Source organism: Cryptomeria japonica, chromosome 6 (assembly GCF_030272615.1).
Source record: "Cryptomeria japonica chromosome 6, Sugi_1.0, whole genome shotgun sequence".
Taxonomy (NCBI): domain Eukaryota; kingdom Viridiplantae; phylum Streptophyta; class Pinopsida; order Cupressales; family Cupressaceae; genus Cryptomeria; species Cryptomeria japonica.
The window spans coordinates 232,569,509-233,086,350 of record NC_081410.1 but is presented as its reverse complement, the minus strand read 5'-3'; the positions used below and the strand labels follow the sequence as shown (position 1 = coordinate 233,086,350).

The 516,842-nt window shown below is 37.9% G+C and overlaps 1 protein-coding gene across 2 annotated transcripts; it reads left to right on the top strand.

Moving 5' to 3' along the window:
* Positions 1-209,894: 209,894 nt before the first annotated feature.
* Positions 209,895-506,862, top strand: LOC131071469 (probable thimet oligopeptidase). 2 transcript variants are annotated; one of them, XM_058007328.2, is made up of 20 exons: positions 209,898-210,203; positions 241,283-241,404; positions 255,406-255,569; positions 274,358-274,448; positions 302,215-302,394; positions 330,009-330,089; positions 370,936-371,016; positions 378,890-378,982; positions 432,634-432,714; positions 432,818-432,980; positions 433,243-433,363; positions 433,518-433,590; positions 444,086-444,193; positions 465,891-465,988; positions 466,081-466,126; positions 501,341-501,437; positions 501,649-501,722; positions 501,816-501,920; positions 502,034-502,114; positions 506,416-506,862. In XM_058007328.2, exons 1-20 carry the CDS (start codon positions 210,065-210,067, stop codon positions 506,515-506,517), a joined length of 2,100 nt encoding a protein of 699 aa, XP_057863311.2. In that variant the 5' UTR covers positions 209,898-210,064; the 3' UTR covers positions 506,518-506,862. The 2 variants fall into 2 exon arrangements, with proteins under 2 accessions (XP_057863312.2, XP_057863311.2); XM_058007329.2 differs by lacking the exons at positions 465,891-465,988; positions 466,081-466,126 and having other exon boundaries at positions 209,895-210,203.
* The last annotated feature ends 9,980 nt before the right edge of the window (positions 506,863-516,842 follow it).

Below are 516,842 nucleotides of genomic sequence, written 5' to 3'. Positions count from 1 at the left end.
GCCATTTGGTTTATCTTCTCTAGAACTTCAAATGGACCAACATAACGAGATGCTAACTTAGCTTTCTTTCCAAATGGCATGGAACACTAGTAAAGTCAACTCTTATGAAAACCTTCTTCACGACTAAACTTATTCTCTAAGTTCTATTTGCATTTGTATAACTCTTTTATTTTTCGATTGCCTCCTTCAACCTTTTTCTTATACCCTTGATCTGATTTTCTATATCTTTCAACATTTCAAGATCAATTATAATTCTCTCTTTTAGACTACCCAACTTATAGATGTTTGACACTTTTTACCATATATTACTTTAATGGGGCTATTCCCATGGTCAATGTTGAAACGAGTTATTATTAGATAACTCTACAAGTGGGAGATATTCTCCCCATTTTGATTGTTGGTCCATGCATTACATACACAAAAGGTCTTCAACTATGATTTTTTCTTTGTGTCCTCCTTTTTAGGATGATATGTTGTGCTAAAGTTGAAGTGTGTTTCCAAGGTTGATTGCGGAGTTGTCCAAAATCTTAAGTGATCCAAGCATCTCCATCTTATATGATCCTTTCCAAAAACCCATGTAATGTTTTTTATAAATTAAAATTTTAGCCAAGATTAGGGCATCATCGATTAAATTGCCTACTACAAAGTAGGCCACCTTGGCAAGTCTACCATTATTGCATTATTTTTGTAGGGTGTCATAGGTAATCCTTGTACAAAGTTCATATTGATGGCTTGTCATTTGTGTTGTGGCATATCATGGGGTATAACAATTCAATTGTGTTGGGTGAAAATTTTGTACAACTGAGAAATGTACAAAGTATGGTTTCAGCCACAGTGTGTGAGTATAAAACTCTCCTAATATAGGGAAGGCTCCCCCTATCTAAAAACTAAACTAATCTAATATGGGTGATACAACAGTCTTTCTTCTTCTTTCAAGAAAAACCATATTCTTTTCTCTTCACAAAAAAGTAACAGCAATTATAAATGAATAATCAGCAACACTTATAAAGTAAAATGAGAGAAAGGAAATGAAGTTTCCTGAAAGCACAAAGACTTCCATAACTTCCTTCGAGATGGGAAAACGATATCAAATACAAAGTTTTGAATATCTGAAATCCTATCTACCCTTTTATGATAATAAAAACAAGTGCAAGGTACAGTAGCACAAAGTCTGAAGTATATTGCCACTTTTAGCACAAAACAACAAGAATTAGTGTGAGCTCAAAGTCTCATAGTTGTTTCTTAACACAAATCAATTTCTACTCTAATTTCTTTCAAGACCAAGTGTAGACACAAAGTTCTACAGCCTTCCTTGATAAGAACTCTACTTTAATCTATTTTAACCTCCAATATTTGTAGCAAAAATTCTGTGAAACAAATTTGATTAAGCTCTCAAGAAGTGCAATAATGAACACAAAACTCAAGATTCAGCACAAGGTCTAAATCCTTCAATGATTTTCTTCTATTCCTTTCAAATTCAAATTACACATAAAAAGCACGAAGTCTTTCTTTCTGTAAATTTTGGTAGAGTTTACTTGCTTACTTTCCAAAAGATATCGATTACAATAGACCCCCTCAAGTTTTTATAGGAGAGGAACCTTGAGAAAAAGGTAGGAGGATCCTAACTAACTTGATAAATTCTCTCAACCACTATGACTTATTCCAACTACAGTCCTAATCTAACTCAACTTGTAGTTGCTTTATATGTAATTACATTCTACAAAAGTGCAAGTGAAAGTGACACTTGCAATTACAAAACTTGTGTTTACATGTAACTTGTCAAAACAAAATTACAAATGCACAATTGAAACTATTCTATGTGTCCAAAGACACGACTCTAACTACATCATCCTATGTTTTGAAAATCTTCATGTTGCTACAAGACACTCTGTGATCGAGGTAAATGACATCTTGAACTGGAACAAGAACTTGCACCCTTTATAGTCTTTGTGTCTTTAACCAGTGAACTTCAACCTTTCACATGCTTGGGGTAGTACCATTTCTTCAAGAGGGAAAGGGTTGCCTTCCTCTTTTCATGTTATGACCATCTCTGTCTTCAAAGCATTCTGTAATTTGCATCCATGAATTGTTGTTGTATCTCTTCTTTTGTTCACTGATGAAGAACCCATAATACCTTATTCAAGATGATATTGTTATAAAACAATGCCCATGTCTTGATTTGTTGGTTTGATAGATCGTGTGTGAAAACAAGATTGATAAGGGCAGGGATAAATTGATACAAAAATGGGCTCACAAGTGAATTTTAGGTTTTGAGGATTGCATTACATGTGTGGAAAAACAAGAGCATTGACTTGCAATTGTGGAGAACAAACATACAACTTCATATGTGTAATGGGTAACTACAAGTTTTCACTTGTAATTGGATCTTTAAGACTCATTTTCAAGTGTTTTTTGAGTGAATTTTGGACCAAATTCGGGTTCTAGAAGGCTGACTACAAGTGCAATGAAGGGAAAACTTTTGTGAAGACGTAACTGTGATCGGGTTTTAAAATTCAGATTGCAAGCAGACGTAGAATGGGGAAAATGAATGAAGGTGTGACGAACGAATACAATGGTATGAATAAGAATTTTGACATGAGGGAAATGATGGAAAGAATGATTTTGACCGACAATGACAAACTTGGATGATCATGTACAGGTATGGAAAGGGATATTTTCAGCTTGGCAACCTGGAAAGAGGGAAAAAACTTCAACTTGTAATTAGATTTATAAATCCAAAATCAAGTGAATGAGAAAAATTATTTACAAGCTTGATCAAACAAGAACAAAAAGAACCCAAAGAAATCAAAATAAAACTAAAAACACATACCTTGCTTGATTAAATGCCCAAGGCAAAAATAAATGAAGAAGAGATGGCTCGAAAATATTTATAAGAAGACAATGGAGCCTCCATGTCTGAGCTCTAAAGCATGAAAAACGACATAAGCAATGGACAAAAAGCATAGAATACGCTAAGAAAAATGTTTCCCATTTAGCGCCAAACACCAAGCATTGAATATCAAATGCAACAAGTGTCAAAACATGGTGGAAACCATGGGCAAAACTGCCAAAAACGTGGAAGAAAAATAGCAACTAGAGAAGCATTCATGGTGCCATTTCCTTACGAATCGGATTTGATTGAATGCCAATAAGTTCGCTACCCTTGGAGAGGGAAAACGTGGTCGGATTTCTAGAATCCAACTTCAAGCAAAAGACACAAGAAAAACTTGAAGCAAAAACGATGTAATCGGGTTATAAAAACCCTATTACAAGGTTTATTAAAAACTCTCCTTCCTTCAACCTTCCAAAATCGGGTTTTAAAGAAGCAAAAGCATAAAACATAAAAAGCACTTAAATACTTGCAATCAGGTTTTAAAATCCCTATTTTTTTTAAAAATAAAGAAAGTAGGAACTTTCTAAAGAACTTACAAGTTCTCATAAACTTGTATTTTAAACTTTACTTGTAGTTTGACCAAAAAGTTCCTACAAAACAACTTAAAAGACAAAAGGGAAATGGAAAAGAAAAAGAAAATTACAAGTTACACATCTTTTATAAACTTTCACTTGTAATTGCTTGAAAAAACCCCTACAACTTAAAAACATAAAGGTCTCTTTACTTACAAAAGAAGGAAATTTCCTACTCGCAATCTAGAGGAAAAAACCCAATTTTGAAGAAAAGACCAAGCAAACAAACTCAGAACGCGATGAAATTTGAAATGTGAATCAAGGACGAACCAAAGATTAGTCCAGTTTAGAAAGGAGAAATAATTTTGCCTTGAAAAGCATGCCTTAGAGTAAAATCTCCAACTTGATGTTACTGCTCTGAAACCCGAAATTGCACATAAAGCTAGGAAAATGGAGGCCAAAACCCACCAAAACTTGGACAGCAATGGCGAACACACCCGTTGATAATTTGATACTAAAAAATGTGAGTTTTGCACCTCATAAAATGTGCCTTAGAGACAAAAGTGACACATTTTGAGAAAAAATTTGCAAGGGTTGTCATATTTTTGAAAATTCAAAAGTGAGGACAACAAAGTGGGTGATTGTCTTCTGTCTTTACTCTTTGAAATTTCAATCTTTTTATTACAAAGAGTACTATATCATTTTTCATTCGTTTCCAAAAATATAACTTCTTAAGGTATAAATATAGTTTGTTTACCCTGGGATGTCTTCAATAAAGGGCATATGAGCTTCAACCAAAATCAGTGTTCAAAGTTCCCTAGTTCAGGAATATACATTATGTTATAGTGTTGAAACAAATTATCCTTCTCAAGAGCTTAACCTAAAACATTTGGATTAGCTAGATTAATTTATAAGGTTATGTTGAGTTTCTCATACCAAGGATCGTGTTTTTGCTCCAATAACACTTGTTCCTTGAAGGTGGTTTTGAATGTTGTCATAGTCATCAACTCTCATTTTCTACATAGATAATTTGCCAATTTATTTGTCCTTGCCCTTAATAAATTTTATTAGAAAATGTACTCACTTAGAAACTCTAGCCATATTCTTTGTCTTACATTGAAATGTGGTTGTGTGAAGATACAGTTTAGACTTTGATCATCAATTTTTAACTCAAAGGGCTTCCCTAATAAGAAAACTCTCCATTTTTGAACAACATGCATAATTTCTGTTAATTCTACATCATGAGATCCATAAATCATTTTTTTTGTATCTTCAACTTTCTAGATTCATGTAAACTACTATACATTCATCTTGCATTTCTACCCCACTAAGCCTTCAATAGAAACATGAATGACATTTACAAAATGTTCATTAGGATCAAGAACCTTTAGAATAAGAGATGTAGTTATATTTTCCTTTAAGATTTGAAATGTTTTGTCATATTGTTTCTTCAACACAAATATTTTACTCTTCTTTTGGCGATAATAGTTACAATTTGAGAAAGCCATTCTATTAACTACCTATAATATCTTGTTATTCCTGTATAACTTTTAATTTATCCAAATCAACTATAACCCCTTCCTCAAATATGGTACATCCTAAAAGGTTGATCTTTTTTTGAAAGTGCATATTTTGACAATTTACCACATAGCTTATGTTCTCTCAATCGTTGCAAGATTAGTTGGAGGTGTGTTAAATGTTTTTCATTTTGAATATATTCTAATATTATCCAAGAATACTAAGACAATTTTGTCCAAATAATCATGAAGAATTATTTTCATTAGACTTATAAAGGCAACAAAAGCATTATTCACACCAAATGGTACAACTATGAATTCATAATGTTTGTATTTTGTTTGAAATGTTACTTTAGGAATGTCTTCCTCCTTTATTTTGGGTCAATGATACTCTTATCAGAGATAAATTTTAGAAACTATAATTGTTTTCTTCATTTGATTAAAAAATCCTTGAAGTGTGCTAATAAGTGTTTATTCTTTATTGTTAACCCATTTAACATTTGGTAGTTTATACACAACCATAAACTTCCATCCTTATTTTTAACAAAAAAAATTTCTCTCTAATGAGACACACTTGGCCTTATGAATCCCTTATGTAATAGCTCCTTCAATTGCATCAATTCTAGCAATTTGATTTTATTCATTCAATAAGAAGTGTTGGACACACTCTCATATCCAAGTATTATTTCAACAAGAAGATTATTTTTAAGTATTAAACCCAAAAAAAAAATGAGAAATACATATTTGAATTCTTGAAAAAAAATTGAAAGTTAGGGTATTGTCTTCATCTTTCTCATTTAATATAACTATGAACATTTGAGCTCTCCCCTCTCTTTCTTTAGCTATATTGTTAACATGTCTCCATATTTATAAGTCTAATAATTTCTTATAGTTTGATCTTATCTCCCTCATCCTCTATACATCTCTCTTTTTAGATATAATAATTTAAATTTTCTTGATGATTTTTAAGCTAATTTAATCCAATCATTAAGCCGTGATACCCTTGCCACATATATCTACTTGTTTTAAATTCGAAAAAATTATATTATAATGTTTAATAAGCATTTGATTACTTTTCTAACTACTTTTTTTTTTATCGGTAAAAGGCCAAGGCTTGAAATTTTTTATTAATTTTAAAAATAATTACATCCTCCATTTAGTGTGGGCACCGGTAGGAAAGAATGGAGGAAGGAAACCTTCGGTCTCGCCCAGATCCCTTAGGGGATCAGAATCTAATGATACAGAGTAGGAGAGACATAATAGAAGAGAAGCGGAAGAGATGCAGATACAATGCTCCCGGGTGGATCCCACCAACTGAGCTATAAGCCCAAGCGACGAGTTTAAATCCTAGAGAGCTATATGAGCCAAGAAGATAACTGTTGTGTTGATAAAAGCCTGGATCTTAACCTTAGGAAGCCCGATGAAGTAATTTTGAGAGAGAAATAAAACCCAGGTTCTCCTGAGAATAGGCCCTGCCAGGCTAATCAACTCCAACTTGCATAATACCTTGCAGAAAGTACTCAACGAGAGGTTAGCAGAAAAGGCTAACCACATGTAAATTTCAACCTTCAAGATGAAAAATGCATAACTCCCTAGAAACCGAGGGAAACATTAGGAACCTACAAACCATATATGAAAGATATGAAGCCAACAATACTCTACCCTCTTCTGCAAAGAAATCTCAAGAAACCTCAAGAAAGCTATCTCCTCGCAGGCAAAGACATATATACAAGGAGAATCACTGAGCCGAGTTGTGCAAAGATGCTACCAAAGACCATTTATAGCCTTCCAAATACAAAAAAAGAATTGATCATAATAATCCTACTATAGAAAGCAGATAAATACATCTGAAAACTATATGGAAAAATGAGGAGAGAATATATATATATATATATATATATATATATATATATATATATATATATATATATATATAACATAAGTAAATATATATATATATATATACCTATATATGTATATAAACATACATATATATAGAAGAGGAAATCGAGATGGAGGATTGGCTAGAAAAAGATTTGATCAAAGGGGATTTGAAACACCTAGAGGATGTTATAAGAACCTTGAAAGAACAGGCTGAAGAGGATAAAGACAACATTAACACCCGGGTTGCCCGTACCGAGAAGGCCCTAAAACACTTCATGAACCATAGTCTCTAGGTCCTCAAAGTCTCATCACAGAACATGAATGCTTTGGTGGATCATCTGGAAAGGAAAAATCAGGAAAAGAATCTGGTTATCATTGATGATATTCCAACTTCTAGCACCACCCATCAGACTCCCAAGTGCAGAACAAGGCAGAACACTACTGGGATCGAGATCAGTATGAAAGATAGCCAGCTAAGAGAGGAAAGCAACGACCTGAGGGAAGTGGCCAAGGCGATGATGCTCTTGGTTCAGAATGTTGAGGAATCTATTAAAGTTTTCAATTAATTTGTAATGCTGGGTTTGGAGCCAACTTCTTGTTGGCTTCTTGTTGTCTTTTTCTTAGCTGCTGGTTTTTGTGCTGGTGTTTTGCAGTTGTTTTGTTTCGTCTCTTTAATGCTCATCTTTCGAATTGTAATTGGGTTTCAGGTCCCCTAAAACCTGTTTTTACTTAATAAAAAACATACATATATATAGTATACTTACCTATATAGTATATGTATACAGAAAGTGAGAATATATATGAAACTGATTATATCTATCTGTATATATATAAATATAAATATATATAGATATAGTGATATTTCTATATGTAAATATAAAATATATGAAAATATTTATATATATATAAATATATATTTATATATGGATTTATATATATAGAGAGAGAGAGTATCCAAGTAACTGAGAATATTTAAATAAACTAAGATCTCAAAACATAACTGGATAAAAGCTTAGACAGAGGTGTAAATAGAAGTTATCCAAGAAAGAGCAAAAAACTTAACCCCAAAAACATAACCAATTCCAGATTTATGACAAGACCCGGGAGAGGAAACATCCCTATAGTTTTAGAGAGTATCTATCAATAGCCAGAAGCAAAGTGAGAGATAGCTCCTCAAGAAAGGGAGAAAACTAGATACATTTATAGACAAAAAGGAACCATCCTTCTTGCAATAGAAGCCTCATCCTCTCCTTCCCCACTCCTGAGGAGCCATGGCTCCCAAGCTAGATGGCAAATCTGCAGAGGGGGAGGCAGGGGAGGGAGGAATTTCACCTCGTCCGGGACCATTGCAATATTCTCTGCTTCAACATAATTAACAAACCATTTGTTTCATGGAGGTTTACCTGCAAGAGCCATAAAAGGAAGAAAAAATTCCTACTCCTAATTGGGCTATAGGCTTCAAAATCCAGAGGATCTTCTATAGTCAGAATAGGGTATCGCAGCATCAGATTATTCATCCTAATAAGGATATTGTAATCATGAGGCTTCGGAGTTGTGAGCTCTTCATCAATGTTGACCACCACCTGCTCTAATTCACCCAACAGTTCCTTCTTAAAGACCTTTTTGCAGAGTTTCACCACTACATTCCTACCTTTCTCAAGATGCATTGCCACTGCCAAGCACATCGCTGCGATGTCTAGATTAGCTCTAGTCCGATCCTTATTTAAAATATAATCCCTCCCCAAGGTTTTCATAACAGCTCAGATAACCAGGGGATTCAGATGAACCAAAATACCCTTCAATCTTTCCTCTTTGATTTCTCCTACAAAGGCCATCTGTCGTTTGAGCCCTAGAAGTCTTAGTGGAGTATCCATTAGAGCTAAAATGAAAGATAAGCCAAGACCCCAGCCAAACAAACTTAAATAGAGCAAGAGTTTTAATGAATTGAGAGATACAACTCATCTTGTCATAGAGGAATGCAAGATACAGGAGATGATTGATATCGGAGGGTCTGGATGCATTTGAAGCGATCTCCACGATCTAAGTAATAATTACCGCCGCCTCAAGGCAAACAAGCAATAGATAATTAGCTTTAAATCATAGAAGGGGAGTCAAATCATCATTACTCAAATACTGTCAAATATGTATTGATCAAGGGGAGTTGCTGACAAAGGATGTCCGGAAAAGGGAAGCAACTTCCTCTAAAATTTGGCTAAAGCCTAAGATAAAAATAATCTAGATTGTGACTACAAGGCGAGAAAAGATAGATAAGGCAGACTTTTAAGAGACTCATAATCTTTTATTCCTTTTAGTATACAATGTTTGTATAAACATTAATACCTATATATATATATATATATATATATATATATATATATATATATATATATATATATATATATATATATATATATATATATATATATATATATATATATATATATATATATATATATATATATATATATATATAGTAATGATATATATGAATGCATGTCTATATAGATATGCATATCCCTATATACATCTGCATACTAAAAGTCATAAAATCTTATAAGGCTCAAGGCAATAATCTGAGAAGGATTCTTCTATTAACTTATAAACTGACCATTAGCTTCGGCATTAGCCAATGCATCCGTTCTAGAATTTCCTTCTCAATAGATATGGTTGAAGGTCAATTTCTAAAAAAAATTTAGGAGACAAAGAGCTCTAGCCAAGAGTGCATTTAGCTTCCAATTAGAAAGGGAGCCTTTTCTGAGGCCATTAATGATAATGGTCGAGTCTCCTTAAATATCCAATTTGTGAATGCCTCTGTTTTGGCAGAGAAGAAGACCTTCAATGAGGGCTAAAATTTCAGCCCTATTGTTGGACGCAAGCCCTATGGGTTTAGTTGCCCTATCCAATTCCTTCCCTACTTCATCATGCAAACAACAACCAATACCTGCACGACCTGGATTACCACGAGATACTCCATCAAAGTTTTACTTAAACCAACCCCTTTTAGGGGCTATCCACTTACAAGCATTCCTCAACTATTGATTTTTGGAGCTACCAATACCAACGAAGGGAGGGACCCTCAAACCAAACCATCTCCCTCTCATCTTCTCATCCCAATAGGTCATTTCTGAGAGGTTGTTGGGGAATTTAGAGATTTTTCTATTTAAAAGCTCTAATATTGAATCTTCTATTTTATTTACTAAAAGGGACCAATCCATCTTCTTTTCCTTAAAGAGCCTCCTATTGCATTCCTTCCAAAGTCCCCAAATAACCAGAGAGGGAGCTAAGATCCATAGCCCTCCATAAAGGGAATTCTTAAAAAGGGTTGGCCAAGCTTGAAACATTCCAAGGATGGAGTTAGGAAAGGCAGAGGACCATCCTAGTTTATTGCACAACCACAACCAACATTTAGATGCATAGTTGCAATTGAGAAGGATATGATCTTTATCTTCTTCCGCCCCTTCACACAAAGGACATCTACTAGGACCTTCATAGCCCATATTTTTAAATCTATCTGTTGTGAGAATATTGTCTTGGAGGGCTAACCAAGAGAAGACCCCAGCCTTTGGCAGACACAACTTATCCCAACACAAGGCTACTGGGACCGGGGTGGCCGAGGAGAGTTGCTGATTAAGGAGGAAATTATAGCCATCCTTATAGGAATATTCCCCCAATTTTGAACCATCCCAGACCATAGCATCTGACCCTAAATTGAAAGTGGCCATCCTTTTCTTAAGGATATCTTGAAGCAGTAGTTTCTCCCTAGCCGAGATGTTTACCTGATCAAGGGATCTCCATGACCAACCCATGACTAAGTCACCCTCTAAGGTCAAGATATAGTGCTTGACATACCTGCCCCAAATAGATTCAAGCAATGCTCTTGAAGGCTCCAAGTTAGCCTGATGTTGAAGGACTAGAAAACCCCCCCAAGAGTCAGACCAGAAGAGGGCTTTATCACCCTTGCCCAAATTCCAAGTCAATTTCTCCGAGATGATTTTCCTACAATCCAACATAAAGTTTCAAATACGCAAGCCTCTCAGAGGTGAGGGATCTCTGAAGAGGCTCATATGGTCTCTACCTTGGAGATACTTATGAAAGAGGATGTGGGCCCATTTTAGATGAGGAGACTGAAACATTTTCCATACTAATTTAGCTCCTAATGCCTTGCTCTGAACTTTAATATCCTTAATCCCAATACCCCCTACAGACTTGAGCCTACAAATCTTCTCCCAAGCCACTAAGGAGATGCGTTTCTTCTCTTCTGCCCATTGCCAAAAGAAGGATCTTAGATGTCTATTTAACGCTTCCTTTTCATACTGAGGCTAGCTAAAACATGAGAGTTGATAGATAGGCATAGCTACTAGAACTAATTTAACCAATGTAGCTCTACCCGCAAAGGATAGCCACCTACCTTTCTAGGTTGCTATCCTATTTTTTATCTTATCAACTACTCCATCCCACATATTAGAAGACCCCGAGCCCTTATCCAAGGGCACTCCAAGATATTTACAAGGGAGGCTTCCTAGATTGAAATTCAGAATACCACAAATGCTAGTTTGTAAACTTGCTTGAGTATTAAAAAAGAAGACTTCAGACTTAGCCAGATTGATTTCCTGACCAAAGGCCTTAGAGTATGAATCCAAGATAAGCTTGAAAGCCTCAACCTCACTTAGATCACTACACCCATATAGCATAGTGTCGTCAACAAATTGTTGGTGTGTTATAGGATCAAGGTTACTAGTAATTCTAATCCTTGCCAACTGCCTGGCCTCCCTAACTCTGGAGATTGATCTACCCAATGCTTCAGCCATAATAATAAAGAGAAAATGGGAGAGGGGGTCACCCTACCTCAAACCCCTAGTGGAGCTGAAAAAACCTTCAGGGGTACCATTGATCAGAACAGGGAATTTAGGCATAGATATACATTCAAAAATCAGATTGATCCATGAAGCTGGAAAGCCAAAATCTTCTAAGCATCTACATAGAAATCTCCAGTTCACCTTATCATAAGCTTTCCTAATATCTAACTTTAAGAGCATAGTAGGGTTCCCATTTTTCTAGACAGAGTGGATAGCCTCCTGAGCTATAATGACCCCATCATAAATAGATCTCCCAGGGACAAAACCTATGTGTTCCTCACTAATCAACAGAGGGAGGAGTTTTTGAAGCCTATTAGCTAGAGTTTTGGTGAAAAGTTTATAAATAGTATTGCAAAGGGCTATAGGTCGAAATTCATCAAAATGCTCCGGTTTGTCATTTTTAGGGATAAGTGTCAAAAAGGTGTTATTGATTTCTTTGAGGATGTTACCTGAAATTCTCATTCCTTCTAGAGCTATCGTAAATTGCTCACCAAGGAAGGGCCAATATACTTGGAAGAAGCTAGTAGGAAAGCCATCCGGCCCAGGGGATTTATCTGGGCTCATTTGCTTAAGAGAAGCTTCAACTTCTGCTAGAGAAAATTTGGCAGTTATAACATCAGAATGCTCCTTATTCAAAAGCCTAGGGATGCTCTTGATAAACATGTCTTGGTCAGAGTTGTGAGGGCTCCAATCCGAGTTTAGGATAAGGGAAAAGAAATCAACAGCCTCTTTTGCAATGATTATAGGATTAGCCACCTCAGAGCCATTACTTAACTTAATTCTAGAGATATGGTTTCTAACTCTTCTCATCCTTACGCTATTGTGGAAAAAATTGGTATTCTTATCACCCGCCTCCAACCAAGCCTCTCTAGATTTTTATTTCCAGAAGACTTCTTCTTTGGCAAGAATAGACTCATGGTCTGTCATAAGTTTCTTATCTTTGAGAAACAGTCTCATCCATTCCATATTTCATTACTTGCTCATTAACTTTTGCCGACTCAACTTCCACCTGAGCTTTCTTATCGAAGATATTACCGAAGCGCTCCCTATTCCACTGAATGAGATTCTGCTTGATAATCTTAAGTTTATTAATGACCTTAAAAATCCCACCCTGAGACCATGGCCCCATTCCACCATTCTTTTAGAATCTCCAAGATGTGATCATCCTTAAGCCACATATTCTCGAATTTAAAAGGACATCTCTTTGGGCTAACTTTCCCCTGAATGTCTAGTAAAATGGGAAAGTGATCTGATCCTAAAAAATGTAAAATTGAAGCTTCCAAGGTGAAGGGAAAGTTGATGAGACTTCCAAAACAAATAATCTATCCAATTTCTCTGCAATGTTGCTAAATCCTAACCTACGGTTATTCCAAGTAAAGGCATCCTTGACCATATTGATTTCTAGCACACCACTCCTATGGATCCAATCTGCGAAGTCTAGAGAAGCATGAGCATTAATGCCTAAGCCTCCCTACTTCTCATGTTGATGTATAATCGCATTAAAATCCCCACCTATAAAACATACCTGACTGAGGGTACTCGTGAGATTCTCAATTTCCTCCCAGACTCATTTTTTTATCACCATTAAGGATTGGCCCATACACATTTACAATGACAAAATCTAGATTGTTCTTGAGACAAGTTACCCTCCCACATATCCAATTATGATTAGATGTCAGGAGAGAAAGAAGGATACTACGAGGATCGCATATAATAGCTAGACCCCCGGAGGCCCCAACACCTGGGGTTCCTATAATCTGCCTAAAGCCTAAACGTTTACCAAATGAAGCTAAGTCCACATCTCCCAATTTAGTCTCTTGAAGCAAAACTAATTCTGGGCTAAAAGACGATAGACAACGTTTGACTAGCCTCTGCTTGTTAGGGGCATTTAAACACCTAACATTCCATGAAACGACCTTCATGAGTCCTTGGAAAGGACCTTCCCCTTCCCAACATAGAACATGTTTGTGAGTTTTACCTGACCTTCCACAGAGCCATCATTAGCTCGAAACTCTGACAAGGATTTCCTACCCCTCTTTTTGAAGAGCTTAGCACAATCCAGGATGGATTTAGCAGATGCCCAAAGCTCGATACCTAAAGTTTCATTTTCCTTATTATTCAAATCTAGAAGAAGTTCTTCTATATTTGAGACCACAGGGGGAGGGGAGAAGGCCAGAATATCTTTACCTAACAATTTTTTCTGAAGATCAAGCTCTTCCTTGTCAATTATTTCATCCAACATTATATCCCTAATTTCCTCAATGACTGGGTCACAAAGATAGTTAATAATGCAGTTGACCTTTTCCTCTTTGCGGGCAAGATCCTTAGCTTGAACTGCCCTCTCCTCGTTAGTAGAGCTTGCATTCTTATAGGGAGAGCCTTTGGAGTTGTTGCAGTCCTCCACTCTTGTAGCCTGATCAGAGGGAAGAGGGAGAGAATCCATTACCCCACCCTTCTCATCAGTAGATGTAGGGGGAGGTTCTTCCTCTGAGACAAGGGGAGTCCCCAGCTTAGAAGTTACGCCTGGTATATCCAACAAGGGTTTTGTCTGGTAGCTAGGAGAGGAAGGGATCGTCCAATCTTCCTGTATCTTGTTAATGATAAATTCTCCTTCTTCAATTTCCTCAATATGCCTAGATGGCAAAGGAATTTCCCTAACCACAAACCCTCCCTTTTCTAGATTGAAACTAATGTCGACCCTAGGAATCCTACTGGATCTTAATTGAGAAGGAGGCAAAGCTGGAGTCAATACAGGGTCTAGATCGAGAATCCCTTTATAGAATTCAGGATAGATAAGGAAAGACGAAACCCCTGATTTAATCTCAATAGGTTTTAAGGTTTTAACACTAATGTCCATATTAATTATCATAGCACAATTCACATACTTCCTATATTTATCACTAATTTCTACAAATTTACCGATGTGATTACCAATTTTCCTAATAATTTTAATATCCATTAATTCGACTGGTAGGTTAGGAATCAATACCGGTCTATATATCTTAAGAGATTGCATATTATTAGGGTCAAAATCCAAAATCCAATCTAAAAAACAAAAATCAAAACCTTTGAAGGTTGGAGATTTACTTGTTAAGAGTTCCTCCTTGTGTCTTGAATTACGACAATCTATATACAGAAATCCTTCGGACAAGATAGCTATACTTACTATCCAATTGAAGGACGACATAAACCAATCTACAATAGCCTCCGATGAAATTCCAAGACCCTGCCATCTCGCAAAAACTCCAAAGGCCTTGCAAGATTGTTGAATCTGTTGAACCAGATTCTCATTAATCTCTAAAATGTTAACCAAGTCTGAGTTAGGGTCCCTGATTGAACCCAATACCGTCGTTAAGGGTTTAGGAGGCAACAAGGTTGTCTTTCCCTTGCCTAAAGAGGCCTTAGGTATGGATTGAGTTTCAACTGGCCTTCTGAGATTTTTAATTCTACTTCTATTATTTTCAAAAAAAGGCTAGCCTGGGGATCTGGTTTTAAATAACCTTCCTCAAGATTTTGCAGTTGATTAAACCTATTGGAGGTGGTTGGCATAGAATTACCTTGGTCGCATTCCTTGCCATTCGCAGCCCTTGGAGGGTTTTTCATTGTTGGCCTACGAGCCCTCCTAGGTTTCACCACTTGCCATTTTGTCTACTCCTGGGGCAGGGGAGCCCTAATCCCCGGGTTGCCAAATCTAAGCGCATATTTAGTCTACTCAAAAAACTATTGTTGGTGGAAAAGATCTGGTGATTTCCTCAGAGGAAATCGGGATGAGAATAACGCTTGATGCCTTCCCTGCCAATTTTCACACATTTTCGTTGATTTTCGCATGTTCCCAATAATGCCTTTAGAAAAAAATATGTCTTTAGTATTTTTTATTTGAAAAGAATAGAAACCTTTACTTTTTTAACTATTTTATCCCATATTAAATTGTCCATGATAATTTTATATATTTAACTATAAATAATTTTTTAACAAATTCTAAAGAAATATAACATTCAAATCCAATAGCTTGTTTTGAAAGAATACATGTTATTTTTATGAATACATTTTAAAAATTATGTTTAATGATTTCTTACTATGGACATGAATTCTTTGTAGAAATCTCTAAACTATCTTTTCTTCTTTAGACATTATCTAACAAAATAATTTCACCACATAAAGAAACCATCTAGTGGTCCCTATTCTACTTAATTCCTAAGAGAACTACTCCTTACTTCATGAAGTCAACTCTATTGTAATTTCTCCAAACATTATTATTAAAGCTCCCCTACTATTATTTCCATTACTCATTTTTTTATTTTTTTATTTTTGTAGTGTTGATTCACCCTTAATTTCTATTTTCCTTTAAAAAGTTGATTACAATCTTGTTGCTATTAGGAATTGAATTTTCTTTTTTCTTTTAGGAAGATTTCAAGTACCTCATGTTTTATGGATAATTTATAACCACTCATGTTTTATGGATAATTTATAACCACTTTTGCTTCAATATTAGCATTTAGATCAACTATGAATTTTATAAATTTTATTGTTTGACTCTTTTCATCCTTGCACATATTTTAGTAATTTGGCAAACCTATTGCTATTAAATATTCTTTCCAAAGTTATGGAATTCTATTATCTTTTCAACAAAAAGTAGTTGTGTTAACCGTCTCTTGTGAAAATATTGGACAAATTATTTTTATCTGAAATTTTCTATGATGTATGCATTTTATTGTTTTATATTAGTTTAACCACTTGCAAATTCACTAACTAGTTGATAGGACCGCATGATGTCTTGGTTGGTTCATTCTAATCCATTTGAAATACCTTTTCATTCATTTGATCAATTTTTAGTCCTTCCCCTAATTGTTTTCTATTAAAATTAAGTACCATGTAATATTTTTTAAGTTCTTGAAAAGTTTTATTATAGAAAATTTCTACTTAAGTATACTAATGTTTATTTAATTTTCAAGAGGATTTTTAAATTCAGGTTCTTTTGTGTTCTCAATATTAATGTATCTTGTTCTATTTGTTTTATTTGTCTGCTCTAAGAAGTTTATTTTGTTTCTTATGGTCAATTAACATTTATTATTGTTTTTATACATGCCTCATGTAATGCCTCTCACGTTTGCATTCTGTCATTTGATTATTTTGATCTGAGTTGACTCTATTTATAATTTATCCCATGATTGTGCATTTATTATTCTTTTGTATTGTGTGGTGCATCCAATAACTATTTTATTATTTTGTTCATATGATGGTGTCACAGTTGATGTGGACAGTATATTATACTTGTAGTTTCAGTGATGATCATTCATGCATGATGACTCTCTAATGATGTGGCATGATGCTACATGATGATATCTAGATTATTATATAAGAATATTATGTTTTTATTGGTATCATGTGATTACTTGATGATGCTTTGATGATGTAATATTTTGATGAGATGTGATTCTACTAATCATGGTTTCCATGTGACCATGATTGGGGAATGATTAATGATGTTTCAGTTATATTATATTATATGTATACGTATGCACAGGTGTTTTCATGTTTTGGTTGATGTACATACTGGTGGTTGACTCCATCTGGCATCACAAGTGTGAGTGTGCCTGCATTCCCCAACAGTAGTTAGAAGAGAGAGCACAAGGCCAAACATGTTCCTAGACTAAGCCATCATTCCTAATCGGGACAATTCATTCCCTAACCTATGTGATTACACCTTCGAGTTACCAGTGAGGTAATGACCCGATACCTTATTGCATAATGTGAGAAGCCAATAAATGTTGTTGTGCATTAGTTGTAAGTGGTATGATGATGTCACTTAAATATTTATACAAGCAACATCTAGCATTATAGTTGCATTATAATATCATTTTGAGTAATGTGTCTTTTATGCATTTAAATTAATGTTATTGCGTGATTTTATATTTTGGGGCTTTTGAGGGAATTAGTGGTTTATGATTTTAAATTGTATTTTAGATACCTCTCTAAGTGTGAGCATATAACTTGGAATTGAGCTCATTCTTTGAACACTTATAGTAATTTTTTCTCCTCTCTTCACAAAACCTTCTTCATGGCACAAAGGATTTGTTGAGCTTGAGAGTTTGGAGAGGTGAAATTTCTAGGGCAAGGTCTTGAAATAATTAGAGTGGGAAGGCCTTCTTGTTGTTTCAGTCTAAAGGCCACTTGTGGAGTGTGTGAAGAGCAGTTTGCATTTGAAGTTCTCTTCCCAAGTTGAGTTGGGGATCTTCACTCTTTCTCCTTTCAATTTGATTTTTAATGATAGTTTGCAAGAGTTTTAATGTCATTTAAGACCATGATGGACAATTGTAATCAACCATTTTAGTGCTTGTTGAAGTGTTCGCTTATTTTTTATGTGGAATTGGGAAAACTATGTGATTTTGGGACTTTCCAAGGGATTTGTTGTCCAAATATTTCTATAATTCTTGTATGGATGTATCTATGGTTTTTAGGATTTATTAGGTAGTATTTAAATGGGTTGAATCCCAATTGGACCTCTCGTGCTTCGTAGATGCCCAATTTGGTTGCCTTACTTGACCCATGGACTCAATTCTTACTCAGAATGCAAACTTTTGTATTCGTGACCCAAGTTTTTGTATTTGTTTATTGATTTCCGTACCTGTTTATTGATTTTTCACAATTGTTTGTAAGACTTTGCAACTGACTATTGATTTTTCGCATTGGATCATAAAAATTTGCAATTGCTCATAAATTTTCTCATTTGCCATTTGTGTTCCAACACTGCACTCAGGTTTTTGCAATTGGATGCTCTAGGGTTAATTTTTGGTTTTTGGCCATATGTGTTGCCTCAATGGGTTTTCCTACATATTTTCTTTGGTTTTGGGGCCTATTTGGAATGAGGAATGATGTTTTGTGATGTTGAGGCATGCTTGCATGAGGTGTCGTAGATAATTTACATTCACACTTGTGAATTATGTTCAATCTAAGATCGGATACATGTTTAGGAGACCATGAGGTTGCTTCCTTAGTTCATGATATGGTCTTGCATTATTAATATGTTCTAATGTGATGTAATTATGATAATGAATGTATATGTATCTATGCATTGATGTCATTTGTGTATGGGTATAGGATTAGGTCCTAAAGAAAGTATAGGGAGTAGCTCTTGATGTGTCCCCAACCCATAAGTGGCATGTTGAAAATCACGTTGGGGGTCTCTTAATAGGTGATAACATAATTAAAATAATAGGGTAAAGACATATTAAGATAATTGGATTCTTCAATAATCTCTTGAGTTCTACTATGAGGCCAAGGATTCATTGAGATGTCATGCCGACACATGAGGCATCAGATCTTAACCGATGTGGTATGCTCGCACGTGGTGTCGGATCTTACATGAATTGCATCCTCATCCATATGAGAAGATGTTTGGTTCCATGTGGTGTCATACCTTTGAGCACACATGATGACACTCTCTTGCTTGTACTCTAGTACCTAATGCCTTGAGTAGCTTGAGTAGAGACCCTTGATGGATTCATGGATTACTATCATTGCCTCATGTTGTCGCATTGCATTCTTGTATGTTGTGTATGCTCTTTGTATGATGTGTGTGTTAGCCTATTATACCTTGATGTTTTGCTTGAGTGTCCAAGTCTTGTAACTACTCTATGAGAATGGTGGGATGGACCTAAGGGTTCCACGTGGTCAAGTGGCATTGCACCCCACCATTGGGGACTGGTGAACCTTGTTCATGAGCACCTTAGAGAGGTTCATCATTGTCTTTCTCTCTTGATATTCTTCTTTCCATGTTATTGCAAGTTGTAATGTATATGTCTTATGATTTGAGCATTGTAATTATTGAGCATTATATAGTATGAACACTCCAATTGGAGAATGATGTAATAACCACACAATGAGATGAGTAGAGTAGATGTTAATGGACCGATGTTGGAATTGACCACCACTCTTGAGCATGTATGATTTTTTATTTGTTTCTAAATTATGAAGTTATCATAGGAACACTTCAATTGCTGCTTTAAAATGAATTTAGACAAGTAATGTGATGAAAAGAAGATTAATTGAGTTAACTCTTGTTGGATATGAGGTCAAGATCATGCTTAGATGTGTTATGAAGGTAATGGTGTTAGGGAAGAGCTTGTTAGTAATGCATGTTGAGTCTTCTACAATGCATAGTTGATGACAATTAATTAACATATCTTGAAGTGTAAGATTAGGTGGTTTGTATGTTCTCACTCAATGTTTAAAAAAAATACTTACATGTCTTTTCGTGTGTTTTTGCTCATATCCTCTAGCGTTCCTTGGTGGGGCATTACACCTCATTGTTCTCCCATATCTTTTGTTGTTCATTGGCATCATTTTTCCTTCAATCTATGCAAGCATATGCTACTCGTGTTACTGTCATTTCATGTTTCTTGTAATCATATTTTTTAATTAATTTTGCTCATGACTTATGTCCAAATATTTAGATGTATTCCTTCATAATTAATTTCTTTCATATTTCCTTTCAATTTGTGTAGATTGTAGTAGGTTTAAGGCCTATCTTTTTTATGCAAGAGAATCTAGGTCCACAAGCAATCCTGCATCGCCCAAAATAATATTATCTTTTGTTTTCTAAGTTTCTAGTCTCTTGTGGTGGTTTCAGGAATCTCACATTAGTAAGAAGTCACTCATAGGTGTAGAACTATCAAATCTGAATAGTTTCTAGAAAGGAGGTTGAAACACCAAGTGTTCAAAAATGGCTTTTTCTAAGATTATGGCTTAAATTTTAGTATGTTACTTCTTGTAGAGAAATTTTGAACCACATGTATTCTTGAAGATGAAAGTGGGAACTCCTAATGTTCAATTTTTTAAAAAAATTGGAAGATGTTTGCACATTCAAAATGAATGTCAAAAAGTGGTTTGTCAACAATTTTCTATGCACTTTTGTGTGAGGATTACAAACATCCTTTGCACTCTCCATCACATTTAATATTAAATTGGTAAGCTATTGGATCCCATGTTTAGAATGATATGAACCTGAAATCTCTCCAAATTTAAATATTGAGAAACAATTTGAAGTGATTAAAAAATTCATTCTTGGGCATGTCAAGAGGAGTTAGAAATTCATTCTTGTCAACAAGGTTGGACGCCCACACTGGAGAAAATTGAAAAGACAAGATTCTTTAATGAATAAAAAACATTGAGGAAGGAAATGAAGAATTGAATAGCCTCTTTGAGGCTACATTAAAAGATAATTCAACAAAAAATTAAAAGATAGGTATTGAAGAGGAGTTGGATGCCTCTGTAGAAGTAGGGTTCGAAGATTAATCTCTATCAAAGGAAAGGCAAGAATTGTTAATTTAAGTTTAAGAGTTTCTTGTTGTCCAAGTTAGAGAAAGAGTGTAGATTAAGACAAAAAAAGAGAGCATATTTGAAGGTGAACGTGTGAAGCTATGATATATAATGAATTGTAATATTTTTTGCAGACGAATGAATTTGAGTTCCATGTTTGAAATATTGATTCCAATTTAGTATAAAATGAGTTTAGTTTGTTGTTATGAGCTTGCATATTATTCCATAGTATTAATATGTTTAAAATGAGTGTGATTTGAATTGGTTGCTTGTCTAGGCTTATCCTCGACCTTGTCTACATCGCTTTCAAACCTCACTCTAATACCACATGTAACTGTTGATAGCAGGGCAAAAGGAAAACTGAGAGGGGGGGTGAATCAGTTTTCACCGAACTCAACCAAATTAACTTTAACTTTAGATCTGATTAAGAATAGAAGTAACAAAGATAAACACCACATTAACATCACACATAACACAAGGATTTTCAACGTGGAAAACCCGGTTAAGGGAAAAACCACGGTGGGAACCTACCCACAATAAGATGATACTCTGTAGTAGTATGTGTAAATATTACAATGGGGAATGCACATGCATTCAAGCACACTGCCTAGAGCTCACTGCTCAAAAACAAGAAGGGCTACAACCCTAACAAAGGCTCACTGCCTTACAAAGATCGGACAACAATCCGGATTACAAGAAATGAAAGAATAGCATCTCCAAATGCTTGATTACAATTTTGGTTAAGCACACTATCTACACAACAACACTTCTCTTCTCTTCCACACTTTGGAATGATAAATTCACTTGCTCACACATACAATATACTCTCAGATCATAAACACAACTGCAAACTCTCGTAGACACTCAACTAACATAATTACAATGTTTATTTATACAAATCATCAACCTTAACCTTAAGGTCGGCTCAACACATAAGACCTAATTACAAAATTACATCACATGATACATAAATTTATAACCAGACTAATACAATGTTGGCAAGGACATAGCATGGATCCAAATCAAATCCTCGAACACGCAACACTGCCAAATAATTCTTCAAGATTAATCGCAACACGCTACACCACTGAATATGTCGCATAACACGAAGAGTACCACCGAACCAAAAAAAATCTTCATTAACACGCACCACGATCAATGCATACCACCAATATGCATAGCATACAATCAAAGAACATCAGCAAGAAATGTGAATTCCACCGCAATCACTGCAACATCTCAGATAACAAGATTCATCATTACTACATCACTAGAGCTCAACAACACCAATTGAAAAACTGAAAGATACACTTGTGAAGTTCCAAATCATAAACCATTTGATCAGAGGATACACATGAACATCCCAAACACTCTCCAAAATCTACAACTCAATATATAATCATTCCGGAGCAATATGGATAAAATACTAGATAGAGTTGTATTTTTCCAAAATAGAATGTTGAAAAACCAGTCCATATATCGAACCACATAACTTGACCATATCACCATATAGAATCATGAAACTCATCTTGAATCAACTAGATATAAGTATCTCAAAACCCAATAAATAGCATTAGCACATCTGCAACAGACCACCAAAACAACTATCTGCAATACACCAGTTCTCTACAACATGGGAATATGTTGACATCAATGACAACAACATATCCCAACAACTCTAATATCCAACAATCTCGCCCTTTGGCATTGATAGAAACATATGAATGTGAAAAAAAATCAATGCAAAGAAAGAAATCAACAACCAACAATCTCCCACAAAATCACAAGGATTAGCTCCCCTTTAAGGTTTTTTCACATGCTCTTCTCCCCCTTTGACAGCAATGCCAAAGACACATACAAATCATTATTTCTCCCTCTAATAAGGAAAATCTCCCCCCCTTAGGATAAACTCACACATCTGAACAACTGAACCATACACTAACTACTCCACCAGAGCAACAACACCCACTCATCAATCTGGATATCAAGATAAGACAATGAAGTCCACCGGATCAATGCAGCACAATGCATCTAGTTCATAGCAAGAGGGGAAATCACCCTTAACTTCTCTCTCAGATATGCAAATGTATCTATATGCAAAGGCTTAGTGAAGATATCTACAATCTATTCCTTAGTAGGTACATACTCCAATCTGACTTCCTTATCACTAACTTTCTCTCTCAGAAAATGAAACTTGATTGATATATGCTTTGTCTTAGAATGAAACACCGGATTCTTAGAAATATTGGTAGCACTAGAATTGTCACAATATATAACAGTAGGCTCATGATAAACAACTCTAATATCCTTCAACATCTACTTCATCCAAACAACCTAAGTATAGTTGGTAGCAGCAACAATGTATTCAGCTTATGTAGTAGATAAAGAAATAGAATCTTGCTTCTTACTTGTGCATGCAACCAGCTTCTTTCCCAAAAAGAATGCTCCACTGAAACTGCTCTTTTGGTCATCAACATCACCTGCCCAATCAACATCAGTAAAAGCATTTAGGGTGAAATCATCATCCTTCGGATACCACAAACCATAATCAATTGTTCCCTTCAAGTATCTGAATATCCTCTTCACAGCAGTAGCATGACTTTCCTTTAGATCAACTTGAAATCTTGCAATAAGGCATATAGAATTCATAATGTCAGTCAAATAAAGCAGTCCACCAATCATAGATCTATACAAGGGTTGGTCAGCCTTTGGGGATTCATCATTTTTTGACGTCTTACATCCAATCATCGTAGGAGTTCCAACATGTTTGGAATCATCTAACCCAAACTTCTTCAACAATTCCTTCACATACTTAAATTGAGATATAAAAATACCTTTATCAATCTGTGTAATTTGCAATCCCAAAAAGAATTTCATCTCACCTATCATAGACATTTGAAATTATTTTTGCATATCATCAACAAATTTCTTACTCAAATCATCATCTCATCCAAATATAATGTCATCAACAAAAACTTTAATAATAAAAATATTTTTATTATCAATCTTGAAGTACAAATTACTATCAGTAGTACCTTGATAGAATCCTAGCTTCATCAAATACCTATCCAATCTAGCATACTAGGCTCTAGAGGCTTGTTTGAGTCCATACAGTGCTTTCTTCAATTTGTATACTATGTCTTCTTCATCTGTCAACGAAAATCCATCTCGTTGCTCAATGTAGACTTCCTCTTCCAATCCACCATTCAAAAAGGTTGACTTCACATCCATCTGATATACTTTGAATTTCTTATGAGCAGTATATGCAAGAAATAGTCTAATAGCGTCAATTCTAGCTATCGGAGCAAAAGTCTCCTCAAAATCAATACCTTCCATTTGTGAACATCCCTTACATACCAATCTTGCTTTGTTTCTAACAACTTCTCCAACTTCATTCAACTTATTTTGAAACACCCATTTAGTACCAATTACATTCTTGTCCTTAGGTCTCAAAACAAGTTCCCATGTTTTGTTCTTCTCAATCTGATCTAACTCTTCTTCCTTTTCTTTTACCCACTTTTCATCTATACAAGCTTTAGTAACATCTTTGGGCTCAATCTTAGAAATCAAACATGTCTCTTCAGCAACAATCCTTCTCCTAGTCGTCACACCTTTGTTCTCATCACCAATAATTTGATTCTCTGAATGATTCAGTCTTACATACCTCGGGGTCTTCTAATTGTTTTGATTCTCAGGCTCTTGAACTTCTTCACTGGCAGCAGTATCTGCATTCACTATCTCTATCTCTACCGGATCACTCGGCTTCATGCTCTCAGTCTGCACTTGCTTTACAATAACATCCTAATCATCAGACTCATATCTGCATGCCCTAATTTTCTTCTCATGATTCTCATCTACCTTCACATTTGCACTTTCCACTATCTTTCTTAGTCTTTTGTTGTAACACCGGTAGGATTTTCTCTTAGTAGAATATCCCAAAAAGATTCCTTCATCACATCTTGCATCAAATTTTCCTATATCCTCATCTCTTTTGATATAACATTTGCTTCCAAATATTCTAAAATATCTAACTCTAGGAACATGACCAAACCATAGCTCATAAGGGGTCTTACCGGAATCACCTTTTATATGTACCTGGTTGAATGTGTATACAACAGTGCTAACAACTTCTCTCCAATAGATATGCAGAACATTTTGTTCAATAAACATAGTTCTAGCAGCATCCAAAACTATTATGTTCTTCCTTTCAACAACTCCATTCTACTAGGGGGTTCTCAGAGAAGATAACTATCTTCTGATTCTATGCTCTTCACAAAAGGAATTAAACTCACCAAAGGTAAATTCTCCTCCTCTATCAAACCTTGGACATTTCACCTTCAATCCAGTCTCTGTCTCCACTTTAGCTTTGAATATTTTGAACTTCTCCAATGCTTCATATTTCTCCCTTAGAAAAGTGACCCACATCATCCTAGAATAGTCTTCAATCAGCAACATAAAGTATGTGTCTCCCAGCAAGATTCTTACTCTAGAAGGTCCACATAAATCGGTGTGCACGAGATCTACTAACCCAGTAGATGTACACAGTTTTCTCTTGAATAAAATTCTTGTTTTCTTTCCTAATTGACATTCTTTACATATCGGATTAGTAGGCTTCACTATCTTAGGCAAATCTTAACAGCTTGAGTAGAACTAATCTTAATCATACAATCAAATTTAACATGACACATTCTCCTATGCCACAACCAACTCGCATCAATCTAAGCAATCAAACAACTTTCTTCACCAACATTTAGATGAAAGATATTACCTTTAGTTTTAGCACATGATGCAATCTCTATACTGGAGCTATTCAAGATCTTACATTTCCCATTCTTAAATTGCAAATCGTATCCCTTATTAAGCATCTGTCCAACACTCAAAAGACTATGCTTCAACCTTCAACATATAAAACATCATCAGTATTAGCTTACCATGAAGAGAAATAGAATCTCTACCACGGATCACACAAGCTTTATTGTCTCCAAATATCACTACACCACCATCAAACTTCTCCATACTCACAAATTTACCTTTATATCTCGTCATATGATGTGAACAACCACTGTCAATCACCCATTCATCTTTCTCATGAATCTTAGTAATCAAAGCTTTCTCTTCAACACTGCTTGTAGAATCAGCAGATACCAGATCATCTTCCTTAATAGCAATGAACATAAATTCATCTTCAAAATTCCCTTTCTCAAACTCCTCATTTGTTACTCCTTCATCAGCAACATAATAGTATTTCTTCTGATATCTATACTTCTGGTTAGGCTTGTAAGGCTTATCATGCTTGGACACTTTTTCTGCTCTCTCAGGACATCTAGAAGCAAAATGACCAATCTTATTGCAAGAAAAACATTTCAAAGGCAAATTTCCTTCATACTTACTAGCTCCCTTACGCAATCTTTTGGAAATAGGTGCTTCAATCTCTTCCAATTCTCTTTATTGTTCTTCCATCTCTCTCATTTCTCTTTCATATCTGGAAATCCTAGTTGAACTTTCTCCCAGATCATACTTCTACTTCCCGGATATAGTATCTTTAAATATAGTCTTAGCTTTACCATGTGATTCACCAAGTTCGCTCAAGTCAAAAGCAGCAATCTTACCAACCAGCATATCTCTTGTCACCATTATCAGAGTCTGGATCTCATCAATAGTAGCAACTTTATGTTTATAAGTAGGAGGCAAAGATCTCAACACTTTAGCCATAATTTCATCTTCTTCAAGGACTCCACCGACACATCTAATATTCATCACAAGATCATTCACTTTAGCCATAAAGGATGTAATATTCTCATCTTTTCCCATCTTCGGTATCTAATACTTTCCTTTCAAGCTTTGCAATTTTGCAACTTTCACATGTTTATCTCCTTCATATAGGGTTTCAAGATTCACTCAAATCTCATGTGCAGTCTACAATCCCATCAGATTAGTCATCTTTGTATCAGTCAGGGCACTCAGCAATGCTTCTTTAGCTCTAATATTACTTTCAGCATCATTGATCTCAGTTACAGTAATAGGACCATTCAAAGGAACAATATATGCATTCTTTGTGATCTTCCAATAATCTTCTCCAAGGCAATTCAGGTGAACTTTCATCTAATGCTTCCATATAGAGTAGCTAGTTACATCAAACCTCAGTATCTCCTTCTTGAAAACAACAACTATCATCCAAGATCACCTCAAGCAGTCAAGCTCCTTCTAGATGATCTAGTTTTGATACCAATTGTTGATAGCAGGACAACAGGAAAACTGAGAGGGGGGTGAATTAGTTTTCACCAAACTCAACCAAATTGACTTTAACTTTATATCTAATTAAGAACTACAGTAAAAAAGATAAACACCATATTAACAACACACATAACACAAGGATTTTTGATGTGGAAAACCCAATTAAGAGAAAAACTACGGTGGGAACCTACCCACAATAAGATGATACTCTGCAGTAGTATGTGTAAATACTACAGTGGGAAATACACATGCATTCAGGCACACTACCTAGAGATCATTGCTCAAAAACAAGAAGGGCTACAACCCTAAGGAAGGCTCACTGCCTAACAAAGATTGGACAACAATCCGGATTACAAGAACTAAAAGATTAGTATCTCCAAATGCTTGATTACAGTTCTGATTAAGCACATTGTTTGCACAACAACACTTATCTTCTCTTCCACACTTCCGAATGATAAATTTTCTTTCTCACACATTAAATATATTCTCAGATCATAAACACAACCGCAGACTCTCACAAACACTCAACTGACATGATTACATTGCTTATTTATACAAATCATCAACCTTAACCTTAAGGTCGACTCAACACATAAGACCTAAATACAAAATTAAATCACACGATACATAAATTCATAACCATACCAATACAATGTCGGCAAAGACATAGCATGGATCCAAATCAAATCCTTGAACATGCAACACTACCAAATAATTCGCCAAGATCATCTGCAACACACTACACCACCAAATATGTCGCATAACACAAAGAATACCACCGAACCAATAAAATATTCATTAGTGTGCACTATGATCAATGTGGACCACCAATATGCATAGCACATGATCAAAGAACATCAACAAGCAACATGAATTCCACCACAATCACCGCAACAGCTCGGATAACAAGATTCATCATTGCTACACCATTGGAGCTTAAGAACACCAACTAACAAACTGAAAGATATTCTTGCAAAGTTTCAAATCATGAACCATTCGATCAGAGGACACACATGAACATCCCAAACACTCTCCAAAATCCGCAACTCAAGATATAATCATCCCAAAGCAATATCGTTCAAATACTAGCCAGAGTTGTATTTCTACAACACATAATACTGAAAAACCGGTCCACATACCAGACCACATAACTCGACCAAATCACCACATAGCATCATGAAACTGATACTGAATCAACTAGAGATAAGTATCTCAAAACCCAATAAATTGCATAAGCTCATCTGTAACTGATCACCAAAACAACTCTTTGTAATACACCAGTTCTCTGCAACACAGGAATATGTTGAAATCAATGAAAACAACATATCCCAACAACTCTAATATCCAATAGTAACAACCCTCTAGTTGTATCCAAATTTTTACTAAAGAATATTTTTCTTGTTATAATTTCAACCTAGTAACTATGTATTCATTCATTTGTATACTTGAGCATTTCTATCCATATGAGATATAGATATTTATTCATACAAGACAAGCATATATCCATACATGATAGACATCCATCCATATGGGACAAGTACTCTTTTTTAAGCCAAAGTAGAAATCTAGATCTAAATGAGATAGGCCTATATCTATATAAGATATGTATATCGTTCTAGCTAGAGACTTAGACTCATTGGAATCAACTAAGTCGTAAGTTGCTTACTAAAAACTATACTTCCCTAATAGAAGTGCAATATGGTCATTGTAATTCAAGAGTAGATTTATATATTCATAAAACAATAAGTTTGAGTTCTACCTCAAAATTTGGTTGAGCTGTCAATAAATCCATACAAGATTTTTTTAGTATACAATAAATTTGTTTTATCTCATATTTATTATTAATTTTAATCAAGTGACTCACTTAGATAGATAATTTAATCAAATGATTAATGTAAATTGATTCAGTTACTTTGAAAAATCAATTACATACCTAAAAATCTATATTAGAAAGCTCCTTCATTCACAAGACTACCTACATATTTGCTCTCAAATAGGATCAAAGTGTAACATATATGTAGTTTTAGTTTATAAATTATGCTTGTTGTAAGTTGTTAGTGTAGGTATGTCCTAAGTTACTTACTAAAGACCACACTTCTATAATAGAAGGTGCATTGATTTCATCAAAATTCAAGAGTAGATTTATATATTCATAAAAATAATAAGTTTGAGTTCTAACTTAAAATTTGACCTAAAACCTTGAGGAGTCCATAAATTCATACAATATTTTTGAGTATTTGATAAATTTATTTTATCTAATTTATTTTAATAATTTCATAATTAAATTTATTTGAGTGATTCATTTATATGAATAATATAATAAATTCTTGATTTAAGTTGCTAATTCCATTACTTTGAAAACTCAACTTCTTACCCCAAAATCTATATATTGAAATCCTCCTTTGCTAATGAGACTTCCTACATACTTGCTCTCAAATAAAATAAGTGTAATATATATGTATTTTATTTTTTAAACTATGTTTATTGTAAAATGTTAGTGTAGGTATGTAACCTTTTCTATAGTCTTCTTTTTTCAAACAATTCATCTTTGATTACTACTCATAAGGGAAGCATGAGACTCAAAAATTATTTATTCACCTTGACCAATATTTTTTTTACAAATTTGTTCTATTTCTCTAATTCTTATAGAAATAAATTTTATTTGAACTATGTAATTGATAATTTTTTCTCTCTCAAAACTATAAGACTATAATTCTATTTCCTTTTGAACAATATGATGATAATTCTAAGTCCATTCAAAACTATATGATAATGATTTTATTTGTCATCTATCGTTAGTTTTTCTTTTGTTTAACCTTTTATTAGTTTGCTATCAAAAAAGTATATGTGTTCCTCGAATCTAAATAAACAAGGTGTCTCTTATTAGTTCCCAATTATTTATGATGATGATGTCATTAACATCATTTTATAATTATAGTAAACTATAAATATAGTAGTTCAAGTAAGACAAATTCCACATAAACATGAACAAAAGACATCATTATTACTAAACATTCAAATATTATTTTCATAACATATTTAAATTATTTTAAATAAAAAAATTGAAAAATCTAATATATTTAATATTTAATATCTAATGAATAAAATTACTAAACAAATTTGCATTTTTATAGTTAGAGACCCATATAGAGCATGGGCTATAAAATCTTAAAACAAAACAATTATATGATATCAAGAAAATATTTTAATAATTCATTGAAGTGAAACCCCAAAAAAATAAGCATTATCATTTTAGACTATCAAATTAATTTAATTAGCAACTAAATGTAAAAGATTTCAATTATGTAGTGTCCCTCCAAGACTCATATTTTGGCTTATGCTTTGATAGACTTATCTAGACTTCAGATGATATTTTGATGATGTTTATGACTCTATTTCTATTCAGTAGACATTGATGATCCTAGATGGGCATATGCTATTGATGACTCTTGTTGATTTATGTGATTGATGATACATTCTAGATTATTTTATGGATGATTTATTCTTGGATGGATTATATGCATATGATGTTCTTATATGGTTTACATGATTTTATGATATATGATGCCAGTTCTAACCCCTATTTCGTGATGATGACTCTATGAGATGTATTGGCACTATGTGATTGTCTTCGTGAAAGGGACGATAGCTTATCACTCATCATGGGAATGATAAGGTGTTGTGACTCTCTTTCACTTGTCTGTCATTATGATATTGCATATGTATCTCTTGTGTTCATTGGTGGATGCAGGATTGCAGGTACCGGACATTGACTCCACTTGGCTTCACAGGTTTGAATGTGTCCTAATCCCAATGGTAGTTGTTGGAGATGAATTGGTTCTCCCTCACTTACTCTAGGTTTAGTTGATTGCCTTGTCAGTTGAGTAGTTGTGTAAGTTGTTGTCTAGTATGGTCAATATTCCCCTTTTCGCTAGTATGATAACTATGCGAGTGTATGGTTGTTCATTTGAGCAATAGTGGGAAGTTGTAATTTATTGATTATTGGATTTAATAATCCTATGGTTGATTGTTGTTGATTTATTTAAATTACTTGTGGATAATTATTTATCAAGTATTAAGGTTTTATTTAATTTATTTATTATTATTTGATTTATTAATTATTGGATTTATTATTGTTTGATTTATTAATCATTTGATTTTTCTTAAGATATTATTTATTTTTTTGATTTAATTGATTTCATTAATGTTTACTTATTTAATTGATTTATTATTTATTGATTTTATTTATTAATTTGATTTATTGATTATTTGATTTATTATTTATTTGATTATTTGATATATTTAATAAAGCTATATAGTTATTTATTGATAATATAAAGTATTCTATTATTGCAATCTTAATTTATTATTGTTAATTGTATTTTCTATTTTGCATGAGGGTGTAAAATAAAAATATATAAATATATCTTACCCTTCTTGGTAATTGGTTATTTTTACTTGGTAGGTAAGAAATATTATAAAATATTATATTCCTCGATCTATAGGGTAGGTAAGATATAGAGTATTTTGATTATTTTGATTGGTCAATGATAACGTATAGTTTTTCATACAAAATTTATTTATTGATTTTCTTGTGAGTGTTGCTGGAACTTTTCGGCGGATTTTGAGTTTGGATTTTGGATTGTAATTGCAATTGAGGATTGTTGGAGTTTGATTTGGATTGTGGATTGCTCACCTTCAAATTTCATTCCAGGATTTGCATTTGTAGGTTGGTGAATTTTCCCTTTTTAATTCAGTTTTCTGGAAATATTGTGTCTTCTCTGTGTTTCCAAATGGATTGTTTGTCGGGGGATTGGAATTGATTTTTGGGAAGTAATCTATGTTTGTTTAATTCTATTGCATTTCGATTAGATTTGGGAAGGGAGATTGCAAATTTTTTTCGGTTTCAATTTCTGAGTTATTGTCGGGAAGTGCATTGTCTGCACATTCCCTATGAATGCTTTTCCCACCTATTGTATTGGATGTGTTTTGCTTTGGTTATCATTATAAAGTGGAATGAATTCCTTTTGCGAGACCTTGTGTAATAGGATTCTCTCTTTGTGCATTCTATGAGTCCCTATGGCTGTTGGGAGCTCACTGGACTCTTTGTGTGAGTGTGGAGTATGTTGCAGGTTGTATTGTGTCGTGAATGCAAGTGCTTATTATGTTTGTAAGGTCTCCATTTGGCTCTCAATTTGTTTGAAAAATATGTTTAGTGAGTTGCATTATGACTGTTGAGAGTTACTACACTTTTTATGGACCTAATACAACCTCCTCCTTAAGTCAAACGGGTCATTTTTTCCTCCTTAGAAGATCTAGGTAGTAGATTGGATCATAGGATCTCTTAACACCTTGATTTTGCACACATAACCAAAAATTCCATCAAAACTACCAAAAACACCACCCTATCAACCAAGGGCGCCATCCTAACAACCAGGAATGCCACTATGCATACTAGGAACACCATCGTTTAGACCCAGAGTGCTGGCAAACTGACTAAGAGAGCTAACCTACAGTTTGAGAAAACTGACCTAGGAGCCCAAAACATTGACCAGTGAACCCAAAATGTCGTGAAATAATCCCAAAATTCTATGCTATGTTCCCAAAATGCTACCTTGCATACCAAGAGAGTTGAACTGGTCCGAGAGACCCAGAAAGGTCAATTTTAGTGTTGTAAAGTTCTAGTTGGATTGTGTGAATTTCCCAGAGGCATTTGAAGTTTGTTTTGAGTAATTTTAATTGGTTCATGATGTTATATGATATCTCATGATGTATTTTGTGCTCTGTTAAGTGGGTTCATGTCCTACCATTGAGGAGTTTCCTTGTGCAAATGTTGTTGCAGCAAGAGATTGTTGCCTTGTTGTTTGAGGATTATTTCTATGACTCTAGTGGGATGATTTGTACCTCACTATTGAGGATTTTCAGTAGTTAATGATGTGCTTATGTTTCATGTTCTTGCATTGGTACTATGCCAATGAGGCATTGGTGAAGGCTCTATGCTTGTAATGGTTCATATGTACGATCTATGTGCAGTATGTTCTCAGTGATGTTATGTGTACTTAGAAGTCTTTTGTGAGCATTATTTATGTGTTGTGATGTCATTTTATGTGTTACCTTGTGTCTTGGCATATTATTAGGGGAGTGGGCTTCCTTGTGATCACCGGGGGTCATGTGAGTTAGGTTATTTGGCACCTAGACCGCTAGGGCACATTTGGAGTTTTCCTTTTTGTAATTCAGTGATAAAATTTAATAATTGATTGGGCTTGAGTTTCACCTAATAAGATAATTCTATTTGGTTAAGTCCATATGAGATGGCAAGCCAATCTCCCTTGTACTCACATAGGTTGAGATCGCTCCACATGTTTGTTAAGGGATTGTTTTCACCCTTCTTTTGTGAGGGTAGCTTGTATGTCTATTAGGAGTATGGATTGCTCTTATTTGTGAGGATAGCATACATGTCTACTATGGGTGCATATTTACCTTCTTTGTGAGGCTATCATGTAGGAGCATGACTAGTAAGGATGGCCATATTCCCTTCTATATGAGGACAACATGTGATGACACTCCATTCCTACGTGTGACCATGTCCATATGCCATGATTTATTGTATGCCTCTGGAAGAGTTTATTATTGATTTCAGCCTTTTGATTTCATGTGATTATTGTAATGTTGAGTTCATTATGTGCTATGTCGATTCCCATGGCTGTTAGGTGTCAACCTAGGTCTTGAGTGAGTGTTGGAACCCCATGTCATCTCCTAGCATGGGGGGTGGTTACTATTTGGTTCCACATGGTCGGATGGTTTGATGCCTTCTCCCACTGGGATATTCTTCATTGGAGTTGCGTGTGTGGATGTGGATTATATCATTCTCCATTATGTGAGAAGACTTGCAGCTGATTCTATGTATTATATTACTCATGTATTCATAATGGCATTGTATCAAGGAAAGGATCATGTACCTTATAAAAGTAAATCTATATAATGTGACATTGTAAGACTAGGAATTAAATGTAATAATATGATTAGATTATTTGGATTATGTTGTAATCTTCTTCTATGTGAAATAAAAATGGAATTGCCTAAGTATCTTAGAATGGTTACACAATTCATGATAGTTAGCTTTGTGTATGTTTTGTGTACTTGTCTATGGAAGTAACTCTTAGGCTATGTGTATGAGTCTTAGAATGTGGTATAGTGTTAAACATAGTAATAGATGGTTATGGGATTAGATTCCTAATATTTAGAATGGATGTGTTACATGGGATTAGGAACATTTGGTATTGGTGCTTAAAATGAATCTAGTCTATAGGATGTTACTCTTAAGTAGTGACGTTGAGATATTCTAGGGGAAAAATGATATGATATGTTATCTCGCTTGTGTAATTGTGTTATGATGTTTTATGCAATGTAGTAATTAAGATTATGATTTGATTTTAATTGATGCAGTTAGTAGATGTTGTATTTGATATGCATTAGATGGATGATATAGTTGCATATGTTGTTTAATAGATATGCATTTTTTTTTTAAATTGTCTCCATTGTAATTAGATTAGGTGTATTTCTCTAGGGTAATTTGGCGAGAATTACATCTAGTATCAAAGCCCATGTTCATACAATGGGTACTCTGGTTTCACATGACTGCATTGTGCATGTTGGCACTCAACATGGGGTAGACAAGCGGTTTATCCCTGCTTGTTGTTTTACTTGAATTAGTTTCTTTAGCATTAGCTTATGGTTCTTTTATGTCTTGCTTAGACAAGATGCCTGCTAGAGGTAGAGGTCGTGGACATGGCCATGGTGGTCATATGGTTACTCAGAGGAACTCTCATCCCAATATTTTTGAGGAGTCACACCACGAGGAGCAACAACAGCAGGAGCAACTTGGAATTGATGTGATTTCGCAGTTGGTCACTACATTGCAGAATATTTTTGATTGATTAGGAGCAGGTCAAGAAGGGAATCATTAGGAGGAGTCTCACCATTCTCATCATCAAGAGAGAGAGAGCATTCACGTTCACCATCGAGGAGAGTGGAGATGGATCTCGATGCTAGTGTAGCTAGCCACGTAAGAGATATCTAGCGAGCTCATCCTCCTACCTTCGATGGTTCCATCAGTGGTATGGAGGCGGAAACATGGTTGTTGGATTTGAAAAGGTGTTTTGATATGCACCCGTATAGAAGTAACACCAAGGCAAAATGTGAGATCATTCATCTTCATGATTTTGCATCAACATGGTGGCAGACAAAGGAACATAAGTTGTATATTGATATTGCGACTATTTCATGGGAGATGTTTCTGGAGCATTTTCGTGCTCATTTTCTATCAAATCACTAGAGGCAGAGAAAGGTCGATGAGTTTCACGATTTGAGGTAGGAGGATATGTTAGTTGAGCAGTACGAGTGGAGGTTCTTTGAGCTTAAGTAGTATGTCGGGATAGATGATGATGAGTCGATGTTGATTCAGCACTTTGTTAGAGGTCTCAGTGACCACATCAACAGTGAGGTTCGGATGCACAAGCCTTAGTCATTGGAGGTAGCTATAGAGAAGGAATGGTTGGCAGAGGAGAACCTGACTTTAGCATCAGGACGTGCATCAGGTGTGCAGTCATTTAGTACTCCATTCGCAATTGTGAGGAGTGCACAAATGCAGTCATCAAGCATTGTCAGGAGTCATCTCTCTTCTTTTCATAGCGATCTGCACTATCGAAAGAAGTATCCTCAAAATTAGAACTTTGCATGTGTTTTGAGATCTTAGCAGGATAGAGTTTGTGGTAAGTAGCGTGATAGATGACTATCTCCTTCTCAGCCAACTCATAGTTTTCAGCAGTCGAGTAGAGGCAGTGTTCAGTAGTCTAGTGCACCTCCAAAGACTCGGGGATTCACTAAAGGGAGTTGCTTCACTTGTGGGAAGCTTTGTCATTATGCATCTCATTTCCCTCAGAGATCCACACAGATGTTAGGACAGAGACCAACAACTTCTGAGCCTACAGTAGGCGATGCAGGGAGATCCCATTGTGTTTTTGTGGGGGTTGATAACCATCAAGCCGAGCACCAGGCTACGGTTGTTGAGACTACAAGTGAGATAGGTGGTACCTCTTGCTCTATGATATTTGATTTAGGTGCTTCTAATTATTTCATTTCTCCTTCAGTAGTAGAGCAATGCGGGCTTGCTGTGGCAAACCAAGGTAATAGGTGGCAAGTTGAGCTTTCTACGAGGTCCAAGGTGGCAATTGATTCCATGGTACATTATTGTGAGTTGGATTTGGGAGTTTGTACCACTTCAGTAAATCTTCTTGTTCTTTCTTTGGGTTCTTATGGTGGTGTTCTTGGTATGGATTGGCTTGAGTCTCATCAGGCTAGTATTTATTATTGTGAAAAGAGAGTACAGTGTTTGGATGATAGTGGGAAGAGTGTGGAGATAGTAGGTGTTTAGAGACATATTTCCCTTTGCATGATTTCCACTATGCAGCTGAAGCGGTGTGCACGATGAGGATGTCAGTTATTTGCAGTTAGAGTGGATGAATTGAATGAGGGAGGTAATCATGATGATCTCCTTCGTTAGCATCCCATTCTTCAAGAGTTTTCATATGTCTTTCCTAGTGAGATTCTAGGTTTACCGCCAAAGCGCAACATCGATTTTTGGATAGACTTGGTTCTAGGTGCAAAGCCCATATCAAAGGCTTTTTATCGGATGACCACTCAGGAGTTGAGTGAATTGAGGTTGCAGCTTGAAGAGTTACTAGCTAAGGGATTCATTCTCCCCAGTGTCTCACCATGGGGTGTGTCAGTATTGTTTGTGAAGAACAAGGATGGATCTCGTAGGCTATGCATTGATTATAGGAAGCTTAATAAGGTGACGGTGAAGAACCGATATCCTTTGCCTAGGATTGATGATTTGTTTGATCAAATTAAGGATGAAAAGGTTTTTTCCAAGATAGACCTTAAGTCAGGGTATCACCAGCTGAGGATTCATGAGGCGGATATTCATTGCACAACTTTTCACACTAGATATGACTACTATGAGTTTACAGTGATGCCTTTTGGTCTCACTAATGCTCCATCATTTTTTATGAGCTTTGCGAATGGGGTTTTCAGGACATATCTTGAAATATTTGTGCTTGTATTCTTGGATGATATATTGGTTTTCTCAAGGTCAATAGAGGAGCATGAGCATCACATGAGACATGTTTTATAATGTTTGTGAGATAATCAGTTGTATGCCAATGTGGAAAAGTGTGAGTTCTTCCAGTGGGAAGTGGGATATCTCAGACATGTTATTTCAGGAGAGGGAATTGCAGTGGATCCTTCTAAGATTCAAGCTATTGTGGATTGACCAGCACCCACTAATGTGGGAGAGGTTTGTAGTTCCATGGGTCTAGTAGGATATTATCACAGATTTGTGAAGGATTTTTTAGCATTGCTCATCCCATCACTTATCTTCAGAGGAAAGGGAAGAAATTTGTATGGTCAGATCAGTGTGAGACAGATTTTAGGATCCTTAAGGAGCGTCTAACTAGTGCACCTATTCTTGCAGTACCAAATCCATTAGGTGATTTTGCGGTGTGCACAGATGCGTCCTTGGAGGGTTTTGGAGGGGTTCTTATGTAGGATCATCATCCACAGCCTATGAAGAGTCATAGAAAAAAATAGAAACTTTGAGAGAGAGAATTAACTCCCCAAGCCCACATCTTTCTCAACACCAAGACACGGTCATCAAAAGAAGAAAAAGAAGCAATAAAGAAAACCCTTAGCACAAGGGAAGAGCACAATGTTACGAACAACCAAGGGCTTCCAAAAATCCATTACTAGCAATGCAAATTTGGGAGAGAAGGCCCAAGACCAGCAAATCTACACATCAACCCATAAAATTGGTAGAAATCCACATCTTGGCCACAAACCACAATAGGGGAGGTCTTGGCATAAGAAAGAGAACTATATTTCCCCTTGGGAGGATGAGCAGTAGTAGTTCTAGAAACATGATAAAATCTCCACCCACCAGTAGTAGAAAAGGGCCTTGGAGGGGGGACCCCCCAGGACCTCCCAAAAATAAAGGATTAGGTCTACCAGGAGAATGCATAAGGGGAAAAAACCCCTCACAAGTAGTAGTGAGAATTTTCAGGAGCACAACCATGTAGAGCCTCCACCAAAACCACAAGATTCACCACACTCAAGGAAGAATCTGATAAACCAGACCCAACCAAAGGCGCAACAATCTCAACACAAGAGACGGGCACTGGAGGAGACTCCATCTTAGTGAAGAGAGCCAAAGTAGAGACAGGAACACTAACCATTGCATAAGCAAGCCTATTCAAAAATATTTTGTGAGTGGGAGCCATTTTCTTCTTTAAAATATTAATATTTATCTAAGTTATCATGTTGATTAGTTTAAAGTTTTTAATTTAATATTAATGTGTTTCTTTTTTTTGTTTTTAAGGATATACTTATTGTATATGTGCATATCACATTTAACACACAAAAAAAAAATTATACTAAATTTGTGTTTGTATGTATGTATTTAATTAATGATTATATCATAAATTATGTATTTATTTTTCTTTGAATGGAGATACATATAAAAATCTATTGTTCTTGTGTGTAGATATATATAGTTTATTCATTGTTGTTACTAATATGCACTAATATACATTATACGTTTTGAATTATTTCAACTCACAAATACTATATATATCATGTTGTATGTTATTCCTTTGTCTTTATGAATTTATGATTTAAATTATGTATATACAAATGCATATTGTATCAATTATTTTATATATGTATATTTGTATGTATATGTGTATACATACACACATATATACTCATACGCATACACATATATGTTACATTATAAAATAAAAAAGAATAAACAAAAGAACAAATATTAAATTAATTTCCATGTTTTCTTTTGATAAGATGTCATAGCCTATAAGAAGGTGGATACACACACACACGCATATGCTTCTAAATAAATAAATATTTTTTTTATTTAATTTTTACAAAAATAATAAATTTCATTTAGATATAGAATTAGATTAATATAAATGAATTATCTAGTATTCTCATTGTTGACATAATTTTCAAGATATAGAATTAAATCAAAATCAATCATAAAAACTATTTAAAAAAATTAATATAAGAATCTAAGTTTTAGAATAAATATTGTACAACCATTTAAATAATTAAACTTTTTTAAAATTTTAAACAAAAAACAAGAGAAGTTTGGCCTTATCTTTGAATCTACTTCCTCTTGTATTAATACCTACTACCTTGTCTCTCATTTATAGTTTTATTATCTCAATTTTTTCTATTGTTCAAAAATTATTATTTTAATTTTAATTTATTGAAATGCATTTTAAAAAGAGAATTTATCTCTATCAATTAATGATGTAGTCCAAGGACCAAGAATCGAAGGAAGGGTTATTGATCTAAGAATCTCAAGTGAACATAAAAGAAAATTTATAAAAGGAAGTATTGGATAGAAAGAGTTGTAACTTATTCAATACTATATCAACAAGTAGGCTTCATTTGATGGAAGATGAATTATAACTTTACCTTTGAGCATTTTCATAAACTATAAATAACCAAAATAAATAAAGATGACTGACAATACCATCACAAAATGACTCATGCCAATATTAAATGCTTCATAATTTTGTGACAAATATTTTTTTAACTAAGTAATCTAACAATGAGTTAGACAAAACTTGCACTTTGAATCTTCAAAACTAGTATTTGAACTTTTATGACTCTCCTTTTAGACTAAATTCCTCATAGAAACCCAAATTTCTACCACCAACAAATTACCTCATAGCTATTTGGATTTTGATGATTCTATTATCAACTCATAACCCCAATTTCCTCATAAGATATGAATCTCAAAAATATTCCCTTGCTTTTCTATTTTGTATGTCCCACTATATCATAATGCCCATTTACCTTATTTTATCAAATACCATTTTTGGACAAAAAAAATTGTTGCTGACAATCAAGATGGAATTGCATTTGAAAAAATGCATATTAGAAATTAATATCCACCAAAAGAAAAGGAACTGCCAAGATTTGAATAAATTTCCATATCCTCAATCTCTCATTCACTATCCCTAATGCCTCTAATTTTGTGGTATAATCTTTATCTACCAACTTATCTTTAAATCTATTCCGAATTTGTAATTGTTGGATGCTCCCACTTCAAGCTCACCAAGTAAGAAAAATGTTCCATAAATTCAAAACTTTAAAGATTTGGAGAATTTCGGGACTAAAATCCCATTTTAACCTTTGATCTAAAATCTCTCTTCATCCTACTTTTTATTCATTACTCCAAATTCCTTATCCACTTTCACTTTTTTCATCTCCATTTTCTTATCCATATATACATCTAAACACTCATTTTGAAGAGCAATTGAGAGCGGGTGAATCAATATAATACAATCTTTTACTTTTTCAACTTCACAATCACGATAACATTGTAGACACCTAAATTTGATTAATTGCATTAATTGAATTGAAGTATCTTAGTCACGTTAATTGATTAAATAATTATGTATTATTTAATTAGTTAATGTCATCCACATAGAAAAATTAATTTAATAAATTTAGCTATAATCCTATTAATTAATTAATGAGTTCTCTTGATCATTTAATTAATTGATTTCCCCTAAAATAAATTAATCAATTTATATTATTTGATTTGTTTTGTCATTTTCCTCTTTGTCCGCCAATTTTAACTGAATAATTATATTTAATTCTAATTTGAGCACAAATGGCTCCTAACCTTAACCATCCTCTAAATATTCCTCAAACCCTAACCCACTAACTAACCCTTGGTTCCAACCAACCTTATCTTCCTAACCAATTCTTAACCAACCTTATCCTAAATATGTGCACATTCACTAACACATTTGGATACATTTTTCAATGAAATATCATCGAAATTTTGACGGTTTTGTGTCGTAGGTTCGAAGAAATGGAAGCGAGTTTTTCATCGCTGAAATTTCGTCGAAGTGTCCAACGCGGGATATTTTGTCGAACAACAGATGAACATTCCATCAGAAACCAATTTCATCTCGCATGGAACCATGCAACAATTTTTGTCGGAACTCTGATGGAAACCATGGAAAATTTTACATCGCACGTGCAGCGAATTTTGACGACATCGATCATTGGAATTCTGATAGACCACCACTATGCTTCGATGAGAATTTTGTGCCTCCGACAAAATTTTTTGTCGGAAGTTCAGAAGTCTCGTCGGGGCATTTTGGGGGCGTTCATCGAAATTCCAACGAAAAGTTAATATTTCAAAAGAAAAATGTTACTCTCTCTCTCTCTCTCTCTCTCTCTCTCTCTCTCTCTCTCTCTCTCTCTCTCTCTCTCTCTCTCTCTCTCTATCTATCTCTCCCTCTCTTTGCCTCTTTCTTTCTCTCAGGTGTCTCTATCCGTTTTCTCACTCCCACTCTCTATCTCTTTGTCCCCTTCTCCTTGTCGGCCTCTATCTTTATCTCTCTCTATCTCTCCCTTTCTTTACAAGGTTTAGAGTTAGGTTTGGGGATTGATGGTTCACTACAAACTCTCTATATCCATATTATTTGCATTGCATATCAGTACAAACTTAAACTTGACTTTGGAAAATTTTACTTGGCTAATAGATGGTTAAGTTACTCTAATTTGGTTAAGGGTTATAGAAGGTTGTCGAAACTTAAACTTAACTTTAGAAAATGTCAGTGCTATGAGGTTTTTATTATCAAATAGAGATAAGGATTTTTTATTATCAAGAGGTGATAGAAGATAGGGTGAAAGAAATTCCAAGAATACGGTCAAAAAACCCTTGAGTTCAATCACTCACCAAGAAGTGGTAGTAATGAGAGGTTTTATATTAGAGAGACATTGTCAAAGGAAGACTAGGAGAAACCGAGTTACTGTTATGTAATTCTGGGTAATGTTTTAAGTGCAAAATTATTAGTTCAATGATTGCAAGTTTTGTGTAGAAGATGCTCTAAAATCTTGAAATGTAAAATTGCTAACTGTTTATGGGAAGCCTTAGATATGAGGGGATATGTTTCTGTCTTACTTAAGTCCTTACCTTGACTAAGCTCAAAATATCCATATGTATTTGATAGTGACAAACACTAATGATTGCATTGACAAGATGCTACTATTCTAAAGAAAAAAGCAATTCATCTGCAAAGCTTCAAGAAAATTAAAGAGAGGAAAGAAAACTTGAAAAACATATAGATTTATACCTTCCCGCATAGGTTGTATTGATCTGTCTTAAAGAAAATATGAACATCAATGGATTTAGCCCCTGGTAACAAAATGAAATAGCTACTATTTCCATGTAAACCATAGTCAAAGTCAGCCATCATGAGTCTTTGAAGGGTAAGCATACCTGAATTGTTCCTCACCTAATCTGTAAGCAACATTTATCAACAATTATGTACATGTTAGCTTATGTGGTAGAAAGTGAAAAATTTAACCAAGAAAAATACAAGAATATAAACTTAATTTAGTCAAATCACCTGGCTTGAAATATAGCCAAACCGCTCACAAATACCTTGTTCTTGCAATTGTGTTGAAGAAAAAATAATGAAGTTCTCAACCGATATGATGATGGAAAGTATTTCCCTTAGTATGAAAGATCGAGACTTGAAGCATCGGATGCCCCAAAGATTAGGAAGAAAGAAAATATGGATAGACTAACAAGTCTATACTATGAAGCATTGGATGCCCCAAAGACACGAACACACCTAATGCTTCATAGTATAGACTCATTAGTGTACTCATCATTTCTCTCATCTTTTCCTTTAAGGTTTGATCTTCATGGGAATCTGTAACTCTGCATTTAAGAAGCTGATCCAAGCAAATTGTGGTGTTGTTGTTCGTGTTGGCTCATTTGAACCCTGTAATTAAGATTCAATACACATTACTCAATAAGACTAGTAGTGCAGCATAATGAAATATTGAAAAGTATGTTAACTTGTTGAGTGCATCATAATCTTAGAAAGGACAAACTTGTTACTATTACTACTATAGCTCCTTCTTTAATCCATCAAAGGACAAGGTCCTCTAAGGCCAAATAAGAACTAAGGAAGCACCTGAAGACATTCCAATTGCCCATAAGAGATTAAGAAAATGTTCCAAACAAATGGTTATTGAATGTTGTAAAGAAGACAAGAAGACCAACCAATCCAAAGGATACCACTAAGCAAAAAATACTAGACCATTGATATAACAAATAATGAGGAATGAGTTCTTGAAAAGACTAATGTTTCAAAAGTTAATGTTAAGGAAGAGATAACCAAAGAAAGGGAACCTAGGGTAGAAGAAGATCTCACATAAGATGATGTACAAGAAGAAGAGATAAGGGTGTCGATACTTGATGGAAGGATGAATGGTATATGAAGATTATACTCAACATTAGGAGGAAGGATACATAATTGGTGAATGTTGGCCAATAGATTCACTATTTGATGCTATTTGATGCAATTTGTATCAAAGTTTCAAACTGATTACATGTTGAATTAAGCTTGATAATCAACAAGTTGATACGTAAACAAAAATCAGAAATCTTAATCAAGGACCTTACCTATGATGGTCTCCACTAAGTAACTTGTTGTTTTGTTGTTCATGTTGGCTCTGTTGGACCTTGCAATTAATATTTAATACATATTATTCAATAATATTAACAGTGGAGCATAATGAAATATTGAAAAGTGTGTTACCTTATTGAGCTTCTCTTTGTTTCAAAAATAGTTTAATATTCTCTACTTAACAGGGCCAACCACATGAAGGTGGAAGCTCATTTGGCCCTTCCCCCACCCCCCAACTTCACTCTAAATTCCCCATTAACATATAACATTCATTCATTCTTTCATCCATTAATAAAATATAACATTCATTCATTATCACATAACATTCATTAACACATAATATGATTGCAATCATTTGTTTTTTTGTTTTTTGTTTAAGCTAAGTAAAGACTAAGTGGAGCATCATTTTCTTCATCATTTTTCCCCTCTTCAGTTGTTGTGCCCTTTGTTCATGATCTTAATGTATACCTAGTCTTGTACTCACGATGTGGACGCGTATGCAAAGGGGGGTTTGCTGCAATAACAAAGAAATGGGTTAAATTGATAAGCTTTTTTATTATTGTTACAAGTATTTCATTAATTAAAAGAACATTACAGGTGTGCTCTTTACCTGATGGGGCCACATCATCTTCCTGATCATGATGTCAAGCCTCATCCTCAACATGTTGAACACCCTCTAAATCCTCTAGAGTTGAAATACAAAAGGTTACATTAATCAATACACCAATTGCAATTAAATTTGTTTAAAAGAATAATAGTGGTCCTCTTTACCTAATGGAGGCACATCACATTCCTGATGTTGTCTAGCCCGATTATGCTCAACTAGTTCATCACGCTTTACATGCTCTAAAGTAAAATCAGAAAAGGTTACATTAATTACTACACCAACTACAATTAAATATGTTTAATTATATTAATAATTACATAAAAAAAAATTGTATAGCACATGAATACCTCTAGTACCGCAATGCATACCATGACCTTCATCATGTGTAGGTTGTGCTCCACCCTCAGCAAGTTGCATTCCAATGTCATGTGCATTTTTATCATTGCTTGCTTATTTAAAACAAATGTAGTCACTTTATGGTGGAAATTAATATCGAATAGATTATTGCTCAAGTATTAAATTTTATATAATCTTCATTTAGGTTATTTACCTGCATGATGGATGCACTGGAAGCTTGTGTTTGCCCACTCAATACTCTTAGTCATTTAGCCATGGCTCCATAGCCTTGATGGAAGGCAATCTTCATGTCATCTTCTATTGGTTCTCTATTGAATTCAAAGCCCTGCATTTTTGCATAATATCATGCATTTTTCTTCTATTGTGTGATTAAAAAAAAATTATTTGCAATTTATTATTTCAATGTGATATTTCATTTATTGATACTTATAATTCATGTGGCAAATTTTATGTAACCAACAGAGCCAAGTTTGTGTTGCCCGTGTTTTTCGAGTCTTGCCTTTGTTGCCTTCGATGTGTCGAGCAGCCTATGAAAAGTTTGAAATATGTTAGATTATGTAAAAATAAAGAGTAATGAGTACATAATTATATTGTTTATAGTATCGCATACCTTCTTGCATCTGGTGGTATATGTCGTTTTCTCTTTTCATCTTTCTCCTTTCCATCTGAAACCAGATCCTTCCACTCCCTCTTTGGAATCATGGGGGGATGCTTACTTTCTGTTCTTCTCTAAATGTGTCCTATATTGGTCCCTCACATACTTTAGATATGTGCCATCTTTTTGAAGGACCTTGGTTTTGTTGAATGTGTCATTTGCAAACAACACAACTAAACGATTTATGAGTTCATCTTTTAATTGTCGATTTTGGGGATTCCACCGTGTACGTATGGTGGGCCCGAAGAGTTCCAATGTAATTTCATTTATATTTTTATAAAAAACATCATTTCCTGTAAAAACAAACATGGGAGCATTAATCCAAAAAGAGTGATCAATAAGTTATTTATAATTGGACTATATATAATAATAATCTTAAAGTACCTAGAACCTTCTCTATCTTTATGGGAACGAAATCATCGGTCACTACAAATGTGACCAGCAACATTCTCATACTAGTAATACGGGAAGATCCAAGAAATGTTGCTAAAATATCATGACTAGTGGCCTCTGCATCCCCAGGTACATGTCCTACTGCACCCTCTGCCATGTGCTTGGTGCAACTAGAGGTCGATGCACTACTCGATGTCTGCATGTTGCATGTTGTCGACATTGCAGCCGGAAATATAGGCACGCATGATGTGGTCGGATGAGGTGGTGTATGCACAAGAAAATGGATAGCACCTGAAGTACCTTAAATAATACATTAAATATATAAGCAATAACACATTAACGAAAGGACAAGAACATGTAAAAATATGAGGTGGTGTATGCATAGGAACATGGATAGCACCTAAACTACCTGGAGTACCTTGATCATGGCCAGAAGCATCATGAGGATGCAAAAAATCTTGTAAAAACAACACGTACATATTTTAGTTCATGACATAAAAGAGTATAAAATATAAACCATTAACTAAAGATTGCATGACAGCTTACTTGCAAGTTTTGTAATCTCTCAGTCAATTTTTTCACCCTCTTTTACCTCATCAGTTTGAGGGACTGTGAATAACAATTTAAGGATTTCTTTATTAAAAAAAAATTGTATATTTCTTATCATTTCAGTAGGGTTTGTGGAATATGCGATATCATCATCACATAATAGTGATTCCACCTCTGTATCGATGTTGTCACATACTGCAAGTGTCTTTCCCCGAACATCCAACTGTGACAAGAATATTACTAACTTTATCAAAATTAATCCAAAACCATAAAGAAAAGAACATAATAATATAACATTTTTCTCGTATCTAATTTGTACATTTACAATGAGGTTTACCTATTGGATAGAAGTTCCCAAAGATGCATCCCGATCTATGCGGGTCCTCCCCCTACGATCAATGTCGCACTGTGACAAAAATTAAATATTAAAAAACATTAGTGAAATGAAACCAATAGACTTACGAAAAAAACTTAATAATAAAATGGTATATTGGAGTCATTAATTGTAGGTTGGTTTAAATAGTATATAGTATGTACCACCCCCATGGTAGTCTCTTTTTTAATATCTATGTGATTCAAATTGTAATCTATTATTAGCTCTTCCCCTACACTTATTGATTTTATCGCACATACGAATACACAGTTTCCCTCATGTGCCTTGGATATTCAATTGGGTTGCCTATTAGTTGACCCAGATCGTGTACTGTTTATAAACCCTACAATATTCCTTGTTGCTTTTGGCCTTCCATCAATGTACATAGCCACTCTTTTACTTTGATCATTATCTTTTAGTTGTATATAATTTGCAGATAGTGCATACCTATGCATACTTTGTGTATATTGAACCAGCTGCATCCAATCTTTGTAAATGTAACAGGGTCTGACATACTCCATCAATTCAACAACTTTTTTGTAACATACCTTTATGCCATCCATGTAAAATAGGCCCAAACCATGTAATGATGATGGTGCTATGTGATATATCCTCTCGTTAAACAAAAATCAATGTTTATTAGAGGAAGTTCCTTGGGTACCCATTGTTTCTGTAGATGTTTGTACCTCAAGGGAACCTCAATGTTGCCTATGCTCTCATCATCATAAGAACATGACCCCCCTTCAGCAAGAAAAATTTCCATGTGCTTATGGAATTTTCTTCTAATCTTTTAACCTCTAGTTGATCTCCCTCTTTTAGACCTACTACATGTCTCTCTTTCCTCTTTTCTTCCTGAATTTTCCTCTCTCGAGGAAGGCACATCTTATAAATACCTATTTCATGGTACCTGCACTCCATCAAATGAGAGAGATAGTTGATAGAGGGTCTATTGTTATTGTGAGAGGAAATAAATTTTAGGATTCCATGGAGAGAGACTACAAGAATCTGTAATAGATGGTTCACCATAACTTGTCAATTTCTTGCAAATATTGCAAATAGATTTGAAGGCGGGTTGTCAAAGGTCCATTGCATGGATTGATAAGAATGGCCCATGATTTTTCCCCAAATTCATCATTGAGGGTAATGTTGATGAAGAAGTTGCCCCTAAAGTTGAGTTTGAGATTGAAATCCGAATAAGCCCAACTCAAGTTTTAAGTGTTGATAATTGTAATAGAGTTGGTGATAATGTGGATGTTTCAAAAACTGAGCAAGTTTGTTTTCCTGGTAATTTTGGAGTTTCAAAAACTCTGAAAAGTAGTCTTCATGGTCACTTAAATCATATAGGAAGGCTGAGAAAGTGGAATGAGCTATACCATGTTGATTTGAAGGTGGTTTAGGTGAGAAAAAAATCAAAAGTTTGACAAAATATAGTTGCTAAAACCTGGCTTATTATTAACCCACTCCAAGATGGGTGTAAAGAGAAAACAAGCAAATAAAGAAGGGTTTCTATAGGGTTTATTGACTTATACCTACCGATTCATGAGAAGAATCCTCACCTTGCCTTTATGTATATTCCGCAGGATCCTCACCAAAGGGGTTTCAACTATAAAAAATTAATCATTTTATAAGACTACACAATACACAATTAGGGGTAGGTAAAAGTAACTTATTTACTGATTAGAAAAAAGGTACATACAACTAAATACATGTTTGTCTTAATCATTTTATCAAATGGTTCACTACCTTGCTTCTAATTGTAAAATCCTAAAATAGGTGCTTTTGAACAAGCTATGGATGCTTGGAAAAAATCTATCAAAGCTTAGTAGCAAGCAATAGCATAGACAAGGCAGCAAACTATTTGGAAAAGTGCCTCAAAGAAATGTGGTCTCATGGTGATGGAATGCCATGACAATCCATAGTATTTTGATTGTCATGGCATTCTATCACCATGAGACCGCATTTCTTTAAGGCATTTTTTCTGATAGTTCATTGCCTTGTCTATGCTACCACATTTTTCATATATTGCTTATATTAGTGAAATAGTGCAAAAGATATATTCAACATAGCTTGGCAATGTTCATTCGGATCACAAAATCTCTAACATGGCATGAAAGTATTGAAACTTACTAATATACCTTCCAAACACTTGAAATCTAGGAAAACATAATGATAATTCATATACATCCATGACTAACTCCTTTAGATGTGTTGGGCCCCATAAATTAAACCAAAATTAGTATTAAAGCTAACAGCCAAGCATTTATTTTCACCTTATAAAAATCAATATAGCCTCTAAGTCAAACACGAATAATCCTTTAATATCCACTCATATGACTTCATATTGTATGTCCTTGATCAAAGTTAAGAACTTCACTTGCAGGGTGGCCTAACATAAAGCATCGATGAACTCCGATATACGATGAGAAAGGAATTAACATTATCGAGGGACAAAACATCATCGAAGAGCATTAAGTAGGTTCTATTTTCAACCTCAATAAAATACTAAGCCACGATAAAACTCAAAGGAATGTTACCGAAGGGGAAAGGTTCATCGACAAAGAACCTTGCAAGATGTGGTCCCCACTGTAGTGGCCTTGAAGAGAATACAGTCTCGATGAAAATCAATAATAAGTTATTGTTGGGCTAATAATCATTGAAGGGAGTACTCCATAAAAGGACTTCGATAACATAAAGAGCTTCGATGAAACGGAAAAAACTGTCACTAAAGGAACAATCTTCATCGAAATAACATGAATGATGGCAATGAAAACAACAAAGCCATAAAAAAGAAAATTAAATTATCAAAGTCGCAGATATCATCAACGGCCTTTCCTCAATAATAAAGTCGTTGGCGAAGATGATCAAATACACATCATCGAAGTGGATGCTCTCATCGAAGAGACAGAGTTCTAACAAAAGTTAAAGCCACAGTTTTGATGAGACTTAGGGTTTCGATAAAACGTAACGAAGTTTCATAGAAGAAGAAAATCTTATTGATAACCAGAAACAAAGAACCCCTTTTGATAAGAATTAGGATTTCAATGAAGGCATATCAAAGGTCATCGATAGGGTGGAAAACATAGAAAAGAAGATGATATGACATTTAAAATAATTTCAATAAATATTGAGGATTAATGCTCACATGAGTAGCACTCACCAAAGCTTGTGTATCATTAAGGAACTCAAGTCGGTGAAATTTACTCTTGCGAGAACATCAATCATTTCTGCATTGAACTCTGAGGAAATATATAACTGTCAGAATTCCGACAAACGTAGGGCAATTTTTTTTTTTAAATAACAAATTGACACAGTTAACCTCATAATATCCGACAAAACAAAAAAAATCCCATAGTTCGTTGGAAATTTTCGTCGGAAAATGCACCCAAATGAGTTCGTGATTCCTATTCTCAATAAATAAGGAAAAGAACCTAAATTTGGGTGTCATTTCTCCCAAATTGACACTTGGCTTCCTTTCCACATGTCATCCTTAGCATTGCCACTTGTCCTCAAAGAGGACAAATGTTGCATTTTCAAGCAGCCTCACTTCCCCTCCATTTCTATTTAATGTATCAGTTTTCCTTCACAAATCATCACTCTTGATCCATAGAAAAGTTATCATACCATTTTGAATCCACAATTCACATCCATTTTAGCTTAAATATTGCATTTCATTATCAAACATCTTACATTTTCATTAGTGTGGAGCTATATTGAGCACTTTTGGAAGTATCAAAGTGAGCACACATTAAATTGAATCGAACCAAAGGACAAATCCACAACAAAAGAGGCTTGAAGTTTGCATTTTCTTGCTTATTTCATGTTTATTTACCTTCTTTTTAAGCATCCTTATCTTGAGTTTTTTCTTGATATTTGTGGTTTTTAGGTTGCTAATATTGAATTTCAATCTTTTTTTATCCACTCATATTCATCTGCACAAATTTATGGCATGCTCAGTGGGATCCACTTCATAGGTTTATCTCACATTTTATTGTTATTTGAATGTTTTTATTAGAGATTTTAGGTTCTTGAAGGAAAAAACATGATATAGCAAGTCAATTTTTTCTTTGACAGAAGTCATTTCGGCTCCAGTTCTATTTTTACAAAGCAATGACAATGAGACAACAAACAACGAGAATGCGATGAGAAACAATGTAGTGTCCACCCTTGAATTGACCTATTTTGACTATATTTGACTTTTATTTCATTCTTGATAGACTTATCTAGACTATATTTGATGATTTGGATGATGATTATGTTGGCATAACTGATGGAGATGATGATGAGATGAGAAGATGACCACTAAAGTTGATATGAGGAGATTGTTGGGTTGATGATGATGATATAATGGCAATAGGATGTTTGATGACTTTATTTGTGTTGTCATTGGTGGCAACCATGTTTTTTTAGTCATCTAGGTCATTTAGACCTACTGGTATAGCCTAACTGGTAGTGGAATGAGTTAGACAACAAAATTGCTAAGTTGTTGTCAACTGGTAAATAGGAACAAAGTGATGATCAAGTGATTGGTATGGACAATTGGAGAAGATTCAGGTGTTGCGGTTCAGAATATATGTTCATAACATTGGCATGATTATGTGATTGAAATCGCATCAAGTTTGGTGAACCGGAAAGCACATTTATAATTGACTGTTATGAACTCTGTGAAGAAGAATGAATACCGATAATAGATCTTTAACCAGTAATGATTTAAGGTTTGGCGGTGGATCTTATCATGATCATAACTTAGTGATGATGTGTTAGAATCCATGTGTAATGATAAGATTATATTTTAACATGTACAAGGATCGGATTTCTTGGAAGACAACAAAGCCCTTAGTAGAATGTAACAAGGGTTTGATTGCTTATCCAACGATGTGCAGTGATCATTCAACAACAGAAATCATCTAGAAATTTGTTGTAATAATCTGTAATGTATTTTGGCATAGTGTTTTGCTATGCAAAATGTAAATTCATTGTATCTTGTTGATGTAATTAGGGTTTGTAGCTACCCTAATTGAAAAGTGTATTTAGGGCTAGTTGGAGAAGAGATTGTGTGTCTGTAGTTTGAGAAGAAGGTATTGCCGAACCAATTTGAAGTGTTTGCATATGTGTAGCAGAGTTGTGTTGAAAAGGATCTATACTAGCAAGCAAGGAAGTGATGCAATCAAAACATTTACCCTGTTGTTCCCTAACAGCTATAGCAGTTTGAAACCTCTTAACCGGGTAGATCCTAACAAGTCTGATATTGTAAATCCCTTCACCAGGTGGCTCATTAACTTGAGTTCAAAATCCTCTAACAAGGTTACTCTTAATAGGGTAGAGCTCCTAATAGGGTTGAGGAAAAATCCCTTGATCGGGTGACTCCTAATAGGGTCTTCTCTTAACTGGGCATATTGTAAGATCTTAACTGGGCACATTCCAAAAGAGTTAAAATATTTTATGGGTGCTAATTCCCACCGTGGTTTTTCCCAGTTGGGTTTCCACATGAAAAATCATTGTGTTATGATTTGCATGCTTTATTGGATGTTTCCTTATGTGGTTATATTTCTTGCATGCTTATTGATTTTCAAGTTGGTGAAAGTCGTTATCAGATTTATTAAGTTTATGCATGCACTGATTCACCCCCCCCCCAGTGCCTTATAAGTTTTTCAAATTAATCATGTTTTTCAGTCATTTATTATGATGATTAGATATTACTAACATATGTTATTTGGATGATTTATATGATGATGACTCTATGATTATGGATCATGTGATTCGATGGATTCTATATGCTCACTATCTGATGGATTATTGATAGATTAGTTTTATCATCGATTTGATGTTGATTATGATTTCACTAACCCTATTTCAAGGTTACATATGATGATATGTTTATGAGATGTGTTTGATTATTGTTTGACTATCTTCGCGATAGAGACGATTCCACATCACTCATTGCGAGTGAGATGTATCGTCGTGATTCTCTATCACTTGCTTGTTCTGTATATATGTATATATTGTATTGTCATTTTGTGGTTGCAGGACTTGCAGGTACTAGACATCGAATCCACCTGGCTTCATAGGTCTCAGCGTGTCTTTATTTCCAATGGCTTATTTGGTTCAGAGAGGATATAATTTCCCTTCCCATACTCTAGGTCAAAGTTGTGCACCATGTGTCGTCAGTGTCTTGGTGTAATTCACCATGTCTTTAGTAAGTTGTGGTGTTGTGAGTAAGCATGTGCTTATTGATTTATTTAATTAATTTGATGCGTGATTTTATAGTCCTTGATTAATTTAATTATTGGTTCAATATAGTTTTTATTTGAGTATTTAATTGTGTGTGATTTAATGTCTGTTACTTATTTATTTATTGTTCATTTGGGATTTATTTATTTATTGAATGATTATTTATCTTAAGAGAGCTTATTATTTATTTGGTGGTTTAACCCTTATTGGTATTTAATTATTTATTCATTTCCCTATGGTTAAATTGTTTATATGATATTTAATAATTATTTATCTCTTTAATTTATTTATGATATTTTGGTTCTAATTACCCATTTGACTTATTTCAGCCTATGGCTATTTGTATAGTTCATTATTTAATATGTGGGTAGAAAAGCACTTTATTATATATCTCTTGTTACACCCACTTATAATAATAGATTTACTTTTATATTATTTCTACCTACCCTCTATTCTTATTGGTTGATTTTGAGGCTAGGGTTTTGGTTTGGTTTTTCTTTTATTCGGCAGCCTAAGCTTGTTGTTGGGTTACCATCCTCGAAGAATTTTTCTGCATCTTTGGTTTATTGACTTGGATTGTTGGAGCTTGTGGCTTTGGATTTGGTTTTGGAGCTCTTCGTCAAATTTCTTCCATAACTTCTATTTCCAGGTTGGAGCTCTTTTCTCTTGTAATGATTTTTATTTCTATGTGCATTCTTCATGTCTGCAAAAATTGTTGTTTGTGGGTTTTATTTGGGTAAAATGATTAAGTATATAGTTTATACTAAAGTGTTGGAAAAATATTTATGTGCATAGATTTCATTATAAGGTTCAACTATAGGGCTTGGGGAAAATACTATGTTTTCATTGGTTGAGAGTGTTGTTGTGAACGCATGGATCTGTGCATTTTTTCCTTGGATTGAATCTCTTCATTAGTTTTTCTTCCGTTCTTGGCTTGATGGATTTATGGAGAAAGTCTGGTTGAGCCCTGTAGTCTTGGATTTATTTCAGAGTTTGACTGTCCTGTGAGTTTCTCAGTTTGGTTTTTCCATGAGGGAATCTTACAGAGATTTGTATCTTGTTTCCCTTTAAATTTATTTGGTTTCCTTGTTGTTCACATGTGTTGTAATGTCTGGAGAATGTGTTTTGGATTGGAATTGAGTTCTCTGTAATAGTTTTCTTGTATAGATTGAGTTGGAAGCTCTTGGATTTTGAGATTTGATTTCTCCTTCTTAAGTTAATGATTTTGCATTCTGTTTGTTGTTATTATTGTGTCTTTTCAAGGCGTTTTTAAGCCATTTGGTTTCAGGACTTAATTATTTTTCCAAGATCTTTATTTTAAATTCATAATTTAGAAATTTTCCATACTTTATGTATTATGTGTCATATGCACTAAAAGATTTTGTATATACGCTAATTAATTTAATAAATGCACCATTAATTTTAGTGTGTGTACCAGACTGTTTGATGTATGTGCTAAACAGTTGACAAATGCGTCAAAATAGCAAATGAAAGTGCTTCAGGATTTGGTAAACATGCCTCACGAATGAGAAAATGTGCTATTTTGTTGGGTATATGCCCTAATCTGGTCTTTTCAGTATTTTTTTCCAATCTGTCAGTTTGAGATGTCATTTTTAGGTATGATTTCATACCAAAGGCATTTTTTGATGTTCTATGATGATTTCCAGATTCTGTATTTGATCCGTTTGATGAATCTTTCTATGGTTTTGCTTCTATGTTGTGGTGATTCACTATGTTGGAATTGTGTTCTCTATCATGTTGAGAAGCCATGGTAGAGAGGGTTGATTTTTTGATTTCAAACCAACAAGTTGATGTGCCTTGTTGTTGGTTTTCATCTCATTTGTTGAGCAGATTATTGCCTTACTATGTCTTGATGTATTTTATGCTATGAGGCTATTTGGATGTTGCTTGGTATCATGATCTAGAATTGTCCATGTATGTGTATGGCTACATGATGATTGATTTCAGCTTTATATGTTGATTCGAGACTCTTATTGCATTTATTGTTTGGGCCATGATAGGGGGAGTGGGCTTCCTTGTGATGACCAGGGTCACGAGAGATAGGCTTACATGAGGTTCCTTGTAAGGATGCACGAAGTCTAGACCGCCAGGGCACATTGGGAGTTTACCATGATTTGTAAATAAGTGATAACCTAATAATTAATGGGTTGGGTAGTTAGATTCGTTAATAAAGATAATAATTCTTGTGAGCCTCATTGCTTGATCCTAGGGAGGATGTTTTAGGATAAGCATGAGAAGGCCATTGCGATGGCAAGTCAATCTCCCTTGATCTCTCATAGGTTGAGATGGCTCCACATGTCCATCAGGCTTGTGCCTTATTTTGTTATATTTGTTATGTTGAGGATGCCATGTGATGACACTCCACCCCTACATGTGTTCCCTTGATGATTTATGTTTATGTCTTATTGGCTGCATTTTATATCTTGTTGAGTTATAAGCCTCTAGGAGTTTACTCTTGTTGTATTAGGTTGGTTCTTGCATGATATTCCTTGTGTGGTTGTCTCTTTGGTTATTAGTGCTAGCTTAGGTTTAGAATGTGTGTTGGGACCCTATGTCATCTCCTAGCATGAGGGGTGGCTCCTTTGCTTCCACATGGTCGGGTGGTTGGTGCTTTTTAGGCATTGGGATGTTCTCATGGATTCTTCTTGTGTGGATGTGGATTCTTCTTCATGATGATTATGGATGTACCTTGTAGCAGATTTTTGTAATGGATATGATGGAATCATGTAATGTAATATTATTGTATATAGTAGTTTGAATCTTGTATTAGGAAGAGCTATGCTCATGATGTAATTATGTAATAGTAATTGTAATAATTTTGTAAATGGAATTTAGGATTAGGAATATCTCATGAATTGTAATTGTGTCGACTTGAATTTCATCATCAGAATACTACCTGCAACATGTTAGTTTCACAAAATACAAAGGAAATGTTATAGGAAATCCAAACTCAACCAATGAAACTACATGAAATTGATATTAAAATAAAAACCACATTATTATCTTCATGATTTAAGTCCCATTGTGTCCTAACTCCATTGTTCCTAGTTGCATATGATTTGCTCTCAGACAAGCATTGGTAGCTTCCAAGATGGCATATGAATAATGGACTGATAACTAATAGTTAACTGATACTATTATATGCAATGCAAATGATTTAAGCTAAATTATTATGTTAAATGAGAAATGCTAAATTGCTAATTTCTTCAAGGTAAAACTCACGGTTGCATAAGTTTTAATCAAAATTTTAACTTGAAGACTAATTCTTTCTAAAATCAAACTCCTACTTTTATAGAATTTGAGAGGATAAGATGATGTGTCATAGATCAATGGTCATGATCAGATCTGCATATTTGGATGGTTGTGAGAAAAGGTGAAGGTTGAGAGAAAGGGGGAAGGAAAAGACAAGTGTCACTCATCTCACCTTGACTGGGTTGCTAACTGAGGGAATCTAGGGATGGTTGGAGAAGATTTAGGCATTAGAGGACAAGTGGACTCAAGTCCTTCCTAAGATGTAGGGATGTTGTAGAAAATATAGAAGAAGGTTAAGAAATATGTGTACGTACACAATATTTCATTTATTTTGGAAGTTGAAGATGAGTGGCTAATAAATGTTTTATTTATTTTAATTTTGTTGAATTAATTTAGCCACATGATGGATGAGTTGGCAAAGGAAAGATGAAGTGGAGATGGAAGATGAGTTGGAAAAGAGATTAAATAATTAAAGAAATCATTTAATATTTGAGACTATAGGATAGAAGAATAACCATTAAATATTAGATATTTAATTGATTGATTTGAAGAATAATTAAATATTATATATTTAATTAATTGATTAGAGGAAAAGGATAAATGAATTAATTAATAAAATGTTTCAATTAAATTAATTAATAGAAAGACATGAAATGAATTAAATTAATTAATCTTTTCAAATTAACTATTTAATAAAAGAATAATTATTAAATAAATATAAAATATTTATTTAATCGCTCATAGCCATTTTTATGTGTATATAGTAATGAGACTATATGATGTATCACATCGTACTTATAGAATGGAAGAAATATCCTTAAGTGTATTGGTAAATATAATTGCAAAAATGAGTAAACATGCAAGTTATAAGTATGCCGCCAAGCATATTAGTTCACTAATAATTAAAAGATTAAACCATAAAGTATGATTAAAAGTGTAAAGATGAGCCTCTCATCATTCTCCCCTTCCTATTTCTAACCATGTCCTCATGGTTAATCTTGTAAGTTCGTGTTCTGCCTTTCAATCCATGAAGTCAAGTCTAACTTATTAAAATTGTATGTGTGGTACTTCTTGGGGGCTACATAGCATTTCCATCATTCAACTTCATTTGTCCATTCCTTGAGAGCTACTCCTGCAAAGTTGGCTAGTGCATCTAGATGTGGTTCCGGCATAAGGATTAATGGTGGTCTGAATCTCATTCTGACCCACTCTATCTCTTGTTCCTCCATTATCCTTATAACTGATCTTACTATGTTAAGTCTCCAGGTAATGTTAGTGGGTGGAATTGGTTCTCTTCTCCTTAGTGGAACTGGAATAGTATTATACCTATCTCTTGTTGCTTTCAATGCTCTATATGGAAGTTGATTCTGAACATCTCGAAATGCATGTATAATATCCTCTAAATTTTTGGCATATGTGGGCTACACCTATTGTAGTTGTGTTATTGAAACAAACTTTGACCGGAAAGCTCAAGAATTTGGCGTTTCATCCCTAATTGGGAGGCCTAGTTTTTTTTGTGCTTCTCTATACTAATCTAATCTATTTTCCTAGTCCACTTGATTATGCAACAAGGAGACAAATTCTCTGACTTGCACATCCCCAACATAAATATTCAGAAAGGATTGATAATAGTAGCACAACAAAAATCCATGCAAGAAAAATTCACACATTCGGTTTTGATACATGTGATGACTTCTATAAAAATCTTCAAGAAAGTTATAATCATCCTCATAGTCAATCTTCCTATCCAAAACCAACTAATTTATTTTCCACTCAAATATTTTTTCACGAAGAAACAGATAGTACAGTCCAGAAGGTTTTCTCATTGATAGTAGAGCCAATGAAATTTTTTTTATCTACTCTATCTGTTGAGTTGTTTTGTTGTTTTGTTCTTTCTCTTCTTCTAGTTGTTTTGTTAATGCAGAATTTTCTTGTTTCAACTCATCAATAATCAAGGAAAGTTCTCACAGAAGAGAAAAGGAAGTTAATGCTCCCTGAGTAGATGTTGGTGATTTTTTATTCCTTATTTGATGTTCTTGTATTGTCAATTCTTCCTTTAATTTCTTTATTTCCTCATTGAGTTGTAATAGTTGAGCAGTGATTTGATTTAAGGCTTCTTCATTTTTTCCTACAACCCTTTTCCAATTTTCCTCTTTTTCTTTGGCAACTCTTTATTCTGTTTCAATGCTCAAAGTAGCTTTTTTTATTTCTTCATCTTTTTGTCTTAAAATTCCCTCCATAAAACTTATTTTCTTCCATTCCTTAGAAAGCTCTATTTCTAGTTTATACATCATCATGGCTTTAAGTAGCTCGGCATCTTCCTCCTCCCTTCCTTTATCTACAATTTTTGGCCTTTCTTCTTCCACCAGATCTTATTTTCCTTCTCTTCTAACAAATTGTGAAGGAGATGGGGGTGACTAAGGTTCAAAATCATGAGGAGGGGATGAATATATTTGAGCTGCCTCAAATTCTTCGTGACCTTCTAAAATTTATGTATTAGCTCCAGAGGGTGTAGAAGAATGAGGAGACTATTGTTCTTCCTCATCATTAGAGGAGTCATCATCAATAGAAATATTTTGGGCAAAAAAAATTTAGGAATTTTCTCAGCTTCTTGTTCTTTCAATGGCATATTGTCAACACTTGGTTGATGAGGTTCAGTAGACCCACAGGGGTCTATATTAGCATTAGTTTGGTTCAGAGGGTTTCATATAGAAGGTTCATTACCAAAATAATGTGTAGCAACGGGACTCTATTATGAGGTATACTGAGTAGGTTCTTCAAGGTTTGCTAAAGAGGGGTCATTCGGAACCCTACAGGTACCAGAAGGAGGACTATATTCATCATTCTTTTCTGGTTGAGAATCATTTTAGGAAGAGCTATGAGTAACTTTAGTTATTTTAGGCTTCTCACTTTGAAATCTTCACTTTTTGTGTGATGGGCCCTCTTCCGTAATTTCAATTTTTCCTAATGCCCTTTTCTTGGAGGGTTCCCCTTTTTCCATTTTTAAACCTTTCAACATTGACCCTTTCTTGGCTTTATTAACAGGTGAGGACATGAACTCTAACCATTTTTGTTTTCCTGCTTCCTTCTTAAGAAAATGATGTTTAACAATAATATGGATTAAACCAGGGTATTTTATGTGACCATCTTCCCCTTTTACCCTAGCTACCATAGAAGAAATTTGCAAGAATAGAAAAGATCGAAGATTAACCCGAGCTTCAGGTTTGGTATTTTCCTACCTCATGTGAATCAATAGTTGCATTATTGGGCCTAAAATTGTTTCATACTATCCTTCACAGATGAAAAATTATTTGAGCCAAAGGACTATTGTTTTCTATGGTTCATCCAAGCTGCTTCTGTTGATACCTTTTTTGTTTCTGTAATGCCCCGCCAGGAAACCCCGAACGGATTAAGCCATAACACAAGAAGAGAGTGCAATAAAAAAAATTTAAAGTTACACAACATTAAGATACAACAAGATATCAAAGATTTAGATTACATAGCAGAAGACATCAACTAACACCTAAAGAGTTTCCCAACATGATTACTTAGTTACACATTTCACCTAACACACTAATAAATCCAATAAGCTTATTATCTTATAACGAGATAATTCTTAAACAAGGATAATTTCTATCAGATAGAGGAAAATATAATTCACAAGGTAAGGTTCATCCATTAAGATTTATCTATATTCTTCATTCATACTTTTCATGAGAATTTAAGACATACAACTAATTTAACAACACACTTGAATTTTATCAAAGCTAATGAGATCTTCTCATGCATACTTAATTTCCTTAACAATAACTGAATGTATTCCATTATACTAAGCTACATTCATTCATGATCCAATTTACTGCATCTAAGAGAGGGCTGCATACATGCATTAAAAATTAATTTCATCTTATCCAGTTATACATTCTATCAAAATGGCATTCATACATGCTAACACTAAACATGAAACATAAGGATGAAAGCATCACATAACACCAAGATGATCTCGGACTTCACCCCTAAAGGGCTACATCTTCGGATCTGCTCAACTACAAGAGCCCTCTAATAATTAATAAAGTTACGAATACATGAGGTTCTCATAATTTACAATCCTGTCATCAAGGCGAAACATAATCAATATACAAACAACCACATCGGTCAATAAATACATAAATGATCCCTGAAAAGGAAAGGATCCAGCTAAACATAATCGAAGCTAATACAAAGGTCCAATAGAGCATCCACAAAATTGAGTCATCACCACCCAAGGTCTAACATGAAACCAGGTACACACAAGGGCATAAGCAATGGGACGACTCCACAAAAGGTGCTCCTATCAAGACCATACAACAACACACTAGCGAACGTAGGGACAAGTGTCATCAGACAACCTGGTATGGATACCATGATAGGTCATCATAGGTTCTAGTCTCATACATTGGGTTACCCTGGCAACCTAATCCAAACCTCCGGCCCATCCAAGCCTCATGTGGACCCACACATCCTTTCGTGAAGACAAGGATAATGGTTTGCCATTTCAAGCCTTCTCACAGCATGTCAAGTCTGTGTTAGCACTCATCCCATGTGTGAGGCACAATTATCTTACTTAGAGATTAACATTCTAATCTACTGTTAGGCTATCACTTATTAGACTCACTTTCGATGGGTTACCCAGCAGCCACTTTGGGTGTGACCCCCAATCGAAAGCCACTTTCCCATACGACACTAGACTATACTCAAGCGACTCAGAAACCAAGGAATACACATGATCAAGCAAACGGAGTTCAAAAGGAGGGAACAACCATCTGGTCAAACATGACTCAAAAGAGGTACACTTACTGACGGCACTCTAACTAGAGACCTGACCAACTATGGTCAACTACGAATTCATCATTCAACACCCACATAAAGGATATGACCAATACAACACCACAACAACATAACAGTCAACTCGAGACTGAGGACTGAAATAGGTACCCAAATCAGCCATACGACAGGGTCCAATCAAACAAAGCAAGGCTTGCCATTACTTAAGCAAAAGCGAATACAGAAATTAAACTCGCATAGGCAATAACCAGCAGATACAATCTTTTCCAAAATGATTTAAACATTAAATGTTGATCAAGTTTTCTAAATGATCTAAGTTAGATTGCAGTTATCTACCTCATACAAGTACAAATCATTCTTGGTTTTCTAATTCTCTAAGGTTCAATTGCATCGAACATACATAAATACGCCATTATGAGTTCTTGAACCAATTTCTCATGAATATAATTAAACAACCATTAACCAACTAAATATGATATTTTTATTTTTTTTCAATAAAAGTGGATTATTCCACTAAACTTTTTTATTAATATTTTTTATTTTTTTACATAGGATTCAAAGAGCATACTGGAGGAAAGAACCCAGGGAAGAAAACCTCTGGTCACAGCTCATAAAATAAACCTATAGTATCTGATAGATCAGTTTATGCACCCTGCCGAAAACCATATACAAAATGCGGTCACAACACATATAATATCAGTTTTGCATAGAGCCCATATGACAATTTGCCAAAAAAACCCATCGGATAATTTTCAAATGTAGACTCCACGGCTGCTACCAATGGAAGAAGACAAAATTTTCCAAAGCCCTGTGCTAAATCCCATGAGCCAAAAACCTTCCTGCCAAAAAAGAAAGTATCAAAAAACCTTTGGAAAAACACTATTGTATCAAATACCATGAGCTCGAACTCTCCTCTAGACAACGAACATAAATACTTGAAATGAAAGGGGAAAGTGGGAATAATTATCATCATAAAATTTTACATCAACATTACTCAAGAAAATCATATAACTATTGCTGCAAACCTTCCCACACCCTAGAAGGAATTTCCTCAAAACCCACCTCTCGCTGATTAGCATTGCTATCAATGGCTAAATTTGCCAAATAATCCGCAATCTTATTAACTTCTCTGTAACAATGGGATACCAAGAAAGATTCAAACAATTCTAATTTTTGTAAAATGGGATCAAGTATATACTACAAATTCCAACAATTCGATTTCTTTTCATAACACATTGAATAATCACCATAGAATCACCTTCAATTATTAAGTCCTTAATTCCCAAAGAGATTGCCATATCCAATCCAAAAGACAAAGCATGAAATTCTGCATAATTGTTAGTTTTAAAACCAATAGCATGACACTTAGCTTGAATAAAATTTGCATTGTGATCATAAATTACCATGCCTACCCCATCCAACCCAGGGTTACCACAAGAGGCCCCATCAAAATTCAGTTCAAAGTGCCCTTGCGGAGGAGGTTTCCATCTAGCAGAGCATCTCTTACCTATTGCATCTTTTTTTTTAAAAATTGAACCATGAGAGGGTAAAACTGACAGCATCTTCCAGACTCTAGTAACTCTACTATCCCAGTGTGAAAAAGAAGTAAGATTTTCCAAATTCTTATAAATAAACGACAAAGCAACCTCAAAGATTGAAGACTCAATTTTTAATAGAACCTCAGCCACAGGAGACCTTGTTTTTTTAAATATCCTGTTGTTTCTCTCAAGCCAAACATTCCAAATCACAATAGATGGAGATATGATCCAAAGGCATGCATAAAAAGATGAGGCAAACATAAAGGGCCATGATCTGAAATGGGAAATGAGATCCTTACCAATAACAAAGGATATATTTAACTTCTCAAACAACCACTGCCAACATTCATAAGCATAATCACAATGTAGGAACGGGTGTGAAGAAGATTCTAAATTTTTGTTACAAAGGACACAAGGGAAAATAGCAGTAATACCAAGCTTGTCTAGTCTCATACCTGTAAGGACTCTGTCCTGAACTGCCAACCAAGCAAAGGCTCTAGCTTTAGGAAGACAAGCCGAATGCCAAAACAACTTATAAGGCCAAGATGATAAATCTTTAGCAACCATAAGAGAGTTGTAACCATCTTTAACAGTGTACTTACCAGAAGTATTCTTTGTCCAAATAAGTTCATCCTCAGAATCAGAAAGAAATACAATTCTATCCCCCAAAATCTTCTCAAAATCTAATTTCATGCTTTGATCAACATCTAAGAAATCAATCAACTTCCATCTAGCTAGCTTAAGGGGTCCACTAGTCACAATTTCAAAATAATCTACTACAAAAACACCCCAAATGGAGGAAAGAATAGTGATCAGAGGAGACCAATCCCTAATATTCACCAAAGGTGTGTGTCCATTCCATACTTCATCCCAAAATCTGACCTTTCTACCATTATGAAGAATCCATGAGAGATGAGGCAAAATAACTGATCTACATTTACAAAGGAAATTCCAAATAGCAGAACCCGAAGGCAAATTTGAGACTTTAAAAATGTACTCTCTTGGTCCATTATTTAAATATTTGGCAAACATAATCTGTGCCCATAAAGAGCTAGGCTTGTCATATAATTTCCAAACCAACTTAGCACCTAAGGCTAAATTTTGATTTTCCAGACTCCGAATTCCTGTTCCCCCAAGTTCCTTAGGCAAACATACCTTATCCCATGCAACTAAAGGGAGTTTCTTCTTGCCATCTTTATTATTGTTCCAAAGAAAATCTCTAAGAGTATCCTATAAACTAACAATAGCTGCTTTTGGAGACTTCAAAACAGACATGAGATATATGGGAACACCATTCAAAACAGACTTGATGAGAACAATTTTACCCACCAAAGTTAACCATCTATGATTCCATGAGAGAATTCTTTTAGAAATGACCGAAATAATCTTATCCCAAAAACCAATCTTATCATGTTTAACAAAGAAAGGAATCCCAAGGTAAGTACATGGAAGATTTCCAGTCTCAAATCCCCAAAAGGATTGCAACCTATGCTGAACCAGTTATGATATATTAAGGAAAAAAATCTTTGATTTATCACCATTCACTTTCTGACTAGAAAACGATGCATAATTTTGTATTATTCCTTTAATCACTTTTGCCTCTACTAACGAAGTATGTCCAAATAATAGAGTATCATCTGCAAAGAGACAATGAGAAATACTTTGGGGAATATTTTGAATCCTTATACCTTTCCAAAGCCCCCCCACTTTAGCAGCCCTAATAGCCCAACTAAAGGTTTCAGCTAGGAGAATAAACAAAAAGGGAGACAGGGGATCTCCCTGTCTCAAACCCCTAGAGGAAGTGAAAAAACCACAAGGACAACCATTAATTAAAACCGAGAATCTTGCAAAAGAAATACATGCACGAATCCATTTGACCCAGGCCTTGGAAAAACCTAACTTCTCAAGAATAGCACATTAAGCCCCCCACTCTACTCTATCATAAGCCTTCATCATGTCTAGTTTAAGTATAATGGTCGGGGTTCTTTGGGTGGAAATAGAATGCAGTACCTCATGTGCTACAATTGCACTCTCTATCATCTCCCTTCCGAGAACAAAACCACCTTGCTCCAATGAAATGATCCTGGGTAGAATTTTTGCCAACCTAAGGGAAATTGCCTTCATAAATATCTTATACAAAGTGTTACATAAAGAAATGGGGCGGAAGTCAGCAAAAGTCTTAGTATCCTCTTTTTAAGGAATAACTGCAATCATTGTAGTATTAAGTTGTTTTAAAATAGACCTATTTCTCCTAGCTTCCTCGAGAGCCAATAAAACATCATTTCCCACAAAATCCCAACATTTCTGAAAAAATAAAGGAGTAAAACCATCTGGTCCCGGAGCTTTATTCGGATTCATGGCAAAGACAGCACTCTTAACTTCTTCTAATGAAAAGGGAGACATCAACATCTTATTGTCTTCCAAATATACTAAAGGAGGAATATTATATATAATATCATTGCTGAGATTTTCATTTTCTGAAGATAATAATGACTTAAAAAACCTAATTGCCTCTGAGGCAATGTCCTCTGGCTCTGTCAATAAATTCCCATTCTGACACTGAATACAAGATATTCTATTCTCACATCTTTTAATCTTAGTTGAAGAATGAAAAAATTTTGTGTTCCTATCACCATCTGAAAGCCATAACTCTCTAGATTTCTATCTCCAATAGATTTCCTCTCTAGCTAACACCTCCTTAAGCTGTAATTTCAGTGACTTCAATTCATCAAAAACTTGTGGCACCATACCATGTTGAAGCACATGAGTATTAAGACACTCAATCATATCTTGAATCCTTTGTTTCTCCTGAAAATGTTCTTAAAATACAAGATATTCCATTCCCTAATATTCAATTTCAAATAACTTAACTTATTAGCAATCTGAAACATACAGGACCCAGAACAAAAAGGAGCAGAATTCCACCATTTCATAAGTAGAGGCAAAAAGGAAGAATCCCTAAACCACATGGACTCAAATTTAAATGGAGACTTAAAAGAAGTCTTATCCTCAATAACTGAAAGGGAAATTGGAAAATGATCAGAACTCGAGACCGATAGAATAGAGGAAAATAATTCAAAATCTAAATCAATCCAATTCTCAGATAACAAAAACCGATCTAATCTCTCAGCAATCTGAGAAAAATCCCTTCTCATGTTTGTCCATGTGAAAACTCCATTCTGAGACTTACAATCAAAAAGGTTCATATCATAAATGAAATCCCCAAAGTCATCCATAATCCTTTTATTAGGAAAACACCTCCTCTTTTCTCATCTAAATCAGTGATAGCATTAAAATCGCCCTCGAAGATAATAAAGGAACCATGTTTTAAGGGAGAAGAAATCCTCTTTAATTCACCCCATAACTTACTCTTCCCTTGAATACTTGATGGAGCATAAATGTTAAAAAGCCAGAATTTAACCTTCAAAATCTTGCTTATAACTAAAGCCAACATCCAATTTGTAGCAGATGCCACTAACTGTACCTCAATATTATAATTATTCCAAAGTAGTGTCAAACCCCCTAAAGCACCACAAGCTGGAGAAGAAAGAAAATTCCACCTTCTCCAAGATGAAAAACCAAATCAGCAGACTCCTTTGACAACTTTGTTTCTTGCAACATAAAAATATCACACTTAATTAAGTCCATCTGGGACTTAATTAAGCGTCTCTTGTTAGGGGCATTTAAGCCCCCAACATTCCAAGAAATAATTATCATTGTCCTCGAGGGGAGGCCAAAGCTCCCCTCTTCCCATTAATTGGAGAATTTTTGCTTTCCCCAAAGCAACCTTGCAAATTATGTTTCACAACCCCTGATCTTGTCACAGGAGGACTAGTCACAAATCTTTTACTCCGCTTTTTTTTTACACTTACTGGAGTTAGGCATGTTTTCTTAGGCCTACCAAGAGAGACCGAATGCTTCCCTTTCCCACCAGCAGGAGAAAGGGACAAAGTCTTTTGAATTCCAGCATCAATTTCCATTTGAGTCTTAAGATTATTAGGAGGCCTACCTCTCCTAGGAGAAACCACCGATGGTGAAAAAACCAGAGTTATTTGGACAATTGGTAAACTCTTGCATGACTTTGGAGAAGCCAGGATAAATGGATTATCTTCAAAACCCAACTCTGTTGTAGCCAAAACCACAAAAGGATTAGCAGATGCAGAAATTGGAAGGGTCAAGTTTATACCCCCCAAATCATTCTCAATTGAACAAACAACTCTATCAGTAATACCCTCATCCATTTGATATGCATGATTGTCAAAAATATCATTTACTTGTTGAACCAGATTCTCATCTGGCATAATAACAAGGACAACCTCTGATGGATTACTATTCCCTAAGGAAGATTCATTAGCCATATTAATTTCAACATTCAAAGGGGAATTATTAGACACCAAATTCTTAATTTCCTAAACTAAAGAAGCATCATTAGGAAAACCTATGGTAGGTACCTGTTTAATAGTTTCCCTATCAACCACTGCATTTTTATCTAAATTCACATTCTTTGAAGAATCGAAAACCTCCTTTTGAGTGCATGAAGACAAATTGTGGCCCTTACCCTTTGTGTGATTATTTGGCATCTTAGGGCAATCTATCATCAATGGATGATCTACTCCATTCATCGAGGGATTGCCATCCATTATACCCCCATTATTAGAAAATGTCTTCAGTAAAGATGAAAGTGAGACCGAACCCGAAGTGTGAACATTGGGTTTCTGGAACTACGACACAATGAATTATTTTCAAGATTAATGTGACCCGTTTCTACCAATTTATGCAAAGAGACATTTCCACATCCTTCAACTGAAGGTCCCACCAACAAACTATCTTTATTAAGGGATTTAGGGACAGAGCCAACAACCTGCTGGTTTTTCTTAAAATCCATAAGTAACGGAGCATCCAAAAGTAAAGGAGACTTAAGAAGCTCTGTATCTAATTTCTCAATTGACTGGTGCCAAATACCATCATGAGACTTGATATTACAAGTACGGGGGCAAACATTGTTAGGGTTAATAAGAACACAAATTTTTACCAGAACCTCCCCATCCACAAAGTCCATTTTAGATGTTAAAAAAGTTCCAATAGTATCTCCAATTTTCTCAAGAACATCTGGATCCATAAATTCAAAAGGAATTTTAGGTAAACCAAACCAGAAAGGAGTAAGTTTTGAACTAGACCAAGAAGGAACAAAAAAAGGTTTCCAAGCCGCAATTGAAATTAAATGTTTTCCAAACCAATGATGCGAAGTTCTTAATACCTCATCTATGAAAGAAGGAGAACCAAAGACAATAATAAAAGCATTCACAGACAATAATTGAAAATAATGCATATCCGCCCATCTTTTCTGCAATTTATGATAAAGCTTTAACAAACTAATTTGATCACCCCAAATTTCCCCAGAAATAGCATTCGTATGCAAACAATTCGCTTTCTTATCAACATAGGAACCCAAAAGATCAATACAAGGGATAGGAGCCCAAACCTGTGATGAAGAAACCCCCAGCAGAATAGGATCAGAAGGTATCTTACTTGCCTTTTCTGGACTAGCTTCCTTGAGGTTCACATTTACCTTATTTCCCACCTGTTGTGAAGAAACAGAAACCCTAGCCGCAGTTTCCTTATTTGCCAAGCCAACAACCCTAGCAAAAGTTTGCTGATTGCCCAAATCCAAAGACCATTTCCTTGAAAATCCTTTGAATTGCTTCTCAGAATTCCCTTGATTCGCACCATTATTAAAACACCCTTGAGTGAATCTCCTTCCATTGTTATTCTGCCTTCATGCCACACTTCATCTATTCCCAAAGAAGCCTTGAAAGTATTTTGAAGCTGGCCGAAAAACCTTGTTATTTCCGCTCCGGTTTACCTGTATCACCATGTTCTTCCATCTGCCATTCGTGTAGACCCACTGCAGAACATGAGGCGGGTCTTCCCAGCCCACATCCGCCCATGAACCCAAATGTCCTCTATCAGCCATATCCGATCACTGTATTAACAACAATAAACTCTTGATCTTATAGACTGCAACCTCTATTTTCAATGACTGAAACTATGGTCTTCAAACCCTCTAGACTGCTATGAACAAATAGTGAACTATGATCCTCCTGATGCCATTATTTGTTTATAGTTTCAACTTCAATTACCTTCACAATCTGCAAACCTATATTTCCATGATTTTCTTTTACTGATCAGCGATATTCTTCCTCCAATGACGGTCTTCAACAATAGGTGATTTTGATAAACTTCTGATATGAATTTTATTGGCAGCCGAAACACCTCCAAATTGCTCTTAGAAGAATCGCCTTGTCTCCTCAATGCAAGTACTTTCTTCAAAGGGGGTCTTGATACTACAACAAGAAGGAATTAGCAGAATCATGACAATGAAAGAGTATATCCAATTTGCCTCAGATCTACTATATAACCAATTATCTTTTAATTTCTCCCTTCCAAACACTTCTAAGGGCATCGCCCTTCCTCTCCACTTCTAGCGCTATCTTTCTTTCAATCAAACAAGCTTCAATGGAGGAGTATGAATAAATCGTGGGTTTTTGGATGATACCCCAAACTGTCTCAGACCTAGGGAAAGGCTTCCAGTCCAACTAGCGCTATTAAATTTGAGCCTCGAAAGCTTTAAATACAGCCAAATCCCACAATTATGTTTCTTTGTTGATGGTGGCACACAGATTTGTCTGTCTAGCAGCGAAAATTGAGCCCCTTTGTCCCCTGCTGCACTCCTAATTTTGGTAATCTGTTTGCTATATCTATCCACAAAACAATTGGAAACCCCCTAAAAAGCTCTGTAACTAAATATGATATTTAATCTTCAATTAAAACATCATTGTCATACTGGTTCAAAAATAATCTCTCTAATTTCATATTTTCCAAGCCCAGTTACACTATACGGATCAAGGAAACATAAATACATAAGGAATCCAAATGTAGCTAATCATTTCCAAAATCCAAAAATTACTTCCTTACGCACATATAGAAGAATCCAAAATTAACTATTAATTAATGAATATATTTATTAATCCATGATCAATTAAATATAACAAATTAATAATTAATAACGAAATTAACAAATCGAGTATTTAATTAGAAAAAATATGCATTAATAATAAAATAGAATTTGAAAATTAATTAATGTATATTTACCATTTATACACTTAATTAATAACAAATTAATCATAAATTATTAAACAATGACCATATTTAATCTTCATTAAAAACTTTATTAAAACTAACATTTATAATAATAATAAATTTTTATTTTTTTTTTTGATTAAAAATATATATATTAAAAAAAAACCACGCATAAAAAAAAATGTATAAAATAAGGGGGGGGGAAGGGGGTTCCACGTGGCCCCCATGGGAGCTCACGCTCCCCCAAGGGGGAAGCGCTGCTTCCCAATGGGAGCACGCAACACCCCATGGGGAGTGCTGCTGCCCCCAAAGGGAGCACGTGGCACCCCTTGGGGAGCGTTGTTGCCCCAAAGGGATATGCAGCACCCCAAGGCGTGGAAATGGGGTCGAGCCTTGGCTCCCCCATCCCACGTAAAACAAATAAATCTTTTTTTTATTATTAAAATCTTTTTTTAAAAAAAACCACTGTTAAAAATTAACAACAACAGAGACAAAAACAGTCTCAGCAGAGACATGAAGAATTTTCACTTTTTATTTTTTTTTGGTTTACAAATATTCATAATTGGTTGAATAACTAGACCCAGATAAGCAATTTTATTTTAAATCAAAACCAAATTTGGGCATAGGTTCATTTCTGCCAAATTTCCAAACTGATCTTTAATTTAGAACTTAATCCAAAGTATTCAATGGAGCTTAAACAAGAATTCTTCAAGAACAGCCCAACCCAATTTTTTTGATTTTTGAAAACCCAATTTGAACAACCAACAAAAATGCAAACTAGAGGTTTGGAAAAGAAGCAAGGAGGGTTTTTAATTCAGAAATTAAACTACAACTCCTTCATTTTCCCAAATACATGAGATTTTTCCAATTTTCACAAACAAATTTCTTCAAAACCCAAAACAAATTCTGATAAACCAAGAAACCAAAAATATAAACCAGAATCTTACCTCATATAGCAATCCTGGAAGAGATTTAGGGAGGAGCCCAACCTGCAGGCTCAAGAAATTCTCCTCTTCCAAAACCCCCAAATTTTCCTCCAAAAAAATAGTTTTCCAACAATCTCCATTAATTTTTATTTTCCAAAAGTCTAGGTTATATGGAAAAGATTGACCAAAAATTTCATTTTTGGAATAAAAATATTTTATTTAAAATAAATCCCAAAAATCATTATTTTCCAACTATATCAATAATTAAACTTGTTTTTCAATTTAAAATTGATTTTCTCAATTAACGGAAATTAACCTTTCTATTTCAAAAATGCCAAAAGATTAAATTAATTCTATTTCAATTAAATTTAAATCTTTCTTTTCATAAGCATAAATAGAATACATTTAATATTTTATAATTAACCGTTTAATTGAACTTGCTCCTAAACTGAATCAAGAAATTCAAATAACGATTAATCACACGAAAAGGGAGCCTATTTAATTTAGTCCCCAAATAAACTAATGCGTAAACACACATATTTAATCAAATTAAATACTAAGGACTAATTACTCAATTTAACCATACACACAAAACACGCAACCCAAGAAGCCACACATATAGACGACCCGCAAACCCAACCAAAGGGGATATCGACGACGACAAACGATGCTCACTTGAGCACGACTATGATCAAACGAGGGTCTTACAACCACCTAATCCAACTCTAAGGATTAAAGAGGTACACTCAAACCTGCAAATTCCAGGTGGAGATGAACCTCGCACCCATGCGGTACTATACCTAAAATCTCCTGCAACCAAGAGTCATACATGCATACATATATAAACTTAATGAAAGCATTAGCCTGAGATAATAACACAAAAAAGAAGAATTAATAACTTGCATACAAATTGGTGCGAAAACCACATTAACAGGTATGCACTAAAATCAAAACATCTGACTATAATCATTATATTATGATAAACTAACCAAGGTCAAACCGAGATTAGGAATTGCTTAGGGTAGGGGTACTACAGTTTCCCTTGTGCACTTGTAAAACATGCCTTCTCGCATCCCCTTCATGGAATGAATTAATCACTTCATCAAATTTATGTCCTTTGTTGATTAGTTCACCTTCCGCAAGAATCCCTGAAATTTCACTTATAATCTGTGGAGTGACTTCAATTACTTCTCCTCCTACTCTAGTGACATTGACATGGAAATTTTTCACAAATTATTTCATAATTCTAGGTACATATCCCTCATACATTTTGATGAATTTTAGCCACCCCACTTCTTGTAAGAGCCTTTCTATTTCTGGGTCCAAGCTCAAATTCTCAGGTTCTGCAATTCTCTTATCCCCCATTTTTAGAAAATTTTGCTCTTCTCAACTTTGTTACTTGAACTTAGCTTTCAAAATGAGAATGAGATGAAATAATTTCCGTCTTATGAATCGAATTTCTTCCAAAATCCTGATTAATTACTTACACACATGTTTCATTAATTTCATACAAAACTGGATGATCCGTCTGCCATCATCTTGTACTTTTTCTTTAGATTAGTTGATTTGGCAGTGGTCGAGTATGTGTGATTATCACTGAAGTCATTAATTTTTAGATTTTGAAATGACAACTGATGTCAATTCAATATATATAAAATAATTTCATCTTTTAAACCTTTACTTTTAATAATATTGCTATTAATAAGCTAGTGGAAACTTTATACAAACAAAATTTATCATTCCTACATTATATCTACAAAATCAGAAAATAATATTTCACAAATAATATTTATGATAAATGTCTATCTTTTAATCATTCAATGTATATTGGTCAGGAGTCATCATGCAAAACTGATCATCTTGCTACTAAAAAGAAGCAGCATGTTGATTTGCAGCTATCAGGAGTGTGAATATCAACATGTCAAGATGACAAGTTAATGATGAATTATTCAAAGCTTCTTCTGCTTGTACCAATAAAACATTAAACGAAAGAATTTTTTTATCAAGAATTGTCAAGAGAAAGAGTGGTACTGATTCAACAAAGACTTATTCATGGTCTTTGAAATCCATTAGGAGTTGTCAGGATCCATCAAGAGCAAATTATAGTTGATCAGGAAAAAGCCACCATTTCTGGTTTTCAACTTTTTACTTAGGTATGAATCGTCATTTTTGGTTTTCAATTCACCCCTGAGGTAGACCACCATTTTTGGTTTTCAATTCACCGTTGAGGTAGACCATCATTTCTAGGTTTCAATTCACCCCTGAGATAGATCGCCAATTCTAGTTTTCAATCTTCCTTTTTCTTTTTTTTGGGGGGGGAGATAAACTGCCTTTTCAAGTTGTCAATTTACCTCCTTTATTCAATCTTTTGGTGGAATTATGCATAATTGGACCTTATCATATAAGTGATATCTTCCATAATGAAATGTTCAATTGTTTGCTGCAACTCTTCACAGAACTCCTCCTTTGATGTTGGTTTGTGATATATAACTTGAGACAATGACCATTAACTGACATCATCCTCTTTTCCCCATCAATAGGTATTAATTGTGTTGCACCATTATCATAAACCTGACTAATCTCATAAGGTCTCAACCATCTTGTATGAAATTCTCCTTTAAATTCTTGGAACCTAGAATCAAATAACAGTGCCCAGTCTTAATTTTTAAACTATCTAGAGACAATATGTTTATCATGCCATAGTTTCCTCTGATATTGAATTAAATTTGTATGTTGTAGGGCTTCTATTCTCATCTCATCCAATTTGTTCAGCTGTAAAATTATGGCCTTCTCTTCTTCTGAAAGATCAATCCCGACTTCCCATGTCGTTCTCAATGTTCTCAATTCAAATTCAATTGGCATAACAAGTATTTTTCCATACACCAATTCATATGGAGAAAATCTTGTTGTGGTCTTCCATGTTGTGTTATAAGCCCAAACTACTTCATCTAACTTATCTAGCCAGTCTGATTTCCTCAAGGAAACGGTTTTGTGATTATACTCTCTAATTCTTGATTGGTAACCTCCACTTGACCATTAGCTTGAAGATGATAGGGTGAAGATTTCCGGTGTGTCATTTTATATCTGTGCATAAAAGCTTCCATCATGGCAGACATGAATTGTGGTCCTTGATCATATACAATTTCTCTCGGAGCACCAAACCTTTGAAGAATTTGCTTGTACAAAAAGTCAGCTTCCTTTTCCTCTCTAGCTACTGGCAATGCTTTCACTTCAGCCCACTTTGTAACATAATTCGTACAGACCAAAATGTAATGATATCCTTTAGAATGAGGATCTATAGGTCCCACAAATTCAATTCCCCACTTCTCAAAAGGCTCCATAACTATATGTGGTTGAAGAGGCATCTCCATTGTTGTTGTCAATTTCTCCATGTGTTGGCATTCATCATAATGCTTCACTTAAAATGAAAAATCTTTATTCATGGAAAGCCAAAAATAGCCTACTCCCAGGATCTTATGAACTATTCTGATTGTTGAATAATGTCCACTTTCTGGCTCATTATGACATGCATGAATAATGTCATAAACATCAATTCCTTGTATACACCTGCGAAGAACATGGCCAAGGCACATTTTAAATAAAATTCCATCAACTCATTGGAATTTATAACTTTCACGAATCACTATTTTCTTTTGCTTAGGGTTAAAATGATTTGGACACTTCCCTGTTATAAGGTAATTTGCAATATATGCAAACCAAGGTGCCTGTACTGAGATAGCAAACAAGTGTTCATCTAGAAAAGCATCATTAACCAGTTCATCATTACCTTGTAAAACCATTCTTGAGATAAAATCAGCTACAACATTATCCTTCCCTGGTTTATTCACAATAGTTATATCTAATTCTTGCAAAAGCAATAACCATCTAAATATACGTCCACCTACAACAACTTTGTTCATTAAATAATGAATGGTTGAATGATCTATATGAATAAAAATATTATAAACAGTGATATAATGTCTAAATTTGTTTATTGCATACACAACAACTAAAAATTCCTTCTCAGTCGTTTTATAATTTCTCTCAACTGGACTCAAATTTTTACTCATATTGTAAATGGAATGCATTGATCTATTTTCATCCTTCTATCTTAGGACTGCTCCAGTAGAAAAATTGGATGCATCAGTATGTATATGAAATGATTCTCCCCAAATAGGTCCTTTGATTATTGGTGAGATAGTCAAAGCATGTTTTATAGTCTCAAAGGACTTTTGATAGTCATATGTCTATAGAAACTCTGAATCCTTTTTTAGTAATGTGAACAATGGTTCAACAATTCTACTAAATTCCTCAATGAACCTTCTATAGTAACTTGCATGACCAAGAAATCTTATAACATCTGTCTAAGTTTTGGGAATTTTTATTCGTCAGATGACCTCTACTTTCTTTGGATATACCTTAATACCTTCTTTAGAGATATGGTGTCCTAACAAAACCCCTTCTATCATCATGAGCGAGAATTTTTCATGGTTGAGTGATAGTTGTGTATGTGAAAAGTGGGATAAGGAGCTGTATCTGCAATACACAACACTTCAATTTAGTCATTATATGCATGGTTAGTCAAATATAAGCATTAATAAGAAAACCATGACAAATCGACCAATTGCCTTCTAAAAGATGCGAGTATAAGATTGCTCTCAGATTTTTATAAGCAATACCAGTGACTAGACTACACCAAGATGAAGGATTTAATCTATATGATATTTAAACTAGATGGATGCAAGATGGATGAATAATTCAAGCAATAATCAATTCAAGCAATAATGGATGCAAGTAATCTAAAAAAAAGCACAATATATCAATGACTCCAGAGCAAAATCAGCGTGATAATAATCTCCAAGCATGTTCTCAAAAATCTCTGGGTGAATTGGAATGAGAGCTGGAGACTGAATTTATAGAGAATCACAAGAAAGAAAGTTCAATTTAGGATTAATTGAAAATAATTGAGAAATCAGGTTGAGTTAACCTTGAGATAGATTCCAATTATAGTTTAATTGAAATGCATTCAAATTAGAAGTCCAAGTTGCATTGGAAAATAATAATTAATTAATTCCATGCATATATTTGATTTATTCAAGAAAAAGGTCTTTTTAATGCAACTGAACTTCTTTTTCTGAAAAGCTTCGAGTTCCAATTTAAGAGAATAATTAATAATTCAATTAATTGCTTTTCTGATTTCAAGTTCTAAATTTAGAAAAAGAAATAATATCTCAAGTTTGATTTCTCTCAATTCAATTATTTTATTTTATTTTCTATTCAACTCTTTGTTTTGTAATAAATTCTTCTTTTGTAGTAAATTAATTATTTTCGCATGATTGAATGGCAAATTATTAATTAATTAAATATGCAAATATATTTAATAATTTTAAAATAGGATAATTGATCAAAATGAATATTCTTGGAAATGATTCAATTAATTAAATAAATATTTAATTAATATTGGGTAGTTGATTTGCCATGTGATATTTGATAATTAAAGAATTAATAATGTGCTCAAGATTGATTTAATTGCCTTGGTTAGGACCTTGGTGATGTTGTCGAGATTAGGGACTCATGGTTTGGATGACCAATTTTAGGGTATTACATTTGCCCCTCTTTGAATTAATGTGCGAGCAGCGCATTGGTTCAAAGAATGTGTGATGTCTAGGAGATACCAATTCTGAACTTGATTGATCACGAACTAGATGAAAAGCAAGGTGTTTAGCTTGATTCGAAGCGACAAAGCTGAATAAAAATTGATTAAAGTGATACCGATCCTGAACTTGATTGAACTGAGGAACGATAGAAAACAAAGATACCGAACTTGAACTTGATTGATCAAGAAGCGGATCTTACTGATCTAGAACTTGATTGAACTTAGATACAGTGAGTGATGATAAAAATTGATCTTGAACTTGATTGATCAAGACACGATGAGCGAAGAATAAACTGTCCAGCTTGATCAAGAAACGAATACTGAACACCTGCTTAGATTTAGTGTGATCAAAGAAACTCTTTAAACTTTTGATTAAGTTTAAATGAATAATCAGTTTGATTTGAAGTGATGAAACTGATTAACACTAAGAGATTAATTTAGATGAAGGAAAAATATCAACTTGATGTGAAGCGATGAAACTGATATGCCCCTAGCGATTGATTTGATTTAGATGATCGAGAGATCTCAACTTGATGTGAAGCGATGAAGCTGAGATGCCTCTTAGAGATAAGGATTGATTTTCTTTAATTGAAAATATTTTGCTCGACTTTTGATGAAGATTTAAAAAATTTCTCGACTTGTGAGATGTGAGGTCATAAGGTCGTGAATATGCCCCCTCAGGAGCGAAATCGAAATGATAGTGAGGGTAGTTGATTTTAGGCAATTCTGAGCAATAATAACTTGTTTGAGCGTGAAGTGATTTTGAAGAATTTTGAAGATTAAATTGATCGCAAAGTTGATTCATAAATTTGAAATTGATATTCAGCATTGATTGTTGAGAAATTGAGCGCAAATCGAGGAAAGACTGAGAATTTGATGAACAGAGTGATAAGTGGTCCAAATTGTGAAATTGACTAGCAAGATGATCTCGAATTTCGATTTCAATCTTGAAAATGGAATCAGAGTAGGCACATTAGCTAGGGGTAAAATTTTCGTGTCCATCGGAGCAAGTTGAAAAATTAGGTTTTTGGCTATATATGGGACGAAAGTGTCATTTTCAATTCATTTTAACCCTCCAAGTTTGAAAATTCAAAAAGCCCTCTGCGAAGAAAAATGGTGGTCCCTACTCGTCAGCATCGATTCGAGCGCCAGAGAAGACATAATCGACCCCAAAACTACGAGCCAGCAGTAAGTGATCGATCTTAAGCCTGTTTATGTTTCCAATTTTGAATTTTTTAAAGCATTTTTCACATTTTTCACGGGTTTTGGGTCGGGTGTCACGTTTCATCGTGCGAGACAGGATCTTATCTCGTACGAGAAACTAGCAATTTTTCTTTTATCATTTGAAGCCATTAGATTTGTCATACTAGACCCACCCTTGTGTAGTACGATAGGTCGGTTAGGAGACCATTTTGTCATGCAGAGTCCAATAAAGTATCATTTGAGGTTGTTTTCTCGTACGAGAGCCATCCCTGACTCGTACGAGATTCTGCTTAACTGTGTTTTGTCGTTCGAAAAACAGTGACCATTTTTGAAAGTGGAAACATGAAATTTTGGTTTTGCATTTGACTTAGTTGGATTTGTGTGATATTTAACTTCTCTTGCAGGCTCATTTGGAATGTTCTCTGATGCTTCATTATTGGATTGTTACAAGTGTGCTTACCTCCTGTGCTCTTTAGATGTGTATATCCTCCTACTATGGCATTGGTTCATGATTTGTCTGAGGTCGAGCAGGCTCATATTGATATGTGTGGCTTTACTCACCTGATGAGGTTACCTGATATCCGTGTGAACCACGGGATGCTAACAGTGTTGGTCGAGAGATTTCATTCATAGCATAATACCTTTCATTTTCCAGTTGGGGAGTTGACTCACACTCCCAACGATGTGTACAGGATCCTTCGTATCCCTTTTGCTGGGGATAAGGTGGATTATGATACTACATTGTTACATAGACTACATGCTCTTAGGAATGTATTCAGGGATCCTGACATCTTGACTCATTCTATGAGTTGGGATATATTGATGGGCAGGTACAGTGAGGAGTATCCGCTGGCATGTGTCCTAGCAGGTTTCATTGGTTGCTTCTGATGCCAGACAAAGGGCAACAGGGTTTTCAGAGCAGATGGGGTCATATGCTGGAGAGGTTGATAGAGACCCCTCAGAGACTTGGATGGGGCTCTTGCTTATTGGCCCACATGTATCAGGAGATGCATGAGATTGTTTACAGAGATGGGCAGAGCATGGCTGCAGGGGTTTACATTTTATAGGTGTGGGCTTGGGAGCACCTTCCCATTTGTTGATCGATAGTTGATGATAGCAGAGAGCCCGGGCAGCCTATTATCTATAGGTATGCCAGATATATTACGCAGCCCCATCTGGGCAAGACAGACTTCTGGCGATGACAGCTCGATGATCTGATAGTTGTCATATGGTGACCGTACAGGGGGTTGGAGTCATGGGATGACTAGCAGGCGGTTCAGAGAGATCTTTTTGTTACACACCCACTGATCAGGAGGTCGCAGACTATTGTGGAGTGATTCATTGTTTCATGAGTGATGAGGCAGTACGGTCGGCCGCAGGGGATCTCTCAGGAGTATACGGCATATGCTCGATACACTAATGAGGAGAGGTAGGGATGGTCGCCTAGGCTATCCTATGCTTTAGCGATGCAAGAGCTGACAGGTTTACACCATCTGAGGTGGGATTACCTAGATGATATAGTAGATGCAGGGGAATTGCCCCAGTACAGGGATTACTTTCAGCAGCATCCATTCCCTCAGTTTACGAATCCTGGAGAGCATGATCCTCATATATAGGATGTGGAGGATGATTCCCCTACACCAGCACAAGGACAGGCACAGAGACAGGGCCATAGGCAGGGACAGGGCTAGAGACAGGCATAGAGACCAGATGCTCCATGACAGACTGGTGGTGATCCTGGTGCTAGCAGTAGTGGAGTGCAAGCTGATGCTGGACAGTAGAGGGGTGAGGGTGGATCCCTTGGGAGAGTATGCATGAGGTTGGGTGGCGGAGAGGAGGAGAGAGAAGATCCAAGGCAGGTACGATAGTGGCGGGATGAGTAGGGTGGAGCCACGGGTGGAGATGGAGGTGGAGATGGCGGTGGAGAGCCTGCGAGAGAGTAGGGGGTCGACACAGGATGGTCAATGAGAGCACGCCTTGCAAAGCTGCAGTCATAGTTGACAGTGGCTCAGACTCAGCTGACAGAGTGAGACCAGCAGTTGGTCGAGGTTAGGACCAAGCGTGATTGCCAGATCACAGCATTGAGAGTTGAGTCAAGAGCAGAGATAGAGTCTCTTCGACAAGAGGTGTTGCTCTAGAGTAGTAGGGTTGCGTATTATGTAGCAGCATATAGTGTTGCAGTTCTTGTTGCACAGCAGGTGCAACCCTATTCACAGTATATGGCTAGATCAGAGGGAGCATGAGCACCTCGATAGGATCCTAGGCATCAAGCTCCTCCTCCTCCACCAAGCGATGAGGGAGAGGGCACCAGCTAGATGATTCTTTTTGTAGCTTGGATATTTTTTTGTAGACACACCCATTTTGTTGTAGCCGATACGATTCTTGCTCCGATGGGAGCTTGTATATGTCATTGGACATCATTTTGTACCCTCATACTTGACATTATATATATATATATAGATATGATTTGACTTCATCGTACTCGTGTTAATCGACTATGAGATGTTTCTATATGCTTTATTCTATGTGTATGCATTTATTTCAGCATGAATGTATGTAATGCAAATGAATATGGATGTTTATGTTTTTGTTTCTTTCTTATATGCAAATAAATGAATAAATGAAAATGAGTAATGACTAACAGAATTTTTTTGTTTTTCTATGCAATAAGATCAGTATAAATGAATAATAATGAAATGAATGAATGAATATATATGAAATGTCATGTATAGAGCTAAACATCTCAAAACACAAGTACTCAATCAAAAAAAATAATGATAAAAAGACCACTTAGCGTAAGAAACGATGATGCTCTCAGCTCTCATTCATAAGATAAAGAGATTATTACTATACCGAAATCACTCTAGATTCACAAAAATGCAGAATGAAATGCAAAATGATATGCAAAATGCAACCTAAACCTAGTCACTGGATTTAAAATACTTAAGATTCATCACTGAGCATAATGAACACAACAGGCAGGTTAGAGTTCCTTTCTTTTTGAATGTGCAATATTAATTATCTTGTTCGCAGTGACCCTTTTTTCGTTCATATCCTTGGACAGATTTCACAGGGACCCGAATTGCATCATAAAGAAATTCCCTCAAAACAAGCAAAGAAATGATATGGTCCTCCCTGTAGCATTCAAATAAGCGGAGTCGAGGTATGTGAGGCGATTTCACCTTGATGTGAAGGCTCTTATCACAGACACCCAACTAATTTAAATGTTTCCAGATCATCAAGATCATTCCTACAAGTAGAAAATAAAGAAAATATTATGCCCCCAATCCTTGTACCTCTTAGTCAATACAGACTTCCTCGAGTTACTCAAGGGGATAATAATCAAAAATCAATATAAAAGACAACATACAAATAAAATTGTCATTCAGAGCTCAAATTGTTTAGTAATTGTGAACTCAGTGATAAAAACTTTGTAGTAGTCAGGAGACAGGTAACTGACTCGGAGTGGACGACCAGGTTTCACTGACGGAATAATGACTTAGTTGACAATGCTTAGGGCATGCAATGTGCTCTATCGAGTAACCTAAGACTAGGATGTTGATCAGTTTCAAGTCATGAGGGTTCCAACGAACCAAGATATCACAAAAGTGAATGAAAATATGTACAAGCAAAAGCAAAAGATGCTTGAAAGCGGGAAATGCCAACGTTGCATTGATAGATGGAGCGCTTGAGTACAAGAGGCGCCTGTTTGCCAGGTTTTCACCTGCTTGGCAGAGATTCATTTTTTTTTTTACCAAGGTGCCTGTTTACCAGGTTTTCACCAGGGCAATTTTTCTCTTTTTATTTTTTATTTTTGTTCTTTTCTATTTTATTTTTTATTTTTTATTTTTTTGGATTTCTTCAGGACTTTTTCTGATTTTTAGGATTTTTTCAAGACTTTTTCCAACTGTACAAGTTTGTTGGAGCAGAGAGTGCTAAGCGAAGAATTTCTTCAAGTGGATGGTGTTAATTAGTTCACGAAGTTGTTCTCCTTTCGAGTTTGAGAGTTGATAGGCACCAGAGCTGAATACTGCAGTAACAATGTAGGGACCCAGCTAGTTGGGTTCAAACTTCCCTTTGTTGTCGCGAAATTGTTGATTTTTTGGATTTTCTCTCAGTACTAGGTCTCCAACCTGAAATTCTCTTTGTCGAACTTTCTTGTTATACCCTATGGACATTCTCTTCTAATACACTCTGAGATGATCAAACGCCACTTGTTGATGCTCATCCAGCAATTCGAGTTCTTGCAATCTAGATATTCTATGATCTTCATCAATAACAAGGCCTTGTAATGAAACTCTTAGAGATGGTATTTCTACTTCAATAGGTAATACTGCTTCAGACCTATACACCAAAGAAAAAGGTGTAGCCCCAATAGGTGTTCTGATACTTGTTCTGTAAGCCCATAATGCAGGATTGATCTGCAAATTCCAATCCTTCCCTGATTTGTTCACTGTTCTGTGCAAGATAGTTAATAGGTTCTTATTAGATGCCTCGGCCTGTCCATTGCCTTGAGGGTAATATACTAATGACCAATGTTGTTTGATTTTGAATTTCTTGCAAAGTTTATCCAGATCTTTATTCTTGAATTATCCTCCATTATCAGTCACGATGGACGAAGGTATTCCATACCTGCAAATTATATAGTTTAGGATGAATAAGGCAACTTGTTTACCAATTGCTTTGGTGAGCGGAACTGCCTCTACCCACTTGGTGAAATACTCAGTGGTAGTTATGATGAATTTATGTCCGTTGGATGAAGCCGGATATATCTGACCAATGAGATCAAAGGCCCACTGTTGAAAAGGCCAGTGTGTTATAAATGGTATGAGGTCCCTTACCGGGGCATGTATGAGATTTCCATGAAGCTGACATTTCTCACAAGTCTTAGCAAATTTAATGGCGTCTTTTTCCATATTTGGCCAGTAGTAGCTAGCCCATAATAGTTTTCGAGCTAAAGTAAAACCATTCGAATGAGATCCACAACTACCTTCATGGACTTCCGATAATGCACGTTTCGATTCTTCAATTTCTAGACATCTAAGCAATGTACCATCCAAACCTCATCTAAATAAATTGTTAGCTATGATAACATACCATGAAGCATTTTGAGTTAGGTTTCTTTTCTCATTTTGGGTAAGATTTTCAGGAATAACTTGGTCACGTAGATAGGAGTAGATGTGGCTATATCTGGATGAGTCATGTCCAATAATAGAACAGACTATTTGGGTTTTAGGGTAATCATAAGCTGGGTAATGTAACTCTTCCACTAGGAATTCAAAGTGAGCATTGAACTCTTGTAACTCAGGTATGGATGCCAGAGTGGCCATAGCATCTGCTGCTCTATTAGCGGACCTTGGGATCTGCTGGAATGACACAAAAGCAAATTACTTCTTGAGATCGTCCACCATTCTCTTGTAAGGAATCAACTTCTCATCTCGAGTCTGATATGTATCATTGATTTGATTGACTACCAGCTGAGAATATCCATAAATATGTAATTCAGCAACCTTCCATTCAACGACTAGCTTTATCCCATTTACCAAGGCTTCATATTCTGCAAAATTGTTTGTGCAGGGAAATAAAATCTTGTAAGATTTTGGGATGGAGTACTTTTGAGGAGTAATGAATAATATGCCAGCACCTGAACCATTTTGAGTAAAGGACCCATCAAAGAACATTTTCCAGGGTTGTTGTGTAAGATGCATTATTGATTCGTCTGGAAACTCTATGTGCAGTGGTTGAGAGTCTTCAATCAGAGCTTCAGCAAGTTGATCAGAAATTACCTATCCCTTTATGGCTTTGCATTCCACATATTCAATGTCAAATTCTGTAAGGATCATGACCCATTTCGCCAATCTTCCTGTGAGTGTTGCCTTGCTAAGAAGATACTTGAGTGGATTAATTTTAGCCACTAACTTGACTGAGTGTGCTAGCATGTAGTGTCTTAGTTTTTGTGATGCAAAGACCAATGCTAAGCATGCCTTTTCTATTATAGTATAATTCATTTCATAAGACACTAATGTCCTGTTGATGTAATAGATAGCTCGTTCCTTTTTGTTGTCATCCTGTTGCGCCAAAAGTGCACCCAGTGATGAATATGTTGCTGATATATATAAGATTAGTGGTTTACCTTGAATAGGTGGCATTAAGATCAATGGATTTGACAGGTACTCTTTGATTTGTTGAAGATGTTGCTCATGTTCTTGATCCCAATTGTATAATACGCCTTTCCTTAGTACCTTCGTGAAAGGTTGAGCCTTGTCTGCTAGCTGAGAAATGAACCTTCTGATAGACTGGAGACGTCCTTGTAGACTTCTCATTTGACTGATATTCTTTGGAGGCGGCATTTCCATCATGGCTTGGACTTTCTCAGGATCAACTTCGATTCCTTTTTTTGAAATAATGTATCCAAGTAGCTTACAAGATATCACTCTGAATGCACACTTCTTTGGATTTAACTGGAGTTTGAACTTTTCCATTCTGTCGAGGATAGGACCTAACTCTTGAATATGTGTTGATCTTTTCATAGTTTTCACTAAAGTATCATCAACGTAGTCTTCCATATTCTTGTGCATCATATCATGAAAAATTGCAGTGACTGCTCTTTGATAAGTTGCTCCTGCATTCTTTAGCCTAAATGGCATGACGTTCCAGCAAAAGGTTCCCCATGCACAGGTGAAAGCCATCTTTTCTTGATCTCCAGGAGTGATTTTAATCTTATTGTAGCCAGAAAATCCATCCATTAGCGAGTACATCTCATATACAGCTGTCATGTCGACTATCATATCAATATTCGGTAATGGAAAGTCGTCTTTTGGACATGCTTTGTTGAGATCTCTAAAGTCTGTGAAAACTCTAATAGATTTATCTGCCTTCAACACAGGTACTATGTTGGAAATCCATTCAGCATAATCTATTGCCTTGATAAATCCAGCTTTAAGCAACTTCTCTAATTCAGCTTTGACTAATAGTGCCACATGTGGGTGCATCTTATGGAGTTTTTGCTTGACTAGTTTTACTCCTGGTGTGATTGAGAGATGGTGCATAATGAGATCAGGATCCAAACCTGGCATATCAGAGTATGTCCATGCAAAGTTTATTTTCTTTTCTGAGAATAGCCAAGTGAAATCCTTCAATTCCTCTTTTGATAGTGATTGAGATAAGTGAATGATTTGTGGTGTCTCTTGACTCCCGATATTCACTGGTTGAGTTGGCTCGATCAATATGAAAGACCGCTCCTAGAAATGACTGGTCAGTATACCAAGTATCTCACCTTTAGGCACCTCAAAGAGGTTTTCACCTTTAGGTATGTCCTTTATTTTCTCTTTTTTAGATTCTGACACCGCCACAATGTGTTTTTCGCCGTCAGATCTTTTATTTTTACCTTTTTTGTTTTTGCGACTAAGATACTTCATATCTGCTTCAGTCATATTTTCACTTTGTTCACTGATGGAAGAGTCCATAGGTTTGACTGTATTGAGATAATAGGCTAATGTATAATCATTGGCAAAACTAGGTACATCCATTGGCTGGTTTTGTAACGTGCAGTCAATCAATTCAGGGTGTACTAAGGATAAATTTGGGGTAGGTTCGAGAGCGTTCACGATATTGTTATCACAGCTACGAATCGAGAAGTCAAGTTCTAGAAGTATACCTTGCGCCAGTGTCTCAAGACTAGGAAAAGTCAGATCGTGATTATTAGAGTTCACGTTAATATTTAATCGATCTAATACAATAGGTATACTTGTAACATCATTTACTATGCCAGACTGGATGTCATATCGTGGTTTAATAGCAATAAAACTAGTAGGCAACTTTTCATTATTTGTATCTGATGATTCTGATTTTGAAGCTGAGTGGATATCATCATGAATAGGACTGTCGTCAGAGTCATCAGATGAAATTTCCATACCTCTTTTAGTTGATTTAGTAAGCATATGTATGGTATCAATGCCAACATCTTTAATGTTGCAAGTTCCTTCATGTTGTGGATCATCTGTTATTTGTACCTGACACACCTGTTGACATGATCTCATTGTTTATGTAACTTGTTGTCGCCTACTCCATTCAGCTTCTTCTGGACAGATGACTGGTTCATTTTGTGTAGCTTCTAACTCTTCTTGTGTAGTGTTGTACTTTATTTGTTCTAGTTTAGTATGGGGGTACATGGATGAAAAGTTATCTGGTATTGTTCCTTTTGTCAATGCTTGTTCATAGTTGGCTTGTCTCTTTCGTCTGATCTCCTATATTTCTTTGTCTAGTTTCATACACATCAGCTCTTGAGCATCATCTATGACACCACTAGATTCTTTTGGAGTTTTTGTAGTGGATGTGTCTGAAAGGTAGTTAGGACCCCATTCATACTTGTTTGAATCAGTCTCTGAATCATCTACTTGTTGTCTGCTAGTTTATGTGACTGGAACTTTTAATGGTGCGAACAATTCTCTGATTCTTACAACTTCATCTCTTATTTCCTCGGGGACCTCAAATTCTTGTATTATCATAGCTGATACCATCAAAGCCTGAGCACTGACTATTTCTTCTTTCTTGACTGTTGATTCCTCTTTATCTTCTCTACACTCTACTTTTGTTTGTTTAGTGTTTGCTTCATGTAATATTAAAGGCGATATCTTTTTTGAGCACTTAGACTTAGAAACATGTTTTTGGTCTGATGTCTTTTTCGGATTATATCCCAGTCCAGCCTTATCATTTGTGGATTTGGTTTGTAGCTGAATTGGTTCAGTAATACCTTCCTTTTGTTTGCCCAGAGGACCCGTACCGGAATACCCCATGCACTGAATCATTTTGTAGCCAGGACCATACTGAGTAGGAGAAATCTCATAGTGTTGTACCTCTTCATTTTGACTATCTTCCTTAAAGAGCCAGTTAAGCACAGCATCCTCTTCTATTTCATTGGCCAAGGAGGTAGAAGACTGTAAAAAAAGACCATCATCTATGATATTAGGAGTTGAATTATGTGTTCTCATGTTCTCCGATGGTTTGCCCAACTATTTTGGTGATGGGGGAAGAGAAACTAATGATAGTACTAGTTCTATCTTGTAGCCATCCATGTTGGTATCTGTAATCTTCAATCTCTTTTCTAATTCTTTCATCAATGTTTCTGGATCTTCATTTGGAGAGGCTGCCCTATTATGAGGAAGAAAAGTATCTGCACCTTTTGTCAATGCATTACAGATGACATTTGTATCAGCAGGAATACTGACTTCAACTCCATTATAAGGAAACTTTAAGCATTGGTGATACGTTGACGGTATTGCCTTCATTTCATGAATCCATGGCCTGCCCAGTAAAATATTGTATGACAGTGGAATATCAAGAACCTGGAAAAGGACTTCCCTCTCTATCGGTCCCACTCTGATTGGTAATGATACCAGACCTTTGGAGGTCCTTTCTTCTTCATCATAGGCTTTAATTGTTATTTTCTTGCCTGGATCAATAACATTTTCAGAGAATCCTAGTTGTGTAAGCAGATGATAAGTACAGATATTCAACCCCACGCCTCCATCTATCAAAACACGTTTAACTTTGTGTTTGTGGATCATGGCTTCAATATGCAATGGCTGGTTATGTGGATGATTTAATGAATTGTCATCTTCTTCAAAGAAGGTCAAATAGTGAGGTGAAGTCAGATGACCCACCATAGACTAAAACCAATCAATGTCTAAATCTTTTGGAACGTTGGTAGTGAGCAATGCTTTGTCTAGGATTTCCTTGTGAGCCGATGAGAGTTTTAGCAATTCAAAAATTGAAATTTGAGCATTTGTCCTTTTTAACTGTTCAACTACATTGTATCCAAAGGATGATGACGAAGTTAACCTTTTAAATTTGTCCAAGGTTGATTCCTTTTGTTTATTTGGTAAGGCTATTGGGTTTGATGTTTCTTGAGCCGGATTAGAAGAACTAGCTCCTTGGAGAGTGACTTTCTTTTGAGATCGGGTCAGAGCTCTTGCATGTCATGATTCATTTGGTTTATCTTGAACTATAATCACATTGCAATATTCTGAGTGTGAAGGCTCAATCATGTTGATAACCTTGTCCTGGCTGGCATAGGTATAATTTACCTTAGCACCTCCTTTGGTCTTTGATGAATCACCTTGTTCGTAAATAGGTAAAGGATCTTTGAATGCTTTGTGATCAACATTGGTCAGATGATTTCTGACAATGATTTTACCATCGTCTATAAGATCTTGAATCTCATGTTTTAGTTTCATGCAATTGTTTATGTTATGACCCTTGTTTCGATGAAAATCACAATATTCAGCTTCTCTCCACCATCTTGGTTTGACTTCTGGATTGTATGGTCTAGAGTTATCTGGTAGCGTTATCAGGTTGTTTGCCAATAGAGTCTTGAAAGCGGATTCATATGATTCTTTGAGAGGAGTGAAATCATGCTTAGGTTTAGAGAGCCAAGGTTTCTCTTTGAACCATTCTTTTTTCTTAGGAGTATTCTCTGCTGCAATCTCAGTAGCTTTGAGTGCTTGTGTACCACTAGCCAAGTTGAATATTGCAGGCTGTGAGGTGATTTTAACAGTATCTACTACCCCATCATTAACAACATTCTTGTTGTTGTCCTTGCCAAATTTCCAATACTTGTTCTTTTCTTTAGAACTAGATCCTGGTTGTGTTTCCTTCCAAGGTGAAATATCCCCTTTTTTGATGAGCACATCTTCCATTCGAATGGCATTGTCTACCATCTTGTTAAATGATGGGTGTACTTGCATTTGGATACTATATTTCAATTCTAGGACCAAGTTATTGACAAATATATCCATTTTCTTAGAGTCTAGGATAGGTCGTAGGTACCTAGAGAACATCCTTCTCCAACGCTGGAGGAAAGTGAGAAAAGGTTCTCTCATCTTCTGTTTAGTATTACAAAGATCGATCATAGTCACAGGATGTCTAATGTTGTATGAGTATTGTTGCAAGAATAGTTGGATTAGTTCTTCAAATTATTTTATTCCTTGAGGTAGACTTGAGAACCATTCCATGGCTTGTACTCCCAGACTCCTCGGGAAAAGATGCATGAGATAGGTGTGATCGTGCATGAATTCCATATAGGCAACACAAAACTCTCTGACATGATCTTGGGGATCTAAGATACTGTCATACTTATCAAATTTTGGGATCTCAACTCGCGATAGAAATGAACGCATGGATAGACTCTTGTCAAATGGAAATGGGAATATTGTCTCCAGGGAATATTGCTTATGGGATTTATCCTTATTCTTTAGTTCCGTAATCTCAGTTTTCAAAGCTAGTAGTTGTTTGTGTACTACGAGGATAGGCAAATCTTCCTTTTTGGTGAGAAGTGTCTGAACATCATATCCAACACGAAGTTTGGCACCTTGTCTTGCTAATTCTAAGATATAGTCTTCCATCTCTCTAGCTAGGATAGCATTCATCACTTTTCTAAAGTCTTTGTCCTTTTGCAAGTCAAGAATTTCTTTTTCGGAAGGTTTAGCATCTTGATCAGCGTCACTGGAGGAGGAATCATCACTTTCGTGAACATTACTATCATCCTTGTTTTTGTTGTCGTATACTGTCTCATATATAGGAGGAGGTCGAGGTTCATCAAAAGTCGGTATTCCTGATGACGAAGGTATGTCTGTGAGTGGTCTTCCTGATAAAATGGATTATGCAAGTATGTGAAGACCGGTTCCTTACGTTTGGCTTCTTTCTTACTAGAACTTAGAAAGTTGTATAGGCATCTTTACGGATTAGTGTGATCCAAAGCTTGTTTTTATTGGATGTAGAGGTCAAGATCAATTTCAATGCTAGTTTGTTCGGTTAAAGTATTGTTTGAGAGAAACAACTAAGATTTAGTCTGGTTTCAGGAAAGATCTATCTCGTATAAGATGTTTACCTGGGTTGATTCTAAAATAGAAACTAAGACTATGTCTGATTCAGGAATGATATATCCTATGTAAGACGTTATCTAAGTGACTTGAGTTTGATAGGTGGTTTGATTTGAACTAGCTGAAGGGTGATCGACCAAATCGTGCAACAACAAAAAAAATGGTAGAGGTACACTATTTTGATCTGTTTTATGCTCAGGAAAATGATAACCAGTATTATGTTCACTGTAGATTGTGTTTTTGGCAATTTTGACTATTCTATCTGACAAAACCAGAGACTCGTACGACTGGGTCTTCTGAACCGGATGACAATTTAGCAGTTATAGGATGACAAAAGTTTTTGTTTCATACGAGTTGCTGCCTTATACCGTACGACTGATGGGCATGTGTAGGACGACAAAAGAGTGAGGTCAATTATGTCTCATATGAGATAGGACACGGTGCAGGAGGATAAATGATGTAGACTCATACGACTAAGAATCTGCTATGGAATGATAAATTAGTAAACTCGTACAACATAGGACTGGTGTAGCACGATAAAGTAGCAGACTCGTACGACTTTCCTCAGGGCAGAGACTAAAAATTCTGAGTTTTCTGACTGCTGAGTGTAACAACTGAGTATGACAAGTTTTGAGATGGACTGATTTTTTACCAGGATAGACTAGTTTCCGACATGGACAAGGTTTTGACTTAAGATGAACTAGTTTTTGACACGGATAGATTTTTGACTCACTGAATTGTTTCTGGTCTTCACTAATTTTTTGGTATTTTTGTTTTTGTTTCAAGGATGAAAACATAGAAAACAAGTAGTATGTATAGTGACTCCAATCACAGCATGCAAACCCTAAGGAATTTGGTTGGGAAAGAAAACCTTTGCTTGTAGACTCAGGTACAAACCCAATAGCTAATCAGAATACGGCCGCTGAGTCTCATGCAATGGATTCTCAACTCCATATTATCCGACTCCAAACGCTAATGGAGGCACGAAATGACAAGTATCTTGGGAGAGTTACTATCTCTCTTGCACAAACATTATCTCCCTTTCAGAGGTGAACCAAGTAGCTTCTAATTTTAATTGGATTTAGTAAGGGGTCCGTTCGACGCGTCGGGGTATAAACTCAATTAAGAGGTCTCCCAGCCTTGAAAACCAAGGTATAATATACCTAAAGGTACAGAGGAGAGCTATTCCTGAGCACTGTTGTTGAATTGATTTTCATCAGATCACGTTTATTTTATAGTGGGTTGGAGTACTTGGCATCTAGTTGTTCCCACTTAGGTCGTTCCCCTCTCACCGGCCCTAAAGGCTATAGAGTTATTAGCTCCTCGGGAGGGCAGGCCTGCTAAAGATGTTGCAATCAATCTTAAGAAAGCACTTCAAGGGTTTGGATTTCTGATTGTCTAAAAGAAGACAAGAGCATACTCTCCTACCTCTCAATTTTTTCTAAAACACGAAAGATAGATTTTGTTCATTAACCAGATAGCAAGTTAGGTGCCTAAAAATGAATTTAAAGAATACACGATGTTTAGTCGATTCTCCTCAGGCAACCTGCAAAGACAACGAATCAGTAGTCATATTATCTTTGTGCGATAAGCATATTCTTCGACAAGCGTCCTACAAAAACTAGTTAGTTTGTGAAAAATTCTGAGACAGACAGATAAACAGTCAGGTTCAGTCGTCAAAATAATCAAAAAAATGATAAAATCATGAAATTTGCCTTTTTACTAGAAAATACGAAATCGTACGATAGACTCTCGACTCGTACGAGATAGGATTTAGTATCACACGAAATAGGATTGTTGATGATGTTTGCTCGTACGACAGAGGATCTCTGCTCGTACAACAGAAAATCTATTCATACGATAAAATATTGCCTTTCGTACGATACCTGAAGTTTGTCATTTTAGCCTGTAAAAATTGTTGTACGAGGTGACGCAGAGGCTATACGGCCGAAAATCTGAAAAGTCGAAAAACCTGAAAAATAACAAATAAAAAAAAATCAATCTTGGAGGCTGAAAAATGTAGTCTCAGGCCCCACGGTGGGTGCCAGAAATGTGTGTGTGAAAAGTGGGATAAGGAGTTGTATCTGCAATACACAACACTTCAATTTAGTCATTATATGCATGGTTAGTCAGATATAAGCATTAATAAGAAAACCATGACAAATCGACCAATTGCCTTCTAAAAGATGTGAGTATAAGATTGCTCTCAGATTTTTATAAGCAATACTAGTGACTAGACTACACCAAGACGAAGGATTTAATCTATATGATATTTAAACTAGATGAATGCAAGATGGATGAATAATTCAAGCAATAATCAATTCAAGCAATAATGGATGCAAGTAATCTAAAAAAAGCACAATATATCAATGACTCCATAGCAAAATCAGCGTGATAATAATCTCCAAGCATGTTCTCAAAAATCTCTGGGTGAATTGGAATGAGAGCTGGAGACTGAATTTATAGAGAATCACAAGAAAGAAAGTTCAATTTAGGATTAATTGAAAATAATTGAGAAATCAGGTTGAGTTAACCTTGAGATAGATTCCAATTATAGTTTAATTGAAATGCATTCAAATTAGAAGTCCAAGTTGCATTGGAAAATAATAATTAATTAATTCCATGCATATATTTGATTTATTCAAGAAAAAGGTCTTTTTAATGCAACTGAACTTCTTTTTCTGAAAAGCTTCGAGTTCCAATTTAAGAGAATAATTAATAATTCAATTAATTGCTTTTCTGATTTCAAGTTCTAAATTTAGAAAAAGAAATAATATCTCAAGTTTGATTTCTCTCAATTCAATTATTTTATTTTATTTTCAATTCAACTCTTTGTTTTGTAATTAATTCTTCTTTTTGTAGTAAATTAATTCTTTTCGCATGATTGAATGACAAATTATTAATTAATTAAATATGCAAGGATATTTAATAAATTAAAATAGGATAATTGATCAAAATGAATATTCTTGGAATTGATTCAATTAATTAAATAAATATTTAATTAATACTGGGTAATTGATTTGCCATGTGATATTTGATAATTAAAGAATTAATAATGTGCTCAAGATTGATTTAATTGCCTTGGTTAGGACCTTGGTGATGTTGTCGAGATTAGGGACTCATGGTTTAGATGACCAATTTTAGGGTATTACAATAGTCTGTCATCTTTGCATCTTTGCAACACTTTGTTTAAACTTTCTAATGCTTCTTCATATGTTTTCCCATGTATCGTAAAATCATCCATATAAACTTCTACACATGAAGTGGTTAAGTCAACAAAAATGGCCAAAATAGCCCTCTGAAAAGTGGCAGGTGCATTACAAATTCCAAATGGAAAGACTCTATATGAAAACAAGGACATGTAAATGTTGTCTTATCCTGATCCTCGAGAGCTATGTGTATTTGATTTTAGCCACTAAAACCATCCAGGAAAGAAAAATGGTCACTACCAGCTAGGTTATCAAGAACCTGATCAATGAAAGGTAAAGGAAAATAATCCTTCTTAGTGGCCTTGTTTAATTTCCTGTAATAAACATAAATATGCCACTTCCCATTTTTATTAGGCACAATGAATAATGGTGACACCCATTACTATCAAAGATTGGGTAAATAAACCCTACTTGCAGTAATTTTCTTATCTCCATTTTAACAAAATCTCTTAAAGCAGGATTAATTCGTCTTTGTCCCTGGCTCATAGTTTTGACATCATCGGTATAAATGTGATGTGTGCAAATTGAAGGATGTATTCCTCTCATTTCCTTATATTCCCAAGAAAATTCCTCTATGTGTTTTTCCAAAGTAAGTTTTAACTCTTTTTCTTGTTCAACAAGCAAGGATGAATTAATGAATTGCTGAGATTGAAATTTCCTTTGCATGACTTTCCCCTTCAACTGGATCTTTGATAAGTGTATTTAAATGATACATATATTGGTCATGATGATTTAAAATATTTTTGTGAATTTCATTTTTGTCCTTCTTTTGAGAAGAATTTTCCTCAATCATGTCATAAAGCCTATCAGTATTATCTAGTTTTTTTCTTTGATCAACACATTCCTCATACTCTTCAATATGTTCGATTAAAGTGACCATGGCTAATTCAACAACTCCATCCCCTTCTGAATCCATATCCTCATAAATCCATTGTTGAGTATTAGAATGTATTTTTGGTTTTGTTGTAGGGTAAAGTGTTAATTCTTTTTGTTTATGACCATTGGAAATGGTCATATTGTCAGATCTGCAATCTATGAGTGTTGCAGTAGTTGCTAACCAAGGTCTCCCTAGTATGAGTGGATATCCTGACACTTTTCTCCTAGCCTTAAGTGCCACAAAATCTACTAGATAATCTCATGTGTCAATAGTTACTATAACATTTTCCAGATTACCTTTAGGTTTAGCAGTAGACTAATCTGCTAACTGAAGTACAGTTGTTGTTGGTTGAACTTGAGTCATTTTCAATATTTATGTCATATCTGCAATGATAACATTTATGGCTGCTCCTAAGTCAATAAACACATTTTGTATTTGAATTCATCCTATGCTTAAAGTAATCACAAGACTCTTAGGGTCACTATATTTTTTAGGAAGCAATCTTCCTAACAAACCATCAGTAATTTTTGTTCCTAATTGTATTGTGGGTGGAAATTTATGTTTCCTTCCAGGTGTCTTAACATAGACTGACTTAATAAGTTTATTTATTTATGGTATATACTTGATGGCTTGCAACAAAGGGATTTCAATGTTAATCTTTTTCAACTCTCAAAGAAGTGGTGAATCTATCAAATTGGCATGGTCTGATCGGGAGGAATCAAGAGCTTTCTGTGGTATATCCAATTGTTCTAGATATGGATCTTTATTAGTTATTTCTTTATCTTTATTTGTATCATGTTCCTCTTCCCTTATTTCCTCTGCATCTTCTTTCTCCTTGGTATTATCTTTGGAAGGAACATTACGATTCCTTAGTTGGATATCATTTACTTTAATTACATTCAAACCAAGAGGGTTGATATCAACACTAAATGCTTGTTGAGGATGGTTATTCTTAGGATTCAAGACTAGTTGTGTTGGAATTTGAGGTTGGTTTATATGTTCATTAGCAGTATTTGAACCAGTGATAAGAGGTGGAGGTTATCCCCAAGGTCGCTTTGGACCTTGATTTCTCCATGGTTGAAATTGAGGTTGGTTTTTTTGCCATGACTGTTGATTTTGCTACCACTGTAAGTTCCATTATGGTTGGTTCCATTGATTCCCTTGTGGACTAACCCATTCTGGAGGTCCTCAAGATGTAGGATGTGGCTGCATTGGAGGAGTCCATTGATTGTAATTCCATTTATTCTTAGGACCATATTGCCCTGTATATACATTAAAACCAGTATTCTGTGATCTTTCACCAACATAATTAAGCTCTTCCTCAATTACTAGTGGCTTCTTCAAATGATTCTTTATTTCAAGTAAAAGATTGGAAGAACTTGTAGAATGATTCTTCTCACAAATTTCACAAAGATCAACTTGGTTCATTAGACACTCCCTTAAAACATGTTTCCCCCTACATTTTGAACAATAGATGGCTAAAGATTCAATATTTTCTTATCTGCTTGAGTGTTGAGATGGAGGATTATATTAGTTTTTAAATTTGCCAACTCTTCCATAACCTAAGATACATCAGGTCCTAAACCTTTGTTTCTCCTAGATCCCCTAGTTCCAATTCATGTCCTAGAGTAAATTTTGCAATTATCAATAATCTCCTCTAAAGGAATCTTATTAATATCTCCTTTACCCATTAAGCTCAAAGCTTCTTTTCATTTATCATCAACTCCTTGTAAGAGAATTGTTCAACTAATGTCATCGTTTAGACCTTCATCACACCTTTTGTAAACAGACATGAATTTATCAGCATAATCCTATAAAATCTCATTTTCAAATTGCTTCATTCAAAACAATTCCTCTTTCCTATCTCTTACTCGACAATAATCTTGGTATTTACCCAAGAACATTCTTTCCATTTCTGACCAAGTAGAGATTGAACCAGCTCGTAAACCCATAAACTATCTTGATGTTGATTCCTTTAAAGTGGAGGGAAATAACTTCAACTTCTGATTATCAGATGTATAGTCATATGTCTAACATAGGACTTTAAATTTGAAAAGAAATTGATCAGGATCTTTAGAAGTTTTTCCTCTAAAAGTTTGTAATATCGAGGGTGAAATTTTTTTCATAGGAGGTTCATTATCTCTTATATTCAAATTACTAGGATACAAGAACATCCTATTTGGAGGAGGATCTTCAACTTCCACTCTATCAATCGCAAGTGACTATGCAACCAACCATATCTCAACAATATGTTAGTTACTTACAAGCATCATCTTCCTTTTATGTTTTGAGAAATACTTATCAACCACTAGGCAATGCTAACCAAAATCCTCCATCTTACAATCAACAAATAAACACATATCAGCCTACATATACTGGGGGCAGTTATCTTCAGAGTAGTACCCATCAAATAAATCCACCTCAAAATCCATCATATTAGTAGCAATACATTGCTCAACAACAAAATGATTCCACTTACTAGCAACACCCACATTACAAATAAGTTTCATCTACCTACCAACAACCACCACTCATCCAACCACACACACCCACTTATCAATAACCACCCATCTATCAAAACATCGTAGGTTACCAACATCCACAACAACAACCCAATTATATATATTCACATCAATTCAACTACCAAACACCACATTATAAATATGTCATGCCATCACTAGATCCTACCATGTTGGGGATGCAAACACCTCCATTTCTAGTCACCACTAAATGGGAAGAAATGAAGGCAGCTCTGTTGGTGTAAATAATTATTCATCTTGGATAATTACACTTACTTAAGTTTACCTAGGAAATGCATTTCATATTAGTTTGGGTATGAGACACTTGGATGTTTGTGCCACATTGGGATAGTGTGTGTAGGAGAATTTCCACCTTTTGTGGACTAATCTTGTTGTTACACTTCACATTCAGTGGGTGATCCACCTCATGTGGAATATTATATTGTTTCTCCTACCTAACCTTGTTTCTTATTGAGCCACATGTCATGTTTGTGTGCTCACATATCCATATAGCCTTGCCTATATAAGAAGACTCATTTTCATTGAATGTAACAATTGATGATCCAGTTGATCATTATTTTCATCTTGATAGAATACAGTTTATTTCTATCATCTATTTTGTCTCTCTTATTTGTGCTTTCCATTGCCTCTTGATCTTGGCAAAATCTCACAAGATCTTAAGGATCTACAGGACAATAACTCTAATCAAATTTTTAAATTTTAAGGTATTTTCCCTTATCCCTTTGACAAGTCAATAACTGCAATGCTATTCCCTAAACATTTTCAAATGCCTAAATTCAATAAATATAAGGGGAAAGATGACCCACGACATCATATCAAATAATTTTACGTGGCTTTTCAAGAAGTAGCATATTGCGACTATTACTTATTGTGGTTATTTCCTAAGAGTCTCAGTGGACCTTTTTTTAGAAAATACCATTTGGTTCGATTACTACATTTTCCAACTTATTAGAGAATTTTGTTGCACATTACCATTACAATATTGAAAATGATATCTCCATGCTTGATCTATGTCAAGCTAAACAAAAGGGAGGATAAAGTCTCCTTGACTATATCCAGAGGTGGAAAGCCCTTCTTGGCCATCTCCCATGCAAACTTCCTAATTCTGAATTGGTTCTTGTTCTCATTAGTAATTTTCACTCAAAGCTTGTGTACTACATCCAATTTAAATTGTGCCAATAATTTTCATGACATCATGGCCAAGGGACCATTAGTTGAACAATCCCTAATTGATGATGGGGTTATCAAACTTTACAAAGACCATTCTGACAGACCAAACAATGACAAACAATGGTGTTGGAACAAAAATAGAAATACTATGGGACATGGAGAAACTAATGGTTGGAAAGGTCATTGATGTCAGAAATTGTGTCATTTAAATTCCTTTCATTATCGACTCGGGGTGTGTCTGAAATCTGTCTGTGATAAGGAGGATCTCAATTGGGGGTTTTGCATTGTAAAATAGTGACAAGGGTTGGAACATGCTCCATCGGGAGCTGTCAATATCTATTCGGAACTATTCCTATGATTGTGGTTTAGAACTCAAAAAAACACTTTGCTAATTTAAGCCATGAAAATCAACTATCTTGCGAAGAATTCAAATCTAATACCAAGAGTCTGAATATAACAGAGTTTAAGATATAAATCATAGAATTGTCTAATCACAAACTTAAATAACTTCTATCTTTTTATGAAATGAAATCTAACACTAAGTGCCAAGAAATAAAACCTATTTTACGCTTGCTAAAAATGAAATCTAAATTACATTTGTAGGAAATAAATCTAAATTATAATTATAGAAATAAAATCTACTTAACAAACAATAATATTCCATGAGTTAACACAACAATGCTTTTTCTCTTTTCTTAGTTCCAAATTCATCATCTTACTAAAATGAGAAACTAAATTCATTTGCTAAAAAGAAACTAAATGACAGTAAACAACTAAGATTTCCTAACATGCACTTATTGAAACAATCGGAATTGAAATTAAAACAACTACAAATTTTCAAATTCAAAACTCGGTCTAATCAAGAATGAATTACCATGAAATTTGAATAATGTGAAATTAATTCTAATTCACAAACTAAACATGTAAAATAAACAACACAAGGATCACCTCCCTTCGGTTGAGCGGGCCCTGCTCTTCCTCTGGTGGGATCTTAGGCACAAGAATTCTTAGATCAACTTTTGATTTTCATTACACTGTACTTCCAACATGAAGTAAAACCAGACTTTCTGATTACAAAATGTGGAGCTTTACTGCTGGCTAACTTACTGAATAATTTTCCTACTACATTCTATAGAACTAAATGGGATATTTATATATATATCCTTTATTCAAATCCAAACTATTGTTACCCGCTTAAAACAGAGTAACGAATACAACTGAACTGGAGAAAACTTAACATCATAATAACAACTTTGGAAGGAATTTAAAGTTATAGAGACAACCGATGAAATAGAAACAAGGAAGATCAAGAGGATCTTCTATCTAGAATACTTCAGGAGCCATCATCATCCAAGTGGTGAACGAACTGGAGTTGACTGTTGAATTTGCTTGTTCTCATAAAACATATTCAAAAATAAATTTATGAAGATTAAACGGGAAAAAAGAAACATAATCTTGGATATCATGGATTTTATACTTTCAAATCAATAAAAAATTAAAATATTTAACAAAAATATATCATTCCTAATATTACTTCTAATAAGTAGAATATAATTGCAAAAATGAGTAAACATGCAAGTTATAAGTATGCTGCCAGGAATATTAGTTCACAAATAATTAAAAGTTTAAACCATAAAGTATGATTAAAAGTGTAAACATTAGCCTCTCATCTTTAAAATGATGGGTTAGTTGTAATCCTCATCATTTTATTTATCAATCCAACTCAGTGTCCATGGTTGTATGCAAAACGGAATGAAGAAAACTTGCTTGATAGTCTCTTCTAACTTGCAGAAAATGAAAGCTAATCTAAGGCACACTTGCATGAATTGAAAAGCCTAAACTATATCACACTTAAATGAAAGGAAAGAGGATAATCTAATTGACACTTTCTAAAAATAAAATACTTGCTTGAATTCAAATTTACTCTAAGAAATTTTGGAAAATACATTGTTGGAAATGAAACTAGTCTATCCTATTTCCTCAAGCTAAAACAAGTCTTTCTAATCCCCCCTTTGCTCAAATGATTACAATAAATTTATATAATTAATATCCCATATCTACCTAACCAATCCACTAAGAATTTGGATCCAAGATCCTATTTTTGAGGGAGCATTTACAAAACTTTGAGAAAACTGAGCTTGTTATCCTTCATCCCACCAATCTATCTGTCATTTTCTAATACAAACTTTTCCTTATCTATTCTGAATCTTTCCAAACCCTCAAAAGGGGTTTTAGACCTTGAAGTTTAATTTTCAGATCATTTTGATTTTTTTAAATTTTTTTGAGATGATGGAGATATTATTGTTTTACTAAGACTGCGTTTTTCACAATTTTTGGCTGCTTGATTTCTTAGAAGTCATCAAGTTTTCAACATGAATGAAGCAATTAATCATCAGTTCAGTTCAATAAATCATTTTTTATCGTCATGAAGAATATTCTACAATAATGCAATCACATTGGAGTCTTTTGATAACTTGAGTTATTTTTGTTGGAGAAAGATAACGTAGTGTAGTGTGCAACTGCAACTGCAACTTGCATGAAACAAATACTTTGCCCATTGATTTAGGAATGATTGATGCTCCATGATTTTGCATGAATGTTGGAGTGTGTTGGGAGTCTTAAATATTATTATCTATTTTCTCTTAATTTCTTAAAATCCTTGTCAAGAGTTGTTTGGAGTTAATGTCTAGAGCTCTTTGTTGCAACTATTTTTGAAGCTTCTTCTCATGAGTTATTCAATAACTCATTCAACCACATTGTAACATATTTCATACTCATGGAAACATATTAGAAGAATTTTGGATCACATTTATTTGCTAAAAATTAATCAAATATGTACTTTATATTTTACCTTAAACAAGCTAAAGAACTTCCAATTATTACTCAAAACCACTTTTACAACAATACACTAAGAAGAAATAGATGATTTTAATGGGTTAAATATGAGACAATTTATGGGCTCATCATCTCCCCCACACCTAAAGTGTTGCAAGTCCCTCTACAACTCAGAATGAGCCTTCAAATTGAATAAATTCACTTTTGTAACAGTTGCTCCAGATAGCTCTTGATGGCTCCTAATGTCTCCTGATGGCTCCCGATTAGCGTTTAAAATAAAATTTTAGCTCTTTGATAGCTCCATAAATCTTGGAATAAGATTTTAGGCACTTTTTCTTCTTCTTTTTGAGTGGATTGAGTAGAATGAAAGAAATTGAAGTTGAATAAGAGTAAAATAATAAAGCAAATACCCAATTTAGTTTTTCATGCAACCATCATGCATGATTTGTATTTCACTTTCCCTATGATGCATGCAAATAGTTTCTTCAACTTTTGAGAGCTGCAACTTGATCCTTTATGCTAACTAACAACTCTGATTTCTTCATCATTGTTTTTTCTTCCATTCTTTTGAAGATATAGTACTAGAACTAAAGCCCAAGACTACAACAACCAATCATCCATGATGCCAAAATATTTGTAGCAAGTTTTGAGTGCAGCAAATTATACAGAAGTGCATGCTTAAAACCTTTGAGAAGAGGAAATAGCATGTGCAAAATACTTTTTTGCAATTTGAAAAATATTTACCCTAACCTACTCTACTAAATGATGTAGAGAGGTTACACATAACCATTAACTGGTTGTGAAAAATGTCTTCCCTTTCTTACAATTTGTTTCCATGCATTCAAATTTTTAAGAGAAGATGACAAAAAATTTGAAATCCAATGCTTCACCTTCCTTTGAAATGGAAACCTTCTCCATAATTTCTGATTTTAGAAAATGCATGGGCTGATTGGAGAGATATTGCAATCCTTCCTTTTAATTTGGTGCATGGATTAATGGAATCAACTCCTTGTTCTTCAAATCTCTGATTGGGCAGCCTTCCTTTGATTTCAAAAATCTACTTGGGCAGCCATTCTTGGACTTTGAAGGTCTCCAAATAGGTCTTTCTTTTGCAAGCTTTTGTAATGAAGATAAGATCTCTTCATTATATTTTCCACCTCTTGCAGGAAATAAGCCATCAATTCTTTCTTTAAATAAATATCCTTTGCTAGGACTTGGAGTGATGGTCCTCCAACTAAGGATATTTTGAAAATAATATCAGCATTTCTCTTTAGATTTGGTTTTTTTTTTGTTTTTTTTTTTGGGGGGGGGGGGGGGGTTGAGACACAAATCTTTCTTGAGGAACTTCTAAACTTAAAAGGCTTCCAAATTGATTTCCCTAATTCCCCAATGACACATTTCCCCGAAAATGGCGCAAAAAATTATGGGTTCATTGTAATCCTCGTCATTTAATTTATCAATCCAAGGTGGTGTTTATAGTTGTATGCAAAAGAGAATGAAGAAAACTTGTTTGACAGTCTCTTCTAACTTGCAGAAAATGAAAGCTAATCTAAAGCACACTTGCATGAATTGAAAAGGATAAACTATCTCACACTTGCATGAAAGGAAAGAGGCTAATATAATTGACACTTTCTAAAAATAAAATACTTGCTTGAATTCAAATTTACTCTAAGAAATTTTGGAAAATACATTTGTGGAAATGAAACTAGTTCATCCTATTTCCTCGAGCTAAAACATGCATTTCTAATCCCCCATTTTCTCAAATGATTACAATGGATTTATAGAATTAATATCCCATATCTACCTAACCAATCCACTAATAATGTGGATCCAAGATCCTATTTTTGAGGGAGCATTAACAAAACTGAACTTGTTTTCCTTCATCCCACCAATCTGTCTCAGTCATTTTCTGATACAAACTGCTCCTTATCTATTCTAAATATTTTCAAACCCTCAAAAGGGATTTTATTTCTTTAATTCTACTTTCCAAATCATTTTGAATTTTTAAATTTCATTGATAAATTAGGAAGATATCCTTGTTTTACTGAGACTGCATTTTTCACAATTTTTGGGTGCTTGATTTCTTAAAAGTCTTCAAGTTTTCAACGGGAATGAAGGAATTAATCATCAGTTTAGTTGATCAAATCATTGTTGATCATCTTGAAGAAGATTCTATTATAATAAAATTACATTGGATTTTTTTGGTAACTTGAGTTATTTTTGTTGGAGAAAGATAACGTAGTGTAGTGTGCAACTACAGCTTGCATGAAACATATACTTTACCCATTGCTTTAGGAATGATTGATGCTCCATGATTTTGCATGAATGTTGGAGTGTTTTGGGAGTCTTAAATATTCTTATCTATCTTCTCTTAATTTCTTCAAATCCTTGTCAAGATTTGTTTGGAGTTAATGTTTGGAGCTCTCTACTAAAACTATTTTTGAAGCTTCTTCTTGCCATGAGTTATTCAATAACTCATTCAACCACATTGTAACATATTGCACACTCATGGAAACATATTAGAATAATTTTGGATCACATAATTTATTTACTAAAAATAAATCAAATATCTACATTATATTCTACCTTAATCAAGCTAAATAACTTCCAATTATTACTCAAATCCACTTTTACAACAATACACTAAGAAGAAATAAATGATTTTAATGGGTTAAATATGAGACAATTTATTGTCTCATCAACTAACTCTAAAATGGTCCAAATGGTTGTGGTTGCCAAACCACCACCTCCACAAATGTACATAAATCCCCCACAACAAATGTATGTCAATTCCACAAACATATCAAAATCCTCAATAGAAAACACAACATGCTCAAACAAATTGGACTAATGCTATCACAGTCTCTCATGCTCCACCAAGACAAATGGGTCACAAAAACCTAAGATGTCCATTCACACCCTTGGGAGAACCATTATTTGTTACTTTAAATGAATGGTGGAACACAAAATGGTCATATATCCACAGACACAACCATTTGATAAATCTAAACCCAAACCTGATTGGTACAAAGATAACTTGTATCGCCTATCATCATATACAAGGTCATACTACAAAAAAGTGCATGAGACTTAAGCATTTGGTTTAAGACCTTATCGACTAGGGGGGATATTGATGTCAACCCCACCACAAGAAAGTTACCAAATGCACATCTGTGTATTTATAAGGATGCTCTTCCCAAACATCAGGAAGAAGCTAGTACGTCTGGTTCAAGTCAATCTCATACAACCAATCACATCAATTACAACATAGTCTCATTTGATTATGGTAAAATGATTGATTGCATACCCATTTAGAAGATCAATTTAACATGACTTGTGTCAAAGGGGTGGATACTCAATCTGTAGTAACTACTAGAAGATCTTGTATGATTATTCCCTGTCTTGAGGCTCCTAGCACTCCTCAAACTCAAGTATCCATGCAATATAATATCTTAGAGAATTAAGGGAAGACTCCCACACAAATTTCCATCTTGGGCTTTCTCAAGTCATCACCTACCCATTAGGATATCCTCACTCACACTTTGCAAGAAGCTCGTGTCCCAAGCAACATTAATCCCACACAATTCCAAGCCATGGTAGTGCATTTATCCTTCATGTGTTATCTTATTTTTACCCAATAAGATGCTATGATTCCTTATCCTTATCCACTTTTCATGAGTGCCTAAAATTCCCATATCAAGGTTGTGAAATTACTATTCATGGTGACTCACAACTATTTGAGTAATGTCATTCTCTTGAGGCCTCATCACCTTATTCGCATCATTTCCCTAGGGTTAATAGTGGAAAAATTCACACCACCCCATCATCCTCATATGTTGACCCTATTCAATACTCATTGTCACAAAAGACAAAACTTCCATCTCATTGTCCTTCTCCCAACTCAAGGTCAATGATGCTAGTTGTGGAGAGTATGGTCTACAAGGAACCTTTATAGTGAGAATATTCCCCTTGGGTGCTCATACCTATGGCAATCCCGCTAAAGACCAAAAAAAGAAAGAACCCATTGTTAGAAAATTTGGTCCTACCACATTCCAATCTCATGGAGAACTTAGTCATGAAGTTATAGAAGGAGACATTAATCAATGATTCTATAAAGATCCTTGATGCAGGAGCATCCCCGGTCGATGAGAAATCTTGCATCAACCAAAAATATTTCCTTTCAGTTTTGTTCTTGATTAATTCTTTATGCAGTTTTTTGTGTTCTTACCGGTTGGTACTGGTAGTTGCTTTAATTTTATGGCAGATCTTATTTTCAGTTTACAACCTGGTTCATGTGCTTGATTCTAGATTTTTAGTTCATTTGGGTTCTTTTCCAGTCATTTATCACTTCCAGTTGACTGTTTCTGGGTTTTGGGACAGTTCTTGTGCTTACTGGTTGGTTTTCCTTCATTCCTAGAGTGATTCTTGGCGTGTGGATCTATCTTGGGTCTTTTCTGATGTTCTTTGGTGTGTGGCCGACCTTCCTGCTGAACCGCGCCTCTTGGTTGTTATTTTCTGGAAATATTTCTTTAATTCTTAGGGCCGGCCTAATTACATGTTTCATTTTCCTGCATTGGTAAATGTAATCTTATGAGGTTGACACAGATATGTTCCGATGGGTATAAATATGTTATTATGTAATCATTTGTAGGGGAAGAGGAAGTAGAATTGAGAATAAGGATTGAGATTTGCATTTTGGACCCGGTTGATTCATAGAGTCCTAGATTGGATTGTATCTGGTTGATAGCCTGGATCTAACCGGTTAACCACCAAATGTTCTTTGATGATTATATGATGATAACCAGATGGTTGGCGGAAAATCTAATGCAATAATATGATATGTTTGTGTGATCTTGTTATGTTTTCTTGTTGCTTTTTATTGTGTTACTCTTGCTACATAAGCCAATTGATTCTCTTTGAGGGTTTACCGATAGTGGTTGCATCAAGTGGTATCAAAGTTGGTTATGGACTGGCTAGTGGAAGAATTGTTTGCAAACATTGAGGCATTCATTTGGGTGGACAGATCGTCGATTGGAGGCAGGTTACACGTGTGTTCAATAGATCGTCGAGGGGAGGCAATTGAAATCGGTAGTCAGATCACTGATTTAAGGCAGTTCACCAGAGTGGAAGAGGAGATGTCGTTGAGAAGGACAAACCCCCGGAGGGTAGAGTAGATGATGGAAGACTTCAATAATTAAATGAACGAAATATGAAATGCTTTGGCTAGTTTGTGAAGAAACCCTGAATCTGAGGATGAATATGAAGAATTCGGTGAAGAGCTTGAAGAAGCTAAAGGACCGGAAGATGAAAGAGAGGAAATATTCCTAAGAGTAGTGGCGCGAGAGAGTAAAGTTCATAAGGTTGAAGTTTCCAAATTTTCTGGAACACTAAACTAGGAGGATCTGATCAATTAGATCGGAGAGTTGGAGGATTACTTCAAGTTTGAGGATGTCAAGGACCTGCAAAGAGTCTGGTTGGCATAGACTAAGTTGAAGGGGCATGCTACCTTATGGTGCAAAGAATTGTAGAAAGACAGAGTAGAGAATGGTGAATTGAAGATCACTTGGTGGAGACAGATGGTTGCAAGATTGAAGGCCAAGTTCATATCGAGAGACAATAAATTGGATTTGTTCAAGAAGTTGTTGAACCTAAAATAGAGAAACATGATTGTGAAGGAATATACTAAGGAATTTTACAAGGTGGTGATTAGATCTGGACATAGAGAGATGGACAGAGAAAAGGTGGCAAGGTACGTAAATGGACTTGCTTTTAACATTTAGTTTGAGATGAGTATGTTGAGGGTTTCCACAGTTGTGGAAGCTTACCAGTATGCTTTGAAGGCTAAGGAGAAGATAAGAAGAAGACAACCGAATAAAGGAAGGAGAAATTGAAAGGACAAATGAGTGACAGTATGAAGAAATCGGTTGAGGAAGATGAATCGAAACATAAGTGGAGTAAAGAAATGGAGTAGAAAACACAGAGGAAAGGAAATAACAATACTAGTAGACATTTTCCTAGAAAATGTTACAAGTGTGGAGAAACCGGACATATATTCTATGAATGTAAGTAGGGAATGGCAAGAAGTTGTGTGGCAAATGAGGAACTGGAAGGTGAAGGTACCAGATCTGACTATGCACCGGAGCAAGGAAAATCCCTCATGTTCAGAAGAAAGGATACTAGATCTACTCAAAGGAAGAGTCTTTTCCAGATTGTGTGTAAATCGGGTGGTAAGTGTTGCAAGGTTACTGTAGATAGTGGAAATACTGAAAATTTGGTATCTGAGGAGATGGTTGTGAAGCTTGGATTGAAGAGGCTTGAGCATCCTTGTCCTTATGAGGTAAGTTGGTTGCAAGATGATCAAAAGATAGAGATAAAGGAGCAGTGTTTGGTGAGTTTTAATATTGGGCCTTTCAGAGATGAGATTTTGTGTGACGTTGTATCTATGAGTGCTTGTCATGTCTTGTTGGGAAAACCTTGGCAGTTTGATAGAGGAGCTATTTATGACTATAGAAGAAACCTAGTCACTATTGAGAAGGATGAGAAGAAGTTCACATTGATTTCTTTGAAGGAGAAAGAGAAGGAGGTGAAGAATCTGAGTCCTGAGAAAATTTGCAATACCGAGAAATCGGAGGCAGAGGTCATACCAAAAGGTTTGAAGAAATATCTGATAGAACCAGTTGCAAAGGTTATACCAGAGCGTGACATGAGTTTGTAGAAAGATCTGACAGATGAGCCCAATGGACAGATGGAACCAGATGACAGAGAGCTTATGGTGACAAATCGGATGAAGTCTTGTGGTAGAAACAAATCAGAGTTGCAAAAGAAAGAAGGCAGTAAACAGAGACAATGTGCAAATCTGAAGCAAAGTAAGAGAAACAAAGAGGGTCAGAGGTTAGAAAATTCGGTTGAGGCACTAGAGGAGCTAAAGCAGAGGTTGGAAGATAAGGAAGATGTTTGGATGAAAAATGAGCATGGGGTCTTTTTCTAAATCCTTTTAGATGTTCATGAGCTGCCTCTCATGGAACATCTTTTTCTACCTGGTTTGTTTGATGCAGGGGCATCCTCGATCGATGAGAAATCTTGCATCAACCAAAAATATTTCCTTTCAGTTTTGTTCTTGATTAATTATTTATGCAATTTTCTATGTTCTTGTTGATTGGTACCGGTAGTTGATTTATTTTCATGGCAGATCTTATTTTCGGTTTCTAGGCTAGTTCATGTGCTTGATTCTATATTTTCAATTTATTTGGGTTCTTTCCCGGTCAGTTATCGCTTTCAGTTGACTCTTTCTGGGTTCCAGGATAGTTCTTGTGCTTACCGGTTGGTTTTCCTTCATTACCGGTGTGATTCTTGGTGTGTGGATCTATCTTGGGTCTTGTCCAATGTTCTTTAGCATGTGGCCGACCTTCTTGTTGAACCGGACCTCTTGGTTGTTATTTTCCGGAAAGAGTTTTTTAATTCTTAGATATGGCCTAGTTAGATGTTTCATTTTCCTGCATTGGTAAATGTAATCTTATGAGGCCAACCCCGATATGTTCCGGTGGGTATAAATATGTTATTATGTAATCATTTGTAGGGACAGAGGAAGTAGAATTGATAATAAGGATAGAGATTCGTATTTTGGACCTGATTGATTCCTAGAGTCCCAGATTGGATTGTATCTGGCTGATAGCCTGCATGTAGCCGGTTAACTACCAGATGTTCTTTGATGATTATATGATGATAACCGGATGGTTGCCAGAAAATCTAAAGCAATAATATGATATGTTTGTGTGATCTTGTTATTTTTTATTGATGCTTTTGTTGTGTTACTCTTTCTGCATAAGCTGGTTGATTCTCTTTGAGGGTTTTACCGGTTATGGGTGCATCAATCCTCCTCAAGATACCGATACCCACCTTGGTACCTGTTAATGGGTTGCAAAGGGTTAATCCTTCTAGGGAGGTAAGAGGCCAAACTTGTTCCTCCCCAAATCCAGGATGGATAAAAATAAATTTCGATGGGACCATCGGGGGCAAGATGTTTAGCAAGAGATTTTAATGGAACGATCATGGCTAGATGCATCCAATGTTTAAATTGGGCACCAATAATGAAGATGAAGTTAAAGAAGCTTCCTTGGAGGTTCAAATAGTGCAAAAACTTAGTGTGGCTAGGATCCATATGAAAGGTGACTCACAAATAGTAACACAAGCTCTAATTCATGGAGAAACACAAAATTTGAAGATTGACAAAGAAATAAAATGGATTAGATGCCTCGGTGAATTTCAAGAATTCAAAATCTCTCATTAGATTAAGAGATGGAAATAGGGAGGTGGATGAGTATGCCAATCAAGTGTTCAAATTATAGATGGGTGAACTCGTATTGAGTGCATTTCCCCCCAATGGCTAAAACACGGAATGATAGTTAACGGTTTGATTTGCAATGGTGAGATTAGTTTTCATTAAAGTAAGGGTGGCATTATTGGTAGCATTTATAGCAGTAGGGCTGATGGTACAAATAAGCTCCACGTTGAGCACATGAAGGTAGAAAAAATTACCAAATCCGTGCAAATACATTTTTTTCAAATCAATGTTCTTTAAAAGGACAAGGGTGGCAGTGAGGGTTTGTAGCTCAAGCATGCGAACAGGTGGCAGATCTTTTCCATTTATTCTCGCTAGCCTTGTGTTATGGGTACATTCAATGCTTCTCAGAGGTGGATGTTTAAGGTGGCAGGTGTTTTCCATTTATTCCTGCCAGCCTTAACCTTGGTGTATGAAGAGTCTTAATAAAGCTTATGTGTCGCCATACATCCCCAATCAGCCTGAGCATACTGTGAATAGCAATGGAGCTGAAATTTTCATTCAAAGCCTTGAGACTGATGATGGATTTTTGGGGCCATATATCAGACAAATAGTTAGCAAACATATTTCGGTTTGAGGAAAAAGAATTTTTGATGAGAGTGAAGACCGTATTTGGTGATGAATACCTGTGAGGTGAGTTTAAGTACAAAAATAATGTTGACGTTGCCTCCATGTTTGCGGTGTAGCGCTTCAAACTAGAGTGCAAGGAGCAAGTGGAATGGATAGTTAGAGGGTTCCTTCGTGAGGAGTGGTGTAGTGGCTTGGATAGTTGTATGAGAATGTCTAGAAGTGGTCCGGGTTTTGTGTGCCCCAACAACACATGGATACATGTCAGTGAGTTTTTGCCTCCATTATGCCCCTACATTCTATGGAGTGAGAACTGTAACAAAGAGGTCTAATGCATCTTTGCCCAAGTCAGAATGTATGGAGTGAAGGAGTATCTGAAGTGGTGGAAGAAGCAGGAGCTCAAGTTGGAAGTGGAGAAGTGGGGTTCCTATGAAGCCAAGTCTTCACAAGCAAGTAAATCTACTTCCTCTAAATGTAAACAAGGACTTCTGAGGAAGTTGAGAGTGAGAAGCAGCTGATGTACCCTATGGATTTTGTTCCTTCCTGAAGATAACAATGACAATGAAGACCTAGAGGAACAGCTGAAGCTGGATGAGGAGCCCACTAGGAAAGGCAAGACAATAATTTTTGTGTAATGATAATGTTAGTTATCTATTTTTGGTGATCATAGCACGTAGCGTATGTTGGGGGTAATGTTTGTAAACCTTATGTGTTAGATAGGGGAATGAGATATGTATCGATCCAAGGTGGTGTGGGAAGGGTGGCAAGTTTTTTTGTTTTTTTTAATATTGTGTAGATCTATTTCATTCAGAACTTGATAAGAACATGAAGATGTATTGGTTTTTTTATTTAGAAATAATTAATAGTTACCGATCAAAAAAAAATGATGCCCACCTTGGTTACTTCAAAGGAAAATAGCCAGCATCCCATGAATTCGCTACCAAACAATGGGATGATCTAGATGGAGGACAAAGACAAGAAGAGAAAGGAATGAGAAGACCTTTGGATCCAGTTCCTAATGTTAATAGTTAGGGGCTTGGTTGTGGACATCCCTCCAATGAAGCCTCAACTTTGGGAGGTGCTTCTCAAAATGGTGAGAGTGGTTTCTTTGACATTAAGACATACCTAAGGAGGTTGTCAAGGAAGCGTATGATGATATAGATAACTCTTCCACATTCAAAAATTTCATCCTCTTTGGCATGTCCACTCTCCTAATTGACCTCCCACTTTTCCATCTTGACCTCATCGATTGGGACCAACCAACTATTGCAAACCTTGACACATTCCAAAGTGATGCAACACTCCTCGAATTCATGGGTGTGATTAAATGTGTGCCATACTACGAGCTTGCTCCACATACTATGTACAAGCTTGATTTTCAAGCTTATTTTGGGGTAGAGGGGATCCTTAACCACAAAATTGAGAGGGAATTAAAAATCAATAATCTAATGGTGAAAACCTTTATGAGGCACCAATAGACCATCAAATAGTAAAAAGAAAGGGTGTATATTTTGGTGAAAACCTTTATGAGGCACCAGAAGATGAGGGTTCCTCTCTTCCTCTCATTGAAATGAAACATCCCAAAAGATCTCTCATCATTGTAGATTAAACACAAGGAATCAACTTGAGCACTGTAGAGAATCCACGCATCATTATGTAGATGCCTCCTTGTCTAATGATGAGCTCCAAGTATTCACTCAACTTCTCCAAAAATGAGCTATCAATTTCACATGATCTTATGCTAAAATGCTTGGTCTTGATTCAGACCTTGTGGTGCATTATCTTATTGTCAAATAGAAACTAAGAAAGACGGATCCCCAAATAGCATTGTTGGTCAAGGCGGAACTAGAAAATATATTGAAGGCCAAGTTGATTTGGTCGATTTATTATTCTGAATAGATCTCCAATATGGTACCTATTTCAAAGCCCAATGGGGGCATCAAAATTTGCACAATCTCTCAAGATCTTAAAAAGGCTTGCTTGAAGGATAATTCTCCACTTTCCAAGATTGACATCCTTGTTGATCTAACAGTAGGGCATGACATTTTTTCCCTTATGGATAGTTTTTTAGGCTACAACCAAATCAAGATTGCAAAAATAGATCAACATAAAACAGCATTCACCACTTTGTGGGGGACTTTTTGTTATCAGTTCATATCATTTGGCTTGAAGAATGTTGGTGCCACTTATCAATGTGCCATGACACTGATGTTCCATGACCTTATTCATAAGATAATGGAAGATTATGTAGATGATCTACCAGCAAAGCCTTGGACTTTGAAGGTGTGAGAATCTCCATGCTCAACAACTTTGACTTGCTCTAACATCAACATCTCCATGAATGCATCAAATGAAGGCATAGTGAAAGAACTGCCCATTGTCAAGCGAGGAGTTTGGAATCTACAAACAAATGTTGCATATTTTGATGGAAGCTTTCCCAATAGGTTGTAGACCAACTGCACATCCTTCTTATCAATGCCACAATCCTTAAGTTGTGCTCTTAGCTCATTTGCCTTAGTGACATAGTCTTTGATTGTATCAAAGATCCTGGGATCCAACATGGTGAGATCATTATCAAGTTGATAGCCTCTAATCTCATCAATTTGGTCATACAAATTTCCCTAGGCATCCCATGCATCCTTTATTGTTTTACACTTTTCAATGTGAAAGATGAGATCCTTTGACACATACTTCATTAGAGTTCCAAGATCCATAATATTTTTAGTGATAAATTCCATGTGAGCATTAGGATTAGCTGGTGTAGTTATAGTTCCATCGATATAGTGAGTTAATACTTTTTCCATTAGCTTACTCCATACATCAATTTTCCATGAAGCATAGTTATGTGGAGTTAAAAGTGGAAATTTAAGAGAACCCATAGCAACAAAATGAAAGAGCACAAGGAAAAAAGAGGCACAATCACTCAAGAAACCCCCCCCCCAAAAAAAAAAAAAGAAATGATGATTTGGCACTTCATACTTAGTGCATGTACAATGGGCCACTTGCAAAAAATGGCAAAGTGAACTTTTGATTTCAACTTTACAACTACCGTAAATAGGGTATAAGAGACAAACCAATAATGTGAGAGATCTAAACTGAGCTCCAAGAGAAATACAAGTACCAAATAGGCCAAAAATGACCAAATACTGAAAGTACAATTTCTACTCAAAAAGATGAAATTCTGATAGCACCACGTGAAATTAGACAAATAATTATGCACTTTCCAAAAAAAAATGACACTTGAAAAGGAGGTCGTATGAGCCCAAACGAAGCCTCTGAAGTTGCAAAATTAAGGATTGGATAGGTATAGTTGTAAAAAATGATAAATTCTACAAAATATGTCCACCAAAATCATAAAATAACCACACCACTATGAAGAGCACAAAAAATTAACACAAATAAAAAAAATTGCAATGAAAAAGGCCTCAAAATGACCAAGTTATGAGCCTTCAAAGTTCACTTCTAAAACCAAAAAGCTCAATGAGAGGGGGGTAAAAAATTTCAAAAATGTGTTGATGTAATGCTGAAATCAACAATATACAGGTTTAAATTTAATTCCCTTCTGGCCGTCATGGCAAAAAAACACCCAGCTTGCGTGTCAGTCCGTATTGTACGAATGATTATGCGGACCAATGAAATGATGACATGTGTCGTACTAAATATTGTGTGATGCTTACATGGCGATCATACAGATGATGTGTTTGATGAGTGTGCATAACATGTCAATACAAATGAGTTGAGGTATCCACTGACATGGCAGTATGAATGGTCATGTGGCAGTCTGATGTGGCTATCCATGTGGTAGGTACAAAACAATGGAAAGTTGACACGTGTTGTTGATGTGGTCCCAACTGAGCAAACAACTAGAAGATCTCAACAAATAGAACTGTGCCACGCGGAGCTTGCATGTGTCTATGCTCAACAAATAAATATATGTCGTGTGGCAGCTATTGGGAGGGGGTCCCAACCGGAAGGGCCGACGACACGATGGAGACTAGGCAGTAGAGGAGGCGCAATTGGGCAATGGAGCTGGAGTATGGAACTAGTGGAAGATGTTACTGAGTGAAGTTGGTTGGGTGGAGCTGGTTGGATGAAATTGTATACGAAGCTACAAGTTTGGGTAGCCAAGAAGCAGTCGACCATGGTGGCGAGTGGTATGAGCAACTGACGCGATCATACTGGGGCGGTAGGTCGGGATGATGACAGACAAGTTCCCAGCAGGAGTTAGTTGGAAGTACAGCTAATACGATGGATAGTTTGGGAACAAGCTGGTAATAATGAGCGCTAGAAGATGTCGACAAGGCTTGTGCACTATAGCAAGGGGCTCAAAAACAATACCCTGTAGTGCAAAAGAAAATGGCTAGTAGAAAATGGGCAGCGAGGCCCAAGCAAACCCTACAAAAATATTAAATGTGCAGTACGATGTCAAGGGGTGAAAAGCCCCCCATAAAACAATAATTTTTATTTTTTTTAATAAAACTTTTACAATTAGTATGAAAGGTCGTGAATTTACAAATAATAGAATTTTAAATAAAAAATCGCAAAAATAATTATTTATTTATTTTTTAAATAAATTGTACCATACACTCAAATGGGTAATTTTTTTCCTCCAAAGTCCTAAATTTAATTTTCACCAAATATAGACAAATTAATACTCAAAATTCATGGAAATGGCCTCTCAGACTCAATTGTGAGGTCAAAATCACCATAAGATGCCCCAAAAATGTGTAGCACCCCAAATCTTAAAAAAAAAGTGTTCCAAAAGCTCTCCAAAAAGACTACTCAATGAAGCCCCAATGGCTCTGATATGATGTAAGAATTTTTCAAAAACTCTTCCTATTAGTTTCTTTCTTATGAATTGCTTCTTTGGAAACAACTTGCTAATTGGAAAGGCTTGATTCATGTTTCTAATTTCAAAGAAACAAGGGTACTTATTCCTTTTATTCATGTTTCTCGTGATTTTCTAACTTAGGAGATTTTGGTTTCTAATTTAAGCCTAAAAAAATACCAAAAGACGTGTTCTTCAATTTATTCTTTACTTTTTTGCATAAGTGGGTTGCTTTCCACCTCGTAGTGGCCCTTCTTGAGACTTGAGGAAGCACCAAATTCAAATTCTTGCAACATAAGTTCCTACTTAATATCTTGTTCATTTTGACTAGCAACTTTGTACATTTCAACTTCAAATTGATGAGAGTTGATGATATAAAGGATATTGATGTCAAATTTGCAGATATGGTGATTGGATACAAAGTTTACCAGTCAAACTGGCTAAACTTTATCTTTGGCAATAACATTCTTATTGCTCATCAAATGGTGAAGGAGGGTGCACACTATGACCAATACAGTGTGATGATGAAGGAGTTAATGATAAACCTTCAAAAAATAAAACAGGACAAGAAAAATACTTTCCGGTATGAATCTTTTGTTATATGTTTAGCATTCTACTTTTTTAATACAATTCCCAGTTATGGTAAAATGCAGTGGGATTTTGATAGACCGATAGCCACTCAGATAACACAAATTTTGGATAGCCAAGGAGATAAACAACAAAAGGCCAACTTATGGGAAATTTTCAAAACTTTTCAGGAAGAAATGAAAAATAGGGATATAATTCCTAAATCAATTGTAGAAAAATACAAAGATACTATTTGTTTTATGGTAAATAAAGATGAGTGGATGATGGAGGTAGTCCAGCCTAGAATAGTTTAGATTATGCCAATGGGCTATGAAGTGTACGAGGCCACACTAGATTCATATCCACAACATCTACTGCAAGCACTAGTTGATGAAAAAGAAGAAAAAATTGGCACATCCTAGGAGAAAGGCTTAAAAGTTCACCAAGAACAAGTTGCACCGAAAATAAGAAGAAAAATGACCAAGGTTGCAGTAGAAACTTTACTAAGTGACGGTTATGATAGAGCAGAAATTGAGAAAAAGGTTAAAATCCTTGAAGCCCAAAGAAAGGAAGAGATGAAATAGAAGAGAAAGGAAGAAAGGGAACCTAGAAAGGCAGCTCAGGCCACTCCAAATGTGGTCCCGGTTTCTACAGAGACTTTAAAACAACCGGAAGCACCATCTGGTGAGCCTTCCAATCCTAAGTCGACAAAATCAGTGAAAAGAAAACAAAAGGTGGTTAGGCAATATATGATTGTTTCTTCGGAGGAGACCAAATCAAATGAAGAAATCAAGGAAGCTCCAAACAAGAAAGGTTTTTTTGCAAGGGTTGCAAGAGAGAAGAAAGAAGAGCAGAAGAAAGAACCAGCAAAGGAGCCTCCCCGGAAAACACCTAAAATCACCATTGTACATAAACGGAAGCCAAAGTCTGATGAGTAGTCTAAACCAGAAGCAAAGAGGAGAACCAGAACTATATGATAAATTAGAGGTCAAAAATGAAAGATCCCAAATGGATCCTTTTGTTGTTGCTGCTGTAAATTCTTAATTAAGCATACTATATTTTTGTAATTTTCTGGTGATCTTATAGAATAGACAGAAGTTGCAGAAAGGGATTGTTTCTTTTTGGGTTTTGATTTTATAAGTGAAGTAATTGATAAATAGAAACAACTATGAAATAAAACAGTAAACAATGTTCATATGTAAGAACACTTAAGCAATCTGAAAATACTGCAAATCATACCAGACAAATAACCTAGTTTTGTATTCAGCAAGAATCCATACATTTGTTTGGAGTTGTTCTCAATCTGGATTGAATCCAGATGGAGGAATATTACTTGGAATGAACAAGGAAGACCACATAAGTTGAATGCAACCCTTCAAGCCAACATACAAACAAGGCGTGGTTGCAAAGGAGGCGTGGAAGCTACTGCAAATCACATGCCAGCTGAAATAGACCAGTCGCCATGTTGAAACCCCCAATATGCACGTTGAATCTTCTGGTCAAGAAGATGTGTCTTCTACCTCTGACAATCTCTATTCAATCCTGGATAAATCCACTATCAACTCCTCCTAAGGGCTACATCCCAACAAGCTCAGACCCGGGGTTTGCGTCCTAGAACCAAAATCACTCTTCCAAAGCAATTCCCAAATTTGCAAGTTTCAAAATGATTAAAGATACTATCAATTAGGTTTTCATCTCCTTATAACTCCTTTCCCTTTGCAAGTCGAACCCTAAAGAATAATAAAGCTTGTGCTTTATAATTAAAGTGACACTTTCCCAATTATGGCGTCAAACTATAGAAAAATATCACTTTATTGTGAATAAATAGCTTCAAGCATCGAAAAAGACTCTGGGAGGTGAGAATCATGTAGCAAATTTCAAGACCTTTCCAACGAGCTATAACACATAGGCATATCAAACCAGATGAAGCCAAAAACCCCTTATTACTTCGAAATGGCTATATACATAGCCTTATTTTAATTTATTTAATCGCTAACTTAGGAAATATTTAAATATATTAAAATATTTCCATAGATCCAACAATAGCCCAAAATAACCAACCAAACATGAATCTGACTTTGTCACCTGTCTGTGACTGATGCAGGACAAGATGGGCCAACTGGCAGTCCCATCCCTAAAATCTAGGGATGCTCCTAGAAACTAGGAAACACACCCAATCTTCCTGAAACTGAAACCATGGTATGGTCCCGTGGAACCTCAAATATGGAAACTACCACAACCTCCTAAAAAGTAGGGATTCTCCCTAAAATAAAGGAACTTCTCCCAACGGCCCACAAATTGCCTGAAACATCAACTTCGGATATTGAATACCCTGTGTGAGTCTCTATCCACCACTACCAGCCTACGAGACCCCCATAATAGGCTAACTCACATGTCTCTACTAGACAAACTAAAGAGGGGACATGATAGTCCTCCCCTCTCAAAGAGGCTTTCCCACAAGCAACTGCAATGCTGGATGTTGCAAAATAGCCTCTCCCTCCCAAGTGGCATCCTCTATAGGGAGACCCCTCCAGCGGACCAAGTACTCCCGAATTACCCTGCCTCTCAGTTGGCATTTCCTCACCTCCATGATCTCCTTAGGAACCAAAGTCAACTTACCTTCCTCATCCAAGGGAGGTAGATCATGGGATGCTACAATATGTTGCCCCAGTGCCTTTTTCATATAGGACACGTGGAACACATTATGAATCCGACTGTCAGGTGGTAACTCAATCTCATAGGCAACCTCTCCAACACACTTGAGTACCCTATATGGCCCGTAAAACCGAGGCTTGAGCTTCTCAGCCCCACCCCTTTTAAGGGTGCTTTGTCGGTAAGGCTGCAAACGTAGGAAAACCATGTCATCCACCTCAAATGCCCTCTCACTCCTATGTCGATCAGCATAGATTTTTTACTGATTTTGTTCATGCTGCAAATTCTCCCTGAGAGATCTCATAATATCCTAGTTCTCCTATAACCAATCCTGCGCCAAACGAGCCCTACTGTCACCTACAGCCAAATCCACAAAAGATAGTGTATCATAGCCATAGAGGGCTCTGAAAGGACACATACCAATAGACATATGGTGTGTAGTATTATAACAATACTCGCCCATGTACAACCAACGCACCCATTCCTTTTGTTGTGTTGACACATAGTTGCGCAAATACTCCTCAACCCACTTATTAACTATCTTGGTCTGCCCATCTGTCTGGGGGTGGTAGCTAGTGTTGGGTGTCAACTCCATGCCTGTGAGCCTAAAAAGTTCTTGCCAAAAATAACTCATGAACCTGCTATCCCTGTCACTCACTATGGTCTTGGGGAGACCATGGAGCCTAAACACCTCTCTGAAAAATAGCTCGACTACCTGAGATGCTATGAAATCAACTGCATTCAAAAAGAAGTGGGCATACTTAGTTAGCCTATCCACCACGACATAGATATAATCTTTCCCCTGAACCCGAGGAAGACCTATAATGAAATCCATAGAGATCCATGTCCACTTCTATTTTGGTATAGGTAAGGGCTGCAACAACCCAGCAGGGAAAGTATGCTCCGACTTATTCTGCTAACAAGTCATACGCTCGTGGACATGACGTAGGACATCATCTTTGAGACCCTTCAACGAGAATCTCTCTCGAACTTGCCTGTAAGTCTTACCATACCCTGGGTGTCCTACTATAGGAGTATCATGGTAAGCATGCAAAATCTGTTCCTTCAATTGAGAACCAGGAACAAGATATACCCTTCTTTTGTAGTAGATGACATCATCAACCACACTGTACTTGTCATCCAGTACCAATCCATCCATGACCTCACAAGCATGCTGATCTTTGGAATACTCAACTAAAAGTTGAGAATTCCAATCTGCTGAAATCTCACTTAATGAGCATAGGGCAGCAAGTGATGGTCTTCTAGAAAGTGCATCCGCAATAGTATTATTCTTTCCATTAATGAATTCGATGTCAAAATCATAAGCCTGAATCTTGCTTACCCATTTTTGCTAACGATCATTGAGCTCTGTCTGATCAAGGAAATATTTCAGACTGTTGTGGTCAGTTCTTACCATGAATTTGCTGCCAACAAGATATTGTCAGAATTTGGCTAATGCATGCATAATAGCCAACATTTCCTTATCATATGTAGAATACAACTCTCATTATCTCACAGCTTCCTACTCTCGTAAACAATGGGATGTTTGTTTTGCATCAAAACCACCCCTATGCCCACGCCTGAAGCATCACACTCAAGTACAAATGGTTGCGAGAAGTCAGGGAGTGCCAAGACTGGACAAGTGCTCATAACCTTCTTGAGTTTGTCAAAGACCCCTTGTGCCTATTATGTCCATCTGAAAGCCCCCTTCTTCGTGAGATCGGTCAAAGGTGTTGCTAACTGTGAAAAACCTCTCACGAACCTCCTGTAATAAGAACATAAGCCAAGGAATCCATGTAACTCGGTGATATTCCTAGGGGAGGGCCAATCTCAGATTGCCTGAATCTTCTCCTCATCCACTTTCACTCCGTCAGCACTGATCACATGCCCCAAATATAAGATCTTTGTAAGTCCAAATTCACATTTGGACAACTTAGCAAATAGAGACTGACTCTCCATAATGCTAAGTACCTCCTCAAGGTGCCTGATATGATCCTCCCATGTATGGCTATAAATCAGTATATCATCAAAAAATACTAAAACCGATTTCCTCAACTGCTTGTTGAAGATATGGTTCATGCATGACTGAAAAAGTAGCTGGTGTATTGGTAAGGCCAAAAGGCATCACCAAGAACTCATAATGCCCATAATGACAGCGGAAGGTAGTCTTGTGTACATCCTCAGCTCGTACACGAATTTGATGATAGCCTGAATGAAGATCAATCTTGGAGAAATATATGGCTCCATGAAGCTCATCCAATAACTCATCAATGCGTGGAATAGGATATCTATTCTTGATTGTCTTCTTGTTCAATGCCCTGTAATCTATACACATTTGCAGTGTCACATCCTTCTTCTTCACAAGCACCACAGAAGAAGCAAAGGGACTAGAGCTAGGGCGAATGAAGCCCATGTCCAACAGCTCATGAATAGTCTCTCAATCTCATCCTTATATTCTCTAGGATGACGATATGGAGTGGTAATTACTAGCTTAGCTCCATCCTCCATCTCTATCCCATGCTCAAACCCTCTATCCAGAGGTACACAAGGAGGTATGTCACCAAAAACTCTGCCATGTCGGTCCATAATCGACTGAATATCAACATGAAATGCCCTGCCATCCTGAGGTGTAGGTGTCTTGGACTTCACAAAACAACATTTAGCCTAAATCACATCATCATGTCTGATGATAGACTCCATCTTGCATGAAGACACCTCTTTAGGCCCACCATCTGAAGCTGCCCTCAAAATGACCTTCTTCCTTCCAAACAGGAACTATAACTCCATGTGATGGTGATCAATAATATATCTCCCAATACCCTATAACCACTGCATGCCCAAAATCACATCAAAGTCCTCCAAGGGTAGCACATAGAAGTCATCTGTCAAGGTATAATCCCCCATCTAAATGCTAAGTTGTGGAATCCGCTTAGTACAGCCCAAAACTGCACCATCTGCAACCTTCACTCTAAAACCATCAAACACCTCAGACTATAACCCACGCCTCTCAATTAACTTCTGATCAATAAATTTGTGTGTGGCCCCTGTATCTACTAAGCTCATGACTCATTGGCCCTGCACTGTACCTTTCAACTGAAAGGCATGAAATCTAGGATAACTGGAAAGGGTGGCCATAGTCACTTTGGCTGCCGCCAATGGCTCAGGGATGTCTATCTCCAAATGCGGCTGCTCCTCCCTAGTCTCCTCTGTACTGTCCTCAGTGTTAGTGTCTGGTATCTCCTCATCCCCAAACTCGGATGTTACCTCAATCAAATGAACATCACCCTTGCCCATACAACGGTGCCTAGGCTCCCAAGGCTCTTTGCAGGAGAAGCATAGTTTCCTCCTTCTCAGATCATTTTGTGTCTCCTGGTCCATCCTAGGAGGTCTAGTTGTCTGTCCATCTCTAAACTGTGAGGTATTGGCCTTCTGTGGATGTCGTGAGTCCCTAAACGACTTCTTCTCTATCTGATAAGAAGTAGGAGTGGTGTCTAGTCTCAATGTCACATCTATGGCATCCTTAAGAGTGGCTAGCTTGAAAGCACGTACCCATCCCTTAAGCCTATCATGTAGTCCCTCAATGAATAACATTACACTGTGCCTCTGAGGTATATCAGGTATCATAACTGCAATACGCTGGAACTCATTAACATACACCTCTGCATGCCCAGTCTGTCTCAGATGTGCCAACTCCCTATAATAGAGCTTTGTGTCCTTACGGTAAAACCTAGAAATGAGGCACTCAGTGAACTCTGCATAGGAGTGGACCATGGCCTGGTCCTGGGTGACCAACCCATGGTGCCACCAGTCACAGGCAACCCCATCTAAATGCAAGACAACAAAGTGAATAGCATCACGCTCAGGCATGGGTCTCAGTGATAGATATATATCCAACTTGTGCACCCACGCTCGTGCACTCGTACCACTAGTCCCATCAAATGTAGCCAATGTGATCTTCCCAGTAGCTCTATTGGGGTCATAGTTCTGCTACTAAGGCCTATAGCCCCGGTCTCCTCTGACCCTGGCGGTATCTCTACAATGTGCACAATATTGAGGAAAAGGAAAAACATCCCTAACCTCTGGGGGTAGGGCTCTCCACTCATCTGTAGCTGCCCTGACTGAATCCTGAAATTCCACCTTTGGTGGCTCTACCTATACTAGTTGCTCACCTGGTATAAACCAAGAAAGTAATGGTCTATCCCTAACTAGTTTATGATGTCTCTCATGCTTAGGGGAATGATGAGAGCTCCCAGCTGATGTATGAGATCCATGACTATGCCGGCTTCCAGCCACAGACATTGATCTACTCCGTCTGCCTCTGTGTCTATCCACTTCCAACCACTCCAGGGTAACCTGTATTCTGTCTAAGGTTTGAACAATCCTAGGTTGGGTAGTGATGAGGGTCCTCATCAGCTCTCTCTCTTGTCTATCTTCCTCAGCCTGATTTACTCCGATGCCCACCTGTTCATCTGCCATAATAGGTTCATGTTCTCTTCCACACTCATGCTCGTACTGAGCTCTTCTACGGTTATAATATTTGCATATGTCACTTCTTCCCGAATGCATAGAAAAAAGAAAGCTTAACCCCATAGGCTGGCAGACAAATAGCTCTGATACCACTGAAAGATCCCAAATGGATCCTTTTGTTGTTGCTGCTATAAATTCTTAATTAAACATACTATGTTTTTGTAATTTTCTGGTGATCTTATAGAATAGACAGAAGTTGCAGAAAGGGATTGTTTCTTTTTGGGTTTTGATGTTATAAGTAAAGTAATTGATAAATAGCAACAACTGTGAAATAAAATAGTAAACAATGTTCATATGTAAGAACACTTAAGCAATCTGAAAATTATGCAAATCATACCAGGCAAATAACCTAGTTTTGTATTCAGCAAGCATCCATACATTTATTTGGAGTTGTTCTCAATCTGGATTGAAGCCAGATGGAGGAATATTACTGGCAACGAACAAGGAAGACCAAATAAGCTGAATACAACCCTTCAACCCAACATACAAACAAGGCGTGGTTGCAAAGGAGGCGTGGAAGCTGCTGCAAATCACATGCCAGCTGAAATAGACCAGCCGCCCTGTTGAAACCCCCAATATTCACGCTAAATCTTCAGGTCAAGAAGATGTGTCTTCTACCTCTGATAATCTTTGTGCAATTCTAGATAAATCCACTATCAACTCCTCCTGAGGGCTACGTCCCAGCAAGCTCAGACCTAGGGTTTGCGTCCCAAACCAAAATCACTCTTCCAAAGCAATTCCCAAATTCGCAAGTTTCAAAATGATCAAAGATACTATCAATTAGGTTTTCATCTCCTTATAACTCCTTTCCCTTTGCAAGTCAAACCCTTAAGAATAATAAAGCTTGTGCTTTATAATTAAAGTGACACTTTCCCAATTATGGCGTCAAACTATAGAAAAATATCACTTTATTGCGAATAAATAGCTTAAGCATCCAAAAAGACTCTGGGAGGTGAGAATCATGTAGCAGATTTCAAGACCTTTCCAACGAGCTATAACACATAGGCATATCAAACCAGATGAAGCCAAAAACCCCTTATTACTCTGAAATGGCTATATACATAGCCTTATTTTAATTTATTTAATCGCTAACTTAGGAAATATTTAAATATATTAAAATATTTCCATAGATCCAATAATAGCCCAAAATAACCAACCAAACATGAATCTGACTTTGTCACCTGTCTATGACTAATGTTGAACAAGATGGGCCAACTGGCAGTCACATCCCTAAAATATAGGGATGCTCCTAGAAACTAGGAAACATACCCAATCTTCCTGAAACTAAAACCATGGTATGGTCCTGTGGAACCTCAAATATGGAAACTGCCACAACCTCCTAAAAAGTAGGGAATCTCCCTAAAATCAAGGAACTGCTCCCAACGGCCCACAAACTGCCTGAAACACCAACTTTGGATATTGAATACCCTGTGTGAGTCTCTATCCACCACTGCCAACCTTCGAGACCCCCATAATAGGCTAACTCACATGTCTCTACTAGACAAACTAAAGAGGGGACATGACAAAAAAATTACAAACTCAAACTCTTGACCAACAAATAAAAGAGATAGAATTAGTCAATCTTTGTCCATCAATAACCCCACCAGAGATAGCAGATTTAATCAATAAAACAGGTTCATCAGATTTCAATCCAAAACACCGGATAAATAACTTGATGTTAGAAAGATTTGAGGAAATCCAGAAAGAAACAATTGACATTTGGGTTAGAATTCTTTTGAGTCTAGGATATAAGTTGAGCCCCATTTTTGTTCAATCATAAAATATACATTTACTAGGGGACAAGGAACCGGTTCAAACAGATGAACAAAATGTAAATATTGATCCACTGGTTAGCACTCCACTGGTTACTACTGAACCAGCTAGTGAATCCAACTTTGGAACAGAGGATATTCTGACAGAAAATGTACAAGACACAGAGGCTAATGTTGAGAAAGAAAAGGATATTATTAATAAAGTTATTGAGGAAGCACCGGAACAAAATAAGACACCAAGTGGAAAAGCCACCGGTGCACGGGAAATAAAAGATACAGTGAATAAATCTTCGGCAAGCAAAGGCAAAGAAACTGTGACAAACTTCTCTTCCAACTTGGCAATTGACACATCATCCATAGCCAAAGGAAATATCACAATTTTCTATCAGTTTTGACAAGCCTTATCACATGATATCTTCAGAAAAGAAAATTTTGGCCACTGTAGCACTCCAAGCACAAGCTACTCAGGAATTGGCCCAAGAGGAATCCAAAGATAGAGAATTGATTAAGAACACTTTTGAAGTTTTGAACCGATTAGTACCTAATTTCTAGGCATAGGAGATTGCAAGTTCATCCGGTAAATTACAGGGAGATCATTAATTTGATTCCTAAGCATTATGATTCTTTGCGTAAGATTTCAATAACTAAGGCTAAGAATAAATTTGGTGAGGCTCGGAAGAAGACATTTTTGCAAATGATTGCATCTGAGAAGGGTAAACTCCAAAATTGCTTACAATCCATTGATGCAACATTGGTGGAAGGAGGAAATGTTTACAAGACTTGTCTAGATTTTTCAAAGCTTACAACCTCCTTAGACAAGCAAATCTCAGACTGTAAAGATAATTTGATTCAAATTTCTAATTCTTATAACCTGGCAGTGAACCTAACTAGTTCTTTGGATGGTCCAATTTTGGTGGTCATGGATCAAATTTTGAAATTAGAGAAGGAAAGAGACAGCATAATAAAGTGAGCAACTAAGCTCCAGAATTTCATAGGTCCCCGGCTTGATAACCTATTATTTCTTAAGACTGAGTGTATATCTAACATGCAGAAGGAGGATCCCACAGAATCTGAGGCAATTGAATACTACGCCAGTCTCTTGAATTGATTCACCTCCATTCTTGACTCTCTTAATCAGGGTTGGGACACATACTTCTCATTTTTTAAGACTATGTATGCTGACATTTCAAAACTTTTATAGAACCAACATGTGTACATATCTATACAAAATTCTTTGTGGGCACCCCGCTTTGTCATTGATTCCAAAGGGGTAGGAATGCAATGAAAAATGTATATATATCCAAGGGGGAGTACATCAAATGTTCATAGCAGCATGAATCTTCAGGTCAGGATGAGCACTTAGGGATGGCATCATTTTTCACATGAGCGTTGCCCTCAATGTCAAAGGGGGGGATTGTTGGCAATTGATACTCATCCGGTAAGGAAAATTTCATTTAGGGTTGTCATTGATGGCAACTCATCTTTAGGTGTCAATATTTACCATTGGGATTCATTATTTTATCATTTTTCTTTGATTGGGTCAACCGGTATACACTACACAACCGGTATATACACTTTGCTTTATCCTTAATAATCGGTTAGTCTTGGTACCGGTAACGTGCATTTGGAACCCAGTTAAGTATAGGACCTGGCTAAGATATCTTGTGAACCCAATAATTTCTTTCATGGAATTTTTGATAGCGTGTGTAGGTCGACATGGTCATTGGGATTATGCATGATATACCTTGTGATCCGACAGCTGATAGGTTATAATTCTTCATTGAGGCCGACATATTCAACAAGTTAAAAGGGTACTTACGGAGATCTTTTAGCGATGGATTTAAAGAAAGAAAAAAAGAGAATACGATTTTGGTTCCGAATCAATCAGAAATTGATTGTATGCATTTTGGTCAATGAGAGGAAGCTTTAGTGCACAGTCTCAACCAGTAGCAGAACATAGTAGAATAGAGTATTAGTAAACCAGTTCACACAGAAGGTTGATAGAGCATAAACCAAAACTTATCCAACATGGTCAAATGCAATCAATAAGTTCATTTTTGTTTGTAATCATTGTATATTGTTATGTAAGTCAGTGCAACTTCTTTTTGAGCAGTGAGCTCTAGGTGGTTGGCCTGATTGCATGTGCAATTTGCTCCATGTAATATTTGTATATCTTGATAAAGTATATAGATATTGTGGGTATCAACCCCACCGTGGTTTTTCCCTTTGCAGGGTTTTCAACGTATAAATATTGGTGTTATGGTGTTGCTTCTTTATGTTTTATTTGGTTTATGCACGTTAATTTTTTAATTTTATTTACTGTTAACCAGTTCACAAGCAAGAAGTTTAGAATTAGATTTACCGGTAGAACACTAATTCACCCCTCCCCCCCCCTCTCAGTGTTCTTGGATTCCAACAAATAGATATTTTGATATATATAAATATGTGATGGAGATTGATTTGGCCCATGTGTATGGCACTTTTATGTTCTGATGAATGATACATGGATAATGATGTATGTATGAATGCATATGATATGATGTGCTAACATGTTTGTGATGTAGAATGAGATATATATGTATGAGATTTATGTTATATGATGTGATTATGATATGAGATACTATATGCACTAACAGATTTGTGATGCATGATATGATGCATTGATGTGATGATCTATATGATTTATGCTTATGTTTATGATGTGGATGTATGCATAATGATTATCGATGTACATGTATGACCTAGTAATGAGATATATATACATAGACATTATATGGATGATATATGGTTATGATTATGCATGATGGGATATATATGTTTAGCTTATTCTATATGATGTGATTTATAATATGTGATGTGTGACAAGACTATATGATGAATGAATATACATTGTACTAACCTATTTATAATGTAGGATGTGACATGCAAACATGACTATATATGGATCATGTGTTAACCAATGTGTGATGCAAGATGCAGTGGCATATGATTTATGAAGATGTGCATGCAATGAATACCAAATGATCATGATGATGAATGCAGGATGCTCTGGGGATATTCGGCGAAGACTGGATGATGAAAAGAAGAATGAGGGAAATGTGTACATTCCCAAACAAGACCAATAAAGGAAAAGAACCAAGCAAATGCAATGTAGTAAAAAATGTAGATGAAGGAATCACAGAGTGTGAGCATATTTGACATGGATTATCAATCAAAATGAGAAATTAGTTTGATTTAGAATTATATTTGATGCACCAGGGTACAAAGAACCAAGGTAAATTTCATAGGTAATGCATGGACTGACTCAATAAACAAACACAAAGCGATAATCTAGTACCACACAGAGTAACAAAAAACTTTACAATAAATGATGCTAGAAAAACCACAAGAAAAGAGAGATGCCCCGGTGCAACATGAGATAAATGAGACCATATGAGGGTACAACAAGGGACACATAAAAAACACACCAAGCAAAAACAAAAACCAACAAGATCAAACCCCTATTTTTGTTATTCCTAGAGCACCATGATATAAAGGATCATGGTGACCAAGAAGAAACAAAACAAAGGTGCTCAAAAAGATGAACAAAGATAAAAGAGAATCAAAGCCAACACAAGTGCCTTGGATATCTTTTTCCAAAAGGACTAATGGATGAGATTTGATATTTTTTTACTAGAGGAAGGATACATCCTCTGTAGACTAATGACTAGATGAGGGATCGATGAGACTAATTGAAAAAAGGGAACTTGATATGATTATGATGACAAAGATACTTAAGGAAAATTGTTAGAAAAACTAGTGAACAAGATATGATCTCAAAGACACAATTGACGCAAAAAAGTACAATCGACTACCCATATACAAGGCATACCTATATACAACCAACACGACCACCATAAAGAAAGGCAAAATGAATATACATGACAAGGCCGACATTATGTACAAAGAACCAAAGTAGACGCTATACACAAGCAGTTATGGATGGGAGATGACTGCATAGAAACTCAGAAGGAAAAGCACAAGGCAAAGTGAATGGATGTGAATCATGGAAGAGGAAATTTCAATAATGAAAGATACCATGCTGGGAAAATTAGATGCAAAAGGGATGCTAATGTAAGCAAGTAACAAAAGATACCACACCAGATGAGATGAATGGAAGAAACTGAAGGATAATGGAACTACCCTTATGTACAATGCTTGTCTCTAGGTTTTCACCATATATACATTTTCAAGGTTCAACTGAAGTGGTTTTCACCATAAAATTATTTATTTCTCTTTACTATTTCCTTTTTCTTGTTTTTTTACTTTTTCACTTTTGGGGGATTTTTATCATTATTTTAAAAAAATTGGTATTTTTTATTTTAGAATGATACATTGCCATGGATTAGGCGTAGAAATTTTTTAGATGCGAGATATTTATGGGATCATTGAGAGGCTTCCCTTTTAGAGTGGATAGTTGATAGGCCCCTAAACCATAGTTTTCTATGAAAACATATGGGCGCAACCAATTGAATTCAAATTTTCCTTTCTTCTCTTAGTCTTGTTGATTCCGTGGATTTTCTTAGAGCACTAGATCATCGACCTCAAATTCATGAGGGTGAACTTTCTTCTGATATTGTTTCTTGAGCCTGGTTTGATATATCTACAAGTGATCGTATGCTTTCTAATGTTGTTCATCAAGGAGATATAGTTGAGCTAGCCTTGCCACCCAATAATCTTCATCGAAAACAAAATCTTTCAAGGATATGGACAAAGATGGTTTTTCGATCTTAATTGGTAAGACTACTTCTAGACCATAGACAAGGGAATACAGAATGGCTCTAGTGGGAGTTTGGATACTGGTATGATATGCCCAAAGGGAAAGACTGAGGTGGAGGTGCCAGTCATGATCAATTCCATTAACAATATTCTTGAGGATACGTAACAAAGTTTTGTTGGTTGCCTCAGCCTGACCATTGCCTTGAGGATAGTATAGGGTGGATCAACAATGTTGGTTATGGAATGTGGAATAGAGATCATGCATATGTTGGTTCTTAAAAAGGGTTCCATTATTTGTAATGATGCTAGAAGGAATTCCATAGCGACAAAGGATATAATATAAGATGAAATTGGAAACTTGGACACCAATAGTAAGAGTGAGGGGGATAGCTTCAACCCACTTGGTAAAATACTCAATAGTTGCAATGATAAACTTATGTCCATCTAAGGAAGGGGGATGAATCTTACCAACAAGATCAAGATGTAGAAGAAGGCCATGGTGTTGTAATCAACCGCAAATCCTATGTTGGAACATGAATTAGGTTGTTGTGCTGCTGAAAAGTCACACACTTCTTGACAAACTCACAACAGTCATGCTCCATTGTGGGCCAATAGTACCCCACTCTTAAGAGTTGTTTGGTAGGAACATATCCACTCGTATGAGCACCACAAGATCCAACATGTACTTATTTCATCACTAGAGTAGCTTCATTCAAATATAGACATCTAGCAAGGATGTCATGATAGCACCAATGATATAGATTATCTCCCATAAATGTAAATCAGGCACAATGGTGAATGAGGTTTTGGTGATCATTTCAAGATATACAGGATGGAAGGGTGTCATCCTTCAAATAGGTATAAATATCATGGTACCAGGACGATTGAGGACCAATAATGTTACACACCATATCTATATGTGTTGTTTCAAAAGCTGGTTGGAGAAATTGTTCAACCAAGAATTTATATTTATGACTATCTAACTTAGTTGCAAGCAGTGAACCAATAGTGGCCATTGCATTGGCCGCCTTATTTTGTGCTCTGGGGATCTGATCAAAGGTAATGTTTTCAAAGTTCTGCTTAAGATCATCAGCCATTCTCTTGTATGGCAAGAGCTTGTCATCCTTAGTTTGATGCTCATCATTCACTTGCTTGACAACCAATTGTGAATTTCCATAGACAAGGATATTTGCACTATTCCATTGAATAACTTTTTTGAGACTAACGATGAGACCTTCATACTCAACAATATTATTGGTACAGGGAAAGGACACCTTTAATGATTCAGGAATGAGATCTCCTTGTGGAGTCATGAATAGGAACCCTGCCCTTGATCCATTCCCTGTATGTGAACTATCAAAATAAAGTTTCCAGGGAGGTTGCGTTGCGATTGTGCAAACATATTCATCCAAAAATTCTCCAATTAATGGATGAGTATCCATCAGGGTTGTTTCTACGAGTTGGTTTGCAATAACGTGTCCTTTGATGGCCTTTCTATCTACATATTGGATATCAAATTCACTGAGAAACATCAACCATTTAGCCATATGGCCAGTAAGGGTTGTTTTTTTATAACAGGTATTTTAAAGGATCAATCTTACAAATGAGCTTGATAGTGTGACTTAGCATGTAATGTTAGAGCTTCTTGTTACCTATTTTTGCCTCAAACCTAAAATAGGGGCCCTACACAAGGTTTTAAGGAACTTCTAGGGAGTAAGTTCAAAAGATGAATAAGGAAGGGAAATTATACCAAGTACCTTGCAACTTTATGTTTATTTGGTAAGGAAGGGAAATTATACCAAGTACCTTGCAACTTTATGTTTATTTGGTTTAATTAGTTTGAGCTTTTGTATTGCATAAATTTTAATTATTTCCCCAAAATACTCTAGTGTTTTCAAAAAGAGCTCTCAATAGGCCTTATTCCACATGAATAAAGTCAAGTTTAAGTCTTTTTACAAATTTGGAGGGAATTTAAAGTCTTAAAGCTTAAGTTCCACATTGCTTTAGGGTTTCTCCCTTGTGCCCATGTGAAGTCATCTTGTAGGGGAAAGGACCCAGTAGTTGAGCATGTACCAATTGTTGTGAGGGTTGTTGATACCTTTTGTTCCAAAAATTGAACAAATAAAACCTATTGTTTGAAACAAAAAATATCAATTTTTGTTAGTAAATGTACCAACAGTTGTTAGTAAATGTACCATCAGTTGTTAGGAATTGTACCAATAGTTGTTAAGAAATGTACTAATATTGTAAAAAGTAACCAATCAGGGGATGCCATATCAGCTGCACAACTATTGGGGTCTCTTTTGCACGCCTATTGGTCTCACTTTTTTGGGGGGCTGTTTTGGACACCTTGGCAAAAAGCATGCTGATGTGGCATCATATTTGATGATGTGGCCCTGAATCCTTATTTATAAGGTGGGGACTTGCCAAGTAAGCTGCTGTAAAAAAATCAGAGTGATTTAAAATTTCCAAGTAAGATTTTGAGAAGCGCGAAGTTAGGGTGCACAACTATTGGGTCCTTTCCCCTAGTTATGATTCATTGTTGTGAATTTGGATTTTGATGCAAAAGAGCTGCATGCAAAAATCACACATGCATGTGTTGGATCATCTAGAGCCTATTAAACAGAAGCAACCAGTGGCATGCAAAGGGTCACACATGTGAACAATAGTTCTAAGTATCAAAGGGAAATAGTGGGAAAGATAGACAAGCAGTTGCAGCCGAGAATTCATAAGTTAAAGGTAGGGTTCCAGATCAATGCCTTACTATATTAGAGCAATTTCTTTGTTGCTATCTTGTTGTTCAAACTACAAGGTTTTCCCAATTTCCTTTTGATGCATAGAAGAGATGATAATAAATTTTACAGTTAATAAAGGTTTATGTGTCAAGCCATTCATGAAGATCACAACCTTTAAGTTCAATCTCTTTCAAACATGGAATACAGTGAAAACAGAGAAAAAGATAGAGATCATAAATTTTGTTATGATAAGTCAGGCAAGCCTACAATAATAGCATACATGATAAAGTAGTTGTCTCATCTTTATTCTTTCATGGCAGGTATAAGAAAGCAATACTAGATGAAAGCCATGAAAGGAATTTATGTGCACACATTATATAGGAGCATTCATGGGTACGTTGGGAGCAGCATCTTGACTTTACAGTCCTCATAGTGAGTTATAATAGTGTCAAGGGTGCATCAAAGACAAGGTTGCAGGGATACAACAGTGAGCAGTATATGCAACTTAGAAAGAAAAGGATCCAAGCCCTAGAGAAATCAAAGTGATTGTTAAGCAACAAAATTGTTGGAGCAGCCAAGGAACAAGGTAAGGACAATGGTAAAGACAAGAAATTATCATGTGAAAGCAGAGAAAGCCCTACTCTGCTGAAAAGACCAGTTTCCTGTGTATCAACGTTAGAGTAGAGAATAGTGATGTGTGAAGGAAGACCTAAGGAATAGAGCCATAAGGCATAGCTGAGTAAGTACCATGACAGTAAACAAAGTTTGACAAGAGACTAACCTGAAAAGGCAGAGATGTTAGTGAAAAGACACAAAGCAAAAATTAGATTCAAAATATAGTCCAAAATGGAGCAAAACAAAGTTGTGGACCAATCAAGAGTATGACACTTTTTGTAAGAAATACAAGCAAATGCCCATATAACTGTCACGATACATAATATAGTCATCCTAAAAAAGACAGTACCATGAAGATGAGTCTCCATGAAGCCATAGGGTGCAAAAGAATCAATCAAAGCAGCTTTACCAAGAAGAATATACAGTCAAAAGACAGTTTTTGTCACATTGTAGCATCTAAGGCAACCCTCCAAAGGCATAAAAGACAGTGATACAACAACCACAACAAGAAAAGTAGCCCCAAAGTTGTATAATCATAGTCATTAAGAGACAAAGTGGTTTTGACAAAGATTGATCAAACATACAGCCTTAGCTCAGATCAAGAGAGGAATGACACCATGACAGAGACAGAGATAAGAATAGAACAGTAAGGTCTTAAGGGTATGTAAGAGCGTGAAGGATAGAATAAATGCTCACAGCATCAAAGGACAATAATCATCAAAATCCAATGAAAAGAAAGTGATTCGTCAAAGAACACTATTCACTGTTACACAAAATGATAGTAAGTCACACAAAGCAATAGTCATGATTACTTTTATGCAGACCCAGTCATGAATAGATGTAAGAGTTCTCAAAGCAGTTCTTAGAAGAGGTTAATCTTCAACTCCATGTGAATGAAGACCTACATCAAAAGTCACAGAGAGACCATTCTATGACAAAGAAGACATAATACTTGTGAGCAAAACATAACAAATAATGCATACAAATTGTTGCCAATAATCACAGGGAACAACAAATGAGGTCAACTTTAAAGATCACAGAGTGAACAGCATTATTTGATAGATGTAATGTCTATCAAGATCTAAATTTCTGGAATATTGTGGCACATAAGGATCAGTACAATGCAAAGAAAACATTTAGATCTGTAAGGACAATAATATTAGTACACATCATCATAACCATAAAGGAATCAGTGGTGCAATCAAAGAAACTTAAGCATTCACAGTCACTCCATCATTCAAAGACAAGTTCACAAACTCATACCCATTGCTTTCCAAAGCTATCACATTACTATTAGAAGATAGTCTTCAAATTTTAGCAGTGAGGACAGTCTTTAGTTGCAATAATCTAAGTCACAAGGTTCGAATTCGAATTCGAATTCGACAACCATGAAATTCGGATGAAATTCGACAAGGGAAAAATTCGAAAAAAAATTTGGATAAAATTCGCCTTCTATAATTTTGTTTATTTTTTAATATATGTATACTTCTAATAAATTATCAGAATAGCAACCCTTGTTGGAGAAAATCCGAGGGCGACCCAGCAGTTGCAGACACCCATGACCCAATAGATACAAAGAATACCCACGACCAGCTGAGCTGTGTTTAGAGGCGGATAGCAGTGCTTTATAGAGGAAATTCGATTAAATTCAATTTTTTTATAGAAGTTTGAAATTTGATTTAATTCGAACCTCATCCATGAAAATCGCCGTATCCTGTGACTTAGGCAATAATAGTTGATATTAATGGGAAAATCATACTATCATATACAAGAAGGGCAGTCAAGATTGCAGATAATGAATTCTCATAGAAGCATTTGATAAAGGCCTTAAGATAGATCTTTATATCAAACAAGGGAAGTCTTATATGGAGCATGCACATGATACACAGTCACTGAAAACACCATTTTGCAATCATGAAAGTCAAGAGCAGCTACAGGATATGATAGCACCCATTCCATGAAATACAATAGTATTTGTAGTCACACAAATCTGTCCAGCTTAATTAAATGAATATTTCGTATTTATTTGATTAAAAATCCACTAGCCATCAGTAAATTAAATTAATATTTAATTAATTCATCTCTAAACATTCTTCTATTAATTAAATAAATTATTCAATTTATTTTAATTCATTCATTAAATCAAATTCCAATCAATTAAATAAATAAAATCTATTTATTTAATAAAAATCCCCTTTTCCTCTTTTAAATAAATTAAATAAAACATTTATTTAAATCATTATCCCCACCCCACTTGCATTTTCCTACAAATGCAACTTGCACACATTTATTGAAATAAATGAATTTATTTTTAATAAAATCCTATTTTCCCTCACCCACCAAATCCACTTGCAAAATTCTAATCCCCTTCTAGATTCTTCTAATCCCTTCCTAATTAGCCTAATCCATCCCTTAATTATTGTCACATTCCTAAGCAAAATGGAGTCACTTCTCAAAAACTCCAAAGTCTTTGAAAAGCATTTAATGCTTTGTGTGTTCAACAAATTAACCCCCAAAGTCTTCCAAGACCACTAATGGCTCTTACATGACCATTTATGGCTCTTACATAACCATTTATGGTTATTTCAAACTTGTCCCCCTAAACATTTATTGTTTTGACCATATTCATCCATTTCACATTTGCACAAGAGTTTATCCATTGGATAAAAGCTTTATTCTTTGAATAAAGATTTTATTCATTCAACCAACCTTGACTCTAAAATCTCAAGGTCATATCAGGCATTTAATGCTTATTCCCTCTCCTCTCAACCTATCTCACATTGACACTTGTCATCCTGGGATTGGGTTGAAAGCCCTCACATGGATTTGAAATCATTCAATCCTGACCCTTGTTGAGATTACTCAATCTCAAATCCATTGCTCCATTTTCCCTATAAATAGAGCCCATTTCTTCATAATCCAGATCTTGAAAAACTTGTATGCATTTAAGCTATAGGCATTTTAAGAGAGCATTTTAGCATAAACAATTTAATATCTTGTTATTTTGGATAAAATAAATCATTTTTAGCATCAATAGTATAGTATTAGTTTCTTTATTTACATTTAGAGCTATACTACAATCTCAATCCTCCATAAGCATCCATAGTGCAAAAAGCTGCTGAGAGCTACACTATTTTGGAACTTGGAGAAGAGAGGAACAAGGGAGAAAGGAACCAAGACCATGCTAAAAGGCATTTGGAGATGTCTCATTATCTTTGCTTCTTTAGTTAGATATATTAGCATGTTTTTAGTGTGTCTCTTGGTATGCCTTTTTAGATTAGTTTTTGATTGACTAACACTAACGGTTTCGTGTCTTTTGTGTTATTCATCATTTGCTAACCTTGTGCCATTTAGGAGGGCATCATTTGGTGAACCCGACGTGAATCCAAGCACCAAAAACATATCATTTTTTTTTAACTAACATGTTTGATTGTTGAAAGTGTCACACAGGTCGCGCTTTAGCACTATTGAACACGTTATGGCGCTATTGACACTTTTTCTTTTAGCTCTATTGCTCTTACAATAGCGCTATTGTAAAAGTTTCAGCGCTTTTGACACTATTTTAGCGCTTTGGTCATTCTTCTGGCGCTATTGAAGATCTTTTAGCGCTTTTGACTCTCTGTCATTTTTGTTATTTCAGCACTTCTGTGTGAAATAGCGCTTCTGTTTAAACGCAGACTAGTGCTATTGCAACAGAGTGTCGTCCAAATCGCCTTGTAACCACAAAAATGGAAATTCTTAGGCTTGTGGAAGCCCCCCTTGAACATTGATTTTGCTAACATGTTTTTGTTTGTGCAGGTTAAAAACTCACCATAAAAATCGCAAACTTGTCTTTTAATGCTTAAAAAAAAAAAATTGAAAAACACAAAATTGTATTGCTTTCTAGTTAGGATTCATCTTTATTTTGGTGTTTAAAATCAACACAGAAAGTTTCTTTTCTTGCATCAAACTTAAAAATCACAATCCATACTTCAATTTTTGGGCAAGTAAAAAGAACAAACCACTTGTTTTTAATTTTTGCAAACAAATTTTACTTCAAGCAAAAACGTGTTTTTCATTAAGTTGACCAGGATTTTCAAATTCTAGATTACAAAACACATTGCCTTTGAAGTTAAAAAGAACACCATGGTTGTTGGAGCAACATCTCCAAATAATTAGATCACATTTGCAAATGATGGATTAAAAAGAACAAGTGTTTTACGTGTTTGGCACACTTGTGCAAAAAGTCAGTCGAGTGGTCCTACCTCTAACACACACTATCCTCTCCCTTGGCTCTCGTGGTCCTAGGTGCAAGAGAAAAGTGTTAGTAACACTCACCATTTTATCTTTTTAAGAGAGGCCTGCCAAGGGATCGATACTCTTGGGAACGACCTCAAGCGGTAAATCCTTCGAGCCGCTATAGAAATCAGGTGAGAGCGAAAGTTGTAGCCTTGAGTATAGTTGTTCCTACAGTGTAACTGGCCGAAATGACAAATGGGCCCCACCACCAGTTACAAGGCTCTTAAGTGAGTCACTGCAGAATGAACTTATGTCCAAAAACATCAAACATGACTAAACACCTTTAAGTAGTAGCCCATCTGTTCTATTGATTGAGAATATTTGCGATATAATTTAGTGCAAGAGCATAGATGGTTTTGCTCCCAAGATACTCACCATACATATTTCCTTGAGTAGAAACATAGCTTTTTGAAAAGTCACTTGTGACTTGATAAAAGTGGTGACTCCCCCATCATAGGGATCATCTATTTGTTATGCTCACGCAAGACTTAGTATATCACATCCTTACCTGCCAAGGCGGGATTCATAAGGTATGTAGTACCACAGTCGAAGAAATATCAAGATGTGGGCTAAATTTATCACAACTGGCCATTTGACCTTAGGGATAAAAAGTGTTTGAAGTGTGTTCGTTTTAAAGACTAAGTACAAATTGAGCTGACTTCAGGCTTTGGAAATACACCTTAAAATACATCTAAAGGAAGGGTCATATACAAGTCCAAGGATTGGGTTGATCTAGACCCACACTCATTTGTGCCTTTTAGGCAACATTCTTGTGTTTGTGTGCTTGCTTTGTTTTCTTGTCAAAGAAAAAATCAGAAATTCACTTCCCAAAAACAAAGTATTCATCCAACCAAACATCTGTCAAAATAACCAAAAACACATCAAAAACAAAGTACAAACAACAAAGAGTCAAATTTTATGACCATTCTTCACATCTTGCGAAAGAAGAAGTGTCATCAGAATATCAACTTGAAAAGAAGACCATTAAGCTCAAAGGCTTTAATTAAAAGGAGGAAATTCTTCTATATCAATCGACAAATCTTTGTCTCCCATAGAGTCTTTCTACATCGCATGCGTCTATACCTTCAAGGCAAAACCAACGAATTTGAGTCTGAATCACTGAACCGCGGAGCTTTTATGCAATATAGAGCTCTGAGTTATCACAAAAATCAAGGAGGAAAGATTAATCCCAACTTCTTCCCAAACATCTGCATCACCTACAACACAGCTCAAGAAATACCTCCAACACCTGAAAGGGAAGAAGTAGAGTTTGTCCCGTTTGTAACACAAAGTTTTTATTGAAGTTGAAAACATTCATCCATCTCATACATCATCACTTCATCATCAAATCCGTTCCAACTCTCAAAACATTAAGAGGTTATTGTTTCCAGTTCTCTTTTAGATATTGCTTGAAATCCAACACTTCACATCACTCTTTAGAGTGTTTCTATATCTAGGATAAGCTCATCCTAAAAAACACATCTACGCGGGTTAAAACTAGTTCATGAGTGAATCCTCTCATTGCTAGGTAGTTCAATCTGTAACACATCTCAGATTTCTCTACACCTTATCACATCAAATTTTATCGAACAAGCAAGCAATTCAAAGAAGGAATTTCGGTTACATCTACCTTCAAAGTGTTAAGAGATCCACATACAACACAATTCACCAATCATCAAATCTCTCATTTCATCAGAAACTCATCATCATTTTCATGCAATTTCAACAAAGACTCATAAACAAAATGGCTCAAACCCGATCACAGTCACGGCAACGAGAGATAGAAATAGAAGAAGAAGAAGTGGAAAATCTCAATGAATTCCAAGAAGCACTTGGAGGAAATGCAAATGACGAAAACCCAAGTACTCCTACTCCTGCAACAATAGAAAGGGCTCAGCATAACCCTCTCTTTAACAGATTGTTTGACAAAATACTTAGGAGCAATGCGGACGCTCACTTCTTAAAACTCGCTCAAGAAGGAGCCAAACTCCCCTCAGACTTTGATCTTGCCCAATTAAGACAAGCATCAGAAAGACAAAGTCGCCATGAGGAGTAAAGAGGTCGAGATCCCATCAAATATAACATTCCTCAAGGTAACCCACCACCTCCTCCTCCAAATGAAATGGAGATGTTGCGGCAACAAGTTGAGAATCTCGCCCAGCAACTTCATAGTGGTGTCAAAACTAACCAATTCTCACTCAATGACATATGTCCCTATCCTTTTGATAGGAATCTTTATATGCCACCGTTTCCAAGAGGATTCGAAACACCCAAATTCGAATAATATAGGGGAAAGGGAGATCCTCGTGATCATGTCAGAGAATTTCATTCCGCTTGTCTTGAAGTAGCATATGAAGACACCTACCTAATGCACCTTTTTCCCCAAAGCTTGGGAGGAACAACCACATCATGGTTTTCCCGACTCCTAGGTGGCATTAGAACATTTGAGGAACTTATCCAAAAATTCCTCGCTCATTACTCTCATAACATTGAACGCGACATCACCATGGCTGATCTGTGCAACACCAAATAAAAACCAAGTGAACTATTCTCAGTATTCCTGCAACGATGGCGCCAAATGTCTAGCGAATGTTCTCTTCAGTTACCTGAATGAGAACTAGTGGAAATATTCATTTCCAACTTAAACAAAGAAATGGAATTTCACCTGGATGTCAAAGACACAGACTCTTTTAATGATATGATCACCAAGGGTTTAAAATGTGAAAGGGCACTCGTCAAGAAAGGACTCATCAAAATCTTTAATGAACCAAAAGATGGTCCTCGCCCACGCTTCAATAGCGATAAACCAAGCTTCTGGAATAAAAACAAGAATATCATCAATGATAGGGTTGTGGATGCCCAAACTATCCAAAATGCACAACCTGTGGTTCGATTTGCCAGACAAAATCCTCCACCTCAAAATAACACAAATGTTCCTTCTAATCAAGGTCGCATCACATCTCATGATGAACCTAGACCTCGTCAGCAAAAATGGAAACGCACATACACTCCCTTAGGGGAACCCATTGAAACAGTATTGCGACAACTCATTTCTCAAAATTTGGTCACTCTACCTAAACTATCAAACTATGAGCCTCAGGTCAAACCGGCATGGTGGAGAGATACTGAACACTGTGAATTCCATCAAGGAAGAGGACACAAGACAAGTAATTGTCATCGATTGAAAGACCTCATTCAGGATCTTATTGATCGAGGAGAAATTGAAATTGAAGGTCATGACCCAAAAACAACAAATAATGATCATCTGATGTTCAAAAATCCACTTCCATCACAAGATCAAAGGGGTCCTTCCACTTCCAGGCGAGGCACTGATACCACTGATTATACACAGGCTGCGTATAATTACACTATAAATCATCTGTATGATGCCAATGAACAAATTGCAACAATAACCTTCAAAAGTCCCAACTCCAATTGCAATGTTGTTACGCGTCGCGGCAAAGTTACCATCAAAGCAGCTCCACAAGGCACCACCTCCATCCCAAAGCAGTACAATCTTGTGGAACAATTAGACAAAATGCCTGCGCTTATATCTATTTTTTAGAGCTATTGCGCCTATCGCCCTCTCATAAAACTATCTTGGATCAAGCGCTCCAAGAGGCGTCAGTCCCTGCAAATCTGAATACAGACCAATTTCAAGCCATGGTTGGAAGTCTAAAGTCATCACCTTGTCTCACTTTTTCTGAAAGTGACAACTCTTCCTTCCAACAACCACATAACGCCTCACTCCACATCGAAGGATTTATTAACCAGCATAGGATCAAGCGAGTCTTGATTGATAATGGGGCAGGCCTAAACATTTGTACACTACAGTTGGTCATAGCATTGGGCTATGCGGTCGAATCAATGGATCCTCATCAGAAGATCACAATCAAAGCCTATGACGATGCGGAGCGTTCATCCAAAGGAGCTGTGGTATTACCGATCCGAGTAGGCCCCGTGGTAAAGCACATCATTTGTCAGGTTTTGGACCTTCCTCTGTCGTACAATCTATTATTAGGAAGACCTTGGATACATGTCATGCAAGTTGTTCCATCTACCTACCATCAATGTATCAAGTTCCCACATAACGGTGTAGAGATCACAATCTTGGGTGATACAAATCCCTTTGCATACTATCATAATATCAGCCATCAACCAGAGATTACCGTTCCTAATAATAGAGAAGCCATTTCCTCCACATCATATATAAGTCCCGCCTCTCTTGCCCATTCAAACACCACTATACCCAAGCAAGAAAAGCTTAAGATGAAGATCGCAGAGGAAGGTCCCGGGGAATACAACTTGAGTCAACTCTTTTGTGTGGGACAAATGCCCACTTCTCCTAGAACACATGGTAAACCACAGCAGGTACTCCAGCAACCACTAAACATACCAGCATGTGCTTTGACGCCCTTCATTCTTGGAAAGAGTCAAGAGGAAGAAACACAAGATGAGGACCTAGTGGAATGGATTTATAAAGATCCCATCACCACTGATATACCGCGAGTTACACTTCCTACGGAACAGTATGGCAAAGGTCTCCTCATTATGCAAAGAATGGGGTATGATGGTCAGAGTGCTTTGGGATATTGCAAACAAGGACGACATGAACCTCTACTACCAGAATTCAAGCCCAAAGGTAATACAGGCTTAGGCTTTGAAAAAGAGATCTTTCCTAAACTCAAGTTCAAAGGAAAACCCAGCAAACCATTTTGTCCACCTGCTGCAAAGCGGACACCTTTCATAATCAAAGCACCCTCAAGCACCATCCCAATTGCCCCATCGAGGCTCAAAACCCCAACACAACTATCACCAATGCCACTCATCCCACCAAACGAACTCATAATCCCATCAGCGGCACCATCAGTAGCAGCAACTATATCAAAACTCACAACAACATCTATGGCACCAACAATTCCAGCAGAAACCACTGAGTCAATAGTACCAATACTCCCTATACCAGATTCCTTGATCCCCATCAATCGCCCTGCAATACCGATCATTACAAAGGTACATCAACCAATCACACCTGCAGTATTTAACTCAAAGGACATCCCAGTATGGTATAGTAATCAGATGTTGGAAAGTGATTCAGAGACTGACTCACATGAATGGGAGTTTGATTCAGTACAGCTTAACACTTCAGATGAGGAAGACACATCACCACCTCCACCACGCAAAGATATCCCTGTTTACGGAGAAGCACAGATAAAGACCACTTGGGTTCCTGAGCTGGAAACATCTTCCACAGACCCTACGTCTCATCCTACGCCTGATTCTGACGGGGAGAGTACCATTAACGACCTTCACCATAATGTCTTAACCCTCAATAATACATCTAACACACTTAACCTAATCGATGATGTAATGCCCATGATCCACCCTGAACTCATCGAATTGAACCAACCAAATCCCCCATGTCTTGACTTCTTCCAAAACGATGAGGCCATCATTGACTTTTTGGAATTAAGGGATAACCTCCCAAGCGGGGATCACAAAGTTGGATTTGCCATTGAACTTAATAGCGCAGCATACTTCAGGGCAGATGCCAAACCTTTCAGCTACAAAAATATAACATTAAAACATGGGTCTTCTAGTGAAAACCACACTGTGGCACTGTTTGATCCAACAAAAGTAAAAAGAAAGAGCGTATCCAATGGTGAAAACCTCTCTGAGGCGCCTGAGGATGAAGGGTTTGACATTCTCCCTAATAGTACACAACAGGAATGATCAATGATTCTCATCGAGGAGACCAAAGAATACAATGTGGGGACTCCTGAAAATCCTCACCTCATACATCTGGCATCTCTTCTCACTCTAGAGGAACAACCTAAGTTTATAGAGTTCTTCCAGAAGCGTCAGATCAACTTTGCATGGTCATATGCAGACATGTCTGGGCTTGATCCTGATTTAGTCATGCATCACCTTACTGTAGCAGAAGGAGCCAAACCTGTCAAGCAGAAGCTTCGTAAGATGCATCCCCAGATTGCAGTGCTAGTTAAAACAGAACTCAAGAAACTCCTAGATGTTGGTTTCATTAGGCCAATTGATTATGCAGAATGGATCTCCAACATTGTGCCTATCGGCAAACCAAAAGGGGGCATCCGCATTTGTATTGACTTCAGAGATCTGAATAAGGCCTGCCCTAGGGATGACTTCCCCCTTCCAAATATCGACATCATAGTGGATCTGACAGCAGGACATGCCATGCTTTCACTCATGGATGGCTTTTCAGGATACAATCAAATAAAGATCGCACCAAAGGACCAACATAAGATAGCCTTCACATGTCCATGGGGCACATATTGTTGGAATGTGATGCCCTTCGGTCTAAAGAATGCAGGAGCAACCTATCAAAGAGAAATGACCACCATCTTCCATGACATGATGCATACCATGATGGAAGATTATGTTGATGACTTACTAGCAAAATCACTCACCAGAGAAGGACATCTCCACATCTTAGATAAAATCTTTGATAGACTGGAACAATACCATGTTCGACTCAACCCAAAGAAATGTGTCTTTGGAGTAACCTCTAGGAAACTTCTAGGATATATTGTTTCAAGCAAAGGTATTGAGGTCGACCCAGCAAAGGTAAAAGCAATCATGGATATGCCACCACCAAAGAATATCAGCCAGCTAAGGACATTACAAGGGCGACTTCAATCCATCCGAAGATTCATTGCACAATTGGCTGATAAGTGCCACCCATTTACACACCTACTACACAAGAACATTCGCTTTCAGTGGGATGCCAGATGCCAGCAAGCATTTCAGACGCTTAAAGACTATCTCATGAATCCACCATTCCTGATCCCACCAGATCCAAGTAGACCGTTGTTACTCTATATCTCAGCAACCAGTATAGCATTGGGTGTACTACTGGCACAACATAATGCAGAAGGAAAAGAGTGTGTTGTTTACTACATCTCTCGCACACTGGTAGGCTATGAACTCAATTACACACCTATTGAGCGAGCTTGCCTAGCAGTAATCTTAGCAGCCACCAAATTGAGGCACTATCTGTTGACACACAAAGTACAACTCATTGCAAAGATTGATCCACTTAAGTATTTACTCAGCAAAGCAACATTGATAGGTCGCTTGGCCAAATGGGTGATGATTCTAAGTGAATTTGACATTGAGTACGTGGACCGTAAAGCTATCAAAGGTCAAGTTATTGCAAATCAGTTGGCCGATGCACCACTCATAGGTGATCATCCTCTCATTTCCAATTTTCCAGATGAAGAGATATCCATGATCACAACAACACAACCATGGAAACTCTACTTTGATGGTTCATACACTAGGCACGGCTCGGGGGCAGGCATTATGTTTATCACACCTCAAGGTGATAGCATCCCGAAGTCTTACAGGCTCACATTTCCATGCACAAACAACATAGCAAAGTATGAGACCTTGATCACAGGACTCAGGTTAGCCGTACAATGGAAATTACAGGAACTGCAAGTATATGGCGATTCCCAACTAGTCATTCGACAAGCAACAGATGAATATCAGACCAAAGATGATAAACTCATGCCATATAAGCAAATGGTGGACACTCTAAAGACATCATTTACTACTATCACTTTTGAGCAAATACCAAAAGGTCAAAATCGAGCTGCTGACGCTATGGCTACCATCGCATCTCTCCTAGATCTTCCACCAAATTCAACACGCTATGAGTTCTTGGTAGAACAACTTTGGATCCCCGCTTATGATATCCCTGAATCCAAAATGATATGTCGCCTTGTCGGTTCTGAATCCCCATGGTATGGTGAGTTCTACACCTATCTCCACGATCACACCCTTCCTCCCAACCAATCAAATAACCAACGTAAAACCTTCGTTTGCCAAACTGCTCGATATACCATTATTGCCGAAACCATATACCGAGGCAGTCTTGATGGTACTCTCCTTCGATGTCTGGAACAAGATGAGATAACAAAGGCTTTGGAAGAGGTACATGAAGGAATTTGCGGGACTCATTCAAGTGGTCCATCACTAGCCAAGAAACTCATGCGAGCTGGCTACTATTGGCCATCTATGGAAAAGGATTCCTACTACTTTGTCAGAAAATGCAAGAAATGTCAAGTTCATGGCGACCTGATACATGCACCAGCTCAGGAACTGCAACCAATCACAACACCATGGCCTTTTTGTCAATGGGGCCTTGACCTTGTGGGTAAGATTCATCCATCTTCATCCAATAGCCATAAATTCATTATTACCTCCACCGAATATTTCACAAAGTGGATCGAAGCTGTTCCACTTACCCAAGTCACCGGCAAGCAGATCGCCTCATTCATCCTCAACTACATCATTTGTCGGTATGGTGTACCCATGTCCATTGTCACAAATAACGGTCTTCCTTTCAAAAACCAGGATGTCCGTGAACTTTGTGAGAAATTTCATATCCAACATCGCTTTTCCACTCCCTACTACCCACAAGGCAATGGTCAGGCCGAAGCATCCAATAAAAACATATTGAGGATCCTAAAGAAGACAGTCAATGATGTCGGTCGTGATTGGCATGTTCAACTAAATCCAGCGTTATGGGCATATCGAACTAGCGTTCGAACCCCTACAGGTGCAACTCCTTATTCATTGGTCTATGGTGCAGAAGCTATCTTGCCTATTGAGGTTGAGATACCATCATTACAGGTTTCCTTGCACAATCTAATAGATGATGAAGCATATAGAGTATCTCGTCTTCAGGACTTAGAGCTACTAGATGAAAAGCGACAAGCTGCATACAACCATCTCAAAGCCTATCAGCAGCGCATGAGCAGAAGCTACAATCACCGAGTAAGACCTCGTACATTTGAGGTAGGTGATCTTGTTCTATGAGAGAATCCTCACAATCAACCAAACAGAGAACATCAAGGCAAGTTTGAATCAAACTGGCTCGGCCCATATGTTGTCACTGCTGTCTTCGGGTCTGGGGCATATCAATTGGCTACATAAGAAGGCGAACCGCTTGCAGATCCAATCAACAGCATGTACCTCAAACGGTTTTATACCTAAGCTGAACAGAGCATCAGGCTCCCCTGCATACCAGAAAATACCAAAAACATTCAGAAAAATGTCCTGAAGAAAATACAAAAACATTCACAAAAGTAAAGAAAAATCATACATCCAAACGGTGAACAACCACTCTGGTGGCACCTTAGGTAAGTACGATGGTGAAAACCTGGCAAACAGGTGCCACTCATAAAGGCTATGGCTCCATTGTCTTTCAGACTTGTTGCGATCACATCTACTTCATACATACATCCATCCGTCCAAAACCATGGCTTGTTATTCCACTGCAATTATGATCGTACTCCATACATCTTGCATCCCACTTTTTCATAGTCATGTCTAAAACTGGGGGCAATGCCTTTAACGTATTGATGGAAGTGGATTCTACATTGTATTATGATTCATTAAGTTCTTCATTCAAAGCAATCCTCAAAAATCCAAAAACATTTTAAAAAAATATATATCGCAAAAATCCAAAAACATTCAAAAAATGTCTCAACAAAAATACCACAAACATTCAAAACAATTCAAAATCCAAAAACATCGACAAACCATTGAAAAATCCAACAAAAAACATGGCAACACCTTGTACATACTCATCCACGCAGATACCACAACAAGCATTGACAAAATACTCACACGATGACCATTTACCAATCGACCACACAATCCACATCAGCACTCAAAAAACTGTCTTCAACAAGGATGCATCCTTCCTTACCAAAACAAAGACAAAAGTGACGTTTTCTTTGACAAGAAAATTATGTTAAGCTAGCAAATACTTGGTTGATTTGCGAGTACAATCATTTGTTTATCTGTATCGGGATCTTTCAGCATTGTTTTGTATTGTTTACGCATTATTTCTGATGAAGTTATGGGGCATGTACTAATGGTGTCTACGTGGGAAGTTCACCAGGCTACGTGATCTTATGCCAAATGCAGTCATAGATCATTACGACTTGCTAACTACAGCGTATACCTCGACCATATGCACATGAACCATTACCAAGGATCCTTATTCTTTATTCTTTATGTATATACTGTTTGTTTGCAGGTACAATGCTCATTCTTTGGTTCCTCCTACCTCATCCAAACTAGATAAAGGTTTTATCTCTTAGTACGGTATGCACTTGTCTCGGGATATGATCAGCCTAAGATCAAGGAGGACGATCCAAGTCATGCATGAATGGAGATAATCCTTGTCTGTTCTGCAAGCAATACTCTGGTCGACTTGACCCTTATATCAAGTCGTTTGTATTAACTTGCTATATAAAATCCATGAAAGGAATACTCAGGTCATCTTGAATCATTATGTCAAGATGCTTGTATTCTCTTCCAACATTTTAAAAGCTCAATGATGAAAATAGAGCACTATGGATCGTCATTTCATCTCATCTATTTATATATTACATTCCATTGCACATCACCCATCCGTTCGCTCATTCATATATAGGCTTTATATGCAAAATGTGAAAATTAAGCTGGTCTTGGATACAATTATGACCGAGTACTCTGATACATCATCAATACATCATGCAAAGTCTTACAAAACCTTGCATTCCTCATGCTCATATCATCCTCACATTTAGTTGCATTTTGCATTAAACGTTTAGTTGCATCTTGCATTAAGTACATTCATGTCATTTTTAACTTTAAAATTGCACATAGTTCATTTTAGACATATAGTTTTTATTAATCATTTGCATCATTGCATCAATCATAAATAAGTAGATTTATTCGTGGGATTAATTGTCTTTGATTATATTAAGTCCTTTACTAAGCATTCATATAGTGTTGATTATCCATCATCATTTTGTTATTCTTTATCATGTCTTATGGTATACATTCATTTATCCATTTAGTGAAAAAGTGCATTCGTTCATCCATTCCCTAAGCATCTTATTATGCTCATTTTAGGATTCATTCGCATTTGCATTCATTCATCCTCTTTTTAATTGCATTAAGGTGCAGTTATTAAAACAGTAGTTATAGTATCATCATATTATCATTTTTTACTTAAAACATATTTAAAGTATTTAGAATCATAGATCCATTTGTTTCAAAATATAGGTTCATAATATTTTATATCCATTACACATATGCATTCATTTAACACATTATCATATAAACATTTGTAATTTACACTTTGTTTATCCATATGCATTCATTTAAACACATTATCATATAAACATTTGTAATTTACATTTGGTTTATCCATATTGCATTCATTTAACACATTATCATATAAACATTTGTACTTTACATTTTGTTTATCCATATTGCATTCATTTGACAAAACATCTAGATGCACATCCATACATAACATCATTTATTCAACCATCGCACTTACATCATCACATAAAGCATCTCATCATTATATCAAAATGGGAAACACCAAAATCCTGTTCATATATTATCATAAGCATACATCATCATCATGGCATTACATACATACCACATTGCATCAACAAATCAAAACAAATCATGCATAAACCTGCATTCATATGTCAGTATCATCATCAACACATGCATAAAAGTAACATCTCATCAAATGCATACATGTATACATAACCATCTAAGCAATAAACTCATCATCCTACATAAACATCCATACATAATCAACTACATATCATCAAAATATGGGATCTCCTCATATATATCATCTCATATATCAGAGTACAATGAAGTCTACAAAATCGGCTACCAAGAGCCATCCAAGATACAATCCAAAAAATAGACAATGATACAATACATATATGCATGCAAAAATGCTCTCTCAAATGCCACTCTGGCCAAATGCTGTCCCAACACCTCCCCCTGCTCCACCACTAGTGCCTGCACCACCTGATCCATCTCTCCGTGGAGGCCTCATTGAACCCGCACTCCCTCCTGCATCCCCTGATCTCTCCCTCCTCAAAGGACCTATCACTCCCCCACTGCTCTGCATCCTCTACGATCACTCTGATCGAGTCTACCGCATCTGAGTATAACTAAGAGCTCGCTGACTCACTGGCACAACCTACTCATACAAACCCCGCCAGTACTCTATCTCAGCCTGTGCTCGGCCAAACTACCTCATCACCTCCTCTGTAGGCCCCTGTGCTCCTACTCCAACCCGGACTCTCTCCTACAGCTCCGCCAATCTCTCCACTACAGTATCTCTCTCCCGCAGCACCACCGTCAACTCTGACTCCCGTGCAAATAATTGCACATCCCTAGCTGCCACCTCCACCTCCAAATCCTCTATCCGCGTCTGCAAGCGTACTATGATGTGATCCTGTAGATCTCCAGTAGCTCCCTCCCCGGTGTCCATAGCTGCCTCCCCTACACCTCCCTCTTCAGTAATCCCCTCCCCTCTGTCCATCGGGATCTTCCTCTCCATCCCTCTCCCACTTAGCTGAACTTCTCTCGGTATCAGTGGTCCCTGTGAGATCTGTAGAGGCAGTCCACCTCTCCCTCTCCGCTGGCTCCGCATCCCCAATCCTCCTCCTCCACCTCCACCTCCACCACCTCCATCTCCTCCTCCACCTCCTTCATCTCCGCCTCCACCTCCATCTCCTCCTACTCCTCCTCCATCTCCTCGACCTCCTCCCCTCCTCCGTCTCTGTCCCCTCTCATCCTCAAATGCTGGGATCGGCTCTGCTGGATCTGATATCAGTGGGATCGGGTGCGCCGCCCGATACTGCGTGTAATCATCTGTCACCCCTGCATCAACGACCCTCGGTCGTAGGTCCCATGGCCTCGCCTGCAATGTCTGAAACTCTGCCAGTGCCTGATCATAAGGTAGCACTGGGCCCCATGCATACCTCTCTCGAATCACCCATGCATACTCTCCAGATCCGCTAGGCAGTCCCTGCTGCCATTCAAACTGCCTCATCACTCTCTCGGGCACCTGTCTCTCCACATGGTAGGAGGTCCTCCCAATGAGGAATCGGGTCATGAAAACATAAGGCAGTGCCTCTGCGTCATCATTCCATGGCTCACACTCCAAGTATGGCCGCCATATCACTACATCCAGGTCATCCAATGCCCGTCGCCACCACTCTAACTTCCCCAAGTGGGGCTGGCTCATCATGCCGCTGTACATAAACATGTACGGCTGGTCCACTGCCCGGAATCTAAGACTCACTGGTCGAGTCACTGGTAGGTGCTCCCACGCCCAAATATGTAGCAACGTCATGCCCACTACTAAGGAACCCCTCCCCCGGTATACTACCTCATGAAGCTCCCGATACATGTGTGCCAACACGCACGGCCCCCATGCAAATCGGGTCCCCTTGGTCATCATCATCTCGATAACCTGTCTCCATCCCACCGCCAACCCATGTGACCGTCTATCTGGACACAGTAGTCCTCCCACGATCCCTGACAAAACTGCTGGAAGAGGCTCATACAGTGCCGCTATATCCTCCCATGCGATCGAGCCATCATCAATGAATACATCCTCATCAAATATCCTCTACACTGCCACAGTCCCCCAGGATCTATCATATGTGACCAGCTCTCCTTGAATCGGAATCCGAAGGATGCGCCACACATCCTCTAGCGTCACGGTCGTCTCCCCCTGTGCCAAATGAAAGGTGCACGTCTCACTGTGCCACCGCTCTGCCAGTGCTGTGATCAATCCGTGATTCATACAAATCACGGGCATGTGCATCACCTTGTATAACCCCATCGCGACAATACAATCAATCTCCACCTGAGTCAATCGGTCCCGCAACCCCTGTGTCGCAGGATGACGCTCGCGTAACTGCAACGCGCAGATCCTCCTGCACATGGACATTCATCAATCACCATCAGTTGTTTTATTTTCAAACTTTCTTAAGTTTAAACCTAGACTATCATCAGATACTTTGATCAAGTATCTTCGGGTCTCAACAGGTAAGCAATCATGGCCACCTAGACTTCAACATGCATTTATCCTAACAAATGACCTAAGTCTCATCAGGCTGCTATGGTTCAAAACAACTCCCACTTCACCTCGCCATCCATCAATCATTGACATCGGGAGATTTTTTCATCCAAACTGGGCCATCATTTATCCTTAGGCAAAAGCGCTATTTTACCAACAATAGCGCTAGTTTCCAAACAATAGCGCTACAACTATAACAATAGCGCTCAATCAGCTATACCATAGCGCTACAACTACAAAAGCGCTAAATCAACTACCCATTAGCGCTACTTAACATCAATAGCGCTCAATTAACCCTACAATGTGTCACTGAAAACACCATTTTGCAATCATGAAAGTCAAGAGCAGCTATAGGATATGATAGCACCCATTCCATGAAATACAATAGTATTTGTAGTCACACAAATCTGTCCAGCTTAATTAAATGAATATTTCGTATTTATTTGATTAAAAATCCACTAGCCATCAATTAATTAAATTAATATTTAATTAATTCATCTCTAAACATTCTTCTATTAATTAAATAAATTATTCAATTTATTTTAATTAATTCATTAAATCAAATTCCAATCAATTAAATAAATAAAATCTATTTATTTAATTAAAATCCCCTTTTCCTCTTTTAAATAAATTAAATAAAACATTTATTTAAATCATTATCCCCACCCCACTTGCATTTTCCTACAAATGCAACTTGCACACATTTATTGAAATAAATGAATTTATTTTTAATAAAACCCTATTTTCCCTCACCCACCAAATCCACTTGCAAAAATCTAATCCCCTTCTAGATTCTTCTAATCCCTTCCTAATTAGCCTAATCCATCCCTTAATTATTGTCACATTCCTAAGCAAAATGGAGTCACTTCTCAAAGACTCCAAAGTCTTTGAAAAGCATTTAATGCTTTGTGTGTTCAACAAATTAACCCCCAAAGTCTTCCAAGACCACTAATGGCTCTTACATGACCATTTATGGCTCTTACATGACCATTTATGGTTATTTCAAACTTGTCCCCCTAATCATTTATTGTTTTGACCATATTCATCCATTTCACATTTGCACAAGAGTTTATCCATTGGATAAAAGCTTTATTCTTTGAATAAAGATTTTATTCATTCAACCAACCTTGACTCTAAAATCTCAAGGTCATATCAGGCATTTAATGTTTATTCCCTCTCCTCTCAACCTATCTCACATTGACACTTGTCATCCTGGGATTGGGTTGAAAGCCCTCACATGGATTTGAAATCATTCAATCCTGACCCTTGTTGAGATTACTCAATCTCAACCATCCATTGCTCCATTTTCCCAATAAATAGAGCTCATTTCTTCATAATCCAGATCCTGAAAACTTGTATGCATTTAAGCTATAGGCATTTTAAGAGAGCATTTTAGCATAAACAATCTAATATCTTGTTATTTTGGATAAAATAAATCATTTTTAGCATCAATAGTATAGTATTAGTTTCTTTATTTACATTTAGAGCTATACTACAATCTCAATCTTCCATAAGCATCCATAGTGCAAAAATTTGCTGAGAGCTACACTATTTTGGAACTTGGAGAGGAGAGGAACAAGGGAGAAAGGAACCAAGACCATGCTAAAAGGCATTTGGAGATGTCTCATTATCTTTTCTTCTTTAGTTAGATATATTAGCATGTTTTTAGTGTGTCTCTTGGTATGCCTTTTTAGATTAGTTTTTGATTGACTAACACTAACGGTTTCGTGTCTTTTGTGTTATTCATCATTTGCTAACCTTGTGCCATTTAGGAGGGCATCATTTGGTGAACCCGACGTGAATCCAAGCACCAAAAACATATCATTTTTTTTAACTAACATGTTTGATTGTTGAAAGTGTCACACAGGTCGCGCTTTAGCGCTATTGAACACGTTATGGCGCTATTGACACTTTTTCTTTTAGCGCTATTGTAAAAGTTTCAGTGCTTTTGACACTATTTTAGTGCTTTGGTCATTCTTCTGGCGCTATTGAAGATCTTTTAGCGCTTTTGACTCTCTGTCATTTTTGTTATTTCAGCACTTCTGTGTGAAATAGCGCTTCTGTTTAAACGCAGACTAGCGCTATTGCAACAGAGTGTCGTCCAAATCGCCTTGTAACCACAAAAATGGAAATTCTTAGGCTTGTGGAAGCCCCCCTTGAACATTGATTTTGCTAACATGTTTTTGTTTGTGCAGGTTAAAAACTCACCATAAAAATCGCAAAAATTGTCTTTTGGTGCTTAAAAAAAATAAAATTGAAAAACACAAAATTGTATTGCTTTCTAGTTAGGATTCATCTTTATTTTGGTGTTTAAAATCAACACAGAAAGTTTCTTTTCTTGCATCAAACTTAAAAATCACAATCCATACTTCAATTTTTGGGCAAGTAAAAAGAACAAACCACTTGTTTTTAATTTTTGCAAACAAATTTTACTTCAAGCAAAAACGTGTTTTTCATTAAGTTGACCAGGATTTTCGAATTCTAGATTACAAAACACATTGCCTTTGAAGTTAAAAAGAACACCATGGCTGTTGGAGCAACATCTCCAAATAATTAGATCACATTTGCAAATGATGGATTAAAAAGAACAAGTGTTTTACGTGTTTGGCACACTTGTGCAAAAAGTCAGTCGAGTGGTCCTACCTCTAACACACACTATCCTCTCCCTTGGCTCTCGTGGTCCTAGGTGCAAGAGAAAAGTGTTAGTAACACTCACCATTTTATCTTTTTAAGAGAGGCCTGCCAAGGGATCGATACTCTTGGGAACGACCTCAAGCGGTAAATCCTTCGAGCCGCTATAGAAATCAAGTGAGAGCGAAAGCTGTAGCCTTGAGTATAGTTGTTCCTACAGTGTAACTGGTCGAAAGGACAAATGGGCCCCACCACCAGTTACAAGGCTCTTAAGTGAGTCACTGCAGAATGAACTTATGTCCAAAAACATCGAACATGACTAAACACCTTTAAGTAGTAGCCCACCTGTTCTATTGATTGAGAATATTTGCGATATAATTTAGTGCAAGAGCATAGATGGCTTTGCTCCCAAGATACTCACCATACATATTTCCTTGAGTAGAAACATAGCTTTTTGAAAAGTCACTTGTGACTTGATAAAAGTGGTGACTCCCCCATCATAGGGATCATCTATTTGTTATGCTCATGCAAGACTTAGTATATCACATCCTTACCTGCCAAGGTGGGATTCATAAGGTATGTAGTACCACAGTCGAAGAAATATCAAGATGTGGGCTAAATTTATCACAACTGGCCATTTGACCTTAGGGATAAAAAGTGTTTGAAGTGTGTTCGTTTTAAAGACTAAGTACAAATTGAGCCGACTTCAGGCTTTGGAAATACACCTTAAAATACATCTAAAGGAAAGGTCATATACAAGTCCAAGGATTGGGTTGATCTAGACCCACACTCATTTGTGCCTTTTAGGCAACATTCTTGTGTTTGTGTGCTTGCTTTGTTTTCTTGTCAAAGAAAAAATCATAAATTCAATTTCAATTGTTGGAGCCTCTTTTGCTATAAGTCCTTCTTCTCTCTTCTTCTCTAGTTCTGAGTTTTGTCTCTATTGTCGCAGCAAGAATTACTTTGTAACTCAAATACTTTTGAGTTTTATGCATTTTTATGCATTGTAATCATCCTTTTCTTGAAAATTAATAAAGATCGGTTGTTCCTACATATGTTTCTTGTTCTTCCATTATGTTTGTATGAATTTCAGAGAATACATTATGATTTTTTGAAAATCCTTTGTTTCCTTCTTCACTTTCATGATGTTTGGGAAAGCATTATAATGATTTGATCAGGTTATGTGTTGTGTTTACTTTCATTTTCAAATATTTGTAGTTGTGTGATTCTATTCACCTTCAAACAAAACTAAAAGGAAAATAAAACCTCTACATGAAACATTGATGATTAGCATTATATTAACAAAGGTGTGAACATAGAAAGATCTAGGTTTAATCAAGTTATAGGTGAAGTAGTATCAATTTTAGAATCAAATCATTGGTGCATCACCCACTAGTTAAGCAAAAGTTTTATTTCTAGAACATCCTTCTATCCCTTTTCTCAAGAGAATCAGTAGTATTTTAGGATATCAAAAGGGGACCCAACCCATAATCTGGAGGTTCATCCTCACAATGAGCAACCCACAGGCTCAATGATGTTCCCATGTTTCACAAGATTTTTTGAGCTTTTAGCTTAGCTCTCGGGTGCAAATCCATGTAACAACACTTCTACGAACAAAAGACAACAACAAAACATGATTTTTCCATATGTGAGTAGTTGAGCTCATATCCCACCAAGGTTCAGTTGATATAATAAATGACATGTTCTTTTCCCTTATCATGTTGGGCAAGGAGTGCCCTCACTGCAATTGGAGTAACTAAGATATATTAAAGGAATGGTCACCCTAGAATTGGTGACATCAACATTGGGGAATGAGCCAGATATTATTTTATCTTATCAAACACTTGTTGGCATTGAGCATCCCACTTAAACTCTATACCTTTTTTGAGAAGATGTGTAAATGGCTAGCATTTAATGGCAAGTTGAGCGATAAAGTGCTTGATAGATTGTAACTTTCCTTGGAGGTTGTGCAAATTCTTCAATATTTTAGGAAGAGGCATTGCTAAGATCTCTTTGACCTTCTTAGGATCAACCTCTATACCATGCCTAGAAACAATGAAGCTTAGGAGCTTACTTAATGTAACTCCAAACACACACTATTTAGGACTAAGGCGTAACTTATACTTGGCTAAATGTTTAAAGATATGTTTGTGAATAGCTGAATGTTCTAATCTGGTTTTTTATTTCCCTAATATATCATCCACATATTCCTCCAATATTTTATGCATAACATCATGAAAAATTATTGTCATGGTGTGTTGATATGTAGCTCCTGCATTCTTAAGACCAAAGGGCATGACTTAATAACAAAATGTGCCCCATGGAGTGGTGAATGTTGTTTTGTGTTGATCACCCTTTGCAATTTTTATTTTATTGTACCTTGAAAAACCATCCATGAGAGAAACCATTTCATGTCCCATTTTCAAGTGGACAAGAATATCAATGTTCGAAAGTGGAAAGTCGTCTTTAAGACATGCTTTATTGATATCTCTGAAAATTGTATATATTTGGAGCCCCATTGAGTTTGGAATAGGTAACATGTTGGAGATCCATTCCGAGTAATTAATTGGTCAAATAAACTTGACTTCTAACAATTTTTCCAAGTCTGATTTGACCAACAATACAATTCGAGGATGCATATTTCAGAGTTTTTTCTTTGATAGGTTTAACATTCGGATCAACAGCCAAGTGATGTACTACAAGTTCAGGATTGAGGCCAAGTCTGTTTGCATAAGCCAATGCGAAGTTGATAAATAGATAAGCAAACCTTACGCTGGAAAAAATGGGCGGAGTAATAGGACAAATGACAATCCCACCACTTTAAGGTGCAAACTTGTTGTTTCTATAGGCAATCTCATGATTCTGATAAGAAAATCCGCAGTTTGTAATAAGACTAGCAATATTTAGGATAGAAAATAGTGTCCCCACAGTCTATAATAAGATTGGCAATATTCAGGATAAAAAACAATGTTCTCATAGTTTTCTAGTGCAATCTCGTGATTTCAATACTAGACAATAGACTATGATAAAACAAAAGCGTTCCCATGGTTTTCACGGTTTCGTGAACTGGGTAGATAGACTTAAGAAAAATTAGCATTCTTGCCATTTCTAGGTGCAATCCCAAGGTTTCTAGAAGCAAACCTATGATTTATAATTGAGTAGGATGATGAGAATTATTTCAAACAACAAACGTGTTGTTTTTGGCTAACTTTGGACTTGATATTTGGCAAAAGATTTAAGTGGCATAAAAACACATTAAGCATAAACACAAAATGTCTGACTCAATTGAGATGATGATGGCCTAAATCATCCCAAATGTTTATAATTTTTGGTCAAAACATGAAGACAAATCAAACAAAACAACCTAAGGTTTGGAATACGAATACTACTTGTTGAGTCCCCACTTGGATTTCTCCATATACTAGAACAAGGCAGACATAAAGAGATTTTGGAGGCATTGGTTCCCGTGTACATGACACATACTTCTCGGGTGCACCGAAATCTCATACCTTTAAGATTAAAAGATCTTGTGAACCAAGGGACATCTATCTCAACAATGAACAATATGAATTGGGGTGAATTCGGAGGTCCGACCTCCTGCATCAACAAGTATCAAACATTTTGGGCTACTAAAATATTGATTTATAGTGGGGGAACTTTCGGGGTAAATTTGGTGGCTATACATGCAATGGCTAGCTCATTTAAGAGATATCCTAGCATATAGAACACAAGTTTTTACACATCTGCCACACAAGCACCAGGGGATTTTGACTTTTGTCTATACCATGAGGGTATTTGCATGTAGATATTGAGGAAAACCATCAGTATAACAGAACTGCACTAGATGATTATGGCTTTCACCAAAACCATGATTATTTATATAGTGAACCGAAATAAAGTACCACTTGGGTCTTTCCCTCTCACTGGCATATAGCACTGAGAAGTAGGCCCTTTTCTAGAAATAAAAAATAGGTACTGTTAATCACCTTTCTCTTACACCAAGGATCCTGAAGGCAAGGGGAGAGGATAATTGGTGTAACAATGGGTCTGTTGGATATTGTTGGAGATTGTTGGACATTGTTGCTCCTAGGATATGTTGTCATTTATGTCAACATATTCCTGTGATTTGCTTTGGAGTTTGCAGATTGAGAAGATCTTATGATCCAGTTTGCAGTTTTGTTTTTGCTATACTGATGCTTTGCAGAGTTCAGTATATCCTCTAGTATATTCCAGTGTGATCAAATCTTGAGCTGAGTTTTTTGGGATATTGTTTGGGATGGTCTTGTGTATCTTCATTTTAGATGGTTCATGATTTGGTGCTCCGCAAGTTATCTTTCTTCGTGACAGTTGTTGTTGTTTGAGTGTTTCTGAGTTTCTGACGTTCACAGATGAAGATTTGATAAGTGGTGTTGGTGCAGTTGTTGTTGATGATTCTAACCTGCTTGTTGGTGTTTCCTAATTGCGTCCTATTTGTTTAAGTGATCTGCATTGATCGTTGTGCAATTTATTGGTGGTTTTCATGAACTGGTGATGATTTCTATGTTATGCGGTATTTCTGGTGGTGTAGCGTGTTGCAGTTGATCGTGGTGAGATTTCCGGTGGAGTTGAGCATTTGGGAATGTGAATTAGGTCCATGTTATGTTATGAAAATCATTACATTGGTCTGGTGGCTGATCTTTATATCGTGTGATGTAATTTTGTATTTGTGAGTTGAGGGTTTAGTCAACCTTGTTGTCAAGTTTGATGATTTGTATATATAGGTGATGTATTCATGTAATTGGTGTGTCGAGATTGTGTCTACATTATCAAAGAGTGGTGTATGTATGATGAAGTGATTCATCCTTCAGTGTTGTGATTAAGGATAGATTGGTGTTGCAGAGCAGACAATTGTGCTTAACCGAAACTATAATCAGGCATTTATAGATGTTATTCTTTCAATTCATTCCTTTCGGATTGTAGTCTGAATCTTGTTGTAAGTCAGTGAGACTTCCCTGAGGGTTGTAACCTTCTGAGTCATCGTATTTGAGCAATGAGCTCTAGGTAGTGTGCCTGAATGCATGTGCATTCCCCATTGTAATATTTTCGCATACTATTGCAGAGTGTCATCTTACTATGGGTAGGTTCCCACCATGGTTTTTTCGTTAACCGGGTTTTCCACATCAAAATCTTGGTGTTGTGTGTTGTGCTTTCAATTTTCTTATTTTGTTATTACTGCATTTTATCATATCTATATTTGTGATTAAGTTTGTTGATCCGGTGAAGACTGATTCACCCCCCCCCCCCCGCCCCGCCCCCCACCCCTCTCAGTCTTCCTTCATTGTTGTTGCCAACAGGGTCCACCCTACGATATGCAAATGCATTAAACATGAAAAATACTCATTCTTTCCTTTAGCAAATTGAAGTGTGCAACTAACTAAAAGAAGACGTGACGTGAATTTAAAACACAAAGATTGTTTCAAAAGTACCCCTCTTTGGGGTATTGCAACACACAAATTAGCATTCAATTCATGGGGTCTTCAACAAGTGATATAGCTGCACAAATGTTAGCAAAACCCAATCATATAGCACAAATTAGCAAATTAGCAATAAAATAAGAAAATTTAAATTCGAAAAAATGATAGATAATAAAAAACATAGAACATTCTCTTTGCTTCTCAGAGCAATCCCATTGCTTCTAATAACTAACCCGCGTTCCCACTACTTCATTGGTGAAATAAAATTGACCATAATCAAAAAAGCATAGCATATAGAAAACCTGCCATTCATCAGGCACTCCCACTATTTATAAGCGCAATCCCACTGTTTCACTAGTGAAATTAATTTTCTCGAAAACAAAAACCTGAAACATAAAACTTAAAAAATTATACCTGCTATAGGACTGTAGGAATGCGTGCTCGTCATTTTTGGAAATTGAAATTTAGCTAAAACAAACTTCCGCTACAATGGAAATCCATCTACATTCTCTCATTTTTGCTCGCAAGTGTCAAAAATCTACAATAAAACACACTAGAACAACAAAAAACGTGAGAATGGACCCGTGAAGTGGGTCCCATTAAGCATGCCAGAAATGTATGTAGAAAATTGTGAGTGCGAGATGAAGAAGATTAAAATGCTAAACTAAACATCCAAACAAGCACAAAAATTGACCACACTCATGATAAAGACACTAAAATGGAATTTCAAAAGCAAATGGTAAACAAAAGAAAACACAAACTCTCTCTCTAAACCCTTGATTTAATTGTCTTCTGATTTGATGTGTGCTTGATATGTTGCAGATGCTTGATTTTACTCCATGATGGTTGATGCAAGGTGAGGATTATGTTGAATGAGATGCAAAATGGATGCAAAGGATGAGTGAACAATTCAGCATTACGATGGTATGAAAATAAAAATGGATGGATTGTGAAAGAAAATGAGGGGATTAAATAGGCTAAACTAGGAGATGAGGAGTAATGAAAATGAGATACTTGTCCCTAAGAAGGGCATGTGTCATGGATGAAAATGACGTGTCCTTGAGAAGGACAAAAGTCATGAGGAGAGATGACACGTGTCCCTGAAGACACATGCCTATTTGGGAGAGACACCCAAATAGGAAGGTTATATTCCAAAATGAAGATATTCCCACATATTAGGAGATTTGAGATATTTTCCCAAATTTTGGGAAATTTCTCCAAATTCTTGGAAATTTAGAATATTTTGGGAAGCGCCCACATATGGTGAGGGAAGGAGGATAAGGTTGACTAAAACCTATGGTTAGCCAATGGATACGTTAATTTTAGAGGAAGGGTTAGTTGAAGGTTAGAGTTAGGAGACATGTGGGGAAATATAATTAATTAATTAATTCTATAAAGGAAATTAGGAGGAAAGGACAAAATGAATTAAATAGTCAAATTATGTATTTGATTTATTTAATAGAAGAAGGGGGTAAATTTAATTAATTAAATAATTTATGATTTTCAAATAATTAATTTTATGAGGACTATAGTGTAATTAACAAAATTAATTAGCTAGATGGAGGGAACACTAATTAATTAAATAATGAAATTATTTAATTAAAGACACTCGGGGAGCTAAATTCAAGTAATTGAATTAATCAAATTTAGGTGTCTACAAACTGTAATAAGTTTTGACATAAGGCAAATGAATGCAAAAGTAGGACGAATTGGAATGGATATGGAAATACCCATTATGGAAGAAATGCTCAATATTTCAATAGATATTGTTATTCTTGCAACATGTATGGGCATAAGGTTGTTGCGTGCAAGTCTAATTTTAGAAGGAATGGAAATATAAATGGAAATGGTTCATAGCAAGGTCTTATATGCTACAACTGTAATAAATTTGGACATATTGCCAAATTTTGCAAATGAATAAATGAGAAGAATGGTCTGAAAAAGAAGATTGATGTTCACATGGAAAAGGAGAAGATGCAAAATATGTGGGCAAATGAATTTTATGGAAATGTGGAAGAAAAATCTAAGGATGGGTTTGCACCTACTATTGGTGTCGATTCCTCTTCTACGAACTAAGCAGATATGCATAATTTGACGACGAGAACTGAATGTCTATTTTTGGTGACCTCCTAAGGTTAGGACACTAAGTTACTTTCAGAGGTTAGGAATGTATTTCTTGAGGATACAAGATGGTTTCACTAGTATATAATGTTGTTTGTAAATGGTTGCAAAATAGAGTACCAACATTTGTGTTGTAATGGTAAAGTGCATATAGGTAGTGCAACTCTAGTTTATGAAAATAATGGGTAAAATGGGATGTTGAGTTTATTTTGTTCACTTGCAAACTTGTTATATTGTGTGCTCTTGCTTGCAAAGAAGATTTCCTGTGCCATTAGTGTGATTGAAGTGTGTGTGTGCAAACCCTAGTTTTTGTGTAGTTTGAGAAGTAAAGTATGATGGCTACTCTAATCATTATTGACCCTAAGTTGAAGCCACGACTGATTTTCAATCCCCATCCGTATGTGGCAATGGTAATAAATAAGGAAGGTGCTTTCTCAAAGATGTCGATCTATTGTTTTTACATCGAACACATAAGGGCATACATTCATGTTGACATGGAAGAGGTGAGTCATTCTAAGTTATATGACAATTGGGACAAGATTATTGAGAGTGATTCAGTGAATTTCATAGATGAGTAGAAGAACATTCTGGCATTAGAGTTAAATATTTGGATAGAGTTCCATGATTTCACCTATGAGAAAATGTGGGTAAGAATCATTTTGAACCAAATTCATGGAGATGTTATGTATCTAGATAAACCCCACAAGATTACAAGAGAAGCTATTAGGGTATTAACCAATTTGTGCATGAATGAGACAATTCTAGAGAAGAAGTTGGTAAAGACCAACACTATTGTTGTCGTAACTGGGTCAAGGTCAGATGGAAGAGTGATGACTGTTGAAGATATAAAGGATTTGAGAGTCAACTATGTGACTAAGTGTTTAACCTACAAAATATATTTTTAGAATTGAGAGGGTTCAACCACTATTACAACAATTTTTATAGCATGTCAGATGGTGGATTCCAGTGAAAGATTTGACATCTGATAACTTCTAAGACAAGAACTAATAGAGAACTTGGGCAAAATAAAGAAAAGTAAGTATGCATTCAAATTTGGGTTCCTGATCATTTGTCTAGCGTTTATGTTTTTTAATGAACTTCTGGGAAGGGATAATCATACTTGGGATGAGTCTTCCCTTATTGTAAAATAAATCAAACAACACATTAGAAGTTTTGGAATGGATAATAGAGCATACAATACTACATTTTTTGGATGGTTCAAGAACTTTCAAGACACAATGCAAGAGAGAGAGGATTTTCCTTTGGATGTGGTCTAGAAGTACAAAGACACTTTTTCTTTCTTGGTTAGCAGAGATAATTTCTATATTGAAATAGTTGAACCTAGAACGACATGGATTCTAGAGTTTCCATATGAAGTATCAACAAAAGAAATGGAAGCAAAAAATATCTACTATTATTCAATTGGAGAAGGATCCTAATGAGCCCTAGATTGGTATAATGGAGGAGATTGAAGAATAGACGAGAAAAGAAAAGGTTGATAAGGGACATGAAAAGAGGATGGAAAGGCTATACAAGGATATTGGTATGAGGTCAATATCAGAGACTTTTGGTGTGGCTCCTCTTGAGGGGTCATCAAGATAGGAATAGAGGAGGACAAGGTTTGTATCCACCTTGTCTCAAGTGAAGTTGGGTTCCTCTGAAACCCCTGCTCAATCTGAGACAAGTGTATTGAAGGCACCAAGGAATAAACAAAAGGCTACAAGAAAACTAGACGATCCAGAGCCGAAAGTAGAAGAAGTTGAGAGAAGAAGTTTTAATGAAGAGGTCTAGAAAGAATAATTATTTATCCGAACTGGGCCTAAAAAGAGTAAAGTGAAGGAAGGAGAAGAAGAGGAAGAGGACACCATACCTATTGCAAATAAGAAGAATAATTTGGTCTTTTTGGTAGAGACCCCTACAGTGAAGAAGAAGAAAACAAAGCCTAATAAATGAAAGAAGAAGAAAATTGAATATGATCCAAATTATAAGCATTTGAGCTGACCTGTTTAGTCAATGCTATTTGTGAACATGGTTCTTTAGAGTATACAACAAGTTTGTAGAATGGTGCCCCTTTGATGGATATAGAGACAATAGAGAAATGAGTCATCAGGTGCTTAATCACTTTTGATAAACTCTTTGTGATATAAAAAATAAATTATCTAAGGAGGTTTTAAAAGGTTCTGACTCTAAAAAGGAAGGATGAAGTAGCAAAAGAGAATAAAATGAGATTAGGTGCTCTAGATAAAGTATGTAGTCCATTATCTAAGGAGGCTAGAGCTATGATTGTGGAGACAATTAATATAAGATTTAGAACTAAGAAAAGAGTAAATATGATCATGGGTAATGATCCAGAAGACTACAAGAGATTGCTCAATTAGATAGATGAGATAGCTACCAAGATTGCAAAAGGGGTAGTGAAGACTTTGTCTTCTCCTCTGGAGAAGACAAACACATGAACTAGTAAAGGAGAAATAAGTAGCGATATGACTATCCCAAAGGAGTCTGAGCAGCGGGTGAGTAAAGGTGTTGGTCTAGAAACCAATTTGGATAAGAAGAATGAAGTTTAGAAAATCGAGAATATGTTGGAAGACAAGATGGAAGAATAGAGTACTGGTCCAAAGACTATTTTAGGTGGGCAGGTTGATGATGCATAGAATGTGGATATTACGAAAATGAAGATTCCAAATGACAAGGAGAAGGAGATGACAAATGAAAAGAAGGATGAAGAGAAGATAGAGGAAAGAGTAGAAGAAAAGGAAAAGAAAAAATAGGAGGAAGCAAGACCGAAGAAGAAGAAGGAGACAAAAAAGGAAAATATTATTAGAAGGATATCAGTGGGTGAATCTTTCGGTATATCCAAAGATTTTGGAACAAAACTTTTACAACTTCAAATGAAGCTTAAACCTATGGTAACATCAGAGATATTAGAAGTATTGGTGACTCAAGGAAGATTTGATGTGGACAAACTATCACTCCTTCACATGCTACACTTGCGTAATGTCCTCCATCATAGAGCCAGGAAGAAGTACATTATATGAAAAGTTGAGTGTACAAATTTTTATTGAGGATACAATTAAGTTTCTCTAAGAGAAACTTCTAGATGTAAAGTTGGATGAATCTTTGAGTGATGAGGAGCAATTGTGGGTGTTATTAGGAGACCTAAAGGGCTATGCTTCTAACCTAGAAGTAACAATTTTGGCAAATAAGGAAAAGAGATTGAGGGATTTAGTGAATAAGTGTGCAACCTTCATTCCTAGTTGCGAGATGGTATGTCAAATTTTGAGCAAAGTGTAGGTAAATAATTAGTATCAATAAGTTTTGTCACTAGTGGCCTGAGTCTACAAATGGGATACAAAGACAAATATGAATATTTGAAGCAAAGATTTTATAGATGACTAAGAATGTGGATCTAAAATAAGATGAAGATGAAAAAGGGAGAATGGAAATAGAAGAGTACACAGAGTTAAATTGGCTAGTAAACCAGAAGAAAAAAATCAAAAAAGATTTTTGTAGGCTGAGAGATATTGTAGACATGCACCTCACTAATATGGTGAAAATATTGAAAGATTCTCAAACATAATGCAAGTCAATAATAGTTCCGATCCTGTGAAGAGGTAAAAGATCTCATTTTGCAGATGAAAAGTCAACTAAACATTTTTATCTCTATAGGATTGGATTGGTACAATGATTGGGCTGTGTTAAAAGAAACTCATAAGGAAGTCATTTTACCTGCCTAACAATGTACTTAGGAAGATTTTGGTAGGGAAATTTTGACTATGTATATATATGGTTGAGCTAGTTTTGTTTTTAGTTTTGAGGAGATGATCTACATAGGGGGAGCTATGTAGAAATATCTAGTTTTGTATAGGCACCCTTTGTTCTAGATGTCAAAGGGGGAGAAGTTTTGGAGAGATAAGTGAAGTTTTGAGAAATAAGTGTTTGAACTGGCACAAGTGTTGCCATCAATGACAAAGGGGAAGATTGTTGTAAGTATGATTTTTGGTTGTCATTGATGTCAAACTTGTTGGTTTGAAAGATATACTTAACCATTCTTTGGGTTCGGAGATGGTTCTGAAATAAGCAATTAATGTATGTTGGTGCAGAAGTCATGCAATTGTATGGAGTATGTGTATGGATGTTTGTTATATGGTGTGTTACAATATTCCTAGAGCTCTGTCGGTATTCTTTGTATACTAGTATGATGTTTTAGCCATGTTTGACTATTCCAGTGAATAGTCTATCATGCGTTTTGATCTGATATGTGGTGGATATGCATCAGATAGTTATGCGATTTCAAAGTAGTGTTTGTGGATGTACATTCTCATCATATCTCAGTTTTCAAAAGGATAGGTGACATACAATTGAAGGTAATTAAGTTAGTTGATATAGTTTTGTTGGTTAACAGATTTGTCTTCTTGAAAAAAATAATAAATTGACTCCCTCTACCTAGATGTGAAGACAAACTGCTAACAAATAGTTGGGGAAATTGCTTATTGAAATAACATTTTTTCTCTAAGTTTTAGAGGTACAACTCCCTCTTATGATGTAATTTAGTTTTCAAGGGCACACTTTTAAGCAAAAAGTAGAAAAGGTAAACTAACATCTACGCATAGCCATGACAAAGATGTGATTATGGATTTGGAAATAAAGAGAAATGAGACAAATAGCACAAAGACTATTCACTTAGTCCCTCACTACAGAAAAATGAGAGGAAGATTTATTATTTTCCCTCCTAGATATATGAATGACTAAAACTCAAAGATTCTATGACAAACATATGCATAATCAAATTAGACAAGAAAGGCATCAAAGAACAACTGTGAAAACTCAAGGGCAAATTTGCAATCGAAAGAAATACACATAAACACAAAGATTTAACATATATCTCTTCCTTTATTTTGATGCAAAACAAATGGCTCAAAGACCATTTTAACCCTGTACAATAATCATGTCTGAAATAGAAAGCACCATCTCTTTCCCCTTTACAAAGCTAAACTAAAATTCCTTTTTTCTGATCAATTCTCGCTCATATATAAAAGCATAATGGGATACATAATTAGGACCCCTGTATTCTCTTTGGATTACATATTTAAAGAATTTCCCTACAAAGTCCTTTTAGTTTTTGTAACTGATTCTTGAAAGGATTACAAAGGTCTAATATAAGATCTTTATCTTCCCATAAACAATAATGTTTAATTCTCCAATGAATTAAACATTATCAATGTAAACTTAATAATGAAAATAAAATATATCACAATAAATTCCATCAATAAGTTCATTCCCATAGAAGTGGTGAGAGTCTTGATAAATTGTTGTCATTGCTGCCCTTAGATGTATGCTACCATCAAATGTAACTAGAGCACATGTACTTAAATTTTTGGATCAGATTTAAATACAAGCACCTGACACTTATCTTCGAGGCACAAACTTAGTGAGTCCTTATAATTGCTTAACGATCTAAGATTACATTTATAAAAGATATAATGTTTAATGATTTATTAATTCTTGAACCACCTTGTTGAGCTTAATCAATTTCTCCTTTCATTCTTTCCCTTTTATCCAAATGTACATTCCTTTAATACCGGTCATTGCTCTTGAAAGAGAGATCACAAGTTCAAATTCCAGATGAAAGGGATGTATGTGAATTTGTAAGAATCAACCTTATAAGCCTATCAACTGCATTTGTTGTGAAAGTTTTTGAAGCTTTTGAACGGGTCTATGTTTTGCAATTCTTGCAATCATTCCATATTATTCCTCAAATGACACCTTTTTTGCGGCATTCTGTCAAGCAATTCACGTGTTTTGTTTATGATTCCACAATTTGCATGCAGTTTTGAGAAAGCATTTCCAACTATGATACCTGACAAAAAGTTTTTATTGATATGATTTGATGTATATCCATACCCTATTGCAATGCTCCCACTTTGGCGTAGCAGGGAGAATGTTTGCAGAGGTTGTTGAACCGGTTCCATACCTACTGCTCGTATATTCTTGAAAGTTTCCAAAAATTATTTAAAGCGTTTCATGCAGTCATCATATTCCATGAGATGACAATCTCTTTGTGAGGCATTCTGTAGAAAAATTCATGTGCTTTGTTTGTCATTCCAAGCACAACCCATAACCAACTTGAATATCTAATAAAAACCTCTCTAATAAATGTGGTTCAATGGATGTTTATAACTTGCTCCAGAGCTTTCATTTGCGTGGTAGAGAGGATGGATGGCAGTAAAGTTTGTAGATTTCGGCTTTATAGATGTCGATTGCATTTGCTCAAAATTCTCTAAAGCCTTTTCAACAAGTGTGTTATGATATGCCTGTAGGGAAAAGAAAGAGTCTAGAAAACCCCTATCGGGCTCCAATACCTTTTTAAGAACTAGTAAAGAAAGCCAACAACATTTAAAGATCTCCACTTTGCTCCTTTAGATTTTTGAGTTTAAGATAAAGCGTCAGGTTGCGATGAAGATTTCAGGACTGTTAAAATGTCACCAATCGTATTTGTTGTCGGAGGAAAGATAAGATTCAAGAACCGCTTTTGAATTCCCATCATGGTTTCAGAACCAAACATAGATGTCGATAACTTTAGCTTATTTAACTTTCCAAAGGAAACCGGTAGGACCAATATATATATTAATTCTTGAACCATCTTGTTGAGCTTAATCAATTTTTCCTTTCGTTCTTTCCCTTTTATTCAATTGTAAATTTTTTTAATATCGGTCATTGTTCTTGAAAGAGAGGTCACAAGTTCAAGTCTCACAAGGGGGTAAGGTATGTACGCCTTGTTTGTAGTGCAGTTAGGTACCTCCCGCAAGGAGTATGAGTAGTCCCATAGGGCTCTAACCCATATGTAGACCCATACATAGATGATTGGCATTGTGGACTATAAAAGACCCTTTCCTTTCCTTTTTGCAAAAAGAAATCACCAATCATCAAGAGCTTCTAAATTGATGGGGCAAAATTTCCAATCGGTCTATTAGGGTGGGGTCTGATGGAGGGGGGCTTCCTAAAAATTGAGCTTCAATTGCTGATATTTTTTAGGAATATTTTAAAGCTACATGTCCCATGAATTATGTAGTGTTATTCCATTTAAAAATTTAAGTTCCTAAATTTAAGGAAGCTTGTGGTCTCATGAATACATAGCTTTGTCTTCTATTCTTTCTGCAATGATAAAAAAAGAAGTTAAAAAACATATTTTTCCCTCTAAAATTATTTTTTAACAACATTCTAAACTTAGATAGGTGACAAGTGGATTATCCCTAAGTTGGTGGAGCAATTTCCAACCCCACCCCAATTTCACCCGCTAAAATATGCAATCCTAAAGTATGGACTACTATTTTTTAGGAAAAGATTCTAAATAAACCTGTAGCATAATTTTTTTTGTTTCATGGGACCTCCTGCTCCATGAAAATAGAAGCTTAATCCCCCTCATGGGACATCCTCATATTTAATGTAGATAATCTCTTTCTGATTTTTTTTTTTAAGTTTTAGGTGATATGAGGATTTGAAGTGATGAATAGTGGGACATGGAAAAATTTTAATTGGGCTAGTTTAAAAGATGGGCCAACAAGTTGCAATGTAGTGATGCAGAGGAATGCACTGCATTCCTTGGCTTGTAATTGGTGAAATGTTGTGGATGGTTGATTAAGTTTCTTGATGTTTTATGTTTGTTCTTTGGTCTTTTGCAACTTTTGTTGGTGGTCTGTATTGAAGTTTGGGTTTGTTGTATTGGCATGAGTTAATTGTTCTATCTTTTGAGGCCGACTTATGTGTTTTTTATCCATGGAGTAGCATATGGGTACATAAGAGTTATATTGGGTATATCTGGAAGGTGTGCCAACATGGTGTGACCCTTCACACATTTCATTTACCTTCCACATTTGTCTTGGAGGCTGTTTTGGGGTGATGGTTATGTATGAACACGTTACATCTTATTAAGTTGACCTAATGGATGTTATTGAGGTTGCAGTTGATATATAAAGAATAAAATTATTATATTGAGAAAATATGAGGTGTGTATGGTGTGTGAACTCATTGTGATAAACTTCAAAGTTTTGGATGTGTAGCAGAGAAAATATGAAGACTATTTCATATGTGGACTAAATTGTACATGTTGTTCTGGTAGATTCTTTTTCTATAGTTCAATCTTGTTGATATCATTGTATTAGAAAAATTGTATCTTACCCTAAAGAAGTGATCTTTAGTGTGTGCAAGTATACTATATCTTTCCCTAAGGTTGTGTGACTTAGCTTGCAAGTTATCTATTAGAGTAGCGAGCTCCCTAACTTTTTGGCCTAAACTCTATAATATATATATAGTGAGATTTATTCTCACCATAGTTTTTCCCAGTTTGGGTTTTCCAGGTAAAAAACTTGATGTTCATGAGTGTTTGGTTTAGTGGTTTTAATTATTTACCTTCATGCATATAGTTGACGAAATGAATGATAAAGTAATAAGTTAAATCCAATCAAGTTTTTTATATATGTTGATTCACCCCCCTCTCACCATCCCGTAGTATTCAACATGACTATCTAACATCTCAAGAAACAATTGGCTAAGTATCATTTCCATTGCTTTATCTTGAAAATCTTGCATCAAACGAAGTAGCAATGTCCAATGATACCAAGGATATCTTTTGAGGTAAATTGTGAAATGATTTAGTATAGGTCTCTAACTCAATGATATAAGACATATCAACTTGTAAACCCAGACTTGTATCAATGCACAAAATAACGCCTTTAAGAGAGTAATTAATGGGCCTGATAATCGATCTCAATGATTGGAGTTCACCAATCAATAATCCAAATGAAACAATTGTTTTGATGTCAATCAGTGCCTTTTGCATAGACATTGTAACGAATAATAAAAGAATCTTCCTTGGATCAATTAATGCAGCATGTCTATGTCATCTTTTCTTGGTGATTGAAGTGTTTCCTCCTCTCTAATATATTTTTATCTTTAGGAATATGGTTTTTCTATGCCTTGTTATTTCTTTCTCAACTTTCTAAGGCAGTGAGGCCATAATCTTCTATTGCTCTCTCACTATAGGGTGAAACCACATAAATGGTTCCCACTTTTACCCACGAAGGAAATTCGCAGGGGTGGGGAAAAAAAATTGCATGGTTCATACGAATGCATAATGTTCGTTCGAACTATCCCTCAAGGTTTGAGCGAACCAGCTTATGTAGGGGTAGTTCGAGAGAACCCCATTCTGGAATGGGATTCACTCAAACCCCCAAAAAATAATTTTTTAATGGGTTCGCTCGAACCCCCCCCCCCCTTCGATTTAACCCGTATATGCCAATTTTTTTTAATTGTCTGTTTGAACCGAAAGTGATAATTCAACTTCTCATCTGGGCTCCATTGAGGCAGTTAAAGAGAACCCTACATGGAGATTTCGTCAGCACCAGTCATTCGACCTACGTTGTTCCAGGTGCACAAAATTACCCTTTTTCTTGTTTAATAATGTTTATTTTTGTATTTTTTTATTTTTTATTTTTTTGTTAAATTTATTTTTAAAATAGTAAATAAAATAGTTTCCGTTTCTTAATTTGTTTTTTAATTAAATAATTGTACATTTATTATTTTTCTTAGCATTTTAGAAAAATGTTAGGAAAAACTTAAAAAACTTAGATACTAAATTAAAACTTAGAAAAATGTTAAATAACTTACATAATAAATTAAAACGTTAGAAAAATTAAATAATAAATTAAAACTTAGAAAAACATTAGAAAACTTAGATAATAAATTAAAACATTAGAAAAATTAGAACCTCTATGACCCCTTTTAACATCCCAATACACAACATGACCCCTTAGGACACCATATGAACCCTTAGGACAATATGATGTTGTCGTGCTCTGTGAAGTGTACCTGTACCTGCAACCACAATGCACTCAATCAATCATTACAAGCAATGGTTAGAAGATATAATCAATGAAACACAAAACCATAGCTAATTGACTTATTGCCTCCTAGTAAATGCGAGTATGAATTTTGCTCTCAGATCTTAGTATGCAAATTACAGTGACTTGACTACACTTAGATGGAGGATTTGAATGCTGAAAATGCATGATCTAGCAAGAATAGCATGATTAAGCTATATGAATGATTGATTATCCTAGCATGATTAAGCTAAGATTTAAGCTAAATTGAGCATGATAACATTGCTAAGAATGATAAACTATAAGCTAGATGCCTATAATAACAATGCAAATGATGAAATCAAATTGGGACCCTTATTGCTCCAAAATGAGGTCTATTTATAGGATTTCCCAAGGCTAGGGGTGAGTTGGCATGAATCAACGGTTGAGGTTGATCTGAAGATATCAATGGTTAAATTGGAGGAAGTTGGCAAAGGGAGTTGGATTAAATGGAACACTTAGTGACAAGTGTCACAAAGGTTCTAGAAGATGTTGGATGAAAGGGGACAAGGTGGTAGGTAGAATGGGTTAGGTTTAGGAATGGTTAGGTTTAGGAGTGGTAGAAGTTAGGAGAATTTGAATTTAGAAATTCAAATATTAGGAAAATGACTAATTAATCTCAACAACTCATAAATGATTTGTTTTAATTAATTAGGGAATTTAGAAGAAATGATTTTGCATGGAGGGAATTAATTAATTAAAGGGGTGAAATGAAATGAACCTATTTAATAAATCCTTAGATTTATTAATAAGTAGATGAAAAGGGAAATTTGATCAAATTGCTTAGTGAATTCAATTAAATTGGGGAGGGAAATTAATTAAATAATTGCTTATTTAATTAATTATCTTCAGACCATTTTTAGGTGTATACAGATGTCATAAGGGGTTCTAACACCATTTGTGGCCACTAACGACACCATATGACCCTTTAGGACTCTATGAACCATTAGGACCATATGATGTCTTAATGGTTCATATGGTGTTCTAAAGGGTCATACGATGTTTTAACACCATGTGTGACCCCTTACGACCCCATATGACCCCTAACGACACCATATGACTTCTTAGGACATTATATGAACCATTAGGACCATATAATGTCCCAATGGTTCATATGGTGTCCTAAGGGGTCATACGGTGTTCTGACACTATGTGTGACCCCTTATGACCCCATATGACCCCTTAGGACACCACATGAACCATTAGAACCATATGATGCCCTAATGGTTCATGTAGTGTCCTAAGGGGTCATACGGTGTCCTAACACCTTGTGTGACCCCTTATGACCCCATATAACCCCTAATGACCCCATATGACCCCTTAGGACACTATATGAACCATTAGGACCATAAGATGTCCTAATGGTTCATATGGTGTCTTAAAGAGTCATACGATATTCTAACACCATATTGTGTGACCCCATATGACCCCTTAAGACACTATATGAACCATTATTACTATATGATATCCTAATGGTTCATTCATATGGTCTCTGAAGTGGTCATACAGTGTTCTAACACCATGTGCAACCCCTAACGACCCCATATGACCCCTTAGGATACTATATGAACTATTGGGACTATATGATTTCCTAGTGGTTCATATGGTGTCCTAAAGGGTTGTACGGTGTTCTAACGCCATGTGTGACCCCTTATGATCCCATTTGACCCCTAACGACCCCATATGACCCCTTAGGACACTATATGAACTAGTAGGACCGTATGATGTCATAATGGTTCATATGGTGTCCTAAGGGGTCATTAAGATCCTAATAGTTCATATAGTGTCCTAAGGGGTCATACATTTTTCTAACACTATGTGTGACCCCTTATGACTCCATATGAGCCCTTACGACACCATATGAACCATTAGGACAATATGATGTCTTAATGGTTCATATGGTGTCCTAAGGGGTCATACGGTGTTCTAACATCATGTGTGACCCCTTACGACCCCATATGACCCCTTAGGACACTATATGAACCATTAAGACCATATGATGTCCTAATGGTTCATATGGTGTCATAAGGGGTCATACAGTGTTAGATAACACCACATTGTGTGACCCCTAACAACCTGATATGACCTCTCAGGACCCTATATGAACTATTAGGACTATATGATGTCCTAGTGGTTCATATGGTGTCCTAAGGAGTCATACGGTGTTCTAACTCCATGTGTGACTCCTTGTGACCCTATAGGACACCATATGAACCATTAGGACCATATGATGTCCTAATGGTTCATATGGTGTCCTAAGGGGTCATACGGTGTTCTAACACCATGTGTGGCCCCTAACGACCCCATATGATCCCTTAGGACACTATATGAACCATTAGGACCATATGATGTCCTAATCGTTTATATGGTTTCGTAAGGGGTCATATCATGTTCTAACACCATATGTGACCCCTTATGACCCCATATTACCCCTAACAACATCATATGACCCCTTAATACATGTTTGTACTATAAATATATTGTTTGAATTAGTATATGATCTAGTCTTTCTCTCTATTCGCTTAATTTGAATGCTCAAGTCATGTGTTTTAATTTAAAATGTTTTAATTTAGTATCATCTTTAATGATCTAAAATGCTCTTCATGTGTCTTAATTTAATTTTTTTTTAATTTAGAATCATATTTAAAATGTTTTAATTTAGTATCATCTTTAATGTTTTAATTTAGTATCATCTTTAATTAAGAAACAATAAAAATTTAATAATTTTAATTTAATGTTTTAATTTGAATGCTCTTCATGTGTGTGCGCTCATGTACACTTACGTAAATTCTTAACGTTATGGTCCACCTAGATAGATGGAGGATCAGGCTCCTCATGCATATCCTGCACAACAGGAACATGTGCCAGATATGGCTACCATATTTCGTCACAATGACCACGAGATGCAAAAATTGAGACCTATATTAGATGATCCACAGACTGATGGCGTGTACAAGCGTACATGCCAATCCATTTACAATAGTTTGCAGAGATTTAGGGATAGTCTAGTGAGCCACACATCATTTTCTCCACAAGTTATTGATTCCATTTTTAGATAGTTGAGGGCTGAGGTGAGGGGTAGACATACCTTGGAGGACATGCAGAAGGCAATCCCCAAGGAAATCATTAATGAATGATGTTTTTCATAGTATCAGGAGAAGAGTAAGGTGAGAACATACTAGGTGACACGATGCATTGATCCACTAGTGGTGGCGCAGATATACCCGCGTTTCTTAGCTGCTTACGGTCGTTATCCTAATAATGACCAGATACCATTACACTTTGCTCAGCAAGTGTACGTTGAGGTTCACTTGGGTATTGTTGACAAGTGTTTTGACATACTCACCAACAGTCGGGTAGTTTATGTGAACACTCACCACCTCTCCTAAAAAGTATCAAGTTTTGGGAAACGAAGTACTCCAAGGTCTCTATAGTCGGGTCTCGATGATGATGGGCAACTCAATGGTTGATGTGATTGTACCTACCAAGGGGCCTGCTGGTTGAAATAATTTCTAATTACCTTTTTTTTTTTTGTATTTTCTGATTTGAATTCTCTCAAAAATAAACAGCAAAAGATAGATCAGGGGAACAAGGAAATAACAATGAAATCAACACAATAACAACTGAATGATCCACATGGTTAGAATTTCATAATCTAGTATTATCAATATCACTAAACCAACATTCAAATGATGAACTCCAAAAAATATATAAAGTCAGACAACCTCACATACCAACAGAAATTAATATCATCAAACCAATAATCACCCTATTAATTTAATCCTCATGTACCATTTACATGCGCAATATGATTTAAAAAATAATCAAGTATCCAAAAGAACTAGTTGTTGATCCAAATAATAGAAGTTACCAGATAATGAAGAACATGACCATATATAACACACAAGTAGATCAGGCAATCCACAAGTTGCTTTTTGTATTAAACTTCAAAGAGTATCACAAAATTTTCTACACTCATTAAAATCTCCATCAAAATCTCTAAAAGAATCTCTAAAATGGACCTCAAATCATCAATTTGCAGACCCTTACAATGAATCAAAATCTCTAATTTATAGAGAAACTTATCCTACTTTCTAGGAAATAAACCTATCTAAATTAAGCACTAAAAAAACAAGGAATTGCAATTGACATGCAAGTCTCTTCCTTGAACTCTAGTTAACTACTACGAAACTATGACTGGGTGAGCATTACGAAAATGGTGTTGCATGAGCCAACACTTTGTAATCATGCAAAACTTGCTCAATAATCAAGGTACATGCTAGAGCAACAGTTGAAGTGCCAGTGCTAGTGTCATGCAAAATTCTTCAAAAATACCATGCTATCATTAGCAACTGTATGTTCATCTTCTACTTCTTTTTATAGTTATTGTAGTTGCTAATGAAGCATGCAACTACCTCAGCAGGAGTATCAACAACATGTTTGATTATGAAGTTGAACTTCTTCAAAATCTCCTCTGCATTCTTACTTATATTCTCTAATTTCTGTATTATCTTTGAATTCTGCTGACACTGAGTTATCAAGTATGTATATCTATCCATTAACTCAACATTAAACTTAGCAGAAGCTGTAAAATAGCATGCCGCATGTGCGTCCCACTGACGGAGTACATTGTCCTCCTCCAAATGTCCAGCACCGAGAATAACAAGCTCAAAAATGCCTAACAACTTCTCTACAAACTTTTCATGTTTCTTTATCGACACAAGGAGAGGATGATGGGAATCTGTTATGTCCTTTCCATTCTGTTGCAACATCTCAATCTTCAATTCTAAAATATATATATATATATATATAAGACTACAAATTTTCAATACTATCTCCTCCCAAGAGATATTCCTCCATTATGATTTATTCCCCAAGATTCAAAATCTCACATTGCTTAGCAAATATGTTGAGCTTTTGCTCCCACTGTTGAGAACTTGAAGCCAAAGCTCCTCCTATATGTGTGGCTTTCCTATATACCTCCATAGTATTCTGCAAAAAAAATCTAATTTTAGAAGCATTATTATGTGCTCATGTTTTTGCAGTTGCAGCCACCTTTCTCACTTCAATGAGTGTCTTCACATCAGCTTCTAGAAGCGACGAAGTTGAAGGTAAACTGTCATCTACACACACGTCCAGTGGCTTACCCATTTCTACCAGTAACTGCTTGTATTCTAATTTTGCCTTAACCTCTGAGTGAGAAATGTGTTATTTCTCCATTCTACTCCTTACAACACTGGTAGCAAGTTCTAAAGTATCCAACTCTTTCCACTTGGTCTGTTTGCCCAATTTTACTTGTGAAACTTGGTATTTCGGGGAGCTCTGAGCTTCAACTTGTACATGAGCTGCAATATCAGCAATCACCTCACCAGAACCGGTTCTAGACAAATTATGTATGGTCTTCAACTTCTTTGTTTTCCTTGGTTCTTCAGTGATTGCTTGTTGCAAGGTGACTTTTGGCAAAACTACGTTCTTCTTCTTCTCAAAAGTGAATCTCAACCACTGTGGCGTGTCTCCATCCTTATCACCTTCATGTGGTATGATCTCCGCAGTCACCTTACGTACCTTTTGTAACTGCTCTTCTCCTTCATCTTTCTCTTCCTCTTCTTGCTCAAGAATCTGAATATCTTGGGTTGAAGTACCCAGTTGAACTTGGCTGGTTTGGAGAGAAATATTAATATTCAACTGTTGTTCTTTGTGTAATTCTCCTAACCTATCACTTACTTCTTCTTCAAACTCTTTATCAACTTTATGTGTTTCTTTGAATTCTCCTTCAGTTGCTATTTCTTTTAACAAATTTCCCCGGTCCTCTGGAAATAGAACCAATCTTTCATCATGCTCATCCTCAGGCTCATCTTGTTCTCTCTCTTCTTCAGTCGGCCGCTTCTTTGGTAGATTCTTCTCATCTACGTCCATAGGATCCACTAGTGAGTGTTTCTCAAGTTGAACCGATTTTCTTCTTCTTTTTCTCAAATTTCTTGCATGCCAATTGTATAATTGGTTGCTTATCTTCCTGATCACAATCAAATTCAATATTATGAATAGTCACCTTTTCAGTGGTAGGAGTTATTAATTGTATTACTCGAGGTGATATTACTAATGTTGTATCAAAAATATCCGTTGGTGCAGACACCGACGTTGTTACAGGGATTGTAGTAGTTGACAATATGGAAATAGGAGCTTGTGTTGTTGCAGTAGGTGTGGGTTGAGTTGACGTTGATATTATATCAGGAGGAGGTTGAGTGGATGTGGATGTTCCTTCTTCAGGCTTCCCTTGCCCATCTTTCTCCAAGGCACCTTCTCCTGGTGTTTGCCCAATAGAAACCCTAACGGGATGCATTTCCATAAGTGGCACGGCTCCTAACGCCTCCCTTACTCCGAAATCTATTGCTTTCTTCAACAACTCAACCTTTTGCATTTGTTTCTTAACTTGTTCCAAAAGCTCCTCTGCGGTTGGCTCAGGTCCAACAGATTCATATGGTTTTGTGGATGTATTCTTCCTAGAACTAGACCTTGTTCTTCGGGCATATTCCCTGTGTACCCTCGACTAAGGATTATCAATGGCTAATTCCTTATGTTTTCCTTTTGAAGCACTTGGCCTAATCCTTGAATTCAACCATTGTTTAGTTCTTTTTATAACACTTTGAGTTACTACATCTCTATTTACATCTTCCTATCCTGACCATCTTATTGGGGAAAGGGGCTTCTTATCAATTCCTTGTTCTTTATATGTTTGATCTAATAACTCACCATCATCACTCAATTCTTTAGGGAGATTCATCTCTATTTCAAAATTTCTTATTTGTGGGACTGAGAGGCAAGAATAATTTTTCTCTCTAACTTCAAAACTGTCTTGGAGGTTGGCCCAAAAGTCTTCTAACCTTGGTTTATGCCCATCATAATCTTTTGGCATCATTTGCTTCAATTTGCCATATGGATGATAATGTTCTCAAGCATAATTAAATTCTTTTAAATGTAAGTCATGTAATTCTTGCTCGGTTGCTTTAGCTACTTGAATTTTTTAACAAGAGAAATAACCAATTGTTATAGAGAAATCAACACCCGTTTTATGCTTTAAACACAATAGTGATTGTAATCCAACCATCTGCCTTACATATTCTAAGAGTATCACCCGGTCATTACAATATTTGGGCAGCAACATGGGATTTTCTGTAAAGCCACTAACTCTGGTATATGTGGAGCGTTGATTTTGGATGAACCAACATCCCCATTCCCTTATTATGCCATTTCCTTTGGGCTTATTCTGTAACCCTCATCACCAATGAGCTTTATAATAATGGGGAAGAGGAAGGCATCATTTATCCTTTTAAAATGTATCTTTGCATTGCTTAGAGGGAGTTGAGTATAATACTCCCATACCTTCTTCTTCCCCTCTTCATCTCCGAGTTGGCCCTCTGTTTGCAGCCCTGGAAACTTGCCTTCCTGAGCAACTACCCAGATAACATAAGAAGTAAAGAAGAACTTCTTCATTTTATGCACATCAACCAGTTGATTATGTATGTTATCCGATAATATTTGGGCCCAATCAAAATATTGTTTCCCAATTAAAATAGTAGTCATATACTGAAACATCCAGGGGTAAAAATGTCAGCAATCTAGCTTACCGAAGACCTTGCTCAACATGATCATTAGGTCCCGTTGCGGTTCTTTGAAATCAGCCATTAGAATTTCACTAGCCTTTTGACCTATCTTTCTCTCCTCTTCGATCCAATGTTCATTCATGTGTCTTTTGCAGGAAGCGGTATCCTTATCCCATACCTCTGCAGCTTCCTCCTCAATAGCCAACAATACTTCATCCCTTGAAGGAATACCAAATACAAAACCTAGCATATCTGCTGACAAATCTATTTCTGTCCTGACTTTATCATCTGTGCACTTCTTGGTGTCTACTTATGAAACTATGCAATAGTCATAATAAATTTTGGGGCTTGGACAAATTGTGGAAAAATGGTTGTCTCCATTAGCCCTGACCTCTTGATCCTCCTATAAGGAGCATCCAACCTTGGCTTGTCCATCTGTATTTTGATATCGTCCAATTCAATATGTCCCACTTCGGTATCGGTCACCCATTTGATCGGGTCTTCCAATTTGGAGGCATAAGTCTGACCTTGGTAGTGGTACTTCATGGTTGTAGGTAGGTTATCCAATTCCTTAACTTTCTTGCTAGAGGTTGGGTCCATTTAATTTTTCTAATTTGTAAGAAAGAACCAAAAATTAGCCTATCACATAGTCAAAATATCAATTTTATCACCCACTTTGGGACTCCAGGGTTCCGAGGTGAGAAACTCCTTCCAAAACAATTAAGTTCGAAACTCCGGGGTTCTAGGGTTCCAAGGTAAGGACAAGCTAAAACACCAAGCCCGGAACACCGGGGTTCCGGGGTAAGATAAAAATATATGGTCCAGAACTCCAGGGTTCCAGGGTAGGTTATTTGAAAGCCCAAAAGGATGGTTATGAACTCCGGGATTCCAGGGAGAAATAAAACAGTAGAGTCTGGAACTCCATGGTTCCAGGGTTGAAGGCCTGGTCAAAGGAAAACAACTTTGGAACTTCGGGGCTCTAGGGTTTCGAGGTTGTGATGGGAAAAACACAAGACCACCTCAGAATCTTGAACCTAGGGCAAAAGAAAACACCAACACGCAAAACGAGAAACAAAAAAAAAGAAAAAAGAAAAAGCCAAAGAAAATATACACTAGAAAACTAGAAAATCTAAACAAGAAAACACGAGATGGAAGAAATCCACCAACCTGGCAGGAGAAAACGCATGAAATCTTGGCAACACGGAGGCACGAACTCGGGAGATCAGAGCTGGAAAATTAGTTAATTCTCCCTATTTATACCCCCCCGTCCCCCCCAATAAGTCATCTATACGATCACCTTAAACACTACCTTGGGAGTCTGGGGTTCCGAACTTCTGAGATGATAGACAACAAACCATGAACACACCTCGGAACTCCGGGGTTCTAGGTTTCCAAGGTTTGTCTCAACAACAAGTAGGGCACCTCAGGTCTTTGCGGTTTCGAGGTTCCAAGGTGGAAACACAAAACAACTTTGGGATTCTGGGGACCCAGAGTAGCGAAGTTCACAAACAAAAAAATGACAAAACATGAAGAGCTTGAAATTTCAGGATTCTGGGATTCTGAGGCTTCAACAAAAAGGAACAAGGCAAAACCTCGAGATTCTAAGATTTTGAGGTCTAGACCAAGGACAAGAAACAAAGAAGGCTACCTTGGGACTCTAGGGTTCTGGGGTGTTAAGGCAAAAACTAAGGAAAACAAAACTACAAAAGGAAAAAGAGAGGGGACCCATATTTTTAAGACAAGGAAACCGACAGGGTTAGGTATGCAGGGCATAACATGTATGATACCCAACTACCTTGACCTTCCAAGATATTATAGACAGGGGAGGGGTAGAGTTTCTGATAGAGATTTACATTGTAGGGGTGATAGACAGGGGCCCACACACATACAGCTTGTTGGACAGAGATTTCCGACAATAGCCCCAACCCTCGCCCTCACAATTGATCACGTTGTGATTGCTTCTCAGAGAGAAGCAATTGATACCATTGGAGATATTGCATCAAATACAACCACAATTTCTTCAGATAGGCTACGTAGATACATGATGACTCGACCACATTTTTTATCATCCATAGGTGCATCTTCCAATCACGGGGTGGTTGATTTAGATCAATATGTTACTGCTAGCATCCCCTCACCAGATGATGTACCAGCTATATCATGAGGTGCTTGACATTTACAGATGTCTTAGTATTTATCCGAGGACCTCTTACATGCATACCATTTCATTTTATCTCGACTTCAAATACCGTTGGTTGATGTCAGAGATAAGATTCTTAGAGACGCACAAGCTACTACATCGACTCATATGCCGGAACATTCTCATCACTCTACGTATGCTTCGGGTGACCCACCTACAGATCAGTCTATTGCTACAAAGGAGGAGATACAAACTAATAAATTCCAAATCACATATGAGGGCTTGGATTCATTTGAGCAGCAGCTTCGGGAGTTGGGCCATACTAGTTATATGGATATGCTACTAGCATCAAACACTTCATCGATGCCCAGTCATCTACATATCCCCTTACACTCCTCACTCATTCGTATTGCCAAAGAGAGATATGTAAATGGAGGTGATGTGGCTAATATGATTGCAGGAGATGATCAGACTATATCTCCTGATACACAAGTACATGTGCACATAATTTTTGATAAATAAAAACATGTTGATATATACATGTGTATATTTTTACTGGATACAATTTCTATAATTTAACTCTATATCATTTATTGTTCAAACTAATCCTTTATGGATTTTGTACATGTACATTACAATATATTTTAATAGTCTATTTGATTTAATATGCATATATATAGAGATATTTAATTTAAATTCTACTTTTGCAGGGGTCGATTGGACATCCATTAGACCAAGACTCTCACTCAAAGGGTCGCTCTGTTCATGGCCGACATGATTCAAATCCATCTGCCACTTTCTAGCATGTGTCAGGATGCAATACACATGTTTATCTTTATATATATGTGGACTTTCATTCTACATATTGTTACATTCAAACTTACTTTATATAGACTTTCCCAAACACATGTTGTTTGTTTAGCTTTATATATATATTTTATATACTTTACATATGTTTGACATTTATACTACATGAGAGTTTGATGAGACATCATATCATATATTCAAACATTTGATATACTTTATATGTTTGGCATTTATGTGTAGATAGATTAGATGTTTACTTAAATGAATATATATATATATACACACACACACACATTTAATATATGCATATAAATTTAAAATTAGATATATATACATCTTAATTGTACATGTCCCCTTAAGGCGTATTCAAATTTACACATACATGTCCTAATTTAATATCTAATTTCATACAAATGCATTGAATGAAATGAATATGTATCCTAATTTACTTTAGATACATATTAAATTATTTAAATAAATTACAAATTATGCATATTTAAATTACAAATTAGTTATATACGTCTTAATTGTACATGACCCCTTAAGACATGTATTCAAATTTACACTATACATATCTTAATTTAATATCAAATTTCATACAAATGCATTTAATTAAATGAATACATCCTAATTTACTTAAATACATGTACATACTAAATTATTTTCAATAACTTACAAATTATGCATGTGCCTTGAAAATTAGATATATACATCCTAATTGTACATGTGACCCCCTTAAGACCTATTCAAATTTAAACACGTCCTAATTTAATATCAAATTTCATACAAATGCATTTTTCATTAAATGAATACAAATTATGCATGTGCATTTAGAATAAGATATATATACATCTTAATTGTGCATGTCCCCTTAAGACATTTTTAATTCATCCACATCCCAATTTACTTTACACACACACCTACTATTATTTAACATGTACATTAGTCATACATCCTAATTTAATACAATTGAAAATTTTATATTTAACTAAACAATATGGTCCACACAATCTATATATATCACATATTAAATTCAAACACTTTAATGTATTTAATAATTTATCCAAGTTTCAAAACAAGTTAAGTTCTGAAGTCTTATTAATTCAATTCATGGGTTCAAACACATGTACTTTGGTGCACTAAATAGTTCATACCACATCAAGTGGCTCATACCGCTCTTCAATAACATTCATATTTTCTCATGATCTTCACTGTTTAGTCTCCACTTTTGAGACCACCCGTGACGTGGAACTGTATGAAAAATCAAGCCAAGGAAAGGTTGGCCATAAATCCAGAGAGTTTGCCTTTGCACGAAAATGAAAACTTTCGAGAACAAAGGGGAGAGGGAGAAGGAAGGGAAAGCGTGCCGCTAGAGCTAGCTAGAAGATGGGCCGAAGAGTAAATCCGATTTCCATGAGACTTCAGCTGAATCGTAGTTCGGATTCAAGTCGGTTTAGTGATTATGATTGTAACCATGGGGAATCGGTGTATCGAGATGTCAATCTTCTACTCGGCCCTCTGGCACTATTATTGATCGGTCAATCAGGACAGGTAGCTTTGGTCTTTGTCCTCCCACACCAGCCTCTATCTCAGGTCTTCAGTTGTTCCTATTTATCTCTTATCTCTTGACCTATCTCTTATGTGTCTCTTCACCATGTAGAAGCCCAAGGGGGATTATTGGGCATGTTATGTTGATATACCTTGTTGTCATTTTGATATTCAGTGAAATGAATCCCATGTTGAACAATTTTAACTTGTTTGAAATATGTCCCTTGCACTACAACTGAGTCTGCATGTACATAAGAAACAACAAATTCCTCTAGGTTCAAAAATTTGTGAGTGTATAAAAATTAAAAATGCATGTGCATAAAATAAAATAATCAAAACACATGAATCAGTTCAAACTTGTGGGAAAGGACATTCCATCATTCATTTCAAATTGTGTTAACTTCTTTCTCTCTTTTGTGCAATGAAATAAATAATAACTAACGCCTGTATTTTCAGCTTCTGCTATGACTGCAAAAATATCTCCTGCAATTCAAATTTACATGGAAAATTAAAACTTCTAAATAAAATGTACTTGATAAAAACTTGCAACATTTTTAAAAGATATATAATTTTTAAAGTTGTATACACGTACATGCATACATACCTTTTTTAATCAATCCTAAAATATGATCATAATCAGTAGAAATCAAAGGAATATCTTCAAAAAATTTGTCCTCATTTTCGTTGTATTTGTCAGTAACAACTAGTGGCACCAAATTCCATTCATTGACATATCCAAGCTCTTGGTTCTTGCAATCAACATAGTTTTCTAAAATGCAATCAGAACAAAAACATGAATAATCCCTACTTTACAATGTCTATGGCTGATTATCTGTACTCATGACACAATGCAAAGATCTTGTCTTCTCCACACTCTTGCATCCATGCATTGATCTTCTATCCACATATGCAAAATGTGCATGTGTACATGCACACATATCATATTTAATGAACTAAATATTTAAATTTAATTTAATTTACTTCTAAGACAATTCTCTTTTTACTTATATTTTGAACAAGACTTTTTTTTTTTTAAAAGAGATCATGTACCTCACATCTCCCAAAACACTCTATATGGAATGTGCATGTATATTCCTAATGATGAACTAGGATAATTTGGCTACACAAAGTGTTTCTTACACCATTCAACAACATCATGTGCATTATATATACAATCTCCTATATAATTTATTTGATGCTTTCTTAGAACATGTTTGATACTAGCTCCTGCACCATCATGTTCACCCTTTTCATTCCCACTCTAAAAAAAACTCCAAACATGTGGTATTTTATCATTTCGATGATATCTACATAGTCCATAAAATGGCCTTAAAGATTTGAATTGTGTCGCACATCCATTAGACCAAACAAAATGTTTGACTATTGTTATGTCTCGCTCTTTCAAATATTAAAAGAAAAATCTTAAAGCAACATTGTACAAAAAGTGTGTCATGCTCCTTATCATCACTAATATAGAAGTAGTACTCTTTCTCAATGACATATTTTTCAAATATACTGTCGACGCCATCCAAATCCCTTTGTGCATGTCGATAACACACATGCACCATAATAGTGGTACTATGATTGAATCTCTTTTTGATGTGTAAAAGAGTAATTTTTTACGAAGTTCACTACTGATAGAATAGTTCCAAGTGGGAAAGTATCTCTTAATGTTTGAAATTGTTGTGCTTGCCACTTGGCAAAAAAACCATGGCATATGTATGGTTTAATCAACTTATGGAAATTTTCCATAAATGTTCCAATAGGTATCTCCTATTCTACATAATCTAACCTTGTAGATTCCTTTCCAAATTTTGTTTCAAACTTTTTGTACTTGTAACTCTTGCAATTTACCATCTTCATCGAGTTAGTGCATTCATCTCTCAAAAGCAATTTAGCCAACTTCCCACATGTTCCAAAAATTCCTTTCATGCAATCTATTTGACTGGTTGCATTATCCTCTAATTATCACATAAGATGGATGCTATGAATTGACTTGTTCATTTAGGAGGAGCATTTTCATAACCATCACTGTCTTCTCTAATCTTTTGAAACACCTGATATTATAGATCAAATTCAATGTGATAACAAAAACAACAAGTTTCAAAGACTTTGTTTACCTTCACATAATATGGCCTTAACCTTTCAAACATTGTTTGTCCAATCTTTATATGAGGGTTTGATTTAGTAAACAACACATGAAATTCATGTTTTGTTGTGTCTAACCAATGTTCTATATGGAGAGCATAATGATCAGGGCCAAACCTATGCTTGACAACATCTCTACTATTTGATGAAGGACGAGTATTATCATTCCAAAAACTTGTCACCAAGTTTCTAACAACATCTTCAATTCTATCAGAATGAGGATCTCTACACATAATTGCCCAGTTCCCTTATGAAGTAGTATCAACTGAAGTCTTTCTCCTTTTCACATATTTTAATATTGTCCTTCTACTAAAACCAAACTTAGATGACAATGAAGAGATTTGTCTTATTTGATGCATTCTTTCATTTACTAAAGATGCCAACATCACTCTTCTTGAAATAGTCTTATCTATTATTCGAGATTTTTACCAATGTTCACCAAACCTTTCTTGACATTTTTAACAATAGATTTTTGTAGTTGAGAAGTTTTCCTCTTTTTACTTGTTGTATCTATACCCAACAATTTTAATGGATCTATTAACTCATTACGAGTACGTACAATTGATAGCAATTGATCTTTCTCTAGTGTAGTATCAAGATTGTTGAAATGAGACATTATTTATTTGGCACTATTATTCATTGACCTCCTGCTGATATGTCTAGGTTCTTCACTGAGACGTTTCAACTCATTCACATCCATTTCAAGTAAATGATCTAAATTTTTATAAGAAATATTCCTCTTCACCTTTTTGGCTAGATCCACAATATGCTCATCCATACCGGTAGGAGGTAAGGAGCCTGACCCCTCTCCTTTGACCTCCATTGATGACAATATTCTTCAACTATAATGTGTTCTTCAGCCTCATTTTCCTCAACAGGTGCTTGAGAAATTCCTTCTTGTTGAGCCTGTTCTACACATAAAAGATGACAATATGTGTATATAAAGTAAGATAAAGGTCCTTAAAAGAGAACCTTAAAAAAGAGATCTAAAAAAGACTTAAGGGTCTAGAGAGAGAGAGAGAGAGAGAGAGAGAGAGAGAGAGAATTTGAGATCTAGTTGTAAGAAGACTTAAGGGGAGAGAGAGAAGACCTAAAGATCTAATTTAAATTAAAATTGTCTATTATTTTTAATCCACCAAAATTTCAAATATATAAATTTCTAATCTAGAGAGAGGTCCTAATAAGAGATCCTAAAATGAGAGGTCCTCGAAATGGACTTAAGGGGAGAGAGAAGGGTACTAAAAAGCAATAAGAGAGAGAGCTCGGTTGGCAAGAAAACCAAAAGGGATATTAAGATGATGGGTGTGATAAGGGAACCACTTAGTGATATGTTGTATTACTAACTTATTATAGGTTCAAGTATGTTAATGTTTTTCTGTGTATGGGTAGTACCTCTAAAATGAAGAATGAATTTAAAATTTCTATGGTGAATGGATTTGAAATGAAAGATCTAGGTATTATCAAATATTTTCTAGGAATGGAGATTTAACAAAGTAAGGATGAAAATTTTATTTGTCAAACGAGTATGCAAAGGATACATTGAAGAAATTCAATATGATTGATTGTGATGGGCATCATCTCCAAGTGCTCATGTGGTTGTGTTGTGCAGAGATAATGGTGCTAAAATATTTGATGAGACAACTTAAAGAAAATCTTTGTTGGGAGTTTAATGTTTCTAACCTAAACCCACACAAGATCTAATAAATTACTTAATCTAGTGTGTTTGCAAGATATGTGATAAGGACAACAAAGCAACCTTTTATGTAGAAGGAATTGTGAATGAAGGAAAATGATCGATTGACTATGTGGGACCAAGACTAGTTTTACTGAACACAGACGTGGTTTATGTTGATACTGACAATGTTTGTTTGAATGTTTTTGTGGCAAAAAGACACAACAAACAACGGAGACACAATTTCAGAAGGTATTTTTGCCAAAATGATCATAATGTGTATGTTCTATAGGCCGAATCAACCCAAATTTCCATGGGCCTGGCATAATCGAAAACACATCAAACACTTGATTACCCTAAGGAAATTGTTCTCATGGTGGTAACCTTAGCCCACAACCTGGAATATTCGTCGACTCAAGTGTAGGGACACCTTGAGGGGTGTATTCACTAATTTTGTCTTTTCCGTGAGAGGATAGCTAGGGGCCTCTAAGACTGGAAGGATGACCTTATCACCCTCTCCACGGAAAGCTATAAGTTGCTTATGCTAAGTCGAGGATTTATGTCTCATCCCACGGGAGCCTTATGGTGAGTATCTTAGGGGGGAAACCAGTTATCCCCTTGCACTGAAGCTATCACAATGTTCGATCAAAAAAGGGTGGGCCACTAATATAAAGGTCTCTAGTCATGTTTCGGGGCCTCTAGTGGCTATACACGCGGCATTTCAATCATGTTAAATGAGGTCTCCCAGTCTGTAGAGGTTACGCTCTACAGGTTTTATCGCACCAAATAGCACTAGAGGAGACAAATATTGGTATAACACATCGGCACCAGGTGATAAGGGACTTTCATCCAGAACCACAATCTTTTGTATAGCGGACCAAAACAAAATACCGTTTGGGTCGTTCCCTCTCACAAGACGGGAGGCAGACCCTCTAAAGATAATAATAATTTCTCTTACACCCAAGATCAAATAGAATGTGAGGGGAGGGGATCCTTTTGTTATCACCTTGGGTTCTAAGCTAAACACAGTGTGCCAAAGGCACAAGACGCATCAAGGAAGTTAATTACCCTCAACAAACAAATAAAATATCAATGAAATCATGTGAGCCTAATTAGACTAGAAATTTGAAATGCAAAGACATGCATTATTTCAAATTAAAATAAGACTATTTTTAATTAAAATGAGATTATTTTTAATCCAACCATTTCCAATTTCAGTAGAGCATCATAGACTAATTTAATTTCACATTTGATTATTTTTTAATTCATTTATTCAAAATGTCTCATAATTTAAAAAAGCACAAAACATACTTAACAACGTTTAATAAAAATAACATAATTTAAAAATAATTAAGATAGAATTATTTTAAAAATTATTAATTTAATTTATTTAAAATAATTTTCATAAAATTATTACATAAAAAATATTTAACTTTAGAATCAAATAAACACAATTTTCGATACGTAATACATGTATAATTAATTAAAAATTAAGTAAATATACATACGTGTGTGATATCTTTGCATTCTTAATTATCGGTATCTTTGTTCCGTCTCTGTTGAATACTTCCTTGAAGCCTTATATTGCCTTGTATTCTTGTTCCCCATGCCTTTAAAATAACCTTTAAATTTCTTCAAATGACTTAAAGTTGTTGCCCACGAAATGACCTTCAAATTGTCACCCTTAAAATAACCTTCAAATGACTTAAATTTGTTGCCCACTAAAAAATGTGAAATACTCTCATAATTTATTTTTGAAAAAATGAAATAAATCATTTCTATTTATATGAGATTCATAATTGTAAAAAAAATAAAAAATTGAGTCAGCCTGGGTTCGTACGAACATCGATCGTTAAAAAAAACATGTTCATATGAACCCATTAGTTACGTCGGTGTTTGTGCAATCCATGTTTGAGCGAATAAGGATTCAAGCATCGTACCTAGGGTTCAAGCGATCCCCCTTTGTTCGAACCCCTATTCGCATGAACTTGCTTCCTAGACATCTCTCTCCCAAATTCTTCAGATTTCTTCAAAATTTTGGCCTTGAAACCTCTGGTTGAAGGCTCAAATGAAATAATTTTGACTTCCCAAAAATATAGGATGGTAGTGCTCGAAGCAAACTTTCCAACAACTATAATTTTATTACATTGTGAGTTTGTTATGATATTGTTTTTAAAATTTTATGAAATACTGTTTTCCAACAAACATGAAATTCTCTGTTCAATGCATTGGAAAAAATAGTAAACTAATTCAAAAAAATTATGAAAAATATTTATGCTCTACATATTGATGTCTTCTTTCTAACAAAAAAATAATAGTTAAATTTTGATATATATAGAACAAGTAATGTGTTCAAACGTACACCTATGTCTAAATTATAATTAGTTGGACTTCAAAACTTAATAAAATGAAAAATATTTAACATACCACTATCAAACCAACTCCATGCCCTGGATATTGAAGTTAGAAACCAAAATTCGAAAGAATTGAGTTTTTATCATCTATAGAAAAAAAGTTATGTGTTTCAAGAGGCACATCACTCTTAAAAAATGTTATTTTCTATAAAAAACTACTTTTCGAGGGAGATGAAAAATAAAAAATAATTTTCTTCAAAAAATGTTGAAAAAAATAAAAAATAAGAATCTACAAACAAGATGTTACAAATCACTAATTTACATCATCTTCAAGTTCTTAATGGTTTAAAATTTATAGGTGTCAGAAAGTGAAGATTATTTTAAAAATGTTCATCTGAGTGTCAAAGTTGGCAAAAAAGTGGGAACCATTAGTTTGAGTTCGCCCCTTAGCAAGCCCGTCGTGGCATACTTAATGATGAGAAGAGAGTTGTTGCATCTGGGCTAGAAAACTTGGCCGAGGTTGCTAAGAAGGTAGATCAAGAGGAACAAAGAGCAAAGGTTATGGTAAGTAAGCACAATCCACCCTCTTTTTCCTGGGCTTCAATTGCTCTTGAGATATTGAAATTGTTAGAAAATAAGGAAGAAGAATGGAAAAGAGAAAATGAGGTATTAGAAGGAAAACTGCAAGAGAAAGATGTAAAAATAAATAGGCTGGAGGATAGAATAGATAACCTAGCTACTTTGTTGCCTCAGGTAATTGAATGCAGATCTCCCCCTAGAGTATATTCTCTTTATTTAAAACAATTACATCTTTCTTACAAAATAGGTAGGGAGTTGTTTGGGTTGAATTCATCATTAATGACTCTTGAGGAATTTATCGATGCTTATAATACCTCTTCTCCTGAGAAAAAGAACTTGCTTTGTGAATTTTATCTTCACAATTATGCTATTCCATACACTTCGCAATGGAATCCACTCCTCTCTATTGGAGATGTTCATCTCAAGGCATTTATGTCCTATATTCAGAATGAGAATGCTAGGCCTGAGCAGGCCAAGGAATATATGGACATGGAACAAATTGTTCCCTTACCATTGAGGGTCAAGGTAAGAGATCTAGATGAGATTTATTATAGATGGAACTAGCTTACCACTGAACCAGAGGTCAAAAGACAGATATTGTCACTAAGGGAAAAGGTTTATAATGAATATGAACAGATGGCAGGGATGATAGCAAGAGCGGTATATGGGCACCTTGCTTGAAGATGGAATTGGTTGATAGAAGATCTGAAGAGATTGGAGCCTCATTCCTTGAGCAAATCTCATATAACACTTAGGCATGCAACCACCTATATACACTTGAGACAGACCGAGCAAGAAAAATGGATTCCCTTGATCTTTCAGCCACCTATGATATGGTGGTTTGTTCCCCATTGGGAGGAATTGCAGTATTATGATGTGGAGCAAGAAAGAGATCAATGGGAGAATTTCAAAAAGGATTAAGGGTTCTATTGGAGACCTATTGCCAGGACCAAAGGGGAGACTTCTGCTACTAATTTCAAAATGTTGACTTGGAAGGGAAATCAAAAAACCTCTATGAAGGAAACATCTATTGGTGGACCAACAAAGCCCTCGATTGGGGAGCATGATGAACCATAGTTTTATGTTTCTTCTTACAGACATTTTGCCATCTTTAAGAATCTTATGCTTTGATGATGGAATTTATAAACATACTTTAGCTAACCTTATATACCTATTTTGATAATCATATCGCCTATAGTTGGAAACCTTTATTTTGACAAATACCCTAAACTTTATGAATGCAATTATGAGTATTTATTGTTTTTATGTGACTTATAAATGTGTACAAATGAGTGGTCATGAAATATGGATGAAATTCTTGCTCTAATCCTTGTGTTGCAGCTATGTGGAAACAATCTTTGAGATGGAGCAAGGCTTCATTCATAACAACATGGCAACGTGGGCAATGGATGGACAACAAGGTGAGAAGAGATCAAAAATTGGTTCTGACTTGGGCATTGCTGATCAAGCTCATTAAGGAATTTGCAGATTAGTTCTGATCCATTAATGAATTATGTTGATGGTCATGACAGATGTCAGAGGGGATATAGGTAATATCTACAAATGTTCAAAGGAAGATTGGAGTCCCGATTGTCTTCGTTTTCCTAGATTTCATAAGTTTAAATAAAAGCTTCCACCTAGATATTAGGAAGTGGAGCGAATGTTATGGGAATTGTTGTGAGGTTGAATTTTATAAATCCCTCTCTCATTCCTTAGATAGTTAGCTATTGATTTTGTATTAAGTAATGTTATGTTGTTGAATTAGTTTATGAATAAGAAGAATATCTATTTTCTGAAGCAACTTATGGTATTTTGATATGGGTGTGTGAGCTCGATCAACTAATTTCTGTTGTAATTCTCATTTCAGGAGACTCACCCAAGGGGGCCCACTTGGTGAGGATTCTGTTTAATTATCTTTTATGTACTTTATCCCTCAAGTTACTTAGTTTTGTTTTATCAATTTTCTCTTTGTTCGCTCCTACAGTCATAGACTGTTACACTGTGTCTGTTCCTACAACCATGACAGAGTAGAGTAGTTGTTTCTGCATAAGTTGGAAGAATTTATATTTTGGTAGTAGAAGCTAGCATTGTCTCCCTGACTTATGATTCAAAGCAATTTCCTTTTCTGTAAAGATTTATCTAACACTTTCCTTTTCCTAGAATAAGATAGACTTGTTACTAGATACTCTTAGTGCATATATTTTATAGTTCCATTTCAAGTTACACATTCTCGAATTGATAGATAAATTAGTTAGAGTAATGGATTTTGGATAGCTGCTCAGTAGAAACTCATGTCTCTAAGTCAAGTACCAAGTTGTGTGAATATCCATTGTTTTATACCAACAATATGTAGCAGCTCAAAGTCTAACTACATGATGCACCTCTTACGCACAGACATAAAAAATAAAAGTGGCACAAAGTCTACAAGTTACCCCCTTTTCTTGGGCGTCCTACAATAGTTTCAAATGTGACAAGCAACTCAAAGTCTGCAGTGTCAAATCTGAAAACCAATATAAAACTCCAAATGCAATAAGCAACTCAAAGTTTGCAAGAATGAGCTTGAATCCCTCTTGTATAACACCTCAAAACTCACAATTAATCTCTAGGAAATGTTGTTGCATAACACCTTGAATCAACACAAAGTTTGAAAGCAATTTGCCTCTTTTAATTAACTGCAATCTGATTTACAACTAAGCTCAAAGTCTTAGAGTGTACATACAAATTGGCAAAGTCTTGTTGTATTTCTAAAAGATATAAATTACAATAGACCCCCTCAAGTATTTATAGGAGAAGAGATTGGAGAAAATGGTGGGAGGATCCCAACTAACTTGAGAAATTCTCTCAACCACCATGAATTATTCCAACTACAGTCCTAATTTAACTCAACTTGTAGTTGCTTTACATATAATTACATTTTACAAAGATGCAAGTGAAAGTAACACTTGCAATTACAAAACTTATTTTTACATGTAACTTGTCAAAGTAAAATTACAAATACACAATTGAAACTATTCTATGTGTGTGAAGACACGACTCTAACTACATCATCCTTTATTTATGATGATCTTCATGTTGCCAGAACTTGAAGTATTCAGGGTAAGTGAAGACATCTCTAACTGGAACAAGAATTCACATCCTTAATGATCTTTGTGTCCTTGGCCAACAAACTTCAATCTTATCTTCTTGCTTGGGGTAGTACTGGCTTTTCATGAGGGAAGTTCTTTGCAAGGCTAAAGTAAGAGGCCTATCTCTGTCTTGAAAGCATTCTATACTCTCAATCATTCATATCACTTATCCATATCCTTGTGTGGCTCCATCATGTTGTTGTTCTTTCTTTGTATCATCCTCCAATATTGGAATCTGCTTGCAGAATAAATCCTATGCCTCAATTTATTGATTTGTTAGGTCGTGTGTACAAACAAGATTGACATGGGTGAGACAAAGGGACTGCAAAAGTGGGGCCAAAGCTCAATTTTGGGTTTCGAAGATTGCATTACATGTGTAGAAAAACAAGAGCATTGACTTGCAATTGTGGAGAATGAACATGCAACTTCATATGTGTAATGGAAAAATACATGTTTGTGCTTGTAATTGGATCCTAGAGACTCATTATTCAAGTGTTTTTGAGTGCATTTTGGACCCATTTCGGGTTTTGGAAGGCTGACTGCAAGTGCAAGTATTCACCTGAGGCTAACAAACCTGAAAGCAAGCATTTTCCTGATGGGAAAAGCATAGAATTGTTAAATATCACTACTTGTAATCGGGTTTCAAAATCCCGATTACAAGTAAAATGCAAATTTTCTTGAAGGGAAGAGCACAAGATTGTCTTATTGGGAATGCACATATATATCTCTAATAGTCATGGCCATGATTGATATGAGAGGCAAATTTTACTTGTACTGCAATGGAAAAAAATTGTAAATCATTCATGGGAGTGAAACAATGGAGATGAAAAACTTTGACATTTGGAATAAAAGAAACTTGCAGCTGCCTTATGGAAATCTGATCATGGAGGGAAGATACAAAAGTTTATTTGGAAAATAATTTTAGTTTCTTTTACTTTTGGATAGAAAACATTTTCAGCAAACCCTAACTGTTTGGGCAAAGAAAGAAATGCATCAATCAACAATAACAAAAATCTTTACCATGTCTTAGCAAATTTGCCCCTGTAACTAAGCAACAAAGACTCGACACTTCCTTAAAACATGAAGAGAAGATGAAAGCGTAGACCAAAATGCCTCCTCTACACACATGGCCATAAAAAAGAGGAGAAAACCAACTAAAAATATGCCAAAATGTGGTGTGAATATGGCAAGAAACAAGGATTCATTGAAGTTGCAAATTTACCAAGTGTTCTTCATGCCAAAAATATCTCTAATCGGGGTTCATATGAGTAAGAGCAAGTAAAAATCAGTTACAAAACTGATTTCAGGTTTGGAAAGACTCTTTACAAGTTTAAAATGACTTGTAATTCTTTAAATGAAGTAAATCGAGTTTTTTCATAACTCATTACAAGTTACTTTTTACAAATAACTTGTAATAGGGCTTTTAAAATCACTTTACAAGTTGCTTTTGAGAAAAATAAATAAAACTCACCAAAAGATTTGTAATCGGGTTTCAGAAACCCAATTACAAGTTTTAAAACTTACAAAACAAAGAAAAATAAAGGAAAGAGTAGGAACTTTAAAGGGTAATTACAAGTTCTTATAAACTTTTAATTTTAAATTCACTTTGTAATATGATCAAAAAGTCCCTTGAAAGTAACTTAAAAGACAAATAATAGGAATGGAAAAGAAACAACAAGTTACAAGTTACACATCTTCAAAAATATTTCACTTGTAATTGTTTGAAAAAGTTCCTATTACTTTGAAAGCAAAAGTCTCTTTTACTTGCAAAAGAAGGAAAATTCCCCACTCATAGTTCAGAGATCAAAACCTGATTTTGGAGGAAAGACCAAACAAACAAACTCAAAATGCGATGAAATTTGAAACGTGGATCAAGGATGAACTGATTAGTCCAGTTTAGAAAGAAGCAAGAATTTTGCCTCAAAAAGTGTACCTTAAAGTAAAATCTGCAACTTGTAGTTATTGCTCTGAAACCTGAAATTGCACCCAAAACTAGGAAAATGAATGCCAAAACTCACCAAAACCTAGAAAACGATAGCAATGACACCCCCTAATGATTTGACACTAACAAATATGAGTTTTTCACCACGTAAAATGTGGCTTGGAGACAATAACGACACATTTTAAGCAAAAATTTATAGGGGTTGTGACATTTTTGAAAATTCAAAAATGAGGACAACAAGCTGGTCAGTATTCCAAGGAACTGATAATAGATTTTGGTGAACTAAGGGAAAATAAGTATGAAAGCCTATGGTTAGTTTTAATCCAAATAAACATAAAAAATTAAATAAACACAATGTAGATCATTGTACCTTCATATGATCTTCTCTTGCTCCTTGGATTGAGCCTTTGATGAAGTGGAATTGTGCCCAAGCTCCACTTGATTGGATTGGCTCTTGATTTGGATATGGAGTGCTCTCCACTACAGAACAACAAGGTAGAGTGATGACATGAATGAAATGATGGATGATAGTGACTAAGTATGGAGGGGATTTGACTATAGTGTGGATGCTAAGGACAATTTCTAAGCTTAAAGTGGCAACATAAGATTGCATGAAAATGAGATATGGAAATGAGGGGAGGAGACAGCGATTTATAGATTGGAGGAGGCAAAAGTGGAGGGCTAAGATCAATTTGAAATGAAGGATGTATATTGAAGGAAAATGATTGGAAGGATTGAGAGGACATGGTGTGGAGACTAAGAGATTTCCCTAAAGGAATTTCTTGTTTCCACACTCCTCAAGGTTTATAGGGAAGAGATCCCTAGGCACATTGGAAGAATAAAATAAATTTAAAAATTCCTTCGGAAAAGATAAGGGAATTAAAATTCTGAAATATAAGATTGCATAGAAGGAATAAAGAAGAAAATGAATTAAAATTGGGAAGAGAAGGCATGGGAATGTGCAAAGGATTTGAAATCCTTTGACATGACCAAAGTAGGTGCATTTAAGGTTTGGAGGATGGGGGGGACAAACCATTTATGGGAAATGGTTGACTTGTTCCTAATCTTAAGGATTAGGGTTGTGCAAATGATTAAGAGAGGTGATTAGATGGGTTAGTGAAAGATTAGACTGCAAGTGGGAAAGTTAGGAGGATGTGACATGAGGAGAGAGAATGAGTGGAGGAATATAAAACTAGAGAATATAATTAATCATGATTCTAAAAGAATTAATTAGGCTAAGTGAGGATTAGGAGAAGTGATTTGTAGGAATCACTTAGTTGAGTTAACTAATTAGAATTAATTAACTAAGAAGAGTTTTTAGAAGAATTAATAATTTGGATGACTTTAGGAGAATGGAAAAATAATTAATTCATTGACAAATTAATTATTGGACTATAGTGAAAAAATTGATTAAATTTGATTTAATTAATTTTGAGAGGAATCAACATAAACATAATTAAATTAATTAATTATGTAGAAAGGCTAAATTAATTAAATATTTAATTTAATTAATTTTAGATGTCTACACTTGGCTCCATCTTAGGATTTCTTGGGCAATCACTTGGAAACACCAACACTATGACGTGTTAATTTCAATCGAAAGGATATTACAATATTTTCTCCGATATTCAATGGTTGACATGTGTTGACGACTCCAACTTCAAACCAAGCCAAGTTAAATAGTAGCTCTAATTAGTTTAGAACTCATCAATTAATTTTAGTACCTTCTACCAAATCTAGAGTTTTGCTTAAAACTCAACCAACTCTTTATCTTAACATGAGATAGAGTTTCAAACCTTCTACATACAACACACCATAGGTTTTAGCGAGGAAGCGGCAATGGGAGAGCAAGGAGGAGTAGGAAGCGACAATGGGAGAATTCAAAATTCAAATTCTCTGCAAGGTGGGAACTCTAGTTCCAATGGTGGGAGTGGCCAGAACAATGTTGTTGTTGGTCCCATAGGAGAGAAGGATAAGCCTCCGGACATTCCAGAGGCTGTTGTCATACCACAGATAGGTGGTACTCTACCAGAGAAGACACCGAGTTCCTCTGGGCTTCTAGGGGAAGGGTCCAGCGGGGGGCCCATCCCACGTGATGACTCCTTGGAGAGCGAAAAATAAACAAAAAAACGGTCTTCCCTCTTTGGAACTAGACCATCTGGTAAATCCTCTCTACCTCCTGTCAAGAATATTTCTGATCCTTTTGGTGGAAAGTTCGCTATCTCTATCCCTGATCTGGTCCTAGATCATAATATAAATAGTATGTCAAATTCCTTGGTAGGCAAATTTATGGGCTCACGTCCTAATATTGAAGTTGTTAGGGTTTATGCTAAACAAAAATGGGTCCTGAAGGGTAATGTTGAAATCTCAGCTTTACCTAAAGGCCTTTTGTCTTTTACTTTTTCATGTGAAGAAGATAAATTAAGGATTCTTTGTGGGAGCCCCTGGATGGTAGGAAAGACAGCTTTGGTTCTTCGAAAATGGCATCCGAACTTGAATATGAACGACTCTCTCTTGGCACAAGTTCCAGTTTGGGCAAAGCTACCAGGTTTGCCTCTTGAATATTGGGCAGAAATCATCTTCTTAGGAATTGCAAACTCCTTTGGTGAACTCCTCTCTATAGACCCAGTCACAACTTCAAAAAAGAGACTCACTCATGCTAGGTTATGTGTAGGGATAACCCATGATGCAGATATGTCGGAACAGATAGATCTAGTATCAAAGTTGGGAACATGGAAACAACATATTGAATATGAATCTATTCCCTTTTCCTGCTTCCATTGTAAAAAAGTAGGTCATTAGGCAAAATCCTGTCCAATCAAGCCGAAGGCAGAAGCCAAGCAGTCTAAACCCCAGACTGAAAATCAAAGGGCTCCCAAAAAATGGTATGGCAAGTTAAAAACTTAGAGAATAAGGAAGATAACTTTAATCACTTCAATCCTTTGGGGAAGAAGAAGGAAGCACCCTCAACTTCTTGCCCCTCAACCCAGGAAGTATTGAGAAACGAATCAACCAAAGTCAACACCTTGGTTACTACTCAAATAGAGGATCTGAAAGATTAGACTGAATCTTCAAATGATATAGCTGAAGTAGTAGCTGACACTTATGAGGGAAAAGAATTGCAAGAGAAAGATGACCAACCTGAGAAAGGGAAGATCCTTGACTCCCAAGAAGAAACGACTGACTCTTCACTGCTCATGCCAAGTTTTGAAATACAAGAAGCTCAAAAATGTGCAATTGTAGGTATGAACCTTTCAGACTCAGACCAGAGCTCAAAATAGTTAATAGTGATTCAAATGCTTCCAGAACCCCTAATTGGGGTAACGAAGAAGAAATCTCCAAAATCCTCAGCAACCCAGAAGCGGCTCTTGAGATAGATGTTGAGTGGAAAATACCAAAACACAGGAATAAGAAAGGAACTACTCCCTCAACTTCTCTCCTAAGGAAATCTAGCAAAATAGCTCAAGTTGATGTTGGGTATATCTCCTCTTCCCCAAGTCGACCCTCTAACCATAAAGTCAGAGACAAGGAGGCCAGTAAGAACATTACAGATGGGACCCAGAAGACTCTTAAGGAGCTAGGAATTGGTAAGTAACTATGAAGATTATCTCTTGGAATATAAGGGGACTCAATAATCCCCATAAACATGACATCATTAGGAATATGATAAGGGACAATAAACCTGATATTTTTCTAATTCAAGAAACCAAAATAAGTAGAGAAAAAGTTGAATCTTTGAAGTTTTTCAAAAATGGTAATGTTAGTGGTGGCAGTTCAGAAGGTGCTTCTGTAGGCATAGCTACCATCTGGAACCTTAATACTATCAAAGGACATGTTATTATTCAGGAAAATAATTTCTCTTGTATCAAATTTGAGCATTTAAAAGATGGTACTTCATGGGTTCTCACTAACATTTATGCTCCCAATACTTTGAAGGCTAGAAATTCCTTCTGGAAAAAACTTATACAAGCCAGGGACAGCTTCATAAATCTTAGCTGGCTGGTTATGGGAGACTTCAATACTCCTTTGAGAGAGGAGGAAAAATTTGGAGGAAGTCCCCCTCAGCTGGAAAATAGGTTGGCCCTTATGGATTTCATTAATTCTCAGGCTCTGAATGATTTGGAAATACAGGGATGCAATTACACTTGGACTAACAAGAGAACTAGTAATGATCTTATCCAAGTTCGCCTTGATAGGACTCTCATCTCTGATGATTGGTATAGTCATTATTTTTGTTCTCTATCGGCCCACATTTGGGTTGGATCTAATCACTTTCCTATCACCTTCATTGCTGACTCAATTAATAGAAGGAGACACTTCCCCTTCAGATTTGAAAAAATGTTGACCCTTCACCCAGATATCAAAAGTAACATTCAGAAATGGTGGAGCATACAAGCTGAGGGAACTGCTATGTATAGAGTTGTTAAGAAGCTCAAAAGTGTAAAGGATAATATAAGACTCTGGAATAAATCCAGCTTTGGGAATATTTTTGAGGCCAAAGGTAAAGTCCAGGAAGACCTTAAAAAAATATAGGCTCAAATCCAGAAGGATGGTTTCAGTACTATGTCCTTTGTTGATGAAAATAAGACTCTCAAAAAATACCATGATATCATTGCTAAAGAGGAAACCTTCTGGAAACAGAGATCTAGATGCACTTGGCTTAAGGAAGGAGATAGGAACACAAAATTCTTTCATATGTCGATGATCAAGCATAAAGTTGTTAATAGGGTAACCAAACTAATGGTGGATAACGGGGAGTTGGTCAACGAGGATGAAATAAGGAATGAAGCTAAAAGGTATTTCTCGGAACTGCTCAAGAGGGATTACAGATTGGATGCTGAAGCTCAATCTTCTTTTCTTCATAACATCCCTTGTCTCATTGATGATCAAATGAAAGTCTCCCTCTCTTCCATTCCTTCGAAATTGGAAATTAAAAATGTTGTTTTTCCTTTGATGGTAACAAAGTGCCTAGCCCAGATGGCTTCCCCGTGTTCTTTTTTCAAGATTTTTGGGATATTTTTGGGAAAGATGTCTCCAATGGGGTCAAGGAATTTTTGGGGGCTAGAAAACTTTTGAAAGAAATCAATGGTACTTTTATTGCTCTCATCCCCAAAACCCAAGGTGCTGACTCAATGGACAAATTTAGACCTATCAGTCTTTGCAATTCTTTTTATAAGCTTATCTCCAGGTTCTTACTTCTAGAATTTTGTCTATCCTTCCTACTTTAATTAATCACCAGCAAAATGGTTTTGTCCCTGGAAGACAAATTCTTGACTCTATTATAATTGTCCATGAGAACATTCATTCTCTTGTTAGAGCAAAGAAGCAGGGTCTCATCCTCAAGCTTGATCTCTCCAAAGCCTATGACAGGGTTGACTAGCCTTTTCTTGAGAAGGTTCTTATGTCTTTTGGTTTCTCCTCTAGAGTTATTGACCTCCTCAACCAACTTATCACCTCTACCTCTTTTTTTGTTCTTGTCAATGGTTCACCTTCACCCTTCTTCCAAGCTTCTAGAGGTCTAAGGCAAGGGGATTCTATTTCCCCCATCCTCTTCATAATTATGGCATAATGTTTTGGAAGGACTATGGAAAATATGGTTTTGCAAGGCTCCTTTAAGGGTCTCCAACCTTCTTTTGCTGACCTTATCTGTTCCCACCAACAGTTTATCGATGATACTATTATCATGGGGGAATCTAGTATATCTGAAGCTAAAATCTTGAAGAGTACTCTTTGTAAGTTTGCATCTGCTTCTGGGCAGCTTATTAACTGGGTCAAAAGAAAAAAAAAATTCATCAACACTCCTGAGAGAAGACAACAGAGAATCAACAAAATCCTGGATTGTAGGATTGCTGATCTTCCTGCGACCTATCTTGGTCTCCCCATTGGCACTGCACCTCCTGATCCCTTCTAGAGTTCTCTAGTGGATAAATTTCATAAAAAACTAGTTGGTTGGAAAGGAGCCCTTTTAAGTCAGGCTGGAAAGCTCCAATTACTTGAATCTTCTCTTCAAAGTATTCCGATTTATGCTCTAAGTCTTTTCAAAATTCCAGTTAAGTATGCTGACGCAATCAAGAAAATTCAAAGAAGATTCCTATGGTCTGGGGTTGAGGACAAGAAAAGAATGTCTCTGGTGGCTTGGGACTAGGTTTGTAGACCGAAAAGTAAACGAGGTCTGGGCCTGAGGAGAATTTGAACCTTAAATGAAGCTCTCCTATCAAAACAGGTGTGGAGAATGTTTCATTCAGACATTGAATGGTGTAAAATCTGGTGAAGTAAATACTCTCTTCTGTCCTCCTCTCTTTCTTCTTTTATCAATTCGGATCTTAGTATTAATGGATCCCACATATGGAATCATGCCTCTAAATGCCAAGAAAGCATAGCCAAAGGATTGATCTGGAAAGTAGGAAATGGTTGGAAAGTTAAATTCTAGGAGGATCCCTGGCTTTTTGATAAACCCTTGACTGAAATCAATGAATGGGCCCTCCATGCTCCCTCCTGTATTAGAACTTTTGGCTCCTTAGTTGCTGAGTACTGGTCTGGTAACAAATGGCAGAACATTAAAAGCATTTACCCTAGCCTTTCTAAGCTCAAGATCCATCTGTCTTCGGTCTGGTTTAATAAAGAGGAAGACTCCCTGATTTGGAAACATGAACCTAAAGGTACTTTAACTGTTTCCTCTATGTATTGTATCCTTTCCCCCACCCCTTCTGGTAATCCTTACTGGTCTAAAGCCTGGATTAAGAGTCTTACCCCCAAGATTAATTTTTTCTTCTGGACCATCCTACAAAATAAGATCTTGACCCTTGACAACCTAAAGGGCAGATGCTTTGCCTTCCCTAATAGATGCGCTATGTGCCTTTAGGAGCAAGAGTCTATGGACCACCTTGCCATCAACTGTTCCTACTCAGCCTCAGTCTGGGAAAGATTTCTTAAAAGTCTTTGCATTGATTGGGTGTTTCCTAACACTATCAGTGATCTGTTTTCTTCCTGGAACTTATATTGGACTAACTCTTTTTTGAGATCTTTGTGGCAGCTATCTCTTCCTCACATCCTCTGGGGACTATGGAAAGAAAGAAATAATCATATCTTCAGGGATGTCTCCCTCAATCAGGATATTGTGTTCCCGAAAATTCACTGGGCGATTGTGGAAAATATTGGGATCATTGAGGGTCCTTGTTTCTTGAACAACCCTCTGGAATCAAATATCTTAAGTGCATGGAATTTGAAGATTGCCGACAGTTCTGACCCCAATCACAATAAAAGACTTGAAGCTAGATGGAAAACCCTCCCTTATGGTTGGTTTAAAATTAATTTTGATGGTGCTGCAAAAGGTAACCCGAGTCCTTTAGTTTGTGGAGCTATTCTTAGAGATGACAAAGGAATTTGCAAGGAAATGGTTGTTGTCCCTATTGGAACCCAAACAAATCATTAAGCTGAAGCAATGACAGCTCTCTAAGTTATTCTTCTTGCTAAAAAATGGAATTGCCCCTACTTATGGATTGAAGGGGACTCAAACAATATCATAAAATATCTTAAGGGGATCTCAAAGCCCTCATGGTCGATCAACAACATCATTAATATTGCTATAGACCTTATTAGCGTTTTTTTAAAAAGTTACATATCCCACATTTACCAAGAGGCCAATGGCTCTGCTGATTGGGCTGCCAACGCGGCGGTTAACAAAGAGGAAATATTTACGTGGACGGGAGAACAAGGACTCCCCGAAAATCTCAGGCAAATCATTTTTAATGATCAATATAGAAGCACTCCAAAGATTTTTGATGGACAGGATAATAATGAAAAGGATTGATTGGAGTACTTCAAGTCATTATAATAACGAGAGCCTCATTTACTATAATACCTATTTCATTAGTTCCCACGCTTTCTGGGTAACTTTGATAGCTCCGACAAGCTTTCTGGTTAATTTGCTCTGCAAGTTTCAAAATTTGGCTCTGAACAACGAGAACATGGGTGGTAACAGGCGGCAATATGAACCAAGCAACTGCAAAGAATGGAAACAGAAGGAGGAGGTCTGGAGCATCTTGCAGAAGGGTGGTTTTTCGAAATTCATGGAGAGACTCCACAGACGGGATGGCACGGTTACCAGTTTTTTTTGCAAAAATTGGAGAAAGGGTATGCTGAAAATGGGAGACTAGACTATTGAAATTGATGAAGATCTTAATGCCCAAGCCACGGGCCTCAGAAGAGAAGGTTGTAACTTCTATAGAGATAGGAAAGTCAACAAGGAGGCTATTGAGAGATATCCGAAAATTGAGAAGAAGAAAAAATGACTGGTAAACCTGAGCAAAACCTACTACCCTCCTAGGGCTTTTGTCAAACCCTGGCGGGAGGTCCTCTTTGTTTTAATGTGCTACATTACATTAGATGGTAGGTTTACAAAAGTTTATGGTTACCATTTCGTCCTGCTAAATCATTTTAGGCACGATGAAAAGGTTAATTTTCCTTATTTTTTGCTCTGCTCGATGAATGCCACTATCAAGGCCTAGAAAGATAACCCAATGGGGGATACTGCCATGCATCAAGGCCTAATGGTCCTTATTTATGACCATCTCAAGGCCAATCAAATAGCCCATATGCAACCCTCTGTAGAGTCTGAGGAGGAGGGGTCTGACTCTGCCTTCTCACTAGAGGAGGAGTCTGACAGTGACCCCTCGAGTGATTCTGAGGAGAGCATGGATGTTTCGGAGTATGAAACTGGAAAGAAGAGGAAACACATCAAAGCAAGACCTTCTTCCTCTAAGGGTAAAAAGCCTAAAGGCAGAATCCCCCAGATTAGCCTTTCCTTGGAGGAGGAGGTCTCGGAAGACTCAAAGGAGGAGAACCCTCAAGGGTTGTTGAAAAAGAAGACAAAAGTCCACACCCAGACCAGAAATAAGCACAAATGGAAGGAGGAGAATGTTAAGGAGTTGGAGGTCTATAAGCAGGAAAGGACCTTGGAAGCCGAACAAAATCCAGAGAAGGTGACCATGGACGAGGCTCTTAGGGTTGAAGACACAACTAATTTTTGGGACACCCCAAAAAAGGAACAAGATATCCCTGATAAGGCCGACCCCCCCCCTAACCCTCCTCCAGAGGGTATGCAAGGTTTCATGGATACTATGGAGTGGCTTATAACTGGTTACAAGAAAGTTTTGGATGACAACAAGAAACTCTGCAACAAAATTCTGATTTTGGAAACCATCAACACCGAGGAAGGGAAGACCATGGCTAATTACATAGAAGACCTAAAAAATACCATTGCTAAAGCTGAAAACATAAGAGATGCCTTCAACCCCAGGTTTGAGAAAATAGAGAAAGATTTGCTGGAAAGGAAAAATCTTGCTGACGCTAATGACCAAACTATCTCCGATACTGTTAGTAAAGTCAGGAAAATTGAGGAGTGTCTGAAGAGCATTGCTAAACAGAGTTTAAGCATCCTAAAGATTTCTGCTAGCAACACTAACACTCTCATAAGCAAACTGGATGAAGAAAAGGAAATCCTGGATATTGACTTGGACACTGAAGGAATAGGGGAAGCTCAAGGTCCCAGAACCCGTAAAAGAGGTAAAAAGAAAGAAAAGAAACCTAACAAGGACCTGGAAGATCTCAAAGTTGTTGGGGCCACCTATGACCAGCTGGTGAAAAAAGTAGAGGACCTGTTGAAGACTATAGCTGTGTAGCGCCTTCCTTGTTTCTTTACTGTTGTTTTTCTTTGCTATCTTTTTAGTTTGCTGGTTTTTTTGCTAGTTGTTTTGTACGTGCTTCTTAAGCACTTAACTTTTTGGTGTCTTATTTTAATCTCCTTTGTTAAAGGTTTCAGGTCCTGAAAACCTATTTTTCTAATTAATCAGAACATGAGATAGAAATATAAAGGGGTATGAAAAATGTTAAAGAAAAAAATGATACATACAATATCTGGTAAAAATAGGGGTTTTTAATTTGGGTTGTGTATTTGGAGCCTGGGTGACAAGAAAAGAGTTTAGGGAAATATTTTTGGAAAATAGGGGGATTCTTTAGTATGCCATGAATGCACATGAAATAACCCAAGCTCACTAAGTGAAGCTCCCATGCACATAGTCATATGTTGATGCCTTATAGAAAAGAACAAGGAATAAACACCTTTATCACCAAGGAGATATTCTTTAATTGACAAATATAAAGAGATCCTCTTGAGGGATGTATAACGAAAGAAGGAAGAGATCTTTGTCCAAATACATCTACCTTCAAGAGGAGATCTTTAACAAAGACAACATCTTTGACCAAGGAGATGAGGAAGAGAGACAATGATGCAATTTCAACACCCATGCGAGATCATTTATAAAATCACTTTCAAGCAAGGAAGATGTCCTAAACCAAGGAAACACACCTCCAAGAAAGGGTAAAATCCATATAAAGGACATACAATTTTATGCAATAAAGGAGATTCATATAAAAGATACTACTCACTAAAGGAAAAGTGAGTCCTTGAAAGAATATAAAATTTAAAAATTATCCTTTCCCCCAAGCATGGAGACAAGAATAAGAAAGGCTATTATGTTGCTACCCAAGTATGATTACACATGGAATTTTACCACCATGAATGAATAAGAGTCGCCAAAGGGCAAACTATTGATGTCACATAATAGGCGAAGGGAGTGCTAATACACTACTTTCATATTTGGATCAAGAAAAGGTATGAGATCCAATGTAATATGAATACGAGCTCTATCATGTAAACCTTGAATGAATTCTTTGAAAGCTCTACAATAAAAGAGAATGAGAATAATTTTGATGAAAGAGACAATGTGTGTTACTATCACTTGGCTTGGAATTCCTTGGAAAATGTCTAGAGGGGAACTTGTTGTTTTTATTATATTTGAGTTTCTTGAATTTTTTTCACTATTTTCAAATGGTCCTCAACAAAGATGAGCTTTGTTTCTTGTTGGGTAAGAGGATTGGACTTTGGTAAAAGAAATTGTGAAGGGGACTTCATTGAAATTTGTTGTGTAAGTATATGTTGAAGGGCCAAAGGGATGAATGTATGAAGAAGGAATATCCTTTGCAGGAAAATTATTTTCTATCATTATTATTCATGTCCACTTTGTTAGTTGGGAATAAGTGTTCTCATCATCTAAAACTTCATATTTACTCAATATTATGTTAGGAGATAAATCATGAATAAAATCCACAACATCATCTTGTCTCAGAATATGTTGATGATTAAGATAAGCTCTTGAAAAATAAGGAGGATATGGAGCAATATATATACTAAGATTAACATGTTTACCTTGCCCCTCTTGTAGCAAAGTACCCTTGTGAGGAGAGAATTCGTCATTACTCTTCCATGTTGCATCTCCATTAGAGAGTTAATTGATATGAGCATTAGTTATTTACTTGTGAATTAAAGATACTCTATAAGAAGTAGAAGTGTGAGTCATTTCAATACCATCTCTAGGATAAACAAGGGTTCCATTTAAAACATCTACCAAAACTTCTATGAAATCCAAATATTCCATTATCTTCTTTAGAAATATCATCATATAGCAACATAAAATATGTATGAAGCTTTGCGAAATGAATTGAACGAAGGAGAAATATTTGAAACCCTCATAATGCAATACATTAAAATTGTATGGATGAATGCAATCAACATGAGGTGAAATAAGCTATTATCCAACACATGATTTTGGTAAATATAGCTAATAAATAATGTAATCACAAGTGAAATAGAAAACCAATAAGATTCTATAAATTTTTTTATGAAAATTAGATCTAAAACCACCCAATCAGAAATACGAAAAAAACATTGGAAGCATCAGGTTCACCAAAATGTAATGGTAGGAAATGAGGATCCACTAGTTCATCTATGTAAACAAGAAATTAACCCACTTCCCATGTATTATATTGATAAAGTTTACTAGCTTAATCATATTGTTATTAGATTAAATCACTACATAGTTAGTATTTCTAAAATGTCATTTACCAAATTATTTCAACATTTGGTATCGAAGTTTTGGTTAGATTGTAAAAGGGAATGTCTTTCTTATAGTCTTGTATTTTTTTTGGGTTGCAATTGGAATACTATTTTACTTGTTTTTCATATTCAAGTGTGGTTAGGGAAATCATAGAAGGCACATCATGATTGAAGATTTAGAAGTTGAATGGCTCTAGACATAAGTTGTGGAAACTAAAAATAGAGGATCTCTTAAAGGAGAAGATCAATCAAGAGTAATTTCAAAAGAAAGAAAAAAATATAAAAATGTATGGTGCAAATTGTGGAAAGATAGATAAGAAAAGTTTGGTTCTTTTGTACAAGAGGATATTGATTTTATTTTATGTAAAATAAGTGACAAGGTCTATCAAACAAAGAGTCTAATAAAAAAATATTTTTTCAAAAAAGAAATTGTATTCCTAAAAATGAAGCAAATTTTATAGGTGATAATTTAAATACATTTATTCTCATTTCGAGTTGTAGTTGCCTCCTATTTAACATTCAACCTACACTCTCAGATTCTATGGCTTTGATATTGTTATGATGAGAACCAACCTGCAAATAAAATATCCCTATATAGATTTTTGAACTAATGATAGACTTCTTACACCAAAGGTGACAAGAATAGCTAGTCGTGGCAACAACTTTTAATTCAGACAAGAATTATGTGAAGGCAATAAATTTATCATATGCACAACAATTATCTTGCGACAAAAAATAGAGCAAAGAAACTACACTTGATCATTTATCATATTTCAGTAAGATATAGGCAACTATTTACATTCATTGATTGTTATTGTTATCTAGTCATCACAAACCAAAACCTGACATTGAACGCCTTGACTCGATTGCAACTCATATATTTTGTCAACATAAACAAAAAACCAAATAAAAACAATCTCTACTCTCCATGTTGATTTTGCTCTAGTCCATTTTCTATATCAAACCAGTCAGTGCTTCTCTCCATAATGTCTATATTTCTCTTTTATTTATTTATAAATTCTATTTTAACACTTATCACAAAAGAGAAAAACCTCCCTCTCACCCAAAAACATTCTAAGTGACCTTTTCCCCAAAACTCGTTTTATCAGTCCTTCCACCCTCTTCTTTTCAACACAAAACCATTGCAAAACTTCTTCCTTCTGTCGCTTCTCTAACCATCCATAATTGAATCTTGAAAGGAAAAGATCAACGATTATGCAAAGACTAGAGATGATATGGAATCTAAGATTCCCTTCCACAAAAACAATAGGAATAACAAAAAAACACATCTAAACCTTCGCAAGCCAAAATTTAGAACCAAAAACACAAAGTCATTGATGCTCCTGCATCATAACCTAATCATAGAGTTTATGCACTACAACTCTAAGCTCATTAGGAATCCCAAGTTCTTCCATTTTTCTCCAAAGTTTGTCCCTCAGAATCATGTCAAAGGCTTTCTTAAATCAACAAAGCATAACAAAACTTCTTTCCGTTATGCATCCCAAACTTTCTCAATGAAGTGTATAAGAGTGATGTAATGGTCAATGGTGGAGTGTTTTGTCTAAGACCTACTTGCCCTTTCACTCTTTTTATTTCTCCTTTTTCCCAACTATTTATTCTACACTGTATCATTCTCCCAAAAAGATTTCCAAGAAGTGGATTGATCATAATTGTACAATAGCTAGAAGGATTATTTATGTCTCAACTTTTGTGCACATGAATCACTAACTTGTCCATTTTGCCAGAAAGCCACTTTGAGTAACTTTGTTAAATAAATTCTTGATGTGGGTACTTAGAATCTCCCTTCCTCATTTTGAAAATTCAACTAGCAACCTGTTAATGTCTTGAGCTTTACCACTTGCAAGATAAGTTTCTTATACCTTGCTTGATATCTTCTTTTGTGAAGAGTTATTTTGAATCACTAATTATAGGAGGTTTGTCCTTATCACATGCTTGCTCATAAAGGCGCGTCACATAATCTAACCACTATGCATCCATGACATTGTTTTCTATTTTCTTTCTCTCTTGCTATAGCTCCCTCTAAAATCCTCTAGGGTTGTGCTTACCCAAAGATATTAACTATTTCCTTCTTTCCATAACATAGTTTTATTTTTTCAATTTCATCAAATTCTCATATTTTATTTTGCTTTCTTTGTTTGACTCATTATCTTTGAAAAGTCTTTCTGCAACCTTGCACTCTTCATCAAACCAAGTGTTAGATGTTTTTTTTTTAAAACCCCTCTCTTAGGTCTTTTGCACACCTTTAGTACCTTATGAATTACCAAGATCAACATATTGTTGCAAATGTGGTCCATTTCTTCATTGTTTTCCTTGCATGATATGCTATTTTCTACTATTTGAAGGTGTTGTTCAAGTGTTGTAGCAAAAAGTTCCCAATTTTCATGATTCACAAGGATTTTACCTTGTGAATGTACGTTTCTATGCTTGTGCATAATTTTCCTTTGTTGTTGGTTGTTTGTATGGATGAAAAAAACAATAAGGAGAAGAAAATGATCTAATTTCATCTCACTAGGACAACTCTCAATCGTGAACTCTAATAGCCTAAGAATAGAATGTTAAGAACAAATTACATAATCAACCACACTTTGGTCATTGTAATTTTTACAGGTAATACCTCTAAATCTTGGCTAATTTTTATACCATTGTAGATTCCATGTCATACAAGCTACATAAACCTAGCAGCCCCACCCCAAAATGTGAGACACTCCAATTTCCATCTTGTGAAGTCCTCCCTCAAAGTTGGTCCTCATTTTCCTCTAACCTAAGGGTTTTTTTGTCTTCCCCTTCTTCTCTACCCAATTGAATAGACTGGTTATTGGCTATCCTTGCATTAAAGTCACCCAATAAAACTATTTTCTCCCGAAACATGGAAATAAGAAATGTCTTCTGCATATGGGTCTTCATTATCTAGATTTCTCTTCTTATAGGTTCAAGAATTTTTTGGGACAAAGCAACATGCAAGCACCTTGATAGTAATGCCTCATTGTTTACTATTTTCAACCATATGTATTGCTTATCTGGATCCTCTTTTTCTACATTTACTATTATGTCCCATGTTTCTCTTACCAAAACTATGGTCCCCTTATTGCCCTTTACCACTTTCAATCCCTTGATTCCAAATTGATATTTTATTGTATCCTACAAAGTTTGGCACTTTACAACCAAATGTTCATGTGTTTTCATGAGAATAACAATGTACTCCCCCTCATCTATGCGCCCAAACTCAATCCTCTCCTCCACAGATAACTTCTACAATTCCAACTTATCATATTAAGATACTTCCATGAAGCCACATATTCCTATTTATTGTGTGGAAAACACTCACTAATTTGAGCTTTTCTATTCTTTAACCATGCCCATTTTCTTGCTTGTCTTGCTGATTTTACTTTTTCCCACTCCTTCCTTCTTTTGTCTTGTTGGGTAAGTGTCAAGTCTTAATTGAAGTGTATATGAGTACCTCTAAGAATCCCTCTATTTTTAGGATCACATTCTTGTCTTCCATGCTTCTTAAGGCAGCTCTTACATGTCTATTTCTTCCTTCTTTTTTTTTCTTTCTAATCTTGTTTACTTGTTGGATACAATGTGTCCACTTCAACTAGTCCTTGAGGATGTCTCTAGTTATTGATCCTCTCCTTCTCCTCGTAGTCTTTCAAATCTTTAATGATGATATTTATAGTTTTGTTTTGCTTGTCTTTTTCTTCTTTTATTTGCCTCTTGATCAATTTCTCTATGATTTCCTTTTGGTCAATTGATGACCCATTTTCAACTTGTGATTAGGATTTGGCCTCTTCTATTTGGTCTTTTAGTTTGCTATCTCTTTTCTCCATGCTTGCAATCGTTATTTGGATATCTTCTAGCTATTTTATGCCACTTTTAGTCATTATTTCTCCTCTTGTTTTTTCTACTATTATTTGTTTGTTCTCATGCTTTATAATACTTAACTCTTCTTGTTCTCTTTTCATACTATTTTGTAAGCTTCTTATTTGTTCTTTAAACAACTTATTTTCTCTTTCAAAGTTCCCATTAGATTTTATAATTGCTTCAGTTTGATATCCACATGTTGCCCCTTTGGTTCTATATATATTCAATCCACTTTTTCAAGTTCATGAGCTCATTATTGAAGACCACCACTAGGGGTAGTTTTGGGGTTGTATTCTTGGGATTTTTTTTTTCTCTCTCCCCCTTGTTCGCTAATACAAATTTGGTATTACTTTTTAAAACCTCTCGATACGAAAAAACCTTTTTCTTTTTTCCTTTTATCATCACCTTGTCATGATCGAGTCATTAAAAGACCAAGGTATATGCGAATTTATAGCGTAAAAATATTCAATTGGAGGCAAAAGAGCCTTAGAGCGATGTCATACTAAACATACAAAATCCTAAGTCCACACAGGTATCGATTTTCTATTCATCTCCACTGTAATTCAAAAATCTGTGCGAAATGGAGGTTAAGGCCAAGAGAAATGACGAAAAGAAAATGAAGAGACAGAGTGTAGCTGCAGTTGCAGTGGTTGGAGCAGCTGCCATTGTTCTCATCGCCGGCAGGGCCCTTCTTTCTTTACTCAGGCGTCGCTCCAAAGGTCCATTTCATATCATCTTACATTATTGATGTATTTTCATTTTTGGTCGCAGAAATTGATTAAAAAACAAACCATCTCGATCAGGGATTGAAATATATACGATCCTCTCATCTACATGCTTAAATATTTCAGACTAGGCGATGCTAAAATATCAATAACTGGCCGATGCCTGTTGCCAAAACGTTTTCTTTCAGTCATATGGACGTGCATTTTCTTCTGCAAAATGCGTTTTTTACATCCCTCTTTGCCGAGAGCGTTGGATCAGAGTAGGTGCTGAAGGTGCACTTTTTTTTATTAAATACTGCATTTCAAATCAGTCGATTCCTCTCCGTTGCACAAGAGCCTGGAAAGATGCTAAACAAACACATTAGCTGAAGCAAGACCCCGGGACCGATTAAAAGGACAGGAAAAATGTTTCGAGAAACGGGTTAAAAACCTAATTTGATTGATATAGGATGCAAAGCATAGTTTCTCGAGGAAGTAGAAGATATAGAATGATACATGCAATATATTCCATGTGATTATTCGTCTTTTCATCAGGGAACTTTTGTGCGTGCAAGTGCATGAAAATATCTTAATTTACATATCACTTATTGTTTTGACCCTTGGGGTATTGCTCAAGTATTGCGTAAAGAAAGAGCATGGAAGATGGTCACTCAAGTCAAGGTCCGGAATGAATTCAATGATAAAAAGATTCAGTGAGTCGAAGAAAATGATTGCTCATGATAGAAGCTTGTTAGACACATATGTGAAAAGCATTCAAGATGCCTTATCAGAAAAGTCCCGTCTATCACTTTCTAAGTTTGTTGATGTGATTGAGAAGCAGATTAAAGAAAATGAGAAACAAATAGCTGATACCTCTCAGTCATTTGATCCATTGACTATCTCTGTGGCCAGTCAAGAAGCTCAGTTCATATCTTTGCTAGACAAAATTAAGAGCTTAAGTCATGATAGGGAGAAGATCATTGGCAAAGTTGGTGAACTTCGGAATCTCATTACTCCCAAGATGGACACAATGCTCAGTGCCCTGAAGGAAACTCAGGATGCCATAGCCAAGAATGAACCTTAAGATTTTCAATCGATAGAGATGCAAACATTCCTTTTTAGTGGTCTCATATCAGTTCTAGAGTGTCTCAAGAAAGGTTGGGACAACCATCTGAGCTCATTGAAAAACATTTTTGCAGATATCTTCAGGCTTATGTAAGTTAGTAAGATCTGTGTGTACATATGCTACTGTATATAGAGTTTTGTGTGAATTTTTGGCATGTGGATCCCTACCTTTGCCATTGATGTCAAAGGGGGAGTGTAGGGAAGTAAAAAATGTTGCATTCATCTTAGGGGGAGTTCCAAAATTTTGAGTTTTGGAGTTTTGATGCTAAATTTTGCAGTGTCTTCATATGTTGGTATGATTTTGACATTTAGTCATTTTTCACTAAGTGTTGCCATCAATGCCAAAGGGGGAGATTGTTGGCAAGAGACACTGTACAAGTAATCCAATGTTGTCATTGATGGCAACCGAAGTCTGTGATCCCATCCGCAATGCATGATTTGCTTTTTCCGGAAGTCTGAGAGAAGAGTTGGTTAAGTCCGGTAAGTCAAAACAGTGCATTTGGTAGAGTTCAGTATTCTGGTTTGCATTTCATTTCAGTTGAATATTTTGTGTTGTGGAGTTAAGGGAAGCTTGATAGATGTTTGGGGTACCTTATTCCATGATTTTAGCCTCTGGTGATAATTGTTGTGCAAGCTAGAAGATCCGGTATATTGGTTTTTCAGGTTGAACAGTGTAGTATGGCCGACTTGTATAATTGATCATTGTGCGGATTTGATGGAGAAGTCTTGGTGATTGTTTTTGTGTTCGAGGTTGTTTAGCCGACATTTGGGAAGCGTGTGGACAATTCTTTTTGGTTTGCATTAGTATTTGAGATCGGATTTTGTTGATAGGGTGTACACGTTTGGTGAATATGTTAAATGTTCTTGAGCCGACTAGTGATGGATAAGATTTCATATTGTGGATATATAAGATCGATTGTTATGATCATTTTGGATATCGGTTGGTATGCAAAAGGTGTTGGTGATCGATTTTGTGCAGTTTCACATGCGCAGGGCAGAGATCTATGCTTCGGATTTGTGATAGAACAATGAAATAGAGTAGACTGAGAAAAGTGTGATTATTGAGCTTAACCGAAACTGCATCAGGCATTTGTAGATGCTACTTTTTAGTTCATATACTTCAGTAATCTATTGTAATAGATTTTTAGGCAGTGAGCCTTCTTTATTTGAGCATTGAGCTCTAGGTAGTGTGCCTGAATGCATGTGCATTCCCCTTTGTAATATTTCTATACTTCTACAGAGTATATTTATATTGTGGATTCATCCCCACTGTGATTTTTCCCTTAACCGGGTTTCCACGTACAAAAATCTTGGTGTTATGGTGTTGTGGTTATTTGCTTTATGTTCTTGCATCTTTCTTTTGTTCATATGCATTAAGTGGTTGAATGAGTAGTTAAATAAAGTTAAAAATTGGAGAACATTGATTCACTCCCCCTCTCAGTGTTCCTTGATTCCAACAGTATGGCCCACATTGCAAGAGTCTGAGATTTTTGTTTGGGTCTTGAAGCCTCTCTACCTCAAGGTGCGATTGGAATTTGTCTCCCACCTAAACTGATGTAGGACATAATGCTCATCTGGTTGTTGCTTCTATTCCTCTCTGGTTTGCTGCAATATCTTGTGAACCTATTGCTAGGTATGGTTAATCTATTCAACAAATTTGTTGTTTTATCCACTTGTTCCTTTGTGTGGGGTGATGTCTCTTCCAACACGATAGACAATGCTACATCAATGAATGCCAATGTTTGAAACTTAAAGCAAGCCTGAAATGGGTTGTGTCCCGTGGAACCATGAAGAGCTTGATTATAGCTGTGTTGGACATCTAGAAATCTCTTATTCCATGTGTGAGTATGCTTCATGTGGTATGCCTGAAGAATGTGCATGAACATCCTGTTTACAATCTCTATTCATCCAATAGTTAGTAGATGGAATGTTGTGGACTTTGTAGTTTTGTGTCTATTCAAGAACCAAAAAGTATTGAGGACCATGTAATCCCTATTTGTCACAATGATTGCACCTTGCGGTATGATAATTAAACCTTACATTTGTGAAGAAGAGTTTGGTAGTTTCTTCTAAGAGATCTTTGTGGAAAAGTATTAAGGATCATGTTATCCCCGTTTGACACATGGTTTGCACATTTGCAAAGAAGAGCTTGGTAGTTTCTTCTGTAGAGGTCCTTTTGTTACTGGTCATCATTAGTGCCATATTTGAGAATCTAACGACCACAATATATACACACACAATTGTGACCATGCTTGATCATGGGGAGACCTGACATGAAATCTATCGAAATAGATTGCCAAGGTTTGTCAGGAATTGAGAGGAGTGTATAGGTGTTGTTTTCAGTTGGTTGGCTTTGCAATGGCTCATGTTGTGAAAACGGTGATGCATATGAGAACATCATGCCATAAGTTTGACAAATAGGAATAATTATTTTATATTAGGAATCATATTCAGAAAAGTGTTTTACGATATGAGGAGCTGAAACTTTGCCAAAACTAGCTAGAAGTAGCCCAGATTATAAGTGGATCAAAGGTCCAACTTATAAACATTGAATACACATATCCAAAAAGGATTGGAACCATACAAAAATGAGTAGAGAATTACTCCCATCAGCACCTTTGTTTGTTGCTAACCTCATGTGGTTCAATATCATAGGTACCAATTGGCAGATCAGCCATTTCATCCAAGTTCACATCCTTCACAACTGGTTCAAATCTGGGTCTAAAAGTCGGCTCCTTCTTATCAATCTTCTCAGTTTTTTCAATGTTATTCTTCTCTATATACTTCTTTAGGATAGCCAACTCCTCTTCGTTTAAATTGTTCCTCCCCTGCAGGAAGAAATGCCGACTCTTGGATCTCTTTTTTGTATATATAGTTTGGCCTTCTTGCATCAGGATCATAAACCTTTCCTTGGGGATTTCCAGAATCATGGAGACTTGCATCAAGATATTTAAAAAGTTGAGTTCCCTGTGAAACTTAATAAGGCACCTTCTTTTGCCTTGGAAGACCTCATTTCTCTTCTTCTAGATACCACTATGATGAACCCTTGTTGGTTCAATTTTTCAACCTGCTGTAATTTGTAATTCTTTTTGTATTTTTGATTATTAAAGATGGTCTTTCAGAAATAGACAGAAGTTGCAGAAGGGGTTTCTTTAATCTTCAACACATATTGAAATAATACATGAAATAATCAGCTAAAACAATAAATTGGAGAATTTAGAAGCATACCCGTAGGTCCTTAGCCAATTTATTGAAATGAAAAGATTAAATCAGCAACTTACAAAGTTCTGATTTTTATTCTGGAAACAATCCAGATCTGCTCTTATTTAATAATAAGACGCCCAAATAGTAAGAAGATGGCGCCAATTAATGAGCAAGCTGTGGGTTTGGGAAAAGAGGCTTCCAAACCACATAAAAATAACAGCAATAACAGCAAATAAGAAAATCTACAACAAATCTGCCCTGTAAGAAGCCAAATCTGGCTGCAATCATCACCAATTTGACTTCTGAATGAGGCCAACTACAGCTGCAATAATTCAATTGATCTTTCACAGTCTCACCATTACCATGCATTGAAGAATAGACGTTCTCCAATGAAGAATCCAGTCTGAAACCCTCAAGCTCCAAATTCCAGAGAGGAATGAGATATCAAATAATCAACAAATTAATGAGTTCGATTTCTCAAGGAGGCGACTTTATGCAAAAACCCACGATTTTGATTTAGGGTTAAAGAAAATATCATAAGTGTTAAAACACTTTTAATATAGGCGCCCAACTATAGAGAAAAATAATAAGTTAAATAAATTAAAATGAAATATTTTATTAAAAAGTCAATGTGACTTTATAATAACGTCCTTCGTGCACGTGCATCGTATTGAGGATATTGTTGATGTGTATTTTGTACACAACCAAACACAGAATAAAATACACAAATGGTACCTTATCCTCTCTTGAGTAAAGTCTCTGAATGCTGAAGATATCGCGAAAAGGATCAATCAGGGTGACTTCAAGGTTCTTCGTTGTAGGATCTCTACATGTGGATAAGCACCAGTGGTCGTTGTGAATGCTGTTTCTTCAAGGGGCCTTACGTATTCTCGATTTGCAGGAACAGGGTTTTCCCAAATGCTAACAGGTTCTCAAAAAATAGCAAAAGATAGGGTTTTAAGGGATGGATACTATTCTAACCCTAAGAATGACTCAATGTAGGCTAGACTTGGTAAGATTCTACCAATTTCAGTATTGCCAAGGAATTACAACTCTACTGGAATTGATGCGATCTTCTAAGGTGACTAGTGATTTTCAATTCATCAAAGATATAGACACTATCATAAAGATACATATCAATATTTCAATAATGATTGATGGTTCAAACAATCTCAATATCTCCAGTTGACCACACACGGCATCCTTACAATCAGTAAGAAGCTAGTGGTTTGGAACGTGAATCTCACCAAAGATCAAGCACAACACTTAGTCCTTCAAACTTAAATACTATTTCGACTGAGAATGATTCAAGAAGATAAACAACCATGAAAATAGCCACAAGAATAGCAATAAAACACCATAACTTCAATATTTTATTGATCTCAAAGCCAAATGGACAACAATTGTTCAAAATTCTTTCTTCACTACTCAATTTTGCTACAAAATAACTTTCTTCTCTAAGCTCCTCTAATCTCTAATAATCTTCTTCTAATTGCTAATCATCTAATGACAAAATGAAAATGAGTGAGGGTATATATAGCATCCTCAATTACAATGAATGGCCCAGATCGAAAGAAGATCAATGGCTGATAATTTGACACCTAAACCCTAATTAGGGTTTGTTACAAAAAGTTCCCCTTTTAGATGAACATTATTAAATGCATAGCCAAATATTTAATTGGCACAAAAGTCGAGGAAACATAGACCAATGAGAATTAAGATGCCACATCATCCTATAACAACCTTTCTTCTAGAACTTTGTTCCCTTTCCTATGCTCTTTCTTAGCATATCCAACGAATCTGGACACAATTCCTTCAATCTTAGCAATAGGAATCTCAGGAAGATTCCTCATTTGTTCCTCCAAGTGAACGACTTGATCAAAAGCCGTGAGAAGAGCCGTTTCCCATCCAGGTTCGAGTTCTTTGATCTTCTCAATCAGGAGCATGGTAGTGAACATTAGGTCTCGTTGCTCATTTGTGATGACCTTCACATCTTTGCAAAAGATGACCTTGACTCTCTCTTCCAATTCTTGGAGGTCCACATCTGTCTCAATCTCGATCCGCCTGCCAAGAATGGTACACAACACCTCAAACACCTTATCTTGAATTGGATGGATGACACCTTCAATTTGACTGCATTTGGTGTTGATGCTTTCGAAAAGAACCTCTTTCATTTGGAGTAGAGCTGACCACTGTATTAGGTTGTGAGTTCCTCCATCCATTATCTTTTCTTGTGCCAGGATCCTCCTTGGTGTTTGCCTGATTACTTGCAGGACCGGAATGATAACATCTCTAGTGTGAGCGAAAGCGGCTACAGTTATCATTAGATTGTGGATAATCTCAAGGACTTGGATAGCTCGATGGATTGTCTTCATCATTCTTGTTGCAAATTCAACAGTTACCGTGTGGGATTTATCAATCCAAGAGCTCATAAGTTGAACCAAGCTTTTGACCCTTTCTGCTTCGCCAACTGATTCAGGAGGAAGTGCCTGCAAAGGAGATACTGCTGGATCCTGACGTCTCAAGGGCTGATTGAGATGACTAAAATAGCCCCTCCAAGCACCGATCTCTCTCTCAAGCTTCCTGTTTTTTTCCACTTCTTCCTTAAGTTTATCTTTAAGTGCTTCAAATGAATCAGTTGCTTCTTCCATTGCTTGCTCAGTAGTGAGTGGACCAAGCTCAAATGTTTCTAAATCATACTCATCTGCAAGAATTTCACCTTCATACTTGTCCACTACTGGCGTAGCTATCTGCAATTTCCTGGATCCTGTCTCATCTCTGATCACCTTGGACATCTTGGTGGCCTTCTTCTTCTCCGTTACCTCTTGAGAATTTCCTATAAGGCTCTCTAAGTCAATCACATACTCATCTGCAAGAATTTCACCTTCATACTTGTCCACTACTGGCGTAGCTATCTGCAATTTCCTGGATCCTGTCTCATCTCTGATCACCTTGGACATCTTGGTGGCCTTCTTCTTCTCCGTTACCTCCTGAGAATTTCCTATAAGGCTCTCTAAGTCAATCACATCCTCTTCTTCTTCAATCACAATCACCCTTGTCAGTCTCTCTTTTAACCAATCCGGAATGGTGGATCTTGTCTCTCTCACTTGTATTTCTTTAGGTAGTGGTTCATCTTCTCGGAGAGGAGATGTCGCTTCATCATCATTCTTCTCTTCATGTAGCTCATCAACTTGGGGAGATTGACTTGATGAATGCTGAGGTGTCTGCCCCTTTTCAGGCTTATCATTCTGTACCATGGACTCCATAGATTCATCAACTTCAGGCACCATCTTCCCTTGACCTTCTCCTTGGCTTGCCTTCTTTTCATGTCGAGAAGATGTGCTTGATGGGTGATCTCGATTGGCCTCTTGCTTCTTCTTGGAAGACTCCCTTTTTTCAGGTCTTTCTTTTCTCTTTGCACCTCTAGGATGAGAAGTGTTCTCACTCACGCTTGCTTCTCCTTCTTCTGGTCTTGCCTCCAAAGTAAAAGTCATTGACACGTTCTGCTCTCTCAATTTCTGATGTTGTACATCCACCCATCTGCGAGTACATGATAAAACAGGAGCCATCAAGGCTCTCAAATCCAAAACCTCAGGTTCATTCCAATCTATCTTCACTGCTTTGTCTTCTTTGTCATAAGATGACTGGAGATGTCTGTCGCTATCCTGTGCTTGATCAGCCACTCTATAAACTTTGCATTTCCTGATGAGATCTAAGGGTAGCCTAGAATGCATCTTTCTTTTAACCTCTAAATCACTTGAGAGATTCATCCAAAAGTCCTCTACCTGAAATTCGTGTTTGTACTTCTTACCAACTGTCTCCTCCATATAACCATGAGGATCAAAATTCTCCCTCGAGGCAAAGACTGTGAATGAATATAAAGCCAATTCCTTCTCTGCATCATCCAAGGCTTGAGTATTAGGACATACCTCAACTGAATTCCCCAATATGATGGGCACGGGAACTCCATTTCCATGCTTGTGTCTGGATGCCTTTGCATAAGCTGCCAACTGTCTGGTCACTTCAAGTAGCACTATTTTGTCTGTCGGATACCTCGGCAACATGTAGCGAGGTGAAGGACACCCATGAACTCTGATATATGTAAACTTTTGAAACTGGATGAACCATGCACCATACTTCTTCACAAGTTCTTGTGCCTCCAGAGATAGTCGATTATGAATCCCACCTTGCAATATCCTAGTGATGTTCATCGTGAAGGTGTCATTGACTAACTTGTAGTCACCTCTAGGAGGATGATGCAAATGAACATAAGAGTCACAAACTCTCACTTCTCCGGGTCCTCTTCCGATCACTCCTCTGTGAGGTAGCCCTGCATACTCGAAACTCCTAATCAAGGCATATATGACATATGAGCTCATGTGGAATGATTTAGTAGGTCTTCGCCTTCTCAACTGCACATTCAGACAATGGCTAATAATTCTAGCCCAATGAATCGTTCCTTTTCCTTGGACTATCACTTGGATGAAGAAGAACATCCACTTTTCGAAGTAGAAGGCTTGAGGAGCCCCTGTAACTCGATTGAGCAAAGTTATCAAATCTCTATACTCCTCCTGGAAGTCGATCCTATGTGGTGTGTTGGGAATCTTGCTCAGGCGAGGACGACTTTTGAGCAACCAATTCTTATTGATGAGATTCAAGCAAGTGTCGGGATCATCTTCATATATTGACCTGGCTCCTTCTAAACTTTTGTAAATCATATCTTTATGCTCTGGAAGATGAAGAGCTTCACTTATAGCCTCCTCTGAAAGATAAGCTAAGGTGTTCCCTTCCTTGGATACGATCGACCTTGATTGTGAGTCATAATGGCGGGCACACTCGATCATTAGCTCATGACACTTGACTGCTGGAGGGAAACCTACCGCCTTGATGATGCCACTTTCAATTATCTTCTTCACAACAGGTGATGGCTTGCCAATGTAGGGGACTTCTCGAAACTTTTTTACATTGAAGTTTCCTAAGTTGGTGTCTCCGATATTACTCCATTTGGACACGATCCTGGTCTCCAATTCATCGTTCCTCTGATCTTCTTTGATGAGAGCTGAGCGACTAGTAGATGCTCCTGCCCTTGGAGTCGCCATCTTGACACCTACACAACATTTCAAAATTAGTTCTTAAGCATTATATCTTGAAGTATAGAAATTAAGACTCAAAAGGAAGATTAAAGATATTAATTAGGAAACTTCATGATAAGTCTAGAGTTATCATTTCCTAATTAACTAATCAACACTTAGACTTCTCCAAAAGGTGTCCAAAATCAAATCTTACACAAGGATGCTAAGATAATTTCGCCATACCTCTTCTTGAGTACTAACTCTAAAAAAATGATGCAAGTAATGGATTTCGCTAGGCAAAGTTTAGATCAAAGCCCTCTCTTGGATGAATTGCGTCTCCTCTAGTTTGAAAAGAATAAACTCCACCTTAATTAGCCTTCAACACTTAGAAGAAATTCGCTCCAAATAAGTTCTATTTCGCACCTCCAATCAGCTCTCCAATTTCGCACTTAAAAGGATGATTGAATGAATGATTAAACTTGATCAAAGCATCCCTATTATATAGAGCGCTTAACCCTTGCTTCCTCTAGGCCGACTTGACAAAAAAGAGGTAAAAAATAAATAAAATCTCCAAAAGGGGTGGCCGACTTGACAAATAAAAGCAAAATAACACCTGAGCGCTTATTAATTGAACTTTAATTTAATAAAAATTAATTTTAAATGCCTCCAAATTAAAATTTCGGTTTTCTCAAGGCTCAAAATTAATTTATTAAATGCCAAAATGCTTTTAATTTAATGCGAATTTAAGTTTAATTTTCCAAATGCCTCAAAATTAATAATTTTGGCGATCAAATGCAAATTGGAGAATATTAATTTTTTAAAACAAGGCTTAATGAAACTTCATGATGATTTCGCCTTGGACCCTCAGAGAGGGTCAGGAGCGATTTTCCATTTTAGGCTTATACTCCACCTAAATTTGATTGTTGAACCCGCATCGTTATTTCCAAGATCAATTTCCTTGCACAATTGAGTAAATTCATCGAAAATCTTGAAGGCAAAAAATGTCTTTTGGAGGAATTTCGCCCTGGACCCTCAGCAAGGGTCAGGAGCGATTTTCCCAATTTTGCTCAAAACTAGCATTTTTCAACGTTCTAAATCTTTTCCAGACATTCTAACTAGGCCTTCTCACTGACTTGCAAACTTAGCTCCATCAAATTTTGGAGAAAAGGTGTGATTTTGAGGTTTTTCGCCCTAGACCCTCAGCAAGGGTCAGGAGCGATTTTTTCATTTTGACTACAAATCCTCATTTCCTTATCAAGACACTTTCTCAACTAGCTAGACCGTGTTAATGCCTCCAAAATAAGCAAGAAAATCCCTTTTCAAGTTTTTTTCGCCCTGGACCCTTAGCAAGGGTCAGGAGCGATTTTTGCAAATTGGGCTTAATTCTCCATCACCTTTCATTGAAATTCTATTCATCACTTGGCAATGTCCTTGCTTTATCCATCTCACCCAAATTGGCTTTGTTGTTTCAAGGTAAAATGGGAGTTTCAAAATTTTCGCCCTGGACCTTGAGAGAGGGTCAGGAGCGATTTTTGCTTCCTGGCTTAGCATCATCAACTTCTCTAGGCAAATCATCATTCATCATGTTTTTGAAAGGGCTTCTTCCTTAGCACAATCTTGCCTTAGTACAATTTTGAAGGAACTATGTTGGTTTTATGATTTTCGCCCTGGACCCTCAGCAAGGGTCAGGAGCGACTTTTGGTTTTAGACATAGCCCTTCATCCTTTAGACTCCAAATCACCTCTAAGGCATAACACATTGCGTCCTCTTTCTATCCAAGCAAGATTTTGTCTTAATTCATCAAAGAAAGGAGAAAAACTTAGAAATTCGCCCTGGACCTTGAGCAAGGGTTAGGAGCGATTCTGATAATTGCCTTCAAATCTTGCATTCTTAACATTCCTTCTTCACTTTGAGGCAATTTAAACATCATTTCAAGCTCATGTCTAGGCTTAGATTTGTCCAACTCGGAGAAAAATGTCCAATATTAGGCTTTTCGCCCTGGGGCCTCAGCAAGGGTCAGGAGCGATCTGGCTTGATTGCTTCCTTGTTGATTGTCCAAGTTATATTCAATGGGTAGAACACACTTGCTTTCATTTATTCCAATTATAAAAATCACTTTGACTTTGCAAGAAAATGTGCCTTTTGAAAATTTCGCTCTGGACCTTCAGAGAGGGTCAGGAGCGATTTTGATCTTCTTGGGCAAAACTCCTTCAATTCATCATCTTCAATCAAGTCTGGATACTTTATCACGCTCATTTCATCCTCCACCATGCCTTTGATATCTCATTTTGACCCAACAAGGTCAGGAATGACTCCAATAAGCTTTTTCGCCCTGGACCCTCAGCAAGGGTTAGGAGTGATTTTGATGATTCCAACAAGATCCTTCATCATTTCAAGTTAAAACTCCTTCAGGCGGGTGGAGAAAGTCATTCATTTTCCATTCATGTTCGACACTTGGTCCCTTTTTCACTACCAGATGAGGGAAATCAAAATTTCGCCCTGGGCCCTCAGCAAGGGTCAGGAGCGATTTTTCCCTTAGCCTCCAAAATTCATCATTTTTCATGCCTTCAAATCTTCAAAAGCATCAAACCATGTCCAATCATCCCTCCTGGAGACCCTGCACAAAACAAATTAGAAAAGTCAGTGATAAATATGCCTTAAATAACATTTTCGCCCTGGACCCTCAGCAAGGGTCAGGAGCGATTTTACCCTTTCTGGCTAAACTATTCAAAATTTAAGTCTCCAATCACTTCACAAGGCAGAGTCAGGTCATTTTCAAGGTTAGGAACCAGTTAGCAAGCCCATCAAAAACAAGAAATTGCACTTAGGATAAATTTCGCCCTGGGCCCTCAGCAAGGGTCAGGAGCGATTTCTCTGTTTCAGGCATCATCTTACTTCCAAAATTTGATCAAAACTTACCTAGGCAAGAACACACAATTTCACCTTCAAAATGCTAACACTTAGTCAAAATTGGATTTTACCCTAAAAAATCTTGATTAAACCTAACCTAAGACCCATTTGACTTCCCTGAAAGGCTTACCTTATTTCAATCATCTCGATTCTTCGGGAGGACGCTTAACAACTTTCAAAATTTGACTGGACTCAGCTCGAATAACATCCAAAAGAAACCCCTAAGGTTTAGCCCTAGCCCAGACAGACAACTCACTCACTCAAAACCCTAAAAGCAGAGAGAAAAACAAGCAAAACAAAAGCGAAAAAGAAGGGGGTCCCCATTCTAATGGGGCGATGTGTGAAATGGTCACAACAGATATTTGGGTAGATTTCTGTACAAAAGTGGAAATTCTGAAGATGGATTACTGCAGGATTACTGTTGAGCAAGTTGTTGATTTGAACTTGGTGGATATTACACAAGGGATGATGGGTATGTGCTTGATCCTGAATATATTTCACGAAGGGTTGAGGAAGCTCCACTTCCTTTAATCTGTTGGTTGAAAATTTTGTACACTTGGGGAAATATACAAAATTGTGGTTTCAATCACAACGTGTGAGTAAAATTCTCCTAATTAAGGGAAGGCTCCCCCTATCTAACTACAACTTTGAAAATAAAATAAGATGGGACAACAATCTTTCTTCTTCTTTTAAGAAAGACAATATCCTTTTCTCTTCAGAGAAAAGAATAGCGATTGAATATAAACAATAGTAACCACTTTCAAATGAAATGAGAGAAGGGAAATGAAGTTTCCTGAAAGCACAAAGACTTCCGTCACTTCCTTCGAGACGGGACAGCAATATCAAGCTCAAAGACTTGATTATATGAAGTCCTATCTACCCTTTTCTATACTAATGCTATAAAGAACAAATTATAACAGCTCAAAGACTTATAGCTATTTCTCACAAAATCTACTCCTAAATTCTCCTAAGAACAAGTGAAAGCACAAAGACTTGCAGCTTCTCTCAACAAAATATTTATTTTAATCTATATTAACCTCAACTACTTGTAGCACAAACACTGCAAATCAGATGTAATTAAGCTCTTTAAGGAACACTTGCAAGAAAGATAATATAGAACATAAACTCAAGTATGTAGCACAAAGACTCAAAGCTTGAGCAATTTTCTTCTATTCCTTTCAATTCTTAAATTTACATATGAAAGCTCAAAGACTTCTTTGCTGTAAATTTGGTAGAGTTTTTGCTTGCTTTCCAAAAGATAAAAATTACAATAGACCCCCTCAAATATTTATAGAAGAGGAGCCTTGAGAAAAAGGTGAGAGGATCCTAACTAACTTGAGAGATTCTCTTAACCACCAAGACTTATTCAATAACTAACTAAGACTTCAATAACTACCTATGACTTATTCCAACTACAGTCCTAATTGAACACAACTTGTAGTTGCCTTACATGTAATTACAAAAGTGCAAGTAATGAGTTAACTTGCATTTTACAAAAATACTTTTACATGTAACTTGTCAAAACAAAATTACAACTAGAAATTACAAAAGTGGAAAAATACAACTAAGTGTTGAAAAGCACGTAAGTTGCAGCACTTGAAGGCACGAATCCTTTAAAATTCTGGATGATCATTTGTAGTTCCTCAGGATCCGGTTCATGGGTGTTCTTGGCAACAACCATGGTCTTCACGATAGTATCATGACACCGAAGGAGCGCAGAGCTGTTTTTATCCAGGATGGATTGGATTTCATGCAAAAAGACTTGGTGTTTCATCAACATTTGAATTGAAGTGGCCGAGAATTGTTCGCTCCATTCATTATGAATCCTCATCTGTAAATCAGCAAGAACTTCTTCTTCTGGAATCAGCTCTCCATCCTGACTTAATATGTTGCAAGAGGCCCTTTCACAATGTGAGACAATATCTCGGAAAACTTCACCCCAAAATCTCTTTGCATTACCGATCTTCTCAATGAGGGATTTAAGAACAAGGGCCTTGTTTTCCAGAAGCTCTTCAAATTCCAAGTACATGACCCTGGAAGAGATGATGGCATGCTCCTGTAAAACACTCAACTGTTGTTGGGGCATGGTACGCCAGATTTGGCCAACTTTCTTCAACACTTTCCAGATTCTTTTTGAAAGTATCAGAAGTCTGATCCAGTTTCTCCTCAATGGTTTCCAACTTAGACATCATCTGAAAAATGTCTTTCATTACCTGTGCACATAGATCATGAAGCTGATCAACCCAGGAATCCAATGCTTTTACCTTCTGAGCAGCCCTTTCCACTCCACGAATTGATTCTTGGGAACCGGAAGAACCTATGGAGTTACTCCCTTCAGCAACAGGTTTTGTGATTTTATGAACAACTACCATAAGTTGTCGGTTTTCCTCTTCTAGCTTGTCTTTCTTTGCTAGAAGTTCATCACATCGTTGTACCAATGAAGCTACAGAAAACTGAGCATCATGTTTAATAACCTCATGCGTTTGTTTGCCCAATTCTATCCTTGTAACTTTATAATCAGCCGCTGACATTTCTTCAAGTGGCTTATCTACAATGGGTTCTACAATTTCAGCTACCTTCATCTTGTTGCTGTCAACATTTACTCTGGAGATAGTCTTGGCCTTCTTAGCAACTTTGGATCTGGACTGTTTTAGTTGCTGATAATCAAAGGCATCAAGTGAGATTTCTTGCTTCTTCCTTTTTGGAGTAAAAGAGCTAAGCCATGGAGGCAAAGTCATTAACACCCCTTCAGTAGCAGCTGTAGGCAAAGGAGAAGCAGTTTCTGTTTGAATCACCGTGGTCATCCTGGGAGGAATATTTGTTTGGATAGCGACCACGGTTTGCTTAGTTACCAATGGGCATGTAGATTGCCTCATAAACTCTTCAAAATCAGAAGTGGAAGTATCAATTTCTGACAACTGGATGCAAGTAGGAATATCCTCAGGAACTTCCAACACACTCTTTTGTTGATGATCAGGAGGTGGCTCGTATGCTGAAATGGGAATAGCATTCTGAGGAGATTCATCCACAAGCAAATCAGGAGGAGAAAGAGGCGTCTCAATGGAAACTGGAGGAATGATCTCATGAGGCGAGTCTGAAAGTGGAGACTTAGGAGCATCATCAGATTGTTGCCCTTCTTCTGGATTATCTAGATCAATCACCTGAACATGAAATCATGATTTTTCTTTCCCACGAATTGTCGTCTCCTCAAGAGGAAGCACTACAGCCCTACTAACTCGCAACTTGATCCTTGTGCCCGAAGATGATGCACCTTCCTTGTTGTCAACCTGAATCTCAGACTTACGTCTAAGAGGCTCCGTAGAATCATCTTCTTTTCCAACCTTGATTTTTATGAGTCTAACAACATTACTTTTCAGCCATGTGTTGGTGCTAGCCAAGATAGGCTGAAATCTCTCAAGGATGGATACACACTCTTTGTGTGACCATTGGATCAAAGAAAGTGGAGCTTCCTCAACCCTTCGTGAAATATATTTAGGATCAAGTACGTGCCCATTGTCAATCATTCCTTGTGGGATATCTACCAAGTTCAAATCAACAATTTGCTCAACAGTGAGCCTGCAGTAATCCATCTTCATAACTTCGACCTCTGTGCAGAGATCTATCCAAATATCCTCAATGCGATGCACGTGCACAAAGGATTTTTTGATCTTCTCCTTCATACCCTTGTAATCAAAATCAACTCTAGGTTTATACCTTTTGAGTTTATTTTCCTGCATTTCAGTCTCCATGGCCTTAGCTTTTACGGATGTGACAAGAGAATACCGGCCAATTTTTAATGGGTTTGTTGTAGAGATCCCCATTCCAACCTTGTGTTTAGTAGACTGAAAAGTGTGGACAGCCATGATCTGTCTTCCCAACTCCATAAGAATGATCCTATTAGTTGGGTATCTAGGAAGCATATATGGCTGACCACTATAGCATCCAATTCTCATATAGCTAAAGGTGGGGAACTGTAGAAACAAGCATCCATACTCGCTCACCCTTTCCCATGCCTCATCTGATACCCTTTTGTTCCTCAGAGTTCTGTCAAACTGACACATGAAGTAATCGAAGAATGCATCTTGGACTCTTCTGGAATGCAGTCTGCTAGGTCTCAAAGGCAACTGATCATAATATTCCCAAAATGGTATAAGTGAGCGATCACCCTTGGTAGAAAGACTTGGAAAGTGTCTAAGTGATGCTGCCAAGTATACCAAATATGAGTTCATGTAGAAAGTCATGGTGGAAGGGACTGCTGCAAGTTGTTCACACAAGGCATTGCTGATGACTTCTCCCCATGATATATGATGAGACTGCCTTATGAACATGATGAACTGGTACATCTAGGGCTCAAAAACATTAGAATGTTCAAGGCCCATCATCCTGCTGAGAAGGGTTATGGTGTCTCCTATCTCCCATTTGAAATCACAGGGGTACAACTTAGCCCACCTTGAGAAGGAGGCTCGTGGCTCTTGGATCCACTTGTTGATATGCCGCTTACAATCTTTTTCTCTCTTCACCTAATACTCAGCTGCACTTTCTTTGGAGATTTCCATGTAAACAAGTGTGGGAGGTATTCTGAAAACCTTCTAGATCGTATCTGCATCAAGACGAATTATTGCCTCACCATCATCATTTTTGATGACTCGTCTCTTTGTCAAAATGATGGGCGCAGGCGAGAAGAAATTTAGGTTCTAGGGCAGCCACCGGGAAGGAAGACGCATGATGGATATGGCTGTCCAACAGCCGCTGCATGTTGTTATCTTGTGGATCTTCCACCCTCTTGACAAACTCTGTCATATCCACGTGCCCTATTTCTCTGTCTCTGATAGGATCCAAAGGGGAAGAAACTTGGGAAGGTGCCACCTTGTTCTGATACTTGTCATGTTTGTACTTCATCTTTTTTGAAACTGGAGATGATGACAAATCTGACATTGATTGGAAACTTGGAATACTGTGATGAAGATTTAAAAGTGTTAAGGCAACATCATAGTCAGCTGTAAATAACATTCTTCCTTCTTCAAATGGGAAAAACTTCGATTCTTGAACTTCACGATTTTGTGAGAGGAAGAGGGGAAATATATGGAAATGGGAAAATCTTGACTTTGACCAATTTCGGATCTTGGAGAAATTTTTGCGAGTATACAAGTTGGAAAGAAAATTCATGCAATCGGATCTTTAAAACCCAAATGCAAGTACACTTGTAAATTTGCAAATGGAGAAATGGATGGAAAATGAGAATTTGACTTGCGGAGAATGACGGAAATGGAAAGTACGGATATGGGAAACATAAATAGATAGAAATGGGAAAATCCGGGAATGTCATTTTCATGAAAATGGGAAGAACTTTTCAACATGTAATCCGGTCTTTTTAAAACCCGAGTTTGAAAGGGGGGGTATTTCTCATCTTTTCAACTTGGAATTTCAACCATAAATGGTTAAATTCATTAACCGTAAGGGAAGAACAAAAATTTCGAGCCAACTTGTAATCAGGATTTAAAATCCTGAATACAAGTAAAGAGGGAAAATGGGGAAGAACAATGCAATTCAAAAATTGCATATCAAGGGGAAAATCTCTCTCACAAAACCGATTTTTGGGGGAAGAACAACATATTTACAAAAATGCAGCTAGAAAGGAAAACTAAGAAAACAAGAAAATAAGAAAAATGAAAGAAAGAAAGAAAGGAAAACATACCTTGAATAAAACTGAAAATGCTTCTCCAAAAATGCAATCAATCTTGGAATGAAGAATACAAACCAATAAATAGAGAGAATCCACAATGCCAAACCCTAGCCACGTTTTTGCAAAAACACCTTGTGTGGAAAAACGTGGCAGCAAATGCAAGGGAAATGCCATGAAAGATGTTTGAATCTCCTTCAACCCTCAATGCCTTATCATTCCAAGCAGAAACGATTCATAACATTGCTGATTTGTGGCATTCCAAATGGCAAAAAATGTGGTTGTTGTTATAGAGCTAAAAACTAGCAATCTTAACCTCCATGTGGCATGAAAGGTGTTTGAAAATGCATGGAAATAGGAAGGAATCCTAAACGCCTTCCTATTCCAACAAATTCTCCACAAAATTTTGCTAAAAATCCTCAAAAACGTTTTTTCCTTGCAAATCGGGTTTTTTGGAATCAATAACAAGTTCGAAATGCATAAAACCATGAAAATCAGGTTTTTTGGAGGATATAACAAGTTTAAAATTGTCACTTTTTCAATATGTTAGGCAAAATCAAGATTTTTTGACCAAATAGCAAGTTTAAAATGTCAAAAATGCACTTTACAAGCAAAATCGGGTTTTTGGAGACAAAGTGCAAGTTTTAAAATTGTCACTTTTTCATACACAAGGCAAAATCGGGATTTTGAGAGAGAAATGCAAGTTTAAAATCACTTGCAAAGGGGAAATAAAACCCCTACAACAAGTTATAATTTACTTGCACACATAAAATCCCTATTTTAACTAAAAAAGCCAAAAAAGCCAAAAAAGCCAAAAAACAATAAATGGGAAATTTAAAACAAATTACAAGTTTTCACTTTTAAATAAAGTGCACATGTAATAAGCTAAAAATTTCCCTACAAAGACCAAAACAATGGAAATCATTAAAACTTGCAGTTCAAGGAAAATTCTCCATCTGTAGTCGGGATTTAAAAACCCGAAATTGAAGGAAAGACATAGCAAATGAACCCAGAATCCGACGAAATTCAAAACGTAGTTCAAGGATGGACTGAAAATTAAGCCAGTCCAAGGATTAGTCGAAATTTGCCTCGGGAAGCGTGCCACAGAGTAAGTTTTTTTTTTTCATTTTTTCACAAAAATTTAATGTAATGGTCCTTCATTTTTGAAAACAAAAATGAGGACAACATAATCCAATGGTCACACAAGGAGTGCACATCCATTCTTGAGAGATTTCAGCCTATCTTGGCGAACACCAACGCTTGGCTGAAAAGTAATGGTGTTAGACTTATCAAAATCAAGGTTGGAAAAGAAGATGATTCTACGGGGCCCCTTGGACATAAGTCTGAGATTCAGGTTGGCAATAAGGAAGGAACATCATCTTCTGGCACCAGGATCAAATTACGAGTTAGTCGGGCTGTACTGCTTCCTCCTGAGGAGGTGACAGTTCATGGAAAGGAAAAATCACGGTTTCATGTTCAGGTGATCGATCTTGATAATCCAGAAGAAGGGCAGCAATCTGATGATGCTCCTAAGTCTCCAGCTTCAGACTCACCTCATGAGATCCCTTCCTCAGTTTCCATTGAGACGCCCCTTTCTCCTCCTGACATAATGGTGGAAGAATCTCCTGAGAATGCCGTTCCTATTTCAGCATACGAGCCGCCTCCTGATCATCAACAAGAAAGTGTGTTGGAAGTTCCTGAAGATACTCCTGCATGTATCCAGCTGTCAGAGATTGATACCTCCACTTTTGGTTTTGAAGAATTTATGAGGCAATCTTCATGCCCATTGGTTACTAAGCAAACCACGGTCGCCATCCAAACAGTTACTCCTCCCAGGCTGACCACAGTTGTTCGAACAGAAACTGCTTCTCCTTTGCTCGCAGTTGCTATTGAAGGAGAGTTGATGGATTTACCTCCATGGCTTGGTTCTTTTACTCTAAAGGGGAAGAAGCAAGAAATCTCACCTGATGCCTTCCATTATCAGCAACTTAAACAGTCTAGACTCAAAGTTGCCAAAAAGGCCAAGACTATCTCAAGAGTAACTGTTGATAGCAACAAGATGAAAGTGGCTGAAATTGTTGATCCTGTAGCAGATAAACCACTTGAAGAGATGTTAGCTGCTGATTACAAAGTCATAAGGGTAGAATTGGGCAAGCAAACGCACGAAGTGGTTAAACATGATGCCCAGTATTCTGTAGCTTCACTAGTGCAGCGATACGATGACCTTCTAGCTAAGAAAGATAAGCTAGAAGAGGACAACCGACAACTTGTTGTAGCTGTTCGTAAAATCACAAAATCAATTGGTGAAGTGAGTAATTCTACAAGTCCTTCCGAGGCACGAGAATCAATCCAGGGAGTTGAGAGAGCTGCTCAAAAGGTACAAGCACTAGAATCTTGGGTTGATCAGCTTCATAATCTATCTGCACAAGTCTTGAATGAGGTTTTCCAAATGATTGCCAAGTTGAAAACCATTGAAGAACAATTGAACCAAGTTTCTGATACTTTCAAACAAAACTTGGAAAAGGTAGAAGATAGCTTGACTATTTGGCTTAAAATTCCTCAACAAAAGTTAAGCATTCTTCTAGAATGTCAGGTAATTCCTTCAAGAGTTGTATACTTGGAATATCAAGAGCTCTTGGAGAACAAAGCTCTTGTTCTTAAGTCACTCATTGAAGACATTGATGATGCTATGAGGCTGCAAATGGAAGTTTTTCAGGATATGGTCTCTCATTGTCAAAAAGCTTCTTGCACCATCATGGGTCATGATGGAGAATTGTTGATAGAAGAAAAGGTTCTTTCTGATCTGCAGTTGAAGATCCGTCAAGAGTGGAAAAGCCAACCATTTTCAGCAGCATCCATTCAAGCCTTAGTGACTTATCAAAGTTGCTTGCGGGAAATTCAGTCTTCCTTTGAGAGAAATAATGCCACAATCCTTTGTTGCAGCGATGTTGTCGTGAAAACCATGATCGTGGCCAAGAACACCCATGAACTGGATCCTGATGAGTTGCAAATGATCATCCAAAAGTTCGAAGGATTCATGTCTTCACATACTGCAGCTTAAGTGTTTTTCAACACTTAGTTGTATGTTTTCAAAATTTGTAATCTTTTATTTGTAGTTTTTCTTTTGACATGTTACATGTAAAAGTCTTTTTGTAAATTGCAAGATAAGTCATTACTTGCACTTTTGTAATTACATGTAAGGCAACTATAGTTTGAATTCAGTTAGGACTGTAGTTGGAATAAGTCATAGTTAGTTATTGAATTAGTCTTGGTGGTTGAGAGAATCTCTCAAGTTAGTTAGGGTCCTCCCACCTTTTTCTCAAGGCTCCTCTTCTATAAATACTTGAGGGGTCTATTGAAATTTTTATCTTTTAGAAAACAAGCAAAAATTCTGCCAAATTTGCAGCAAAGAAGTCTTTGAGCTTTTGTGTGTAAATTGAAGAATTGAAAGGAATAGAAGAAAATTGCTCAAGCTTTGAGTCTTCGTGCTACATTCTTGAGTTGGTGTTCTATATTTCCTTCCTTGCAAGTGTTTCTTTGAGAGCTTAATCGAATCAGATTTGCAGTCTTTGAGCTGCAAGTGTTGAAGATTAATTTAGTTAAAGTAGAAGTTCTATTGGAACAAGCTGTAAGACTTTGTTCTTACACTTGTTCTTAACAGAATTTAGAAGTAGATTTTGTGAGAAATAGCTGCAAGTCTTTGAGCTTATACTACTTCCCATTGTTTTATGTAGGAAGGATAAGATATTTCAGTCTTTGTGCTGTTATAATTTGTTCTTAATTAAATTAGTTTAGAAAAGGGTAGATAGGACTTCACACAATCAAGTCTTTGAGCTTGATATTGCTGTTTCGTCCCGAAGGAAATGACGGAAGTCTTTGAGCTTTCAGGAAACTTCATTTCCTTTCTCTCATTTCATTTCGAAAGTTGTTAGTGCTGTTTTATATCAAATCGCTATCACTTTTCTGTGAAGAGAAAAGGATATTGTCTTTCTTGAAAGAAGAAGAAAGATTGCTGTCCCATCCTATTTTATTTTTAAAGTTGTAGTTAGATAGGGGGAGCCTTCCCTTAATTAGGAGAGTTTTACTCACACACTGGTGTTGAAACCACAATTTTGTATATTTATCCAAGTGTACAAAATTATCAACCAACACTTCTGCAGCCTACTCTTCACTTTGATCATATCTTCAAGCTTTACTCCGGATCCTTCATCCTTTGGCTCATTTCCAATGATGTTAGTTTGTAAGGACAAGTAGCTCTTATCACCATTAAGCTAGGGTTAGCATTTGTCATAAAATAACTCTCTCTTGATCAACCATCATATACAAATAATAAGACCCCATCACCTTGTTCTACTTATTGAAGGATTTGTCATTTCATAGCTATCTCGCTTTGATGGAAAGGATAAACTTGGGCTCTCAATGGACCTTAAAGCAACCTGGACTTAGGAAAGTCCTTTGGAAACCTTAGCATTTGGAACTTGAATTTGGAATGTCACTGAAAAGCCTGTCTAGGACTTGTGCTTTGAAAAGTTGGAATCTCCTCTTTGATTAGGGAACTTAGATCTAGGACTACACCCAAATCTTTAAAACAGATGTGGAAATGAGGTACTTGGAATGCATAAGAACAGCATTTGGGAATTCTACTTGGCTCTCATCAGACATATTTTGATGAATGATATTAGGAATTCAATTCTTGGAGAAGGATTCGGAAACGTAGTTTTAGGAAAATGGCTTTGAAAATTTGGAATCTTGGAAGATTTTGAGATTCTCACTCACGGAGGTCATTTTGGATTTCATCATTGGAATTCAGACTTCTAAGGTGAACTAGAATCTCTGCACAAACTTAGACTATGGAATTGATGCATCTGAAAGCAAACTTGGCCCTAGGAACACTTCTTGGATTGTGAGACTTGGCAACTCTTTGCATTGGAACAGGTCTTGCAAACTCAGACTTAGGATTGTATTTTGGATTTTCTGTTTTAAGAACTCAGACCTTAGATTGCCTAGGAGAAACTTGGAGGTTGGAATGTCACTTAACTTTGATGCTTGGAAAATGAATTGGGAACTCTGCAAACTTGGACCTATTATGACCTTTTCACACATCACCCCATTGCAAGTGGGGACCCCGCGAGGGGCGTTGCCCCTCGACCCCGCTGGGGCGCTGCCCCATACCTCCTGGGGGCACTGCCCCTAGACCCCTAGTTTATTTTTGAGCGTCAAAACACTTTTTGGAGTTGGGCGAAGGGCATCCGAGAAGTCACGGTAAGTGTTGGGGTTGTTCCGTACAGTGAGAAAGAAGCCTGAAGCTAAGCATTGGCGGGGAAGCCATAAGCCGTAGAGGGAGATGAATTATCAGCCTTTGGGGAGTGTGATGGAGGATTTGAGGTGTCTCCTAGCCTTTGTGCCAGAGGGTTGTGGCCACTTCCCGACATGAATGGTACACTTTGAGGAACTTGGAGTATGTCTCGGCTGGACGAGAGGTTGCCTTGGTGGCTGCACGGAGGGCTCGGGAGGAGCTGACCACTGGGTTGGAGGCAGGAGTAGCGTGAGACTTAGCTCAACGTACCCAGGAGTTGGATGCCGAGAGGGCAGCGCGGGTGGCTATCGAGGACAAATTGGCTAGGGAGACAATATCATTTGAGTAGCAGTTGGTGGAGGCTGAGACTAAAAAGCGTGTTTTGCAGACAAGTTTGGTTTAGGCACAGGAGGAGTGTGATGTCAAAGGAAGCACTAATGGTGACATCCGCACTTGAGCATCGGATGGTAGCAGAAAAAGGTTTTCAGGCGAGGACGCAAGAGGTGTATGAGTTCCACGCTCGACTAGCGTTCGCAGTTCCTGCAGTTCTCTACCTTGGTTTTGTTTAATGTCATCTCTATTTTGTATTAAGTCGTCCGGAGACGACTTCTTTTCTTGGGGGGGATGATGTTGCTGAGAATAATCATTATGTTATGTTGTCATATTATGTTTATGTTGTCGTCGGTAATGAGGAGTTACGACAGTCAGTTAGTTAGTCGTCCCGAAGGGCAATTGGACGCGACGGTTGGTCGCACCCCTTCGGGTATTATATATTGCATGCCTTCCCTTCGTAGTGGCATCATGATAGTCGTGTCTGATGTAATGTTATAAGCACTTGATGTACATGGACTGTTGAATGAATATAGAAATTGGTTCTTTAATATATATCAATTATGTTCTATGCATTTACTTTTTGCATTTAAGGTTTACCCGTATGTGGCAAACACTCATTTCGCTCGCCTGATCGTTTGCTTTATGTCTCTTGGCAGTATCTTTATGGCTCACAATTTCAAGTCTTAAAGGGGAATGCAAATAAACTGAACATCATCAAGTTTAGAACATCATCAATTTTAGGGTTTTTGTCTTGCCGGTTTTGAAAGAAGAGGCTTGTGATCAAAAGCATTTGATAAGGTGAAATTTGAGTAAGGGAACTTTTTTCAAAAAAGTCTTACTAGTGAAATTTGAGTGTTTTTCATGAACTTTCTATTTTTAGCAATGTCTATTTTTAGCAAATTTCACCGTGTCTCCAATTGGCCTAATTTTGCTTTTGGACAAACTTACTATTTTTAGCAGTGTCTTTTTTTAGCAAATTTCACTGTCTCCAATTGGCCTAATTTTGTGTTTGGACAAAGATTCTATTTTTAGCAAACATGTGAGTGTTGACTGTAAATGGAGCAAGTATCCAAATTCAAGTCCAGTAGAACGAAGATGAAATGTAGAGCATAAAAGGAATAAGTGCAGAAGAAAAATCCTTCCTCCAAGCTAAACTGCGTCTACGAGGATAAAAATCTAACAAAGGAGGAATTTGTTGAAATGGAAAAATCCTCCACTAGGCCAAAAGTGCGCCTAGGAGTGCAAATTTTCTTTAGAGGAGGAATTTTCCGTGAGAGCAAAAAATCCTTCACCAGGCCAAAAGTGCGCCTAGGAGTGCAAATTCTCTTCCTTTGAGGAATTTTCCACAAGAACAAAATCCTTCACCAAGACAACAGTGCTCCCAAGGAAGATATGAAGCATGGAACAATAAATAATTAATATTTCAATGCTTTTTTTAATGATTTTGAGGAATGGGGTCCACACATGGAGAAAATTAATTAGTTTTTTTTTGAGCAAAGTTGATTAACCCTAAATGAAACTGATTGTTTTCTCCCTTGGTCTACCAATAAGGCAAAGAGGTGCAAATTCAAGAGGCAAAATTACCTATTAAGGTAAGTTGGTAATTCATTTTAACCTCACAACTTTGAAATTCACAGCTAGAAGAGCAGGTGTGACTTTGGAAAGAAGGGTAATTTGGAGCGAATTTGACCAAGGTGTTTTTTGATTTTCTTCATTATTTTAATTTGGAATTCTTTCCTGGCAAGGTTACTTATTTATATTTTTTGGAATTTAGGTATGCAGTCGTTCCAGCCAAAATCACGCTAAAGGCTTGTTCATTTTTCCTTGCAGTCAAAAATTTTGAATTTATATTTTATTAATTTTTGTGACGATGGATTAAACCATGGAATGGATTGATAAAATTTCCAAGTTAAAAAGGAAATAATTTTAACATTACTTATCCTTGGAATTCGAGGAAATTGAATGGCTGAAGTCAAAGTCGCAGCTGAGTCCAGATAGGCACTGATCAAAAAGGAGATGATAGTGTTGCCATACCAAAGAATGCCTAGGCTTTTGGAGTTACCATCCAATTGGACAAAGTTGTCCTTCCATTTGTGTCATTTATTTGTGAATGCCTCTGCTTCTGCCATGCTCAACTTGGGTTTTTGGAGGAGAATTATGTCTGATTTTTTCAGGTCAAGTTGATGCTTGACTAAGTGTTGCTTGCTAGGATATTGAGTTCTCTTACTTGGAGGTCAGGATTTTCTTGTGCGAGGGGACTTTCATTCCTTGGCGTTATTATTTTGAGCTTGAGAGTTGATTGTGAGCCTGCTTTGATTTCCTCCTGGTAACTTTTGTTTACAATTTTCTCCCCATGCTTGGTTTTAGGGCCAGTGTTAGCTTTGAATTTCAGGGATTCCCGTTGAGAAACTGTGCACTGTTCCATGGAAACTAGAGAGTCTTTTTCTTCTAGGTTAGGAATTATTTCTCCTGGTTTGAGGTCAGGATCATTGAAAATCTTCTTTGCCTGAGTGTCCACATTTGTCTCTGTCGTGTGTGAGTCTAAAGCCTCCTTGTTTTTTTTATCTCTGTGAGTGGGATGTCCAATGCCTTGGAGATCTGGTGGTTGGAGTTGCCCAAGTTTCTCACCATGTTTGTGTTTGAATTCAAATTTCTTGATTTGCAGCTCTGGGGTCCTTGCTCATGTTCAGAGCCGTGTCCTTTTTCATCCCATTTCCATACAGATTTCCTGCTAGTCTGGAAGCTGTTCTTTATTAGATGATTTCTTGAGTTGCAGTTGTGGCAGAAAATTACCAGCTTCTTTATTTTGATTGATTTCTTTGAAAGGCTGGAGTCTGAATTGAGCAAAATGAGTTTTGGCATGGATGTCGATAGATTTCTTTATATGCAAATTCACACATAAACCCTAGAAGACAAGCCGATTGGAAAATTGAAAACATGTTTTAAAGTTATTTATTTTGGCACTACCACTTGTCAGGGTCATTATTTTTGCCTGGAACTGCCACTGAGATGATTCGAGATGCTCTTTGAATCATCATTTCTTACATCAATACTAGATCTTTTTGTGGGATCATAATCCAGTCCTAGGAAAAGTGAACTAAATAGCATCTCTCTTAAGAATTTCGATTTTATGGCCAAAATACATATATGGAGAATTGCACTGTCTATGCACTATAATAACAAATGCTTAAAGGTGCTTGTGTATTATTTGTGGGTCTGATTATCTTGTAATTATTCATCAGTGCACATAAGTTGAAAGGAAGTACAGAAATGAATACTCTGACTTGAGTATCAATATATTCCTACATGGTGAAAATCTTACAAAATCAAATACTAAATAACACTACACTATGAAGTTCTCATTACATTATTGGGTATGTATCCCCCAATGGTAATTCCTGTGAGTAAAATTGTAATGTCCCCACTTTGAAATAGAATTTAATTGTAAATAATAATAATAAAATTAAAATTCAAAAGAATAAAAATAAAATTTAAATTAAAATGTAAAAGAATATGATTAAATATAATTAAAATTTAATTAAGTTAATGAATGGTCAACAGACATGCAATGAAAAGTTGTGACTCCCTCATACATGAGATATAAAAGGGAGAAGAGAGCCTCTTTTGGTAATCAGAAGTGAAGATCTGATTTAAATAAGAAGTGGAGATCTGACTCTGAAAGGGATAGGGCAGAAATGATGAAGAGTTGCACTCTTTCAAAGGGTGCTAATGGTGAAAGGGTGTGTCTCTTGCCAAAGGGCACACATGATGAAGAGATTTGACCTCTCCCTCACATTGAGAGATATAAAGGAAAGGAAAAGAAGAAGCATACACAGTGGAGATTATCAAATCAGAATATCATCGAGCATTCACTCAGACAAAAGGAGCAAAAGAAAGAGGAAATTAAGAAAAAGGGTCAGCAGTCCCACGGTCTGTGCTGGTAAGAATATGATGAACTAAGATTATAGTAGGATGTTACTAATATAATAAGATGCTGTTAATAAAATAAAATACTGTTAACACAACATGATGCATTAACATGATATAATTCTGCTATCACAATTAATACTGTTAATATGATATATGAGGAAAACATTAACATAATAATACTGTTAATATTGGGTAACAATATAACATAATGATGTTAATAAAATCTGAAGGTAACAGAGTTAATAAATTCTGATATAATATTACTAATATAGTATGATTTTATCAATGTAATATAACTGCCAATAAATATCGAACTGAAACTGTTTGCAAATACAGTAGCATTGTTTATTTATTTTCATTCCATATGAAATGTATGCAATCTGTTGTGACATCTTGTGGGAAGGATAGAGATATAATCCAGTGGTAAGGAGGGGTTCACAAGTGGTCATAAGGACCCTGGGAGTCAAGGAACCAGATTGCACTCTCTATGCCAAACTCACAAGGTGAAGTGTGTAAGAACTGTTAATGGACTTGAAGGGCAAGCAACATGGGCCGCCAAGTCTAGCAAGGAGGTGAGAAGCAACCATTCCTTGGGCTTGGTAGACAACGGACCCGCGCAACCCTTCTCATGTCTCATATACCAACTTCTGTCTGCCTGCATTAGAATGGATTAGGACTGACGTTGATTGAACATGTATGTATGTGTTTGCCTTTCCTTTTGGGTGAAGGTCATCCTTGCAAGACTCCACTCATCTCACATAGGGTAAGTCTCAAATCTTAATTTATTTACTTCATAATTTTCAGATTATAATCATACTGCAGTATTGAGATAATAACTGAGTTCGTAGTCACATTAAGTAAGAACTGTTATTAAAAGTTAAGTATAGAAATTGTCTCCGAGTTAAATTAAGTCATATATGTATTAAAATATACATTAATTATTGTTAAACAAGCCTATATCTAGTAGGGGACATTACAAAAATTGGGCTTATAATACATACACTTTACTAAAAGCTTTACAACTGGGAAAGAGGCTACAGAGTGAAATGCCCAAAGCATTAGATTTTCTAAAAATTCTCATCTCCATATTAATAGATGCTTATAGGTGCTTGTATGTGTTTTGTGGATCTCCTTGCCTTATGATTACTTATCAATGTAATGAGTTGAAAAAGTCATAGAGAAATGATATCTCATGGAAAATAGTCGTAAAATTGATGACTTGAGTATTAAAGATTGGGCAACACAATTTGCTTGATTTCTAGTAGTTTATTTTTTGTTTGTAGGTTCATGTCTAATGCTTTACCAGTGAACTTACAAATTCGCTAAAGGAAAATTACATTACATTGGCAAGCTAGCTGCAAAGTGATTTCTGCTACTGAGTTAATAGTCGCAGTCCAGTGAATCTGCACACAGGTTTCTGGAGTGTTTTGTTGCATTAAACAAATAATATAATCCTGTTTTCTGGTACAACTTGTGGTTGCTTACACTATGGGCTGTAATCTGAAAACTATCATGAGAGCATGGGGATTACATCAGAAGAAAAAAATATATAACATCATGAATTGTATCCCATTTGCATAAAAAATTGTGCTATGCCAAAATCAACAGATTTTCTACCTTAAACATCAAGTGTGCAAGCAAGAAGGATTGGGGATGATCTTCTACGAGAGGATTCCTCTTAAGAAATTGTATCCAGACCTTTTTTAAAAGATGTCATATCATATCATATCAGTTTCTGTTTCTGTTCCTGATTCATGTGGTGTTTTAGTTGGATTTGAAGGCACACTTGAAGCATGAAAGCTAAGTGGGTATTTTTTCTGATGCCAAGAGAGGGCCCCATGCATGGATCCTTATTTGAGATCATCTTTACTATTTCTGAAAGATTTACAGCATTTCTACTCTAAATTCAACTGAGCTGTAACTTCTAAGTTGTATAATAACTGTGTATAATATACAGCAATCCTTAAATCGTATTCATATTTCCCTAGACAAAATTTGATTTAAGTCAGTAAAATAGAGAATATATTCTGTATGCCCTCTTCATAATTTTTCTTTTAACCAATAAGATGAGAACACTGCTCCAATATTGCTATTATGATCCAAATATCTCTGATAGCAGTCTTGTGATCTGGAAATCTCTGATTACATTATTGTCATCCAAGAAGATCTGATACCATTGTTGTGATCCTGAAAGCTTTGGTGTCATTACTATGATCTGAAACGCTCTGGGGTGACAATTGTGATTTGAAAATTATCAGTATCACTGTTAATGATTGGAAAATCTGGGTACCACATTTGTTTAAAAATTTCTGATATAGCACTTTTGTGATCCAAAAAGTTCTGATGCCACAGATTTGAGCCAAATAACTCTGATACTACAATTCAGAACTGAAATACTCTGATGCTTCTCTTGTATTTTGAAAACTTTGAGACCATTTTTATTGTCAGAAATCTATAAAAATTCTTGTGATCTGAAAATTGATCACATGTCACTGTTGTGATTTAAATGATTCTGATATCACTGTTTTGATTTAAACTATTCTGATATGACTGTTGTGATCTGAAAAGCCCTATTACCATTTTCGCGATCTGAGTCAATTCTCAGTTGTCCACAGTTGTGTTCTACTTGGCAATCGTCAGGTACTTCAAATATATTTGTCGTAGTCAGGGAAGGAATTCTGATCTTTGGCTGATCACTCCTGGTCTACTTATATATTAAGAAATTCAATGAACAAAGCTATAATACTTCAAATATATTTGTCGTAGTCAGGGAAGGAATTCTGATCTTTGGCTGATCACTCCTGGTCTACTTATATATTAAGAAATTCAATGAACAAAGCTATACATCTGTTACTCGATCTGCTATGCATTTTTTTATGTTAATGTGAGCAAGTATTAGTCTTATTAGATGAAGGATTAAACAAAAAGCATGGATGCTGACAGCAGCACAATTTAGATAAGTATGCATGGTTGCACTTGGCTTTGAACAGTGCTTTCCCAGGCTGTCCACCCAATTCAAGAGCAGTATTGTTGATGCACTCAGGTGAATCGTTCCTTCCACAAACTGTTCATTTGAAACCATTCAAAAGTTTCCAACACATTCCCTTTTCTAAGACTTAAATCCTTTTTTGTAGTTTGTTTCTTTTGCATATGTGATGGTAGATATTTGTAACTCTGTTTATTTTTCCTAGTAAATATACTTTGTGACTCTATTATTGATGTTTTGGCAAGCTACGGATCCTTTATTTTTTGAGATAAAAATGTTATAACACCAGATGAATTAGTGTTTCCAACTTTAGATTATATTTCAATTTTTTCTGAACCATTTATATAAATTCACGATGATAACTAAAATGAAAAATCTTAGAAATCAGTGCATGCTTACCACAATGAAAATATGCCCGTCATTGTAGAATCTTTGTACCCTTGTTAATTGCTAGGAGTGACTGCTAAAATATGAATATGCTTCTTACATGCATTTGGAATGTATGAATGTCAATAGACTTCTCATTTTTTTTTATGGATTTGATGCACTGAATTACAGGATATCCTGGAATCAAAATCTGTGTCAATCTTACTGCATCAGAAATCCTTAATCTAGCCGATCGTATCATGGCCAAATCAAAGCAAATCTATGATTCTGTAGCTGCTGTACCGCCTAACAAGGTATTTCAGTTAACTTATTAGTAAATGCATTTTTTTATGTTCTATTCACTGTTTTGTGGATTGATAATTTATTTTGAAAACCTTAGATATTGTCTCAATGCTATTTGTTTTGCTTTGCCCTATGGCAAGCTTTAAATTCAAATTGTCCTTTTGAGGCAATACATTTGGCTCTCTACTAAAAACATCTGAAATTTCAAGAAGTAAATCTAGTGTGTTGAATTTGCAAAATCTTCCCCCTTTTTGCTATTTAGTAGTTTTAACATTTTTTCCTTCTCCTTTACAATTTTTTATGCAACAAATGGTGGAGGCTTTTCCTGTTCTTGAAAAGAGGTACATTCCCTCCAAATTAGTAAGTCCTTGGTACATCTTGGATGCCACCTAGGTTCCTAGGGAATGTATTCCTATGGACCCTGTAAAAACATAGTACCTAATCCTAATGACTAAACATGCAGATGCAATAAAATATAAACACCAATATAGATATTGTTGCAAGTACTTAAGGATGATGTATGTTATCCTATTAAACCCCCTTAATATCCAACTAATGTATTTACAAAGATTCCATTTGTTTAACTTCTTAAATTTTACTCTAGACAGTTGCAATGCAAGTTCATGTGCAAGATGGTTGTAATGTCCCCAATTGGGATATTCCTTTATTTTGCCCTAGAATCACCAAATGAGATATGAAGTGTATTAAAGAAATGTAACTTGCCAACTTAGAGTCTTGATTTAAGGCCAAATACTTGTAAATATATAAATCTGCCAACTATTCTTATTAAATCTGGAGAGGATTGTTTCTTCTTGATTGATTACTCTTCTTGTGCTTTTCAATGCCTTTCCTTGCTGATTCCCTAGATGGTTAGATGAGTGCAGATTATATGATAAACCTGATCCTTTTTCCCGATCTGGAGTTGTGTTCTTTTACTGATTGCCGCAGGTCTTGAATTCCATCTTGATGCCTCATTGAATGGTCAGTATGCTGCTTATATATATCCCCCTTTATTCGATGAAAGGGTTTGTCTCATCCACCCTTCTTGTAAAAGTGGTGACTCAATCATGTGACCCTTGCTGGAAATTAACAATTGTTATTCTGATCGCCTCTCTTCAAGGATTAGTAGCACTCGTCAAACTAAACATAATTCCTATCCTTCTTAATCCCTCCGCTATGCTGACTTGTATTTGGATCGCTGCCTCATACATATTGACCCCATGCCTCTTCATCTCACGTGGCCTTTGGGAATCTATCTTGTTGTAGACATTAAGTTTCCACAGTTCATAATTGCTATGGTGTATTTGAGCTTCTGGATTTGTCTGTGTGTCTTTTTCTCATCAACGTTTCAAATCATACTTTATGATTCATCATCAAGATAGTGAGCTAGAGAACATAATAAGTGTGAATTGCAGACCAAAAACCACTTAAATAGTGTAGGGGAGGGGGTGGAAAGGAGGGAGGGAAAGGCACAAGAATCAAGAGAATGAAAAATAATAAAGTCAAATTAAGAGACAAAAGGAAAAATAAATAATAATAATAAGAATGAATATTAAATTAAAAGATAAAATAATATTGAAGAACCCACATACAAGCATACAACCAAACATAAAAAAAAGTAAATAAATAAAATAATATATTAATAGATAATAACAAAAGAATCACAAATACAAACAACCAAAAAAAAAGTGACAAGACCAAATCCAAAAGGACAATAAAACCAAACAAGAAAATAATACTAAAAAGAATAAACAAATAAATGAAAAGATTAGAAACAAAATAGAGAATAAATAAATGGAATACAAGAACAAAATACAAAAAAGAACAAATCAATTGTAAAAAATTTGAGCAATTAAAACTAAAGAAAAGGACAGACCAAAAAGGTATAAGAAGAATAATTATGAATAAAAGAAAACATTGATAATATACATACGTACACCCAAAACAAACAAACCAACAAGAAACAAATCAATATTATATTAAAAGAAGATTATTAAAAGTTAAAAATAAAATACAAACAACTAAACATAAAAATGACAAGATGGCCACAAAAAAGGCAAGAAAGCAAGTAAGAAAACACTAATAAAAAAAAAAAGAAAGAAAAGAAAAGAAAAACAAGGGAAAAATGAACAAAAAGGTAGTGAATAAATAAATATTAAGATCAAATAAAGGATGGTGAGGAGGCGGAGAGGTACGGGATTACATAGAGCAAACCCCAATAATGGAGACAAAGGCCTTGTAACATTGGAGATCAATCTTGCTGACATAGTCGATTGAGACATTCAAGCCTTTGCCCAAACAGCCATTATCACGTACGTTTTGGGCAAGCGCAGATCAAGGCTTGACGTTAGACGATGGGTCAAAGTTTCATGGCCAAATGTTAAGGAAATTTATTTCATGCAGAAACAATTTTTCATGGTAAAATTTGAAAATTAGGAGGGAAGGGACTTGATCTTGCAAGGACCTTTGAAATTCGATGAATGCTTTGTTTTCCTAAAAAAGTGGGAACCCAACTTTGATCCAACAACCATGAACCCAAGAGATCACCCCTTTTGGGTTCAACTTTACAATCTCCCCTTTGAGTTTTGGAACGAAGATAGCCTCAGAGCAGTAGGAAATCAAATTGGATTTGCCTTAAATTTTGATATGGGGGAGGATGATGTTATTCATTATGCAAGAATTGAGTTAATTTCGGCTATAAATGTCCCTAAGAAGATTAAACTTAAGTCTTCTGCAAGCTCATGGTTCCAGACAGTTGAAATTGAAGAACCAAATTTTTTTTGTCTCCGTTGCGGAAGGAGAAACCACAATGAAGATAATTGTAGAAGCCCCCCAAAGAATATGTGGAGACCAAAAAGGGAAGACAAAAGAACGAAAGCAGTTGAAGACATAACCGTCAACAAAGAAAAATTAATAACTTCAAATGAGATTGGTTGGGATATCCCAAGGACATTGAAATAGAAAATCTTGCTCAAGAAGAGGAGGCTTGGATCATAGACAATGATGAATTGGCTTCAATGACCCCATGAAAGAGCCTTTTGTAGAGGCAAGCATGAAGGAACTAGACGTCATTGAATCGAGGACTGTCAGTTAAACTCCACTCCAGGAGGCAGGTACATCGAAAGCCAAAATGGTAGGAAGACAAACAAGAAGAAATGGGAAGAAGATGGGCTCCTTCCTGATCGAATGTCTATCAAAACCTATATTTTACGACCTAGGGAAGGCAATTCCTCCCTTGGGAAGAAGTGAGGGTCCTCACTTGGAATGTTAAGGGACTAAATGCCCCTAATAGGCAATGCATGATCAAATGCCAATTGGAAAACCAATTGATTGAAATAGTCATGCTACAGGAGACCAAGTTATTAAAGGAGGTTGCGGATGCTTTTGTCAAATTTTGCTATGGATGGAAAGGCTTCTCGCAAGAGGTGGAAGGCTTCTCTGAAGGATTGAGTATTTTATGGCTATCAAGCAAGGTAACAATCTCGATTATGCATTCCACTCGCAACTGGATCGAATGCGAGGTTAGAAGCATTCTTTTAGATCTCAATTTCCTGACCCCATGAAAGAGCCTTATGTAGAGGCAAGCACTGTTGATACATGATAGCTTCGGTAATATAAATGATTGAATGAGAGATAAATGAAGTCTCTCATTCAATCATCTATCTCATCAATAGACTCTAATAGACTTCACTTATTATTCCTTTGTTCTATCATATGATATTACTATTATAATTGTTCTCCTTACATATATGGTGCATTATCGGTTTTACCGATTATAATCATGCAAACTGATGTTAAATTTACGATCATGCTAGGATCGTATTTCACGATCTGTGTTAATATATAAACATTGCAATCTAACAATAAACAGTAACCTTGATATCCCGATTGTTATCGGGCTTCATTGTTAATGCCATCGATTAGTTATCGGGCTTCATTGTTATGCCACCAATTAGTTATCGGATTTCATTGTTACACATTGACACCGATTAATATCGGCATTAGATTGGTTACGTATTGCAAATGAAAAGGCACGATCAAGTGGCATCTTGATCGGCTATGTCTAATAGACATGTTCGATCAAGGTGTCACTTGATCGTCCCTATTTTTTTTTATATATATATATATATACCGATCAATGATAAATGGAGAAGACATCGAAATTATTAATGCTCTATCTCCACCTGCAATACACATAATATAATTAATCACCAGAACAATTATATTGTGATAAACATTTACATTGAAATACAACAACATTATATATATACCTTGATCATTGAATTGGAATTTGAAAAACATTTACATGGTATCAGAGCGCCGGTAGATCGAACTTGCAGCTTTCAAATTTGTGAAAAATTCAAGTCAAGAATATATCTAACATCGCATTTCTCCAACTGGCCAACACTATCAGATTTGAGGATAGGCTCGAAGGAGGTGACAATTTCTCAGCATGGAAATTCAGAATTAAGATGATTCTAAGAGAGAATAAAGTTGAATCATTTGTAAAAGCTGAATCTAAAGAACTTGAGAACGAACCTGACAAAACAACATGGATCGAAGGCAATGAAAAGGCCATAAAAATCATAGTTGATGGGGTGAGGAATAATATTATGCCTATCATAAAGAAACATGAGACGGCCTACCATATGGTCAAAGCACTTGAAAATGCATTTGAGATATCCAATGCAAGTAGAACCTTAGCCTTAAAAAGAGAAATAAATCATATAAGTATGATGAAAGGGGAGTCGATCAATGCCTACTTCATGCGGATATCAGCCCTAAGGGATGAACTAGCAACACTTGGATATGAGATCCAAGGCAAAGAGTTAACACTCATTGCCCTAGATGGGTTGCCTAGTATATGGGAAACGTTCATCCAAGGTATCAGTGCAAGGGCTAAATATCCAAAATTTGAGAGGCTAAGAGCAGATTGTCTTCAAGAAGAGTCAAGGTTAAATAAGAAAGGGATCAAACAAAAGAATATAGATGAAGATCTCCAAGTCCTAAATACAAACTCCAATAAGAAAAGCAAGAAGAAACAATTTAAGAAGAGGAAAGGTCGTCAAGGCAAAAATACCTCCAAGAAGGATCTCTCCCATATTCAATGTTACAGGTGTGACAAATTCGGGCACTATGTTGCTAAATGTCCTGAAAGGGCTAAACAACAAGCTACATTTGCCAAAGCTGGAAAATCAAAGGGAGAAGATGACTCCGAGAAATATGTACTCTACCTAGCACTTTCAAACCAAGCATCAAACAAAGCTAACTCATGGTTGATCGACAGTGGCTCATCTAGACATATTACAGGGTTTAGAGAAGTGTTAGACTCCATGATAGAGGAGACTGATGAGGAAGTGACAATTGGAGATGACTCTGCACATCCAGTCAGAGGAATTGGAACCTGCACCATTAGACGGAAGTCAGGCTTATCATTACAGCTTACAGGAGTACTATATGTCCCAGGCATCAAGAGGAACCTAGTCTCCATCTCAGCACTAGAGGATAATGGGTATAGGGTGACCTTCATGGACAACAAAGTGTTGGCTTGGCCAAAGAATTCGTCCATTAAGAAAGCCAAAACCATTGGTCAAAGACAAGGCTACCTGTATGAGCTGTGCACAGAGCTCAACCTATCCCTAATCCATGAAGTTGCAGATGCTAATGAAGTTTGGCATAGAAGACTAGGGCACCTAAATTTCAGAGCTTTATCATCTATGGAAAACCTTGGCACAGGTTTACCCAAGTTAAAGCAGTATCATTCAGGGGCATGCAAGGGATGTGCCCTAGGTAAAAATACCAAGGGTTCTTTTCAAAATAGTACTAGGAAAACAAGTAATGTTTTAGAATTAGTCCACTCTGATGTATTTGGACCTATGTCTGTACCCTCTTTAGGAGGATTTTTGTATTATGTAATATTTGTGGATGACTACACTAGAAAGACTTGGATCTACTTTCTGAAATGTAAAGAATCAGAAGAGATCCTTAATAGGTTCAAACAATTTAAATCACTAACAGAAAACTCCTCAGGAAATAAAGTTAAAACCTTAAGAACTGACAATGGGGGGGAATACACCTCAGATCTGTTTTAAGGATTTTTGTAAAAATGTTGGGATTAAGAGGGAGCTTACTATACCTTATAATCCTCAACAAAATGGGGTAGCTGAGAGGAAAAATAGGACAATTGTAGAAGCTGCCAAAGCTATGCTCCTTGATCAAAACCTAAATACCAATCTTTGGACAGAAGCCACCAGCACTGCCGTGTATATACAAAATAGATGTCCTCACTCCCATATTGAAGACAAAACCCCTGAGGAAGTTTTAACTAAAACAAAGCCAGATATCAGCCATCTTAGGATATTTGGGTGCCCTGTTTATATTCATGTACCTATAGAGAAAAGGTCAAAACTAGAGCCTTCTGGAAAAAGGGGAATACTTGTTGGGTATAGTGAAACCTGCAAGGCTTACAGAATCTATATACCTGGTCAAAGGCATATTGAACTTAGTAGGGATGTAATTTTTGAAGAAGACTTAGCCTTCAAAAGAGCCCCAAGTTCCATGGAACTTGAAGTCCATGTTCCTGCCCCTAGCATAGATGAAGATCCTGCCCCTGTGCTTCAGAGGGAGAATCTTGAGGAAAATGAAGGTGAGATTCAAAACCCACCTAGAGAAAATCTCAAGAAAAGTCCACTGTGGGCCACCAAAACTGTAGAAGAAGCTCAGAAGTATGTTGCCCCTTCAGGAACCTTCAGAGAAAGCAAAAGGCTTAATAAATTCACCAGCTATGTTGCCCTCATGAATGATCTTTCAAAAGTTGAACCTACCAATGTATCAGATGCACTTAAATATCAAGTATGGAAGAATACCATGTCTGAGGAATATCAATCCATTATGAAAAATGATGTTTGGGAGATTGTTCCTAGGCCAGTTGGAAAATTTGTGGTTTCCTCCAAATGGCTTTTCAAGATCAAACATGCTGCAGATGGCAGCATTGAGAAACACAAGGCCAAATTTGTAGCCAAAGGGTTCTCACAAAAGGAAGGAATTGATTATGAAGAAACCTTTGCACCTGTAGCTAGATACACCTCAGTAAGTGTAGTCTTAGCCATTGCAACAACAAAGGGATGGAAAGTACATCAGATGGATGTAAAGACAACATTCCTTAATGGAAAGATTGCAGAAGTAGTATATCTAGAGCAACTTGAAGGGTTTGAGATTCATGATGCAAAGTCTCATGTGCGTAGACTCAAGAAAGCTCTTTATGGGCTTAAATAGGCTCCCAGGGTCTGGTATGAAAGAATTGACACTTATCTCACAGGGCTAGGCTTCTCAAAGAATGATGCAGATCCAAATCTCTACTATAAGCAAGACAAAGGTGATATGCTGATTTTGATTCTATATGTTGATGATTTGCTAATCACAGCAGAAGATCACCTCATGGATCAGTGCAAGAAAGACCTTGCTAAAGAATTTGACATGAAGGACTTGGGACTCCTTCATTACTTCCTAGGATTGGAAGTATGGCAGAATTCTGATGGCATTATACTAAACCGGGGTAAGTATACCTTGGACATTTTGAAGAGATTTGGAATGTTGAACTGCAGACCTATGACTTCTCCGATGGAAACAAACCTTCATAAACTTAAGGAAGCAGCAACAGAATCAAAACCCACAGATCCTACTCTATACATACAAATGATTGGGTCCCTGATGTATCTGGTAAATACGAGATCAGATATCTGCTATGCAGTTAATGCTTTGAGTCAGTTTATGTGTGATCCAAAGGAGATACACCTGGTAGCAGTAAAACATATCATGAGATACCTACAATGTACTCTAAAGCTTGGTCTCAAGTATGAGAGAGTTGATTTGAATTTACACGGATTCACAAATTCAGATTGGGTTGGAAGTGTAACTGATAGGAAAAGCACCTCAGGATGCTGTTTCAGTTTAGGTTCAGCCATGATATCCTGGATCTGCAGAAAGCAGTCATCAGTAGCACAGAGTTCCACTGAGGCCGAATACATTGTAGCTTCCATGGCTGTTCGAGAGGCAGTATGGCTTAGGAAGTTGCTTGTGGGATTATTCGGTGAACCAATGAAACCTACAGTTATTCATTGTGACAACCAGAGTTGCATAAAACTTTCAGTGAATCTGGTGTTTCATGACAGATCCAAGCATATTGAGATTCCTTACCATTATGTGTGAGATATGGTAGGCAGGAATTTGATCCAGTTAGAATACATTTGTATAGAAGATCTAACAACAAATATTCTTACCAAACCACTTTCTAGAGCGAAGGTTGAGCACTTCAGAAAAGGTCTTGGTATGATTAAAAGGTAATTTGCTTTGTAATCTGTACTTATATATTAATAAGATGTTTAATGTGTAAACTTCTTTGTTGTGCTATGACTTTTATGGGCTCCACCCCCTGTGTACATTTCTAAGAGGTGACGATCTCGCAGATAATGAACACTTGTATGAAGACATTATAAGGTGACGATCTTATAATGATCAAACCAGATATCATGTGTGATTCCTGGTATGTCATGGATGTGCCATGATTATATTGTGGTAAAGACATTTGAAAATGTCAGTGCACATACCACAATTTGGATAAAGTGATGATTTAATTATTCTCATGCATTTATCCTTAGTATTGCTTGCTTTGCAATACTGATATCACGTGCTCAGGTGATATCTTGTCATCACAAGTTAATGAGGTGAACTTCTTGTATCATGTGTTTAGGTGATACTTCATGTCACGTGGTTAGGTGATATGACTTCTTGTATCACATGTTTAGGTGATACTTCATGTCAGGTGTTTTAGGTGATATGATCCTTTGGAGTGTGAGATTATAAAACTACATAAGGAATATTGATCAGCATGAGAAATGTGATGCTAGATATGTTGTTTGTCATTCATCTTCCCGAGCTAAGAGGGAGTGTTGATACGTGATAGCTTCGGTAAGATAAATGATTGAATGAGAGATAAATGAAGTCTCTCATTCAATCATCTATCTCATCGATAGACTATAATAGACTTCACTTATTATTCCTTTGTTCTATCATCTGATATTACTATTATAATTGCTCTCCTTATATATATGGTGCATTATCGGTTTTACCGATTATAATCATGCAAACTGATGTTAAATTTACGATCATGCTAGGAACGTATTTCACGATCTGTGTTAATATATAAACATTGCAATCTAACAATAAACAGTAACCTTAATCCACCGATTAGTTATCGGGCTTCATTGTTAATGCCATCGATTAGTTATCGGGCTTCATTGTTACGCATTGACACCAATTAATATCGGCATTAGATTGGTTACATATTGCAAATGAAAAGGCATGATCAAGTGGCATCTTGATCAGCCATGTCTATTAGACATGTTCGATGAAGGTGTCACTTGATCGTCCCTATTTTTTTTTATATATATATATATATATATACCGATCAATGATAAATGGAGAAGACATCGAAATTATTAATGCTCTATCTCCACCTACAATACACTTAATATAATTAATCACCAGAACAATTATATTGTGATAAACATTTACATTGAAATACAACAACATTATATATGTACCTTGATCATTGAATTGGAATTCGAAAAATATTTACAAGCACAAAGGAACTAGACGTCATTGAATCGAGGACTATCAGTCAAACTCCACTCTAGGAGGCAGGTACATCAAAAGCCAAAATGGTAGGAAGACAAACAAGAAGAAATGGGCGGAAGATGGGCTCCTTCTTGATCGAATGTCTATCAAGACCTATATTTTACGACCTAGGGGAGGCAATTCCTCCCTTGGGAAGAAATGAGGGTCCTCACTTGGAATGTTAGGGGACTAAATGCCCCTAATAGGCAGCGTATGATCAAATGCCATTTGGAAAACCAATTGATTGAAATAGTCATGCTACAGGAGACCAAATTATCAAAGGAGATTGCGGATGCTTTTGTCAAATTTTGCTATGGATGGACAGGCTTCTCGCAAGAGGTGGAAGGCTCCTTCGAAGGATTGAGTATTTTATGGCTATCAAGCAAGGTAACAATCTTGATTATGCATTCCACTCGCCACTGGATTGAATGCGAGGTTAGAAGCATTCTTTTAGATCTCAATTTCCTCCTATATATTATATACAGGCCCATCAAAATAGCAGAGAAAAAGGAGTTGTGGTATTCTTTGCAAATGGATCTCCATAACTGTAAAAACAAAGCAATCTTAGCAGGTGACTTCAATCCCATTTTGCATCCTAGCGAAAAGATTGGTGAGTTAGGGAAAATGGACTAGTCGCAAGAGAACTTTAGCAAATTTGTCGGGTCAAGCAAATTGGTGGACATACAATACCACAAAATGGCAGATTCACATGGACGAATTGGAGATTAGGTTTCTCTAATATCCTAGAAAGATTTTATAGGTTCCTCATGATTGATGATTGGTTGGGAACCCCCACCCCACCAAGTACTCTTATCAAGCCAATCCCAATTTCGGATCTTTTCCCAGTGGAATTGAATATCTTGGAAGAATCATGGCTTGTCAAGAGCCATTTAAGTTCGAAAAGATGTGGTTTAGGTGGCCGTGTTGAACAAAGTTAATAGAAGGTTGGTGGTTTGATTCCAGACATATGACAGGAACAAGAATGTTCACCCTCTGTAAAAGATTGCAATTGCTAAAAGAGAAACTTAATCATAGAACAAAGAGGTCTTTAAGAATATCTTCGAAGAAAAAACCGGATTGGAGGAAGAACTAAAAATGTTGGGAAATCAAGTTATAGAGAAGGGTATGTCTTAGAATGAATACCTAAAAGAAAAATAATTAATGATGGAATATTAAGATATTTTGGCCCGTGAGGAGTGCTACTAGAAATCAAAATCCCAAGAGAATTGGTTTGGGGGTGACCAGAACACAATTTTTTTTCACAACTCCACGAAGATGAAAAGAAGTTGGAGCAAAATCTCGCAGATCATCAACTTTGCAGGACAAATTATTGAGGAAGCAAACATGAAAAAAGGTGGTGTCAATTTCTTTGTCAATTTCTTTGTTAGCCTTATTGGTGTTGAGGAAATTTCTGATAGCTTGAAGCAGGATCTTTTCAATGACATATTTTCCCTGGTCAATGAAGATGAGAAGAAAATGTTGATGTCACCAACCACCTCGGATGAGGTCAAAGATGCCACTTTTCAACTAAACTTGGACAAGGCCGTGGATCTTGATGGCTTCACTGCCTTGGTTTTTAAAAAATGCTGGAGATTTATGCGCAAGGACATTCAGGGGGTGGTGGAGGAATGTAGAAAAAAGAGACTCATGCTCGAAGAACTGAATAACACCAACATAGCTTTGATTCCCAAAAAGGAGGTATGAACATAAGTAATTACTACATATCAATGAATAGTAGGAATATATTTTAAGAAATAAATGTGAATATTGGATAATGAACATTTTTATGAATATATGTTAGGAAATACATGTAAATGAGGAATATGTAAATGTGGATTGTGGAATGGAAAATAGTAATTAAATGCAAAAATGTATTATAAATGTGATTACCTGATGGAGGCTATAGGGGGGAAATTCCCTTAGTCTAAGGGAGGGATTATGATAATCCCTAGGGCAGTATATATACTGAATATCTATATGCATATATGTATGGCTTGGTTGACTAAGTTCATCCAAGAAGAGACGGATCTAGCCGGTCCCCTCTGAGGACTTGGATGATGAGATGCATCATCCAAGGCAAGGAATTGACATATGGTCTTCCTTGGATGGCTTGGGTGTAAGAAATTACACCCAAGACAGGAATCGAATTAACCTTCGATTTCCTGGATGGCTTGGGTGTAAGAAGTTACATCCAAGACAGAAATCGAATTAACCTTTGATTTCCTGGATGGCTTGGGTGTGAGAAATTACATCCAAGACAGGAATCGAATTCACCTTCGATTTCCTAGATGGCTTGGAACCAAGATGGGTTCCAAGAAGGCGAGCTTCACGGCCACCTAAGGACATATCTTCCTACGGCATTCGTATCCTTTTTATTTAGATGAGAGTTGTGATTTTGTTAATTAAATATTTTAAAGTTTAATTACAAATTAGATTAGTTATGTATATAATTTGTTGTGTTCTAACAATCTGTTTTGCAGGACAATGATCTCTAACTAGTAGGGACATTACAGTCATCTACATAATGTTTCCACCGCTTGGGCTTGAGGGGGAAGGAATGGAGAGCCATTTCTTCAAAATGTTCCATGTAAAGGTTAGCTATGATAGGAGAGAGAGGGGAACCCATCACAACTCCATCAATCTGCTCATAGACAACATTATGGAACGACAAAAAAGTGGATCTAAGGCATAAATCTATTTTGTTACTGATTTGTTTGTCTCACAAACTGCCAATTAGGGGAAAGATTTTAATATGTAGTAATCGGTTTAGGAAGGTCATTTTCTGATTATTGTTGTGCATCAACATGTTTGTATTTTTCTCTCTTTTAGGTACAATGGAGATACATCATGGTGGGGGCATGACAATGGTCCTGAGTGGGGTGATTCTAGAGCGCTATCTCATCATTTAACACCTTCTCTCTTTGATGAAATGGCAACAAAATTCTATCTACCTACATTGGTTTTTTATAATGTGACTTTTCACTGTGTCTAAAGCATGATAATTCTTTCCAAAGAAAGTCGTTAACTGACACATTAGTATGACCATATCAGATTTTTTTTGGAAGTGAAATAGATTTGCACATTTTCCAAACAAAGTTGTTAACTGACACAATAGAATGACCATCCACACATTTTTTTCAAGTGAAATATTTTTGAACATAGCTCCTTTCACTTTCTTGGTTCTGCTTCATGGAAAAAATAGCATCAGTTGTTTGTTTTTAACTAATTCAAGAAAGTACTCTTGAGTTAATGTCAAAAGCATATGTAGGTGATGACCACTGATTGTCAATCGAGCCTGTCTGATCTGTATCTCTATAATATATCATGCAGCTGTTAAGTTCAGTTTACTGTACTCCCTAGGTCAATATCTCAACACCTGCTTGACAACCTTCTAATGGACCATTCCAGGTTTTGTCTCTAACTTGTAGAAATAATTCACTTTACCCCAGGTCCCGAGAATTTATTACTTTGAAGTGGCATATTCCTATTAAGGGGTTTTCTTGTGCATTAATACTCTTATCGTCATGTGTTTGATTCTGTGGCCCATTGTTTGCAACAAATATCCAAGAGTATCAGATCAGATGGGGGCTGGTTTTAGAGACTTGAGGTATCCTTGATACCATTTCACTTGAAGAATGGAACACAGTAAATGACTGAAAATTGTTAGTCTTCTTATAGTGGTAGTTGTTTCTCGGCAGATATTCTCCTTCAGCAGGGCAGATTTTCCAAATATAGTGCAGCAGTTTTAGCCGGGTGCAGATCTCCTGTTTTTTAGAGTATGCCCTTTGCTTTTTTCCCCTAATATTTAGAATGGATTCTAAATTTTGAGAGAAACTGCTGTTATTATTTTAGATCAAGGTCTTTTTTACACTTTTGCATTAGATTGTTCTAGCCTTGGCATGCAGTTTCGGAGTTCATATTTGTGAGTTTTTGCTATTTATATTTTCAGTAGTAAGTGTTTGTAAACTAGTGTGGTTTGATGTTCTGAATAAGGTATTCATTTTAAGCTACTTTGCAGTTATGTTTGATTTTTTGAGTACAGAATCTGTTTAACATGGTCTGAAAATTTAACAGATATACTTAGTCATTTTAGTAGTTTAAAGAATACAATGTTTTAGGGACACAGTTCCTCTTCTTGAATCCTTTTCTTTCATTACTGTCTCAATACCTGTAGTTTTAATTGTAGTTTTTTCTGCTTGGGTACATAATTTTGTAATTAGCTCTAATATATAGCCTAGAAGTCCTTTTGGCTTCTCATCATGGCAATAAACCATTCATGATGATGAGTAGAATGCTTATAGCTTATTTGTGTGTCTTTAACTGGGTAATCTTTGCAGGTTTGCTATTCCAATGTTATTGTTCCACTTGCTGAATTAGAAGCAGAACAATTTCATCTAGTACAATCATGCGTGTTTCCAAGAATGGTGTCCCCCTCAAAGGATGTTCGGGAAGCTAGTATTGAAGCAGAGAGAAGAATTGACGCCCACAATTTGAATTGCAGGTCTTGATTGTCAATACATTATTTTTATATTTGCTATTAGGTAACTGTTTTGGTTTGTTTAAATTTGGTTTTCCACTTGAAATCTAGAAACTTCACTTAACATATTTGTCAAACTTAAAAATATCTATATATTTTAAAAAAAAATGGAACCAACTGTAAGTGGATGACAAGATTTTCATAAGATGTCTTAAAATAACAATGAATGCTTGGCTTTACCCATGACAAGAATCATCACTGACTTCATTTAGTAGCAAAAGTACGTGAAATTAATTGCTCATGGGAGAGAATATTTTTGTATGAAATTACTGAATGGAGGTTGATGTGAATTCTTTACCTTGACATGCTCTCAAGATTTATTTGGGGTTAACATGTGTATTGTTTGCGTATTCCTGGCAAAGCATTGTGTCTAACAGCTGAGGGTGATTCTTGGCAATTAGTGATCTGAAATTGATTGAGCAAAGATGAAATTTTAGTTGTTTAAGTGGACCCACCATCAGAAATGAGTTGCAGAGTTAGATTCAGGTCAAAGAAATAAATCAAAATGGAAAGATATGTCTAATATTGAGAGAAACGGCTGGGGTTGAATTGTTTTTTTTAGATCAGCAGCATGCCTAAATGTGGCCTGCCACCAATTTTGCAGTACCTAGCAAGTCTGTTCTAGACTCCTGGTCTGGTTGACTTGATGGGTTGTGGTAAATTGGCAAGTACTGCCAGGGAGATTCACACAGCCAGTAAAAAAAACACAAAGCTAGAAAAGAAACCCTTCAACTGCTTAAAACCTACATGTAAAACACATGTAATGTAAACATGCAAAGAAAAACACAAAGCACACACAGCCAGAAAAGATCAAGTGATTGTGGAACACAACACACAGAGAAAAATGAAGAAACACATAACAACAAATTTCATCTGGCAAGCTTGGTGCAGCCCATGGTGAATTCACAGCAGCCCACGATTCATTTGTTGCACCCCATGAATGAATTTGGAGCTACATCTCCTTTGCCTTTTATCCATTTTTTCTATTTACAATTCCTTTTTTCTTTTTCTTTTCAAGTTTCCATTATGAAACAAGATGGAAAATGTGGGAAAAATGAAGACAACTTATTCTCTCTCCATTTTCTTTTACTTATTCCATAATCTATTCTTTTTCCCATCTTCCTATTTCTTTAATTCGACAAACTTAAATATTTCCCTCTTCTTTGTTGCTGCAACCTACTTGCAAATCATTATAATATTTGGGCCAATAAGGAGGACTCTTGTTGGAAATGTGGCACCTTGGAGGCTAATAAAAAGAAATTGTTTTTTTTGTAAAATTAAATTTCGTAGAGGGGGCAGTTTGGATAGGCCAGAATGGGTGCTGCCACCAGTCTCGTCTTGAGTTCCTCGAATGCTTCCCCTTGTGCTGATTTCCATAGGTATGGTTCGCCCTTTCTAGTTAGTTAGTCGAGTGGAAATGAAAGTTGGGCAAAGTTCTTGATGAACTTCCGGTAATATCCAATGTGCCCCAAAAAGGACTTGACTCCTGTCATTTCAATGGGCGACTCCATTTCCACAATTACCCGTACCTTATCCGGGTCAATTTTCAGTCCAGCTTTACAAACGATATGGCCCAGCAACTTCCCTTGTGGTACCATAAATCGGCATTTCCGTGGATTTAAGGCGAGCCTGGTCCTTCAACATCGCTCCATGCACTCTCTTAGCGCCACCAAGTGAGCGTCTTCACTACTGAAAATCGACCAATCATCCAAAAAGGCTTTAAAATTTCCCACCGACATCTTGTCGAAGATGTGCAGGACTATCATCTAGAAGGTTGCGGGAGCATTGCACAACCCGAATGGCATCCGATTGTACGTATAGACTCCATCTTCCACCACAAAGGTGGTCTTCAACTTGTCCTCCTCAACTATCGAAATCTAGTTCTATCTTGAGAAGTCGTCGAGAAATAAGTACATTTCATGGCCAGCCACCTCCTCCAGGGTACTGTCTGTGAAGGGTATGGGAAATGGGTCCTTGATGGTGATTGCGTTGAGGCACCAAAAATCCACGCAGATGCGGATCTGGTTGGCCTCCTTCTTGAGTGAGATCACAATCGGCGAGACCCACTCACTTGTCTCCACCTGAAATATGATGCCGGCCTCCAGCATCCGTTCGATCTCCTCGTTCACCTCGGCAGCATAGTTTTTATTCATTCGGTACGACCCCTTTCGTACCGGTTGGGCTCCCGGGACCAATGGTATCCGATGGACACACATTTCTGGCGGGACCCCCTTCAAATCCTTGTAGGACCATGCAAATACGTCCTTGTATTCCAAGAAAATTTTGAATGCTGCAGCCTTCAGCATCGGGCCCCAATCGTCGCCTACCCAGATATTTCAGGGGTTGGCAGTGTCTCCTAAGTTTGTCTCCTTCACGGTGGGGCCTTCGTACCACATTGGCCTATCCTTTGAAAATTCGTACGCCGGAACATCATTTACTTTGGCGTCTCCCTCCTTGTACTTCGTGTATTCTGGCGGAAACTCCTCCTTCTCGCCTGGCTCGTCCTCAATCTGTAGCATGTGACAAGCAGGGTGAAACACTTCATAGTCTTCCATTTGCCAGTGGAAGAGTCCATTCAATGAGGAAGTGTCATCTTCTGAACATCCACCAAGTTCAAGCACTCCTTCCTCGTTTGGTTCCCTCTTGTCTTTACCTTCATAGGAGTCCCACTCCCATCTGTTTGAATCCTCCGAATCCGAGTTAGATGACGCAAGCTCCTCGCCGACAACTTGGGTCCTCAGATCAATGGTGTACTTCCGCCCCCCTTTCTCCATGGAAAGGGTGTTCTTCTTCCAGTTGTGGTTCACCTTTGCTGTAACCAGCCACCCTCTCCCTAAGATGGCGTCGTACCCCTTCTTGAGTGGGATTACCACAAAATCTAGTAGGAAGGTTTGTGTGCCGATGGTCACCAGTTGGGCCATCAGGGTGCCGAGTGGCTTGATGCCGTGCTGGTTGGCACCTACCAAATTCAACGTGGGTGGCCATAGTGTTGGCTTCTCGAGCTTCTTCCACGTATCCTCTGGCAGTACATTCACCCCCGAACCTCCGTCTACGATTGTGTCTTTGAGGATAGCCTCGAGAATTCCCATCTCTACTACCGTAGGATGCCGACCACTATTTAAGGCCAACAACATTGGGTCAGTCGAGGGGTTGACCGAAACTTCCGCCCATGTCGCTCGCAAAGGTGCCTGCACAGTGGTTTGTATGGAACTAAAAATGGCGGTTCTCAATTGTGGCATTGTCTCTAGAAGGTCCTTTACCCTTATAGGCACTTCCATCTGTAGTGCTTGCCCAATTATGTTATTTGCGGCTTCCGTACGGGATGATGTACTCACCGCCTCTTTGTTCCGTCGTTCGGCTGTTATCTCACGCTCAATATTGGCTTTTGCCTCTCGTAATCTCTCCTTCTCCATACGGGGGTTGGGATAAGTGGCCTTTTTGGTCTGAGCGCGAGTGATTGGCAGTACTTCTTTCTCACCAGCCTTCTTAATGTTGAGGAGGTTAACCCCTGGCTTGGGGCAATTTGTCTCATCGTGGTCTCCAGGACCACACCATCTGCACAAGTGTTGCGATGCCTCCTCTTTTTGGCACTCCCACACAAAGTGTCCCCACTAGTTGCATGCCCGACACTGAATCATCGGTCGTCCCTTGGCATCATACTGCATTCGACTCCGATTATTGCTATTATTATTGTTGCCTCTTCCTCCCCTTCGGTTACCTCTGTAACTGCTAGATGATGCCGTGGTGTTGGCTTGGGGCTGCGATGTGCCTGTTGTCGTTGACGATTGCTCCTAGGTGAAGAGCACTTGGTTCCCGCGTGTCTTCATGTTGTAGGGACATTCTACCACATTCTTTGGTAGAATGTCCCAACACTTGGCAAATATCGTAGAAGGCCTTTTTGGACAAGAGCCTTTTGTGTGACCTTCCTCCTTACATTTTGCGCACCATACTTCCTCATTTTTGTTGGTGCTTCCCTTCATGCTCTTGAATTCCTTCATCATGCGGTGCATATCTTTTTGAAGGGCTTGCACCTTTTTACTCGACCCCTTGTCGCTGCTACTTCCGTTGGAGGAGTCCTCCTCTTCAGAGGATCTGTCTTTCTTTTTCCTAGATGTCTTCCCTTCACTCTCCACATCCATTGCCCGGTTATAGGCATCGTTGTAGGATGTGGGGGGTACTTTCTTTTTTCTTTTGAGTGACGATTTTAAGCCCTCCACAAACCACCTTTTCTTTAACCCATCTCCGGGCTAATTATCCATTCTCCCCAACAATTCCTTGAGGCGTCGGCTATATGCGCGGATGGTCTCACTTTTTCCTTGCTTGGTGCTTAGGATCTCTGCTACAATTTCATTATCATCTCTGAGGAGTCGAAACTCCTTTTCGAAGGCTTTGTGCAATGCATCCCAAGTTGTTAGTTGGGTTTTGTCAGCATTCGAGTACCAATCGATGGCTACTCCTCGTAGGGTGGCGGGAAATTGCACCACCCATTCGGCCGTGTTGACCACGCCATTGGCCGACCAAATTGTCTCACATGTATGACAGTGCCGTACAAGGTCTTCTTTCCCATCTCCGGTGAACTTCGGTATTTTTTGCCGATTCACCATTTCGTTTCTTGGCGGCAGCTCGATTTGCCCTTCGGAACTCCTCCTCCAGGCATTGGTCCTCCCGAAGGTACTGCGCCGAGATTTGGTCCGTTGGGTCCCACCAAGTTGCTCTGACTACCAGGGTTTGATGAGCTTGCCCCGAACAAATTGCTTTTACTACCATGACCTCGACTCCTTCGGTCACACCGGTATCGTCGGCCTCTCTGTCCTTGGTCTCTGTCTCGTCTTCCCTCCTTGTCTCAGCACCTCTGTATGGCATGTATGGCTCTACCGTACTCCCGTCACCGATCTCCTCCAATGTTCGGGAAAAGTCCCCCAACCGTTTCTTGGTGGTTTCTATTAGTGTGGAAACCTGGCCCTCGCCAGAGCCATTGCTTCCATTTCCGCCGCTTCCTTCCTCGGCAATCCTCTTAAATCTTCTTCTTCGTTGTACTTGCTGTTCAAGAATTAATGCTCGTTGGGCAGCTTCAGAGTCCCCAATGTTTTCCTTCTTATTTAGCAGATTGGGCATAAATTAATTCTCTTTATGCAATAGAACAAGGCATCATATTGAAAAGAACACTTTTATTAATTCATCCCTGGTATACAATGTATGTCACTACAATGGGGGTGTTCTTTTTTTATTCTTCTTCTCCCGTACACATTCACGAATTATTCATGCATCGGTCGGTGTCATTGCGCTCCTCTTGGCGCTCGTGAAACTTCCGTAGGATTTGCTAGCGTCGGTTCTCCCGATAGGTCTCTTCCCTGCAGCTTTGGAGAGCCAAAAATGCCTGTGCCAGAAGGCTGGGCAAATTGCTCATCAACCGATTTACCGCCGGGCTTACACCAAGCGCACTCCACACAACGTCCTCTGGAACATCCTCGGTGGTGGCTTCCCTTCGTACGTGTGTTTCAATCGCCACGTGGAGGATGCAGGAGAAATCCTTCGTGAGTGCTAGTTCTCCATTGAATAGTTCTTCAGGTTCTTCGTCCGGGTTACTGCTTGTCCCTTCGGCCAATGGTTGTCCCATTATTCGTGTGCCATGTAGTATACTCCCGTGCTCCGGATAAATTTTGGCAATGGCGCCAGATGTTTACCCTCTGGGTGAACAGTTTAGAACATACATATAGAACACTCAATGTAGAATAATAATGCCATAGATATCATATAAAACATAAGAGATGCTATTCCATTCATAATCATGTGTGGCTTTACAAGTTACCTTCCAAGGTATATAAAGGTACCGAGGGGGTGCGAGGGGCAACCATCGCACCCGTAACTACCATCCCTCGGTTACCGGACTAACAAGGACAAATACAACTTAATTAACTAGTTTTATTCTCGTACAATATTGCTGCTAACAACAACTATCATCATCAATCAAGGAATTTCAAAACAACAAAAGAAAATAAAGACAAAACTGAAAATAAAACATACCTTGCTTGATCAAGATGCCCTTCAAAGAGATGGAATAACTTTGAAAGGAACAATAATCTCCTTAAATAGAAGGCAAAACCAAAATGTTGAAATGCTTGCCACGTCATAAGCAAATTCGGATTTCAACAAGAGCATCAAAAACAGCATCCAAGGAGGAGGAAGAACGGGTCAATACGCCCAACAAACCCACATATGGAAGCAAAGAGATGAATCGCCTAGGTTAGGAAACCAAAAATGCCTCTATTCATGCTGTAAAAACAGATTGAAAGAGTGCCAAAAACGTGGCAAAAGAGCCACAACTTGCTGGTTTAAAACGCCTAAGAAAGGGCAAAAAATGTGGCAAGAAAACCATATAAAATGGAAGCAAGATCTCCCACGCCTCTTTCCCTCGACACTTGGCACCATCAAATCTGGATTCAAAGCAAAAGAAATGGATTCAAACTCGAACTTCTTGGAGAAAAACTCAGGTCGAGTTCTTGGAAAGAAAAAACAAGTTAACAATGCTTGCAAAAGACATGTAATCGGGTTTTAAAAACCCATTTATAAGTTTTAATTGTTTCACTTTTTCAACTCTTAAGGCAAATTCGGGTTTGTGAGAGGAAAGAACAAAAAGACTTGTAATAGGGAAATAAAATCCCTTTTACAAGTTTAAAATGACTTAAAACATGTAATAGGGAAATAAAATCCCTATTACATCTAAAATTCACTTAAGTAGGAACTTTAAAAGAAATTATAAGTTCTTTTTAAATTTATAATTTTAAATTCACATGTAATTTATCCAAAAAGTTCCTACAATGACTTAAAAGACATAAAAAGCAAGGGGGAAATAAAAAGTAAGTTACAAGTGACAACTTTTCAAATAAAGTGCACTTGTAATTGTTTTAAAATTTCCCTACAACACTAAAACAAGAGAAAAATAAAACTTGCAATCAAAGGAAAATTTCCCACCTGCAATCAGGAAGAAAAAACTCAAAATTGAAGAAAAAACATAGCAAATGAACTCGAAACACGATGAAATTTGAAACGTGCATCGAGGATAGACTGAGGATTAATCCAGTCTAGGAGCAAAGCAAAATTTTGCCTTAGGAAGCGTGCCTTAGAGTAAAATTTTTTCATTTTTTAACAAAATTTTTATAGGGGTTGTCTATTTTTTGTGAATACAAAAATACGGACAACAAGGGAATCACTGTCACCTCTTAATAGCTGATATCCAAAGAATGTTTTCTTGTTTATTCATGTGTGCTGTGCACTACTTCTTATCTTTGATCGCTGTGGTGAGCAGAATAGTCCACCTAAGATATAATTTTTGTCCTCATTACCTTATGATAAGGATCTTCTTTGAGGCGATGCCAAGATTCTTCATATTCGTTGCTTGCAATTGCTATACATATCGGCTCATAGCTCTTTACACATTTATAATCTTACCAAATCTGTTTCTACACTTGTGAGAAATTTTTAATTGTATTACCCTAAGCCTAAGGCTCTATGTGTCTCTTAATTTATTCACTGTAATTGTTATTATTTATAAATGGCTATAGATAAGTTTGTGCATCAATGCAGATTTAGAATGCTTAGCTTTGAAATAGGATTTTTTTTTTCACCTCTGCTTTACGGAGATAATTACCACCTGGTGCATTAACTTTTTTGGTCTAAGATTTTAGAAAATTGTGAAGACTTAAGAATAAGACGATTTTCTAATGCATTGATAGATTCGTTCTGGTGGGGAGATGACAACTATAAACACTTAAATGTAGATGTCTATAGCTTAATAGGATTGTACAACTTTGTTAAAATAAGGACCCAAGATAAAAATATAGGTATCTATAATTAATTCATGGGGGCTTCATTGGCTAGGCAATATTATATCACGTGCATTCATATTGGGGGGTTTAATATCCCAAAAATGAGTGTGCAGTAGATTGCCTATCAGTGAAAATAAGGGTGGTTTTTAATTCTGGCTATGAAAAAATACAATATTTGGTGAAAATAGGGGGGATTTTAATTCGGGATGTGTATTGGGAGGGGGTGACAAAAAAAGAGTTTAGGGCAATATTTTTTGAAAATAGGGGGATTCTTTAGTATGCCATGAACACACTTGCTATAACCCAGGTTCACTAAGTGAAGCCCCCGTAAATTAATTTATGCTCATTCTATTATTGCCATTTAAATTAAATTCGAAAATATAGATATCTATAACTAATTTAGGCTTATTCTATTACTGTCATTTAAATCAAAGTCATTAAACTATTCTATTTTGGAGTAGTTTATCTACTAAATAACTATAATCACAACTTGTCAACAAAGTGCGTGCATTTAATTTAAAATATCTACTTGTCAATTTCAATTTGCAAATTCACCTTTTTCTTTTGTTATCTCTTTATTTTTCAATAAACCGCAATGCCAAAAATAATTCCTTTATTTTGAACACTTCCATTTCTTCTTATTCTCATTCCTTTTTTGCTTTTCATTTGAATCTTATCAACTTCTTTTCTTTTCTTTTCTTTTCTTTTTTAAAACACAAGCCTACTTTTATAATTTTAATTCATTAAAAAACAAGATAAGGGTAAGAATAGAAGATTAATGATAAATCTATAACAATATTTTATACTATCCAAACAATCTGATGCACTTTTTTAAAACTATAATAACCCATTGAATAATATAACACACAAAAAGCAAAAAATAGAAATAAAAACTCATTAATTGAATCCAATAAAATAAGACAAAAGAAAACAAAAATAAAGCATGCCACTATTAGTAGAAAAATTCAATTATCATTATGACAAAATTTGTTTTCCATTCAACAAATCTAGAAGTAATTTACTTATAGTTATTCAATACAGCGAATTTCCAAGAATAAGAAAGTTCATTTTAATTCTTATCTCAATGTACTCTAATTAGGTAATAAATTAAAACAATTTTCAAATGATCTTATTTAATAATAATTATGAAATTATTTAATTATAAATCAATATTGATTATCTTGATTAATTAACTTTGTTTATTGTCCACATTTAGGAATGTATGTAACACACAACTATCATGCCTATAGACTCATCAAAATTGACGACATGTAAGTATATGTGTGATACTTTTCAATAGGTTCAAACCTCCAAATTCTATCATGATCTAGTTTCCTTTCCCTCATGATGTTTTCCCTCTAGAAATTACGAGGTTAGAATAACCATCTTGCATCCACCTTGGGCGAACATTTGGTAGTTAATCATATATAATACTATAAATAAAAGTCCTCTTTTTCTTACCAAAGTGAAATTATACCAACCAAAATGAAACCATACCCGAGTTTTACCTTAAATAATGCTACATGTATATTATACTCAAGTTGATATGATTATCATTTATAGAAATCTCAATCAAACTTGATTGTTAGTTCTAGAGATTAATAGATACAATGTGGGATGTGATAGGATGCTTAATCACACTTTGAGATGGTAGCTAAAGGCACGCATTGTGATAAAGAAAGTGCCTGGTTACACTATTCTCATGGAGTGTAGTCATTTCTAGAGGTGCATAGTGATCTTTTGGAGTGCAATCGTTTTCTAGGGATTCACAAAGTGTCTTGTATCACATAGATGAGAATGGCTATTGAGCATGCACAAAGCAAGCTTGTTTATTTTTTTTTAAGAAAACATAATTGGGAAATCTAAAGATCAACTTTGAAAACAGTTACAGAGTTTGATGCTTGGAACACTATTTTTAAATGATAGTTAATGCCATGCCTATGCTACTAAAACTATTGTTCAAGTGAATGCCTTTTCTATTTGTGTTTATCATAATTTTGTTTAGTATTTCAAGGGTTGAATTGAATGTAGGTCTTAAATATAAAATTTTGTATTGATACAATTTATCTATATATGTGGTAGCTTTGTATGTAGCATAATTGTTCAATTCTTGGAGTTGTTCTTTCTTCCGTTAAAACAATTATTCCTTCAAAATCATGTGTGTATAGCTTGGGCAATAGAAAGGTGTTGTAGCATTCAAAATTAGTTCCTTTTAGTCTTAGTGTAGAATCATAAATCCCTAAAATTTTGCCTATTTGTAAATCCCAAAAGATATGTTTTGATGTGTTTTTTATGCACAAAAAAACATAGAATAAAATACCAAGGTATCTTATCCTCTCTTGATAAAAGTCTTTCAAATGCTATGCTTCGCAATCAAATTAGACAACTCCAAGGTTTCTATTGTCAGGTCTTGACTCGTGGATAAGCTCAATTGGTTGATGTGATTGCTTGTAATCCAAGGGGACTTACGTTGAATACTTGAATGCTGAATGTTTGTATTTTGTTGGAACTTAGATTCTAACTACTTGCTTGGAAAATAAAATGGCAAAAGAGATAGAGCTTAGAAATTCTAATCCTAAGAATTTGAGAACAATGAACAACCTTTGGCGAAACTCGACTAAGCCTTGCTTTGACATGCGAAGCAACAACTCCACAAAGCTTAGTGCGATCTTCCAAGGAGAGCAAAAATGATGTTCAAATCACTATCAACAAGAAGGATATCATCAAGGTGATGCATATCAAGGTACAAATAGTAATTGAAGTTAAGCTCATTTTAGGATTCCAGTTGACCACACAAGGCAAACTTACAATCACCAAATTGCTAGTGGTATGGATAAATGAATTTCATCATTAATCATTCACAATTCGTTTCATTCATCTAATCAACATGAAAGCAAATGAATTGAGAAGTAGAGACCATGCAACTTGTTGAAATGATACATTAATTCACCATAGCTTCAATGAAATCATATGCTCTTTACAATAAGGTTTTGACAACAATCTTTGCCTTCTAATCTAACTTCTATTCTCTATTCTTCTACTATTAACTGTTAACTTCCTATTAACCTCTATTATTCTTTTTTACAAATGAGGAAACTTGAACTTTATATAGATAGCTCTATACAATGAATGGCTCAGATTGATTCACAATCAATGGCCATGATTACATGATGGAAAACCCTAATTAGGTTTTGTTACAACAAACTCCTATGACAATGAGAAAATTACATTTGGGTTCAATATTGAATGTGAACCAAAAGAAAATGAGGGTAGCTAGCTCAAAGTTTGCGCCTCCATAGGGTGAGTCAAGTGCGTTGCATTTGGACATGCTGATGTAGAATTCCTTTGATTGGTGGAATGATGACTAGGATGCCATCTCAACTTGTACCTGTAGACTTGATACGTCATCATGAATGAGTATTGAGTAATATCTCTTGATACTCAACATTGTTCGCTTTGCTCAATGTGATGATGATGATTAATCTTCCCTTTTTCATGATCTTAGTCTTGTCATTTCTTGGTGTTGTTCTTGACTTCATGTTGTGGAATCCTTGATTTCTCATCACTTCCTTTTAGTGTGAACCTTGATCTTGATGTTGTCTTGTCGCTGAACCTAAATCCTTCATCTTTGCAATGTTTTGAGTTTTCTTCCATCATTTCTCGCACTCACTCTCTGCATTATACCTGAAAAAGAACATAATTTTAATTAAAACACCAGAAATGAAAACATTATTACACAAAACTTATGCTTCCTAAAATCCTTTCAAATCTGGTCATTAATCTCCAAAGCTGGAACTGATGTTGCTTGACTTGTAATCTGATCAAATTATGCTCAAATCAGAATGCCTTAGAAATTCACCAAAATCAGGTTTGATGATGCACAAAATTTCACCAAATTTTGTTTATGTTGCCTTCAAATTGGACTGAAAATTTTCCAGATTGGGATCAGAACTCTTATACTCCAAATCGCCTCTATTAGAGGTATATTTTGATCAATGAAATGATCAAAATTGGCTGTCCAAATCACTGATTTCCTTTGTCAAATCGCCCTCTTGAAGATAAAGTCGCTGATGTTTTGAAGTGCAGATCTGATTTTGCTTGAATGATGTTTTGATATGTGACAAAATGAATTGCAAATGTCATCCTTTATAGGTGCTAAGGGCTAAAAGTTGCCACTTATCATTTCAGCTTTTTATTAGGCTGACTTTGTATTCTAAATAAAACATTTTATTTCATTTCTTTGCTGAGCGCTTATCTTTCATGGCCGACTTCTTCTCTTTATTAAATCAGTGCTTTCCTTTTCAATTGCACATCATTTTCAGTTTTTTAGGCTCCATTTCGGCTTATGCTGAATCAAATTTTCATATTTCATTGGTGGTGAAATACTTGTTTATTTGCACTTATCATCATAGGTGGTCATTTTGTCTTCGTTTTTACCTAGATAAAGTGGGTGGCTTTTGTTCCTTCATTTGGACTCCTCCACTTGGTGGCTTTTCAAGCTTCATTTGGACTTCATGACTTGGGCGGCTTTTTCTTCTCCATTTGAAGTTAATGAAAACCTCCTTTGTTTGGACTTGATGAAAACCTCCTTCGTTTGGACTTAGAAGCTCTATCGTTTGGACTTGATCAAAACATCTTTCGTTTGGACTTGAAGTTCTTCATTGGGACTTGATCAAAACATCTTTCGTTTGGACTTGATCAAAACATCTTTCATTTGGACTTGAAGCTCTTTTGTTTGGACTTGATCAAAACCTCTTTCGTTTGGACTTGATCAAAACATCTTTCGTTTGGACTTGAAGCTCTATCGTTTGGACTTGATCAAAACCTCTTTTTCAAATTGGTGATTGGAGCTTCATTTGCACTTCGGTGTTTTGCACTTTGTTTGCACCATTTTCATTCATTTCGTTCGTACCTCTTCCAAGTCTTGAACTCTCCAATTTCAAGGGTGGAAATTTATCCTTCGTTTGGACTACATTCGTACCTCATTTCATTCGTACCACTTCCATTTTGTGAAATCTCCAACTTCAAGGGCGAAAATTTATCCTTCATTTGGACTAAATTCGTACCTCATTTTGTTCGTACCACTTCCATTTTGTGAAATCTCCAACTTGAAGGGTGGAAATTTATCCTTCGTTTGGACATGGATTTATTCCATGTTTCAGTCGTACCTCAATCAAATCTGGATTTTAAAGGTCTCATTTGTACAAACTTGAAATTGCTAAGTAAACACTTGCCAAGGTCACCTCTTTGGAGTAAACTCATGCTTTAGTCTATTTTTCATCTCAAAATCCTAATTCATGCCATTTTAAACCCTGACTTTTACTTGCAAATTGACAACTTTTAGCAACATTAACCACCTTAGCAATGCTGGCAATACAACCTCAATCGTGACTTGACAAGACCTATTCACCTCTCATAAGCAAGGGCTAACAGCTACTAAACTTACCAATCTAAGACGAGCTAACCAAAAACCTAAGCCTAAGCAAAAAGTGGGGGTCCCCATTTGCAATGGGGCGATGTGTGAAAACGTCACAACAATATGTTTTTTTGATTATTGATGGAATCTATTGGGTCCTTGACCCATTTTATAAAAAACTACTTACACCGAAAGAACTATACAAAGGAATTAAGCCTAGACAAAACAAATACCTTATCCTGGTAGTCAAAACCCAAAAAGATTTTGACCAAACCAACCAAATATAGCAAAAAAAAGATAAAGTAAGGGATGTAAGCCAAGTGCAAGAACCAATGCAAACGAAACGGTAATACATATAGACCTTGGAAAAAAGACCAAATGATTGAGTAACAAATATGACTATCCATTTCCCAACACCACAAGCTTCACCTTGGAGAAATTGCTTGAGAGATTGAAGCTATCCAATTGTTCTTACCTTTACTTGGTAAGGAGCACCAATTTGATAGCTAAGGGAGGTTTACACCATGTATCACTTCTTGATGCCTTGCCAAGTGAATAAGATTTCTATCACCGTGTTGTAGAAGTGTTAAAGCACTTGTGACCTCTAGCATTCTATCACAATTTGTAACCATAAAATTTTCCACTGTGGACTACATGCTAAGGTTGTAGGGTTGAAAATCCTAGAGATGGTGCTTCATTGTCTACAATTGCTTATTCAAGACATAGGCCTCACCTTTCGTGGCTAGCTTTGTCAAGGAACCTCTTGTCACAAAAGAAGATGACACCGCTGTTAATGTATGGTAGCTTCGGTAAGATAAATGATTGAATGAGAGATAAATGAAGTCTCTCATTCAATCATTTATCCTATCAATAAACCATCAAGAAAACTTCAAGCTATTTCGTTTGATAATCCTTCCTCATTTATATATTAAATATACTTAGTCGATCAATATCGATAATCATATTATAGCATGGCATATCGGTGATCACCGATCGCTATCGGGTTAACCATGTATCGCAATTTACATTGGATTTGTTCCCAGCGATAAACAAATAATGATTATCGAGTTGCTTTCGGGTGGCAAAGTATGCACCGCTTGACATATATAACCTTTAGTTAGTGATCGATGTCGGTTAACTTAGACACCGATTCACATCGGTTAATATGCCACGCAAACATCGTGAATACTGTTTGGCATACACACTAAGTTACGTGGACCCTGATTAGTATTGGGCTGGTAATTAAAGAAACACCGGTTGATAATACATATCAAAGGGTGCGATCAAGTAGTGTCTTGATCGGTCATGTCCATAAGACATGACCGGTCAAGGCACTGCTGGATCCTCCCCTCTTGCATATATATATCATTTGATATTTGTGAAGAGGATATTGAAATCGATAAATATTCCTCTCACCTGCCAAACAAAGAAGATAGTCAGAATTATAATAGAGATAGATAATACATAGATATAGAGAATACAAATTAGAATACATCTTGCATATTGAATTGAAAATTGAACAACATTTACAACCGCAACATAGTTCTCCATTGTATCCTTGAGAAGGAGATACATGCACCTAGTCCGTCACTTGCACTTAGTTCTTCATTGCACCATCTACCACCTTTCCTTCTTTGAGCCAAAAAATCTGCCCAAACGGAATCCTTGCATTGCAGCTTATTTGAATAACCTAGACCCTTCAAGCCCAAAGTGAATTTCACTAGAATATGAGATCCCTTGACAAATGGTTGATCAAAACTTTCAACTGCCTATTTGATGTAGCCGGATAGAGGAAGTCTTTTGTGGATTTGATTCCTTCCTATTATGAGCCATGAGAGATAGAGCCTAGATTACCTTTTTCTAAACACAATGCACCACCATTGGACCCCATTGGAAACAAAGGAAGGGCACTTTGCAATATAGAGATCAAATCATCAAACAAAGAATATACTAGAACAAAGAGAAAACAAATCTAAAAAGCCACATCCATGAGCTGCCAACTGAGCATCGCCAAATCAACTACCACAAGACATTTATGACACTGGATGAAAAATAGTTATCCATTATTACCTTTTGCATGTGATTGATCACAATATATTCCTCAAGAGCCTTCTAATAAAAGTTGGATGACGTCATTACAACAATCCTCGTCACCCAATAGGCCAATGAGAGAAGAACAACTATGTGGTTTTTTCATAAAGAATAATCTTGTCAGTGCCATTCCAAGTATCCGTATTATTTGATGACATACTCATCATTAGGTCGATGTCCATCCCATGATTGACGAGGAACAACCTTTTATTGCATTTTTGATAGTAGCGGGGGTGTGAAACTAACTCAAATTTATTAACAACTGATGAGGCTTCAGATAGCAATGACTTTGCTAACTAACTAGAGCAAGTACTTTAGACAATAACCTTCCACGATTATCTTCTTGCATTTGTAGAATTGATTCAAGCCTTCCACCATTGCAGTCCAGGTTGCCACATTATTGGTTTGTAACCCCAAGAAGAAAGATCTCCTTGTCACAAAGTTACCTTGATCATTCCAAATACTGACTGTAGCCTTTGCTAGGTTATAATTACCCTAGAAAGCGTCATCAAAGTTGAGCTTCCAAAAACTAGAAGGCAGATTGATACATCTAATTTTATCTCAATCTTCTTGTCTCTTAACCTATAATTGTTTAAAACCCCAAAATATGTTGTGCATAGTGTTAGTAATTGTATGCTTTGTTTATTGCTTAATATCTAGGGTTAGTATTGGTTTATAGAGAGCATCCCTTATAATTTGAAGAGAGAGAGGTTTTACCTCACATGCTATTTTGGTTTGTGTTGTCTTGCAAAGGTAAACCAAAATGCTAACAAGATATACATAATTATGTCATTGGTGTTATTTTATGTGGGCAAGCCACCATATTACATAGAATTTAGAAACAATTTTTTGTAATGAAACAAAAATACATCATTTGTAATGTCCCCTTTTGGTCCATCCCAACATTCTGGGCAAGCTCCAAGATTCTTGGAGAACACATGCTTTATCGGATAGGAATTCTAACAGTGGTAGTGACTTTATGAGATCAAGATCTATCCAATGATACTTTCTAGATGCAGTTTTGACATTTTGGGATCTCTCCACGCTTGGAGAAGTTTACTATTTTTGGAAAGCACCGATTTTATTTAAGTTTGATATCCTAAGAACTTAAGGTTATTTTTGTGTAGTCTGAATTCAAAGTAAAATCACTCTAATATTTTTTGTAAATTTGGGTGGATGTGCAAAAAATAATTACATAGTTAAATGTGAAGTTGTCAAAAAGTAAAAATTAAAATTATTTAAGAGGAGTCTAAAGTGACTTTTTGGAAGGAAAATAAGAGGACTCAATTAATAATGTTTCCTTATTCTCAAAAGTGTTTATAAAAAGGGATTTGGAGGAAAGAAATCATAATTGAAATATTTTATCAGACCCTTGTTTGTTTGGGAGATTGAACCAGGTTTATTCTTCAATCAAGGGACAAAATCCTTTTGGCTATCAGTTTAGTGGATAAAAATACACCCAGCTGATTGAGTTGATTCATATGGAGTTCACCGTTGTGCTGAATGTTTGTGCTATTTGTTTCTGTAGTGTTTGTTTATGGTTTGTGGAGTTCCATTGATAACAAATTCATAGAAGTTGTGCAAGCACATAACTAATTTATAAAGAATGGTTAAATCTTTTGTGGTGGCCATTTTATATTATATTCCTATGCTAGAAAAGGGGACGCCATAAATGTTGAAGTATTGAATTGAGTAATTTTATGGGGGTTTCGTGCCATTTCTTATTGTCACAACTTTCTTAGAGATAGCATTGGAGTTTAAAAGAGGCTTTGGAAGACTTTTGGGATGCGTGGGAATCCAAAAAATAAAGTCACGTTGGTTTAGGGAGTATTTCAAAGTAGTTCAAATCCCTATTTCGAATTGCAAACCTTGCTATTGATCTTAAGGGTGCTGAACCATGCTGAAAGCAGTACAAAGAGGGATGTGGAGAAGTAAAAATGCAGTCGCAGGTTTACAACAGCTAATGTCATGAAGTGGGTCACTATAGCTATAAGCAAATTATTGGTTTTATTAATCAAAGTTTGGGCATCCTAGCATACATGAATCAGATCTTAAAGTAAGAAAGTAAGAGTAAAATCAGTCTCCAAGAATTGCTGATATAAGTATAATCAGATTCAACTGGTATTACATAAAATTTGAGTAAGATTATTGCCCCATTTTTTTGTATATGCTGAACCATTCCAGCATCTTCTATTTCAGCTCAGAGGTCATAATTTATTTATTTCATCTTTGAATGTGTGATTGTTTGTTTCAGCTACTTGTAAGACAATTGTTTGATTAAATTTCTCTGAGTTGTTCATTGAAGACAAATTATTTGTGAGATTGTCTATGATCATCATCGAAAGTTGCAGCTGTTCCATGTTGTAAAACTCAGAAATATTGTTTAGTTTGCTGTCCTATGTAGTGTTTGACGAATTGTCTCTGAGTTGAAACTTGGAAAATATTCAAGTTTGTTTAAATTTTTTGATTGGGCCATTACCTTGGTATCAGAGCATGTATGATTATTTATGACAGTTGCAAGAATTTAGAAAATATTTCTTTCAGGATATTACATCATTTGATAAAAAATTCCATACTTAGTTTCACGTACTTGAGCAATGGATGTTTCCCATACTTGGTAAGGAAGCGATTCAGCACATTGATCCTCAACTTCCTATGTTTTTGAATTCACAATCCAAGATTAAAAAATAATTCTTCATTTCGTTACCCTCCACAATTTCATCTCTTTATTTTGTACAAAAATTGGGACTGCTAGTAGGGTTATTGATATGTTGAAATATCCTTTCAAAGATCTTCCTATTCTCAATACCAAACTTACTAAATAGGAAGACTTGAAGTCACTTTATTCGTTAGATCAATACTTTGGGCTGATTCACACCTCTTTACAACAATTGACAATGTTGGATCAATCTCTTCTAATGGACTATATCTGAGAGATTTTTCTGTATAAATTAAATCATCACCTTGTTCCAATGGGCTCAGCTCTCCTATGAATCAATAAATTTTATCTATAAATTATAGTGATAGATTATAAATGAGGAAAATTTAGATAAATCGCAGATTGATGCATATAATGGCATAACTAAATGTTTGGGAATATTAGTTTAAGCATATCACAATGGTTGCAAAGCTGGCAAGGATGATAAATTATCTGCAAGATCTATTGCTTTTGGTAATTTGTATTCAACTGCATACATTTAATACCAAGAGGCAGGAATTAGGATGTTAAATTTTTAATTTTATTTTCAAGTACTCAAATGATTTGACAAATTGAGTAATGTCTGTGGTTTTTTCTTGTAGGATACTTATTCCCCAGAATTACATATTAGATTGATATTCCCCCGAAAGATAATATATTTTTTATTTTACATATGGCATCATTATGGTAACTTATATTTTTCTATGTACAAGGTGATCAGCATGCGAGAAGATGTTTATCGTGTTGTGAAATTATTTGCAGCAAGAGGGGAATGGCTAGATCCAGAAGCTCGACGCTATGTCAACCACTTGGTATTTACTGGAGCCTTGTTCAATGATTAGTTATTAAATTTTGCACCATTGAATATTTGATTTTATATTCATTGTTGAATACAAGGCTTAATGTATCCATATTCTCCTTTTGAGTACAAGGATGTTACTTTCATTGTTGGTTTTATCATATTTAGTAATCTTATCTACGAAATATTTTTTTATTGAATACTGTTGAATTTATAAATCTTCTCGTCAACTAAGAGCAAAGGTTCAGACCTTCAAGTAGTTGATTGTAGTTCTATTCAACACTGATCAATTTAATCTATCATATTATTGTCGTAAAATTATCCATGGATTAAATAATTTGCTCAAAGACAGAGTTCTATTGAATCTATTCACATTGTGGATAGCCATAGTTGAACCCATCATTGGCAGTGGCACAAGTTCTCCATACCGAAGAGCAGCTACTTATCTCGGTAATTTCTTCATATGATATTCATTCAAGATAGGGTATAATACCATCATGTTAGAAATAGAGGAATATTTAATTTGTGATTTGTATTAGTTAGAGTTCAATTTTCTTTTAGAATTAGGTTTAGTGTTGTTTGTTATACTGTCTGCACTAAATGTTTGATATATGTATTAACACCTTATTCAAATATTTGAGCAATGCATTATTGTTCTAATGTTTGTTTTTGTTTTGGGTAAATCTACCTTGTGGCATTACAGCTAGCCAAGTTACTGATTTGGTCCATTTCCTTGCCGATTCTAAGTACAACACATCTACAAATTAGATATTGATCAAATCCTTGTGGAATCGACTAGGGTTCGGATTTTTACACCTTGAAACGTTTTTTCCCTTTGTTGGGTGATTCGGATGTTGATGTGGTGTTTTTAGATAGATTTTGATGCTTCTAACATTGGGCGTAGTTTCATGATTTTTAAAAGTTTTTTCACTTGAGAACCCGTAGCTATCATATGTCCTCCCTAAAGCATCAACTTCCTTATTTTCGCCATGTATTTGTGCGACATTGCAAAAATGAAGAAAAAATGAGTTGTGAAAAAAATGCATTGTTGCTGTTGTTTCAGTCGCATGATCCTCCTCCCGTAGTTGCATAATCCTCACTAGGTAAGACTCGAGATTTATAAAACTGCTTTTAAATTTTAAAACTATTTCAAAATGCTGAAAACTATAATGTTTTTAAATTTTTAAATTTTCAAACGATTTAAGAGTTAAAACTAATAACTATATTAACATGGTTAGATATTTACTATTTTAAAATTTAAAACTATATTGATTTTTTTAATAACTATTTGAACAACATATTGAAATTTATTAATTTTAATAGTATTTAATAATTATAAAATTAATATCTTGTTATACTTAGATACTATTATATAGAATTATTAATATACTTAATAGTTAATTCAAAGTACAAAGTAAACAAAAATTAAAATTATTTAATATTATAATTAAAACTATGTTTCAAATGAATGATAAATACTAATTTTAAATTTAGAAACAATATACAAATATAAAAATTTGACATTTGTTCATTTTTTTTTTTTTGAACTTTATGAAAATATATTAGTACAATTGTAGCCAATAGAAACTCCATTGGTCAATCCACCCGTAGAACTGATTTAAGTTCACCTTTGTGGAGGCATCTTCGAATGATAGAACAGATTTGAGGTGGTAGGACATTTGCTTGAATATGCAATTCCAATAATCAAAAGTATAGTAGCTCATATAGCCAGGGGAAAGCCCATTTTTGTGCCATTCTCAATGTGGGAATCAAAGCATGCCTAGGAAAGGATGAAAGGTGTGCCATCTCATCAAATAGAAAAATATATCAAATAGCAAGAGGGAGTAGGTGCAAGAGTTGCTTGTAGCATAGAGTATCCTTTTGAGGAGAGGAAGGGGATCATGGAGGCCCCCACTTTTCCATTTCATAGCATCTTCCTTGATGTTGTAGTAGAGAGCCACTCAAGTTTGGACAAGAATGAAATAGAGCCTGCTAATGTGAAGAGAACGGTGAGGCCAATAGGAAGGACATTTCAAAAGAACACTAAAATGATTGTAGATCAAGTTGTTTCAAGATGCCTCTATGCAAATGGTTTGTCCTTCAATGTTGTTGGTCCCCATATTGACAAGATATTGAGAAAAGTAAATGAGGCTCCATAAGGGTATATGGGCCTTGATTATGATAAGGTGCACTGCACCTTATAAGCAAAAGAGATTTAAAATATTAACATTTTATTGGCTTCGATTAGGAGTTCATGGAAACAAATAAGGGTGTCCATTGTTTTCGATGGATGGAAGGATGCGAGAAATCAATCGTGAATCAATGTGATTGCAACGAATTATTAGGGGCAAGTGAAGGATGCACAATTTATTGTTGACATCTTTATAGAGTGTATTCAAGATGTGTGTGTGTATCCATTTTTGTTGTGTCTCATTTTTGCTTTGTTTTGCTTGATAAGTTTTGCCTTTGACCTTTTCCACCCTTTGCTAGTAACTGATCTTAGAAATCTTAATTGGGTTCCCAAAGTGTCAAATGATGCAAAGTCTCATAAAACGCCTAAATCGGGGTTTTCTCTATTGTTCCCCTTGATATTAATTGTGTTGTCAGATTGTCGTAGTTTTGTAGGTATTCGTCCTTTCTTGCCTTTCCTATTGATTCTAAAACATCATGAAAGTATGGTTTTTTGAAATGTCAAAGTTCACCACCCCACCATACCCTTGTTGGACTTGTCATCTTGGACATGCTATTTGCAAAAGTTTGAAAGCTCACCTTTTCTCAGTAAGCTTGGTCCTTTGATGTTAGTGTTAATGTTGACGTCATTTGCCCATCGGACTTTTGGACTTACTCATCCATCCATCCTGTTGGATACTTGTTTTGCCACAACTCCGTATCTTGACTCCAATGCATTTCACTCCAAAAGTCTTTTGGGGTAGGACTTTCGGTCATTCCTTATTCAAGCACCCCTTTTCATTCAACTCTTAAAGTTTTAATTTCTGTTGACTCGCTCTATACTCTTATCCAAGTTAGACTTTCAACATCACCTTATTTGGGTATTTTCTCCTACTCATCCTCGAAAGCTTGAGACTCCATAATTTTCTCAATTAAAAAATACTAAGTCTCACAAAGTTGGATTTTGACTCTCCCTAATCTTGATAACTCTTTAGAAGCATTGCTAAACTTTGATCTCGCCAACTTTCTTTGTCAAGGTTCCCTTGTTGACTTCCGCCCTTATCACACCCCTTCTAGCCCAACTTCCATGTCAACCTTGATTCCCCAATGCTCCGATCCTTTCATGCAGTATGATTTTCCCTCGACCCTCGACTATTCAAAATTCCCGCCATTTTTCATTGCAAGTCCCCCCTACTGTCCTAGATGACCTAGAGCTTTATTAAGGATTTGGGTTGGTCTTGCAACTACTACATTTAATTCGACAAGCCCCATAAATAATTCTAAATGCAGGTTTATGCAAATCCAAAGGAGGAATGCGATACTCAACCCATGTCTTGTTTATTGTTAGTGATCTTGGCTTCTTAGATGCCATTTCCAGGTCATTGCTTTGGCGCATTTTTATAGGCAATTTCCTTGTCATTGCATGTGAAACCTCACGCCATTAATTTTAGAGGCATGGCAATTGAACAAGGAGTAATTTATGCACTATTCCCAATGTTCATGGGTCTCAAAGGGGTATTTTTGATGTGCAATATTTATGGGTGCCTACTCCAATGGTTGAGATAGCAGATTTTTAGGATTCCTTGGCAGATTTGCACGATTCCTTCTTGCACGACTTGTCGTGTGTAAATAGACTTTCCTTTTCATTTTTTACAAGCATGGAAACCAGTTTGGAGAGGAACCAAGCAAAATAAACTTTCAAACTAGGGTTTCAATTTTAGTGAAGAGAATAGACATATTTTTGTATTTAGTAGATTTGGGTTCATCCCAAATGTGTAATGGATTTGTTGTAATCTTTGTAGAATGAGTTAAAGTATGCAATAGACTTTAATTGCATGTCTCCATTGGCGTTGTGTTCATTTTTGGATGTATGTGTGATCAGTCGGCCAACTAGATTGTTAAATATTTGCAGAGTTTTTGTATGGTGTTGTTTCACAAATATAAAGGAAATGTTCAGGTCTGTCTACAAATTACTAAGTAGATTCATCTAATATTTTGCAAATTCAGTTATTTCTTTGAATGTTTGTGTAGAACCTAGTTTGCTTGTGTCTTACAAGAGGTAATGTCTTAAGAGAAACCATCATTAGGGTGCTATGTTGAGGTTTAGTCATTGCATGTTTTAAATGAGTTCATGATTTTATTGCCTTGTAAGTATTGGCACCGATCTGCAATCAATTCCATTTCTCGTCAAACCAACATATTAAAAAAAATTATCACAATCATTTTTTTTTAGTTGTGGTGTGTTAGTTTTTTCTTATCTTTCTAGTGTAAGTGCATAAAAGCAATATGTGTTGTCAATTCCATTTTTATAAAAGTTTATGCCAGGGAAGCATTTCTATAGTTGTATAGCCTTGTATGTTCAAACCAAGACATAGGTATATTATGACATCTGTACAGGGATACATTGTGCAGTGGGTATGGTTTGTAGCAAGTTAATTGTTCAATTCTTGTAATATCATATATTTCAATAACGTGGGGAAATACCCCTTGGTCTTGCATATCCAAAAGTTAAGGTCTTACCCACCTCAATAATTGGTTCTAATCTGGCCAACTTGAATATAGGTTTTGTGATATTCTCCCTAGATTCGACACCCTTGGTACTTGGGAGATTATTAACTTTAGGGATTTGGGGTTCATAGCTCAAATCACCAACATGGTGGATCTTCAAAATGTTTTCCAAGTCATAAAAAAACAATACAAAGAAAATTAGAGAAGTTGGTATGTTGGTTGAGATACGGTTTTAACATACATTTTGGATGCCTTATTGTGTCCACTTGCGTAACCTCATGCTACAAAAGTTAGACATGAAAGTAATCAGATCAAATAAGCCTATGTTGAGGCTGAAGATATTCAAATATTTATCACAAACCACTGCATGTTGCAAGCCATTTTTAGATCATTCTCGCAATTGGAGCTGCTGAGGGTATTTGAAGCACTACAATTTTTAAATTTAATGATTCACTTAGTAATTACTAATTTGTTTTTAACAAATTGAAAATGCTTTCTTCTTTGTTTTTGATTTTTAATTTTTGAATAGGTTGCTGAGCCTGGATTGACAACCAACACAATTATCTTGAGATGATGTCATGTCCCCTCCTGGATCTTTATATATATATGGGGAGAAAGGGAGGGACCCTAAATAAAGAAATTATTATTATTAATTAATATAATAATAACCAATGAATGATTATTTAAATTTCATTAATTAAATATTATTTATGATTTAAATATTATATATTATCAACATAATTTATATATTTAATAATAAATAATAATACAATTAAAGTACAAAGAGGATATAAATAATACAATTAAAGAGGATATTATAGATTAGCAATACGTATGACTGTCATATATAATATCATATATAGTGGCATGCAGAATTTAATAGTAATATTAATACATGGATATTAATATAAAATATTAATAGTAATATTTATAGACAACAATATGTATGACAGTCATATATAATATCATTTATAGTGGCAGACCAGATCTGACACATGTCAGATCTGTCTGCCTTTACAGCCATTAGATAGACTAATAATTAGTGTTTAGGCAATGGTAGTGTTAATAAATATAATAGGTAATATTATTTGATTCATATATATATATGTTTTCGCTTATCAATGAATATAACCTAAATGTAGCAATTAAATTATTAATTAATAAATGTTTATTTATTAATTTAATATATTTAATTCGAATATGAAATAAATGTAACAATTATTATTAATTAATTAATCAATGTTTATTTAATATTATTATCAATTAATTAATATTCATTTATTAATATCTGAAACTATGATTAATTGATTAATATTTATCATCTAAAAGAATAACGGAGAACCAAAGTAATCACTTTAATAGTCAACGATTTATTAAGGAAAAGAAATACATGTATGAGTTGAATAGAGATATATAACAAAGATTAATTAAAAAGTATTAAGGAAAAGGCACGTTACATTGAAAAGTCACAACCTTTCTATGAAAGGTTATATGAAGGATATATAAGGAGGGAAAGCATGAGGTATATAGGGGGGAATATAAGAGGAAAACGGAGAAGAATAACTAGAGGCTGTATGAAAAATAATGTTATATTAGATTTACTTATAAACAAGAAGTTCATACAGATATAAAGGGAGCAGAGCAGCCAACGGTAAGGGGGAGGAAGGGTAGCGAAATAGAAGTGGGAATCACGATTAGAGCAAGCATAGATTTGACACGATTGCTGCGGACATGTAAGTAAGGAATAAATATTGTTATATGTTAATGCTTACTTTTGTGTGTATTAATGGATATAAATTAATATTATAATATATACATTAATGAATGACTATTCTAATAGTTAGGTAATGAAGGAAATTAATGTTAATAAATGTAATTAATGTATATGTAATATTTATGATAATGAATACTTTAATGAACACATTAATGAATGGTTTTCAGATATTAAGGAATACGTATAAACTCTATGTTAATGAATTTGTACTAACATACGTAATGAATATATATATCAATGCCTAGTAGGAATATATGTTAGGAACTAAATGTTTAAGGAATATAGGTAGAGAATGCATGTTAAATCAGGTATTTTTACATATAGATTATGGAATAGGAAAATAGTAATAAAAGGCAAAAAGTATTATAAATGTAATCACATGTTGGATACTATAGGGAGGTAACTCCCTTAGTCTAAGGGAGGGATTATGATAATCCCTAGGGCAGTGTATATACTGAATACCTATATGCATATGTATGGCTTGGTTGACAAAGTTCACCAAGAAGAGATGGATCTGGCCGGTCCCCTCTAAGGACTTGGGTGATGAGGTGCATCACCCAAGGCAAGGAATGGACATAGGGTCCTCCTTGGATGGCTTGAGTGTAAGAAATTGCACCCAAGACAGGAATCGAATTAACCTTCGACTTCCTGGAGGGCTTGGATGTAAGAAATTACATTCAAGACAGGAGTTGAATTCACCTTCGACTTCCTGGAGGGTTTGGAACCAAGATGGGTTCCAAGAAGGTGAGCCTCACGGTCGCCTAAGGACATATCTTCGTATGGCATTCGTATCCTTTTTATTAGGTAAGAATTGTGATTAGTGTTGATTAAGTATTTTAAAAGTTAAATTGCAAGTTAGATTAATTATATATATATATATATTTGTTGTATTCTAACAATCTATTTTACAGGACAGTGATCTCTAACTAGTAGGGACATTACAGATGAGTTGCGCCTTCTCACTCCCAAATAGAATGAATACAAGGGGGTATGAAGTTGTGATGTGTAGATCTAGAGTGAAGTGACTTGGATTTTTCATCCACCACACAATCTTCACTTTTTGTGGAATAAAATATTAGAATAATATCTTAATGTTTATTTAATGGTCAATTATGTAATTTATTGTAAATATTAGTTAGTTTCTATTTTATGATTGTTTCTTTTCAGAAACATCGTTTTGTAAATTCTTTAAATGATCTTTCGATCATTTCTTCAATTCATTCATTATTTCATCAATTACATGTGTAATATGGAATAAGAGTGGGATTTATAAATTCATTCATTATTTTACCAATTTGTAAATTTTTTAAAGAAAAGATTGGATTTTTCTTTGGGCTCATTTTTTTTCTTACGACTACTTTTGGTTTTCTTCTCTTCTGGCTGGTATTTGTTTTGCATCCGCATTTCTAGGGCTCGCGTTGATTCTCTTTTGGTAGTGTTTTTTTTTTGTTCCCTCTCGTGCATAGTCGCGTGTTGCGATTTTGCTCTTTGACGCGAAATTTTTTGCTTTTTTTTCCTGGCATTTTCAACAACGCAACACAATCTCTAATTTGCGCAACCTCCTCTGCATAGGATTTTTCTCACCTGTGCGACGGTTGCATCTTCTCAACCCTTTTTCTACTCTATTTTCTTTGACGCGATTTTGCGTTTTTGGCGACTTTTCCATTTGCGCTCTCCTTCCTGTGACGACTCTTGCTTTGCAACCAGAATATTTTCGCGGCCAAGTTTATTTTCCTATGGATTTTCTTTTTTTGTGGCGACGAATTGCTTCCATCCTGCCGTTCTGGTTAAGGTTATTGACCCATTTTTTGGTTCTACTACAATCCATTTCAACTTAGGGTTTTTTTGTCGGCTAGGGTTTTTGTTAAACCTTCTAATTTTTTGCCGAAATTAATTTTTGATAGCAGATTCCTTGTGGGTTTTTCCCATATTCTTATGGGTCTTCGGTGGAATTTTTCGGGTTTGTTGAAATATGTACATTGGGATTCGTGCCATTCGTACTTCTCGAAGTTTGTACTTGAATCTGGATCCATTTTTGCATTGGGATATGTGCCTCAGATTTTGTATTATGTTTTTTCGCGTTTTTAGAATTTCTTTTTTTGCACCTTGAAAAGCGTGCACAATGGTGTCATTGACCAACATCATGTTGGAAGGTAGTCAATGATTCAACGACAAAAATTATAACACATGGAAGCAACGGATGATGACCATCTTCGAATATTGCCGTCTTGATGATCTCATTTTGGGTAAAGAGACTTGTCCTACCATAGCTAGATAAGATCAAGATAAGTTTGATGAGTGCAACCGGGAAGTGGTCATGCTTATCAAGCTTTCAGTTATCGATGATCAGCTGCCTCAAGTGCCATCCGACAAGACAACTGCAAAGATATGGACCATTTTGAAGGATCTCCACGAGACATCAGATAAAAGTGATGCTTTTTTTCTAAAGAACCAACTATTTTCTATCATGATGGATGAGCATATGTCCTTATAGGAGCATTTGACAAAGATTAAGGACATTCGAGATTAGCTGGAAGCAATTAGCAGGAAAATGAAGGAAGAGGATATGGTAGTTATAACCCTGAAGATTCTACCTAAATCCTATGAGCACTTCATAGAAACTCTCAACATCACTTCAACGAATGTTGATTTGAAATTTCCAGAGTTGTGCACAAAACTTCTGCAGCAGGACCGTTGGAAACAACATTTTGGTTGTAGTGCCGCTTTGTCCTCCACCGAGAAAGCTTTCGCAGCTAAATCCTTTCACAAGGATAAAGGCAAGTCTTAGTCATCTCAGTAGAAAGGCCCGCGTCAGCCTCAGGATAGCTCGAAGAAGAAGAAAGCGCAGTGTAACTATTGCCACAAATATGGCCACTTGATAAAGGATTGTCAGAATTGGATAGCTTCCGAATAGCGGAAGCAGGGAGGGTCTTAGCCTAAGGCCAATGTCGCAGAGCACTCAGAGCAGAAAGAATCTAAATTTTATGCTTTCATGGCGAAGCGTCCTGTAGATCATGTGAAATCTTTTGCTTAGTACATAGATTCCAATGCCTCTCGACACTTTACTCATCGGTGTGATCAGTTCATAGACTACTCACCTTTCATCGATTCAATTATCTTTGGAGGAGGTGAAGAGTATACTGTTGTCGGCAAGGGCAACGTTCAGATTCAGTCTGGTGGGAGGAATCTCATTTTCCTCAATGTATACCATGTTCCTGGTATGGAAGTAAATCTTCTCTCAGTGAGCCAGATTATGCGACACTCTCCTTAGCTTGATGTGATTTTCCGTTCACTCAAGTGTTCAATTGTTGATCGTGCGACTCGCACTACTGTGGTTGTTGGCATCGAGGATCATGGTCTATACAAACTTGTGGATATGGGTGATTCTCTAGAGCATGCCTTTGCAACTAAATCATCTTCTATCAACATTCTTTGGCATTAGCAATATGGCCACCTGAACATTCATTACCTTGCTAAGCTTGTTTGGGAGGATCTAATTCTTGGCTTCTTTGAGATTCAGACTCAAAATCAGTGAGTTTGTGGAGCTTGTTAGGCTGGGAAACAACACAGGACACCACTCAAGGATGGCGACTCATGGCGAGCCTCCAAGGTACTACAGTTGGTTCATGCTGATGTATGTGGTCCAATGAATACTCCTTCTGTTATTGGTTCTAGGTATTTCTTGCTTTTTGTTGATGATTTCAATCATAAAATGTGGGTGTACTTTCTTAGACAAAAATCAGTTTTTATTGTATTTCAGAAGTTTAAGGCCTTAGTAGAAAAAGAGTCAGGCTGTCCCATAGTCACTCTTAGATCAGATAATGGGGGGAAGTTTTGTTCTACTGCTTTCTCCAACTTCTTTGATACACACGAGATCAAACGCTAGTTAATCACACTGTACACTCCTCAGTAGAACGACGTTGTAGAACATTGCAACCGCACTATAATTGAAATGGCCAGGTCAATGTTGGAATACAAGAATGTTCCTAAGAAAAATTGGGCAGAAGCAGTATACACCGCAGTCTATCCCCTTAATCAATCAGAGACTTATGTTTACAGGGTACAGTGACAACCACAAGGCTTACAGGCTGATTGATGTAGACATTGATCGTCTTATCTTCAATTGTGATGTTGTCTTTGATGAAGAATGAGGACTTTTTCAGCTTTCCTCGTTTGAGCAGAATTTTGAGGATCAGCCTTTGAAGGCTACTGATTTGGGTGTCCGTCTTCCATTTGGTTCACTTGATGGGAGGGACGATGCAAAATCTGAATTTGATGATGCACTAATTGAATTCCCTCTGGTTGATGCTAATCTTCCATCTATTCCAGATCCTGTTCTAGCTTCTGTTCTAGCTGTTCCCCCTGTATCTGATGTTGTCTCTTCTACTCTTTGACCTAAATGGTGGGCTAAGACCATAAGTGATCTTCGTCTTGATGAGCTTATCGAGGGTAGATCTTCTAGAAATAAGAGCAAGCAGCAAAATACAATCAACTTTGCTCTCATGGCCAACATTCATAGTGTTTTTGAGGCCCAAACATTTTGAAGCTAAATGGATTCTTGAGTGGGAAAAGGCTATGGAAGTTGAACACCATAGTTTTCTGAAGAATAACACTTGGGTCCTTTTTGATCTTCCTCCAGGGAAGAAGCCCATTAGCTGCAAATGGATGTATAAAGTTAAGTACAAAGCTGATGGAACCCTTGACAAGTATAAAGCTCGTCTTGTTGCTAGGGGGTTCTCACAGAAGGAGGGAATTGACTATGGCGAGACTTTTGCTCCTACAACCAAAATGAGTACCATACGACTTGTCCTTGCCTTAGCAACTCAGTTTGGTTGGAAAGTCCATCAGATGGATGTTAAGAGTGCATTCCTCAATGGTGAGTTGCAGGAAGAGGTCTACATGATGCAGCCTCTGAGTTACAAGGTTGTTGGAAAAGAACATTAGGTGTGCGAATTGGTGAAAGCACTCTATGGCCTAAAATAGGCTACTCGAGCTTGGTACATCAAAATTGACAAGTACCTCACTGATCATGGCTTGTAGAGGGGCCCATCTAATTCTAATTTGTATGTGAAAAACACTGGTGATGATAATCTTATTCTTGTTGTCTATGTTGATGACCTCATTACCACTGGTAGTTGGGCACTTTTGATCGATTAGATCAAACAAAATTTGTGTCATTCCTTTTACATGATAGACTTGGGACTTCTGGATCATTGCTTAGGTGTTGAAGTTTGGCAAACTGAAGGTTGTGTCTTCATCTCTCATTTGTTTTCCCCGTAGGGTGCCAGGTTAAGACATTGCATAAATGACAGAAGTACACATAATATATGGAACTCGCAAATGTTCTATTGATTCATAATAAGGCAGTACATACAATGATTGGAATATGTTCCATTACAATAGCATGTCCAAAGACTGGAAAGAGATACAATATAAAGGAGTTTGGTCAGTTACCCGGTGCCAACTGCCGACAACCGACGGGTTAACTGCCGATGGTAACACAATTTACCTTAATGCTTAATTACCCGACAACATCATTCAAAGTATGCCCACAGTCTGTTGGACAAGTTTCAGACGCAAAATCAATACGTTGGAACCCTTGTGTGAACAAAGCAAACTCGGATTGAAACTTCATGCACAAAAATCCACATGAAAGGAGGAACAAAAACACCTTGGAATGATTTGCAAACCCACGCTTGGAAAGAAGAAGACAAAACACCTTGCAATGGAGATCAAATCGCCCCAACACGTGCTGCAAAAACTACCATGAAGGGCAAAAAACGTGGCTCCAAAACAGTAAAAACGCCTCCCAAATAGGAAAAAACGTAGCCCATAAACCAGCGAAAAAGGAACAAGAATGACACGCCTCCTTTATTTGACACATTTCTCCATGAAAATCGGATTCAAAGCCATGGAAAACGGATTCTTGGGAGCAAGAATGCAGGTCGGGTTATTGGTTTGCAAATGCAAGTAAAAAATGCTCTTTAAGAGATGGAATCGGGTTTTCAAATCCCCTTTACAAGTTTTAATAACTTCACTTTTTCAACTCCTAAGGCAAATTCGGGTTTGTGAGAGGAAAGAGCAAAAAGAAATGCCATTACAACTTGTAATAGGGAAATAAAATCCCTATTACAACTTAAAATCACTTAAGTAGGAACTTTTATAAGAAATTACAAGTTCTTTTTAAACTTATAATTTTAAATTCACTTGTAATTTGTTCAAAAAGTTCCTACAATGACTTAAAAGACATAAAATGCAATGGGGGAAATAAAAAGTAAGTTACAAGTTACAAGTTTACAATAAAGTGCACTTTTAATTGTTTTAAAATTTCCCTACAAAACAAAAATAGAAGAAAACTCCCAACCTGCAATAAAGGGAAAATTTCCCACCTGCAGTCAAGAAGGAAAAACCCGAAATTGAAGGAAAGACATAGCAAACGAACTCAAAACGCAATGAAATTGTAAACGCGGATCGAGGATGGACCGAAGATTAGTCAAGTTTAACCAGAAACGAAAATTTTGCTTCAAGAAGCATGCCTTAGAGTAAAATTTTTCATTTTTTAACAAAATTTTTAAAGGGGTTGTCTATTTTTGTGAATACAAAAAATACGACAACAACGTGCAACCAAGCAAGGTCTGCAAGTCTTTTAGTCATGAAGGCATAAAAGGCGGACTCATTTTGTTGAGTGTGCTTCGCTACGTTTGCCTTTGGTTCAGAACCACCTTGCTTGGACTGTGCAGGCAAGCATTTATGACACTCGAGCTTCATGTGACCATACTTATGGCAGTAGTTGCAATGGATATTTTTCTTCTTTGACCCTTTTATTGATGGAGCAGAGTTCTTCTATTGAGAAGACCAAGAAGATTGAGATTTGGCCTTGATCCTTATGAAAGGATTTGGTTGCGAAAGCTTGTTTTGTAGAGGATGAGCTATTACTGCTGCCGAATTGTTGCTTCCACCAATCCTGTTGCAAAAGTTTGGTGCAAGGATCAGTGAACTTGAGATCAACACCAGTTGAAGTGATGTTGAGTGTGTCGACAAAATGCTCATAAGACTTTGACAGACTTTTCAGTGTGATGACAACCATGTCCTCCTCCATATTCCGTCCGATGGCTTCTAACTGATCACGAATGTCCTTGATCTGATTGACATGTGCTGCTGAAGGGATTTTCTCTCATCCATGACTATAGAGAAGAGCATATTCTTTAGAAAGAATGCTTTGCTCTTATCATATGTCTCATGCAGTGTCTTTAGATGCTCCCATATCTCGACAATTGTTTTGCCGGTTGGTGCTTGAGGAAGCTGATCGTCAGTCACCGATAGCGTGATGAGCATGACAGCTTCATGATTTTGCTCATCAAACTTGGTCTGATCAGGATCAGTTGCAGAAGGACGGGTGACCTTTCCAAGAACCAACTAATCGATGACAGCATACTCGAAAATTGTTAGCATCCGCTGTTTCCAGGTATTGTAGTTTTTGTTGTTGAATTTTTGACTCCCCTCGAGCAAAATATATATAAGATGCCATTGTTTGCCCTCTCGGGTGAATAACTTAAGACATAAAGAACATAACGCAGAATAATGCCGTAAATATCAGACAAAGTATATCAGATGTTCTATTCATCACAAGTGTATGTTACAAGTTACATTCCGAAGTATAAAAGGGTACCGAGGGGGTGCGAGCGCCAACCGTCGCACTGCAACTTCCACCCTTCGGTTGCCAACTAACCAAAACAATTACACATAATTAACTAATGTTATTCCCGTGTACAATAATGCCGCCAAAATCATCCCCCCCAAAAAAGAAAAGTCGTCTCCAGGCGACTTACAAAAATGGAGATAATGCAACCTATACAATATATCTAAAAGACTAGGGAGGGGGCTAAGAAAGCGTCCCTGAAGTAGAAGTGTGAGATGTCGGTGTCTGGGTCGCCAAGCAGGCCCAAAGCTCATACACCTGCTGAGTACGTGCAGCCACATCCCATTTTGCTATGAGGACCTTCTCTAAAGCTGTCTTCACCATGTGTGCTGCCTCCAGTAACTCCTTCTCTTTTGTATCCACTGCCTCCGTCGCGCAGGCCAACCGTGTCTGCTCGGCTGCCAGGCGGGTCTCTACCTCGGCCTTCGCTGTCCGGATCTCAGCCGTCTCTGTGCGGGCCATCTCTAGCTGTGCCAACAATTGCGCCCTCTCGGCTGCCCATGAGGCCTGCTGACTGGCCACCTCTCTCTCCAATGCTACTCGGGCAGCCTCCCTGACTGCAGACTCCTGCTGTGTACGCCTCAATGTATAATAGGCATCTCGGTAGACCTGCTCGATCTCGCGGACAACTGCCGTCACCCGACTCTCCACAACGGGCTGACGCAGCCTCCAAGCCTGGAGCATCTCCTCTGTCTCCGCAGTCGGCCACCCCTGAGACTCAAAGCAGGTAGCAAAGGCTGTCGGGCAGCCCACCCGCATAAACTGTAGGACCTGCTCTAGCTCCACCACCACCTGCTGCAATGATTGCGTCTGGGCGGCAGCCACCACCCGCCTACCCCTCGTTACCATATCAGCCATGTCAGCGAGATAGGTCTCAACATCCTCCCCCGTCTGTGCCGAAGACTGGGAAATCCCTGGTGGAACGGGCACTACTGTATCCTGCTGTGAAGGTACCGCCTTCGCCACCGAAGGTGCACCATCTTCTGGTGCCTGCCCAGCAGAGGCGACCTCCCCCGCCTCGTTTCCCACTGTGAGTCCATGTGCCTCCCCTGACGAGTCATCCAAGTGGACTACCTCCGCTCAGGTCTCTCGACACGGTGAGAATACAACAGCTCCCTCCGGCTGTGCCAGTGTCATCTGAAACCGCTCTGTGAGCCAGCTTTGCATAGCCTCTAGGTCAGCACGCATCTCCGTGACCGGTGGATGGTTCGCTGTCGTCGGCTCCAACAACGAAGCTGAAACAGTCACCACAGCGTCACTACCCACGACCTCCAACCGCACGTGAGGCTCGGTATCCTCCACCTCCGTCGGCCCCTGCTCGACCACTACCTGGTGCGGTGACTCCTCCGTCCCTGACTCTGCCATGTCCTCGGTAAGTGCCGCTGTGGTTGGGCCCGACGGTGCTCCCTGGTGCTCGTGCTAGAGGGGACCAAGTGTAACAGGCGTATGGCTCTGCCCGAAGGCCGGAATACAGGTGTCGCCTACTCCAGGTGCTGGCACAGTCGTGCCCATCGGTAACAGAGGTGGGGCAAACCGGACTCGTACAGGCTCCTCCGTTGCCTGACTGCTATCGTCCTCCTCATCTTCCTCCTCCGACTCCTCCGTGCTGCTGGACTCCCTCCCGCTGTCAGGCTCCCCTGAGGCTGAGGCCCTATCCACCGCCCGTTTCCGCTTCGCGGAAGAGTGCCCAATGTCCAAGTGCCTCCAATACATTATTGGAGGCTCTCCCGCTGTCAACGGTCCCTGTGGCCTTACCTCCAACTCGTCCTCCGGCACTACTTCCCGCGTGGCCTCCAGGAATAACCCTATAGCATAATGAGGCATATAGAATGTGCGATGCTGGAGCGTCAGAAACTCATACATACGCTCTGCCAGTAACGCTGCCCAGTCATATACGATGCCATTCATCAGTCCATTCATCAGCATAATTTGAGGAAGGGCAATGTCCGACGCCCTACCCGACCCTGTTAATCTGCTCTTGATGACATCCATAATGCATCTCCAGTGGCCCTCCGCAACAAAAGTCTTACGGATTCCGCGACTCTTCGTGGCTCTAGCCACGCTGTCCAACTCTGCTGTGGTCAAATTCTGGGAGACTAATTTAATCCACCGCTCTTTCTCCTCCTGTGTCATCTTCTTGGCCTTCAAGTCTATTTTCTTGCCCTGGCTGCCCGGAATGCCGAATACCCTCGTGAAATTCCTTGCCTTGAAGGATATAGTGACATCCCTCCGGAGGTATTCAAACGTGCTGGTGCATGTGTGCCTGTCGAAGGTGTCCACCATGAAGCGTAGGGCACCCTCGTACTCCCGGATAGGGAACACGGGCATCCGAATAGCCCACTCTACTTGTGCCTTCCGGAGGTTTTGCTTTACCAGGTCATTATCGGGGGTGTCCTGCCACCATTTTCGGCATTCCAATCCATTCAGGCCCTCGGAAGTAATATTCTGTGGCGTCACTGTGTTTTTCGCACTTGCGGCAACCTGTGGTGTTTTTTGTTTTTGTTTTTGCCGAGCGCTGGCATCCATGGTGCCGCCTGCAACACGCACTCCTGAAGCTAAAACCCTGATATTGCTACCCCTATCCCGCTGGCTGGTACTGGAAGAAGCGTGTAGCTGTTTCTTCCAACTCCTCTTCCCTGCTGAATCCATCGATCTCCCTGTAACTGATTTGTTTAGAAAAAATCTACCCTTCGTAACCGCCCTCTCTTTTGGGCTGCCGTCGTGCGGCTGCTTGGTCTACCTGTGGCTCTGTAGTTTACATTTGGCTTGGCTGCGTGGGATTGTGCGGCTTAGTCTCCCTCTTTTTCCTTTGGCTGTTGCGCGTTTTGATTGGCCGTGCGGTGCGTGGGATTGTGCGGCTCGTGCCCTACCCTTCGCGTTGCGTGGTGGCGTGGTGGTGCGGGGTTCAGCGTCTTCTTTCCTTCCTCGGCGGTGTGCGGGGTTTGGCGTCTTCTTGCCTTCCTCGGCGGTGTGCGGGTGTCTTGTCTTTGTGCAGCGTTTTATCTTTTTTCTCTCGCGGCCTTCGCTGGCTCCCACCGCACGGTGTGACCATCGCCGGTGGTTCCACCGCACGGTGGTGCCACCGCATGACGGTTCCACCGCACGGTGGCTCCACCGTCGGTGGTCCCACCGCACGATGGTTCCACTGTCGGTGGCCCACCGCACGATGGTTCCACCGTACGGTGGCCTCTCTCTCTCTCTCTCTTTTTTTTTTTTTTTGTTCTAAATTTTCTTTTATATATATTTTTTTTCAATTTTTCAATTTTTTAACGACTGACTGACTGGGGGGTCCCGGTTCCCTCCGTTCGTGATAGAGCTTTAGTTTCGACTCGTTGACTGCGTCTGGTATCTCCTTCCCGTCCAGTGTCCACAACTTTATCGCCCCGTTCGTATTGACCTCACGTATTGGGAAGGGCCCTAACCATCGAACTTTGAATTTCCCTAGTTTAATTTCGTTCCTCCCGTTGAATTTTAACACCAGCTGTCCGGGAGTAAAATTCATTCGCCGGAGATGCTTGTCGTGCCACACCTTCCGTCTTTGCTGGGCTGTTTCTGTCGCTCACTGAGCCATCATCCTTCGTTCGTCCAATTTGTTAAACGCGTACAACCTCTCCCTCAGGCTTTCCATGTCGCCAAGGCGATTATCGATGGCAATCCGTAGACTCGGTACCATGAATTCAACTGGCGCCACGGCTTCTTGTCCATACATTAGCTGGAAGGGAGTCTATCCAGTAGTTACTTTGTAAGTCGTTCGGTATGCCCAAAGTACTGACGGTAGGCACTCCTCCCAGTTATCCCTCTCCACTCCGCAAGACTTATATATCACCGACATTATTATTTTATTTGTGGCCTCCGCCTGGCCATTGGCACGTGGGTAGTACGGACTTGAGAATGAGTGAAAAATCTTGAAGTCTGATGTCAACCGGTGTATGACATGGTTCACGAAGTGGCCTCCCCGGACACTGGTCAACTGAATAGGTATACCATATCGCGTAATGATTTGTTCATAAATAAACTTCGGTGTGCTTATTGTCGAATTATCCTGGAGAGCCCTTGCCTCCACGCACTTGGTCAAGTATTCTGTCGCAACTATAATGTACCGGCACCATCGTGTGCGGTTGGCCTTAAGAGAACCCACAAAGTCGAGTCCCCATCGCTCAAATAGTTCTTGTGCATGCGACGGGTTGAGGGGCATGAAGTCCCGCTTCAGAGGTTTGCCCGCCCATTGGCAAGTGTCGCATCTCACGACCCACTCCCTGGCGTCGTGATATACCGTTGGCCACGATAGTCCTGCGAGAAGCACCTTTCGGGCTGTGGTGTCTGGACCCATGTGTCCACCTGCGGGCCCTTCGTGTGCCTCCCTTAGTACACTCGAGACTTCTTCTTCCATGACACAACGCCTTAATATCTGGTCCGGCCCGATTTTGTAGAGTAACCCGTTAATGAGCGAAAAAGTCCCGCTCCTTAATGCGAGCTTTCTTCGTTCCCCTGGAGGCATACCCTCTGGAAATCGGGACGTCGATAGGTACTCACCAATCTTTCTGTACCATGACGGGAGTACGGCTATTTGGAACAAGTGTGCATCCGGAAAATCGTCATTTACTCCCTCTGGAGGTTCCCTTGACTTAATCCGCGACAGCTGGTTGGCGATGACATGGCTTCGCCCAGGTCTTACAACAATTAAAAATGTGAACTCCTGTAGTAGCAATAGCCAACGACTTATCCTCCCCTGGATAATGGGCTTGTTTACTAAATACATGAGTGCCTGGTGGTCTATGTAAAATGTGAATGGTGTGGCCAGGAGATAATGACGGAATTTCTGTACGGCATAGACCATACCAAGTGCTTCACGTTCTGTGGTACTGTAGTTCTTTTCCGCCTTCGAGAGCAACCTGCTGGCAAAATAAACGGGGTGGTCCAGCCCGTGTCCTCCTACTTGGGCTAAAGTAGCCCCGATGGCATAGTTTGAGGCATCCACGTGAACGTGGAATTCCTTATCCCAGTTCGGGTATGCCAGTATGGGCGCTCCCATCAACCTTGTCTTCAGCTCTTCGAAGGCCTTGCTCTGTGGCTCTGCCCAAATGTATGGTTCTCCTTTCCTTGTCAATTGATCCAACGGGTGGGACACCTCCGCGAAGTTCTTGATAAACCTCCTGTAGTACCCCACATGACCAAGGAAGGACTTTACCCCTGTGACGTCCGTCGGAGGTTCCATTTCTACTATTACCGAAATCTTGTCCGGGTCCGTTTTCAATCCTTCTTTACACACAATGTGTCCCAGCAATCTTCCCTGTGGTACCATGAATCTACATTTCTTCGGGTTGAGGGCCAACCGTGCCCTCCGACACCTCTCCAGGCATTCTCCGAGAGTTTTTAAGTGGATATCCTGTTCGCTGTAAATAGACCAATCATCTAGGAATGCTTTGAAGTTCCCCACCGACATCTTGTCAAAGATGTGCAAGATAATGCGCTGAAAGGTGGCAGGCGCATTGCATAGACCGAAGGGCATTCGGTTGTATGCATACACACCGTCCTCCACCACGAAAGTTGTTTTCAGCTTATCTTCCTCCGCGATGGATATCTGGTTGTAACCAGAGAATCCATCCATGAAGGAATAGATTTCATGTCCAGCTACTTCCTCCAAGATGCTGTCTGTGAAGGTTATGGGAAACGGGTCTTTAACAGTGACAGCGTTTAGGCACCGGAAGTCTACACCGATCCGGATCTGATTGGCCTCTTTCTTGAGGGAAATCACAATGGGGGACACCCATTCACTTGTCTGTACTCTGAAGATTATACCCGCTTCCAACATCCGCTCAATTTCGTCGTTCACCCGTACAGCATAATTTTTGTTCATTCGGTACGACCGCTTCCTCACTGGCTGGGCTCCTGGTACCAACGTTATTCCGTGCACACATAGCTCTGGGGGCACGCCCTTCAAGTCCTTGTATGTCCATGCAAAGACATCCTTGTACTCCAGGAAAATTTTGAAGGCTGCGGCCTTCAACACTGGATTCCAGTCATCTCCGACAAGGATGATCTTGGGGTCACTTGTCTCCCCAAGATTCATTTCTTTTAACTTGGCTTCCTGATACTTAATAGGCTCCCCCTTTGGGAATTGGTGTGCCGGCGTCTCATTTACTGCTGCCTCCCCATCCTTATACTCGCCATACACTGGGGGAAATATATCTGGTTCTTCTTCGATGCTCAATACGTTGCACGAGGGTGTAAATAGTTCATAATCTCCCATGTGCCAATGGAAGAGGCCATTCAAGGAGTCCCCATCGTCTCCTGAGCATGCCTCCAGTTCTAACACCCCTTCATCACTGGGCTCCATGCGGCATCTATTTCCACCCTCCGCTAACTGGTGTCCCTCAGACTCCGAGTCGGAGGAAGAGGCTAACTCCTCGCTCACCATCTGCATACGGAGGTCGATTACGTACTTCCTCCGGACGTTTTCCAAAGAAAGGGTATTCTGCTTCCAGTTATGGTTCGCTTTTGCTGCAATGAGCCACCCTTGCCCTAGGATGGCGTCATATCCTTTCTGCTTTAAGGGGATTACCACAAAATCCAGCACGAATGGCTGCGTGCCGACCATCACCTGTTGGCCCATGAGGGTACCAAGGGGTTTAATCCCATGTTGGTCTGCCCCTAGTAGGTTGAACGTAGGGGGCCACAACATAGGCTTTCCCAATTTTTTCCATGTTGCTTCTGGGAGTACATTTACTCCTGACCCTCCGTCCACAATAGTGTCTGTTAAGGTGGTCCCTAGTATACCCATTTCTACCACCGCCGGGTGGCGTCTGCTGTTGACTACCAACAACATGGGGTCGACCGCGGGGCTCGCGACCTCCCTAAACGCGGGGTTGGTTCTGGGGCGCACGACCTCCTTCGTTTTTACTTGTGGGGGTACAGAGTTTAAAATAGCTGTTTTTAGCTGCGGCATACTCTCCAGGAGGTCTTGAATTCTCACCAGTACCTCTACCTGCAAGATTTGCCGTAAGATTTCCTCTTCTCCCTTCGTCCGTGGTGGACTTGCTGTCTGGTGACTATTCCGTCCTTGTGCGGCCATTTCCCTTGTGATCTCATCTCTGGCCTCCCGCACTCTCTCGGTCTCCGTGTGGGGATTTGGGTAGGCAATCTTTTTAGCCTGTGCCCTTGTGATTGCCAATACTTCTGCCTTCGTAGGTTCTATGTTTAGCAGGTGTACACCAGGCTTCGGGCAATTTGCGTCCTCATGGTCGCCTGGCCCGCACCATCGGCAGAGGTGCTGAGGGTTGGCTTCCTTCGTGCAATCGCGGGCGAAGTGTCCCCACTGATTGCAGGCCCTACATTGAATCATCGGCCGGCCCTTGGCATCGTACTGGATCCGGTTTTTTTTGTTGTTATTGTTATTATTTCTTCCGCCACCGCCGCGTCTATTATCTCGGTATCCTCCAGATGATGCCGTTGTGTTAGTCTGCTGGCCCGTACCCGCTGGTGCGGATGTTGTGGCCTGCTTTGTGAACAACACCTGGTTCGTGCTTCGGGTTTTCATATTGTATGGGCACTCCTTGGTGGAGTGTCACATCATTTGGCAAATCTCACAGAATGCCTTCTTCGGGCAAGTACCCTTTGTGTGTCCGTCACTCCTGCAGTCTGTACACCACACTTCATTTTCTTCCGTCTTACTTGTACTCCCTTTCATGGCCTTGAATTCTCTCAGCATTCGTTCCATGTCCTTCTGGAGCGCGTGTACCTTTTTACTCGATTCGCTACTGCTACTGTTCTCTCCGTCAGAATCTTCATCATCGTCAGAGGAATATTTATTACTTTTCTTCTTCCGGGATGTTTTGTATTCGCTTTCTAGATCCATCGCCCTGTTATAGGCGTCGTCATATGACGTCGGGGGTACAATCTTCATTTTTTTTCGTAGGGAGGATTTCAATCCTTCCACAAACCATCGTTTTTTTAAGCCCTCAGCTGGCTGGCTCTCCATTTTACCCAAGAGTTCTTTCAGCCTCTGACTGTATGCCCGTACTGTCTCCTTAGTACCTTGCTTGGTACTGTATATCTCTGTCACAATTTCGTTGTCATCATGAAGCAATCGAAACTCCTCCGTGAATTCCTTCTGTAGGGTAGCCCATGTGGCCACTTTTTGCTTATCTACATCGGAGTACCAATCTATGGCGACTCCACGTAACGTGGCTGGGAACTGCTGTACCCAGTCATCGTGGTCTGTTACTCCGTTGGCGGACCAAATGGTCTCACATGTACGGCAGTGCCGTAAGGGGTCTTCCTTGCCGTCCCCTGTGAACTTTGGTAATTTTTGTTTGCTCGCCATTCCTGGTCGTCTTCTTGGAGGCAGTTGTGTCTATGTCTGCGGCCCTGCGCTGCTACCTCCGGTAGTGTTGGTGGTGTGTCCTGGAGGTACGGTGTTTTGCCTATCGCGTGTGGCACCTACACCCGTATTGTTGCCCTCCCCTTCGTTCTGACATGGTCCTACTCCTGCTTCCCGTTGGTGATCTTCACTCCGTGGCGTAAGGGATAAGTTCCTAAACTGATCCCGAGTCTCCTCGACTAGATTTCGCCGTAATCTTGTTTCTTCTAGAAACTCTTCGTGGCTCCGCGTCCTACGATGATCTGGCGACGCGTAGAAATTTCCGTCGGCCTCTGCACCTTCCGTGACACCTCCTTGGTTCCCCTCAGGCCCCCCTTCGGCAAGTCGTCCTTCGGCAAGTTGCCTCAGCCTCCGTCTACGTTCTACTTGCTGCTCCAGAATCAAAGCCCTCTGCGCGGCCTCCCCCTCGTTCGTTTCCAGTTTTCTATTTCTATCTTTATTTAATAGGTTTGGCATTAATTGTCGCACATTTCCATAACTCTCAATTCTTAAATCAAAACATGTCTTTATTAATTCATCTGCTCAAGTACAACTCGTGTCAATGACACTTTTATTTGAAAATAAGAAGTTCACAGTTCAATTCCCTCCTGGCCTGGCGCCATCTCTTTCCGTGTCCTGTCGGTTGTTCTCTTCGTAGCGTTGCAGGATTTGTTGTCGTCGCTCTTCCTGGGCAATCTCCTCTAGGCGGGCGTGTTGTGCCAGCGTTGCCTATGCAAGCAACCGGGGGAGGTGGTTCATCAACCGGTTTTCTGCCGGGCTAACCTCCAGCGCTGTCCACACGACACTTGGTGGGATTTCTGCCTCCGCCGCCTCTCGTCGAACGTATGTCTGAATGGCTATCTGGAGCAAAATCGAAAATTCTCGCGTTGCCGTGTCTTCTCCTGCGTACAGTTCTGTCCGCGCGTCGTCGGCCTCTGGGTTTACCTCACCAACGGGTAGGCCCATTGTGTCTGTGCACCATCCGTGTCTTCCCTTCCCGAGTTCGTCTAGGCAACTGCGCCAAATGTTTGCCCTCTCGGGTGAATAACTTAAGACATAAAGAACATAACACAGAATAATGCCGTAAATATCAGATAAAGTATATCAGATGTTCTATTTATCACAAGTGTATGTTACAAGTTACATTCCGAAGTATAAAAGGGTACCGAGGGTGTGCGAGCGCCAACCGTCGCACCGCAACTTCCACCCTTCAGTTGCCAACTAACCAAAACAATTACACATAATTAACTAATGTTATTCCCGTGTACAATAATACTGCCAACAGCCATGATGAAAATTGAGGTGAAAGATGGTTGACGTAATGAGGAAACGAATATCGAGATACGAAGGTAGAAAGCTGGCACAAATCTCAAGGCAAGAAATTGAGGTAGAAAGCTGGAACAACTGTCGAGGTAGAAGAAAAAATCAGCTCACACAGATCCCAATGTACAGATTTCAGAGGACCCAAAAAATGCTGACAGACCCAAAAATTTGCCTTAGGTGTCGAACAAATCAGTCATGTAGGCAATAGGGGCCACAATATTTGAGGGTAAAAGTCATGCAAAAAAAACTTTGTAACCCGTGTACAAAATCATGAACCCTTCACGCAGAAAAAAACACAGGCATTTGCAGCAAGTTGCGAAAGCAAAAAAAAACCAGTCGCAAAAGAAACATGGGTCCCACAAAAACGGAAAGGAATTCAAGCCATTGCAGAAAGAACACACGTCATGATTTCCAGTCTCCTACAAAAAATGTCGCATGGGCTCGAAAAGAACCGAAAAAACCAGAATACAAGTGCGAAAATGAGGGCAAAACTTTGTGCGGAAGTTCGCACACAGAGAGCTGCCGCCACGGAACAAATCATGAGTGCCAAAGAATATGCCCCACCGCTATCTGAAAACAAATGATGTCGCATGCACTCATGGGTTGCAGAAAAACAAAGGGCATGACTCAAGCAGACTGGAAACACACAGAAAATGCATTGTAGACGATTGTGCAGTGGTGAATGGACATGGGAAAAAACAGCCGACAATGTGTGAACTAAAAGGTCTGTAAAACAGACCACAGATTTGACGAAGAACACATGAAAATGCTCGTGAAAGAGTCACAGACACTCAGTTTTTTTTTTTTGGAAAAAAAACTTCCACTAAAAAAATTCATCAAAAAATTTTAGAATTATAAATTTTTTCCAAAAAAATGAAATACTGCTCTGATACCATGAAAATATGGTAATTGCATAATCATAATGTATTAATAAAATGTACAAAGAACATATAGGCAATAACAAGAGCAAGTTTCTAAAAAGAAACGAGCGACAGAAAATAGAAACAACTAATTACAATAGTTTGCAATATTGACTTTTAAATTAAATATAAGGAAATAATACTTTAATAGAGTTATAAGGAAAGATATGACCGGTAGAAGATATATATAAGAATTACAATATAGATTGATGATGGATGTGTGGAGTGTAGAGTGCATGTATCAAAAAGATGACTGAGCATATGCACCAAGGACATTGATGAAAAGTGAGATTGCAGATCCAATGAGGAGGAGTGTATAGAAGACTATTGCAGATTTATGAAGGATTGTATGGACAAAGTTATAGAATATTTTAAAGCAGATCTACGAAGACTTTATAATAAGGTTTCATGCAAAGACAGAAGAAGATTATGCAGATTTAAAGGCAGTTCGTGGCAGAGTTATAGAGAGGAAAAAGTGTAGATTGGAGAGCAGATTGTAAAGAGTTTTATGAGAGGTTGTGATCAGTTGTGTGGCAAATTTGTTGTCACCATAATAGCAATTTGAAGAAGGAAACTTGAAGAAGACATAATTTGTGGAGTTTGCAATTGTCCATCATCAAATGAGATAGCAACATTGTTAAGGTGGAAACTCATATTGAATTAGGGGTTGGTGCCTCTAGTAGGTTGGTGCCTACAAACACTGTAAAAGAAGAATTATATAAAAAGCATTAATTTGCCTTGGTTTTCCCCATTAGGGATTTTACGTAAAGATTGTGTTTTTGTGTTCTTCTTATGTGCATGATTGTTGAAAGTTAGTGAATAATGCTATTGTGATTGGTAAAGTTTAAATTGGTAAAATTTGTTGTTATATTGATTCAGCGCCCCTCTCAGTATAACGGTGTTCTCTTCACACTTAATATGACAACCTATGCTTTGAATCCCAAATTGTATGTAGCTAGGCATGAAAGAGTGCCTCCATCTCATGATGGAGAGGTGAAAGAAGGGCTCATGAAGGCCTTTTAAAAAATGTATACTAATGAGGAGTCTTCTTTACTTCGTACATAGTGACTTGCCTTTGTTAATCTCTATGGTCTAACTTTTAACAAGCTAGAGGCAAGGATAGATAGGGATAAAATAGCTCAAAACAATTTTATTGGATAGTGGATGTGGCATGGCAAGGATGCACTACAGTTGAGGATACTCGCCACTTGTTTCATTTCATAGGTTGCATATTCCTTTGTTGTAGAGAGGAATTTATTCACATATAGCTTCATCCAATCAATCATGAGGAACAACCTCACCTATAGACAATTGGAGAGGGGTGGCCTTATATTGTGCCTTTTGATTAAAGATGAACAAAACCTTAAGTATCACTAGACTTCAGCTTCACATTGGGATGTTGATCTCGGAGATGCCATACAAGTTAATGATGAGGGGGCATATGAAGGATTGGTTGGGGTTCCATTGCACAAGACAACCCCTCCTATGGTAGTGCCTTAGACCTGGACCCAAATTTTGATGTAACCTACTAGAGGGAGATGCTAATTAGTGACAGCCATATATTTTGTATGTTTTTGTCATTTTGTAGTTGAAACTTGCAGCCTTTGGAGACTTTGTTGTAATTCTTTTTAATATCTATGCACATTGACAGTGAAAGCATTTAAATTTCATTAATTTGCCAATTCTCATGTGAAATTTCAATTCAAGTCTAATGTTATGTATTGAGGTTCTATTATGTCAATAATGAATGCTTTATCAATCTTATTTTATGATTTTTTTTATAGTCATCCCCTGCAATCGCCTAAAAAATAGTGAAAGAAAAGCTTGTAGCAGAAACACATCCTCTTGTTTCAGAAACTTGGATGGCATAGGTATTTGCTAAATGGAGTTGTAATTTGAGACTTGAAACACGAGTTGGTGAGTTGTCACAGTTGTACAAATCTGGCAGTGTTGGGCTTTTGATCACTTTTAATTGGGACGCCTACTTCTGGAATGAGACTTCCTCTCTCCTTGTCTTCTTTTAATAATGATGGCATTTTGGATGATGAGTTTGATGGTGGGTATTCTGATTTCTTACACTAATTGAGCTGCTAGTTCCAGTATCTCCAACTATTTATAGGACATAGTTTCTTGGGGCCCAAATTGCTCAAGCAACCATAGTTCCATTGTTTCAGATAGTCAGTGATACATCACAATCAATAGTGGATTCTGTTTGTGTGATTTATGTGTTTACAGGGTCCTTGGGTGAATTCAACAACTGAATTCGATATACATGACATACAATTGATATTAGAACAATCAAACAATAAAGACTGTGGAGCAAATTGAGATTTTAGCTCTTACTCTCACTACTAGCTCTTTCCCAGTCTTAAATAGTATGATAGAATATTACTGACATCCAGACTATGGCAGCAATATGATGCCTGTTCTCCTTTTTTGGGCATTAATCATAAAGTTTTGCATTGTTAAGGAAAGTTAGTTTTTATTGCTTTCTGGTGTGTTAGATAGTCTTACTCTTACCCTCTGCTTCTATATTCTTATACGTAATGTGCATAGCATTTGTTAGTGTTATAATAGTGTTGGGTGTTCCCCTTGAATTATTTTTACTTCAATCTGATGCCAATTTAGTTTTACATTAATAATAATTGGCATTTTAATTTCACACATTCATTCATGAATTTTACATTTTTGTTCCATCTGTCATGGATATCAAGGTAAAAATTCGTTTAAAGTAGTATGCTGTTAAAATATAAGAAAAACTAGACAGCTATCTGAAACGGGCTATATGTGTACCTTGATCTAGTTTACTAGTGTTCTTGTTGTGTCCCACAATTAAATTACTGTTTTAGATCAATGGTTAGGTAGTTTACATGTGTTTCTAAGATTTCTTAGGCTAGATTTCTATGGTTAATAAACCATTGCCTTAATATATTTACAAAGGTTTGAGGCTTACTTTTTTCTTTTTGTCTACGAGAGTTTCTTATAAATCTATAAATAAACTTATAACTGTAGCATTTTTAATTACAGGTAAAAGACTTTGAGAGGCGAGGTCTTAATGCCACTTCTAGCAGAAGAACAGAAATTGAGTGGTTAAAAGCAAGAATAAAGGAGCTGTGTAACACATTTGTCTGCAATTTGAGTGAGGAGAATTGTTATCTTTTATTCAAGGATTCAGATCTGGTTGGGATGCCTTCTGATTTTCTCGAGGTCAGTAGCAATAAAACTTTTCATGAGCTCTGACATTTTATAGTTATTGACGTGGTTAATTACATCCAATTTAGAGAGCATAGATGAGTTCTATACATTTTTATAGAGTGAATGCTAAATTATGAAAGTTGCATTTTAAAATGTAGTTTCTGAATAATGCTTTCTGAAGGGTTCTCTTTTCAAATTAATTTTAAATTTAAAATACTTATTCTGGGAATACAGAAGGTTCTATATACCTAGCTGTAGTTTTTTAACATTTTCTTGTTTTGGAAAAGCATTTCATGCCATCAAAAGAGGCGTAAGAAGCATAGATTTTACAGCGATATATGCCATGCATCCTGAGACTTCTAGTTCAAGGATACAGTTGTACATTCACTTCTGGCAATAGAAATATGCTTAGGACTTTTACTTGCCCATGCCAAAAGGAATTAAATGAAACCATCACCCCTCCACTCAGAAGTAAAATGGCCTTCTAATTTACAAGCTCGAGTGGCCAATTAAAACTGTTAGTACTATCAAATAATAGAGAACTGGTGCCTATGTATACCAAAATGACAAAGTTGCGAAATTACAACAAAGGAATTAACAGATCCGTAGTAGTCCAGGAAATCATTCAAACATTCTTTTGTGGCTGGTTGGTGGTTTGCTGTTGAACTTATGTGAATTTGCATGCCTCATTGCTGTAAAGTGCCAAGATTGACACCACATCTAGAGTTTCCTCTCTTTGCATTGCAATAGGGCTTAAGCAGAAACATTTGGTTGTGTACAAGTTCTTCCTTTTTCAGACAGAGGAGTTAAAATATATTAAAACATTTAAATCATTTCTTGGTGAACTTCCAAAATTTTCTATCAAGTTCCAGGTTGCCATTTTCTTCAACCAGAGCTATGTTTGTAGCAAGGAGGGAAATTTTCCTTTTTTACCTCATGATCATGCTATCATTGCATACTTCCATCCCTCTTTTGAACTGCTGAAAGCATTTACGCTTTGTTTTTCCAGCTTGCTCAAGCTTTCTATTCTGAGTTCGTTTGGGAAAGTTGTTCTCTTCATTGGTCAAGCCTGCCACTTATGCTCTCTTAAGCAACCATCACAATTACTCTGCAATAAACATACTTTGCTCAGTCTTGTATAATCTCCAGGTGCTAGTTCTACCTCCATATTTTTTCCTTTTAGATACATTTTTTATTCAGTAAGGTTGAGGAAGAAACAAAATTTTTAGCACAATCAGTGTTCTAATGTCTCTACATCATAAATTGTGCAAAATAGAACTCCAAAAGGAAATATCTAGTGAAAAAACAGTTGGAGCAAGCATTTCTTATTGTCAATGTCAAAATTTACCAAGCACTGTCATGAAACATGCAGAGATTCTCATCAGCTATAGTGCCACCTGTTAATGGTCAGAATATCCACACCAAAGAAGCAGAAATCTGCATTGAGTCGCAACTAATTGCAGACCACTGAAAGAATCGTGAGTCACGCCAAAAATTTGTTGACTGATTGTCAACAACTTGTTGGAGCTTAATCACGGCTGGAAATCGTGAAAAATTGCCCGGAAAAAAATGAAAATAAATTTAAAACCGTAAAAAAGACTCATGAAATAGGCGAAAAAACTATAAAACTGGCATGGACCACCCCGTTTAAACAGCAAACCACCCAGACGTGAGGAGGGAGTTGCTACTGGCAAGGATGTGAGGAAGAAGTCTTGCTGCCATGCAGAGTCGTGACTTGAGGAAGACGGAAGAGTTGAGTCTTCTGGGCATGTAGGCTTTAACATAAATTTTGAAGTTGTTTTTCTGGAGGCCAGTTAGCTTTGTCTTCTGTGACATCCTCCTTCCTCACATGCTTTTGACATTTTCATAGCTTTTTCTTCCATATGATCTCTGCTCAATGGATTCTCTTTCTCATGCCAATATAATTAGGGCCTTGTGGTGTCCATATCACCTCTTTCTTACCTCAATATAATAACAGATTGACAATAGTTTGTGTTTAAGTCCATCCTACAAGGTAGTGCTATTCATATGCATCATGAATCTAAACACAGTATTTTAGGTGCTCAAGTTACAATAGCTTATTGTGTTTACAATATCATCGATGGGTACGAAATTTTATAATTAGATGTCACTGAAATTTATTTTGCATAATCATTTACTACTACTTTTTAATTGGAAAGTCATAAGTTTTCTTTCCTTATATAAATATTTTCAGATAGTCACAGCTGTTAACTAAGTTCAAAGAGTGACCATTCAAGGATGTTTACCACAAACTTGTAAAATCCTCAGCCACGAGAGTAATTTTTTTCTCCTTTTTTTAAAATACATAATATTAGCAAGTATAAGAGTATCAATCCAATTCGAATAGCCATTGAATATAGAACTCATACTATCATATAACCATTTAAGGAAATAATGAAATACAAGATTATTACTTCAGATACCTGGCCAAGAAGATTGTGAAAGTTATGTTGATCATCCTGATTGTTTTGGTTCTCTTATGCATCTTCATGGGGCGCAACAATCCCAACCATGTGAACTGCTGCCCTGTCCACCCCATCCAAGTGGACCCAGCAAACTACCTTGGGAACAACCTATAAAGGGCTTTGGTATAGGAATGAAAGGTGGCTGGCTTGGTCAGAGTTCAACTACAAGGGCTTCAATGCATCTCAACCTACACCGTGGATCTATCCTCTTCACAGTAAGGCTGGTATAAGTTTAAGAGTATGGTATGTAGGTAGGTAACCTATGACCTACTCACATCTAGTCTAGCGCATCCCATCAGAGAAGGATTGTTGGTGTATTGCACACTACACCATGGGTCCCATCCATTTCTCGGTCTTCTGCACTAGTAGAGATGGTGGCAAGTAGAGGTTATTAGGCATTGTTCAACTATGTCGAGGTTGTGGTGTATCCCCATACTGCATTGGGGGTCCGTCCTCCAACTTGAGGGTCGTATGGGCTTAGGAGATAATCTCCAACTAGTGAATCTACCAACCTGTTGAATTCCATCTGCCATCACCTATAGGCCATCAACGATGAGTTTGTCCACTTGAGAAGAGTTAGCTTCTAATATATATCACCATTTGACCTTAGTGATATAGTTAGCTAATGTTAATCATTGATAGTTAGTTAGCTGACGGGTAGGTAGTTGGAATCGCGACGGTTGTGTCGCACCCCTTCGGCTGTTATATATTGTACCACCTCCGGGTGTTGGAGGACATGTAATGGGGACGACAGAATATAATATGAACATCTTTTGACATTAATGGAAAGCTTATTCTGGTACTTCCTTTGTAATTGCATTGTGCATTGCTGTTCAGTTTCTGTATTCTTCCTGTTTACCCAGTGAGGTAAACATTTGGCGCCGTTGCCGAAATTATTTCGAGAGGGACGGGAATATACTACATGGCACAGGGATAATGGGACAACCATTGCCCGAGGGGACGAGCAGTAACCCTGACGAGGATCACCAAGAACTGTTCGAAGGAGAACGAGCACTCACAAAAGATTTCTCTTGCATCCTTCAAGCGGCCATCGAAACACACGTACGGAGGGAAGCCACCATTGAGGCTGTTCTAGAGGATGCTGTGTGGAGCGCGCTTGGTGTAAGCCCGGCGGTGAATCGGTTAATGAGCAATTTGCTTAACCTTCTGGCTCAAGCATTTTTGGCTCTTCAAAACCGCAGAGAAGACACCTACCGTGAGAACCGACGACAACAAATCTTACGAGAATTTCATGAGCGCCAGGATGACGGACGTAGGGAAGACCGACGAAGGACAAATAATCCTTAAATTGTGAAGGGAGAGAAATAAAGAACACTGTTAGAAGCAGAAGAATTATGTTGATTGTATACAAAAGAATGAATTAATAAAGACGTGTTGTGTTTTGGTTTATGTGTTGTGAAACATGAAATTGTACCACAATTAATGCCCAATTTATTGAATAAAGACAAAAATAAGAAATTAGAAACCGACGAGTGGGAGGCTGCACAGAAGGCTTTGATTCTGGAACAACGTGTAGAACGTAGACGGAGGCTGAGGCAACTTGCCAAAGGACGACCTGCCGAAGGGTTGCCCGAAGGGAACCAAGGAGGTGTCACGGAAGGTGCAGAAGCCGAGGGGAATTTCTACGCGTCGCCAGACTGCTGTAGAGCGAGAAGCCTCGAAGAGTTTCTGGAGGAAACAAGGTTACGGAGAGAACTAGTTGAAGAGACTCGAAATCAGTTCATAGACTTATCTCTCACGCCACAAATGGAGGATCACCGAAGGGAGCCGGGCACGGGTAACGACGAAGGGGAAGCTAACCGCACGGTAGGTACAAGGCAGAACACTGTACCTTCGGTCACCACCACAGGAGACATCAGCGGCATCGGAGGGAGCAGCGCCGGAGGGCAGACACAGCCACAACCACCTCCAAGTGGACGACTTCCATCAATGGCGAGCAAACAGAAGTTGCCCAAATTCAACGGGGATAGCAAAGATGATCCCGCACGGCATTGCCGTACATGCGAAACCATCTGGACAGTCAACGGGGTGACTGACCAGGATGAATGGATGAAGCAGTTCCCCGCCACACTGAGAGGAGTGGCTATTGACTGGTATTCAGACTTGGATAAAACCGGGGTAACTACGTGGGATGAACTGAAGAAAGCATTCGAGAAGGAATTTCGGCTTCTCCGAGATGATAATGAGGTAGTCTCCCAAATCTATGGAACAAAGCAAGGAAAGAAGGAGACCGTACGGGCGTATGGCCGTCGGCTGAAGGAATTAGTCGGAAAGATGGAAAGCCAACCGGCTGATGGCTTAAAGAAGCGGTGGTTTGTCGAGGGTTTGAACCCTAAGCTATGACGAAAGATGAAAATGCATACAACCGGGCCATGGACTTGGAAAGTGAAAATAAGACGGCCAAAAAGAAGAAGAATAGATCTTCGTCATCCTCTGAAGATGATACGTCGGAAGAAGAGAGTAGCAGTGATGAGAAGCCGAAGAAAAAGTCACGGCCCTTCAGAAGGATATGGAACGGATGTTAAAAGAGTTTAAGACAATGAAGGGGACCACAAGCAAGGATGACGAACTGTGGTGCACGGATTGTAAGGAGAGCGGCCACACAAAGGGTGCCTGTCCCAAGAAGGCATTCTGTGACATCTGCCAGATCATGGGACATTCTACGAAGGAATGCCCATACAATTTGAAGGCACGTAACCAGCAAGTGCTCTTTGCCCAGGAGCAGCCCTCCACATCGGATTCAAACAATAATTCATCTTCCGGAGGCTACCGAGGAAACCGACGAGGCGGACAGGGGAATAATAATAATTCCACTAGAAACAGGGTCCAATACGATGCGAAGGGACGCCCGATGATTCAATGTAGGGCTTGCAATCAATGGGGTCATTACGCACGAGAGTGTAATAACAATGACACCGCTCAAAAGCTATGTCGGTGGTGTGGCCCCGGTGACCATGAAGATGCCGATTGTTTGAAGTTTGGCGTAGGGGCCAATCTGATTGATATCGAAGGCAACACACGGGGTAAAGAAGCCATCCTTGCTCTTACCTGAGGGCAGGCAAAGGAAGCCCGATACCCCCATCCCCGCACGGAGAAGCAGAGAATGACGGAGGCAAGGGAGGAAATAGAAAGGGCCATGAAAGCCCAACAGGGAGAGACACACAACTCATCTGGACCCTACTGCACAGACGCGGAGAGGAACATTGTACGACAGATGCTCCAAATGGAGGCACCTGTGAAACTGGAAGACCTCCTACACACCATACCGCAATTGGGGACAGTGCTGTTGGGCACAAAGGTTGATAAACCCAAACCGAGAGACATGGACGCTCCCATACTAGGAAGCTCGGCAACAAATCCAGTTGTACTTACCGTCAACAATGACCGACACCCAGCCATGGTGGAGATGGGCATCCTGGGCACCATCCTGACGGATACTATAGTAGACGGCGGTTCCGGAGTAAATGTCCTTCCGGAGGACACATGGAAAAAGCTAGGAAAGCCCACTCTGTGGCCACCTACGTTTAATCTGCTAGGTGCAGACCAGCATGGGATTAAGCCCCTCGGCATGTTGATGGCACAACAAGTCACCGTGGGTGCACAACCTTTTGTACTCGACTTCGTGGTCATTCCATTGAAACAGAAAGGGTATGACGCCATACTTGGAAGAGGATGGTTGGTGGCAGCGAAAGCAAACCACAACTGGAAACGAAATACACTCTCGATGGAGAGCGGAGGCAAGAAATTCACTATTGATCTCCGGACGCAGTTGGTGATCGAGGAACTTGCCTCTTCCTCGAGATCTGAATCCGAGAGGGAAAATGACCCACGAGACGAAGGGAGAGGGGATGGACCGAGATGCCGAAGGCATATTAAAAATCGGAGGTTGCTGTTCGGAGGATGACACAGATTCACTAAATGGATTGTTCCATTGGCAGCAGGAGGACTATGAGATGTTCTCACCCTCCTGTAACGTATTAAGCGTCGAAGGAGAGGAGCCAGATTAATATCCTCTAGAATACGGGGAATATAAGGAAGGAGAAGCTACAATGGACACCGTACCCGCACATCAATTTAGAAACAAGGAGGCCATGAAGTATGAAGAACCGACGGTGAAACCTTTGAATCTAGGTATGGAGACGGATAAGAAAATCATTCTGGTAGGAGATGACTGGAACCCAGTGCTGAAAACGGCCGCATTCAAGATTTTCACCGAGTACAAAGATGTATTCGCATGGACTTAGAAGGATTTGAAGGGAGTCCCACCGGAGTTATGTGTTCACCGTATTCTGTTGGTACCAGGCGCAGTACCAATACGGCAGTGGTCGTACAGGATGAATAAAAACTATGCTGCAAAAGTACAAAAAGAGATTGAACGAATGCTGGAGGCCAAGATTATCTTTAGGGTGCAGAATAGCGAATGGGTATCCCCCATCGTAATATCTCTCAAAAAGGATGGTAACGAGATCCGGATTTGTGTCGACTTCCAGCGACTCAATACAGTTACCATCAAAGATCCATTTCCCATACCGTTCACGGACTCTATTCTTGAAGAGGCGGCCGGCCATGAAATCTATTCATTTATGGATGGATTTTCTGGCTATAATCAGATATCAATAGCGGAGGAAGATACGCTGAAGACGACATTTGTGGTGGAGGACGGAGTATATGCTTACAACCGGATGCCCTTTGGTCTCTGCAATGCTCCGGCAACGTTCCAACGAATAATTCTCCACATTTTTGATAAGATGTCCGTGGGTAACTTCAAGGCGTTCCTAGATGATTGGTCCATCTACAGCGGGGAGGAGACGTATCTGAAGGCACTCGGAGAATGTATGGACAGGTGCCGGAGGGCACGACTCGCACTGAACCCTAAGAAATGCAGATTCATGGTACCTCAGGGTAGACTACTCGGACACATAGTGTGTAAAGCGGGACTTAAAACAGACCCGGATAAAGTTCGGGTGATTGTGGAGATGGAACCCCCACAGGATGTCTCAGGGGTAAAATCTTTTTTGGGACACATCGGATATTACCGAAGGTTTATAAAAAATTTCTCCCAGATATCTTACCCCCTGGATAACCTCACAAGAAAAGGGGAACCGTACGTATGGGGAACAACGCAGTCGGAATCCTTTGAGGAATTGAAATCACGACTGTTGGCGGCACCAATATTGGCCTACCCAAACTGGGACAGAGAATTTCATGTGCACGTCGATGCCTCCAACTATGCAATAGGTGCAACATTAGCACAAGTTGGGGATCATGGGTTGGATCACCCGGTCTACTTCGCCAGTAGACTACTCTCGAAAGCTGAGAGGAATTACAGTACAACTGAATGGGAAGCGCTCGGCATGGTTTACGCAGTACAGAAGTTCCGGCATTATTTGTTGGCGACACCCTTCACCTTCTATGTAGACCACCAAGCTTTGATGTACTTGGTGAATAAACCTATTATTCAAGGACGGGTGAGTTGGTGGCTGTTACTACTGCAAGAATTCACATTCAACATTATAGTACGGCCAGGGAAGAGCCATGTGATTGCTGACCAACTGTCACGAATCAAGTCAGGAGAACGAGCGGAGGGGGTGAATGATGATTTTCCGGATGCGCACTTATTCCGGATTGTGGTTTTACCATCATGGTACACTCGTATTAGCGAGTACCTCTCGACGTCCTAGTTCCCTCGGGACATGCCACCAGGGGAACGACGCAAACCGGTTCTGAGGAGCCGAACGTTCCAATTGATCAATGGACTCCTTTACAAAATGGGGACAGATCAAGTACTCCGCCGATGCATGATGGAGGAAGAGATACCGGGGATTTTGAAGGAAGCGCACAAAGGACCCGCAGGAGGTCATATGGGGCCGGACACGACGGCCAGGAAAGTACTGTTAGTCGGACTATGGTGGCCGACGCTACACAGCGACACCAGAGAATGGGTCGGAAGCTGTGATACATGCCAGAGGGCCGGAAAACCACTAAAACGAGACTTCATGCCATTAAACCCTTCAGCGGCACAAGAGTTATTCGAACGTTGGGGGCTTGATTTTGTGGGGCCTTTAAAAGTTAGCAGACCGCGGCGATGTACATACATTGTGGTAGCTACGGAATACTTGACAAAATGGGTCGAAGCACGGGCCCTACCCGATAACACCGCGATGAGTACAGCCAGATTTATTTATGAACAAATTATCACGAGATATGGAATTCCGCTTCAGATAACCAGTGACAGAGGAGGCCATTTTGTGAACCATGTGGTGAGACTCCTTACGACGGAGTTCAAAATTTTTCACTCCTTGTCCAGTCCGTATTACCCGAGGGCCAATGGTCAAGCGGAGGCGACCAACAAGATTTTGGTTTCGGTCATCTATAAGTCGTGCGGGGTAGAAAAGGAAGATTGGGAGGAGCGACTACCGTTGGTGTTATGGGCATACCGCACCACCTACAAAGTAACGATGGGCCAGACACCATTCCAATTAATGTACGGACAAGAAGCGGTAGTACCGATGGAGTTCATGGTGCCAAGTCTCCGAATTGCTATTGAGAATAAACTTGGCGATATGGAGAGCCTGAGGGAGCGCCTGTATGCCCTAAACAAACTCGATGAACAAAGGCTGATGGCACAATGGGTGACAGACGTGGCCCAGCAACGAAGGAAACATTGGCACGACCAACACATTCGGCGGGCGAGGTTCACCCCGGGGCAGTTAGTCTTGAAATATAATGGACGAAACCAGATTAAGCCTGGCAAGTTCAAGGTCAAGTGGTTAGGCCCGTACAGGGTCCGAGAGGTCGTAGCAAACGGGTCCGTCAAACTCTGGACCCTCAACGGACAAGAAATTCCGGAGGTTGTCAATGGCTCAAAACTTAAAGTATATCATCAGAGGCTGGAGGCGAGCAGGCAGCTCGACAATTGAAAAAAAAAAAAAAATAAAAAAAATAAAAATAAAAATAAAAAATAAAAAATAAAAAATAAAAAAATAAAAAAACTTTGGGTCCACCGTGCGGGGACCACCACGCGGTAGAACCACCGTGCGGTGACCACCACGCGGTGGAACCACCATGCGGGGACCACCACGCGGTGGAACCACCGTGCGGTGACCACCACACGGTGACCACCACGCGGTGGAACCACCGTGCGGTGACCACCACACGGTGACCACCACGCGGTGGAACCACCGTGCGGTGTCCACCGCGCCACCTACAACCCTCACCAAACAGCATGAAAGGAACTAAGGCTCTACTGTGCGGTGGTCACGCCAAAGCAAGTTGCGGTGGGCACATCCGAACGGAAACACGTTCAAGTGCGGGGGTATGTAAGCAAGGCCCAAGGGAAAACAAGTGCGGTGATCATATAAATAAAGTATACAAACAAGCAAATCCCAAACATTTCTAGCTGCTGCGTGAAGTATATTCCAGACTCCACCGTGCGAATCCCCCACGGACAGGCAGCGCGAAGCCACGAACAAAGTCTAACGTGCGGTGGGCCCGTAGACATAAAACAAGTGCGGTGGAAAACAACGAATGCGAGAAGGGAACGCACGGGGACAACAGCGACAAGTTTGGGTTTGCTCCTCCCGGTGTCTACCGCACGCCCAACGCACAGGCACATACAACAGTGGGATCACCTGAGGGGAATTACTTGGTAGGCATTTTCATTCATGGCCAACATTTTTTCAAAACGCGTATTTGCAATTGTGCTCCGAATTGTTCAAAACACGTATTCGCAATTTGAGGGCATGCAAATTGGAGGTGGATTTTAACCGTTCTGACTTACGCTTGTGTGTGGGAGTCATTGGCCGTAGTCATCGCACAGCTAGAAGTGTAGCAAGTCTGCTTGGAAGTGGCAAAGTCATCTCGGTTAAGGGAAGTGTTTGATTGCTGGGCGTAATAGAACATTCCACACTGACTCGTATTGGCGATTTGGGGGCCCCATTTATATTGATCTTTCAACGTGCGTCCTGGTTGGTACTGGCGGCGCTGGGCCATATATGGCCGCGTTGACAGTAGTTGGTTGGCAAGCGGAGTTATGATCACCTCCGCACGGTCTTAGCTGCCCGGAGGTAGTTAGTGGCTTTTGCAACTACACGGCTAAAATTAAGAATCAGTTAGAGGAGGAAATTAATGGAGTCTGCAGGAAAAAGGAATTGGAAAAAACAGTTGCAGGAGGGCAGCCACATGAATAAGGATAAGCGAGTTCTCCCTTCGGGTGTACGCATAGCAGGTAGCACAATGGACGCCACGCAGAAGAGAAAGACACCACAGCATCATGCCGCAAGAGGGAAGAACACATGGACTCCGCAGAATATCACCTTTGAGAGACTGAATGGGTCCGAATGCAGGAAGTGGTGGCAGGATACACCAGATGATGATTTGGTGAAGAAGAGCCTACGGAAAGCAGGAGTGGAGTGGGCCATCCGAATGCCTGTGTTTGCTATCCGTGAGTACGAGGGAGCATTACGGTTCATGGTTGATACCTTTGATAGCCATTCACGGACGAGTACTTTTGAGTACCTTGGGAAGGATATCACAATATCCTTCAAACCTGCAGATTTCACTAGAGTGTTTGGCATCCCAGGCATACATGGCAAGAAAGTTGTATTGAAAGCTAAGAAGATGATGCGGGACGAAAAAGAATATTGGATTAAACTAGTGTCCCGCGACCTGACCAAGGCAGAATTGGATAGCATTGTGGATGCCACGAAAAACCGTGGGATACGTAGGACGTTTGTTGCAGAGGGTCACTAGCGGTGTATAATGGATGTCATCAAGAGTAGGTTGACGGGGTCTGGTAGGGCATCCGACATCGCTCTCCCGCAGATCATATTGATGAATGGACTTCTGAATGGCGTTAGGTATGATTGGGCTACACTGTTATCAGCACGGATGTGTGAGTTCTTGATGATGGAGCAGCGCACGTTTTACATGCCCCACTATGCCATCGGATTGTTTCTAGAGGCCACGTGAGAAGTGGTACCGGAGGCAGAATTGGAGATACAGCCGCAGAGACCATTGGCTGTAGGTGAGCCTCCTATCATGCATTGGAGACACCTTGACATTGGCCATTCTTCCGCGAAACGAAAAAAGGATAGTAGAGACCCCCTCGGCAGAACCTAATAGTGGAAGAGAGACTTCCAGCAGCGAAGAGGTTTCGGGGGAGGAGGATTCGGCGGAGGATAGTAGCAGTAGGGCGACAGAAGAGGGGAGGATGGAGCCCGCGGGGGAGCGAGTCTTGTTTGCGCCACCCTCACTACCACTTGGCACACTTGTGAGGTCATCCACGGGAGTGGGAGGCACGTCGATTCCAGCATTTGGGGAGGGCCGCACGCCCGTTGCACTTGGGCCCATGCAGCAGGTGGCATCACCTTCCATCGTACCACCTCCGCAGGCTAGTGCGCCACCCGCGGGACCGCCTCCGGCCATAGAGGCACGTACAGAAGGCATGGCGGAGTCGTGTGGATCACCGGATCACCGCAGCAAGTAGTGGTAGAGGAGGAGCACAGGGAGGTGGTCGATGCAGAGCCTCAGGTGCGGTTGGACGTTGTGGGATCCGAGGCAGTAGTGACTGTGTCTGCCTCCTTGTTGGAGGAGCCCATGGATAGACACACTTTAGAGGTGGAGAGAGGTCCGGAGGTGTTGAGTACGGATCCATCGGTGGTGGCTATGGGGAGTTGGCTGACCCGACGATTTCAGATGATGGTGATGCCACCAGTGGGAGCTGTTGTGTTCTCACCTCGGCGAGAGCCTCTGAAGGAGGTGGTAGACTTGGAGGATTCATCGGGTGAGACACCGGTACTGGCAGTAGGGCATGAGATAGGAGAAGTCGTCCCTGCTATCCAGGAGCAGGCGGGGGTAGAGGAGACACCTTTGTGCCAGCAGGATGCAGCAGTTTTGGTCCCACTTGAGCCTTCTGCACCTATATCGGGGTCCCAGCCTTCGGGGCAGGATGGGGAGGACATTGAGGCTTACTTAGCAGACATGGTGACGAGGGGTCGGCGAGTGGTGGCCACGGCTCAGACGCGAGCTTTGCAGCAGGTTGCGGAGGAATTAGAACAGGTCCTCGAGTTTATGTGGGTAGGCTGTTCGACAGCTTTTGCTACAAGCTTTGAGTCATAGGGGTGGCCAGCTATTCAGACAGATGCGATGCTCGAGGCTTGGAGTGTGCCTAAGCCCGTTGTGGAGAGTAGGGTGACGACTCTCGTCCGACAGATTGCGCAGGTTTACAGGGATGCCTACTACGCATTGCGGCAGACGCAGCATGAGTCCGCGGTCCGTGAGGCTGCTCGTGTAGAGATAGAGAGAGATCTCGCCAGACAGCAGGCTTCGTGGGCAGCCGAGAGGACGTAGTTGTTAGCACAGCTTGAGACAGCCCGTGCAGAGAAGGTTGCGGTTGACATCCGCCTGTCGGAGGAGCAGAGTGCGCGGAGCCTTGTGCAGCAGGAGTTGGATGCTGTTATTGCAGAGCGGGGTTTGTTGCAGACTCAGTTGGTTGGTATGACAGAGTCCGCGGATACCAAGGAGAAGGAGTTGCTGGAAGCTGCGCATATGGTGAAGACGGCTTTAGAGAAGGTGTTGGTGGCGGAGCGGGATGTGGCAGCACGCACTCAGCAGGTTTATGACCTCCGCGCCCGCCTGGCGGCCCAGACACCGGCATCCCAGCCTTCGACTTCAGGGACGCTTCCTCAGCCCCCTCCTTGACTTTGTTTGGGTGTATATATGCATTGTCTCCATTTTGTTGTTAGTCGTCGGAGACGACTTCTTTTTTTGGGGGGGGATGATGTTATCGGAAAATATGTATAGTTTAGTAATGTTAATCATTGATAGTTAGTTAGCCGACGGGTAGGTAGTTGGAGTCGCGACGGTTGTGTCGCACCCCTTCGGCTGTTATATATTGTACCACCTCCGGGTGTTGGAGGACATGTAATGGGGACGACAGAATATAATATGAACATCTTTTGACATTAATGGAAAGCTTATTTTGGTACTTCCTTTGTAATTGCATTGTGCATTACTGTTCAGTTTCTGTATTCTTCCTGTTTACCCAGTGAGGTAAACATCTTCTTCCTCAACTCGGGTAGCACATGGCATTGATCACTCCTTGTGCTATAGGTGACTACCAGTGTATTGGATGCAACGGTCAATGCCGGTTACCGCTACCCGCATGGTAAGGTAACTACCTGTGTAACCATTCTCATATCATATCCTGGTTAGCTCTCAACAAATCTTCATCTCCATGAACCAGGTGAAGGCTGGCTAATCCCTAACAGTAGTCCAAGCATTGATCATTGGCACGGTCGAATGATTGCTTGACTCTACTCCAACAATCTCAAAGGTTCACTCGTTGGTCATCTCTGGCTCATGGTTTTCTATCATGCTAACTATCAAAGGAGTCATTTGGCAAGCATTCCCAAGTAGAAGATGTAGGGTGGGAGTAGTTAAGCATTGCATGCCCTAGTTGGATTACATTGATTGAGAGTTGGGTCAACCATCCACTTTAGACTATAGAGATTTGGTTATTTACTTCAAGCTGCCCTAGCAAGTGGAGAATAGGCATATAACCATAATTTGGTTTCTTTAATACTTCTTCCTAGTGATAGTTCATGCATGGGGTTATTAGTGTGTTGTATGATTTGGTCCATTGATTCCCCATTCTTTACCTTATATGTCATTTCTAATTTCTTACCAAGTAGAGTTTGGCTGCAGAGATGATGTTATCCTAGAGTTTTAATCCTGTAGTGTCCCTAGTCAATTCTGATGTAAACTTCTGATTCTCTTGGCCTTGGTATTTTGTCAAACACTTGCCTTGCAAAGTGCTTAGCTTGCTGTTCTTAATTTTCAGTTTGTTATAAGGGACATTGGACACTAAGATCATTCATAAACAGCTTTGATAGTAAAGTGAGAGGACTGAATAGCATATAGACATCAACTAATAACAACTAAGCATCACAATCATAAATAACTATGGGCTGACGTTTTGTCAAATATATGTCATACAACCTCAGAATACTGATGCAGCCTCAAAATTACTTCAAACCTTATTATAAGCCAATACAATATGCTATCGTAAGTTCAATGCATGGACTGATTCCAAGGACTATGTCTCAGATTTTCTGAGGACATGTACCATTCATATGATTCATGCAAACAACTGAGAATCACAATGAAAGAGATGCCTTGGAACCTGATATAAATTCGCCCAAGTGAAGCGATGAAGATACAAGCAATATCCACTAACAATGAGCCTCAAATGTGCTAGATCGAACCAAGACAAGTGCCGTCCCTGCTACTGCCAATAGAAGGTCTGAGAACTAGATGAAATCTGCATACGAAGTGTTCGAATGCCACTCCACACTGATCGACTTAGCTCCTAGGGTGTAGCGCCATTCACCAAGAGGAAGTTCGAAGCCCCAACAATGAGTTACATGCAAAAACGTGGGTTCTTATCAGTCTGATACGAATTGTTTCAGACTTGAGTTGGATGCCAAATCTTGGTCAATACACTTTCAATCACCTCCAAAATGAATCGCCTTGCTCCCTAGATGAAGTCGCTGGTCACCAAGGTGAAAATCGATGCATCAACAATGTTCTATGAACAAAATCGTGGGTGACATGAGGTCTGCGCCCATCTGATGTAAGCCAGCAAATTGATGGATCTCGCCTTCAAAATCATCAATATAACATCGCCCTTCTCTCTAGATAAATTACTGATCACAATTATTAAGATTTGCAACAAACATGCCTCCAAGAGAAAACCGTGGCTAGTGTAGGTCTGAAGCAATCTCCCAAACTGTGATGAATTCTCCTTAGGCCCAATATGAAAAGCTGAATGCTCTTCACTCTCCAAGCAACCCTTCAGAGGGTCTTTCACCTCCTCAGTTATGCTGATCAAAGGGAGGTATCGTTCCCTAGGATCTATTCTGCGGACAACCTTCGTCTCCACAACTCAAACAAGAGATAACCAAACAACTGATGCCTGATCATGATTCACCCTCGTCTATTTATCCTTTTCATAACCCGTCATAATATTCCTTCTAGAAGAGGGTAGGTACACTTTATTATTTATTAAGTGACTTTTTAATTATTTTTATTTTATTCTTTAGTCACTTTATTAATTTAATAAAATATAAAGTCATCTCACGTGTGATTTAAAATAAATATAATGAGACAACTTATATAATATTAAATTAAATAATTTTCCCCCTTATTTCTCCTCAAACAATTCTAGGCTAAAATCAGGGACATTACAAATCCTTTCAATTAGAATGTATGGACTGGGTCTTATCATGGGGATAGAGAAGTTAATTCTTTTTTTTTTCAGAATATTTATATTGCTGCTCTAATTGTTTTATATCATTTAGCTTATCTTCTTTGGCTCTAATGATTTCTAAGTAAGCTTGTCAAAAAGGGCTGCAAGTAACAGGCAGATTTATACTTCTTTTACATGTTAAGAGTGGGGGAGGAAAGGGTAAGGGCATGTATTTCACAAGTCTTAATATGGTTGTGCTGTTATGTGATAGTAGATTTATTCTTGTAGAGAAAATGTATTCATACCAGGGAATGTAGGCTCCCATTGCTATACAAATGTAGCTGATATCAATTATTGAATGTTTAGTACATGGGCAGCGATTTCCACCGGTTTTAAGATCCCACATGTAGAGAAGGGCAATAAGTGAAGATTACCAAAGCTCTTGCTTACAGAATGAATTTTATTTACATGTAAATTTTCTAGATTCTCAACTTCATTAAATGAGATTTGCTGCAAAAACATCATGTCAAATATATGAGAATGATATGCTGTTAGGTGTGTTTTCCATTTGATATGTTGATAAGGTAGCTGAGCATAACTTAACATTTTAGTCTGTAAAGCAAGGAATTGCAAGTACCCACTACTTATAAACAATTCTAAGTTGAACATTAATCTTCCAATAATATTGCTGGAAATGCAAATTATTATCCATACTCACAATCTTATTAAATGGGGTTTGCTGCAAATGCCTTGAAAGTCTTGCAAATTCTTATTAATATTAATGGAAGTGCATTTTCTGGCAACATACGACATTTACTACTAAATCCTAAATTTCTAATCTGCCTCATTAAAATAGCAATCTGTAATCTTATAAGTTAGAGATAAACCTTTGAATAATATATAAGATTCTCATAGCATTCTGATTCCTGGATAAATAGAGTTTAAAGTTGAGCAAATATAGAGAGTTGCTAGCACCCCTAGCACATTCCTATATTACTTGCACTATTACTTGCAAATCGGGTCCTAAGACCCGAATTGCAAGTTCAAACCTTTATTACTTGCAATCAGGTGTTTAGGACCCGACCCAACTGCAACTAAAGTTCCTTTGGTTGTGCGTTTTTGTCAAAGTTAAGTCGGGTTTTAAGTCCAACATTGCAAGTGTGTAGGTATTACCCTTCTCTTGCAAGTTAAATTACTTGCAATCGGGTCTCTAGAACCCGATTGCAAGTTCTTGATGTTTCACCATTGCATTATACTTGCAATCGGGGTTTCAGGACCTGATTGCAAGCATGTTTTCCTATCGCTTCATTCGCGATTCCCTTCCACTTGCAATCGGGGTTCCAAAACTTGATTGCAAGCCAATATTGCATGAATGTTTTATGTGCTTGCACTTGCAATCGGTTCTTGAAACCTCGATTGCAAGTTAATACTTACCTTGCAAACATGCTCACTTGCATTCGTGTCTTCAATGCTCGATTGCAATTATAAGTATCTTCGTTCTTCCCAACTTGTGTTCCACAAATTCCACCTTCCAAGTTCGTTATGACCTACTTGCAGTTGCGAATTACCTTCCAAAACCCGATTGCAAGGGGTTTTAATGCATGTAAAGATAGTGAGCAAAGCAATGTTGTCATATGTTAATGAGATTAAATTGATAAGAGTACTAAGAGTACAATGTCATATGCACAGAGAGAACGTCTCTTGAAGAATCGGTATTACCCCAAGCAAGAAGATGAGGTTGGAGCTCATTAGCAAATGACATAAGAACTATCAATTATGCAAATGGATGTTCGTGAACAAATACCTTCACCGATGTTGGATACTTCAAGTGCTAGCATCTTGTAGCAGCATGAAGACCTCTTAGACAGAGGATGATATACATAGAGTCACGTCTCAGACACTTAGATTAGTTTCAATTACGCATTTGTAATTTCCCTTGGACAAATTACATGTAATGCTAAAAATTGTATTGCAAGTAGTTACATTGCTTGCATTCTTGTAACTTGTAATTACATGTAAACAAATTACAAGTTGAAAGACAATAGGACTATAATTTGGAATAAGTCATAGTTAGTTGTGGAATAAGTCTTAGTTAGTTGGACTTCTCCCACTTTTTGCTTTTAGCCCGTCTCCTATATATATTGGAGGGTGCTCTATGTATTTTTCATCTTTTTGGCGAGTTAGAAAACTTTGCAGAAATTTACAGTGATAGAAACTTTGTTGTTTTATACTTGGACTCTCAAGCAATACAAAGAGGACATTTGAGTTTCAGACTTTGTGTTGATGCTTTGTTCATATATTTATTGTATTCTAATGTTACAGTGATATATTTTTCTGCGTATACTTGAGATTCTAGTAAGGTTGTTGGAAAGAGCTTTAATCTGATTTCTTGTAGACTTTGTGCTGCAAATATTGAGGGTTAAATTAGCACAGTTAAGTGTCAAGATAGGAAGAGATTACAAGACTTTCTGCTTGTAATTATTCTTATTCAATAGCAGTCTAGAGGTGCATCATATTGATAGACCTTGAGCTGTTGTATGTTGTATATTGTTATTATACTAGTCATTTTGGAAGGTTGATAGGACAGAAGAAAAGTGAAAATTTTGAGCTTTCGTTTCTACATTCCCGTCCCGAGGAAGTGATGGAAGACTATGCGCTTTCATGGAAACTTCACTTCCTTTGTATAAGCATCTTTGTAATTGTTGAAATTTCTTAAAAGTTTATGTTTTTGTTACTATAGTTTCTTTTCTGAAAAAAGAGAAAAGAATGTCATCTTTTTGAAAAGGAGAAAAGGATGTTGTCTCACCGAAGTTAAATTAGTGTTTATAGATTATAGTTAATTTGTAATAGTTAGAAAAAGTAGGAAAGGGGGAGCCTTCCCTTAGAATCAGGAGAGTTTTTAACTCACACGCTGTACTTGAAACCATAATTTTGCACGCCTTCCTAGGTGTACAAATTTTTCAATCAACAAGGTCATGAAGCCTAATGCAGAGTGAACAGAAACCACCAAGAATGCTGCTCCAAATATGGTGCTCAGATCTGCTTCAAGGGCTATTACGAATTAGGGTTAAAGAAAACCCTTGACAATCAAGAAATCACCTTCTAAATGCCAAATTGCTCCTCTCAAGTGGGCTCTAATTAGGGCAATGCCTAATGTAAATAAAGATCAAAATGCCTCCAATGGAATTAAGTATAGACTTTTGACACAAACCCAGCAAGTCATATATCTTATCAGCCACCTTAATCTTTCTTTTTCTTCATAAAATGATTGCAAAATGATGGTGAACAAACCCTAGTTAACCTATAATGATGTATTCTGAAATCGTCTCGAAATTAAATGAAATTTGGATACAAATCTCCTTCGTTTAATGTCCAAACCCTAGCCATCCAAGGTATTATGAAAATATGGCAATTAAACTTCCAAATTTGAAGCAATGTCTTCCACCTACAAATAAACTTCAAACCCTGGTTGATATAATTTTTCTTCTTTCAAACCCTAGCTGGCGAAGCTCCAAAATGCTGTAAAACCTCCAGATATGCTCAATGATATGAACCTCAGGTCGATTCACCTCTTACTGTGGAGCTGGGATTTATTAGATTTCTTGTAAATGAAAGCCAAAGCTCTCAAGCTTCTCAAAGAGAAAATAAATAATACAAGTATATGTCAGATGAGCTCTCAAGTGCCTTCTTATAATGCTTTCATGCCAATGCCCTAATTAGGGAAAGTGGGAAGGTCCAAGGTGGGAGGTCAACTATGTAGTTTGAGCTTTTGACTAGAAGAGGAGGCATGCCCATCGGTGCAATTACACGTTTTCAATGTGATCTAGCACTTTTATTTGATTTTAACCTTTGAAAATTTTGATTTTGCTTTTGTTGTTCCATACAAATTTCGAAGGCCGACAATGGGTGTGTAAAATGAAGACAAAGAGACTGTTAGACCTTGCTGGGAGGAGAACCTAAACCTAGATATTTAGATAACTACCAAACTTGTATTTATCAAAGAGCGTGATCCGACTTTGGTGAGCCCATAAGTAAGGAGAGTGGTGAACAGCTGTGATAGAGATTGGAGACTTGTTGTTGAGAGGAAAACAACATAATGAAGTACAAGCTTGATATTTTGTCAAGAGACTATGGGAAATGTGGATGGAAAACTTAAGGAAGAGATACGATCTTGGGATTGCAAGAAAATGGCTGACTATAGAAAACAAAGAGGCACTCTTTGCCATTTCAAGGTCTAACAAGGAATAGGGTGGACAATGAAAACAAAGGAAAGGTAAATGGTTGGGCTAATTGGGAATGAGAGATGGGAAAGGAGAAAGGGTGAGGAAGTGTTTGGGGAGGGGGTGAATAGAGAAATAAGGACTTTGCAGAGATTTAGAGGACATGAAAGCCACCGGAAGCTTGCATGCTTAAAGGGCAAGATGAGATACATAAAGTGAAGGGCGGGCTATGTGAGACATGAAATGCAAAATTATGCTCAGTGAGACAAAAGAAGAGTTAGATATAGAAAAGGAAAATGGTGTTAGTGTCTAAGATAGCATTACAATAAGCAAGTAATCAAAGTAGTAGCGTCTCATACTTAGTAGTGCAAGGAATATAAGACGAGTAGCATAAAGAAGAAAGTGCAGAAAATCATTATTACACACTAACTAGGTTTGCAAGGGTTATATGCAACCAAACATATACACTTGTCATATGTGGATACCTCTTAAATGATAATTTCATCTATTTGTGTGTATATATACACTTGTTGATCATATCTAGTGTAAGGATTCCCACATGCATCTACGTGATTGGTTGGGTATATTAATGTTCCTCTGAATAGTCTTGTTGTAAAGTTATTTCAATTTCAATTAAAGAACAAGTTATGAACTATGAATGCTATATATGGATATGAGGAATTATGTCAATGTCTAATAATTCTGATTTTTATCTGCAGGTCTGAAGGAGAGAGATCATTTAATATTTTCTATGTCTTCTCCAAATGAATTCAATTGGCATATATATCATTTAGGCAACCGGTCAATTGGTGTATTGACCAGTCATGCCTTTTAGGCATGACCGATCAATGCACCCATTGATCGGTGCCTTTACAATTATACCATTAACACAATGCTGATTATCGGTTCAAAACCCCCCGATAGCATATTGTAATATCATAATATAATGACTGATCAATATAATGAATCGGTTCATATAAACACCGATGATTCAAAGTGCACGATGTATATAATCCAACCGGTGCATTTGTTAACCAATGTTAATGCCAAATGAAACGGTGTATTCATTAAACCCGATAACAAATATAACCGATATAATTAAGCCCGATAACAGATGTGAATCGGTGCCAATGTTTATGCACCTGATAGCAAGTATGTATCGGCGAATTTAACTCGATAACTTATAGCATTTAATATGCTATCGGGTTAATACCTCGATAGCATATTAATGCCAATTAACAATTGACATTAATATGCTATCGGGTTGTTAGCTCGATAGCATAATGATAAGCAATGTTTGTACAATCCGATAATCATATGCAATATAAATCAGACATGAAGCATGTAGATAAATAACAGAACAAGGAAGGTTAGGAAGATCTTATCTTGCATAAGCTACCATGCATTAACACTCCCTCTTAGCTTTGGAAGATAGATAAGGCAACTTGCATCACATTTCCTTTTCATAACTAAGATAATGTCAGTCAGCAAAAATCATTTATACATGAGAAGTACCATCAAGACATATGATACAAAATAGAAGAACATCACTTGAGCATGTGACATAAAGTATTATTTTAACATGTGATAAAAGTAAGAGAATCATCACCTGATCATGTGAGAAATCACCAAAACATGTGATTTGTAAGATTCATCAAGATATCACCTAACACGTGATATCAGTATTGCCTAACACGCAATACTTAAGGATAAGTCTATGAGAAAAGTTAGTTTCTCATCATATCCAAGTTCTGATAAGTGCAATAACATTTATAAATGTTTATCACAACATAGTCATGGCACATCCATGACTTACCAGAGATCCAACATGATCAATGGTTGAGATATCACCTACACGTGATATCAGTATTGCCTAACACGCAATACAAGGATAACCATATGAGAAGCGCTTAAGTTCTCATCATATCCAAGTTGTGATAATGCAATAACATTTGTGCAAATGTTGTATCACAACATAGTCATATCATATCCATGACTTACCAGTGATCCAATATGATTACTGGTTTGACTATCATAAGATCGTCACCTTATGATGTCTACATACAAGTGTTCAGTATCTGAGAGATCGTCACCTCTTAGATATGAACAAAGGTGGCAAGAAGCCAAGAGATAGTCCAAACATGACAAAGAAGTTTACACATTAAACATCTTAAATATATGTAAGTATAGATTACAAAGCAGATTACCTTTCTATCATACCTAAACCCTTTCTGAAGTGATCAACCTTCACTCTGGAAAGTGGTTTGGTCAGAATATCTGCAGTCTGATCTCCTGTACACACATATTCTAACTTTATCACATTCCTGTCAACCATATCTCGTACATAGTGATATGGAATCTCAATATGTTTGGACCTGTCATGAAATACTGGATTTACAGAGAGTTTTATATAGCTTTGATTGTCACACTGAATGATTGTAGGTTTCATAGGTTCTCCAAATAATCCCACGAGCAATTTCCTTAGCCATACTGCTTCTCGGGCAGCCATTGAAGCTGCAATATATTTAGCCTCTGTGGAACTCTGAGCTACTGAAGATTGTTTTCTACTGATCCAGGATATCATGGCTGACCCTAAATTGAAGCAACACCCTGAAGTGCTCTTTCTGTCAGTCACACTGCCAGCCCAATCTGAATCTGTAAATCCATGTAGATCTATGTCAACCTTTTCATATTTAAGACCAAGCTTTAGGGTACCTTGTAGATATCTCATTATATGCTTTACTGCAACCAGGTGTATCTCCTTAGGTTCTCACATGAACTGACTTAAGGCATTAACAGCATAGCAGATATCTGGCCTTGTATTTACTAGATACATCAGGGACCCAATCATCTGCCTGTATTGAGTGGGGTCAGTAGGTCTTGATTCTGCTGCTGCTTCTTTAAGTTTATGGAAGTTGGTTTCCATAGGAGAGGTCATGGGTCTGCAGTTTAGCATTCCAAATCTTGTCAATATGTCCAAGGTGTACTTCCCTTGGTTTAGTATAATATTATCAGAATTCTGCCATACTTCCAATCCTAGGAAGTAATGAAGAAGCCCCAAGTCTTTGATATCAAATTTTGTGGATGGATCTTTCTTGCATTGATCTATTAGGTGATCATCTCCTGTGATTAATAAGTCATCAACATATAAAATTAATATTAACATATCACCTTTATTTCTTTTGAGGTAGAGATTAGGATCTGCATCATTCTTAGAGAAACCTAGCTTTGAGAGATAGGTGTCAATTCTTTCATACCAGGCTCTGGGAGCCTGTTTGAGCCCATAGAGAGCTTTTTTGAGTCTACACACATGAGACTCTGCATCATGAATTTCAAACCCTTCAGGTTGCTCTAAGTAGACTTCTTCCACGATCTCGCCATTTAGGAATGCTGTCTTAACATCCATCTGATGTACCTTCCACCCCTTTGCTGCTGCAATGGCTAGGACAGCTCTTACTGATGTGTACCTGGCAATAAGTGCAAATGTTTCTTTGTAATCTATTCCTTCCTTCTGTGAGAACCCTCTAGCTACAAATCTGGCCTTGTGTTTTTCAATACTGCCATCTGCATCATGCTTGATTTTAAACAACCATTTAGAAGACACAACAGACTTCTTGGTTGGCCTAGGAACAATCTCCCAAACATCATTCTTCATAATGGACTGATATTCTTCAGTCATGGCATCTATCCATTCTTGATGTTTGAGTGCATCTGAAACATTGTTAGGTTCAGCTTTAGAGAGATCATTCATAAGTGCAACATAGTTGATGAATTTATTAGGCCTCTTGCTTTCCCTGAAGGTTGTTGAAGGAGCAGCGAACTTCTGAGCTTCTGCCATAGTTTTGGTGGCCCATAGTGGTCTTTTCTTGCGATTATCTATAGGTGGGTCTTGTGTTTCACTTATAGTTTCCTCAAGATACTCCCTCTGAAGCTCAGGAGTAGGTTCTTCTTCTAGGTTAGGAGTAGGATTATGAATTTTAGGTTCTATTGTATTTTGGGCCCTTTTGAAGGCTAAATCTTCTTCGAAGATTACATCCCTACTGAGTTCAATATTTCTCTGCCCTTGTACATAGATTCTGTAGGCTTTAGAAGTTTCACTATATCCTACAAGTATTTTCCTTTTTCCAGAGGGTTCTAGTTTTAGTCTTTTCTCTTTAGGTAGATGAATATAGACCGGACACCCAAATATCCTAAGATGGCTGATATCTGGTTTTGTCTTGGTAAAGACTTCCTCAGGAGTTTTATCTTCAAGGTGTGAATGAGGACATCTATTTTGTATTTACACAAGAGTGTTAGTTGCTTCTGCCCAAAGGTTCAAGTTTAGATTTTGATCTAGTATCATGGCTTTGGCAGCTTCTACTATGGTCCTATTTTTCCTTTCAGCTACTCCATTTTGTTGTGGATTATAAGGTATTGTCAACTCCCTCTTAATCCCATAATTTTTACAAAAGTCTTTAAATAGTCCTGATGTGTATTCCCCACCATTGTCAGTTCTTAAGGTTTTAATTTTGTTTTCAGAGAGATTTTCTGTTAATGTTTTAAACTCTTTAAACCTACTTAGGATCTCTTCTGATTCTTTACATTTCAGAAAGTAGATCCACGTCTTCCTAGAGTAGTCATCAACAAAAATTACATAGTACAAAAATCCCCCTAGCGAGGGTACGGACATAGGTCCACATACATCAGAATGAATTAACTCCAAAACTTTGCTAGTTTTCCTAGTACTATTCTTAAATGCACTTTTGGTATTTTTACCTAAGGCACACCCTTTGCATGCCTCTGAATGATATTGCTTCAACTTAGGTAGACCTATGACAAGGTTTCCCATAGTTGACAAAGCTCTATAATTCAGATGGCCTAATCTCCTGTGCCATACTTCATTTGCATTAGTTGCTTCATGGATCAATGCTAGATTGGGCTCTGTACATAGCTCATACAAATAGCCTTGTCTTCGACCAATGACCTTAGAGATCAATGCTAGATTGGGCTCTGTACATAGCTCATATAGATAGCCAACACCTTGTTTTCCATGAAGGTCACTCTGTATCCTTGATCTTCTAGTGTTGATATGGAGATTAGATTTCTTTTGATGCCTGGAACATATAGTACTTCTTCAAGTCGTAGTGACATGCCTGTCTTCAGTTTGATGGTGCAGGTTCCGAGTCCTCTGACTGGATGTGAAGAATCGTCTCCGATGGTTACTTCCTCATCATCTTTCTCTATCATGGAGTCTAGTATTTCTCTAAAGTCGGTGATGTGTTTGGATGAACCACTGTCGATCACCCATGAGTTAGACTTGTTTGAAGCATGGCTTGTAATTGCTGAGTAGAGGACATAGTTTTTGGAGTCATTTTCTCTTCTAGATTTCCTCACTTTTGCAAATGTGGCTTGCTTCCCTTTCTCCGAACAGTTTGCAACATAGTGTCCGAATTTGTCACACCTATAACATTGAACATGTGATAGGTCTTTCTTAGAAGTGTTCTTGCCTTGTTTAGCTTTTCTTTTCCTGAATTGCTTCTTTTTGTACTTCTTATTGATGTTTGTATTTAGGACTTGCAAGTCTTCATCTATATTCTTCTGTTTTATTCCTACCTTGTTCAATCTGGATTCTTCTTGTAGACAGGCATCTCTTAGTCTTTCAAACTTAGGATATTTGGACCTAGCATTGATGCTTTGGATGATGTGTTCCATCCACTAGGCAATCCATCTAGAGCAATGAGTGTTAACTCTTTGCTTTGGATGTTGTATCCAAAGGAAGCTTGGTCATCTCTTATGCTTGATATCCTCATGAAGTAGGAGTTAATTGTCTCCCCTTTGTTCATACTGATATGGTTGATCTCTCGTTTTAATGCCAGAGTACGACTTGCATTTGATATCTCAAATGTCCTTTCAAGTGCCTTGAACATTTTATAAGCCGTCTCTTGCTTTCTAATGATGGGCATTATATTATTTCTTACCCCATCCACTATTATTTTAATAGCCTTATCATTTCCCTCGATCCATGTGGATTTCTCGGTTTCATCTTCTGGTTGTGCACTTTCAGTTTGGACATATGAATCAACTTTGTTTTCTCTTAAAATCATTTTGATTCTAAACTTCCAAGCTGAAAAATCTTCGCTACCTCCGAGTTTATCTTCGAATCTGATAGCGTTGGCCATTATGGGAATGTGATGTAGTTTGTAACTTAGTCCTTGAATTTTATCAAAATTGAATAGCCTTAGGTTCGATTACCTTGGCTCTGATACCATGTAAAGTTATTTCAATTTCAATTAAAGAACAAGTTATGAACTATGAATGCTATATATGGATATGAGGAATTATGTCAATGTCTAATAATTCTGATTTTTATCTGCAGGTCTGAAGGAGAGAGATCATTTAATATTTTCTATATCTTCTCCAAATGAATTCAATTGGCATATATATCATTTAGGCAACCGGTCAATTGGTGTATTGAGCGGTCATGCCTTTTAGGCATGACCGATCAATGCACCCATTGATCGGTGCCTTTACAATTATACCATTAACACAATGCTGATTATCGGTTCAAAAACCCCCGATAGCATATTGTAATATCATAATATAATGACTGATCAATATAATGAATTGGTTCATATAAACACCGATGATTCAAAGTGCACGATGTATATAATCCAACCGGTGCATTTGTTAACCAATGTTAATGCCAAATGAAGTGGTGTATTCATTAAACCCGATAACAAATATGCCCGATATAATTAAGCCCGATAACAGATGTGAATCGGTGCCAATGTTTATGCACCCGATAGCAAGTATGTATCGGCGAATTTAACCCGATAACTTATAGCATTTAATATGCTATCGGGTTAATACCCCGATAGCATATTAATGCCAATTAACAATTGACATTAATATGCTATTGGGTTGTTAGCCCAATAGCATAATGATAAGCAATGTTTGTACAATCCGATAATCATATGCAATATAAATCAGACATGAAGCATGTAGATAAATAACAGAACAAGGAAGGTTAGGAAGATCTTATCTTGCATAAGCTACCATGCATTAACACTTGTCCCTTTAGGGAAGATACCAAAGAGATAACTTGGTCTTAGGCGTCAAAAGCATAAATATGAGATTTATTGTTTTTAAATTTTGTACAATGAACTACTCTCAGTAAGATTAGTTTTGTTGGATTCAAGTCAATTTAAAGTTTCTTGTACTATTAGCTAAATCACTTTACTGTAGTCATATACATAGTAGCAAAAAATACAGGTTTTAAAATCTGATGTTTCATGTTACCTTTTTTTTTCCTGAAATGTTCAATGCTAATGAGAGTTAATCACGTTAAATAATAATTAAATCAAATTGTACAAAGCTAGATGCTACAGTCAAATGTGCTCCATTTCTTGATGTAATTTCACTGCTTTATATTTTCATAAATAAAACTAAATTGAAATATTTCTGTAGTATTCAAATTCCTTTTAGATTTTAGCTAGAGATATACTTGTTATCAGCATTGACATACTACATTGTTTTGGCTATACAGAATCTATATGCATTTCCTTTTTCTACTGATGTGAAAAATGATTTCTACTTTTTCTTTTGGGTCGATTGTTCTGCCCAATCAATGCGTGGAGCTATTAATTGACATATCTTAACTATTCTGTTCAGAGCTTGGACAAAACCGAGGATGGCATGCTGAAGGTCAATATTAAACCAATCCATACCTATCCAATACTAAAGCATTGCAAGGTATTTCTTCCATGTGATTCAATCCAATTTGAAATGAGTATAAAAACAGACTGCCATTGGACAGTGTAGTATTTTTTCTGTATAGAACTAATGAAAGTGAGAGATTGAACAAATACATAATAAACTTATAAAGAGAAAGTCAAGCTATAGAGGGAAAAATGTGAGGTTAACAGGGAGAAGAAAACTTGTAAGTAAATTGTGAAAACAGACTATTTTTTCTTTCAAGAAAACATTATAAAAGAACTAGAATTGAAATTTCACAAGAGAATTGACAAACATTTAACCAAAATTCAAATGCTTTCATTCATCACAGCCAACAAACATATGATATAAACATCCATAATAGACATAAAATGATAAATAATAAACATCCATAACTATGAAATGAAATAAACTGTAAATAGAAAACATAAAAGTCCATAATTAGTTGTCCATCATAATGTCATGATAAACAAAGAAAATATATGGCTGTCCATAATCAGCACATGGTAGGTCTAAGACTAAGAATCTAAATCAAGATCAAAGCTCGAGTCTTTGTCTGAGTCACTAGCAATACGAGGGGTTGCCTCCTCAACCAATGGATCCCCAAGCAATCCTTGAGATGTCTCCTCCACAACTTGCATGGCATCTTCGGGATTGACATTGCAACGTAAGGTTGGAGGGTGATGATACTTGGGAGTTTGGGGATCCTGTAGCTATAATCCATTGTGAACAACCACTAACTTCTGTGATTGTCTAGAGGTAAGGTAGTTCCTTTTGACTGATTGGATGAAGCTATATGTGGACCAATTCCTTTCTGCAACAAAGGAAATGGCAACCTATGAAAGAAGATGAATGACAAGTACTCTCACGTCCGATGCATCTCTACTATGCTATGTCCACCATTTAATAGGGTTGGCTTGAGCTAATGTAGGTCTACTTGACCTTGCCTCTGGTCTGCCAAAGGTTTGACCATGGAGATTGACAAAATTAAGCCACTATGTGCGGAGTTTGGTAGAATCATCTTCACTATATATTTTTGCAATTGCCTTAAAGAAGCCATCTTTCACCTCTTCATCACTAGATGGAGCCACTCTCCTAGGTCTCGATGTGTACAAGGATTGAGAGCAAATGCTGCCATGTGAAGTTGGTTGTTCATAATGTTCCATTGTCTCGTGACAATAGGCCTAAGATGCTCCTCATAAAATCCCAAAGTGGGGTCCTTGCTATAAATAGATTGCTTGATTTTCCCAAGTATGCTACAAAGGTCTTATAAATCTCTCCAAGGTTCGGAGAGTTAGTATCAACATATCTAATTGTGTGCACAATAGGCTCAATGAAGGAGCAAATATATCTTAAGGAGAAAACAAGTTACAAGTTAGAAAATTTTATTAAACGATAATCATTGAATCAAGTTACAAGTTAGAAAATTAAATAATAAAATTAGGAATGCCAATTTTTTTACATCATTTGTGGACCACCAGTTATCATCAAGGATTCTTTGCTAAACACTTTTACCCTCTGGTGTGCTTGCCTCGTGCCATCTAACCAACTTTGCATTCATCACCATGGATTGTAGAGCCTCCTAGACCTCAAGCATCCTTTCTAACAAAATAAAGTACCTAGCATATCCAGTCTCCACAGACTTGAGGAATTCCTTCCTCAAAAATATCCTAAACAATGCAAGTGAAGTGTGAAGGTTGCAAATGAACATTTGCACATCTCTAGCCTCTAACACTATTGCCTTCACCCAATCAATTTTCCCAATGTCCTTCAAGGTATTGTTCAATGCATGCACACAACATGGGGTCCAAAAAATATGCTTATAAGCACTCTCCACCATCAATCCTGCTAGCTTACACACATGGGCTGAATCAGTCACTATCTGCACAACATTAGAGGCTCCAACCTCTTCTATGGCCTCTCACAAAATCTGAAATTTAGAAGGCTAAATCCTTCCTTTTCCGTGAACAATCTATAGCTCTAAGAAAATAAGAGCTTACAATGCTAGTGACAATAAGATTGATGAGTAGCCGATGTTTGATATCAATCCACCCATCCATAATTATGGAGAATCTATCCCTCATCCATGTTTGTCTCATATCTTCCATCAAAATAGTCACCTTGGAGTACTCTTTATCAAGAAGGGTGGTGTGTAGCTGTAATGTCCCCTTCTCGTTGATGTACTTCCAGTGGTCCATTGGCCTATTCCTGAGACCCTTAGGCTATGTGGAATGAAGAATTAGGGTTTCAAACATTGATGAGGCGAGAACTTACTATTTTTAGTAAGTCAGGGGTTGGCTGTTTTGATGATACTGTCCTACTGAGCTTTCCATGCTCTGTCACTGGGTGCGAAGATCATGCTTTTTTGAGCATTAGTTCATGACTTACTATTTTTAGTAAGTGGCAGTATGGAGTGTTTCTATTTTTGGCAGTGGATAGGGTCCTGGTCTTGTAGCAGTTCTTTGTTCTTCTCACTCCGCTTCATCTTGGTTTCTGTTAATGATCAGTATGGGAGTCATAAGTAATTTAATTAAATATCCTATCCTTGTCAAAGGTTTAATATTTAAATATTTGCAGTTACTGATTAATTGTGGAGATGACTTAGGGAAAATTAATTAAGTAATATTCATTTGATTATCTCCTAAGTCAGAGGGCGAATTTGTGGTGGACATTTAGAGGATTAAGGCATCTTTGGTATAATGTTTATTTTGCAAAAATGACGCCACCATGGGGAAGTTCGAACTTACCTAGTAAAGGTGAGTGGGTGCCAAGTTAGTGGGGTGTAATGTCCCTAGTAGTTAGAGATCCTTGTCCTGCAAAATAGATTGTTAGAATGTAATAAACATATATCTATATAATTAATCTAAATTGCAATCTAACTTAAAAAATACTTAATTAACATAATCATAATTTTTATCTAATAAAAAGGATACGAATGCCATACCAAAGTATGTCCTTAGGCGGACGTGAAGCTCGCCTTCTTGGAACCCCTTGGTTCCAAGCCCTCTAGGAAGTCGAAGGTGAATTCGATTCCTGTCTTGGGTGTAACCTCTTACACCCAAGCCATCCAAGGAAGACCCTATGTCCATTTTTGCCTTGGGTGATGCATTCCATCATCCAAGTTCTCAGAGGGGACCGGCCAGATCCGTCTCTTCTTGGTTGAACTTAATCAACCAAGCCATACATATGCATATCAATGTTCAGTATATACTGCCCTAGGGATTATCATAATCCCTCCCTTAGACTAAGTGAGTTTTCTTATAGCCTCCAACATGTAATCACATTTATAATATATTTTTTGCATTTGATTACTATTTTCCATTCCATAATCCACATTTACAAATTCCTGGTTTAACATGTATTCCCTAACATATCTTCATAAAAATGTTCATTAATCAATATTCACGTTTATTTCTTTAACATATATTTCTACTATTCATTGATATGTATTTATTACTTATGTTCATACATATTCATCAATACCTAAGAACCATTCATTAACATATATATTAAAATGTTCGTTACTTATATTCCTCAACATATGTATTAAAATACTCATTATTAATATTCATTAATATACGTATTAAAATATTCGTTATTAATAAATATTCATTATTAACATTCATTAATATACGTATTAAAATATTCATTATTATGCAGAAAGTATTTATTGATTATGTATGTGTGTATGTGGCACACATGTCCACGCACATACATAATCCATAAACGAAAATCCCTTACCTTACGCAGATCCCTTTGGAAGTCCGCAGCCCTTCCTTTTCCAGTGCTTCCCTCCTTTCTCCTTCCTTTCCTTCTTTTCCTCCTTTTTTTCTCCAAGATACTTGGCTTGATCATTATAGATATGATAGTGTGGAGACGTGTCTCCCGTAGGAACATGTCTCTACGTAGAGAACATGTTTCTGTGTGAGACATGTCTCTTGACCGATCATTAACTAATCAATATATTAGTCTATATGTATGCTGTTTAATCGATACTCATTATCGATTCATGTTATAATTAAAACCCAAGTCGATACACTTAATCAATTCATATAATAGTCAATGCAAAAATCGATATTAAATATCACTACCGTATTATTCTTGATACTTATTATAGACGCATAGTATGATATCAATATTTATTATCGATGCTTACCAATGTGACTGTCGATATCCAATATTGATGCATGGTGTAATTAGTATCAACATTAAGATTAATGTTAATAGCATTATTAATACCAACAGTACGAACAACATGATTAATGATTGTTATATCAACCTCAGTCTTGTGTTGTGATAAACATAATCGTTAGCAGTATACCGAAGAAGGATAGTAATCAAATGCTCAAGGCTGATAGGCCACTTATGCATTTGATTTCATCGTTAGGAATAATCCGATCAAGGCTACAATTCATTAACACTAATATTTTAATATTAAATAAACATTTAACATTAAATAAACATTAACATTAATATTTCCTTTCTTAATACATTTTTAATAATTGAATTTATATATTTCTTTAATTTCTTCATTTTATATATACTATTATCCTTATTGGGTTATTTTATTATACTTACATCAGGTGTTCGGTAATGGTACGGTTTTGTCACATCAATGAATATCGGAAGAGTTGGCTTTCAATATTATCAATCTATAAAGATAATACAAGGAGATTTCTCCTAGTTATTTAGCATTTGGATGGGGACGTCAGAAAGAATTTGCAATAAAAGGATTTGTTGCAATATTAATTTATCTTTATTTGAATATTTCAAGAATGTTAAATTAGTAATAAAATATTAATAATAATATTTTAAACACTTATTTATTGGTAATTATATTTATAATAATAATTGTTTTATTTAGGATATATATATATAACGATCAAGGAGGGGTCCATGACATGGGGGGACATAAGGTGAAATGAAATTGAATTTGGAGAAGTTTGGCGCCATTTCCATTTGCATTTGCATTTGGGAAGGCATGGAGTTATAAATATGAGCCTTGTGTTGTCATTCTGGGGATCTTGAAAATTTGCATTGTTATGCTGCCGGATTGGCATCAAAACTTTGAGGCCTTCGGACTGCGGCTCCCTAGTGCTTTCCAGTTTCGTACTTGAAATATAGTACCTAGCTGTGTGCTGTAATCTACTTTCAGTGCTGAAATATAGTACCTAGCTGTGTGCAAGCTTTGAGTTTATGCTTTCTAACCTTAACGGGTTATTTGTTGGTTTATGATTATAATTGGTCTTAAAAAAAAAAAAAAAAAGGGGATATTACAGTGGTATCAAAGCTGGTTTTCCTACCAGCCTGTGAGTTTCAGAGGATTCAGAATTCTCCATGAGTGATAGAGACGTTCGATACTACAACTGAGAACAGGAGACACAACAGTTTTAGATTCCGGTAGTGCCGAAAGAGGATACATTTTCAGAAGTACTGAGAAACAGAGGGGAGAATTTGGTTTCTACAGATTCAATGGATTCAATGGTAGACAAGGCTACATAACAGAATGAGGCACTTGATAAGTAGGATGAGAGACAATTCAATGCCATGATGGACGTGATGTCTCTAGTGCTGGCCAAACTTAACCAGAGCGTTGTTGGGACCCCTAACCAACCCAACAATGGACTGGAAGCGAATACTTCTAATGCTTCTGTAGGCAATGGAAATGGGAATAACAACGGGAGCAACAGTGGAGGTTCTACCCCAAGACCTCTACAACCTGTATTCTTGCCAAGAGAAGCACAACAAGCTGAAATGGAGATACCTACAGCTGATGAAATAAGGAACAACTACATGGAGTATGCTTCTCTCCCTGGGGAGATCCGAGATATCCTCACCTTGGATCAATTTATGAATCAGAAAATGAAGAGAGGAAGGAGGAATGACAATAGATTTGCTGCCCCAAGAGATTATCAGCAAGCTCTTGGAAGAGTGACTTTAACACACTTTGATGGAAGCACAAGAGCACAGCTAGAGCATGGGTGCAGAAGTTGGACAATTACTTGTCCTTGAGGCCTATGCCGGAAGAAGATGCCATCAAGTTTGCTACCTTGCACTTGGATGGAGTGGCCCACGAATGGTGGTACCATGGGTTGGTCACCCTTGGTCATAACTTGATCACCACCTATGCTGATTTCACCAACAAGCTGATTGAGAGATTCGATACCAAGGATCCAGAGGTGAAATTTAGAGAACTTGTTCAACTCAAACAGCAAGGTTCGTTGGACACTTACGTAATTGAATTCCAAAATCTATCAGTTATGGTAAGTAGCATCTCTAAGAAGTGGTTAGTTGTCCTTTTCATTGAAGGACCTGAGGAACCTTTGAGAGGTTGGGTTAAAGCATTTGATCCGCCCACCTTGGCAGAAGCTATTAAGAAATCTCGAAGCATGGAGTTGGCTGCCCCAAGGAACAAAATGCAGTCCAAGCCTTTTCCTTTGAGAAAGGACAAGAAGAAATTCACAAATCAGACCAAGAGCTTCCCTCCGTGAATGGATGATGAGCTCCGTCAAGAGCTTCGAAGGAAGGATCTTTGTTATTCTTGCAAAGAACCTTGGGCCCCAGGACATAAGTGTCATGGAAAGGGCAATTTGCATCAGATGGAGTGCTACTTTGTGGATGGATCAGATTCTGAATTTTCAAAACAACAAACTGAAGTTGAGGACAACGAGTATGAAGAGGCTCCTGAAGGGCCTGAAATTGGGTCAGAAGACAGAGGAGTGGTTGCTCAACTCTCGAGCATTCACAAGAATGAGTCCTTTAGAGTTCGGGGTGTGATTGGAGAGCATCGTGTCATTGCTCTCATTGACATAGGAGTGACTCACAATTTCATTGATGAAAGGATTGTTGCTAAGAATTGACTAGCGACAGAGGAAGTTGAGGGCGTTAAAGTCATGGTAACAGATGGCTCCACTATATCCTATAACCGGATGATTTCCATCATGTCTCTGAAGTTGGGGAATCATGAAATCAGAGATGTTTTCTTTGTGGTTAGCATTGGTGGGACTGATGATGCAGTCCTCGGGATTCAATGGTTGAGATCTCTTGGTGAGATTACATTAAATTTGCAAACCATGGAGCTGAAATTCATGTTTGAGGGGAAGAAGGTAGTATTGAGAGGAATGTCGCATGGTGGACTTAGAGTTGTATCTTTGAAAGGGATGGAGAGGCTGATCCGCCATTACCAAGTGGAGTGGGCAGTAGAGTGTTTGATAATGCCTTCAAATCCATTGGTAGATAAGGGTAGCTATTCCATAGACATTTAAGCATTGATCACGGATAGAAGTAAGGTCATGGTCATGCCCTCAGAACCACTAAAAGAGAATCAAAACTATTTTGAAGACGTTCAAGCCTTGATAACCAAGAGAAGTAAGGTGTTTGAGAACCCACCTCCTGGTAGACCCCCTGAGAGAGGTGCAAAAGACATCATTGAGCTCGAAGAAGGAGCTAAGTCAGTTATGACTACTCCTTATCAATATCTTAAGAAGCGAAGGATGAGATTGAGAAAGAAATCTAGGAATTGCTTGATATGGGTTACATATGGCCAAGCAAAAACCCCTTTGCTTTGGTTGTTGTTTTGGTGAGAAAGAAGGATGGGACCATGCGCATGTGTGTGGATTACAGGGCCATGAATCAGAAAACTATCAAGAATCGGTTTCCTATTCCGAGAATTGATGAGCTCATTGACGAGCTACATGGTGCATTGTTCTTCTCAAAAATTGACCTTAGGTCAGGGTATCATCAGATTGGGATGAGAATTTCAGATGTGGAGAAGTCCGCTTTCAGATGCCACTTTGGGCATTTTGAGTTCCTAGTCATGCCCTTTGGCTTGAGGAATGCACCTGCCACATTTCAGTCATGCATGAACAAATTCTTTGATGACATACTCATATTCAACAAATCTTGGAAGGAGCACTTACAACACTTGGATGAAGTGCTAAGCATACTGGAATCCGAATCCCTATTTGCCAAGGAGCCCAAATGTGAGTTTGGAATGGAAGAACTGCTCTACCTTGGTCACATTATCAATGTAGATGGTGTGAAGGTAGACCCTGAAAAGATTAGAGTCATCATTGATTGGCCTCCTCCTGAAAACATAACACACTTGAAGGGATTCTTGTGTCTGTGTGGTTTTTATCGAAGGTTTGTGAAGGGATACTCTCAGTTGGCTGCCCCCCTCACAGATCTTACAAGGAAAGGAGCTTTTGAATGGTCCGAAAAAGCACAAACAATTTTTGAGTAGTTCAAGGGGATCATGAGTTCCTGCCTCGTTTTGGCTTTACCTGATTTCACCAAACCTTTTGAACTGCAGTGTGATGCATCTGGAGAAGGTGTTGGTGCAGTCCTCATGCAAGATAAGCATCCTATAGTCTTCGAGAGTAGGAAGTTGAGAGGACTTGAAAGGTTGTATTCGATATATGACAAGGAAATGCTTGCCATAATGCATGCCCTTGCGAAGTTCAGGCAGTATATGGTGGGGAGTAAGTTCATTGTTAAGACTGATCATAATAGTCTTAAACACTTCATGCATTAGAAGGATTTGAATGAAAGACAACAAAAGTGGGTGAGTAAGCTACAGGCTTACGACTTCGATATTGAGTATGTTAAGGGAAAGAACAATGTTGTGGCTGATGCCTTGTCCAGAAGGCCCCATTTGAGCTCACTATGCGAGCTTACTGCTGATTGGAGGGAGTTGTTGCTGGCTGATTATGCCAAAAATCAGTTTGCAACCAGCATTATAGAAGGTACTTTTCATGATGAAAGGTACAAATTGGTTGAGCGGTTGATACTATACAAAGGAAGGATCTTCATTGTGGTTGAATCTAAGCTAAAGGAGAAGATTTTGAAGACTTTCCATGATATTCCTCTTGCTGGTCACCAAGGTTACCTCAAAACATACAGGCAGATCCGAGAGAGATTTTATTGGAAGGGATTTAAAAATAATGTCTTGAAGTAATCCATGTGAAGAAAGTAATTAGGAAGAGGAAGGTATTGAACTGCCCACAATTCCTGATTGGTTAAAAGAAAGGATGAAAGTAAAGGCGCCTATGGAAGTTGAAGAAGAAGATGACACAACTGATTTCTTGGCTAGGTTGGGAAAGGTTGCAGGAAGAAAGACAACAAAAAGGTATTCCAGGATTCAAAGGGACGAAACAGGTTGTCGTTTAGTTCATATTGCTGTGCCAAGAGTTGATAAGGCAAAGGAAGAGATTACTCCTCAAGAGTATGAAATTACAACTATCAACTTAGGCTCAACCACCAAAGGACGGGAAGTTGAGGACTTGCATAATACGGTCATTTCCATCAAGGCAAGATTGGAAAAAGAAATAGGAAAGAAAAGGGAGTACAAAAAGGAAGTTGAACAGTTAATGAAGTATGTCAAACACTTAAACAATGTAATGTCCCTGCTAGTTAGGGGTCACTATCTTGCAAAAACAGATTGTTAGAATACAACAAACATATATATATATATAATCTAAATTCCCACCGAATTTTAAAATACTTAATTAACATAATCTTAATTTTAATCTAAAAAGGGATACGAATGCCACACAAAGTATGTCCTTAGGCGGCCGTGAAGCTCGCCTTCTTGGAACCCATCTTGGTTCCAAGCCCTCTAGGAAGTCGAAGGTGAATTCGACTTTTGTCTTGAATGTAATTTCTTACATTCAAGCCCTCCAGGAAATCGAAGGTTATTTCGATTCCTGTCTTGGGTGCAACCTCTTACACCCAAGCCCTCCAAGGAAGACCATGTGTCATTCCTTGCCTTGAGTGATGCATCCCATCACCCAAGTCCTCGGAGTGGACCAGCTAGATCCATCTCCTCTTGGTTGAACTTAATCAACCAAGCCCTACATATGCATATCAATAATCAGTATATATACTGCCCTAGGGATTTCATAATCCCTTCCTTAGACTAAGGGAGTTTCCTCTCTATAGCCTCCAACATGGGTTTACATTTGTATTTATAATGCACTTTGATGATTTAGTACTATTTTGTTTCCTAATCTACATTTTATGTTAACATGTATTCCTAATGTATTCTTTAATATATATTCATATTAAATATACCCTATCATTGTTGACATGTGCATTACACCTTCCTTGATAACATCTATATTCCTTAATCATTCCTTATGAGCAGATTAGTATATTAATTAATTGTATTCCTTAATGTACACATGTTTTAGCCTTAATATAATCTTACTACTGCTCAATGAAATGTACTATAATTAGTATTATTAATTATCATCCTTAATTAATGCGCAATGAAACATATATTAATTAACATTAACATCTATTAATTATCATACCTAATTAATATTCAATGAAATATACATTAGTTACTATTTACCATATATTAATTCATACTAATATATTAATTTATAATATATTATACCTTACCTCTTACCTGCTGGTCACGAAGTCTGCTCCTGGCTGCCCTCCCGTGTTTTCTTCCCCTTTCCTTGCGGTGGCTGCTTCCTTTTATATCTTTGTGAAGGGTTGTGACTCTCCACAATCCCCTTCCACACCAAGGGGTGCGGTGGCAATCACAGCCCATGCTGCGATTCCATCACACCTTTTGGTGCGGGGGGAATCGGGGGGGGGGCTTTAATTTAAATATAATGATACTAAGTTAAACGTAATACTTTTGTTTTATTTGCTTTAATATTAAACGTAATACTTTTTGTTTTATTTGTTATATATTAAAATAACACTTCTTTCATTATGTTAATATATGATATTTTAATTAATTCTTTCCTTATTATATAAATGTATTTCCTCTTTAATATAATACTTATATTAAATGTATTTCCTCTATTTAATATAATACTTATATTAAATGTATTTCTTCTTTTTAATAGAATACTTATTTTATCGTATTAGTCATGTATTTACAATAATCTTATTTACTCGATCCATATCCTTAATATTATTTACATAACTTTATATCAGGGGCTAATGCGGGTTTATCACAAACAAGCCTATTGATCAAGGGGATACACCAGCTCCTCCACTCTTGACTCTTCCACAGGAAACCATTGATGATTTTGAAGAAAGAAAAGTGACAGCTATTGAAGCTAAGGAATGGATAGCAAATAACAATGATGAGGTTGTCACATTCGTGGAAAAGTTGATGTTGGCATATGGACAAACTTCTTCTTTGCTCTCTAGAATTACAAACATGGCAGAAACATGGGAAGATCTTTATGATATTCATGATAGAATAATCCCATGCCTAAGGGTGTGGAAAGGAATTTCTAAGCAGGAATTAATTGATGGATAGGTAATTCCAGTATTGGGCATTAATTGCACGAAATGAAATTCTGGAAAATGTGAAGGTTGATAGCATCAGATTTGAAGAGCAGATTGGAGAAATTCAAAACAAGATTTTCCTTGTGGCCGCTGATATACTTGGGAAAGAAACAATCCGAGAAAATGAAATGCAGGCGGAAAATCTAAAGCTCAAAACTTAGGAGAATTTCTTCACTATCGCAGGTTCAATTGTGAAATAGAATTTGACTAAGGCATCAAGTTTCTTGTCCATCAGGGATGCCTTCCAAAACAAGAATTGGAATAGGAAAATGCTTTTGCCACATATGCAGATGACTTGGACGGAATGGAGTTCAAGGTGAATATGCTGCCACATGTCATGATGGAAGAGGTCAACACTATTGTGTCCGGATTCATCGAAGATGCTGCCACAAAAAGAGGATAAGGATGCACCTTCCTAGAAGATAGCTCCTCGCGCCACTTGTCTTTCATGCATTTGTTCTTATTGCTATTATGGGAAACCCTAATTAGGGTATCTATGTTTTGATCTCGACTGTTAATCACTCTTTGATCTAGGCCTTTCACTTGTTTTTAGAAAGTCTATTTAAGCCCCCCTCTTCTCTCATTTTATTGTGTGGAGAGATTTATGAGATTGTTGCTAAGAGCTATTTCAATAATATAAGTTCATTTGCATTTGCTTTGAATCCTTATTGTTATCACATGGTTGTGTGGTTTCATGTTTTCTTCAACTTAGACTATATTTGCTTTACAAAAAAGTTAGATGAATGAAAGATTTGTTAGTATAGATTGGTGAAATTGTTGCTCATACTTTTTTTGAACAAATGATTTTTGTTCATTGTGTAGAGTTAGCCTGAGCCTATTTTTTGGATGTTTTAACTTTTACTTTGGATAAATATTGTTCTTTTTGATGGTATTATTCACAGTATGAAAATCTCAAATCACAGTATGAAAATCTCAAGTACAACCTTTGAAGATTGCACCTACTTTGTGTAGTTGTCCTTGGTGTGGTGAAGCAAAGCGTGGTTATTAGTTTCACCTAGCTTTACAAAGTTGTTAGATGAATGAAAGATTTGTTAGTATAGATTGGTGAAATTGTTGCTCATACTTTTTTTGAACAAATGATTTTTGTTCATTGTGTAAAGTTAGCCTGAGCTTATTTTTTGGATGCTTCAACTTCTACTTTGGATAAATATTGTTCATTTTGATGGTATTATTCACAGAATGAAAATTTAGAGCACAACCTTTGAAGATTGCACCTATTTTGTGTAGTTGTCCTTAGTGTGGCGAAGCAAAGCATGGTTATTAGTTTCACCTAATCTTTACCGTCTCTTAAGTTCTTAGGAATAGTGTAGAAATCCTAAACCCTTTCCCTTTAATCCTTTTTTGAAGTCTAAATTGAGAAAATCCCAAAAATATAAAGCTGAAAGTCTTCATTGTTATTGAAATTCACAATTGCCCCCTTGGATTATGAGCATACATCAACCAAGAAGCTAAATTCAACATTAAAGTTGCTAGTTCGCAGTATAAACATTGGAATCGACAGATGATCTTTTTGCAATCTTAGCATACATGGTGATTTTGTTAAAGAGAGAATAGAGTGTCTTTGGGCATCTTTATTTTGTGTTCGGTGTGTAGTAAAACACGCACCGACAATAATCAAGTTTAACAGACTTTGTGAGTTCAAGCAAGGAGAATGAATTGAGGCTTTCTAGCGATTTAATTGGGATGATAACATCAACTTGACAACTTTAGAATGCTTATGCGCAAGCATTTTGAAGGAGGGGAGATTATGATGTCCCCATTTAAACAAGCATCATGGTCATTTCTCAAAGCATCTTCATAAAGCGTCAAGTGAAGGATAGACAATAAGATTAATTGTGTGGGATTGTTTATCATAATAATATGGACCAAGTATGACACCATTGACAAATCCGTACATAAAACCAAATGCTCAAGTATGCCCAAGAACTGCTCACCCCTTCATATGATTAGGTTTTTGAGTTAAGATGACTAATTCATAAGATAAATCGATATTTCCCAAAGGCAAGAAATTGTATCAGACTATAAAGATAATCAAGTTCGTTGACAATTTTCCATAATTGTTGATCAAGGAGCATCAAAGACTGCATCAAAGAATTCCATATATTGTCGCTACTGTTGTGAGGTATTCACACATCGGCCCATTGCAAATGGGGACCCCCACTTTTTTCCGCTTTCTAGGTTGTGTTAGGGTCTTTTTCTTTTAGCCTTTGCATTAGAGAGGTATAGGCGCTTAAAATGGCTAGGAGTTAGGTGGATAGTCTTGCATAAGTGTGCAGTAGGCTTGCAAAGTCTAGATATCATAAGTTCAATCACGAGTGAGGGAAAATTGCCAATTTCAAGGTTATTTTAAATGCTACTCTTGATGATGCGAAGTTTCCTTTGAGTTTTTGTTTAAAAATTGGTGTAAGTATGAGTTTGAGCGATTGAATGAATTATTCCAAGGATTGAAATCTTGTGCAATGAAGTGATTAATAAGCTCATTTGTAATCCGCCTCATCTCTAAGTCTTCTCTAGGTTTTAACTTCATGACTCACACTCTTGAAGCGAACTTCATGACCTCACAAGTTGGAGCGAAATTCATACTTGATGACTTGAGCAAGTGGAGCGAAATCCTTACTTCATGAGCTGAGCAGCAAGAGCTAAATTCCTACTTCATGACTTCACCTTTTGGAGCGAAATTCATACTTCATGACTTGAGCAAGTGGAGCAAAATTCACACTTCATGAGTTCACCTTTTGAAGCGAAATTCTCAACTTTAGGAGTTGCCATTTTTAAGCGAACTTCATGAGTTGAGGTATTGGAGCAAATTTCACCTTCAGGGCTTCACAAGGGAAATGGATGAAAAGAGATGAACTCAAATCTGGAATCATTCACTTCATGTTCAAGCAATGACAAGCAAACTTTAGGAGTTAACATCTTGGAGCAAACTTCATGAGTTAGCATCTTGAAGCGAACTTCATGACTTCACCTTTTGGAGCGAATTTCGTCAATGAGCATACACAAGCAAGCCTACATGAGCGAAGTTGAATGAAAAATGAAGGGTGATCACCTTAAATAGATTCAATGCCAAGCGAACTTCATGACTTTGTGTTTTGGAGTGAACTTCATGACTTTGTGTTTTGAAGCGAACTTCATGACTTTGTGTTTTCAAGCGAAGTTCACGACTTTGTATTTTGGAGCAAACTTCATGGCTTTGTGTTTTGGAGTGAACTTCATGACTTGGTGGTTTGGAGCGAACTTCCTGATTTCACTTATTAGAGCGAAATTCCCTACTTCATGAGTTGCCACCGTGGAGCGAAATTCACAACTTCATGAGTTGCTAAGTTCGAGCGAAATCCTTACTTCATGATCCCACAGTTTGGAGCGAACTTCAGGTTGGAGAGTTTTGGAGCAGATTTCACATTTACGACAACTTCATGAGTTGGAGTGATGGAGCAAACTTCAGGTTGGAAAGTTTTGAAGCAGATTTCATGTTTGGGAAAGACCAGCAAGCCTAGCAGCCAAGGCAATGGAAATAAGACTTCATGTGCACACCCCCTTAGAGCGAATTTCATGCAAGACTCAACTTCATGAGTTGCCTTCCAGGAGCAAAATTCACAACTTCATGAGTTGCAAGAGTGAAGCGAAATCTTTACTTCATGAGTTGAGCAACAAGAGCGAAATTCCTACTTCATGATCTCACAGTTTGGAGCGAAATTCACATTTAAGGCAATTTCATGAGTTGAATTATTGGAGCAAACTTCATGTTGGAGAGTTTTGGAGCGAATTTCGCAACTTCATTAGTTGCTAGGTTGGAGCGAATTTCATGTATGAGATACTTGGAGTGAATTTCAAACATACTTCATGAGTTAAGGGTCTGAAGCGAACTTCATGAATCACTAAGGAGGAGCGAATTTTATACTGCATGAGTTGATAATCACAAGCGAACTTTAGGAGTTTAGGAGTTGGAGCAAATTCCATATAACAAGTAACTTCATGAGTTGATAAAATGGAGCGAAATTGACTAATGCATGACTTAGGCGCCCAAAACAAATTTGAAATCAAATGGGGCAGGTCGGCCAAAGGTAATTTTTATTTGTTTTAATGTGACAAAGTCGGCCTACATTGGAAAAGGCATAACCTTTTACCTCGATCGCCTATAAAGGTAAGAGTGATATAATCATTTTAGCATCAAATCAAACGATTATTCTTTCTCTCTTGAGCAGCAGTCAGCGAATTTCAAGTATAGATTGGAAATTTCAACAGCAAGGAAGCGAATTTTATCTATTCACGAGTGAAGTTCACAAACTTAAACATATTATTGATGATTTATACTTTCGGTTGGAGTAATCCCATCAAATCATATGTATAAGTAATGCTGATTATACCATCAGCATGATTAATGATTTGTTTATATTTATGTATACATATTAATATACGTAATAATAATAAGTGTTATTATTAGTATATATATGAATATTTATACATACATAATTTATGACTAGAATATTAAATCATTAATCATGCTGTTGATAAATCAATGAGATTAAATTCATGTTGAATCGATAAGCAATATCTATTATATTAATCTAGTGATTAAATTGAATTATAATCATGCTGTTTATACCAAATTGAATATGAGCACCAAATTATTTATCATTTGCTAAATGATCATAAGTATTGATTATATTGATCAAATGGAATGATCAATATAATAATCGATCATCCACATTAAACAGTTTGATATTATTAATTGCTATTTGAATCAACTATGGTCGATCATCAATATCAAACGATTATGTGAATCGTTACCTTACTGTTAATAATAATAAACAATTATGTGAATCGCTGTTTAGAGAGGCATCTTGATGAAGAGATGTTGATACACGATAGCCTCGGTAAGATAAATGATTTAATGAGAGATAAATGAAGTCTCTCATTCAATCATCTATCTCATCGATAGACTATGATAAGAATTCAGTCATCATTCCTTTGTCTAATAAATATAATTACTCTTCTATATGTCATTCTTGATTTATATTATATCAATAATAGTATGCATGATATATGATCTAGTTGTGATCGTATCCCTCGATTCTTATATATAACCTTGCTAATAATCGGGTTCTTAACTAATGCACGGAATACCGATTGTTATCGGGTTTATTGTTAACCGCATTTATACCGATTGTTATCGGGTTTATTAATAACTGCATATATACCGATTGTTATCGGGTTTACTAATAACTGCATACATACCGATTAGTATCGGTTTTACTTGTTAATTATATGCACACTGGTTAGTATCGGTTAAACTTGTGAGTGATATGCACACCGATTGGTATAAGTTAAATGCGATTATGATTGAAGAGGTGCGATCAAGTAATATCTTGATTCGTCATGTCTAATAGACATGACCGGTCAAGGTATTGCTTGATCCTCCTCATTGGCATATATATATCAATCGGTGATTATGAGAAGAACATCGAAATTGATAAATGCTCCTTCTCATCTGCAACATACCAGACAATAATCAGATTTATTATATTAAGAAATAACATATATTTGACAAAAAAATAAACCTTGAATATAACTTGCATCTAGAATAGAAAATTGAATAACATTTACATGGTATCAGAGCTATAGTTAAATCGAACCTGAGGCTATTCAATTTTGTGGAAAATTCAAGACAAGCATATATTCAACATCACATTTCTCCTAATGGCTAGCGCTATCAGATTCGAAGATAGACTCAGAGGAGGTGATGACTTCTCAGCATGGAAGTTCAGAATTCAGATGATTCTAAGAAAAAATAAAGTCGAATCATTTGTAAAAACTGAAACTACAGAACCTGAGATTGAACTAGACAAAACAGCTTGGATAGAGGGAAATGAAAAGGCCATCAAAATCATAGTTGATGGGGTGAGAAATAATATTATGCCCATCATAAGGAAACATGAAACGGCCTACAATATGTTCAAAGCACTTAAAGATGCATTTGAGATATCCAATGCTAGTAGAACCTTGGCTTTAAAGAGAGAAATAAATCATATAGCTATGATCAAAGGGGAGTCAGTCAATGCCTACTTCATGCGGATATCAGCCCTAAGGGATGAGCTAGCAACCCTTGGATATGAGATCCAAAGCAAAGAATTAACACTCATTGCTCTAGGTGGGTTGCCTAGTATATGGGAAACATTCGTCCAAGGCATCAGTGCAAGGGATAAATTTCCAAAGTTTGAAAGGCTAAAGGCAGATTATGTCCAAGAAGAATCAAGGTTAAATAAGAAAGGGATCAAACAAAAGAATATAGATGAAGATCTTCAAGTCCTAAATACAAACTCCAACAAGAAAAGCAAGCAGAAACAATTGAGGAAGAGGAAAGGTCGTCATGGCAAGAACACCTTCAAGAAGGATCTTTCACAGATTCAATGTTACATATGTGACAAATTCAGACACTATGTCGCCTAATGTCCAGAAAGAGCCAAATAACAAGCCACATTTGCCAAAGCAGGAAATTCTATAAGGGAAGATGACTCCGAGAAGTATGTACTCTACTCAGCACTTACAAACCAAGCATCAAACAAGGTTAACTCCTGGGTGATCGACAGTGGCTCATACAGACACATTAAAGGGTTTAGAGAAGTGCTAGACTCCATGGTAGAGGAGAATGATGAGGAAGTGACTATCGGAGATGAGTCCACACATCCAGTCAGAGGAGTTGGAACCTGCACCATCAAACTAAAGTCAGGCGTATCATTGCAACTTAAAGGAGTACTATATGTCCTAGGCATCAAGAGAAACCTAGTCTCCATATCAGCAGTGGAGGATAATGGGTACAGAGTGACCTTCATTGACAACAGAGTGTTGGCTTGGCCAAATAATTCATCTATCAAGAAAGCTAAAACCATTGGTCAAAGACAAGGCTACTTGTATGAGCTGTGCACAGAGCCCAACCTAGCCCTAATCCATGAAACTACAGATGCTAATGAAGTTTGGCATAGAAGACTAGGTCACTTGAATTTTAGAGCTTTATCATCAATTGGAAACCTTGTCACAGGCCTACCTAAGTTAAAGCAATATCATTCAGGGGCATGCAAGGGATGTGCCCTAGATAAAAATGCTAAGGGTGTTTTTCAAAATAGTACTAGGAAAACAAGCAAATTTCTAGAGTTAGTTCATTATGATGTATGTGGACTTATGTTCGTACCTTCTTTAGGGGGATTTTTGTATTATGTAATATTTGTTGATGACTACTCTAGGAAAACTTGGATCTACTTTCTGAAGTGTAAAGAATCAGAAGAGATCCTTAATAGGTTTAAGGAATTTAAATCACTAACAGAAAACTACTCAGGAAATAAAATCAAAACCTTAAGAACTGACAATTGGGGAGAATACACCTCAGATTTGTTTAAAGATTTTTGTAAAAATGCTGGGATTAAGAGGGAGCTTACTATACCCTATAATCCTCAATAAAATGGGGTAGTTGAGTGGAAAACTAGGACAATTGTGCAAGCTGCCAAAGCCATGATTGTTGATCATAATCTAAATACCAATCTTTGGGTAGAAGCAACAAGCACTGCTGTATATATACAAAATAGATGTCCTCACTCCCATCTTGAAGCTAAAACCCCTGAGGAAGTCTTTACTAAAACAAAGCCAGATATCAACCACCTTATAATATTTGGGTGTCCTGTCTATATTCATGTACCTAAGGAGAAAAGATTAAAATTAGAGCCTTCTGAAAAAAGGGGAATACTTGTAAGATATAGTGAAACTTCCAAGGCCTACAGAATCTATATACCTGGTCAGAGGAATATTGAACTGAGTAGGGATGTAATATTTGAAGAAGACTTAGCCTTCAAAAGAGCCCAAAGCTCAATAGAACTTGAAGTCTATATCCCTACCCCTAGCATAGAGGAAGACTCTAATCCTGAGCTTTAGAGGGAGAGTCTTGAGGAAAATGTAAGTGAAACTCAAAACCTACGGCTAGAGAAAATTTCAAGAAAATACCACTATGAGCCACCAAAACTGTAGAAGAAGCTCAGAAGTATGCTGCTCCTTCAGGAACCTTCAGAGAAAGCAAAAGGCCTAACAAACTCACCAACTACGTCGCTCTCATGAATGATTTCTCAAAAGCATAACCTACTAATGTATCATATGCACTTAAACATCAAGTATGGAAGAATGCCATGTCTGAGGAATACCAATCCATTATGAAAAATGCTGTTTGGGAGATTGTCCCTAGGCCAGCTGGGAAATCTGTTGTCACCTCCAAATGGCTCTTCAATATCAAACACGTTGCAGATGGCAACATTGAGAAACACAAGGCTAGATTTGTAGCCAGAGGGTTCTCTCAAAAGGAAGGAATTGATTATGAAGAAACATTTGCACCTGTAGCCAGATAAACCTCATTTAGAGCAGTCTTAGCCATTGCAACATCATAGCGATGGAAAGTTCATCAGATGAATGTTAAGACATCATTGCTTAATGGTGAGATCTCAGAAGAAGTATACCTAGAGAAACCTGAAGGGTTTGAGATTCATGATGCAGAGTCTCATGTGTGTAGACTCAAGAAAGCTCTCTATGGGCTTAAACAAGCTCCCAGGGTTTGGTATGAAAGAATTGATACTTATCTCTCAAAACTAGGCTTCTCCAAGAATGATGCAGATCTTGATCTCTACTATAAGCAAAACAAAGGTGATATGCTAATATTGATTTGATATGTTGATGATTTGTTCATCACAGGAAAAGATCACCTCATAGATCAATGTAAGAAAGACCTTGCTAAAGAATTTGATATGAAGGACTTGGGACTCCTTCATTACTTCCTAGGTTTGGAAGTATGGCAGAATTCTGATGGCATTATACTACACCAGGGTAAATATACCTTAGACATTTTGAAGAGATTTGGAATGCTAAACTGCAGACCCATGACCTCTCCAATGGAAACAAACCTTCATAAACTTAAGGAAGCAGCAGCAGAATCACAACCCTTAGATCCTACTCTATACAGGCAAATGATTGGGTCCCTGATGTATCTGGTAAATACGAGATTAGATATCTATTATGCAGTTAATGCTTTGAGTCAGTTTATGTGTGATCCAAAGGAGATACACCTGGTAGCAGTAAAACATATCATGAGATACCTACAAGGTACTCTAAAGCTTGGTCTCAAGTATGAGAGAGTTGATTTGAATTTACACGGATTCACAGATTCAGATTGGGCTGGAAGTGTAACTGACAGGAAAAGCATCTCAGGATGCTGTTTCAGTTTAGGTTCAGCCATGATATTCTGGATCAGCAGAAAACAGTCATTAGTAGCACAGAGTTCCACTGAGGCCGAATGCATTGCAACCTCCATGGCTGCTCGAGAGGCAGTATGGCTTAGGAAGCTGCTTGTGGGGTTATTCGGTGAACCAATGAAGCCTACAATTATTCATTGCGACAACCAAAGTTGTATAAAACTTTTAGTGAATCCAATTTTTCATGACAGATCCAAACATATTGAGATTCCATATCATTATGTACGAGATATGGTAGATAGGAATGTGATGCAATTGGAATACATTTGTACAGGAGATCAGACAGCAGATATTCTTACCAAACCACTTTCAAGGGTGAAAGTTGAGCACTTCAGAAAAGGTCTTGGTATGATTGAAATTGAATTTGCTTTGTACTCCTATACCTATTAAGATGTTTTATGTGTAAACTTCTTTGTCATGTTAGGACTTTTATGGGTTTAACCCCTTGTGTTCATGTCTAAGAGGTGACGATCTCTCAGATAATGAACACTTGTATGTAGACATTATAAGGTGACGATCTTATGATGTTCAAACCAGTTATCATGTTGGTTCTCTGGTATGCCATGGATGTGCCATGATTGTGTTGTGGTAAAACATTTGAATAAAATGTTAGTGGACATACCACAACTTGGATAAGTTGAGAATTTGACTATTCTCATGTGCTTATTCTTAAAGTATTCTGTGTTTAGGCAATACCGATTTCACGTGCTTGGGTGATATATTGTTATCACAAGTTGATGTGATGAACGTTTGTATCACGCGTTTAGATGATACTTCATGTCACGTGTTTAGGTGATGTGATTTCTTGTATCAGATGATTGATGATACTTCTTGTCACATGTCTTGGTGATATGATTCCCTAAAGAGTAAGATTATGTAAGGGATACTGACCATCATGAGAAATGTGATGCTAGATATGTTGTCTTTCATTTATCTTCCCTAGCTAAGAGGGAGTGTTGATACATGATAGCTTCGGTAAGATAAATGATTGAATGAGAGATAAATGAAGTGTCTCATTCAATCATCTATCTCATCGATAGACTATGATAAGACTTCGGTCATCATTCCTTCGTCTGATAAATATAATTACTTTTCGATATGTCATTCTTGATTTATATTATATCAATAATAGTATGCATGATATATGATCTAGTTGTGATCGTATCCCTCGATTCTTATATATAACCTTGCTAATAATCGGGTTCTTAACTAATGCAAGGAATACCGATTGTTATCAGGTTTATTGTTGACTGCATATATACTGATTGTTAACGGGTTTATTAATAATTGCATATATACCAATTGTTATCGGGTTTATTAATAACTGCATACATACCGATTAGTATCCGTTTTACTTGTTAATTATATGCACACTGGTTAGTATCGGTTAAACTTGTTAGTTATATGTACACCGATTGGTATAAGTTAAATGCGATTATGATTGAAGAGGTGCGATCAAGTAATATCTTGATCGGTCATGTCTAATAGACAGGACTGGTCAAGGTATTGCTTGATCCTCCTTATTGGCATATATATATCAATCGGTGATTATGAGAAGAACATTGAAATTGATAAATGCTCCTTCTCATCTGCAACATACGAAACAATAATCAGATTTATTATATTAAGAAATAACATATATTTGAAAGAAAAATAAACCTTGAATATAACTTGCATCTAGAATAGAAAATTGAATAACATTTACAAGAGACATGTCTCCATGTACATGGAGGCATGTCTATTGATCGACATGCCCAAATCATGTCATATATATCATGATCGATTTCTATTCTAAAGGCAAGTACGGAAATCGAAAGTGCAATAGATGTGCGCAAACCATGTCATATATATCATGATCGATTTCGATTCTAAAGGCAAGTACAGAAATCGGAAGTGCAAGCCAATAAGACATCGATCTCCTTCATTTGCAGTCCAGCAAATACTTTGTGAATTAATTTGTGTTCTCCTCATATTTGCAGCAACCTGCACATAGAGTTCATAGTCATATAGCTTAGTTGTGAACTAAGTAATAGAAAGAAAATTAAAACTACTCACATATTAAATCTGATCCAAATTTAACATGGTATCAGAGCTAGTTTGAAGAAAAGATCCAATCAGATTTTTAAAAGGAAACAACTAACCTCCATTAAATTTTCTAGAATTCTATATTTGACAAAATGGTAAATGGAGTGAGACCTGAGGATCATCTTGAAGGAGCTGCAAATTTTGTATCATGGAAGTTTAGAATGATGCTCACACTAAATGAACATGAATTGAACACTCTTGTGGAAAAGGGCATACGCATGCCCGATGAAGAAGACGAGAAACTCCTATGGACAAGGAATAATAATAAAGCTATGAAGCTATTGGTGGATGGAGTAAAAATATCATATTTTTCCTATAATGTCAAAATTAGATACTGCCTATCCAATGTTCTCAACAGTGGAGAACATGTTTGAGATAAATAACACTAGTAGGGCTCTTGCTCTGAAACATCAACTCCACCACATCAAAATGAACCAAGGTGAAATTATCACTTCATATTTCATGAGGATAACGGAGCTAAGGAACCAACTATCTACAATTGGTCACACATTTGATAGCAAGGAGTTGACCATGCTAGCACTTAACGAGCTTCCTACTTCTTGGGAATCGTTTATTCAAGGGATTAGTGCCCGATCCAAACTTCCCAAATTTGATCGGTTAAAAACTGATTGTATACAAGAAGAATCCAGGTTGATCACTGTAATGTCCCCACTTTGAAATAAAATTTAATAATAAATGATAATAATAAATTAAAATATTTAAAATTAAATTAAAATATAAAATAAAATAATTAAATATAATTAAATATGATTAATTAAAAATTAATTAAGTTAATGAAAAGTCAAAAGAAATGAAATGAAAGGTTGCGACTCCCTCAACAATGAGATATAAAAGGGAGAAGAGAACCTCATTTGAGAGGGGGAATAATTTGGAAATGAGAAGTGCAGATCTGATTTAAATGATAAGTGCAGATCTGATTATGAGAGGTTGTGTCCCTTTCAAAGGGCAGAAATAATGAAGAGTTGCACTCTTTCAAAGGGTGCTAATGGTGAAAGGGTGTATCTCTTGCCAAAGGGTATACATGATGAAGAGGTGTGACCTCTCCCTCACATTGAGAGATATAAAGGAAAGGAATCAAAAGCATCTAGTAAGATCACCATTGATCAGATCAGATCAGAATTGTCATCCAGTTACAGGCAGTAACATTTGTGTTCTTGGTGGTATGCATGGGGATGTGCTTAATAAGTATGCTTAATATATGAAGCCCAATAATGTTCTTATGCAGAATTAATAGTAATGCTAATATGGTCTGCAATATGTATGACAGTCATACTTAATTTCATATATATATTCATAATACATAAGAAATATATATACTTATAGTCTAAATCATGTTATTACTTTCCATATTTAAGAAGATGGGATTGAGATGTTCCAAAGAGGGGTAGTCTAAATCCAAGCAATAGGTTAAGTCCCAAGATAGGGTGGGGATCAGCGACCCATAAGCCTTGAGGGTATAGACTCAAGATAGGTAAGGGCTTGGATCTATAAACTTTTAGGGAATCTATTGTAGTTGGTCTCTAAGCGCTTTGGTAACATATGTAAACCCTTCTCCCTTAAAACTGAAGTAGTAGCAAGGTTTGATATCTATATTAAGAACTATGAATAATGAAATTAATCAGCTAATGAGGAAAATAGACAAGCACTTGTTAATAACTTATTGAAGAAAATCTATCAATTTTAGTATATTTAAATAGATCAGGTAGGGGACATTACAATCACTAGAGGGATTGGAATTAACTCCCCAAATGAAGATATGGAAGCCCTAAACTCTCAATCTCATAGAAGAGGAAAGAGGAATAACTCCAAGAAGAGGAAAGGCAAGGACTCAACTAGGAAGTAGTCATTCAAAAGGAAGAGGGACCTATCTAAAGTACAATGCTTTAGATGTGATAAATATGGTCATATTGCTGTAAAGTGTCCTGACAGACCTCAGCCTCAAGCCTCGATTGCAGAAGTCAGTAAGGGCAACATAGATTCTGAAAGGCTTGTATTCTACTTAGCTCTATCCAGTCAAGTATCTACCAGTACTAACACCTGGGTAATAGACAGTGGAGCTTCCCGACATATAACAGTATTCAGAGAGCACTTGGACAGCATGGTAGAAAGTTTTGATGAGGAAGTCACTATTGGAGATGATTCAAACTACCCGGTGAAAGGGATCGGAACTTGTACCATTCAACTAAAATCAGGCATCTCCCTTCAATTAACAGGTGTGCTATTTGTGCCAGGTATCAAGCGCAACCTAGTTTCCATATCAGCTCTTGAAGACAAGGGATACAGGATCACATTCATGGATGGAAAAGTATTGGCCTGGCCTAAAAACGCTAATATCAAGAAGGCACACACCATTGGAGTTCGACATGGATGTCTGTATAAACTCTGCACCTGTATATAGGCCTATAGGCTGTATTCCTGGACAAAATCAAATTGAACTAAGCAGGGATGTAATGTTTGAAGAGGATATTGCATTCAAAAGATCTAAGGAGGTTAATGAAATAGATGATGAATCTCCATAGTACAGTGAAAATGATCACACCTTTGAGATTCAGAGGGAGAATCATAAACCAATAGAAGACAAAATCACATTGAACCTATGGACTCTATTGATGCACCCAGAGTGAATAAGAAAAGACCACTTTAGGCTAGAAAGATGATTGAAGAATCTGAAAACTATGCAGCTCCACAAGGAACTTTCAGGGAAAGTAAAAGACCTAATAGATTCTCTAGTTATACTGCACTTATGAGTGAACTCATAAACTCAAAACCTTCTAATGCTGAAGAAGCCTTCCAACATCAAAATTGGAAAGATGCCATGACAGAAGAATATAAGTCTATTATCAAAAATGATGTCTGGGACATTGTACCTAGACCTAAAGACAAGTCAGTGGTCTCCTCTAAATGGCTGTTTAAAATCAAGTATGTTGTAGATGGGAGTATTGAAAAATACAAAGCAAGGTTTGTAGCCAAAGGTTTCTCTCAGAAAGAGGGAATTGATTATGAAGAGACATTTGCCCCTGTTGCTTGATACACTTCTGTCAGAGCTATGATTGCTATTGCTGCAGCAAAGGGATGGAAAATCCATCAAATGGATGTAAAGACTGCCTTTCTAAATGGTGTAATAGAGGAAGAAGTCTATCCGGAACAACCTGAAGGATTTGTAGTGCATGGACAATACTCATGTTTGCAAATTGAACAAAGCCTTGTATGGGCTCAAACAGGCTGCTCGGGCCTGGTATGAAAGAATAGATCACTATCTATCAGGACTTGGCTTCTCCAAAAATGATGTAGATCCTAACCTATACTTCAAAGTAATAAATGGGGAAATGTTGATTCTTTATGTTGATGACTTGCTAATCACAGGGGAAGATCATCTTGTCACCAAATGTAAACAAGATCTTGCATCCAAATTTGACATGAAAGACTTGGGTATCCTTCACTACTTCCTCGGTTTAGAAGTATGGCAGCAAGATAATGGTATTATCCTAAACCAAGGAAAATACACCATAGATATCTTTAAAAGATTCAAGATGATGGATTGCAAACATATGTCTACACCTATGGAAACAAATCTACATAAGCTAAAAGAAGCAGCTGCAGACTCAGAGCCAACAAATTCCACTCTATATCGTCAGATGATTGAGACATTGATGTACTTGGTTAATACTAGACCGGATATTTGTTATGCTGTAAATGCACTCAGTCAGTTCATGTGTGAACCAAAGCAGTTACATCTAGTTGTAGCAAAACACATCTTGAGATATCTTCGTATTACTATTGGATATGGCTTGAGATACAAAGATGTAGATCTAAATCTACATGGATACATTGATTCAGATTGGGTTGGGAGTATAGTGGATCACAAGAGCACTTCAGGATGCTGTTTCAGTTTAGGATCAGCCATGATAGCTTGGTTCAGTAGGAAGCAATCTTCAGCTGCTCAAAGCTCCACAGAAGTAGAGTACATTGCCGCATCTATGGGAGCACGAGAAGCAGTTTGGTTGAGAAAACTTCTTGTGGGATTGTTTGGACAATCCTTAGATCCTACCATCATCCATTGTGACAACCAGAGTTGTATAAAACTTTCAGTGAATCCAGTATTCCATGACAGATCCAAACACATTGAAATACCTTATCACTGTTTGCCACATACGGGTAGACGATTAAATGCAGAAAGTAAATGCACAAAACATAATGGAAATATATTAAGGAACCAGTTTCTGTATAAATTCAACAGTCCATGTACATCAAGTGTTTATAACATTAAACCCAGATACGATTATCATGATACTACTAAGAAGGTAAGGTATGCAATATATAATACCCGAAGGGGTGCGACCAACCGTCGCGTCCAATTGCCCTTCGGGACGACTAACTAACTGACTGCTGTAACTCATTATTACCGACGACAACACAAACATAATATGACAACATAACATAATGATTATTCCTGGCAACATCATCCCCCCAAGAAAAGAAGTCATCTCTGGACGACTTAATACAAAATAGAGATGACATTAAATAGAACCAAGGTAGAGAACTGCAGGAACTATTGACGCTAGTCGAGCCCGAAACTCATACACCTGCTGCATCCTTGCCTGAAAGCCCTTTTCTACTACCATCCGATGCTCAAGTGTGGATGTCACCATTATTGCTTCCGCAAGGAGTTTTTTTTTTATTTCCTTGACATCACAGTCGTCCTGTGTCTAAACCAAACTTGTCTGCAAGACACGCTTTTTAGTCTTAGCCTCCGCCAACTGCTACTCAAATGATACTATCTCCCCAGCCAATTTGTCCTCGATAGCTACCCGCGCTGCCCTCCCGGCATCCAACTCTTGGGTACGTTGAGCTAAGTCTCACGCTACTACTGCCTCCAACCTGGTGGTCAGCTCCTCCCGAGCCCTCTGTGCATCCACCAAGGCAACCTCACGTCCAGCCGAGACAGATCCGAGTTCCTTAAAGCGTACCATTCATGCCTGGAAGTGGCCACAACTTTCTAGCACAAAGGCTAGGAGACGCCTCAAATCCTCCAGCACACTCCCCAAAGGCTGATAATTGAACTGAATAACTCTCTGGTGCTGTACGACTTCACGTTCTTGCAATGCCTTCCTTCAAACTCTGTTTGTTCGCAACCTCCAAATCCATCTCCCTCTATGGCTTATGGCTTCCCCGCCAATGCTTAGCTTCAGGCTTCTTTCTCATAGTACGGAACAACCCCAACACTTACCGTGACTTCTCTGATGCCTTCACCCAACTCAAAAGTGTATTGTAGCTCAAAAATAAAGTGGGGGTAGTGCCCCCAGTGGGGTCGAGGGGTAGCGCCCCTCGCGGGGTCTGGGGGCAGCACCAATTTAACACCTTCAGAACTTCATGGAAGTCCATGGCGCACATCGTTTGTGTGATATTTTAAGATGTCAAAAACTTGCTTCTCCACTCTAATTTTTCAGTGTCCTGGCTCTAGACTCCATCGAACGAATGATTTTAAATCTGGTCGTCGTTTTTTTTTTCCACCTGCCATCACCACCGTTTATCCTTGCCGTGCCGTGGTATTTTTCCTTTCACCCTCTTTTAAATTGCTGTCGCCGTTGCCGTGCTGCTTTAGGCGTCCTGAGCCCGTACAGAGGTTATCTGTATGGTGGAGTGGTCTGTCGGACGGTGGAGTGAACCCATACGGTGGCTGAGCCGTACGACGACTAGGGGTCACCTGAAAGCTTGGTGTCGTACGATGGCTGGGAAGGTTGTACGGTGGATGAATACCCAATGACCTCCGTCGACGGTGGTACCGTACGGTGTCCCACCGCACGGTGGTGCGCCATACGGTGTCCCATCGCACAGGACCTCAGCGTACAAAGCCTCATAGCATGGTGGTACACTGTACGGTGTCCCACTACACGGTGGACTCCCGTGGTGGTTCCACCGTACGGTGGGCCTCAACGGTGGTTTCACCGTACGGTGGGCCCTGATTTTTTTTTTTTTTTTTGACTTTTCAAATTTTTTTTTTTGCTCTTCAATTTCCTAATTTATTTGTCTAGAGAATCTTCAGCTCGGGTCCCGTGTCTCTGGGATCACCCTTCATCCTTCTCCGTTTTCCTCGCTTGAGAGTCTCCCGCTTTGGTCCCGTGCCCCTCGAGTCGCCTGTGCGGTCTCGAGTCCCCTTCCATCCTCTGGGGTTCCCCTCCGGACTCTCGAGTATCCTTTCGGCCTCTCGGGTCCCTTGGGCGCTTCTTGTGGTAGGGTTTCAATTTGGACCCGTTGGTGGCAAGTCTATTTTCAATGGCCATCCGAAGACGTGGAACCATAAATTCTACATGAACAACGGTCTCCTTCCCGTACATAAGAAGAAGAAGAATAATAAAGATTTTGAAGGCTGCAGCCTTCCACACAGGGTTCCACTTGTTGCCGACACGAATGATCTTGGGATTATCTACGTCATTGAGGTTTGGGGCGTCTCCCTTCCAATATTCTCTGTATTCTTGCAGGTACACCTCCTCTGTTACTTTCTTTGGTTCCTCTACTTCGAGCCTGTAGCTCTGGAACATTTCGTAATCGTCCATCTGCCAGTGGAAGAGCCTGTTCAATGACCCCGTCTCATCCTCGGAGCACTCTCCTAGTTTGAGAATCCCTTCATCGTTGGGCTCCCTGCAGCCTCGTCCTTCGTCCCTCAGGTCGCCTTCTCCTTCACCCTCCGATTCCGAAGATGATGCCAGGTCCTCACTAACCAACTGCGTCCTAAGGTCTATAATAAACTTCCTTCCTCGATTCTCCATAGACAGAGTGGTCTTCTTCCAGTTGAGGGTGGCCTTGGCTGCCACCGGCCACCCTCTCACTAAGATCGCATCATACCCTTTTTTCTTTAGTGGGATTACCACGAAGTCCAGTATGAAGGGTTGCGTCTCGATGGTAACTTGCTGGCCCATCAGTGTCCCGATGGGTTTGATTCCATGCTGATCTGCTCCCAGTAGATTGAATGTAGATGGCCACAGCGTCGACTTCCCCAGCTTCCGCTAGGTTTCTTCTGGAAGAACATTCACTCCTGATCCACCATCAACGATGGTATTAGTTAGAATGGTGCCAAGGATACCCATCTCCACAATGGCCGGGTTCCTTCCTGTGTTAACTGCCAGCAACATGGGGTCTATTGCAGGCCCCCCAGGAACATTTGTGCGGTGGTTGGTATTGGTGCGTGGTTGGAAGAGATTATTCAGCAACGCCGTTCGTAATTGAGGCATCGTCTGGAGGAGGTCGTGTACCTTCACAGGCACCTCCATTTTTAACATTTGATTTAGTATAGCCTCCTCCGCCTCCGGTCAGCTGGAAGTACCCGCCTTACCGTTCGCATTCGCCCCCTCTCGTATCTCTTTCTCGATTTCTTCCCATGTTTCCCGTACCCATCGCTTCTCCGTCTCTGGGTCTGGGCACATTGCTTGTCTGGCTTGGGCACGGGTTATGGCCAACACTTCCTCTTCTTTGGTTTTCTCGATATTGAGCAAGTTGATGCTGGACTTCGAGTAGGTGGCGTCTTTGTGGTCTCTTGGTCCGCACCATTTGCACAAATATTATGAGGCCTCTCCCTTCGGGTAGTCTCAGGCGAAGTGCCCCCACTGGCTGCACGCTTTGCATTGTATCATCGGTCAGCCTTTGGAGTTGTATTGGATCTGGCTCCTTGTATTGTTATTGTTGTTATTGTTGTTTCGTCCTCCCCACCGGTTATCTCGATAGCCTCCTGATGTTGCATTGTTGTTCGCCTGGGAGCTATTGGTACCGCCCGATGTAGTTGGTTGTTCCTGTGTAAGCAATACTTGTTGGTTTTGTGTTTTCATGTTGTAGGGGCATTCCCAGGTGGGATGCCCCATCAACTGGCATATATCACAATAGGCTTTCTTTGGGCAGGAGCCTTTCGTGTGGTCGTCCGTCTTACATTCCGTGCACCAAAGCTCCCCTTCGTTGGTCTTGCTCGGACCTCCCTTCATAATCTTCAGCTCTTTCATCATCCTTAGCATGTCCTTCTGTAGGGCTTGCACCTTTTTGGCGGACTCGTCGTCGCTACTGCTTCCCTCGGAAGAGTCATCATCCTTGGACGAGCTATCCTTCTTCTTTTTCTTCTTGGATGTCTTGGTCTCGCTCTCGAGATCGATCGCTCTGTTATATGCATATTCGTACGAGGTTGGTGGAACAATTTTCATCTTCTTCCGGATGGAGTGTTTCAGTCCCTCCACGAACCATCTCTTTTTCAACCCATCCGTTGGTTGACTCTCCATTTTCCCCAACAGTTCCTTGAGCCACCGATTATAGGCTCGGTCAGTCTCGTTCTTGTTCTGCTTTGTGCCATAGATTTCAGCTACTATTTCATTGTTGTCTCTGAGGAGGCGAAACTCTATCTCAAACTCCTTCTTCAGGTTGGGCCATGTGCCGACTTTGGTCTTATTCGTATCGGAGTACCAGTCGATGGCCACTCCCCTTAAGGTTGTTGGAAATTGTGTTACCCATTTGTCTTGGTCGGTAACACCATTTGCTGTCCATATGGTTTCGCAAGTGCGGCAATGGCGGACGGGATCTTCCTTCTCGTCGCCGTTGAACTTCGACAGCTTTTGCTTACTTGCCATCCTACCGTTGGGTCTCGCTCCTCTAGTGCCTTTTGTGCTTGTACTTGGTGATCCTCTGCCTTCGCCTCTTGCACTTGACCCTCCACTCGTGGGTCCTCCGGAGAAGGTTGTTGACCCCGAACTGAACAAATTGCCTCCTGTACGGTACCCTTGTGCTCCCTCGGCACCGTCGACTGTACCGTCACCTTCGGTCGTCTCCCTCTGGTTGTCCTCCGAAATGGACAAGTTCTTTAGTAGGTCTCTGGTAGTGTCGATCAGGTTTAGACTTTGCCTTGTTTGTTCCACCAACTCTTCGTGACTTCTTACCCTACGGTTGTATTCTGACGAACTGTAGAGTTCTCCTTCGACACCCTCCGTGACTCCTAGGTTCCCTTCGGGCAACCCTATGACAGTGTAGAGAGTGTAATTCTCTCCATCTATCTCTGCCTCCGCAACCTCCGTGACACCTCCTGGGTTCCCTTCGAGCAACCCCTCGGTCGTTCGTCCCTCGGCAAGCTGCCTTAGCCTACGCCTTAGTTCTATTTGTTGTCTGAGATTCAACGCTCTTTGTGCCACTTCCCATTCGTCACTTTGTATCTTTTTATTTTTGTCCTTATTTAGTATATTGGGCATAAATTACTTCCGTACATAGCAAGCACACACCATGTACACAAAAAAAACGCTTATTGTTTCCCTTTCGGCCACAATTTATGTCAACATTGCGTCGGGATTATTACAAGGTTCAATTTCCCCTTCACCTCTTGCCATCACGCTTTGCGTCCCAAGGACGATTGTTTTCTTCATACTGTCAGAGGACCTGTTGGCGTCGCTCCTCACGGGCAATCTCCTCCAGGCGGGTTCGCTGTGCCAGTGATGCCTGTGCAAGCAACTGGGGAAGGTGGTTCATCAACCGATTCAATGCGGGGCTAACTTCCATTGCAGTCCACACGAGACTTGTTGGGGCTTCCGCCTCTGTGGCCTTTCTTCGGACGTAGGTCTTGATGGCCACCTGAAGTAGGATTGAGAATTCCCTCGTTGCAGTGTCCTATCCGTCGTAGAGTTTCGTTTGTGCATCGTCGGCCTCTGCGTTAATCTCACCAACGGGTAGGCCCATCCTGTCCGTGCGCCATCCGCTCCTTCCTTTCCTGAGTATGTCTAGGCAACGACACCAAATGTTTGCCACATACGGGTAGACGATTAAATGCAGAAAGTAAATGCACAAAACATAATGGAAATATATTAAAGAACCAGGTTCTGTATAAATTCAACAATCCATGTACATCAAGTGCTTATAACATTAAACCCAGATACGACTATCATGATACTACCAAGAAGGAAAGGTATGCAATATATAATACCCGAAGGGGTGCAACCAACCAATGCGTCCAACTGCCCTTCGGGACGACTAACTAACTAACAGCCGTAACTCATTATTACCGACGACAACAGAAACATAATATGACAACATAACATAATGATTATTCTCGACAACAATCACTATGTTAGAGACATGGTAGAGAGAAAGGCGATTCAATTGAAGTATATTAGTACAAAAGATCAAACTGCAGACATTCTCACCAAGCCTCTAGCCAAAACAAAGGTAGAACAGTTCAGAGGTAAGCTTGGTATGATTGAAATGTAACTTCTGAGAATTGAGTCTCAACATTTTTTATTATTGTACTAATAAATTCTAAAAGAAGTTTAATATAAACTCTTTTGTCATGTGTGTTATTTCATGACCTTATGGGCCCTTGTGTGCATCATTAAGAAGTGACGACTTCTGAATGATAATCACTTGTACTTCTAGTAGTTATTAGAAGGTGACGACTTTACAATAACTCTACAGTCTATCATGATAGATATCATATGGTTGATATCTGTGAACATGTCATGATAGTCCATATCTCTTAAAACAATATCGACTGTATATCATAAGGTTGATATCTATAGGTTGAATTGTTCAGATATTTTATGGTGGATATTAAGTGCTTAATATCTGTGGATATGCCATGAACTTCTGTATCCCTATGGTAGGCATCATATGGTTGATGCTAGTGCACATACCATAATGGATATTGTGAGCCTTTGGTGAATATCATAAGTGTTGATATTTGTAGACTATTGCTCCTGATATCATGTGATGATATCTACTACACTATGTGTAGTTCTACTAAGAGCACCCTATGATCCTCCTCCCTAGCTAAGAGGGAGTGTTGATGATTTATAGCTTCGGTCGGAGTAATCCCATCAAATCATATGTATAACTAATGCTGATTATACCATCAACATGATTAATGATTTGCTAATATGTATGTATACATATTAATATATGTAATAATAATAAATGTTCTTCTTATTATTATATATATGAATATTTATACATACATAATTTATGATTGGAATATTAAATCATTAATCATGCTGCTGATAAATCAATGAGATTAAATTCATGTTGAACTGATGAGCAATATTGATTATATTAATCTAGTGATTAAATTGAATTTATAATCATGCTGTTTATACCAAATTGAATATGAGCACCGAATTATTTATCATTTGCTAAATGATCATAAGTATCGATTATATTGATCAAATGGAATGATCAAGATAATAATCGATCATCCACATTAAACAGTTCGATATTATTAATTGCTGTTTGAATCAACTATGGTCGATCATCAATATCAAACGATTATGTGAATCGTTACCTTATTGTTAATGATAATAAACGATTATGTGAATTGCTGTTTAGAGAGGCAATTCAATGAAGAGACATGTCTCCACGTACGTGGAGGCATGTCTATTCATCGACATGCCCAAAACCATGTCATATATATCATGATCGATTTCGATTCTAAAGACAAGTACAAAAATCGAAAGTGGAAGCCAATAAGACATCGATCTCCTTCATTTGCAGTCCAGCATATACTTTGTGAATTAATTTGTGTTCTCCTCATATTTGCAGCAACCTGCACATAGTGTTCATAGTCATATAGCTTAGTTGTGAACTAAGTAATAGAAAGAAAATTAAAATTACTCACATATCAAATCTGATCCAAATTTAACATGGTATCAGAGCTAGTTTGAAGAAAAGATCCGATCAGATTTGTAAAAGGAAACAACTAATCTCCATTAAATTTTCTAGAATTCTATATTCGACAAAATGTTTAATGGAGTTAGACCTGAGGATCATCTTGGAGGAGCTGCAAATTTTGTAGACTTCCTCCATGTCCTATTGAGTCGTCATATGTGTCTGTGTGTGAGAGAGTGAAGTCTGGCCCTAGGTTGCTCACTGATTGACTTTTGTGTTATCATTGTGGTCATCAAAGAAATGATTTAGTTCACTATTTTGACCTTAACCCTTGTTCACTAGAAGAATGTGTTGAGACTTATGTTGTGTGGCATGAATCCCTTGTTTGTGCTTTTTGCTGAGAATACTACAGATGCTTATGTTAGGTAGATTTGACACATGGCTATTCCAGATGTTAATGTGCCAAATGTTGTGGTTAACTGGAAACTACTCATAGTGGTCACTTGTTGACTAACCATGTTTGGATTGGGCCTTTTTGATAGTGACACATAGACCACATTTTAAGGAGGTTCTTTTGACATATTTTTAATGATGAGTGATATAGCTGTTCCTCAGTGATCACCATTGATTAATCACATTAGTTCTAGCTTCTATGGAGTGGTAGCAGCTGATGCATGAGATGTTACCTTAATGATTGGTTTCTTCATAATTAGGACCGATCAGTTGAGTATCTTGATGATGAGACACAATTTAAGTTTCGTGAATTCAAATGTTGGATTATGGTGATTTTGGCCATTGATTACAAATTGTTTTAGTGGAGATGGTCAGTGACTATCTAACACAGCATGAACTTGGAGTGATCGATAGAGATGAGAGTGACTCATTGATGGTTAGCCTTTGAGTGGATCATCTTTGATTGGAGAGTGACTGCATGAATGATTAGCCCTGTAGATTCACTGTTTTAAAGGATGGCTCCACATGACAGTAGAAAGGCCATCGCATTGGAGAGTGATAACACTTGAGAATGTGCCACCTATATTTATGATTGCGTCAGACTGGGGAATGCCATCGTTTGAGTGGTTTATTGATGGCCACCTATAATTTGAGGATCAATATATTTTATGCCAGGGTTGCAGTTTTTTTTAGTGTCAACATTTGCCTTCATTGGTTTGAGAGCTTTTGGTGATAGCACTGTGAACAGTCTACAAATGTTTGTGTACGGTGGTGTGCAGCATCGGTTTTGATTTTGGGGTTAGTTAGCTAATATTACATCAGTTATTGAGATTACTTTGCTCTGTTTGGCACATGATGGTGGTGAGATAAATACATTGGGATGTGATTCGAAACTTTGGATTACAAGGGGGTTTGTTGTATATGTTCATAATGAATATGTATTTGCCAAGTTATTGTTTTATCAAAAGCTTAGTAATTAATTATTGAGTGGTTATCTTTGTGCTTGAGTAGGTGTTTAAACCTTCTTTGTGCTATATGTATACATTTTACAATGTTGATTGTGAGAACGTGGAAATTATGAATAATGTATAACGCTGCTTGTTTTGATTTTTATGCTGTACAATTGTTTAACATTTATATGACAGTTCTCAGCAGTTGGGAAGTTGCCCTTGGTGTTCATCACCTAGGTGGCTTTCTTCAATTGTAATGATTTGAAAGATCCCAAATGGATCCTTTTGTTGTTGCTGCTGTAAATTCTTAATTAAACATACTATATTTTTGTAATTTTCCGGTGATCTTATAGAATAGACAGAAGTTGCAGAAAGAGATTGTTTCTTTTGGGGTTTTGATGTTATAAGTAAAGTAATTGATAAATAGCAACAACTGTGAAATAAAACAGTAAACAATGTTCATATGTAAGAACACTTAAGCAATCTGAAAATACTGCAAATCATACCAGGCAAATAACCTAGTTTTGTATTCAGCAAGAATCCATGCATTTATTTGGAGCTGTTCTCAATCTGGATTGATGCCAAATGGAGGAATATTACTGGCAACGAACAAGGAAGACCAAATAAGCTGAATACAACCCTTCAAGCCAACATATAAACAAGGCGTGGTTGCAAAGGAGGCGTGGAAGCTGCTGCAAATCACGTGCTAGGTGAAATAGACTAGCCGCCTTGTTGAAACCTCCAATATGCACACTGAATCTTCAAGACAAGAAGATGTGTCTTCTACCTCTGACAATCTCTGTGCAATCCTGGATAAATCCATTGTCAACTCGTACCGAGGGCTACGTCCCAGCAAGCTTAGACCTGGGGTTTGCGTCCCAGACCAAAATCACTCTTCCAGAGCAATTCCCAAATTCGCAAGTTTCAAAATGATCAAAGATGCTATCAATTAAGTTTTCATCTCCTTATAACTCCTTTCCCTTTGCAAGTCGAACCCTAAAGAATAATAAAGCTTGCACTTTATAAATAAAGTGACACTTTCCCAATTATGGCATCAAACTATAGAAAAATATCACTTTATTGCGAATAAATAGCTTCAAGCATCCAAAAAGACTTTGGGAGGTGAGAATCATGTAGCAAAGTTCAAGACCTTTCCAACGAGCTATAACACATAGGCATATCAAACCAAATGAAGCCAAAAACCCCTTATTACTCCGGAATGGCTATATACATAGCCTTATTTTAATTTATTTAATCGCTAACTTAGGAAATATTTAAATATATTAAAATATTTCCATAGATCCAATAATAGCCCAAAATAACCAACCAAACATGAATCTGTCTTTGTCACTTGTCTGTGACTAATGCTGGACAAGATGGCCGAACTGGCAGTCCCATCCTTAAAATCTAGGGATGCTCCTAGTAACTAGGAAACACACCCAATCTTCTTGAAACTGAAACCATGGTATGGTCCTGTGGAACCTCAAATATGGAAACTGCCACAACCTCCTAAAAAGTAGGGAATCTCCCTAAAATCAAGGAACTGCTCCCAACGACCCACAAACTGCCTGAAACACCAACTCCGGATATTGAATACCCCGTGTGAGTTTCTATCCACCACTGCCAGCCTACGAGACCCCCATAATAGGCTAACTCACATGTCTCTACTAGACAAACTAAAGAGGGGACATGTCATGTCCCCTCCTGGATCGTTATATATATACGGAGAGAAAGGGAGAGACCCTAAATGAAGAAATTATTATTATTAATTAATATAATAATTACCAATGAATGATTATTTAAATTTCATTAATTAAATATTATTTATGATTTAAATATTATATTATCAACATAATTTATATATTTAATAATAAATAATAATACAATTAAATTATAAAGAGGATATAAATAATACAATTAAAGAGGATATTATATATTAGCAATACGTATGACAGTCATATATAATATCATATAGTGGCATGCAAAATTTTCAATTTAATAGTAATATTAATACATGGATATTAATATAAAATATTAATAGTAATATTTATAGACAACAATACGTATGACAGTCATATATAATATCATATATAGTGGCAGACCAGATCTGACACACATGTCAGATCTGTCTGCCTTTACAACCATTAGATAGACTAATAATTAGTGTCTAGGCAATGGTAATGTTAATAAATATAATAGGTAATATTATTTGATTCATATATATATATATATGTTTTCGCTTATCAATGAATATAACCTAAATGTAGCAATTAAATTATTAATTAATAAATGTTTATTTATTAATTTAATATATTTAATTCGAATATGAAATAAATGTAACAATTATTATTAATTAATTAATCAATGTTTATTTAATATTATTATCAATTAATTAATACTCATTTATTAATATCTGAAACTATGATTAATTGATTAATATTTATCATCTAAAAGAATAACAGAGAACCAAAGTAATCACTTTAATAGTCAACGATTTATTAAGGAAAAGAAATACATGTATGAGTTGAATAGAGATATATAACAAAGATTAATTAAAAAGTATTAAGGAAAAGGCACGTTACATTGAAAAGTCACAACCTTTCTATGAAAGGTTATATGAAGGATATATAAGGAGGGAAAGCATGAGGTATACGGGGGGGAATATAAGAGGAAAACGGATAAGAATAACTAGAGGCTGTATGAAAAATAATGTTATATTAGATTTACTTATAAAACAAGAAGTTCATACAGATATAAAGGGAGCAGAGCAGCCAATGGTAAGGGGGAGGAAGGGTAAGTAAGGAATAAATATTGTTATATGTTAATGCTTACTTCTGTGTGTATTAATGGATATAAATTAATATTATAATATATACATTAATGAATGACTATTTTAATAGTTAGGTAATGAAGGAAATTAATGTTAATAATGTAATTAATGTATATGTAATATTTATGATAATGAATACTTTAATGAACACATTAATGAATGGTTTTCAGATATTAAGGAATAAGTATAAACCGTATGTTAATGAATTTGTACTAACATACGTAATGAATATATATATCAATGCCTAGTAGGAATATATGTGAATATTGGTTAATGAACATTTTAAGGAATATAGGTAGAGAATACATGTTAAATCAGATATTTTTACATATGGATTATGGAATAGGAAAATAGTAATAAAAGGCAAAAAGTATTATAAATGTAATCACATGTTGGAGACTATAGGGAGGTAATTCCCTTAGTCTAAGGGAGGGATTATGATAATCCCTAGGGCAGTATATATATTGAATACCTATGTGCATATGTATGGCTTGGTTGACTAAGTTCACCAAGAAGAGACGGATCTGGCCGGTCTCCTCTGAGGACTTGGGTGATGAGGTGCATCACCCAAGGCAAGGAATGGACATAGGGTCCTCCTTGGATGGCTTGAGTGTAAGAAATTACACCCAAGACAGGAATCGAATTAACCTTCGACTTCTTGGAGGGCTTGGATGTAAGAAATTACATTCAAGATAGGAGTCGAATTCACCTTCGACTTCCTGGAGGGCTTGGATGTAAGAAATTACATTCGAGACAGGAGTCGAATTCACCTTCGACTTCCTGGAGGGCTTGGAACCAAGATGGGTTCCAAGAAGGCGAGCCTCACGGTCGCCTAAGGACAAATCTTCGTATGACATTCGTATCCTTTTTATTAGGTAAGAATTGTGATTAGTGTTGATTAAGTATTTTAAAAGTTAAATTGCAAGTTAGATTAATAATATATATATATATATATATATTTGTTGTATTCTAACAATCTGTTTTACAGGATAGTGATCTCTAACTAGTAGGGACATTACAGGACATGACATGATTGTGCTTCGTTATGAACCCTTTTTTATCTGTTTCATTTAAAAATGAGTCTTCTCTTCTTGTGTTATACACTAGAAATGGATTAGAATATGACGCAATGAGATTTTTTGATCCTCCAAACCAACATGAGTGATCCATTTTGCATCATTATCTCATAACTCTAAAACAAGGAGTACATAATCTTGTAAGCAAAAATAATAGATTATACTTGTTCTTTGCAGAAAATGGTTTGAAAAGAAGTCCTATTAAAATCTATTATTGAGATGTCTATCCGGTGTGCATTGATCCCATCTGCATGCTAGAGTGGATGGTTTCCCTCTTCATATTGTTGCAGCTTTCGATATTGTTCTGGGAGAAGGATCATTAGTATAAATGACGTAATCCTGGTGTTAAATGAGGCGAAAATAATGAATAACTTATGGAGTGTGCAAAACTCTTCATCCATGGATTGCATTTCTCTAAACTGTCATTCCATTGTAGTCTTGTTTTCTTTGGGGCCCAGCTTGTTAAGACTGCCAATTAATTTTATCCAACATTGTAAGCTGGCTGTACTTAACTCTACATTGATTCAAAAGCAAATTTGACTCAAGTACAATAGAGGCCAACCATTCCCAAACAATGAGTGTATTTACAATGGTCAAAGTAGGGCAAGCTTCAAGATGGGCTAGATTTCTTGTTGGAAAGAAATTGATAACTTTTGGAAAACTAGCACGCATAATTTTATCCGGTAAGACATGAGTTTTGAAAACCAAATTTTATGTATGCTCACTGTAATTAGAATATTTTACCAAAATAACTTCAAACGTTTTCAGTTGTGAGCAAGAGTATTCCCAATGGAATCGCTTGGATTTCTTATAGTGTTTTTAAATTTCTGTTGATAACAAAACGAAAACAATGTTCTTTCGTAACTTGATAATCATGGCACAATAAATCTGTATTGCCTGGTTTTGATCAAAATGAATGACAAATAAAAGGCAGTTCATTTTATTTAACATTCTTAATTAATATAAATTTGTTGGATTCGAGAAAGAAAATTACTTCTCAATACTTTAGTATATTTGGTATGTAATTTGCATTTGATATTATTGGTTATGTTTTCTTATGTACAATTATGTGAGAGAGGTTCCATTATCGTATCTTTTTACTATTGTTTATTGGCATGTAGGAGTCAAGTTGACCAGATTGCCTAGATTAAGACATTACTTTAAAGTTTAAACTGTTAGTTATTCATATCATTCTTTGCATGTTTTCTTATGAAGGTTGGAGCAACTAGAAAAGTTGTGGCATCAGCAAAAGGTCAACGTTGCTTGGAGGAAAATACATTAATCCTTGAGGAATTGGTAAAGTTAACATTATGATTGTTACTTTTACTTGTACTGTTGGCTATTTATAATCATATAATTCATGCCAAGTATCTTGTTCTTAATTTGATCTGAGGTGGTCTTTATTTATGTGCTATGCTTGCAAGGCATATGCATCAACCAATGTATATACTTGTGCTTTATTTGTATACCTTTTATATGTGAGTAACGTCTTAGCACCCAAAGTATAAATTGGAAGACGTGAGGAAACATGTAATGTCTCTTTTTTTTTAGGTGCTCTCGTTTTATGATTGGTTACCCTATCATTGGCCATCATAGGCTAAGTAAGATGTTTAGAGTGCCCCCAATTGGTAGAGTTCAGTGTGTTATTTCTCCCCCAGAAAAGCAAGCCCTCACCATGCATCGTTCGTATTCGGGATATTCCTCATGGAAAATAATCAATTGAGGCAATTCATCAGGTTGTGCAATAGGAGTGTAGCAAAAGTGATAGTTTGCAGTCGAGCAAATTCATCCTTAAATACAGAAAAGCAAGCCCTCACCATGCATCGTTCGTATTCAGGCAATTCCTCATGCAAAATAATCAATTGAGGCAATTCATTTGGACCGCGATCTATCCAAATGCAAGTTGTTTTTCCTACCCCCCCATGATCAAATTCATAGCATTCAAAATTGAGAGTAGGGAAAGAGACAACCTGGTGTCGTTCGTGCTCGAATGGAAGTGCTTTCTCAAATGGAAGTTTTTGTTCGCCATTCAGGGCATTGTTGGAAGCGAGATCATCAGATGCTTCAGGAGGTCGCCATTGGTGATGTACCATTCCATGAGCATTGACAACATGTTGATCGTCAGTTGCGAGCTCTTCTTGAAATAAACTTAGTGCTCCTTCGAATAACTCAACTTTCTTTGCTTTCACCATGACATCTTGCTCATCTCCATGCATAAACCATACATCCTCATGTAACTTCGTGAGCAGATATTCAAAAATTAGGGACTCCTTGATAGATTGAGCTTCAAAGATTTCCTCTAGTGATTGTTTAAATGCTAACATTGATGGAATCGCCAACTCAAAGTGTCCTTCACTCTCTAGCTCCATTTGTCCACCTTCAAGGATAATTGAAAGTTCTTCCTTTAGGGCGACTTGACATTCTTCATTTGATTCTCCTTCTTGTGGTAAAGATGGATGCTCACCAAGGACTTGATCATCTTGAATAGTATTGCACTCAATTTGTTGTTTTTGTGGTGGTGAAACTTGAAATGTATGATAATCCCTCATGTCATCTATGCTTTTTGCACCATTTTCCTTTTCAATCTCTCGATGATCCTCACTAGTATCCATTTTTTGTAGAGTTTGATGCCTTAGTATCTTACTAGCATCTTGGTGGCTTGAATGTCTTCCACTGTATCTTCATCTTCCTTGAACCCAAAGTTATCTTCAATTGTGATGCCTTGACTGCTTGTCTCATTCATACTATCCTTCCACATTTCATCCCATAATATTTCAAGAGGTTGAAGTTGATGATGAATCATGCTTCTTGTAGTAACTTGTTTGTCTGGAAAAAAAATTGACAGTGATTCCATTCGTACTTCTTCCATAAGCTTTCAGCACCCCCTCGAATTGTTCTTCATACTTGGGTTCACTTATGATGATTTGCATTTCTTCATTCAACATCTTATTATTGTTTTCCTCTTCTCCTTCAATGCTATTACTTGAAATGTCTTGCATTTCATTCTGAAGGATCCGCTTTTGTAGCACAAAGTAAAATTCTTGAAGGAATTCTTTTTCTTCTTGCTTGATTATTTGCTCAACACTTTGATCATTGCTTGCCACCACTTGATAATTCTCATTTGTTTCTTCAAATTTCATTCCATTGTACTCTTCTTCAGGTGCATGACATGGTGAGCTACTTACTGCAATACATTGATCATCAGGTGAACTTGAATCATCAACTTGTAACTAGCTCTTTTCATTGTCAGGTGATGTAGCAATGTCTTGTTCATATGTTCTAAATTCAGCCCCAAGGTGTGCACTCCAAGATCTATTCGCAATACACTGTTCTTCGGATAAGCCTGGCAATCCAAATTGATATCTGACTTGGTTGATAGCCATCTCACACAATGAGCAAGTAAATTTGGAGTGGGGTGCATTGTGAATCCTACACCATAATGGTAGCAATATGTTTTCTAAACGCCTTTCACTATTCAAAATAAGATGACTTTCGATCATCAACAAAAAGATCGAAAGAGGATCCTTTCTCTCGGGTACACTGAAATTGCTTTCTTCATCTTCTGGCTTGGGAACATCCTAAAAGAAAATGTTTTCTTGTACTGCTGATTCCATCGTTGATAGATATTTCAAGCAATGCATTTCATCATGTTCATTTGTCTCATGGATTCTACATTGCCTTGGTCTTGCAAACTCGGACAAATGGCATGGGTAAAGTGGTATATTTAGTCTCCACCATAGTTGAGGAATATTATCTCGTTGCTCATCATGAAACTGTTGTTGTTCCATTGAGAAATCTTTCTTGTTTTTTAATTTTCTAATATTTTTTATTGTTTTGGATTTTCTAGTTTTTTACCTTTTTTGGATTTTTTTTTGGGCATAAAGAGAGATCTTGCAAATCTCAAATTCAACTTGAAAACTCATCTGGTTCCGGCTGCGCGAAGTGCTTCCTTCCTGTAAAAGTCCAATGTTCTTCTCTTATACAAATTCTGTTGCTGACTCCTTCAAAGGGTGACTGCCAGCATCAACTGCTTTAGTCATGTATCCACAATCATGTCCTCCTTTTGCTTCAATTCATTTGAGCATGAAGAGAAGGGTAGAAAGCTCTGGATAACTCCTCTAAATATGACTTGATAAGTTCCATTGATCGTGGCTGGACAACTATCAACCCTGCTTTCTTATGCAAATCCTGTTGAGCGTTGAGGGTGACTTTCCACTGATCTTCCTTGGATTCACCTATTCAAGAGTTCGCATTTGCTGTCATGCCCTCCTTCGAGTGCCAATTCTATTGATGTGTTTTTTACGCATATGTGAACACAGAATAAAATATCCAAAAGTATCTTATCCTCTCTTGAACAAAGCTTCTCAAATGTTGAAGATTGGCTTAAGGATCACTTGAGACAACTCCAAGGTTCATAAATGTTAGGTCTTGACGTGTGGATGAACACAGTTGGTTGATGTGATTGCTAGTATCATAAAGGGACTTACGTTGAATTGTCGAATGCTTGAATCGCTGGAACTTGATCATCTGATGTTGCAATCTTATGATTCTTTTTGTCCTAAACTAGCTTGAATTGAAAAAAAAGGGGCAAAAGATGAAGGGTTGAGAGAGTCTATTCTAAGACCTAGAATGTAAGAAGATGGATGAATGATTAGATGGAATCCTACTAAGCGAGGTCTCACCATCAAATTGAACAATTTGACACAAACTCGGTGCAATTTTCTAAGGACATTTCAAAGATGTTCAAATCATTACCATCAAACATTGCTCACCATTCAAGTTAATGCATAAAAAATGGATACATGACAATTTGAAGTTAAGTTCATATTATTCTAGCTGACCACGCAAGGTGCACTTACAATCAGCAAGAGGCTAGTGGTATGGACTATATGAATTCCACACAAATACATTCAACAATTTCCTCCATCCAAACTAATCAACGTGAAAACAAATCGAGAAATAAAGATCATGCAACTTGTTGAAGTAACAAATCAAATTCACCATAACTTCAATGAAATCAATTGTTCTTTACAACAAGACTTTGACAAATAACTTTGCCTTCTCCTAATCTAACTTCTACTCTAATTGTTATTCACTATTCTATTTGCTAACTATCTATTCACTACTCACTATTTATTAACTATTAACCTTCACAAAATGAGGAGATTGAGCTTTATATTGAGAGCTCATTACAATGAACGGTCAAGATCAAATCTCCATCAACGACCAAGATTTTACAATGAAAATCCTAATTAGGGTTTGTTACAACAAACTCAATTTGGCCATTGAAATAATTACAACACTTTAGCATAGATAATAAGGGTAGGTGCCTCAAAGTTTGTGCCATCATGGGCGATTGAGGTACATTGAATCAAGACGTGCTGATGTGGAACTCCTTGATTTGGTGAGTGATGACTGGGATGCCACTTCAATCTTGCACTTGTAGACTTGATTTATCACCATGAAGGGATATTGAAAAATATTTCTTGATATTCAACCTTTCAACCTCACTCAAAGTTGTAGTGATGGGAAGCATTGATGTAGCTGAGTCATTCCTCCATCCTCACCCGCTTGCCTTGGGGTGATTGTATGACTTTTCCATCATGCTCCTTTGATCTCTTCATGTCTCCATGGTGCGGTGAGAGTTGAGATTCCTCTTGAGCATTCTAGTGCTTGTAAATGAAGTTTCCGCTTTGTATGGTGATGTAGGTCTTACAATATTTCTCCTTTTTCTTTGCAATCACCATCCTTTAATATCTGCAAGACAATACAAGTATGGCATCAAATACACATAATATATAACCTTGATAGTTCTTTTGACTTGATATATTCTTCGATTTTATGTGTTTTGTAGGTTTGATAAGAGCATGTAGAGAGAATTCGTTTTCATAAAGGAGCCCTTAAAGTTGATGCCACTCTAAGAAAGGGGCACTTGAAGTTCGCTCTCACGTTGATGCACTCATTCACCTTGATGTATATGAAGTTCGCTCTCACCTTGCTTCTCATGAAGTGATCTTTGAACTTGCTTTCATTCTTTTTTCTTCATTCTATGGGTTTCAGCATTGAGTCTTTCCTCCATTTATTGACGCAAACATGTTAAACTGTCCTTAGGGAAGGGCTCACTTACCTTGTTTCACTCTCTCCATTCAAACTTGCAAGATAAGGCTCTTGGAACAACTTCATTCTCAGTCAAGGGTATTCGAAGTGAATTTCGCTCCTCATGAGAAGCACTTGAATCTTTCGCCTTTAACCTCGAGCACTTGGAGTGTCACTAACTAGAAGTTCTTTAGACTCCTCGGTTGAGCTCATGATGGGCTTTACTCCCATGACATCAAGACGTTACTAAAGGCTAGGCTGGAATACTCACCAAGTACTCTGCGAGTATTGACACCATTAACTGTAATGTCCCCTACGCGATTAACATAATTAATCTATTTCAATATACTAAAATTTATTGAGAGATTAATAATGAAGCCAGTCATTGATATTCTTCAAATTATTAGTTATTAACAAATGCTTATTTATTTTCCTCATTAGACAATTAATTTTGTTATCCCTCTTATTGACTATTTCCTGAGAGTTCTTTAGATTCTTTATTTTAATCTAATATTATTATTTTCCTGATTAACACATCTTTATATATATATATATATACACACCAATTGTTAATGTATCACCCATTATTAACATATTTGCTAATTACCTTTTTTATAAAACATTAATATTACCATTTCTTTTTAAAAAAACATTAATTATCAATATATTTAATGGCTGGTAAAAGCAGACAGATCTGACACATGTCAGATCTGGTCTGCCACTTTGCAGCCAATATGAATATGGTTATTAAATTCTGCATTAAACATTATCGGGCTTCATATATTAAGCATGCATATTAAGCACCAAGAACGAGCAATCCCAATTGGATAAGAAAAATAAGAAACAAACTTCTAGCCCTCGGAATGAATGATTTGATTTGTCTTATATAACTCTTCACAATTGAATGGTTGTGCTCTTTGAGAGCTGAAGAGCATGCTTCGTTAAGGGATCATGTCAGTTCATTATTCCAATCGCATCTCTTGTTTACTATTGTTATCATATAATCCATTATCGAAGTCCATTAAAATCACATGATTAGTTGTTATGGTTAACGGAAGATAATTAGTTATCATAAGGTCTTCTTATTATGAATCTCCTTTTTTAACATAAAAATGATCTTTGTTAAGGGTAACGCAGATTATCAAAGGTTTACACCTTAGTTTGGAATGATTGTCTTCAATAATTATTTACCACGGGTATCTCTAGTTATTGATCCTGTATATGATATCTTTGGATTGGGATGGATCCTTTCATATTGCTATCCAGTTATTGATTAGTCAATTCAATATTCTTGATGTTTATTTGCTATTAATAATACTTCAGTGATCTTGTACTTTGACCTGTCGATGAAGTCAGATAACTATTCTGCATATTTCTCTTAATTGCTCCACTCATATTATCACTCGGTACAATAAAGTATAAATACATAATCGTGAGTGTTGTCCAAGGTTCGGTTTTGTCATATCAATGAATATCGGAAGAGTCGGCTTTCGATATTATCATCTATAAAGATAATACAAGGAGCTTTCTCTTAGTTATTTAGCATTTGGATGGGGACGTCACAAAGAATTTTCAATATAAGGATTTGTTGCAATATTAATTTATCTTTATTTGAATATTTCAAGAATATTAAATTAGTAATAAATATTAATAATAATATTTATTGCTAATTTAATATTTGAAATTTATTTAATAATATTTAATAAATAAATAAATTTCAAATAATTATTTATTGTTAATTATATTAATAATAATAATTGTTTTATTTAGGATATATATATATATAACGATCAAGAAGGGGTCATGACATAAACTTGCTGAGTTTTTGGCGAGTTTTTCACAAAAAACTCAGCAAGTCTTTGGCAAAAACTCAATTGCATAAAAAAAAGAGGTCTAAACACGTCCAAAAATTATCTAATTTTTTTTTTCAAGTTAGTCTCATTCTCTTTATCAAATATAACATTTAAGTATAAGAAAGGAAAAATACATTGAAATTCTAGGAGTTATAATGCAAATTCTAGGTTTTAGAAGATCTTTTAAATTTTCACACTTAGTCAAATTTCAATAATCAATAGGCTCCTATCAACATTCTCTCGCTCTTTCTATCTCACTCACTTTTCTGCCTCGAATTTTAGACCTATCTATCTGCATATCACTCTTACTCTATCCCCTCTCTCTACCACTCTCTGTCTCACTCTCTTCTCTCTCCCCCAAGATCTAGACCTCTCTGAACCTCGCTCACTCTCACCCTCAAACCCCCGTGTGGGGTGCTACTCTCAACCTAATTTTGGCAAGGTGGAGGAGCCACATCAGACTCCGAGGACTAGACCCTCTAGTTCTATCTCTCCCTTGGTTTTCACTAGAGCTGGGAAGAGGAAGATTTAAAATGTTTTGATGTAGTATTTACTTTTAGTTTTACAAAAACAATTTGCGATTTCATTTTGTTTCAGTCTATCAGCCATCAACATTCCACAAGAGGATACTATTTTGTACCCAATTTGCATTTAAATCAATCAAATATATCTAGACTTAGCTTGTTTCTTTTGTGTACTCATTTATTGACTCGTCGGATGCATCTCCTCATTGAATTTTGCAAAAAAAATGCATTTCTAATTAAATTTAAGCAATTTTTTAAGTTGCCGAGTTTTGGCCGAGTTTTCGCTTTTGGCGAGTAGTTCAACTGCGGATAATTATATTTGTTACCAAAATTTATATATGTAATCCTATCATAGGAGGATGGTATACTTCTAGGAATTTTGATTATTTACTTTGATTTGGTTATTAAAAAGCTTGTCTTCATTGCTTGACACTAATTGGCAGTTTTGAAATATATGACATGTAAATGCTTGTGTACAACTATTTATTTTCAGTTGATCGTGTTTCAATTCTTTATGGCTTTATTGTCTACCATTTCATATCAATATTTGTGGGACTTGATTTCTTTTTCTCTATGTTCAAATAATTGCATACAAAGTATTGATCATTTAAGTTATTATTCTTATATAATTTTGAATGCTGATGTCCAAAGTTAATGTGAATGCCATTAATCTTAACATAAATGTTGAATTAACAGATCAATCTCAGGTATAAGATGGCACGCTTGCTGGGATATTCAAATTATGCAGAATATGCATTGGAGACACAAATGGCTAGAACACCATTTAAGGTGATTGGTTTGTTTTCTGATTAAAGAAATTCTTCTAAGAACATGATGTGCCAAATCTAGCGTATCTCTTTCATTGGTATTATTTTATTTAAGGGTTGCAAATTCATTTCTGTGCAGTTTCAATGATTTTGACTAAAGCATCATGCACGCCATGTTTCCCTCATCACAAATGATTAGGATACTTTTAAAATTGCTAAAGGAATATATTTTACATATAGCTCGTTATGTATACCTTGTTATTCTATATATCAAATATATCTTGTTAGTGCTATAATCTGCTCTTTTGGAACAACACAAGATAGTACAATGTGTAAGATATAACTTTTCTTCAAATTGGAAAAGGGAAGGTCCCTTGTAACAAAAAACTAATGTGAAACCCTAGAACACTAAACTGTGAATATGAATTACAAATTTTCACAGTATGTACAAAAATAGTCTCTAGGTTATTGGCATGCTATGCTTAACGAGGTTTAGGCTAACTTTATACACTGTAGCTTACAATCAACAAACCACAAAAGTAGGAGCTGTAATTCCATCAAACACCATTGCATTTCTCCTTTTTAATCAATGAGCTTTAGCTAAATTTGAGGAGTAACAAGAAACCATGCAAAATGTAGAAACAACAAATAGAGATCTACCATGCTTCAATGAAAATCATGTATTAACTCCACAAGTCTTGGCAACAACTTTGAGCTTCCCCCTCCTACTCTATTGCTAATTGCTATCTATCTATTATTAACTATTAATGTTTACAAATGAGAGAACTGAGCCTTCTATAGAGGACTCATTACAATTGAATGGCTCAAATTGATCCAAGATCAATAGCCGAGATTACAAGACAAAACCCTAATTAGGATTATGTACAACTCCTTCGAATAATGAGAAAATTACATTGTTCAGGACACATATCCTCCTTTGAATTTGAACCAATGAGAAATAAGGTTAGGTATATTGAACTTTGTGCCTCAACATGTGCAATTGTAGATGAGTAGGTACATTGAACCTATACGTTTTGAATTGTCATCTCTTGATAGGTTGATGATGAATGGATGCCAACTCAACATTTATATCTTGTAAATCATCACAAAGAAGTGATTGTGCTGAGTTGGGGCAATATCTTTTGATACTCAACATTTCCAATTGGCTGACTGTGATGATGGGACATATTCCCAAATTGCATCATCTTAAATGATCAAGTTTCTAACTTTGCTTAGCTCTTCTATTCGTTCCTTGATCATATTCACTTTTCATCTTCTTGTTTGGGATTTTTGTTCTTGTTCTCTACTTGATGATGTTTGATCACCTTCAACTCCGGACATTCTTCATAATGCTTGAAATTCCTCGTGATGCTTTGGATTTCATCTTCATGTTAGGGAATGATGTTTGGAATTCCCTGTGATGCTTGGCATTTATCTTGGGAATCTTGACTTCTTCCTCTTGATAATCTTTGATTTTGAAGTGTGGAACACATCCTTGATGTGATACATGACTTTATGATGTCCTTATCTTATTAGCATGCTTGATCCTCGCCTTGGACTTGGAACACTTTTTTGCTTTTCGTAAAATTCCTATTGACGTAGGGTACCTTCATGTTATTATTGATGTTCTTGATGTTGTTGAGCAATTCTTCATACTGCATGTGTCGATCTTTCACCATGTTGATGAATCCTCCTTGAAGTGTGTCCTTCCTCCATTATCCCTTTGATGTAATTGATTTACTTGATGTGAATCTGCATGTTGAAGTTGGGATCTTGGATTTCCGAAGGAAATTCAAGATTGTTGCAATTGTATCTCTTCTTATGTTGATCCTTACAATTGATGTAACAATGTACATCTCCTTGAATGTCTTGATTCAAATGTGGATCTTGTATTGAATGTACTGATTGACCTTCTTGACATCAAAAAGTCCTTGTCACAGCTGAATCCTCCGACACAGTTCACCATCACAGCTTGCATCCTTCTTCATGTCAAACCTGAAAAAAAAAAAACATTTTGAATTAAAGAGAATGAAATAAAACCTAACTTACACACTCTTAATTCAAAAATTGATATCAACATTAATCTCTCCATCAATCAAAATTTTGGAAACCTCCAAAATCGGGAAATGAATAATCCCTAGGTATTGCTGACTTGAAATCTGATAATGATCTGCACAATTTGCTTCAAGAATAGGTCAAATTTGTACCCAATTAGGCCTAAAAGTGGATGGGAATAACCCTGAAATTTTCTCCAACGTCTAATTGTTAATTCACTCTAAATGCTGATAGAATTCGCCCCTATGCATTAGGTCTACTGGTTATTCATTCTGCTCCTTGAATAGTTGTCTGGATTTTGATGTTGAAATGAACAGTTGATATTTGCTTTATATGCTTCCATCACCCTTGTACTCTGTCTTCCTCAATTAGGCTGACTTGCACCATTGATTATTTGAAATTGAATCATTGGAATACCCATGCAAGTTGGCTGCCTTAACAATTTTGTTTTTGTCTTTCAAATTTTTGAATTTGCTCCTTCAAGAAGGCCAGCCTAAACAAGTTTCTTCCTGAGCAGGTTTTAGAATGCTTGAGGAACACATTATAGGTGCATTTTAAACCCTCTTCGGGATGGAGCTGAACAGGATTTTATGGTGCAAAGTGACTAATAAGTTGGCAAAATTTGTTTTGGCCTTACCCCAATGAAGTCGGCTGTCCTTATTTGTGAAGCCCCTACATCTTGAGCAGCATAAATATATTGTCAATCCATCCCCCTTTGAATCACAATTCACCTTCAAAAAATATTATCCTGCTCTGCACATTGGGATTATAGGTCTGATTTCATGTCTGACTGCTGCTCTTCACTATTCTGATTCTTCAGCAGACTTTCAAGGGCGGAAATTGCAGGTGATGGAGCACAATGCAAAGTGCATTTAAGGTGGTGTTGGTTGAAAATTTTGTATATTTGGGGAAATATACAAAATTGTGGTTTCAACCACAGCACGTGAGTAAAACTCTCCTAATTAAGGGAAGGCTCCCCCTATCTAACTACAACTTTGAAAATAAAATAGGATGGGACAACAATCTTTCTTCTTCTTTCAAGAAAGACAATATCCTTTTCTCTTCACAGAAAAGGATAGCGATTGAATATAAACAGCAATAACCACTTTCAAATGAAATGAGAGAAAGGAAATGAAGTTTCCTGAAAGCGCAAAGACTTCCGTCACTTCCTTCGGGACGGGACGACAATATCAAGCTCAAAGACTTGATTATGTGAAGTCCTATCTACCCTTTTCTACACTAATGCTATAAAGAACAAGTTATGACAACTCAAAGACTGAAAAACATTAATCTTTTCTTCTTTAAAACAATGAGAAGTAGTGTACGCTGAAAGACACACAACTATTTCCCACAAAATCTATTCCTAAATTCTCCTAAGAACAAGTGAAAGCACAAAGACTCACAAGTATTTCCCACAAAATCTATTCCTAAATTCTCCTAAGAACAAGTGAAAGCACAAAGACTTGCAGCTTTTCTCAACAAAATATTTATTTTAATCTATATTAAACTCAACTACTTGCAGCACAAAGACTGCAAATCAGATGTGATCAAAGAAACGGGACTCGGACTTGGCTCGGACTCGGACTCGGGACTCGGTGTCAGACTCGGCTCCAGACTCGGTTGGACTTAGGAAAGTGAAAAAATCAAGAAATTTAGAGATTTTAAAGATTTAAAACTTGTTTCAGACACCCTTTATTGAATACACCTTAAAGACACAAAAACATCATCAAACTCGGCTCATTTGATTACATACACAAGTATACATCAATCACATAAGCATAAACGCAAATTGTAGTTGAAGAAAATAACAAACATAGATATATAAATATTGTCAAATGTATACAATATTACAAAACTCATGGAATAAAAAATCCATGTCATCATATGATCATCATCAAATGTTTCATACAAATACCAAAGGTAAATAGTAAATACTAAATACAACTACAAGTGTACAAGCCTATGGCTCAGAGGGCCATGCACCCCCTCGCCCTGGCCCCCTGCGAAGACGTTTAAAGTAGGTCCTGGATGATTCAACAGCCATAGTCGCTCCCCGTGACACCATGCCATGCTCACCAACATCAGGAACAACTGTGTCACTCTGAGTCTCAGTATTTCCTGTCTCTGCTCGTGCTCTCTGCTCCTCCTCTGCCATGGCTACAACCTCAGCCTCTATATCTACTTGGTCGATCCAATCAATGTCATCATCACTAAATACAGCTGTAGGAGTCCCAGGAGCTGTCTGATTCTCATTGGCCCACTCTGCTTCAAGATCAACCTCATCTAGAATGATAGGAGACATGTCAACTATTGCATTCTTTCTCATTCTCAGGTGGAGGTTGTAGTGAACAAAGACGAGATCATTCATCTTCTCCATAGATAATCTATTGCGCCTCTTGGAGTGTATGTGCTCAAACATACTCCAATTGCTATCACAATCTGATGTGCTGCATGGTTGGCTCAAGATGCGAATGGTCAACTTCTGAATATTTGGTGTTTCTGGGCCAAAAACGTTCCACCAATGATCTGAGTTTGAAATGAGAAAAATAAATAAAATCAGTCTCACTCATGAACTCATTTAACAAGTTAGAATATAGTATTGAATAAAACTAAAATTAAGCCTTACAATTTATTTTTACTTGGCATCATAGTTGTCCTACCGTCTTTGGCAACAGGAGGAGAGAAGGTCTCCCCTTGTGCATCTGAGAACAACTGTAGCTCTCGAAAAAGGTCTATCTGAGAAGTACCAGTAGCTCCCATCTTCTCCATGATTGCATATAGCCCATTAAGGACCTCCACATCAGCCTTGAAAGAAGGGATAAAACGGAATGCCGGATTCAGATAATGGGCTGCCGCATGGATGGGCCTATGAAGCTGATGATGCCATCTCCTATCAATGATCTCCCAAATGGGACCATACTTGCTCTCATCTCCTCCATAGATGAATCTGATGGCCTCCTTCGCCCTATCCATGCCCTCATATATATAGCCCATTGCGGGATTATCTCCATCTGCAACTCGCAACGAAACCACCAAGGGCTTAACAAACTGCAAAATTGAAAATATTGTGTAATTTAGAGAAATGAGCAAATAAGAGAATACATATAATAAGTTATAAAACATGAAGTTAAATTGTAGAATTTATAAAAAAATTACCTTCACTATCTCATCACAAGGGACCCAAAAGCCTTGCTCATAATAAATGCAGTCTGCCATATCTTTCCCTGTAGGGGTGGTAGCATAGGATGAGGAAGACCACTCCTCACCAACAATCATACGTCTCAAGGCAGACTCAGACCTAAGCATGGACTGCAATGTGAAGAAGTTTGTGGCAAATCTTGTGATTCCTGGACGAGCTAACTCCTTCTGCTCTGTGTATTGTCTCATAAGAGCCAACACCTATGAATGATTATATACAAATTTGCAGACATTTCTTGCCCTTTCTACACATCTCTTGACCCATGGGATTTTTCCACTATCCTCCAACATGAGGTCAATGCAATGAGCAGCATGTGGAGTCCAAACTATAGATGGGTGCCTCTCCATCAATAGTCTACCTGCAGCAACATAATTTGTTGCATTGTAAATTGTAATTAATGGAGGTACAAACTACAAGATAGTAATTAATGTGCAAACAAAATTAGTTTGTAATCAAAAGTTTACCCGCTGCAACATAATTTGCTGCATTGTCGGTCACCACCTGTACCACGTTCTCCTCACCCACATCTTCAATCACCTCCTCTATCTGCTCACATAGGTAGGTGGCATTCTTGCAATGGGCGGAGGCATCAATGGACTTGATGAAAACGGTGCCCCCTGAAATAAAAAAATAAAGCTAGGTCAATGATCATTCAATAAACCATTAGATAAAAAATAATAAATCACCTGCAGAAGAAACAAGAAAATTAAGGAGAGTTCTATTTCTCCTATCCGTCCAACCATCAGTCATGATGGTGCAACCTTTAGTGCTCCATATCTGGCGTTGTTCATCTGAATCCTTCTTCACATCATCCACCAATTGAGACAAAATGGGTCCCCTCAAATCACTCTCACTAGGGGCTTTGAACCCCGCCCCGCATATGGTAATGGCATCAACCATTTGTTGCCAATAAGGAGACCTATTGCAAAGAAACTCAATGAGATAAGTATAAAAATTCAATGAGATAAGTTAAGTATAAAAATTAAAACAATCAAAGATATCAAACATAAAAGTTAGTAAAACATTCACCTGGCTACAAAGAATGGAATACAACTGTAGCTCCAAAACCTGCCAACTACCATTTTAGCAGCATCATGGACCTCCTTGTTCCAACCCATGCCCTCAAGCGACGGTTGGGACCCAGGAGTAGTGCGAGGCACAAAGAAGGAATCCGACCTAGATTTACGAATCCTAGGTCCAATGGTAGCACTCCCACTACAACTACTAGTGGTAGGAGCATGAAAAGTGGTGGTGGCACTGCCACTTATAGAAGCAGAAGTAGAAACAGAAGCACCAACAGTAGCAAACTGAGTGGGACGATATGGAGGTAAGGAAGAAGGGCCTCCAACACAATGTAACTGTGTCCCTCTTCCAAAAACTGTCTCTCTCCCAATGGCTGCTCGATCCTCCTTTTGTTTCTTTTTCCTTTCAATCTCCTCAACCATTACATAACATTCACGTACGGCCTTAGGGACTGCTTTTAGGCATGGTTCGACATCATGTCCACGCACACCAGCAATATGGTATTTCAGCCTATATATATCTCCATGGAATATTGTTTTGCAAAACATACATTTTGTTTGCCCTTTTCCTTGCCCTGGAAAATCCTCATGATATTTCCAAGCAGGGTCCTTTCTAATGGGGGGTCTAGAAGCTGAAGTAGACATTTTAGGATAGTTTTGTGAAACTTGAAGTTGAGGCAAATAATAAAGTGAAGTTTGCTGCAATAAAACATTACAAATACAAAATAAAATTAATACATACATTAAAAAAACTAAAGTAGGGTTTGTCAAACCCTACTTTAAAAAAAATAAAAATTACAAACCCTACATAGTACAACACTACAACTACATACGACATGCTACATACAAACATACAAAAGATTTTGAAAGAAAATGTAAAACTTTCAAAATAAATGAATAGAAAATGGAATTTTTGCATACAAGAAACAAAATAATCTTCAAAAAAACAATCTTACCTCTTACAACAAGCTTGAAATGAGCGGCAAACTCTTCCTATCCAACTCTTGATGCACCAAATCCAAACCCAATGCAGCTCCAATGTGACAAATTGAAGAAAACTTGAGCTTCCTCCTTGCTGGTTTTTCTTCTATGCACCCTTGTTTTTCTTCCCAACTCACTTTACTCCTCCTATTTTTGCAAGTGAATGAAATGAAGTTCACTTTTAGGGATAGGAGATAATTAACCAAAAAAAACGGATTTTGAAAAAGCATTTAAAATTGTTTTTTTTTTGTCTTTTTCCAACTTAATACCGGCCGAGTCTGAGGCTCGGGACTCGCCGAGTTTGGCGAGTTCGAGTTTGGGCCAAACTCGCCAACTCGGCAAGTCCGAGTCCGAGCCCCTGAGACTCGTCGGGCCTGACTCGTACTTGGACTCTCTGAGTCTGGGCGAGTCCCGTTTCACTGGATGTGATTAAGCTCTGTAGGAACACTTGCAAGAAAGATAATATAGAACACTAACTCAAGAATGTAGCACAAAGACTCAAAGCTTGAGCAATTTCCTTCTATTCCTTTCAATTCCTTAATTTACACATGAAAGCTCAAAGACTTCTTTGCTGTAAATTTAGCAGAGTTTTTGCTTGCTTTCCAAAAGATAAAAATTACAATAGACCCCTCAAGTATTTATAGAAGAGGAGCCTTGAGAAAAAGGTGGGAGGATCCTAACTAACTTGAGAGATTCACTTAACCACCAAGACTTATTCAATAACTAACTAAGACTTATTCCAACTACAGTCCTAATTGGATACAACTTGTAGTTGCCTTACATGTAATTACAAAAGTGCAAGTAATACTTGCATTTTACAAAAAATACTTTTACATGTAACTTGTCAAAACAAATTATAACTAAAGATTACAAAAGTGGTAAAATACAACTAAGTGTTGAGAAACACTTAAGTTGCATTACATGAAGACACGAATCCTTTGAACTTCTGAATGCTCATTTGTAGTTCCTCAGGATTCGGTTCATGGGTGTTCTTGGCAACAACCGTGGTCTTCACAATAGTGTCATGACAGCGGAGGAGCGCAAAGTTATTTTTATCCAGGATAGATTGGATTTCATGCAAAAAGGCTTGGAGTTTCATCAATATCTGAATTGAAGCAGCCGAGAATTGTTCGCTCCTCCATTCATTATGAATCCTCATCTGTAAATCAGCAAGAACTTCTTCTTCTGGAATCAGCTCTCCATCCTGACTTACTATGTTGCAAGAGGCCCTTCCACAATGTGAGACAATATCTCGGAAAACTTCACCCCGGAATCTCTTTGCATCACCGATCTTCTCAATGAGGGATTTAAGAACAAGGGCTTTGTTTTCCAGGAACTCTTCAAATTCCAAGTACATGACCCTGGAAGAGATGATGGCATGGTCCTGCAAAACACTTAGCTGTTGTTGGGGCGTGGTACGCCAGATTTTTAAACTTTCTTCAAAACTTTCCAGATTCTTTTTGAAAGCATTAGAAGTCTGATCCAGTTTCTCGTCAATGGTCTCTAACTTAGACATCATCTGAAAAATGTCTTTCATTACCTGTGCACATAGATCATGAAGCTAATCAACCCAGGAATCTAGCGCTTGTACCTTCTGAGCAGACCTTTCCACTCCATGAATTGATTCTTGGGAACCAGAAGAACCTATGGAGTTATTCCCTTCAGTAGCAGGTTTTGTAATTTTATGAACGACTGTCATAAGTTGTCGGTTTTCCTCTTCTAGCTTGTCTTTCTTTGCTAGAAGTTCATCACACCTTTGTAACAGCGAAGCTACAGAAAACTTAGCATCATGTTTAATGACCTCATGCGTTTGTTTGCCCAACTCTATCCTTGTAACCTTATAATCAGTAGCTGACATTTCTTCAAGTGGCTTAACTGCAATAGGTTCCACAATTTCAGCTACCTTCATCTTGTTGTTGTCAATAGCTACTCTGGAGATAGTCTTGGCTGCCTTAGCAACTTTGGTTCTAGACTGTTTCAGTTGCTGATAATCAAAGGCATCAGGTGAGATTTATTGCTTCTTCCTTTTCGGAGTAAAAGAACTGAGCCATGGAGGCAAAGTCATCAACTCCCCTTCAGTAGTAGCTTTAGGCAGAGGAGAATCAGTTTCCGTTTGAATCACTGTGGTCATCCTGGGAGGAATATCTGTTTGGACAGTGACCACGGTTTTCTCAGTTACCAATGGGCATTAAGATTGCCTCGTGAATTCTTCAAAACCAGAAGTGGAAGTATCAATTTCTGACAGCTAGATGCATGTAGGAATATCCTCAAGAACTTCCAACACACTCTCTTGTTGATGATCAGGAGCTGGCTCGTATGCTAAAATGGGAATAGCATTATGAGGAGATTCATCCACAAGTAAATCTGGAGGTGAAAGAGTCATCTCAATGGAAATTGGAGGAATGATCTCATGAGGCGAGTCTGGAACTGGAGACTTAGGAGCATCATTAGATTGCTGCCCTTCTTTTGGATTATCCAGATCGAACATGAAATCTTGATTTTTCCTTCCCACGAACTGTCGTGTCCTCAGGAGGAAGCACTATGGCCCGACTAAATCGCTACTTGATTCTTGTGCCCGAAGATGATGCACCCTCCTTGTTGTCAACTTGAATATCAAACTTACGTCCAAGAGGCCCCGTAGAATCATCTTCTTTTCCAACCTTGATTTTTATAAGTCTAACAACATTATTTTTCATCCATGCGTTAGTGTTAACCAAGATAGGCTGAAATCTCTCAAGGATGGATATGCACTCTTTGTGAGACCATTGGATCAAAGGAAGTGGAGCTTCCTCAACCCTCGGTAAAATGTATTCAGGATCAAGTATGTGCCCATCATCAATCATCCCTTGTGGGATATCCACCAAGTTCAAATCAATAATTTGCTCATCTGTGAGCCTGCAGTAATCCATCTTCAGAACTTTGGCTTCTGAGCGGAGATCTACCCAGATGTCTTCGATGCGATGCACGTGCACAAATGATTTCTTGATTTTCTCCTTCATACCCCTGTAATCAAAATCAGCTATAGGTTTGAACCTTTTGAGCTTGATTTCCTGCAGTTCAGTCTCCATGGCCTTAGCTTTTACAGATGTGACAAGGGAATACCGGCCAATTTTCAATGGGTTTTTGGTAGAGATCCCCATTCCAACCTTGTGTCTAGCAGACTGAAAAGTGTGGACAGCCATGATCTATCTTCCCAACTCCATAAGAATGATCTTGTCAGTTGGGTATCTAGGAAGCATATATGGTTGACCACCATAGCCTCCAATTCTCATATAGGTGAAGGTGGGAAACTATAGAAACAAACATCCATAATCACACACCCTTTCCCATGCCTCATCTGATACTCTTTTGTTCTTCAGAGTTCTGTCAAATTGACACATGAAATATCCGAAGAATGCATCTTGAACTCTTCTGAAATGCAATCTGTTGGGTCTCAACGGCAACTAGTCATAATATTCCCAAACTGGTATAAGTGAGCGATCACCCTTAGTAGAAAGACCTGGAAAGTGTCTAAGTGATGCTGCCAAGTATACCAAATACAAGTTCATGAAGAAAGTCATGGTGGTAGGGACTGCTGCAAGTTGTTCATACAAGACATCGCTGTTGACTTCTCCCCATGAAATGTGATGAGACTGCCTGATGAACATGATAAACTGATACATCCATGGCTCAAAGACATTAGAATACTCGAGGCCCATCATCCTGCTGAGAAGGGTTATGGTGTCTCCTATCTCCCATTTGAAATTGCAGTGGTACAACTTCGCCCACCTTGAGAAGGAGGCTCATGGCTCTTGGATCCACCTGTTGATATGTCTCTTGCAATCTTTTTCCCTCTTCACGTAATACTCTGCTACACTTTCTTTGGAGATTTCCATGTAAACAGGTGCAGGAGGTATTCTGAAGACCTTCTCGATCGTATCTGCATCAAGACGGATTATAGCTTCGCCATCATCATTTTTGATGACTCTTGTCTCTTTGTCAAAATGATGGGCGGAGTCAAGAACAAACTCAGGTTCTAGGGCAGCCACTGTAAAAGAAGATGCATGATGGATATGGCTGTCCAACAGCTGCTGCATGTTATTATCTTGTGGATCTTCCACCCTCTTGACAAATTCCAACATATCCACGTGCCCTATTTCCGTATCTCTGATGCAATCCAAAGGGGAAGAAACTTGGGAAGGTGCTACCTCGTTCTGATATTTGTCATATTTATACTTCATCTTTTTTGAAATTCGAGATGGCGGTAAATCTGACATTGATTGTGAACCTGGAACACTGTGATGAAGACTTGAAAGAGTTAAGGCAACATCATAGTCAGCTGCAAATATCATTCTTCCTTCTTCAAATGGGAAAAACTTTGATTCTTGAACTTCACGATTTTGTGAGAGGAAGAGGGGAAATATATTGAAATGGGAAAACCTTGAATTTGACCAATTTCGGATCTTGGGGAAATTTTTGCAAGTATACAAGTTGGTAAGAACATACATGCAATCAGGGTTTTAAAACCCAAATGCAAGTACACTTGTAAATTTGCAAATGGAGAAATGGATAGAAAATGAGAATTTGACTTGCGGAAAATGACGGAAATGGAAAATACGGATATGGGAAACATGAATGGATAGAAATTGGAAAATCCGGGAATGTCATTTTCACGAAAATGGAAAGAACTTTTCAACATGTAATCCAGTTTTTAAAACCCGAATTTGAAAGGGGGGGGGTATATCACACTTTTCAACTTGGAATTTTAACAAAAAATGGTTAAATTCCTTAATTGTAAGGGAAGAACAAGAATTTCCAGCGAACTTGTAATCGGGATTAAAAATCTCGAATACAAGTAAAGAGGGAATATGGGAAGAACAATGCAATTCAAAAATTGCATACCAAGGGGAAGATCTCTCTCACAAAAACCGATTTTTGAGGGAAGAACAACATATTTACAAAAATGCAACTAAGAAGGAACACTAAGAAAACAAGAAAATAATAAAATGAAACAAGAAAGAAAGAAGAACATACCTTCAATGAAACTGAAAATGCTTCTTCAAAAGATGCAATCAATCTTTGAATGAAGAAGAATATCTCTAATAAATAGACACAAACCGTAATCCAAACCCTAGCCACGTTTTTGCAAAAACGCCTTATGTGGAAAAACGTGGCAGCAAATACATAAGAAATGGAATAGAAAATGCTTGAATCTTCTTTAACCCTCAACGCCTTATCACTCCTAGCCAAAATGATTCATACCATTGAAGATTCGTGGCATTCCAAAGGATAAAAAACGTGGTGGCTGTTATAAAGCTAAAAACCAGCAAAAGCAACCTCCATGTGGCGTAAAAGGTGTCCAATCATGCATCAAAATAGAGAGCAATCCAAAACACCTACCTCCTCCAACAAATTCTCCACAAAATTTGCCTTGAAATGTTCAACAAAAACGATTTTCTTGCAAATTGGGTTTTTGGGAGACAAAGACAAGTTCGAATTTGCATAAGTATGTGAAAATTGGGTTTTTTAGAAGATATGACAAGTTCTAATTTTCAATTTTTCCTCAACAAAGCCAAATTTGGGTTTTTTAGAACAAAATGCAAGTTTAAAATGTCAAAAATGCACTTTATGAGCAAAATCAGGTTTTTTAGACCAAAGTGCAAGTTTTAAATTGTCACTTTTTCACTAACAAGGCAAAATCGGGATTTTTGGAGACAGACGCAAGTTTTATGCACTTGTAAAAGGGAAATAAAACCCTTACAACAAGTTATAACTTACTTGCACACATGTAATAGGGGTTACATGTAAAAACCATTAAAGTAGGGGTTTTTGGAGAGAACTACAAGTTTACTTGTAACTTAACCCAAAAATCCCCATTTTAACTAAAAAAGCCAAAAAACAATAAAAATAATAAAAACAATCAAAGAGAAATTTAAAACAAATTACAAGTATTCATCTTTTAATAAAAATGCACATGTAATAAGCTAAAAATTTCCCTACAAAGACCAAAACAATGGACATCATTAAAACTTGCAGTTTGAAGAAAATTCTCCACCTGCAGTTGGGATTTTAAAACCCGAAATTGAAGGAAAGACATAGCAAATGAACCCAAAATGCGATGAAATTCAAAACGTAATTCGAGGATGGACTGAGGATTAAGCCAGTCCAAGGATTAGTCGAAATTCTGCCTTGAGAAGCATGCCATGAGTAAATTTTTTTCATTTTTTCACAAATTTTTTATGTAATGGTCCTCTCATTTTTGGAAACAAAAATGAGGATAACAGGTGTATCCAGGGACAAATCAAAGTGATCTAGAGGGGTAGAAGGACTGCTGGAAGGGTGCATTTAGGGAGGTTTTTATGGAAAAATGGAAGCTAGAATTCCTGAGTACAAAAGGACTAACGCTGAGTGCATTTGAGGTCACATCAAGGACAAGGCTAGGCGCTAAGTTCATGTGTCTAAGGACTGATGAAGGTGGAAGTTGAAGGCCATGAGGGACTCAAAACTGAGCGGGTTTTCGTGCTCCTCGTGGAGAGCTCTTGGGCACGATTTCCATGTGCTTGGGAATAAAGAGAAGATTGCAATTTTATGTGTGTTAGGGACTTGGATGAGGACAATTCTTTAGTGCATAAGGATAGAATAATGCTAGGTGGGTTTTGAAGGATGCAAAGGATAAGGATTGAGTGAAAATGAAAACATGATCTTGAAAAGGAAAAATTCCTATTTTGAATTTCAAATTCCATAAGTCAAACAAAGAACACACTTGAATGTTGCACTCTACCCAAGGAATTGTTATCTTACGCATGGACATTCAATGAATGTCCAAGAGAACTTGATTTCACCATGAGTTATTCTTAGACTTGCCATTGCATCCTTGAACTCACTTCACCCAATCCATAGCAATTTTCAAACTTCATTCTCTTGACATCTTGTTTTTGACAACTTTGCAACATTGATGACATTTGACAATTTTTACAACCTGTAGCAACTTGTCCTCAAACTCAATCTTGACACTCTACCATGGATTCTAGACTCAAATCATGACCTACCGCCATGACAAGACACATCCCTCTCATAAACAAACATTAAAATCCACGATCATTGCCAAGCTAGGACGACTAAACAAAACACCTATGCTAACAAGCAAAAAGAGGGGTCACCATTTGTAATGGGGCGATGTGTGAAAACGTCACAACACTATCAACAACTAAAAATAGCTAATGCGAGATGTCCATTGGCTTCTTTGGTGTTGTAGGTTCTTTCTCTTGAAATCCGTTTTACCGCTGATTCCATTGGCAATACAAATGAGCTCATTTCGATAATTTGGATCCCTAACATATCCTTACTTCTAACAATCATTTTCTTGATAGGAAATTGCTCTTACCCCCATGCTCACATGTTGGGTTGTTTGAATAAGTTTGTTTATGTTATCTTTATTGAAATTTTATTGCCCTCCAAACTTTTCTTATACTAGCCAATTTTTACATTTGTGTCATCATTATTTGCCATCTGGTCACATTATATAAAGAGCATAGTGTAGATGATCTTAAAGTAAAAATATCCTACATGGCATCTTATAGTTTGGTCATAGAGAAAAAATCTTTTGGGTAAAAACTGGCAAAATATAACTATAAGATTTTTTTGGAAAAAACGGGATTTAGATGGGATTTTAAAAAACTTTTAAAAAATGTTGAAAAAAGACAAAAATTACTTGTTTTTGAAATTTGAAGACCTTTCCATAGCATAAGGAGATAGAGAGCAAATAAAATAGAAATTTTAGCCCATGAATTGTCTAAAATAGAGAGTTTAGCCCATGAATTATCCAAATGAAAAGTTTGTCTAAAGATACAGTGTAGCATGCAAGATTTACTATTAAATGATTCCTTGGTTAGTTTTGTATGAAGTTGATAAAGTTACTGCTAAGTTAACAATAAGACATTTTATTGAATGCTATGTGAGCAAACCTCTAGTATTATTGTATGATGTGAGTGGATAGTACTAGCAGTGTTCCATGGGGATGCGTCCCCCCCCTTTTTGGTCACGTCTCGAAGACGGGGACGTCTCCGAGATGGGGGGATGGGGACGCGATGTCCCCCACCGTCCCGCCACCGCCGGAGACGGGGAGATGTTTGGGCATTTCCCCGTCTCTCGAGAGACGTGCAGTGGTCTCTTGAGGGACGGGGAAACGCCTAGACGTCTCCTGTCACCCCCACAGAAATGCAATAGTTAAAAGTAAAATTTAAATAAAAATGTGACTTTTTTGGGGGTTAAGGGGTAACCCTAATTGGACGTGGGCCCCACCCTTTCCCCCAAAGCAACACAAACCATGTTTTTTTGTTGATTTCACTCTCATTCTGAAAGACTGATTTTTTTTCCAGCAAGCTGAAGAGGAGGAAAAACTTGTAGAAGACTGATTGAAGGGGTGAGAAAAGTGATTGCAAGTGTGATAGGAGCTAGAAGAAACAAGAAGAAGAGGAAGAAGATTCTACTGCATTTTGGAGAGATTTTTCAAGCACAAGGTAGGGTTTTCAACTTTTTCTTGTTTTTTCGTTTTTCTTTTCTGATTTTCATTGTTCAATGTCATTTTTGGATTTTTTTTTTTCCTATTCATCTCAAAATGAGATTTGATGTTGAATCCTGAGGGAAAAATGATGAAATCAGCCTAGTTTAACAATTTGTTTTTTTTCAAACAAATTTGAAATTTCAATTTTGAAAATAAAATTTACAATTTATGATTTTTTTTTATTTAAAAATAAAAATAAAAATAAAAATAATAAAATTTGATGTTGAATCTTGAGGGCAAAATGATGAATGATTCATTCATCATTTTGCCCTCAAGATTCAACATCAAATCTCATTTTCAGATGAATAGGAAAAATAAACAAATTGGTAAACTAGGCTGATTTTATTTTTATTTTTATTTTGTGAAATGCACTGTCAATTTCAATATGAGCTCTCAAGGCATGAGTGAAGATGAGATGGAAATCCATTCTCATAGGGAGAATGATTCAGAATATGAACCTGAAAATGAGGGTGGTGACCATGGGGCTGATCCTGGAGCCCAATCTAGTTCTATGGCGAGTGCACCAACTAGTATAGGTTGCTCTTCAGAGTTGTTGGCACCGTATGCTAGGGATCATTTTGATCCTAAGTCTCCTCTCAAACAATTTGCTTCAAGAATATCAGTACAAGGCACATCACATTCAAGTGGGGGAACAAGGAAGTGGAAGTGCAACATTTGTGACACTGAATGGTCTGGTAGCATTAGTAGGGTGAATGCACACTTTCTTTTTTGGAGAGGGAAAGGTGTGAGACATTGTAAGTTTTTGGAGGAAGCTAAAAATATATAGTACAGAATTGAGTTTAACAAGCTTTGGGGGCTTCCAGATGACACAAATATTTCAATGCCTACTACTTTGTCTGCTAGGGCAGCCCTTTAGCATACCCAGAATCTGCCACATACTTCTCATGCTTCGCAGATGGGAGGAATGATGTTTGGATCTCCATCCACTTCCACTTCTAGTGCCGCTAGGGCAGGGAAACGTAGGTTGCAAACACCACAGAGTAACCCCATTGCTGATATGTTTAATGTGCAGCTAAGAGATGAGATAGATGTATTCATTGGCAAGTTCTTCTTTGCCAATGACATTCCATTTCAGGTTACACGGTCTCCTTAGTATAGGGAGATGATGGCTATGGTGGCGAAGGGAGGACCATCTTATGTGCCACCAGGGGAGACGAAAATGAGGACCTCGATCCTAGATAAATGCTATTCCAAGATCAATATTTTGATGGAGAAGTTGAAGGCATGTTGGGTGGCATTGGGGTGCAACATAGTTATGTATGGGTGGATGGACATTAGCCATTGTCCACTCATCAACCTCATGGTCACATGTGCAAAGGGCCCATACTTCCTTAGAGCAGTTGATTGTACAGGGCATTGTAAAGATGTTGATTTCCAATTTTAGGACCTCAGGAAGGCTATTAAGGAGGTGGGCCACAAAATGTGGTCCAAGTAGTGACATATGAAGCCCATGTGTGTAGAGCAGCAGGGAGACTCATTGAGGCAGCCTATAGACATATTTGGTGGACCCCATGTTGCATGCATGCTATGAACAATGCACTCAAGGACATGGGGAAGATTGACTGGATTAGAGGAGTGGTCACTGATGTGAGAGATGTGCACATGTTTATCTGCAAGCACCACACTTCACATGCACTCTTCAGGACCTTCGTGAAGGAGTTCTTGAAACCAGCTGAGACCAAATATGCATCCTATTTCATTCTCTACAAAGAGAATGATTGAGTTGCAAGAGGCAATGAGTGGAATAGGTGAGCTGAGGCCAAGACAGAGCATGGGAGAAGGGTGAAGGAGATAGTGAAGAGTGATGTGTTTTGGACTGATGCGAAACACACAATCTCCATCATTTGTCCAGTATTCCAGGTGATCAGATATGGGGATGGGGATGCACGTAACCTTCGAGAGGTGTATGAGTGTAATGTCCCCTACCTGATCTATTTAAATATACTAAAATTGATAGATTTTCTTAAATAAGTTCTTAACAAGTGCTTGTCTATTTTCCTCATTAGCTGATTAATTTCATTATTCATAGTTCTTAATATAGATATCAAACCCTGCTACTACTTCAGTTTTAAGGGAGAAGGGTTTACGTATGTTACCAAAGCGCTTAGAGACCAAATACAATAGGTTCCCTCAAAGTTTGCAGATCCAAGCCCTTACTTATCTTGGGCCTATACCCTCAAGGCTTATGGGTCGCTGATCCCCACCCTATCTTGGGACTTAACCTATTGCTTGGATTTACACTGCCCCTCTTTGGAACAGCTCATCCCCATCTTCTTAAATACTGACAGTAATAACATGATTTAGGCTATAAGTACACTAACTTCTCATGTATTATAAATATATATGAAATTAAGTATGACTGTCATACATATTGCAGTTTATAACAATATTATTACTAGATTCTGCATAACAACTTTATCAGGCTTCATATACTAAGCATGCATATTAAGCACATCCCCATGCATACCACAAAGAACACAAATGTTACTGCTTGTAACTTGATAACAATTCTGATCTGATCTGATTGTTTGCCCTCTCGGGTGAATAACTTAAGACATAAAGAACATAACGCAGAATAATGCCGTAAATCTCAGACAACGTATATCAGATGTTCTATTCATAATAAGTGTGTTTTACAAGTTACATTCCGGAGTATAAAAGGGTACCGAGGGGGTGCGAGCGCCAACCGTCGCACTGCAACTTCCACCCCTCGGTTGCCAACTAACCAAAACAATTACACATAATTAACTAATGTTATTCCCGTGTACCATAATGCCGCCAACATCATTCCCCCCAAAAAGAAAAGTTGTCTCCAGGCGACTTACAAAAATGGAGATAATGCAACCTATACAAGATATCTGAAAGACTAGGGAGGGGGCTGAGAAAGCGTCCCTGAAGTAGAAGTGTGAGATGTGGTGTCTGGGTCGCCAAGCGGGCACGAAGCTCATACACCTGCTGAGTGCGTGTAGCCACGGCCTGTTCCGCTACGAGGACCTTCTCTAGAGCTGTCTTCACCATGTGTGCTGCCTCCAGTAACTCCTCCTCTTTTGTATCCACTGCCTCCGTCGCGCAGGCCAACCGTGTTTGCTCGGCTGCCAGGCGGGTCTCTACCTCGGCCTTCGCTGTCCGGATCTCAGCCGTCTCTGTGTCGGCCACCTCTAGCTGTGCCAACAACTGCTCCCTCTCGGCTGCCCATGAGGCTTGCTGACTGGCCACCTCTCTCTCCAACGCTACTCGGGAAGCCTCCCTGACTGCAGACTCCTGCTGTGTATGCCTCAATGTATAATAGGCATCCTGGTAGACCTGCTCGATCTCGCGGACAACTGCCGTCACCCGACTCTCCACAACGGGCTGACGCAGCCTCCAAGCCTGGAGCATCTCCTCTGTCTCCGTAGTCGGCCACCCCTGAGACTCAAAGCAGGTAGCAAAGGCTGTCGGGCGGCCCACCCGCATAAACTGAAGGACCTGCTCGAGCTCCACCACCACCTGCTGCAATGCTTGCGTCTGGGCGGCGGCCACCACCCGCCCACCCCTCGTTACCATATCAGCCATGTCAGCGAGATAAGTCTCAACGTCCTCCCCCGTTTGTGGCGAAGACTGGGAAATCCTTGGTGGAACGGTCACTACTGTATCCTGCGGTGAAGGTACCGCCTCCGCCACCGAAGGTGCACCATCTCCTGGTGCCTGCCCAGAGGCGACATCCCCTGCCTCGTGCCCAACTGTGAGTCCATGTGCCTCCCCTGACGAGTCATCCAAGTGGACTACCTCCGCTCTAGTCTCTCGACATGGTGAGAATACAACAGCTCCCTCCGGCTGTGCCAGTGTGATCTGAAACCGCTATGTGAGCCAGCTCTGCATAGCCTCGAGGTCAGCACGCATCTCCGTGACCGGTGGATGGTTCGCTGTCGTCGGCTCCTCCAACAACGAAGCCGAAACAGTCACCACAGCGTCACTACCCACGACCTCCAACCGCACGTGAGGCTCGGTATCCTCCACCTCCATCGGCCCCTGCTCGACCACTACCCGGTGCGGTGACTCCTCCGTCCCTGACTCTGCAATGTCCTCGGTAAGTGCCGCTGTGGTTGGGCCCGACGGTGCTCCCTGGTGCTCGTGCTGGAGGGGACCAAGTGTAATAGGCGTATGGCTCTGCCCGAAGGCCGGAATACAAGTGCCGCCTACTCCAAATGCTGGCACAGTCGTGCCCATCGGTAACAGAGGTGGGGCAAACCGGACTCGTACAGGCTCCTCCGTTGCCTGACTGCTATCGTCCTCCTCATCATCCTCCTCCGACTCCTCCATGCTGCTGGATTCCCTCCCGCTGTCAGGCTGCCCCGAGGTCGAGGCCCTATCCACCGCCCGTTTCCGCTTCGCGGAAGAGTGGCCAATGTCCAAGTGCCTCCAATACATTATTGGAGGCTCTCCCGCTGTCAACAGTTCCTGTGGCCGTACCTCCAACTTGTCCTCCGGCACTACTTCCCGCGTGGCCTCCAGGAATAACCCTATAGCGTAATGAGGCATATAGAACGTGCGATGCTGGAGCGTCAGAAATTCATACATATGCTCTGCTAGTAACACTGCCCAGTCATATATGATGCCATTCATCAGCCCATTCATCAGCATAATCTGAGGGAGGGCAATGTCCGACGCCCTACCCGACCCCGTCAATCTGCTCTTGATAACATCCATGATGCACCTCCAGTGGCCCTCCGCAACAAAAGTCTTGCGGATTCCGCGACTCTTCGTGGCTCTAGCCACGCTGTCCAACTCAGTTGTGGTCAAATTCCGGGAGACTAATTTAATCCACCGTTCCTTCTCTTCCTGTGTCATCTTCTTGGCCTTCAAGTCTATTTTCTTGCCCTGGCTGCCTGGAATGCCGAATACCCTCGTGAAATCCCTTGCTTTGAAGGATATAGTGACATCCCTCCGGAGGTATTCAAATGTGTTGGTGCATGTATGCCTGTCGAAGGTGTCCACCATGAAGCGTAGGGCACCCTCGTACTCCCGGATAGGGAACACGGGCATTCGAATAGCCCACTCTACTTGTGCCTTCCGGAGGTTTTGCTTTACCAGGTCATTATCGGGGGTGTCCTGCCACCATTTTCGGTATTCTAATCCATTCAGGCCCTCGAAAGAAACATTCTGTGGCGTCACTGTGTTTTTCGCATTTGCGGCAGCCTGTGGTGCTTTCTGTTTTTGTTTTTGCTGGGCGCTGGCATCCATGGTGCCGCCTGCAACACGTAGTCCTGAAGCTAAGATCCTGATATTGCTACCTCTATCCTTCTGGCTGCTACTGGAAGAAGCGTGCAGGTGTTTCTTCCAACTCCTCTTCTCGGCTGAATCCATCGATCTCCCTGTAACTGATTTGTTTAGAAAAAATCCATCCTTCGTAACGGCCCTCTGTTTTGGTTGTCGCCGTGCGTCTGCTTGGTCTACCTGTGGCTCTATTCCTCCCTTTGCGCCTGCTGCACGTAACCCTTGTTGTTTGGTCTACCTGTGGCTGCTTGGGATTGTGCGAAATTGGTCTGGCCGTGCGGTGCGTCCCTTTCCCTAGTGGTGATGTGCCTTCAACTGTGTGCGGGGTCTTTTTCCTTTACCCTTCGCGCTTCGCGGTGTCCGGTGTCTTTTCCTCCGTGGGGGTTTTATTGCCAAAGTCGGGCTGTGCTTCGTGCGGCGTGGTGTCTTCTTCGTATCCTCGGTGTGCGGCGTGGTGTCTTCATGCGGCGTTTTATCCTTGCGCGGCGGTGTCTTCTTTCTATCCTCGGTGTGAGGCGTGTTATCCTTGCGCGGCCTTCGGTGGCTCCCACCGCATGGTGTAACCACCGCACGATGGTTCCACCGTCGGTGATTCCACCGCACAGTGGTGCCACCGTCGGTGGTTCCACCGCACGATGGTTCCACCGTCGGTGGTTCCACCGCACGATGGCTCCACCGCACGATGGTTCCACCGTCGGTGGTCCCACCGTACAGTGGTTCCACCGTCGGTGGTTCCATCGTACGGTGATGCCACCTTCGGTGGGCCCACCGTACTGTGGCCAGTTTCCTTTCCCCACCGTACGGTGGCCTTTTTCTCCCCTTTTTTTTTTTTTCAAATTTCCTTTTATATATATATATTTTTTTCAAATTTTCTTTTATATTTTTTCTTCAAATTTTTCAAATTTTTAGCGGCTGACTGACTAGGGGGTCCCGGTTCCCTCCGTTTTTGATAGATCTTCAGTTTCGACCCGTTGACTGCATTTGGTATGTCCTTCCCGTCCAGTGTCCACAACTTTATCGCCCCGTTCGTATTGACCTCACGTATCCGGAAGGGCCCTAACCATCGGACTTTGAATTTCCCCGGTTTAATTTCGTTCCTCCCATTGAATTTTAACACTAGCTATCCGGGAGTAAAATTCATTCGCCGGAGATGCTTGTCGTGCCACACCTTCTGTCTTTGCTGGGCTGTTTCTGTCGCCCACTGAGCCATCATCCTTCGCTCGTCCAATTTGTTCAACGCGTACAGCCTCTCCCTCAGGCTTTCCATGTCGCCAAGGCGATTATCGATGGCAATCCGCAGACTCGGTACCATGAATTCAACTGGCACCACGGCTTCTTGTCCATACATTAGCTGGAAAGGTGTCTATCTAGTAGTTACTTTGTAGGTCGTTCGGTATGCCCAAAGTACTGACGGTAGGCGCTCCTCCCAGTCATCCCTCTCCACTCCGCAAGACTTATATATCACCGACATTATTATTTTATTTGTGGCCTCCGCCTGGCCATTGGCACGTGGGTAGTACGGACTTGAGAATGAGTGAAAAATCTTGAAGTCTGATGTCAACCGGTGTATGACATGGTTCACGAAGTGGCCTCCCTGGTCACTGGTCAACTAAATAGGTGTACCATATCACGTAATGATTTGTTTATAAATAAACTTCGTTGTGCTTACTGCCGAATTATCTTGGAGGGCCCTTGCCTCCACCCACTTGGTCAAGTATTCTGTCGCAACTATAATGTATCGGCACCGTCGTGTGTGACTGGCCTTAAGAGGACCCACAAAGTCGAGTCCCCATCGCTCAAAGAGTTCTTGTGCATGCGACGGGTTGAGGGGCATGAAGTCCCGCTTCAGAGGTTTGCCTGCTCGTTGGCAAGTGTCGCACCTCACGACCCACTCCCTGGCGTCGCGATATACCGTTGGCCACCATAGTCCTGCGAGAAGCACCTTTCGGGCTGTGGTGTCTGGACCCATGTGTCCACCTACGGGCCCTTCATGTGCCTCCCTTAATAGACTCGAGACTTCTTCCTCCATGACACAATGCCTTAATATCTGGTTCGGCCCCATCTTGTAAAGTAACCCGTTGATGAGCGAAAAAGTCCTACTCCTTAATGCGAGCTGTCTTCGTTCCCCTGGAGGCATACCCTCCGGAAATCGGGACGTCGATAGGTACTCTCCAATCTTCTTGTAACACGAAGGGAGTACAGCTATTTGGAACAAGTGTGCATTTGGGAAATCGTCATTTACTCCCTCTGGAGGTTCCCCCGACTTAATCCGGGATAGCTGGTCGGCTATGACATGGCTTTGCCCTGGTCTTACCACAATTAAAAATGTGAACTCCTGTAGTAGCAATAGCCGACATATCCTCCCCGGGATAATGGGCTTGTTTACTAAATACATTAGTGCCTGGTGGTCTACGTAAAATGTGAATGGTGTGGCCAGGAGGTAATGACGGAATTTCTGTACGGCATAGACCATACCGAGTGCTTCACGTTCTGTGGTACTATAGTTTTTCTCCGCCTTCGAGAGCAGTTTGCTAGCAAAATAAACGAGGTGGTCCAGCCCGTGTCCTCCTACTTGGGCTAATGTAGCCCCGATGGCATAGTTTGAGGCATCTACGTGAACGTGGAATTCCTTATCCCAGTTCGGGTATGCCAGTATGGGCGCTCCCATCAACCTTGTCTTCAGCCCTTCGAAGGCCTTGCTCTGTGGCTCTGCCCAAATGTATGGTTCCCCTTTCCTTGTCAACTTATCCAACGGGTGGGACACCTCAGCGAAGTTCTTGATGAACCTCCTGTAGTACGCCACATGACCAAGGAAGGACTTTACCCCCGTGACGTCCGTCGGAGGTTCCATTTCTACTATTAGCCGAATCTTGTCCGGGTCCTTTGTCAATCCTTCTTTACACACATTGTGTCCCAGCAATCTTCCCTGTGGTACCATGAATCTACATTTCTTCGGGTTGAGGGCCAACCGTGCCCTCCGACACCTCTCCAGGCATTCTCCGAGAGTTTTTAAGTGGATGTCCTGTTCGCTGTAAATAGACCAATCATCCAGGAATGCTTTGAAGTTCCCCACCGACATCTTGTCGAAGATGTGCAAGATAATGTGCTGAAAGGTGGCAGGCGCATTGCATAGACCGAAGGGCATTCGGTTGTATGCGTACACACCGTCCTCCACCACGAAAGTTGTTTTCAGCTTATCTTCCTCCGCGATGGATATTAGGTTGTAACCAGAGAATCCATCCATGAAGGAATAGATTTCATGTCCAGCTACTTCCTCCAAGATGCTGTCTGTGAAGGGTATGGGAAAAGGGTCTTTAATAGTGACAGCGTTTAGGCACCGGAAGTCTACACCGATCCGGATCTGATTGGCCTCTTTCTTGAGGAAAATCACAATGGGAGACACCCATTCGCTTGTCTGTACTCTGAAGATTATACCCGCTTCCAACATCCGCTCAATTTCGTCGTTCACCCGTACAGCATAATTTTTGTTCATTCGGTACGGCCGCTTCCTCACTGGCTGGGCTCCTGGTACCAACGTTATTCCGTGCACACATAGCTCTGGGGGCACGCCCTTCAAGTCCTTGTATGTCCATGCAAAGACATCCTTGTACTCCAGGAAAATTTTGAAGGCTGCGGCCTTCAACACTGGATTCCAGTCATCTCCGACAAGGATGATCTTGGGGTCACTTGTCTCCCCAAGATTCATTTCTTTTAACTTGGCTTCCTGATACTTAATAGGCTCCCCCTTTGGGAATTGGTGTGTCGGCGTCTCATTTACTGCTGCTTCCCCTTCCTTATACTCGCCATACACTGGGGGAAATATATCTGGTTCTTCTTCGATGCTCAATACGTTGCACGAGGGTGTAAATAGTTCATAATCTCCCATTTGCCAATGGAAGAGGCCATTCAAGGAGTCCCCATCGTCTCCTGAGCATGCCTCCAGTTCTAACACCCCTTCATCACTGGGTTCCATGCGGCATCTATTTCCACCCTCCGCTAACTGGTGTCCCTCAGACTCCGAGTCGGAGGAAGAGGCTAACTCCTCGCTCACCATCTGCATACTGAGGTCGATTACGTACTTCCTTCGGACGTTTTCCAAAGAAAGGGTATTCCGCTTCCAGTTATGGTTCGCTTTTGCTGCAATGAGCCACCCCCGCCCTAGGATGGCGTCATATCCTTTCTGCTTTAAGGGGATTACCACAAAATCCAGCACGAATGGCTGCGTGCCGACCATCACTTGCTGGCCCATGAGGGTACCAAGGGGTTTAATCCCATGTTGGTCTGCCCCTAGTAGGTTGAACGTAGGGGGCCACAACGTAGGCTTTCCCAATTTTTTCCATGTTGCTTTTGGGAGTACATTTACTCCTGACCCTCTGTCCACAATAGTGTCTGTTAAGGTGGTCCCTAGTATACCCATTTCTACCACCGCCGGGTGGCGTCTGCTATTGACTACCAACAACATGGGGTCGACCGCGGGGCTCGCGACCTCCCTAAACGCGGGGTTGGTTCTGGGGCGCACGACCTCCTTCGTTTCTACTTGTGGGGGTACAGAGTTTAAAATAGCCGTTTTTAGCTGCGGCATACTCTCCAGGAGGTCTTGAATTCTCACCGGTACCTCTACCTGCAAGATTTGCCGTAAGATTTCCTCTTCTCCTTTCGTCCGTGGTGGACTTGCTGTCTGGTGACTGTTCTGTCCTTGTGTGGCCATTTCTTTTGTGGTCTCGTCTCTGGCCTCCTGCACTCTCTCGGTCTCTGTGTGGGGATTTGGGTGGGCAATCTTCTTAGCCTGTGCCCTTGTGATTGCCAATACTTCTGCCTTCGTAGGTTCTATGTTTAGAAGGTGTACACCAGGCTTCGGGCAATTTGCGTCCTCGTGGTCGCCTGGCCCGCACCATCGGCAGAGGTGCTGAGTGTTGGCTTCCTTCGTACAATCGCTGGCGAAGTGTCCCCACTGATTGCAGGCCCTACATTGAATCATCGGCCGGCCCTTGGCATCGTACTGGATCCGGTTTTTGTTGTTGTTATTGTTATTGTTTCTTCCGCCGCCATCGTGTCTATTATTCCGGTATCCTCCAGATGATGCCGTTGTGTTAGTCTGCTGGCCCGTACCCGCTGGTGCGGATGTTGTGGCCTGCTCTGTGAACAACACCTGGTTCGGGCTTCGGGTTTTCATATTTTATGGGCACTCCTTGGTGGAGTGTCCCATCATTTGGCAAATCTCACAGAATGCCTTCTTCGGGCAAGTACCCTTTGTGTGTCCATCACTCCTGCAGTTTGTACACCATACTTCAGTTTCTTCCGTCTTACTTGTACTCCCTTTCATGGCCTTGAATTCTCTCAGCATTCGTTCCATGTCCTTCTGGAGCTCGTGTACCTTTTTACCCGATTCGCTACTGCTACTGCTCTCTCCGTCAGAATCTTCATCATCGTCAGATGAATATCTATTACTTTTCTTCTTCCTTGATGTTTTGTATTCGCTTTCTAGATCCATCGCCCTGTTATAGGCGTCGTCGTATGACGTCGAGGGTACAATCTTCATTTTTTTCCGTAGGGAGGATTTCAATCCTTCCACAAACCATCGTTTTTTTAAGCCCTCAGCAGTCTGGCTCTCCATTTTACCCAAGAGTTCTTTCAGTCTCCTGCTGTATGCCCGTACTGTCTCCTTAGTACCTTGCTTGGTACTATATATCTCTGTTACAATTTCGTTGTCGTCACAGAGCAACTGAAACTCCTCCGTGAATTCCTTCTGTAAGTTAGCCCATGTGGCCACTTTTTGCTTATCTATATCGAAGTACCAATCTATGGCAACTCCACGTAACGTGGCTGGGAACTGCTGTACCCAGTCATCGTGGTCTGTTACTCCGTTGGCGGACCAAATGGTCTCACATGTACGGCAGTGCCGTAAGGGGTCTTCCTTGCCGTCCCCTGTGAACTTTGGTAACTTTTGTTTGCTCGCCATCCCTGGTCGTCTTCCTGGAGGCGGTTGTGTCTGTGTCTGCGGCCCTGTGCTGCTACCTCCGGTAGTGTTGGTGGTATGTCCTGGAGGTACGGTGTTTTGCCTATCGCGTGTGGCACCTACACCCGTACTGTTGCCCTCCCCTTCATTCTGACATACTCCTACTTCTACTTCCCGTTGGTGATCTTCACTTCGTGGTGTAAGGGATAAGTTCCTAAACTGATCCCGAGTCTCCTCGACTAGATTTCGCCGTAACCTTGTTTCTTCTAGAAATTCTTCGTGGCTCCGCATCCTACGATGATCTGGCGACCCGTAGAAATTTCCGTCGGCCTCTGCACCTTCCGTGACACCTCCTTGGTTCCCCTCAGGCCCCCCTTCGGCAGGTCGTCCTTCGGCAAGTTGCCTCAGCCTCCGTCTACGTTCTACTTACTGCTCCAGAATCAAAGCCCTCTGTGCGGCCTCCCACTCGTTCGTTTCCGGTTTTCTATTTCTATCTTTATTCAATAGGTTTGGCATTAATTGTCGCACATTTCCATAACTCTCAATTCCTTAATCAAAAATGTCTTTATTAATTCATTTGCTCAAGTACAACTCGTGTCAATGACACTTTTATTTGAAAATAAGAAGTTCACAGTTCAATTCCCTCCTGGCCTGTCGCCATCTCTTTCCGTGTCCTGTCGGCTGTTCTCTTCGTAGCATTGCAGGATTTGTTGTCGTCGCTCTTCCTGGGCAATCTCCTCCAGGCGGGCCTTTTGTGCCAGCGATGCTTGTGCAAGCAACCGGGGGAGGTGGTTCATCAACCGGTTTACTGCCGGGCTAACCTCCAGCGCTGTCCACATGGCACTTGGTTGGATTTCTGCCTCCGCCGCTTCTCGTCGAACGTATGTTTGAATGGCTACCTTGAGCAAAATCGAAAATTCTCGCGTTGCCGTGTCTTCTCCTGTGTAAAGTTCTATCTACACGTCGTCGGCCTCCGGGTTTACTTCACCAACGGGTAGGCCCATTGTGTCTGTGCGCCATCCGTGTCTTCCGTTCCCGAGTTCGTCTAGGCAACGGCGCCAAATATTTGCCCTCTCGGGTGAATAACTTAAGACATAAAGAACATAACGCAGAATAATGCCGTAAATCTCAGACAAAGTATATCAGATGTTCTATTCATAATAAGTGTGTTTTACAAGTTACATTCCGGAGTATAAAAGGGTACCGAGGGGGTGCGAGCGCCAACCGTCGCACCGCAACTTCCACCCCTCGGTTGCCAACTAACCAAAACAATTACACATAATTAACTAATGTTATTCCCGTGTACCATAATGCCGCCAACACTGATCAATGGTGATCTTAGTAGATGCTTTTGATTCCTTTCCTTTATATCTCTCAATGTGAGGGAGAGGTCACACCTCTTCATCATGTATGCCCTTTGGCAAGAGACACACCCTTTCACCATTCCCTTTGATAGAGTGCAACTCTTCATTATTTGTGCCCTTTGAAAGGGACACAACCTCTCATAATCAGATCTGCACTTCTCATTTCCAAATTATTCCCCCCCCTCAAATGAGTTTCTCTTCTCCCTTTTATATCTCACGTTAGAGGAAGTCACAACTTATCATTTCATGCCTTTTGACCTTTCATTAACTTTAATCAAATTTTAATTATAATCTTTTATATTTTAATTTTAATTTTTATATTTATTCTTGTGTATTTAATTTTATTATTATTTATTATTAAATTATATTTCAAAGTAGGGACATTACAGTCCGCCCTTCCCAAATTTGCTTGTCCTCAAGCAATGTAAATTTTAATTTTCTCAAACTAAGTCATCCACCAATATGAATAAAAAACACAAAGCATACACATGGAAAACACGAAGCATACAAATGGATATATGCAAACACAGAGCATACACGTGAATACACGTATTGTTAGATTTCTTCTTATTAACTAGAATGGTTCATTGATTCATCTTTACCCTATAGGATGGCAAGATCATAGCTCTGATACCATTTGTAATGTCCCCTACTTAATCTATTTCAATATACTAAAGTTGATTGATATTCTTCAATTAGTTATTAACAAGTTCTTATTTATTTTCCTCATTAGCTGATTAATTTCATTATTCATAGTTCTTAATATAGATATCAAACCCTGCTACTACTTTAGTTTTAAGGGAGAAGGGTTTATGTACGTTACCAAAGCGCTTAGAGACCAAATACAATAGGTTCCCTCAAAGTTTACAGATCCAAGCCCTTACCTATCTTGGGTCTATACCCTCAAGGCTTATGGGTCGCTGATCCCCATCCTATCTTGGGACTTAACCTATTGCTTGGATTTACACTTCCCCTCTTTGGAACATCTCATCCCCATCTTCTTAAATACTGACAGTAATAACATGCTTTAGGCTATAAGTACACTAACTTCTCATGTATTATAAATATATATGAAATTAAGTATGACTGTCTGTTGACGTGTTTTTTGTACACTATCAAACACAGAATAAAATACCCAAGGGTACCTTATCCTCTCTTGAGTAAAGCCTTTGATTGCTGAAGATATCGCGAAAAGGATCAATCAGGATGACTCCAAGGTTCTTCGATGTAGGATCTCTACGTGTGGATAAGCTCTCTGTGGTATGATGTGATTTGTTGGAATCACAAGGGGACTTACACTAGATGACTGAACTTCTGATTTGCTTTGAATATTTGCTGGAACACAGGATTTTACTAGCTTTGACTTGAAAAAAGGAAAAAAGATAAGGGCGAGGAAAGGATCTAACCCTAACACTAAGAATGTAAGAGCAATGAATGATCTTTGATGAAATTCTAACTAAGTCTTGTTTTGACATTCCAGGACCATCTCCACAAGGTTAGTGTGATCTTCGAAGGAAAGCTTTATGATGTTCAAATCATTAGTACAGGCATAGACACCATTAGGCTGATGCATATCAATGAAGAAGTGACAGTTGAAGTTAAGCTTAAGCTAAATGATTCCAGTTGACTATACAAGGCAAGTCTGCAATCAACAAACTACTAGTAGTATGGATATACGAATTCCACCATCAATCAAGCACATTTCTTCCACTCATCTAATAACACGAAATCAAATATGAGAAGTATAAAGACCATGCAAATTGTCGAATCGACCCATAAATTTCACCATTTCTTCAATGAAGTTACAAGTCTTTTACAACAACATCTTGGCAACAATCTTTGCCTTCTCTCTCTACTCTACTCTAATTGCTATTCTAATCACCTTCTAACTACTCTCTATTCACAAACTCCTTTCTAACTGCTTTCTATCTAATGCTTCTATATATCTTTACAAATGAAATGCCAGGGCTTACATAGTGCCCCCAATACCATTTGATGGCTTAGATCAATTCGAGATCAATGGCCAAGATTCAACAATCAAAACCCTAATTAGGGTTTGTTACAACCATTACATAACATTTAATGCTTGACCAATGATAAAATTGTATCTTTAGGACACATGTCTTCTCTGGAAAATTCCACCAATGGATAGCTGGGGTAGGTACATTGAAGTTTGTGCCACCTTCCATGAGTTAGGTACATTGAATCTGGACATGCTGAGGTGAATCAATCTAACTGGAGAAATGATGACTAGGATGCCACCTCGTCTGACACTTGTAACTTGGTAGATATTCAACTTGATGTTGTTGAGAAGCTAGCTTCAATTAATTCATCTGGAACTATCTGCTTCTTCAACGAACCCTTTGCTCTGACTTCTTTTGTCTCTGATGTGCAGGATGATGATGTACCTCGCCTTGTAATGCTGGATTGGAAGAGGTCGCCCTTGTCCCGATGATGCTTGATCGAAGAAAGCCATCCTTGTCGATGCTAGACTGGAGGAGGTCGCCCTTGTCCTTGCTTGATCTTCTTGGAGGAGACCGTCCTTGTCCTGGCTTGATTTTCCAACTCCGGGATCTCCATTTGATGCCTACACAAAATATTAAAGTTAGTCTTTTGAGCATCAAACCTTAAAGCATGAAATTTAAGACCTTTCAAAGGTAAAACTTAAGATATTAATTTGAAAAAAGTCATGATAAATCAAGGACTATAAATTTTCAAATTAATCATGAATGGAAATTGGATTTTCAAGACTTAGATTTTACAGAATTGCAATGGGATCACGATAAGTCTTGAATGAGATCTTCAAAAAAGTAATTCTTCATACCTTCCCTTGAGTACTTAAGTACAAAACTTTGAAAAAAAAAAAAATGATGAGAGAAGACCGGATTTTGTTGGGCAAGATTTATAGTCCTCCCTTGGATGAAGTACGCCTCCTTTGGCCTTCAAAAGAGCTTCACTTTCCACTAGCTTCTCCAAAATCTGGAAATTCACCTTCAAACTTGCTTAATTTCACCTTCAATCTTCTGGATTTCGCTCCTCAAAATATGCTCTTCAAGTTCGCATGAGAGATAATGCAAGAATGATTTGAATTTGCTAAAGAACCTCTACCATTATATAGAGCATTTACCTTGATCCTTGTTGAGGCCGACCTAGCAATTAAGCCTTAAAATAAATTAAAAAACCACCAAGAAGAAGGCCGACTTGATAAATAAAGACAAAATAATGCCTTGTGCGCTCAACTTTTAATTTTTTTATTTCACAAAAATTAATTTTAAATGCCTTTATAATAGAAATTCGATTTTTTGAGGCCCAAAATTAATTTATTAAATGCCAATTTAATTAATTTTTTCAAATATTCCAAAGTTGGTGATTTTGGCATTTCATGCGATTTGGAGGATGTTAACGCTGAAATAAGGTAAAAAATAATGAATGCCATTAACTTCGCTCTGGTCCCTTGGAGAGGGACAGGAGCACTTTTGGTATTTTAGGCTAGGATTCTCAAGTTTTGAAGTCAAATCTTTGTTCACCATGCTTAAGAAGATCCTTCCTATCTCACACAACCTTGCCTTAGCATAATCTCGGAGGGAAATTGTTAATTTCATAAAAATCGCCCTGGTCCTTCGGTGAGGGACAGGAGCACTTTTAGTCCATTGCACAAATTCATGATCGCATTAATCTTCAAATTACCCTCAAGGCGTAGAACATCATTCCCCACTCCTTCTTGAGTCCTGGAAACAAAAATAGCATTTCAAAATGTAAGGTAAATGGGCATATTTGGAGATTTCGCCCTGGTCCCTTGGAGAGGGACAGGAGCACTTTTGCCAATTGTCATCAAAATTTGCAACTCTTGCATCTCAATTCCATCTCAAAGCATTTTAAACATCATTTCAAACTTGTGCCTTGGGCTAGACTTGTCCAAATTTGGAGAGAAAAGCTAGATAACATGTTTTTCGCCCTGGTCCCTTGGTGAGGGACAGGAGCACTTTTTGCAAATTCAAGCTTATCCGTCCTTTGCTAGCTTTCCAAATTATCTTCAATGGGCTAATCATGTCTTCTTCCATTTATCTCGATCACAAACTTGCCTTGGCTTTGCAAGAAATTTACACTTTTTGGAAAATTGCTCTCGACCCTTGGAGAGGGACAGGAGCACTTTTTGGAAAATCGCTCTGGTCCTTCAGTGAGGGACAGGAGCGCTTTTACCTTTCTAGACAAAAACTCCATCATTTTATCGTCTTTAATCAAATCTGGATGCTCTATCACGTTCATTTCGTCCTCCACCATGCCTTTGATGTCTCAATTTAACCAAACAAGGTGAGGAATGATTCCAATAAGCCTTTTTCGCCCTGGTCCCTGGGTGAGGGACAGGAGCACTTCGCCTTGGTCCCTTGGAGAGGGACAGGAGCGAAATTTGACTTTTTGAACTCTCTATCAGGATAATTTTTATGGAATATATACTTTAAGTTATATTCCATATATACTTTCAGGATGTTTGAGAGTGGTTTCAGACCTCTAGGAGCTATATTGCAAAATCTGGTTTTTGGAGGTTTTTCAGTTTCCAGACTTAGTCAAATTTCAGGATCAAGACATTCCAGACTTAGCCAATTTCAGGACATTCTAGACTTAGCCAAATTTCAGGATCAAGACATCACTCAAGCCGGACTTGCTATCCATGTGATCCCCTTGGCGACACTCAAAATGCAAAGGCTAACAGATAAAACCCTAAAAAAAAAAGAAAACTAAAAACAAACCTTAAAAAGCAAAAAAGCAGGGGTCCCCATTTGCAATGGGGCGATGTGTGAAAACGTCACAACACTGTCATACATATTCCAGTTTATAACAATATTATTACTAGATTCTGCATAACAACTTTATCAGGCTTCATATACTAAGTATGCATATTAAGCACATCCCCATGCATACCACCTAGAACACAAATGTTACTGCCTGTAACTTGATAACAATTCTGATCTGATCTGATCAATGGTGATCTTACTAGATGCTTTTGATTCCTTTCCTTTATATCTCTCAATGTGAGGGAGAGGTCACACCTCTTCATCATGTATGCCCTTTGGCAAGAGACACACCCTTTCACCATTCCCTTTGATAGAGTGCAACTCTTCATTATTTCTGCCCTTTGAAAGGGACACAACCTCTCATAATCAGATCTGCACTTATCATTTAAATCAGATCTGCACTTCTCATTTCCAAATTATTCCCCCCCCTCAAATGAGTTTCTCTTCTCCCTTTTATATCTCACGTTAGAGGAAGTCACAACTTATCATTTCATGCCTTTTGACCTTTCATTAACTTTAATCAAATTTTAATTATATTCTTTTATATTTTAATTTTAATTTTTATATTTATTCTTGTGTATTTAATTTTATTATTATTTATTATTAAATTATATTTCAAAGTAGGGACATTACAATGAGTGCATTGACTCTATGCTTGACCAGATGAGGGCTGCTGTGCGAGTGAAGGACCCCTCTCTAGCATTCTACAATGAGCAAATCCGGTGTATCATTTAGCGTAGATGGGACAAGTTGAACACTCCTTTGCATATGCCTGCCTTTGCCTTGAATCCTAAGTGGTACAAGGCTAGACTAGGTAGAGTGACACCAATTCAGGATGATGAGGTGAAGGCGGGTTTCTTTAGGTGCATAGAGAAGATGTTTGATTCTAGAGATGCCGACACAATTCGCACTGAGTGGGGAAGATTTGCCACTCTTAGAGGTTATTCAGATGCGGCAAAGATGGTTATAGACACTATGGCATAGGAGGACCCACTTTTGTGGTGGAATTGTCATGGCCCGAAATCTTTGACCACCACTCTAGCCATCCATTTGCTATCCCAGGTTTCCAGTTCTTCATCTGCTGAGAGGAACTGGTCTACATATAGCTTCATCCACTCTCTTAAGAGGAACAGACTTACCTCTAAGAGAGCAGAGAAGCTTGTGGTTGTACATAGTGCTTTGCGTCTCATGGACCACAAGACACTTGTGTACAAGGAGAGTCCAGCGACACGATGGGATGTAGAGCCAGAGGAGCCTTCACAGATTGATGAGGATGATCCTACCACTTTAGATGTAGGGCTAGTTGGTGTGAGCTTGAGGGATCTTGATCTTCAGGAGTCCAACAGTTCCAGTGAGGAGGAGTTCGCAGATGATTAGAGGCCTCCTCTAGCTACATTTTGAGTTTTGTCATTTTGTCTTTGACTCTAGTCTCTTTTGTAATGATATTGCTACACGTTTTTGTATTTGGCTACTCATTGTAATGATGAATCATGTAATCATCTTTATTATTATAGACTTTGCGATGGCATCAGATATTCATATTTTCCTTTTTCGATATAATAGAAATCTCCAATTTGACAATTTCATTTGTCAAATTTTATTTAGCAATTACTAATTAGCAATTAGCATTGAAGAAATCTTGATATTTAGATTTAGTATTTCAAATTTCTTATAGTTTCATTTGAAATGTAATTCTTACACTGTTATACTGTCATACATCTTTTCAAAACTAGTTTTCAAGTACTATATGTATATGTATAACTATATCAGCGCCACCACCCCGCCACCCCCCACTGTCGTCCCCAAACTTAGGCCCTTGGTCCCCTCATCCCGGAAACCCGTCCCCAACACCCATGGAACACTGGGTACTAGCAACACTGCATTCCAAATTATTATTAATGTCAAAAGAATTGTTAATCTTAGAGACTGCAATATCATTACAAATTTTGAAACCTCTGAAAGCCTAGTAAGACCTCGAAACAACTACAATAAACATTTTTGCATCCTAGAAGAATAAAAGAAAAAAAAACATTTTATCATTAAAAAAATTTCAAGTAGGAAACTAAAAAGAATATATCATCCAAATAAGATTATAATCAATCAAGAAAAGAGAAACCATTTCTCATAACAAGTAAGTCAAATGGGCATGAATTGTGCATTTCAAAGATTCAAGATGCAAAACTAAATTCAAGCCATTTTGCTAGGGATAAGAATTATTTCTTTCTAGAGAACTGATTTATGAGGCTGCCACGGTAGTAAAAGAGATACCATCCAATTTTGTTTGAACAAAGTAACCACCAATCCTTACAATAACAATTTTCTTGTGCAAAAAATCAAGCAGTAGATGCAAAATTAAACCATGATATTGAAACATAAAATATGAAGCAGACATACTCAGCTAAAATATAACCTCTAAATATAGACCATTCACTTGTCATAGTAATAAAATACTATCTCTTTGGACGGAAGACCCACTAAAATATAATACACTTAACTTTTTTTTATCTTGTTGATCTAAATTGAAAGATTCTTATGATGTGCACATTGAAAATTTTATTTAACATTTGTTGTAGATAAGAAGTAGATGACAATTTAAACTATGTGTGACATCATATTGACAATATTGACAGAAATCCTAGCATTTGAATATAGATAAAATGAATCCATTATAAAGTAGACACAATATGAAGTATGAACAACAAGCTAAAATATAACCTTTGTATATAGACCATTAACCTATTGTTGATGTTGGAAATAAGCCACACCCGGACCGACGATGGACTGGTCCAAGAGGGGCTAGTAGCTCAGTGGTAGAGCACTCCAGCAGCATATGGAAGGTCCTAGGTTCGAGTCCTAGCTGGTCCATGTCCGAACATGGTATCAGAGCCAGGTCCAGGCTAGGAGCCCCAAGCACATGAGATGTGTGGCTTAAGGGGGGGTGTTGATGTTGGAAATAAGCCACACCCGGACCGACGATGGACTGGTCCAAGAGGGGCTAGTAGCTCAGTGGTAGAGCACTCCAGCAGCATATGGAAGGTCCTAGGTTCGAGTCCTAGCTGGTCCATGTCCGAACACCTATTATAATAGTAAAATGCTATCTCTTTGGTACGAAGCCCCATTAAAATAAAATAGATTTAATGTTTTTATGTTGTTATTTTAAATTGAAAGATCCTTGTGATGTGCATATCAAATGTTTTTTAACAAATTATTCATATCTATTTGTATGTGTTGGTTGAATTTTGTGTAAATACTATTTATATGGCGTAAAGTTATAGAATGTATTCGCACTAGTGTTACAACAAGAAATTCCCTACCTTTGACTCAAATGTACCATCTTTTGACTCCCTACAAGTTTGCAACTAGTTGCACCTTCTATGCATGTCTTGATGAGCTCCAACTTGTAGTCTTGCCCTAAAAATACCACGTTACTGCGTTATTCATAAAATATTTTGCCATTTCGCAAGTTTTGAGGGTTTCATAGGTTGGCAGGAGATTGATTAAGGTTTTAGATGTGATTTAAATGTGATTTTTATGCGAAAAAATGGTGAAAAATTGTGGTCAACAGTTTTGTAGAAAGATGGGATTTTTTGGGAGAAAAATTGCACAGGACTGAATTGTAAAATATTGGGACTTTTTGGAAATGTTTGCTTCTATGGATAAGAGTACTTTGAGATACAAGGAATATGCTGATCTCAATAGAAGAAAACAAGAATTTGAAATTAGATAGCTAGTTTTAGCTCATTGAAGGAAGGCAGGCTATCCAAAAGGAACTTATAACAACCCAAAATGGAAAAAAGATTGAACCTTGTAAGATCTTGAGAAGTTTTAATGATGAAAGATTTTGGGATAGAGGTCTTGGAAGGGGTGGATATCTTGCCAATTTTCAACATTGCTGATTCATATTTATATCATTATTGAGGGGAAAACAAACTGTGAAAATAGTGCAGGTTCAAATAGTTTAATGGATGATTGGGGTACAGTAGTGCTTGAGAAGGTAATGGATGAGGAAAAAGTATTGATTAATTCTCAGCAAACTAACATGACAATAGGGAAGGAATATAATGGATATCTAGTGAAGTAGAAAAACAAGAAAACTAAAGAAGCAACACAGATGAATGCATGTGAAGAATCTTCGTAAAAAATTTCATGAAATGTCCATAATTCAAAGCTGATGGTTCATTTCACTTACATAGTGTGCATGGGAGGAAGTGATCTTTAGAATAAATAAATATATAAGTAAATCTCGTGGCTGTGCAATAGTTTCCTATAGTTGTGCAACATTTCTTAGCTGTTGCGCAAGATCTTTAGTTATTGTGCAAGAACTCCTAGTTATTGTAAAACAATTCTTAGTTACTAGGCAATAGTTCTCAATTTCTGCACAACAGTTCTTGGTTGTCTTTATTAATTTATTTTTTTGTCAAACACTTAGCATGTGAAATCTTCAAGCCTTTTGAGTTAGAATAAAGTAGATCAAGTTTAGGGGTTTTTGTATAGATTCATCTAGAATCAAATTGGATCTACAAACTCAAGTAATCTTGTTTAGGAATGGCCCCAACATGAAGAAAATTCTGCTTCGATGATGAATGATCAGATTTAGCTGATTAAGAATCATTACCCAACCATTCATGAGGAGAGTTAGGGCCAAGAAGATGAAGCAAAGCTGCTGCAAGGGACAAAATGACAAATTTGAAAAAAAAAAGAGAAGAAGATGGTAGAGGTAGGTGGGTGTGATGAGGAGATAGGCTGTTTGAGCTAAGGACAAACAAGGGAGAACAAGAATGCAGAGCAATCTGAAGAGAGGAAAAATATTGGTTTTTGCATTGAAGGACAATCCTAGGTAGATTTGGGAGAAGAGGAATCATATTGTAATCACACCGTGTTTGTAAGCTTGTACAAGGTAGACATTTTTGATCATTTTAATTTGAAAAAATAGTGTCATTGTTTGCATCATAGTTTGTGGACTTGAAGTAGGAGAATAGTCACCAACCCAAAAAAATTTAACTTGGCCAACTTAAAAAACACTTGTTTTTGAGTTTTTTTAGTGAAAAAACAGCTATAATATGTATCAAATGAGTTTGGTGTGGGTTTGTGGGCAATGCCCCCAACAAGGTCAAATGGAAATGCAAAAGAATACCTTCAAAACTGGACAGACATTCATGGTGCACACCATTTTCATAATTTTGGAGTCTTCAACATGGTTGCATAGGGCTTTTGAAGGCGAAAAAACCACATCTTACAACATAATCTACATGTTTTTGGCACAATGAGTCAATCCATCAAACTCAGCAAGTTTTTGATGTGTACTCACCAAAAAGTTGGTGAGTTTTTTGAAAACTTGGGATAGAGATTCAGCAAGTTAATGTAGTGAAAATATATGAGCAGAAAAAACTTGTGAGTACTTCATGATTCGCTGACTTGGTGAACTATGGTCTCCATTGGCAGGAAAGTTTTTATTGTGGAATTTGTGGGCTGCTAGGACAAGGCAGTTGTTGAGTTGATCCCCATGCCTAGATTGCATCACTTATGAGGCCATGGATAGTGCCAAAGTGGCCATTTTGCATTCTTATGGTAGTATGTAAAGAAAATATGAAATAATTTGGAACATTATTGATCACAAATGGATGAACTAACTCTACCAATCAATACATGCCATGTTGTATTTCCAAAACTAAAAACTTTACTTATTTGATACATTTAAGGTTGCTGAGAAGGTCATGGTGGGCCTTACTACATATATAGAGAAGATGACGGAACACAAAAGCCTCAAAGACTTTATTCTGGATGAGTTGGAGGTCTACAAGTGTAATGTCATGTTGTGTTGCACACACACACCCCGTCTCCATCAAGGATCCCCCCTTCTATTTTGCCTGCTTTGCTGGTGTCTTGCAACAAGCCTGTCATGTAAGGATTGCATGAAGGAGAGAGAGGTTAGATCAAAATGCATATGATGGCTTGTAGTGTTGTGATAAGTGAGATGGAGAATCAAGGTAAGGGCTTTCAATAGCTCTAGAATCCAAAAGTCTTTTCGTAACATTGGAATTAAATGAGGAATGAGAAGGGAGAAGAGGAATTCAAAGACCAAACTTGATGGACAAGAATACAAAGTCAAAAGGCCTAAAGTATTGGCCAGCTCAGACTTGGAAATAAGATTTGGAGTAAGGAATCCCAAACTCGGATTTTGCACTCAAAATAGGAAGAAGTCTTTAATCCACAAAACCTTCTTGTCGTTGAATTTTTGACAAAGAGTTCCCAAATTCAGTATTTGCATTCAAAGTGGGAATATGGCTTAATCCTAAAGGTCCTCCTATCACCGAAATTTGCACAAAGACTCCCAAATTAGGTATTTGCAAACAAAATCTAATTAGTCCTAATCCTGAAAATCTTCCTAGCACCAATTTTTCAACCTTAGTTTTTCCAAAATTCGGCGTTTGCACTTAAATTGGGAATAAGTGCTATTCCTAAAAGTTCTCCTAACACCAAGTTTATACCTAAACTTGAGTTTCTACTTCCAAAGATGGTATTAGCATCAAAATTAGGAATAAAGCAGTAATCCTAAAATCTATCCGACCCTCGAGTTTTGCTTGGGAAAGCTAGTTTTTGCTGAAATTCGGATAGATCGATCCCAAAAACATTCCTAAGTCTGAGTTTGAAGACCTTTTTTGCATTTCAAAGCCTTAATCCTAAAACATGTCCTAATACTGAGTTTGTGTTTGTTCCTAATTTGAATGCTTTCACCAAGTTTTCAGGATTATTCCTAAAAGTTGCTCGATATCCGAACTTTGGTCCTTGTTCCCAAGTTCCTTCAATGCACCAAGTTTACAAATGGGTCTTAAGATGTTGTTTCTGTCCCAACTCAAAGTTTCAAAATTGATTAGTCCGAGTTCCAGTATTGCAATTTTCCTATCATCATTAAAAGTCTGAGTTACTCACAGCAACTGAATTCTTAACAGCTTGTTGAGACAATGAGTGCAAAACTGAAAATTCAAAGGGCATTTTATGTGTCTTGATCCTAAATCCTATTCTATGTGTCCGCGATTTCCAATCTGATTTCCAGGTCTGAGCTTCTCCTAAGGACCGAGTTCTGAAAACAGAAAATCTAAGATACTGTCCTAAATTGCCGAATGCTAAGTATCTAAAGACTCTCTGAAGTCCAAATTCCCCAACGTAAGGCAAGATAGGTTGTACAAGTTGTTGAGTTCTTCGGTGGATGAAAAGAATAGGGGATTGAATTCCATGATGTATGAAATGAATCTGATTGCTAATCAAATGAAGGATGTTTTAAAGATTTGATAACAATACTAACCCTAGAAACCCTCGAGATAATAAAGCTACTTGTCCTTGCAGGTCCATACCACCAATAGAGCAAACAAGATGGCAAATCTGGAGCACAAGTTTAAGATATGATCATGATTAAGCAAGTTTCTAGAGAGGAGCTAGAGGAAAGGATCATCTGGAGGAATCGATGATTCAAGCATTTCCATATGTAATTTCCAAGCATGCCATATGATTACCAAGACAGAATGAGAAACATAAGATCAAACTTCTTAAGATGATGTCTTTCTAAAGAAGATTGAGAGTAACTCACAGAAATGGCTCTACCAAGGAACAATTTGGGGATATCAGTCAACTCTTGCCAATAAAGGATGTGCTATGAAGTCAAAAGGATTTCAGAGGATGTCATTTCCAGAATACCAGAAAATAGTGATCAATTCCAGAACAATCCTACAAAGATGCTACAGGCAGGACACAAAAACCAAGAGGAAACAGCTGGATATGAGGTGGAGCATAATTTGTTGTAAAAAGGGAATTTATCTATTGTAAAATAATAATATTTCGGTCAAATTAAAGCAATATTATAAAGTTGAGTATTATTATTCTCCCAAGAAAGTTATTTTATCTAGCTAGTCATTTTGTCCTTTTGTGACAAAAAGTTTTTATAATATGCCAGGAAGCGTGTAACTTTCATCCTGTAGTGGAAACAGTTAGGAATTGGTTAGAAAGTTGTTGGAATCATTAAATAAGGTTGTGTAGGGTTTCTAGAAGGTAGATCTGGGCTAGTGAATGGATTATATCCTGACCGTTGATATAAAATGTAATGTCTATAAAAGGCTAGTGCCTCTCTCATTGTAATTATTACTACTAGTAGTAGTAGCTAGCAAGTAGAACTAGAAGTAGAATAGAGTAGTATAGGATTTGCTGAACAAGAATTGTTGTATCAACAGTTTAACCAAATGAATAAAGCATTGAAGTGTGGTGTTTTACTAGTTGCTTTCTCCTATTCGCATGGTTTCTTTCATCAAGTTAGTTAAATTTCAGTGATTTTAATGGTGAACTGTGAGGATATTCGATCGATTTCTGGTTCATACCATTGGGGATTTGCTAACTATAAGTTTTTATGCATGGTTAGTCTGAGCCTATTATTGTTGTTAGTTGTGGATGTTTATTTGAGTTGTGCCAGAATTGGATACTTAGATGTATGTTCATGATCTGAAAATCTTTCATTTTCCTTTGGAGATTGCTCTATTTCTGTGGTGATTATGAGTTTACCTCTGGTTAAGTAGGAATCAGTTTTATGTGAGGAATCTATCTGCAGCATCAATCGTACTATCATTGCCCCTATTGATCTCGAACCCTAACCTTTTGCTCTTTATTTTAATTAGTTTGAGAAGTGAAGCATCAATCAGATTGCCATATTAGATGCAAACTAGCTTGTCAGTGCGTAAGTCCCTTGTGATTACCAGAAAATCACATCATCACCAATTTATCCTAAGTATAGCCAATGCCTGACATTCGAAACCTTGAGGCCGTCTTGTTTGATCATGTCCTTCAGCATACGAGATTTCCTTATTCAAGAGAGGATAGTGTATACTCCGTATATTTTATTCTGCGTTGACAAAAGTGCAAACTTCCCCATCAACGCGTCCCTTGTTTGATCTTCTCTGATTTTTACAAATTATTGATCCAATTATGCTTATAGTTCTTATGGCTTGATTACTATGTAAGATTTATATTAAGAGTAACTTAAAGTAAAGGCTTATTAATGAGACTTATAAGAACATGAACTGCCATAATAAATAATGATATAACCTTCCTTTGTTTGATGTAAATTTCAATATACCAATCCCAAAAGAAGCCGGTTCTTGCAATCTAATGTAGATTCTAACATACAATAGGTCTCATAGTTATATATGCTGATTGTTGTGCTTCAGGTATTTGAATCAATACAAAAGTATAACTTCTGATCTCTCACTGATAAGATCGCTGTGCCTTTAGGATTTCTTAATAATTCATGGAATGGAACAACAATGATTCTGATCTAAATGATTAAGTTCTAATTTCTGATTGCTTTCCCTGATGTATTCCTTGTGATCGTGCATTTTTTTGACACTGTTTCTGTCTATCTCACTCTTGTGCATGCGTTCTTTTCCTTGTGATATGATGAATGATCACCACCTTCACTTGGCTGTCAAATGCTCTGAGTGCTTCCAGTATGAGATAAATATAAAACACCAAACCTGCCTTCTTGAATTCCACACGTTCTCCTCTATATAGGTATGGAACAAATCTAATGTCAATGGCTACGTCCCTTCAATGGAACGATTTATCCTTAAGAATCATGTCCATCACTAATTGATATTACATTTATTTACTAATCATCTCTTCCTTCTAATTGTTATCGGGAAAAAGTGTATAGTTAGTAATGTTAATTATCAATAGTTAGTTAGCTGACGGGTAGGTAGTTGGAGTCGCGACGGTTTTGTCGCACCCCTTTGGCTGTCATATATTGTACCACCTCCGGGTGTTGGGATATGTAATATTGACGACAGATTATAATATGAACATCCTGTGACATTAATGGCAAGCTTATTCTGGTACTTCTCTTGTATTTGCATTGTGCATTACTGTTCAGTTTTTGTATTCTTCCTGTTTACCCAGTGAGGTAAACATTTGGCGCCGTTGCCTAGACGAACTCGGAACGGAAGACACGGATGGCGCACAGACCCAATGGGCCTACCCGTTGGTGAAATAAACCCAGAAGTCGACGATGCCCAAACAGAACTCTACGTAGGAGAAGACACCGCGACGAGAGAATTTTCAATTCTACTCCAAGTAGCCATTCAGACCTACGTACGATGAGAGGCGGCGGAGGCGGAAGTCCCACCAAGTGCCGTGTGGACAGCGTTAGAAGTGAGTCCGGAGGTAAATCGGTTGGTGAACCATCTCCCCCGATTGCTAGCACAAGCATCGTTGGCACAACAAGCTCGCCTGGAGGAGATTGCCCGGGAAGAGCGATGTCAACAAATTTTGCAACAGTACGAGGAACGGAAGCAGAACGAGATGGCGCCAGGTCAGGGGCATTTGAACCGTGAGCCATACGGGGCGGAATAAAGAACACTTATTGTAATAATTATGTCATATTGTTGGCATAAACTTGTCTTCCACATTATGAATGAATAAAAGTGTTCTACTTTTTATGTCATTAAGTATATAGAAAGCTGTCTGGGAATTAATGCCCAATACACTGAATAAGGACAAAAATAAGCAACAATATATAGATGAACGTGCAGTAGCCCAACGTGCCTTGATCCTTGAACAGCAAGCGGAAAGGCGACAGAGGTATAAGCGAAGAGAGGAGGAACGCTCCGACGGGGACGGTGAGGCCAGAGGCCACCCACGGAGTCGGGAGGAGTTACTTGCGGAAACCCGCCGCAGGATAGAGTGTACCCAAACTCAGTTGAGGGAGTTGAGGGACTTGCCACACACACCAGAGGCTAGCAAAACTCCAAGGAGTGGGGAGGAGGCAGTAGAGGGAGAAGACACCGGGGCTGCCAGGAGTGTCGGAGGGACACTGGGGCACGGCGGTCAAGCACCCCTTATAGGATCTGACCCATCAGGAGTAGGACAACAGCCACCACCAGTAGTAAAAAGGCAAGGTATGGCACAAAAACAAAAACTTCCAAAGTTCCATAGGGATGGGAAAGAAGACCCTGTCCGCCACTGTCGCACGTGTGAAACAATTTGGGGAGCGAATGGTGTTACCGACGAGGACGATTGGGTAACACAGTTTCCCGCAACACTGAGGGGCGTAGCCATCGACTGGTTTTCGGATACGGACAAGGCCAAAATTGGCACATGGGCAGACCTAAAGAAGGAATTTCAAGCAGAGTTTCGTCTCCTAAGAGACGATAATGAGATCGTAGCCGAAATCTACGGCACGAAACAAAGGAAGGACGAGACTGTCCGAACCTACAGCCGGCGGCTCAAAGAGCTGCTAGGAAAGATGGAGAACCAGCCGGCAGACGGATTGAAAAAACGGTGGTTCGTGGAAGGTCTAAAGAAATCCCTTAGACGAAAAATGAAGATAGTACCTCCCTCTTCATATTCCGACGCCTATAACAGGGCAATGGATTTAGAAAGTGAACAGAAGACGTCCAAGAAGAAGAAAAATAAATCCTCATCGGAGGATGATTCTTCTTCTGACAAAAGTGATAGCAGTGATGACAACTCTAATCGGAAGGTACGGGCTCTCCAGAAAGATATGGAACGAATGATGAGAGAGATAAAGGCAACCAAAGGAAGCACAAGCAAGGGCGACGAAGGGGAGTTATGGTGCACGGACTGCCGTACCGACGGACACACCAAGGGGTCTTGTCCGACACCTTACCAAGGAGTGTCCATACAATATGAGGACTCGTAGCCAACAGGTTCTCTTTACAGAACCATCTGCGTCAGCCGGCACGTCCCAGCCTGCGAGCAACAACGCCTCGTTTGGCGGCTACCGAAACAACAGGCGAGGAAGAGGTAATAATAACAATACGAATAATAGAAGCCGAATCCAATACGACGCTAAAGGGCGGCCGATGATACAATGTCGAGCTTGCAATCACTGGGGGCATTTCGCCAGAGACTGTACAGTGGAGGAAGCACCACAAAAACTTTGCTAGTGGTGCGGTCCGGGGGACCATGATGATGGCAATTGTCCCAAATCTGGCGTGAACCTATTGAATGTAGAAACGGAGGATGCACTCGCCATAACAAGGTCCAAGACGAAAACAGCCACTTATCCAGACCCCCGCACAGAAAAACGAAAGGCACTGGAGGCACGAGCGGAACTGGAGAAGGAGATGTCAAGGAGCAAGGATGCACAGGGGCTTGCGGGTACTTCTCGCTCTGAAGGAGAAACAAACATTATAAACCAATTGTTACAGGTCGAGATACCCGTCAAAATGAAGGACCTCCTGGAAAGTATGCCGCACTTGCGAGCGACGTTGCAATCCGCAATAATAACCCCAGTAGGCCAACCAATACATGGCAAGGACAATCTTGGTGAGACAGCGGCAGACCCATTAACCCTGACGATCAACAATGGTAGACACCCAGCAGTGGTGGAAATGGGTATATTGGGCACCATCCTGACCGACACAATTGTCGACGACGGGTCGGGAGTAAATGTCTTGCCAGAGGAAACATGGAAAAAATTGGGTAAACCTACTCTCTGGCCGTCCACCTTTAATTTATTGGGAGCAGACCAACACGGCATCAAGCCGCTTGGCACACTCATGGCGCAACCAGTGACGATCGGAACACAGCCGTTCGTCTTGAATTTTGTGGTCATCCCATTGAAGAAGAAGGGGTACGACGCCATCCTCGGCAGAGGCTGGTTGGTGGCGGCCAAAGCAAACCACAATTGGAAGAAGAACACCTTGTCCATGGAAAAAGCTGGCCGAAGGTATACCATTGACCTCAAAACTCAACTGGTCAGTGAAGAGTTGGCGTCAGAGTCAGAGTCCGACGGAGACGATACCGACGAAGGAAAAGAGGGCAGGGAACCAGATGACGAAGGCATCTTAGGAATTCAAGCCTGTTCTGAGGATGAGACAGATTCTTTAAGAGGGCTCTTCCATTGGCAAATGGAAGACTATGAATTATTGTACGGGTGCAATATGTTGGGGATTGAAGAACCTGACATGAACGAGTTTCCGCCAGAATACGGACAATACAAGGAAGGGGATGTCCCTATGGATGATGCACCAGCGCACCAGTTCGACAAAAGTAAGCCCATAAGATACGAAGAATCCGCACTTCAAGTTACAAACCTTGGAGAAACTTCAGAACAGAAAAATATTCTGGTCGGCGACGACTGGAATCCCGTCTTAAAGACGGCGGCGTTCAAAATCTTCACAGAATACAAGGATGTGTTCGCTTGGACATATAAGGACCTCAAGGGGGTACCACAAGAACTTTGTGTACATCGGATCCCTCTGGTTCCCGGAGCTGTGCCCGTACGGAAGAGGCCATACAGGATGAACAAAAATTATGCGGCTAGGGTAAATAACGAAATTGACCGCATGCTTGAATCAGGGATCATCTTCAAGGTCCAGACGAGTGAATGGGTATCACCCATTGTGATATCCTTGAAAAAGGAGGCCGATCAGATAAGAATCTGTGTAGACTTCAGGTGTTTGAATGTTGGCACAATTAAAGATCCATTTCCCATACCATTCACAGACACCATCCTCGAGGAAGTCGCGGGTCACGAAATTTATTCATTTATGGATGGATTCTCTGGATATAATCAAATTTCCATTGCAGAGGAGGACAAATTGAATACCACCTTTATCGTAGAAGATGGCGTCTATGCATACAACCGAATGCCATTCGGGTTGTGCAACGCCCCAGCTACCTTTCAACGGATAATCCTCCATATCTTCGATAAAATGTCCGTGGGAAACTTCAAAGCATTCCTGGATGATTGGTCCATTTACAGCACGGAGGAGGCACATCTGGCCGCACTTGGCGAATGCATGGAGAGATGCCGACGAGCCCGCCTCGCCCTAAATCCCAAGAAATGCAGATTCATGGTGCCTCAGGGCAAGTTACTAGGGCACATCGTCTGCAAGGCTGGACTGAAGACGGACCCTGACAAAGTATGGGTCATTGTGGAGATGGAGGCGCCCGACGATGTCACTGGCATGAAGTCATTTCTTGGACACATCGGGTATTATAGGCGGTTTATTAAGAACTTTGCCCAAGTATCATACCCACTTGATAGGCTGACACGAAGGGGGGAGCCGTACGTCTGGGGGACGGCCCAAGAAGAGGCTTTTCAAGAGTTAAAGTCACGGTTGGTGGGTGCGCCAATCTTCACATACCCGGACTGGGACAAGGAGTTCCATGTACATGTCGACGCATCCAACTTCGCCATAGGGGCCACCCTGGCACAAGTTGGCAGCCACGGGCTGGACCACCCAGTGTATTTTGCAAGTCGACTCTTGTCAAATGCAGAGAGGAACTACAGCACGACGGAGAGAGAAGCCCTTGGCATGGTATACTCCGTCCAAAAATTCCGACATTACCTATTGGCGACACCATTCACATTTTTATGTGGATCACCAGGCGTTGATGTATTTGGTGAACAAGCCAATCATCCAGGGGCGGATTAGTCGATGGCTGTTGCTGTTACAAGAATTTACGTTCAACATCATTGTCAGACCTGGCAGGAGCCATGTCATAGCCGACCAGCTATCACGGATCAAGTCTGGAGAACCGGCAGAAGGTGTTAGCGAGGATTTTCCGGACGCCCATCTTTTCCGCATTGCCATCCTTCCTCATTGGTACACGAGTGTGGGTGAATACCTGTCAACGTCAAAATTTCCTAAGGAAATGTCAGCAGGCGAAAGACGGAAACTTGTATTAAGAAGCCGAACATTCCAACTTATAAATGGCCTTCTCTACAAAATGGGACCTGACCAGATCCTACGACGATGCGTCTTGGAAGAGGAAATCCCAGGAGTATTGAGAGAAGCCCATGAAGGGGCCGCTGGAGGACACATGGGACCGGATACGACAGCAAGGAAGGTCCTACTAGCTGGCTTGTGGTGGCCGACACTGCATAATGACGCCAGAGAATGGGTGACAAGTTGTGATACATGTCAGCGTGCTGGGCGACCGTTAAAGAGAGATTTCATGCCACTTAACCCGTCGCATGCTCAAGAGTTGTTCGAAAGATGGGGGTTAGACTTCGTTGGTCCATTGAAACCGAGTCGCGCCCGACGATGTAGATACATTGTCGTGGCGACAGAATATTTGACCAAATGGGTCGAAGCGAGGGCTTTGGCAGACAACTCCGCCGTTAGTACGGCGAAATTCATTTATGAACAGATTATCACCCGGTACGGAATACCTATTCAACTGACAAGTGATAGAGGGGGGCACTTTGTAAATCATATTATTCGACTACTGACAACTGAGTTCAAAATTTTTCATTCCCTATCAAGTCCGTACTATCCCAGGGCAAACGGTCAGGCTGAGGCGACCAACAAAATCATCGTGTCGGTAATTTATAAGTCTTGTGGGGTGGAAAAAGAAGACTAGGAGGAGTGTCTGCCTTCGGTACTTTGGGCGTACCGCACAACTTACAAAGTAACCACCGGACAGACACCTTTCCAATTGATGTACGGTCAGGAGGCTGTGGTACCAGTGGAATTCATGGTGCCAAGTCTCAGAATCGCTATTGACAACAGGCTAGGCGACATGGAAAGCCTTCGAGAGAGACTATACGCCCTAAATAAGTTGGATGAAAGACGGACGATGGCACAATGGGTGATAGACCTGGCCCAGCAACGCAGGAAATACTGGCATGACCAACACATTCGGCGGGCGAGGTTCACGCCGGGCCAATTAGTCCTAAAGTATAACGGACGAAACGAGATTAAGCCCGGCAAGTTCAGAGTGAAGTGGCTAGGTCCTTACAGGATTCGAGAGGTCGCAGCGAATGGATCCGTCAAGCTCTCGACCCTCGACGGACAGGAAATTCCAGAGGGCGTCAACGGGTCCAAACTGAAAGTGTATCACCAGAGGCTGGAAGCGCGCAGGAGCAGCCCGACAGGAGGTGCAGTCAGATAATAAAAGAAAATGAAAAAAAAAAAAAAAAAGAGAAAATTCGAAAAAAATATATATATATATATGAAAATTTGAAAAAATATATAAAAGAAAAATTGAAAAAAAATTGAAAAAAAAAAAAATTTTGAAAAAAAAAAAGAGAAAAACAAAGGAAAAGAGACCACCGTACGGTGGCCACCACCGTGCGGTGGCACCACCAACGGTGGACACCACCGTGCGGTGGAAGCCACCGACGGTGGAAGCCACCGTGCGGTGGCACCACCGAAGGTGGAAGCCACCGTGCGGTGGAAGCCACCGACGGTGGACGCCACCGTGCGGTGGAAGCCGCGAAGGCCAGCGTGGGTATAAAGCCGCACATGCCGAAGGATATAAAACGCACCGAAGGGTTTATGCCGAAGGAAACAAAACGCACCGAAGGAAAAAAACACGCACGCAGCCAAGGGAAAAAGAACCCCGCACCACCACGCCACCACGCGGTAAGGGAACCACCGAAGAAAAAGAAGCAGCCGAAGGGAAGGAAGAGGGAAGCCACCGTGCGGTGGAAACCGAAGGCCGTGGGAGATAAAGGCGTGGGAGATAAAAGCGTAGGAAACAAAAAGCTACCGCACGAAATGGAATAGAGCCTGATTTTTATCGAAGGCCAGGTTTAACTAAAGCAAACCAAACTCTTGCTCGCTGCCATGCTTCTACCAAGTTGATGACAGAACAAACTGCTTTAACTACCGTGCGGTGTTCACACATATAGGCGGACAAAAAGCTACCGTGCGGTGTTCACAAATCTAGGCGGACAAGAAGTTACCGTGCGGAGTAGTGCGGGAGGTGGACAGGAGGATTTTTTTTGTTTAGCTTTTTACTAGCCGGAGGTAGTTGGGGATTACCGCCGTACGGCCTATCTGCGAGGAGGTAGTTAGGTGCTTTCCGTCCGACAAGGGGAAATCAAGAATTGGTCAATGGAGTCTGCGGGAAAAAGAAATTGGAAAAAACAGTTGCAGGATAGCTGCCATAGGAAGCCGGATGCACGTATTCTTCCTTCAGGTGTTCGAATAGCAGGTGGCACAATGGAAGCCAGGCAGAAGAAAAAGACACCACAGCAGCCCACTGCACAAGGGAAGAACACCTCCACTTCACAGAATATCACCTTTGAGGGATTGAATGGGGTGGAATGTCGGAAATGGTGGCAAGACACGCCGGATGATAATTTGGTGAAGACAAGTCTTCGCAAAGCAGGGGTAGAATGGGCTATCCGGATGCCTGTGTTCGCCATTCGCGAGTACGAGGGAGCATTGCGATATATGGTTGATACCTTTGATAGCCACTCACGGACGAGCACATTTGAGTATCTTGGGAAGGATATCACCATATCCTTCAAACCTGCAGATTTCACGAGAGTATTTGGCATCCCAGGCATACATGGCAAGAAAGTGGACTTGAAGGCGAAGAAGATGACACGGGAGGAAAAGGAACATTGGATTACGCGAGTGTCGCGAGACTTGACCCCAGCAGAGATGGCGAGCATCGTAGACGCCACGAAGGGTCGTGGGATGCGTAGGTCGTTTGTCGCAGAGGGTCATTGGCGATGCATAATGGACGTCATCAAAAGCAGGTTGACAGGGTCGGGTAGGGCATCCGACATCGCTCTGCCATAGATCATATTGATGAACGGGTTACTGAACGGTGTAGTGTATGATTGGGCTACCTTGTTATCAGAGCGGATGTGCGCATTCTTGATGATGGAGCAGCGCACCTTTTATATGCCCCACTATGCCATTGGACTGTTTTTGGAGGCTACGCGGGAAGCAGTGCCAGAGGCTGAGTTGGAAGTACGGCCACAGAGACCTTTGGCGGAGGGTGAGCCTCCTATCATGCATTGGCGACACCTGGATATTGGACACTCTTCCGCGAAGGAGAAACGGGTATTAGAGACCACCGCAGCAGAACCGGATAGTGGGCGAGAAACTTCCAGCAGTGCAGAGGATTCGGAGGATTCGGAGGATGAGGATGACAGTAGCAGTCGGGCCACAGATGAGGGGAGGATGGAGCCCGCCGGAGAGCGAGTGTTGTTTGCACCACCCACACTCCCACTTGGCACACTTGTGGGGTCGTCGGCGGGCAGTACTTCGATTCCGGCATTTGGGCAGAGCCGCACGCCCGTTACACTCGGGCCCATGCAGCTGGCCGCAGCACCTTCCGCCATACCACCGCAGCAGACTTGTGCACCAGCCGCAGGACCGACTCCCGCAGAGGCATGTACTGACAGCACGGTAGAGTTGTGTGGTCCACCGCAGGGAGGCGTGGCAGAGGAGATGGTTGAGACGGAGCCTCAGGTACGACTGGACGTCGTGGGATCCGACGCAGTGGTAACGGTTGCTGCCTCCTTGTTGGAGGAGCCCATCGCAGGACATGTTTCCGAAGGGGAGAGAGGGTCGGAGGTGTTGAGTGCAGCTCCATTGGTGGCGGCTATGGGGAGTTGGCTGACCCGGAGATTCCAGATGACAGTGATGCCACCCGTAGGAGCAGCTGTACTCTCACCTCGGCGAGAGCCTCCCACTGAGGTGGTGGATCTGGAGGATTCCTCGGCGGAGACGCAGGCACCAGCAGAGGGACAGGTCCCTGGAGAGGGTGTTCCTACCGGCCCAGAGCAGGCGACTGCTACACTTGAGGGGGCGGGGGAGACACCATTGTGCTAGCAGGATGCAGCAGGTGTGGTTGAGGAGACTTTTGAGTTACCACGTGGGCTTCCTGTACCTACATCGGGGCTGGCTGGAGAGGATATTGAGGTTTATTTGGCAGATATGGTGACGAGGGGTCGGCGAGTGGTGGCCGCGGCTCAGACACGGGCTCTACAGCAGGCTGTGGAGGAATTAGAGCAGGTCCTCCAGTTTATGCGAGACGGCTGTCCAGCAGCTTTCACCTCATGTTTTGAGGCGCGAGGGTGGCCAGTTACCCAGACGGATGCGATGTTGGAGGCTTGGCGTGTGCCTCAGCCCGTCGTGGAGAGTAGGGTGACGACTCTCGTCCGGGAGATTGAGCAGGTTTACAGGGAGGCCTACTATGCCTTACGCCAGACACAGCATGAGTCTGCGGTTCGCGAGGCTGCTCGAGTTGAGTTAGAGCAGGACATGGCCAGACAACAAGCCTCGTGGGCAGCCGAGAGATCAGAGTTGGTTGCACAGCTTGAGACAGCCCGCGCAGAGAAGGTTGCGGTGGACACCCGTCTTTCGGAGGAGCAGAGTGCGCGGAGTCTCGTCCAGCAGGAGTTAGATGTTGTTCAGGCCCAGTTGGTTCGCATGACAGAGTCGGCCGATACCAAGGAGAAGGAGCTACTGGAGGCTGCGCTTATGGTCAAGACTGCCTTAGAGAAGGTGTTGGTAGCAGAGCGGGATGCGGCAGCATGCACCCAGCAGGTCTATGAGCTCCGCTCCCGCCTGGCGGCCCACACACCCGCATCTCACCCTTCCACTTCAGGGACGCTTCCTCAGCCCCCTCCTTGACTTTATCTTGGTTGTATATTTATATTACATTGTCTCCATTTTGTTGTTAGTCGTCGAAGACGACTTCTTTTTTTGGGGGGGATGATGTTATCGGGAAAAAGTGTATAGTTAGCCGACGGGTAGGTAGTTGGAGTCGCGACAGTTGTGTCGCACCCCTTCGGCTGTCATATATTGTACCACCTCCGGGTGTTGGGATATGTAATATTGATGACAGATTATAATATGAACATCCTGTGACATTAATGGCAAGCTTATTCTGGTACTTCTCTTGTATTTGCATTGTGCATTACTGTTCAGTTTCTGTATTCTTCCTGTTTACCCAGTGAGGTAAACACTAATCGCACCTTACTATGATGAATAGCCTCTAATAAATCTGGTCGGCTAGTATGTTATTGGGCTACATATTTGTCTGAGTCAAGCTTATGGAGTCGGCCATGAGAATCTTCTGCTAATCACCATCTTTGCCTTGTAATAATATAGTTGTCATTTTTTCTTAACACAAGATGACCTTTCCATAATTGGTGGGCTGATTGATCTTCTTTTGGAAGTATTGCTTTGAATTTTTCTAAATTGCTGATTTTGAGTCTTCTGATCACCCTTTCACTTCTAAGTCTGCAAGTAAGTCAGGTTTTTAAAACTATGGTTTCTTAAATGGAGATTGTGGTTAATGGATTGTAAATTTAACAATTTTATTTTAGAAATCTTTATATAGCCTTTGTGTTATTTTAAAAAAATATTCTCCATCTTATGTTTCTTTCTTGTATGAATTGTATTTGGAAAGTCAACTGTTCATTTTTTTATGGTATCTTCCATGTATGTATTCTTTTACTCTTATCAACATAAGAAATAGGAAGATTTATAATTATACATGCCCCAGATTCTTATCTCTATTGATTTTCGTTGTTGTTTCCTATTTTGCTCATTGTTCTTATTTACATTAATTTCTATGTAGGATCCCATATATTATTCATCAAATATGATTGTTCTGTTGATGAAATTTCAGTGTGACCTCTCATCAACATTATGTATTATATACAAAAGAAAAGCAGTTGATAATTACTTTTCATGATTAAAATTTGGTATACATTTTCAGGTAATGGAGTTCTTAGAGGATGAATCACGGATCATGTCAGAATCGGCTGTCAAAGAACTGCAAAGGCTCAAGGATTTGAAGGTTAGTTTTATCAGTTTAGACACTTACAGTATGTAGTATTATATATAAGGTATTCTATGGTTGGTATGTTTAAGCTATGGTAATAATGATGTTTCGACAACAGAGACAAGAGGAAGGAGAATCTCCATTTGGAATGGAAGACTTGCAATACTATATGCACCAAGCAGAAGAGCGAGAGTTTGGAATCAATTATAAAGAATTGCGGCATTATTTTCCTGTCGAATCTGTTACACAATGGCTGTTGAGAACTTATCAAGATCTTCTTGGTATTTATTCATAGAAATCTGTGAAACATGCTTGATGATTTGCTTCCTCCATAGTCGCATATTTTTTGGATATAGTGGAATAGGGGTTTGTACGTTATGAACCTGACATTGTTCGACTCTGCTCTTAGAGCTTTCTAACTTTGTCTTCACAATTATTTATGGGATATTAGCAGTTGATGATTTTTTTATTTTTATTTTTGATAGTTTCTTCTTTACATTTTGACTGTTGTAAGCTGGTTGTTTTTCATATGGAGCATGGCAGGCCTAAAATTTGACAGGGTCCAAGGAGCTGAGGTTTGGCATCCTGATGTTTGCTTATATTCAGTTTTGGATTCTGTCTCTAATGAAAGTTTGGGGTATTTCTATATTGATCTATATCTTAGGTGCGTGCTCTGTCGGTAGTATGCATGCACTTTATTTATGAGTTGATATTGTTATTTTAAGGGCTGTCTTTTAACTGTTGAAAATACTTGACTATGACTAGAAATGATAATTTTTTTTTTTAGACTGATGTATGTTTTATGTATTTCTTTTCAGAGATGGAAAATATGGACATACTTGTGTTTTTCCTCTTCAGGATGGCTGCCTTTTGAGAAATGGCACTCGCCAGGTTGTTGATCTATTCTTCAACAGTCTCTTTTTCTACGAAGTACATTTATTTGTCTTTTTGAACAATGCAGAATAACAAGCTGCAGAATTGGAACTGTGTTAATTTTTCTTTGTTGAATGTTTCCAGAAATATTTCAATCCTTTGTAATTGGCTGTTAGAGATATATATCCGAGCAAGAAAATCTTATGTTCAGCTTAAAATATGATGAAATATTTAAAATCTTCTTTTTGGTGTTGTGAAGAAGTTATCTTAAATTATTTAGACTCATCAAATACTTTGTCTGGTAAATGAGTCATGATTTGTCCCTTCTTTTCACCCTATATTGCCAACTAATGCTTCTAATTACAAATATCTAGAAGTTAGTCATTAGCCTCTAGATATTGATTTTTGTTGGTGTTGAATGGTAACTTCTCTCTGCTTCTTGATTGTTGAGCATTGCTTTTTAATTACTACTTGTTGTGCGTTGCACACGCTCCAGGGTCCACCTCTTCTTTTTTTGGTCTTTTCGCCTTTGCCTTGTTGTGTTCTGTGCGGGGTGTCTTGCGTCCTTTTGAGTGTGCCCGTAATCTGTCTGTGAGATGGTGATGTCATGAGCGGAAGCCTGTGATTGTGCAGGATCAGTTTAACCTTAGGGCATTTAAAATTCCAAGAGATCGTTTAAACTTGTGAAATTGCCTGAGATAGGCTTGGAATGATAGAAACTGGCAAAATCCCCCAAGTAAAAGATAAAGCGTTTGAAGGTTGCATAAAGACCCAATGTGTTGTAATGTCCCTACTAGTTAGGGATCACTGTCCTGCAAAACAGATTGTTAGAAATACAACAAATATACATATATAACTAATCTAACTTGCAATTTAACTTTAAAATACTTAATTAACACTAATCACAATTCTTATCTAAAAAAAGGATACAAATGCCATACGGAGATATGTCCTTAGGCGGTTGTGAAGCTCGCCTTCTTGGAACCTATCTTGGTTCCAAGCCATCAAGGAAATCGAAGGTGAATTCGATTCCTGTCTTGGATGTAATTTCTTACACCCAAGCCATCCAGGAAATCAAAGGTTAATTCAATTCCTGTCTTGGATGTAACCTCTTACACCCAAGCCATCCAGGAAATCGAAGGTTAATTGGATTCCTGTCTTGGATGTAACTTCTTACACCCAAGCCATCCAGGAAATCGAGGGTTAATTCGATTCTTGTCTTGGATGTAACCTCTTACACCCAAGCCATCTAGGAAATCGAAGGTTAATTCGATCCCTGTCTTGGATGTAACCTCTTACACCCAAGCCATCCAAGTCCTCAGAGGGAACTGGCCAGATCCATCTCTTCTTGGATGAACTTAGTCAACCAAGCCATATATATGCATATAGATATTCAGTATATATACTGCCCTAGGGATTATCATAATCCCTCCCTTAGACTAAGAGAGTTTCCTCCCTATAGCCTCCAACATGTAATCACATTTATAATACTTTTTTGCATTTTATTACTATTTTTCATTCCATAATCCATATTTACATATTCCTAATTTAACATGTATTCCCTAACATATATTCAGAAAATATCCATTAGCCCAAAATTCAAATTTATTTATTAATGTATATTCCTAACTATTCATTGATATGTATTCATTAACATCTAAGAACCATTCATTAACATATGTATTAAAAATGTTCATTACTTATATTCATCAACATATGTATTAAAATATTCATTATTAATATTCATTAATATATGCATTAAAATATTCATTAATATATATATTAAAAATATTCATTATTAATATTCGTTAATATATATATTAAAATATTTATTAACTATATTCATTTAAATTAATTATTCTATATATATATAATATTTTATAATGAACTACTCTGCAGTAAAACATATGGTTTAATACTATTTGAATATATATATATAAATCAATTATATTTCCTATAATATAAATGACTAGTACTGCCATTTACCAAAGCATTGATCCTTTATTCTACCTGATGGTTGTGATGGTAGACAAATCTGACATGCGTCAGATCTGGTCTGCCACATTATGTGAATGCCTTTATATTAGTATTACTATTATGCATATTGTTGTAGAGTTATGCTAATATGATTATTATTAAATTCTGCCTACAACATTATCGAGCTACATATATTAAGCATACCACCCAGAACATGGATGTTACTGCTGGTTACTTAATAACAGTTCTGATCTGCTCTGATTGGTGCTGCAGATGATACCTTTTTCCTTCCCCCTTTATTTGACGAATGAGGGTGGGTCTTAATATATCCCCATCCTTGGATGGAACGGTTGTTTGGGAGGGGTCACGTCTCCTGTCTTTTAGTAAGCGCACCCTCCTTTAACTTGTAAACAATTAGTGAATCGTGTTTATTTGCCAATGATCCAATCGGTATTCATTAGTGATACTTTATTAGTAAATTCATTGCTAGCAAATTCACTACCGGTAAATTCTTATTTAGCGATTCTTTAATTACTTATCACTGCCTCTCTATTTTGTATGTGGATATATGCATGTGCTCATATCCATATATATGTGTTTATATATTTTTATATATAAACTTTAATTAATAAATATTGAAAATATTATTAATGATAAATTTTAATAAATATTAAATAATAACATTTAATAAATTTTCAAATAATTACTTGTCGATAATTATTATATTAATCATAATAATTACTGCCTCGTTTAGAATATATATATATCGATCAAGGAGGGGACATGACAAGTGCCGATTCTCGCCAAAAGATATAGGAGAGATAAAAGGATGCAAAATGTCAAAGTTGACAAAACTCCTTCAAATCTTGAAATTCGCACTAAGGGGGAGAAATTTCATGAGTTTCTAAGAATTGGCAAAATGGGTGAAATCCCCAAAATTCGCCAGCATTGGATAAAATACAAGAAGTGAAAACTTGCAAAAGCTCCCCGAACTCCGAAATTTGCATTCCATATGGAAATCGCGATTTTTTGAGAGGGATAAAAGAAACTCCAAATGCTGAGGTTCGCACTATGAGGTAAATCGTGCAGTAAGAGTTTTTCAAACTTTGCAAACTCTCCAAAGTCGCCGAAGTTTGCATAGGGTTAAGTTCGCACGAAGTTTATTAATCCTTGCAAAGCTTTCAAAACCCATTCTCCGAAAATCGCATTAGGGTAAAACCTTGCGAAGTGCAGAAAACGCCATAAACCCATTCAAAACACCCAAGTTTGATGCCATTAGGAGAGAAAACGCGAGGTAAGAGTTTAAAAATATTGCAATAACCCTGAAGTTTACCACTAAATTACAAAGAAAGAGCTTGCAGCAGAAGTGAAGTCGCCGAATTCCAATCAAGAACTCTCTCATTCCCAAATTTGCAAATGGTGAGTTTGTCCTTACAAAGCGTTGGGCATTAGAGAGGCATTTTTCAAATCCAAAGGAAATCATTCTTGTAAACCAAGTTGTGCGGATTCACACCATTCATTTCGCCAGGTAAGTTTGCTTTGTCTCTCTTAAAATCGTTTGAAGTATATGCAAAATGGGATAGATTTGTTTGTGCAAAGTTGATTAAAATGATTAAATCTTAAAACGCATCTTTTCCCGTTTATAGGGTGTTAGGCGAAGCAATTGAAATTATAAGTCTATTCCCATGTGTTAACCAGGAAATGCATTTTTAGACTCGGAAATTGAGCCAACTTATAGTGCAAGTGCAAGTGGCATTGGCTCATGTAATGTCAATGTCAATGAGGAGGAGGAGGAGGAGGAGGATGAAGAATTAGATGATCCATTTGATGATTAAACTTTAAGTTTATATTGTTGAAAGTTGAAACAATGATACTTGAATATTTTGTCATTTTGATATTAAACTTGATGTATATGATGCTATTATCAATTATGGTATGATCATGATGCTATGATTACAAGTTTATGTTTGTTTTGTTGTTTATATGATGCTATGTGACATGCATATTTTAAGTCATGCTTATAGGCTTCACAAATATCAAAATATATATATATATATATAAAATTTACATGTTTTTGTACTAATGAATCCAAACGAACCCAAACCCCTTTTCAAAATTTTGCCGTACCAGTGTACCGGGTTCTTCAAACCCGAACCGGCAACCTAGGTCAGCATCATGGCTGCGTATGTCGGCAAGGTGATATTTCCATCTATTTATGCCTCCATGAAAAAGTGTTTTGCAATATTTACATATGGTCTCTCCTTTTTTTTGCCCGAGAAAAATTTCAGCATGTTTCCAAGATGGATCTTTTCTATGGCTAAACTCTGTGAAAAATATAATTTTTAAAAGTTGAAGGCTGCTGCAATTGAGATATAATTACAAAAAAATGAACATTTTTGCATTGTCATTTATCAACTAATACAAAAAAAAAAAATGTAACAAAAATGTTAAAAAAAAAAGCAATGTACATCGTAGGATTTTCTCTTTCTTTGAAAGGAAATGAATAGAAATGTCGAAAGAAAACAATGTAATGTCTGCTTAGAAAACACAAAAAAAAAACAATTCAGTCTTACCTCTTAGAACTAAGTTGAAATGAAATGCAACCTCTTTCCAATCCTTTGTATGGAACTCTTAATGTGCCAAATGTGAGTATTATGCTGCCCCAATGCGATTTATTGATGGATTTTTTGTGTTCCTCCTTGCTTGTTGCCCTACAATGCACTATTTTTTTTCCTCACAACTCACTCTTCTGTTTCTATTTTGCCAATACAATGAAACGAACTCACTTTTAGGGTTGTGGAGGCAATATAAGTCAAGAATAAAAACAAGTGAAATGAACTTTTTTTATATTTTAACACGCTGAACGCCATCCGAGTTTTGACATCAAGGCTCACCAAGTCCTCAAGTCACTGGACTAAGACGAGCCCGAGTCTGAGCCCGTGGGACTCTGCCTAGGGTCACCCGGCTTGGGACTCGCCAAGACTTGGCAAGTCTAGGCGAGTCTCGAAACTCTGGTGCAAAGTTAATTATGCAATTTAAAATGTTTAAGTGGGCATTAGGGGTACCTTGTCTATTCAATTTTTGCATAGCGGATCATTTGAAAATGTAAATGTTTTCTTAATGCTGAAAGCGTTGAATGTGTTGGAGACTAACAGAAATAGTTGCTTGATTAGGTTAAAAGGTGGCTAGAGGTTGAGTTGGATTTAGGGCTGGAGGTCATTATCTTATCATTCAAGTAGTGAATGTAGTAAAAGTAGCGTTCTCAATGTACTAGGATGCATCTCTTTGCTTCCTTGAAAGAGGGATGCAACTTTGAATGTTGTACTTTGACTTTTTTTTAACTTTGTATGATTGAAGTGAGATGCAAATATATAGGAATGAAACATCAATCAGCAACACATGTCATGTATCTTTCTTTGTAATATCTTCCATGATGTTTGTAGATGAGGATATATTATGTTCATGTCTGATTTTTGTTGTTTGCAGTTTATGCATATCTTGGTTGATTTTCTTCTTCTGGATTTGAATGGTAAGCTTTGTATCATCTGCATACAGTTAAAAATGGAGGAGACTTTGCACTCCTTGCGGATTTTTTATTTCCATTGCATCTGTACAAACCAGCAATTTCCATTTGCATTTGTAGAGATTCAAAAAAATATTGGCTTCAATTTCCCAAGAATCTTATGTAGCTCTTTGCATTTACTCCATTGAAGGTTTCCCATCCATCATTTCCCTTTCTTCAGTTTGCTTCTTTTTCTTCCTTTTGTATTTTTAATTTAGAAGTACATAAAACCCCAAAACACACATCATATGAGCAAGTTGCCGTGATGAAATGCAGAGAGAAATCACCTTTTCAAGGAAATCTTCCTGTATCTATTGCACTCTTTTGGGCAACCCAACAATTTCTCATCTGGGGCAGATGAGTAATATTTGAAATAAAACAATCTGACGCAAAATGAAAACATTTGAGTGGCTACATGGTCACAAGATCCTTGTAATTGATACTGTGAGAGGAAATTCCTCCAATGACCTTTTAGATGGACTAAGTGCAAACATTATTTTGAATCAGCTTCTCACTTTGTTATCTAATCTGAGTACGCTGCCCATATCTGGAATCTCATAGCTGCAGCTTTTAAAACAAAACCTCCCATTTCTGCCAGTATAATCAAACAAATGTTTAGCTGTATCATATATTCTCACTAAGTCACCGCATTCGAATTCGAGTTCGAGTTCGACAACTATGAAATTCGAATGAAGTTCAGCAAGGGCAAAAAATTCGAAAAAAAAATCGGCATTAAATTCACCTTGTATAATTTTTATTTTTTTAAATAAAGTAATATATCCAATAAATTATCAAAATAATTTACCATTGCAAAATAGATTTAAAATCATTATAAAAAAATGCACATTTATAATATAAATCATAAGAAATAATTAATAAATAGATTAAGATGATAATAAACATAAATATTTCACATATAAATTTGAACATTTAAAATTTAAAAAATAAGATAAACGATTAATAGATTTAAATATATTACATATTAATGTTTTAATAAAAGTAAAACTTAAAAACTAAAAGCATGACAGATAAAGAAAAATTATAAAATAATAATAAATTTAAATATACTAAGTATTAATGTTTTTATAAAAGAAAAACCTAAACCCAAAAAACTAAAACTACGGTAGATACGGGCAGTCTCGAGACGGCAGATGTGGCGCTCCAATCTTCAGCTGCATTTAGCAGTCTCCAACAGAGCCATGAAACGTCATGAGACCTTCTACAGTCGCCTAGAACATGATCACAAAATCAATAAAGCAGATTACATATCGCAACTCAGATCTTTCATAAACGATTCCAAACCTTTGTGAAATGCCGTAGCCTTCAGGAAGAAACCTTCAATAGATTGATGCCCTCTTTTGGCGATGTTGGGGCATCATTTTCTTGTCGTACAAGCTTTTTGGTGAATTTATTGAATTTTTTATTTTTTTTTAAGTTCGCCGAATTTCGAATCTAAAGCCGGAAATTTCGTGAATGCGGTGACTTAGTATTCTCACCTGCCTTTCTTCCACCTTATTCTCAAGCTGATAGGGCCTCAACATGTGGAAAGTCTGGAAAGGACGCAATAATAGGAGATTTGAAGGTTCAAAAAGGAATGCTCTTAATCTACCATGAAAAAATTAAAGGGGAAATAAGAGAAATTGGCCTCATTTATTCCAAAAAGGACACAGAAAGAATCTTTAGTTCGTATCTGGAAGACATTGCCCAAGCCCATGAATTGAATATCTCATTTAAATATGCAACAAATTGGATAACTCTTAACAATTTATTTACTGAGCCATCTTGCACACCTAAATCCTTCTGCTTGAACTTGATGGTACTTAAAGAGGTAGTCAGGGAAAAATTGGCATGGGTGGCATTCTATGTAACTTGGAGGTGAAAATGCTTCCGGGTTACAGTCAACATATATGAATCGGCACAAATAAGTATGCTTAAGATCATTGTGTTGTTCTCATGATTTCACTTTAACATTGACCTTTAGGCTTCCTAGTTGCTCTTATAAGAAGGCACTCTCATATTGAACAAATTCAAAGGACAACTTGAAAGTCTAGAGATGCTTAACTCTATAACTAATTGGTAATTAGGTCCAATCATTTACCATATACACCACAAATTATCTTTAGTACTCCAAGACATACCTCACAAACACAACAATGTGGCATGTAGCCTAGCTAACACTACTTTTGACTTGGTGAAGGAGTATGATGATAACATCACTTGGCTATATGGACTCTCTTCTAGACAAAGTTAAACTTTAGGTCTCGTTGGAGTTAACCACAATTGTAGAGCAGCATTCCTCTAATCATGTTTATCATGAGTAAAGATAAGTATGCCTCTAGTAGTTTAAATCAAGTGTTTTTATACACTCTATATAAGTGGATCCCTGGAAAGTAAACCTTTTCTTTTTTTCACCATCACTAGAATTTCTTTCTCAGTGACTTTTTTATATATGCACCTCCATCTCAACACCTATGTCTTTAGCTTCTTTCCCCATACTATCACCCCTCTCTCTAACCTTATCCCTCGCCTACCTTCAACCTTAACTCCATTTATCTTAAGCTCTCTAGTCAGAAAATTCTCCATGTCACCCCCAATGTTCCCCTTGCCACTTGATATGTTCTCTCTATACCATTCCTTCCTCCCGCTAACATATAGTGACTCACTTTTGCCTCCTACACTCTTGAACCTCATTATATACATTTTTTGTTTGCTAGTTTACACAACATTTACACTTTTTCCTCTTCTACCACCATTGCGCTAATTTAAAAACATTCATTCACTCCCTTCGGCTTTGGGCCTATAGTTAAATCCATTAAAACTACTCCATTTATCTCTACACAATATTGTTCATGTGGATGCAAGATGACAACCACTGTTATTTTGATATGAGCTTGTTATCCAGAAGCTTTTGGTCGTTACCAGTGGTCACAAGTTCACAACTAGATTAGACAAAGGCAGATCTAGAAAATCAGCACATCTGTGCAAGCAAGCATCCTTCTAGCTAGTTTATTACAATTTGCGTCATTGGATCCTTTCTATCTTGTCAACCATCTCTTTTATGCTGTATGCTTGATGGTACTATTGACAAAACTAGACAGATACTTAATCAATAACACATAATGGATGCTTCTGCAGAATATGAAACTAGTACTAGTACTAGTTAGCTCTGGACAAAACACCAAAAAACAAAACCCATTTACTGTGATATTGCTAGAATGTAGTGAAAATGACATGAGTGTGTCTAAAATTGACAAAAAAGACATCACCGAAGTGTTTGAAATGACACCTATACCTTCAAAAATGATTATATGACAAATTTTGCTACAAAGTCACAAAGTTATGACACAATTTAGTTTGCCACTTGGTTTACACTGATTTTACCCTTCACCAAAACCAGGATTCTGTCCTGCTTGTCAAACTTAAAGTTATTTCTCTTTGATGGTAGGAAAGCTCTCATGCAGGTATTCAGTAGAAAGCAGGCTCGATCTACATTCCAAATATGTTGATTTCATAGAAAATATGATTATGTGTCAAAATTGGAGTATAAAGCATTACTTAATGTAGAAAAAATTCATTTTTCAGGCAGAAAATAAAGCCTCCAAACTGGTTAAAAAGAACTCATGTTTTGCACTTTTAGAACTTGAGATTTATACGAATTGGACAACTTTTTGGATGGTCTTGTATAGACTTCATAACCTCTGTTTTACTGGTACAGTTTGACTCTATCTCACATGTCATTGTCCTCTAGTCCTTGTACCTGTAGGATTGAGCATTTGTAGAATTGCACCAAACATCCCAGTTACCATCTTGCCTCAATTAGGACTGGTGGAGAACATTTACCTTTAAAGAAATTTAGACGTAGAAAAATGATCAAAGAGAATGTATACATGAAGCTCATATACAAAAATAGGAGAGGGTAGAAGCCCTGACAACTTCTAATAAATAATTTCACTTTAGGAAGAGCATAGCCTCTCTAATTACCAAGTCAACTACTAGCTACTATATCACATAAGAATCAAGATCGATTAGTAAACTTATAATTTAATTATTTGAAGGAGCGTCTCAAAGAGATGCATGCCTCTTACAAAATTATATTTATTACTAACCCCTAAGCCCAGAAACTAACATTAATTAACATTTAACCTACATTTTGGATTTATAAACTAACAAATGTTATTGATCAGTTTTGTGTTATCGGTGTCAGTAACTGCTTTTATGATTTTTCAGAAAGAATAATGTCTAGAAAGTGGTAATTTAGGTGGCATTCCTCTTCAATGAAAAGATAGATCTATTCTAACCTTTTAAGGATATTGTTACATCATTGTATACCCAACATCTACAAAGTGTGCTATCAAGGTTTTACTAGGTAAGGAAATCAATATCCGCTCATCTGCTTTTCCAAAGAAAAAATTCAAGTTTGAAATGCAGTGAAACTATCCAAATTATTCATTATATTGGAAATGTAATGCAGACATAGTTCTAGATTGACTTCTTCCTGGAATTTGGTATTATTAAAATTACAAGTTGTACAAGTTGTTTGGCTTTGCTGTAGAATTGATGTTCTTCCAGCAGTTGTAGGGGCTATATAATTTGACTTGGGCTTGTAATTCTTAGCCTGCAATGGAGGCACCATTGGATATTAGTGAAAAGATGTGTATGACAGTGCGATAATAATCTTTACAAAAATCTATTTTTAAGCTCCCATTTGGAAACTATCTGTAGTGGCATATTCAATGTCTTGCAGTTCCCATTTTTCATCCCTTCATGTTAAACATTCAAAAAATATTTATTTTCATGTCCCATTTTTTAGCTATCTGTTAAACTAAGCTAGTTTTATGTTAATATTATTATAAAGTCACATTGAGCTTTAGTAATAGTCTTAAAGATTTTTCTTGATGTGCTTTCTGATATTGTTTTTGAATGTGTAGGTTATATACTAATAATCTACCAATCTTGTTTGTTGGATGAATGCAGTTACCAGTAGCTGCAATAATTGCAAACTTTTCTAAGTCTGAACAAGACAACCCTTCATTTCTACGATTTTCTGAAGTAGTTACATATTTTCATGAGTTTGGCCATGTGGTAATATTCACTCTCCTTTCTACAGTTTTGATCTTGAGTTTCTTGACATGTTATCATTCTAAATCTTTGACTGTAATTTGTAAGACAGATATAAACTATTTAATTAGATAAAAGAAAAATGTTTTTTTCCTTAATAAATATTAGAAGTTGAGTGGAAAGGGTGTTGTATAAATAAACTAAGTTTCTAGTGTGGGTACATGAATAGGCTTAGGTTTGGGTACATCAATTTAACATTTTTTTCCCTTGGGTATATATATGTATGTATGTATGTGTGCTGAATTTTAATGTATTTTGTAAACCCTGACTAAGCGAACCACTGACCCTAGATCTGCAAACTAATTCAACAAACAATCAATAGAGAAACTACAAATGCATGAAAATGAAATGAAATAAACACAACTATACCTTCACATGCAAGAGAGGCTTGTCTCCATTGTTCTCCTATACTCCATGATCTTGCTTTAATAGTGTTTGCTCTTAAATTTGTATGCACTTGCACAAGAGCTCAAAGATGAATGGATGTGGTTGTGATGATGTATTTTTTAGAATGATTTTGGCATTATGTAAGTATGATAAGGATTATGTTGATGATGGAGAATAAGGGGAGGAAGCCTCTTTTATAGAGATCATCCTTAAAATGAAGGGTTTAGATTAAGAGGTTGAATTATGAAAGGCCTTGATCACATAGTTAGAAAAGAATCAATAGGATTGAGAGTAGGTAAAGATGAAGGGAGAAGATTAAGAGATGGAAAGGTGGTAGGTAAGAGTGAATAGGATTAAGAGGTTAATTTGAAATGGAGGGATATGATTAAGTAGTGGGTTGACTTTGGAGAAAGTAGGAAGTGAATGAAGAGACAATTGACACTTGTTACATGCCTATGATTTTAGATTATGACCCATGTGAACAAGTTGGAGAGCTAGGATTATAGAAGAAAATGGTAAATGAATTAATTAAATAAATAAAAATATTTAGATAATTAATAGAGGAAAGGGGCTAGATAAATTTATTTAATTAACATAAAACATTAAAATAAAATGACTAAATAATAATAAATATTTATTTAATTTAAGACCAATTTTAGGTGTGTGTGTGTGTGTGTGACTTGGTTTGTCATAACCCCACGTTGATTGTAATTAATTCCTACCATTATTGTAACCTAATCTGAGATGACTTATTGTTTTATTTTAATGTAACGTTCATATTTCAATTATTAATATTATATTAACTATTAAAGAAGTTTTACCATAAAATGAAAATAGATATATTGAAAATATAATATAATATTACACTTACCATATAAAATAAATATAAAATATAACATAAAATTGTCAAAATACATTATAATTATTATTTGGAATAATATCGTATTAATACGATACCATTGATAGAAACCAATATACAATATAAACTATTTATGACTACAATTAAACGCTCTCCTTAACCACACCAAGGAAGAGCGAATGACTTTTAAAACGAAAGCATTAAGTTAAATGCGTGGAAGATAATCTAAGGCACCAAGGGTGAGTGTGAATCAAACAGGGAGCGGTGGCTCCAACAATCACCACTGCTTACCCTTTCTTCAGCGGCCACGACTCTTGGAGGGGCCCGCTCCAACATGTCCCCCCCCGCAGATATTAAAAGGCACACCGTGAGGAGGAAAGGGGGGGTGAAAGGAGGGCGATAAAGGAAAGAAGCGGCGGGAGATGCAGGTAAGACACTTACCGCAGTTGTTTAATCTGCAGTAAGGTTTTCATAAATCAGTGGGGTTACATACATATAGATAGGTAATTATTTAATTCATAGGTACATAAAATTTATGTAGATGTTAATTCAATATATTACATATACTTAGATGTGGCTATAATACATTTTTTACTTAAATGGAAATTAATGTAATGGATATCAATATAATATATTAACACATGATATATATATATATGTGTGTACACATATGGGTATAAAATGTGTATGAATGAACCTCCATTAACTAATGAATAAATTACACCTACAACGCATCATTCAATTAAGAACTAGTCGGAATGGATTAAGAATATTATCATGTTGATGAATGAGGCAATTGCATATCCAAACCCAGTGAGATTTATGAAGAATAGAGCAACAAGGATAGCAGGAACTAGGCCTCTGTCAGGTAGGCCACCCACTGCGGATGACTAAAGGTCTGCCATCAGTTGGGCCAAGGGGGAGTGTACCGCCCTTGGGCCTGACAAGCGCTACGGGCATTCTATTGCAGCTAGTCCTCTTGATCTCATTAGGAACTAAATATGGGATTGACTTATTGATTACAAGTAACCTTAAGAGAATTTGCTAAATACACTCTAGATAAATCATTCATATAGCAAACAAATGTTGAATTGCATTGTTTATATGTTTTTTTTATAGATTGCGAATTTGGGACATTACAAATTGGTATTAGAGCCTGATTCTGCCATCCTGTTAAGGGTTGTTAATGCAAACTTATCAAAGGAGAACTAGGGGAAATAGTAACCACATGGGTGAGCCATTGGAAAATGAACTTAGAACATTTATGGAAAACAATGATAGAAAAACTCAAGCTTTGATAGAGCAAAATGAAAAAACAAGCCAAGCTTTGCTTCAAGCCTTACAAGATATGAATACCACCATGAATACTCTTAGGAATCATTCCAATGGCAGAGAAGAAAACTCTAATCATTCTGAAAACACTCATAATACATCCTCTAGCTCAAGGATCCAAAAACCCAATTTCCTACCTAGAGAGGGAAACAAAAGGGAAGAAACAAACACTAACTCCTCCATGAATAACACAGAAGAAATGGCCGTGGCCTATGCTAGATTAGAGCCAGGAGTAAGAGAGGTTATATCTTTTAGGGAATTTTGTGAAGCAAAGAAAAATGAGACCCCTAAGAGGAAACCAATCAGCAGGGATCTAAAACATAAAGTTAATAAACTGTCACTACCTAACTTTGGTGGCTCAGGGAAAATATCAGCTCAAGCATGGATCCAAAAACTTAATACATATTTAAATCTCAGCCCCATGACAGAAGACGATGCAGTCCAATTTGCCATTTTACACCTAGAAGGTTTAGCCCATGAATGGTGGTATCATGGCACCCTCACACAAGGTCATGATGGTATAACAACATATGACGAGTTCACTCAGAAGCTCATTAAGAGATTTGAGAGGAAACACCCACAAAAAGATTTCAAAGAATTGACTCTCTTAAGACAAAAGGGAACAGTGGAAGAATACATTACTGAATTTCAAAAAATTTCCGTAAGGGTCTCAGGAGTAGATGAGGACAGGCTCACCTATCTTTTTGTGGAGGGACTCAAAGACTCCATTAAAGGATTGATGAGAGCATTGAAACCCCCTACCCTGTACGATGACATAGGTAAAGCTTTGGGCCTAGAAGACACTTCAACTTGGGAGAAACCATCCAAAACATTCACTAAAAATACACATACTAAAGAATAGCCTAGAAAGGGAAACACCTCAAAAGAAAAAGAAGAACTTAAGAGAAAGAATGTATGTTACCATTGTCATGAGAAATGGGAATGGGGCCACGTTTGCAAAGAGGGAAATGAAAGAGATATGCTTAGAAGAAAAAATCTGTGTTTTAAGTGCAAAGAAAAGTGGCAACCGGGTCACATATGTGGGAGGAAGAGCCAAGCACACAACTTGGAAGCCTTATCTAGCGATGAAGAAGAAGAACTCAATGAACCCCCAAGCAAAAAGAAAAAACTTACCGAAGACGTGCAAGTATCATTAGCAGCAATTTCCGTAGCCTCAAAACACCATCCCTTTAGAATCAAAAGTGTGGTCAAAGGGCAGAGAGTAATTGCACTACTAGATAGCGGGGCTACCCACAACTTTATTGGTAAAAGCTTGGTTAAGAGGTTGAAACTGACAACACAAGAGTTTAAGGGGTTCCAAGTGGCCCTTGCCGATGGATCCACTTCCTCATGTAACAAAAAAATCCTTCAATTAAGCATAACATTAGGGAAACACCCTACCAAAGAAGATTTCTATGTGGTCGATTTAGGGGATTCAGATGTAATCCTAGGAATTCCTTGGATACATTCCTTGGGAAGATTCTACCTCAATCACCCCAAATTGGAATTATGTTTCACTCAAAATGGGCAGGAAGTACTAATCAAAGGGTTGCATGATGGCACAACCAAAATGGTCACCTCCAAAAGAATGGAAAGGATTTTTAGACGTAGTCAAGGAGAGTGGGCTGCCCAATGCATGGTACTAGACCAAAATTCAGCCCAAGGGGAAGCCATTCATATTGATATTAAACCCATTATTAGAAAGCATAAACGGGTGTTTGAAGACATTCCAAAGGACTGCCACCCAAAAGAGGTTTTGAACACACTATTGAACTTGAAGAAGGTGCAAAACCAGTAATCTCCACCCCTTACCGCCATCCAAGGGGCTATAAGGAAGAAATTGAGAGAGCTATCAAAGAGCTTCTAGAAATGGGGCACATTCAACCTAGCTCCAGCCCTTTCACCTCCTTCGTTGCATTGGTAAAAAAGAAGGATGGAACCATGCGGATGTGCATTGATTATAGAGCACTCAATAAGAAGACTATAAAAAACCGATACCCCATCCCTAGGGTGGATGAACTTATAGATGAGTTACATGGAGCAGTATACTTCTCAAAAATAGATTTGAGATCAGGGTACCACCAAATAAGATTGAGGAAGGAAGATGTTCCCAAAACAACTTTCCGATGCCATTATGGCCACTTTGAATTTTTGGTCCTTCCATTTGGCCTGACAAATGCCCCTGCCACCTTCCAATCATGCATGAACCACATTTTCAGGGGACAGTTAAGGAAGTTCCTGTTAGTATTTTTTGATGATATATTGATTTACAGCAAAACTTGGGAAGCACACTTGAGACATATAGATGAAATATTGGGCCTACTCGAACAACACTCTCTTTTTGCCAAAATGTCAAAATGTGAGTTTGGAATGGAAGAGATTTTGTATCTTGGTCATAAAATCAGTAACCATGGAGTTAAGGTAGATGAAGAAAAGATTGAAGCCATCAAAAACTGGCCAAAGCCCCGAACCCTCACTCATCTCAGAGGTTTCCTAGGTTTATGCAGTTATTATAGAAGATTTGTTAAAGGATTTTTGAAGTTAACTTCTCCCTTAACCAATTTAACTAAGAAAGGAGCATTTTTATGGTTAGATGAAGCCCAATCCACATTTGAAAAGCTTAAAGAGGTGATGAGTTCTTGCCCCGTCTTAGCAATACCAGACTTCTCAGCACCTTTTGAGCTTTATTGTGATGCCTCAGGAGAAGGCATCGGAGCTGTCTTAATGCAAAAGAAACATCCCATCGCTTTTGAACGCAGGAAACTTAGAGACACAGAAAGGGCCTATTCAGTTTATGATAAAGAAATGCTAGCTATTATACATGCATTAGAGAAATTCAGGCAATACCTGATCTATGGGAAGTTTATAGTTAAAACTGATCATAACAGCTTGAAGTTCTTTCTAAATCAAAAAGATTTGAATGATAGACAACAAAAATGGGTGAGTAAACTTTAGGCATACAACTTCGACATAGAATATATGAAAGGGAAGTATAATGTTGTAGCAGATGCCCTCTCAAGAAGGCCCTACTTGGGGTCTTTATCAGCCCTATCTACAGATTGGAAGGCAGCTCTAAGTACCGAATATGCCAAAGACAAATTCTCTAGCAACATTCTAGATGCGAAAGAAACAGATGGAAATTACCGGGTAATTGATGACCTCATCTTCTACAAAAACAGAATCTATATTCCATCCGAATCAAAAATGAAAGTAGACATTACGAAGACTTATCACGACCTTCCTTTAGCGGGTCATCAAGGATATTATAAGACCTACAAGCAGATCAGAGAAAGATTTTCATGGAAGGGGCTGAAGGAAGATGTATTGAGGCACACTCAAGAGTGCATGGTGTGTCAAAGAAATAAAGAAGAACACACTTTCCCTTCAAGATTACTCCAACCACTACCCATCCCAAATCAAAAATTGGAGAGTATATCCATGGACTTCATAACAGGACTTCCAAAGGTACAGAATAAAGATTGCATTTTTGTAGTAGTGGACAGGTTAACGAAATATGCACATTTTATGGCCATTCCTTCAAGTTTCGAAGCCTCACAAGTGGCCGACGTCTTCTTTAAAGAAATCTTCAAGCTACACGGCTTACCCAAGAATATTGTGACTGACAGAGATAGACGATTCCTTAACATATTTTGGCAAGAACTATTCAAACTAGCAGGAACAGAGTTAACGCCAAGTACCCGTTATCATCCACAGACGGACGGACGGACTGAAATTGTCAATAAATGGATAGAAGGTTATCTAAGAAATTATGTTTCCAGTCAGCAAAATGCTTGGATAAAATGGCTTCATCTTGGGGAGTATTGTTATAACACAACCCATCATATGTCGATTAGGATGAGCCCTTTTAAGGCTCTCTACGGGTATGAAGCAACATCCTTCAGGGATCTCATCCACTCAGAAAGCCATGTACCAGGCGCAAAGGATTTCCTCCAGCAAAATACGGATATCATGAATGCCCTTAAAGATAATCTTCACCAAGCACAGAATCAGCAAAAACTGTATGCGGACAAAAAAAGAATTGAAAGATCTTTTGAAGTAGGAGACTTGGTATTTTTAAGGCTTCAACCTTATAAGCAGTCATCCATTAAAATCAGTGGAGCTAAGAAATTGAAACCACGATTCTATGGTCCTTATAAAATTTTGAGAAGGATAGGCGAAGTGGCTTATGAATTGGATCTGCCCGATCACAGTAAAATACACAATGTATTTCATGTATCCCAGCTGAAAAAGGTTTTGGGGCTACACACTTCCCCTTGCACCGAGTTACCCCCAATTGATAACGAAGGGAAGTTGATTTTAGAACCCGAACTCATCTTTGACAAGCGAGAAAGAGAACTAAGAAGGAGGACTATGATGGAGTACTTAGTTAAGTGGAAAAACCTTCCCAGGGAAGATGCCACATGGGAGAGAGAGGAGACCATTAATCATCTTAATCCCAGATTGCTTGAGGACAAGCAATTTTGAGTGGGGAGGGCTGTCATAACCCCACGTTGATTGTAATTAATTCCTACCATTATTGTAACCTAATCTGAGATGACTTATTTTTTTATTTTAATGTAATGTTCATATTTCAATTATTAATATTATATTAACTATTAAAGAAGTTTTACCATAAAATACTATTAATTAAATAAACATAAAATAGATATATTGAAAATATAATATAATATTACACTTACCATATAAAATAAATATAAAATATAACATAAAATTGTCAAAATACATTATAATTATTATTTGGAATAATATCGTATTAATACGATACCATTGATAGAAACCGATATACAATATAAACTATTTATGACTACAATTAAATGCTCTCCTTAACCACACTAAGGAAGAGCGAATGACTTTTAAAATGAAAGCATTAAGTTAAATGCGTGGAAGATAATCTAAGGCACCAAGGGTGAGTGCGGATCAAACAGGGAGAGGTGGCTCCAACAATCACCACCGCTTACCCTTTCTTCAGTGGCCACGACTCTTGGAGGGGCCCGCTCCAACATGTTCCCCCCCGCAGATATTAAAAGGCACACCGTGAGGAGGAAAGGGGGGGTGAAAGGAGGGCGATAAAGGAAAGAAGCGGCAGGAGACGCAGGTAAGACACTTACCGCAATTGTTTAATCTGCAGTAAGGTTTTAATAAATCAGTGGGGTTACGTACATATAGATAGGTAATTATTTAATTCATAGGTACATAAATTTATGTAGATGATAATTCAATATATTACATATACTTAGATGTGGCTAAAATACATTTTTTACGTAAATGGAAATTAATGTAATGGATATCAATATAATATATTAACACATGATATATATATATATGTGTGTACACATATGGGTATAAAATGTGTATGAATGAACCTCCATTAACTAATGAATAAATTACACCTACAACGCATCATTCAATTAAGAACTAGTCGGAATGGATTAAGAATATTATCATGTTGATGAATGAGGCAATTGCATATCCAAACCCAGTGAGATTTATGAAGAATAGAGCAACAAGGATAGCAGGAACTAGGCCTTTGTCAGGTAGGCCACCCACTGCGGATGACTAAAGGTCTGCCGTCAGTTGGGCCAAGGGGGAGTGTACTGCCCTTGGGCTTGACAAGCGCTACAGGCATTCTATTGCAGCTAGTCCTCTTGATCTCATTAGGAACTAAATATGGGATTGACTTATTAATTACAAGTAACCTTAAGAGAATTTGCTAAATACACTCTAGATAAATCATTCATATAGCAAACAAATGTTGCATTGCATTGTTTATATGTTTTTTTTTATAGATTGCGTATATGGGACATTACATGGTTCAACTTCATTTGAACCATAAATACAAGACTCAGACTCAAAGTAGCCTTGGCAAGCTAATTCTTTACTTGGACTCGAACTTGAACTCGATGTCTAGACTTGGCAATTTGAAAAAAATCATGATACAAAGATTTTTAAGGATTTAAAATTCTTATCATGCACCCTTCAATAAATAAAATTTAAAGACAACAAACTAATCAAATAGGTGCTACTTTGATCACATACACATGTATTCATTTATCACAAGAGCAAAAAAGTGAATTGTAGTTGAAAACAACTTCCTTAGATATTTAAATATTGTTAAGTGTTTAAGGGGCATAAAACTCATGGATTATGATATCCATGGTGTCAAAAGAAAGTCACAATATGAAGTCATGAATTATGGTGGAAAGGAGCTTGTATCCCTTAGCCTAACATTACCTCACTCAATGTGGAGTGATGCGCTTGTATCTCAAACAAATCTCCAAATGCTGCTACAACCTTAGGAGCATTACTTAGGATAGGTTTCGACTTAGCAAACCAAAATATAAAGTTGAAAATATAGAAAAATGTTGCTCTTCCATCCAACATGGCCCAAAAAAAAATCATCTTTTTGTTTTTTAAATCTAGTGTAGGGATTTGGGAGTAGCACCCCTAGTGGGGTCAAGGTTCATTGCCCCTAGACCACCACAAGGGGCACTACCCCTAGCAAGGTTGAGAGGCAATGCTCTTTATGGAATCCTATGGCCTCATTTTGACTTGCTCAGCTTACGATTTACCAAGTCTAGGTGAGTTTGTAAAAATAATTTGAGCCACTAGAAACTGGAATGCCACTCCCACCAGCTTCATTACCATCATGTGTAGGAGCCTTGTCATCATCTATATTGACTCTAGCAAGCACTAAAACAAATACATCCAAGTTGGCACACTTAGGGGCTATTTCCCATTTCTTCTCTGCCCCTTCTAGTCAACCTCCTTATGCAATAGGAGGCATTAATTGGAATGAACTAATCCAAATCTCTTTCTTTCTTTGCAGCCAATTGATTGCACTTAATTGAGTAAATAAAGGAGTATGTACTCCAATTTCACTCAACAAAAGAACTAGCAACCTATTGAAATTAAAGAGAAAGTTTGTAAAGTTAAAAATACAAAAGAATAGTAAGAATGTTAAAACTTTAAAATACGAAATGCTTACCTATGATATAATTTTGATTGCTGGAGGTTGGAGGAACATGTAATTTTTTCCATGGAGGTACCACCATGTTTGAGCATTTGTCTTGTACTTGTCTCGAAGAGCAGAAATACTACAATCTCATCCCATGATGAACCTACCAAATCTAGTCCTAATCTTATTCGCCTCTTTTGGATCTAAGAAGATCCTTAGAAATGCTTTTTTGCACCCATCAACAGCTTCATTGCCTCTATATGGTGCTATTCTCCTAAGCAAGCAAAGTATTACCATGTTGTAATATTTGGGAGATAATGCATATGCAAGGAGATTCAAGGGTGTGGTCATGTTGTTCCAATGATCAAGAATGATATTTCACCCTTAGGAAAATTTTTTTTTATGGTTATTCTCCTTGTTGGCTATTATTGCCCTTTTTCTATCATGGTGTCCATTCTGTCATAGATTTATCCCAAACATTACTAATGTGTATTAGCAAACCTAAATGTACTTATGATGTGCTCAGTGAAACTCAAGAGTTAGTCTACACTAACCCACCAATCATCATCTAGGAGACTAGGATCAATGATTTAACCTTTTGGGCCGTCAGTGAATTTGATTGTCTCGATACACACCATTGGTTGTTGTTAGAAATTAGGATCTTAGGATACTAATCATTACACACAAGATATTAAATTAATAAATTAAGAATGATACAAACATAAAGTTAACACATTACACAAGATATACATATGGAAAACCATTTTGAGTAAAAAACCTCATAAAGCATCATTTTATTAAACACTTACAAAATATAATAACAAAATAGACTTGAACCTAGGGATACTCCTCCACATACTTCCACATGGCCAATAATACCTCTTGTGCATAGTGATACAACTCACTATAAATTGCCAAATTCACAATGAGAGACAACTCCATAAATATAGGAGGAAGCATGACTTCACTAATCACAAAGGGTGGCTTCACTAGCCACACTTTTTCAATAACTCCCATTCATAAATAATTAATAATCTAATAGTGTTATTAGATCATAATTATTTTAAATGGGATATCCTTAATAAAGCATATAATATATAAGGTTTTATAACCTTATATTAAAGTAATTTATTAATGTTATAAGGGTATGATCCTTAATAACATTATGTTCTAATAGATGCTTATGACCATGTTGCTCAATGCCTCTTGTATCTTCACAAGTCATCTCAAAACAAATTTGTGTGATGCAAAATGATTCTTAGCAACCTAATTTAGTGTAAAAATTAAGTTAATGACAAATTTAAATTGAAGTAACTACAATATAAATTATATTTAAAGCAAACATTAAAATTTCATAAATTTACCTTCAACAATTCCAAATTGGAGAAAGCCTTAAAGTTACCCTATGACATATGATGGTTTATCAACACAATTTAAATCTCCTCACCCTTGGTGTATATTTTTCTCGCCCGCTCTCTCTAAGTGCCATTGTTTTACATTGTCAAGTTGAGGGAGTGGATGGTACATGTTGTCCAAAAGATATGCTCATACCTTCCTATTGATGTGTCTTTTATACACGATCAAACACAAAATAAAATACCCAAAGGTACCTCATCCTCTCTTGAACAAAATTTCCCTGAATTTTGAAGATTTCGCCTAAGGATCAATCAAGGCAACTCCAAGGTTCAGGTATGTAGGTTCTCTATGTATGGATAAGCACCAGTGTTCGTTGTGTTTGCTGTTTCATCAAGGGGCCTTACGTACTTTCTATGAAAGCTAGTTCTTGCAACTACTTAACCAATGAGGAACTGGATTTCCCTAAGACTAATTGATGTTTCAAAAAAGGACAAAAGATAAGGGATTAGAGAGGGCTATGCTAAACTAAGCCTATGAATGACTAAATGGAGGGCAATCTTAGTGGAACTCTACCAATCTCAGCATTGCCATAGAACAACAACTCTACTAGAATCGGTGCGATCTTCTAAGGGCATTCAAAGATTTTCAAATCATTCATGAACATAGATACTATCAATAGGATACATATCAATACTCAAGTAATGATTGAACCCTAAACAATTTCAATAGCTTCAGCTGACCACACAGGGCACACTTACAATCAGTAAGAGGCTAGTGGTTTGGACTATGAGCTTCACTAAAAGATCAAGAACAACATTTATCACTCAATCTAATTCTAACATCTAAATACTATCTTCAATAAAAGTGATTCAAGAAGATAAACAACCATGTAAGAAGCCACAAAGATTGCAATAAAACACCATAACTTCAATGTTTCATTAATCTCATAGCAAAATATAACAACAATTGCTCAACTTTCTCTCTTCACCAAATTTGTACTCTCTATGAATAACTACTACTTCTCTTCTGCTAATAACATTCTTCTTAACCTCACAAATGAAATGAGTGAGAGCTTAAATAGCATTCTCAAATGCAATGAATGGCCCAGATTTAAAGAAGATCAAGGGCTGAGACTTTGACACCTAAACTCTAATTAGGGTTTGTTACAAAAATAACCCTATCTAGATAAGCATTATTATAACATAGCCAATAGAAATCGGCACGAATAACGAGGAAGCATCCTCCAATAGGGAGTGAATCGCCACATCATTTTATAACAACTTTTCATCTAGAATTTGTTCCCTTTTCCTTGTTCCTTTCTGGCATATTCAATGAATTTGGGCGTAATCCCTTCAATCTCTGCAATGGGAATCTCAGGCAGGTTCTTCATTTGTTCCTCCAAGTGGAGGACTTCATCAAAGGCCGGAAGAAGAGTCATCTCCCATCCGTGCTCCAGCTCTTTTGTTTTCTCAATTAGGAACATAGTAGTATACATCTGATCTCGTTGCTCTTTTGTGATCATGCTATCCTCTCTACAAAAGATGACCTTGATCCTGTCCTCCAATTCTTGGAGATCCATATTTGTTTCAATCTCTATCCTTCTATCAAGGATTGCACACAGTGCATCAAACACCTCATCCTGAATAGGATGGATAGTGTCCTCAACTCGGCTGCACCTACTATTGATGTCCTTGAATAGAACCTCCTTCATTTGGAGCAAAGTTGACCATTGTAGGAGATTATGGGTTCTACCATCAACTATCCTTTCTTGTGCTAAAACCTGTCTTGATGTCTTCCTTACCACTTGCAATACCGGGATGGTAATATCTCTAGTGTGAGTGAATGCATCGACAGTTACCACTAGATTATGAATGATCTCAAGGACTTGGATGGCCCTGTGGATAGTTTTCATCATCCTTCCGATAAATTCCTTGGCTACCATATAGGATCTATCAATCCATGTATCCATAAGTCGGGTTGAGTTATTCATCTTTTCTACTTGATTTATTGACTCAAGAGGGAGTGCCTGCAAGGGCGAGACTACTGGATCTTGTCGCCCTAATGGCTCATTAAGATGACTAAAATAATTCCTCCAAGCATTAATCTCCTTTTCCAACCTTTTATTCTTTTCTATCTCTTCGTTTAGCTTAACATTGACTGCCCTCACTGAATCAATCGTATCTTCCATGGCTTGCTCGGAGGTAAGTGGACCAAGATCAAATATCTCTAAATCATATTCTTTTGCCATGATCTCATCATCATACTTGTCCACCGCTGGTTTAGCTATCTGTATCTTTCTGGAGCCTGTATCATCTTTGATCACCTTAGATATCTTTGTAGCTTTCTTCTTTTCAATCCCCTCTTGAGACTTGCTTAGAAGACTTTCCAAATCGAATACTTGCTCCTCTTCTTCAACTACAACTTCCCTTGTAAGCCTCTCTCTAAGCCAATCTGGAATGGAAGATTTTCCTTCTTTTACTTGCACTTCCTCAGGCAATGGTCGCTCGCCTCTAAAAGGAGATGCCGCTTCATCATCATTTCTTTCTTCTTGCTGATCATTATCACAAACTTGGAGAGGAAGAGACTGACTTGATGATTGCTGAGGTGTCCTTCCTTTGTCTTGTTTATTTATATTTTAAAATTAAGCATAACCATAACTAAAATTCAGTTAAGTTTAATGAATGGTCAAAAGGCATAAGATGAAAAGTTGCGACTCCCTCAAACATGAGATATAAAAGGAAGAAGAGAACTTCATTTGAAAGGGGGATAATTTGGGAATCAGAAGTGCAGATCTGATTGTGAAAGGCTGTATCCCTTTCAAAGGGCAGAAATAATGAAGAGTTGCACTCTTTGAAAGGGTGCTAATGGTGAAAGGGTGTATCTCTTGCCGAAGGGCATACATGATGAAGAGGTGTGACCTCACCCTCACATTGAGAGTAATAAAGGAAAGGAATCAAAAACATCCATTGACATGACCATTGATTAGATCAGATCAGAACTATTATTAAGCTACAGGAATTCATAGCCTCCTAGTAGGGGACATTACAGTGGTATCAGAGCATGATCCTGCCATCCTACAGGGTAAAAAGATAAATCAGGATCACCACTTTCAGATTTACAGATGTCATTGATTCTATCAGACATAGCGATAGTGGCAACAAGTTCATTGCATAATTTATCATCACTCTTGGAAGAGCAATTGGAACAAGTTGCAGATTGGAAGATCATCATCAGCATATTTACCAAAGACTACATTAGAGACACCTATCTTTCAGTCTAGACCCTTTGAGTGAAAGTGAAAGTTTAAAGACATAATATTCACTTAGTATTCATTTATATTGATTAAGTTTAAAGACCATTGAAGAATTAGTTAAGATCATTCAAGGAGAAATCAATGGAAGAAGTGGAATAACCGAGCATTAAAATCAAAAAGAATGCAGACCTAGCAGTTATATAATTATCTAAATATTGTGGCTCTAAACCAAGATAAGTTCTATTTTCTAAATTATCCTTAGAATTTTAAGTTGAATATTATAATGAAATGTCTTCATTTTTATAAATTATATTTATAAAAAGTATGGCCATTCTCATCCCATGTTGGAATTGTTATCTCGAGACTAAATTAAGGTAAATCCCAAAAGGAGATCTAATGCTACGTGTATTGTGCGTGAAGAAGGCAACCAAGTATATAATATTTACTCTAGATTAAGAGAAAATATTATATGAGGACCTAAGGTGGAATGGGCATGTGCTGCATCATACTTAGGCAATGGATAAGACCTGCGGTAGAATGAGCACCTGCTACATCATACCTAGGCAATGGATAAGGCCTAAGGTGGAATGAGCATATTTGACATCATACAAAGGCAATAGATAAGACGTGTGGTGGAATGGGCATTTGCTACATCATACTGTTGATGTGGCTAAAATCGTATTCCTACGACTCTATCCGGCCAACATGGAATAGAATTTTCTCGATGAGTATACTATCCTCTCTTGTACAAGGAATCCCTAATGCTGTTTTAGTTGATCAAAGGGGACAACGTCAAGGTTCCAAATGTCAGTTCTTGACTATAGGATAACTCAATGGTTGATGTGTTTTGCTGGGAGCACAAGGGGCCTTATGTTTACAACAAGTTGGTTTGCTGCGATTTTTGAACTGGGAAATAAAAGCAAAGGAGAAGGGTTTAGGAGACCTCAAATTAAAAAGACTGGTGTGCAAGTAGACGGATTCAACATAACCAATCCTTGCTTGGCCAGAATAACTCACAACCTCACAAGAATGGTGCAATCTTCAAGGGGACTTAGAAGATTTTCAGACTGCAAGTACATACCTAAGCACCCAATTCTGGCGCAGCTCAGACAAACACCTGCAATTGAACTAAACACAATTTTAATGGCTCAAACTAACCATACGCAGGGATACACAATCAGCATATCCCCAATGGTATGAACCTGAATCCATCAAATACCTGCAAATCAAAAAGATCTATCTAAACTGCTAAAGGAAACAATGCAAACAGAATAAAACCAAGATGATAAACACCAAATAAATGTCCATTATATTGATTTCAGCTGCTATTACAACAATTTCTGCAACATTTCTATGCTACTCCTAATCTGAAAACTGTCTAAATCTAAAAAGTCTAACTAGAATCTAACACTCTAACCCTAAAAAATCTAATCCTTTACAAGAGAAAGGCATCTGCCTTTTATAGATTTACAAACTGAACTAGTGGCTAGGATTGACTGCATCCAAGGGCCCTAATTTGCCTTCTAGAAGCCTGGCAGCTTTAACCCATACCTACTCAATTCTCAGTTATCCCCCCAACCACTATCTCAACTACCTACCACTATTTGGCATTAATTCGGTCAATTTGGTAGTTGGAGATAACTAACTTGTGTCCCCTCACTTTGAATCTTTTAGACGAGGCCCACAGGCAGCTCTCTTTTTACAATAAACAATTTCAGTTTTTAAACTGATTTTCTTGAATTTCTTCTAGTAGTGTATTTTTCTGAGAATGCACATTTTGTAGCACTCTGTGTTCTTTGTCTTCAATCTCGAGGATGGATTTCATCTTGATTCAGCGACAATGCGCTTCCTCGTGCTTTGTCTTGCGCTTCGTGGTGCGTTCTTCATTGGCAACGCTTGGGGGTTGTTGCTTTGGTCCTGCGCTCCTATATTTTTGCTTCAAGTTGTCGTCAAGCTCTTTCAATGACTTTGTCCAGCAAACAATGAATTTCAACCCGGATTAATCATTTAAAAAATTAAATAAATTAATTTAACAAATATATTTAACTTTATCCTTAAATGCCCCTTTGTATGAAATTCGGACCCTTTGATATGAAATAAACAAACTTTTTGTTTGCAAACTTTGAACAAAAATGGCGAACTTTATTAAATGACCCCTTTCATTTTGGTATAAAGTTCGGCCTTCTGGAGTGAAATACAAGGATTCCTAGACGTCAAATGTCAAACTTGGTCTTATTAGGCGAAATATGTGATTTCATTGTTTTGCCAAGTTCAAACGCCTAACTTTAAAAAGTTCGGCAAATTTGACCCAAAAGGTGTGATTTTTCTCCTTTGAAATTTTGGCTAACGAGGTCCCTTTTTTCGCGATTTTAACCCCCCTACGCGACTATGGCATTTTGAGTTGAAATGCGACCTTTTTGACTTACAAACTTGCAAAAAGAACCGAAATTCAGACTTTAAGGCAAGAATGCGCGATTTTGGTTTTCGGCCTTTTAAATGATTTGGCAAACTTTGATTTTCCTTTATCACTTAGGCCTGTAGGCCGAATTTGTGCGACTTTAATTTTAACTTTAAAACTCCCCTATGCCTTTGTGATGAAATTCGGCCAAATGGAGAAAAATGTGCGATTTTAGTATTGCCTTTTGGTTTGCAAGCCAAGTTCGCTCGACTTGGGTTTCCTCTGTTCGATTTTGAGAGCTTTGAGTTGAACTTTTCAACTTCAGCCTTAATGGGGTTTTAGCAACTTTTCAACTTTTTCGAACCTCCTCTTCTTCAACCCATCGGCTAGCTGGTTCTCCATCTTGCTCAACAATTCTTTGAGACTACGGTTGTAAGCGCATACACTCATTTTTCCCTTGCTTAGTATTATAGATTTCGGCCACGATCTCATTATCATCCCTCCAGAGTTTGAATTCCTCCTGGAACGCCCTCTTCAGATCACTCCATCTCGTCTTGTGCTGGGCATTGAGGTTTGTGTACTAGTCAATGGCGATCTCCTGAAGGGTGGTGGGAAATGCCTTCAGCCAATAGTCCCTATCATCTTGGCCATTTCCCTCCCAAATGGTTATGCATGTTTTGCAATGTCGTACCGAGTCCTCCGACCCGTCTCCTGTGAACTTAGACAGTTTCTGCTTCTCCTGGGTGTTCAACATTGTTTTCACTTGGAAGGTACGTGTGTATTCGCCTTGTGTGTCAGACCTGGGTGAACTGTTTCGACCGCTACATTCTAGTGCTTTCCCTACACTCTCGACCACGCAGGCGTCCTCTACACGTTCACCTTCAGTGTCCCCAACACTTCAAGTACTTCCAGGTTTGTCGGACCTAAGTGAACTGTTCTGCCTGCTACATTCTAGTGCTTTCCTTGCACTCTCAGACATGCGCGTGTCCTCTACACGTCCACCTCCAGCATCCCAACACTTCGAGTACTTCCAGTCTTCGACTCGTCTATGTGCTCCCTCTGGCTGAGGGTCGGCAGATCACCTAATTGCTTGGTCTTGACCACCCTATGGCCTCTTCTCACCTTTGATGGGATCTCCGGACATGAATCACTCAAGGCTGACCCGATTTCTTTTAAGGCAACGGCGCCAAAATGTTTACCGCTGCAACTGGTAAATTAAATGTAGAAAATAACAATGTACATGACAATGCATACCAGACACGGCAGTAAAATATATCTTTATTCGCACATGCAATAATTATAGAGAAGAAGACCAGAGATGGTTGGCCAAGGATTACAACAGATCCGACAATACCGTATTACCTTCCTTGCGATACACAATATATTTAAAGAACCCGACGGTTGCCGAGAGGTACACAACCGTTAACCAACCGACACATAACTACCGAGAGTGACAGCCACTTAATACAATTAATTAATACAATGTCAGGTGACCAAAATTATCAAACATAACCATATGCATTTTATGCCAACTACAGTTTCTTAATCCAGTTCATTAAGGATCATCCAAGATTAGAGGAGATGGATAGTCAAGCATTGAACAAATAATCCCGTGAAGGAACCGCAATTACAACATGTTTATGACTAAGCGCCAAGAGGAAATGTGATTAACTAAGCATTAATAGTTATCAAACCAAGGAGCCATAATATGAAAGGAATATCGAAACAGCAGTCAACAACTTATATAACATTAAACATTAACGATTAAGGGAAGAATGTTATCAAACAACTAACCTAAAGGAGCATGATATTATGACAGTGATTTATATTATGAAGAGTATTAATGACAGTGATCAATTATCCTCAAGGCAGCGGTTAAACTAATATTAAGAACAGCGATTATAACAAACTGATTGTTATGAAGAGACAAAGGACATGTCTCTTGGAGGCATCACATCCATTTGAAAGGTATTAAGCTAAGTTACCGGTTCCGGTTCGGATTCAGGTACGGATTCGGCAAAAAAAAATAAAATTTGGGTACGGGTACGGGTTCGTCCGTACATATATATATATATATTTTAATTTTTTTTAATATATATATATATATGTTCAAACTTCAAACATCAAAATTATATATGTTCACAGTTCAAACATACAAATATGAAACATACAATGTAACTTTCCCATACAATGATACATAAATGATAACAGATAAATCATAAATCATAAATCCATAATTGCCAATGCCAATAAATATTCTGATATTGATATATCATAAATCATAAATATTCTGATATTGATATATCATAAATCATAAATCTAACCCGTGGGCCCCGTTTTTGGGAACCCACGGGCTTGGGTTCACCCGGGTCCTCTTGGGTTCACCCGAGTCCTCCTGGGTTCGCCCTGGGTCCCACCCGGGTCCTGCCCAGGCGGCTGGGTTCCCTGTGGGTCCTGCGTGCAGGACCCACAGGGAACCCAGCCGCCTGGGCAGGACCCGGGTGGGACCCAGGGCGAACCAGGCTGGGACCAGGACCGGGCACGGACCAGGACCAGGACCCAGCCAGTTTAGGCAAGAACCGGTAACTGAGGTATTAAGTAAATAGGCATCGAATATTGTTTTGTTGATTACTTGTATCCATATTTGGTTCTGCTCCAGTTGAGCATCTGCCTTTGGCACAATTAAGTTTGCACAGATTACAGATAACCATCAGGCACAGCACCATTATTTGCATACTTCAAAGGAACGGTCAGTCACAGCAATTAATTATCATCACTACAGGTGACAAGGAGAAGATCGACAGCATAAGTATACAGTCATATTAGAACAGCAGAAAGGTATCTCATAGTAACCAGTCATTTCATAATTCCCACCATAAAATCAAACATAGCAAAGATATTCCATCATATCAATTTGCTAAGGATTATATTTATTACAAATTCTGAACATCATATCCAGTGTACCAAATAAAAGTTGCAGAGTATATATATTGTTTCAGATATCAATTACATCAAGTTAGAGAAATAGATATATTCGTATAGCAGATTATGACTTATAATGCTTATTATAAGTGGTAATTACTATTATCTATTTCAAAGTTGGTGTTAATTACTTGGAAAGAAGTCACCTGTGATTGAAGTGTTAGTTAATTGTCCCCACTTTTCAAGCAATTAAATAGGGGACATTACAAGCCGACACTACAAGACACTTAAAGTGAAGAACCAAGTTTCTCAAATTGTCCCTCTGTTTAAACTTTAAAGCTTATTTTGGCAATTTGTTGCACTATATTCATTGCTGAAATCAAACTATTAACACTCTACCTCTTCTTCCTAATTCACTTGAACAATCTTTATATGCATCCTCTTTGTTTACAATCAGCATGAGAGTGATTGCATGTCTTGTACCAAAGAAATCAGCTCTCAGGATCACCATCTTCACAATCATCAAGGGCAAGTTCTTCCAACTAAAAATCAGTCATTGCACTATCATTCATACACTTCATGGAGTATAGAAACATTCATTTCATCTTCATGTGTACAAATACATATATAGGGATCCTAGTATCTCTAAGAAAGCATTCTAGTTTGTGATTCAAGGCGGACTGTAGTGTCCCCTTTTTGAAATAGGATTTAATAAATAATAATAATAATAAATTAAATTATGAAAAAATAATAATAAAAATATAATATAATATAGTTTTAAAATATAATTTTAATTAAGTTTAATGAATGGTCAAAGGGCATTAAATAAAGAATTATGACTATTGAAGGATTAAAGGTATGAAAGGAGTGAATCAATCATCAACTTGGAAAGGAATGGAGAAAAATACAAGTGACTTGAGAAAATATAAAATAAATAATCATTTTCAAAAGACAGCAATTAAGGATGAATAGTTGTGACTCTTTCAAAGGGTAGAAATAGTGAAAAGGTGTAACTCCTCCCAATTTTAAGATATAAAAAAGAGATCAAATCATTTGAAGGGGCATCAATTCAGATCACAACAATTCAAAGAAGAAATTCAGAATGACACTCAGCGATAAAGGAACCCAAGAGATCTGGAAAATAATTTATTATTCTCAAAAGGAAACAATGAAGGGTGGTGACTCAATTCTTGCGAAAGGTGGTGACTCTTTCACCAATAAAATATAAAGGAGAGATCATTCCAAGGATTCAATCATCACTCTAACAATTCAGCAATCATTCAATCATCACTCACCAATACATCAAATCAGCATTGATTAAATAATCACTCGTGAATCCATTAAAGGAAATCATTCAACAATCATCAATGGAGATTTATCAATTCAGAAATTCATCATCAAATATCAATTCATTCAACTATATATACAAATTCAGAAATCAATCAAACGATCATTTTAGAATATCAATTTACAATCAATAAAATAATTCAATTCATCAATATAATGCAAATTTCCATAAATACACTCAGCAATACATATAATTTCAAAAATTCATTCAAGAATTATTCCTAAGAACATTCAAATATTATTCAAAGGATTAATTGTCAATCCATCAAGAAATATTATTTAGCAATAGTCTAGCAAATATACCAAGTCAGCAATTTTGAATTCTAGTTAGTACTTGTGAACCAGATAGGGTCCGGGCCCACAGGATGGGCTAAGGTTTCGAAGGACAGGATCTTTTCCTACCTTTTGGCAAGCTAGGGACAGGGTCCTTGGCATTGTCACCGGACAGGATCTGGGCTTATGGGGTGACCTGGGGTTTGGAGGGACAAGATCTTTTTCCTACCTTTGACAAACTAGGGACAGGGTCCTTGTTTTTGTCACTGTTGAGTTAGGGGTGGGGTCTTTTAGCTCAGCAGATTTGGAAGGTATTTACAGGGAACTCACGATTTGATTAACTTGGGTATTGTGCAATGATGTATTGACTTGAATATATTTAAATAGATTGAAATCCTTGATAAAACTATTATATCTTGAGTGAAATCTATTATTTTAAAGAATATCCCAAAAGGGGGACATGACAATAGTTATTTCCTTTTCTTTTGCTGTGATGCACCATGTTCTTTCACAATTCAGTCCTACTGGAAAATATTTCTACATGTTTTTTACTTTCAGGTACATCATATTTGTAGCCGTGCATCATTTTCAAAGTTTTCTGGGCTAAGAGTGGAAAACGATTTTGTCGAAGTTCCAAGTCAGATGCTAGAGAGCTTGTGAGTGCCAAATATGATCTACTAAAATGTTTGTTAACTTTTATTGTCAGAATGGAGTCAAAGTATTAACATTGATATCCTCATGTGACCAGGTGTTATGAAAGTGCAGCCTTAAAATTAATTGGCAGTTTCTGTAAGGTAATCATAGATACCCAGTCTCCACAAGGGTTCGAAGATGCCTACTGAAAATCTATCCTTTTTATGATTTATCTAAATTCAATATGTTTTCTTTTTTAGCTTTAAGTGACTAAATTTTTTCAGAGCATAGTTATATATTGAACTCTACTTTTTTGTCATTCATTAAATGCTATAATTTTATTTGCTTGTCAATTTGGTATGATCATTCATTATTTGCATTTGTATTGGATTATAAACCTGGTACATACATTAAAAGTAAAAAATTATGGAAGAGGTACCATGCATATGACCTTTATTAATGCATAGATGGCTGATCTTGTGGAAAGAAATTGAATATTCAGTAACGTTCAGAATTCATAAGATGTCATTTGTATATTTGTTTTAACTTCATTGACATTATCATTGATAGATTTAATAAATCTGCAAGAATCTAAATGTTTTATTAAATGGTTCCATAATCTGTTGAAATATTATATATAGAAAATATTATGGGTGGCTGTTTTATTGAGCTACTCATCCAAGATTTTTGGTAAGACTACAATATTCTCTTTCCAAGTCAATTATCCACCATCAAACATTGAATTATATCCGAATTCCATGTTATTGATTAGATATTTGCAATTTTGTTTAATTTCCATGTTTATTTTGGTATTTATCCATTTCTACCATACACTCTTATCAATGAGGTTTTTGTCTATTCAAATGATAAAATAAATATCACATTTAAGGGATCCCCATGAACTTACACACATATGGAGAAAGAGAATTCTTTACACATTGTTAGTGTGCAATAAGTTGTATCCATATGAATTTTTTCATATGAAGTCATCTTTCATGTCAAACGTTTCCTTGTCTAGTAAGTCACTGCCAAATCCTTGCCTTGTGTTTGTGATTGTTATTTTACTAAGCTCTAATCAGTGTCTTTTTATAGCTGACCAAAGAAGCTTTACACTGCATTCATGTAAGATGAAGATCAGAGCTTGGCTGAGAAAATAAGTTTAAAAAATGTCTAAAGGTAGTAAAATGAACATCCCAGTGCATTGAATTGTGCCAATACACTGACTGTCCCAAAATGAGTGTTTAAATCAAAATGTTGGCCTTGCAAACTGTTGGAGAGTGGCAATACACCAGGTAGCCGATTTTGCAAAAACTCAAAATTGGTCACTTAGACCCTTGAAGTGTACCTCAATTAAGAAAAATGCCAGGAATCACTTAGGTTTGAAAAAGTGACATAAACATCTGAAGTGCCCACCTCATCTGGAAGTGTTCCAAGTTTCAATTTTCAGATATTGACAATATAGACTCCCAAAACATGCCAAAAGGAGGCATGTCCAACTTTGCCAAATCACAAAAGTGGTTTATAACACTCAGACACATGCCATAACACCATGATAACAAGTCTGAATGAAAGCAAAAAGAAGGCCTAGTGACTGAAGAGAGCATGCTCATATGAAGGAGAGGCAATTTTGAAGGTTAAAATATGTGTAATGTCCCCCTTTTGGGAGGACCCTGGATCTTGCCCTAAAATCACGAATTCCATTGAAATAAGAAATGCAAGATAGTTAGGGATCATACCTTTACCAATAAAATCTCTTTATCAAGATAAATCTGGTTGAGATCCTGCAACCATGTTAGGTAACATTTGAAATATAATTTGTAAGATGAAATTATTCTATTAGGCTTAGTAATCACACATATGAGTATAATTATCATCACATCTGTATTCATCACAATAGGTTTGAATGCAAAAGAAGGATAGGTTGGCCTGAAGCAATCCTCGCACTAAGCCCAAGGGTGAATATATCATCCCCCTTGGCCCCAAGTGACAGGCACATTGGACATCCATCATGGGGTAGTCTACCTAGTGAGATTCTTGTCTCTGCCTTCCCTATTGATGTCACCATGTCTATATTCATTTTTAGTATTCAATCACAATAGGGTTTGAATGAGGGAGCATGATAGATTGGCCCGAAGCAATCCTCACACTAAGCCCAAGACCTATTCTTTGCCCGAAGCATGATAGGTTTGGCCTGAAGCAATCCTCACACTCACCCTCTTGGCTCCGGTGGTAGGCACATTGAGCATCCAGCATGGAGTGGTCCACCTAGTGGGGTACTTGTATCTGCCCTTCATATTCTTCTCTCTTATTCATCCTCTTATGACTGCGATTTCTCCAAAAATCAACCACCATAGAGGTTGGAAAGGAAATCACAAAGGGTGCCTGGAAATCCTCCTATCTAAGCCCAAGAGTGGACACTCACCCTCTTGGCCTCAAGTGACAGACACATTGGACATCGGTCATGGGGTGGCCTACTTAGATGGTGATCTCGTATCTGCTCCCCTTCCTTACATCTCCTTCCCTTCTCTACATGATTGTTTGCCAGGTTACAAATAGATTGATGTTTTAGGATACCAAATTGTTGTATATGATTGCTGATGATTTGATCTAACTGTTTCCTTTCAGATGGGTGCAGATTACATATAATATTTTCTATTCTGATTGCTATTCTTGATCCTGTTTGATGTATGACCTTCTTCTCTTCTTCAATTGCCTGATTCCTTTTGTACTTTCATATTTTATTGAGGAGGCACATCCCTTTGAAAAGAGACACCCATTTTAAGGGTCGTATCACCTCATTGCTTGCCTTATCATTCAAATCAGATCTGCACTTTTGATTATAGATTAAATGCTGCTTCCTTTTATTCCCTTCCTCTTTTCTCTCCCTCTCTAATTGAATTTGTCCTCCCTCTTATATCTTCAAGTGAGGTGGAATCACACCTTTTTATCATGTCTGCCCTTTGCAGTGGTCACAAGGTTCATAATTATCACCTTTTAAAAGAGTCACAACCCTTCATTATTTCTGCCCTTTGAGAGAGTCGCAACCTTTCATAATTATTACCTTTTGAAAGAGTCACAACCCTTCATTATTTCTACCCTTTTGAGAGAATTGTTGTTGGGTAATTAAGCATTAAGGTAAATTGTGTTAGCGTCCGCAATTAACCCGTCGGTTGTTGGCAGTTGGTACTGGGTAACTGACCAGACTCCTTTATATTGTATCTGTTTCCAGTCTTTGGACAGGCTATTGTAGTCGGACATATTGCTATCATTGTATGTACTGGCTTATCATGAATCAATAGAACACTTGTGAGTTCCATATATTCTGTGTGCTTCTGTCATTTATGCAATGTCTTAACCTGACACCCTACGGGGAAAACATTTGGCGTCGCTGTCGGGGACCGAACTCGGGTCACTCGCGTGACAGGTGGTAATACTCACCACTAGGCTACTATGCTGTCAGACCGCATTCATGAGTTCCTCACACTAAAGCACAAGGCATTCTATATGCCCCACCACGCCATTGGGTTATTCTTGGACGCAGTCCGTATACAGGTGCCGGAAGAAAGGCGAGGGTGGCAGCCGCGGGACAGCATTGACCCTACCGTGCCCTCCATTTTTTACTGGACTCATTTGGATATACACACAGGGGATTGCACCATCCAGCAAGAAGCGGAAGCCCCAGATTCAGGTAGTCTCTGCTAGCGAGTCGGATTCGGCCACCGAGAGTAGTTCAGGAGCAGAGTTGAAGGGGACATCTTCTCGATGTTCGGGTGGTGATACCGGATTTCGCCTCTCACACATGGAGGTACCGTATCCAGATTTGGATACAGAAGAAGGCGCAGGTGGTACGGTTGCCCTCGGCCAGATACCGAAGGGGACGCAGGGACTGCCAGGAGGAAGAGTGGTCCGACCTACAGGTGTTCAGACAGGGAGGCTAGTATATGCACCCGTTGTGTTGACTATAGATAGGACCGTGACACCATTACCAGCAGCAGGAGTGACAGTGGGAGCCATATCAGCAATCCCTATGCCGGGGTTTGGCCAGCTGCATCCTCGTCCCTCCCTCGAGCAGATTTCACAGGTCCCTAGCAGCAGTGTAGTTCAGCCGAGGGACACAGCTCTTATTCGGACAGAGCTAGTGGTATAGCCGATGGAGGGTGGAGGTGGAGAGATCAGGTTAGACAGGGGTAACGTTGAGGGAGATGATACAGACTCATGATTGGAGCAATACTCAACGCCACCGAGAGCCCCAGTAGGACCCCCGCCTGCCACACCTCACCATCAAGAGTTGGTTGATTTAGAGGGCAGTGACTCTCCTCATGAGATGCGTGCATAGGGGGAACCTACGGACCTACTCCAGCACATGGGTGGTGCGGAGGATATGGTGCCACAAGTAGACATTCCGATGCCTAGTTCTACAGAGAACCAGCTCACTGCCTTGACTCAGTTTTTGGTAGCAGTAGAGAGTGAGGCACGCAGACTTTTGGTCTTGACGGAGGAAGGGACCCTAGGGCAGGCAGCGTTGGAGGGTCTCCTGCCATTTGCTACTGGAGGAGTTGCTAAGGCGTTTCAGCGGTGCTTTGTTGACAAAAGATGGCCTCGCGTGGATCTTCCTGTGATGTTGGAGGAGTGGCGGCACCCTGGATAGACTAGAGAGAGTCAAGTGCAGAGCCTACTCAGGAGGATCGAGCAGGCCATACGGGATAGTCATTTGGCGCATCGTCGTGCTCAACAGGAGGCAGATATCACTAGGGAGACACTGGAGTTGGAGTTGGCTCAGAAGAGAGCCCGGACAGGGAGTATGGAGGAGGAGTTGGCTCGTGTCCGTGCCGAGTTAGCAGCAGCCTCAGCCACACAGGTGGCAGATAGGGCTTTGTTGAAGGCTAGTCTGAGTAGTACGAGGGCAGAGCTGGATAAGAAGCATACCGAGCTGATGGAGGCCATATTCAGAGTGCAACAGTCTCGGGAGCGCCAGCTGGTGGCTGAGAGGGATCTTCGCCACCGCACAGAGAAAGTGTTGCAGCTCTGGGAGCAGTTGGCCTCTTCCTCATCCACGGGACCATCAGGGACGCCATCTCTATGCCAATCCCAGTAATTTGTTGTTTTGGGGTTTCAGTTTTGCTTATACATCATTCCCATTTTGGTTGTCTGTCGTCCAGAGATGACGTTTCTTTTTGGGGGGGATGATGTTGTCAGGTAATTAAGCATTAAGGTAAATTGTGTTAGCATTGGCAGTTAACCCGTCGGTTGTCGGCAGTTGGTACCAGGTAACTGACCAGACTCCTTTATATTGTATCTGTTTCCAGTCTTTGGACAGGCTATTGTAGTCAGACATATTGCTATCATTGTATGTATTGGCTTATCATGAATCAATAGAACACTTGTGAGTTCCATATATTCTGTGTACTTCTGTCATTTATGCAATGTCTTAACCTGACACCCTACGGGGAAAACAAGAATCACTTCCTTATTTCCTTCACATTTCTTCTTCTTCCATTTACCTTTCCTTAATTCCTATGCTCCATTCTTTTTTCTCTCCCTCCTTGTCCTCTTTCAAATGAACTTTTCTCCCTTTTCTATCTCATGTTTGAGGGAGTCACAACTCTTCATAGCATGCCTCTTGACTTTTCATTAAACTTAATTAACTTGTAATTATTTATATTTTTTATTTAATTATTTTTATTTATTATTAAATTCTATTTCAGAAAAGGGACATTACAATGTGGCAGACTATGCTTTGGAGCATACAAATATAAAGACTGTTAAAAAAAAATGCACCTAATCCTTAAGTGTGCCTTAGGTTGCTGAAACTCTAAAAACAAGCAGAAAATACAATAAATGACTTTCAAGATCTTGATAAGATTAAAAACAAACTCTGACACTAGAAGTGCATTCCGTAGCTAAGATTGTGGTATAAAAAATATGCTAAAAGGTCTTCCTCTAAAAGGAAATCATAATCATGATATCCAACTCATTCCCCAATTGCCCAATTCTAGGCCTTACTACTATCCATATGTACAAAATTGTGTGATTGAACAAATAGTACAAGAAACACTCGAGGCAAGGCATTTCGTGACACAATATATAATTATTGTGAGTAGAGATTTTTTTTCAAAGTATGCCAAAAGGTCTTTCTCTAAACATAGATAATGATCATATTATTGAACTCATCCTCCAATTGCCCAACACTAGGCCTTACTACCACTCATATATACAAAATAGTGAGATTGAATGTATCGTCCAAAAAACACTTGAGGCAATCTATCATACAATTCTTCTTAACTACATGATAAATCCTTTGATTTGAGGCAAGGCTAAATTTGTTGATGTCAAGTAAGACTCCTTCCAAGGAATGCATGGAATCAAAAGTGCAACCTGTTTTCCCCCGAGGGGTGTGTGTTCAACAGTGCATAACAGTACAGAAATGTAGGAAATATGACAGTATACAACAATGCAAGTTAACAGAAGAACTCATATGCCTTTATTCATTAATGCCAAATGCCAGTACATTCAAACATGACTTCCTTTGACAATATCTACACCCTGAAATAGGAAACCAAGTACATATATATAGGTGTCGGTGTAGGTTGTCTGGTGCCAACTGTCGACAATCATCACGTAACCATCAACCCTTAACACACGTAACGTTCTAATTACAATATGACATAATTACCTGACAACATCATCCCCCCAAAAAAAGGTCGTCTCCTGACAACATACAACAAAATGGGAAATGATACTAAGACCAAACATGAAAATCAAAGCTGAGGGGGTACAAAGGGCGTCCCTGATGAAGAAGGGGTCGGTGGTGCTACTGTTGCCAATTGTTTCCTTAGCTAGTGAACCTGTTGTGTTCGATGCTAGAGATCTCACTTGGCTACCAACTGCCTCTCCCTCGATCGTTTCACCATAAAGACTACTTCCATAAGCTCCTTCTGCTTCCCATCCAAAGCCTCTAAGGTAGATGTGAGACGAGTCTCAAGGGCTGCCCATCTTCTACCTCGTGTGCATGCCTCGCCGTCTCCTGGGCCAATTCTGCCTTTGCACGAGCCAACTCCTCCTCTAGGCTGGTCGCTCAGGCTCTCTGTTGTGCCAGCTCCATCTCCATCGTAAGAAGGCAAGTGGCTAGCTCCTCTCGAGCTGTGATGGCTGCCACCCGCTATGTCTCTATTGCCGAGGCACCATGCTGGGTACATCTGAGCTGGTAATACTCGTCCCAGAAAGCTTGCTCTACCCGCTGTAGCAGCAAGTGTACTCCACCAACCTCAGTCGTCTCCTCATACCTCCAATCTGCCAACATCTCGGAAGTCTCAACAGCAGGCCAACTCCTGGCCTCAAAACATCTCCCAAATTCCTCAGCACACCCTCCGGTGGCAAAGGCGAGGAGTCCCTCAACGACAGACTACCCAACGGTCCGCTCATGAATAGAGACTGCCAATCTCTGTGCGTTGGCCTCAACCTCTGTTGCCATCCTCTGCACACTGGCTCCCATCTCTGCCAAAAATATCTCTATGCCCTCCGGCTGGCTCTCGGTAGTGGCCTACTCTTGTTGTTGCATCTCCGCAATCTCTTCCTCAAACCCAACGGTGCTCTGCAGGAAGTCCATCTCCAACTCCTGTTGTTCGGCCTCCTGATGAGAACTACCCTCATCGAGGTCCACAATCTCCGAAAAAGAACGTGGCTGGGGTGAGGCAGGCAAGGGGTCCCAGTGGTGTCATGGGAGGCATCTCTTAGCGACCTAGCCACGCATCCATGGTGGCATCATCTCCGATCATCGTACCCTTTGCTGCCGAGACATTCGTATGTACCGGTTCCTTCCGTAGGGTAGACCCAATGCAAGGAGGTTCATTGGGAACCAATGACATTGCTGGAACATCCTCTGCCGGAACTGTTGTGGCGACCCTATAGGGTGTAGGCAATGAAGGTCGGGGTCTCAACTGCCCAAATCCCGAGATGGGTACGGCTGGTATGGCTCCCACCATCACCCCCGAAGTCTTGAGAGGTGTCAGTCCTCCATCTTGAGTCAATACTACTGCTGCATACACCAGTCGGCCTACTCTCGCAGGTCGCACTCCACCCATCGGTAATCCACGGGTTCCTCTCGTCACATGCCCAAAAGACATTGCGTGGCCACTACTCTCCTTTGTACTCGGGGGTTCTCTACTTCCTTCCTGTTGGCAAGGCAGAATGTATCATGACTCTGGTCTAAGTCACCAAGTTCGAATTCAAATTCGAAGTTCGACAACTTTGAAATTCGAATGAAGTTTGACGAGGGAAAAATTCAAAATGTATATTCGAATTAAATTCGTCATATGTAATTTTAAAATTGTTTTAATAAATATATGTAATATATCTATAAAATTGCCTAAATAGTTTAACATTGATAAATAGATTTGAAATCGTTACAAAAAGATGACATACTTATAAAATATAAACCATAGTAAACATATGCTAGGGCACGAGTGATAGGCAAAAATTGCAGGCGAACTTCTATCACGGGTCCGCAACTACTTCTCCTGCAGGCCGCGATTGATGACATACTAAAGATGTGTTTAAAAAATATTAACAAAAGAAGAAGGCCAAAAATTTATAAAAAATAAAATAAATTTTTTTTTTTTTTTTTTTTGGCGAATTTCAACGATTTTTTTTTTTTTTTTGAAGTTCAGCGAATTTCAACGATTTTTTTTTTTTTTTGAAGTTCGGCGAATTTCGAACTTCAAGGATGAAATTCGGCCGAACCTAGTGACTTAGACTCTGGCTGCTCCGAAAAGAAGTGTCCTCGGAATTGTCCACCTCCTCTGCACTACTATCAGCCTCTTCTTCTGCATCCTCGTCAACTGTCTTTGTCTCCTGTTCTGTGTCTACCTGTGGTGGTCTTCATCGCTTCCTGCTAGAATGGGCTTTCCCGCTACCTGCCATGGTATCCAGGTGGGTCCAATAAAAAATGAATGGCTGTGAAGGGTCCCTCATCTCCCAAGGTTTCCAAACATGCTTCTCTGGCGACACTTGTGTGCATACAGCATCGAGGAACAACCCTATGGTGTGAAATAGCATGTAAAAAGCCTTGTGTCGCAGGATCAAGAATTCATGGATTCTGTTGGATAAAACTGTTGCCCAGTTGTACACCATCCCATTCCTCAAGCCATTCATAAGTGCAATCATGGGTACTGTCGTGTCTGATGCCCTGCTGGCTCCTGTATGTCTGCTTTTCATAACATCCAGCAGACACTACCAATCTCCTGGAACGATGTAGAACTTCTTCAACCCTCTGCCCTTGGGTGCCTTGATCGCAGCCCATTCCTGGTCTGAGAGATCACTTCGACAAATTAACCGCAGCAGTTGCTCTTTCCTTTCCGGCGACATCTTCGTGGCATTCTTGTCTATTTTCTTTCCCTCGTCTGGGATGCCAAATACCCTAGCAAAATCATCAGGTGCAAAGGAGACGGTCACAGTGCTTTGCTGGTAAGAGAAAGTTGATGCCTTGATCGTGTTGTCATATGTAGCCACCATCATTCGTAGATATGATTTGAAATCCCTAATGGCGAAGATGGGCATTTGAATTGCCCAATGCACCCGTGCCTTCCTGAGAGATTCTTTAATTGCATAATTATCTGGGGTTTCCAGTCACCAAGTCCTACATACATTTCCACTCAATCCTTCAAATGTAATAGTGTCGGGTGTGATTTTCTTCGGCATTGTCTTCTTCTTGGCCTTTCCTGTATCTCATCTTGCAATTTTTACTCTGGACTGCAACACTCGCTTCCCCTTATCCTTGGCTGTCGTGCTTCCCTCTACCATTTTCCTTGACTTTGACGGTTGGTCTAACTGCTGCAACCGTTTTCTCCAGTCCAACTTTCCTAATCTTGATTTTCCTAATTCCATTTTAATGATTTAATTGCCAACGCTTAACACTTATACTTGTCAAATGCCGTTATTTTGGTATGACTTTGCCTGGCGGTGTTGGCTTGTACGGCGTTGTACGGAACTTTATTTTGTTTGTGAGTTGTCCACCTCATGTAAGGAATCGCCGTACGACCCTTTCTTCTTGCTATCCTCCTCATGCTCTGTATGGTTGGCAATTCTTCTCTGCTTCATGCCATACGGTTTTCCATTGCTTTTTTCCTCCGTCCGCCATCGATGTACGGATTGTACCTGTGTCAGCTTATGCTCGTACGGATTTTATGTGGTGCTACCTTATGAACCTGTAATGTCCCCTACTAGGGTCTAGTTTAGTTTAACCTGTAATTAATCTATTTCAACGTACTTATGACTTAAATAACGTGATTAAGAGCCAAGTATATCTTAACATGAATCAAATCTGTGATATTCTATCTTTCTTTAGTCTATCAAGTACTTGCTAATTTATCATACTAGATAATTAATCTTATTCTGATTCATTTATATATCATTTACATATTTATTAAATAATAGATACATGAATTATTATGTAATACTGCAGAGCAGTTTCTAAAAGATATTATATTGATTATAATTATTATATTAAATATCTCTTATTATATCCATATTTATATTTATGACCCTTATATTATTCCTTATTCTGATTTGAGTATATATATACATAAATAAGTAAATGAATTAAACAATATTACCAATAATTTATGTGTTAGCTAATAACCTATTAGATAAATTATTAATTCTAACACTGCCTAAAAGCACTAACTATATTTAGTAGCTGTAAGAGAGACAGATCTGACGTGTCAGATCTGGTCTGCCACTGTATACAAAATTAAGAATGACTGTCATACATATTGCAGTCTATATTAGTATTACTATTAAGTTCTGCATAAAAACATTATCAGACTTTATATATTAAGCACTCATATTAAGCACATCACCGTACATACCATCAAGAACCAGGATGTTTTCTGCCGTTTCCCCCTTAAATCTGAATCAGAGCCTTCTTATAATCTGAGGTGCACTTTCGTGTGCCCATTCAAGAAGATTTGTATCTTCTCATAACATCCGATTGTGACTTTTCACAATTACATAAGTCACAATTACATTTTCTTCCTTAATGATAATAATCTCTGCCTTAGTGTATTCAATCTTATTTCTAATCTCAACCGAAAAATGAATCATATCTTTAGTTATTACGTGAAGTTTACCTTGTGTTGTGACCATTTCACACATTGCCCCATTAAAATGGGGACCCCCTCTTTTTGCTTTTGTTTTGCCTGTTCTTCTCTCTGCTTCTTGGATTTTGAGTAAGTGAGTTGTCTGTCTGGGCTAGGGTTAAATCCTGGGAGTTCCTTTTGAGTGTTTTTTGAGCCGAGTCTAGTCAAATTTTTGAAGGTTATTAAGCATCCTCCCGAAGATTGAGTTTTTTTGAGATAAGATGAGTCTGTCAGGAAGTTAGATAGGTCTCAGGTTAGGTCTAGTCAGGTTTTTTTGAGGGAAAATTCAAACTTTGTCTAAGTGTTAGCGTTTTGAAGATGGAATTGTACATTTTTGCCTAGGTAAATTTTGATCAAATTCTGGAGACAAGATGATGCCTGAAACAGAGAAATCGCTCCTGTCCTTCACTGGAGGCTCAGGGCGAATTTTATTTTAAGTGCAATTTCCTGTTTTTAGAAGGCTTGCTAACTGGTTCCCGGCCTTGAAGATGACCTAACCCTGCCTGGTGAAGTGATTGAAGACCTAAATTGCAGATGTTTTAGCTTAAAAGGGTGAAATCGCTCCTGTCCCTCTCCCAGGGACCAAGGCGAAAATGTTGTTTAGTGCATTTTGGTCTCTGACTTTTTTAATTTGTTTTGTGCAGGGTCTCCAGGGGACCTAATTGGACGCAACTGGATGATTTGAAGAAGTTTGAAGGTTTGAAAATGATAAAATTTGAAGAATTCGCCCCTGTCCCTCCTTGAGGGACCAAGGCGAAAAGACTTATTCAACTAATTCCTGGCCTTGATTGATCAAATTGAAGCATCAGAGATTTGGTGAGAGACGAATTACACATGTTAGAGCATCTAGGCTTAATTAAAAGCAATGAAAGGTTGGAGATTTGGTCTAGAAAGACAAATTCGCTCTTGTCCTTCACTGGAGGACCAGAGCGATTTTTCCTTTATACATACCTTTTGGACCGTTCTCGGACTTGGGCTCTCGTTCATGGCTTGTAAAAGGATGATATCTTCCCAGCGAAGGATTTTCGAGATAAAAAGTGAAACGATTTGGCCTAGAGGGCAAAAATCGCCCTTGTCCCTTACTGAAGGACTGGAGCTTGAAATTCGAATTTGCATTTTCCTTGCAAGATTAAAGTGATTTTACGATTTGAAGAGGCCAAGGGAAGTGTGTTCTGTCCATTGAATATAACTTGAGTGGGCCACAAAGGAGGGAATCAACTCAAAAGACAACAGGCGCTCATGTACCTCATCAAAGAACCAGAGCGATTTTCCAACAAGGCAAATTTCTTGCAAAGGTAAGGCAAGTTTCGTGTTTGAAGGGAGTAAGAAAGGGCATTATTGATCCATTGAAGATAATTTCGAGGGCTAGCAAAGCACAAGTGAGCTCATAATAGCAAAATCGCTCCTGTCCCTCACCAGGGGACCAGGGCGAAATCCCCACATATGCCTATTTGCCTAACATTTTGAAACTTTTTTTTGTTTCCAAGACTCAAGGAGGAGTGGGGAATGATGTTTTATACTTTGAAGGTAGTTGGAGGTTGATAAGGTTGAGAGTTTGTGTAATGAACTAGAAGGCGCTCCTGTCCTTCACCAAGGGACCAAGGCGATTTCTTATAAAACCAATAATTTCCCTCCAAAACCACGCCAAGACCAAGTGATGCAAGATGAGAGATGCCTTTTGAAAATGGTGAACAAGGGATTGCTTCCAAAATTGACGATCCTAGACTCAAGGACAAAAAAACGCTCCTGTCCTTCACTGGAGGACCAGGGCAAAAATCTTAAGAGGGTCAATTTTGCCTTGCAAAAAACGAGTTGAACATGCACTGAAGGGACGAAAGAGATCATTGCTTACCCCACAACATGAATTAGCAATTTGGAAGATAAGGAACAAGGACTCAAGGACAAAATCGCTCCTGTCCCTCCCCAAGGGACCAGGGCGAAAATGTCCTAAGGAACACTCCTTCCAAAGATCGAACGAATTAAACTCGAAGTTCCAAATAACAATGCCATTTTGGGCGCCAAGGATGAGGTTTTGAACGTAAAAGCAAAGAATACAAGGCTAAAACATGAAAAGGCGCTCCTATCCCTCTCCAAGGACCAGAGCGAGGTTATTAACAAATTGATATTTTTTACCATGCCTAGGCGCCAATATCCTCCAAATCGCATTAAATGCCAATTTCGCTAAAACTCCAAAATATTTTAAAAATTAAATTGGCATTTAATAAAAGCGCATAGCATTTAATAATTAATTTTTGAGCCTTAAAAAAATCGAAATTTTCAATTATAAAGGCATTTAAAATTAATTTTTTATTAAATTAAATTTAAAAATTTTCCTCTTTGGGGTATTATTTTAATATTTTGACAAGTCGGCCTTCTTTTATTAATTTTTGTTTATTTTTGGCCTATTTTGTCAAGTCGGCCTATGGGAAAGTGAAATGGTGAGCGCTCTATATATTTGGGGCATGTTTTCATTATTCAAATCATTCACTCATCATTTCAAGTGCGATTTGGAAGAGCGAGGAAGAAGTGCGAAATCTAGTTTAGTTGGAGCGAAGTTTCCTTAGGCGTTGAAGACTAAAGGTGGTGGAGTTGATGCTCGTGAGGACTAAAGGGGAGGCGCATTTTGCTAAAAGAAGTCTTGATCTACATTTTTGCCTAGCAAATTCACCTTATTTTTGCATCGTTTTTTAGAGTTAATTCTCAAGTGGAGGTATGGCGAGATTATCCTAGTCTCAATGTTGAAGTTTTGAATTTTGAGCTTCAAGTTTTGAAAATTGCGTAGTTAATTAGGAAATGATAACTCAAGATTTATCATGAAGTTTCCTAATTAAAATCTTGAATCTCCTTTCTATTCTATATTTCTACGTTGCAAGATATATTACTCATTATGAAATGTTGTGTAGGTGTCACAATGGCGACCCCAAAGACGGGAGCATTCACTAGTCGTCCAGCTCTCATGAAGGAAGATCAAAGGAATGAAGAATTGGAAACCAAGATCGTGTCAAAGTGGAGCAACATTGGAGATACCAACTTGGGAAACTTCAGTATGAAGAAGTTTCGAGAGGTCCCTTACATTGGAAAACCATCACCTGTCGCAAAGAGAATAATTGAAAGTGGCATCATCAAGGCAGCCGGTTTCCCTCCAGCAGTCCAGTGCCATGAGCTGATGATCGAGTGTGCTCGCCATTACGAGCCACAATCAAGATCAATCATGTCCAAGGAAGGGAACACTTTGGCTTACCTTTCAGAAGGGGCTATAAGTGAAGCTCTCCATCTTCCAGAACATAAAGATATGATTTACAAAAGCTTAGAAGGAGCCAGGTCCATGTATGAAGATGATCCAGACACTTGCTTGAGTATCATCAATAAGAATTGGTTACTCAAAAGTCGTCCTCGCCTGAGCAAGATTCCCAACACACCACATAGGATCGACTTCCAAGAGGAGTACAAAGATTTAATAACTTTGCTCAATCGAGTTACAGGGGCTCCTTAGGCCTTCTATTTTGAGAAGTGGATGTTCTACTTCATCCAAGTAATAGTTCAAGGAAAAGGAACGATTCATTGGGCTAGAATTATTAGCCATTGCTTGGACGTGCAGTTAAGGAGACTGAAGGCTACCAAGTCCTTCCACATGAGCTCATACATCATATATCCCTTGATCAGGAGTTTCGAATATGCAGGGCTACCTCACAGAGGAGTGATTGGGAGAGGACCTGGGGAAGTCAGAGTATGTGAGTCTTATGTTCATTTGCATCATCCACCAGGAAGTGACTACAAGTTAGTCAATGATACCTTCACGATGAACATCACCAGGACATTGCAAGGCGGGATTCACAATCGGCTATCTCAATAGGCACAAGAGCTGGTAAAGAGGTATGGTGCTTGGTTCATCCAATTCCAAAAGTTTACATATATTAGAGTTCATGGGTGTCCTTCACCTCCCTATATGTTGCCAAGATATCCGACAGACAGGATAGTACTACTTGAGGTGACTAGGCAGTTTCAGACACAGGCATGGAAATGGAATTCCTGTGCCTGTCATACTAGGGAATTCAGTTGAGGTATGTCCTAATGCTCCGGCCTTAGATGATGCAGAAAGGGAGTTGGCCTTATATTCATTTTCATTCTTTTCCTTGAAGGAGAATTTTGATCCTTATGGGTATATAGAGGAGATAGTTGGTAGAAAGTACAAGCATGAATGTCAGGTAGAGGACTTTTGGATGAATCTCTCAAGTGATCTAGAAGTGAAAAGAAAGATGCATTCCAGATTGCCTTTAGATTTTATCAGGAGATGCAAAGTTTACAGAGTGGCCGATCAAGCTCAGGACAGTGGCAGGCATCTCCAGTCATCCTATGATAGAGAGGACAAGGTAGTGAAGATAGATTGGAACGAGCCTGAGGTTGTGGACTTGAAGGCTTTGATGGCTCCAGTTTTGTCTTGTACTCGCAGATGGGTAGATGTACAACATCAAAAGTTGAGAGAACAGACCATACCAATGACTTTTACTTTGGAGGAAAGGTCGGGAGAAGGAGGAGCAAGCGCAAGTGAAGGCAATCCTCATCCCAGAAGCGCAAGTGAAGGCAATCCTCATCCTAGAGGCACGAAGAGGAAAGAAAGACCTGAGAAAAAGGAACCCTCCAAGAAGAAGCAAGAGGCCAATCGAGATCGCTCATCCGGAACATCTTCTCGACATGAAAAAAGGACAAGTCAAGGACAAGAAAAGAAGACACTTGAAATCGAGGAGTCTATGGAATCAATAGTACAGAATGATAAACACGAGGAAGGGCAGGCATCTCAACGTTCATTAAGTCAATCTCCCCAAGTCAATGAGCTACATGAAGACAAGAATGATGATGAAGTGACATCTCCTCTCCGAAAAGAAGAGCCATTACCTAAAGAGATACAAGTTAGAGAGACAAAATCTGCCATTCCAGATTGGTTGAAGGAGAGACTAACAAGGGTGATTGTGATTGAGGATGAAGATAATGTAATTGACTTAGAGAGCCTTGTAGGAAATTCTCAGGAAGTAACAGAAAAGAAGAAGGCCACCAAGATGTCCAAGATGATCAGAGATGAGACAGGGTCCAGGAAGTTGTAGATAGCTACACCAGCAGTGGACAAGTATGAAGGTGAAATCCTTGCAGAAGAATATGATGTAGAAACCTTTGAACTTGGCCCACTCACCGCTGAGCAGACACTGGATGAGGCAACCAATTCATTTGAGGCACTTAAAGACAAGCTTAAGGAAGAAATGGAAAAGAATAGAAAGCTTGAGAGAGAGAGAGGTGCTTGGAGAGGCTACTTTAGCCATCTCAATCAGCCTTTGGGACGTCAGGATCCCACAGTGTCTCCTGTGCAGGCACTTCCCCTTGAATCAGTTGGCGAGGCAGAGAGAGTCAAGAGTTTGGTTCAACTTATGAGCTCTTGGATTGACAAATCCCACACAGTTGTCGTTGAATTCGCAACCAGAATGATGCAGACAATCCATCGAGCTATCCAGGTCCTTGAGATCATCCACAACCTAATGATAACAGTAGCCGCCTTTGCTCATACTAAAGATGTTATCATTCCTGTTCTTCAAGTAATCAGGCAAACACCAAGGAAGATCTTAGCACAAGAAAAGATAATGGATGGAGGAGCTCATAATTTACTCTAGTGGTCAACTCTACTCCAAATGAAGGAAGTTCTTTTCGAAGACATCAGCACCAAATGCAATCAAGTTGAAGAAGTCATCCATCCAATTCAGGATAAGGTGTTTGAGATGTTATGTACTTTTCTTGCCAGGAGAATTGAAGTTGAGACAGATGTGGATCTTCAAGAGTTGGAAGAAAAGGTCAAGGTCATCTTTTGCAAAGATGAGAATGTTATCACAGATGAGCAAAGGGATCAAATGTTCGCTACTATGCTCCTGATTGAGAAAATCAAAGAACTCGAACCTGGATGGGATGCAGCTCTTCTCAAGGCCTTTGATCAGGTTATCCACTTGGAGGAACGAATGAGGAATCTTCCCGAGATTCCTATTGCTGAGATTGAAGGAATTGTGTCCAGATTCATTGCATATGCTAAGAAGGAGCATTGGAAAGGGAATAAGGTTCTAAAAGAGAGGTTGTTGTAGATGATGTGGCACCTTAATTATCATTGGTCTATGTTTCCTAGATTTTTGTGCCAATTAAATATTTGGCTATGCATTTAATATTGTTCAATAAAAAGGGGACTTTTTGTAATAAACCCTAATTAGGGTTTAGGTGTCAGAATCTCAGCCGTTGATCTTCTTTTGATTTGGGCCGTTCATTGTAATTGAGGATGCTATATATACCCTCACTCATTTTCATTTTGTAATGAGAAATTAGAAAGAAGATATGAGAGATTAGAAATCAGATTTTAGAGAGAAGAAAGTTATTTTGTAGCAAGATTGAGCTTTGAAGAAAGAATTTCAAACAATTGTTGTCTATTTTGGCTTTGAGATCAATAAAATATTGAAGTTATGGTGTTTTATTGCAATTCTTGTGGCTATTTTCAGGGTTGTTCACTTTCTTGAATCATTCTCAGTCGAAGAAGTATTTAAGTTTGAGGGACTAAGTGTTGGGCTTGATCTTTGGTGAGATTCACGTTCCAAACCACTAGCTTCTTACTGATCGTAAGAACGCCTTGCGTGGTCAACTGGAGATATTTGGATTACTTAAACCTTCAATCATCATTGAACTGTTGATATGTACCTTCATGGTAGTGTCTATGATCCTTGATGAATTGGAAAATCATTAGTCACCTTAGAAGATCGCATCAATTTCAGTTGAGTTGTTATGTCTTGGCAATATTGAAATTGGTAGAATCTTACCAAGTCTAGCCTACATTGAGTCATTCTTAGGATTAGATTAGAATTCATCCCTTGCAAACCCTACCTTTTGATCTTTTTGAGAACTTGTTAGTTTTAGGAAATCTTGTTCCTGCAGCTCGGAAAACGTAAGGCCCCTTGATGAAACAGTATTCACAACGACCACTGGTGCTTATCCACATGTAGAGACCCTACATCAAAGAACCTTGGAGTCACCCTGATTGATCCTTTTTCGCGACATCTTCAGCAATCAGAGGCTTTATTCAAGAGAGGATAAGGTACCCTTGGGTATTTTATTCTGTGTATGATTGTGTACAAAATACACGTCAACACCTTGGAAGCCATTTCTCTTTATGAGTACGTGACTTTCCAAATAGACGTGTTATTCAAACAATTTGTTTTATTATTAACTAAACTCGGCATCTTAAACTAATTAAATTATCACTTAAAGGTGATAATAATATATTGACTAAATTATCGAAGACCAGATCTATCATTTTATCAAATCGTGGCACTAAAGATTATTATCTTGTCTTGTGCGACCTGCTCTATTTGACCTGTTCCAAGATTCGTCTTGTTCAATCTGTCTTTTCTCTCACAGTCTTCCTTACTTGCACATAATGTATTCTTGAAGAATTCATCGTGAGGATCGTGAAAATTAGATTATAATAAATTGTGTTTATGAATTAATTTTAAATATATAAATTATGTTTATAATATAAAACATTGAGATGTAATATTATAAGATAGAAACACACTATAAGGTTCATCACATTAATAATAAATATTAATTGGAAAATAATATTTAATAAATAAATATTTAATAATTTCAAATAATCTTTTGTTGATAATTATCATATTGATTAATATTAATTACTTTATTTAGGATATATATATATACATAACGATCAAGGAGGGGGACATGACAGAACCTCTGTCTCCTGCCGTCGTACGATGCCTCCTTGCTTACACGGTTGAACGACCTATCTTTGTCACACCTTGTCCGTACATGTCCTCTTGGTCACGCAACCGTACGGTCTCAATTAATCTACCACTCTATAGATTTTAATATAGTCATACTATGTTGTTTAAAACGTACGGGCTTTGTCACTGGTGTCACCCTTGGCGTATGGTGGTTTTTTTTTTCTCTGTCAACCCAGGGGTACGGATTATCACCCTTAACGTACGGCCAATGTACGGGTTGGAAAAATGAATTCCATACAGTCTATTTAGTGCTCTTTTTACCCTCCGCCGTATGGTGTATGGCCTTTTCACCGTATGGTATGTTAATAATTTTTATTTTTTTTATTTTTTTATTTTTTTTATTTTCCTTATTAACTTTTTCCAATTTTTTCAATTTTTTCCAATTTTTCAATTTTTTCAATTTTTTTCAACTTTTGCCAATTTTTGCCAATTTTTCAATATTTCTATTTTTTTTTTTCAACTAAAAAATAAATTCAAATAATTACCTTTTCAATTTGTCCGGCTAAGCCTCGCCTACGGGCGAACTGGATCATTCCACTGCTGCTTGTGGTGGTAAATCTTCAACTTCGACCCGTTTACCGTCTCCTTTATCAATTGGTCACCCAATGTTGACAACTTAATTGTTCCATTCGCAGCTACCTCACGGATTTATATGGCCCCAGCCATTGGACTTTAAATTTCCCAAGCTTAATCTCATTCCGCCCATTATACTTCAATACCTACTGGCCTAGACGAAATTCCATGCGCGGGATGTGCTTGTCATGCCAAAATTTTCATCTTTGTTGGGCAGCTTCAGTGGCCCATTGGGCCATCATTCTGCATTCATCCAACTTGCCTAACGCGTACAACCGCTCCCGCAGGCTTTCCATATCTCCTAGGCGATTCTCGATCGCGATCCTTAAACTCGAAACCATGAATTCTGCCGGCACAATGGCCTCTTGGCCATACATTAACTGAAAGGGTGTTTGGCCTGTGGTGACTTTGTAGGTGGTCTTGTATGCCCATAGTATCGACGGCAACTTCTCTTCCCAATCTTCCTATTCAACTCCGCGGGACTTATAGATCACCAACACCAATATTTTGTTACTAGCCTCCGCCTGCCGGTTGGCCCTCGGGTAGTACGAGCTTGACAAGGAATGAAAATCTTGAATTTCGTCGTGAGCAACTTGACCACATGATTCACAAAGTGCCCACCGCGATCACTCGTCAGTTGGATTAGGATGTCGTACCTTGTAATAATTTGTTCATAAATGAACTTGGTTGTACTCAAAGCTGAGTTATCCGGCAATGCTCACGCCTCAACCCACTTGGTAAGGTATTATGTCGCCACCACAATGTAACAACATCTCTGTGTTTTGCTGGCCTTCAAAGGTCCAATGAAATCTAGACCCCAGCGTTCAAACAACTCCTGGGCATGGGATGGATTGAGGGGCATAAAGTCCCACTTTAATGGTTTTCATGCCCTCTGGCACGTATCACAGCCCACCACCCATTCTCGTGCATCATTATACAGGGTGGGCCACCATAGTCCAGCCAGCAATACCTTGCGCGCAATAGTGTCTGGACCCATGTGACCTCCTATGGACCCTTTGTGTGCTTCTCGGATCCCTCTCGGAATCTCTTTTTCCATCACACACCTTCTAAGGACTTGGTCAGGTCCCATTTTATACAGCAACCCATTAATTAGCTGAAATGTCCTGCTTCTCAAGATCAGCTTCCTTCTCTCACTCAGTAACATTCTAGTTGGAAACCGAGAGGTAGACAAGTATTCCCCAATGTTCACATACCATGGCGGTAGTGCCGCAATTTGGAACAGATGTGCGTCAGGAAAATCATCATTGACTCCTTTCGGCGGCTCTCCCGACCTAATCCGGGACAACTGATCAGCAATCACATGACTCTTGCCTGGCCCTACAATTATTGTGAAAGTGAACTCTTGAAGGAGCCGTAACCACCTGCTTATTCTGCATTTGATAATGGGTTTATTTACCAAGTACATCAACGCCTAGTGATCCACATAGAAGGTGAAAGGCGTCGCCAACAAGTAGTGCCGAAAGTTTTGTACGACATAGACCATTTTGAAGGCTTCCCTCTCAGTGGTACTGTAATTCTTCTCAGCTTTCGACATCAACCGACTGGCAAAATAGATGGGATGATCCAACCCATGTCCCCCTTCCTGTGCTAGCGTAGCCCCAATGGCATAGTTCGAGGCATCCACGTGTACGTGGAATTCGTGGTCCCAGTTTGGATAGGCCAGAATGGGTGCAGCCACCAGTCTCCTCTTGAGTTCCTCAAATGCTTCCCCCCGTGTCGGTCCCCATATGTACGGTTCGCCCTTTCTTGTCAGTTTGTCCAGTGGGAATGAAAGTTGAGCGAAGTTCTTGATGAACTTCCGATAGTATCCTATATGTCCCAAGGACTTTACTCCCGTTACATCAATGGGCGACTCCATCTCCACAATTACTCGTACCTTATCCGGGTCAGTTTTCAATCCAACTTTACAAACAATATGGCCCAGCAACTTTCCTTGCAGTACCATAAATCTGCATTTCCTCGGATTCAAGGCCAGCCTGGCCCTCCGACATCTCTCCATGCATTCTCTCAGTGCCACCAAGTGAGTGTCTTCGCTACTAAAAATCGACCAATCATCCAAAAAGGCCTTAAAATTTCCCACAGACATCTTATCAAAGATGTGAAGGACTATCCTCTGAAATGTTGTTGGAGCATTGCACAAACCGAACGGCATCCGATTGTACGCATAGACTCCATCCTCCACCACAAAGGTGGTCTTCAACTTGTCCTCCTCAGCTATCGAAATCTAATTGTATCCGGAAAAGCCATCCAGAAATTAGTACATTTCATGGGTAGCCACCTCCTCCAAGATGTTGTCTGTGAAAGGTATAGGGAACGGATCCTTGATGGTGACTGTGTTGAGGCACCGAAAATCCACGCAGATGCGGATCTGGTTGGCCTCCTTCAATGAGATCACAATCGGCGAGACCCACTCACTTGTCTCCACCCGAAATATGATGTCGGCCTCCAACATCTGTTCAATCTCTTCGTTCACCTTGGCCGCATAGTTCTTATTCATTAGTACGACATCTTCTATATCGGCTGGGCTCCCAGGACCAATGGTATCCGATGGACGCACAATTCTATCGAGACCCCTTTCAGATCCTTGTAGGACCAAGCGAACATGTCCTTGTATTCCATGAAGATTTTGAATGCTGCAGCCTTCAGCACCAGGCTCCAATCGTCTCCTACCTAGATATTTCGAGGGGTGGCAGTGTCCCCTAAGTTCGTCTCCTTCACAATGGGGTCTTCGTACTGCATTGGTTTGTCCTTTGAAAACTCGTATGCCGGAACATCATTCATTTTGGCATCTCCCTCCTTATACTCCCTATATTCTGGCGGGAACTCATCTTTCTCGCCTGGCTCTTCTTCAATTTGCAGCATGTGACACGTAGGGTAGAATACTTCATAATCTTCCATCTGCCAGTGGAAAAGTCCATTCAATGAGCAGATGTCATCTTCCGAGCAGCCATCGAGTTCAAGCACTCCATTATTTGGTTCCATTTCGTCTTTGCCTTCGTAAGAATCCCACTCCCATCTGTTTGAGTCCTCTAAATCAGAGTCAAATGATGTAAGCTCCTCGCCGACGACCTGGGTCCTCAGATCAATAATGTACTTCTGCCCCCCTTTTTCCATGGAAAGGGTGTTCTTCTTCCAATTGTGGTTCACTTTTGGTGTGACCAGCCACCCTCTCTCTAAGATGGCATCATAGCCCTTCTTTTTAAGTGGGATTACCACAAAATCTAGTAGGAAGGGTTGTGTGCCAATGGTCACGGGATGGGCCATCAAGGTGTCGAGTGGCTTGATACCGTGCTGGTCTGCTCCCACCAAATTGAATGTGAGTGGCCATAGTGTTGGCTTCCCGAGCTTCTTCCATGTATCCTTTGGCAGCACATTTACCCCAGAACCTTCGTCCATGATGGTGTCCTTGAGGATAGCCCTGAGGATTCCCATTTCCACTACCGCAGGATGCCGACCACTATTTAAGGCCAACAACATTGGATCAGCCGAGGGACTGACTAGGACTTCCATCTAGGTCACACCTGAAGATGTGTGTGCGGTGCTTTGTACGGTACTGAGAATGGCGGTCCTCAGTTGTGGCATTGTGTCCAGAAGGTCCTTCACTCTTATCGGCACCTCCATCTGCAAGACTTGCCCAATTATGTTCTTTTTGGCTTCAATACGGGATGTACTCACCACCTCTTCTTTTTTCTGTCGTTCTGTCGTCATCTCCCACCCAGTGTCGGCCTTTGCCTCCCGTAATCTCTCCTTCTCCATACGGGGTCAGGATAAGTGGCCTTCTTGGTCTAAGCACGGGTGATTGCCAGTACTTCTTTATCACCAGTTTTCTCAATATTGAGAAGATTAACCCCTGGCTTGGGGCAATTTGTGTCGTCGTGGTCTCCAAGACCACACCATCTACACAAGTTCTGCGGTGTTTCCTCTTTCTGGCAATCCCGTGCAAAGTGTCCCCACTGGTTGCAAGCCTGACACTGAATCATCGGTCGTCCTTTGGCATCGTACTGCATTAGACTCCAATTATTGTTATTATTATAGTTGCCTCTTCCTCCCCTTTGGTTACCTTTGTAACCGCCAGATGATGTCATGGTGTTGGCTTGAGGCTGGGATGTGCCTATTGTAGCAGAGGGTGACGGCTGCTCCTGGGTGAAGAGCACCTGATTCCCCCATGTCTTCATGGTGTAGGGACATTCTTTGGTGGAGTGTCCCAACACTTGGCTAATGTCGCAGTAGGCCTTTTTAGGACAAGAGCCTTTTGTATGACCTTCCTCCTTACATTCCGCGCAACACACTTCCTCATTTTTGTTGGTGCTTCCCTTCATACTTTTGAATTCCTTCACCATGCAATGCATATCCTTCTGAAGGGCTTGCACTTTCTTGCTCAACCCCTCGTCGTTGCTACTACCGTCGGAGGAGTCCTCCTCCCCAGAGGATTTGTCTTTCTTCTTCTTGGATATCTTTCCTTCACTTTCTAGGTCCATTGCCCGGTTATAGGCATCTTCGTAGGAGGTGGGTGGTACAATTTTCATTTTCCTTCTGAGTGATGACTTCAAACCCTCCACAAACCACCTTTTCTTCAATCCATCATCGGGCTAGTTGTCCATTTTTCCCAGCAATTCCTTCAGGCGTCGACTATATGCTCGGATGGTCTCACTTTTCCGTTGCTTGGTACTTAGGATTGTTGGCGGCAATATTGTACACGGAAATAAAACTAGTTAATTAAGTTGTAATTGTGTTGGTTAGTTGGCAACCGAGGGATGGCAGTTGCGGTGCGACGGTTGGCGCTCGCACCCCCTCGGTATCTTTATATACTTCCAAATGTAACTTGTAACGGAAAACAATTATGAATGGAATAACATATCTAATACTTGTCTGATATCTATGGCATTATTCTGCATTACATACTTTATGCCTTAAGTATTCACTCGAGAGGGCAAACATTTGGCGCCGCTGTCTAGACGTACTTGGGAACGAAAGACGCGGATGGCGCATGGACACGATGGGCCTACCCGTTGGTGAGGTAAACCCAGAGGCCGACGACACTCGAATAGAACTTTACACAAGAGAAGACATCGCAATGAGAGAATTCTCAATTCTGCTTCGGTAGCCATCTAGACCTACGTCTGACGAGAGGCGACGGAGGTGGAAATCCCACCAAGTGCCATGTGGACAGCGTTGGAGGTGCGGGATGGCGCCAGACCAAGAAGGAATTGAACCTTGAATCTTCTATATTCAAATAAAAGTGTCATTGAGACGAGTTGTATCTGAGGAAATGTATTGTGAATTATGGAAATGTACGGCAATTAATGCCCAATCTATTGAATAAAGATAGGGAAAAAAAAACCAGAAACGGACGAGTGGGAGGTCGCGCAAAGGGCCTTGATTCTGGAGCAACAAGTAGAACGAAGGCGTAGGCTAAGGCAGCTTGCCGAGGGACGACCGACCGCAGGGTTGCTCGAAGGGAACCCAGGAGGTGTCACGGAGGTTGCGGAGGCAGAGATAGACGGAGAGAAGTACACTCTCTACACTGTCGTAGGGTTGCTCGAAGGGAACCTAGGAGTCACGGAGGGTGCCGAAGGCGATCTCTACAGTTCGCCTGAATACCACCACTGTAGGGTAAGAAGTCGTGAAGAGTTGGTGGAACAAACAAGGCGAAATCTAAACTTGATCGACGCTACCAGAGACCTACTAAAGAATTTGTCCATTTCGGAGGACAACCGGAGGGAGACGACCGAAGGTGACGGTACAGCCGATGGTGCCGAGGGAGCACAAGGATACCGTACGAGAGGCAATTTGTTCGGTTCGGGGTCAACAACCTTCTCCGGAGGACCCACGAGTGGAGGGTCAGGTGTAGGAGGCGGAGGCGGACCAGGTACAAGCACACAAGGCACCAGAGGAGCGAGACCAAGCGGTGGGATGGCTAGTAAACAGAAGTTGCCGAAGTTCAACGGTGAGGGGAAGGAAGATCCCGTCCGCCATTGTCGAACGTGTGAAACCATATGGTCAGCAAACGGTGTTACTGACCAAAACAAATGGGTAACGCAGTTCCCAGCCACGTTACGTGGAGTTGCCATAGATTGGTACTCCGATTTGGACAAGCAAATAGTGGCCACGTGGGCCAACCTACAGAAGGAGTTCACGGAGGAGTTTCGGTTGCTCCGTGATGACAATGAAATTGTAACGGAGATATACAGTACCAAACAAGGTACCAAGGAGATAGTACGGGCATACAGCAGGAGGCTGAAGGAATTGCTGGGAAAAATGGAGAGTCAACCAGCAGATGGGTTGAAAAAGCGATGGTTCGTGGAGGGACTAAAGCATTCCCTCCAAAAGAAGATGAAAATCGTTCCACCTACATCGTACGAAGATGCATACAATAGAGCGATGGATCTCGAGAGCGAGACCAAGACATTGAAGAAAAAGAAGAAGGATAGCTCGTCCGAGGAGGATGACTCGTCACAGGAAAGCAGTAGCGACAGCGAGGCTGGCAAAAGGGTGCAAGCACTCCAGAAAGACTTGGAGCGAATGAGGAGGGAGTTCAAAACTATGAGAAGCACCGGTCGAACTGAAGGGGACATATGGTGCATTGAGTGCAAAGAGGAGGGGCACACAAAGGGTACTTGCTCGAAGAAGGCATTTTGAGAGATTTGCCAAGTGATGGGACACTCCACCAAGGAGTGCCCTGAAAACCCGAAGTACGTAAATGAGCCAAGTGTTGTTCACGAAGCAGGCCACAATATCCGCACTAGCAGGTACGGCCCAGTAAACCAACACAACGGCATCGTCTGGAGGTTACCGGGACAACAGACGCGGTAGCGGAAGGAATAGCAACAATAACAATAACGAAAGCCGTATCTAGCATGACACCAAGGGCCGGCCAATTATCCAATGTAGGGCCTGTAATCAATGGGGGCACTTCGCCCGTGATTGCACGAAGGAAGCCACCCCTCAGCACCTCTGCCGATGGTGTGGGCCAAGCGACCATGAGGATGCAAATTGCCCACAGGCAGGGGTTAATCTCCTCAACATTGAGAAGGCTGAGAAGACTGGTGAGAAAGAAGTACTGGTGATCACCCACGCCCAGACGAAAAAAGCCACTTATCCCGACCCCCATACGAGAAGGAGAGATTACGGGAGGCAAAGGCCAATATTGAACGTGAGATGACGGCAGAACAACGGGACAACGAGGTGGCAAGTACATCATCCCGTACGGAAGCGGAAAATAACAACATTGGGCAAGTACTGCAGATGGAAGTACCTATAAGGGTAAAGGACCTTCTAGAAACAATGCCACAGTTAAGAACCACCATTTTTAGTTCCATACAAACCACTGCGCAGGCACCTTTGTGTGCCACACAGGCAGAAGTTTCGGTCAGCCCCTCGGCTGACCCAATGTTGTTGGCCTTAAATAGCGGTTGGCATCCTGCTGTAGTAGAGATGGGAATTCTTGGGGCTATCCTCAAAGACACCATCATGGACGGAGGTTCGGGGGTGAATGTACTGCTAGAGGATACGTGGAAGAAGCTGGGGAAGCCAACACTATGGCCACCCACGTTCAACTTGGTAGGTGCAGACCAGCACGGCATCAAGCCACTTGGCACCCTGATGGCCCAGCCGGTCACCATCGGCACGCAACCTTTCATACTAGATTTTGTGGTAATCCCACTCAAGAAGAAGGGGTACGACGCCATCTTAGGCAGAGGGTGGCTGGTTACAGCAAAGGTGAACCACGACTGGAAAAAAACACCCTTTCTATGGAGAAAGGGGGGCGGAAGTACACCATTGATCTGAGGACCCAGGTTGTTGACGAGGAACTGGCATTACCTTCGGAATCGGAGGGTGAAGGAAAAGGCTACCCGAGGGACGAAGGATGGGGCTACAGGGAGCCCAACGACGAAGGGATTCTCAAACTAGGAGAATGCTCCGAGGATGAGACAGGGTCATTGAACGGGCTCTTCCACTGGCAGATGGAGGATTATGAAATGTTCCAGAGCTACAGGGTCGAAGTAGAGGAACCAGAGCAAGTAACAGAGGAGGTGTACCTGCCAGAATACATAGAATATTGGAAGGGAGATGCCCCAAACCTCAGTGACGTAGATAATCCGAAGATCAATTGTGTCGGCAACGATTGGAACCTTGTGTGGAAGGCCGCAGCTTTCAAAATCTTTATTATTCTTCTTCTTCTTATGTACAAGAAGGAGACCGTGGTCCCTGTAGAATTTCTGGTTCCAGGTCTTCGGATGGCCATTGAAAATAGATTGGCCACATACGGTCGTATGGGTCCGTACGATAGTGGGTGTACGATCGAGAAAAAAAAAAGGAAGCCACGGTGGGACCACCGTGCGGTGGCAACACCGACGGTGGACACTACCGTACGGTGGTAACACCAACGGTGGACACCACCTTGCGGTGGACATCACTGCCACCAGAGACATGAATGCAACACCGCACAAACAAACACAGACACAGTCGTACGGTGGAGGGGTGTTGACTGCACGGGAAGGTGGTCGTACAATTGGAGGTGTCAGTGTTGTTGTTGACCGTACGAGGTTGTATGGCCGAGGTGCCATTGGGGACATTACGGTGGAAAAAAAACAAAAAAAAAACGACGACGACCAGATTGAAAAATTATTCGATGACATCTGGAGCCCCAGGGAGCGCACCCGGGGCGCTGCCCCCAAACCCCGCAAGGGGCGCTGCCCCAGACCCCGTGGGGGCGCTGCCTCTCGACCCCGCTGGGGGCACTGCCCCCAGACCCTAGTTTATTTTTGAGCTACAGTACACTTGTTGGAGTTGAATGGAGGGCATTAGAGATGTCACGGTAAGTGTTGTGGTTGTCTGTACTGTGAGACGAAAGCCTGAAGCTAAGCATTGTTGAGGGAAGGCATTGCAGGTTCGCGCAATTGTCTGACACCAAGGAGTTATTCAGTTCAGTTTTTAGCCTTTGGGGAGTGTGATGGAGGATTTTAGGTGTCTCCTAGCCTTTGTGCCAGCGGATTGTGGCCACCTCCAGGCAGGAATGGTACGCTTTGAGGAACTTGGAGTATGTCTCGGTTGGACGTGAGGTTGCCTTGGTGGATGCAGAGAGGGCTCGAGAGGAGCTGACCACCAGGTTGGTGGCAGTACTAGCGTGAGACATAGCTCAGCGTACCCAGTAGTTGGATGCCGGGAGGGTAGCGCGGGTGGCTATCGAGGACAAATTGGCTACTCCTCGTAGGGTGGCGGGGAATTGCACCACCCATTCCGGCCTGTCGGTCATGCCATTGGCCGACCAGATTGTTTCACATGTACGGGAATGCCATACCGGGTCTTCTTTCCCGTCTGCATTGAACTTAGGCAAATTTTGTCGATTCACCATCACATTCCTTGGCGGCGGCCCAATCTCCCTTCTGGAACTCGAACTTGACCCTCCAGGAACTCCTCCTCCAAAAGGTACTCCGTCGAGATTTGGTCCATTGGGTCCCACCAAGTTGCTCTAACTACCAGGGTGTGATGAGTCTGAACTGAACAAATTGCTTCTACTATCGTGACCTTGTGTCCTCCCAACACCTTCAGTCGCACTGGTAACCTTCGCCTCTCTGTTCTCGGTCTCTACCTCCTCTTCCCTCCTAGTCTCGACACCTCTATATGGCATGTATGACTCTACTGTACTTCCGTCACCAATCTCTTCCAATGTCAGGGAAAGGTCCCCCAACTGCTTTCTAGTGGTTTCTATTAGTATGGAAACTTGGCCCTCAACACCCGAGCCATCATTGCCAATTGTGCTTTCTTCAACAAGTTTCTTCAGTCGTCGCTGACGTTCTGCTTGTTGTTCTAACCTCAGCGTCCTTGCGGCTGCCTTGTGCGTGTCTTCTTCCTCCTTCGGCACACGGTTTCTATCCTTATTTAGCGTCACAGGCATCAATTCCTTCTTTCCGTGGGGTTGAAGGTTCGTCGACTGCTTTTGTCACATTCCTCCTCTCGTCGACTCCTTTCTTCAAATTGCTGCAAAATTTGTTGTTGACGGGTCTCGTGGTAGGTTTCTTCCCAGCGAGTTTGGAGAGCAAGGAATGCATGTGCCAACAAGCTAGGCAAGTTGTTCATCAATCGATTTACGTCCGGAGACTCCACACTGCGCTCTCAGGGACGTCCTTAGCCGTGGCCTCCCTCCGTACATAAGTTTCGATGGATGCCTATAGGATGCAGGTGAAATCCCTTGTTAGTGCTCCCTCTCCTTCAAACAACTCCATCGGCTCTTCCTCGGGATTGCTACTGGTCCCCTCGCTCACTGGTTGCCCCATTATCATCTTACCATGTAGTATGTTCCCATCATTCCAAGTTTAATTTGGCAACGGCGCCAAATGTTTTCCCCCGAAGGGTGTGTGTGTTCAACAGTGCATAACAGTACAGAAATGTAGGAAATATGACAGTATACAGCAATGCAAGTTAACAAAAGAACTCATATGCCTTTATTCATTAATGCCAAATGCCAATACATTCAAACATGACTTCCTTTGACAATATCTACACCTTGAAATAGGAAACCAAGTACATATATATAAGTGTTGGTGTAGGTTGTTTGGTGCCAACTGCCAACAAACATCACGTAACCACCGACCCTTAACACACGTAACGTTCTAATTACAATATGACATAATTACCCAACAACACAACCAATAAAAGGGGGGTTGTGTAATGTCCCTTTTTAGTTCCATTCCAACATCTTTGGAAACCCCCAACTTTCTTGGAGAACACCAACATTATTGGGAAAATAATCTGATAGTGGCAAAGAGTTTCAGGAGACGAGGAGAATAAAGGTATTGTCTATGTGCAAATCTGACATTTTGGGAGCACTCCACACTTCTTGGAGAAGTGTGTCATTTTGGGAGAGCACCAACTTGCACATAGATCAATTTCCTATGCACTCAAGATATTGATGATGGGTCAAAATTCATATTTTGGGCTATTTTATTATTTTTCATAACTTTGTTGGTTGTGCAAGAAATAATTAATTTTAAGTTATCTAAGATGGGGGGACTGTATTCAATGAATTATTTTATAAAGTGACTTTCTGGATTTAAAATTCAAAGTTAAATTAATAAAGTCAGTTAGGGGAAAAAGAGTGTTTTTTTGAAAAAAAAACAATGAAAATGGAAAAAGTGTTTTTTCAATAAACAAGCAATGAAATGGGTATATAAAGAGTTGAATGAGGAGAAAGTATTCTTGGCATTTTATTTCACAAATCCCAGTTTGGAGAGATAAAAATTTGGTTCATTCTTCAGCCAAACGATGAAAATCCTTTAGGCAATCAATTTCATGGATGAAAAACAACCTAATTGATCTAGTGGGATTCACCAATGCACATAATATTTGAAGATTGAGGACATTTGTGCTAGGTATTAAAATAATATTCTTCAATTTGTGCCCCATTGGTGAGGGAGTCAGAATTTATTTCTGATAATATTTGCAAGCAGATTTAATAGATTTATTTCCAGATGAGTATTGAGCAAACTATAATTATAGGCTTCAGCTTGTAGATTTTTTTTAAATCATTGAAGGTGTTTTAATGGCAATTTACCATATTCTTAAGTTTCCAAAACCATCGATTATAACTGTGTAGATTAGAAATTGTTGAAATTAATTTGAGAGGTTTATGTGGGAGCAGCCATACCATTTTGGCTGACCATACATTTGCAAAGATAGTGATAAAAGGGTAGTGATTACTTTAAGGGAGCAATTTTCATTTTAAAAGGCTCAAAGGCCTTCACAAGTCTGCCATTGTCTTGGGAGTATTTTGGAGGGTGCACAGGGTATATTAGAAGGTATCAATTCTGTTTTGGGAATCTTTGTCCAATGTTCCCATTCAATCCCCAAACCAAGTCATTATTATGCAGCGACTGTTTAGACAGAACGATGCTTACTATTAAGAAACCAAAACCAATATGCATGACAGCAATTGAATCTGTATCATTCATGTTGCTGGGCGAGTCAAGATAGTAGACTTTGATACACAGACTTCAGTATACAGAATTTATTGACCAGTGATCAAAGAGCCTTTGTGAATGCAGCGATTGATTAGTTTGTCAGAGATTAAGGAGTAAACTTGATCCATTAAGGTGATGAATGATATGGTTCAATATGTTTACTAACAATCCTTAATTAATGCATAAACAGCAATGGCAATGTATAATTTGCAGCCAACCTTTGTAAAGAAGAAAACGTGATCTCCTAAAAAGACAAGTCAGTAGTTCAAAACAAAAGGTGTTAACTAAAGGTGCGATCTTAATAATCATTCTAAGTGATGTGATTGTGTTTACTAAAGGATGCACCAAATTGCGTGACTTATACTAGAGACTAACATCTCTCAAAAGCTGTGATTTGTTTAATAAGAAGTGGTTTAGAGAATTAAGTGAAGCAATGCGATTATAAATCTAATTAAAAGTCAAAGCAATTAAAGGAAAGTCACAACCTTTATGTGAGAGGTTATATGAAAGGTATAAAAAGAAAGATGAGAATCATTTTGTAGAGGGCATGGAAGACTTGTTTTTATATATTGTAAATTCAGATTAACAGGTGCTCAAGAGAGCCATTGAGCAGCCAAGTGGAAGGTGGTATTCATCCACCATTTTGCAAGGCTAGGGACACATGGAGAAAGAGTCCAGTAATCAGGAACAGCATCAATCTATTGCATGTTTATAAGGCCTATATTCAGGAAAAGCAATCGGACTAATATCAGGACTACAGTCATATGTATATCAGATCATTATCTTGCAATGATCCAACTGATGCTTGGCAGACTTGTTTAAGCATTACATCAGCTATCAGTTTGGTGAAATCATTCATTATATCAGTAATTATTCTTTTATAAAGGAAGTTATGTTAATATATTCATCATATCGATACGTTCATCTGAGATTGTTCTTTAAACCAACATTTCTGGTAAAGTTATTCTTGAATGATCTTTCTCTTAATCCAATCAGAATCCTCAAACTATAACCATGGCTGGCCCGTTTGTGCAAACAAGTGACAAAACAATCTATTTAACAGTAGACAAAAAACCAAGTGTTCCTACAAGGGACATTACACTTTGTTGTCTATAAAGTCTACTGCTTCATATTAATTCAGCCTCCATAAGGAACCATGGAGATCTCTACATCAAATATTGAGTATTCAAAACAACATATATAGGGAGCAGATAATTATATTTTGCAGCAATATCACTCAGAAATTATAATAGCAGGCACATGACAGCTACAAAATCCATCAACAGTAGTTTGAAGAGTAAATTAATCTGGCATATATCAGCTGCTGGGACATCATCAATCATTTTGGGGATTCATTCCACTGTAATTTCAGTTTGTAAGTGTTTGATGAAATGTACACTTACAGCTGATTGACAAATGAAATCATAATTTCTGGATTTGAAATCAATTATTGGATTATTTAACAACTGTTTGTTAAAAGACTCATGTCTTAATTTGCATAACAAATGTTTTTGAATATTCCCATGTTTTGAAAGAAGAGTTGTAGCTATCTAATAAAAAATGTATAATGGTTTTCAATGACCCATCAACTGTTTAATGAAATGCCTGTAAGCTAAAGCTTGATAAAACTTGCAAATTGTTAAAATTTTTGGTAGAGATGGTACAAGTTGGCATTAGAAACGGAGCACTTAAATGTTATCAACAAACCTGTATTGAATTTGTAGAATCGGCTTGAAATAATGGGGAGAATATTTTAGGAGTTGATGTCATCAAGGAGAAAAATTGAAATCTCAACCCATCTAGAGACCCAGGTCTATATTAAGGACTCTGGAGTTTTCACTATAGGAACAAATCACAAACATTGATTCAATGAAAATTCCTTCATGTAGGCAACACTTCACTGCCGAAATTGACATGCACAAATTTTATGGTTCATACCCTCTCACATGGGTGGCTCAAATGAAGCAATTCATTGACATAAAGGAGATGCCTGACTCTCAATGTGTACGTATATTATCTCTCTATTTGGAATCTTAGTATTAAGTATGGTCTAAATGGTTTAAAGAGCAGAACAGAGGGATCACTCAGTAAATATCTTTAGAATTAGTCAAGCACTATGATTATACCATAGCACAATAGCAGATTACATACAATAGTCTGACTTGTATCAAATAAAGGATTTTCAGATTTGCATAAGCTTGATTTATTTGTAGGACGTTGCAAGAATACCATTCATCACATGTAAGGCTCATCGATCCCCATAATGTAAATGATGCTATAATTAGATCCCACAGGTTGGAGGAAAAATAGCTTGCAGGTAAGAGAATCATTTACAAGTTTTAAAGATCTTAGCATTTATCCATTTTCCATTCAAACAGTAACTCCATTGATACAGATATCCTAACAAATTTAATACAAAAGAGCCAAGGGTTTATGCATTGATTTTTATAACAAATACAGTTGACAGCATAAATGTGCAGAAAAGATGTGATTCTACATTAACAGAAAACAGGCCATGGAGGAGCTAGCATCAAAATATGAAGACAAGCAAGAGGAGAAATACATTTGCAACCAATTATCTCATCATGGCTTATCTAATATTACTTCACTTTCAATACTATCTCCAGTATGTCTACAATCCTAAGTTCTGGTAAAAGAAGAGCATATGCAGCATCAACAGCAAGTTCTTTCAACTCTTAAAGAAAATTTGGCCATGGCACAATACAGAATGAAACAGTAGACAGATCAACATTGAAGTGAAAGGCAGTTTGACATAGGTGGTTGGATGTTTCTGAAGCTGCAACCATACAAGCAACAAAAGGACAACAGCCTAGCACCCAAATACTATGGCCCTTTCAAAGTGCTTGAGTGAATTGGAAGTTTAGCCTAAAAATTAGAGCTGCCAGTTTCCATACGTATACATCCAATATTCCATTTGTCTTGTTTGAAGAAGGTAATTAGAGATAAAATTTGAATTCAGCCAGACTTCCAAAGTTAGATGCAGGAGGATCAATTTTCGAACCAAAGGCAATCATTCAGACAAGTAAGCCCCTGCAGAGTTGGATAATCACAGAATATCTCATCAAATGGAAAAACTTAACACTTTTAGATGTTAGTTGGCAAGATGGGGGACTCATTAAGAAGTTCCCACATCTGAGTGTTGAGGGTAATAGTTCTATGAAGAGGGGGAGCATGTAATGCCCTTAACCCATTGGTTGCATTAAGATATTGGATGGCCAACTTGGGCATACATCATGATTGACTTAATCATATATTAGTTCCTAGATTTACTATTTATTGTGGCCGCCATCAGCCTCGTTGGGATTAGGGGATTACCATATCTAAAGTTGCTATATATAGGAGGTAGTGAGTGGCTGTTTATCATCATGTTATTAATTAAAAAAATTGTTCTTGTTGTACTTTTGGAGATTGGCCATTGGAGTGGCTTAGTTTAATAATCAATTGTCTGCTTTTCTTTTGTTCTTTTTGTGCAGATCTGCTCTTGTATGTGCATTTATTCTGCTACTCTGCTTTGTGAAAAAATAAGTTAATTACAACAACACAATATTTTTTATTACTGACTGATTTTTTCGGTCATTCAATGAAGGAGACCATTCAAAATGATTGTTCAGTCAGGAAACAAGATGGTTCATGTATGTTTAGGCTGCATGATGTCTATTATTTTAATTGTTTTGAACCTTTTTGACTTGTAGACAAAATAATTTATATTTGTAAAAACAATATATACACTTGTGTCTCCTAAATAATGTGAAAGTTTGTTCAGATGTCAATGTTTGATCACCAGAGTATAAAGAGCTCTCCCGTGGCTTCCATTTCCTCTGAAACATCTGTGCTTGTTGAATGTGCAGGACATCTATAGACCAATCCCAGACGAAATTTGCATAGCTCTAAAACGGAAACAAAAAGCTTTTTATGGGCTGAAAACCAAAGAAAAAATACTTATGTGTATGCAATTATTGAACTGCAAACTTCTCTGTCGAATTTTCAATTCAAATTATCAGATTTTGTGGTATCAAATCGTCTGAGCAGATAGTTTGCTCCTTTGAAAAAAAATTGTGCTCTTAAATTAGACACTTATATATTTGGCTCTAGTGAAATGATATTTATTTCACTTGCATTGAGTGTCTTGCTTCTCATTCACATTTTGTACTTTCAGGTCTTTTTGATCAGATAATTCACACAAGTGACAAAGTGGATACGAAGGCTCTTTTTGAAGATCTCTATCCAAAGGTTTTGAAACTTAACATGTAATTTCAGCGTACAACTTGTTAAATGTCACTTGTTAACGGATGGAAATTATACATATTTTTAATTAATTATCAGGTAATGGTGGGCATTCCTTTGCTGGATCGAACAAGCCTTGCTACATCATTCCTGCATCTGGTCACAGGCAATGAAGCTACATGCTACAGATACATCTGGTCTGAGGTTGTTTACCTCCCTAAAACTATTTATTTCTCAGCAATAACTTGATATCTTTTCATTTTCCTTTTTTCTCTAAAACTACTAAGTTTCATTACTGCTGGCTACTTGTGTTTTAGGTATTTGCAGCAGATATGTTTGTCTCAAAGTTTGAAGGTGATATTTTGAATAGCTCTCTGGGAATGCAATACAGAAATAAGGTTTGTTGTTCCATGTGCAGTTTCTAATACTACATATTCGTTAAATGCTTGAGTCAGTTTGAGCAAAAGCTTGAGCACTTGTTTATCTTTGTTCCTGCACATCTTGGACTATTCACAAAATTTCATTTTCTGGCTTTGCTAAGCAGTCTTGGAACATGCTTCGAGATGCATTTCTTATTAATTATTAAAATATTTTTTCGTTGATTTGGATTGTGTATAAGAATTATGAATTTCATCTAATGAATATTCATATCAAACTCTTAACAATGGCAATTGGGACTGTGCTTCATTTAATCAAAAGGACTGTTTTTGGAGTAAAGACCTATGCTTTGATATCATCATCCTGAGATTGGTAGCATGGTTGTTGGAAGTGGAACCTAAAAAGTCACCTCAACCACTAGAGATTTACCATATCCAGTAAAAGGATGCCATAGGAAAGTTTAATGAGCAAAATTAATAGGGGCTTATATAAAAATTTAAGATACTATAAATTAACCTTGGTGCTAAAGCCTACTGTGGTATGCCAGTTATAGGGAATTTGAGCATAAGATTCATAAACTATATTAGCTAACCACAAAAACTAACAGGCTATGAAGGAAATCCCAATACATGCAATAGAAGAAGGAAAAGCAAGATTTCAACATAAACATGCAAACCATATGAAGAAAACTCCTTCCTTGATCTCCATTGTTCTCCTTTCTCCTCCAAATAGCGGATTTATGTGGATCTCACCTACAAGTGCAAAAGCATGAAGCAAGATTGATTTTGATAGCGCGAGGATAGTAGAAGCGTGGTTGATCGATCGATTCATTGAAGAAAATCATCCAATTTATAGACAAATTGGAGAGAGGACAAGATTAGCATGAAGAGATTTGAAAGGAAATTCAAATCAAGAATGGAAAAATTATGACAAATGTATGACAATTTGCTATGCAAGGTGTATAACAAATTATGACAAATTATGACAAGATTGAAATGCCATTCCCATGACAAAAGGGAAGAGAGAAAATAGCTTCCATGATTGCAACAAATGGAAGCATAAACATAGGAGAAAATGAGGGAATGAATTTAGAGGAAATATTAGAAAAATTAAAGAAAATAGGAGAAATAGAAATTAGGTGAATTAATTAATAGGTTTTCATCCATTAATTAATTCATGAAAGAGACCTAGGACTAAATAAATAGATTTATTTAACCCATAAAGAAGAAGAAAAGGATTAAATGAACAAATCATAAAACCCTAGAAATAAGAGGACAAGGAATTAGGTCAAGACAATAAGAAATTAATGTAGGTTCGATCATGATTCTGATTGACAAAGGACCAATGTTGATAAATGATTGAGATTGGTTGACAAAAATCAATGACAAATTGACCAAGATTGACAAGGAGATCAAATTGATAGGCACCAATTGACGAGGAACAATGACTAATCGATCCAAATTGACATGATTGAAAAAGACAAGGATCGATGATGAATCGATCGCAAAATGACAAGATTGACAAGGACAAGGATCGATGACGAATCGATCACAAAATGACGAGATTGACAAGGACAAGGATCGATGACGAATCGATCGCAAAATGACGAGATTGACAAGTTGATCATCGCAAATCAAGAGGACAAAACCCTAATTCTATCATCGATTAGGATTGACGAAGTCCAAAATGATGATAAATGAGCACGCACCATGATGCGACAGGATAAGATCAACCAAAATCATGACTGAAGATTGCTATCGACAAGACCTAATTCGAAAGCGAGAAAAATGAGGAATGCAGAAGGACTCGATGCTCGCAAATGATAAAGACCAAGTGCACAACATAGAAGAAATTTTAATGCGATGCAAGAACCCTAAAATAAGGCAATGCGCAAATGTTAAAGTATGACTCCACAAGCGTTGACCATTTTTAGACGTCTACAATTACTTTTCATAGAATCCATATGACAAAGTAACATAAAAAGGATAGAGAAGTTACATAGTATATTGGCCTTGAACTCGTGGTTTACTTTCCTCCACACTATATAGTCATGTGCTTATCATTAGCGCTTTCCTTGCTCAAGCTAAAGTCGAAATACTTGGTATACTATTAATACTTACATTAGCATTGCATAGAATGATATAAGAATCCCATTACCATCACCTGGATAATAATAATAATCCTTTTAGGTTGCATAGAATGATATAAGAATCCCATTACCATCACCTGGATAATAATGATAATCCTAGGCTTTATTCTATAGGGGTTGACCCTTACTTCTGATGCATATGAGAACGTATATTTTTGTTGATGACACTAAGTTTGAAGTTAAAAGATCTCTACGTAAATCATAACATTAATAGCTTTTGCTATCATAAGTTTCTTTTTTGGCATGGCATGGAACGTCCTATTTGTTGATGTTATCGATGATGGGTAAATATCTATCTCATATAATAATGCCAGTGGAAGCCAATCAGTTATGGATTGAGGTAGGTTGGAGGTGTTACACCTGTTTTGGAGGTCATCAGGCCCATCATTATTATAGTATAGTCACAAGTATGAGAGCATGTAGACTCATTTTGGAAGGGGTATAGTCTTAATGGTGTCAGATGCAGAAACCTGAGATTAACCAATTTTGCTGATGTACATGTCTTAAAATTAGCTTCATGTTTATATATTCAATGCCATTACAAATGAATACATTGACTTTGGAGGATGCAATCAATCGCATGTGATTTATCCAGGGTTGTCCCAAGAGTAAATTGTAAATGGAGGACCATTCATTTCATTCATATTCTTGGGACAAAATTCAATCGGGATCCAAATTCATTCCAGTTATTTTTTTTACTCTTTATGATTTATCGAGTCTGTGGCAGTGTAGTTGTGTATGTTTGAGGTCATTTTTCGAATATCCTGGAGTTTCAGAAGCACCAAGGAGGGATGTTGGCTCCATCATCATTAAGAACCTTTCTAACTTGGATACATGATACATCGTTAATGGGGATATTGAGAAAGAGAGGTGCCTTGTTGGCTCTAAAGAGCTTTTTCCATTGACCATGTCGTCAATTAGGAAAAATCTATTGTATTTGTGATATTAGTCTTTCGGATCACTTTAATGTCAAATTATTGGGTGCAAAGCTCAACACTAAACCTGAAAAACACTTCATTGAGCACGAGTGCAAATCAATACCGTAGGTTCATCTTCATTTACTATTGATGAAAAATCTACCCAAACAACTTATGATCCATGTCTTAACCGCTCCTCTGACAATTGGAGAGTAGTTTCTTTCATGCAGGTATCATTCTCGTTTTGAGCTGCATGCTTTATTACAGAAATTTTGCTGAGGGAAGAAAATACCAAAGCCTGATACACAGCTTGTATTCTGTTTCACCTAATTGATTTGAGTCCTACCAACCACCCTAAAAGGAAGACAGAAAACGAAGCGCTTATTAAAGGTGGGTTTTTTATGATCCATGTCTTTCCCGCTCCTATGACAATTGGAGAGTAGTTTCTTTCATGCAGGTATCATTCTCGTTTTGAGCTGCATGCTTTATTACAGAAATTTTGCTGAGGGAAGAAAATACCAAAGCCTGATACACAGCTTGTATTTTGTTTCACCTAATTGATTTGAGTCCTACCAACCACCCTAAAAGGAAGACAGAAAACGAAGCGCTTATTAAAGGTGGGTTTTTGAAAGGGTTCAAACTCTTTTACAATATTTGGATTTTTAAATTTAATCATTTAATATAAATTGAAATTCCAATTCTTAACTGCCAATTACCAGAGAAAGAAGTTCAGAATAATCCATAAAAGACACCAGAGAGATTTCTCCAAATTGTTTGTGGTGTTGAGTTTTTCCTGCTTATGTATCATTGCCTCCCTAGTTTGAAGTGTTGTTTTTTTTTGTTGGCTTGATCAGAGGAACAGGAAGGACATAAATATGGGAAAAAACCTTTGATGCACCCTGCAATTGTTCTAAAAATAAATTTTATTATAATATCATTGTTTGGCTATACTTTTCCACCTGTCATTCTACTCGAAATTTCTAGTTTGCTTTTCTAGATAAGACAGTGGGTGCTTCTTCTCTTTTGTTATGAATTATAAAATCCGTTCACATCATTATGGCCTTTAATTTCTTTCCCTTGATGGTAGCAAAGAGACGGTGAATTTAGGCCATTTTTCAAAAAATTATATTACATGCTAACATGTGAATGATGCTTCTATAATGGATTTTTGTATGATTGTACCTTGAGGTCTATGCAGACATATTGAGTTACCTAAATGATCAGAAACAAACCTAAATCAACAATTTAATTGCAGGTATTAGCTCCTGGAGCAACCAAAGATGCATTTGCCATCCTTCATGACTTCCTAGGACGAGAACCTTCGAAGGAAGCATTCATGAGAAGGAGCACGTCATAAAGTAGATAGAGTTGGACTTTCAGCTGTCGATTCACTATGGTGGAGCTGCTTGTGTTTTGTAATTCAGAATCCACATGAATGTTCCTATCTGTTAATTTTATTTTAGAGCATTTGAAATTCACCCAAATGCCTTCTGAAAATGACAGAATTTAGTAGATGCTTGTCTTTACCGATATTTTCAATCAATACTACAGTTGAGTATTGTTTTAGAAATATTTGTACGTTTATTGTATTTGTTTGAGAAGTAAATCATAGGCAAATTAAAACTGTGGCTGCAAACTCATAATGTACTTGTGCAATGGTTTCAATTCATAAATTTAATAAGTTATATTGCTCGTTTAAAAATTATTGAATTACTTACAGCAATATAATAAACCCAAAGTTTAAGTGTGGTTTATATAAATATTGAAAGATTAATTAAAAAAATAAGCAAATGCATTTGAGAGCCTGGATTTGACTATGTAGACATTTCATCAATGAAATGTTAATTAAAAAATAGGCAAATTAAAACTGTGGCTGCAAACTCATAATGTACTTGTGCAATGGTTTCAATTCATAAATTTAATAAGTTATATTGCTCGTTTAAAAATTATTGAATTACTTACAGCAATATAATAAACCCAAAGTTTAAGTGTGGTTTATATAAATATTGAAAGATTAATTAAAAAAATAAGCAAATGCATTTGAGAGCCTGGATTTGACTATGTAGACATTTCACCAATGAAATGTTAATTAAAAAATGTCTACACAGTCAAATCATGTACTCAAAATGTAATATCTCTAATTATAAGCAAGACTATCTTATATTTTGTAGTATTGTACTTAAAAGAGTATATACATAGAAAAAATTTAGATTCAATAATCAAATAAGAATAAATAATTGGTGATCATATTGTATACAAAAAGTTCTAGGCAAACTTGAAAGCAGAGTTTGCAAACTCAAACTTTGGAGAGTGGTTGGCTAATCAAATAAGCATAGTGGGAATTTGGGGGTAGCATCCTCAACAAGTTCAAAGGGCACCCCTCATGGAGATCTAGACACAATGGCGACAACAAGATCGAGAGGCAACCCAAATTAGGACCTTCAAAACCACTTAGATGTTCATGGTGCACAACATTTTGCATTCATAACAAGGGAAATGTTTTAATTGTTTTGAATCCATGTTTTTGGGTTTGGAGGTGAATTTGTCTTTTTGGTCAAACTTAGAAGTAAAAAAAAAAAATTGACCAAATGCATTGCTTGGATGTTGGTCCCTACAAGTTTAACTGCACATACACCTGGGTGCATTCTAGGCGGACCTACAAACAATTTAGAAGACCTTGGATGGACCCTTGGGTGAATTGATTTTGAATTCATATACAATGAGTGATGTTTTCATTGGAAGAACTTTAAGAAGAAATAAATTAAATGATTTATGTTGGAGTTCAAAGAGGTTTTTAAACTCACAATAAAATAAATGATTTGTTTAAAGAATTCTTGTTGAAATATAAAAAATACAATTGATAAATCAATTTAAATCCTTCATATGATCATAAGACTAATGAGATCATCAAGCTTTGTCATGAGAAGAGCTAATATTACAAAAAAATTGAACACAAATAATAGTTTTCTCAAATAAAGGAAAGAAATCAAAGTGAAAAAAAATGAAAACATGAATTTGAAGGCAAACTATACCCCCCAAAATATTAATTGGGTTTCATTGATTTTGAAGCTCTAAAAAAAAGATGACATGACAACAGTTGTGCCATGATTGTCATCAAATACAAGAGATAAACCCTCAAATTTGTCTTCTTAATCTAAAATTTGAGATTGCACAAACAATAAAGTAGTGTCTATCAAATAGGAATCCCAATCAAGAAGACAATATGATATAAGTTGTAATAGATAATCGGTAGTACTCACTGAATCGCCAACAAAAGATGATTATGTGATCTTAATCAGAGAAGTAGGAATTACAAGATAAGTCTCTAGAACATCAAGATGCTCAAGTTCTACATCATATTCAAGCTCCTCAAAATTATCACCATCAAAGGGAAGATTGTCAACATCATCAAGTTGAATGAGGCAATTTAAAGCAAGAACATTTGGGAATGGGGGAATATGTGGATCTCCAAATGTCTCCCAAATCTTGGTCCAAACTATGCATGGGCACCTAATTCCTAAAATCTAATGATAGGTTTCTTTTAAGATGCTTGCACTGAAACTACAACTAATTGATTTTATGATATGATCATTCTTATTACCTCAAACGTGTTTTTGTGTCTTCGGGTTGGGAATGAGCCCATAAAGATGAGGCAAAAGATTAAGCCACCTGCAATTTGTTACAATGTCTTTTTTCCTAACTTGTAATTGTCCTTAGTCAAAGTGATTACAAAAGGATGATTTGAATAACCCATGATTACAACAATGATACACTTCTCAAATTATAAATACGAGATCAATTACATAAAATATAGCTGAAATGAAGTGATTAGATCAATACAACACCTTCCCAATTGTTAAGATGTCCAAGTAATCCAATAACATGCAAATATAGGAAAAACATAATAGTAGATACCTGAGACAAAATGTACAAACATGACTTGGATGGTTGTGAAGAGATCCTCAATACTCTCCAACACCACAATAATTATAAAGATTAGATATCCTAGAAAAAATTGTGAGCTCAAGAGCCAAAAAATGAAATCTAACTTTAAACAAAAATAAATGGCATCAAACACCAAAATTATGGAAAATGACCTACATTGCTAGAAATTAGACAGAACCAACTTTTTGGTAAAATCTTTTTTTTGAAAAATGGCCTCCATTTTCCCAACTAATGAGAAAAAAAAAATGTACCTCTTGTAGGCACGTAAGAGGTCCACTTTGGCTCCTGGGGGCTAAAAACGGTTGGCCCCTAGTCTGCCATGTGACTAAGGGTGTCACAAATGTAAACATTTTACGTTGCCCGTAGAGCAATAGCAAGGAGGTTTGTGAGCAATGGTTGGGTGGTGGCTAAGCACATGCCATAGGTGATTGGCTCCTCTTTTCAAGGGGGTGGTCACGAATGTGACTCTGATTGACAATCAAACAATGCACAAGTGCTCCAAACAAACCCCAACCACACAACAACAGAAGTAAACCATTTAATTTTTTTTGGTAAAAATGATTTAATAAAGAATTTTCATACCATATGATGATACAAGGACAATATTGTTTGACTCATGATCATATGGACTAAATAAATTTGATTGATAATCCAATAGATATGCAAAAAACAACAAATTTACTCTTTTATGCCAAAATTTGCAAACTAAACATAAATATTTCAAAATTATGTCATAGGAAGTCAGTCCATTTTTGTCACAACCAGTCCATATGGTACAATTGATATGAATTCCTACAATCATATGAAATCTATAAAGCTCTAAAAAAGTTTTAATGCTCTCTCAGATTTCATATGATGGTATGTTTACATTTGGCCCAAAGTATTTTGAAAATTTAGCTTCTACCTAGATATAGCAACTAAAACCCTACTTGAAACCCTTATAGGTCTAGCAAAAAACAAAATTGATAAAACAAAAGGAAAACCTAACTTTATTTGACACCCTAGATTCAACCATGAGGTCCTTGAAACCCTAATCTACACCTAGCAAATTATTCGAGCCATGATGCGTCCCTCAATATTGGAAAGGAACTTGTAATATTGGAGCTCTATTACCCAAAACCCTTAGGAAACATGCAAACCCATAAAAACTTCCACAAGAAAGAATGGAAAGAATAGATTGCTTCAACAATGCAATATTGAACAATGGTTGAATATGAAATGTACGATAGAGGCCTTGCTTATAAAGGCAAGACAAGAGGTGGGATAGACAATATTGTGACATGTGTCATAATCCCATACAATGAGACAACTACCTTAATCAAATATTAAACTAGAATTAAATAAAAGTCATAAAGGTAAGATATGATGTGTCATATCTTGACAACTACACCTTCTAGAAATAATTGTTGAACCCAAGCCAGGACTGAGAGGCGGGGGGGGGGGGGTGGGAGGGCAGTGAATCAGACCAAAACAAAAATTAATGCAACACATAAACAATTAAACATCAACACATGAACACCAAGATTTTCTACATAGAAAACCCAAATAGGGAAAAACCACAATGAGTGTCTGCCCACAAAATATGTCCACTATGTATATCAGATTACAAAGAAAAGAGCTCACTGCTCCAAACTTGCAAACCAAGGCTAACTGCTCATGGCACAAGATACAAAAGAGGACTTGCAAAACCTGAAGCTAACTGCAACAAGGTAAGTGACAAAAATGATATGAAAAGAAGGATCTCCTGATCATGAAGTTGTCCTTGAACTCTATATCAAGCGACCAACATCAACACACACAACTCAGACCTCAACTCTCAACATTGTCTCATATCTCTGCCACAATCTCAGCACAACTTGCATATCATTTGAACACAACTCTTCTCCTCTCCTCTTTACCGAACCTCACTGATTATCTTCACATCACACATCTACACTTCTTCACTTATTCACTCTACCACACTTTTCTCATGCTCTTCTTATTCAACTCAATCATACACAATCCTTATATACAAGATAGATCATAAAAAGATTGAACCAAGTCGGTCTGAACCAAAATATACCTTTGAACCAAAAATGCACATGCTAATCCACTCCAAGAGAAAGAGGGGACCAAAACACATCTTTCAAAGATCAATTCACCAATCCACAATCACCAGAACATAACCAACAACATATCAACATGCTATGCATCCATATAAGCAATTAACGATCAAAACACACTCTCCAATGCAAATAACTCAAATCCAGATCTCCACACGCTATGGTGAGACCCATAACACATCAAACAATGTCCCACAAATCATATACAGATCTAAGGATAGGTCAACAACCATAGAATATCACGACCAACAACAAACAATGCTACAACACATGGAGAACACAAAGATATTTCTAGATCACAAAACAATCATATCCATGATACAAAAACTATATCCAACAAAGATAACCATAATAAGCAATGTCAACAACACTTTCTGGACCCGAACACTTTTGGAACAACCAATGAACACCTACAACACCAACATAGCGAGATATCTCTGCTCCACAGACATTCTGGACCAATGCTAATCTGGATTAACAAGTTTGACATCAATGACAACCACAACACATACTTCCAACAATAACACCTAGGATCTAAGTAAATATAAGTCATGTGAATAAATCCCCTACTAGGAGCTAGAAAAATCACTAGGTACAAGACCATTACAAGGTCCAAAACTTTATTCACACCAACACTTGCAATCCAACATGCTTTCCCTTTTCTCTTCTTATATTCTTTAGGATTTCACCAAAAAAATTCTAATTCCCTTCATGCTCTCTCAGTCCATCCCTCAAAAACCCCAAGAAATTTACCACCCATTTTGTTGCCACTTGATAACTCGTTTTCTCCTCCCATTTCCTCTTTTCTCTCTTAATTTATATTTTTCCTTTTGGTATCCAAATTAGGGTTTGTGATTTATGTTTGTATTACATGTTTATCATAGCTCATATTTGATTTTACTTTTTTTATTTTGTGTTTCATCAATATCCATGTTTGGATACCCTTTAAGGAGTTGAACAAGGTAGATTCTCCTTCAAATTTTTCATTTTATAAGGTTTGTACATAAAAATATATGTGGGTCATGTAAAAGATAATCTATGCATTTTCAACAGAAGTGGTAGTTGAGAGAGAAAAAGTGGAAAGGTTAGTTATGCATATAAAATTCATAATGTCAATGAAAACATTTAAACACCTAATCGTATACCTTTCTTACTCCCTCTGATTGAGCTTGAAGTGGAATGTGCCCTTTCTCCACTTGATTTGCTCCTTTGAGTATATGGATGTGGATTGCTCTCCAAAATACACAGCAATATGAGTCATAGGTGATGGATTATGAATATTGGATGAGACTAGATTTGGACATGATGTGGGTATTGATTTGATGGATATTTGGACTCAACTTGACAGCATGACAATACAAATGAAGTGGATTGATTTTGAAGGAAGAAGACTCCAATTTATAAATTTCAAGGACCCAGAATGGATGGTTGAGATCGAAAAGATATGGAGGGTTAGGATTGAAGGAAAGTGAATCCGGCTTGGATAGGACAAGTGGGAGATCATTTCCATAAAGGCATTTCTTGTCTCAACGCTCCTCTAGGACAAGGGGAACAAATCCCCAAGTACATTGGGAAGAGGAGAAAGGAATTAAAAATTACTTGGGAAGAAGAAAGGGAATTAAAAAAATTACTTGGAAAGAGGGGACATTGAAAGAATAAAGGATAAAAAAAATTATAAATTCCTTAAGAAGAGGGGGCATGAAGAGACTTAAGGAATTCAAAATTCTTTGGATAGACAAAAGTGGGTGACATTTAACTTTCGGAGGTGAGATGGAAAAGCCATTTATGGCAAGAAGTTGACCACTCCCAAATCATAGAGATTAGGAATGTGCAAGTGATTAGTGAGGGGATTAGGTGAGATAATGAGGGATTAAGAAAACAAGTTGGTGAGTTAAGAGGATGTGACATGAGGAGAGAGAATGAGCGGATGCATTTTAAATTGGAGGAAATGATACTGATGATTAGGCCTGGATTAATTAGCTTAATGACAAGGATTGGGAGGATTTGTAAAAATCAAGATATTAGTTAATTAATTGGGATTAATAATAATTAATCATGATTAGAAGGGAATATTGGAGAAATTGGCTAAGGTTGGGAATTAAATGGATTTTGGAAGAATTGGAAATTTATACAATTAATTAAACAAATTAATTATATGGCTAAAGTGACAAAATTAATTAAAATATAATTAAATTAATTTTGAGAAGAATAAGGACTAACATAATTAATATGATTAATTACACGAGAAATAATTAATTAATTAAATATTAATTTAATTAATTTTGGACGTCTACATTTTGCCCCTCTTTTACATGGTGGCAAGGATTGGTGATGAGTAAAAGAAGAAAAGGATGCCACAATGTATAAAATGGAGCACCATAGGCATGATGTAGGTACAGGATGCCCCCTCAAGAATTTAATTGGAAATTTGAATTTTGTGGGAAAATTCTCGAAAAAAGAAGAAAAACAATAGAAAAGAGAGGAAAAAAGAGGAGAGGAAATAATGGAAGAAGAGGATGGAGAAGAAAGAGAATGAAGTGGAGAACGGGTGATAGAAAGGAGAAGGAAGGGCATATATAGGCCACATGAGGCCTCTAGAAGGGTCATTTTTACACACCCAGTTATAGAGACTAGAAGGATCCCAAGAGAAAAGTGGGCAAAGATGGTGCGGATTCCATGACACGAGAAATGCGGTGAGCGAGTCCAATTGTACCAACGACCACCCAAGTACAGGCCACCAATATGTACCCAAAACCCACTTATCATTTTAGTAAGGTAGGGCATTAATTAGGGTAATAAATGAGGGTAAAATGGGTCAGAGCGTAGATGTCGATTGCCATTTCAGCATCTACACAGCAGGGCACCATTTGCACAGACAGGGGGACGCATGTGCTGAGGTCAATTAGAAAATTCGACGTTTGCACTATGGACAGCAGGGGGAGGAGACTCCATATTGAAAAACAGCATTTGCGCCCTGTAAAACAACATCTGTGTGTGGTTTGGACGTCTCCATTTAGGAAAATGTCATCTCTGCGAGGACGAAAATAGGGGTTGGAAAAGTGATGGGTGTATACACATAAAAATGGCTATGAGAAATTAAATAAATATTTTATATTTATTTAATAATTATTCTTCTATCAAATAATTAATTTGAAAAGATTAATTTATTTAATTCATTTCATGTCTTTCTATTAATTAATTTAATTGAAATATTTTATTAATTAATTCATTTATCCTTTTCCTCTAATCAATTAATTAAATATCTAATATTTAATTATTCCTCTAATCAATTAAATATCTAATATTTAATGGTTATTCCTCTATCCTATAGTCTCAAATATTAAATGATTTCTTAAATTATTTAATTTCATTTCCAACTCATCCTTCCATCTCCACTTCATCTTTCCTTTGCCAACTCATCCATCATGTGGCTAAATTAATTCAACAAAATTAAAATAAATAAAACATTTATTAGCCACTTATCTCCAACTTCCAAAATAAATGAAATATTGTGTACGTACACATATTTCTTAACCTTCTTCTATATTCTCTCCAACATCCCTATATCTTAGGAAGGACTTGAGTCCACTTGTCCTCTCATGCCTAAATCTTCTCCAACCATCCCTAGATTCCCTCAGTCAGCAACCCAGTCAAGGTGAGATGAGTGACTCTTGTCTTCTCCTTCCCCCTTTCTCTCAACCTTCACCTTTGCTCACAGCCATCCAAATTTGCAGATTTGATTATGACTGTTGATCTAGGACACATCATCTTATCCTCTCAAAGTCTATAAATGTGGGAGTTTGAGTTGAGAAAGAGTTAGTCTTCAAGTGAGTTTTCAAGTTAACAATTGGAGAAAACTTATTCATCCATGAGTTTTAATCTTGAAGCAATTTAGCATAATCATTTAGCTTTAAATCATTTGCATTTCATATCATAGTATCAGTTATCAGTCCATTTTTCATATGCCATCTTGGCAGCTATCAATGCTTGTCTGAGAGCACATCATCTGCAACCAGGAACAGTGGAGTTAGGACACAATGAGACTTAAATCATTAAGGTAAAAATAATGTTTTCATTTTAATATTCATTTCATGTAGTTTCATTGGTTGAGTTTGGATTTCCTGAAGCATTTCCTTTGTATTTTGTGAAACTAATATGTTGCAGGTAGTATTCTGATGATGAAATTCAAGTTGACACATTTTGGCACCCACCGTGGGGCTAGAGCCTCGCATATATCTTTCTAATATCCTGTCTAGTTCTTGGAAACACAAGTTTAACGCATTTGTAATCCAGATTCATGCTTGTGTGAGTTCTAACAACGCTTTTATTTAATAGATTGGTGCTTTTGTCTTGTAGGTTAGCGCATTTGGCATTTAGCTTAGCGCTTTGTCTACAAATCAGTGCATTTAATCCTTAGATTAGCACTTTTGTCTCACAGGTTAACGCATGTGTCATTTTGGTTAGCACTTTTGTCAGTGATTTCTCGCTTTTTAGTCCGCAGAGCAGCGCTTTTGTATCGCAGGTTCACACTTTTGTCCTCTAGGTTAGTGCTTTTAAGGTGAAAGACAATGCATTTGTTAGGATAGCGCTTTTAATTGCAACTAACAAACTTTTTTGTAGGTCCGAATGTCCAAGAACTAAATTTTTCAAACTACTGACATATCTATGTGCAGGGTTGTTTTTAAGCAAATTTCATGCATTTCCTCACGTAGTTAATTAAGAGTTTTATCTTGGAAAGTAACACATCATATCTTGTTCATTTAGCTTAACTAAGGGGATAAATTGACAACATGCAATTTGCATTTTGAGTGACTTCTTTAAAGTAGTTGCACATAGATTGTAGAGGGCTAAAATAAACTTGTGTTTTTCGTGCTTGATGAAGTAGTAGGTAAGTAGGCTCTCACCTTCATATAGTGATCACAAAACCAAACCTACTTTCTTTTATCTATAACCTTTAGAGGGTCTGTCTTCTCGTGCTGCCTTGAGGGGGCCAATGAGAGGGGAATGACCCAAAGTGGAAATGGGCTAATACCGAGTCCTTCTGATCCACTCTAAATAAATCGTGTTTGTGACGAAAGTCACAAGCAACATCTGCTGATAAGTTCATACCAACACTATGTTTCCCTATAAACCCTATGGAGCATAACCTCTATAGGCTGGGAACCTTTTGTATTTACAGAGCTGAAAGTGTTGCATGTATGGCCACATGACCGAAAGCCTTTACTAAAACCACTTGTACTAGTTGCCAAAATCCTTCTAATTGTTGGCGCGGGAGGTCAAACCTCTAAAGCGGCTCACACACATACGGTTCTTAGTAGAGATAAATTTTGCCATGGGGAGTTTTCATGGAAACTTGTGCTTGGTTGTCCCGAAGAAGTGAGTGTCGAGGGTGGAGCCAGTGGGGTTGAGCATCTAAATATCCTCTTTGAATAGCATAGCCTCAAGGGAAACCCCATGTGAGATTCAACAATTATTGTCTCAGCCTGCCATAAGATTTGTACTTGCTTGTGCATTTTTGTTTTTCAAACATTGTGTCTTCTATGTCCATAACATGCTCAGAATGGTCAAAAATTGAAGAAATACATCATCTAAAATGAGCAAAAAATCCAACAACTTGCTGGAAAAATTGAAAAAA

Bases quoted from the DNA above. Each gene is read 5' to 3' on its own strand.
- LOC131071469 (XM_058007328.2), top strand. From the start codon at position 210,065: ATGGAGGTTAAGGCCAAGAGAAATGACGAAAAGAAAATGAAGAGACAG. The intron at 432,715-432,817 runs GTTAGTTTTATC...TTTCGACAACAG, and splicing joins AAAGGCTCAAGGATTTGAAG to AGACAAGAGGAAGGAGAATC. The intron at 501,921-502,033 runs GTTGTTTACCTC...CTTGTGTTTTAG, and splicing joins ACAGATACATCTGGTCTGAG to GTATTTGCAGCAGATATGTT.